Source organism: Balaenoptera ricei, chromosome 18 (assembly GCF_028023285.1).
Source record: "Balaenoptera ricei isolate mBalRic1 chromosome 18, mBalRic1.hap2, whole genome shotgun sequence".
Lineage (NCBI taxonomy): Eukaryota > Metazoa > Chordata > Mammalia > Artiodactyla > Balaenopteridae > Balaenoptera > Balaenoptera ricei.
In genome coordinates, this window is record NC_082656.1 from 4,826,907 (window position 1) to 5,403,622 (window position 576,716).

The 576,716-nt window shown below is 44.5% G+C and overlaps 8 protein-coding genes, 2 long non-coding RNA genes, 2 other non-coding genes and 1 pseudogene across 24 annotated transcripts; 10 read left to right on the forward strand and 3 right to left on the reverse strand.

Annotated features, from left to right (window-relative positions):
* Positions 1-9,391: 9,391 nt before the first annotated feature.
* USP12 (ubiquitin specific peptidase 12) lies at positions 9,392-88,553 on the reverse strand. Its single transcript, XM_059903059.1, has 9 exons — positions 88,292-88,553; positions 51,962-52,042; positions 40,511-40,724; positions 27,019-27,248; positions 23,417-23,493; positions 23,221-23,304; positions 16,415-16,612; positions 14,088-14,166; positions 9,392-12,567 (listed from the first exon to the last, which is right to left on the reverse strand). The coding sequence occupies exons 1-9, from the start codon at positions 88,337-88,339 to the stop codon at positions 12,466-12,468; spliced, it is 1,113 nt and encodes a 370-aa protein (XP_059759042.1). The 5' UTR covers positions 88,340-88,553; the 3' UTR covers positions 9,392-12,465.
* Positions 88,554-124,816: 36,263 nt separating this feature from the next.
* Positions 124,817-128,769, forward strand: RPL21 (ribosomal protein L21). Its single transcript, XM_059902978.1, has 6 exons — positions 124,817-125,112; positions 126,289-126,367; positions 126,679-126,740; positions 127,545-127,657; positions 128,185-128,335; positions 128,446-128,769. Exons 2-6 carry the CDS (start codon positions 126,301-126,303, stop codon positions 128,533-128,535), a joined length of 483 nt encoding a protein of 160 aa, XP_059758961.1. The 5' UTR covers positions 124,817-125,112; positions 126,289-126,300; the 3' UTR covers positions 128,536-128,769.
* LOC132352794 (small nucleolar RNA SNORD102) lies at positions 127,368-127,438 on the forward strand. Its single transcript, XR_009498875.1, has one exon. It is a non-coding gene; the product is annotated as a small nucleolar RNA SNORD102 (small nucleolar RNA).
* On the forward strand, positions 127,702-127,828 carry LOC132352801 (small nucleolar RNA SNORA27). Its single transcript, XR_009498882.1, has one exon. It is a non-coding gene; the product is annotated as a small nucleolar RNA SNORA27 (small nucleolar RNA).
* An 11,313-nt stretch (positions 128,770-140,082) lies between the features above and the next one.
* RASL11A (RAS like family 11 member A) lies at positions 140,083-142,538 on the forward strand. The gene is made up of 4 exons (XM_059902639.1): positions 140,083-140,270; positions 140,641-140,697; positions 140,796-140,875; positions 141,812-142,538. The coding sequence occupies exons 1-4, from the start codon at positions 140,147-140,149 to the stop codon at positions 142,277-142,279; spliced, it is 729 nt and encodes a 242-aa protein (XP_059758622.1). The 5' UTR covers positions 140,083-140,146; the 3' UTR covers positions 142,280-142,538.
* A 35,284-nt stretch (positions 142,539-177,822) lies between these two features.
* LOC132352367 (large ribosomal subunit protein uL24-like) lies at positions 177,823-178,260 on the forward strand (annotated as a pseudogene).
* A 39,048-nt stretch (positions 178,261-217,308) lies between these two features.
* GTF3A (general transcription factor IIIA) lies at positions 217,309-268,712 on the forward strand. The gene is made up of 11 exons (XM_059903400.1): positions 217,309-217,348; positions 222,881-223,608; positions 257,504-257,776; positions 259,332-259,432; positions 262,351-262,447; positions 263,165-263,253; positions 264,244-264,317; positions 265,900-265,980; positions 266,546-266,775; positions 267,812-267,871; positions 268,487-268,712. Exons 1-11 carry the CDS (start codon positions 217,309-217,311, stop codon positions 268,616-268,618), a joined length of 1,905 nt encoding a protein of 634 aa, XP_059759383.1. The 3' UTR covers positions 268,619-268,712.
* Positions 268,706-282,720, reverse strand: MTIF3 (mitochondrial translational initiation factor 3). 3 transcript variants are annotated; one of them, XM_059903162.1, is made up of 5 exons: positions 282,624-282,720; positions 272,299-272,500; positions 271,737-272,197; positions 270,290-270,447; positions 268,706-268,957 (listed from the first exon to the last, which is right to left on the reverse strand). In XM_059903162.1, the coding sequence occupies exons 3-5, from the start codon at positions 272,194-272,196 to the stop codon at positions 268,739-268,741; spliced, it is 837 nt and encodes a 278-aa protein (XP_059759145.1). In that variant the 5' UTR covers position 272,197; positions 272,299-272,500; positions 282,624-282,720; the 3' UTR covers positions 268,706-268,738. The 3 variants fall into 3 exon arrangements, with proteins under 3 accessions (XP_059759145.1, XP_059759146.1, XP_059759147.1); XM_059903163.1 differs by having other exon boundaries at positions 271,737-272,221; XM_059903164.1 differs by lacking the exons at positions 272,299-272,500; positions 282,624-282,720 and adding an exon at positions 281,188-281,679.
* Positions 271,350-278,251, forward strand: LOC132352596 (uncharacterized). 6 transcript variants are annotated; one of them, XR_009498807.1, is made up of 4 exons: positions 271,350-272,889; positions 273,177-273,282; positions 273,416-274,419; positions 275,680-278,251. It is a non-coding gene; the product is annotated as an uncharacterized LOC132352596 (long non-coding RNA). The 6 variants fall into 6 exon arrangements; XR_009498806.1 differs by lacking the exon at positions 275,680-278,251 and having other exon boundaries at positions 273,416-274,028; positions 274,281-275,204; XR_009498809.1 differs by lacking the exon at positions 275,680-278,251 and having other exon boundaries at positions 273,416-273,523; positions 273,887-275,204.
* On the forward strand, positions 282,315-362,769 carry LOC132352595 (uncharacterized). 3 transcript variants are annotated; one of them, XR_009498801.1, is made up of 9 exons: positions 282,315-282,462; positions 283,550-283,712; positions 296,011-296,238; positions 296,419-296,747; positions 313,042-313,150; positions 313,342-313,732; positions 337,429-337,527; positions 351,342-351,728; positions 362,466-362,769. It is a non-coding gene; the product is annotated as an uncharacterized LOC132352595 (long non-coding RNA). The 3 variants fall into 3 exon arrangements; XR_009498803.1 differs by having other exon boundaries at positions 313,565-313,732; XR_009498802.1 differs by lacking the exons at positions 282,315-282,462; positions 283,550-283,712; positions 296,011-296,238; positions 296,419-296,747 and adding an exon at positions 307,787-307,932.
* LNX2 (ligand of numb-protein X 2) lies at positions 337,583-424,911 on the reverse strand. 4 transcript variants are annotated; one of them, XM_059903159.1, is made up of 10 exons: positions 424,698-424,911; positions 381,733-382,249; positions 370,382-370,608; positions 369,026-369,225; positions 363,934-364,302; positions 360,048-360,185; positions 356,392-356,569; positions 351,412-351,643; positions 341,873-342,031; positions 337,583-340,120 (listed from the first exon to the last, which is right to left on the reverse strand). In XM_059903159.1, exons 2-10 carry the CDS (start codon positions 382,137-382,139, stop codon positions 339,985-339,987), a joined length of 2,046 nt encoding a protein of 681 aa, XP_059759142.1. In that variant the 5' UTR covers positions 382,140-382,249; positions 424,698-424,911; the 3' UTR covers positions 337,583-339,984. The 4 variants fall into 4 exon arrangements, with proteins under 4 accessions (XP_059759142.1, XP_059759141.1, XP_059759143.1 ...); XM_059903158.1 differs by having other exon boundaries at positions 381,733-382,254; XM_059903160.1 differs by lacking the exon at positions 424,698-424,911 and adding an exon at positions 385,381-385,444 and having other exon boundaries at positions 381,733-382,254.
* Positions 424,912-426,229: 1,318 nt separating this feature from the next.
* On the forward strand, positions 426,230-469,289 carry POLR1D (RNA polymerase I and III subunit D). The gene is made up of 3 exons (XM_059903149.1): positions 426,230-426,345; positions 453,073-453,147; positions 468,728-469,289. Exons 1-3 carry the CDS (start codon positions 426,320-426,322, stop codon positions 468,993-468,995), a joined length of 369 nt encoding a protein of 122 aa, XP_059759132.1. The 5' UTR covers positions 426,230-426,319; the 3' UTR covers positions 468,996-469,289.
* Positions 469,290-556,820: 87,531 nt separating this feature from the next.
* On the forward strand, positions 556,821-558,085 carry GSX1 (GS homeobox 1). Its single transcript, XM_059903220.1, has 2 exons — positions 556,821-557,232; positions 557,703-558,085. Exons 1-2 carry the CDS (start codon positions 556,821-556,823, stop codon positions 558,083-558,085), a joined length of 795 nt encoding a protein of 264 aa, XP_059759203.1.
* Positions 558,086-576,716: the final 18,631 nt, after the last annotated feature.

Below are 576,716 nucleotides of genomic sequence, written 5' to 3' on the forward strand. Positions count from 1 at the left end.
CTCTTGGCCTTTAATGATTGTAGGAAGCATGATTCAAATGTTCAGATTCGTAATGTTTTGGCCAAAATTCCATCCATGGAAAATCCAAGCTGGGAAGGCTGTTTCTCCAGAGACAGTTGACGTGAGGGAAACGGCTTGTGTTTAAGAGACTCAGCTCATTTACGACTGTCATCTAATTTTGTAGAACAGCAAACTAGAGGATCATTTTGAGCTGAATTACATTTGTATTTTTAATCAAGGGGCCAACATTATTGAGTATGTAATAACCCATCCTCTCTGTTTATTTTAATCCTTGAGAAAACAATAATTTCCCCCGTTCAACTCACCCCTGCCTTGATTTTGGAGACCCACTGCCAGAGTCTGACAAGACTCCTGCATGGAACAAAATTAGGTGCATAAAATATCAAAATGGAGGATCGCTCTGTTGCAGAAGCAGTTGCTGAGATGTAAAGGGTCCATGGCACTAGGCTAGAGGCACTTGTGGGGAGTGGCCTCCCCGTCTCTCCACACCCCCAGGCTGCCGGCCCTGTTCCGGAGTCATCAGTGGACCGCCGCACCGGCTCTTGGTTCCATAACAATTGCTGGGAAACCAAAGAGCTGGGCTGAGCTGTGCAAACACTGCCCTGCACGGAACTCTGCTGCCGTCTCACACTGCTCACGAAGGTAATATCCTTTCATAAACTGGAGAATTAGGCCTCAGCGCTCAAGGTCAATGACGTGCACCGCGTCAGGGGCGCTGGCGTCCACAGTGCGGGTGCAGGAAGGACCCTCCTAACAACATGGTTGGATGGTGTGTCCAGACATTTTACTTCCCTTTGCGAGTTTGCGATGATCTCTCCACTTTGATGCCCTCAAACCCTGGACCCGCAGCCTGAACCCCGAGACACTGTTCCATGGAAACAGCGGATAAATCTGATGTTTAGCCCCGTGTCTCGGCGGGAGGTTCATAAATATTTGTTGGGCGAACGAGGGAGATGGGGGCAGGAGTGGCGCGTCCCCAGGCCTTTGGTGGGGGCCGTATTGCGTTATTGCATCACGTAAACGTCACTGCTCTACCCATCTGGCCTCGCCGTGGCGGGCCTTGGGTTTGGTCTTGGGTTTGAGAGTCAGCTCCATACATTCGGTGACGATCCATCCCGCCCGCAGGGCCCGGAGCCCGTGCTCTGGGGCCGGCCGGCCACGGCCCTCTGGTGGCCAGGAGAGCCCAGGACACGACGGCCCAGCGCGGCAGTGACATCCCGCTGAGGGATCCGCGAGGGCACGATGAGCATGAGGGCAGAGGGCACGGCCTGCTCTAAGGCCCGGGGCAGAGAAGCTGGGCCCGGGAGTGGAGGTAGGGTGAGGGCGGTCCACTGTGCAGGCTGCAAACTCGAGCCCGGCGTCTCCTGGGTCCGCATCCCAGCTTCGCCGCTTCGCGAGCAGCGGACGTAACCCCTCCGCGTCTCCGTTTCCTCGCCTGGAAAACGGGAACCCGCTCCTCCTGTGGGGCTCGCCCTCTTTCCCAGCTCGCGCAGGGGAGAAGCGGCGGGCGGTGCGAGGGTAAGGCGAGCCCCGGCCTGCCCACGAGTGCTCCCTAAGTCGCCCCCGTCACTCCTGTTCCTGGGGGTGCAGTGACAGCGCGGCGTGACTGAGGACAGGGCCTGGGCAGAAGCAGCCTCCCACCCCAGCACTTGGCACGCTGCTCGGCAGGTATTAGACATTCGTCGGGATGTCCCTGAATCTCCCACCCGTCCCAGTAAAACAGAGGGCATGACCGCTGCTCCAAAGCGTTGGGGTGGGAATTAAACGAGATGAGACACCTGAACGCTTTCCTGCACGATGCCTGGCCGGGGCAGGTGCACAGTAAAAGCCGCGTGAGTCTGACCTCCTCCAGGGTCAAGTCCAGGCCTGCTGGGCCTTTCTAAAGCAAGATGTACAAGTTCAGTATTTCTCAAATCCAGGGAATGCCTGTGTTCCATGGGATGCCAATAGTGTTCTGTGAAAAAAAAAAATCAGTGCCCAAATACTTTCTGAAATGTATTAAATAGTCGGACACAGAAAGCACTAGGCACTCCTGTGTGCTTTTTGGTATTATTTTTCACTGAAGGGCTACTAAGACGTGGAAGACCAGGGGGTCACAACTATATGGTCCTGGGACTAGACGGGCAGATCTGGAAGCCAAAGAGAGGGCCCCAGAGAGCGCCAAGTTCATGTGGGATCTCAGGACCTGATGGAGGTGGCATTTCTTCAAATCAATGGGGCAAAGAGGTTTTATCCAGGGAACGACATTGGAACAAGTAGCCGGCTGTCTGATTTCTCCCTTCACTACTTCCAGGAAACATTCTATGACGTGCACAGAAGACAGATGTAAACATTTTTAAGCCATTTTTCCAAATCCCCACCTAATGAATATTCCAACATTTGCACTCAGCAAAACACTTGCTCCATTTAAGACACAGCAGAGAAGCAGCTCGTGTTGAGGATTCCCGGTGAATCAGCCAGACGATCTCGTTCTGCACTAGCTCCGTCCCATTTCATGTGTGCGTTTTAGGTGAGTTCTTCCAGCATGTATTCAGAAAGTGTGCGCGCTTTAAAAAGAGCCCTCAGGGGCTTCCCTGGTGGTGCAGTGGTTGAGAATCCGCCTGCCAACGCAGGGGACACGGTTTCAAGCCCTGGTCTGGGAAGATCCCACATGCCGCGGAGAACTAAGCCTGTGCACCACAACTACTGAGCCTGTGCTCTAGAGCCCGCGAGCCACAACTGCTGAGCCCACGTGCCACAACTACTGAAGCTCGCGTGCCACAACTACTGAAGCCCGTGTGCCTAGAGCCCGTGCTCCGCAACAAGAGAAGCCACAGCAATGAGAAGCCCACGCACCGCAACGAAGAGTAGCCCCCACTCGCCGCAACTACAGAAAGCCCGCGCGCAGCAACGAAGACCCAACGCAGCCAAAAATAAATAAATTAAATAAAGTAAAAAAAAAAAGAGCCCTCAAATTTCACCGTGGGGAATGGATTTCCCGAGGCCAGGACCGGAGGCCAAAATGCTGATTAGGAGACACTAGGTGGTGGCGGCCTGGACCAAAGCCACGGCCCAGAGATAGCAAAGTAGGTGGGCTCAGGAGCTTTAGAGGGTCGTCCTGAGAGGACTTGAGGTCTGGATGTATTGGCAGGACGGACATAAAGGCGTGGAAGACAATTCCCAGTCTCTGACCTGTGTACGTGAGTGAGGGCAGGATGGGGGTTGAGCCAGTTGAGACTGAGGTGTCTGTGTTAACATCTGGATGGAGCTGCCCACGTGACAACTGGCTAGAAGGGCCTGGAGCTCAAGGCACCTAGGCAAGAGGTAAAGATTTGTCACTCACATCGCTGATAGTCGGAGGCATGGAGTAGGTGAGGTTGCCCCACCGGAGCGTGAAGAGAGGGACCAAATGGCCTGCAAGAGAACCCGCAAGAATTGCCACCACGGCAATCACGTCCTAAAGAGTCTATCTCAGGGTCTCGTGTCCCAAACCACGCCCCCCCATCCCCAAAGCCACCCCTTGGCCAGGCTCTCACGCCTTCTCAGCTGGATGACCACAGCCTTCTCACTGGTCTTCCTCTTCCAGGCAGGAGGAATCTACTAAAAGGCTCTTCGCAAGCGTCACTCTGAGAAATCAGTCCCCTGCTTAAAACCCTCCCGAGGTCCCCTCTCTCCATTTTAGGAAAATCCAGACCCCTTACCTGATCAATTAGGCTCTTGGATTTAGAGCCCTCCCTTCCTTGCCTCTTGGCTCTGGCCACACTACAGCTGCACTTCCCAAGGAGGTGACGCTTTCTGTCCACAGCACTTTCTCACATACTGTCTTCTTTTTTTTTTTTTTTTTTTAATATTATTTATTTATTTATTTATTTTTGGCTGTGTTGGGTCTTCGTTTCTGTGCGAGGGCTTTCTCTAGTTGCGGCAAGCCGGGGCCACTCTTCATCGCGGTGCGCGGGCCTCTCACTATCGCGGCCTCTCTTGTTGCGGAGCACAGGCTCCAGACGCACAGGCTCAGTAGTTGTGGCTCACGGGCCCAGTTGCTCCATGGCATGTGGGATCCTCCCAGACCAGGGCTCGAACCCGTGTCCCCTGCATTGGCAGGCAGATTCTCAACCACTGCGCCACCAGGGAAGCCCTACTGTCTTCTTTATAATCAAAGGCATCCCCTCTCTATCCCCTCCTTCTTCTGAATAACCCTCACTTCTCCTTGAAAGCTCGGCTCAAGTGGCGTTTCCTCTGGGAGCCTTCCCTGCCTGCAGTCTGATTTAGATGCTCTTCCTCTGTGTTCCTGCATTGTCTTACTTACGTCCCCATCAGGGCTCTCCACACTCTGTATCCTTGCAATGAATTATTGACTTGCCTGTTTCCTTCACTGAACTGCACAAGGCCTCACTCTGTGTTCTTGGAAACTGGCGGCACGCAGTGGGTGCTCAATAATAGGAGCTGCACAAATAGATCATTGCTAGCGCTGACTGAGCGCTTGCAACGTAATCCTCACTCTCTGGACCCTTTGGCAGCATCCACAGTGCTGTCTATTTCACAGGCGAGGACCTGGATGCAGCCCGGGCGTTTGCTCAGCTGACACGTGGAGCGGGGCCGGGATGCGCTCTAAACCACGTGAGGCTCCTCTGACACCTCCTCCTGAACCGGAAGAACATTTTACTCACGTTTTTGTCTTTCTCCTTCAAATATGAGCTTATTTTCTACCCTGTGAGTGCCGTGAGAACAGAAATGGTGTCTTAGCCATCTTTATATCCCCTGCAACAACTGAAGTGATGCTTTTCACATAATAACTATTCAATATCTAAGAAATCAGTACTAGGTTTCTGCCGAAGTTTCTAGACAACGCTGTTGAGGGACTGTCGCCCTGAACGGTACCAGGTGTATCTTACATGTATCTCAATTCCATTTATGACATTCCTACACGATAGCCTTACTTTTGCCATTTTATAAATGAGGAAAGCAGGCTTACGGGCTATGGGACTGGGTCCTGAGGCTCTGAAGGGCTGGCTTGCTGTCCACTTAATGTGTGTCTGGTTAGCTCAGCATATAAAGGAGAAGGCAATGAACATTACGGTCACCAAGTGACCACCAGTTCAGATCTAGATTGGTGCTGGGAAAGATACCAAGAGACCTGTGTCAAGAGAAACTTGACGCGTCACCAGCTATCTCTGACAAGAGATCCCCCTGGAGAGAATGGGAGCATCTTCGACACCAGTGAGCCGTCACACAGCAGCGGGCACGCAGGGCTGCCCTGGAGTCAGCCCTCCTCCTATGGGACCGCAACGCCGGCATCTAACAGAGTGGCACCCGGGGCCTGGGCCAGGTCCATCAGATCCATCGGACTGGACTTCAATCTGTCTAGCAGTAAATTCACTTCACAAAACTTCCTTTGAAAACTTTGCAAGTTGCCCTTCAACTGCATTTTTTTCTCTCGTTCTAAAAGCCCCTCCACGGTCCTTAGGACGTATCATCTTTCCATAGAAGGAAATTATTTATGCCAGAGCAGAGGATAGATACGATTCATTTCCAATAAAAGCTTTCAAGACACCCAACATTCTTCACCATGAGGCTGCTAAGCTTATCAATCTGTCCTCGGTTATTAAATACCTCAGAATCACTGTAGACCTTGTAACACATTCTGGGAGTTCACTGGACACAGAGTCATTATCTCAGAAGTACAAGAGCCATTTCAACTTTGTACCTAATCTCAAATTCTAATGTTAAAGCTTTGCCCCGTGGCATGTGGGACAGAGGCTAATAGATCCTGAGCGTGTGAATTCCAGTAATTCCCCAGCCATCAGGGCTAGGCCTCCCCAAACTGCCAGGCAATGTGAGTTTGTTAAAAGCAAATGCTTATAAAGAAACCGTGGTACGTTCATACCGTGGGGTACTACGACGTCACCCCCAAGCCTCGTCCTCCTCCAGGGTTCTCAGCAGAAGGTTTCTGTCTCTTAAGTTGTGCCAGCGAGACAAATCCAGGAGTCCCCCTAGACACCGCTCCCCTCGCCTCCGCCCCAGCCAGCCCGTGGCAGAGTCCTGTTGCCCTGAAGCTTCCTCACACACACCGACTCTGGCCCCTCCAGACCCCTCTCCACACCACAGCTCAGGATTTCCTTCTCAAAGCACAAATCTCCCCACCCCTGCCTGCCTGCTTTGGGATAGGATCATAAGCCTTATCTCACTTTGTAACTACATTCAGTAAATCAATGTAATTTCAAACCGGTTCTCGTCAATAGCTTAATACATAGTAAAATAGAGTATATATGATGTATAGAAGTCCAGACACTACATTGCTCATACGTGGGTTCACGATAGGAACTTAAAAAATACATCTGTTGGGCAGAGTGCAACAACTGAGATGGCTTTTAGAACGATAAATACACGTAATGCTGGGGAAATAGGTAAGATGCTTATATTTTCTGAAGCTTCCATTATACCATCGAATCATCTTATCCACGGACAGGCCATTTTGTAAGTCTACCTTCCTCATCATCCTATGATCACTTTTTATTTTTCCTTAAAATAAGTACGACACTCTGGCAGGTTATTAAAAACTAGCCAAAGTTCAGCCAAGAAATTCATTTTTGCAGCCTAAAACAAACACCATTTGGAAAATGGTTCCTTCCTGAAGGGAAAAGCTACCAGCAAACAGAAGTTTCAGTAAATAGGTTATAAACAACACAAGTAATCATTGCTTTTATCACCCCAAAATGTGCACAGACAGTATGCGATCACTGTCTTGTTCCTGGGCCTTGCAGTGGGTGAGACTTTGTGACGACATGGCCGAGTACAGTAGAATCACGTCTCTTCTTCTGCAATCTTGTCAATGACCCAAGATGCACTTTCCAGGATTTACTGGGCAAGGGCTGCACCACCGCACAAGGTGAGCCGTCGCTCCTCGGTCACTTTTTAACGTCTTCGATCAAGTCGGCCACAATTCGGAGGTTCCCAAATCTGAAGAACCTGAGTGTTCTCCAAAGGAAAGCATTTTGAGAGACGGTGGAGTGCGTTTCTTATGCAGGGTAGGTTCACCCAAGGCCGTTGTGCCCGCAAACGGAAGGAATACGAAATCAGCTCCTGCCACCTGAAACCTAGAGACTGCTGTGCTTTGCTCAACCCACCTCCCTCTTTTCAAGTCAGGGACAGGCGAAGGGGTGCTTCCCACCCTAATGACCAGTGCAATCTAGATTCTCCCTGCAGTAAATGATAGCACCCTACGTCCAGCTATTTTAAAAGATGCAGGGCAGTGTGGCGTGGAGCTAATACGAGCCCTGGCCTAGGACGCACGGCCCCTGTCCGCCCTGTCCCTGCAGCCTCACGTGGGAAGGAGCTGGTTTTTCGAGCACAACCTCTGAGCCAGTCTAGGCACCCCACCTGCCAATGGTGAAACGCGTCAGCTTGAGGCTTCATTTCTTATCTTCTCTCACTGCTGAACCAACAGAGAGCTCTCCCTTGTGCTTAAGGGCCTTTCTGCTCTTCCCAGTGCTCTGTCCCAACTCAACCCTAGAAGCAAAACACCCCCTCGATGGCAGCCCTTCAAATGCTGTATGGAAAGACAAGAGTTCTCTCCCTCTTAAGTATCCCGTGACTATCCCTTAGATGATTTCACTTTTTCACGATGCTCCCAACAGGTCAACTCCAGATTGGCAGTGAACTTATAGAAACCGTGATCTAGAACTTCAGGTGAGTTCTAATACAGGCCCAAACCTGGATGATTAGAATCACCTGGGAGCCTTTGAGAACTCGATTTCTCATCTCCAGTCAGTCAAAATCTTCGGGGATGGATCTCGGGAATCTGAACGTTTGTAAAATTCCTCCAGTGATTCTGCTAATTATCCAGATTTGGGAATGACTTATCAGTAGAGTGGGACTGTTTTTTTGATCTTCAAAGAGTTCTGCTTCTTTGAAAACAATTAGAAGGTATGACGTTTTCATTAAGTCCTAGATCAGTTTAATTATAGGGCAAATCATTGACAGCAGGTGAGGAAATTTAAGAAAGGAACCCATTATTAAGGTGGATTATAGTAAGTGGCATATGACGAATAGTGTAAGCTTGTTTCTTCAGAAATCAGGGGTCCATAGTGGCTGCTTGAGGGAGAATTCCTGAGAGTAATTTAGAACCTTCCACAGGGAAACAAGGGGTTAAGATCCACTGACACCTGGATCTACTACCTTCCAGCTGAGAGACTTTGGGAACAATCACTTAACCTCTGAAAAGCCTTAGTTTCCTCTTTTGTAAAATGAACCTCATAGACACTGTCTTCAAGATGAATCTTTAAAAAACGTAAAATGCTGAGTACAGGGCCTATCACATGCTCAACTCAAAAATGGTGGGGGGCTTCCCTGGTGGCGCAGTGGTTGAGAATCTGCCTGCCAATGCAGGGGACACGGGTTCGAGCCCTGGTCTGGGAAGATCCCACATGCCACAGAGCAACTAGGCCCGTGAGCCACGACTACTGAGCCTGCGCGTCTGGAGCCTGTGCTCCGCAACAAGAGAGGCCGCGACAGTGAGAGGCCCGCGCACCGCGATGAAGAGTGGCCCCCACTTGCCGCAACTAGAGGAAACCCTCGCACAGAAACGAAGACCCAACACAGCCAAAAATAAAAATAATAAATAAATAATAAATAAAAAAATTTAAAAAGAAAATGGTGGGTTATTTCAGCAGCTCTGGAGATTTTTTAAAAAAGGGTTATCACAGAAAACACATCAATGAGGAGAAGAGGAAAAGCTTTCAAATAACACGCACAGATACTGGAAGACAAGGGAACTTAGAAAAGGGAGGGGTGGTCTTGGCTTTTCAACAGTCCACGAAAAACTCTTGAAAACAGACAATGTCATTTACTCAAAGTTCAACATGATACAGATGATTATCTCAGTGTCCCACCTGCGGGTACTGTGTTCACTCTGAGAACAGTCCTTCGGAGACGTGAATAAACAAGAGCGCCTCCAGGCTGGGGTTCCCAAGAATGGTGAGGATAAGTAAACAGCAGTCACTCAACAGTTGACGAAGCTTCAAGTTCTCAAGTTCATGTGCTGATTCTACAGGAGCAAGTACTACCCTGGAAGGGAGGAGGGGTGCTAGGAACAGTGACTGTTTAGATATTTTGCCCTCTGAGATTGTAAGTTTAAATTTCTAAACTTGGGATGTTTTGGAAAGACAATGCTACTAAATAAAGACATAAATAAATGCAAGGTACGTGCTGAAGAAACACGCAGGCACGTACGGAATGCTATTTTACACAAATGGGATGTGTTCTGGGAAAATCTCTTTGGGTCACAAAAGTAGTAACTTTTGAGCAAAACCAGTAACACAGTGTCCGAAGTGTGTACTTCTAGTTTGCAAATGCATTCGAGGAAAAAAGGAAAAAACACACAAAACCCCACAAGCACAAATAAACCAACTTTAATAGATATTATTTTGTATTTATATAGCGCCTTCTTCAAGAACCTTAGATGCTTGACAGACATTATATCTAATTAATCCCCACAACAACCCTGTGAGGTAGGTATTACTCCCATTTTACAAGATAGGGAGACTGAAGCACAGAGAGGTTAAGTGACTTGCCCAAGGTCACACGGTTAAATTCACTGAAGAGCCAGGACCTGAGCGCCTTAGCCTCCCAACTCCCAGGTAAATACCTCATGAGAGAATCTTTATTGAAAAGTAGCTTTAAAGAAAGTATCAAGAGTAGTAAGTTATGGAAGTGAGGTCTTTCTACTGCCGTCAAGGAAAGAAAAAACCCTACACGGATGGTTAGAGGCGACGAGACCCATATATTACATTCCCCACCTCTTCCCTTTGCCTAAAGTCTCAGGGCTCCTGTCTCGAGCCAGCTTCTAAAGGTAAAGCCGCCAAGACAGAAGCCATGTGACTTAGAAGTGAGACTTAATTTAGAATATTTACTTTCAGTTATGATAATTTATAGAAATTTTTATTCCAATATACAAAATATGGGATAGCCATCCCAGCAAACATGTACACAGTTAGACAGCAATCAGCCACCATTTACAACTGAAACCCGCCCCTCGTTTCAATCAGTCGGACCAGCACACAACCTCACAACGTGTTCTATATGGGTCACTTTTCTTACTTACTATATCTGCATTTTCCCCCCCGACCCTAACCCTACATGTTTTTAAAGTATACTGTATTTCTGAGAAGCTTCAAAACATTTTACGTAGATGCAGCTGCACTTAGAGTGTACAAAGAAAATTGAGAACCATCACCCCATCGTCCCCTCCTGACAAGTCATCCTATTAAACAGGGTGTAGATGTGAACAGTGTGTGACTACCATGGAACTCAAAAACAACGCTAGAACTTGCTTTAACAGGAAATTTAACCTTGGCTTTTACTTCACTGTATGTTTTTTAAAATGCAAAATGTAAAAACAAACACAACATAGTATCCCAGTGCTGTACCTTTATGCAAATGACTTCATCTATCTTTCTCATACATGTTGTGGCCCAAAGCAAGTAAAAACTGGTTCAGCTTCACGTTACTCCTCGTCTCCACACTGAAAGCTGCAGAAATTTAGCTTTAAATTCCAAGACAATTTGGCTGAGGCCCTCAAAATAAAAAATGCATCCACCTCCGCAGCTATCACCTTGCCCACATTCTTGGTTGTGATTCTCTGTGCCATGTTGGTAGATCAGGCAGGCCATATAATTTGTACAGAACCATTCCAGCCAGGGTAAGGCTTTAGAAACTGTCTCTTAAAAAGCAATCTGTCAAAATATATCATCATTTTCTCCCAGCACATCTGTTTCAACAGCCCAATTAGCTAAGTGACCCTGTTAAAGATCTATTCATGGAACGAACAGGTGAAGTCATTTCCTGAGCTAAAAGATACAGATAATAAAATAAATGTTAATAATAGCAGCAGACAAAATATTTTTTTGTTGCTTGTTTTTCAGATTCAACAGTATTAGTAAAATAAGTTTACAAAATTACAACAATTAAAAAAGAAAGATTACTGCCTGGAAAAACATGGATAAAGAACATCTAAGACCTGATTGCTATTATCTTGAATATATATTCAATTATTTTCAGCCAGTTACATTCGGCCACTGTCAGACAACTTCCTTGATGCATGGAAAAGTGTCAACTGCAACGGTTTACATACATCTTACATCACACATATTACTTCTTGAAACTCCCAACAGAATGAAGTCTTAAACACAAAGTTAAATTCCAATAACATTTGTAAAGGTGGAAGGGGAAAAAAAAAGACTTGCTTTCAAAGTACTTCTGGTCGACCTCATTAAAATGTAATCCTCACAGGGTCTGTTAGCTCTCCAGGCGCTGGGGCTGGGATGGATCACTTCTTTCCAGGATAAAGAACATTTGAAAATAACGTAACTGCTATGACATGAGTTTTCCAAACGTGGCCTCAACCTGAAACAGAGTACTGAAGAACTCTCAAGACCAGCACACCACCACTGCACCAGGATTTCTTAGATCATTCCACAATGATAGGGAATTTTTGATAGTTTTTAATTTTGCTGAAATTAAAACTGAATAAAATAACTGACTGACAACTAGGACAAATATTTAGCCAGAGATATCAGTTCCTCCTGAAAAAGAATATGTACCTCCTCTCATTGCAATTTTTCTTAAGGAAACTTATGATTTAAAACAGAGTTTAAAATTCACCTTAAAAACAGAAACAAACAAAAGGATTAGTTAAACTGACAAAAACTAATAAAAATATGCTCAAATTTACTGACACAATCATGGGCACTTCATACAATACTTAGACTCTACCAGTTTTAAGTAAAATAAATAAGGAAAAAAATTATAGTTACAAAGCCAGTCTTTCCCCTTGGGGAAACAAAAAGCCACTTTTGACCAACTGTTCCCTAGATATACATATACTGTATATTATTATAAGCTTCTTCAGAGAAGCAAACGTATTTGTCTTCCTGACACTGGATTCTAGTATCTGTTAGTTTCTTTACATCAGGAAGGCAACTGCAAGTGTTGGGCCCAAAAGTATTTCTGGTTTACGCTTGAAAAGACCACCCAGTATTGCTTCTCGACGTGTTCAACCAGGCAAATGTATGCAGTGTGTTCAACATCATCTCCTGCAATTGTCAGTACAACCTCACAGACCCCTTTTCTTTCTACTGCACCCCCAAGGAGTTCAATCATTATTGGTGCAATTAATGAAGAGAAAATGCATGTCAATTACTGGAAGGCTGTTTTACAAGAGGAGCTGGTATCTCTGATTTCACTGCCTTGTTGTATGGAACTGCACAGACAGCATGATACCTGAGCAAATCAATCAACTACCATGGTAGGAAGAGCGTGTGAATCCAGCCTTTGCTTTACCGTGTGCAAAGTGTGCTACTGCCCCCTGAGCTTCCTGCATTTCTCTTTTCTTGGAAAACTGGTGCTTGATCCTTTCCCAAATAACCAGAGAAGAAATGAGGCAGAAAGTCTCTCTTCATAGCGGTTCCCTCAGTCCCGGGACTGATAGAAAAGGATGTAGCCAGACTCAGAGTTCTTTGAGATATCTGACGTCAACCCGTAGAATTCTTCGATAGCTTGTGCATCTATTTTCTGTGAGGCAAAACATAAACGTTAGTACAAAAACGAGCTCTTTGAACTGCTTAAATCCAATAAAATCTCCAGCCTTTCTTAGAATAATGCCTTTCATTTTCTCATTCATAAAACAGCTCTGCACAATCCAAATGGCTTAAATCAAAAAGACGGATGATACCAAGTATTGGTCAGAATGCGGAACAAATGGAACTCTCATTCATAGCTGGGAGGAATGTAAAATGGCACAGACGCTGGGGAAAATGTTTAGCAGCATCTTCTAAGGCTGAACATACAAATACCCTGTGTGTGACCCAGCAATTCTGTTCCTGGGTATAGGCCGAACTATAGGAAACCACTAGTTGTCAACCATTTGGGACCTACAAAAATGGCTATTTCATGTGGTTCAATCTAAAATATACCCAAGAAAAATGAGGGCCTATGTCCAACAAAAGACCTGTACAAGGATAATCAAGGCAGTTTTATTTCTAATAGTCAACAATGGACAAAAAGTCAAGTTTCTAACGTGGTATATCCGTACAATGGAAAATTAGACAGCAATAAAGAAAGAACTACTATTGCAGGCAACAAGATTGAGTTGCATAGGTACTGATGAGTGAAAAAAGCCAGACACAAAAGCAGTCACACTGGATGAGCCCACTTATATTCAAACATAGGCAAAATTAATCACAGTAACATAATAAAATTCAAAATAGTGGATTCCAGAGGATGGTGGGTAGGGGAGGAAAGCTGTGGGTACTGACCAGGAGGAGGAATAAGGGAGCTTGTTGGGGTGTTGAAAATATACTATATCTTGATCTAGATGGCGGTTACGTGTGTGCGTGCGCATGTGTGCATTCACATGTAAAAATTTAAGTTGTTTAAAATTTGCATACTTTACTGTGTCTTATAGCTCAATAAATTATTTTGTTAATAGTGTTTTTTTAAAACTAGCTCTGTTGTTGAAAGATTTCCCTTGTTTTATTCTAGACATTTTATTTTATTTTATTTATTCATCTATCTATCTATCTATCTATCTACGGCTGCATGGGGTCATCGTTGCTGCACGCGGGCTTCCTCTAGTTGTGGAGAGCAGGGGCTGCTCTTGGTTGCGGTGCAGGTGCGAGGGCTTCTCATTGCGGTGGCTTGTCTTGTTGTGGAGCACAGGCTCTAAGTGCGCAGGCTTCAGTAGTTGTGGCACGCGGGCTCAGTAGTTGCGGCACGCGGGCTCAGTAGTTGTGCTGCACAGGCTTACGTGCTCCACGGCATGTGGGATCTTCCGGGACCAGGGATCGAACCCGTGTCCCCTGCATTGGCAGGCGGATTCTTAACCACTGTGCCACCAGGGAAGTGCCTATTCTAAACATTTTAAAGGTTAGCTGGCCATTCCAGCAATGGGACTGGATGTTAGGGAGTAAGAAGTAGAAATTAGACTACACTCTGAAGACCTGTCATATACAATGAGAAGCTGGAAGGAAAAAGTCAAGAGCAAAATACATACACAACTTTGAAGAAAACCAAGAAATTAGGAAACTACTTACTTCTACAATGTCGTCATCAAACAACAACCAAAAATCATGACTCTTAACTATTGCAATATAATGGCCTCGATTGGGACCACTAAAACAAAGAGAAATAAAAGTTAATTTTATACGAAGTTTATTAGCATTGCTCTTCTATGCCCTATATTCTACGTTCTATAAAGTAGAAAAACTGAAACAGATAAAAATATTCCTTACCTATTCTTTCCCTCAAAAGATCAAGCTACATTGATCTGAACTGGCATTCAATTTTAAAACCAAATAATCAGTACTCTACTTTGAGAGGTATAACCAGTATTCTCCTTATATAAAGCTATACTATAAAATTCTTTGTTGCCTTTTAAAATGATTATTTTTGAAGTAATTTTCCAATTTGCTTCTATAAAAGATTTAAATAAAAATTTCTAGCATTTTTTTGGGGGGAGGAGAGGCGATCACAGCCAGAACATGCTGAATTAAACTACAAAACAATGCATGTAGAATTATTTCTGAGTCTTAACCCTTGGCAATAGTGTTTCTCGAGGAAAGATTCCATGTGATGCTTGAAAAAGTAAAGATATTGAACCCTTGGTTCTGAAATCAAACTCCAACTTCATAAACTTCTTTAAACAAGTGACTTTTTTTAGTATTATTAGTGCTAGCTTTAAGTACTTAACTCTTAGCACCACCATAATTATTATAATTGCCTCTGCAACTCACTTTCAACAAATCTGGAACACAGAAATCTAGAAAAATGTAAAAATAAAGGTGGGATTATTTCTTTTAAAAGAAATTCTTTTTTTTTTTGCGGGGTCTTAGTTCCCTGACCAGGGATCGAACCCCGTGTCCCCTGCAGTAGAAGCGCAGAGTCCTAACCACTGGACCGCCAGGGAAGTCCCTAAAAGAAATTCTTTACAAAGAACACGTCGAAGATTTTTAACCTCTCCCAGTTTAAATATGACTCACTATAAAAGCTTATATATAATTTTTAAATCAAATTATAATTCTACCACAATTATTATATTACAGACTTTGAAGTAATTTTCAACACAGATTATTCTTTATGGTGAATACTCTTTTAAAAGTAGCAACCTCAGATATAAGAATAAGCTGCCTCCAAGTTCCCTCACATCTTTGATTCCACAGTTGAGATGACTATCTTAGGTGACAAAATGACACAGAGAGTACTTTTTCACTGTAGAGGAAAATACCTCAAAACTTAAAAAAAAAAAACCCACTTTTAATGCTAAAATAAACCTCCAGTCTGATCATTACACCAGGGTTCTGTAAGGTACCCGATATCGTTTTCCTCTGTTCAGATGTCATCACTCTTACTTTAGAAACATGATGCTCCAAAAATGGAAAACAAAGATTATTGCTGAGGATAAGAGGCAGGAGGTGGGCTGACACAGACCACGGAGGTTAAAGACTGTGACAGAAGCGGACTCCCTCCCAGCTGTCCTGACATATTCTGAGCAGAAAGCTGGGCGAGGGAGGGACAGCTCATGAGAGGCTGGAGTACAACGCGCTGTTAGTACAAGTTTCCAACAGCCGGGGGGAAAAGGATGAGTGCCCTGTTTTAAAATTATTACAGGAGGAAATTCCCTGGAGGCCCAGTGGTCAGGACTCGGCACTTTCACTGACGGGGCCTGGGTTCCACCCCTGGTCAGGGAACTAAGATCCTGCAAGCTGCACAGTGCGGCCAAAAATAAATAAAATAAAAAATAAAATTATTACAGGAAATTCTAAATAGTCAATGAAGACTGTATGTTCCAAATATAAATGCTGATTATGTGATACTCTTGTGGTTTGAGAATTTTTTGAGCTATTTTATAAATTAAGATCTATAGATGAGACAGTACACTATATTGGCTAACAGGAAACAAACACACGGACTTATAAAATCAGAAAGCTTATCTTTGAAGACTATCTCCAAAACCTTTTTTTAAAGTGCTTTTCACAATCATTAACATGATGAACATATCCAATTAATCTCAGAAATAACTTATTTTGTAAAATCTCTTTACGCAGTGTTTTTTACCAATAATCAAGAAAAAAGAAAAGGAAAAGAAAAACTAACAGGACTTAAAGTTCCCAGAATAATATTTAAATAATAAGAACAAGTATCAAATCCAGGCAATAACACACTATTTTAATATATAAGGGTTTTAAGAAGGAAATGGTAAAATGTATCTGAAACATCCATTTGAAATAAACTTATGTTCGTCCTACAGCACCGAGGGCTACAGAAGCCTCCGAAAGGCCTGCATCCGCGTGGCTCACGAGCATCCTGTGTGTGCAATGCCCACCACCGAGCATCTTGCCAGCACGGCCCACGGCCCTGTTACCTTCCACAGTGAACCACGACGGCCACGAGGTCGTACATTCTGTCAGGATTGGTTGCATCGCCTGAAGTGTTAAATAGACGAAGTTCTAAAGGAAAAACTACCCGGTAAGAAAGTTTTGTATATCGATGAAGTTGATCCATATATTTAAATCTTTTCAGATGCAGAGCTAGGATCATGGGCAGCTTTTTAACTTTCATCCTGTTAAAATAAACATGAAAACAAAATTTCATAAGAGACATTCACCATGTCCTTAAAAGAATTATCAAACCTCACGATTCAAGTAACAGTTGATAGTTTTCATAGCCTGGCACTGCCCACTTTTGCATATTTCTACCCATGACTTTTGTATTAGCAAAGCAAAATTCTGAAAGTCTTAAGACGGCCCCTGCCCCCCATCATCACCAAACCACATAATCTACACAGCACTCGGTATGGCTCCCAAAGAGATATGATGGTACATTCCTTTATTAAGAATTCTGTACTTCTGAAATATAGGTCACTGTGCCAGCTGCAGGAAAAACCAGTTCCTTAAGGCCGCTCGCTCCTTTGGAGGTGAATGGAGGCTGAGATCCATTTGTTCTATTCAGCTATATAATTCAGTAACAAACTGAGAGCAGGAGACAGTGAGAAAAGCATTAAAGACCATCCATTAAAGGCGCTTGCCAGAGACAAGGAACAGCTCCTTAGTAAGAGCAGTGGCTGCGTGCATCCTGGAAAGGGAATAAAATAACCTGGAAACGCAGGAGTGAAGCTTTTACCTGTGAAGCACGGGCCTCCCCATCCCCAAACGCCCTGAAGACCCCTCCAGGCAGCCTCTCCCCGAGAGGCCTCTGCTCCCCCATTTCACTTCAGCGCCAACGCTTGATCTTCTGGCACAAATAACTGTTCTCCTCAACCCTCCATCAGCACTTTACAGATTCACTTCATATCTGTACAGTTTATTACACTATAAAACATTTAGATGATTCTGGGTCTTTCTCTTCTAGGGTCTGGACTCCGGAAGGACAGAAACCATCTCTTTTATTATATTTCTCCATCTAGCACACGTAGGTACTTAACAAACACTACAGAACTGAATTCTCTGTGTGTTCAGTGAAGCAAAACACTTTTCATAATTAAAAAATGAAATTTATTAAACCTCTGCCTCTAATGAAGTGAAAACAAATCATTTTATAGCATTATTCTAGATCTGCATTCTACAGATCTTAAATGTGGTACGGCAGCTTATTATCCCAGAAATGTTTATTAACCTGGCTTTTGGAAAACATTAGTGAAAATAAATGTAAAACCTAATCATTCCTGGAAAGCAATCTAGCAATACGAATTAACAGCCTTTATGGCCTTTGCCTCAGTAATCGAAACTAAATATATCATCTCAAATACAAGACTTCTGAGAAGAATTCAGTTCTGGAGTTATTTTATACTGTGAAAAAGTGGGAGAATCCTAGCTATTCAACAACAGGAAATACTGAAATACATTACAATACAAACACAACAGAATATTATACAACTTCAAACAATGCTGTTGAAAGTTTCTAAAGGGCATGGGAAAATACTTACGGAAAGTAAAAAAGTCAAGATATATATTTATATACACAGTAATCCAACTCTTAAACATCAGATGTTCAATTAAACTGGTATAGAGTTGTTAAAACAAACTCTTTCAAAACAATAAAAGCAAACTATCGTTTGAAAATGTCCAGTGAGGTGCAAACCCACAAGGATTTTTCTAAGTGTTAAATATGTTAGTAGTGTATTAGATACAGTCAGTTAAGATTAGGAAGAGGAGACAGATATGGTCTGGGGGTTAGGAAAAATGTGCTTTTAGAAATTAAGCCAGGGCAGAGGGGGGAAAAGCCCAAATGGAGAAAAGAGAACATGTCCAAATGCTGGCTTATAAAATACACCCCGTCAGACAACACGGGAGGAACACGAATCCTCCCAGCAGCACTTCTTCCCAGAGGAAACCCAACACTTGTGAAGAGACACAGGATAAAGTCAAACACAAATATTTGTGGAGCCACATTTTAAAGATGACGAGAGACTATCTCACAAAATTTTTCTCACACTGAAATGGCTCAGGAAGAAATGAACACATATATAAGCTGAGTCAAATTCATTATGGAGATGGTGCAGCAGAAGGAAGAACAAAGAAGTTGATTTCCTGCTTGAAACACCAATTCCACCAACACACCAAAGAACTGATAGGATTCTGGTTTTCCTTCCATGCAAACATGTGTGGAGAAAGGTTACCTTAGGGAGCTCTTGATCTCTGTCACTGTTGTTAAAAAAGTGGTCTCAGAATGTCTTTTGGCTCTCCAAAAGACAAATATGCTGAAGAAAAACACGGGAGGACACAGAACTTTTTTTTCCTTTTTTAGTTAAAGTTTGAAATAGACATTGATTTTTTAAAAAATATTTATTTATTTATGCACGCATGCATGCTGCGCTGGATCTTAGTTGCAGCACGTGGGATCTAGTTCCTTGACCAGGGATCGAACCCGGGCCCCCTGCATTGCGAGCACAGTCTTAACCCCTGGACCACCAGGGAAGTCCCCGACATTGATTTTTATCTTCTGTAAACTGACTTATAAATTGATTTTCTATTTAGATTTTTTTAAATGGCATTTACCTACTACACAATGATTAAAATTTGGATGAATTTATGATATACATTTTCTTGCTTTTACATCTTTAAAACAATAAGGTGTGTTCATTTTGCACTAACGTAAGAGGTATTTACCTTTCTATTATCTAATTATAATTAGATAATATCTAATTATAATTTAAAACTATTTTTAAAAAGTAGAAGGATGGAAAAAGACATTAACAAAGTCAGCAAAGCTGGCTCTGGCTGATTCTGATATCAGACAAAGTAGAACCCAAGCCAAGGAGTGTTACAAGAGATAAAGAAGGACATTCCATAATAAAGAGGGCCAATTAATCAAGAGGACACAATCTTCAAGTACCAAATACCAAAGCTTCATGCTCCAAATACCAAATTTGATAGAATTAAAGAAATAAACAGATAAATGCACAGAGTTAAAGTCTTTAACAGACTTCTCTAAGAAAAAAAGTCAGTAGGAATAGGGAAGGTATGAACAACCAAATTATGTATCTAATCAACATTTCTGGAATACTCCATTTCAAACTGAAGAATATATGTTCTTCTCAAGTACAACTGGACATTCACTAATGTACTGGACAATGAAAGAAGTCTCAATAAATTCCAAAAGACAGAGATCACAGGATATATTTTCCTGACAAAAATTAAAAAACAAAAAAATAGCAAAAAAACCCTGAAATACGGAAACTAAGCTATATACTTCTAAATAATTCATGGGACAAAGACAAAACCACAAGGGAAATTAGAATAGATTTTTAAATGGATGATAATGCAAATACAATCTGTTAAAATTTGTGGGAACACAGCCAAAGCAATGTTTAGAGGAAAATTTATAGCTTTAAATGTTTATATTAGAAAAGAAAAAGGGCAAGTCTTGACCACACAGAAAAGCTTAATAATTGTACATAAAATTCCATAGTTTCCTCTTATAAACTTAATGTCAAGCAGGACCAACTGGGGCACATGGTGCTGGGGGTGAGGGGAACACGACCTTTGACCATACATGACTGTCAGCAGACATTTAAGTTGCTTCCACCTCCTCTTGGTTATTGTAAATACTAGAGCAATGAACATGGGAATGCACATATCTCTTTGAAAATCCTGTTATCAGTTCTTTTCGATATGTACCTAGAAGCAGAATGCTGGATCATACGGTAATTCTATTTTTAATATTTTTGAGGAACCTTCACACTGTTTTCCACAGTGGCTGTAACATTTTACATTCCCACCAACAATGCACAGTTCCCTTTTCCGCACATCCTCATCAACACTCATTATTTTCTCTTTTTATTTGAAAGTGGCCATCCTAACTAATGTGAGGTGGTATCTTATTGTGGTTTTGATTTGCATTTCCCAGATAATTAGTTATGTTATCTTTTCATATGCTTGTTGGCCACCTGTATGTCATCTTTGGAGAAATGTTTATTCAAGTCCTTTGCCCATTTTTTAATTGGGTGATTTGGTTTCTACTGTTGAGTTGTGTGAGTTCTTTACATTCTGGATATTAACCTCTTATCAGATATCTGGTTTTCAAATATTTTCTCCCATTCTGTTAATATTCTGCAAATATTTTCTCCCATTCATGTCACTTCATTCCGTTGTTTCCTTTGTTGCACATAAGTTTTTAAGTTTGATATAGTCCCATTTATCTGTTTTTGCTTTTGTTGCTTGTGCTTTTGGTGTCATATTCAAGAAATCACTGCCATACTCAACATCGTGAGGATTCTTCTAAGAGTTTTATAGTTTCAGGTGTTATGTTTAGGTCTTTAACCCATTTTGAGTTAATTTTTGTGAATGGTATGAGGGAAGGATCCAACTTCAATCTTTTGCATGTGGCTACTCAGTTTTCCCACCACCATCTGTTGAAGATCATTGAGCATATAAATGCGGGTTTATTTCTGCGGGGGCAAGGGTGCGGTGATAAGCCTGGCTACCTACAGGGGCACTGACCAAACTATTAAATATATAAGGATAATGGGAGCCAATCTGTAGTGTCAGAGGAGGGGCTTACAAATATTAAAAAGGAGAAAACCAGAATAAACCCTATGGTGTTGGATGAAACTGGAGGTACCGCTGTGAATTTGTGGTTTTTTGATATAGATAGACCAACAGATAAATAAGTACAGATGTAAATGTGTGTACATATGTACACACACGAGCACGCATGTCCTCCAGTTCTGTTCACTAAGGGGGCCCAGGAATAGTGACATGGCAACGGCAACGAGCACACCTACACCACAGTCCTGGTTTTTAAACGTTATTCTCCCCCTAAAAGGAACCAGGGCTCCTTCGAGAAACGGCTGGTACCAGTGTGGGGGGCAAGGAAAGTACAAAGTGAGCCTGGACATCTTGTTGCACTAGAGAGTAAAGAGGGGCTGGAGAACGAAGGGACGGGGCAAAAGACACAGGAGGCAGCGGGAAGGGGCTCCTGCTGGCCAAATCGGGATAATGTGAACATGAAAATAAACGAGACAATCATTACCCACGGGATAAAACAGGAATCCCTGAGTCCTCACTGAGATTTAAAGAATGAAAAAAATTGTAAATATCCCCATTTCTCATCAAACTTTCAATCTCAAAATACGTATGAATTACAACTGGGGAAAAGCACAGCTTCACAGTGAAGAATCCTGGGAGACAGCACCTTAGTCAAGTGTCCACAGAGAACAGTACCAGTCACGGGAGGTGCAGGACAGAGCCTCAGAGCAGGCCTCAGACTGTCCTCGGAAGGGCCGGGTGCAAGGACGGTGCTGGGTTAACATCTCGGAACCTGACTGGGGGGTGTCCCCACTGTTCCCTAACTGACAAGCGTGTCTCGATGCGCCTGAGAACTGTCTGTGCAAATCATATGGTTTATGCCGAACACCTGCTTTCCTTCCGGGAGCCTGGAATTTTGGTACGTGCCAGGCAGAGGATGCCTACGTGTCCAGCCCCCAATAAATCTCGGCCACCGAGTTGGTGATGAGCTTCCCTGGGAGACAACACTTCTCCCACGTTGTCACATTTGATGCTGGAGGAACTAAGTACGTCTGCGTGACCCCACGGGGACAGGACTCTTGCAAGCTGGCCTGGCTTCCCCTTGGCTGACCGTACTTGTCCCCTTGCCCTGTAACAAATCTCAGCTGTGAGCACGACTATATATGCTGAGCCCTGCAAGTCCTTCTAGTCAATCCCCAAATCCAGGAGCGGTCTTGGGAACCCTGACACTTGACACATATCAGAATCGTGTGCCATTTAAAAGAACACAATGAGAAGAACACAGCATCACTTCTGTGTGATTCCTGCCCAAAATACATAACCTGAACCTAATCATACAAAAACATGAGACAAACCCAAAGAAGAACATTCTATAAAATAACTAATCTGTAATTTTCAAGTGCCAAGGTAATGGAAGTCAAGAAAAGACCAAGGAACTGTTCTAAATGTAAAAAAGACTAAAGAGACATGAATACTAAATGCAATGTGTGATTCTGGACTGGATCCTTTTTTCTATAAAGGACATTATTGGGACAGCTGGTGACACTAAAATAGGGTCTACGATATCAGTAGCACATCAGTGTTACTTTCCTGACCTGGATGGATATGGTACACAGGAGACATCCTTTTTGGTAGGAAACAGCTACCCAAGTGTCCAGCATCCTGGGACATCATATCAGGAACTCACTCTCAAATGGTTTAGGGTAAAAAAAACATTGTTAGTATTGTTCACGCAACTTTTCTGAGTTTGATTCAAAATACACAGTAAAATAATCAGGATGATGATGATGATGATGATGATGATTCAATTCCTTGATACCAAAATACCATCTTTATAATAATATACTGAGAGAAGGTACAAAATCCTATCTAGGAACAGTGGAAACTAGGGTGAGGGTGAGTGAAGTACTTTCCCGTCATCCTTCCTCACCAAGAAAAAGTTTACATAATCAAGAAAGCTTCAAAGCAAAATATTTTAACTGTATTGGTTTATGATTATTAAACAATCACTAAATGCAGAAAATCACCCGATGGTACAGAGTTGAATACTGTTTATCTAGTAATTACCTAATGAGTCTGAGCTGTTGGTGATAAAAGAAAGAATGTTCTCTCATTGCAAATTGTCATAGATCGCTTTCAGCTAGAAAAGCCCATCTACAACACTGCCAAAGAATCACTATAAATGTCAAAAACACTAACTTACCGTTTGTGTGCTTCCTGTTTGCTGCGGCATTCTTCACAGTAGTATTTGTATTCACTGCATAGAGTTTCTGTGTTGCTAAAACCCCTGTGTAAAACACAAAATACTTTTGTCCATACCAGAAAATTATGTATTCATTTAAAAATATTCTAAACCAAAGACAGTCATTACATGTCAAAATAAATAACTCTGCACTTACCTTAAGCAGTGAGTAATGGATGTGTTTTGTTCCACGTCAACAGAAAGGTCTAAAAAATCTTCATCTTTGCTGCTTATCTGTAAAAATAGGGAAATACCTTTGATTTCTTTTTTTTTTTAAATCTTCACATTGGAGTATAATTGCTTTATAACCTTTGATTTCTTTAATCACAGTTCCAAAATGATAGAATTAAGTGCACTCTATTATTAATATTATTAAGTATAATTAAGTATATAAAGAATTCTTTTTCCCCCAAGTTATCCAAAAGGACACTGAATGAATAACTTTCATTATTTGTAGAGGTAAAACACCAAAGTGCACCTGTGACTGATTTTCTTACTGGCAAAGGCTAGTGTGATGTGAAATTCCACTACTTGCCCTAATCGTGGTAATACTGTGAAGCATAAAACAAACTGTGCTATATACACTATTTCTTAAAAAACACAGGCCAAGATTGAATGAGAATGTTTGGCAAAGGACGTGATATCTGTATTGTTTTATCATTTAAGAAAAAAATTTAGCCCTAAAGGCCAAACTATAATCTTCACTTATGACCTTCTTTTCCCCCCAAAATTGAACAATGTTCTGTTTGAATTATGAATGTCATCTTATAAAAATGAAGTTACTACTTATTCATCTGAACTGGAGTAGGACAGAACTTTAGTCATCACTTTTCCTACGCGCAAGGGGACGACGCGATGCAATGGGAGGGACCTCCGACTTGGTCCCCGGGGCCTCCCACTCGCAACAACTCTACACCCATTGATGGTCTGTTATGACTTTTCAATACAACACCAAAAGCATTTAAAGAACATCGAAAGCATTTCCATGAAGGAAAAAACTGGACTTTATTAAAATTAAAATTTAATACTTAAAATTAAAAACTTCTGATCTACCAAAGACACGGTTCAGAGGATGAGAAAACAAGCCACAGACTGGGAGGAAGTCTTTGCAAAAGACACACCTGATAAAGGACTGGTATCCAAAATATACAAAGAACCCTTAAAACTCCACAATAGGAAAACAAACAACCTGATTTTAAAAATGGGTCAAAGACCAGTAGAGATACCTCACCAAAGAAGATATACAGATGGCAAATAAGCACATGAAAAGATGCTCCACATCATATGTCATCAGGGAAATGCAAATTAAAACAACAACAAGACACCACTACACATCTACAACAGAAGAGCTAAAATCCAAAACACTGACAACAGCACACGCTGATAAGGATGTGGAGCAACAGGAACTCTCACTCATAGCTGGTGGGAACGTGCAATGGTGCAGCCACTCGGGTGGTTCCTTACAAAACTAAACACACTCTTCTTACCACATGATCCAGCAATTGTGCTCCCCAGGGCTGCACTAACCAAAGAGGCTGAGAAGTTATGCCCACACAAAAACCTGCACATGCATGTTCATAACAGCTTTGTTCGTAATTATCAAAACTTGGAAGCAACCTAGATGTCCTTCAGTAGGTGAATGGATAAACTCTGGTACCTCCAGACAATAAATCGTAATTCAGCAATAAAAAGAAATGAGCTATCAAGCTGTGAACAGACACGCAGGAACCTCAAATACATACTGCTAAGTGAAAGAAGCCAATCTGAAAAGGCTGCATACTCTATGATTCCAACCACATGGCATCTGGAAAAGGCAAAACTATGGAGGCAGTAAAACAACCAGTGGCTGCCAGGGGTTGAGGAGGAGGGAAGCAGGAATATGTGGAGCACAGAGTGAAACCACTCTGTAGGATACTGTAGTGACTGACACATCAGTATACATTTGTCAAAACAAAGAGAGATCAAACAACAGGCAACACCAAGAATGAACCCTTATGTAAACTATGGATTTTAGATAATAATGTATCGACACTGGCCCATCAATTGCAACAAATATATCTCACTAATGCCAAGGATGTTACTATTAGGGGGAAGTGGGGAGGGGGGCAATTTGGGAACTCTCTGTACTTTCCACTCCATTTTTCTTAAATCTATTAAAAAAAAAAAAAAAAAAAAAAAAAGACAGTTCCTTATTAGTCTCTGCCAGTATAAGTTTATCTGATTCAGTTAACTGAGTAGACTATGTTATTCTTTCCAACATCCATAAAGCATTTCCCTTACTTTTCTTGCTTGTGGACTCTTTTCCAGTTGACCACGCTACTCTCCTCTGCTATTAAAAACTAGCAGTACAACCATCACAGTAAAGACTGGATTGGGCAAAAATCATCAGTGAATGCTAAGTCTGGGGGGAGATTTTGATGAGGAACAAGAATATCTGTGTCTCCCACAGTCTGCCTACTAGTTACAAGGGCATAAAAAACAGTCATTATGAAGTGGAGAAACTGAACAACATCGTGAATGGGAGATCAAAATTAATTTTACCAACGAGGGGCAGACGGAACTGTGTGCCTGTATGTGATATCCTGACGAGGACACATTAACTATGAATTGTTCCGGCCAAGAATGTACAACCGGGGCTTCCCTGGTGGTGCAGGGGTTAAGAAACCGCCTGCCAATGCAGGAGACACGGGTTCGAGCCCTGGTCCAGGAAGATCCCACATGCCACAGAGCGACTAAGCCCACGTGCCACAACTACTGAGCCCACGTGCTGCAACTACAACTACTGAAGCCCGCGCGCCTAGAGCCCATGCTCCACAACAAGACAAACCACCGCAATGAGAAGCCCGCGCACCAAAACAAAGAGTAGCCCCCGCTCGCCACAACTAGAGAAAGCCAGCGTGCAGCAACGAAGACCCAATGCGGCCAAAAATAAAAAATTAATTAATAAAAGAAAAAAAAAGAACGCACAACCTGCATCTCATTAGAAGGAAACATCAGACAAACTTGATACGAGGAATGTTAGATTAAAAGGGGGAGGGGCATAGTCTTTCAAAATGTTAAGTATCATAAAAGACAAGAAGACTATGAACATGTTCCAGATTGCAGGAGGCTAAAGGAAGCATGGTGACCACAGGCGATGCAAACCACTGAACTCTAAAACCAGACCCTGTGCTGAGAGGAGGCTGTGCTGTGAAGGGGGTCACTGGCAGAACTGGATAAAGGTGCCTAAGTAAGAGTCTGACCTTTCGTGCGTCAAGGGAGAACAAGGTAAGAACTTAACCGGAGGCCTGCGTTATCCGACCCTATGAGTAAACCGTTTTCAAGAGATTTACCTACTGCTCCTCTTCACAAACTACCCAGCAAGGGGGTAGTTTCCCTCCTTGAGTGTACACAGTAGGCTTCAGTTTTTACTCCAACCATAAACAACAAACATAATTGTAGGAAAAGGAACAACAAATTAATATACTTCCCTGACCTGTAGGTTTCTTACGAGCTCAACTAAGACTGTAATTTCCAGAACGCGGCTCTATGGTCTCCTGTAGTGAAACAAACTCCAATAGTTCAAACTGCAGCGAGTATTTCTCTGCCACCTCAGTGTTCACTATTAATAAGCAGACAACGGAGAGGCGCATCTGTCACAGTCATATACTCTACACCTGAGGATTACAACTTTCAAGTTCATCTCTCATATCCATTCTCAAAGAACATTTAATATAATGGATTAGATTTGTTCTATATGAAATTTTATGATATACTTACAGTTTCACAAGTAAGACATCTGGTTTCATTAGTTAATGTTCCCTGAAAAATCTCATGAACCCACGTTGGGTCTGGTGTGCTGTTGTTATTTTCACTGTCAATATTACCGTTGGGCAAACGACCATTTTGTTTTTCCTGCTTTCTCTCTTCTTGTAAAATATCAGCAATTGTATTTAATAGGTAATTTAAGAATTCATGGGCATCTTGCTGCATGTAGTTGTCAAAAAGCTCTAAAAATAAGAATATACAGAGACTTATTTCAGAATTAATAACTTCATTAAAAAACTAAATTAAAAAAAATTGTATTCTATCAAAACTAAGGAAAATGTTTGGAACTGTTATAGTAATGTACAAGAAATAGGTATCTTTCACATATACAAATTATGACTGAATTTGGAGAAAATAAAGTTATGATGAAAGAGAATCTTAAAAAAAAATACTAATAGATCAATGAGAAAAGAGCAAAACCTATCCTCACACATAATGTACTAAGGAGATAAGAAACAACTGCTTTTTATTAGCTCACTTAATCTATTAGTCCACAAATATTACAACATGGCAAGTTTTTTTTTTTTTGGCTGCTGCATTGGGTCTTCGCTGCTGCACGCGGGCTTTCTCTAGTTGCAGCGAGTGGGGGCTACTCTTCGTTGCGGTGCGCAGGCTTCTCACAGCGGTGGCTTCTCTTGTTGCAGAGCACAGGCTCTAGGCACGCGGGCTTCAGCAGTTGTGGCACGTGGGCTCAGTAGTTGTGGCTCGCGGGCTATAGGGCGCAGGCTCAGTAGTTGTGGCGCACGGGCTTAGTTGCTCCGCTGGCATGTGGGATCTTCCTGGATCAGGGATCGAACCTGTGTCCCCTGCATTGGCAGGTGGATTCTTAACCACTGCACCACCAGGGAAGTCCCAACATGGAAAGTTTTAAAGTAGAAGCTGGACAACCTCTTGGCAGTGCCAACGCAAATGCATAGAACCACAGAGGAAGTTGTTAACATTAAACAATACTGGGCCATACATGCCAGAGATTCTGATTAAGTCCGAGATGAGGCCTGGAACCTGCACTTTTCAAAGCTCCTCCAGGTGAGTCCGCTGTGCAGTCAGGTTTAGGGAACAAAGGCACCATGAACTACCTTTAATCCAGAGAATCTCTAAGGCCCCTTCCAAATGTGAGGTCTGTAACTCTGTGGAACGTTCCCTGTAGTTACAGGAATAAGTAAATGTCGTGGAAACCTGAGGGTCGCTAACATTAAGTGCTTGACCTGTGCTTGCATCATGCACCCTGAGCCTGAAGAGGAAGGACTTCAGGGGCAGGGTCTCATGCCCTGTGACACTGCTATTAACGGTATTTCACAAGTGAGGAAAGGGGATCAAGTGGTAAAGTCACTTCCAGGAAGCGGCAGGGCCAGGATTCAAGCCAGGCCATCCGGCCCCAGTGAGCCACACACAGGCAGCCGGGGCCACCTGGCCACACAAGGCGCCCGTGGTCCAGCCAACAAAACGCACTCAGATAACCACCTAGTCAGGAAGCTTCACCTTCAGAGCTTCCGTAAACATTTAATACGTGCCAGGAAGTTCACAGTTTACATTATTTTAAATGATAGAATAGAAATTGAGAAGAAAACTTAGGGAAAGCCTTCCTAAAATAAAAGGAATTAAAAAATTACATTTTAGAAGAGCTACAGACATGACTGCATAAAACTAAGTTCCATGCATTAGAACTCATTGAAAAAGTTAAAAACAGTAAAACCTGAAAGTTATTAACATCTTCAACATATAATATAAAGAGTTTATCTCAGTTGGCAAAGGACTTGAAATCAACAATTTATAGAAACAAGATTCAAAAGTTTAAATAAAACACATGAAAAAACATTCAACCCCACTGTAACGAAAAAGGTCTCGATTTTCCTGTCTCTAAAATGGAATACCATCTTCCTCTGCAAGGTTATTATAAAGATAAAATGGGAGCAAGTGAAAATATTCATTTTCATGAATATTAAAAGAAAATAATGATTTTAATCTAGGTGTCAAAAAGACCTTTGAAAAGTATCAGATTTAAGGTGCAGGTGCTAGAGCAAGACTGTCTGGATCCGTCCTGTGGTTCCACCTCTGGTCGCGGGCATGTCACAGGCCAACACAATGATGCTAGGACTGCACCCGGAGCCATACTTCACTTCTCTGCTATAAGTCTGTCCTGAGGGGTTTGATTAGCCTTAAACCAACTCCCTATGTTATTTTTAAGAACAATAAAAGCCCTGAGTCCTAAGAGTTACTGCATTAGCCCATGTGGACTTAACCTCTAACTGATCTGTAATTTGTTGTACTGCGTGTCTTCTGGGTTTTGCCCACGAGGGACAGTGGATCCAAAGCATCTGACACCACTCCACCACCTGCTCCGGCAGAAGTCGCCGCACACCACCCCCACCGTGAGACACCTGCACCTCTGCAAACCCTCCGGCTATCCTCTCCATCTCCGAGATCAAGCCAAGTCATGCTCGGAACCCTCAGATGGTGCCACCAATGGACTGGTCTATGCCAAAGGTGAGATAACTGAGGTCAACGACCTTTCCCCTCGCCTCTCAAGGCAATCATCTCCATCCCTAAGAACACCACCCTGCCCCTCACCCCAGTCTCCTAGTCTCCACTATTACTGTACCTCATTTCCTTCCTCATCCTAGGGATTTTCTTCTTTTGCAACCCTTTGTCTGCTGTTCCTTCTAAGAGCTGCTTTCAGTTCTAAACTCCCCATTTCTTTGGCATCTTCTAGCTTCCTGCTGTCACCCCTAAACCACTACACTTTCACTTGCATATAAAAACTCTCCCTCAATCAAGAAAGCTCGTAAGATCTGGCCATCCTACCCTTAACCCTCACCCTTCTGGGGTCATGGCTAACCTCCGCTCGTGCACTAATGGCCTGATCCATGGTTTCTCCATCCACCCCGACTCCTGCCCTAAGCTGCTCCGTGTCCAGGCAGCTCCTGGACGTGAATGGAACCCCTCAAAAACCAAGAGCCTCCATCTCTCACTTACCCCTCCCCAGGTCATAGAATCACCAACCTCAGGAGGCCCACTAAGATGAGGACTGCAAGGAGATTATGCTAGAGGTGTTTAGGGGTCTTGAGCAAAGTGGAAACAAACTGGGGAAGTCATGGAGAATCTAGAGGGAGGGATGATGGGAGAGGACCAGGAGAAAGACTCTATAATCACTGCTAAGGGCCTGGTTACGGTGAGGGCTGAATAATTCACCACAGAGGATAATAGCTACATGATGGCTTAATGCCACAAGCTAGACTCACTCTTCCCTCTTAAATTATTTTAGCATATATGCATGTTTTTCAAAATAAATATTTTTTTGTAAAGCAGAAATATGCAAATGTTTTAATTTTTTTTAAAGTTGAAATATCTTTTTTGGGGGGATGTTCCTTTAATACAGAACAATGACATCATATTCAAAGAAATACCTCAATTGACCTGAATGCTCTACAAATGAGACACAAAGTAAATCAGAAAATACTCTATTTTGTTAAAATATTTTAAATATTATAGTCCACTTTCTATAAACATAGTAAACCGAACATACCAGAACCTTGCAGAGCCTCAACTAAGAGCAGCCACTGTAGTTTTAAACACCAACCAAGACCACATAAACATCTGAACATCATCAACTAAATGGCCTCATGACAATCCCTGTAAACTGTATTATATTTCTAAACTCTTAGCTTTCTTATGGGTGGCTTTCTTCTCTGCAAAGCAGCACAATGGGCAAGGCGGACTTCAAACTTGCTTTGGCAAATTAAACAAATTCACTCATTCATTCACTCATCCAACAAATATCTAGTAAGCACCTCCGATGTGCCAGGAACTGGATTAAGTGCTCGGACTACAAAGGTGCATAGGAACAAATGGCTCCCGACACTGAGGAACTGACAGTCTAGCGGGAGAGACAGACAATGTCAATATTAAATAAACGTATATGAAATGTATAAGCTATCAAAGTCTTGGTATAGCTGTAACATCAATGCAAAAAAATAAAAGAGGGAAACTAAATCACTGCCTAAAAGTAAGTTTTCTTCATAATTCAGAAATAGCTACAGCTTTTCATCATACAAAATATCTTTCATGCTCTTTTGGAGAAAAAGGATTAATGAATATGAGAAATTATTTACTAAAATCTATTTAATAGCTGCTATTTGTGAACAACTAGTTATTTCCTCGCTTGAGGAAGACGAATACTTGAATATGTGTTTATATTTTTGTATCTGTATCTCTCCATAGCACCCGAAATGCTGCTGTGTACATACAGGTTCCCTGAGAACCAGCACCCTTCCCACTGCATTCACTGCTGTATCCCCAGCACTCCGAACAGTACTGCCACACATTAGACGTGCCTGACATGTCTTGAGTGAATGAATGAAGGAACAGATAACAGGGGTTGAAACAGCTAAGACGACATGAGAAGAAAAAACTTGGCCCCAAACAACAATGTGAATAATGCACTTTGCCTCGAGCCAGCTGGTCTGACTTCAAGTCCTCCTTAGATGATCCAGCTGAGTCAACTCTCGGTAAGTTAGGTCACCAACCTGTGTGTTAATTCTTCTAAACAAGGGAGAGCTGACAGAAGTCAATCATCATAAACAGATGGCTTCGTTTCCTACCTCCACGACTACAGGAGTCTCCCGGCCAGTCGCCATGCTTCTCCTCGTGCTGCCCATGGGCGCCCCTTCCTGCCACCAGGCCCCCGGCAGCCAGGGGACCTTCTGATGCGGAGCGGAGCCCTCCAGGGGCCTCCCGTGGCTTTCACAATAAACTGGGAGCTGCCTGGCCCTTCTTTCTCTCTGACTTGACCTTCATCTCACTCCACTCTAGCTGCAGTAATTTTCTTGCTGTCCTTCAAGCACTCAGGGCAACTGCAGTTTCTGTTCTACCTGCTTGGAACAACCCTGCTTCTGGTCTTCAAATGACTTGTCTCTCACTTCAAATCTCTGCTCTCACATCACTTATCAACTCCCTCATCCTCTACCACCTTGCCCTGCTTACTTTTATTTGTACCAATGCCACATTATCTTATGTAACTGTTTGTCTATCTTTCTGGCTAGAATGTCAGCCCCGTGAGGGCAGAGGTTTGTCTTATTTCATTATCCCTAACTCCTGCACAGTGCCTGGAACACAGTAGGGACTAAGCATACAATCATCAACGCAATGCAAATATTCCCTGTCATCAAAGACAACATATGTGTGGAGCAAGTGTTACCACCCCGTGTGTAGGAGCACAGTGCTGTAGTGTCTTCTGCTTTGATTAGGTAAAATAAATTAAAATTTTAAAAACAAAAATCCATTACTGAAATGCAAATAGATTCCTTCCAAGGGATATCTAAATGATTAGTAATATAAAGCAATAGTGGTTAAAACAATATAGAGCTAACATCCACTGGGAATACAGAATGGGAAGTTTTTAACATAACATGGAAGGAGACTGATTTAAGAACACTCCAGAAAATACATTCTAAGATGGCGGTGTGGGAAGATGCCGAGTTAGCGTCTCCCAACTAGGGTGCCTGCCGGCCACTGGTGGGGACCTTGACGCCCAAGGAGACGGGAGGAACCCCCAAGTGAACCGGTAGGACGTGGGGGGACTGAAGGGGGAGGAGAAGTGGAAGCCAGACAGGGTTGGCGCCCCTGAGGCGGGGGAGATCAGGAAAGGCAGGCGGGAGGGACCGTTCCGGAGGAGCGAAACAGGAACAGAAGGCAATTGCCTGGCCCACTCGGGCCGGGGAGCCTGCTGAGCTCCCAGGCTGGTACCCCCGCTCCAAAGCCCCCTCCAGGCCACGTGGGTCCTGGGGACATAGGAGGGAGGCTGGGGAGATGAGGAGAGGCAGATGGGAGGGGCCCTCCCGGAGGAGAGGGAGAGGAGCGCAGGGTGTCTGCCCTGCCCACTCTGCCCGGGGAGCCTGCTGAGCTCCCAGGCTGGTCCTCTGCCCTCCAGGGCCCACCCCTCCCCCTGGCAGCATTGGTCCTAGGGGCATAGGAAGGAGGCCAGGGGAGAACAGGAGAGGCAGGTGGGAGGAGCAGGAGAGGAGAGAAGGGCGTTTGCCCCTCCCACTCGAGCCCAGGAAGCCTGCTGGGCTCCCAGGTGAGGTCCCCAGCCCTCTGAAACCAGGGGTGGGGAGCACACCTGGGCCCCTTCTGTTCCTTGAGCCTAAGCCGCACCCGCTATAGCTCCCAGGGCGTTTTCCAGTCATCTGGGTCCTGAGCATTGGCCCCGCCCACCACCCAAACCTCGCCCTTCCTTAGGCCCCTCCCTCCACAGCCAAGGGCTTTCCCCCCTCTTTTTTCTCCTTTTCTTTTCTTTCCTTTTCCCTCCTCCTCTTTTTTACTACTGTGGTACTGATGTACTTTCCGGTTGTTGATTCATCTATATTTTCATTTTTATAGTCTTTCTAACATATCTGTTAGTTTCCTACTCTAATTTTATTTTTTACTTTGTTATTGTTCTCTCATTTTTTTTTTTTTTGCCACCCCATGTGGCTTGCGGGATCTCGGTTCACGAGCCGGGGGTCTGGCTGAAGCCCCTGCGGTGGGAGCTCTGTGTCCAAACCACTGGACTAACAGAGAACCTCAGACCCCAGGGAATATTCATCAGAGTGAGGTCTCACGGAATTCCTCATATGAGCACCAAGACCCAGCTCTACCCAACAGCCTACAAACTCCAGTGTTGGAAGCCTCAGGCCAAACAACCAGTAAGACAGGAACACAATCTCACTTATAAAAAAAAAAAACAAACAAAAAAGAGATGACAAAAAATATGTCAGATGAAGGAGCAAGGTAAAAACCTACAAGACCAAATAAATGAAGAGGAAATAGGCAATCTACTTGAAAAAGAATTCAGAGTAATGACAGTAAAGATGATCCAGAATCTTGGAAATAGAATGGAGGCACGAATTGAGAAAATACAAGAAATGTTTAACAAAGATCTAGAAGAACTAAAGAACAAACAAACAGAGATGAACAACACAGTAACTGAAATGAAAAAACACTAGAAGGAATCCATAACAGAACAACTGAGGCAGAAGAACGGATAAGTGACCTAGAAAACAGATTGCTGGAATTCACTGCTGTGGAACAGAATAAAGAAAACAGAATGAAAAGAAATGAAGACAGCCTAAGAGACCTCTGGGACAACACTAAACACACCAACATTCAAATTATAGGGGTCCCAGAAGAAGAGAAAAAGAAAGCGTCTGAGAAAATATTAGAAGAGATTATAGTCCAAAACTTCCCTAACATGGGAAAGGAAATAGTCACCCAAGTCCAGGAAGCACAGAGAGTCCCATAAAGGAGAAACCCTAGGAAAAACACACCAAGACACATACTAATCAAACTAACAAAAATTAAATTCAAAGAAAAAATATTAAAAGCAGCAAGGGAAAAACAAAAAATAACATGCAAAGGAATCCCCATAAGGTTATCAGCTGATTTTTCAGCAGAAATTCTACAGGCCAGAAGGGAGTGGCAGGATATACTTAAAGTGAGGAAAGAGAAAAACCTGCAACCAAGATTGCTCTACTCAGTAAGGATCTCATTCAGATTCAACAGAGAAATCAAAAGCTTTTCAGACAAGCCAAAGCTAACAGAATTCAGCACCACCAAACCAGCTTTACAACAACTGCTAAAGAAACTTCTCCAGGCAGGAAACACGAGAGAAGAAAAAGACCCACAAAAACAAACCCAAAACAATTAAGAAAATGGTAATAGGAACATACATATCAATAATAACCTTGAATGTAAATGGATTAAATGCCCCAACCAAAAGATACAGACTGACTGAATGGATACAAAAACAAGACCCATATATATGCTGTCTACAAGAGACCCACTTCAGACCTAGGGACACATACAGACTGAAAGTGAAGGAAAAAAGATATTCCATGCACATGGAAATCAAAAGAAAGCTGAAGTAGCAATACTCGTATCAGATAAAATAGACTTTAAAATAAAGACTGTTACAAGAGATAAGGAGGGACACTACATAATGATCAAGATCAATCCAAGAAGAAGATATAACAATTATAAATGTTTATGTACCCAACGTAGGAGCACCTCAATACATAAGGCAAGTGCTAACAACCATGAAAGGAGAAATCGACAGTAACACAATAATAGTAGGGTCCTTTAACACGCCACTTACACCAGTGGACAGATCATCCAAATAGAAAATAAAATAGGAAATACAAGCTTTAAATGACACAATAGACCAGATAGATTTAATTGATATTTATAGAACATTCCACCCAAAAGTGGTAGAATACACTTTCTTCTCAAGGGCACATGGAACATTCTCCAGGACAGATCACATCTTGGGTCACAAATCAAGTCTTGGAAAATTTAAGAAAGTTGAAATCGTATCCAGCATCTTTTCTGACCACAACGCTATGAGACTGGAAATCAATTACAGGAAAAAAAAACTGTAAGAAACACAAATACACAGAAGCTAAACAGTGTGCTACTAAATAACCAAGAGATCACTGAAGAAATCAAACAAGAAATAAAAAAATACATAGAAACAAATGACAACGAAAACACAACGACCCAAAACCTATGGGATGCAGCAAAAGCAATTCTAAGAGGGAAGTTTATAGCAATTCAATCTCACCTCAAGAAACAAGAAAAATCTCAAGTAAACAGTCTAACCCTACAGACTTAAAACAACTACAGAAAGACCAAAGAAAACCCAAAGTCAGTAGAAGGAAAGAAATCATAAAGATCAGAGCAGAAATAAATGAAATAGAAATGAAGAAAACAACAGCAAACATCAGTAAAACTAAAAGCTGGTTCTTTGAGAAGATAAACAAAACTGATAAACCCTTAGCCAGACTCATCAAGAAAAAAGGGGAGAGAACACAAATCAATAAAATTAGAAATGGAAAAGGAGAAATCACAACTGACACTGAAGAAATACAAAGGATTATAAGAGACTACTACAAACAACTATATGCCAATAAAATGGACAACCACAAAGAAATGGACAAATTCTTGGAAAGGTACAATTTTCCAAGACTGAACCAGGAAGAATTAGAAAATATAAACAGACCTATCACAAGTAATGAAATTGAAACCGTAATTAAAAATCTTCCAACAAACAAAAGTCCACGACCAGATGGCTTCACAGGTGAATTCTATCAAACATTTAGAGAAGAGCTAACACCCATCCTTCTCAAACTCTTCCAAAAAACTGCAGAGGGAGAAACACTCCCAAATTCATTCTATGAAACCACCATCACCCTGATACCAAAACCAGAAACAGGTATCACAGAAGAAGAAAATTATAGATCAATTTCATTGATGAACACAGATGCAAAAATCCTGAAAAAAATACTAGCAAACAGAATCCAACAACACATTAAAAGGATCATAAACCATGATCAAGTGGGTTTTATCCCAGGGATGCAAGGATTCTTCAATATACGCAAGTCAATCAGTGGGATACACCACATTAGCAAATTAAGGAAGAAAAACCATATGATCACCTCAATAGATGCAGAAAAAGCTTTTGACAAAATTTAACACCCATTTATGATAAAAACTCTCCAGAAAATGGGCATAGAGGGAACCTACCTCAACATAATAAAGGCCATATATGACAAACCCACAGCAAGCATCATACTCAATGGTGAAAAACTGAAAGCATTTCCACTAAGATCAGGAACAAGACAAGGATGTCCACTCTCGCCACTCGTATTCAACATAGTTTTGGAAGTCCTAGCCACAGCAATCAGAGAAGAAAAAGAAATAAAAGGAATGCAAATTGGAAAAGAAGAAGTAAATCTGTCTCTGTTTGCAGATGACATGATATTATACATAGAAAATCCTAAAGATGCCACCAGAAAACTGCTAGAACTAATCAATGAATTTGGTAAGGTTGCAGGATACAAAATTAATGCACAGAAATCTCTGGCATTCCTATACGCCAATAACGAAAAATCAGAAAGAGAAATTAAGGAAACACTCCCATTTACCACTGCAACAAAAAGAATAAAATACCTAGGAATAAACCTGCCTAAGGAGGCAAAAGACTTGTACTCAGAAAACTATAAAACACTGATGAAAGAAATCAAAGATGACATAAACAGATGGAGAAATATATCATGTTCTTGGACTGGAAGAATCGATATTGTGAAAATGACTATACTACCCAAAGCAATCTACAGATTCAGTGCAATCCCTATCAAACTACCAATGGCATTCTTCACAGAATTAGAACAAAAAATTTTACAATTCATATGGAAACACAAAAGACCCCGAAGAGCCAAAGCAATCTTGAGAAAGAAAAACGGAGTTGGAGGAATCAGGCTCCCCGACTTCAAACTATACCACAAAGTTACAGTAATCAGGACAGTATGGTACTGGCACAAAAAAAATATATAGATCAATGGTACAGGATAGAATGCCCAGAGATAAACCCACGCACATATGGGCACCTAATTTATGACAAAGGAGGCAAGAACATACAGTGGAGAAAAGACAGCCTCTTCAGTAAGTGGTGCTGGGAAAACTGGACAGCTACATGTAAAAGAATGAAATTAGAACACTCCCTAATACCATACACAAAAATAAACTCAAAATGGATTAAAGACCTAAATGTAAGACCAGACACTATAAAACTCTTAGAGGAAAACATAGGAGAAACACTATTTGACATAAACCACAGTGATATCTTTTTTGACCCACCTCCTACAGTAACGGAAATAAAAACAAAAATAAACACATGGGACTTAATTAAAGTTAAAAGCTTTTTCACAGCAAAGGAAACCATAAACAAGACAAAAAGACAACCTGCAGGATAGGAGGTAATATTTGCAAATGAAACAACAAAGGATTAATCTCCAAGATATACAAACAGCTCATGGAGCTCAATATCAAAAAAACAAACAATTCAATTAAAAAATTGGCAGAAGACCTAAATAGACATTTCACCAAAGAAGACATACAGATGGCCGAGAGGCACATGAAAAGACGCTCAACATCACTAATTAGGGAAATGCAAATCAAAACTAAAATGAGAGGGCTTCCCTGGTGGCGCAGTGGTTGAGAATATGCCTGCCAATGCAGGGGACACGGGTTCGAGCCCTGGTCTGGGAAGATCCCACATGCCGCGGAGCAACTGGGCCCATGAGCCACAACTGCTGAGCCTGCGCGTCTGGAGCTTGTGCCCTGCAACAAGAGGGGCCGCGATAATGAGAGGCCCGCGTACCACGATGAAGAGTGGCCCCCGCTTGCCACAACTAGAGAAAGCCCTCGCACAGAAACGAAGACCCAACACAGCCATAAATAAATAAATAAATAAATAAATTTAAAAAAAAATCACTGTTCACGTAAAGATAATGTTATGGACTGCATGCACCTGCCCCTCTCCAAATTCGTATGATGGAATCCTAATCGCCAGTATGATGCTATTTGGAGATGGGACCCTTGGGAGGTCACTTAGGTCTTAAGGGCTGAGAATAGTGCTCTTACAAGAGACTCGAGAGAGCTTGCTTCTCCCTCTTTCTTCGCCATAAGAGGCCACAGCGAGAAGGTGGCTGTCTGCAAACCAGGAAGACAGCCCTCACCTGTCAGTGAATCTGCCGGCACCTTAACCCTGGACTGCCTGGCCTCCGGACTGTGAGAAATAAATGTTTACTGTTTAACCCACCCAGTGTATGGTGTTTTTGTTACAGCAGCCCAAACTAAGACAGAATACATGCGATATATTACTAAACAATCAGGTCAAGGAAAATGTACTATTACGTGAAAAGGAAAATAATATGCATTCTGTATAAGTTTATGTTTCCCACGTTGAACATTTCTAAAATACTAACAAAATCACTGAGAAAGGATGGCATGTTCAATTATCATGTACAGCTAACCCTTGAACAAAGCAGGGGTTAGGAGAGGTGACCCTCTGCACAGCTGAAAATCCACATATAACTCACAGTCGGCCCCCTGTATATGTGGTTCCTCTGTACCTGGCCCGCACCTGTGGATTCAAGCCACTGCAGATGCTGCAGTGCTATAGTATTTACTAATGAAAAAAATCATCATATAAGTGAAGCCACGCAGTCCAAACCCATGTTGTTCACGGGTTAACAGTACATGAGTTTTCTACCAGGGCAAAATTTTCTAAGTTTACTACCAACACAGACAAAAAGACTCTCTGAGAAGACTTGAATCACTCAGTCCACATTCTAACAGAGTTGTACTTGGCTTTCTTACCAACAGAAGATACTATACACATCTGTAATTCAAGAAAGTAAGTAGGTTTAGCTTTAGTCAGGGAAACACAAAAAAGATGTGTTTTTGTGAGCAATTAATCAACTGATCTATATTTGTATATGGAGAAAATGAACAAAATCTTTAACATAGGTATCAGATTCAAGAGTAGTAACCTAGAGCCGTATTATTTCAGCATCTTCGTATGTTTTAGGGAACGAGATATGACCCATGCTCATCTCAATTCATGTGATAATGAACAGTGTCAACTGACTGAAGGGCAGGCCTCCCCTCTGGTGTGTTTAAAAACCAACACTAAAGACTTCTCAAGTCATATTTCTGTGCACATCATTATATTTGACAGATAACAAATCAAACGAAAAATACTACTCAATTTTATTTCTACAATGATTGAAATGCCTACATCCAAACAAACGAACAAACAAACAGAATTCTACATGTTTCTCGAGTCCATCTGAACCTTCTGAGGTAGCACACCACACTGGACAGAACACGGGGCTCAAATGTCAGGAAGAAGTGTGGGGCTTGACAGGTGACCTTAACGTCTCTGAGAGCCAGTGCCATCACGTAAAGTGAGGAAGTAATGTCTAACTTATGGGCTTGCTAGGAAAATTAAATGAAAAATATTTTAAGAGAGAAAAGGGAAGTGGGATGCAATCAGTAACTATTTTTAAAAGGGGGGGGTGGTGGGGACAGGAGGTGAAGTTAAAACTACCTACCCTAAGCTGGAAAGTTTAATTTATTGTGTTAGGTCTTTCCTTTCCCTGGGGTGTGACTCCTGGCAAGTCTTTTAGCTTCTGTTTTTTTCATGGCTAAAATGGGGGAAATCACATGCTCTCTCATCGGGTTATCGTTAAGGATCAAATGAATTAACACACATGAAAGCATTATGAAAACAACAAATGAACACTAAGTGAAAGAAAAAAAAAAACCAAAACCCCACAACTTTTCTTGATAGAAAAGCCAAGCAGGCAAAAAAAGAGAAATTATGATTTCTCATTTCCTGGCGCACAGAATTTGATCTTTGTACAATATACTTCAAACAGTGATCACACCTCACAGCAATCACTGTGTGACTGTCTCCTCACTAAACTGATGCTGCATTAGAGACAGGAGTGTCACCGTTGGCTTTCCAGCGGCTAACGCATCATCAGGAGTAAAGATGCTCAGCTGATGCTCGTTGCACCTGCTCCTCCTGTTACGTAAGCGACACATTAAGAAGTAGGAGAATTACCATTTTCTTTCCGTAATCTTGTTATGAACTTCTTAGGAGGTATGACGCCAACCTTTTTCTTCTGGGTCGCGATGCTGTGGAAGAGGTCTGCTAAGCACGTGAGAAGACTCTCCTTCTTCCTAGGCTGACTCTTGTACGCGAGAACTTTTTCCCGAAACGGACGACAAAAATAAAGTGCTTGAAGAACTGAATTGCAGTAGCAAGTATTCCCAAACTAGAATAGAAAAAAACATTTTTGTTAAATTTGAGGCAACACGTTTTTCAGAGAAAGAATTTCTATGTCTACAGCTGAGAGAAGAGAAAGACAAGATAGGGAATTGATGATCCTCATAAATTAAAAGGTATCTATCTGAGAGTAGAAATAATTGTCCTGACTGCAAATTACCCATTTTAACATTAAATGGATGCTCCTGGCATCAGTTTCAGGTTAAAACTGAAGAAAAATACATGCAATAAATTTGGCCTTTATTAAAACTGAGTTAAATAACTACATAGGTTAAATAGTGAGATTAGTTAAGGTTTAGGATTCTGGAGAATTCCTTTTTCAATTCCCATTGTTATGACAGTATTGGTTGTATACAAAGCATTTTGTATACTGCACATTTAAAAATGTAACTCTCAAAAATTCTTTAAAAAAAAACTATAAAAGTGAGGTTTACTATCAGGTTCTTCAGTGCCATCCAAAAAATAAACAAAAACAAAAAATAAGGAAAAACAAGATACTCTGAAATATTAGATGAAAAAGTCATCAACGTGACAGCCTAACAACCACTGAAATGCCGAAATGCCAGGTCACATTATTCTCGATCCGTCAGAAGGACGTGGCCTCGGCTCCAGAGCTGAACCCTGAGCTGCAGCCCCACCTCTCACTGGCCACGTGGCCTGGGGCAGGTGACTGATCACTCAGCCTCAGCTTCCTTCTCTTTAATAACAGGGGAGAAAGTCGTCCTACTTTACAGAGACAATAACACAGACTTTGATAAATATTTTCTGCCTTCTTTTTTCCTTCCCATTAATAGACACTGACTCCCAAAGCCGGCTGATAAAACCCCTAGAAGTCCATCACTGAGGACCTGGGGAGTAAACAAGGAACGAGGACAATTCTCAGAGAACTGCCACGGGGCGGGGTCAGGCACATAGTAACCAGATACAGGCAAGTGGAGAAGAGTGTTGAAGAACGGGCACTCTTCAGCTATGTCCACAAACACGTGCACACGTTTGCTTATATTTTAAAACTAGGAAGGATATATCAAAAGCTAATAAAAACAGTTATTTATAGAGAAAGGGAAAAGAGTAGAGAGCAATGAAAGTGAGACTGCTGTACATGTACACGGTTATAAAAAGTTTACTTTGTACCCATATTTTTAAAAACTAAATTAAAATGAAAAAGAAAGAATAAATTCCTACAATTGAAAATAAATACAAATAAATCAGACCTAAATGTGTACCAAATTGGTGGTAGAACTACATAAAGAAAAGAATGAGGGCTTCCCTGGTGGCGCAGTGGTTAAGAATCCACCTGCCAATGCAGGGGACGGACACAGGTTCGAGCCCTCGTCCGGGAAGATCCCACATGCCGCGGAGCAATAAGCCCATGCACCACAACTACTGAGCCCGCGAGCCACAGCTACTGAAGCCCGTGTGCCTAGAGCCCGTGCTCCGCAACAAGAGAAGCCACCGCAATGGGAAGCCGGCACCACAAGGAAGAGTAGCCCCCGCTCGCCGCAACTAGAGAAAGCCCACGCACAGCAAAAAAAACCCAACACAACCAAATAAAGTAAATTTTAAAATAAATAAATAAATAAAGCTTTAAAAAAAAAGAAAAGAATGACTTCAAATAACTTTAAAACACAGGATTTTTACTATCCATGCCTACTGAACTACAGTCTAAAAACAAAAAGAACAAAGAAATCTTAAAACAGCATTCAGTACTCACACTGCTAGAATTAACCCATTGATATTGCTATTTTGAAACCACTGAAGATATACTGTAAGACAAAGCAAGGAAGGAATTATGTCAGTATCCCCTAGGAATCAAAAAAAAATTTTTTTTAATTTATTTTTGGCTGCGTTGGGTCTTCGTTGCTGCGCACGGGCTTTCTTGAGTTGTGGCAAGCTGGGGCTACTCTTCGTTGTGGTGCGTGGGCTTCCCATTGCGGTGGCTTCTCTTGTTGCGGAGCACGGGCTCTAGGCGCGTGGGCTTCAGCAGTTGTGGCGCACAGGCTCAGTAGTTGTGGCACGCAGGCTCAGTAGCTGTGGCTCACAGGCTCTAGAGTGCAGGCTCAGTAGTTGTGGCACATGGGCTTAGTTGCTCCGCAGCACGTGGGATCTTCCCGGACCAGGGCTCAAACCCATGTCTCCTGCATTGGCAGGCAGATTCGTAACCACTGCGCCACCAAGGAAGCCCGTAATCAAATTTTTTAACGTAAAGGAAAAAAGATACAATAGTAAAAACCAGAAGAGTAAAAGCCCTTTAAAGTTAAATTGGAATTAGAAATAGCAGTATAAACTCATGCCTCTTTGTAAATCTTAAAATAAGTGTGTGTGTGCGTGTGTGTGTGCGTTTGTGTTTGCGTTCTCAGGTTCTGTCCACTGAAAAGGTCTCCACATCAATAAATTTCCCCTGCATCCAGATTGTGGCCTCTAAAAACCCTTTTCCCACCAAAAGGAACTAGGACGACTTACAGATATGGCTATACAACGTAATGGACAGGAAATGTACAATGTACAAGATTAGCCTGGAATATCTTTTTGTGTGGCTTGAAGAGCCAACTTTCATCAAAAAGAATTACTGCAATGGATTAAAAAGCACATCAACTACACAAATATCTATGTGGTTTATTAGTCTCCAGTGGAAGTTGTAAACAAGAATATAAAAAAGAAAAGCATCAAAGTTTTACCCCACCTTTCTCATAAAAACATTATTTCAGGGGGCATTAAAGTTATTGTTTAGAGAATAATTCTGGCTAATAAATTCAGAAGAAATCATTGTAAATAATGGATTGGGTAATAATTATCCCTGGATACCTAAAACATTTGGTTAAAGGTTGATGGGGAACTTTAAAATGGGGGGCTCAGACCTGAACGCCCAATGCATTCCAGCATCATTCAAAATGAACAGCCAAAACTTTACATCCCGTGATGTGGTGCACCAAGAAATATGTAGCAATTCCTATAAAGTATTCTTGCCTTAAAAAACAAAATAAAATCCCTAAACTTTAACCAAGTGTCTAGATTGAACTACTAATTTACAAGATACTCAGGGAACAGAGGAAGAAGTTAAATACCCCAAAAAAGGAACAGGACAACAGACTCAGAGAAGATTTACAACTTCTATGTTCACATTGCTAGTCGGAGCCAAGAACTGATTTCGTAAAGATAGATGTGTTTACAGGCTTTCCAGAGAAATGCTAAAAGTATATGACAATGATGCATTGATATTACTGATCATGAATACAACCATGGATATCCTTCAATAAAGCCTATCCAGGGGCTAAGTACACCTGCAGTAGAATCTCCAATATTACTAAGACTATCTTACCAATTAATCAGTATTAATTAGTCTGAAAAATACTAGTAATTGTACAACAGTCTAATGACTCCAATGACCAACAAACTATGGCTTTGTAAACTGAACAGAAGATACAATCCCCATAATTTGGACACTTTATTAAAGAATAAACAACAGGGAACTCTAACAACTTCCACAGAGCAGGTAGATAAACAAAAGACAGCATCTCACAGTATATTAGAAACATTTATGATGATGAAGCTTGACCTACTAATAAAAAAGCAAATAAAATAAGCTAAGGAACTGGCATGTAGACAATGCTGAAGTCAGCCTCCTGCTAATCTTCTGACTACAAGCAATAGGTAACATTACAACCAATCTTTGAGGCTTTCTATTATGGTCTTCTTTACTTACCTTCATCAACCCCATTAAGGAAAAATTAAAGGTTGAAAGTACTACTATTTCTCCAGAATAAACTAACTTTCAATCTTATTCATAACTTTGAAGCTTTTCCTTCAATTTCTCTGATTTTTAATAGTAACTTTCAGTTAAGTTCCTGAAACCTAAAAACATATCCTTCAAGTATATAGCTTTCATGCAAAAGACTGTCTGGGATGATTTCCTCTGCACTCTTGCTTCTGAATAGGGTTGAAACCTACCCTGTGCTTTTTCAGCTGGTTCTGAAGATCAAAGGTATGACCAGGTTTAAAATCTGGGGAAGCAAATATTAAAGGTCTGATCACTGACTTCTCAATTGTTTATTGAACACAGTGACCTATCCCTGCTTTTTCTCTAATGCTTTTTTCTCTAAGTCTTGAAAAAAAAAAAAAAAATTTCTCATATCCCCATCAATAAGATCATTTTGAGCACATATCCCTAATACATGCATATTTGTTTAGAAATAATATATGTACATTATGTACACTAAAAATACAACAAATGTGATTAAGATGAACATTTCAAATTATTATATTAATTTTTTGTTTTCACTAAAAATTATTAAGTAAGAGCAATGAGACTTAGTATGCTTTTTTGTAAATTATGGGTTATAGATTTTAATAGAGTGATTTGACAGTTCAGTTATTTGGCTACATAGTTTTAAGGGATATCAAAGTTGAAAAAGGTATCTCCGCGAAGATACATACATAGGTCCAAGGGGAAAAGACTCTCTCCTTGACAGCCTTTACTTTCTAAACTATGGTATTAGATAGTCGATCCTATCTACCAAATTTGTTTGAATTCGTTTAAGTAATTATCTGTCTTGATACCAGCAAAGCCTGGCCACTGAGCACACAGGATCTGAAACCAAGCTATCTAGGTTCAAGTCTGGTTCTGCTACCCGACCCTGGGAAATTACCAAGCCACTCTCTCTCCATCAGTTTCCTCATCTGTAAATGACATTTATAACAGCACCCACCTCTACAACCTTGTAAAGAATTAAATGAATGATCTGCATGAAGAACTTAGCATGGTTCGGAATACCTCATCACTACATGGTTACTTTTGAAACAACCTTTTTTGAGCCATCTGTCCCTTTTGAAAAATTAGCTTAGCTGAAATAGATTAAATCCTGTAATCCCTAAGTCTACACTTGAATCATAATAGATTGCAACAGCACAAATGAATAAGAGGGGTGATACTGTTAGCCTTTGGTACCATGCAACTTGCAGTGACATAGGACCACTACACACGTGGACAGAGTAGTATGGGTGCCAGTGTCGACCAATTATTAAGAATTAGTAAAGCTTAACCTATATCTTTCCTTTTTAGATAAAAATAAACACTAGAAATGCTCATATTTTGGTCCCCAATGAATAATCTTACATATTTCATTTGGAAACTACTGGTTTTAATCACAATTATGTCAACAGTATTACCTTTAAAAAATGTTTTTAAATGTTTAAGTGCCCCACGGTCCCCCACGCTGGCCGGCGATGGTGCCATCCTGTGAACACCCTCCCTTCTACGGGAAGGCCCTCCTCCCCCAACCACAATCTGTTTAGGTGGCCCTGTTTTACGTAAGTCTAGACCCCACGTGCCCCTACCCACCCCCTCTCTGCAGCCAGGTGAACCTAATCCAGATTCTCGTGGACATCTGTTCCTCCCCCCTCCCTTGCTCCCCCGCCCCAGGCTTCCTCACGGGAACCGACTTCTCTGTGCAAGTTCTGTACGACTGTCAGTCACAAGCCCTTTTGTAGACCCTGCAACAGGGTCGGGCACTGGATCCAATCTGGCCAGAGGCCTTGGGGCACAGTTCTTTGGTCAGGTTTGATACAGACGGTCTGGGATCTCTGATGATATAAGATGGCCATCAGGTGGAGAGAAGCTAAAGGAGAACGAAACCAATGCAAAAGGAAACCAAGAGACATAGGCCTAATCAACTTTACAACCTACAAATGGAAAGTTTCATTTTTATTTCTCGCTCTCCTCCATAATGGCCCCTGTTCCCTGGATTCAGAGTTCCAACTAGTGACTACTAGCAATTCAGGTTAAAAAGACTTTTATAAGACAGTCTAGCCCCACAAACCTACTTGTGTTTGGGAGCCTACTGTGTTAGAAAATTAAAATAAAATCATATAATGAAATGATTTTTAAAAGGCTATTAAAAATGGAGAGACTGGGCTTCCCTGCTGGCGCCGTGGTTGGGAATCCTCCTGCCAATGCAGGGGACAAGGGTTCGATCCCTGGTCCGGGAAGATCCCACATGCCGCAGAGCAACTAAGCCCGTGCGCCACAACTACTGAGCCTGCGCGCCACAACTACTGAAGCCCATGTGCCTGGAGCCCGTGCTCCGCAATGAGAGAACCCACTGCGGTGAGAGGCCCGGGCACCACAACTAAGAGTAGCCCCCACTTGCCACAACTAGAGAAAGCCCGCGCGCAGCAACGAAGACCCACTGCAGCCAAAATAATAATAATAATAATAATAATAATAATAAAATTTTTTAAAAATGGAGAGACTGCACAGAAAGTAGGAAAGAGGTACTACTAGTCTAAATCACTACTATCAACTTTACTAAAATAAGTACTCATTAGCTACAAGATATAAAGGAAAAAGGCAATCTGGTTTATCAGATTAAACAATTTGTTTTCAAAGAATTTAGCTGACTATAAACAGTGGACACGTAAGGGGGGTACTTCACAGCAAGAGAAAGCTTCCAAAGGCTCCTCTCCCTCCTCAGGATGGCTTCTGCACCCCCGAGCCACACAAGTATTTCCCCTCTCCTAACGTCCTGTACCATCAGAAATACTAACGTACTCACAAGAGTTAACCCAACAGGAAATCCCCACTCTGTGTATTATGCAAATCATAGTGATGGCATCAGAGTTACCATTAAGAGCAAACGGCCATAAAAGCTATCATTTGTGAAAATATTCCTCCAAGATAAAAACATCTACAACTGAAAATAATGGAAAACAGACTGTTATTAACAAAGTGAAGAGTAACCACTCTCAATTTTCTGGTAGATTAATTAACTGTGGGGTTTTGGGGTGTTTTTTTTTTCCTTCTCTCCACTAAAAAAAAAGAAAAAAAGTCTAATTTTCTAACTGCCCAAATACACATACTATTTCCCAAAAGCAAGTGCCGTTGAGTGATTCTACCACTTACTGGTCGCAAAAACGGATCCAATCAGGCAGATCTAATGGGAACCCTTTTCAGTATTAGCTTTTTGTAAGAGCAATTAAAATGAACCTGCACACTTAGCTAAGAACAGACTGATGAAAAGAAAATATACATGCGCCTCACTTTAACAGGATCCAATTGCTAGGAAAGACTAACCACCAAGTGCCTTAAAGCAGCTACCTTCCATGTTGTTTACAACACTGACTACTTGGCAGACAGGCCCAGGGACAGGAGGAAGATGTTAAAACGTTCATCTCTTAGTTAACTAAGCCATCTCCCCGACCCCTCAAAGCTCCAACCTTAATTTTTAAGGGATTCTGTAATGGTGTGATAACTCTACGAAGAAAAAAGGGGGAAGGAAACGAGAGAGAAGGGTGATGACAATTTAAGGGCTGAAAACAGGGCTTATGGAAAACGGTTAAAGGTATGCGACACAGCCGCCAAGCAGCCTGAGAGCGCAGATCAAAGAAGAAGTTCATCGCTATCCTCGTTCTGCTGCATCTACTCTGACCACCAGTTTATTTCTGCGTGTAATTCAAGGTGTTCCTCAATCTTTCACAGCTGGAGCCCTGGCTACCTTAGGGATCTCAATTCTTCATCATAATAACCAGGCACAGAGATCAGAAACTGTATCAGAAATTCTTGCTTTCCTTGGTTTTATTGAATCTCGGTTACTCAGCTTCAGGGAGAAATACAAATTCCACCTTTTGAATTTAGATTGATGCACATGAAGTAATAAAAATGATACCTTCTTAGAAACTTTGTTTTTTTACACACAATCAACACTGGTATTTGGATACTGGTATCCAATTAAAAACAACGTATCAGCAGAAGAAAAAATAATATAGAGCTTTAAGACTCGTTTACTTGTTTTGAGGTTATCTGCAAAAAAGTTAGTTAGACACAAAATGGAGAGATTGGAATGTTTATGCTGGAGAAGGGAAAGGGAAAACAGCCTTCAATATAGAAAATACTACTATTCTAAGGAAAATGGGTTCTTCTGGGACACTAAAAATGGGCACAACTTTTCTACGATTTAAGACACAAATTAGCTTTGGAGGCTGAGCCAAATAAGGGTGGTAGCCAGCCACAGGGAAAGGGCAATGAGACTGAAGAACTGGGGTCTGCCAGCCCCAGAACTGAAATGAGGTTTCTGATCACTAGACAACTCTGTAAGTACGAGCATTTCAGATATTAGAAGTAGAGGCCAGACTGCTCAATAAACAAGAAAAATTAAATATATTCATTTAACTCTCCTCCCCATGATACCCCAATAAAATGACAGTAAAAGAACAGATGAGGCAAAAACTCAAAAGGCCAAAGAAGACAACGACAGACTAGAGATATCAGTGAACTTCAGAAAACAGAAGGCAGACAGAGGAGAAGTAGCCCAAAAGTCTCTAAGAGACAAATGGGAAACAATAGACTCACCTCTAAAGGGTCAGAGACATTTTGTGGGGTGGGGACCTCTGAGAACACAAGTCTGGTCGTCAGTCTTTAAAAGGACCATTTAGACCCCCAGGCACTCAACTGTTCCTTCAGCTGCAGGTTTAGTCTCCACAGAAGATGAAGAGGAGACTCTGGGTGGAGAACCCTTAAGGACAGCAGTGAGGCACCGAGCAGGAAACAGGACCAAATAAAACCCCGAATAACCACCCCCCCCCCGCCCCCGCTCCAGACAGGCACTGGAGGAGGCCTCCAGACAGGCACTGGAGGAGGCCTCCAGGCAGAAGATAAACAGCCCCAGAGAGACAGCTCCAGCTACTGAAATGGGATGGGGGCCGTGGGAGGGAGGGGCATTTGCCAGGGGCCACTCTAGACTGAAAGAGCAGCCCCACCACAACACAAGAAGCCCCAGTCATCCTTTCAGCATTTCACCCTTATAGATGAGTACAATTTGAGGAAAGCTTCCAACAGGAAAGATACCAAAGTTTAAAAGGGGGCGGGGAATAAACTCCAAGGTCTCAGAAGCAATCCAATAAGCATAAGAAAACCTCAGCAACAGCAAAAACTATAAATGACATCCTGAGAAAAGGAACAGAAAATACTGCCCCCATGAAACAAGAGAAGAAAAAAAAGTAACATTCTAAGAAATAAAAAATTCAATGAGCTGGACAAAAAAGTTGAAGATATAGTCTAAAATGTAGAATAAGGCAGATGATCAAAAATGGGAGAATAAGAAAAATAAAGAGTCAGTCTAAGTGTTTCAATATACAACTAACCATATCAAAAAAAGACAAAACAGAGAAATTACAATGATAGGAAGAAAATCATCCCAATAATAGTATCAGAAATGTGTTACAACTGAGGGAAATAAATCATCGGTCTGAATGGGTCCATAAACACTCAGCACAACAGGGTCCCCATCAAGACACACGATGAGATTTCAGAACACTGTGGATAGAGAATATCCTTAAGGCCTCCCAAAAACTTTGTAAAGGGGAAAAAAAAAGCCCCGTACATAAGAGATCGAGAACCAGAATGGCATCCACCCTCTCAGCATCAACAGAAGCCAGAAAGCAGCGGAGTAAGCCCTGAAAAATTCTGAAGGAAGGTTGTAACCTAGGATGGATATCTAGCTCTAACAATAACCAAAACAGTCTTAAATATACAAGATATCAAAGTTTGTATCCACGCACACTTCCTAAACAAGCATCTACAGAATGTGTTCCACAAAGCAAGGGAGGGAAAACCCGGAAAGAAGTCGGGATGAAGGAAAGGACACAAGTGCGGGGAATGTGAAGGGCGATGGAAGAGACGTTGCCAGGCAGAAGCTGCACAGCAGGAGGACGGGGGCTGGGTGGTACCTGACAGGCACGGCTCGGTGGAAACTGATATTGAGAAGGTCTTTTTGGCTTTCTTTAGTTCTGCTGAAGGCTTTGGGAAGAATAAATGAAAGTTTAGGACATGGAAAAATAAAGCAATGATTAATTCCATATTGGGAGAACGGGGGAAAGTGAAGTTGGGCAGGGTTGGTGAGAAAAGAGAGTGAAGTTTCTTATCTGCCAAAACAGGAAGTCAGTAGATTTTTTTTTTTTTTAATGGCAGTATAAGTACCTTATTTAGGCTGTAAGGATACATTCCAGAAAAAATAGCCCGAGGACTACTGAGCGGCCTCCTCTAGGGAGGGGAAGAGGAGGAGGGTGAGCACTGCTGATCCTGTGTTACTAGCTTACGCCCAGCGCAGACACGGAAGGGTCCCCAAGCAAGGCGAGACACACATACCACTGCAATTGCCCTCCTCAAATCGCACAAGAAATCTATCTGTACGTAATGACGTGCTAGTACTCAGTAACACACCAATCTGTTCAATATAACTTACGTTACCTGTAGTATCACCAATACACATATTTTAAAACTCACCATGGATCCACCTAACAGTACAGTACAGCATAAACTACCATGACAACTATATAACAAAGATTTGTGGTGTTTTCTCATGATTCAGGAAAGAGTTAAAAATTCTAAAGAAAGTTCTTCCAAAGTTTTAATAATGTATAATTACAAGGATTACCTCCACAAGGGCAGGGCTATGTTTTTTTCTTATATTTTACACCTTTAAATCTATACCACTGGGACAACGCCAGAAGCAAACTGACAAAGACTCTATAGACACATGGGGGCATTTACAAAACTATATTTATATCTGTACATTTGGACCACTCATATTTAGACACGTACATCTCAAAGAATCAAAGAGATCATTTGGTCTAGGCCATATGAAATTTTGGTTATGAGAAAATCCTGACACAAAATAGGAAAAAAATCAGGCTGACAAGTTAGAAACTGTTCCAAGACTCTTAAGACTTCAGGCAATGGGGACTTCCCTGGTGGCGCAGTGGTTAAGAATCCACCTGCCAATGCAGGGGACACGGGTTCCAGCCCTGGTCCAGGAAGATCCCACATGCGGCAGAGCAACTAAGCCCGTGTGCCACAACTACTGAGCCCGTGTGCCACAACTACTGAGCCTGCGCTCTAGAGCCCGCGAGCCACAACTACTGAAGCCTGTGCACCTAGAGCCCGGGCTCTGCAACAAGAGAAGCCACCGTAGTGAGAAGCCCGCGCACTGCCACAAAGACCTAACGCAGACAAAATAATAATAATAATAAATAAATAATAAATTTTTAAAAAAAGACTTCAGGCAATGTTGTTTCCCTCCCATTAGAGATAATTTTGAAATTCCAAGTCACGTTTCTTGGCATTAAGTCTACTGATACAAAGGAACAAATTTCCTTTAATAAATTATGAACTGCATTCATCATTCTTAACACTACTTCCCAGCATAATCTGAAGGCTACGTATCAACGGATACTTACGTTGACTAATCCAAAATAGTGCTCATTGACTGGAAACTGTTCTGGACCAATCTCTTTCTCTAATGCCGAGGCATTGGCGCCCTATAAAATGAAAAACAGAAATCTTAGTATTTACAGTATTTTCCCAATACTGTCACAATTATATACACATTACAGAGAAACCCTTAAAATAATTTTCTTGTTCCCTATAACTACCTAACATTATGGAAAGAAAATAAAGGGTGATAGTGAAGAATAAAGGGTTTTAATAATATGACTAAAAACTAGTTTGCAGGAACGTTCTCATGGACAAAGCCTGGATCAAGGAAGTATATCAAATCCTGCTCCTTGTTTTAAGTAATGGATGAGAGCCCCTGCTGTACCACATGGTCTAACAGGAGTGTAATCTCAGAGCAGCCATCTCACAGAGCTGAAGTTTTGTGAAATTAAATATGCATATATTCAGTGACCTAACACTTCTTCAGAGGTATATACCTGAAAAATTCTCACACAGAATTAAAGGTGACAAGAACGTCTGCTGAAATGTCACTGACCACTGCACAGCTGACCGCAATCTAGATGGTCTATAAAATGACAGCACAGGGCTTCCCTGGTGGCGCAGTGGTTGAGAATCTGCCTGCCAATGCAGGGGACACGGGTTTGAGCCCTGGTCTGGGAGGATCCCACATGCCGCGGAGCAACTAGGCCCGTGAGCCACAACTACTGAGCCTGCGCATCTGGAGCCTGTGCTCCGCAACAAGAGAGGCCGCGACAGTGAGAGGCCCGCGCACCGCGATGAAGAGTGGCCCCCACTTGCCGCAACTAGAGAAAGCCCTCGCACAGAAACGAAGACCCAACACAGCCATAAATAAAGAAATAAAAATTAAAATGACAGCACACCATGTAGCAGTCAGAATAAATGAACTAGATTTACATACAAAAACATGGATATTTGTCAAAAACATAATATTAAGTAAACAAAGTAAACACGAGATCAACATAGACCACTACCACATACATATATAAAACAGTACATGGCAAACGGGCTGGAAGAATGTACATGAAACACACTTCAGTGGGGCTGGAAGAAGAGGGCCGGGATGTGGAACTGCAGGGTGAAGGGCAAAAAGGAAAAAATAAAATAAAGCCCAACAAAAGAGGGGCCTTGCTCAGGCAGTAACTGTGCGTCACGGTCTCAGGAATACGACCGACTCAATTCTGCGCCTCTGAGGTCTCCAAGGGAAAAGGGACGCGGAGTCGGGGGAAGTGGTGGGCAGCACACAGGCCCTGAGCACCGGCACACACTAGCAAATGGGCTCAGGATGTCGCCTGAAAGGGAAGTAAAAGCCATTCTGAAAACATAGTAACTCTGCATGAGTCTACCTGGCAATTCCCAAGAACACACACTACCAGACAAACACAACTGATATTACTCACAAAACAGCCGAACACCACCTTGCGGATCTGCACACAGGACGACAACACGACACACACGCCATGCCTCCCCAAGGGTGCGGTCACGGTCACCACCACCCGGTGCCCATAGCCCGCCCCTGCTGTTTCCTGAGCCTGGGAAGCCCAGACCTTCGTCAGACGATGCCTCTTCGACTTCCTGATGGGCCTGAAATGAGTACTGATGAAAGGGACCGGGTGGGTTGGTGGTCAAGTCCCACCCAAACGAGACATTTCCTCTAAAATCCCCTCCAGCCACCCAGCACTTCTATATATACATGATACTGTCTTTATTTTTTTAATTTAGGAATTACTATTCGGCTTTATATAAATCCCCGACACAATCACTAGTTCACAGATACTATTTATTTCTAAATTTGGCTCTCCATGAACTGTTTTATAACGACATGAAATTCAGTTATTACAGCAACTTCAAGATCCACTGAACAGAACCGTCTTGGTGGAAGGCTACAAGCCCACTCTCCGCCCCCGCCAGCTCAAGTATCTTGTCGCAGAATTTCCTCACATATGTTGAAAACTATCACTAAGCCAGATGTAAGAACTTAAACTGATATTGGTGTATTCAAATGAGTATAACCCCTTTCCCACAAAAAAAAAAAAGATAAGAAAAGGTGCTATTATCCAAAGTACAACCTCATGCATCTATGTACTTGGGACAATAAAATGCCAGTACACATACCTGGGGAAAACATTTCTGGCCCTCGGAATAAAGCAAGAACAGAGCACCACGTGCGCATTCTCCGCTGTAACACCAATCGCATGCCACACCCGTGCGCTCTGACCACCCTGATGTCCCACTGGTGTCCCTACACGCTTCCAGGCACTGCTCAGAAAGCCCTTCCCCCACCCATCCTGGCCTCAGGGTAGTTTTGACTACGGTTCAAGTTCTTAGCCTCTCTGTGCCTCAAGTTCCTAAGGGTAAGAGGGAAATGGCACCAACTACTTTACAGAGTGGCTACGAATAAACTGAGTTGAAGCTTCTGTAAAAGCATCTGGCTGTGCCTTGTACGTGAGCCGGCGTCCGTAAATGCTGCTTCTCTTCTCTCCCTTCCCTTCAATTCCAAGGGGAAGAAAAGCTACTCTCATTGGCCAGTAATATTAATAAATATGACCAGCTCCATGCAATAGCTAAGAAATAACAAGAGAGGGAAACAAAAATCAGAAGGAGAAAATGAGGAAGCTTCATAAAAAAATAGGTCATCTCCTCAATCTGGCCAACTCCACAACACGGCCCCTGGAAGAACGCTCATAATACTCCCCAAAAGCCTAACCACCAGCAGAACCACAATCCAACGAGGCTGGATTGAGGAGGAGGTTAAGTGCGATGAAGTGGAAACTCAGACCACTGTCATTTAACCTTTCTGGTAATTTAAGAATTTTTATTTGCAAAATAAAAGGGCCAGTCTCCTCAGCAATTTTCCAAACCCCCAGCTCTAAGCTTATCTGTTGGGTTTTCAAGTAAGCCTTTACACAAACTTAGGTTTTCACAGCCAAAGATCAGGTAATTTCTAAAGTGTCTTCTAACTTAACATTGTCATATTTCCAATCACTTTTATCGACACTTCTGAGGACACTACTGTATTAACACAAAGCTCCAGGGAATTCTAAGCCAACTGACACATGCCAAGCAACACGATTCGACAGGGAGGGATTGTGGCTGCAGATACAGCAAGGGCAGCAGATGGAAACGGACAGTACAGAGAGGACAGAATTTGCTTGGCGACAGTTCTAAAGTAAGGCACAGCACAGTAAACTATACCTCAGTACAGCATAATGACGCCGCAGAGCGGATTCCGTGAACTACAGGAGGATAGTCCCGCGGCAGGAATTCAAGACTTTCTTGCAGAAACGACCAGAGCACATGTCTACCTCTAGCCAAATGCTAACTACAAAGGCAAAGTGTAGACAAAGCAATCCAGTTTCCGATGAGTGTTTTTTTAAATTTAAGTGTTTTCAATACTACAGTTAGATACAACTGGTGAAAAACCACCATGAAGCCAAAAACTTGCCTCACAATTTTTAGTACGTTTACCAGAGTTCTCAAACATCATCCCTTGAAGATTTTATTGAAGGCTGACACACCCTATCATGTCAAATAACAGTCAGTCAAGCACCGCAAGATTTAAATTGAGCCTAGAACAAGTCAACATCCAATAGTAATGGCTCTGAACAGCCTTGCATCCCCACACTTGAGAAATATGACCCTACTGCAATTAACAATGCTTTACGAAATCACGATTCTTTACTGGGATAAAGGGAAGAAATGTTGGTGTTCTCAGTTAGGAATTTCTGCTCTAAAGCTTTCGTGGGGATCAGGATTCATTTGTTTTGTCTGAGAACACAACACGCTCAGAAGGAAGAAGACATTCTTTCTGACAGTTCTGTCTCCATTTTTGGAACTTACATAAGATTATTTTAGACTCAGTACCTATTACTACAAATTCATCAAGAAGAAGTAATTAGATACTCGTGACCCTCCTGATGAAAACAACCAAAAGGTGAATGAATTTTTTAATTAAAACAATAATAATTTACTGAGCTGGTGAGAAAATAAGGAATCTGCAGAAACCAAAAAACGAAGCCATGGGAGAACCCTGGGAGATAAGCAAATGCCAAAGACAGATTTTACATGGAGGTCACCTGCCAACACTAGTGACCTGTGCACCCTACTCTGACAGCTGGATAGAACAGGTCATGGTAACCGATGCTGAAGCTTAGGGCCCACCAAAGACAGGGAGGCCAGCAGAAGACCCCAGCACGACAGTGAGCCCAAGAGGGCTATGTCTTCAGCTAAGGGGGAACGAGAAATAACCCTGCACCACAGAAGGAGATGGCAATGAAACCTGCCTGACTTGTCCTTGGTGTGGGAGTGGGGAGATGATAAATATCTTCCCAACAGTTATAACCACAAGCTGGCCCTAATCAAAGCTTGTGACCCAAATTCACATGTGCTATATGATCTTACAAACAAACAAAATCAGGCAGAAAATGTAATTCAAAGAGGTCCTGAGTTGACAGTACCCTCTTCCACCCTACAACTAGCAACCAACAGAATTACAAACTCACACTAGAAGACAAATTCAATCCACCCCACGAAGAATTCCCACAAATAAACCTCCAAGAGATTTGAGTTCACAATCAAAAATCACACATACACAGAAAAACAGAAAAACAAAGCACCACAAGTAAAAGCCAGCAGAAGCACAGACGGCAGAATTAGATTCAAGATATTAAATACCAGGACTATTTCAGACATGATATAAAACAAATGCTTAATATGTGCAAAGAAACAGCAAAAGCTTGATTATAAGAACAAAGGATGAGAATTTAAAGCCTAAGCTGATTTTTTTAAAGAACCAAATAAAACTTCTAAATATAAAAATTATAAAACTTTTAAATATAAAAATTAATTGAAAGTTAAAAACTCAATGGTAACTATGGAGACAGTTCAAAACAACAACAACAACAACAAACAACAGTGGTTGCCAGGGATTAAGGAGAAGGAGGGATGAACAGGCAGAGCTAAGAGGATTTTCAGGGCAGTGAAAATACTCTGTACGATACTATAATGATGAATACACGTCATTATACATTTGTTCAAACCCACAGAGTGTACACCAAGGGTACACTGTAGTGTAAACTATGAACTTTAGGTGATTATGCTGTGTCAGCATAGGTTCATCAGTTGTAATAAGTGTGCCACTCTGGAGGGGCTGTTGACAAGGGGTGAGGCTGTGCACGTGTGGGCAGGAGGTATATGGGAAATCTCTGTACTTTCCCTTCAATTTTGCTGTGAAACTAAAACTGTTCTTAAAAAAAAAAAAAAAGTTTAATTAAATAAATAAAATCATAAAGAAAAAAAACCTCAATGGCTGTGCTTGAGAAACAAGGTTAATATTGGATAATATTTTAAAATCAATATCCCTGTCAATATAATGCTACTAATTGAAACTAAAGGTTTATTAAAAATAGGAAGTATTGTTTTACAGAAAAAATTTCACGGAAAAATGGAGCCCTTATGGAGCTACTGAGATAGACCAGGGTACACTAAAAATAGCACTCAACTAGCAAAGCTACAGGCTTGAGTCTGGCTCTGGCCATGCCACTAACTAGCTGTAATACCTTGAGAAAAAATGCTTCTCTCTCGGGACCTGGGTTATCTCGTAAGATCTTGATCTCTATAGTACCTCCATCCCCACATTTCTAACAATGTGTGAACCTACCGGCTCTTCCAATCTTATTAAAACATTAAGGATAAAACGTTGCACAGTCGATTAAAGGTCAGACACTAACAAGGTTCTGGATGAAAGTTAGTACAGTATCATCCTCAGAAACAATCATCCCATGTAAGACTCTGCAGGCCATGGAGTAAGTGCCTCCTTAAACCTACCTAGTATGATTCTTAGAAAGCTGAATCATGCCAAAAATAACCACTCAAGCGAAAGAAGAGTAAGTTGAAACTATAAGGATACCCTTTATTTGTTGATAAGGATACCTATGTTTTGAAGATACCATCTGCAAATAGGAAAAAAGAAAATCACTTGGGAGACAGCTGCTTCTGATTAAATAATGTTTACACAGTCAACGGTGGAAAACACACATCTGACTGCCCTGCATCTGCCATTATGAGAAAGAAACAATTACACAAAAGCAAACTGATACCCAGGAATGTTTTCAAGAAAGTAAATTAAGGAAATCTCTTCCACAATCTAAAGCTAGACTATGGTAAAAAATGGTATCTATGAAGACATATCATTTTGAAAAGCTAATTATGTTCAATGTATACTGTTTAAGAAAATAGGGTACTTAATACATTTTAGTAGGAAATAAAAAATGATGAAAACCTAAAAGATGAACATCTCCATCAAGAAAACATACTTATCAAGAATACAGTCGTCTCTCAGTATCTGTGGGGAATTGGTTCCAAGGACCTCCACGTGAACCAAAATCCAAGGATGCTCAAGTCCCTTATGTAAAGTGGTGCAGTACTTGAGTATAACCTATGCACATCCTCCCGTATGCTTTAAGCCATCTCTCAATTACTTATAATACTCAATGCAATGTAAATGCTACGTAAATAGTTGCCAGCACACAGCAAATTCAAGTTTTGCTTTTTGGAACTTTCCAGAATTTTTTTCCCAAATATTTTCAATCCTCGGATGCGGAACCCATAGATATGGCCGGCTGGCACCTCCTTCTTTACATTAGATAGTTAGTTCTTTAGAGCAGATAGTCTGTATTTAATACAAACATGAGAAAATACATTTTCCCCACTTCTGTGCTTCAAGTCATATCTTAGAATCCAGCGTTTATCATTCCAAGTTGAATACTGAAGTGGGTCAGATCAGGTCAGTGCCCAAAGGAGAACTGCCGGAACAGGCAGGAAAGGCTTCCTGATGATCAAAGGAGCAAGTGACCTTAGCAAACTAAGAACAGTTCTGGAGGCACAGGAAGAGCCGATGTGAGGACGTGAACACAACGAAGAGGAAATGAATGTGAGTCGTAAGAGGATGATTCCAAAGTAAGAAGATGTGAGAAACAAGTTTCTGTCTCCTAAACAAGAAAACGGAGAAGAAAGAGAGGGCTAAAAGTCCATGCCTGTTCTCCCGGAAAACGCTGTATCCCTCAAACTCAATCAAAGACAACACACATTTTAACGAAAAAACAAACCATTTCCATACCTTCAGTTTCAGGCATCATAAAAATCATCTCAAAGCAGTCCTTCAGAAAAGATGAACCTCAGTAATTATCTGAGTACTTCTGCCCAGCCCTGTGCCCAAAGCCGTGGAACGTTATTTTCAAACGGTCACACCCGTTAGCGGGGGGTGAGAACAATTCAGTGGGTCACAACCACCATTTTCTTCTTCAGTAAAGCAGAACAGATGACAGTACGTCTCCCTACCAAGAGTAAACAATGGTTTGTGGAACTTTTGTTCCAATACTCCAGTACGCATATATGAGGTCTAACTGTAAAACTAATCTTCACTGTGGGTTCAAATCCGAAAACTTTTGATATACATTAAAAAGGATAAAGAGAAACTGCCAAAGCCATAATCCAATTGGGGAGTACACAGTGAATAAAAGTTAGTTTTTCATGATGACAGGTAGAAAATTATTTTTAAAATAAATCTGAAGTCATAAAGGAGAGAACAGATACCAAACTGCTCTGCTACAACACAGTATGCACTACAGGGTGTCAGGACAGGAAAGACGCTGAGCGCTGGAGAATCTGGGGAAGGCTTCACAAACAGATGGAACGAAAAGAGCCAAGCCTCGATTTTCCTTCAGAGGTATTTTCATCAGCGCTTTGCACGTGCCCTGATGCACGTGAGGGCACGTCCCCCTCCAGCTCAGGCTGTGTGGCACTGAGCGAGGCCCACAAACCAGGAGGCCCGCCTTCCTGGCCTGGTTCTAACGCACGAACAACTAAGCAGCGTCACCTTCTGCAAATCACTGCTCACTTTCCTCACCAGCAAGGTGACAGAGACCAGATAGATGTGCGGCACCTACTGAAAACCTAAAATGCTTCAATTCTAAAACAGCTAGCAGCAATATAGAGTCACATTGAAGGTGTGAATTTAGGGCAAGCTATTTCACCCCGAACCCCACTTGCCCCATCTCCCAAACAGGACAAACAACAGCCCCGCCGTGGCCCGTTTCCACCAAATGGACTGAGGGCGTTTAGAGCGAAGCCTGGCACAGAAGGCACTGAACACAGTCCCTCTGCCCCTTCCTCCTCCCACCCCGGGCTGGACCCCTCGAAGACCTGAAATTCCCACAGTGACTGAGGACGGACCTGGGGGTCCCACACTCAGGACAGTCATTCTAAGAATCTTAGGCCCGCCACAGTGGTCTTCTCCGCTTGTAGCTCTGCCACCAGAGCTAAAACGGGCTCCACGGAAAGGACAAAGGACCCCCGGACTGGCCCGGACCTAAGACGGCGTTGCCCTGTTGCAGCAGATCACAGGGGCTGCGAGTGCTTTTGAGAAGCAGCGGCCACACGGGGCAGAGCCACCCTGGCGAGACAGGCTGTGCTGCCAGCCACACTCAGCCGCGCCGGGAGGTCAGAGCCCAAGGCCAGCGCACGAGGCAGGGCCCGAGGCAGGTCCTCTGGAAGCCGTCTCCGTGAGCTCCTCAAAGAAGGGGAAACCGTACAAGTTCACTGTCCAACGGCAGGTGTGCACACCGTGTGTATGTCTCACCCTCCCTCCTACCCGCCTGACCACACCCCGCCCCCCAGGATTCTTCCCAAAAGAAATTAAAGGAGCTTACTTTCTCCTTCAACTGCCACCACAGGAGCACATATTACACGTGTAAAATTCCTCATCTAAGCTCTTCGGGAAAACTCAGTTCTATGATTAATCACTGGCCAAAGACTGAAAATTTAAAGTTACTCAGAAGTCGGCACTTACGTAATCCTTTTCACCTAAAAGTGATACATGTACAGACATGCCACGTAAAAAAAAGAAGCTAAGCAACAAATTACACATCTGCATCACTACCGTAAATCAATGACTAACGACCAAACCAAAAACAATAGGCATATAATTTTAACCTCTAAAAATTCAAATATCCACTAAAATTCAATGTTCCTATCAGACGTGAGCTAAAAGCTACAACCTTCAAATTATCTGACCTAATATCTCCAACAACGAAAAGTTTGGTTATATAATTCATGGCTAAATGTGTGTTACTTATAGAGAATATTTATATGAAGAGAATAAAAGAAGACATAGATTCATTTCAAATCTTTGAAGTCAGTCAAGGAATGGAAAAGTGTTGGCACTGACCTGGTGCCACAACCAAAAAACCCATGCTTTGACCTGTATGTGATCACGAGACGAAGAATTACTGAAAAAAATCTCGTTAATTCAACTCTGTCAAAGTAACAGCAGTGACACTGGCCCTCTTTAGCAAGAATTACTCTGTAACTCCTTCACATTTAGCTTAACAATAACATCAGAAAGAAAATTCTCCAACATGACCAAACATACTTAATGATTTGAATGGGCACAATGAATTTTACAAATCCTACCCTTCTACCAACGCCAAATAATTCACAAAATACCTTCATGGACGGTTAAAACATTTAAAACACAGCTATATCTGAACTCCATCACTGGCGCCATACCTACGACCAAAAAAGGGGGCAAGATTTAGTTTCCACATCATCTCTGCATACCTTTCAATGCAGAGATTCACCTGCATGGCCAAAAAAATTTACAAGAAATGTTTCACCATTTTAAGCCTTTTCTACCACATTCTTGACAGTTTTTATATTCTGTGTTACCGTATGTTTCAGCTCTATAAAAAAACAAGGGGCCCTGGACTGGCGCCAGGCCAACCCCCAGACACCTGACTTGGATGACTGACCTGTGTGCTGGTGCTCAGTCAGAAAACGTGGGGCAATGCTTTTCCACTTACGAAAACATGAGCACCTCTATTTTCCCCAAATCCTATGTTACAGTAAAGTGAATTATTTGTAAAGTCCCTCAGATTCCTGAGAGGAAAATCACCATATAGTTAAAAGGTATTATTAAGTTGAAGTGAAATCAAAACTATGTAAATTATTGACTGACTTATGCTGTTACTATAACAACAGAGTTCATACTCCAGATTCTAGGGGCTAACTGTAATAAAAACTAAAATTATCATCAAACTTAAACAGTTTTGTCAAACATAGAAAGGAACTGACTGCACCCGGCACCACGTGGAGTCCTGTCCAAAACATCACTCAAAGTGGAATGACGTCACAGAAAGGACAGAGCAGGAAGTTCCAGGGGTCAGTCCCTCCACCAACACCATTCAGCTGAAAAATCCTCAGCATCAACTATTTCAGAACACTTACAACCAGGGGTTGTAAAACTCTTCTGATAAATTGAGGAGAAAACACTTTCTAACTCGTTTTATGAAACCAGCATTACCCTGACTCTGAAGCCAGACTAAGACTCTGTAAACTACAGGCAATATTCCTTACGAGTAGACGCAAAACCTCAACAAAGCACCGACAAACCAAATTCAGCAACATATTAAAAGGATTATTGACCAAGTGGGATAAATATCCAGAGTCAAGAACTCCAACAACTCAAGAACAACAAAAAAAAAACCAATTAAAAAAATGGGCAAATGGGGGCTTTCCTGGTGGCGCAGTGGTTGAGAATCTGCCTGGTAAAGCAGGGGACACGGGTTCAAGCCCTGGTCTGGGAAGATCCCACATGCCACACAGCAACTAGGCCCGTGAGCCACAATTACCGAGCCTGCGCGTCTGGAGCCTGGTCTCCGCAACGAGAGAGGCCGCGATAGTGTAAGGCCCGCGCACCGCGATGAAGAGTGGCCCCCGCTTGCCGCAACTGGAGAAAGCCCTCGCACAGAAACGAAGACCCAACACAGACAAAAATAAATAAATACAATAAAATTAAAAATTAAAAAAAAAAAAGATAGCATCATGTAATGGCAATTCTATAAATCTGGGTTTAAAAAAAAAAATGAGCAAATGACTTGAATTGACATTTCTCCAAAGATGATATACAAATGGCAAATAAGTACGTTTAAAGATGCTCAGTATCACTACTCATTAGAGAAATGCAAACCAAAATCACAAGGTACCACTTCGCACCCAACAGGATGGCCAGAATCCAGGGGGAAAAAAATGGAAAATAACAAGCACTGGTGAGGATGTGAAGAAATTTGGTGGTTCCTCCAAAAATTAAATATGGCATTACCATATGGCGCAACAATTTCAATCCTAGGTATATATCCAAATGATCTGAAAACAGGAAGTCAGACACTTGTATGTCAATGTTCACAGCAGCATTAGTCATTATAGCCAAAAGGTAGAAACAACTCCAAATGTCCATCAAGAGAGGAATAAACAAAATGTGGAATAATATAATGGAATATTATTCAGCCATATAAAGAAATGAAGTACTGATTCATGCTACAACATGCATGAACTTTGAAAACATTATGCTAAGTGAAATAAGCCAGACCTAAGAGGACAAACAGTGTATGATTCCACGTACATGAAATACCTACAACAGACAAATTCACAGAAGACAGAAAGCAGACTAAAAAAAAAAAAAGAAAGCAGACTAGAGGGCAGTGAAGTCTGCAGACAGGGAGGAATGGGGAGTTTTACTGAATGGCTACAGAGCTTCCAAACATTTTGGAATTAGATAGTGGTGATGGTTGCACAATATGCTGAATGTAATTATGTTACTGAAATCTACACGTAAAATTAAAATGGCCAATTGTATGATATATATATTTGACCACAATTTTAAGAAAAAAAGAAAAAGACCAGGTGATCAAGGGTCAAGGATGCTACACTGGGATCCCAAAACAAGAGTTAATAAATACGCTTCCTTTCCCACCATCGTTTTCCTGGAGAGCAAGTCACTTGTTGAAATCCAAAATTTCTTGGGTGAAAAACATAACTGCGGGGATCAGATAAGGCCAAGTGTTGCTTGTTTAGTGTCACAAGCCCAAAAAGATAAGTTATCCTTGAAGCAAACAGCATCTACATTGCACTGCTTTGATTCAGCAAGCTACAACAGCGCAAAACAAAGACATCAGGAAAATTCTAGGAGGCACCTATGTCTGAGAAAAGATCCGTTCAGCAGGGTAGAGAGTAAGTGTCGTCCAGCTGCTGAAACAGTAAGAGGCTCAATGACACCCAGTGTTCATGGGTGGCACTTCTTAAAAATTGCAGTAAAATTCATCTTTTAAAATAAACACAGATTTACGTATTTTAAATACAACTAGAATACAATTTTCAGAATGCAGGGAGAAATCAGTGTGGGAACCTGAGTTTGGCGACATTATAAACTTCCCGTGTGGAGGCAGCGGGACCAGCGGGGGCCCGGAATCGGGGACAGCGTCTGAGCCCAAGCTCGGCACCACTTCATGAGTCATGGACGAGTCGCTGTACCCGGCTTGGTCTCCTCACCTTTTAATACAGGGAAACACCTACTCTGCCGAGCTCACAGGTGTGGAAATCAAACAACGAGAGTGAAACTTCACTTCGTAAAGGAATTAGAAGCATCAGTCACTCAAAATTCTCCTAAGTGATCGTTTTACCAAACTGATCAACACAATGGAAAATTCCAATAGAAGACAGTGAAGTACTTTACTTGTACTTTGTTTTGGAAGCTACTTGTGTAGGTAGAAGGAAAATACACAGCTCTTTAATCTATCCAAAAGTCTGAAGTTAGCTCCCTCTGGACAGTTGTAATAAATACTAGAACGAGCATCAGATCCCTTTTGTATGCCTCGTGTAACACTTTTATTTAATAAACACTGCAGGTTCACACACTGAGAACAACGCAAACTGTGGAGGGTAGAGAGTAAATCCTAAGTGTTAATTGCCACTCCCACCCTTCAGGTCCTTTCCCCAGAGACACCGGCTGTGAACAGCTTGGTTTCAGCTCTTGTTGTGGTTATTATCACACCTGTAAATAATCGCTATCTCGTCAACAGCTTTAAATCCGCCCTGCAAATGAAAAACTGGCGCGCACACACTCCAACTCTCCTTCCCCACGTCACCTCCTAATTTTTATTACAAATCATGAGATATAACACTGCTTCAGGGAATCTAGTAATTCTACATTCAAATCTCTAGCTAGAGTAACCAATTTCATAAAGGACTAAATTCCCGCTATGAAACCAGTTGCCTCTCCCTCTACCTTTCTCCCTCCTCCACACCCCCATCACTTGTTTACCTACACAGGGACCGTAACACTTACCTTTGCTTCTGTAGTGATAACTAGATCTGCCACCCTTTACTCCAAACCCAAGAGCTCCATGGACAGCGGCCCAAAGGGCAGCTAACGCCGCTCAGGAGCTTGACTCGAAGCAGACGGGGAGAAAGGTGCTGAACAACTTGGACGTAAGAAGAGCTTAGTTACGCATGCGAAAAACTTTATAGGTAACTGCCAGAAAACAAAGAAAATATCATCACTGCAACAAAAGGCAGTACAGGAAAGCCAAAAAGAAAAAAGCGAAGGAACAGAAATGTGGCCCTTGGTCATTAAACTACTGCCACTTAAAGGAGAACCAAGTTTCTTGTTCTCTTTCAAGCTCCCGCTTTTCCTTAAGTTTCTGGAAATCCTTGCTTAGCTGTTCTGACTCGTGAATGATAGATGACCAGCATCGGTATCTCTGGCTGGGACTCCTCCGCATTTGTCCTGAAAGCTCTGGTTCCCAGTTCCAAGGAAGCGGGTGCTTGGAGGAGTAGGGAGGCCGGGTACCAGGGGGCGTGGCTGCGGATGGCTGCTTCCCGGCCCCACGTCTGCAGGGACGCCGGCCCGCCGCACGCCCGTCCCTGATCGCTCCGCTCCTGAGCCCTGGCGGCCTATCCACCCCCAAATAGAAGGTCACCCACTCTCTGCAAAGACCACGTCGCTGGCCTGACCCCACGTGCCAGCTACTCCGTGTGAACAGGAAGACAGAAGGCTCCCCTGAGCCAGCTCTTCCAGCGATTACCATGGTGATGGCATCACAGCCACGCGCCAGCCGTGAACTGCAGGCTCCAAATTCAAGCCTCCACACGGGCTCTCTTGGGAGGACCACAGTCAACTGTTGTTTAGTGGTTCTTTTCTTTCCTGTCACTACTTTTCAGTCCTCTAGGAATTCCTCAAAAAGATCTGGTCCACCGGTAGCACCATTGACCCTCTACCTCTACTGTAGTTTAATAAACTAAGCACAAGCAGCCACTCAGCACACGCACGCAGACACACCTTTCTGTTACTCCCACAGACACTGCTGAAGAGCTGGATGTGCACAGACTGGCCTCAGGGTCCCTTACGACAGATCTCTTATAAAACAAGAGCTTTTATTTTAACAAGTATAATATCACTTCAAGTAGTCTACTCTCCACAGAATATAAATATTGTCTAAATCATATAAAAAACTTTACTAATAAACACCTACAGTAATGGAAAGAGCCCCTCTGGTGCTAAATCAATCTCAGCAGAAACTCGCAGCCCACACCAAAGGCTGTTTCATTCAGACCACTGTTCCCAGCAGTAATTTCCAACAATGTTCTCTTAAATATTACATATAGAAACGTAAAAGAAATTTATAGATCAATTATCTACTTCAGAAAAATATTCAAATTTGTTCTAATTTATAAAAAAAATAATTTTATTAGTCATACATATAACTGAAATGTGTCACCACACTCAAACAAAAAGGACTAAAGAAGCTCTCTTTATAGGGTTGCTAAAGACCCATGGGACAGAACTTGGAGGCAAAGTCCAGGGAAGTGCTTTGACCAAAAGCAATTCAATTTCTAAAATTTCTTTATCACATTTGGCTTGCCATCTAGACTCATCTTCTGTTATATTCTGAAACTGGCACAGGAAAAGGGGAAAAAAAGGTCTCCCCTATTCAGTCCGAGAGGAGGGAAAAGTAAGAGTTCAGTGAGTCCAGGGTGAGAATGTACACATCACCTGCCCAAATACACGGGGCACCCTCAGAGAAGAGGGAGCTTCTTTCCATCCCGGTCCCCTAGAGTCTCTCCTATTACCAAAAAACACTCTCACAATTACTTCATTTTGAACAACAAAGGGTTATCCGAGGAAGTCTGAAACAACCCCAATAAATGATAATTCTAATTCCTTTAGAGAAGTAAGAAATTTGAACACATGTATTAATTATGCTAGAGATACGATCTCATTATAGTATGTGATGGATGTTATAACAAAGGCGCCTTTAAAATCACTTATTTATTTATTTATTTATTTATTTATTTATTTATTTATATTTGACTGTGTTGGGTCTTCGTTTCTGTGCGAGGGCTTTCTCCAGTTGCGGAGAGCGGGGGCCTCTCTTCATCGCGGTGCGCGGGCCTCTCACTGTCGTGGCCTCTCCCGTTGCGGAGCACAAGCTCCAGACGTGCAAGCTCATCCAGACGCGCAAGCTCAGTAGTTGTGGCTCACGGGCTTAGTTGCTCCGCGGCATGTGGGATCTTCCCAGACCAGGGCTCGAACCCGTGTCCCCTGCATTGGCAGGCAGATTCTTAACCACTGCGCCACCAGGGAAGCCCTAAAATCACTTTTATAAAGGGTAGACTAGGTCAGCAATCAGTGATACATTATACGGCGATACTGGCAAACGAGCAAGCAAAACCCAGCGGTCAATACTACGTGAATAGATATGCCATCCCAAGCCACAGCATCCACCAATGCTTCAAGACAAATTTAGCAGTGCTGCACGTAGGGATAGATGCACTTAAACGAAAGTAGAGATGACGCGCTCTGACCAACTGCGCTGGATGTCACAAAAGTGTCAAGAACAAAACGCTGCTGCTAAAGATGCCTACGAACAATCCGAAGATGAATAAAATTACATCATAAAATGAATGAAAACATTCACAATTTATTTTTTTATCTCAAATCTCTATGTGTAACAAAACTTATAAATTAAATATAGATAACCCTTTACTATATCAGCCTTTTGCATTTCTCTAATGATTAATGATGTTGAGCATTCTTTCATGTGTCTGTTGGCCATCTGTATATCTTCTTTGGAGAAATGTCTATTTAGTTCTTCTGCCCATTTTTGGATTGGGTTGTTCGTTTTTTTGTTATTGAGCTGCATGAGCTGCTTGTAAATCTTGGAGATTAATCCTTTGTCAGTTGCTTCATTTGCAAATATTTTCTCCCATTCTGATGGTTGTCTTTTGGTCTTGTTTATGGTTTCCTTTGCTGTGCAAAAGCTTTTAAGTTTCATTAGGTCCCATTTGTTTATTTGTGTTCTTATTTCCATTTCGCTGGGAGCTGGGTCAAAAAGAATCTTGCTGTGATGTATGTCATAGAATGTTCTGCCTATGTTTTCCTCTAAGAGTTTGATAGTGTCTGGTCTTACACTTAGGTCTTTAATCCATTTTGAGTTTATTTTTGTGCATGGTGTCAGGGAGTGTTCTAATTTCATACTTTTACATGTATCTGTCCAATTTTCCCAGCACCACTTATTGAAGAGGCTGTCTTTTCTCCACTGTATATGCTTGCCTCCTTTATCAAAGATAAGGTGACCATATGTGCGTGGAGGTTTACAGTAGGTGGGACGGAAGAAGACACAGGCTGGTCAAGGGATGCTCTGGGCCGTAGCCAGCGGACGGGTGCACGGCGGCACACGATACTATGCAACTACCTTACAGATGTCTGTTTTTCCATAATAAAAAGAGACTACGCTTGGTTAAAACAAAACGCAAAACACGATTAACTGCCAAATAAGTGATACAGGTAACTGAATAGTTCAGAAAGAGGCAGCCCCTCCACATAATATAATCACAAGTAAGACGTTTACCACACAAAGCAAGAATTAAACCTCAGTCAGACTGAGACTTCTCACTGACCGTGAACGCGTCATTGTGGTGGACAGAATTAAAGCGCTCTCCTCAAACGTGGGCAGGGCCCGTGACTTGCTTCTAACCAACAGAACATGACGAAGTCACGGGACGACAATGCTGAGGTTGTAGAAGACTCTGCACTGCTCCCGGGCTTGCTCTCTGACTCAGTCACTGGCTTCGAAGAAGCAAGCTGCAGTGCTGTGAGGCAACCCATCCCGTGGCAGAGAGGGCCATGGCAGAGGGCGCCGCTTGGAGGAGAGGACTACACGGAGGACAGGTTCCACGGAGGAGAGGGCACGTGGCCAGGAGCCGTAGGCGATCTCTCAGCGCTAAGAGCCAGCCAAAAGCCAGGGCCCTCACTCAGCCGGGCCCTCTGCAAGGCTGCAGTCAGCGTGCTGGCCAGAGCTCGGTTCTCATCAGAGCCTCAGCTGGCAGTGGATCTGTTATGATGAACGTCTGTCGGTTTAAGCTGCTAAAATTGTGATTACTTTCAGTTCCAAAGCTCTACATTTGCCACATTTTGTATAGTGTTTGCCCCTTCAGTTGTGCTATTATTCCATCTCTTGAGTTTAAAGAAATAATGATTCTAGAACTCTAGGATATGGCAGAGACATCCATGTTGACTCTGCGATAGGACAACGACGCCCCACCCTGCCTGAGACAGTGTGCCAGGTGTAACGGCACACCTTTCACTTCCAAAGGGCCCCAGGTGAGACAATAAATGATCCCGCGGCCTTGTATTCACATTCTATACGTTAAACATTATCTTTCCAAGCACAATCACCTTATTCTTTTCAGTTTGCTCCTACTGAATACACTACACATCTCTAACTATTACTGTTAATATTTTGCTGGACTTTTCCCAGATTGATGATTTCTTTGGCAAAGAAGTTCAGCATACAGTTCAAAATATAATATTTAAGATGCAGACACACTTAATAGAGCTTGCCTTAGTTTACATCTGAATGGAGTATGATCAGTTTCTATAATGCTGATATACCCTATATTCCTACAGCTGTGATAAATTTCCTACAGCTTATGCTACACACATGTATAAAACTGTTTCTAAAACAGTCGTTCTTAGATAAATTTAATGTCTGAAACTCCCTTAGAAAGACAGAGTTTTCCCACAGCAATTCTATACATGCAAGGCCCACCTTAAATTATTTTACATGGTAGGATATAAATAAATGCAGGTAAAGTCATACACAAGTACTTGCCTATACTGATTCAGATATTTAATTTAAAAACAATTTCTTATATGGCTAATGTGTACTAGGTACTATGCTAAGGACGGAGTATAAAAGTTTACTTATCCCTACAGAAAAGGAAACTGAAGTTCTGCCTTTGTTGTTCACCATCAATGTACAAGTGACAGCGAAAAAGATATTCTAGTATTATTGTCCCTCAAAAAGGTTCTACTAATTACCCTATAGTAAGGTGAAATACAAATTAAAAGCTCACTTCCTACTTGCAAAACATATTACTAGTGTACTTTCATTAAAAATCACAATATGCAACGTAAAAAGCTATTTACAAAGCCCTTTTAAAGTTTCTCATCTAACATAATTCTAATCTCAAAAACAGACTAGTTCTTTTAATACATACAGTATGTTTTTGGTAGGGCCTAATAGAGAAAAAATAGAAAAATTCCTGCACTGTCCCATGAAAGAGAAGATGGTGGGAAGATGGTGGGTAGTGACTGGGAGGGAACATGACGGTGGCATCAGAAGTGCTGATAATGTTGTTTCTTAATATTGGAGCTGGTGGGGCTTCCCTGGTGGCGCAGTGGTTGAGAATCTGCCTGCCAATGCAGGGGACACGGGTTCGAGCCCTGGTCTGGGAAGATCCCACATGCCGCGGAGCAACTAGGCCCATGAGCCACAACTACTGAGCCTGCGCGTCTGGAGCCTGTGCTCCACAACAAGAGAGGCCGCGATAGTGAGAGGCCCGCACACCGCAATGAAGAGTGGCCCCCGCTCGCCGCAACTAGAGAAAGCCCTCGCACAGAAACGAAGACCCAACACAGCCAAAAATAAATAAATTAAAAAAAAAAAAAAAATTGGAGCTGGTGCATAGGTGTATTTAATCCGAAAATTCACTGAGGTTTATACTTATATGTTAAGCTAATCAGTACAGTTATGAAAACATATAGAAAGTCAAAAGTTTTAGATTATGAAATCTTGATCTACATCAACAAGGTATATTAATCAAACAAGTAATTTTTAAGGCTTATTATGTCCCCATAGACAATATAAGCTACAATAATAATATTATAATAAGAGGTACCATTTATTATCTATAATGGGCCAAGGACTATACTAGGTACTTTATATATATAATCTATTTTATCTTCAAAACAACCCTTTTAGATATTATCCTAATTTTATAGATAACAAAACCGAAATTAGCACTTTGAATCCTTAAAAGACTGGAAATTTGACTAATGCTACTCTTTCTTCATATGTAAATGAAGCAATATCTAGCTATAACAAATTCATTTTAAAAGATCTTAACTTGAAATTAAAATTTTTTAATTGCAAAATGTTCATTTGCTCTAACAAGAGATTGGAAGATTTCACAATTATTTCCATGTCAGCTGACAGTGAGTATTCAGCCAAAACAACATACTAAAACTACAGATTACTACATAATTTCAAAACACTACACAAGAATTCCACTAAAGCCTTCTGTAAGCATTCCAATTAAAAAGGAAGAAGATTCAAAGAAGTTAAGGGGTAAAACTCTAATGTTAATCTGATTTGAAAATATTAATGTGAACTATTTAAAAATATGATTTCCTTCATCGAATATGTGTGTAACGTTTAATCTAAAGGTTAATTTTTTTCACTAGGACCTAAATTAAGAAAGAGGTAAGTATAATTCAGAACTACAAAGAGAAGGCCCTACTCCCCGGCGGGAAGTGCTGACGCGTCAGGGTTTCCAGGCGCTGATGATCCCGGACACCCAGTGACTCCACCACTGTGCTGGACAGACCCGTCCCCGTGCCTGTCCCTCCCCCTTTCCACTCACCCCAAAACTGCCTACATTTTTTTTTAAATAAATTTATTTATTTTATTTATTTATTTTTGGCTGCATTGGGTCTTTGTTGCTGCACGTGGGCTTTCTCTAGTTGCGGTGAGCAGGGCCTGTCCTTCGTTGTGGTGCTTGGGCTTCTCATTGTGGTGGCTTCTCTTGTTGAGGAGCACAGGCTCTAGGTGCGCGGGCTTCAGTAGCTGTGGCTCGCGGGCTCTAGAGCACAGGGCTCAGTAGTTGTGGCACGCAGGCTCAGTAGTTGTGGCTCACGGGCTCTAGAGCGCAGGCTCAGTAGTTGTGGCGCACAGGCTTAGTTGCTCCGCAGCATGTGGGATCTTCGCGGACCAGGGCTCGAACCCACGTCCCCTGCGCTGGCAGGCGGATTCTTGACCAATGCGTCACCAGGGAAGTCCCCGAAACTACCTAAATTTTGACTGGGGATTTCCACCTGCAGTAAGAAGGTAATGTGTAGACAAATCAAGAGAAGTACTAGTATGTTATTAAAACTTATTTTGCTGATACAGGGAATTCATAATTTGTGATTGAGTACACAGTGAGCCATGAAAATACAGGGTTGCTCGCAGACACCTAAGGAGCTGAAGAAGGGACCTAACATTTACTGAACCAGACCCCTGACACAGTATCTTATTTACTCCTCCTAGTAACCTCAGAGCAGTATTTTTGGGCAAGCAGTTGAGTATGGCAATTATAAACAAAGACTCTGGCTCCAGACTTCCAGGGATTTGAATCCCAGCTCTGTACGACACTGGGAAAACTCCTTAAGCTATCTGTGCCTCAGTTTTCTTATCGGTAAAAGATAACACCCGTTCCAACCTCACAGGACTACTGTGAAAACTAAATGAATTAATCTATGTAAAGGGCTTAGAATAATGTCAAGCACACAGTAAGCACTACCCAATTGTTACACATATTATTTTTGGCCCATTTTATATGTAAAATAAACTCAAGGGTTTATGGTAATATGCCCAAAGTTGTCACTAATAAATGGCAGAGGGGGAGCTTGAATGCGGGTCTGTGTCAGACACAGAACTCCTACCCTTCATCACACTACCCTTCCCAAACGTCAGGTGCTCAAGTAACCATATAAGAGTAAGACATTTCCCAGTGAGTCTCCTTCTTGAAGAACGACAGGTGGCAAAAGACATGAAATTCTGAGCCCCACTTTTCCACGTGGCAACGGCAGCCCTTCTGCATGAACCATGGGCCATGACGCTGCTGAGCCTGAGTAACTGATCAGGGCTGAAACACACCTTGTCCATTTGGCTAAGGAGCTGAATTTATACACTGTTTCTATGGGAGAATCAATAATGAGCGCCAATCAACTGACTTTAAAAAAGACCTTTGAAAAAAAAAAAAAAAAAGACCTTTGGAAATCAGTCTGTTAGTTGAAGACTTCCTGCATAACCACTTTCTTCCAATGCTTGCTATTCCAGTTTGGTAGCTTCTCAGAAGGAAGGACAAATTAATAATAACATAGACTAGTTCCCACATAACTTCAATCTAAACCACCATGTTGAAGGAGTTCATTTAGAATCTGCTCATCACTGTGAAATATCGGGATCTCAGATTTAGTTCCCCTGCACTACTTACTTGTCACTATAAAGGGCTAGTTGTCATAAGGTCCTTTTTTAACTCCAAAACTCTCTAAATCTGTTACACCAAACTTCTTTTATCAGTAGAGAAAATGAGAAACAACAAAAATAAGTATATCTTGGTTTCCAAGACATCACACAAGAGAAAGATATTAGAGCAAATATATTAAAATGTCTGATTTGAGAGCACAAGCATTAATAATTAACTCAATTACCCACAAATTGTGTTTTAAAAATCATGTTTGCCACGCATGGAAAAGACCAAGAGAACATACAAAAACATGTTATCAAATACTAGTAATTGATTAATGGGTTATAGGTGATTTTTAGTTTCTTTACACATTGCTGTCCATCACAAACATTTATTCTTTTTACAATCAGTAAAACAGTAAATTTCTTATTAAGTAACCATGTAACCAAAAGAAAATATTCCACAGCTGTGAAAGACTTGGGTGTGGGGGGCTGGGTAGAAGGTGACGGGTTGAGCAGTCACAAAGAGGAAAAAAAAAATCAAGCAGTCAGCTAACTACTGATACATCCACTTCCAGAAAAGGTCAGCCATTATTAGTTTAATGCAAAATTAAGTACAAATTCCACCACTATAGAGCTCCAATCCTGGCTCATTAAGTGAGGTTAGACATATTTAAACTAGTTAGTTTAAAAGATACCCAAACTAACTAATTGCTACTCCCCTTAAAAAACTATACAGTTCCAGGCTTCCCTGGTGGCGCAGCGGTTGAGGGTCTGCCTGCCAACGCGGGAGACACGGGTTCGAGCCCTGGTCTGGGAGGATCCCACATGCCGCGGAGCAACTGGGCCCGTGAGCCACAACTACTGAGCCTGCGCGTCTGGAGCCTGTGCTCCGCAACAAGAGAGGCCGCGATAGTGAGAGGCCCGCGCACCGCGATGAAGAGTGGCCCCCGCTTGCCGCAACTAGAGAGAGCCCTCGCACAGAAACGAAGACCCAACACAGCCAAAAATAAATAAAATAAATTTATAAAAAAAAAAAAACAAAAAAAAACAAAAAACTACAGTTCCTTGAGTCCCTATCTTACTTCTGAAAGAACTTAAGATGGCAATACTCCTTTAAGCCATCTGTTATGAATTGAACTGTATCCCTCGCCCCAAAAAAAGATATACGTAAGTCTTAACTCCCAGTAGCTTGGATTGTGACCTTACTTAGAAACTGGGTCTTTACAGAAGTAATCAAGTTAGAATGAGGTCATTAAGGTGAGCCCTAATCCAATGACTCGTGTCCTTATAAAAAGGGGAAATTTAGACATAGACACACACAGAGGGAAGATGTGAAGGGACACAGGTGAAAATGGCCATCGACAAACCAAGGAACATCTGAGGCTCAATACTTCCAAGTGAGGCTATCAGAGGCTAGGAGAGGCCTGGAACAGATCTTTCTCTAGCACCTTCAGAGGGGGCATAACACTGCCAACACCTTGGATTTGGACTTCTGGCCTCCAGAACTGTAAGGCAATCAATTTCCCTTGTTCTATGCCACCCAGTTTGCAGCTCTTGTTACAGAAGCCCTAGAAATCTAATACACCATCCGATAAACATGCAGTGGGACACCCTCATAACCACTGCTTTTCCAAAGAACACTAAACAATTTTATCTGTAGAATAAATATACAGTGACGCTAATCTACAGGCACAACAATATACAACTCATGAAAGGAATTCATACTATCATTTCATTTTAGTGTCCAATTTTCTTATGAATGTCTTCTGCGAGAATGTAATATTTAACTATAGTAATATATTCCTGGTTGAGACATAACGATTCTGAATTAATCTAATCATCCTGACCTACAAAGTTGATATATTATACTATAACTGAAATGTTACCCCCCCGCCCCCCCCAAAAAAAACAAACTCCCAACTGAAAGGTACAGGCTTTTTTTTTTTTTTAAACATCTTTATTGAAGTATAATTGCCTTACAATGGTGTGTTAGCTTCTGCTTTATAACAAAGTGAATCAGTTATACACATACAATATGTTCCCATATCTCTTCCCTCTTCAGGCATTTAACATAAACCAGAATTTAAGAATACATAGGTCAGGGCTTCCCTGGTGGTGCAGTGGTTAAGAATCCGCCTGCCAATGCAGGGGACATGGGTTCGAGCCCTGGTCCGGGAAGATCCCATATGCCGCAGAGCAACTAAGCCCGTGCGCCACAACTACTGAGCCTGCGCTCTAGAGCCTGCGAGCCACAACTCCTGAGCCCACGAGCCACAACTACTGAAGCCCACGCATGTAGAGCCCGTGCTCCACAACACGAGAAGCCGCCGCAATGAGAAGCCCGCGCACCACAGCAAAGAGTAGCCCCCGCTCACTGCAACTAGAGAAAGCCCGCATGAAGCAACAAAGATCCAACTCAGCCAAAAATAAATATAAATAAATAAATTTATTTTTTAAAAAAAGAATATATAGGTTATAAACACAAAGAGACCCACAAACAGGCACATGATAGTGAAAATGCTGAAAGTCAAAGACAAGGAGAAAAACTTGAAAGCATCAAGAGAAAAAGGATGAGTTGCTCAGAAGGGACGCCAATAATACTGACAGCTGACTTCTCAACAGAAACAAGGCAGCAAGAAGGCAGTGGGGTAACATTCAAAGTGCTCAAATAAAAAAACTATCAACCAAGAATACTAAATCTGGCAAAGCTTTCAGACTAAATGTGAAACAAAGATTTTCCCAGACCAAACCAAACCAAACAAAACAACCCTGACAATTTTTTGCTAGCAGACATGACTTACAAGAAATACTAAAGGAGTTTGTTCAGGATGAAAGCACATGACCTCAGATAATAACTGTAGTCCACATGAACAAAAAAAGAGGACCCGTGACAGTAACTGTTTCAACTACAGAGGACACCATAAACACATTTTTTTTTCTTGTCTTAACTGATTTAGAAAGCAATTGTATAAAATAGTATGTATGTACAATATATAAAGTATTACTGGGACTATAATATAGATAAATGTAATATACGTCATACATATACCAGTAACAGCACAAAGGGGCGGGTTGGAGGAAAGCTGTAATAGGCTTAGCAAATAGATGGTAAAGTACTAATTATGACAACGTATTGCTACGTTTATAACATTAACAGATGTAATATATATAAAAATAAAGCCCTAAAAGGGGAGAAAGGGAATGGATCTATATAGGAATAACATTCCTATATATCACTGGAATTAAGCTAGTATAAATCTAAAGGTGATTCTGACAAGCTAAGATGTATATGGTAAAATTTCTAATTTTATAGATTTTTTCCCTGACTCTTGTCTTTTTTCCCCTCTATTTCCCCTTTATTGCTTTCTTTTGCATTAAGTGTTTTCTAATGTAGCATTTTACTTTCATTATTGATTTTTTCATATATATGAAAATATATATATATATAAAGGACTGCAAGTCCTTTGAGGACAAAGTCTGAAACTTAAATGCAACTTGAGTGTCTAGTACATAACCTACTTAATGAACATCATCGATACTGATTTGTAAAAATGAACCTGACTGCTCTTTTGTTGCACTGGGATAAATCGTATCCCCCAATAAAAACATCTGAAAGTCCTAACCCCCAGTACCTCAGAATATGAACCTTATTTGGAAATAGGGTCATTACGAGGGTAATCAAGTTAAAGGTCATCAGGGTGAGCCCTAATCCAATATGACTGACGTCCGTATAAAAAGGGGAAATGTGGACACAGAAACAGACGTGGACCGAGGGAAGACGACGTGAAGGAACAGAGACAAAGTGGAGGACATCAAGTGAAGATGAAGGCAAAGACTGGAGTGATGCATCCACAAACCAAAGACTGCCTGGAAACCCCCCGAAGCTACAGGAGAAAGGCAGAGAGCAGTCTCCCCACCGCCTCCGAAGGCGCCAGCTCTGCCCACCCCCAGCCCCTGCCGATTTTGGACTCTGGCCTCCAGAGCTGTGAGACAGTAAAACTCTGTTATTTTAAACCACAGTTTAGGGTTCTTGGTTTTGGCAGCCCTAGGAAACTAACACAATTGATGTTAAAGAAAATGAAAATATGCAATCAGTATTATATAATCTAACCTTTCTAATATGATCGACACTGAAGATGATGGAGAATTAAAAGGAGCACAGGGCTTCCCTGGTGGCGCAGTGGTTGAGAATCTGCCTGCCAATGCAGGGGACACGGGTTCGAGCCCTGGTCTGGGAAGATCCCACATGCCGCGGAGCAACTAGGCCCGTGAGCCACAACTACTGAGCCTGCGCATCTGGAGCCTGTGCTCCGCAACAAGAGAGGCCGCGATAGTGAGAGGCCCGCGCACCGTGATGAAGAGTGGCCCCCGCTCGCCGTAACTAGAGAAAGCCCTCGCACAGAAACGAAGACCCAACACAGCCATAAATAAATAAATAAATAAATAAATAAATAAATAAATAAAATTTAAAAAAAAAAAAAAAAAAAGGAGCACAGTTTTGACCTAGAATGAACATAATGACAAAGAAAAATGTCCATTATGTTCAATACATTAAGTGAAAAGAGCAAGTTGCAAACTTTATTGGGGGGGGGCGGTGATGACACACACAGTACTGTATGTTTATATATGCTCAAGTAATGTCCAGCCACACAAACACACACACACAGGCTCTAACAAATAATTAACTCCTGGAAAGGGCTGCCCCTCCTTCTCTTTGCAGGAGATAGGTTTTTTTACTTCACACAATTTTGTCCTTTTTAAAATAATAAATTTTTTTGACTTTTTAAAAATGAAGAATTAAAAGAAACTACTGTTTCCAAGGAAACCAAAGGTCATAATATTCTTTAACAATGCATACAGCTAAACCTGAGTGGTTTATTTCACTTTTAAAATCCTCATTTTGATAGTTCAAAACAATTCATTCAACCTCAAAGGCATATATACCACCCCATTTCTGAAAGTGGCCACGTCATTATAGTTCAGAATCAGTACTAAACATAGGTTGCTTGTAAAAAAGACAGAAGGAAAATAAGATAAAAATAGGTCTATTAATAAACATTTCCTATAGGAAAGTATTTAAAGAGGAGTTCTGCGGTATTACAAATAAATAGATGGAGAAATAAATACTTTTGAAAACTTTTTTCTAGCATTTAAATTCAATAAAAATAAATAATTGACAGCTTTAAAAAAATAATAATATTTATCAACCACTCCATGTCTACCAGGAATACAATTCTGAAGGTTTTTTCAAATACTCTATCATGAAATTTCATTCCTCAACTGGGCCACGCCTATTCAGCCCAGCCTTCTTCCGGTCACAGCACCACGTCACATTTAGAGAGGGCGCATCAGCTTTATGTCAACCAAACGTGGACCCAAATGTCCTAATTCTTGTTAATGATCCAGCCTGGATTTATCATCTCTAAGTTTGCGAAGTACTCAGCACCAGCACCGCTAAGAGCCACCGGAGTGCCAGATCTCCGCACACGTTCCCCGGGAAGCTGAAAACTACAGAAGGCACCTCCCACTTCACCAAGTTTGCTGAGGTGACCCTGGTCATCATTAACAGAACACACTGAGGTGGTAAAATAACCACAGTGCAGTCCCAGAAGTAAAAAGGAAAGACGGTGACAGCTGGGGTGAAACACTGCAACCAAGAGAGAAAGACGGCAGGACACGAGAAAGGAGGGGCAAGGCAGCCACGCCACCTTGAAAGGACTAAAGTAACGGAACAAACCACAAACAGAGAGACAAAAAAGGTGGAAGAGTCCACTTATATCTTTTCAGTTGAAGAGGGCAATCTATAAATGTCTTCAAACGAGAAGACAACGATGCAGATTTTCAAGTGTGGTCATCGGGCGAAGGCTGGACTTTCACAGGGAAAACCCACCAGAAGTTGGGTGTTCTCTGCACGACCATAACCCATTTGGGACACACTGAATGGGAAGCTCTGTAAGACCAGAGCTTATCATGGTCATCTCTGTATTCTCAGGACCCGCATACACCCTGACAGAATGCAAGCCTCCATGAATACTTCCTGAAAGTACTCATGAAGAAAGGCACTCTTTACAAAAAAAGAAAAAGAGAGAGAACATGTTGCTATTAGCTTAAAAATAATAAATCCACCCCTCCTTCCATGAAAAGCACTTATATACTTACTCACCATCAGGCAGAAGGCTTACTTAGGTCACTGAAATAAAAAGCACTAAAATAAAATCAAAGGCAGTAATAGTCTAACTCCATTAAAGTACACCACTATTCACAAGTAGGAAATGCTGGTTGGTTCCTGCACCTATGAAGCATTTCAATAAGAACATCTGTCCATTATCACTGGAAGAACATCCACTTCTTGTTTTAAGTTGGAAATAAATTTTTATTGGCATGCAGCTTTAGACGCATGGACGACTACACATGGAGATTCTAAGCAACCTTAGACATTCTGTAGACACCACACAACTCTTAGGAAAAGCTAATGATCTTTCTTTTGAAGCAGCGGCAGCAAAGGATAAGCCAGTGAACACACAGGAGAGTGAAGATACACAGCACCTCACGCAATCATGTTCTATATTAAATATCACGTACTTCACACTACAGTATCACAAAATTCTTGACTGAGTACTTTTGTGAAAGTAAAGACTTCATAGTTTTTCTTCCAAAATGAATTACATATATAAACTGTCTCTCCCTTTCTAATACAAATTCTATGCACAAGGTTTTAAATGATGAAGTCTTATATATAGGTATTTTCAACAATACTGGGTCTCTGATTAAATTTTTAAATTCAGCAACCCATTAACGCCTCAAAACATCTAGCATTTACCCTTTTCTACCGACACCTTATTTTACAGATATTTAAATAATCCTCTTCTAAAAGCAGGTTGGGTAACTGCACCGCAGGCCAACAAGAGATATCATTCCAGTGGGGGCAGAGGCATGAGTGAATCAAGTGCAACAATATGGCCTCAGGAAAGAACAGGAAAATCTGAAAGGAAATAAGGCCTGAAGCTAACTTTAAAACACACGCTTCATTCTAACAATGACAAAAAGTTGGTATGCTTTTTTTTTAGTAGAAAAAATAAGACTTTTCTTCTGAAAGTAGTATTCCCAACTTATCTAAGCTTCTAGAACATATTTGAGAATGTTACAAATTAGAACATTTTTATTCCCAGACGAAAGGAATAAAATCTGTCTACAAAATATTCAAAACAGGGTAAAAAGATAATCTACATTCTTAGTCTGCAATATTATAATCTAGCTCACTTAACTTCAAAGTAAATGTCTGCTTTCTCAGAGGCATATACTATTAATAAACTAATTTTTCTTATGATGAAAATGAACTAAAATAACTGCATTTTACTTTAAAAATTTCAATTTTGGTTACTAGCATTAGTAGTGCCAATGAGTCCTTACCTCATGGAGGGGAGCAAATCACTTTACAAAGGTAATAACAATAACTACAAACACTACAGATGATTAACCCTGGGCCAGGTACCATTCTATAACCCTAGGAAGTGGACATTATTTCACCCTCATTTTACAGATAAGAAAACCGTGGCACAGCGAAGTAACTTGTTCAAGGTCACACTCACACCCACAAAAATAAATGCGGAATATCAGAAAGGGCAAAAATTCAAGTCTTTTTTTTTTAAATTTAATTTAATTTTATTTATTATTTTTGGCTGCGTTGGGTCTCCGTTGCTGCGCGCGGGCTTTCTCTAGTTGCTGTGAGTGGGGGCTACTCTTCGTTGCGGTGCTCGGGCTTCTCATTGTAGTGGCTTCACTTGTTGCGGAGCACGGGCTCTAGGCGCGCGGGCTTCAGGAGTTGTGGCACGCGGGCTTCAGGAGTTGTGGCTCGCGGGCTTCAGGAGTTGTGGCTCACAGGCTCTAGAGCGCAGGCGCAGTAGTTGTGGCACACGGGTTTAGTTGCTCCGCGGCATGTGGGATCTTCCCGGACCAGTGATCGAACCAGTGTCCCCTGCATTGGCAGGTGGATTCTTAACCACTGCACCACCAGGGAAGTCCCTCAAATCTTTTTTTAAAATGGCATTGGAAAAGAAAAAAACGTCAAAAATAAGTAAACAGCGTGGATTAGCCTGTTAATGAATAAAATGGTGATATCACTAACCTCCAGTAAATACTTTTGAAGGAAGAAATATATTTACTTTGGACCGTAATTTTCCATAAATTCTATAACATTTAAAAAAAAAAAAAAAAAAACAGGGGGACCTCCCTGGCGGTCCAGCGGTTAAGACTCCACGCTTCCACTGCAGGGAGTGAAGGTTCAATCCCGGGTCAGTGAACTAAGATCCCACAAGCCGAGCGGTGTGGCCAAAAACACAAACAAACAAACAAGAAAAGAAAAAACAAACTAGGAAACTAAGTATAATTCATATTTAACTATATCTAATTCCACGCTCCTTATATTATCTAAAACATGATCAGATGCAACCTACTGAATGGGAGAAACTATTGCAAACCATGTATCTGATAAGGGACTAATATCCAAAATACATAAAAGAACTCAGACAACTCAACAGCAAAAAAAACCAATGCAATCAAAAAATGCACGGAAGATCTGAATAGACATTTTTCGAAAGAAAACATACACGTGGCCAACAGTAACCTGAAAAGATGCTGTACATCGTTAACCATCATGGAAATACAAATCAAAACCACAATGAGATATCACCTCATACTTGTCAGAATGTGTCAAAAAGACAAGAAATAACAAGTGTTGGTGAGGATGTGGAGAAAAGGGAACCACTGTGCACTGTTGGTGGGAATGTAAGTTGGTGCAGCAACTATGGAAAACAATATGGAGGTCCCTCAAAAAACTAAAAATAAAACTACTATATGATCCAGCAACTCCTCTTCTGGATATTTATCAAATAAAACAAAAATACCAACTCAAAAAGATAAATGCATGCTTATGTTCAATGCAGCGTTATTTACAACAGCCAAGATACGTAAACAACCTAATGTCCATCAATGGATGAATGGATAAAGAAGATGTGGTACATGTATACAACGGAATATTACTCAGCCATAAGAAAATGGACTAAAAGTCTTACCATGTTCGACGACATGGATGAATATCATGGGTATTATGCTAAGTGAAGTAAGTCAAAGACAAATACCATATTATCTCACTTATATGTGGAATCTTTAAAAATAAAAAAAGGCTCATAGAACAAAGAACAGACTGTTGTTTGCCAGAGGTGGTGGAGGTGGGGGGGGGGGGGGGGTGGAGAGAAATGGGTGAAGGGGGTCAAACAGGTAAAAGAAAATTAATTAAACATGATTAGCATTCCCAAAATGATGGTATCAACAATCATTTATAAACTCTCAAAGGATCAGAGAATACTGAGTTTTCTATCTAGAAGAAAACAAACACAGAAGGAATATTTACATGTCTAGTCCAACCCCTTTATTTTACAGATGAGAAAAACCAACTCACAAAGTTTTAGGAGACTTTCCCATATGCACAGATCTAAATGTCAAAATCTGGACTAGAAATTTCCTTCTGGTCCAACTTCTCTTTTTAATATATCATGCAGTAGGATACATTACAAAATACTATATTAAGTTTCTGGAATTGAGCTACTGAAAGAGAATTCAAAACAAAATCAGATTATTTAAATCTAAAAAAATGAAGGTTTCTGGAAAGGAATTAATGCTAACTAAACAAATGCTTCAATAATCTTTCCTGAGACAGTAAAAGGTTCAGGAGAGCTTCAATAAATCTGACTTTAAAGGCAGGAAGAAAGAACTTGTGAGAAAATGGAAGTGGACTCAGTCTCTGGGGGCCTATCAGAGGCCCAGAACCAAGGAAGAAAACTAGGTGTGTTGCCATCAAGCCTGGCTGAACGGGCCACATGGGTCGTGGGACAGTAAATAATTAACCTACTCAGAGATCTATTATAAAAAGATTAGCTGGAGGTGGAAGGAGAAAACCACCAAGAGGTAAGCAAAGCCAAATGATATGAGACTAGAGTCTTTATACCTGTTTCACCTAACTGAATACGGTATTTAAAACCATACTTCTTAAGCATATGAAAAGTTTCAAATTCCAATGGTCTTACCTTTATTTGTGGTAAGTGCCAATAATGCACGTGGAAAACTGAAATGTGAAATTTTACCTAGGGCATAGTTTTTTTAAAAAGACAAGACGGACTTCCCTGGTGGCGCAGTGGTTAAGAATCTGCCTGCCAATGCGGGGGACACAGGTTCAAGTCCTGGTCTGGGAAGATCCCACATGCCGCGGAGCAACTAAGCCCGTGCGCCACAACTACTGAGCATGTGCTCTACAGCCCATGAGCCACAACTACTGAGCCCGCATGCCACAACTACTGAAGCCCGTGCGCCTAGAGCCTGGGGTCTGCAACAAGAAGCCAGCGCACCGCAACTAGAGAAAGCCCGCGCAGCAACAAAGACCCGACGCAGCCAAAAATAAATAAATTAAAAATAAATTAAAAAAATAAAAGATAAAAATAAATAAAAAATAGACAAGACAAGCTCTGGGAGGTAAAGTAAGTTATTTTCTTTTCTGCTGCCTTAAGAGTTTCCAAACTCTTTTTTATAGAATACTTTCCAAATTTTCTATAATGAGAATGTGCAATTTTTAATGTCCAATATGTATTTTAGCCAAATTCGAATGATCAGCAGGCTTAAATAAAACTTATTCTAAACGATCTCTCTGCCAAGGTCCTCACACACATGTTCAAACATTCCTTACCAACTATTTATAGGACAGAAGACTCCCTATTTTTGAAGTTTTCATCTCTCCTAAATTAACATTAAAAACAGCAAAATTAGTAAACCAATGGCAACTCACTTTGAATGTTCCCATCATAGAAAACTTTTTTACTACTAAAATATTAATAAAAATTAATTAAATACTTCGCTAATAAAAGAATCACACCCACCCTATTTCTCGAGAAGGAACAAGGGCCGCTATCATTTACTCTCATATTCGGACTACATGAAGAGCCTATCCCGCACCCCGAGGAGCAAGGCGCCACGGGTTTGAGGTTTTCCTCCCGCCCCCCTCTCTGGAGTGATAAACTGCACTGACCACACACGCATCTGACTCTGCGTGAGTGACCCCAGTGAGACTCAAACAATAAGAAAAGACAAAGAGCCAGTCTCACCTGTGACTTTCCTGCACTAAGTACAGTCAGCTTAAAGTTTCCCACGCGCAGAGTGCTGTACTGGGTACAGGCTTTTTCGAAGCAAACCTGTCAGACCCACGGAGCAGCGGACTTGTGGCCTTGGCTTCAATGACACCATGTTCTAGGGGATCGAGCTGGCACCCAGTGACTGGGGGTGGGCAAGGAGCCAGGCCTCCCCACGATCGACCACGTTCCCCTGCAACGACTTCTCCTTTATCCAACCCCCTCCCCTGCACACCCTTCCCCGCCAGGACTCCTACAACCCAAACAGGAAGCGAGGGTGCTTCTCACATCCGTGGAGCCCCCAGCGCTGTGCTTCCTAACAACCCTGACCCGTACGGTCGCTTTCTAGTCCTGGGCCACCACAAGCTGCTCTACAACTTCCACTTCAATTTCAAAACACAGGCCATCCCTCTACATGCATTCGGTCGCTCTTCCCATTATTTCACAATCATGAAGAATAATATTAAATATTAGGTAGCTACTCTGTGCCAGGCCCTGAAGTCTGAAGCTACTTCACCAGCAAAACAAGCACCATGTGATACTGAAATTATTTCATGGGCAAACAACAAGAGGCATTTCTAGAGGTACCCTGCAAATTGATTCGTTGTAACCTAAACATAATCACTCACCCTGTCAGCCTGTAACACTAACTTAAGAGAAACAAACTTAACTGATGTTCCCATGTCAGAGGAACAACTGTGATCTAGAATAAGACACATCGAAAGAGATTTGCTTTTAACAGTTACTTAACCCTATTAAGGTATTGCTATTTGCCCAGGTACCTTGTGTTGACATGTGAAAAAATTATGTCAATGTTATTATTTATAGAATAAAACGTCAACTCATTATAAGCGTTTTCACAGCTGCTGATTCTGAGAGATCATTCCCATTAGGACCAGCCCCTCTCCTCTGCATCGCCCCACACACCACCCCCATCTCAGGCATGTTTAACCAAACTTACTCCCCCTAGACATCAGCAGAAGAAATGAAGGATGCGGGGAGACTTTTACTGTATGCAGAAGGTAGTGCACCACCAAACTGCAGAAATAAATGATAGTCCTTTCACTTAAGGCCTTCAGAATCTAATAAGGAGATAAGAGAAAAATTTACAACACAGCAAGTACGGTAAGTGTTACTGAGATCACAAAAATGCTGTGAAATTGTATGAGGGGGATGGAGGGTGGGGAGGGACAGGGCTAAGATTATTCAAGGAAGGCTACCTGCTTGAGAGACAGCGGTGACCAGGTCAGAAACCTACAAAGGCACAGAGATAAATACCTTTGCTTTTCTTGATTGTCAATTTTGTAGTATCTCAGAAGACAGACTGAAGTTCTCTTTAAAGAATAAGATTGTAGGATACTTTGATATACTTAGCACTACCTTGGGAGCGCATCAGAATGTATTCAAACATGAACATGGGCACATACAATTTTAACACTACTTTTGGAGCAATCTCATTTGGCCGGGCACTGATGTTTCCCTATCTGCCAACAATACACACACCCCGCATGTAATGAATGCACCTGGGCGGAAGCCCTAGAGAGAGTTTTGGAGTCTAAAATTCTTGAGATCAAAATCCCACTTACTCAGTGTTTGACTTGGCAAATCTCTCTCTGCCTCATTTTCTTAACCTGATTAGAGCATATATGAATACGTTTATGTGAATATTGTTTGTCTCTCTTAATTAGAATGTAAACACTATGAAAGCAGAGACTGTCTTGATCACTGCTGTATCCCCAGCACTCAGCACACTCTCTTGTACGTAGTAGGTGCTAAATGTATACCTGATAGACTTGAGTGGATGAAACAGTGAAGAGCAACACATCACTCCAGAAACTCTAGACTTTGACAGTGAACTATGACCTGACAATCTGTGTAGCTCAGCAATCTGGTAAGATTATCACTTTCAAAGACTTAATTATCACATTCCTTTTGAAAGAGAATAATAACTGGCATATCTAAAAATAATTAATCTACCTGACCCTTGGAAATCCTTTTATTACAGTCCCTTTGGGCTTCCCTGGTGGCGCAGTGGTTAAGAATCCGCCTGCCAATGCAGGGGACACGGGTTCGAGCCCTGGTCCGGGAAGATCCCACGTGCCGCAGAGCAACTAAGCCCGTGCGCCACAACTACTGAGCCTGTGCTCTAGAGCCCGCGAGCCACAACTACTGAGCCTGTGAGCCACAACTACTGAAGCCCGTGAGCCACAACTACTGAAGCCCACGCGCCTAGAGCCCGTGCTCCCCAACAAGAGAAGCCACCGCAATGAGAAGCCCGTGCAGCTCAATGAAGAGTAGGCCCCGCTCGCCGCAACTAGAGAAAGCCCGCGCGCAGCAATGAAGACCCAACACAGCCAAAAATAAATAAATAAAATTTTTTTAAAAAAATAAAATTAAAAAAATACAGTCCCTTTAACATCAATGGTTCCTAAAATATGAATTGTGCAAGAAAAACAAACATCCATTTGAGGAAATGGATTCTTCATGATTCTTTCTTCAGTGTGATGTCTTTAATACTGTAGATTTTAATCCCACTTGATTTCAGCCATTTTTATACTGTTCCTCAGCGTGCAGTACAGAATCTGCTTCTAAAGCATCTTTTCGATCTGATTCATCGCTCCTTAAAGAAAGGTATATGAAACGTACCACCCTTAAATGGAAGATTGCTGGGGGGGATCTCCCACATGCATAAAAAGGGCTGATAAGACGTAAAACAGAAGGAAAGATTTCAGAAGTCTTTAATAACATCATCAATAGGCCCACGTGGTGAAAAATAACTTTTTTTCTGTGATGGCTCATACTTAAGATCGCAAGATGTAAGTCATAAGGAGCTAATGAAACGAATTCGCCCCACAGTGTGGAAAACTGACCAACCACAAAACACCAAGATTTAAACGCACCCACGTTTTGCTCAACTCGGGACTTTTCCACAGGTATTAGCACTTTTCCCTTAAAGTCGATTTAAAAGCCCCAGTAAAACACAGACAGCAACCCTTGCCGTCAGTTCCTGCACAGAAACACTTCAAGCCACACACTGATGCGTCTGGGGCGTTCAAGTAAACAAATGACAGGAATGCTTAAGCTATTTTCAAGATCAACGTGGATTCCCAAAGACAAGACTGCCACCTGGACACGCGGCTGGAAACGGGAGAGCTTGTTCCTCTCAGGAGAAAAGGGGGAAAATTTCGACAGCACTTATTTAAAGTTTCCACCTTCACACACACCCCCTTCCCCTCGGCGCCGGCGGGGACTCGGCCTCGCCAGAGGCGCGGGGAGGAAACCTGAGCCGACTTCCGTGCCCTCGCGGCCGGTAAGGGGACCCTGCCTTCCCGCCGCAGCCCCTCGCCCGCCGGGGACGCTCCCGGCCCGGCCGGCCGGGCCCGAACCCGCGCGCCGCCGGACGGAAACGCGGGCGCCGCTCGCGTGCTTCCACCTCCGGCCCCGGCCGGGCCCGCGCCCCGGCTCGCGCGCCCACAGCCCGGCGCCTCTCCGCTCCGCCCCGGCGCCGCGGGGACCCGCGGCCGAGCCCAGGCACCGACGACCCGCGCCGCCCCCGCCGGCCACCCTCGCGCGCCCGCCTCGCGGGGCCGCTCCGCGCTCGCTTGCGCCCCGCCGTCCAACCGCCCCCGCCCGGCCCGCGCCGCCCCCTCCCGGCCACGGCCCCGCGCTAGGCCCCGCGGGCGGCGAGGGCGGGGACGAGGGCCACCCGCCGCCCTCCCGCCGCACCTACCATGGTACAGATGGAGGCGAATTTGGAGACTGTCATTAGGATTTCCATCCGCCCAGCGCCATCTTCCACCCAATCACAGCGGCGGCGGCGGCGGCGGCGGGCGGGGGAGGAGGGCAGCCGGGCCGCCCGCTCGCACCGCAGCCAGCGGGCGGACCCCGAGCTGCTGCGGACCCACGCACCGAGCCTGCTCAGCCGCCGCTGCCGTCGTCGCCGCCGGCGCTCCGGCACTCCCTGCCGCGGGCCCCAGCCCCCGCCTGCCGGCTGCCCGCCCGCCCCCGGCTCCTCCCCGGCGCAGGGCGCAGCCGCTGCCTCGGGGCCCGCGCCTGCCCGCGAAGCCGCCCGCCGCACACCCCGCCCAGTGCGCTGGGGAGCGGGCTCCGCCGAGGCCCTAATGCCCGGCCTGCTGGCAGCTGCGCGGCCCGGCGGCGCGCCCCGCCCACTCCCGCGCGGCCCCGCCCACTCCCCGCGCCGGCCCCGCCCACTCCCCGCGGTTGCCTCCCGGGCTCCGGAGCGCGCGACTCGGGGAACTCCCGCGCCGGCTCCACCCCGCGCTCGGCCGGGGCGGGGCTCGGGCGGGCCACCGCCTCCCGCCCGCGGCCCTCGCGGTCCTAGAGCCCGCTCTCCGCGAGAGGGGCAAGAAGGGTGCTGGGGGCGACCAGCGTCAATCCTGGAAGGGGCTGACCAGCAGCCTCTACCAAGGGCGAGGGAATAGCTAGCCCAGACAGAAAACTGAGGGGGTGATCTCGATAATTCTGGGTGCGGTGGGAGGAACCCTGCTTCTGAACGGTTAAAATAGCCCGGGTCATCCAACGTCCCAAGCACCTAAAATGTAAGGTGGTTTGTTTCTTTTTACGTACATTGGGTGAATAACCTGAGTCAGAACACCGTAATTTAGCGAAAGACAAATTAATTAATTAAAAGTGAAAGAGGCAAAGAAGAAACTATATTTGGCTCCTTGAATTAAGAAAGGTAAATTATGGGGAAGGGGGCGAAGCTGATTTCCGCCCGCTTGTTGGCCATAAATTTAGAATTTGATTATAAATATAGTATCTAAATATACTTGTTCTGAAAGTTGAGTTGCAAAATAGGGAAGGCTCTCAACCCAGCAGTGATGATGTTATTCCCAGGGACAAGGAGTCCCGCAAGTAAGAAAAATGTCGTGTGAGAAATGCTAAAGCAGTATTAGCCAGGGGGGATAGTTCCTACTTTCCGCTTTGATAAAATGCATCATTGCACCCTGTTCTTCGTGCCAGACAGCTCAGCTTCGTTTCTTCCTATTTGAGAAAGAAGTTCAAGTTAGTAGAATAACTTTATAAATTATTGTATTAGAAAGCTTGTGATTTTTCATGATTGAAGAACTGATGGGATGCTTCTTTAGGTTCCCCCATTTCAGTGGGGCAGAAATGATAAATGACAGACGGATCTCTAAAATCAGATATGCCTTAACTCTTCAGTTCAAAACATTTAAAACACAAAACATTCAAACAAAATTTAGGTGAAAAATAGATTTCTGGTACATGCATGCTGTTTCCATAGTGATTCCCATTATAAGCTTGCTTGGGGGAAACAAAATTGCCAACAGAATATAGCCAAGTCCCATAGTAGCTGGCTTGCTGCTCCAGGCACCTGCCTCCCTGGAAGCCGGGACTTCCCTCTTTGCCCTGATACCCGAGCCAGTGCTAGAATGTGCCAGAACCACACATTCAGGTAGCTGGGGTGCTCACCTACCCATTCCCCTGCCTAGACTTGGAAGTATCACCCACCTGAGTTGTTTCTTGCTATGTTCCATCCTGCTTAGACCTCCAGGGCATGACTGGGCCTCCTACCAGTGTTGCCATGCCCATGACAGACTGGACCCTGTCTGTCTCATCTATTTGGATGAAAGTCTAGTTGTCATTCTGTCCCGTTGAACAGGCCTAATGTGCCAGAATTTGAGCCCCATCTCCATCTCGGCTGCCCACCAAGATCTCTCCTTGTCCATGGGACAGAGGCCACCAGCTTTATACGTAAGTGTATGTAAGAACAAGGGCTTTTCTAAATGGATTTCTGGTAGAATTATCTGAAGTTGTGTTTAGTTGATGTTATAGCCAGCTAAATTCACTGATGAGGGACTTCCCTGGCCGTCCAGTGGTTAAGACTCCACGCTTCCAATGCAGGGGACACAGGTTTGATCCCTGGTCGGGGAACTAAGATCCCCCATGCCGCGTGGCATAGCCAAAAGATTTAACATTTTTAAAAATTTAAAAAATAAGTTCACAGGTGATAACACAGATCCTAATAGCAAACCTCCCAATGCCTCACCTCCCCAGGGTTAAGGTTGAGTGGAAAGGCACAAACGTAAAGAGAGAATCTTCCACGTGCTAGGTGCTGCACTGGGGTGTTTGTTTGTTTGTTTGTTTTTTACCATAAGTAATGCAGATGAAGATAAGATATAGCTGAAATGTCACACTTGTGCCCCCAGAGCTTGAAAGGGATCATCTGGACTTAGAATACAGTTTTTACCTGCAGCCGTATCAGCTTTACAAAGAGCTTCATTGTACGTAGGGAAAGATGAGTTTGTGTACAACTGAACTCTTTCAGGCCTTCCTGAGTGTATCAGCTACAAATTACACCCTGAAAACTTCAGGGACCAAGCAAGTAAACAAATTAGGGCAAGCTTATTCCATTTGGTTAGCACGATGTTTTTAAATGGTTTTGTTTGAATAATTTTACACAATCCTTTACGGTCCGGTTCCTTGCAAGCCACTTCATCTTTTCTGTTCTCTTCCTGTCTCCAGTTAACCACGTGTCACTTCATATATTTCTGCCACCTCTCTTTTCCCCGAAGCCATTTGGGTTTGCACCAGCTGACATCAATGAGTGAAATGCTGCCCTTGATGGGGCGAGGAAGGATGTGGTGGAGAGCGGTTGGAGAGGCACATAAGGCAGCCACAGCGACAGGGAGTGCTTATCAAGGAATTACGCGTGCACTAAGCATTTTCTCAAATCCCCGTAACAACCCAGTGCAGTAGGTGCTATTATTGTCCCCATTTTCTAGATGAGGAAACGGAGGCACAGAGATAACTTTCCCAAGGTTGCACAACTAATAAATGATGGAACAAGGATTTTAACCCAGCTCCAGAGGCCACACTTGCATCCACCCTGCTAACCCAGCTCAAGTCAAAGTGCCTCATTTTGATTCTAACAGAAGGAGGCTGAGAGGCACTCACTCCTTTGGGACCAGGTTACAGCTACAAAATAAACGCAGATAAGTATTTCTTTGTCTCACTTCCCTCATCTGGAAAATAAGGGAAATGATTATGCCTACCCCAGAGGGGTGTGACAAGGATAAAACATGGAGACACAGTTAGAAAAGTGCCTGGCACTCAGCATAGACTGGAGAGCTTTGAATGGACATTCAGTATCAACATTTGAAAAGTCAGGATGGGCAAGTACAGCCCTCAGGGCTGCCAGTTTACTCTCTGATGTAACAAGCCTCTGCCGTGTGCCAGTCGCCTGATTAGTATTTTAGATGCATTTTCTAATGTAACCTCCCAGGGCCCTTGGAGCTGGATCATTTTGTGCTCATTTTACCACGTTCACCACGGCCCTGCCCAGCCAGCGCAGGGCCAGGGGCCACGCCCAGACACTCTGACTTGAAAACCCAGGGTCTCTCCCCTTCTCTACCCTGCTCGTTGACAGCTGAATGAATTAACCTGCTTGGTGGCGTTAATTAACATCATCCAGCTGTCCAGAGGTGGATGTTAATCAAAACAGTGATGTTCTTTTGTTGGTTTGAATCAACAAATCAGTGACTTACTTTTCAAGGCTGATTTCTAATTCAGATGAGTAAAGTCAAAGCATATGCCCTATGGATATATGACTCTGATTTGCCGGGCAGCATGGCATATAGCTAATGTATCTAAAACGTTGTCGTTATTTAAATCTAGGTTTTCAAAGAGGGCCAAAGGCACAGCCCCTTTACGTTCTATTTAAAACTGAAAAATGAGTTCATTCATTAAAACAGATATCTATTGGTCACCTACTGATGATTAAGAGAAATCTGTGCGCTCAGGGAGCACACAGTCCATTGGGGTAGACAGATGAGTTTTATGGAAAATGAGCTGGGAGAATGGAGAACTAAGTGCAGTCAGCTCTGAGGCGGGTGAGACTAACCCTGCCTGCAGGAGGGACAAGCTGAGGACAGCCTCACAATCCAGAAGAATAGGATGGACAGTGGCGGGGGAGGGGAAGGCAGAGGGAAAGTCACATGCACTGACCCATAGGAGCCAGGGGTACGTCTAAGGCTGCGGCACTGAGTGTTCTGTGGAGTTTGTGGAGATGAGTGTGGAATGTTAAGGGGACAATCTGACCCACAGTGACACCAGCAGGGATTACGATCTCTGGAACCTCTACCATCATATCCATCAGTACTAAGTGGTAGAATCAGCCTACCTAAAAACCTGTTCCTTGTTCTTCATAATCTCCATTTGGATTCCCACCCTGGAATTTCTTGAGGCTAAACATGGCAGAGAATCCCAAGGAGACATCAAACTAACAGGTATGTACCTGGGGAGAAAGCCTTGACTTCTGGTGAGCCCAGAGGTAAACTGGAGTATTTTCTTTTGCGCGTAGCTGCTCGCTAAGCAGGGCCTGACTGCACGAGGCCGGGGAGGATGACGGGGAGCATCCCGCCGGCTGTTCAGGAAAAGTGCAAAAGTTGCTGAGCTTAACTTGAGAAGGGGATACCTTTTCAGATGCTCCCATCAGCCACCCCTTTCTTCTGTGAAAAGGGGAGAACAGAGCGAGACAGAGCCATAAAGCGACAACCCTGGATACAAACATGATCCGTTCCAGTCATGTAATTACTCAGCAATGTGCATCTGAGTTGCTTTTTTTAGTCAACACATATCTGTTGAGTACCTCCGACTCGTGGAGTCTTGTGGGAAACAGGGAACAAAGAAGCTCGTTCCTTCAAAAAGCGTGCCATCGGGACTTCCCTGGTGGCGCAGTGGTTAAGAATCCGCCTGCCAATGCAGGGGACACGGGTTCGAGCCCTGGTCCGGGAAGATCCCACAGGCCGTGGAGCAATTAAGCCCGTGAGCCACAATTACTGAGCCTGCGCGCTAGAGCCCGCGAGCCACAACTACTGAGCCCACGTGCCATAACTACTGAAGCCCGTGTGCCTAGAGCCCGTGCTCTGCAACAAGAGAAGCCACCACAATGAGAAGCCCACGCACCACAATGAAGAGTAGCCCCCGCTCGCCACAACTAGAGAAAGCCTGCGTGCAGCAACGAAAACCCAATGCAGCCAAAAAATAAAATAAATTTTAAAAAAAGGAAAAAGTAAAAAAGCATGCCATCTAGTTGAGAGAGAAGACTTGTACACAAATCACTTTAAGTACCAGTTGTGTGATTTATAGTATTATAAGGGTTCAGAGAAGAAAGTGATTGTTTCTTCTTTGGGTCATCCAAAATGCTACCCCTTACTAGAGAGTAGGGTCACCTGATCCAAAGGGAAAAGTTGGAAAATCTCAAAGAGTAACATAATTATGTCTTTTAAGTAACACTTGCCTCTGTCTTATTCCTCAAGCACCGACAAGCTCCATGCCACCTCTGAGCGTTTGTTCTGGCCGTTCCTTCTCCCTGGAACACTCCCCCTCCTTTACAGGGCCACCTCCTCTAGCCCTGATGCCACCAGATCCCCTCCTCTTGTGTAAGCTCAAGAGAACTGGAACCCTGTCTATCTTAGAGCTCTATCCCCAAGGCCTGAGAAAGAACAGTAAGTGCTCAATAAATAAATGTTAGTGAATGAACGGAAACTGATAAACACCTACACTTTAAGTATGTCCGCCTCCAGAGCAAATAAAAACAGAAGAATCCTGGTACATAGAGCTGATTTATCTTGACTAATCAACACAATGAATGTGAAGTCTCACAAAGCACTCGCAGATACTCTGCTGTTTCTCTGACTGTCTTCGGTCTGGAGTTTCCCATTTTCAGTTCAGCATTTGCTCAGCTCTTGTAAGAAGGTTCATCAGAAAAAAAAAGAAAAGAAGGGAAAGAAAAGAAAATGTACTTTCTGGACTCCAGAAAGCCTCAAGCATCTACAACTTCCCCAATCACAGCTCTGATTTTCTTTATTGTGCCTTTAGGTTTTTTCCTCTGGAGACAGCTTCTTACTTCATCCTGCCCTCTCCTTAACAACCTACTTCTCAGAAATGTCAGGGTGGTTTTTCTATATGATTTACCAGAGTTTAACCATACACTTGGAGTTTGTATTGTAAACGTTTGGCTCTAACTTGTGATTTTACTGCCATTTTTGCATCTTCCGGCCCACCGGGCCTCCTGGGCACTTGACCTTGAGGAGCCTGCCTAGGGCACCTAGTACGGGGCAGTGTACCCCCTGGGGGTTTCCTGAGACACACAAGCTCTGTCGTCACTTCAGACAAACAGGCATGGCTCCCACTTCTTCTTTTTAAAAATTATTGAAACAGCAGAGCATAGCAATGTTAAACAAAAGCAAAAATTCCAAAATAGATTTAGCATACAGAAACTCCTGTCAGACATAACAAGAAACTGTTCATGGTGATCTCCCAGGATTGTGGAAGTGGGAATGGGTGAACTGGGGAACAAGATGGAAGAGAGAATTTTTACTGCATACTTTTTATGCTTTTTGAGTTTGGAAACATGCAAATGTATAACTATTTCAAAAATTAAGTAAATTGAATTTTTTTAAAACTTAAATAAAAGACAGTTATGTGACAATATTTTTAAATTACTAGGCACAATCCAAACCAAAAAAAAAAATTTTTTTTTAAGTAACTTAGTGCGAGCCCAGTTCAATTCTGGTCTGTCTCTGCCTAAATAGAACACACACTTCAACTCTGACACTTCCTTCCTTAGGACTCTGTTTGGGCTCTTCTGCCTGCATTGGCTCAGACTCTGCAAGTTAAGAAAGATAACAGTCTCTTTACAGAAGGGCAAGCTTTTGTTTGCCTGCTTCAAGAGGGCTAACCATGGGTGCTTCTCCTGCTCTGTCAAAAGGAAGAGGTTGTGGAGGAAATGAGAGGTGGGAAGAAGGGAGGTGAACTCAGAAAATCCTCTCTGTTCCTGGCGCTCCATCCTCAAGGCCCAAACAGAAAAGAGGTGAAGTGATCCCAGTTCCTCACGTGATCACGTAATCAATGATCACATGACCACCATTACCCAACACCTGTCCACGGCACAGTCCTGTGCTTTTCCCCAGCACAGGAAGAGTGCTCACCTTCCCAGGCATCTGAACCTTTTCTGGGTGTTTTTGTAGGGCTTTTTTTCCCCTTTCCTTTAGCCTTTCCCAATTCCCTCTGGTCAATTCTACTAAGCGTGGTAGAAATGTTACTTTTTTTTCCTTTTAACAACAGTTACACATAGGAGCAGATATATCTGCTTTCTGACACAAAACTTGAGGATACACAAACGACAGATGATACCAGAATTTCTTTTAATAGGTCTTCCAGGTAACAGGGAAACGCATGCCCATCTTTCCAAGGCTCAAGCCCAGGGCTGCTCCTTTTGACAACCTGGGCACACAGTGTCCCCAGAGGAACTGCTTCCTTGTCTTTGCTGCCTGTAAGCAGCAAGGAGCTTTTTATTTTAAGGATTCCATTGTCAATCATTACTAAGAAATAGGAAATAGACAACGAAAATAATAAGTAAGGGAAAAACAGATTTTATAAAGCTCTACGGTTGTTAGTAGTAGTCGACTTCTGAGATACCAATGGGCTTCAAGTTAAGAGTTAGGGTGTCGCCTTGGCTGAATCCCTCCCCTCCGCCCCCAGAGGATGTCCAGTCTGCGATCCTGAACAAGCCCTTTACCCTCTAAGCTCCAGTTTCCTCGTTATACGAAGGGAAGATCCCTACTTCATCAGGTTGTTGGGGAGATTAAATGAGATACTGCACAGAAGGACTCAGAACCACAGCTGGCCCCCGTGATGAGTGAGATAAAAGAGTGCCTGGCGGCTTCCCTGGATTCTTTCCTCTTTTCTCCTCAACAAGATGATTCAGTCAGAACAGTGTATGGTTGCTTGATTCAAAGAGTCATGAATTCACCATAGCCAGATGTGGAAACAACCCAAGAGTCCATCAACGGATGAGTGGATAAACAAACTCTGGCAAATATATATAATGGAATATTATTCAGCCTGAAAAACGAACAAAATTCTGACACATGCTACAATATGGATGAGCCTTGAGGACACTATGCTAAGTGAAATAAGCCAGTAGCAGAAGGACAGATACTGTATAATCCTACTCACATGAAGTATCTAAAATAGTCAGATTCCTAGAGGCAAAAAGTAGAAGAGTGGAAGCCAGGGGCTGGGAGGAGGGGGGACGGAGAGTTGGTGTTTAATGAGTACAGAGTCTCTGTTGAGGCTGTTGAAAAGGATTCCGGTATACACGGTGGTGATGGTTGAACAGGAATGTGAATGTACTTAATGCCATTGAACTGTACACTTAAAAATGGTTAAAATGGTAAATTTTATGTTCTATATATTTTAGCACAATAATAAACAATCATTAAAAAAACTCACCAAGGACTTATAGATAATGCCAGTGTTCCTTTATACTGACTTCCTTTGCCCTCTGGCCTCACAGATCACTTCCGTTATGTTGACTTGCCTCCAGATTCGCCTCTTCTGCCACCCTCAGGCGCTGTCTTCTCAGCGCTCCCAGGGGTCTGCCTGGGGATTCCTGCTCCATTCTGAAGCATGACCGGGAAGCAGAGGCTACAAACACGCCAGGTACGCCTGTGGCTCAACTTGAAACCAGGCCTCGGTTCCTGCCCCTCTGCCCATCTGCTTCAGTGCTTCTCCTTCACAGACTTCCCTGGTCTCCCTCTTTTCCACCTGTGCTGACCCTTTGGATCGAGTGACTTAGCTTTTGGCTTGCCCGCTTGGCTGGGCACTTGGCCCTGCAAGGTTCAGCTTCCTGTGCCTGCTCCCCGACGACTCTGAGTCTGCCAAGCAGCTGAGGTCGTTTTCTGCGTGTCACCAGCAGGAGCCACCAGTCACTGAGGCTGGACACTTGAGCATCACCCATCTCTGCTTTCCCTCCTCTGCCCTTCCATCAGTTCCACCTCAGGAACACCTAGTGTATGTGTTTCCTTTGGGACCCGCCCTCCCATCCCGCTTGAGATCAGGGCCCAGCATCCCCTAATGAGCCACCGCACCAGCCTCCATTCTGGTCTCCCTTCTCTAGTCTGGGTCCCTCTGGGCCTCTCTCCCTGGGACAGCCAGAGCTGTTGTCCCCAGATGCGAATCTGGGCCTGGTGCTCTCCTGCCGAGAAGCTCCACAGGTCCCCAGGGCTGGAGGACCAAACTGAAGTTCTCTGCTTGCCAAGACAGGTCCCTCGCATTGGCCCCCACCTGCCACACCAGCTCCCCCACAACCGCGCCCCACTCCTCATCCCAACACACCGAGGTCTCCCTCTCCCCACGGGCTTCTGCCACCTCTGCCTTCGCCCACATTGCTCCTCCCGCCAAGAAGGAGCATGTGGCATGGTTTGCCCAGAACAGTCTCTGTTTACACCTGTTGTTCAGTGTAATTGTTAATAGCCTTCCTTTCACTCTCCCAAGTGTCCTGGCTTAGGCAACAAGTTGTGTGGTCGCTGCATTTGCCCTAATTCTTCACCTGGCAAACCTCCGCTCATCTTCCACAATCTGCTGGATGTCGGAGGTGCTGCGAAGCCTTGCCCGTCTCCTGCAGGTGGTGCCCACTCAGCCTTCTCCCTGCAACTTCATGGCAGTGTTTATCACGGCGCATCGTTAGGGAATCGTCTGTCTCCCCTGCTAGACTCCTGGAGTCTTATATATCTTCTCATCCCCAGCACTCAGAAGAGTCCCTGACATAAAGTAGGTGATCAACTAAAGTTTGCTGAAGAGGAATGGAAAAGATAAATGCATTTATTAAGTGAGAACTATGTGCCCGGCGCTCTTCCAGATGCTTGGCGAAGCAGATGACCATCCATGTTCTCATGCAGTTCACATTTAAGGGGAGGAAATGGACATAAGTTAGTTTCTGAACAGATCACTGGCGGGGGGTAGAGGTATGGGATTTGCTTTGACCAAGCGGGCTCACCCCCAGAGCTGGGCTGTCCCCTTGAGGCACAAGGCTGTCTGAGGGATGAAGACCACCTTGGCCAAAGCAAGCATTCGGTCAGAAGGGAAGAAGCAAAATGTGTTGATGAAAGCGGGGTCAGGGAGATGCTAGGATGCTGGCTTTGAAGATGGCAGAAGGGGGCACAAGCCAAGGAAAGGGGGTGGGCCCTCAAAGCTGAAAAAGGCAAGGAAATGGACCCCTTCCTGGAGTGTCCAGAAAGGAATACAGCCCCATCCAGATCTTGAGTGTAGCCCAGTGAGACATGTGTCAGACTTCTGATCTTCAGAACCAGAAGATAATAAATTTAAGCTCTGAAAAAAGGAGAAGGGAAGAAGCAAGGAACAGATGCTGGGTAAATGCATCCATTTGGTAGGATTAGGGGAACGATCCACTTCCAGGCCAGAGCTGCCTCTGGTAATGTCTTCTTTCCATCCTGTCAGCGTATCTCTGGGGCAGTATGTTTAACTCGTTTGAATGTAATTCAGAATGTTATCATAAAGCCGTGGATGAGTAGCCCCCCTGGGCACACACCGCGTTAGAACCTGTTCACATTAGTACGGGGTCAGGATCAGCCAGCCTTGTCATGGAAACTTTCCTCAACCATTCTTGCTCCCTAACACTTACATTAAGCACCACTGATAGTCCTTTTTAGTCATCATAATATCAAATCTGTACGAAAATATTCCCAGATTGCTCCCATTCAAATATTAAAATAAAAACAAATCAACAGACATGAAAATGGCAATATGGTCTATCCCGTGGACATAGTTCCAACAGAAGAAGGCACTCAGGGCACAGTAATTACCAGGCCAGACCTCTTCAGGATTAGGCCTACCCTGGAAAGCCCTAAATACCTTTCCTCCTGGGTCTACTATTAAATGGCCTGAGAAAGGCTCAATCCTATAGCCAAAGCACATAAAAGAAATTTTCTTCTCACTGTCTTTTTTTTTTTTTCCTTCAGAGATGATGGAGCGACAGTTTTGTGGATGAGAATATCAAGTAGGCATTTTGGTGATGCTGATAATGAAGTTGGTTGCAAAAAATGGGAGCTGCATCAGACAATACTGAATAAATTATTTTGTGCTGTCTCCTTTTAATGCCTGGGTTAAAGCAACCCAACCCAACTGCAGTTCTGCAACACTGGGTGAGTGCTCCAATGAGGCAGAACCCTGCTCCATCCAACGATCCATCACCTGTTTGAACCTGAAAAGGTGTCACTCTTAATCTGTCCCTCTTCACTCCCTGCCACCACTCTAATTTAAGTAATTTTCCTGCTTCCAATACTGCAGTAGATTTCTTCCTTCTTCTCTTTCTTCTTTTTTATGAAAATTTTCAAACATATAAAAAAGTAGAGGGAATAGTAAAATCAACCCAATTTACCCATCACCCAATTTTTCTACAAAAAATTTACATATGGTAAAATGCATGGATTTTAAGTGGACGATGTTTTGATAAATGTATATACTTGTTTAACTGCCACCCCTAATCAATATATAGAACTTTCTCATCACCCCAGAAAGTTCCTTTGCCATCCCCCAGTTTGGCAGTTATCAATACATAGCCACCCTTGTTTCATCGGTGCCCCTACCCCTGGACCCTCCAGGATGATTCTGAAGTAAATCCAGACATCATATTATTTTATCTGTAAATATTTCCTTGTATTTCTTTAAGAGATCACCAAAATATTATTATCACACCTAAATGAACAATAATTCATCAGGGCTTCCCTAGTGGCGCAGTGGTTAAGAATCTGCCTGCCAATGCAGGGGACACGGGTTTGAGCCCTGGTCCGGGAAGATCCCACATGCCGCAAAGCAACTAAGCCCGTGCACCACAACTACTGATCCTGCGCTCTAGAGCCCACATGCTACAACCACTGAAGCCCATGCGCCCTAGAGCGCGTGCTCTGCAACAGAGAAGCCACCGCAATGAGAAGCCCATGCACTGCAGCGAAGAGTAGCCCCTGCTCACTGCAACTAGAGAAAGCCCGTGTGCAGCAACAAAGACTCAAAACAGCCAGTAAATAAATAAATAAAGTAAATAAAATAAATTTAAAAAAAAATAATTCTTTAACATCAAATACACAGTCTGCATCCACATTTCCCCAATTCTCTGTTTTTTTAAAAAATATTTATTTATTTAGGCTGTGTTGGGTCTTAGTTGTGGCATGCGGGATCTAGTTCCCCAACCAGGGACTGAATCCGGACCCCCTGAATTGGGAGCACGGAGTCTCACCCACTGGACCACCAGGGAAGTCCCTCCCCAGTACTCTTTTAATAGATTTACACTTGGTCTCTTCACTTTTGATCTATTCCATTGATGTTGAAAACCACTCCAGATGAACATTTCCAGTCCACCATCATGATTACGTACTGTGTGCTCCTTAGTCTAGCATACCTGGACTCCGTATATAACTTTCCAGTTTAAATTCCAATGTTCCTCCTCATCCGGCTTATCCTTCCACAAAAGAAAAGTAGCTTTTGTATGAATAAACCTGTTTCCCCACTGCTGAGAATTTGATTATGTGTCTCTTCTCTCCACCCTGCCCACAAATGTTCATTAAATAAATGTTTGCTGGACACCTACTAAGCACCAGGAACGAGCTAGTAGCTACAGAATAAGTAGTGAACAAGATAAATATAGCTCCTGCCCTCAGGGAGATCATGGCATCCTCCCCTCTCTACCTGTTGGAACCCCATTTACTTTAAGGTAAAGTCCAAATGTCACCTCCACTGTGAAGACTGCCCTGATCTCTTCAGGCAGAAGTATTCTTTCGCTTTTCTAAAACTCCTGCTTTGCTCATTTGTTCTGCTTCTAGCCTACATGCCACATAAGGACTTTGAACATAAGACATGTAGACATAGTTACTTCGTCTTTGTAATACTTTCACCATCTAGTGGGAACACAGTGAATGACTGAATGAATATGTTAAGACTAGTTATTTAAAAAACTGCCCATGGACTGCTAAACCTGAAACAACTGTTTAAGGAAACATATCTGACACAGTTTCAACTCGGCATAGGTGACTGCAGTGCCTTGAGGACACTTGGGGAGAAAGTTCATCTATAAAGCAACTGGCAATTGGCCTGGAGATTAAGAGGATGTACCCTGAAGTCTTGCCATTTTTTAGTTATTTTGTCCGATTATAGTATGTTTCTGAACTTGGCACAGGGAATTAAAAAGCTGATTTTCTATGGTCGGAAATTCTTAAAAATACTTCTCTGTCATTATAAAACTTTGAAAACATGTAAAAGCATGAAGAAAGAAATTAGAATCATCCATAGTCCACCATTCAGACAAAAATCACGGTTAACGTTTTGGTGTATTTCCTTCCAGTCTTTTTCGTCTGCAGTTTGAAAAGAGTCTGCTCTGGAGTGCTGGATCTTACTCTGGTGCTGAGGATGGGCGGACTTACGGAGGAGAACATTCTGCTTTCCGTATTAAAGCAGTGTGGTCTCTGTCGCCTCCACGTTCTGCCTTTCCTCGCTGATGACTGTTTCTTTTTCCCTACATTGCGTTCTACCTCTTCCCCCACTGAATGCAGAGTTATGGTTTTGTGACCCTACTTTGGGTCTTCACGCAATCTCTGGTCCCCACATCATGTCCCTGATCAGGATCTCAGAGCCCTGTCACTTCAAATCCATTCATCGCACCTCCTTGACTCTGAAACCAAGTTCCTGGGCCAGATCTGGTCTTTATCATACTTTCGCCCCACTTGTAAGCATTTTCGCATGGCATTAAAAAGCCTCTGTAAATTGAAATTGAATGGTTGCATATTATTCTCTTTTATGTTTGGCCATAATTATCCTAACCATCCTCCAATATTGACCTTACGTTAGTTTCAATTTGCCACTATTGTGAATAACATTCCAATGAATATCTTTGTAAATAAATCTTTAACCATATATCAGATGACTTTCTTAGGTCAACTGCATAGAAACAAAAGGACTGACATAAAATATGGCACAAAATATTTGATATATATTGCTAACTTGATTTCTAGAGAGTGTGCAGACTTACACTCCCACAGCAGAGTATCGTGTGTGTCTTGTGGCATTGTTGCCAACCTTGAGCATTATTGTCAAAATAGAGAACAAAAGGGAATTTTGGAATAAAAAGTAGATTTCTCAACCCGATCAAGAGCATCTGAGGTACAGTAGAAACTAACACAATATTGTAAAGCAACTATACTCCAATAAAAATTTTTCTTAAAATTGAAAAAAAAAAAAAGCATCTGAAAAATGTACAACTAGCGTCACAGTTAATGGTTTCAGACCAAATCCTTTCCCCCTAAGATCAGGAACAAAGCAAGGCTGTCCACTCCAACCACTTCTATTTAATGGTGCATTATTTTAAAATATTTGCTTATATGAGATATTTAAAAATCACTGTGCATTTTAATTTGCATCTCTTTGTTTTCGAGAGTAACTTTTCTTAAGTTCATTAGCTATTGGTAACTCTTCTTTTGTGAATTATGTATCCGAAGTCTTTGCCCACGCTTCTGTTGGTGTCCTATGGTTTTTTAAGTTATTTGTGTGAGCTCTCTATATTTTTGTCTTAAATATTTATTTTTACAAGTTTGTAGTTTGCTTTTTTTGAATGCCACATTTTTGCAATATAGAATTTTTATTTTATTTTTTAATAGTGATCAAAACTATAGAGTTTGTCTCTTTTTAAGTTGTTTTTATGCTTCACCATCTCTTCTTACAATTGCATGGTACTACAGAAACGATACTGCTTCCATATTCAAGAACTGGTTGGGTAGTTCAAAGCCCTATAACCAATTTTCCTATGAAAAGTAGTTCTTATATCCTGAACTGATATTATTTGTGTCACTATAGTGCATCAACATGAAAAAAAAAATGGCTCAGAGAATCTAATTTGCAATATTGGTTCAAAGTTACAATGTGTAGGATTTATATTAAGCTCTGAGTCATGCTTTTATCTATAATTCTCAATTAAAAAGATGGTGAGGTTGATTACTCAAGAAGCCAGAAAGGAGCGTAAAAATTTATGAAAGAATTTCACCAGGAAGGATAGTTTAATTTGGACTGAAAGTTCACCTTACTAATTGTTCAAACTGGAAGTGAAGAGTTTTCTCCTGTTCAAGAATAGCTAAAGGAGAATAAATAAGAACGGTTATTTTCATGTGTCATCAATCAATAGTTTATTGACTATATTGAGTATTGAATTTTCCAAAGATTGTTAGTCTAAAAGGGGATGATTTTTTAATGTTAGTCTGTTAGTTTATGAAAGTGACACTAATGAATCTTTCATTTGACTTTATTTGTAGCTTAAGTCATGTATAATATCTCCAGGTCATAGCTGATAAATTACTGTATTTTTATCATACTTCATATTCTATTGTCTCATAATGAGTTTGGATGTGAGTCAGTAAGATAAGATGTACCTCAGAGTAACTACTTTCCAGAATTAATATCAGCATGTGATGAATAAGATTTTTATGACATCAATATTCTCAACATAAAACAAAGGGAAAGTCCAGGTGAAGCAATTTAAGAGAATAATTTAGACGAAAGTACAAGAAAGAATCCTGGATTACTGAGCTTCAAAAAGAATGCATCTATCAATCACAATTTCAAAATACATCAGTGGAAAGAGGAAAATCGCACTATACAGCACTGCTGAAAGGCGCTCTGAATTTAGAAACACACAATTTGAGCCCCTAGCTACCTTGCCTGCTCTGCTTCCCCTATGCCAATTCACTCCAGCCTTTCTAGAATTTGCTTTCTGTCCCAGCACAATGCCTGCATGGAGCAAGGACTCAGCACATGGTAACTCTTATGAACACCTTTTCGGTAGGTCCTTGGGGAACAGAATCAATGCTTAAATGCCAGGAGGGTGGGCTGTAGGGTCAGGCTGTGGGATGTGACCTTGAGCATGGTTATTTAACCTCCGGGTGTCAGTGTACTCTCATTTAAAGTGAAAATAAGAATAGCATCCTAGGTTTCTGTCAGGATTAAATGAAACAAGGCATACCAAATACCTGGTATATAGTAAGCATTTTTGGTACACTTGAGCTGTTCATACACAGAGGAGAGAAAAACACAACCAGCTGGATATCCTCTGTCTGTATCGTCCTCTACAAGTGAAACAAAACAAAACAAAACATATATAAACTCATTCTAAGGGCCGCTTAATCAGGTTTAGCTGCATGAAATAAATAAATACCCTTCCCCCCCACACACACATACACACCAGCAGTTTAGGAAAACAGAAGTTAATTTCTCTCACACACTAAATAAGCCAGAAGGTAGGCAGCCCAGCGCTGCTCTAATCGGTACGTGATTATCTGGATCCGGGGCCTTTCATTGTATTGCTCTCCATCCACAGAGAGCTGCCTCATGGCCCCTGGAGGGATCCTTACCATCTGGTCTCCTTTTCCAGGCAGTGAGAAGGAGAAAGGGGGGGAAAGGGCCTGCCCTTACCCTTTAAAAATATTTGTCAGTTGTTGCATCCAACACTTCCATTAACATTCCATTGGTCAGAACTTGGTCTCAGGGTCCCATCAAGTTGTGAGGGAGCCTAGGAAATAGTCTTTACTCTGAGTGGTCATGTATCCAGCCAATAACTGGGGGTCTGAGCACAAACAAAGGAGAGAATGGACACTGGGAGGAAAACAGCCCAGCAGATAACAGACTGGCTCAGAGCAGGAAACAGAATGATAATATTTAAGAGGAATGAGGGCAACCCCCCAACTTTATGTATTTGCTTCCTTATTTGTTAGGGCACAGTTGTCAGTGGTTTGCTTCATTGTGTTTTATGTTTTAATCCTAAGAATTATGAAAAGGATTACAGTCTCAGCCCTCCTGGAAATGCTTACCAGAAGAGTATCCAATCCATTCCGACCTCGGCGCTTAGCGAGGAAAAGCACCTAGGAAGGATTTCGAAGAAAAGCCACCAGATGACTAACCGCTCAGAATAAGACCTAGGACAGACCTTTAAGGAAGGGGCGTGAGCCAGCCAGGGAAAGAAACGGCTAGAGGGTGACTAAATAATGATCTCCTGCTACCCAAAGGACTCTGCCCCAGAGGAGAGGGGAGAGGAGGAGGAGACAGAGGAGGGCCAGCTGTTCATCTCCGCTGAGACTGGAGAGAAGGGAAGAAGCAGCAGTGACTTAGGGTGACCTGTAAGGAGAAATGTGCTGACTGGGCGGGCGGCTGTTAACACACCGCAGGTGGAGATTATACACGTACCTCTTCAAACTCTGAGATATTGGCATATGCTCCTCCCCGAAGGCGGGGTTGGGGGCAGGAGGGGCGGGGCACAGGTTGAGTGGGGGGTGAACCACTTGAACATCAACGGTACCCTCTCCCGTGCCTCGGTTTCCCTCATGGAATAACTCTGTTTCGGAGTTCAGAAAAGGGATACTGTGTTGATCTGAAAGATAAGCTCTGGTTTTGCATGTGTATAAAAACCAATAACTACACAATGTCAGTATCTTGCAGATTAGATCCTACAAGGAGAGAGGAATGGATTTTCCATGTTTTAAGATATCATTTTAAGAATTATAGTAGTAATACAATGGCTTTCCAATCAAGATGGTACAGCAAGGTGCATTTCATCCTCTGTGAAAACAGTAAGCAATGCCAAACGAAATGTACACAGAGAAAATTTTTTTAAAAAAAGATAGAATATGGCTCGGAAATAAGACAATTACTCATGAGGACAAGAAAGAGAAAAGAAACGGTAAGAGCCGAGTGGGACCTGGGCTGTGGGTCTCAAAACAAGCAGTGGTGGCTGAGAATCTGGCTCCTATGGTGACGAGGACAGAAAGTCCCACCTGAGGCTAAAGACCAAAGCCATGGTCACTGCTGAAGCCAGGCGCTGGGGTACAAAACCCCCTTCCCCCCTTTCCCTTTCCCTTCTCTAGATCCCACTCCGCAGGGGGAAGGGGTTTCCCTCCGAGCTCTCCTAAGCTCTGTAAGAGGCGGCCACCCTGTGAGGTGAGGTCACCATGGATCTGCAGGTCTTTCTGCCTCTCTCCCATTCCCTGTTTCTGTTCAAGTTCGCCATTGCTCTTACATCTTCATTCTGTCCTACAACTATAATTAAGTCTTTTGTGCTCTGTATAGAGGTTCAGTGCAAAAACAAGTGATGTGAGTGAACCCACAGAAAAGGAAAAGTATACTGTGTCATGACACCTGCGTCATGACTAAAGACTTTTCTAAATTCTCTGTATAGCTCAAAATCACGTTTTAGTTAGCTTCCTGTTCGGATCATGACTAGCTTGTACAGCATTTGTTATGTTTTCCCCAGTTTCTAGTTTCCTTTTGTGTGTATGTGTGTGTGCATGTTTATATGTAGTTATTGAAATATCTTCACTTTGTCATTAAGTATTTCCAGGTTCCTAAATATTCAATGTGTGTAATGAAATCTATTTTCTTCCTAAAGACATCTTCTTGGAGGGCTTTTACTTCCTGTTTTAATCTGAACTGACAGCTTTCCAGGCCTGTTACACACATGACCCCCTGTGGTTCTTTTCAATGACTTCCTAGGCCGGTTCCTGGGCTTCTGGGATTCACACCTCCCTCTTTCTTGGATTTCTTCTCCCACAAGGAGGGGCACATCCTTGAGTAATTTTTCCAGAAAGGGAATATGTAGAGATAAACTTTGTGAGTGCTTAACATTTTAATTTTATCCTCACATTTGCTTGTTTGATTGGATGTAGTTTTAAGTTTGGGGATCATTGCTCCCCTATGTTTTAGCAAACGATGTCACTTTAGATATTTCTGATTCTAATTTACTCCTTATTTCCTATGAGAGACTTCTTTTCTTTCCTCACTGCAAAATTTAGCGTTTTTCTTTTTAAACTTGGCATTCTGAACCTTAATCAAAATACGTCTGTGTGTGTGTGTGTGTGTGTGTGTGTGTGTGTGTGTGTGTGTGTGTATTTAATTCCTTGCCTTTGGTACTAGTCAACTTTTTCCATCTGAACACTTGAGTTTTTTTCAGTTCAGGGAAATTATCTTTAGTTATTTCTTTAAACACTTTCTTTTCATTCACTGTTCTCTCCTTCCAAAACTCCTATTAGATAGATACCGAATCCTCTCTGTTTCTTAACTTTCCCTCATTTTTGCTCCATATTTTGGAATATCTCTCTGTCCATATCTTCTGGATCACTGTTTGATCTTTTACTTCATTCAGACCTTCTACTTTTGAGTTTTCATTTTAGCAGTCATGTTTTTAATTTTTGAGAATTTTGAATTTTCTCAGGGCTCTTTTTTCATGGCCATCTGTTCCTATTCTTCTTTTCAATGGATAAATAGTCTATCTTTTGGAGTTTAGATTAGAAAGTTCTTTTTTAAAGTTTTGTTTCTTGTCTCCCACTCTCTGAAAGGATGTGTTCTACTTGTTCAAATTGGTCTTTCACAGCATTATTTGCTTTTAAACGTTTTACGACCTTTGATTGACATGGCTTGGCTTAGGAATGATGGGATACATTGATTTTTACAGGCAACTTACATGCGTTTCCTTTGCAAATAGCTATAGACCCATTTACCTGAAAGGCCTCTCCCCCACGCCACTCCCACCCTCCATCCCCACCAGAACGGGGGTTGGGGGGGTAGGATGACTAAGAAGTCTGTGTAAATGGGTCCGTCCCCTTCACAGGCAGGCTCGGAATTGTGAGCACCAACAGGAATCCCCTCTGATAGTGGAGACCTTCACTTGGGGCTCCATATGGGGTCCCGAGTCTTAGCCCCTGCTCTGCCTCAGTCTGCTGCCCCCATCCCTTCACATGGGATCTCCGCAGACACAGCTTTTACACTGTCGGAGTCAGGACTCCCAGGGCTGCGGCCCCAGCAAGTGGTGCTGCTCCAAATATTTCATGGAAGGGAGGGACTAACTGTCTGAGCCAGTCTACAGATGGCCCTTCAAGTCATCACTCCTTCTCTCCCAACTTGCTGACTCCAAGTCCTGGAATTTCTCCAGGGCTCTGCCAGGAAAAACAGCCACTACTTCCATGGTGGTCTGGAGTTATCATTTTGTTCTGCTATGATCCACTTTCTATCCACTTTCTATCTGCTATAAATCTTCTAAAATGTCTTGTACGAGGATGGTGCTTTCTTCTTCTCAAGGGCCCCATGTCTTTCCACTGTTTTCCTACATCCTTTCCCATTTCCCTGGGATCTACTCGGCTCTGGGCTTACAAGTGGGAAGAAGACAGACACGGTCCCTTTTCTCGTGGGGTTTATGATCTTGAGTAGCTGAACAGACAACTCATGGCATTAGCACAGTGTTACAGGAGGGATTCCCTGACCAGGTGAGAAAAGGCCTGCAAAGGAAAGGGTGTTTAAGCTGAGATCTGAAGGATGATCAGGTTTTCTGTTGGTACAAGAGGAGGGGTGTGGCCAGAACAGAAAGGAAGGAGGAACCGCACTCTAGCCTGGAGGAACAGCATGTGAAAATGTGTAATCCCTGTAGGCGAGGGTGGCCAGCACCTAAGGGATCTATCTACACGTGTCCTTATGTCTCATGGGATAGGATGGGCCCAAACAAGCTGCCTCTGAGAGCTGCCCACCTGTCCTAAGATGGTTCCTTTCCTGTGTTTTGTTTCAAAAAGGACCAATGTCTTTTTTCCCCCAATTTTTAAAACTGTAGCAAAATACACATGACATACAATTTAACATCTTAACCATTTTTAAGTGTACAGGTCAGTGGCATTAAGTACATTCATATTCTTGTGCAACTGTTTCCTCCATCCTTCTCCAGAACTCTTTTCATCTTGCAAAAGTGAAACTCTGTACCCATTAAATAATAACTCCCCTTTTCCTCTCCCCCTAACCCATGGCAACCGCCATTCTACTTTCTGTCTCTGTGAGTTTGACTACCCTAGGTACCTCATCTCATTGGAATCACGCAGTATTTGTCTTTTTGTGACTGGTTTATTTCACTTAGCATAATGTCCTCAAGGTTCATAGGTGCCAATATCTTAATACCCTGTACCTCCTGATAATCTCCAGAAGGAAGAATGTGCCCCAACTTGAGTGGAAAGTGGGAGGAATTAGGTTGTGATAAAACTCAACCTCATTAAGGAGACTGTTGAAACAGTGGTGTATCAGCAGAGGACACTAGAATTTTCAAAATCTCAAATCCTGCACTCGCTAGCATGTAAGATCTCTGACTCCATTGTATATTAAATAGTCAGAAAGTGCATCCTGTCCTGGCAGTCTAACTTTAATCGGTTCGATCCAGAAAGCTTCCTGCCCAGTGACGTGACCCCTAAATTCTATTCTTGAGAAAGGACCCCTCCCTTAACATTGGAGCAGGATCCAATTATTCATTCGTTTATCTGGTGTGTGCTATGTCATGTTCCAGTATGGTGGCTGGTTTCCATTTGCATCTCTGACCCAATCTCCACCTTCTCCACTCTGCCTTGTGTCCCACGGGCTGACCTGTAGGATTGGCTTTCAGTTGGACTTGGGTAATTGGAGGCACCAGCAGGAGATTGGAGACCGGTTGGCATATTTATTACCCTGGCTTTCTCTCAGCAGGGTTGCTGTGGGTTGGCTGCTTGAAAGGCAACACTTTCAGACACCTAGTATGCACCTAATTATCTGGAAAATGCTTTCACTATGCCCTTTCTCTATCAGCAAAAAAAAAAAAAAAAAAAATTAAAAGTAGTTTGCCTTCATGTGTCAAGGATAGCACTATATCTTAACTGTCCTGCCTTAGAGCTAAATCAAATCCTGCTATCATAATATAATCTGGAGGGAGCTTGTTTGTCTTGATATTCTATAGGACATCACGCTGGTCCATTACACTGATGGCATTATGCTAATTTGATTTGGGGAGCAGGAGGTGGCAAGCACCTTAGGTGCGTTGGTAACACATGGACTTCAAGAAGTTGGGAGATAACCCTCTGGGAAGTCCAGGGCTGCAACATCACTGATGTTCCAGGGGCCCAGTGGTCTGGGGCATGTTGGGGTGTCTCCTGCTACACGGGAGAGACAGCTGCTGCATCTCGCCCCATGTACCACATAGGAGACACAACATGTAGTGAGTTTAGAGGCAAACTAAACCATATTTTTCTGTGTGCCGCTCTGACCTAATTACTCGGTCTCTCACAAGGCTACTGGTTTGGAGTGGGCACAGGGTATGAAAGGTTCAGACACAAATCCAGGCTGCGTTACAAGCAGTCTGAGCAGCAGACCCAGTGGCGTGGAAGGATCTGAGGCAGACGGAGATGCTATCGGGGGCTCCTGGCAAGCCCAATAGGACCCAAGTAAAGTCAACCGCTGGTAACTAGTTTTTCAGTTGAAAAGCAGCTCCTGGACTGTTGGAGAGGCCCATAGGGACTGAACATTTGACGCTGGGTCACAAAGGACTATGTGATTTAAACTGCCCATCACGCCCAGGACATGCCCAACAGCATCGTTGTAAGTGTGAATGATACCTTGAGACCAAGCTCTGCAGGTCTGGAAACCACAAATCAGTCACTCCAGGCTCCATGGTACCTCTTCCTACTGCTTGACTACCTCTCAACACACGCCGATGGCCTGATGGCGAGTTCCCTGAAGCCACATACAGAGGAGGAAAAGCGGGGCTGGATTTATTAATGGATGCACACGGTAGGGTGGAACCAGACAGCGGGGATGAGCCACTGAGCTTCAGCCCTGCGCGGGGATGGCCTGAAAGTAGGGAGGGGGAGGCGGTCCCCCCAGTGGGCGGAACTCCAGGCATTCCTTCTGGTTTATTCTCTATGGAAGGGAAGGAGGTCTGAGGAATGCCATCCATCCAATTCATGGCCAGTGGTAACATGTTCACCACGTTGATTGGGGACTTGGAAAAAATAAATTGTCTGTTTAGTAACAGGAGAGCTTGGGGAGAGACGTGTGGCTGGACTTTTTGGAATGTGCACAGAACGTACACAGGCTGCCAGAATACAATTCCACAGACTGGGAGGCTTAAACAACAACCGTTTATCTTCCCACAGTTGTGGAGGCTCAAAGTCCAAGATCAAGGTGCCATCGGGACTGGTTTCTGGTGAGGCCTCTCTTCCTGGTTTATAGAAGGTGGCCTTCTCTCTGTCCTCACCTGGCCTCTCCTCTGAACATGCATGGAGGGCTTTTTGATGTCTCTTGGTCTTTTTTTCCCTTTGTTCCTCATTTTTGTTTATTAAAATTTTTTTCCTGCTTTACTAAGCTATAATGAACATACAATCGTCCTCTTCTTCTAAGGGCAACAGTCCTATTGGATTGGTACTCCACCCGTATGACCTCCTTTAACTTTATCTCCTTAAGGCCCCGTCTCCAAATACAGACACACGGGGGTTATGGTTTCAACACATGGATTTAGGGGGTACAACGCAGCCCAGAGCGATAATCAGGTGGTCAAGATGGTCCCCCCTGTGGATGTGTATACGTCTCTTCCTCGCCACCCACGTGCCTGCTCCATGGGCCCATAAGCAAAGGACACACGAGGCGGGGGTAGAAGCTGTGCACAGGCCAGTAGCGTACTCTCTCTCACCAGCGCTGGTCTGGCTCCTGACGAGGCTGAATGTCCAATCTGCCAGCAGCTGATCAACGCTGAGAGCCTAAAATGGCACCGCTCCCCAAGGGGACCAGCCGGAGACCCCCTCCATCACGGAGGGGCCAGAACCAGCCTCAAAGAGACAGATCTTTGCTCCCATCATGGATTTTCCTCCCCTGCCCCCAGGACTTCTGCCAGCACCAACATTCCTGAACTTAGAGAATGTCTTATCTATCACCACAGTGTTGCAACTCAGCATCTCCTCCCCAAAGAAGATGCATTTTCAGAGGCTGTCATTTGCCAGTGGGAGCTTGACCATGGAATTCACTGGCTTTATCACATGCTTCATTCCCTAGAAAGAGATTGCTTAATAGAGGGGCCTGCTGAAGACAGATATGGTGACAGCTGGAAGGCAAGACCCTGCAAGGTGGGCACCTGCCTAGTGGATGCAGTCAGTTCCCCAAACCAGCAGCCAGTATTTGGTGCCACTGCCCCCATAACCGGACTGCAGTGGTCTGGGAACCAAGGTCGGGGGATAGGAGTGGCCCTTCTCACTATGACTAGTGGCCCTTCTCCCTATGTCATAGTGAGAAGACCTGCTTCCTGTCTGACCTTGGGCTTGTGGCCTAGGAAGGATATTTCTGCAGGGAACACATAGTTCCATTCAATTGGAAGTTGAAACAGAGTCTGACCCTCAGCTATTTGGGGCTCCTCATGCATGAGAACTTTTAAGATCTACTCTCTTAGCAACTTTCAAATATACATACAGTGTTACTAACTATAGTCACTGTGATGTACAGTACATCCCAGGATTGATCGATTGTGGCCGCACCGTGCAGCATGCAGGATCTTAGTTCCCCAAACAGGGATCGAACCCGTGCCCCCTGCAGTGGAAGAGTGGAGTCTTAACCACTGAACCACCAGGTAAGTCCCAGGATTTATCTATTTTAGACCTGGAAGTTTGCACCTTTTGACCACCTTCACCTATTTCACCCACCCCCACATTCATTTTCAGGTTAAAGTGGGAACAGAATCTTAAAGACCTGTCCCCAACCTCCTGATGCAACATGTAGCAGAATAGCATGCAGGATGGAAGGCAATTCCGACTCCCCAGATCTTCTCAAACTTTAATACTGTTGCATGTCATCCGGCGACTTTATTAAACTGCAGAGTGATTCAGCAGGTCTGGGTGGGGTTAAAGATTCTGAATGATAACAACGGTCCAGGTGACGTTGTCCTTGGATCTCACTTTGAAGTCATACAAGGCTGTAGCTCTGTGGTTCACAACCTGTTACAGTTTAGACTCACCCAGGGGCTTTTAAGAAATATTAATGTCTAATCCCCTCTCCTAGAGATTCTGATTCAGTTCACCTGGGGCTTCGGTATCATTTTTTTTTTTTTTTTAAAGTCTGCCATATAATGCTAATAGTTCCTTAGAGGAATGTTTTTAGGACCAAGTGACACAGTTGGTTATTTCCAATTCATTAATGATGCATTTTGAAACAACCTTTCATTCAATCATCCATTCATTTATTCAACCTCCAACTCTATGACTGAATGTTCCATTTTAGAGAAATTATGTCTATGACTTCATTTTTCAAATAATTTTTAGCATTTTCTAGAAACACCTACATTCTTTCTGCTGGATTTTCATTGGGTTACTACATAATGACATTAAACTCTGAGTAGCATCCTTCCCACAAATTTCACACTAAGCTGCTCCTTTTGGAACTAGACAATAGCAAAGGAGAACAAAATTAAATAGCTTAGACAATGAAGAAAAAAAATCTATCTTCAGTTTATATTTTATTAGAGGTGACTTGCCAATCTGATGATAGGTTAAAATTATCCAGAATAACAAAAGAGTGAGTAGTTCTACAAAAATTTTCTTTGTTAATTTTTAAGCACTTCCCTAAGGAGTTATGCATATAACTAAAATTCTAGGTGACTTCATCCAGAGAGGTAGACTTTGCATCTATTCAATGCATGCAGGAAAGAAGGTAGAAATACTGTTTCTATCTTGCTATGAATGTCCTTATGGATGGCTCCTTGTGTGCATGTGCAGAAGCGGTTGTAGGGTACATACTAGTAGAATTGCTGAGTTATAGGGAATGTGAACACTCAACTAGCAAGGTATTATCAAATTGTGTCCAAGCGGTTGTGTATATTTATCATCCCACCAGCAGTGTGTAAGAGTTTCTACTGATCTTTGAGACTTGTGATTATAAGACTTAGTTTTAGCCAATTCAATGGGGTTTATGTGGTATGTCATTATAGTCTCTTCTTGCATTTCCTTAATTACTAATGAAGTGGAGCAACTTTTTTCCTGTAAGTACTGCTCTCATTGCATCCCTTAAATTTTGGTATATTTCATTTTCATTCATCTCAAAGTATTTTCTTTTTTTAAAAAACATATTTATTTATTTACTTATTTGGCTGCACCAGGTCTTAGTTGCAGCATGTGGGACCTTTGTTGCAGCATGCGGGATCTAGTTTCCTGACCAGGGATCGAACCCCAGCCCTCTGCATTGGGAGCGTGGAGTCTTAACCACTGGACCACCAGAGAAGTCCCCCAAAGTATTTTCTAAATTCTATTATGATTTCTTCTTTGATCCATTGGTAACTTACAGTGTATCATTTAATTTCCACACATTTGTGATTTCCAAATTTTTCCTTTATGTTTCCATTGTGGTTTGAGAACATATTTTGTATGATTTCAGTTATTTTGAATTTTTTGAGAGTTGTTTTATGGCCTACTATATGGTCTATCCTGGAGAATGTTCCATGTGCACTTGAGATGTCTATTCTGCTATTGCTGCTTGAATATTCTATAGATGTCAGTCAGGTCTAGCTGGCTGATATAGTCTTGCTAATTTTCTGTCTGATTGTGCTATCCATTATTGAGATGGGGTATTGAAGTCTCTACCTTTTAGTTCTGAATTTTATATTTCTGCCTTCAGTGACCTTCTGTTTAATCTTAACACTAACCTCAGAGTAATCTTTTACAAAAGTAAGTCAGATGTCACTCCTCTTCAAAATTCTCTAATGCCTTCCCACCTACCTCACTCAGAGTTCAAACCAAAGTACATACAACGCGTAGAGGTCCCCCACTACCTCTCACCGCGTTCCATGCCATCTCCCCTCCTCTTTGGTCCAGCCCATTGCCAACACCCCACCCCCAGCATTGCTAAAGCATGTCGGACACTGACATCCACAGACACTCTTTGTCCACAGGATCTTTGCACTTGCTGCTCTCTTTGCTTGAAAGGCTCTTCTCTCAGGCATCTGCATGGCTTCCTTCCTCACTTTCTTCAGATCTTTGCTCCTTCTCAGTGAGGTCTTCTCTGATCACCCTATTTTAAATAGTAATGTCTCATCATTCCCCTTTCCTGCTTGATTTTTTTTTTCTCCACAGCACTTGTCTCCATCTGTCATAATGTGTATATCATAACATAATCATGTAAATGGTATATTATTTATGATCTGCCTTTCATCACTAGAATGTAAACTTCAAGAGCACAGGGATTTTTGTCTGTTTTATTCCTCTGTATCTCCAGCGTTAGATCAGTGCCTGTCACATAATAGGTGCTCAGTGAATGCATGCTCCGTGAATGAATGAATGCCCTGAGTACTGCTGAGGAAACCAGTCAGCTGGGCAGCAGACAAAGTTGGATTCATTACCAATCTCAAGTGGACCCTAAACCCCAATTCATTCTGTTACTATAAGACTCTGCAACTGTGAACGAGTTTTCTTAAAACTCCATTAATACTATTAAAATCCAATTGGGCCATCTTGTTGCTTCCATCCATTTCCATCTTTTCCATCTCTATTTCCAAATATTTTTTGAGCATTTACTACTTGCTAAGCACTGGATACAAAGTAGTACGCCAATAGTGACTAAGTCCTTACCTTTATGATGCTACATTTAAATTTTCTGAAATCCATTGTGCCAAAGAAATCAGACCACTAGACCCAGAAGTTCCCTATCCAGTTTACCCTCCAGTTTCAAATATCTTCTCCTAGATCAACTAAAATTAAATATAATTCTAGCAAATTATTTAAATTGAACCTTACCAATTTCATGCATGTAAGTCAGCTTTCAAATACTACAGAAACCAAATTTTAAGTATCACAGATTCGTGAAAACTAGTTTGAAGAAAATAATTGGCAATGGAATTGCATTTACAAAATGTGAAAGCTTTGTGAACATTAGCAGCATTAAAACAATGTCTGACAAAGATTATTCACATAACACTTTTTGCTTCAGCTACAAGTCCCAGTGCTAAAACTTTTAAAAAGCATTTTGTATCAGTTATTTTGCAGAAGTATATTGATGTCATTGTGGTTCATTATAATGGTTAAAGTTATTGTCATTTTTCCAAAAAAGTCTATTTCAAGAATTCCTGGCATATATGAAACTTTAGCCAGAGTAATTTTTCTAATGGCTAAAAAGGTTTTAGTCTTTTGTCAGCAAGTACTGTAGTCAAAATATTTCAACCACAGATTCTTCTTTATTCCATCAGAGTACAGCCAAGTACCTGAATGACAGCAGAAGGTAGAGACAGGACACTGTGCCAGTCAGCAGAAAATTCTGAATCTAATCAGAGGACAGAGGCCTAATTGCTCACCTATTTCATCTGACAGCCAGAAAGACTGTTTTGAGAAAATGTCTGTGGATTTCTTTTTAAAGTGTCTCCAAGAGAAATTTTAACAAGCATAATCAAGTGCGAGTTCCATACGTATCTGATTTTCCCACAAATCTGACCTAACAAGCAGTTTCACTGGAAATATAAGGACGTGAGAGAATAACAGTGAAGCAAAATTAGCCTAATTACAGGATAAATTAAAAATCCAAGAACTTGAACTTCCCTGGTGGCGCAGTGGTTAAGAATCCACCTGCCAATGCAGGGGACATGGGGTTGATCCCTGGTCCGGGAAGATTCCACGTGCTGCAGAGCAACCAAGTCCGTGTGCCACAACTACTGAAGCCAGTGCACCTAGAGCCCATGTTCTGCAACAAGCCACTGCAATGAGAAGCCCACGCACCCCAATGAAGAGTAGGCCCCGCTTGCCGCAACTAGAGAAAGCCCATGTGCAGCAACAAAGACCCAACGCAGCCAAAAAATAAATAAATAAATAAATTTATTATTTTTTTTAATCCAAGAACTTCAGTTCAAGGCAATTCAGTAGTTGCCGTTGCAATTCTGATAGGAATTGCATTGAATCTATAGATTGCTTTGAATAGTATGGACATTTTATCAGTACTAATTTCATTCCAATCCATGAGCACAGAATATCTTTCCACTTATTTGTGTCTTCTTCAATTTCTTTCCTTAATGTCTTATAGTTTTCAGTATACAGGTTTTCACTTCCGTGTTTAAATTTATTCCTAAGTATTTTATTTTTTTTGATGCAATTATAAATGGGATTGTTTCCTTAATTTCTCGGATAGTTGTTAATGTATAGAAATGTAACAGATTTTTACATACTGATTTTGTATCCCGCAACTTTACTGAATTCATTTATTAGTTCCAACAGTTTTTTTTGATGGATCTTTAGGGTTTTTTGTACACACACACACACACACACACACATATATATAAATATACATATGTAGTGGAATATTACTCAGCCATAAAAAAGAAAGAGATCTTACCATTTGTGACAACATGGATGGAGCTTGAGGGCGTTAAGCTAAGTGAAACAAGTCAGACAGAGAAAGACAAATACTGTCTGATCTCTCTTATACATGGAATCTAAAAAAAAAAAAAAACAAAGACAAGGTCTTAGATATAGAGAACAGACTGGTGGTTGCCAGAAGCAGGGGGAGGGGTGAAGGGTGGGAGAAATGGGTGAAGGGAGTCAAAGTGCCAAATTTTTAAAATAAATAAATAATAAAACAAATTAAAGGATAACTTAATCCACTGTGTCTGATTCATTTACACTTAGTTCATCAAAATGTATTTTGGGGCTTCCCTGGTGGCGCAGTGGTTGAGAGTCTGCCTGCCAATGCAGGGGACACGGGTTCGAGCCCTGGTCTGGGAAGATCCCACATGCCGCGGAGCAACTGGGCCCGTGAGCCACAATTACTGAGCCTGCGCGTCTGCAGCCTGTGCTCCGCAACGGGAGAGGCCGCGATAGTGAGAGGCCCGCGCACCGCGATGAAGAGTGGCCCCCGCTGGCCACAACTAGAGAAAGCCCTTGCACAGAAACGAAGACCTAACACAGCCAAAAATTAAAAAAATAAAATAAAATAAAATAAAATAAAATAAAATAAAATGTATTTTGTTGTAAAATAGATAGTTAGTGGGAAGCAGCCTCATAGCACAGGGAGATCAGCTCGGTGCTTTGTGTCTACCTAGAGCGGTGGGATAGGGAGGGTGGGAGGGAGATGCAAGAGGGAGGGGATATGGGGATATATGTATATGTATAGCTGATTCACTTTGTTATAAAGCAGAAACTAATGCACCATTGTAAAGCAACTATACTCCAACAAAGATGTTAAAAAAAATAAAAAAATAAAATGTATTTTGTAAGACCCATTTAATATCCAAGAAATCTTTTGAGCCTTTTTAAGACAAGTCTTTTGCCTTTGAACCAGAGTTCTAATTTTCCATATGAAGGACGCTTGGACCTTGAAAGATAGACGATCAGTTGATTTTCAACTTAGATTCTTGAAATTTTAAGTGAAATGCAAACTTGATATTCTGTTTATTGTTTGAGCACTGAATAAGGTCATTAAAAAAAAAAAATTTCTCAACTCAGGTCCAGGTAGCCATAATCAATCAAACAGGGCTTAACAACAGACGTGAAATTTGTCTGTCACATATTTCCAAGTTGTGCCTTACTGTCTAAACATAACTAGGTCTCCATAAATCACTGCAATGTCTCTCCCAACTCTCACTTCAATACTTTTTCTGTCTGAATACTCCTGATATTTGATTAGGTTCTTCCTCACGTTGCTCTGGCCTTAAAGTCTAGGGCAGTTGAAGATATTTTAGAAGCTGGAGCAAGAAACAGGATTTGGGAACAGAAAAATCTGGATGCAGATAATGAGGATCTGAGTTATGGGGCTGAGATTCAGTTTGAATGTCTAATCACATGGTCACAAGCTTGTTTATGCCTGTTTTCATGTAGAGAATCAAGTTCTGGAAGGGTATAATCTTTGTCTTACTTGATTTAAAAAAAAGTTTACCTTCATTTTTTTCTGCTTCTCAAGATCTCAAATTAAAATTTTCATGGAAAAAAGATTATTTTGTGTAATTATTCTTCACCGTATGTTTTTCAATTATTCATAGTATTTCTGCCTCATTACTTTGGCTATCATTACAGTAACATTTTCCTGGAGACAAAATTCTCATTATATACTTTTTTTTTTTCTATTAACAATTTAATTTCTGAACTCACCCAAACTTCAGCTATTTTTGCTTAGGATTGAGTCTACATGCCAAGGGTCTAATGTATTTTTTTCTCTTTTTTTCTTTTTTTTAACATCTTTATTGGAGTATAATTGCTTTACAATGGTGTGTTAGTTCCTGCTTTATAACGTACTGAATCAGCTATACATTTACATATATCCCCATATCTCCTCCCTCGTGCCTCCCTCCCGCCCTCCCTATCCCACCCCTCTAGGTGGTCACAGAGCACCGAGCTCATCTCCCTGTGCTATGCGGCTGCTTGCCACTAGCTATCTATTTTACATTTGGTAGTGTATATATGTCCATGCCACTCTCTCACTTCGTCCCAGCTTACCCTTCCCACTCCCCATGTCCTCAAATCCATTCTCTACGCGTCTGTGTCTTTATTCCTGTCCTGCCCCTAGGTTCTTCAGAACCATTTTTTTTTTAGATTCCGTATATATGTGTTAACATACGGTATTTGTTTTTCTCTTTCTGATTTACTTCACTCTGTATGACAGATTCTAGGTCCATCCACCTCACTACAAATAACTCAATTTCGTTTCTTTTTATGGCTGAGTAATATTCCATTGTATATATGTGCCACATCTTCTCTATCCATTCATCTGTCGATGGACACTTAGGTTGCTTCCATGTCCTGGCTATTGTAAATAGAGCTGCAGTGAACATTGTGGTACATGACTCTTTTTGAATTATGGTTTTCTCAGGGTATATGCCCAGGAGTGGGATTGCTGGGTCATATGGTAGCTCTATTTTTAGCTTTTTAAGGAACCTCCATACAGTTCTCCATAGTGGCTGTATCAATTTATATTCCCGCCAGCAGTGCAAGAGGGTTTCCTTTTCTCCACACCCTCTCCAGCATTTATTGTTTGTAGATTTTTTGATGATGGCAATTCTGACTGGTGTGAGGTGATACCTCATTGTAGTTTTGATTTTCATTTCTCTAATGATTAGCGATGTTGAGCATTCTTTCATGTGTTTGTTGGCAATCTGCATATCTTCTTTGGAGAAATGTCTATTTAGGTCTTCTGCCCATTTTTGGATTGGGTTGTTTGTTTTTTTGATATTGAGCTGCATAAGCTGCTTGTAAATTTTGGAGATTAATCCTTTCTCAGTTGCTTCATTTGCAAATATTTTCTCCCATTCTGAGGGTTGTCTTTTCGTCTTGTTTTCATTATATATTTTCCACACTAGAAAATCCTAATTGGTTCTTATTTGAAATTGTCCTCCTGCCAATTCACCAAGACAAAGGGCAAATCCGATGGAGCTGATTGATACTCAGAGTTTCCAACTAGAGCCTCACACGTAAGAGGACAGATCCATGTTTCCTCCTAGCTTAGAAAATTTGCCCTGCTGGAGTTAAACTGCCAATGTCTCCTGAAAACCAAAATAAAACAAAACGTATACTTTGTTAATCTGTTTCTACAAGGAAAAATACAAAAATGGAAACAGAGATGTGAACTTACTTTAATGACTGAAAGTTACGGGTTTCTCTTAGTAGTTTACTCAAGCCTGGTGCAAAGTCATAAACTGGCTTCATTTTAATGTCACATTCCTGTTCATTTGTTGACCTTATTTTCTAAGGCTATTGGATGGCTTTCATTTCTCTGAGTTTTAAAGTTGTTATCCATCTGTATGCCTTTACATATACAAAAATACTTTCTGCCTAAAATACCCTTACTACTTGTTCTCTGGTCAAAGTGTGACTTCTTCATCAAGTTCCACCTCCTCTGTGAAGCTTCGTTTTTCAATCCAGGGATTCTTCTCTCCCACGCCTTCCTCTAATCTAGGCGCAGTGGATCACCCACAGAACACCCACACTGCTCAACTCCATGTCGTCTGCTTTTCCACTTAGAGTAGTCTAGCATCTTCCGCTTCCACCAAGCTCTCTGTGGAGTCCTTGAGGGCAAGGATCATGTTTTATTCATTTTTATAGTCTCATCATGCACTTCAGTACCTTATTTAATCTAGATGCTTATAAATATTGAATGAATTTTGAGTTTTCCTACTTTCTACATTTAATTTACTTCACATTTCCTTAAGTTTCAATCCTTTTCTTATTCTTTTTTACATTAATGATCTCAAACTGGAGGTAAATTGACCTTTAGACGCTTAGGAAACCACTTTGCTTTTCAGATCTGTACGATGGAACTAATGACACAAACCTACTTTAAAAGCCTGTAGTAAAAATAATGCCTTACTCTCTTCAGAGGAAAATGGTAAATAAATAAAAATAGAGGTTCACTTTGGAAAACCATTTGGCGATTTTCTATGAAGTTAGAGATACCTTATGATCAAGCAATGCTCTAGGTATCACCCAGAAGAACAGAAAACATATTCACAAAAATATTTATGGCAGCTTTTTTCATAGTAGCATAAAACTGAGGGGAAAAAAACCAAATTTCCATCAAGAGGAGAATGTATAAATAAATTGTGGTATATTCATATAGTAGAATACTACTTAGCAATAAAAAATAAACTATTGGTACAAGCAACAACATGACTGAGTCTTAAAAACACCAAGCTGAAAAGAAAGAGCCAGACAAAAAGTGTACATACTGTACAGTACCATTTATATGAAATTTAAGAATAGGCAAAACTAATCTATGGTTATAGAAATCAGAATGTTGGATTGTTCTAGTTGGGGAGGGGATTAGCTGGGACGAAGCACAGGGAATTGTTAATAGGAACGGCAATATTCTAGATCTTGATTGGGGATATTGGTTGCAAGGCTATATATTTACATTAGTCAAAAATCACCCAAATGGGATTTCCCTGGTGGCACAGTGGTTAAGAATCCTCCTGCCAATGCAGGGGATACTGGTTCGAGCCTGGGCCAGGAAGATCCCACGTGCCACGGAGCAACTAAGCCCATGCGCTGTAACTACTGAGCCTGCACTCTAGAGCCCATGAGCCACAACTACTGAGCCCGTGTGCTGCAACTACTGAAGCCCGCATGCCTAGAGCCTGTGCTCTGCAACAAGAGAAGCTGCCACGATGAAAAGCCCGAGCACCACAACGAAGAGTAGTCCCCACTCGCCGCAACTACAGAAAACCCGTGTGCAGCAACGAAGACTCAACACAGCCAAAAATAAATTAATTTTTTAAAATGTACCATTTTGTTTCACTAATTGAAACAACTGTAGCATACTAATGTTAAGATGTTCACAATAGGGTAAACTGGTGCCAAGTATACGGGAATTCTCTGTACCATTTTTCTAAAAAAAATTTTTTTGCTAAATCTAAAACTACCCTTTAAAAACTATTAATACTTATTAATATTAATATTTATTAATATTAATTAAAAATAAATTTAGAAAATATTAAAAGTATAGTGATGAATAAACAATCACCTCCCATGTACTCAATAACCAGCTTAAAATTAGTCAAAATAGTTAAAGCCTCCTGTATACCCCTTTCTTTACAGTCCCCTCCCTACCAGACAAGACCACGTTTCTAAATTTGATTTTCATTCCCTTGTATTTCTTGACTACTTTCACTACATATGCATATATGCCTAAGCACTATATACTATTGTTTTGCATGTTTTAAAATTGTACGTGTATAAACTGTCCTATTATGTTTGTTCCACACCTCCCTCTTTTTGCTTCATCACATTTGCTGGCTCACTCTTGACTTACTGGCATGTAATATTCCACCGTATGGATACCCCATAATGGGTTTATGCTCTTATTGGTGGACGTCTCCAACTTTTTCCTTCTATTCCTAGTGCTGTTATGGATATCCTTGTCTACACAGCAAAGTTCCCATAAGATAAGCAGTTAGAAGCGGAATGCTGGAATTCGGTATTTGCATATTTTCGGTTTCACTAGATTTTGCCAAATTGCTTCGCAAAGTGGTTGCAACAGGGGTACGTACCTACCAGCAGGTGCGTAGTGTTTTGACGCATTGAGGGGAAAAACGTTTGAAAGACATATAAACTGTACAACATGCTTTCTTCACCATAATTCTGCTTTTGTGCCCACGTAACCATCCCCACAAACTACAGTTCGGAACACAGAAAAGAGCCCAGACAACATCGGACCAGACCGCTCCGATGCCCGAGGACGCAGGTACGCGCCCACTTCCCGCGTGGCGTCGGACGCAAGGGCTGACGTCAGCACGCTAGCGACGTCTGCGCCTGTTTGACGCTCTTGAAGGCCCCTTTCCGGGCTGTCTGGCAAGATCCCAGTGTCAGCTTGTGTCGGTCGGTTACCTCTTTTTCGCAAGAAAGGAAAATATCCTCACAGGTTCTTCTGGTTCTCAGGGACGACACCCTTACCCAGGAAAGAGTGGCTGTCGGCCGGCTTTTTCTCAGGCAGCGCCGCGGGCAGCCCGCAGGCCCTTCTAAGGCGCGCGCGCGGCGCCGCCTCCTTCTTTTCGGCCGGAACCGCCATCTTCCAGGTACTGCACGCGCGTGGCTCTTGGAGCCTCCTGTCCCTCCCCCTGTTCCTCAGGCGTGAGTCCCAACCCTGTGGCTGCTGAGGCCGTGCATTGGAGCCCTAGGGAGATTATTTAGCCAGCCTGGGGTCCGCTGGCCCGGGCGGTGGAGCTGTATCCGTCCAGACTCGGCGCGGCGGGCGCGGGGCCGGGGACCAGGCTGCGATGCCGTGGGTCTGCGGGGGGGACAGGCTCTGGAAAAACGAGGCCGAGGCACCGGGGTGAGGCGATTCTGGTCCATCGGGAAAGGAATTCGTCCTTCAATAGCCCTCGCAGCTTTAGCCCGGCTCTCCTGGGCTTTCTTGGATTGATTCTGGCGCCGCGTGGCCGCTTGCTTTTCCAACGCCTTCAGTGTGGCATCTTAACCCCTATTGTAGGATCTAAACTGTAATGCTCTGGGGTACGAGCTTCGGGGCAGTTGGAACGGGTTGAGAACCAGGCGCCGGGTTTAATCTCCCTTGAGACCTGGGTGTGTGTGTGTGGGGAAGTCGGGGGTCGTGGTCGGAGAACTGCAGAGGTGCAGGATCCTGAGTCGCCCTGGATGAAGAAGCCCAGCCCATTCGTCGTTGACGTGGGAGGTTTCCGGTTGTCTTAATTCTGGCCCGGGACCGCAATTGGAGAAAGGGAAAATACTTTGTTTGCCACGGGTATTGTTTTGTTCATGCCAGGGCAGCAAGTGTTGAGCGAAGGGATTCCTGAATAGCTGTGTCTGATTTAGGCGTTTAGGGGGAAAGTTAACTGAATAACCCCTTAGTCTTAGTTTTGCATCTTTGTGTCTAGTTTGTAACAGCCAGCTGCCAGAGTTGAGGAAACTGCGGGTTGCGCCCCCGTAATGGGTCCCATTTTTGGTAGTATTATAGACTCTAAATCGTCATTGCTTGGGACGTTAAATATTGTTTTTAAAAACTCACTCTATAATATGTGTATTGGGTCCTGATGGATTTCGAACTCGGAAAAATGGGTCTAGTGGAAGGAGCGTGGGCTCTGGAGTAAGAAAGGACTTTCAGGGCTTCCCTGGTGGCACAGTGGTTGAGAATCTGCCTGCCAATGCAGGGGACGCGGGTTGGAGCCCTGGTCCAGGAAGATACCACATGCCACGGAGCAACTAAGCCTGTGCGCCACAACTACTGAGCCCGCGTGCCACAACTACTGAGCCTGCCCTCTAGAGCCCACGAGCCACAACTACTGAAGCCCGTGCACCTGGAGCCCGTGCTCCGCAAGAGAAGCCACCACAATGAGAAGCCTGCACACTGCAACGAAGACCCAACGCGGCCAAAAATTTTAAAAATAAATTTATAAAAAAAAAAGATACTTAAATTACTGATTCTGTCACTTTGTCTCTCCATAAAGTGAGTTGACCTGCAGAGCATGTCTCCTTGTTTATGAACTTAACGGGAGTTTATATGAACTTAATGCAAATGTAGACTTGAGAATTAGAGCAGTACTTGTACTTGATAGATTTTTCTCACCACTTAAAGTGAAGTGTGCATTCGTTGTAACAGTGGTTTGGCTTTGATGGGTTAGCTGAAACATTCTTCGGTCTCCTTGCCACACAAGTTACGTGAAAAAGGTACTTAGGAGTCACTTTTCTTTAAGATGTGGTAATAAATTGAGAGGTTGACTTACATTAGAACACCGTCGACAACCTAAGCTGGTCTTTGGTGTATTTTGCCTTGTGGTAGGAGTAGTCAGCAATGGTAGTTGTGCCCTTGGATGATCTGAGGCAATTAAAACCATTATTTTGACCTTTTGGGAAACAAAGTGAAAGGTTCAACTCAGTAGCCTATATGTGAACTCTTAGGCAGTGGTAAAGTACTGTTTACTAGTGAGCGCTTTGCATGTGCTAGGAATTGCTCAATGTTTTGTAGACATTATCTTAGTTGGTTATAAAAGTATTAAGACCAGTTTACATATGAGGATCAGGGTTTAAATGTTGGTCTCCCAGCAGGTAAGTGGCAAAACCTATGTCAAAATCAGGTCAGTGATTATAAAGCCTTCTACCTCACATTTTCTGGTAAACAACTGAGTAATTAGATATATGAAGTGAGTTAGACATTTTTGACAGTTAATAGGTGCCGTATTAGAGAAATCCATAGGTTGATAAGAAAAGGGGTTTAATCCATTATGTAAAAATGCAAAACTGAGTTTTGTCATGCTTTGCAACAATAAACTGCCTTCTAGTTCGTAACTCCAGTGTTCTTGGCAGTCTAAGCTGGGTTCTACAGATGTAGTGTGGCGCAAGTCCTGTTGTGTTGTTACATTCTAATAGGGAAAATACTGGTTTGGGTTCTAAAATTCAGTTCTGCTTCTTAGGAGTTGTAGGCAGTTTTGGCAGAAAGCTTGGTAAAATTACTCTTTCTTACCGTTTATAAGAGCTATTGATTCGTGAGCCAGCTTTTTAGATAGTTGCCTAATTCTGGTGTTGCTACTGAACTTAGTGCATTTGTAATTACACATTTTTTGGCTAAAGGGGCAAATGTCAATTTTGCAGTTGTATTTGACTGTTTGATACTTTCTGGTTTCAGTAATTCGCCAAAATGACCAACACAAAGGGAAAGAGGAGGGGTACCCGCTACATGTTCTCTAGGCCTTTTAGAAAACATGGTGAGTAGATCCACCCTCCTTGGGAGCAAGCGTGGCATACATTTGTGTTTTATTACCTATGTGTTGTGGTTCATATAATGTGTTCTTAATAAATGGCATTAATTAATTAGCACCTACCTAACTTATTTGTAATAAATAAAAAGCATGAATTTTATATAGTGGTTCTTAAACTGTCGACTAGCAAGATTTTAAAGTACACGTAACTGCCGAAAAGTAGTGTGTGTTGAAAGCTAGTAAGGTTATATATTTCTCTTACTCTTGACTTTTTAATCTTGATATTGACTGTATTGGGGTTTTTTGTTTTTTTGCAGGAGTTGTTCCTTTGGCCACATACATGCGAATCTACAAGAAAGGTGATATTGTAGATATCAAGGTAAATTATAAAATTGGGAAATAACTACAGAGTAACATCAGAAGTTAGAAAAATTGTGTTTAATATTAAAATCTGAATAGGGTGTATTGCATCTTTTTATCTTCCTAATCGAGGGAAAATCCATTTCCTGAAAAAGAGCTCATGAGAGTATAGAATAGCTATTTTATGTTATATTTTTATTTTTGTAATAAATTTATTTATTTTTGGCTGCATTGGGTCTTTGTTGTCAAGTCTTCGTTGCAGTGCGCAGCCTTCTTATTGTGGTGGCTTCTCTTGTTGAAGAGCTTGGGCTCTAGGCGCGTGGTCTTCAGTAGTTGTGGCTCACGGGCTCTAGAGCATAGGCTCAGTAGTTGTGGCGCACGGGCCTAGTTGCTCTGCGGCATGTGGGATCTTCCCGGACAAGGGCTCGAACCTGTGTCCCCTGCATTGGCAGGCAGATTCGTAACCACTGCGCCACCAGGGAAGTCCCTAGAATGGCTATTTTAATTTTACTCTCATAAACGAGAGTTTTTAAAGTGCTATTTTGGAGTCTAAGAATTTTCTCATTACTTGTTTTTAACAGCTAGTGGAAAAATTAAGGGGGGGAAATCATGTGAATTTGTATTTAAATGTGTCCTGGCACTCTAGAACTTAATGATGATTGTCTTTTTGATTGCTTAAAGCAACGTGAAAATGACATTTCACCGGCTCTGAAAGCTCTTGAGTTGCCATCTAAAGAAAAAAAAATCTTGGAATATCTCAGTTACTTTGGATTTAAAAGGAGGGGGAAATTGCTGGCATAACATTTATCTCCTTTCTTAACAGGGAATGGGCACTGTTCAAAAAGGAATGCCCCACAAATGTTACCATGGCAAAACTGGGAGAGTCTACAATGTTACCCAGCATGCTGTTGGCATCATTGTAAACAAACAAGTTAAGTAAGTAATGTCATAGTTCTTTGTGCCTACTTAGTATTCCCTCACACCCCCCTTTCACTTTGCCAGTTGGACTTATGTCTTCATTGGTCATTCAAGTGGGGCAAAGGAAATACCTTTTTAAAACTCAAGCAAACTGGGTGTTTGTCTTGTAACCTGTCAGAGGAAACAAATTGTAATAAACTTACTGGAAAGTCTTGTGGGGTTTGTTAGCTAAGCCGTTCTGGTTTTCACAGTGTAAAAAGTTTAATAAGTTGTAAATTTTATTAGCGGTCTGGTTTTGCTTAAATTATTTGGTATTTCAGAGTCTGTCACCTCATCAGAAGAGAGCTTAAAAGTGGGGATGTTTGCCTCAAGGCCCCATTCAGTAAGATTTAATAAATGATTATAAATTTGCCATCACCTTGTTGATTTATCCTATCTGTGGGTAAAAAAATGTTCATGGTTTAATTAATAAATGAAACTGTTGAAAGAATTTTCTGAATTTTAGCTGTGTTTTTGATGCACTTAAGAGTGTCTTCTCTCTCCAGGGGCAAGATTCTTGCCAAGAGAATTAATGTGCGTATCGAGCATATTAAGCACTCTAAGAGCCGAGATAGCTTCCTGAAACGGGTGAAGGAAAATGATCAGAAAAAGAAGGAAGCCAAAGAGAAAGGTACTTGGGTTCAGCTGAAGCGCCAGGTGAGTGCTTGGCAGGGTTTCTTGGTATTGCATACGTTTTCAGTTCTGGGAGCACTTTGAAATTGAGTTACAGTACTTTTCATAATTGTTCCCTCGCCTTTTTTTAATAGCCTGCTCCACCCAGAGAAGCACACTTCGTGAGAACCAATGGAAAGGAGCCTGAACTGTTGGAGCCCATTCCCTATGAATTCATGGCATGATGGGTGTAAAGAAAATAAAAGACCTGGACTGTGTAAATGTTTCTCTTAATTGGGTAGAAGTGTATGACCCCCTTCCCCAAACAAACATTTAAAGCACATTTTAATTGTGTCCGAATTCAGTGGGTGACATCTTTTTACTTTTCAAATTTAGTGATTTTTCTTCCTGAAAGATGTGAGGTAGTTTGTTGTGCAGTATACTCCACTGGTTAATAAACTGCTAGATATTATAAAATACTTGTACTAGTTTGAAAATAGTCTCTAAATTCCTATGAACAAAGGATTTAAAATGAAAGTTATCTGTTGCATTATAGTTAAGCTTAGGAAAAGTTGATACTCATAATTGCATCATAAATTAAGTAGCTGTGTTTTGAGGATCGGGAACTTTGAAGCCTCCTATTTAAAAATACATGGTTTAAAGCCCCTTCCTGGTCCTTTGTGAGTTACATGTTAGTTCTGAGTTGTTTAGACCTTTCGTGCAGCAGGGCTCAGAAAAATGTTAAAAACTAGAATACCTTTTTTATTTAAACTGGGTAAGTATTTGTATAGCATCTAATATGTGGCATTCTAAGCACTTTACATAATGTACTCATAAAAAACTTGGAATAAGTTTTGTTTTGCCCATTTTACATGAAAGGAAGCTGAGGCACAAATAACTTGCCCGAGGTTACAGGTGCATAGTGTTGGGCAAAGATTCAAACCCAGGCAATCTGGCTGCATAATCGGATTTTAGTCATCAGTTCTATATTGCTTCATATTTTTTTTTTTTTTTTTTTAATTTTTATTTATTTATTTATTTATTTATGGCTGTGTTGGGTCTTCGTTTCTGTGCAAGGGCTTTCTCTAGTTGCGGCAAGTGGGGGCCACTCTTCATCGCAGTGCGCGGGCCTCTCATTATTGCGGCCTCTCTTGTTGCGGAGCACAGGCTCCAGACGCGCAGGCTCAGTAACTGTGGCTCACGGGCCTAGTTGCTCCACAGCATGTGGGATCTTCCCAGACTAGGGCTCGAACCCGTGTCCCCTGCATTGGCAGGCAGATTCTCAACCACTGCGCCACCAGGGAAGCCCTATATTGCTTCATATTAATAGGAATATTTTAAAGCTACTTTGTCTAGTTGGAACACATTTTAGGTTTTGTTACTTCCTGGATATTTTTAACTGGATGTGGTAAACATCCAGTAGGGAATTGATCACATCCCCCTGCCTTCAGTATTCTGTGATAATACCTGTAGCAAGCTTATTTAAAATGAAAACCTTGACTACTCACTTGGTATTCTCTCCCCACTATTAGACTTGAGGACAAGAACCTATTTATAATTTTAGTAAACACTGTGAATAGGTAAAAACCCAGTGTTAGTGGCCTTCAGTTTCATCTAGTGTTGTGTGATGGTAATAGGGCTGCTTTGGAATCCAGCAAACCTTGGCTTTGAATCTTGGATTCCTAACCTAACTCAGTAAATGGTGGTTATTAATTGCTCTTAAAGATTCATATCTAGTGGTAGAGGGTTATGTTTAAACATGACTGTGTTGGTCAAAAGAAATTGTTTACCAGCACCACCACAGAAAAGAAGGAAAACCTTATAAATTGCGTCAGTTGGCATTCCTGTTCTGTGTTTTTCCATCTTAAGTTGATGGTACCACTTATGCACCAGGTTGAAGTCACTTTGCATATTTTAAAATTCTATTTCATGAATATCTTTCATAGCCATTTCTTCATTCCTGCCCCTTTAGGCACATTTTGATTTCTCCTTTAAACTATTAAGCAGCTTCAAGGCATCATGTTTATTGAGCCTCCTACTATATTGCATATTGCTTAACCTGTGTGTCTCTGTAACTCATGGTTTAATTTTCAAGGTATGTGTAACTAGTCTGGTTCCTACTAAATTGTTTTTCTCTTTATTTCTGTTTTCCTACGTGATGGCTTTAACTATTAGGAAAATTGTGTTACGGAACTGCTCTTTGTTGCCCCAGTTTTGCACACGCACTTGCCTTTGCCCGAAATACCTACACTTTGTTTGATGGAATTCTTGCTTGTCATTTGATGGAATTCTTGCTTGTCGTTCACTCACCTTGAGTCATAGGTGAACCATCCCTGATTAAAGCATTTTAAGGAGAGGAATGAAAGTGCTTGGAATCAGAGATTACTTCTGGTTTGGGTTGGTGGAATAAAATCCCCCATATTTTTGTGTGTTTGCTTCTCACGGTGTTTATAGTTTTTAAAAACTTCTGCTTTCCTCACTAGACCTGAGGTTAGGGACTGTGCCTTATATTTTGCATTTATAGTGCCTGGCACATAATACACACTCAGTAAATGCTCTTTAATGAGAAAAGCACTGGTTTTTTTTTTTTTTTAAGACATTTCTTACTTTATGTTCAGTTTTATTTTCTTACGTACTTTATAAAACTATAGTGTTTCTGAATTTTGAGGGCTAACCAACCATTTTGCTCAGGAGTAATTGGGATTATTAAATCCTTCATGTGGAAAAATCAAGAGACCTCAAACATTTCTTTGTTCATTCTCCAGACAGTCATGTTAGTTAACCTTGCTTTCTGTTGCTGCTTCTGTAAAATGAGGGTATCATCTGCAAGTAGGGATTGGACTGAATGATTCCTAGAGGTCCCTTGCGTGCTTTGAGTCTGATTCCATGTTTAACTATGACTAAGTGAAAGGAAGTATAATTGTGACTTGTCAAAAAGGAAATGGTGGTGTAAGATATCTCAGTTCAGGAGGGCTGGTGAGGCTGGACATTGGGAAAAGGAAGGGCTGCAAACAAAGACTGGCTAAGGGGAGTTATTCTTAGGGCAGGTAGTCAGAAAATGTGAACTCTTCATCTGGTGTATGGTGCAGCAGTTTTCTAAAATACTATCAATGGCAATATTATGTGAATATGCATAAAGCTTTTTTGGATTTTTAAAGATGGGTTTTCTCACATGCACAATACTGAGTTTAAAAAGTGCTTTCCAAATTCTTGGTTTATTTTGATTGCTTTCCTAAAAGGTTGTACCAGTTAGCCCTCCGTGAGTGAGTGAAAATGAAGTGCCTTTATTCGCACGTTCAAAGCCCTATATCATCTGCCCTCTACCTACTTTTCTGACCTAATCTTCTACCACTTCCAGCCCCAAAGTCAGATTCAGTAAGTTAGGAGATATTTGGAGGTCAAACCCCATTAAGGAAGTTACAATCTAGGAGGAGCAGTACAATCGGAAATCCTATTTAAATCAAGGCAAAATAAGGCTTCAGGGAGTGTAAAAGGACAGTAAAGGGGAAAGTTGATGTTTACAGGGCCCTTGTTTTCACTGATTTTTCGTGGTTTCTCTTGTTTGCTTGACCCTTTCCACATACTGCTTCCTTGGCTTCAGCTTACAGACTAGTGAAAGCCAGCAAATTAAGCAAGCAGCTTTTCGTTTGTCTTCCTCATTCTTTTGTAGCTTAAATTCCCAGTCTCCCACTGCAAATATGGCTTCCGCCTACACCACTCTAATGAAACTACTCCTAAAGGTTACCAAACACCTGCTAATTAAATTTAGAGACTTTTTCCAGTTTGGCTTTATCTCCCTGGTATTTGTCAGAGCCAACACCTTCTTTTTCTGAGGCTTCTGCCATCACACGTTAGCCAGGTTTCCTTCGTCCCCCTTATTCTGGATTTTCCTTGATGTTCTACATCTGTCACTCCTAAGTTCTTTCTGGGTGATCTAAGCCAGTGGTTCTTCAGGTGTAGTTTCCCAGCTCGCAGCATCAGCATCTGGGAACTTGTTAAAAATGCAGACCTACTGAATCAGAAATTCCGGGGAGTGGGCGTGGGCAGCACTTACAACAAGCTCTCTGGGTGATGGAGATGCATGCTCCAATTTGCAAACCACTAAATTTATGTCTAGCCGTCTCTAATACACTTGAGACTCAATTTCAGAGCTCACTTTCTCTGAAGCTCTAGATGTGTATTTCCAACTCCCTCTTGGGCACCTCCATTTGGTGCAACTATTACACAGATGAGCTTGGATGTTTTTATTAGCGGAGAGATGAATTAAATTGAAACCCTTGAGATTTGACTAATGTGTGTTGGCTGATAAAATTACGTGCCTGCCTTGAAATGCAGGTCCTTTAATGAGTAACCATCACAAAGTGAATTTATAAATTAATCCCTACTGTACAATTCCCTTTTCTCACACTTAACCAATGAGAATGAAGAAAAATATTCTAACTATAAAACTTTTCACCCTGTTCGTAAGTTAGTAAGAGCCATGGTTGGGAATGAGGCTGCGTGGCTTCTTGAACTTTCTCTTCTGATCTAGCCAGGTATCTCTTAAGGCCTGTTCATGTTCAGTTGAACCCGATCCGAAGGGCTGAATAAACTATATCACACTGAAATTTTCTTCTGAACGTTGTGGCCAAAAAGCCCCCCAGTTTCCTGTATCTTCTGTACTCCCGTCAGGGTAGATTTGCATTTTTCTCTGCACTAGGATGGGAAAAATTGTAAATATAAACACTGGCTAACATTTAGCAGTAAGCGTCGCTAAAATATAAGAAGTTAGGTTTATCTTATTTTTTGAGCACAAGAGAATTTTAAGCTGAATTTGATTTGAGATACGAGTGTTCATAGCATATTCATCCAAGCCCCACTTAAAGGAAAAAATTGGTATTGTTCAAGCAAGAAACCTTCATAGAATCTTAGACAAATTGCTTGGTTATAAATAACAGTGAGGCAGCATCTGCAGCTGTTGCTGCAGAGGTGGAGAAAGTGTGTAGAGGCGTGAATAAGCAGGCCAAGGTTCTGTATTGTGATTCTTTTCCAATAGCAAAGGTGAGTGGTGAGGAGCAACTGATGGGCCATCTCTCAAAGCCCCTAATGGGAAAGGCACAGAGAATCCTCTCAAAGCTTTCCTAGCAAGAGTGCAATTTGTGGAAATCATTTGGATCAGAAAAGAAATGCCACGGGGTACTCTGCTGTCTACAGAATGAGATGATGGCTTAGCCCAAGTGAAGACGTGATTGGATTTTTGCTCCTGAGAAAGAACAGAGTTCAGATTAATTGCTCATGGCAGATGAGTACGTGAACAGTCTGAAGATTCTTGAGAGCAGAGACCATCTCCTGTCCTTCGGATGCTTCTAGCTCTGGCACTTGCATATACTAGGGGCTGCCTCAAGAACAGTTCAGTGGCGTCCCATAGCCTCCAGATGATTCCTTACTGAGGCATTTATTGCCATCCACACAGTCTGCTCCCCAACCTTTGGGTCATCTAGTACATTACTAGTCTTTGAGACTGCTTGCTGTATATTTCCTGCCTTCCTACTTTTGCTCGTGCTGTTCCCTCAACTACGTAAGACATCTCTCTACCCTTGTGTTTCCATCTGTCAAGTATGCTCAGGGACCAGTCGTTTCTCCCTGTAGCTTTTCCTTACCCACCCCCCACTTCAGATTTCTAACAAGTTTCAGGTGTACAGCATTATAAATCAGCGTCTTGTGTACACTACAAAGCGATCACCAAAGAAAGGTACAGTTACCATCCATCAGCGTACATTTGACTCCGTTCACCCTTTTCACCTACTTGCCAACCTTCTTCCCCTCTGATAACTACCAGTTTTGTTCTCTGTATCCATGAGTTTGCTTTTGTTTTGTTTTATAAGATTCCACATATGAGTGAAATTATTTGGAATTTGTCTTTTTCTGTCTGACTTATTTCACTTGGCATTATGCCCTTGAGGTCCATCCATGTCACAAATGGCAAGATTTCAATTTTTTTACAGCTGAGTAGTAGTCTCTTATATATGTCACATCTTCATTCATCCATCTGTGGACACTTCCATATCTTGGCTATTGTAAATAATGCTACAATGAATATAAGGGTGCATATGTCTTTTCAAATTAGTGTTTTTGTATTCTTTAGGTAAATACCCAGAAGCTGAGTAGCTGGGTCATATGGTAGTTCTACTGTTTTTTGAGGAACCTCCATACTGTTTCCATAGTGGCTGCATCAATTTACATTCCCACCAGTGCACAGGAGTTCCTTTTTCTCCACACCTTACCAACATTTATTTCTTATCTTTTTGATAATAGCCATTCTAACAGGTGTGAGGTGATACCGCATTGTGATTGGTTTGCATTTCCCTGATGATTACTGATGTTGAACATCTTTTCATGTGCCTGTTGGCCATCTGAATGTCTTTGGAAAAGTGTTTATTCAGATCCCCTGCCCATTTTATAATCGGATTTTTTGTTGTTGTATTAGTTCTTTATACATTTGGATAATAGCCCCGTACTGGATATATGATTAGCAAATATCTCCTCCCATTCAGTGGGTTGCCTTTTTGTGTGTGTGTGTGTTTTTAAGTATAGCTGATTTATAATATTAAGTGTACAGCATAGTGATTCAATATTTTTATAGATTATACTCCATTAAACGTTATTACAGGGACTTCCCTGGTGGTACAGTGGTTAAGACTCCACGCTCCCACTGCAGGGGGCTCAGGTTCGATCCCTGGTCAGGGAACTAAGAAGATCCCACATGCTGCGTGGCACAGCCAAAAGAAAAGTTATTACAAAATAATAGCTATAATTACCTGTGCTGTACAATATGTCTTCATATACATAGTAGTTTGTATCTCTGCCTTTCTGTTTTGGTGTCTTTTGCTGTGCAGAAGCTTTGTAGTTTGATATAGTCCCATTTGTTTATTTTTGCTTTTGTCTCCCTTGCCTTTGCAGTCAGATCCACAAAAACATTGATGTCAAGGTTATTGCCTATGTTTTCTTCTAGGATTCTTATGGTTTCAGGTCTTACATTCAAGTCACTAATCCATTTTGAGTCAGTTTTTGTCTATGGTGTAAGATAGTGGTCTAGTTTCCTTCTTTTGCATGTTGTGGCTGTCCAGTTATCCCAACACCATTTATTGACGAAACTGTCCTTTCTGCATTGTATGTTATTGGCTCCTTTGTCGTAAATTAATTGTCCATATATGTGTAGGAAAAAGAAAAGACATTCAAATTGGAAAGTAAGAAGTAAAACTGTCACTGTTTGCAGGTGACATGGTACTATACATAGAAAACCTTAAAGACTCCATTAAAAACTGTTAGAACTAATAAATGAATTCAGTAAAGTTTCAGGATGCAAAATCAATATACAGAAATCTGTAGTGTTTTTACACTAGTAACAAGCTATCATAAAGAAAATTTAAGAAAATCCCATTTACGATCACGTTTAAAAAAAACAAAACTTTAATTCAACCGAGGAGGTGAAAGACCTGTACACTGAAAGCTGTAAGACGTTGATCAACGAACTTGAAGAAGATGCAAATAAATGGAAAGATATTCCATACTCATGAATTGGAAGAATTAATATTGTTAAAATGTCCATACTACCCAAAGCAATCTACAGATTCAGTGCAATCCCTATCGAAATTCCAGTGGCAATTTTCACAGAATTAGAACAAATAGTTCTAAAATATATACGGAACCACAAAAGATCCTAAATTGCAAAGCAATCTTGAGAAAGACAAAGCTGGAGGTATCATGCTCCCTGATGTCAAAGTATACTACAAAGCTATAATTATCAAAACAATATAGTATTGGTATAAAAACAGACACAGAGATCAGTGGAACAGAGTTGAGAACCCAATAAACCCATTCAGATTAAATTCTCTGTTGCAGCTGTATTGGAGTTCTGAGCCCGTCTGCTTTGTCATTGCACTTACATGACCAGTGTTCTCCATCCTACTCTCCACAAGATTTGAAATCAGGGGGGTTGAGATGCCCACTATTGAATGGCTCTATGACTTTGAATAAGTGACTAAACTTGTCCAAACCTCAGTTTAGGAGATATTTTACCCATTTCACAGGATTAAGATTAAGGAAGAGTTAATTGAGAATTTTTTTGGTAACTCAACAGTGATAGATAAACGATAATTATTTTAATTAACTTCACTATGGGGATGTCTGTGAAGTCAGGCAAATCTTATACGTTGTTGTCCTCTCAGTAAATGATAATAGAAAGCTGTTGTTTATGTTCTGTACCAGCACTTAACAGCCTCGCAGCGAGTAGATTTTCAATCATTTGGCTGCTGAATTAAAGTAGGGAGCTGGTAGAGGAGAGAGGCGTAATTTTTATACTGGGGAAAGTACTTGAAGGCGAAGTCTGAGTCTCCAGCCTCAATATTCAAGGATTTAGAATAGACAGGAAAGGTAGTTGATATTGGGTGACGGATGGTGGTAGGAGAGACATTCTTGAAGTAGGGGAGGACCCCTGGCAAAGTTTTGCCGGAGGGCTAGAAATCAAGCTTCTTTGGCTGGTGAAGGGTTAATAGCTTTCCAAGCCTGATATTATTTGCATATTACTAAATTCTACCCTTCACAGTCATTCTAAACACCCATGGATTTGTGTATTCATATCTGCCTACACATTTCTATTATCTTTTTATATTATTTTTTTTTCTATTATCTTTTTAAAACCACTTCAGCATGCCTGTGTCATACTGCTTGCACCACAATTTTACATAACTGGATACAAAGGAATCCCAAATGAAATAGAGGACAGGCAGCAACAATTTAGGCACGGCTGTTTATAGTTCTACAGTCAGTAACATAGTACCGCATAAAAGGCCACGGATGATCTTGGGTATTTGCAAATGCAAAGAGCTTCCAAGGAGAATGAATAACATTTTGAGTTCTGAGCAAAGGTGCACTGTACGTGCAAAATGGAACATAGCTGTCACCAGGCAGAGAACAGTCTTAGGAATCTTACTTATGGGGCGACCTTAACCTAAAATGATCTTATACCTGACAGGGAATGTAAGGGAAGGAGGTGAGGAGATAAGCCCATGATTCAGCCAAGAAAGGGCTCCCTTTTCCCTTGTTAAGTTCTGCATTTTAACTTCAGGAAAGTGAAGGGTGTTTGGACAGATCCCATTGACTGCTGCCTCTTCTGTTGCTGGATTTCTAACAGGGTAGCAATGTGTGTGGCCTTCAGGGAGGAACTGATTCAAGCTGGTCCTGGCAACCCTGGTATTCTCCGCTAGGTACATGAATACACTCGTTCCCAGCTTCTCAGTTCTGGCCACTGAGATGTAAGAGAGTCTGCTGCGTTCTTCTGAGAATTATTTTATTTCATAATAAAAAGAGATGAAGAGGGTCCCTCCCTCCCTTCCTGTTTGGATGAGTACTTGATGTTTAGTGAAGTAGGAGCCATTTTGTGTTCAAGAAGGAGAGGCCAAGAGAATCTGAAAGGCAACCACCCAGGCCCCTGTCACTGAACTGCTCAAGGACCCCTGGAACCTAATCGTTTCAAGGTTGTTCTGTAAATAGTAACTGTCTTTATGGTGACTTTTCCCCAGTCAGGAAAGGCGGTTCCGGGCTTCAAGTCTTTCCAGTCAAACTGAAGTTGAACAGAAGGGGACTGCCTTGTGCCGAACCAAAGGACAGTACAGCTGTAATAAGGCAGTTCAGCTCAGGACATTCCCTGGAACACTTTCTCCTGAGAGCCGATTGCTCTCAAAACCTAGGTATTGGGATAATGGTTACACATGTGACTTCCGTCTTCTCCAGTTCACACAGTGAAGACACCATTCATTCAGAAAGTCTGTCAGTGTACTAACATTTATTAAAGACCTCACGAGCCCCAGCTGCCACTGTGTGCTGGGCACTAAAGACACAAGCTAGAGGCCCTGCCTTCTGGGAGAGAGACATGAAATAAATATTCCACCAGAACGTAATGACAGTTGGGATCAGTGCTGCCTTAAGGGTGCCCTGAGAGTACCTGGGATACAGGGGTGGGGATGGCAGCAGTGACCAGAGGAGGCTCCCCCGAGCGGGGGGCAAGGAAACCAGTCACCCTCTCTTCCCGGTCTGCTTCAGGGTTCTTCAAGTGAGAACCAGAGACAGCAGGAGCGATGGAGAGGACGAGATACCAAGAAATGGAGGCAGAAGAAGTGATGGAACTTGGTGATTAATCCATGTGGAAGCGAGAGGGGTTAGAGTCGAGGCCTCTCGGGGGCCAGAACCGAGGGCTGGGTACGAGTGTTCAGGGATCCGGCACACAGGTTGCTGGCTTGGGCTTCTGGGCGGATGGAGGCACATTCGCACACTCACCAGTGTGGTCGACTGCCAAAACGGACCGCTTTTCCTACCCCTCTCTGCATCCCAGCCCTTTCAAATGCGGCTTTGCAGCTCTCTTCACCAAGGAGTGGAGTGCACTTCCGGCCCCTGGAATGTGGGCTGGCACCACGACTTGCTTTGGCCAACAGAAGGCAGCAGGGGTGATGGGTTGCCCCCAGGAGCCTAGGTCTCAGGAGGCCTGTTACACCTCCACTCACGCTCTTGGAACTGTGCGCAGCCACCATGATCCTGGCCCGCCTTCTGGGTGAGGAGAAACATGTGGCGCAGCCACTGCCCCTCCCACCACCGCAGCGGGCAGCCGGCCAGCTGCCTGAGGACACCAATCTGGAGCCACCAGCCAGCCCCCACCCCTGCCCCCATCGCCCCTAGCCCGCTGCCGCCAGGCCTCTACACATGCATGGAAGAATGAAAGCCTGCGGCCAACGTCAGCTGAGCCGGGCCGGGATTAGGATAACCACTGCACTGACCTATGGACTGGTGAGCAACCGTGAGGGATTGCGGTTTCAAGGCAGTAAGTTTCGTGCAGTTTGTCAGGCAGCAAAAGCTAACTGATTCAACCAAGATGGAGAAAGGGGTGAGTGAGGGTGGGGCTGTCTAAGAGGCAATTGGACCTGTGAGGCTGGAGCACAGGAGGCAGAGGCCTGAAGGTCTAACCTGCAAGGACAGAATCCCAAGCCTTTTTTGCCTTGCCACTGTGGGCTCCCGAAACCCAAGACTGGCCGGATTTTGCTTTTGTGTCCTCTTCCTCCCACTTCCACTCCCACCCTAAACTCCGCTTTACACCTATAAATAAGTACTTGAATGATGAAGCAAAGGTGTGACTCAAGTCATAGGACGGTGTTTGATGGAGAATTAGTCCGGAGCCGAGCTCTCAATTAGTTTATTGAGTTCGCTAATGAGTCAGCTCAGCCAGCACCAGCAGCCCGGGGCTGGGTTCGGAGGCTGAGCTGTAGACAATGACTGTCCCCAAGGGGCCTTCACAAATCTGGAGCAAGGTCACAGTGTCTGCAACTCCCTTATACTGATACTAAGTCAGGGCTCTTTTTCCTAATAATGTCACCCCTCAGCACCTTTCAAAAGTAAAAAGGGCAACATTCGACAGGAATTTATCCTTCCCATTGTTGCAGAAACATCCGACCGATTGCATTTTTCCTTTCTTTCGTCCCCCAGCTCATAATTCTGATCTCTGGTCTAGTGACCCGGTCTCGCCTCTGCAGGATGGAGGGGGCCGCCAGGGCTACGCAGGCACAGCGGAGGCCAGATCTCCAGGGCCCGGAGGCCGGAGCAACGTAGGCCCCCGTCACAAAGCGGGCGCGCGCGCCGCGGTGACGGTGCCCTGGGCTCTCCGGCTCCGCCCCCTCCGCGCCGCTGCGGGAAGGGGCGGGAAGAGGAGGAGCCGGAGGCGGCCGCGGGGCCCCCAGCGCGCCCAGCCCTTTAAAAGCCGCCGGCCCGGCCCGCCGCGCCGGCGGCTGAGGTCCCCGCGCACCGGTGTCCCCGCGCTCGACCGCGCGCTCCATGCGGGCGCCCACCATGTCCGGACACTTTCTGCTCGCGCCCATCCCCGAGTCCTCCTCCGACTACCTCCTGCCCAGGGACATCAAACTGGCCGTGCTGGGCGCCGGCCGCGTGGGCAAGAGCGGTGAGCGCCCCGGGGAAAGCGGGGGCTCCCGGCGGAGGGGAGGGCGCAGGGGGGCCCGGACGCTTCCAGGCCGCTGCCGGCCTCCCCCCGCCAGCCTGCTTTCCCGCCGCTTCCCCGGACCTTGCACTCCTGGGCCCTCGCCGGCGGGCACCTGTTGGAGAATGGGTGCCGGTGCGGCGCGTAGCGCACCCCGGGCCGCACCCGCCCCAAAACCCGCGGAGGCCGCGGCCGCACGCTTGGCGCTGCGGGGCCTGAGGATGAAGGCAGCATCCGCGGTACTGCGGCCCGTCACGCCCCCATTTCCCCGAGACGGTCCCGGTTTGACCGTCTCGTCCTAGCCCTTCGGCTTATTTGCCTCTTTCCTTTTCAGCAATGATTGTGCGCTTCCTGACCAAGAGGTTCATTGGCGATTATGAGCCGAACACAGGTTAGGTTCGTTTCGTTCTGTTGAGGCTGCGTGCTCTGATTTTCTTTTTCCTGAGGAGAGTGTGAGAATTTAAAACTCAACTCTCCTTCTTTCTCCAGGCAAGTTGTACTCGCGGCTCGTGTGCGTGGAGGGAGACCAGCTCTCCCTGCAGATCCAGGACACTCCCGGGGGCCTCCAGGTAAGGACCGCAAGAGCAGGCGGCTCCTCCGCTCCCAGAGGCCCGAGCCCGGTGTCTCAGCGCGCCTGTTACGCGTTCAGACGGAGGGATGTGCCGTCCCCGGGTGGGGCCAGTCGTCGGGGTGTTAGAAACCGTCCACGATGGGGGGCGGGGAGGGTGGGTGGTTATAGAGGCCGCCTGCCCCCGTCTGCCACCTCGGAAAGGGCAAGAGATGCTTAACTTCTCTTCGCAGCCCTGGCCGGGGCATCGCTGGCTACACGGGTCTCACCACTTCTGTCAGAAGCAGCTCAGCCTTGGAACCCGGAACAAAACTGGGGGGGTGGGATTCTGGGGAGGGTCTTCTCCCCTAGCGAGGACCGCCGAAGTGCTCCTGTTTCTCGCTGTTCCTCGCAGTAATTCCAATCAGATAACCCCATGGCAAGCAGTCAGGAATGTAACTTGATTAACAAGTTACTAATTGCTCTCCCTTCTAGGGAGGAAAGGTCTTGTGGAAGAACAGAAAGAAGGAATTTGTTTCTGTAACATTCTCAAGAAGGACATGCTAAAAATATACTTATGGGTTGGGGAAATAGATATTTATCTTGGCTTATTTTCAAAGTTCTGTTTATTCTGAGTTAGTTCCCTAAAAATTGCGCCATCCTGAGTTGAAGTTCTCATTGAAGTCATCACAGACTGGTTCAATCACAGGCTACCTGCCAAGCAAGGGGGTTAAAAGTAATGTGTCGGTAACAGCTAATAAAATAGCCCAGGCAGGGAGCTTGCCTGAGATTTGGCTCTTTCCATATCAAAAGCCTCCTTCTGCAGAAGCTGGGTAGACTCTGAAACTATATTTAGTGATTTCTTTTTCAAACGTTTTTTTCAAGGGTGGCTTTGATGTTCTTTCCAGTTTCTCCCACCGAGGGCGTCCTTGATCCGGGCTCACTTTGCTCTTTTCAGGTCCAAGACAGCCTCAGCCAGGCGGTCGACTCCCTGTCCAAGTGCGTGCAGTGGGCAGAGGGCTTCCTGCTGGTCTATTCCATCACGGACTATGACAGCTACCTGTCTATCCGCCCCCTGTACCAGCACATCCGGAAGGTCCACCCCGACTCTAAAGCCCCCGTCATCATTGTGGGCAACAAGGGGGACCTTCTGCACGCCCGACAGGTGCAGACCCGTGACGGCATCCAACTGGCCAACGAGCTGGGCAGCCTGTTCCTGGAAATTTCCACCAGTGAAAACTACGAAGATGTCTGTGATGTGTTTCAGCATCTCTGCAAAGAAGTGAGCAAGCTGCACAGCCTCGGTGGGGAGAGGAGAAGAGCCTCCATCATCCCCCGGCCGCGTTCTCCCAACATGCAGGACCTGAAGAGGCGCTTCAAGCAGGCTCTCTCCTCCAAGGCCAAGGCCCCCTCCGCCCTGGGGTAGACCCATCTCCACTGGACGGACTCGTCCCCTTTTTATCACGCATTCATGCAGCTGAGAAGACTGGGGGGTCACCCTTTTTAATCACACATTCAGAGTTTATTTTTATACAAACTGTTGGTTTTCAAGTGTATGTGTATTTCTGAAAATTCAAACAGTGATTGCCTAGAAGTTGGATAGAGTTTTTTTTTTTTTTAATAAAAGATTTTTTTAAAACTGTAACTCCTAGCCACTTTTCCATTAAAGGCAAATGGCAACATTGCTCCTTGTTTTTAAATGTCTTTTTATAGAAATCATACTTGCACCAGAGCCCAGAACTGCTCCAAGCTTACCCCCAGTCTGAACTCTGATTGGTGGCTTCTGCAGGGAGGGGTTGATGCAGAGGGAATCTGGTGTGGGAGAAAGGACAGTCTGCAGAGGAGGAAAGGGATTTGAGTAACTGCAGGATGTCTTTAATTAGGGCACTTTGTCCCAGGCATGAAACTGACACCATGTGATTTTCAGCGGAAGGGGTTCATTGTGCACAGATGCTAAAAAATTATGACATGAATAACATTATTATTTATTGGTGCAGATGGGAGTTTATCCTCTCCACCAGTATTTAAAAAACAACCCCCCTTCCAGCATTCCCATTGTCCGTAAGTGCACCCTCCCTGGAGTTGCCGGAAAATTCTCCATCCCTCTCTGTCTCCTTTACCCTAACCAATGGCGCACCCGGTCTGTCAATTCTCTCTCCTATTTTTCTCTAAAGCATCACTTTGCCTTAATCCAGGCTTTTACAGCTCTTGCCTGGATGGGCAAGCAAGCGTGTGGGCGAGGCTCTGGTTTCTTGGCTCTAAATCTTTCGTCACACCAGGACAACCTTACTAAAACCAACCCTGATCATCTTATTTCCATGACTGAAAAAACTCAGCTAGTTTCCCCTTATCTGCTGGATAAAATGAGGCATGGAATCAAGATTATTTGCCACCTCTCCACACTCATCATCCCCTCCTTCCAAAACACATGCGCGTGCACGCACACACACATACACACACAAACACACACAGCTGACAATCCATTCCAACAGAACACTCTGACTTTCTCACTCTTCACCAGGTACTTTCATGCCTCCCTGCCTTGGCACAAACTACTCCCTTGAATATTTTGTCCTATTCTCCACCTAAAAGATCTTTCAAGTCCCAAGTCACATGCTACATTCAACTCCTGGGGTGCCTTCTCTGAGTCTTCCTCTATTCCTGTAGCATTTGTGTTATAACCCAACCTTTTCATGAGGCTATTTGTCACCCCCATTGGAAGGAGCACTGCTTGAGGGCAGTCGTTGCATTTTATGACTTTGTATTCCAAGCTTCTAGCCCAGTGCTTGCACATAGACTGGTAGGTTTTCAGTAAATATTTGATGAATAAATGAGTGACTACGTTGTTTTTCGTGCCAAGGACAACCATGGCAGATTACAATGAAACAACTTGCCACTTCTGCAGAACGAGGGCAGGAGGTGTTCTCAGTAGTTGAAGGTTCTTTATTAGCAGTGACAGGAAATGACACGTGCAGCTTCTGGCCACTGCAGACCATTACCCTTGACTGTGTCCAGACCTGTGATGTTAAACACCACCCTTCCCTATAGTTGGGGGGTGTCTAGGCAAAATGCCATAAAGGATTAATAATATTAGATAATTCACATCTAAAGGTGTATCCATATAAGAAAAAAAGTTTATTTTGGATTCCATTATCTTTTTTTGTTGTTTCGGGGGGATTGCTTTGGATTCCATTATGTTTTAAAACGTGCCTAATTCTCTTGGTTCTTTGCATACTCTCAGCACCGAAGGAGTTCTTCCGATCATCAGCCATTCCTGCTTCCTACCACCCATCTTAACACTGAGGCGTGGACATGAGAGCAACTGGTCCTCCTAACTGCTGCCATGCCCATAGCGTGCCCAGGTGGCACCGGTGCCAGGGCTCTTCTGCCCTCAAGGAGCTGAAATCAAACATCCCATGAGGAAAAGGTCAATCATAATGTAAAAGCTAAAGAACAGCACAGGAGACGTCCCAAGGCAGCCAGGATCCTGTTCCACGTGAACGAGCCTGGGGACAGGAAGAGCCCTTGCGCTTGCCAGGATCCAGCACAGTGTGGACCAGTGGGGTCAAAGGATGAGTCACGGGGCAGTTCCAGAGGGAGGAGCAGCCTCAGGGGCTCGGGCAGAAAGTGGTTCTCCTGTCCTCAGCATCACAGAAAACTGACTTCCAGGGCCACAGAGCTTCCTCTCTTCTCTGGTCCCCAGATCCGGCCCTGCACAGCACCTGGCCTCTGGGTCTCGTGGGGACCTCAGTGTCTCTCCTGATGGCAGCGGGGTCTCTTGAGGGTCAGGTGCTTGGAGAATGCCTGTAAGGCTCCTGAGATAGCAGCGCTGGACATAGAAGAGGGGAGACCGGAGCTATCAGGAGACGGTTATGGGGGGAACGTTGTCAGATTTCTGTGTCGGGAAGTGGATCTGAGGATTTGGGCTTGACTGGGCCCCAAGGAAGCCCTTAGAGAGGAAGCTGGGCCCTGAGCCAGGTTCTTCCCTCCAGAACCGGGAGGACAGAGCCTTCAGAGCCCTGGGTGTCATTATATTGCTGACGGGGGCAGAACTCCTGAAACATTAGGCAGAACATTGAAAACTTAGGTGGCTGTGGACAGGACAGTCTATGCATTTTCATTTGGTAGGTTTGCCTTACCGCCGAGGTGTCATCATCAGTGTGAGGGTCGCCTCCATCCTCACAAGGGGGGAGGAACTACAGCACCCTTGGTCTCTCTTCACCGCCCCCCCTCCCGCCCCCCCGGCCATCCTCACTCTGTCTTGAAATTCCTGAATCTCTCTCCATTGGCACCACCCATTCTCCTTCTGGTCAGGGCTTGGCTTTAATTCTGCCCTCCGACTGCAGAATGATTTAATTCATGTGCCTATCAGTGAGGTTCTAGAAGAATGGACGGGATCCAAATGGCTCAACTGTACATCCTACAGTCATGCTGTACTTCACATGCGACCTATGAAAAGCAAACTTGAATGATGGAAAAATAAATCAATTAGAACAGAAGGAAATAAATTTGTTTTGCTCGTGTTGAGGTGAAGGGAAGTTCAGAAGTTTGTTAATATCCATTTAAAGAAATGGATTAAAATAAATAGCGTGGAAGGTGGCAGTGAACAAAAGAGCAAATAGGAAAGACCAGATGACTGTTTAGTCATGAATGTGGGACTCGAGTAGCTTTTTTCCCTTGTATGTGTTGCAACTTTAACTTCTCATTACGCAAAGTTACCAATTCAAATTTACAGTGGGAAGATACTTTGTGTGATTAATAATTTATTCTTACCATTTGATCTGTCTCCAAAAGGAGGGATATTTTGAAAGACTTTGTTAAAATTCGTCTCAAGCTAGTTTGACACTCAATAAGAAAGATGTGATATAGGGGGAAAAAATCCCCAAACAATTATCTTCCAAACACCATTAAGTTAGCCAGAGCTCAAGGAAGAGTGAACTGATGTAAGTGATGATTGGGTTGTGATAGCGGACATTCCGGCATAGAGTAGAAATGTGCTGAACCCGGATGAAATATTGTCATCTCTCATGTTTGGATGCCCTCGGGTACCTCCGTCCCAGTAGAAAATTAACTTTGTTAGGGCCAGACGTGTCCTCCTCCAATTCAGCTCCATAGGACCTGTGAGACTCTCCCATACATGACAGCACCCCCAAAAAGATATTCTGGGCGCCCTCTATCAAATTGTTAGAGGTGGCTCTTTTCCTCTTGGTGAATTGGAAAGAGAGTGTTCTCCAGGGCATGGCTACTTGAACAAAATAGGTATCATCCCTTTTTTAAGATATCTTTTTTTTTTTTTTTTTAATTTTTATTTATTTATTTTTGGCTGTGTTGGGTCTTCGTTTCTGTGCAAGGGCTTTCTCTAGTTGTGGCAAGCGGGGGCCACTCTTCATCGCGGTGCGCGGGCCTCTTACTATCACGGCCTCTCTTGTTGCGGAGCACAGGCTCCAGACGCGCAGGCTCAGTAGTTGTGGCTCACGGGCCCAGTTGCTCCCCGGCATGTGGGATCTTCCCAAACCAGGGCTCAAACCCGTGTCCCCTGCATTGGCAGGCGGATTCTCAACCACTGCGCCACCAGGGAAGCCCCCCTTTTTTAAAAAATTTATTTTATTGAAGTGTAGTTGATTTACAATGTTGTGTTCATTTCTGCTGTCCAGCAAAGTGATTCAGTTATACATGTATATACATTCTTTTTTTACATTCTTTTCCATTATGGTTTATCACAGGATATTGAATATAGTTCCCTGTGCTCTAGAGTACGACCCTGTTGTTTATCCATTCTCTACATAATAGTTTGCATCTGCTAATCCCCAAACTCCCAAGTATCATCACTTTCGATTTCCCTCATCTCTTTGTGCAGAGCACCTCTGCGATGACGCACATGATTTCAAATTACCTAAAGGTTATTGAGAACCTGCTTCAGGCAAGGCCCTGTGCTGAAGGGTGTGGTGTCTGGATGACATTCCTTCTCTGGGAACTCAATTCAGCAAAAGATCTGGGGGCCACCTTGCGGGTGGGACTCTGGGGGGCTGAAAGGTGAAATAAGACGCTGACCCAGATGTGGCGGTGTTGACAAAATTAGCGGGGAGTGCAGATCACAGAGCAGAGCAGGAGCGGAGGCAAATACCCCAAAGGCCGTGGGAGGAAATGGCCTGCCTTCCTTCGCAAATTGTAAAGCATGATTTCCTCTGAGCATCGTTTTATGTTCGTGAGGACTAATGCGTTACAGTTGTAAAACACTTACTGCCATTTCTTACCAGCGTTCTCTATTTCAATCAGAAGAACAGGGACTTCCCTGGCGGTCCAGTGTTTAGGACTCCGCACTTCCACGGCAGGGGGCACGGGTTCGATCCCTGGTTGGGGAACTAAGATCCTGCATGCCCGGCTGCGTGGCCAAAAAAAAAAAAAAAGGAAGAACATTGCTAATGGCAAGGCTTACTTATATAAACAGATTTTGCCTGACAGATTTTGCCTGGAAACACTCACATGGATTTATTGGGGTTTTTTTGTTTTTTTTTTTAATTTATTTATTTATTTATTTTTGGCTGCGTTGGGTCTTCGTTGCTGCGCGGGCTTCTCATTGCGGTGGCTTCTCTTGTTGTGGAGCACGGGCTCTAGGCGCGGGGCCTTCAGTAGTTGTGGCACGTGGGCTCAGTAGTTGTGGCACACGGGCTTAGTTGCTCTGCGGCATGTGGGATCTTCCCGGACCAGGGCTCGAACCCGTGTCCCCTGCATTGGCAGGTGGATTCTTAACCACTGCGCCACCAGGGAAGTCCACTCACATGGATTTGGATTTGTAACTGTGGAAAAGAAGATTCAGGAGCTCCTGCCAATGAACAGTTACTAACCAGCTTTATGACGGCGGTACAAATGGGTTCCAGGGTGGGATCAGATTCACATTTCGCTTTGTTGTTGATTCCATGTGACCTTGTGCAAAGTGAAATGTAAGTTTCCTAATCTTAAAATGGAGGTAATACTACCCATCAAGCAGAATTGTTGGCAGAGCTTGACACATACGAGGTACTCAGTTAGTTGTAATTGTCTTATTATCATTGTTTTTATAAATGTACACTAGCACATTATGAAGCTGCTTCAGGAAAATAAAACGTGCTTCTTGAGCTTGCTTGTATATGCTAAAAGGAATAGTACTTGCTTTAAAAGATGTGATTTTTTTTGGGCTTCCCTGGTGGCGCAGGGGTTGAGAATCTGCCTGCTAATGCAGGGGACACGGGTTCGAGCCCTGGTCTGGGAAGATCCCACATGCCGCGGAGCAACTAAGCCCGTGAGCCACAACTACTGAGCCTGCGCGTCTGGAGCCTGTGCCCCGCAGCAAGAGAGGCCGCGATAGTGAGAGGCCCGCGCACCGCGATGAAGAGTGGCCCCCGCTTGCCACAACTAGAGAAAGCCCTCGCACAGAAACGAAGACCAAACACAGCCATAAATAAACAAATAAATAAATAAATTAAAAAAAAAAATAAAAGATGTGATTTTTTTTTCCCATTTCACATCTGGGAAAAAGAAGGTTTGCAAGAGAACGATTATTCCTTCAGTAATAATACCAATAATCAATAACAATTATTGATCCTTTACCATGTGCTGACACCTTAATTTTCTCCATAGCCCTTTGGGGACAATTATTATCACACCCATCTTTCAGATGAGGAAACTGAGCCTCGGAGAGGTCACACAATGGCCTAAGGTCACATAAGCCAGGAAACTAGGAGGCCTGGCTCGAGGAAGAAGAAAGAATTCCCTTCTGTTCAGGGCTGCCTCCCTGGCCAGGCCTTCAGGCCCACTAACAGCTATGGGGGGGTCCCAGGGGTTCTGTTGCTATGTATTTGAGCCCTGGAGGAGAAATCTGCTTTACGAGGAGCTCCTGGAGAGGCACTGAGGCTGCTGTCTCCTGTTTCAAAGCTTTGAGCAAGGTCCCAGTCCGGACTCCACCCCAGGCTTCCTGTTTACCCAGGGAAGTCAGACCTGAATGGGGGAAGGAGGGGAGCGGGGTGCCACAGTTGGCCTGGTGCTGCGGCTGGTGAGGCTGGTGCTTCATCCAGGTCTCCTCAGTACCACCTGGCGGGGCTGTCCTTCTCTCCGAGGGCTCTCTCCTTGAGCCGCCACTCTGAAGGCCATTGTGGGGGTGGGGCAGTGGGCAGGGGATGGGGTGATGGGCCTTATCAACATCTGTGGGCCCCAGGGATGCATTCTCTCCTCGCACTGTTCTCTGAATAGCACTTGGAGGAGCTGTCTCCTGGCAGCCCCGGTGATGCATGTGTTTTCTTTTCTCCTGGAGGTGGAGGTGAGCACCTTGCAGGGGAGGAGGGGGCCGTGGTGAAGGTCACCTTCCAGGGGGCTGTGGGAGTGAACGGCTTACCGCAGAGCGGGAATATGCCAGGAGCAGAAATTCACAGCTCACCCTGGGGGCAAAAAGGGCCTCCCCACCCCAACTCAGTACTGGGGAGGGGGGCCTGGGGGGGAAGAGAGAGGAAACAGGTTCAGGGTTTAAAAAGAAAGGCCAATGAATTTCTCCAGATGGAGAAAATAGGAGGCTGCTGCCCCAGTGTTTGAGGGACCATTGGTGGGATCTGTGATGCTGGTTACATCTTTGTAACATAGTAATAAAACTGACAACAACAACAATTAGCTACTATAATTACTGAATAATGCGCTGTTGTTCTGTGTATTACAGTGGGTTAGCATTCTCTAGAAAAATAGAACCAACAAGGTAAAGATAATAATAATGATTATTATTATTATTACCAGGAATTGGGTCACGTGATAGTGAAGGCTGAGAAGTTCCAAGATCTGCCATCAGCAGATTGGAGACCCGGGAGAGCCGATGGTGTGGGTCTGATCTGAAAACTGCAGTCTCAACATCCAAGAGCAAGTATGTCAGCTTGAGCCCAAGAGGCAGGAAAAGATGGACGTCCCAGCTCGAGGCAGAGAGGCCTCTTACTCAAGGAAAGGTCAGCCTTTCTAGTCTGTTCAGGCCTTCGACTGATTGGATGAGACCCACCCACATTAGGGAGGGCAATCTACTTTACTCAGTTTACTGAATCACATGTTAATCTCACGTAGAAACACCCTCCCAGACACATCCAGAATAATGTTTGGATACCCCATGGCCCAGTCAAGTTGACACATAAACTTAACCACAACGTACAGTAAGTCTTAGGTGCACTTGCTCGTTTAATCCCCCCAATGATTCTATGAAGTAGCTCATTATTATCATCACCATTCGACAGATAAGGATAATGAGGCTCAGAGAGGTTCATTAACTTTCTTATAGCCTCTCAGCGGGTAAAGCGGCACAGTTGAGAGTTAAGTCCAAGGCTTTCTGATTTGAAAACCACTGTACTGTCTTGCTTCCCATGCCAATCATCCCACTGCGTGCACCCTCTGGAAGCTGCTACCATTCTCCTAATGAAGCATCTGACCTTGAATATTGCATGGTGTATCCATCCAGGCTTTCATTTACAAGCAATAGAAAAGACTGGCTGATTTAGTTTAAAAAAAGGGAGGGGGAGGTTTATTAAAAGGCTTTTGAGTTAACTCAGTCACTGGGTGAGCTAGAGCACCAGCTGCGGCTGCACAGCTACAAGGGAGGCCAAGAAAGTAAACAGCTGGCATTTTCAGCATCTGCAGTGGTAGGTGGTCCCTGCCTCCTACCCAGACCTGTAAGGCGAAGGCTCACTCCAGACTTTGGAAGGGGGTTCTCACACCGAGCAGTGGCAAAGGCAGGCCATGGCAAACCCTGGGGCTCCTTAAATACGAAACCCTAAGAATCAGTACATATCTGACATGGGGGAAACCGGAGCTCTAAGACAGTCAGTAAACACCCAAATTCTGTTAGTAAAGAGAGTTAGTGTTATGGGTTGAATGTGTTCCTTCAAAAAATATGTCAGGGACTTCCCTGGTGGTCCAGTGGTTAAGACTCCACGCTTCCACTGCAGTGGGCGCGGGTTCGATCCCTGGTCAGGGAACTAAGATCCCGCATGACACGCAGCATGGCCAAACAAAAAAAAAAAAGAAAAAGAAAAAAGATATATTGGACTCCTGAGCCCCAGAACCTCAGAATGTGACCTTATTTGGAAACAGGGTCTTTACCGAGATAATCCAGTTAAGATGAGGTCACTAGGGCACGCCCTAATCCAATAGAACCGTGTCCTTACAGAAAGGGGAAATCTGGACCCGGACAGACATGCACAGCAGGAAGGCGATGTGAAGAGAGGAGAAAGCCACGAGAAGAAGGCAGAGACTGGGGTGATGGGCCCACAAGCCAAAGAACTCCAGACGCTGGAGAGAGGTCTGGAACAGATTCCTGCCTAGAATCTTCAGAGGCTGTTTGGCCTGGCCATCAACTTGATCTCACAGTCTACCCTCCGGGACAGGGAGACAATCCACTTCTGTTGTGTAAGCCCCCTGGTTGTAGTGAGTTAGTAAATAGCTGAGCCCACATTCAAGCTGAATCTCTCTGCACCCAGAGCTGGGGCCCTACCCCCTACACACCTTGCTCCCAGGCACGGCAGAGCGGAAGGAACTATGACTCTGTATTCCATTCTTTTTTTTTATATATAAATTTATTTAATTTATTTATTTATTTTTGGCTGCATTGGGTCTTTGTTGCTGTGTGTGGGCTTTCTCCAGTTGCAGTGAGCGGGGGCGACTCTTCATTCTGGTGCGTGGGCTTCTCATTGCGGCGGCTTCTCTTGTTGCCAGTCACGAGCTCTAGGCACGCGGGCTTCAGTAGTTGTGGCACATGGGCTCAGTAGTTGTGGCTCGCAGGCTCTAGAGCACAGGTTCAGTAGTTGTGGCGCATGGGCTTAGTTGCTCCGCGGCACGTGGGATCTTCCCGGACCAGGGCTTGAACTCATGTCCCCTGCAATGGCAGGTGGATTCTTAACTACAGCGCCACCAGGGAAGTGCTTGTATTCAATTCTTGAATTAGGATATGGGTTTAGCAGACGTGAAAGCCTTGAATGACAGCTGTCAAAGCCCATCCTTACTGAACACGGAATGTCTCTGATGAGAAAAGCTGCCCTCAAAAATAGAATGGCCTTGGACACAAAGAGATACCTGTGCCATTGTCCAAAGAGAAGGCTGTGTGTTCCTACCCCGAGCCCGCTAATGTAGCATCTCTATTAAATCACACGAGCACACAAGTGATGCCCCAAGTGACCCACGCCCCCCGGCAGAGGAGACTTAGTAAATCAATGGCTCAGATCACGAGGATCTCTGTGGAAAGTGCTGTCACTGACGTGGGGAATGACTGTCTTAATCCCTGCTTTCTCTTGCACGTGTCTGTACTGATGCTGTGACATCTCCTCCAGTGCAACCAGATCACCTCCAAAGAGACCACCTGCCTGCTAGTGAGACCCCTAGCTGACCACACAGATCATGTTGTGGAAGAGGGGGGCGTGTGAGCTTGTGAGAGCCGGTCACCGGGGGTGGAGTGTTGGAGGAGGTCGCCAAGAAGATGTGACCTCTGGTTTGCCCCGACAGCTGGACTCGGGCAGCTTGAGGTCCTTCACCCTGTCCCCTGTCCTCAGAATGTGCCCTCAGCTTGCCCTCCCCGCCCCCCAGGAGCTGCCCCAGGATGCAGCCTTGAGACAGTGACGTGGTGTTGAGACCATCTGGACTGTGTATGTGACTGAGCCCAGTTAAGGCCTCTGGATAAACTTTTAAGATTCCAGAGGGCGGGGTGGAGATCGACTCATCTTGCAGCCGCCCAAGACAAGCCAGTAAGTCAGTCCCCTTGCTTATTGAACTTGCTACCTGCCAATCTGCGGTGGTCTGCCTCTTCTGATTTCACCTGGGAAGCTCCGAGGAGTTTTGTGAACCAGCAGTGCAGAGGTATCTCATCATGATTTTGACCAGGGTCTAGTTAGTATCCAGTCATGTTCTTTTTTTTTTTAATTTATTTTTATTCACACATGTAATACAAAAAGATGTTCTCATTACAAAACTTCAACCGGTACAGATATAACTAAAGTTCCTCTTGATCACTATTCCCAATCCCAGGCCCTTCTCAGAGTGTGGTGGATGGCATTCGAGACCTGTTTACGGAGTTTCATTTCCCCTTTTCTCACCCAGTTACTGTCTTCTTCAAGAAAAGGAAGTATTAGATTTATCTAAGTTATAACAGTGGAATTTTTAGAGTCAAAAACCTTATTTATTTATTTTTATCATTTCTGTTTTTTTATTTATTTTTTTTTACATTAATTTTTATTGGAGTATAGTTGCTTTACAACTGTGTTAGTTTCTACTGTACAGCAAAGTGAATCAGCTATACGTATACATACAACCCCTCTTTTTTGGATTTCCTTCCCATTTAGGTCACCACAGAGCACCGGGTAGAGTCCAGTCACGTTCTTTATGGCATGTTTTCCCTCTGGCAGAAGATCCAGTCACATAATGTTATTCAACTATCATGTCTTGTCCGTCTCCTTTAATCCAGCTCTAATATTTTTAGATTCTTCCATCCAAAGCCCAGCATTTATTGGCAAAGGAACTTTTAGAAAATAATATACTTCAAGTAGCATTTCAAATTCTCAACACAACCTACCTGAACAGCTTCGCTGGATCTTTCTGAGGAGGTAGTGCCTCATCATTACTTTGGCACAAAGCAGAGCACTCTTTTTTTTCAATTTCATGCTCCAGAAGGTAAAAAAAAAAATGAACACTTCACAAGATTCCCTTTACTGTTTCTTGGGTGCACTGAAAACACTGAGTCCCATGAACAAGCAAGAAGGAGGCGCCTGACTGACAATTTTAGACAGAAAGGCCCTGGTCACTTGAATGATCCGGCTGCATTGAACAGTTAGGACAGTTAGAACCCCATCGGTCCTCATAACTCCCCATGGAGGGGACAGTTCAGCAGCCATAGACCCCTCTCTTCATCGTCCCCATCCCCAGTGCACTTTAGGAAGCCAACATGCTCACGTGTGATTCTGTTTTAGGAGCACTTGGGGGTGGGACGCGGGGTCTTTTGCCATAGACACTCACTTGGGTCTCAGAGGCCCATCACAGGCCCCAGGGTCAGCTTCTCTTGGCTCCCAGCCATCCCAGCTTTGAGAAGAAGTATCTGTGTGAGTAATAATACTCATCCCGTGAATGGTTTACAAGTAAAGTCATTCAAGTGGTTACAGATTTAGATGCTCAAAAATAAGCAGTCACGTCACTTTTCTCACACTGACATGCAAATCTGAACACCCACTAGAATGATGGTAAGGATCCAGGGCTACAGAACATTCCAAGTGGAGGAACACTTGTGCTAACTCTCATCAAAGCAGCCTGTCAACATCACTGTTTCCTCCCTCCCTCCATCCTTTCCCGGAAGGAAGGATGCTATGCCTTCCTCCGGTCCTTCTGCGTCCTCCTTGATCTCTGCAGGCTGACTTCAAGCCTGTTGGAGGTGAGGGGCAGGTGGCGAGGTGGGGTCCTCCCCCGTCAGGCATGGTCGAGTCTTACCTACCTATCTAGACTGGCAGCACGAGTTTCCCAGACACGATCCTCTCTGGATTCCTAGAAGACCTTATCTACTCATCGACCCTAAACATGGTCGGTCTGTCCTGTTTCCTGGCCCGCATTCGTGTGTTCCTTGCACCTGGAACTCCTGCCCATCAAGCTCTTAGCCTGTCTGCAAGAGCAAACGCAAATGTCACTTCCTCCATGGAGTCTCCTCTGACATCTTCACGCCTCCACCCTGGGCGCCGAGCGCGTAGTAGGTGCTTGATGGATACTGTTAAGTGAGTGAGTAAATGAAGGAAAGAACGAACTGTTCATTGCCTCTGTGGCTCTTAGTGACACTGCTTAGAGTCACAGAATATTACAGCACAAGTGGGCTGGGGCGACATCCAGGGTACAGGACAGCTGATGGTTGTCAGAGATCAGATTAAGTTAATTTGAATTTTACGTGTTCTTATTCTGTTTGTGCTGGGAGGAGGTACATGGATATGGCTTCACGAGACCACTTGGTCCTGATGAGGATGTGATCTTGCTGATGCTGAGTTTATTTGGGAACCAGAAGTCTGATGTTTGTAAGTAGTCCTTTAAATGGAAGCATTAAGGGTGAAGGTTGTTTGTTATGTTCTTCCCGGAGACTGTTGAGAGCCCAAGTGTCACATGATTGTGGCAGAGGCAAAACCGAGCTTCTCAGATCCTGTGAGACCCTACCCTGCGTGGTCCATGTCACAGGAGCCGGGCCACCTCCTGCCTCCACCCCCGCCCCCTACACTTCTCGGGTGGTTGAATGTTCTCTGCCATCCATGGATCTCGGATGAGGCTTGGCTGAGGTCTTGGCTGGCTTGTTCCATCCCTCCCATGTTGACCCCGGGTCGGGAGATGAAGAGAGCAGGAGCCTCAAGACTGACGGAGCTGGGCTCCTGGGTCATCGACCCGCCGCCCACATGGTAGATCCCTAGAAGCAAAGGAATTTCGTATTGGTAATTGCCCTTTGCTTTGGCGTAGCTTTCTGGAGACTTTGCACATTTTTCACGGATGCTATCTCATTCAGCCATCAAAGGAGCCCTGTGAATTAGGCAGTGAAGCTGTTATTTCCACTTTTAGGAGGAAACTGAGGCTCAGAGAGATTACGTGCTTTGCCTACATAACTTGGATGTGGTAGCATGGGGACAGGAGCCTTGTTTCACTCACCGCTCCTGCGCTCTCTCTCCTCCACATGCTGGCTTGTGCAAACGTTAAGAGCTTCGTGCCATCAGCTGTCCCGTCACCAGCATTCAGTTGGCTTATCTGGTGATATAATATGATGATAATAGTATATCATAGCATATGCAGTATATTTATATGTATACTTATATGCTGTATAGAACTAGGCACGGTTTTCAGTAACGCTTTATGTGCACTGTTACCAACCCTTTCAAGTCAGGTCCCGGCAAGGGTCCTCCTGCTTGGTGTCACTTGTGCCAATAGAACAAGACTGACTTTAGGGCAGAAACAAAGGAAAGATTTATTCTTTGATTAAAGAACAGGGAGCTGCGACCCCCGCTCTAGAGCACATGCTCTCCATGCTCTCCCCGCTCTCCTCGCTCTCCCCGCTCTCCCCTAACGGCCATGGGCGGGGCTGCTTTATAGGGTCTGGCAGCGGGGAAGGGGGCGGGGTTCTTCTCGGGCGCAGGCGCAGCTGTGCCGCTCCCGCTCCAGAGCCCTTGCAGCCTCTCTGCACACGGCCCGCCGCCGCCATCTTGAATTGAGTGTCACGTGAGGTGTCTGCGCGCAGCCCGGAGCTGAGCCGTCGGTGTAGCCGTTACGCATCGGGAACTCTGGAGTGCAGGGCCGGGTGCGAGGCCTCTGCACGTGGCCCACCTGTGAGCCAGTGACGCTAGACTCAGCACAGAGGAAAAGAAAAAAAAAAGGTTAGACTTTATTTTGTTACCCAGATTCTGTCTTTATTTCTCCGGAATTGTGAATGGGCTTTGCCGGTGACATTAACACCTCGCACCCTTCTGAGGTAAATCCTGTGCTCATCACCCCCACTTTACAGATGAGAAGACTGAGGCACAGGGTAGTTCAGTAGCTTGCCCCGGTTTGCCTGGCTGCTAAGAGGCCGGCTCGGAGTTCAGGCCTAGGCTGTCGGCCTGCAGACCGGACTGTCTTAGCCGCGAAGCCGCGCCGCCCCTCGTGAGCCGTGTCTGTGGTGGGAGCACGCAGGCTGCGAGGCTGGCTGCTTGCCGCCCTGCCCGCTTGTGGGAGGGGAGAGCGCGGGGGCCCCGGGGAAGCAGCAAGGGCTCCGTGTCCGGACTCGGACGCTCGCCGGAGCTCCTGGGCTGCCGGCCTTCCCGCCGGCATCGGGCTCCTGGGTCCCTCGTCCCCAGCACAGTGGACGCGGTGGCCCGAGCTGCCAGCTTCCTCTGGCTCCCTGGAAGGCTGGCGCTGGGCTGAGGACAGACTCTTCCGATGCTGCTGGAAGGCCCAGCTGACGAGGACGGTGATTCAGGCCGATTTCCTCGAGGTTCAGAACAGGCCAAGTGCCTCTTAACGTTCCGCCCGCTCCTCCTTTTTGTGTGTCAGACACTGTCGGTGCGTTGAAGAGGTTTTGTCAAGCTCGCGGGAACAGGTGCCGATGGTTCTCTGATGTCCTCCGCACAGATTGGCCCTCACCGGAGGGGACAGGTCTCCGTGTGGCTGGGGACCTGCAGTGTGAAAAGCAGCTTGCATGTAGAGTTAAGCAGGCACGTTCCATGCTGTGCGTCCTCGCCAGCCGTGGACCCCGGGCAGTAGCGTTCCTGGACCACGGGTTGTGGGGTTGGTGACCAGGTACAAGCTGTTGGAGGTACAGGATGGAAGAGGGCACAGGTTCCTGCCTTGATCCAACCCAGCACAGCCCCCCACAGAGGGCTTCCTCCGTGAGGCCCCCGGAGTCTTCCCTTGGCTTTTAGATGCGTTGGGAGGTGTGAACGTTGAAACTGAGAGGCCTGCAGGGTGTATGAGCTGATATACTGGGGCACTTGGATGCACCTCTTGAAGCTTGGGAAGAGATTTGGGAGTGAATGCGTTTGTCCAAAATGAGGTGTGCATTGGGAGGACCAGAGGGAGGGTAACCGAGGATGGCATCAGGGTCGGTGGCAGAGCTGGGGGAACCAGGGGTGGGTGAAGAGGAGCAGCCCATGGCAGGGCCGAGGAGGAACATCAGAGGCTTTGGGGGAGCCGGAGGAGTGCACTGTCCTGGAAGTCAAGGGCGGCTAGAGTGCCAGGGCGGGGGGTGGGGGGGTGGGGCGGGGCGGTTGTCAACAGCAGCACCTGCCAGCCACAGTTCGGCTCTTCTTTAGCAACGGTTGTTTTTGTTTTGCTAGCAGACTTACTTCCTCCCCCTGTTTCTTTTGAAGTTGTATCAGGTTTCCCTTGGATACAAGGTGAAAGGTAAATCTCTGTCCTGGCTCTGAGTCTCTAGCCACTCCCCTGAAGCCAACCCTCTTTTACCCGTTCCTTGTGTATCGTTCCAGAGATATTATCTCCCGTTACTTTTTTTGAAAAGCAGAATTGTCAACATATGCACCAGTTCACCTCCCTGATGCAATTGTGTTCAAGTCCCATGAACACACACACACAAAAACCCAAATTCTAGTTTTTTTGATTTTTGTATCATTCTCCACATACTCTTTTAAATATTGCAAGTTTTGTATTATTTTCAATGTAGAGTAGGGTTGGTAGTTTGAAGCAGTATGTTCCATTCTCCATTGGGAACTGCCACCAGGCTCCTCTTCATGTTCTTGAGGACCACCCTAGTTTGTAGTCCCTTTGCAGAATGAGAAGATGGACACATGTGAAAACGAATGAACGACTGAGGTAGTAGCTGAGCCACTTCCTAATGTTCACAAGCATCATTCATTCGGATTCCTTTTCCAGGAGAGTCTCCTTTATATGATGGCAGGTTTCAACATTAAACAAAGTTTAAACACATGAACACTTTAACAGGCATGACTGCCATCTAAGAACACAGGGCATGGTTTTGCTGACCTCACATCACAACAGGTGCTGGTTTCTGCCATTTGCACCTCAGGGACACCTCTTCCTAGGTCCACAAGCCAGCTTCGGGGTCTTACTCTCCCTCCCTCACTGGGACCCTTTACAGAACTTTCTGCATGGATGGATAGAGCCAATATACCTGAGGTAGCAGAGTTTTCCAGTTTTTATTTTTTGGAATAGGTATATTTTCCTAAGGTTCAGAATTTTTTTTAAACTATAAAAAGGCATAAAGTGAAAATCTTCACTTCGTTCGGTCCCTATTCACCTAGTTTGCATCCCCTCTACACCCAAAGGTAACTAACCCCTTGCACTACTTTCCAGTTATTTCAAATATGTTTCATTCAGACCAAGCTTGATTTGAGTCTTTTCCCCCTGGAATATGGATTCATTTGACAATGTCAAGTAGTTTAACAAGAAAAACACAGCTATTGAGGCTAAATTTTGACTTTGAATTCAAACCAGAGATGTTATTGTAAGCCCTGTGGGTGGTATTTTTTGTACAGTTATAGAATTGGGTTCTTCTTTTTACTCTGCTGGGTAAGCAGTTCCAAAATGTTCAAGTGTTAGCAATGTTCAAACAGCCTTTTGAACAAACTAAATTCACCCAAGGGATAGTCATACCTCTTGACTCAGTCCCTTGAGGACTTTGACCCAGTAGACAGTCTTCCCATTGGATTGCCAAGGGGCATTTAGTGGCCCATGTTAGGATTCAGTAAAGTGCATGAAACAAAATGTTGTGTACGGGCTCCCAGCTGGTTTGGGTCAGGGTGTCACTGTTCCGGTGCAAACTGACAAGACACACAGTGATACATGGGCAAAACATCTTCTTCAGCCCCAGATCAGTGCCTGTGGGAGGAGCACCTCAAGTAATTTAATTTTGGCTATTTAGTTTCACAAAGGAGGAATTTCAACAGTGCTAAAAGTGTCTGGGAAAAATAGCAGCAAAACATGTCACACAAAGGGAAGTACTACACAAAATGTACCCACGAACATAGCTGAAAATGAATTGTAATTGGCGCTGAGGTCCAGTGAAGGCTGTGGATTGCAGCAGAGTTGAAAACCATGTTGAAGGGCAGCAAAAGCAGCTGATGGACACCGAGGCATCAGCACAGCACAGAAGCAGGAACTCCAAAGCGTGTGAGTGTGTGTGTGTGTGTGTGCGCATGCACGTGTGTGCTCTCCTACCTCATCTGCCGCTGTCTCCCACCGCAGACAGCAGGGGTATGGACAGACCCCACCCTGGAGGCTGATGAGCTGAACCTATGCAGGCTGACCTGAGAGAGGATAAAAGCAGAGAGAGCATCTTTTTTTTTTTTAAATAGATTTATTTATTTTATTTATTTATTTTTGGCTGCATTGGGTCTTCGTTGCTGCACACGGGCTTTCTCTAGTTGCGGTGAGCGGGGGTTACTCTGGGTTGTGGTGCGCGGGCTTCTCATTGCGGTGGCTTCTCTTGTTGCGGAGCACGGACTCTAGGCGCACGGGCTTCAGTAGTTGTGGCACGTGGGCTCAGTAGTTGTGGCACGCAGGCTCAGTAGTTGTGGCATGTGGGCTCAGTAGTTGTGGCATGCGGGCTCAGTAGTTGTGGTGCACGGGCTTAGCTGCTCCGTGGCATGTGGGATCTTCCTGGACCAGGGTTTGAACCCGTGTCCCCTGCGTTGGCAGGCAGGTTCTTAACCACTGCGCCACCAGGGAAGCCCGAAAATCAGTCATTTTTTTGTCCTGGTTGTGATTTAGTGAAGCCCTTGCCCCAGGAGAGGTAAGCAGAACCTGCTGTTTCATCACGGGATTTTTGCGAAGTCCCCTCCCCACAAAACTCCCTCCCTATAAGTTTCTATTGACCTGGGATTCTGAGTTTATCCATTTCCTCCCTCCTCCCCCAGGCAGAGCTGGGGCAGCAGAAGACACAGCACACCAGGGGGAGGACCCAGCTGAGACGGTAGATAGAGGCTCAGTTGGCCTTGTTGACAGTCTTTCTTGAAGGGAAGCATGTCAGGAGTACTTTCGGCTACGGGTAATAGAAACTCCAAAATGACAGTGGCTTAAATAAAAAAGAAGTTTCCTCTCATATTAAAGAAATCCCCAAACTTGGAAGCAACCCAATATCTTCAAGTAGGTAAATGGATAAATAAACTGTGGTACATCCAGACAATGGAATGTTATTCAGCAATAAAAAGAAATGAGCTTTCCAACCACATAAAAAGGCACAGAGGAAACTCATACACATATTGCTAAATGAAAGAAGCCAGTCTGAAAAGGCTCCATACTGTATGATACTAAGCATATGGCATTCTGGAAAAGGCAAAATTATGGAGACAGTAAAAAGATCAGTGGTTGTCATGGATACCAGGGGGTGGGGGAGGGAGGGATAAATAGGTAGAGCACAGGGAATTTTTAGGGTGGTGAAACCATTGTGTATGATGCTGTAATGATGGATACCTGTCATTATCATTTGTCAAAACTTATGTACAACATAAAGAATGAATCCTGATGTAAACTGTGGACTTTAGTTAATAATAATGTTATCAGTATCAGTTCATTGATGGCGACAAATATACCACACCAATGCAAGATGTTAATAGTAAAGGAAACCATTGGGGGCGTGGCTCTCTGAACTTTCCTCTCAGTTTTTCTGTAAACGTACAACTGTTCAAAAACAAAGTCTGTTAATTAAAAAAAAAAGTCCAGGGTAGGCTACGTTGGGCTGGAATGGTAGTTCCATGGCCGTCTGAGACCGAGGAACCTGTCATCTCTCTGCCCTTCTAGCTAGTGTGTAGCTCTCATCCTCAGGGTCCTCCTTGTGGTCCGGGATGACTGCTGGAGCACCAGCTATCTAAGTTACAGGCAGCAGGAAGCAGCATCCCAGATGACCTAGCTTTCATTTATTAATCTTCCCAGAGTTCTACCCAGTACTTGCATTTGTATCTCACTAGTCACATGGACACTCATAGCTGGAAGGGAAGCTGGGAAATGTAGTCTTTTCTCTGGGTGTCTTTGGCACCCCTCGTGATACTGTACTTCTGTCACTAAGGAAAAATAGAAGGGGTATTGGGTGGCAGCTAGCTGTCTCTACCTCAGGAAGGCACAACCTTTTTTTTTTTTTTTCCTGCACCTCGAAGCACATGGGATCTTAGTTTCCCAACCAGGGATCGAACCCATGCCCCCTGCAGTGGAAGCACGGAGTCCTAACCACTGGACCGCCGAGGAAGTCCCAGGAAGGCACAGCCATTCTTGGGAGCTTAGGGTTTGGCCTTTTAAAGAAGCCCTGTAGTTTCTCAGCAACCCTGCTTGGGGGACACTGCTGGGTCTTGCCCCAGCCTGGAGGAATTCCAGAAGGACTCTGTGACTGATGGGGAGGAGTGTGAGGACTGCTTGACTGGGAGGGGCTGGGAAGGAACACTGCCCACCCCTTGCCCCTTCCGAGGAAGGCTCACTGGGCTGCAGGCTGACATCACTTTTTCTGCTCTCATATTGGAGGGAGAAGCGGGATGGACCAAACGATGACTCGGGTAGTAACACGAGTGCAGTGGTGAAGCACTGGGCCTCCTCTTCTAGGGAAGGGAAGGCCTGCCTGTGTGCCAGCGGGGTCTGGGGGCTAGGGCAGCAGGGCACGGCCCCTGTTTTCTGTGCAGCGGGAAGCGGAGCAAACACACGAACTCCCAGTTCCTTAAGGCAGGCTGGGCATCCTCCCTAATGAATCACAAGCCCTCCCAGTAGAGCGGGAGCTGCTGGCAGCGCTGATGGGGCTTCTGGCTGACAATACTCACTGTGATCTTCCGGGTGCGTCAGATGCCCTGCTAATCGCCTTAAATGACCGCGCAGCACCGGAGGGCAGAGCGGCAGGCGAGGCTGTGACGGGGAAGAGAGCAGGGCAGTCATCTGTGGAGATGCTGGGTCAGAGCAGACCTGTGACGGGCGTGATGCATCTTTCCTCCAGCCTGTTAACGGGGCTAAAACCCGGTAACTGCCCACCGCGAGCTGCCAGTGTCGGAGCCGGGGTGGTCGCGGGGGACCCGCTGAAACTCCAGCCACATGTCGTGGGGCGGGGGTGGAGGGGGTTTTCTCTGCTCCATCCTCCTCTGCTGACCAGACCCTGGGACCCGGAGCCCCGATAATTAAGGTCGAACGTCTTTTTCTCTTCGTGTGCGCAGAAAACACTTGGTTTTAAAACCATTATATAATACATCTGCTTAAGTATAACGTTACTTAACAGGATAGGGCCAGAGCCTCTTAGAAAATGGTTTTAGCTACAGTGCTGGATCTGAAAACTGTAGGAGAACAGAGGAAATTACTAAGTGGGCCAGTTTGTATTTATTAGTAGAGATTTGTGTTTGTGTATCAGATGAGACAAAGAAGTTTAAGGTAATTTGGTAGAAAAGTGTCCATTATAAAAACTCACTGTGGCAGAGTGTTTCTTTTTCTTTATTCATTCAAAACATATCTCTGAATATTAGCTGTGTGTCAGGCATTGTGTGGGTTTGCCGACAGGGACGGGAAGATAAAAGGGAGTTGAGGGCTGGGGTCACCTGATCACCAATGACCCGTCCTTGCTGGTTACTGCTGAGATGGTCATCATTGTGGACAGCCTGGCCGGCCAGGCCTCTGGAGCGTCTGGCCAGGCTGGAGAGTGCACTTCCCGAAGATGGCCTGGCCTTTCCCCTCCGGGTCTGCAGCCGGCCTCCCCTCTACCCTCTTCCAGCCCTGGAGACTCTAGCTCTGACCTAGGAATAAAGGAAAGCCCGATTTTCACCACTTCCCAACTTCTGCAAAAGATCTTTTGCACACCCCAAATCCTCTCCTCATTATAAAGATACAACATGCATGCTTCTGACGACGGCATTATGTCTGTCTGTGGAATCCTCTAGAAGCCTTTAAGGGCCTGGGCTTCTGCAATACTAAGCCAAGAGACTTGTAGGAAGTCTCTGCCGTCTGTCCTGTTGCATCCCTCATGGGGCAGATGCCGTTGTTGGCTACCAAACACCCATTTCAACCTCCTTGCAGGGCTTACAAGGGCGCTGCTGTGAGAGCACAAAATGGGAGGCCACTAAAGTGTTTTTTTAGATCATTTGTGCATTTCCAGTCATTTTGGCTGCAGTGTGATCAGTGAGTCAGGATATTAACCAGAGCTGGGGCAAGCTTTGGCCCCTGCGGGGTCGTAGGTGAGTCAGAAAGATGCGTTCTATTCATTCATCAGGGGAAAACCAGGTTTAGGCAAAGAAAATACAGATGATTTTTGGAATTTATTATCCAAGTATTTGTGAGATTTTCGTTACAATTAGCTCTAAATCCTAAATAACTTTAAAAGACATATCAAAAGTATCAATGCTTGACAGGTTGATGACAAGATTATAATTGTTTTAAAAAGTGATTTTGGATAGAAAGGATGCTTCTCTTTTGTCTCCTGGTTAACAGTGCTTACTGAATCTCATGTGGCCATCGGGCATGGGTAACACGTTAGCTGACATTTATCTGGACTTAGTTAGCATTTAGTCAAAGGGCCAGCTTGGGGAAATGCCAGGGAAGTGAGTAGTAGATTCAAATCTCAAATCTATACACTGGTGGCCAGTGTTAGGCCCCCTCTCTGCATTTTCTTTCTCTGCTAACTTCAGGCATGTGGCTGTTCCTCTTTGGAGCTTACTGAGCCTGGGTCTGGTCCCTAAATGATGTTTGTCTTTCCAGAGGTAACGAAGACAGACACAGATGACAATGGGATGAGTCTCAAAGAGGCACAAGTAGCATTACACTTGAATTATTTAAAAGCCTTTTTTGTTGCTATTGGAATGCTTTTAAACATCCTGCAGAGAGAGAGAGAGAAAAAAAGAAGGGAAAGAAATTTAGAAACGAATGAGAACTGAATTGCATAGCAATAGTTCTAGCTGTCAGATCTGCCACTGCACCCAAGATCTTCCTTAACAAAATGATTTCCCTTTTTATCACTCCACGTTATCATTTTTTATCATTCATTGTTCATCTTAAACACAGGCTGGGCAGGAAGGTCTGCCTTTTCCCATTTATCACTCACAAAAAGCTGTAGTCTATAGTGTCTTTTTGGAGGTTTACAAGAGGGTAACACCAATTTAAGGCAATTTTCCAGGTCAATCTTGGGATAAGGATAAACCATCGTGGATGGTTTAAACAAATGAAGTTTTACAGACTCATATACTTGAACAGTTTTTACAGGCTCATCTACTTGAACAGTTTTACAGGCTCATATACTGTAACGTTTATTTTTAGAGCAGTTATAGGTTCACAGCAAAGTTGAGCAGAAAGTACAGAGAGTTCCCATGTGCTTCCTGCCTCCACCCCCAGCCCACAGAGCCTCCCCAGGATCACGTCTTGCACTGAGTGGTGCATTTGTTATGATGATGATGATGTTACATGTCCCTGTTATCAGCCAAAGCCCATTACATTAGGGTTCACTCTTGGTGTTGTACATTCTATGCGTATTTTAAGAAAGTATAATGACACATATCCATCATTATAGCATCATACAGAATAGTTTCACTGCTTTAAAAATCTCCATGCTCTGCTTGTTTGTCCCTCACTCCCTCCTAACCCCTGGCAACACTGTCTCTAGAGTTTGCCTTTTCCAGAGTATCACATAGTTGGACTCATACAGTATGTAGCCTTTTGGATTGGCTTCTTTTACTTAACAATATGCATTTAAGGTTCCTCCATATCTTTTCATGGCTGATAGCTCATTTCTTTTTATCGCTGAATAAATGTCTGGATGGACCACAGTTTATTCATTCACCTACTGAGGGGCATCTTGGTTGCTTCCAAGTTTTGGCAATTATGAATAAAGCTGCTATAAGCATATGTGTGCAGGTTTTTGTGTGGACGTAGTTTTCAACTCCTTTGAGTAAATACCAAAGAGTGAAATCGCTGGATCTTGTAGTAGAGTATGTTTAGTTTTATAGGAAATCGCCAAACTGTCTTCCAAAGTTGCCGTTACCATTTTGCATTCTCATCGGCAATGAGTGAGAGTTCCTGTTGCTCCACATCCTCGCCAGCATTTGGTGTTGTCAGTGGTTTAGGTTTTAGGCATTCTAATAGTATGCAGTGATATTTCATTGTTGTTTTAATTTGCAAGTCCCTAATGACTGTGATGTTGATCGTATTTTGGTATGTTTATTTGCCATCTATATATCTTCTTTGGTGAGGTGTCAGTGCAGATCTTTTGCTCAATTTTTTTTTGGCCAGCCGCGTGGCTTGTGGGATAGTTCCCCCACCAGGGATCAAAACTGGGCCCCTGGCAGCAAAAGTGCCAAGTGCTAATCACTGGACCTCCAGGGAATTCCCTTTTGCTCAATTTAAATTCAGGTCTTTTGTTTTCTTATCATTTAGTTTTAAGAGTTCTTTGCATACTTTGGATATCAGTTCTTTATTAAACATGTGTTTTGCAATTATTTCCTCCAAGTTTATGGCTTATCCTCTCATCTTTCATAGAGCAGAAGTTTTAAATTTTAATGAAGTTCAATTTACCGCTTCTTTTCTTTCATGGATTATGCCTTTGGTGTTGTATCTATTATAAGTCACTGCCAAACCCAAGGTCATCTAGATTCTCTCCTTTGCTATCTTCTAGCAGTTTCATAGTTTTGCATTTTACATTTAGGTATATGATCCATTTTGAGATAATTTTTGTGAGGGGTATAAGGTCTGGGTTTAGATTCTTTGTTTGTTTGTTTGTTTTACATGTGGATGTCCAGTTGTTCCAGCACCATTTGTTGAAAAGACTGTCTTTTCTCCATTGAATTGCCTTTGCTCCTTTTTCAAAGGTCAGTTGACTATAGTTGTTTGGGTCTCTGGGCTCTCCATTTTGTTCCATTGATCTATTTGTCTATGCTTTCACCAATAGCACAGTATTTTGATTACTGTAGCTTTATAGTAAGTCTTAAAGCTGGATAGTGTCAATCCTCCAATTTTGTTGTTCTCCTTAAACATCGTGTCAGCTATTCTAGGTCTTTTGCCTCTCTATATAAACTTTAGAATTGGTTTTTTGATACCACAAAATAACCTTCTGGCACTTTGATTAAGATTGCATTGAAAGTAATAAGTTTACATTTTTGTTGAGTCTCTACCTAGTAGTAGAATCGCTGGATTGTAGAGTAAACATATGTTAAGCTTTCATTCAGTTTATGTTCAGTTTTCCAAAATGGTTTTGCAAATTTACAGCCCCACCAGAAGTATGTGGGAGTCTGAGTTGCGCTATATCCTTGCAATATTTAGTGTTTTTCATTTTAGCTGTTTTGGTAGGTGTATTATGGCATCACATTATCATTTTAGTTTGCATTTCTCTGGTGACTAATGAAGTTGAGTACTTTTCAGATGTTTATTGGCCATTTGGATACCCCCTTTTGTCAAGTTCCATTCAAGTCTTTTGTTCATTATTTCTACTGAGTATTCTTTTTCTTATCAATTTGAAGGAGGTTTTTTTTTTTTTTTTTTTCCTATTCAAAATGTGAGTCCTTTGTTGAGCATGTATTGCAAATGCTTCTTCCAATATGCAGGTTCTATTTTTACTCTGCTAATAATGTCTTTTGATGAGTAGGTGTCTTCATTTTACTATTTTCCAGCTCAACTCATTTTTTTCCTTTATTATCAAAGTTTTTGTATTTTGTTTAAGAAATCTTTGCCTCCTTCAAAAATTGATGTTCAGAGCAAAATTCAGTCGTCAGCATGGGGCTGTGTGTAATGGTAAATTTATTTATTCACATATCTGTTCACTCCATAAATATTTATTTCCTGGTATATTTATATAATGGAATACTGCACAGTAATTTAAAATAAGTGAACTACAGCTGTATGTATTAACAAGACTGTATCTCAAAAAGCATAATGCTGAATGACAACAGTAAGTCACAGAAGTACAGAGAATATATGATTCTAGTAATATAGAGTGGAATAATAGGCAAAATTAAACAACATGTTGGGTAGAAACTCATACAATTGTGGTAGACCCTTCAAGAAAAACAAGGGAATTATTGATATAAAAGTTAGGTGTACAGGCGCCTCTTGGAGGGAGGAAGGGAGTGTGGTCAGGGGAGGGCACACAAGGGCTTCTGAGGCATTGGTGAAGCTCTGTCTCCTAAGTTCCTTGGTGGATTCACAGGTGTTTATTTTACTGCGCTTACATCTGTACATGTACAGTCCGTGCACTCCTTTGAATGTAGGGTAGAGTCACAGTAATAAAAAGAAAAACAAAAGATGAGCATTTAGATTGAAGGGACACACCAAGTCTTAAGCAGAATAGATACAAATATGTCCTCACACAGACACAGCAGAATAGAACGACAGAACATCAGCAGCCTAGAGAAAATCTTCAAAACCACTAGAAAGTCATGTGCCTAAAAAGCAATGATACTTTGACTGACAGTGGACTTGGCAGTAACAGATGACAGCAGCTACCTGAATGACACCTCCAAACTGCTGAGGGAAAAGAATTCCTTACCCACAAATTATACCCAAGATCTAAGGTGCAATAAAAACATTTTAGTCATAGAGACCAAGAGAGCTTACCTCTCACAAAACCTCACTGGAAGAGCGACTGAAGGATATTTTTCAGCAGAAGAAAACAGGACCGGAAGGAATGAGTTGGAGACAAAAAGTGAAGACAGGCAAAGAAACTAGTCAGCATGTTGAAAAATCCAAAGTAGCACTAGCTGTAAAACACAAGAAAGCAAATTCAAAGGATTTTAATAAGTTGGAATTAAATAATACACATCATGGGCTTCCCTGGTGGCCCAGCGGTTACGAATCCGCCTGCCAAAGCAGGGGACATGGGTTGGAGCCCTGGTCCAGGAAGATCCCACATACCGCGGAGCAACTAAGCCCATGTGCCACAACTGCTGAGCCTGTGTTCTAGAGCCCACGAGCCACAACTACGGAGCCTGCGTGCCACAACTACTGAAGCCCGCACGCCTAGAGCCCGTGCTCCGCAACAAGAGAGGCCACCGCAATGAGAAGCCCGCGCATTGCAGCGAAGAGTAGCCCCCGCTCGCCACAACTAGAGAAAGCCCACACGCAGCAACAAAGACCTAATGCAGCCAAAAAAAAAAAAAAAAAAAACCACATTATTAGCATGACTGGTGGTGTATAGCATGCAAGGATTATGAGAGTCTTGCTTTGTTCTCTGGGAAGAGTAATATATTAACTCCAGGTTTTTGTTGAGTACGCACAGTTTAGAGTTTTAATGGTAACCTCTAAGATAATAAAGTGTATAATTTTCAAACTAAAAGAAGAAACTAAGAATAAAAAAATATACAGCAGGTAGGAAATGAGCAAAAAGAAACATGAAAAATGCATGATAGATAGAAAACTAAGATTTATCTGGTAGAAATAACTCCCTGTAATGAGCTATCGCAATAAATGCGGGCAGTTAAACCATATATTAAATTATATACTAATGAGCAGATTAACAAATTAATACTAATGAGAAATTAACAGAATCTGGCTCTGTGCTATTTTCAAAGAAGAAAGGTCGAAAGTGAAAAGACAGTAAAGGATGTTCAGGCAAAACAGAAAGGGGGCATAGGAGGGGTTGCATCGGGGTGGAAATACCCCAGGCAGACGGCCACCAGAGGGGAGTGGGTCAGGGGAGGCGTGGGAGGAGGCCTAATGAGGAAGTGATGTGAGATCTGAGGTACAAATAACGAGGGTGAGTGGCCACGTGCAGACCTTTAGGCAGAACATTCCAAGGGTCTTAAGGGAGGAAGAAGCTTAGCATGTTTGAGGAGCAGAAAGGTCAGTGAACTGCTGAAAGAGTGATATACAAACTACATCAGGAAGGGTCTTGGAGGATATTTGCATTTTATTTTTAGTGCAGTGAGGGTCAATTGGAGAGTTTCTAGTAGGCGAGTTACATGATCTGTCTTTTAAAAGATCTTTCTGGCTACTGTGTACAGATTGCATTCTGGAGAGTTAACAGAGAAGCAAGAGGGGAGCAGGAAGGTCACTTAGTAGCCAGGAAAGTTATTCAAGAGAGAGAAGAGTATGGCTTGATCCAGAGGGGATCCAGAGGGGCTTGATCCAGAGGGGATGTAGTGGACATATGGAGACACGGGCAGGTTGGAAATATGTTGGTTGATTGGGTACAGAGTCCACGACAGGGAGGAATCAAGGCTGACTCTCAGCTCAGGGCTTGAACACCTGGGTTGGTATCGGTGTCTTTCACTGAGATCAGGAAGATAGAGTGGCTGAAGACTGGGCGGGCGGGTAGAGGTTGCAATCAACAATTCTGTTTAGGTTGAGATGACTATGAGCTTATGAAAGCGGAATTATCAAGTAGGCAGCTAGATGTCTCAGTGTGAGGTTAGTGCAGAGTTGTGAATAGGAAATATAAATTTGAGAGTTGTCAGGATGTGGACTGGACTGGATAAACTCACTTAAGTAGTGGGTGTAGATAGAGAAGGATCTAAGGTGGAGACTTGAGGTTAGGGTTACTAGATTTAGCAAATAAAATAGAAGATGCCCAGTTAAATTTGAATTTCAGATAAACAATAAATACTTTTTTTTAGGGTATGTTCCATGAAAAATTTGGGACATACTTATAATTTAAAAAATCATTTGCTGTTTATCTGAAATTCAGATTTTATTGGACATCCTGTAACTTATCTGGTAATCCTACCTGAGGTACTCCTATTTTTAGATGAAGTAGAGAAGGATGAGAAGTAGAGAAGTAGAGAAGGATGAGAAGCAAAGAAAATGTTCCATTTAGTGTGGCTGTGTATCCTATTTCCCCAGAAAGTGGTGCCATAAAACAACTATTTATTATGCTCACAGATTCTGTGGGTCAGGAGTTTGGACAGGGAATAGTGGGCATGTCTGGGGTCTCAGCTGAAAGACAAAGGCTGGATCGTCTGAAGGCTCACTTATACACACGTCTGGTGGTTGATGCTGGCTGTTGACTGGCGTTTTGGCTACGGCCATCTGCTGGAGACTGTACTTGTGGCCTCTCTGTGTGGCCTGAGATTCTTGCCAATATGATGGCTGAGTTCCAAGGGTGAAGAGAAAATGAGAAGAGGCAGAGACAGAGAGAGAGATTTTATCACTCAAATCTCCTGATTCCAGGTAACTTGATCCATTCAACAAGGAAACTTTAAAGGGGAAACTCTTCCATGCCTTGCCTTGTGCGCTGGACCATAGTAGGGATGGGAAGAAAGTGATTGCTCACTTGTCAAATATTTATGGACCAGGCCCTATGCAGGGCACTGGAAATACTATGGTGCTTAGCCATGGCCTCTGCCCTCAAAGCACTCACAGTATGGATGGATATGTGAGGTAGGAACAGATATGCTGGGAGAATCAGGGCTGGGCATCCCAATCAAACCCAATCTGGCTTTGGGGGAAGAGGATGCAAAAGTGCAAGCTATTTAAATAATCTAGTAGGTGACTAAGGATTCACAGGGTGAAACAGAGGACAAGAGCAGGTGGAAATCTGGGAGAGGGAACAATCGGCATAGGTTGTGTTAGTTTAGAAAGACTTCGTGCAGGAGAAACAATTTGAGTTAGACTTTCTGGGAGGAGGAGAATTTAGATAGTGATCACTTTCCTTAGCCAAAGTAACATCATAGACATCACCATCGTAAACAGGTAGAAACCTAGTAATCACATCAGTTTAGTTGAAGTTTTAGAAGAAGTCACATCTTCAATTACTTACTACATATATTCCCATTCAACTTTAAATAAGTACTAAAAACTCCTTAACCTACGTTTTTCTATCCTTTCCTCTCTCATGAAGAAACTCCAGGAGTGAATTTATCTTTTCTTTTTAGTCTTATTGAAATATTTATTTAAATAATAACATAACCATTCACCCATATTTTCCCAACAATAATGTGACCCAGTAGGAGGAGACCCAAGTCCTTCCAGGTCACAGAATCCTCCATAAAAGGCTCCCTGGGGAGCCTTCAGGAGAAGCAATGGAAAGGGGGTGACTTCTTGATATGAAAAACATCTCACCAAACAGCCAGAATTTCTGAAGACTGACTGCAAACCACAGGGGCCATCACCACTCAAATGGCATTTGCCATTTCTCACATTTTCATGATTAAAAATTTCAAAAGTACAGAATCGTTGAAAGACTAGTACAATGACTATCAATGAACCTCCACTACCAAATTCAACCATTGATAACTTTTTGCTATATTTGATTTATCTTTCTACATATTCACATATATCTTTGAGTATAGAAATTAAGTTACAGGCAGGACACTTCTATGTATTTCAACAATCATCTTCTAATAATGAGAATATTGTCCTACACAACCATAAGAAATTTTCAAAAGTCTTCAATATGATCTAGTAGCCAGTGCATGTTTAAATTCCCCTAGTTATTCCCAAAGTGTCTTCCTTGGTTTTTCTTTTTCTTTTTTTTCAAGCCCAGATTTACCAAGTTTCTCTTATTGTATCTAGTTAAAATGGCTCTTTAGTCTATTTAAATATGGACCAGTTGTCTCACTTTTTTGTGTGACACTGATATTTTGCTTTTGTTTTTAAAATCAACTGTATTGAGGTATAATTTAAATTTAGTAAATTGCAGTCATTTCAAGTATACTGTTCATACATTTTGACAGATGCATCAGTGCAATCAGCACCGCAATCAAGATACAGATTTCTATCATCCCGAAAAACTCCTTTGTGCCCGCTGCAGCCATTCCCCTTCTGCCCCTGGTCCCAGGCCACCATTGATCTGCTTTCCACTATCATATGGATTTTCTGAAGAGACGAGGCTGTTTGTCTTGTAGAATGTCCCACGTGCCTAATTGCCTCCTTGTCATGTCATTACCTTGATGCCCTAGCTATTGAATTTTCTGTGCATTGAAATTAGGACTAAAGACTTCTTTAAGTGCAGGTTAAACACTCTGTAGGTGGAGAATATACTCCATAGGTGGTATGGAGTACTTCCTGTTGCATCATATCAAGAGGCTCAGTGCCAGGTGTACCATCGTTAGGGATGCCAGGTTTGCTCCCTTGGTTGAGCTGTTGAGCACAAGGGCTTTTCTAGGTAAAAGTAAAAATTGGCAGGTCAGGTATGGGGTGGTACTTTGGTCATGACCAAAGATTCGTATCTCCCCACAACTTTACCCAATGGTTGTAGCATTCATTGATGGTTCTTGCCTGAATGAGTTATTTCATAGGGAGTTGCAAAATGATGATTTCCTAATTCTATCATTTCTTCTACTTTTGTTATCTGGTATTCTTTGGTAAAGAAGAACTTTCTTTCATGAACTGGGGAGGAACTTCAGCTCCTAAAAAGGCAGAGTAAATTCTGATTCCTTTACCCTTAGTTACAATTAGGGAAAATTTGAGCATTGAAAAAGGAAAGAAAACAAACAAACCATAATTGAAAGTAAAATACTGAACAACTAAAACTCTGATTTAATTTTATTTTTGCCTATGTAATACAAGCATTAAAGATGGTTTAATGCAGAGCATTGTGAATTGTACTGGTAACTCTTATTAGGCTGCCTGTTATTTAAACCTTCATTTAACATGCAGGTTTAAGGCTGGCACACTCACTGCATTTCCCCCTTTAGTGACTTGAGCTGATAGAGGGGAGGGATGTGGACTTTGGAATCAAATGCATCTGGGCTGAATCCTGGCTCTGCCACGTACTTGCTGGGTGGCTGTAGGAAAGCATTTGACCTCTCTCTGCCTTACTGCTTCCCTGTGGAGGTAGAGCAGTGCTGAGAATGAACGCAGGTGCCATAAGTGAAATGTCTGGCCCAGGTGAGCAAATGATCATCTTGGATCCTTTCGTTTCCCTTGAAGGAGAAGTAGGGCCACAAAAGAGGAGCTGCCTGAGCTTCAGAACCAACAGAGAAGTGGGGCTGTTCAGACACTTAAAATTGTGGCCACAAAGGCAAAGTCATGATTCGCTGTTGGCTTACTCTTCCTTCCTTTACTTATCTGGTGCTTGTTGAGTGATGTCTTTATTCTAAGAAGAGAAGGGTGCCACCACATGTGTGTTGCTGCCGTGGTCCTGACCCGTCCTTGGGTGTGGGGATTTCTCCTGGGACACTGATGCTGATTCCCATCCAGCCTCTCCCAGGATATCTGAAGCCAGAAACGGAAACCAGTGCAGGTTGGGAAGGGAGGGGTGGGCTGGATGCTGATGGACAGTGGCTTCTAGAAAGGCAGAGCCTCTTAGAGAACCAGGAGGAAAAGGGAAGACTTGTGTTTTAGCACAAGTTTCCATAAGCAGTTACTATGCAAGAAACCACTCCAACCATGAATAAAGTATCAAATGAATGAAAAAAGCAGGAAATATATGTATTAAATGATGCAAATCATGTGCAGGAGTTGATACGAACAAACACGCTTGTGTGGCTGGGTGAGGGGACGCCAGCTGGTGGAGGTGGCTCAGAAAATGTCATCCTAAGAGGAGATGTGCCAAGGGAACCGTGGTTTTCTCTCAATTTTAGTTTCCATCTTGAGGAAAAGTTTGCAGCTTTCCTGCTGTTATAGAGGAAATACTCCACATGGCTGATTTAATGTAGTTTTCCTCCAGAATACTGAGATTTAAGTCCACTATTTTTCCTATGTTTGGAATTGTAAGCTCATAAAAATATACGTGCTCCTAAATGATGTAAAAGGCAGATACCGTTCCAAATAATTAGGGAGTTTCTTGATTTTAAAACACATAAGCTCATACATTTTAGAGGTTCAGCAAGTGATATGATTTCACAAAATCTGTTGTGATACTGTGGCCTGATGGGATTTTTTAAAAAAGCAGTAGCACCCTAAGGGACTTCCCTGGTGGTCCAGTGGCTAAGACTCCGAGCTCCCAGTGCAGGGGCCCGGGTTCGATCCCTGGTTGGGGAACTGCATCCCACATGCCACAACTAAGAGTCCTCATGCCACAACTAAGGATTCCACATGCCGCAACTAAAGATGCTGCAACTAAAGATCCCGCACGTGACGACTAAGACCCGGCGCAGCCAAATAAATAAATAACTATTAAAAAAAAAAAGCAGTGGAACCCTAAGAAGATTTGAAAATGGAGCAAGCATCAAGTACCAATTAAATAAAGACACAAGGTAACTTCAGAGTGTTATATAAATTGTTTTTAAAAGTGCCTCATGAATATATTAGCAGGGATATTTATAACGGAATTATAATCCACTTGTACACCAGACATTCTGCCCCCGAAATCTTGTGGTCAGGAGACTGACAGCTAGACCATTAATGTAACCACGTGGCTGCTCAGAGCACTGTATCAAGTATGGGTAATTCCAGGTGTGCTACCCAATAAAAATGGACCCTCTGCCCTCATGTTAACTCCTTTTAACAGGCCTGGTGGGCCAAGGATCAATAACATTTAAAGCTACAGAGTTTTAGATGTGGCTGCCAAAGCCAGCAACACCAGCTGTGCTGGGGGAAGAAGAGGCCTTTGGCACCACATGCAAGACAAAACCCAAAATATTTCAGAAGAACTTCAAATTTTCAAAGTTCTCTTTTCATGAGTATGTGTTAATGAGTTCCCAGGAAAAGCCGGGCACGATTAGGAAATGTCTCAGGAAAAATGGGACGCAGTCATGTGGAGGACGAGGGTCCTTCCAAGGTGGGCTTCTGCTCAACGGAGATTAGAAATTCATTTTACAGTCTTCTTGCTGACATCAACAGAGGGCACAGCTGGTTGAGGGCTTTCACTTTCCCCTCCTGGGCTATGACCTGGCCAAAGAAGCGCTGCACCAAATTCAGGGACGGGCTAGAAACCCAGCACAGGGGTGTGTGTGTGTGTGTGTGTGTGTATACGCACACGCGCGCATGTATACACAAAAAGATGCATATCCAAGATGTCAGCTGACCCTGAGGGCATCCGTAGAAGTATGATGCTCTTTGTTGGTTACTGTGAATCTGTGTGCTTTAGACGGTTCTAACATGTTAGTCAGTTCCTGGTTGTTATGATTTTTTTCTCCCTCTGAGAATATTGGAGGGTCCAGATCTCTTCATTATATCAATGTAAGTCACTAACTTAGGTGCTTTGAGGACAAAAAGACAAACCAGACACAGACCCTACCCTTGAGGGGTTTACAGAGTAAGGCAGTGGTTCTCAACTTTGGTCTCGCCCTGAAATTGCCCCGGCAGCTTTGTAAAATGCTGGAGCCGGTCTCACTCGAAGAGATCCTGACTTAACTGGCCCAGAATGTGGCCTGGGCTCCTGAGTGATACTAATCTGCATTCAAAGTTGGGAGTCATTGCAGTAAAGGAGAGACAAAGGCTCCCAAAGTCCATCAGCTAAAGAGGAGGAACAATTTCCAGCCTCCAAGAGTGGTAATACTACTATATGAACATTATGGAAGTGACATAAAGTTTGAAGTTACTGTTCTCTTTTATGTACATACGTACTTACTCATGCATGTATGTATATACGTGTACACGTATATATTACAGACGTGATATACTCTTCTTGTTATAGATCCGGTGACATAGAAGTAACCCAGGAAACATAGCTCCCCCTAACTCCCCACTCCCGCTCCCTAGTGGTGTGCCGCCCACAGTAAGTGCTCCCTGTGCAGTTCCCCAGGCTCCTTTCTGTGCATTTTGAGCACCTACACATACACACGTACTTCTGTTCCTACAAAAGTGAGATCAGGTTACGTAATTTGATTTTTTAAAAATTTAACAATTTTCATGGCTACACTTTTTCATAGCTATTCAGTGTTCTTGGCTGTTTGGTATGGATCATTCTCTAGTTTACTTAACCTCTCCCCTATATGGACATCCTTTTCTGGTTACTTTTGTTTTAATTGATGTAAAAACTCTTAGAGCAGTAACACCAATAGTTCAACAAGCAAAATTAAAACTATGACTCAGAATCTCATTCCGATTTAGTGGAGAACTTAGTCATTGATGTCTTATGAAAGTCACAAACCTTTGTTTATGAATCTGGAACCACTTCTGACTTAATGCTTGTGCTTTAGGGCAAAGAAAAAATGGAGAAATGTTCTGGAAAATAAGTACGGTTTCTACTGGAAACCATGAAAGGAACATGAGTGTGATCATTTTTGTGTGGGAGGAAAAGGATTAACAATAGCTCAATAGACTGAAAGAAAAAGGAAGCAGAAGGGGTGCAGCGGCAAGCAGACACCCCCTCACTACATTTCTGATTACCTCCCTTATTTCGAGATGAGCCTGGTTATGCATGTGTACATCACTTGGGGTGACTAAGCTGAAGGTGGTGTGGAAGGCAACAGCTCTCTGTCCTCCGTCACTGGCATTATGAGCAAGTGATGCTGAAGGGGGAATCAAATCAGGAGCCACCTTCATGTTTACTTTCAATTTCATGAAATCGCCACTGCTATTGTGGAGAGTGTCACCTGCTTCTGAGAACTCCCAGCTGGTGGTGAAACCAGCAGGTAGATTTTCCAGGCTGGAATGCAATTGTGCAAGCATTCAATTAGACGTTCATTCCATCTGAAATAAAAATCATACCGTGCCTGGCCCACACTTTGCCAGCTGCCTCCAGCATGGCATGGAAGGGATTGATTGTTTAGAGCCTGATCGAAGTGCTGAGTTACCCTAGAGGTAACAGCAGATGTCTCGATTCAAGAGGTCCTGAGAGAAATTCTCTGATGCTTGAGCCTGGCACTTTGCCTGACCCTAGCTAGTCAGAGTTAATACTATCATTTATCAGGCTTATTGTACTGGATGTGCTTATTTAGAAACATAGCTGCTTGGGGTTTAGGAATGGATTATTTTGCCTAAGAAACAGATGAGAGGAAAGAAAAACAATCAGCATTCCTAGCCAGGCAGTTTAATTTCCCTAGAATTTTTTCTCTTCTAGTAAATAATTGTATCATGATATTTTGGGAGATATGTCTGGGAAAACACCCAACATACATCATACGCTAATCCTAACGGAGCCAGGAGTTCCGGAGGCTTCTGGGGCCAAGGACCGATGCATCCATAGGGCTGGGGCCCAGCAGAGGGCTTGGGTTCCAGCCACGTGGGAGGAAACATGACAGTGGCCTTTCTCAGGGGAATAAAGCATGGTACCTTGGGTGCCAGGCAGTGTGAGCTCAGGAGTCAGATATTCAGAGGAGTGTTGGCCCCTGGACAAGCTGGGGAACCCCCACCCCTGTCCCACAGGAAGTTGAGAACGATGCAGCACCTCCCATGGGGAGAGGTGGAGCCTGATGAGGATACCCACCAAACACCCTGACTGCTGGGGTCTACACCACCTTCACTAAGCATCTACCACGTGCCAGACAGAAACCAGGTGCTCTATATGTGCTAGCTCTTACCGTCACTACAACCTTGGAGGCGGATATAATTATTCTCATTTTACAGATGAGGAAAACGAGGCACCAGGGAAATTAAGCTGCTTGTCCAAGGTTAGCTGGCTTGCAAGTGGCAGAGCCAGGATTCAAACCCAGGTTGTGCTCTTCCCTCTGTGTTGCTGTGTCCTAACGAAATGTTAAGTAAATATGGTAAGAAACGTGTACCAGCCCTTTTGTGGCCATCGCTGAAGCGCCAGAGGCCAAAATGAAGTTCAATTCCTTTGTGACTTCTGACTGAAGCAAGAACCGGAAAAGGCATTTCAACGCGCCTTCCCACATTCGCAGGAAGATTATGTCTTCCCCTCTTTCTAAAGAGCTGAGACAGAAGTACAATGTCCGATCCATGCCCATCTGGAAGGATGATGAAGTTCAGGTTGTACGAGGGCACTACAGAGGGCAGCAAATTGGCAAAGTAGTCCAGGTTTACAGGAAGAAATATGTCATCTACATTGAACGAGTGCAGCGGGAGAAGGCTAATGGCACGACTGTCCATGTGGACATTCACCCCAGCAAGGTGGTTATCACCAGACTAAAACTGGACAAAGACCACAAAAAGATCCTCGAACGTAAAGCCAAATCTCGCCAAGTAGGAAAGGAAAAGGGCAAATACAAGGAAGAAACAATTGAGAAGATGCAGGAATAAAGTATTCTTATATACAACTTTCATTAAAAACATAAAATGAAAAAACAGAAACGGGTACCAAAGAAAATACAATTCACATAACGCTCTTAATGATCCATATATGGATCAAAGTATGTCTTCAAGATGGACTTTCTGGGGCTTCCCTGGTGGCGCAGTGGTTAAGAATCCGCCTGCCAAGGCAGGGGACATGGGTTCGAGCCCTGGTCTGGGAAGATCCCACGTGCCGCGGAGCAACTAAGCCCGTGCGCCACAACTACTGAGCCTGCGCTCTAGAGCCCGTGAGCCACGACTGCTGAGCCTGCGAGCCACAGCTGCTGAGCCCGTGCACCTAGAGCCCGTGCTCCGTAACAAAGAGAAGCCATTGCAATGAGAAGCCCGTGCACCACAATGTAGAGTAGCCCCCGCTCGCCACAACTAGAGAAAGCCCACACGCAGCAACGAAGACCCAACGCAGCCAAAAATAAATAAATAAAAATTAAAAAAAAAAAGATGGACTTCCTTCCTCCAGCCTTGACACTAACAATGATGGCGGCCTCTGTTGCTAGTGGCCAAAGAGTGGCACTGCAGACACTGGAGGATCCCAGTGCTCTCCAGAAGTCAAGGCTTTGCATTGACTTTGGAAAGACCTTATAAAAATTTGAGAATGTGGAGGTGGGGTGTGTGTGTGTGTGTGTGTGTGTGTGTGTGTGTGTTGGGGAGGGATTTCCGGAATTGGGACCAGAGTGAGCAGTGAATGGACTTGACTACTTTTGGGCTTGAGGTCCCTCCCAATCCAAGGGTCACCCCAGAAAATCCAGGGCCAAGCAGATGGCCTTAAATACTTTGAAATGAAGAAGAGTAGCCAAGACATAAGGAGAAATCATCAGAAGCTCCTAACCCATCTCTCTGGTTCTCTAAGACACTCACAGCCGGTAGTTATCCACGGTGTGACCTCTGAGCTCCACCAGAATCCAGGGATGCAAGTGGAGGTTCAGTGACCTCCAAAAGCTGAGCCTGTGGGCTTCAGCCAGATGGGGCACCTCCCACACCCCCACGGGAGACTCTGCTCTAGAGGAGCAGGGGCAGGAGCAGGGGCAGGAGGTCCAGGCTCCTCTCAGCCACAGTTTGCTCTTCCTGCAGCCCCTGAGCTCCAGCAGCATGAGAACGAGAAACAGAGCTGTGTGCCTCTGGTACAGGGACTTTGTGTCAGGTCCCTGGGAAAAGAAGATGGGCCTCAGTGTAGCAGGGTGATATGTCATCATTTTCTGGGGGCTAATTATAAGCCAGAAACCAGAACTTCACCAATTTTGGACTCTCTTCCGAGGACAGCAGACAGCTGACAAAGGCTGCTTTCAGTTTAACTTTGGGCAAATGGTCCAACATGCTGTGACCTAGATTTCTCGGCTGTAAAATAAGATCAAACAACTTGTCTGAAACTGGGCCGCAACAACATCGTGAAAGGTGCTGTATAAGCCAGGGGCTGCAGAATCATGGCGTCTCAGAAGCCTGACAAGATCATTTGGTTCGTCCCCTACCTTCACACCGGCACACGCTTACGGAGTCTGCACAGAGGAGGGGCTGTTCTCATTTTATCGTCCTTCTGAGCAGATTTCACACCGTTGTCAGGCAGTTTTGATAGTCGACACCTTGTTAAGAAATCCCCCCCTTGTTGTCCTAATTCCCACATCTTGCATCCCCTGCACCACCCCTTCCATTGTCCTTGGCATCCCTGGTACTCGCTGTGCTGACGATGACCCTCCCGTTGCTGCCCCAGGTAAGGGCCATGCCTCGGAGGCAGAAGTCAACATCTCTGGAGAAAAGAGACAATCCGAAGATCTCTGCCAGGAAAGAAGAACATGGAGGAACAGGAGGCAACCCTTCAGGAGCTGCACGAGCTTAGAGGACTCCCACGGGGTGGGGGTGATAAAAGGCTTCTGTCTCATGGAGGGAGTGCAGGAGCTGGACCAGGAGTTGTCCATGGGAAGGACCTCAGGATGAACATGTGACAGCTGTGTGCATAACTGTTGGTTGCACATGGCTGAATGTGCTTTCTTGTGCCCTTGGCTACACTCCAGATCCCCCCAGGATAAGCATTCCCTCCACCCTTCCCTCGGGAGGGAACTCTGATGGAAATTTTGAGCGGTACTGGATCATAGCATTTGCTTTGTGAGAATATTTGCTGTTGTCCCTATTCATCTTGCTGGCCAGATGTTTCCTGGTCCTTCTCTAATTGCTTCATTCATTCCACAAACATTTATGGAGCGCCCACCATGTGCTACGTGTGGAGGACTAGCTGTGAGCACCACATGCCTGGTGCCTGTCCTCAGGGGGTGTCCGGTCTACAGAGAGGGGCTCTCCTGTTCCTGAGCCTGGGCTCCTGCCTTCCCCTTGATGTCCCCATCGCAGGCTCTGCCCTGACACCCGCCAGCTGCCCAGGTGGAGCACCCCTCCCGGGCTGTCTCCCTGTTGTGTACCAGCAGTGCCTTCTTTTTATTTTACTATTTTATTTTATTTTTTTAACATCTTTATTGGAGTATAATTGCTTTACAACGGTGTGTTAGTTTCTGCTGTATAACAAAGTGAATCAGCTATACGTATACATGTATCCCCATATCCCCTCCCTCTTGGCGTCTCCCTCCCACCCTCCCTATCCCACCCCTCTAGGTGGACACAAAGCACCGAGCTGATCTCCCTGTGCTATGTGGCTGCTTCCCACTAGCTATCTGTTTTCCATTTGGTAGTGTATATATGTCCATGCTACTCTCTCACTTCGTTCCAGCTTACCCTTCCCCCTCCCCGTGTCCTCAAATCCATTCTCTATGTCTGCGTCTTTATTCCTGTCCTGCCCCTAGGTTCTTCAGAACCTTTTTTTTTTTTAGATTCCATATATATGTGTTAGCATATGGTGTTTGTTTTTCTCTTTCTTACTTCACTCTGTATGACAGACCCTAGGGCCATCCACCTCACTACAAATGACGCAATTTCGTTTCTTTTTATGGCTGAGTAATATTCCACTGTATATATGTGCCACATCTTCTTTATCCATTCATCTGTCGATGGACACTTAGGTTGCTTCCATGTCCTGGCTGTTGTAAATAGCCACCAGCACCTTCTCAGTGTGTGTGTGCTCTCTGCAGGAGGACTCCCAGCCAGACAATCCTGTGCTCTGCCTAGGAGGTGATGTTAGGAAGGTACATGGTCCAGGGGGTTCCAGAGGGGTCAGTGGCGCTGTGTGGATGCTGGGCTACTTCTGAGCCGGGGATTGCTCATTTCAAGACTGTACTGTTTCAGAACAGTCATAACTGACAAGGAGAGTCCACTAGGCTGCTGTTAAAGGAGCCAGATGCTCACTCGCGTGTCCGCAACAATGAGTCACAGTTCATCCCCAGACGTAATGAAATAACAAAGCTTGATGAAGCCCCTGGTACCAGGAACATGAGTGATAAGATAAGGGGCCTTGGTAATAGGACTGGACTTTCTGGCACAGGACCAAGCCCTCACCAGCCAGTTTCAAGCCACCAGTGTGGAGAGATCACAACCGTCTTGCTGTCATTCCAACCCCTTGGCTTGGCATCGTCCGGCAGAGGCAGGGTGAGAGTTAAACAGACGACACAGGATGGAAGAAGGCAGTGTTGTTTTAGACACAGGTAACGTGCAGGTTACCCACACAGGCATTTTGCCTCTCGATCAGCTCTCCCTCCTAACTACCTTAGCGTGTTTTCTAGAAGCGAAGAAGGAGAAATTTTAACGTTCTGTGGGCACTCTTATGAAGTGTTTAGAAAAAGATGAAACTTAAAACCTGCCTGAAACGGGGTTTGGAATGACCTCTTAATGCTCACATCCACATCTTCCCAGCTGAGTTCCTCTGCAGCCTTTGGCCACAGCCCTCAGGGTGAATGTAGCACTGAGCAGAGGGGAGGAGTGCCCGGGCAGAAGCCTTGGGAGCTCCTGGCTCTGTTAGGATTAGCATATGATATATAGCATATGATGTATGTTGGGTGTTTTCCCAGACATATCTCCCCAAATATCGTGATACAATTATTTATATTTATTATAGAAGAGAAAAAATTCTGGGGAAATTAAACTGCCTGACTAGGAATGCTGATTGTTTTTCTTTCATCTGTTTTTTAGGAAAAATAGGCCTTTCTCTGAAGGGGGCAGGAGAACAGAGACCCATGAAATCTAGCTCCCTCTTCTGCCTGTGAATCCAACATACCCCACCTGAGGTGTAACTGGGCTTGCTGGTCTTTGCCTGTGGCAGGTAGTTTGGAGTCTGGGTACTTGTAGCACTATTAGTAATAGTGGTAGCATCTAATTACTTCTGAGGATATGGAAACTATAACTGCATATCTTCATATGGAATTGATATCTGCCTTTAAAAGTGAATTGGGAAGTGAATTTTGGAGTGTCACATCTTATTTTTCCATTGACTTGCATTATTAAATAGGAATGTATTCCTTTAGAAGAAAAAAAAAAGATTTTAATAAAACTCCATGAAGGAATACATCACATACACAGAATACTAAAGTTTTTGTATAAAATCCTAATAAGGATACCGAAAATCAGTTACAAAATATAAACAGAAACCTTTGGGTGTTAATTTTCATGACAGTTGCCTAACGTTCTATAAAAGGAGCAGCAATGACAGCCCAGCTGCAGAGAACATTCTGGACAGGAAGTCAATTTTCATGAACTCTTTTCTAAAACCATATAGCAGCATAAAGTGCTATTTTTTTCCCCTGTGTTGATCAGATCCTGTATCCTAGAACCTTGAGAGTCTAATCTGTGGCATGATTACCTTAAAGCTTTGGGTTTGATTGGATCTGAAAGGAGAAACAAAACTATAGATGTAATCAGGAGCACTGTATCAGTCAGGATAGGCTAGGTTTTGCTGTGACAACACACAGCCCCAACCAGAGTTTATTTCTTGTTCTTGCCATGCGTCCATTGAAAACTGACAGGGAGCTGTACTCACTGGAGCCACTCAGGGACGCAGGCTGGCAGGGCAGCTTCCACCAGACGTGCTGCTAAGAGGGAAACGGAGGTCTCTGCGGGCTCACACCAGCAGTGAAATGCTCAGCCCACAAGAAACACAGACTTTATGCTATCACTCATTGCTAGAACTAACCACACAGCCCCACCCCTCCAGAAAAATCCAGACACCCCCTGTCCTGTGCCTGGGTGGGGAAGAGGTATCCGGGGAACAGTGCTAATGTCCACCGACGGCGTTTGCTGATACACTTTCAACCATGAAAGAGGAGGAAGCAAAGCTGGGACTCACCCCCGGGGAAGGCAAACGAAGGGAAAGAGTCTCCAGGAAATGTACGTGGAACCAGCTTCCTAGTCTGTGAGGGGAAGAGAATCCTTTTCCAAACAAACAAGATCTGAGAAAGGTCATCACCAAAATACCTTCAATGAAGACAATTCAGAAGGATTTACTTTATTTTTTTATTTTTATTTTTTATAAGAAACAAAGTTTTTCTGTTTTTTTTTTTTTTAATTTTATTTATTTATTTATTTATTTATTTATTTATGGCTGTGTTGGGTCTTCGTTTCTGTGTGAGGGCTTTTTCTCTAGTTGCAGCAAGTGGGGGCCGCTCTTCATCGCGGTGCACGGGCCTCTCACTATCGCAGCCTCTCTTGTTGCAGAGCACAGGCTCCAGACGCGCAGGCTCAGTAATTGTGGCTCACGGGCCTAGTTGCTCCGTGGCATGTGGGATCTTCCCAGACCAGGGCTCGAACCCGTGTCCCCCGCATTGGCAGGCAGACTCTCAACCACTGCGCCACCAGGGAAGCCCGGATTTACTTTCGACAGAAGGAAAATGATCTCAGATGGAAGCTCTGAGATTAGAGATATGGGGAATGTGGGGTATATTGGTTTCCCGATGCTGCTGTAAGAAAGTTCTACAAATGTCAGGCATAAAACAGCACAAATATATTCTCTGGCAGTTCTGGAAGTCAGGAGTCCAAAATTAGTTTTCTTGGGCTACCGTCAAGGTGTCGGCAGGGCTGGTTCCTCTGGAGGGTTTGTGGGGAGAATTCGTTTCCTTGCCTTTTTCAGCTTTCAGTGCCGCCTGCATTCCTTAGCTCATGGCCCCTTCCTCCCTCTCAAAGTGCATCACCACACTTTGTGAGGGCACCACACTGCCCTCTCCTCTATTCCAGCTCTCTCTCGTTCTCACCATTGTGAATACACTGGGCCCACCCAGATAATGCAGAATAATCTCCCATTTCAAAGTCCCTATTTCCATGTAAGGTACCAGAGTCACAGGTTCCAGGGATTAGATGCGGACATCTTTGGGGGAGAGGGTGTCATTATTCTGCTTACCACGCCAGGTAAATATCTACTAAAACAAGGTTGGTGTAGCTATATCAGACAAAATGGACGTTAGGGCAAAAGTCATTCCTAAAGATAAAGCGGTACGCTGATTATTTTACCATCATACATTGGTAAAATAATCAATGCACCAGGAAGACATAATAATTTGTAACATGTATACCCATTGTAGAACTTGTCAACATCCTTCAGCCAAAGGCCACTAGGAACACACTTGTATACTTAAACACTGGGTGCGACCAGGCAATTTCATGTAAAAGTCAAGAAAGTACAACCCGAAGAGAGTAAGGCCCTGTGCATCAGGTCCAGCCGACTAGAAGACACTGTCCGGAAACAGCATTTCCAGGCCGCCGCTCTGCGGGAAGCCCTGCCCTGCTTTGTCTGAATGGCTAATGCCTCGTGTGAGCCTTGGTTCTGCATCAGAGCTTCTGGACTGTGTGTGTGTGGGGGGGCTGGACTCCATGGCCCTGCCTCTTCCCCCTGGTCTTTCACCTTCTGTGGTCACCCGTGGAGGGGGATGCACTGAGGCCACTGGCTGTTTCCCTGTAGACCCCCCCCTTTCTCTCTGGATGACAGTAAGGTCCCCTCTGGCCCATCATCAGGGACCCAAAGCCGCCCTACTGAAGCCCTCCTGCACCCGGGACTGAACACACCACTCCCGGGAGATACCGCTCCCCTTCCTGCCGGGCCTGACTCAGCACCTCTGACCCGTCCTTCCTCCTTCCGTCCCCAGCCTTTCATGCCGTCCACGTGTCCTGGATGAGGGTCACAGGGTCTCTTCTGTTGCTGTCCCTCATCCCTCCAAGCCGGGGTGCCCACACTTCTGAGTGAGCATCACACAGCCCTTCACCACATCGCCTTATTTATTGGATCCTCACCACAACTGGGTGATGCTTTTATCCTGCTTTTAAAGCCAAGGAACAAATCTTCAGTGGTTGAATTTCCCACTTTAGTGAGCTGACGGGCATGGGCATTCCCAGTGCCTCTGAACTCGCTGGAATTATCTGCCGCCTAAGCCGGTTTGGTCCGTCAGGTGCCGGGAGACCCACCCCTGCCACCGTCCACAGGAGGCCTAACCGTGGTGGGATGGTGAGACTCGGGTGATGGTTCTGTGGCATCTGACGTGGCCTCCTGGCCCAGCTGGGCCTGCTTCTCAGGCCCCAAAGTCCTATGGCACTGACTGAATGTGAGGGGAGGGTACAACCTCTTCCCCAGGGCTGTGCTCTCAGCATGGAGGTATTTTCAGCTGGAAAGAAATACCCCTTCTTGGGGCAGCAGGTTTCTCTGGAAATTTGTCCATGGCCTGTGGTCGACCTTCCACTGCTTTTCTGCTGCCAGGCCTCTCAGGCCCACGCCTCCACCTGGTTTCTGTTTCCCTTTCCTTTAGCAGCAGCAGTGTGGGCTCTGGGCCCCCCATCTCCTGCAGACAGGCCCTCTGGGGGTTCAGCCCTGTCTCCTGGCTGGTGTGGGGGTCGGGCTCCCTGCTGCTGCCGGTTCTGGTCGCCCCACTGCCCTCTGCTTGGTTTCTTAGCTCTTCCACCCCCTGTGGCGAATTCCTGCCCTAAATCATGGGGAGGGGATCCTGTTTTCACGGTTGAATGCTAAATTGTACACCTAGAGATTTCTACCCACTCGGGTGTCTGGTGAAGACCCAGACTGGACCAGATAGTCTCACTGAAAAGGGAAACTGAAGAAAGAGACAGAGAGACAAGCAGTTTTTGAAGGAACGGCTCCCAGGGAAGCTGGATGGCACGAGGGGAGGAGGTGAGCAAGGGTGTGATCTCAAGAGAAAGTCCCCGGAGCCTGGCCGGCCCCTCCCCCTGGGGCTCTGGGCGTGAGTTCCCCTTAGAGCCGTCTGGACTGAAGCTGGGCCCAGCAGTCACTTAACCAGAAGCGGGGGCAGGGGGGTGAGTTCCCAGGCCCCCTGAGTGGCTCCAGTGGTGTGGGAGCCGCAGTGCAGAGGAAGACCCAGACACGGAAAGAACACCAGAGGGTCGGGGAGCACAGAGCAGAGTCCCAAGAAGGCAGGTAAGGGAGGGGCTCCAGGGGAGAAAGTAGAGAAGGTGTGGGCTCTTGCTGTGCTCGGAGGAGAAATCTCTGTAATTTGGCGGAGAACGAATACTTGTAGCTTACCCCAGGCTGTAAGGAGACCCCTGGGAGCAGGACAGCATCCCCAGGACCCAGCTCAGTGCAGACCCAGAGGAGGGCTCAGAAAACCCCCGCTGCACCGGGTGGTCACTCTCCCCGCCATCAGGGCTCCCCCTCGCCAGGTCAGGGGCTGTCTAACCCCACCAACACCAGGATGTTTCCTCTCAGGTTGTTTGAGCAGAGAACCTGAAATTGTGTGTGAACACCTGTTCATGAATGAACACACTTTTGGTGATGCTGTTCACAAAGCAGTGTAGGTTCTGCAGATAAATTAAGGGTTTCTGGATCCAAGATCAACATAAAAGCAATTGCATTTTGGTATAACAGCAACAAACAGGAGATGACACAGAAATATGAAAAACTTGGGGAAAAATATCTAAATATTTACAAGACTTCTATGGTCTGTATTGAGGGTGAAAGAAGACCCAGAGGAACATAGACAATGTACACGGACTAAAGACTCAGTGGGTTAAAGACGTCAACCCTCCTTAGAGAGTCAATGCAATCTCAAAAAACCCAACTGGGCTTGTCTTGTGGGACTCCAGAGTCTGATTCTAGAATGCATGTAGAAATGTGAAAGCCCACGCAGGGTCGGGATCGTGGCTCACTCTTGGGGAGAGGCAGGAGGATGATGGACAAGGGGGAGGGGGCTGCACGGGCCCCTCTAAGGAAAGGACGGCGTTCTCTCTCTTCATCTGGGGGGTGGTGACTCTGGTGTTTATTGTCTAATCTGTAGCTGATATATTCCACATTAAAAAATCGTGAAAAATAAAAGCAGCAGTAGAGAGGGTGTCTGGGAAGGAGCTGGGAGGATCCAGGCCAGAAGTGCTGAGGGTGTGAACCAAGTGCTGGCCGGGAGAATGGAGAGGCAAGGGTGGCGTCATAAAGCCTCCAGGCGGTGGCCCCCAGCGTTAGACCCCAGGGAGATGGACCCCAGGGAGTCAGTAACTGATGCTCCACTGAATAAGGGCAAGGGAATTGTCTGGAGCACCCAGTGACGCCCAGGTTTCCAGCTAGGAGACTGGATGATCGTGCTGGGCAGGGTAGCAGGGGAGTGGCTTGGGAGGGATGATACATTCTGTTTAGGGCGAGTTGAATGTGGGGTACTTGTGGGAACACCCGAGCAGATTGTTTAGTGCTCAGGTGTAAGGACTGTAGCTCTGCAGAGCCGGTAGCCAGCTGCCTTTGAAAAATGTCCAGCTGCTAAAGACTGCTCCATGTGGTTACTTCCTCCTTCTACTTGTCAGGAGAGGCCAGAAGCTCCCCCAGGTGCTGGTAATTTTGCAGCCTGAGTCACTGAATGGCCTTTCTCTCGTGGTTGGTTCATCTTTCTTTACCTAAGCACAGAGTTTAATGATTTTTCAGGCTCCTTTTCCCTCAGTTATAATGTGGAACTGCTCAGTATGGTACTTAAGAAGCTCATTTCCCACGTAAACATTATTAGAAATCGAATTCCTTCACTATAAAAGGGCAACGCAATAACCTCAGCTTCCCAGGCTAAGTGGAGGAGAGAGGCGCCGAAAGCTGCAAGTAAACAGGAAAGGCAGAGGGAGTGAAGGAAAATGTAATCCTTATTCTAGGCCCTGGGGAGCTTGAGGGGAGGTTCTGTCTGCTCTGTGGACCCGTATCTGGGACTCTGCAGCAATGTCTGGGGCAGGAGCGCCACGAGATCATCTGGAGAGAGGTGACCTTCCATTACCTGTCTAGCCCAGGCAGGTAGAGTGACCTGCTAAGGTGACGTGGCTGGAGGGACAGTCAGGGCTGCGGCTGGGGGCAGAGGGGTGCCAATGCCCACGGCTTGAGAAGCACTCAGCCTTTCATGACCCTGAGAGTGACTGTCTCCTTAAGATTTTGCACCCAAGGCACTTTTCTTGCTTTGACTAGCCCTGGCCCCAGGGTTGCAGACCCAGGACAAAAACTCAGACCTTGCGATGCTTCGTTCACTGTTCTCTCTGCTGTACCAGCCTCTGTGGGATCATCTTTCACAGTTCAGCTCGCCAGGCACCTGAGGGCCCCTCTCTCTTCTCCCTGGCACTCTGCTTGTACTTATTTAGAGTGCTGATCGTAGTAAGCCGTTTCCATCGCTGGGAGGGGAGGCTCCCCGACCCTCTCTGCCAGGAGTGCCCCAGGCAGTGCCGGACACCACAGGTGCCAAACAAGGAAGCACGTGAAGAAGCACCATTCCTTGAGGTGTGCCCCTAACCAGAGAGAGCAGGGAGGTTTGGAGAAGTCCTAGTCCTCACTCCTTTGCTTCACAGCTTGTCTCTATTGAGTTAGAGGTTTTGACTGTTAATTAGACCTTCTATTAATCACATGCCCAGGGACAGCCAGTCTCAAGCTTGTCAAAATAGCCCCTAAGAAGCAACCCCTAAGGTGAGACATGTAACTAAGTCCCCTAACTCTGCAGCCTGCCTCGTCAGACCCCAGCTGGACTGCATCCTGTTGGGTGGTCTTCCTGGTACCTGCTTTTTAGAAACGGCCTCACCCCCATTCCATCCATCCTTCCGTCCATGGAGACTGCCATGTTTTTAACAATGCGACCCGGATTCCCCACTGTATTCGACTGGCCCAGGGGTGGGCAAACTGAAAAATCTGCGCCAATTCCTCATATAGGAATTTAGAATTGGGCCTGGTAGAAAAATCAGTCTCTCTCTAGGGGCTAAATTGTGATGTGGAAGTCTATGGCCACTTCTGTTTGCAGTTTTGAGGTCTGAGAAAGAGAAAGTAGACCTGAAAGGGAGAGAAATGAAGCAGAGATGAGGGCCAGAGAGGTGGAGGGCCAGCTTCCCTGTGATTCCAGCTTCGGTTCCTGGGCCCAGGGTCCAGGAATCCATGAGCTTCCCTAGGTCACGAGGGGTTCTGCTCCTTGTAACCAGAAAAGTCCTGGTGAACTCAGGACTCAGCACAAGGGCGCTTGATGACCCCTCTGCCCGATGTCAGGACCCAGCCTTGTAGCAGGGATTGGGACCCTGTTCTGGGTAAGGCCTGGCGTCCTGGTCGCTCTCAGCTGGACCTTTGCTTTTCTCACCCTAGACTTGCAGCTGAGTCCTGCCTCTTCTGACTGGCTTCCTTGAGGGTGACCACTGGTTCTTTCCCTGCCTGGGGCCTCTACTGCTGGACTCAGCTTCTAGGTTCTGCCCACCTGTGGGGACACCCAGCTCTTTGGCTGGACCCACATCAGCTACTGCTGTGTCCCGTGAACCTCTTGCTTTACTGCCTTTGAACCTACTCTCAGCATCTCTTTGGGGTCAGTCTCCCCAGATGCTCCTTTCCTGAACCTCTCCCTGCCTTCCTGACGATGGAGTGAATCCTGGGGGCAAAGCCTCGCTGAGTCCTAAGATACACAGTCTGCTTGTTTGTGTTTTATGTTTCTTTAAAAATTGAGGAAGGGGACTTCCCTTGTGGTGCAGTGGTTAAGACTCCGCACTCCCAATGCAGGCAGCCGAGTTCCATCCCTGGTCAGGGAACTAGATCCCACATGCATGCCACAACTAAGGAGCCCACGTGCTGCAACCAAGACCCAGTGCAACCAAATAAATAAATAAATATTTTTTAAAAATTGAGGAAGATTGTCCCTCAGGCTCCTGAAAAAGGTAATAGAAGATCATGATTAGTGCCGAAGTCTTCACAAGTCAAAAAAATGGGTGGAAACACTGCACCTTGCCCCACTCGTACCTGTGGTGACGAGTTGGGGTGGACATAAAAACCATCAAACAGGCAACCTCAAAAACACCCCATCATACCAATAAACTACTTAGATATTCACCACCCGTATAAACAGACATCCCCCTAGATTCATTAGCCGCTTTATCAAAAATTTAATACTAAATCCGACACAAGCCGCATAACACAGCCATATAAATATCACTTGTACACAACAAGTTGATGTAGCGTAAACCTCTAAAGCAAGGCACTGAAAACGCCTAGATGGGCTTGCTAGCTCCGTAAACACACAGGTTTGGTCCCAGCCTTTCTTTTAATTTTTAATAGAATTACACAAGTATCCACACTCCGGTGAGAAAGCCCCTAAATCACTACGGTTAAAAGGAGCAGGTATCACAAAGCTTACCCCTTGTACCTTTTACGTAATGATTTAACTAGCAAAATTTTAACAAAGAGAACTTAAGTTAAACCATCTGAAACCAGGCGAGCTACTTATGAACAGTTACTAGAACAAACTCATCTATGTGGCAAAATAGTGAGAAGATTCATAAGTAGAGGTGACAAGCCTAATGAGCCTGGTTGTCCAGAAAAAGAATTTCAGTTCAACGTTAAATAATAACCAAGAACCCCTTATAAGTTTCAATGTATATTTAAACGTTAGTCGAAAAATGTACAGCTTTTCAGAGATGGGTACAACCTTAACTAGAGAGTAAAAACAAACACCACCATAGTTGGCTTAAAAGCAGCCATCAATTAAGAAAGCATTCAAGCTCAACAATAAATATATCTTAATGTCAATATTAAATAAACACCTAGTCTTATTACTGGACTAATCTATAAAATTACAGAAGCAATACTGTTAATATAAGTAAAAAGAAACATTTCTCCTTGCAGAAGTTTACATCAGCAACTAATAATATACTGATAATTAATAGTAAATTAATATAGCCCAACACTAAACTATTTATTAAATACTGTTAATCCGACACAGGTGTGCACCCAAGGAAAGATTTAAAAAAGTAAAAGGAACTCAGCAAACACAAACTCTGTCTGTTTACCAAAAACTTCACCTCTAGCATCACTAGTATTAGAGGCACCGCCTGCCCAGTGACAACTGTTAAATGGCCGTGGTATCCTGACGGTGCAAAGGTAGCATAATAATTTGTTCTCTAAATAAGGACTTGTATGAATGGCCACACGAGGGTTTTACTGTCTCTTACTTTAATCAGTGAAATTGACCTCCCTGTGAAAAGGCAGGGATAACAAATTAAAACGAGAAGACCCTATGGAGCTTCAATTAATCAACCCCAAAAAACATAGTTAAAGCGCCAAGGGATAACAAAATTTCAGATGGATTGACAATTTTGGTTGGGGTGACCTCAGAGCACAAAAATACCTCCGAGTGGTTAAACCTTAGACCCACTAGTCAAAGCATAGCATCACTTATTGATCCAAAAAATTGATCAACGGAACAAGTTACCCTAGGGATAACAGCACAATCCTATTCTAGAGTCCATATCGACCATAAGGTTTACGACCTCGATGTTGGATCAGGACACCCCAATCGTGTAACTGCTATTAAAAGTTCATTTGTTCAACAATTAAAGTCCTATGTGATCTGAGTTCAGACCGGAGCAATCCAGGTCGGTTTCTTTCTATTATGTATTTCTCCCAGTACAAAAGGACAAGAGAAATAAGGCCCACTTTAAACAAGTGCCTTTAAAACAATTAATGATATAATCTCAACTTAATAAGCAAACACAAAACAATCACCTGAGACCAGGGTTTTAGTTAGGGTGGCAGAGCCCGGTAATTGCGTAAAACTTAAGCCTTTATACCCAAAGCTTCAAACCGTCTCCCTAACAAAATGTTTATAATCAATATCCTAATGCTTGTTATTCCTATTCTTTTAGCCGTAGCATTGTTAACATTAGGAGAACAAAAAATCCTAGGCTACATACAACTCCGAAAAGGACCAAACATTGTAGGACCACATGACCTACTTCAACCCATTGCTGACGCAATCAAACTATTCATTAAAGAACCACTACGACCAGCTACATCTTCCACCTCAGTATTCATCATCGCACCAATCCTAGCCCTGACTCTAGCCCTAACAATATGAATTCCCCTACCCATGCCATATCCCCTCATTAACATAAACCTAGGGGTGCTATTTATACTAGCCATATCAAGTCCAGCCGTATACTCTATCTTATGGTCCAGATGAGCCTCCAACTCAAAATACGCACTAATCGGGTCTCTACGAGCAGTGGCACAAACAATCTCATACGAGGTAACACTAGCAATTTTTCTGTTATCTGTACTTGTAATAAATGGGTCTTTCACCCTATCAACCCTCACCACAACACAGGAGCAACTATGGCTGATCTTCCCATCATGGCCACTGGCCATAATATGATTTATTTCTGCCCTGGCAGAGACCAACCGAGCCCTGCTGGATCTAACAGAAGGAGAGTCTGAGCTCATATCCGGCTTTAATGTAGAATACTCAACAGACCCTTTCGCTATGTTTTTCCTAGCAGAATATGCTAACATCATTATAATAAATATATCCACAACAATCCTGTTCCTGGGAGCATTTCACAACCCACATACACCAGAGCTATATACAATCAACTTCATCGTCAAAACACTGTTATTAACAATGTCCTTCCTATGAATTCGAGCATCCTACCCGCGATTCCGATATGACCAGTTAATACACCTACTCTGAAAAAATTTCCTGCCTTTAACACTAGCCCTGTGCATATGACACGTATCACTACCCATCATAATGGCAAGCATCCCCCCACAAACATAAGAAATATGTCTGATAAAAGAGTTACTTTGATAGAGTAAATAATAGAGGTTTAAGTCTTATTTCTAGAACTATAGGAGCTGAGCCTACCCTTGAGAATTCAGAATTCTCCATGCTACCATTTTACACCACATTCTATAGTAAGGTCAGCTAAATAAGCTATCGGGCCCATACCCCATAAATATTGGTTTATATGCTTCCCGTAAACCCCATTACTTCTATCATTATTTTAACAACTGTTGTTTTAGCAACTGTGGTTGTAATAACCAGCTTCTACTGATCACTAGTCTGAATTGGATTTGAAATAAATATGCTAGCCATTATCCCCCTTATAATAAAAAATTTCAACCCATGAGCCAAAGAAGCCTCCACTAAATATTTCTTAACACAAGCCACCGCATTAATATTACTTATATTAGCAGTCATCATCAATTTACTCTATTCCAGCCAATGAACCATTACAAAAATATTCAACCCAGCAGCATCAAACAGTAATAACAATAGCCCTGGTCATAAAGCTAGGACTATCCCCCTTTCACTTCTGAGTGCCCGAAGTAACACAAGGCATCCCATTAATGGCAGGTCTAATCCTGTTGACATGACAAAAACTTGCACCCCTATTATTTGTTTACCAAATCTCGTCATCACTCAACCTAAGCCTAATACTATCCGTATCCATGTTGTCCATTCTAATTGGAGGGTGAGGTGGGTTAAATCAAATCCAACTCCGAAAAATCGTGGCCTACTCATCAATCGCCAACATAGGATGAATAATAGCCATCTTACTATATAACCCAACTGTAACAACTCTAAACCTAGTAATCTACATTATAATAACTTCCACTATATTCATATTATTCATTCACAGCTACCACTACATTATCACTATCTCACACATGAAACAGAATACCTATTATCACAGCCGTTACCCTAGCCACCCTGCTATCGATAGGAGGACTCCCGCCGCTATCAGGATTCATGCCCAAATGAATAATTAGCCAAGAAATGACAAAAAACAATAACATTATTTTACCCACACTAATAGCCATCACAGCACTACTTAACTTGTATTTCTACATGCGACTCACTCCACAGCACTGACCACGTTCCCCTCCACAAACCACATAAAAATAAAATGGCAGTTTGACTCTACAAAGCAAGTAATCCTCCTACCAACCATGATTGTGATATCCACAATACTCCTGCCTCTCACACCAATAGTATCAGTATTGGAATAGGAATTTAGGTTAAACCAGACCAAGGGCCTTCAAAGCCCTAAGCAAGTATAACTTACTTAATTCCTGCCTAATAAGGGTTGCAAGACTATATCCTACATCAATTGAATGCAAATCAAACACTTGAATTAAGCTAAATCCTCACTAGATTGGAGGGATACATCTCCCACGAATTTTTAGTTAACAGCTAAATACCCTAGTCAACTGGCTTCAATCTTCTCCTGCCTCCAGGGAAAAAAAGGTGGGTGAAGCCCCGGCAGAATTGAAGCTGCTTCTTTGAATTTGCAATTCAATATGAACAATTCACCACAGGGCCTGGTAAAAAGAGGATTTAACCCCTGTCTTTAGATTTACACTCTAACGCTTACTCAGCCATTTTCCTATGTTCATAAACCGCTGATTATTCTCAACCAACCACAAAGACATCGGTACTTTATACTTGCTATTTGGTGCCTGAGCCAGAATAGTAGGTGCTGGTCTGAGCCTACTAACTCGTGTTGAACTAGGCCAGCCTGGAAACTACTCGGAGACAACCTAATCTACAAGGTAATAGTAACAGCCCATGTGTTTGTAATAATTTATAGTCATGCCCATCATAATTGGTGGCTTCAGAAATTGACTGGTGCCTCTAATGATCAGAGCATCTGATATGGCTTTCCCCTGTATAAATAACATGAGTTTTTGACTACTCCCCCCTTCTTTCTTATTACTGCTGGCATCATCAATAGTTGAAGCTGGTGCAGGTACAGGCTGAACTGTGTACCTGCCCTTGGATGGAACTTTAGCACTTGCAGGGGCTTCAGTTGACCGTACTATTTTTTCCCCTACGTTTAGCTGGTGTGTCCTCAATTCTAGGGGCTATTAATTTTATTACCACTATTATCAATATAAAACCACCCGCTATGTCCCAATATCAAGCACCACTATTTGTATGATCGATATTAATCACAGCAGTATCACTTCTATTATCATTACCTGTACTAGCAGCCGGAATCACTATACTACTAACTGACCGAAACTTAAACACAACCTTTTCTGACCCTGTTGGAGGAGGGGATCCAATCTTATATCAACACCCGTTCTGAATCTTTGGACACCCTGAAGTATATATTTTAATCCTACCTGGGTTTGGGGTAATTTCACACATTGTAACCTACTACTCAGGAAAAAAAGAGCCTTTCGGATATATGGGCATGGTGTGAACTATAATATCAATCGGATTCTTAGGGTTCATTGTATGAGCCCACCACATGTTCACAGTAGGTATAGATGTTGACTCACAAGCATATTTTACATCAGCCACTATAATTATTGCTATCCCAACAGGGGTAAAAGTCTTTAGTTGACTAGCAGCACTCCACGGGGGTATTATTAAATGGTCCCCAACCATGATGGGGGCCCTAGGTTTCATCTTCCTTTTCACAGTTGATGGGTTAACAGGTATTGTCCTAGCTAACTCATCATTAGATATTGTCCTTCATGATACCTACTATGTAGTTGCACATTTTCACTATATACTCTCAATAGGAGCTGTCTTCGCTATCATAGGAGGGTTTGTGCACTCATTCCCACTATTCCCAGGATATACACTCAACTCAACATGAGCAAAAATTCACTTCATAATCATATTTGTAAGCATCAACATAACCTTCTTCCCACAACATTTCTTAGGTCTATCTGGCATGCCTCGACGATACCCCAACTACCCAGATGCCTACACAACATGAAATACTATTTCATCAAAAGGCTCATTCATCTCACTTACTAACAGCTGTCACGTTGATAATTTTCATTATCTGAGAGGCATTCGCATCCAAACGAGAAGTCCTAGCAGTAGAACTTATTACTACAAATTTAGAGTGGTTAAATGGATGTCCTCCACCATATCACACATTTGAGGAACCGACTTAACATCAATCTAAAATAATCAGGAAAAGAAGGGATCGAACCCTCTTTTATCGGTTTAAAGCCACACCATAACCATCAGCCTGCCACGTCTTCTGTCACAAAGGGAGCGAGGACCAAGGGCCCAGGACAATTTTGGGCGTCTGAAGCATCTCACCTTCAGACAGAGGGCAGGAGCAGTAAATAAACCCAGACGTTGCTCAGCAAAGCGCTAGTGGGAAATAAAGGGAGAGTCAGCCTGGGCTCTGCCTCGGGGTGTCCGCAGCTTCTGTCTCACTGCAATCCAGAGACTCAGAGCTGGCCCAGCCCCGGGGAGGTAGGCATCTGAATTTTGGCAAAAACTAAAACATGGGGGAAAGAACATTTAACTTTTTATTTGGATGTAATTTCAAATTTACAGAAAAACTGCAAAAATAAGAATAGTAAAAGGAACATTAATAAACCCTTCACCTAGATTCACCTGTTGTTAACATTTTAATCCATCTGCTTTACTGCTTTATCATTCTCTCTCTCTCTCTCTCTCTCTCTCTCCCCTCATCTCAATTTTTTTCTGAACCATTTGGGAGTAAGTTACATATACCAAGGACCTTTCCCCCTAAATACTTCAGTGCGTATTTTCTAAGAACAGGGATATCCTTTTACATAGCCAAAGTCGTCAACTTCATGAATTTTCATAAATTGATAATTTTAACTTAATCTACTCTTCATTTTCAAATTTTGTCAGTTGACCAATAATGAGCTTTCTAGCATTTCTCCAGGACAGGAGTTAGTCCAGGGTCGGATCTTGCATTTAGTTGTTATGTCTATTTTGCCTCTTTAATCTAGAGGTTTCTTCTTTGCAATGCCATGCACACATGACCTTTGAGGTCTTCAAATCCTGCATGGTCAGGGTTGACTTGCAGAAGGACAGAATGGTCTCCAGTGAGTTGCATCAGAAAGGGATTTAGCAAAGGATATTAAATTGCTTACAGAATCATTGCAACATCTAAGGCGATGGATTGTAAACTGAAGCCTCCAGCTTCAGAATCGTATGTCTAGGTCCTGAATCGCACTACACCATCAAGATTGCTGCCCAGTGCCCTGCCTCTGGACACCCATGAGCTAGTGACCAGACACTGGGGGTGGGGCAACCTCTGGCCACGCTGATGAAGAAAAGCCTGATGCCTCCGTCGGTGTGCTCGCCGGTTAGGGGGGCAGCAGAAGTGCAGCCTCCGCCTCGCTCTCTCCAGATGGTCCACATCCACACCCTTGGCTGTAAGGAGTCTGGGAACTGCTGTCTCCCGTGTTCCCACCTCCATCACATCCACCTGCCTTCTTCGGCTTCCTACGTTGATTAGGCAGCAGCCCTCCTAAGAGTTGAGACGTGCCCCAGTCCCACACTCTCCTTGCCTCAAGCAAATCCAAGAGCCCCAGCTTTTGTAACCGAAGTTCCAAAGATCAGAGGGAAGCTGGCTTCGAGACCAACCTTACAGCTCAGACCTGAGGGGTAGCCTTTGATTCTGCACTTCTCCCCAAACTCATCGTTTTGGGACAGTAAAGCTAATAGGAAAAGCAATGACCGGAGTCAGTAGATAAAAGCATCCCTTGAGATTATCATGGCTACGCAAAGACTGGCAGGTGAGGATTTAACAGTTACAGTGCAAATCAAAGGTAGAGCCAAGGAGAGTGGAAAGCACTTGGCTCAGCGTCCGAGGCTGGGTTTGGGCTGGGTCACCGTTGCAGAGGCATTTCTGGGGTTCTGGAGCAGACCGCTCAATAGTGCAGGGGGAGGTGGGGACCAGGGACCAAGCAGAAGTGGGCCCTGAGGCCTCTGCTGCCTCTGCTGACGGATTATTCAGGGGCCAGCTGCTTCCGTTTTGGAATTCTCCAGACCAACTTCTTTCTCCTGGCCCCCTCATCTTCCCCTTTTCACCTTTCCCCTGTCCAGCAAGCCGCACTGCGCCACTGGGCAGCAAGTTCTAATCTTGGCTTTGCCACTAGATCAAGTCACTAAATTTTGCAACCTGTGAACGTATGTGAAGCCAAACCATAAACTATCAATGACAGATATGAGGGATTATTGCTATTATTGACTTTGAACTTTTTATACCTCCACTTAACACCAAATATACTGTAAGTGGGCCATAAATATTAAATATAAAAATGATAATGACGTGGCGACATGCTTACGAAGGAGTGTTGCTTGGTGCATCCGCTGCCCCTCCTTCTGTTGTAGGGACACGGCCACACTTAGGAGCGCTCCGTCAAAATTCACCGCCACTGAAGATTCTGGAAGGGAAAGCTCAGTCACTGCCGACAGCCTCACCACTTGCAGTTCTCATCTAGGGAAAACTAGTCATGCAGCAATTATTTTCAAGATGGGGAAGAGAGAAAGGACATGAATAATTAGGAGGAACTGAAGAGATGCAAATTTCCTTTTGCTCAGAGCTGGTGGATCAAGATGCCTCTTTTTATCCCATTTAATTTGCCTTACTTTCAAGTGTATGTAAAGTAAGGAGAGGGTGTTGGAGGACAGGAAAAGAGAGAGGCGAACAAGAGAGACAAGAGGAAAAGAAAAGCAAACTTCCTGCTACAGGGGAGGCAAGTTATTGCTATTCTATCAGAAAAATAAAACTGCAAGAAATTACCGTGGGCAAGGAAGGATCCTAATCCTTTATGGGAATCCCGGTGGCCACGAGGGGAGTGTGCCTGCCTATCCCCGGGTCCCTGTCCTGTGGCCCTTCTCACTCCACGTCTGTCTCCCCTGGCCCCCAGCTCTCCTGCGTGGACTGTCGGATGGTGAGCAAATGACTCATAGCCTCATCACGCAGCCCCTTACCTTCGGCTGAAAGTCCATTAAGTGAGAACAGTTTCCCCCTGTGCTGACCCGCTCTGGGGCAGGCACCACACTGGGCACTTTGCATGGGGTCAGGCTTCCTGGGGGGAACCTCCCCAGGGTGTGCCCAGGAGCAGGGCTGCCTGCAGGACCCGTGGAGCCCCTGCGAGCGGTCTCTTTGTGGGCCCTCTGGGGAGGGCGCTCTCTGAAGGGTATGAGAGCTGCTACTCAAGTTTGGTGCCAGGGCAGCGAGACTCTGGGGAGCCTTCCCAGATTCCGGGGGTGCCCAGCACCCTAAGACAGAGCGCCCCATGCTCCCTATCAAGGCACTTACCGTGCTGGGTTGCAACCGTCCCCCACTAGCCTGTGAGCCCCACGAGGCCAGGCCCTGCTTTTCTTTTGTTCACCACTGTATGCCCAGCGCAGAGCGCAAGGGTAAGGAGTGGGTACTGAAGACATACCAGTTGCACAAGTGAGTGAAGGGGTTGGGGTGGGAGGGGACAGGCGTTCTAAGAACTACCAGGGCCTGTCCCCTCCCATCCTCCTGCTTGCCCTGCACGTGGCCTCGTGCAAGAGGGCACAGTGAGATGGCCAATGGGAATGGAGAGACGAGCCACCTACGATCTAGAGGACGGCTCAGCAGACACCCTGGCAGCTAGCAACTTGAGCAGCCACCGGAGATGCCACCAGTGTCCTCAGCGGTGTTGGGTGTTTGGGTCTCTTCCACAGCTTCAGTGTTGTGGGTCCTCCAGGCTTTGGGGCAAAGCACCAAGGGTCTCATCTTCCCATCCCACCAAAGTAGGCCAAGGCACGGGGCTGGGGAGAGAGTGGCCGACCCCAGGCCATGGCTGGGCACTGCTCCTGAGGACAAGGGAGTCCAGCCAGGCACGGCCAGGGCCAGCTGGAAAGGAATTGGGTGGAGAGAGAAGGCCCACGCAGACCAGTCTTCAGGAATGCCAAAACGAGGTCTAGTTGGCATGGCCTGAAGAAACCCAGAAGCAATGTAATTACCGCCGCCAGGCAGGTTCTCTTTATCACCCTCTCTTTGCTGATGAGAGTGGCTGGGTTGCTTGTGCTGGGTTACAAGGCTGGTGCCTATCCGGCTGCCTCTTTCAGGATGCTGGTGCACCTGCCCGGGCTCAGCTTGACCTTGAGGCCCCGAAAGAAGACCCGACATTGGGGAGACTTAGGGAAATGGGAAGAGCCGGCCCAGGAGGCAGCCACTCCAGCTGGTGGACGGATGCATCCTGCGAAAGGAGCGCCAGCCCCACCGGGTGGTGGGATGTGTCCTGACGAAGCAGACACTGCGGCGTGCCCTGGTGGTGTGTCCTGCGGCCACAGTCTTGGTCAGAGGAAAGAACTTTGCAGCCAGGAAGGCAAGATAGGGCATCGATCTCACATGCCAAGGAAGGTGTGTGCCAAGCTCCTCCCACATGTGGAAATGGGAAAGCGAAGGAATGATTTGAGTAACAAACACATGGCTTCGGGTATCGCACACAGAAGCAGTAAAATAGATGCTCGGGTGAGTTGTTGGGGGCAAAAAGGCAAAAACCCAACTTAGGATATTCTGCCAAATGGAATAAATCCAAAGTAATTGGGTTTAAGCATTACCCACCACAAAGGAAACCATAACATATCTTAGTTAAAAAACATACGGAAGATAAACACAAGCTGACTTACTCACTGGGGAAATCATGATTATTTTTCCAGAGAGGGCCACAGTCAAGGGCTGTGCCTTTGGTGTAAAGCGTTCAGTAAATATTTACCAAGTCCTTGCGTTTTGTGTGTTCCTGATGGTCTAGAGTGGTGGCTGCTGCTTTGGACCCAGACGCCACATGGCTGGTTGACATCCTGCCTTCATATTGTTCTGTCTGAAACCCCAAAAAAGGCCATTGGGATTTAGAAGGATAGACGTCTCTCTGGGAAGATGTGGATTTGGGAGGCACGACTCCACCCTTTGAAGGACAATGTCTCCTGCCCCTACAGAGCCTGGGAGGCTGGAGGAAGGCAGGATTGTCCCAGACATGGTGATTCATGCTTGACAGTCGTCAGAGAAACCACTTGCAGACCTGCTGAAAACCTCATTGTGTCCCACTTCAGAGGCTGTGTTCTGGGTTGATGGAGACCTGGTAACACACAGTCCTGTTCAGTCCTCATTCTGTGGCATCCAGAACGGCCTCACCCCAGCTGTGGACCAAGCTTTCAGAGGCAGGGCCAGAGAGGCTGGCTCCCAGGGGGATTAGGACAGCTCACGTTTGCAGTGCTTGCCCATGCTGTCTCTGTGTAGGTGTGACACGGACTTAGTCTGACAGATGACGATGCTGAGGCTCAGAGAGGTTAAGTAAGTTGCCCGAGGTGACACAGCCAACGATTAGCAGAGGTGGGATATAACACTTGACCACTCTGCCATCTGACCTCTCCCAAACGGGGAGGCTTCAGAGCTGGGTAACTGGGGAAACAGCCATAGGTTTGTGCTTGTTAAGGCCACATCCAATTCTGGAGTTTCTCCTTTTTGGTGTTCTGCTTCTTCCCAGAGAAGGAAATGATGCAAATGTCAACTGTAATTTCCAGGGCTCAAGGAGCGTCCATTGGACAAAGCATAGGTACCAGCAGGTGCAGACTGGTGTCACTGGTGGAGAACGTTCAGGTGTGTGACAGCCAGTAACACAAATGTCGAAGTGACACAGTGTCTCAGTGAGGGTTCACATGGAAGCACAGTTGATACAGTGTACAAATGGTGATTTATATTTGTCTCCTAGAAAATAATCAGTAGTCCAGAGGTAGAAAACTCACGTGGCCTGTGGCCCTGGCAGGTGGCACAAAGTGATACAAAAGAGCCAGCTTAATCAAAGTGCACTTGCAGCTCTGGGTCCTGCGGAGGAAGTGGCTTCGCAGGCGGCTGCACCCACCGGCGAGTTAGACATTCTGCTCGCTCACAGCTGCAGTGTCCCTGCGCACGAAACCCGTCTGCACAGAGAAGGGCTCCGGCGTGGTTGGGAGGGTCGTCGGACAGGGAAGAGGGGTGCTCTGTATGCTCCCCACGCCTTTCCCTAGCATCCAGTGTCACTCTGCTCGGGGCTGTCACCAAGGCATTCATTCATTCATTCATTCATTCATCCCGCCCTCACTGTTCATCCCTCATCATGCATTCAGCGTCACAGCCTGTCGTGCTGAGCCGAACGCTGGTTATAAAAGTGAAGACACAGCCCCTGTCTTCAAGTTGCTAGCTGTCCAGAAAGCAGATAGACCTGTTAAACAAGTGCAGTGCTGTGGGTTATGCACTTGTTATGTGGGTTATGCACGCTTGGAGATGCCATGCCTGAGAGCTGGGCTGGGGCTTTTCCAGAGAGAAGAGCCTACAGCTGGATCATAAGGATGAATGGGAGTGTTCCCAGGTGGAGGGCAGTGAGGCAGGCAGGAAGGGCCATCTCAGTCTGTGGAAGCAGTGCAGACAGGAAATCACGGTTGGCTAATCAAATAATCCTTCTGGCCACCCTAGCGTCCAGTCTGCTGATCAATCCTAAATCCGGCACTGGGTTATTTTTCTGAAAACCTAGTTTTCACCATGTCACTCCCCTGTGCCAACCCTTTCATGGCTTAGGATGAAAACCCCAGTGTCCTTTTTTTAAAAGCATAGTTGATTTACGATATTGTGTTAGTTTCAGGTGTAGAGCAAAGTGCATCAGTTATATATATGTATTTTTCAGATTATTTTCCGTTATAGTTTATTATAGGATATTGAATATAGTTCCCTGTGTTTTACAGTAAATCCTTGTTGCTTATCTATTTTATGTATAGTAGTTTGTATCTGTTAATCCCATAGTTCTGTTTATCCCTCCCCCGCCTCCCTTTTCCCCTTTGGTAACCATAAGTTTGCTTTCTGTCTGTGAGTCAGTTTCTAAAACCCCAGTGTCTTGATTGGTGCCCAAGGCCCTCCACTGTCTGAGACCCACCCACTGCTGGGCAGATGTCCTGCCCCCTGTGCCCAGCTAGCCTCTCCTTTAACCAGTGCAGGTCTCTGAAATCTCCAGCCTTGGGGGGAAACTCAAAGCCTCAGAGGCCACAGATCCCATAAGAGTGGGAGGTGGCAGAGCAGATGACAATAGGACACCTGTGACAGCAGACTGTTGGCCATTGGCGTTTCCCCGCCAGGTCTCCTGATGGCCGTGCTGGGTAGGGCCTTGCAGGTCCGTCCCAGAGGCTGTTCCAGGCTCAGTCCTGCCTCCAGGCCCTGGTCCAGGCTGGGCCCTCTCCTGCCATGTCCTCCTCTCCTGTCCATCTCCTGTCCTTTCCTCAGCACTTAACCTCCCATGAAACTTCCTAAAATACTCCAGGAAACAAAAGCTTGCCTCCTGCCATACCCAAAACAAATCTGTCCAAAACCGGATTCATCTTCCTTTTCCAAACTAGAGGAGTTCAGTAGTGATTTAACAGCATCCTCGCTTGTACTCATCTGGAAAGCGCCGTTTGTCCTTGATTCACAGGGAGTAAATCTCCTGGCTGTGCAGTCGGAGTGTCAGGGTTCAAATCAGTGACTTGGGTGACTGACTTAACCTCTCTGAGCCTCAGATTCCTTATCTACATTAGGGCCAATAACAGGCCTTCCTCTAGGAGTTGGTGACGTTGGCCCAGCTGGCACCAGCCTGGGCTTGCTAAGGACTCAGATGATCCCTGCTTCTCCTCCATCTCCTAAATTATCCCTACGGAGAACTGGTTTTCCATCATGGAGTTTGTGCCCGAGCCTCACACCTCAGACAACCAGGCTCCTGTTAGGAATATTATTAGGGCCCATTTCCCGGAACGTCCCATCCTTCCCCTCCTTCCCATGGGGATGCACTGGCCCGGTGACCGGCTGCTGGGGCGGAGGAGACCTCCAGACACAAGATGATATGAAGGGGGGAAGAGAAGGAGTTCATGTTCTGGGAAAACAAAGCAAAGAAATATCTGTGTTGATATTTGAGATGGCCGGCAGCTCCCCTTCCCTCTGGGGAAAGAAAAGCCAGGCCCAGGCTTCCTTTCCAGGGGGTTGGACCAGGCCCCACTTTCGAGGCCACAGCCCCACCTGGTGGCACTGTCACCACATGGTCACCTCTCTTGCTGGGGCCAGACTGTCACTGTCCTCCTACTGACAAGAATCTGCCCATGATTTCACCACCAAACACAATATCTAATTTACTTCCTCTACAATAAACCGTTGCCACTGGGAAAGTTCTATTCATTCCTGTCCCAACAAGACTTCCATCTTGGGCAAAACATTCTTTTCTAAAGGGGAAATGCCATTTCGGCAACATAAATCTGATATACCTCATACTCCCTGGATTGTAGGGAAGCGCCCACTTCTCTAGGATAAAAAAGTCACCTTCCAGGGTGATACCTGCACAGGTAGCCTGCCTCCCTCTACGCATCTCCTGCTTTCTCCTGTGCCCCCGCTGCACCCCCTCAGCATCCTGCTACGGGTCTGTGCACCTGCCAGCCCCTCCTGGGAACGTCCTCCCCTTCCTGGCTGGTTCCTCAGGTTCATTCTGAGCTGCACCCAAATACCGCAGTCTCAGGGAGCCCTTCACTCTGTGCCCTCAACGATAAAATCATGATCATGTGTCATCTCCCTTATGACATCGGGAAGTGTCTTTGTCCCTTATTTATTATCTGTTTCTCTCCCACCTACAACGTGAGCATCCTTCATATTTCACGTTTGTGTTACTGGTCTTGTTCTCTGTTTTACTGGCAGCATAGAGTGCCCGGGCTATAGACACACTCCGTAACTATTTGTTGAATGAACTCATTAATTTATCTTTCAAAACTGGGCTCCTCTGCCAGCTCAGCAGCCCTTGCCTGTTCCAGGGCAAGGACCGGGGAACGAGAGGAATGACAGTGATTTTGCAGGAAGCAGTGAGAACACTGAACGTGTGGATTGGCCTGTCTCCGAAGAGATCACTGACTTCCTTATTAACTCACTGAGCAGGTCGCCTGGACCAGTGCGGCTGGGTCTCCCCTGTGCTGGGAAGAGACTCGCATCCCTTTTCAGTAACCTTTCCAAGTGCCTCAGCTGTCCCTGGGCCCTTCTTGTCTCTAACATGGAGGGGTGTGTGTGTGTGTGTGTGTGCGCGTGCACGAGCCTTGACCCTCACGCCCTCTGTGCAGGGTGAGGGGAGGAAGGGTATTTTGTTGTGGACACTGCTTAGGCTATTTTTGCTGCTTAGGAGACTAAAAGTGCCCCAAAGAGGGTGGAGGAGCAGCGGATAAACCCTCACTGTTGTGCTTATACCATTCTCACACAGAGCTCTCAGATAAGGGATTAAGAGGCCATTTAATTTCTGAGCACTGGCGCCTAGTAACCATGACTGTCAGCAGGTGTCACTGTCCCACAAGACGTGAAGTGCAGGGACGGACCCATAAATCTGGGTGGGGGGAGGGGAACCGGAAGAGGCTGGTCCTAAAGCAAGGGGTGAGCAGCGACCTCTCTAGGGTCATTCACATGCTGGTTTACGGGGCAAAGTAGCACATGTCTGGTCTCCTAACCTCCCTTGAGTCAGGGTGAACCTTTTAGTTCAGTTAGCTTATTTTCTTTTGTGGGGATGTGTTTGTCATTTGTGTTTTTTGCAATGCCGTCCATTTTCTCTACTGGACGCTGACCTGGGAGGCGTGGGGGGCTGGGACTTTCCCGAGCCCGCCCAGACAAGCGGCAAGGTCACCAGCCCTTCTCTGCCTGTCCATCTGTCCTGGAGCTTCGAGGTTAGACTCTCCCCTGTCCCCGTCCCTGCTCTCTGGGGGCATGGGCTCCCCCCTGCAGACAAAGGTGGCCTTGTCACAGTCACCTATGGCGCCTCCCTCCAAGCACTGCTTCCTGCCTCTAACGGAGCTGTTCCTTCCGCGGGGCACGTTCATTGGAAACTCAGCAAAGCTGATTGGGAAGAGCAAGGCCTTGCTTCTGTCCAGACCCTCAGGTTTTGACAATTTGTCCTCCGTGTCTAACAATTTCTGAAACATGCACATCACTGACAAGATGTCCCAGGGAGACCTAGGCCTAGGTGCTGGTGCTGCAGCCCTATCCCAAGTACTGTCCCTGGGCGGGGGAGGGAGAGCTGGTCTGCCCCACGTGTGTCCCCAACAGCCCCTGTTAAACCATCTCATGACCCCCCCGCCCAAGTCAGAGGAGCCCCGAGGTTTCTGGGCCCCCGACTCTTGCCTGGTCCTGGGAGGCCAGATCTCCATTTCCCTGATAAAGTGCACGCAAGGTGGGTGGTGATTGCATTTAACGATGTTCTGCCCTGAGGTCAGCAGCACCTCACTGCAGGCATTGGGCCAGGTGTGCCAGGGAGGTGGCCAAGGGGCAGCCCCGGCTCTCCAACCCCGTCCACCCCGCTGTCTGTGACATGGGTAGGAGCAGACTTGAGAAGAGCTACTCTCTACTCCACACTCCCACCCGCCAGGAAACAAATAGATGCAGGGGAGGCATTTCCTACGAGGCTTTCACTACATTCTGGTCCCTTCGTGAGTTCCCGTTTCTAGCTTATAATGCTTCTGGGGTTAACTTTCAAACAAAACAAAACAAAACAAGACAATACACTGTGATTGTCTACAACTCTCAAAGGCAGGACAATGAAAGTTTAAGACACCACCACATCTGCTCTGGAACATAGAATTATCTATTTTTAAGAATGGACCAGATTTCTTACGCCTCCTGATAGAGCATGGTAAATTTGAGCCCGAGGAAAGTGACCATTCCTGCCTTGGTCTCCTTTAAAATGATCTCTCAGGGGCAGAGACATTGAGAGGGTCCTTGAACGATGGGGCAATAGAATTAGGGAATTATCTTGTGAACGAACGCCCTTGTGGGACACCCCAGCAGATGTGTTCTTGCTCTTGATTTGGTTTTTCCCATGGCTTCCTCTCACGCCCGTTCTGGCCCTGTCCCCGTCCCCATCCACAGATCCAGTCATCTGGATTGCTTGAGGGTACCCTGAGGCTCACAGCAAGGGCACAGACACCTTCTGGGAGACCTTTACAGAGGGAACACCTGTATTCCTGACTCACTGACAATATATGTCCCTAACCAGAGAAATGAGTTTGGCTTGGTACAAACAAATGTTTGATGGGCAGAGGGGAAGAGGAAGGAGGGACGGAGGGAGGGAGGGAGGGATGAGAGCTGATTCCCTGCTCACTGTCTTCCAGATTAGAACGCCACACTTGGCAGGGAGGTCCTGTTCATTTTATACTGAATTCTAGAATTTTAAGACTCAGGGGGACACTTAAATAATCTAGTACAGAAAAGGAAACTGAATTCCTGAGGGAAGAAGGGACATCCAAAGTCACACTGTTTACTTGGAAATTGATCACATAAATTAACCTGTTGATATTTTGTACTGTTAGCAAAAAGTAAAGTTGAAGTTGAGATGTTTTAAACCATTTGGGCCAATAGGGTTAACAGTATGTAACAAGTTGTAGGCAGTATTTCATTTCTAAACACTAGAGGTTACTCTTACTGTTGTAAAATCAAAATGTAACAAGTATTTTAAAGTGTAATGGAAGCGTGAGGTCCGTTCCATTCCATCCTCCAAGGTAGTGGGAGTGGGATTGCTTTTCACCAGATGCAATCGCAGCCCCTCTAAGGTCCTTCCTGTGACCAAGGTGCCCATCCCGGCCTCCCCACGTGCCCCAGGTGGTCCTGCTCAGATGTGCACAAGCTCAGTGATGGTTTGATCTTGGAATTTTGTACTTTCATTGTGTAAAAGTGCTTTTGTTTTGTTTTTATGCATGAAATTATTCTTTTGGCAAATACGAGTTAGATGTGGACCCCGCCGTGCCAGGCCTGGGTGGTCTGTGGGTGTGGTCCCTGCTCTCAGCCAGGGGTTTTGCCCTTGAGAGCCCACAGCAGGGAATCAGGAAACACAAGAGGGTGGCATTGATGGGAAGCTTGGTCAAGGAGGTGACACTCAGGTCTCCCAATTCTGAAATTAAGTTTTTGGGGCCTGAATGGAGGACTTGACATTCTCCCCTCTTCAGTTTCACCTGAGCTTTCAACTGGTCCTCCTGCTTCTCAGGGCCACCTGGCTTCTGGTCACTCTATCCCATCAGCTGTTTCTGTGAGATGAAACATTTAGTAAGTGTGTCTCTGTGTCTTTCAGGGTTTGTCAAACATAAATGACAATGATACCAGACCGCAGTGTGCAGAGTGCAGGAAACGGCATTCTTCCTCTCCAGGCCCATACTGTCAGGATTCCTGACGGGCCCGGAAACAACCTGAAACAATCGGGGTCTCCTGACCTGGGGTGGGATGCGGCACACCTGGGCGAGAGACACAGCTTTTCTCCTGGCTCCACCTCCAGCTTCAGCGCCTTCGGGTCATGTTTACCCCACCCCCGCTCCTTTGAGCTCGTTCTTTCCATGAAAAGAGAAAAAGAAGCAAAACAGCTGAGTAGTTGAGAGGCTCTCTGCCTCCTTTTTGGAGTTTGTTAACATTTTCAACATTTCCCGAAGTCTTTATCTTCTTTACCCGTGAAGCTGAAAAATGTTCCCTAGGAACTCTCTTCCTTGTAATTTTTTGCAGGGTAAAACCACAAGATGTATTAAACTTGTGCTGTTTCTGGCTAATTGACGGCACTTTTGTAAACTGTTTAGGGCAACTGCCAGTGGGTTTGGGCTCAGCTGGACCAAACTGGGGGGCTTTCAGTCAGAGCAGGTGACTGACACCTTCTCGGGGTTTCTTCAGACCCCCTTCTGGTCTCCAGGTCTCGGCTTCCCTCCTTCCCTGCTCCCCATCCTGTGGCCCTGATATATTTCGATATTTTGAGCTAATCAAGAAGTATAGAAATAGTAAAGTTATTGAGAGGAAGAAGTCTAAGTTGCCACCTCCGTGTAACGCCATCGGTCTCTCGGTTCTCGAAGAGAACCTGCTTTTGTGAAGCGCCAGAGAAGTTTGCTCTCCCAGGGTGAAGCCATTCAAAGCAGGAACAGTGAAAATGATTACTGTGGGTAGTTAGATGGGTGGATTTCACCACGCTGTCCTGAGTGTTCTTTCACTTAGAAGGCTGAGATACCTGAAACGGCAGGGTTTATTTTTGAAAATAAAATACTAAGTACAATAACAAAAATATAAAAACAAGTTATATTTTTGTTTTGTTTTTTCAACTTCAACATGAGTATTAAAACATGTACTTCTTTTAAAGTTCTGAGTTGTTCCATTAATGTGTTTTAAATTGACTAGTTTTAAATTCAGTTTTTGTTTCTATACAAGTTGCTTTCATTAAAAATTAAGTTTTCTTCCTGTTGGCCCTCAGCGAAGCCCTTCTCTCAACATGGGTGGCCCCTCATGTCAGTCTGTATAGGACCCATTCACCAGCAAGTGGCTTTGCTCTATTTTTTAAAATTTATTTTATTGAAGTATAGTTGACTTACAATGTTGTGTTAATTTCTGTTGTACAGCAAAGTTATTCAGTTATACATATATACATGTATACATATGTACGTTCTTTTTCCTATTCTTTTCCATTATGGTTTATCACAGGATGTTGAATGTGGTTCCCTGTGCTATACAGTCAGACCTTGTTGTTTCTCCATCCTGTATACAATAGTTTGCATCTGCTAATCCCAAACTCCCAATCCTTCCCTCCCCTCCCCTCCTCCCCCTTGGCAACCACGAGTCTGTTCTCTATGTCTGTGAGTCTGTTTCTGTTTTGTAAATAAGTTCATTTGTGTCATATTTTAGATTCCACATATAAGTGATATCGTATGGTATTTGTCTTTGTCTGACTTACTTCGCTTAGTATGATAATCTCTAGGTCCATCCATGTTTCTGCAAATGGCATTATTTCATTCTTTTTATGGCTGAGTAATATTCCATTGTATATATGTACCACATCTTCTTTATCCATTTCTCTGTTGATGGACATTTAGGCTGTTTCCATGTCTTGGCTATTGTGAATAGTGCTGCTATGAACATAGGGGTGCATGTGTCTTTTTTAATTATAGTTTTGTCCAGATATACGCCCAGGAGTGGGATTGCAGGATCCTATGGCAACTCTATTCTTAGTTTTTTGAGGAACCTCCATACTGTTCTCCATAGTGGCTGCACCAATCTACATTCTGATTGGCTTTGTTCTAAATATGGACTTTAACAAACACACTACAGAAATTACATACACTCTCGTTGAGTGGAACTCTGGAGGCAACTGAGAAAATATCCAACCCAAGTTAAAAATGATCTTTGAATCCACTGGAAAAGGTTACTATGGTTCATGTTAATCGCAGAGATCTCTGGTAGCATGTTTCTTCCTAGGCTTTCTCATTCTGCAGGATCCTTATAATTTTAACTCTACCTTGGCACACCTGGAGGGGGTGTGTCTCAGAATCCAGTGCGACAACTAGAATATGAGATAAGACTCCTGGTGGAGAGGCGGCGTTTGCACAGGACACCTCAGGGAGAGGAGGGCAGCAGTGACCGTCCAATCCCAATAGCCCTGAGAGGAGCCCCAGGTAGACCCCAGGGGAGGGACAACATGGGCAGAGTGACCTGCAGACAGGAGCAGCCTCGGTGAGCCTCCCTCGGTGACACTGTGGCTGATGACTCTCTTGAATTAATGGACCAGGCAGGCTGTGCCCTGGCGTCTTGACATGTCTCGGGATGCATGGCTCTCTTCTTGCCTGCGTGTGTCCTTTTTTTTTCTTTAATATTTATTATTTATTTGGCTGTGCCAGGTCTTACTTGCAGCATGCAGGATCTTGGTTGTCGCGTGCGGGATCTTTTTAGTTGCAGCATGTGGGATCTTTAGTTGCGGCATGCGAACTCTTAGTTGTGGCATGTGGGATCTAGTTCCCAGACCAGGGATCAGGGACCCTGCCCTGGGAGCGTGGAGTCTTGGCCACTGGACCACGAGGGAAGTCTCCCGTGTGTGTCCTTTGATGGTGGCATGCAAATCTCTGATGGTGGGCCAGCTTATGGAGCTGCCGAATCAGGACATTATAGAGACGTTGGCTCTGATGGCCTCCACGTTTAGAATCTGAGTTCTTAAATGGATAAGGCCCCGAGAACATACTTTTTCTGAAATGAGAAATCTATGATGAAATCCTCAGTTCACAGTGACTATAACAGAGGTTAATTTGCTCCAGGTTATATCCCAGCGGGCTGGGGTATAAATCCGTGTTTTCCGGCCACAATGGTTGTGCTCACTACCGGCCACCTCTCGTGTGTGTGTCCCCTACAGCTAACCTTGTGTAACTTTTCTCAGGATCTTGGATCTAATAGTTTTGGAAGGCAGCGCCGTGGGGAGAGAGGTTTCAGAGTGCATGGTTTGCTTCTTCGAGCATTTGTTTGTGACGCGTCCTCTCTCTCCAGCGCTGCTACAGGACCACCGATTCACGCAGACTGGCAAGCCAATGGCAGTGCCACAGCGTTCAAGCTCCAGAATCCACTGGATCAGTGCCAGCGGAGGCGAAGATCTCACACGTTGGTGCCAACCCCTCCGGGGCTTTCATCTCTGTTCCAAGGAATTTGACATTTTCAAAAATCCGAAATCAATTGGAATGGAGCCGGCTTTGTCCAGCAGGTTATTAATGGCCCTGGAGCCGACTGATCATATTTGCACAACCTTTCAATAAACAGCTTCAACAACAACTAGGGTGGAAAAGAAAGCACACACCCCATCCAATCGGGACAAACTCGAAGTATTGATTGCACCACCTCCTTCCCCAACCCCCCTCTTTCAAAACAAATTTCGAGTCTTACACCAGGGAGGTTGATCATTGCCAAACTCCCATGTCACCAGGTCCCGACTGTGTTTTGCTGGCATAGCGTGTTGCCTCCTTGAACTGAACTAACTTCCAAGATTTCCTGAGGCCAGGGCTGTAAACAGCTGAATCCTGGGGAAGGCAGACATGAAAGGAACATCTGGGTGGGCCCAGGAACTCCAAGTAGCTCTTCCTGATTGATCACTTCTCAGCTCGTTGGACAGATGCTGCCATAACCCTCAGTCGGAGGGTCTGGTCCTCCCAGAGCCTGTAAACAGGAGGCACTCCTGCCGGGAAGGCGATGAGCAGGCCCACAGAACCTCTCCACCCAGGGAGGCTTCAGAGTCGTTATTAGGCTTCTTTCTGTTTAGACCCTGTCCTGTTAGTGAGAAAAGGAAGGAAAACCATGGGAGAGATTTCAGAGGAGCCCGGTCTTCTGGTCTACACCCCCGTCCGTGCTGCTCTGCTGACCTGACAGCCTTCTTGGTCCTCACCCATGGTGGCAGTGACAGTGACAGTTTGGTGACAGGCAGACATGGATTTTCTCCTATCTCTTAATTGTTCCAAAATGTGATGTGTCAATACAAGTTAATTGCTTAATTGTGCAACACCCTTCCCACTCCCTCACTTTCGTTGGCTTTAATGATTCATTAAACCTGTTTTGCTTATTCTTTTTCTCCTTCAGGTGTTTTTAGCTCCTATCTGACTACACTGTCACCCTGTTTGGGACTGAGGATAATCTCTAAGGTCTTTGTGACACCTTCCAAATAATGACAATAGATACGGTCAAGGGGCAAGTGTATGGATGCTGTAGACAGACGGATATGAGTTCGTTTATTCATTCAACAGACGCTAAACACTTTTAGGCCCTGTGCTGCCTAAATGTTAGCTGTGCCGTGCACCCTGATTCAGCCAGGGGGTGAGTTTGGACCAGTTCTTTAGGACCCTGAGCCACAGCTGCCTCACCTGTAACCATGCAGATATGATGTCTCTGGGTTTCCATGAGGATTCAAGGGGATAATGGGCAGGGCTGGCGTTGGCAGGACTCAGTAATTTTTTGTTTCCTTTTTTTCCTTTGGGCCAAACACAAGGGAGGCAGTTTTGGTGGATAATTTGATCCACGAAACCTCAATTTGTTAGTCAAATGAACCCGTGGAGACATGGCCACTCGTCTATACTTACCACTGTGTAAAAAGCAAGGCCTCTGACCCCACTGCATATCTTTGAACAGTTGACTTTACCTGGGCAAACACTAGGTATCAAAGAAACAAATAAAAGCAACGCAGATGTTCAGTTATTCCAGGCGGGAGTTAATTAGACTTACCCAGTCATCAAATGGCATCTGGACTGTCAAGTTTTAGGATAACGCAGTCTTGATGAGGGACCAGGAGGCCTGGTTCTGACCCCAGCCAGGGCCACTGCTTACCTAACTAAAGCATGTGACTTTGGACTTAACCTCTCTGTCTTGGGCCAAACTTCCCTTTATCTGACCAAGGAGGGGCTAGGTGCTGGGTGGTCTGGGCACCCTTCTCCTTTCTCCCTTCTCTCTCTCTCTCCTGGCTTCCTTCCCTCATCCCTGGGGCCCCTCCAATGCTGGGCCTGTGCTGGACAGGCATCAGAGGACTGCCCTGCCCTGCTGGGGCCCTCGGGGCTGTGGGAAGACAGGGTCTTTTTTTCTATTCTGGTTGTAACAAGTGACGCGCCCAGACGACATTGATGTTCTGTGAGCTCAAGCTGGAAATGGTTGTTGGTATTCTTCTTATTGTTGGTATTCTTCTTATTGCTGGTATTCTTCTTACTGCTTTCCACGCAATTCTAGAGGTAGAGGAGCAGGAGAGATGTAGCTCGCCAGAAAGGTGATGAGTCATCCCAGATGCAGTCCTGAAGCTTGGGTTCTCAGAACTCAGCAGGCGGCTGCTGTTGCCAGGAGAGGGAATCAGTACCACCTACAGACATATGGTCTGGCTTACCTGGTTATCTTTTCTTTTTTAACATCTTTATTGGAGTATAATGCTTTACAATGGTGTGTTAGTTTCTGCTGTATAACAAAGTGAATCAGCTATACATATACATATATCCCCATATCCCCTCCCTATCCCACCCCTCTAGGTGGTCACAAAGCACGGAGCTGATCTCCCTGTGCTATGTGGCTGCTTCCCACTAGCTACCAGCTTACCCTTCCTCCTCCCTGTGTCCTCAAGTCCATTCTCTACGTCTGCATCTTTATTCCTGTCCTGCCCCTAGGTTCATGGGAACCTTTTTTTTTTTTTTAGATTCCATATACATGTGTTAGCGTACGGTGTTTGTTTTTCTCTTTCTGACTTACTTCACTCTGTATGACAGACCCTAGGTCCATCCACCTCACTACAAACAGCTCAGTTTCGTTTCTTTTTATGGCTTAGCTGGTTATCTTGTCATCTGCTTTCTGGTACTAAATGATGTTCTATAGCTTTTGTCTCAGGTAACTTCTTAGTCTTACACCATAAGACGCAACATCACTCAATGCCCTGAGTTTAGATTTAGACAATAGCCTTCCTTCCTCTTTTTTTTCTTTATTTTTATTGTGGTAAAAAACCACGTACCATAAAGTTTACCATTTGAACCACTTTTAAGTATCCAGCTAAGTGGTGCTAAAGTACATTCACTTTGTTGTGCAGCCATCACCACCGTCCATCTCCAGAACTTTTCTGTCTTCCCCAACTGAAAAATCTGTCCCTTCTCCCTGGCCCCTGGCACCCACCATTCTACTCTCTGTGAATGTGACTGCTCCAGGTACAACCTTATTCTTTCCACCGCGGTTGGGAAGGAGGGTGCAGGTTCACCCTGGACAAAGCTCTTCACAGGGAAGGGCTCAAGAATCTCAGTACATGAGGTTGTGGGCGCCTGCGTTGTCCTGACAGCATAAGACAGGCTCAGGGGCTGTGGTCTGTGTTGCCATGGCGATTCTGCCCCGCGCTCGCCCCCGCGGTCCACAGAAGGAAAGGATTAGGGGTCACTTTGGAGCCAGTCAATCCTCTCCTTGGTCACTGGCCGTCCGAGGGGCCCCTGCAAATCCTCAGACTCACCACACCCTCTCTGAGCCTTGAAGGTGACCTTCTCTCTGCCGCGCACTCCCTGTGCCTGGCGGATGCCGCCTGGGTCGGGTGCCTCTTCCTCCTGAGAGCCTTTTCCTGCATCAGGGACCCATCCTATGATCTCTCACGCCACCCCAGCCTTACGACTATGGAATTCCTTCCTGTAATTAATTGCCCCTTTGCTGGTCACTCTCCCTCACTGCTGTATCGCCTGAGCCTGGCAATAGCAGAGGTGGAGGTCTGAGACGTGCAAACGACTAATGAAGAACATGCTCTCGGGGACATGATCCACAAGGAGTGAGGGGCGTCAGGCAGGGGGAGACGCTGAGCCAACATGTAGCCTCGGCCTGATCCCCGGAGAGTTCTGGAACAGGAACAGCACCTAAGAGCCGTCCCACGTGGGATAAAGGGGCAGGCTTTTGTACCTACACCAGCCAGCAGGCGTAACCTTGCAGACGTTTTCAGGGGATGTGGTGTCCTGAGGAGGGCAGCTCTTTGGAGAAGGTGCAGCTGTGTTAGCAGCCAACACTCTCGCCTGGGGCGCGTGGGGCCCTACAACGCTGTGTGTGTGTCGAATGAAAACTTGTTGAAATTAACGAGGAATCGGCCATCTAGCGAACATTCACCACGTGCCAGGCACGGTGCCCTGCCTTTTACCTGCACCGTCTCGGTCTGTCTCTAAGCAGCCCTATGAGGCAGGTGCCGATTGCGCAAGTGGAGATGGACGTCCAGCAGAGCTAGGCGACGTGTCCAGGATGCACAGACAGGGGGTGGCTGCGTGGAGGCCTAGCTCCGCCTACCTGCTCCAAGGTGACGCGCACGCGCAGTAACGTTTGCGATGCGCCGGGCTAGACAATGCGCTGACACCTCTCTCTCTGCCTCTTTATTTAATTTTTATTCAGAATAGGAAATATCGTGTTATTTCCTTTCCCCATTTTGCTTTTCTGAGATTGGGCCTGGGCAAACCTGCAGGGTTGCTAAGCTGGTAGGAACATTTAAGCGACAAACCTGGTCCGACCCCTCCCCCTCCGAGGTAGCCTTCCCCTCCCCTTGGCAAGGCTCTCGGTGAATGGGAAAGGTGTCTGTGGCTTTGGATCGGTTTCTGTTCTTGCCCTGGGGAACTCGTGGCGGGGGCGGAGACCCCGCATTCCTGGCCACTCCTGTTCCCACTCAGCCCGTGGGAACACCCGTGTCAACAGTCGTCGTCGCTTTGCCTGTCCCAGGACCCGGGCCATGGCAGTATCTGTCCGAATTAGAGTCCGTTGACTCTCTTCCGTCGACCCTGAGCAGCTGCTGCCCTTGTTTGCCCCGCGTGGTCAGCAAGCAGACAGCTGTCCTGGACAAGCCCCAGCAGCTTCCGGCCGGAGGGAGCAGCCGGCACCCCCAGGCTCCCCGGCTTCACCGGGACAGACGGCGGCCTCGGCTCGGCATTCCAAAATTGTACCCAAGAAATAAAGCATTCATACGAAAGTGTAAAGAGCCCTGATATACCCGCCAAGGGGCACCTCTGAGCCCTGGCTCCATCCGAGCCCCTCATTCTGAGCGGGAAGAAGCTTAGCTGGTGCTTAACTGAGGCGGTCCTCGCCGCAAGATCGCTGGGGTTTATATCCTGGTTCCCTCGAAAGGGGTTTAACCTCTCTGCCGCTCCATTTCCTCCCGTGTAATATGGGGCTGAGAATCCTGTTGGGAGGATGATATAAGTGAATAACATATGGTACTTAGAAGAGGGCCCTGTACACAGTACATTCTCAATATAAAAATTAACATTTATTTGTCTTCCTGCTGGCTACAAGAGCGCTGAGTGGTGAGGTTTTGGTGTCGGTAGTGGTGTGTTGTTTCCAGCGCTAAGGATCCTTCCAGACAGGAAGTTGGCAGCATGGAATGCTTGTCAGTACTTAGCAGAGTTTGGCTGCAACCAGTAACGAATGATGGCAGCTGGATGCCCAGAGTTCGAGTTCAGGTCCCATCCCTGTTGCATTATCCGTGGTGAGCATCCGCCACTGCCACCTGCCATTCCCGCTACCCCCGGGACTCTTCTGGTCTCTCGTCTGAATAGACTCACTGTGGGGATGTCATACTTCCTGGACCAGAAGGGTACTGTGTGTGATCTATCCCACTGTTCTTACACGGCGTCGCTCTTGGAGGTTTACAAGGGGTTTCCTTACACTTTCGTTTCTTCCATCTTGAAAGTACTAGGCAGATATTTAAAATTTAGTGCTGAACTGAGTCTTCTTGGGCCCTCCAGTGGCAGTCTCCGGCGGTCTTGCCGCGTAAACATCAGGCAAGGACTGCTACAGCCTCACGCGGCGGAACAGTAAAATGGCCCTCCTTGAGCAAGGCCCGCAAGGATGGTGCGCTCCTTCTCAAGCTTCATTGCCTTCAGTGCCAGTGAGCCGCACCCCGCAGGCTCCTCCTGAGTCAGACCAAGCACGTCTCTCCCTGGCCATGGAGGTCTCTGTGAGCTGCCACGCCCGTCACAAGGAGTGCCCTGCAAAGTCCTGACCTGGCAGTGAGGGCCGGCAAGGGAGGGGGCTTTGGATAATCCCAGGTGAGCCTTCTTTGGAAAGGAGTGGAAGACAGGGATCTGTCAGTGAGCCATAGGCTTGTCACACTGCCGTGCCCGAGCCTAGCCCTAGACACTCTGGTGCCTAGCAGTGCCATCTCCTGGCAAAGGTGAAGAGAGGGTTAGTTTCTACCTGCCCTTCCTGATTCAATCAGCTCTCGACCCAGTGAGCGAGCACACGCCAGTCTCTCGGGCTGTCTCCCTGACTCCCAGGCCAGACCTGCTCTGGTGGAGTCAACATCTCCCATTTTATTTGGTGGCTTCCAGTCAGTAGGAATTTATAGACACAGCCAGTCCTTCCAGGTATTATTATGCTCATAAGGTGCAGAAAAAATCGCTCAGCTGCACCCTCATCTCTATTTCTCTTAAGCTCGGGAATCCTCCAGGTTTTCTGTGTTCCTGGAATGACCAGGAGGGGGCACTGTGTAACCACACAGCATCTCCCTGACAGCTCCGTGGACTGGTTTCCCCAGGTCCTCTGCGACCTGGCCATCCCTCTACCTGCAGAGAGTGGTGCCACGCTCCATCGACTCTGGAAACCTACCTACCTCTTACCTGGACCAGAACACCTGGATGAAACTGCTGTGTAGCAACACCATCTTCGCAAGGTCAGAGCAGTACATTTAGCAGTATCCTTTCTGATTGAAATGATGGATATCTCGTTCTTCGGTGCTGCAGTGACAGTGAATTGATTGATTTGGGTTGAATCACGAAATGATATTGACACCAACTCTTTACACTCCTGCATTTTGTCAATTAATTTGAAAATTGGTCTGTTTTCCCCAAATAAGTTCAGAGCATAAAGCTTTAATTGCATGTGTGATTTTAGGTACTGTTAAGAATTAGGAGGAAAGTATTGTGTAAAAACAAAATATGAGTATTTTTTAAAACAGATTTACTGAAGAATAACAGAAAACAATATTTAGCACTTTTGTGTCTAGGTTTTACATTGGCCTAACACGGAATAGGAGAAATTTTTGTATCAATAACTGTATTTTGGCACCAACAACAAAACCAAAAAGCTTAAAAAAAAAAAAAAAAGGTGCCATCAAAAGAGAACTGATGCACCCAGTGATGTATGAAACAAGTATTAGCAGAAATAAAATAGAATGAGGTATGTGGGAAAGGGCTTTGCAAACTCTAAACTGCCAGAGTAGGGCCATGAGAGGGGAGTGAAACAACACTTTCCTTTTGGCTGCGTTGGGCCTTTGTTGCTGCGCTCAGGCTTTCGCAAGTTGCAGTGAGCGGGGGCTCCTCTTCGTTGCGGTGCGCGGGCTTCTCGTTGCGGTGGCTTCTCTTGTTGCGGAGCACAGGCTCTAGGCACGCAGGCTTCAGTAGTTGTGGCACGCGGGCTCAGTAGTTGTGGCCGGTGGGCTCCAGAGCGCAGGCGCAGCAGCTGTGGGCACAGGCTTAGTTGCTCCGCGGCATGTGGGATCTTCCCCGACCAGGGCTCGAACCCGTGTCCCCTGCATTGGCAGGCGGATTCTTAACCTCTGCCCCTCCAGGGAAGCCCACAACCCTTTCTAAGATAAAGGATAGCCCTGAATTATCAGCTCTCTGCTGTTCCCAGGCAGCATTTTGTCAGAATCCACCAGTGGGTGTTGGCTGCCCCCGAGAGCTCCTACCCCTTCTCCCCACCAGGGGGCTCCAGTCCTCTCTTCTGCTACATTTTCTTTCCTAGACCCCTTCCCTTCCTTTCACCTGTAGATTCCCCATCCTTCCCCATTATCCTCCCACAAAGGGTTTCCCTTCCTTGTTCCCCACTCAGTCTGTGATAAGGCCATTAAGGCTTTTGGGAGCAACAGATGAAATAAAGCAGAGCCCACCAGCCCCACTGTATTGAAACTGTTTCTGTGTCTATCGCCCCACTAAGGGGAAAGCGTATGATTTATTTGTGTGTGTGTCTATCCCAATGCCCAGCACAGTAGGGTAAGCCAGAGGCATTCAGCAAATTTTGTGAATCTCAGCTAAACTGAAACCTCCAAAAAATGTGATCAAGGCTTCACGGAAGCAATACTTCAAGAATCCACTGCTGATAGATTTGGATAATTTAGAAATCACAGAAGAGGGGGCTCAGCTATCAGCTTTGACAGCGTTTGCTTTTAGCTTACAGCTCTCCTTCCTCTTTATCATGGCACGAAGGAGTACTTGGCAATGAATCATGCTTCTCTTAAAACTATTTAAATCTATTTTATATATTTTTATTTTGTGTATTTTAACATATATTTATCCTATATATTAACTCATTCAATGTTGTTACTAACTCTATAAGTTATACATTACTGGCCCCATTTTCAGAAAAGGAAACTAAATTTCATGTCAATACTAAATGACACTGAAAACCGTGAGTTATGGAAGTGAATTTGTTTTAGAATAAGAAATCACAAAATTTTAAAAGCTGACAAATACCATAAACACTTCAAAATCCAGGAAAATACACAATAATACCTGACATACCTCTACAAGACTTTTTCCTTCATTAAAAAATTTGTAAAATATACTAAGATAACCAATTTTAAGGGTACAGTTCTGTGGCATTAAGTACATTCACATTGTTGTGCACCCATCACCACCATCCATCCCAAGAACTTTTTCACCTTCCCAAACTGAAACTCTGTCCTCATTAAACACTAACTCCCCATTTCCCCTCCCTCACACTCTGGCAACCATCATTCTACTTTGTGTTTCTGAATTTGACCATTACAGGTCCACCTCATGTAAGTAGAATCATACAATATTTATCTTTTTGTGACTGTCTTATTTTGATTAGTACAATGCCTTTAAGGTTCATCTATGTTGTAGTGTGTGTCAGAATTTCCTTCCTGAATAATAAAGACTGAATAACATTCCATTGTGTGATTGTTTAGCCATTCATCCATCGATGGACTTTTGGGTTGCTTCCACCTTTTGGCTCTTGTGAACAATGCTGCTGTGAACTTGGGTGTACAAATATCTGTTCCAGTCCCTGCTTTCACTTCTTTTAGGTATATACCCCAAAGTGTAATTGCTGGATTATATGGTAATTCTATGGTTGATTTTTTGAAGAATTGCCATACCATTTTCCACAGTGGCTGCACCATTTTACATTCCCACCAACGATGCACAAATTGTCCAATTTTTCCACACCTTCACCAACACTTGTTATTTTGCTTTTTTGATAACAGCTATCCTAATGGATGTAACGTGGTTCCTTCATTTTTCGACTTCATACTTTCTGATCTCTTCTTCCTATGTCAGTGATTTTGTATTATCATTTTCTATAGGAAGACAGTCGTTTTTCTTGCATGGTGTATGGGATTCATTAACTATGTGACTTCACATACACATGGTCACCGTGCATAATACTGCTACAGACTTGTGTCTCTCAAACACAGAAGTCCTGATATAACACTTGATTTTCATAAAAAATAAAAATACATATGATGAATTCAACTAATAGTCTGCATGGCTGAGTATACTCCTGAGAGGAGAAAACTTCTGTTTGTCTCAGTGTCATTGAAAACCAACTTCTCCACTGAAAGTTGTACGTGCCTGGTGGTTAGAAGAATGTTTCACCTCTGTGTCCGGATGCTGGGAGCATCAGTGCAGTGGGAGGTGAACATATTCCTAGAAGCTGTTCTTCCCCCAGGACAGCCTGCAGTAACTTACCTGTACACAGAAGGGACTGGGAACCAACTATATACATCTCATCAAACCGAATTAAATGTATCCCTACTCAGCTTCTCCTAAGCAGGATTCCCAAAATGCCTGTTTCTAGTCCCATGCCACCCAACACTCGGAGCAATGTGAGTGGTCTGTCTTTTTCCTACTTATCTGTGGGAATCCTTTATTATCCCAGATACAAGTCCTTTATCTATTACATGTTTCACAAGCATGGTCTTGTACTCTTTGCTGGCTCGCATTTTCACTTTCTTAATAATGTTTTTGATGAACTGAAGCTCTTAATGTTAATATAACTCAACTTGTCTATTTCCTTTATGGTTAATGATTTTGGTGTCTTGTTTAAGAAAAGTCCTGAGCTCAAGATCAAGAAGATATTTTCCTGTTTCCTCCTCGAAACTTTGTTTTATCTTTCACATTTAGACCATCAATCCATCTAGAACTGAAGTATGGTGTGGGGTGGGGGGGGCAAGATTTGTTTACACACACACACAGACACACATGCGCTCGCGCTCACACCCACCCACCCACCCACACACGTGCACACACACGCACACCTACACGCACACACAGACACACCCACACCCACACCCACACATACAGACACATGCACACAACAAATATATATAAAAACCAGTTGCCATAACCCCAATTATTGAGAAGACCATCCCCTCCAGTCCGCTGCACTGGAGCTTCTGAAGTAAATCTAGTCTCTATGTATGTGTGGATTTATTTCTGGACTCTTCCTTCTGTTCCACTGGCTGTTTTTCTATTTTTGCATCCATACCACAGTGTCTTAATTACCATATGTTTATAATAAGTTTTGATATCTGGTACTGTAGAAGCTCCAGTTTTGTTCTTTTGTTATTCTTGGGCCTTGGTGTTTCTCCATGAATTTTGGAAGTAGATTATCAATTCCTAAAACAAAATAAACTGCTTGTATTCTAATTTGGATGATATTGACCAATAGGTCAGTTTGTGGAGTATGTCGCTTACCTTTTCTGTGTCTCAGATCCCTCTTCTGAAAAGACAAGACCAGAATACTGACTGAGCAGTCATGAGTGTGACGTGAGCAATAGGCTTGCGGACTAAAAAAAAAAAATCACTGTAGAAATGCTGATTTTTTTTTTTTTTTAATAAAATGAGAAGGAACACGTGTAAGGATTGGGGCACACCCTTCCTACAACGGGTTGTAAAAAGGTTGGAGCAACTCTGGGATCTGGTCTCTGCATCTCCTTTTTCCTTCACTGGCTTGGAACTCAGAGGCTGGAGTTCAGGGAGGAGGAAGAAAGGGCGAGGTTTCCTGCCTGGGCTCCACCTGTGCCCCCAGCCCCAGCGCTTCCTTGTGATGACTGTCTGTGTGTTTGTCTTCTCAGGTCGTTCACTTTGCAGCCTGGAAACTGAGGATGGAATCAAGTTGTGATTTATTTTTCAAACACACCTGCTGAGTGCCAGGTCCAGTTCTGGGTAGCTGTGCCTTTCAGGTGTTCTGTGTAGAGCGCCCACCTGGAGAGGGGATGACCAGGCACCCGCGGTGGGGAAGGGCTTTTCCCTCGTGACAGTCCCCCTCCTGTCCCCTGGAGCATGCTCTGAGCCGAGCTGAGGCCTTTGGTGTGTGGCCGGCTGCCTAGGGCAGGAACTCGAGGCGGTCTTCTTTCTCTGCCAGTCAGGCTCTTTGCCAAACACTCCCGCCTCAGCCCTAGGCGCTTCCTTCAAAGGCTTTCCTCAGAATCCCCTGGACAAACACCTGCCAAAGCGGAATCCCCAGGCTGAGGCAGAGGCAGGCAACAGGGCTCCCCGCATCCCCTCTTCATGGGCCATTCTCTTTGCTTGCGACTGTGGAGCCCCGGAGGGCGACCACGTCTGCACCGCGGGCAGTGCCCCAAGCGGCCACAGTCCCCCTGCCCACCGCCGCAGTGCTGCCCGAGCCCCAGGGCACCCGCGGGCATTCCTCTTCCCGGGCCCTGCAGGCTCCCTCCGAGCTTCTGCCCTTTCCAGCTCCCCCGGGGAGGCCCGGCAGCCGGGATTTGCAGGACCCGGGGAAGCGGCAGGCCGGTTACAGACTGCAAGGCCGCCAGCTTGGGGCCTGCGTTCCCCGGCCTGGGGAGCCGCCCAGAGAGGGCAGCGGGCAGGCCCGGGGCCGCTGCGGGGTCCCGGCCGACTCCGGGCAGCTGAGCGGAGGGCGGGCTCGGCCAGGACGGCTGGAGGTGCAGAAGGGCCGAGGTGCTGGGCAGGGGGGCCCCCGAGGACACGGCCAGAGGCCCCCCACCCCTGGGGCGGAGGAGGGGCCCGGCTGAAGCGGGAGCTGGGGCGGATGGGACGCCCAGGCTCCCGGTCGCTTGACTCCCCGCCCCTGTCAGAGCCGCCCGGGCTGAGGGCATCCAGACGTGGGCAGGGCCGCTGCGGCAGGCCTCCTGGTCACCGGGTACCTGGCGTGGGGGGGGGGGGACAGCGAGAGAAAGGGGACAAAGGGAGCCCACCATAAAACCAGCCGCAGGTCTGTGATCGCCAGAGCCTTTGTTTAGAGCTGGTTTAAACAAGCTGTGAGCCTTTGGAGGGGGAGGCCATAAACTGAAGCGAACATAAAAGTGTTTACTGCGAGGGACAGTGAGGTCCCGGGACCCGTGGGGCAGCCGTGGAGGAGCGACGCGCGCAGGCTGCCTTCCCCGGCCTGCTGGCGGGTCCCACATCGCGGGCCCCACGCGGACGGAGGGAGGGGAGGGGGGGGGAGGGGAGGGGTGCCGCCGCCCACCGGGGAGCCCGCCGACCGGCCGCATTCCAGGCGGGGGGCGGGGGGAGAAGGGGCAGGGTCCCAGGTCCCTGTGACATCTCGAGATTCATCGCCGGGGGCTGGGAGATCTCAGAGTCAGCTTTTCCACTCCTCTAGGAATTCCTTCATAATGGACTTGAGGGGTTACACTAATAAGAGGGTTGAAGGGCAGTTGTTTGTGGAAGAAATGCCTCTCAGGCCCAACTTATCAGCCTGGAAAAGGTGTCGGGAGGCGGGTTTCACCGGAGGGAACAGCATTCCTCAGGGGAGCTCCACGCAGCTGTGGGTGGTGCGGTGCAGCTGTTTGTGAAGGTGAGGCGCAAGGCGGATGTGCCTGAGCGTCCGGGGGGGGGGGACCTCAGCCCTGAGATGCTTCTGTGGACCCTCCGTTCACTCAGCACACGTAACCGGCACCTGTCGTCGGCCGGGCAGCCAGGCAGGGGCTCGCCAGGAAATTGTGTACATATGCACACTCCTGCTTCTTAAAAGATTAATTCTCCCCAAGGACCCATGTAACGGGATACTTTCGGAGAATGGCAGTACCAAAGAAAGCTAAGACGATTCTTGGAAGTATACGGGGCTGAGGTCAGAGGGCATCATTTGTTGTCTGTGCTCAGAGGGAAAGACTGACAGACTTTTTTTGCAAAAAGTCACACTGAGGTCACCTTCCTACTAATAAGGAAAATGAGTAATCAGAGGAACCTGGTCCATGCGTCAGGGTTTTTTTCCCCGTAAAATTTCGTGCTGACTCTGGCTGGCAACATGTGTGGAAGTGGTGCTAAGCTGGGTCCTCCAAATGCAACGCCCAGATGGAGAGAGCTCTCAGATAGAGACTGGGGTTGGGGGGTGGATGCCACCACCAAGAGAACGGAAGGCAGTCAGCTCTCCCACTCAGGAGATCTTAAGAAAAGTGAGTCCGTGGGGATCCTGTGCCCTCGGTCCTGAAAAACCAGTGCTTTGGGCAGGGGGAAAACAGGGCAGGGAAAAGGTGTGGGCTTTGCAGTTAGACAGTTGGTTTTTGAACCCCACCTCCTCAATGTAGTAATTGGACAAATGGCAACATCTCCAAGCCTCTGTTTTCTCATCTGTAAAATGAGGATAATAATATCCCCCCCTCCACCCAGGAACTTGGTATGAGGATTACGTGAGATGGCATAGGTGGAGTGCCTGGCATCACTTCTCCTTCCCTCCCTCCCTTCCCTCTTCCCAGTGAAGCAAAATTTAGTATCGCCCCCCCCCCAAAATTCTGAAAAATGAAAAATTATAATAACAGAAGTACCAAAAAAAAAAATAGATGAGTTCTCCTTGTTTGAAACATCTCGAATTCCTTCACCAGTGACACGCACTTTCACTGTCCATATCTCCTGAACGACATTGGTTTAGGACTTTCAGTTCATTCATGTAGTACCTACCGTGTGCTAGGACTGGACTAGGCAATGGAGATACAGAAATGAATGGCATGGTCCTTAGCCACAAGACAAATAACACAGGAGCAAATAATTTCAAAGGCACAAAGGACTGGGGGGAAATACAGCAGAGCCCTGCTTTGCCTTGCTTGGGGGTGGGGTTGGGAAGAATGTGGTTCCTGGTTAGGTAAATCTGGAGGAAGTGATAATTTCTCTAGAAAATCTCTAAAATTTCGAGATATGTCAACCAAAGATCAACAAAAGTAATTGAGAAATAATTAGTGGTAGATTCAATGATTATTTCAATAAGAATTATTTGAATAAGAAGTTCTCCTGATAAACATTCATGGGGTGTCTATTTGCAAAACTGCACAGATATGAAGATACGATGCATGAAAATGAGCAACAAGAAGCTGGAGTTCTAACACGTAAAAAACTGACTCTAAATCAAAGCAGCTGATGCTCTGCTGGGAGCACATCAAAAGCACGATGAGAATGCGTGGCTTTTCATTTCCAAAGCGCCAGTTTTTGAGCCACTAAATTATTTTAGAGACCATCCTCCTCCAGAGGTCAGTGTTCCTTTCCTGACCACTTTCCTGACCACCTTCGTGGTCCCAGCTCTGGGGCCTCTGAGTCAACGCCATCACCCCATCATTCAGTGTGCCTTGAGCATCACAGGACACACACATCAACAGGGATCAAATATGGAAAGTGACTTAAGTGCTGAATGATGTGAGAAGCACAGAAATTCCAGGGGATTCGGAGAAGGAGAGCTCAGGGGAATCACAAGGGCACGGAGAGGGAGGTGGTGGTCTGGGGTGTAGTGTGTGGGAGGGACAGGAGAGAGGCAGGCAGGCTGCAGTGGGGAAAGGACTGTTTGCGGGGGACGAACGGCTACTGGCCAATGGGGAAGCTGGGCATGGAGCCTGGATTCGATGAGGGGGGCAGTGGGGAGCCACGGCTGCTGTAGCAGTAGCAGAGGGTCAGCAGCACGAACTCTGGAACAGATCGCCAAATGCGAACCTTGGTTCGGCCACTTCCTGGCTGTGTGATCTTGGGGTGTTACGTGGCCTTGCCGTGTCCCATGTCTCAGTCTCTCCATCCATAACATGGTCCCTAAGTGGCAGCTCTGTGGTGGGACCAGCGAGTGCTCAGCACTCTCGGGGTCGGTAACCAGGTGCAGTTATGGAAGTGCTGCTGGGAGAACAACACAGGGACCAGAGGCAGGAAGGTGCCAGGAGTTTAAGACTTTCAAAATTCAGTCTAAATTACATGACGTGCCATTTGCTTGCTTCATGTCAACTTTTAAGTCATGCGTAGCTGTAACTGTATGTCTGCTCGGCTGCTGTAACAAAGCACCGCGGACCGGGTGGCCTAAACCACAGGCCTACATCTCCTCACAGCTCTGGAGCTGGGACGGCCGAGATTAAAGAGTCTGCAATTCTGTTCTCAGAAGGCCTCTCTACTTGGCGTGCAGACGGCCGTCTTCCTGCTGCATCTCACATGGTCTTTTCTCTGTTCCTGTCTGTGTCCTAATCTGCTCTTCTTACAAGGACACCAGTCACATGGGATTAGGGCCCAGGCCCTAATGTTAATTTTTTGTTGTTGCTGTTGTTTTCACTCTCTCTGGGGTTTCTTTCTTCTTTTTTTTTTTTAAACATCTTTATTGGAGTATAATTGCTTTACATTGTTGTAAATGTTGTAGCCTAATGTTAACTTCATCACCTCTTTAGAGAACTTGTCTCCAAAGACAGTCTCATTCTGAGATACTGGGGATTAGGACTTGAACGTGTGAATTTGGGGGGGACACAACTCAGCCCCATAATTCAGAAACCATAAGCTCTTCTAGGTGCATCCACTGGTGTGTGGAGACCTGGGGGCTGGGGGAGTGCACTGCAGGGGACTTGCCAGCCCTGTCCCTCTGCCTGGCCCGGACACTCCCCTCTGCTGGACAGTCGCCGCCCGGTGGGCTGCTCCAGCTCCAGTTCAAGTCTTGAAGCTCCTCAGGGCAGCTTTTCTGAATCTGCTTTTCTGAAAAGTGGTAACATGCACATCCCAGCTGCAGTCACACCAGCAGCCTCAAAAAAAGAAAAAAAGAAAAGGGAGAGAAGGAAAAAAGAAAAGAGGGAAGTGATTGGGGTTCCTTGGTCTGTTACAGCGCAAGATAAGTTAGCAGAGATGCTGGAGCCTTTATCAAACCATCCTGAGTAGGAGAAAAGTTGTTTCTTTTCGTTTTGGGTTCTTGATAAACCATTCTAGGAGACAGATAAGAAAAAAGGAGAACAGAGCAAAGACTATAGCCCCTCAGGTTTGTGAAACAGACGCTTGAGCAGCTGGCCCAGGTGCGGGAGGAGCTGCGGGAAGGGGCACAGGACATGCCCTCGCGGGGGAAGCAGTGCGAACACAGGGGAAGGTTCAGGGCCTGAGAAAGACGCGGATGCTGGCAGGGGAGGGGGAGCGGAGGTGGATGGAGATGAGGGAGGAGAGAGGGAGTGGGGATGGGAGGGGAGTGGGAGGGAGTGAGGGGAGGAGGTGGCAGGCCCAGCGGGGAGCAGAGGGAGAAAGTTCAGTTTCTAGCAGATAAAAGCGAAACTGAATTTTTGGCATCTTCTATTCTTAAGGCAACTTTGACCTACTTTGCCTCATCTGTAATCTGCTCCTGGTATCTAAGTAATGCATCTCAGCGCTGAGCTGAGATTGTTATCCAGGTATTTGAGATCTGTTATCTTGTGATTGGAAGATGCTGGATGGGTTTCCTGTTCTCTTACCCACCTCTCCCTCCGCACTGAATAGTGCTTGGTCATCCTGTTCGGGTCAGGCTCCGTGCAGGGTCCCACATGCCGGGCCGGGCTCAGAAGGTGGCTTCCCACAGGGAAGCACATGGACCACCCTGCTTTCTGTCTAAACTCCCGGGGTTTTATGAAGAGGTCTTCCTCATTCATTTGTGTGGCTGCATAGCTTAAAAAGTACCACGTTTTATTCACCCAGTCCTCTCCTGGTGGTCATTTGGGTTCTTTTTAGAGTTTTGTTACTGCAAGTAGTGCAGATATTTTTTCCTGTTTTTGCCAGTGTACTTTTGGGCGATCCCTTCATAGAGGGGGAATTGCTGGGTGAAAGATTAAAGGCATAGATAACTTTTCTAGACATCGCCCAGGTCCCCTCCCACTATAAATGTATGAGAGGCGTTTCCTCACAGCCTGGCTAACGTTGTATACTGTCAAACTACTACATTTTTGCCAACCTGCCAGCAGAAAAACTGTATCTCAGCGTGATTTTACCTTGGGTTTCTCTCGATACGAACGACGTGGAGGACTTTGTCATGACTGAGGGCCCCTTACAGTTCTTGTCTTGTGAACCATGTCCTAGTTTCTCAACCATTTTTCCATAGGTTTCTTGACCTTTAAAACCCTCTGTGATGTGAGTGCAAATGTTTTTCCTAATTTGTCTTTTGTCTTTTTACTTTGTAACAGGGCTCTATGCCATGTATAAAATATTTGTTGTTCTTTTATTTAAGCAAATTTATTAACTCCTTCTTAATTCTGATTTTGAAAACACAGGGAATTTTCCCCCATTTCTGGTTTATGGATTGGAGCTGTCTCCTTTACTGTATACTAAATTCTCATGTGCAGTTGGATCAATTTCTGGACTTTCTTTTCTGGTCCATCTGTCTGCCTGTCCTTGGGCCAAAATTAAACTGTTTTAATTATAGAAGCTTTATAATACCCTCTCGTGTGTGGTAAGGCTACCCTTTCTTCTCTCTATCATTGCTCTTTTCCAGGGTTTTCCTAGTTCTTGCTTGTGCACAAACCATATTTTAAAAATTTTAAGGCGAATTTACACAGTTACAATACATAGATGTTGTTTAGATCCTCATTCAAACAAAAAATTATTTTAAAAAAGCTTTGTATCAAAACCAAGGCAATACCCATACTATGTATTTGATGAATTAAGGAATTATTGTAAATTTATATGTGTGTGTGTGTGTGTGTGTAATGGTATGAGGGTTTTTTTTTGAGTCCTTATCCTTTAGAGAAATATAGTGAAGTATCACAGATCAAATCATAATTTATATTTGCCTCTAAGTAATCCTGGTGGTGGCTGGAGGAGATACAGATGAAACAAGATGACCATAAATTGATAATTATTGAAGCTGGGTAATGGGTGCTTGAGGTTCATTTTACTACTCTATTTATTTTTATATATGTTTGAAATTTCCCATAATAAAAAATTCAAAAAGGGGAAAGGGGTTACAAGTTCTAAAGGTTTTTGAAATGTGGAGCAATATGAAACATTTTTGAAAAATAAGTTTTAGCAAAGAGTGGGTACTTTGCATAAGGAAATTTGCAGTCAGAAGCCGGTAGTGCAGAGGACAGAAGTGGGGAGAAAATGTCTGCTGTGGTTGCAGGACTGACTTGGCCCAGGGCCAGGTGCATGAGCTAATCATTTTCTCCATTAAACATTTACCTGTAACTGAACTATCCTTTTCTGGAGTTAAAGGTCCAATATAGATAGGTGTGCCCTGATTTACACACCAGATGAGGTGTGTAAATTTTGTTCAGGGTTTAAAACTAGCACTCAATCCTGCAGCTTGATCCCCTCTCTTGATTATCTGAAGACTGCCCCCCAGAAGTTAGCACTTTTGCAGTCCTTTTTAAAACTTAAGAGACTGTGTGAGAAAAAATACAGATAGAACTGGGTTGTTGAGGTGAGGGAGGAGGAAAACAAATATATACCCTTTATTTTTTAAAAATTCAGTACTGGCTACATATATTTCCTGTTAAACTACTTGGGGGACTTCCCTGGTGGCGCAGTGGTTAAGAATCCGCCTGCCAGTACGAGCCCTGGTCCGGGAAGATCCCACATGCCGCGGAGCAACTAAGCCCGTACACCACAGCTACTGAGCCAGAGCTCTAGAGCCCGCGAGCCACAACTACTGAAGCCCGTGTGCCACAACTACTGAGCCTGCACTCTAGAGCCCACGAGCCACAACTACTGAAGCCTGTGCACCTAGAGCCCGTGCTCCGCAACAAGAGAAGCCACTGCAATGAGAAGCCTGCGCACCACAACAAAGAGTAGCCCCCGCTCGCCGCAACTCAAGAAAGCCGGAGCGCAGCAACGAAGACCCAACCCAGCCAAAAATAAATAAATAAATAAACTTATAAAAAAAGACAAAATAACTGCTTGGAAAAACAATTCTTCTCTGACTGAAGGTAAAGAGAAATGACCCAGATATCAAGCTCCTAAAATACCCTTCAGAGAAATGCATGTGCCCCTGGACACAAGTACAAAAGAATGTGCCAACAAGACTGTTCCCAACAGTCAAATATTGGAAACAATACAAGTGTTTAGCAGCAGCTAGACAGATAAATACGTAGTTGAGTACTGATGCACTGGATAATCATACAGCAACGAAGAGGAATTATCCATGGCTACATTCAGTAACATGGATGAATATTACAAAGGCGTGCAACAAAAAGACAAACAAGAATACATACACATTGTTTATAAACTGTGTTGCTAAAGGATGCATACATAAATGTTAAAATAGAGAAAACAACAATAGGAAGAGTGACAAATACAAGTATGTTAAACTCAACAGTCAGTTGGTGGATCATCATAGAATGCAGGATACTGGTTATCTTGGTGGGAAGGAGAAATAAATGAGAAGGGACACATAGGAACATCTGGGGTTCTGGAAATGTCCTATTTATCAGCCTGATTGGTGAACACACAGGTACAGGATGTAGACTTATTTATTAAACTGGACATTTATTTATATGCTTTGCTGGATAGGTTTTATATTTCTCAATTAAAAAGTTTAAAATAAAGTTAATTAAAGGGCTTTTAAACATTTATGGGAGGGATTTCCCTGGTGGTCCAGTGGTAGAGAATCCACCTTCCAATGCAGGGGACGCGGGTTTGATCCCTGGTCAGGCAACTAATATCCCAAATGCCACAGGGCAACTAAGCCCACGCGCCGCAACTACTGAGCTCGTGCCCCTCAACAGGGAGCCCGCGTGCCTCAAATTACAGAGCCCACGTGCCACAACTAGAGAGAGAAAACCGGCACGCCACAACTAGCGAGAAGCCCTCGCGCCGTGACGAAAGATCCCGCACGCCTCAACGAAAATCCCGCCTGCGCAACTAAGACCCGATGCAGCCAAAAATAAATAAATAAAATATTTAAATTAAATATTAAAAAAATAAACATTTATGGGAAACATAATTTCCTTTGTATTGTCTATAAAAATATATATCACTTGTAAAACAGCCATTGTGTGCATAATTGTAATGTCACTAAATTGCTGAATCATATAACTCATACTTATGTAAAGAATGTTGGAGAAACTAGAGATATATAAGGGAATAAAACATCTAAATATGTCATTAGCAGTGATTTTCACTGAATTAACAGTTTGGAAATACACATCTCTGAGTCTAGGTTAAATAATGATTTATAAAGGGAAAACATAAAATGGAGAAAATAGTAGCTCACAGGGGGAGATTGAGATGGTTTAAAAAACAGCAAACCGGGCTTCCCTGGTGGCGCAGTGGTTGAGAATCTGCCTGCCAATGCAGGGGGACACGGGTTCGAGCCCTGGTCCGGGAAGATCCCACATGCCGCGGAGCAACTGGGCCCGTGAGCCACAATTACTGAGCCTGCGCGTCTGGAGCCTGTGCTCCGCAACGGGAGAGGCCGCGATAGTGAGAGGCCCGCGCACCGCGATGAAGAGTGGCCCCCGCTCGCCGCAACTAGAGAAAGCCCTCGCACAGAAACGAAGACCCAACACAGCCAAAAATAAATAAATAAATAAATAAATAAATAAATAAATAAATAAATAAATAAATAAAAAACAGCAAACCTGAAGTATATTGCTTTTTTTTCTACTTAGAATAAAAATCCTCTATTACACTTTGGTATGTGTTTGTAGGGCAGGGAAGAGGGGACTCTTTTGAGTAATGAGGGGAAGTGACTTTAATATTGCAAGTGCAGCCTCTGGAGGCCCTTACGGATTTGCCATGCGGTAGGCAGCCAGCAGAGCCCTTTCAAGAATCAGATTATCACAGCTATCAGCCAGTCAGAAATTCAGTTTAGGATGCCTTTCTAGATTTTAACATTGGTTAATATAGTACATGCATATTCCCTGCATTGTGGATTGTTACAAAAGAGCTATGTCGTATTTCACATGGTACTGAGTTTGAGAAACGAGACCCAGTTGCAGAAATACAACAAACAGTTCCATGTTATCAGCATAAGTAACAACCACTCTGAGCAAAGAGAAACGAGGAGGGAGCACCCGATCTTTATTGCACGTCTGGTACTGTGCCAGTCGCTTTTACATGTAATCTCACGCAATCTTACTGGCAGTGCTTCCTGCAAAGCAGGTACAAACTCCAAAGGATGGACTGTTCTTCCCCATTTCACAGATGAGGAAACTGGGATTCAGAGTGGTAAACCAACCTGCACAACATAAGCGGCAGCGCCTGGGGAAAGTGTGAATTTCAATAAAAAACTTAAATTGTAATAATAGACAAGATATCAAGAAAATGTACATGCTTTATCTAATATATTTATTATATATGAAGACTAAGCACTCAGCTTAAGTAAGTAAATATTCAAAATGTGACCCATTGCAATCTTTCTGACTTCAAGACTTATTATATAGTTATAGTAATCAAGAGAGTGTGGGACTTCCCTGGTGGCGCAGTGGTTAAGAATCCACCTGCCAATGCAGGAGACACGGGTTCGAGCCCTGGTCCGGGAAGATCCCACATGCCGTGGAGCAGCTAAGCCCGTGCGCCACAACTACTGAGCCTGTGCTCTAGAGCTTGAGAGCCACAACTACTGAGCCTGTGTGCCACAACTACTGAAGCCCACAGGCCTAGAGCCCATGCTCCGCAACAAGAGAAGCCATCGCAATGAGAGCCGGCACACTGCAAGAAAGAGTAGCCCCTGCTCACCGCAATTAGAGAAAGCCCACGCCCAGCAACGAAGACCGAACACAGCCAAAAATAAATAAATAAATAAATGATTTATTTTTATTTTTTTTTTTAATTTATTTATTTATTTATTTTTGGCTGTGTTGGGTCTTCGTTTCTGTGCGAGGGCTTTCTCTAGTTGTGGCAAGTGGGGGCCACTCTTCATCGCGGTGCGCGGGCCTCTCACTGTCACGGCCTCTCTTGTTGCGGAGCACAGGCTCCAGACGCGCAGGCTCACTAATTGTGGCTCACGGGCCCAGTTGTTCCGCGGCATGTGGGATCTTCCCAGACCAGGGCTCGAACCCGTGTGCCCTGCATTGGCAGGCAGACTCTCAACCACTGCGCCACCAGGGAAGCCCCAATGATTTATTTTTTTTAAAAAAAGAGTGTGGTATTGGTGGAGGGGATAGCTATGTAGATCAATGGAATAAAATAGGGAACACAGAGATAGACCTATACAAATACAGTCAACTAATTTTTGAAAAAGGTGTAAAAGTAATTTAATGGAGGAAGAATAGCTTTTACAAAATATGGTGCTGGAGCAATTGCACATGCATAAGCAAAAAAAGGGATCTTGACCTGGTTCTCACACCTTATACAAAAATAAACTTCAAATGGATAATAGTTATAAATGTAAAATGTAAAACTATGAAACTTTTAGAAAAAACACGGGAGAAAATCTTCAGGATCTAGGACTAGGCAAAGTCCTTAGACTTGACACCAAAAGCATGATCCATAAAAGGACAAATTGATAAATTTGACTTCAAAATTTAAAACTTTTGCTCAACGAAAGACCCTGTAAAGAGGATGAAAAGACAAGCTACAGAGTGGGAGAAAATATTTACAAACCGTATATACAACAAAAAACTACTATCTAGAATATAAAGAACTCCTAAAACTCAACAGTAAAAAAAAAAAAAAAAAAGGCAAATAACTAATTAAAATACGGGCAAAAAACATTTCACTGAAGAAGATATACATATGTGAAATAAGCCCAAGAAGATGTGTTCAACATCATTAGGCATCAGGGAAACGCAAATAAAACCACAATGAGATCACACTCCACGCTTACCAGGATGGCAAAAATAAAAAGCAGTGCCAACACCAGGTGCTGGTGAAGTTGCAGAGAAACTCAATCACACATACATTGCTGGTGGGAATGTAAAATGGTACCACCACTCTGGAAACAGTCCGGCAGTTTCCTAAAAAACGAAACATAAATGTACCACACGACCCAGAAATTGCACTCCTGGACATTTATCCCAGAGCAATAAAGACTTGACATTCACACAAAAACCTGTACACAAATGTTCATTTGTAACAGCCCTAAACTGCCACCAACTTCAGTGTCCTTCAGTGAGTGAAGAGTGAAACAAACTCGGGCCCATCCACACCATGAAACATTCCTCTGCAATGAAAAGGAGCAAAATGCTGATACACAGCACAACTTGGATGGATCTCCAGAGACTCACCTTCTTGGGTAAAATGACTTATCTTGCGTCTTTGCCATTTCCCTGGAATCACTGGACTTCTACAGTTCTTCATTCTTTGTACATCACGTGTCTTCAATCAAAGGCCGATTTAAGGCTTTGGCCTTAGAGGGTTTCATGAACAGTTTGAGGAAAATCCCTATTGTCATCCAAACGTTCAAGTTAGCCTGCAGTCTTCAAAATTAAGACTTAGAGCAAAGAGCAGTGTTTACAATTAAATGCTTTCATGTCTTTCTAGTGCAGCAGTTCTGAAACTTTTGGATCTCAGGACCTCTTTACATTCCTGAAAGTTATTGAGGACCCCAGAGAGCTTTTGTTTATGTGGGTTATATCTACCCACGTTTACTCTATTTGAAACAAACACGCAGAAATTAAAAAATATATTTTATTAATTCACTTAAAAATAACAGTAATAAATCCTTTATCTGTTAGCATAAATATTTTATTTAAAAGAATTATATTTTCTGAAACAGCAAAACAGTGAGAATGGTATCATTGTTTTCCATTTTTGCAAATCCCTTTAACGGCTGGGTTCCCGTGTGTGCTTCAATCTGTTGTAGTCTGTTGGTTGAGGTGAAGCATATAAGAAAGCCCAGCCTCCCACAGATACGCAGTTAATAAAGGGGAACCCGGGAGACCCCCTGGAAGTGTCTTGGGCCCCCCAGGGATCTGTAGACCCACTTTGAGAATTACAGATCTAGTGGATTTCCTCAGATTTCATTTAAGTTCTTTCTTCAAGGTTTCAGAAGACATGCAAAGCTTGACTTTTTGTTCAAGTCTTTGGAGGACTTAGTCCTTGTAGACAATTTAGGGAATAGTAAACTGAAAACAGGATAATGAAGGGAAACAGCGTCTCCAGAAGGCTTTTGGGGGGAGGAGCAATGAGGTCTGTTTTTTCTTAAAAAGAGTACTCGAAGTCAAGGTCTCAGTGAGGGCCAGCTTTTGGGGGACGGAACAAAGCTCCTGACCCAGCCCCAGGGCCCACGATGCACAGGTGACCCAGTCCTGGGAAAATGGGGCGTTTCCAGCAGCTCTGGAAAAGCAGCGTCTCTCTTAGCTTTCCTTTTAATGAGATTAGTCTTGCTTTTCCCCTCGTCTTTATTTCACTGTCTGCGGGCCACCTCTTGGCTCTCATGGTAATGTGATTAGCTGGCCTGTGGCCCACACGGAGGCCACTGTCACAAAGATCTCTGCTTACTTGAGTGCACCTCTTTCCTGAAAGCGCATCTCGTGTTTATAATCACAGGGGTATTGTGAACGCTCGGGTTCCAATAGAACAGGATATTTACGACACCCTCCTACCTCCCCCACCCCCATAAAAGTTGATTCAGGGAGACAGTTAGGGAAGGAATAGACAGAAGACAGATGTGTTTCCTTCCCAGATGCTGAGGAGCTTCAATTGTTCTGCATATGTAATGGCTTTTTACTGCTCCCTGCAAATGCCTCTTTTGACTTTTAGAAAGGTGCCAAAGTCAAATATAGGTAGTTTTAGTAATCTCACCGGATGCTCCAGCTGGCTAGAAATCCTCTCTCAGAGGACACACAAAAAGCATACACCCCTTTCCCGTTTTTACAGATGTAGCTGTGATTTCTTAGTATTTATGTGTAAGACTGTTCAGGTACATAGAAGAAGCGATAGTGTCTTATTTGGACAACAAATGTCTTTCATAAACATTTAATGATTCAATAATTGTTTTAAAGGCAATTTATGTAATTATAACAAAAAGAAAATGAAATTAATGGAGAATGTGGACCCTCATATGAAATTTTTTACAAATATTTTATTACTACATTTCTGATTTGGTATAGCACTTTGCAATTTACAAAACTTTTTGATGTACAGTTAGCTCACTTGATCTTTACAACCACATTGTTTTCAAGAAACTTCTTTTTAAAAATTTTAAATGATTTTTAAAATTGAAGTATATTTGCTGTACAATATTATATGTTACAGGCATACAATATAGTGATTCACAAGTTTTAAAGGTTATACTCCATTTATAGTTATTATATATTGGCTATATTCCCTGTGTTGTGCAGTATATCCATGTAGCTTATTTTATACCTAATTGTTCATACCTCTTACTCCCCTACCCCTATATTGCCCCTGAAACTTTCTTTTAATGCAAATGAATACATACGATAGTCTCTGAAGGACAAGATTGGTTGTGGTGATTTTGATACTTTAGGTTGGGCTGAACAGGAAAACATCCAGGATTGGAGAATTCTGTCTGTGGTGCTGCATCTGATCAGGTTCTTGCTGTGCTCCTCTCACTTTGAAAGATGGTCCGCTCAGAGTCGAGCTCACTTGATTTGATCCCAGCGCACAGGGTCGTCACTGCCACGTCCGGTGTGATTTCAGAGGGATGTGCAGAAGGGTACTGGGTGCCTCACGGATCTGCTCCCACTGTCATTTCTCCTCCGAAGCCTGGAGATGAGAAACAAATCCCTGATTGACAGAAAAAAATGGCAAAAGAGAGCAGAGCCCATGAGGAGAGGCTTCCCAGACACAGACATTCTTCTTCTGCCTGCGAATCCCAGTTCAAATATCTTCTCATCTGTGAAATTCCTTGGTACCCTCCATCCCAAAATGCTCTTTTCGGGGTTCTCATCTCAGGCGTGCTCAGTGGTCTGCTGGTAAAGTTTAACAACCAGCTCTTTGGGGGGGAAAATGAGCCTAATTTGTAGTGTTTGTGATGCCGTGGTGTAAACACTCCCACCCTGGCTGACTTCAGGCCACCACCATGATGTCACTGCCACTGGAGCTGAGAAGAGATGCATCCGACAGGCTCTTGCCCACCGCTGCCCCAGCTCCTGCACCTCTGCACGCACTTCTGCTGCTTCTGCTTAATTATGCGTTAGGTGCGCACAGGTTTGTCTCTCCAGGGAAATCATAAGCGTGGTGAAGGCAAAGAGAGTGTCCTATAGGTTTTTACATCAGCTGCAGGGCCTGGCTCAGTGTCCCACAATAGCAAGTCCCCCATAAGTTGTCACCAAATTGCAGCATTATTACTAGTTTTTTAAATTGAAGTGTAGTTGATTTACAATGTTGTGTTAATTTCTGCTGTACAGCAAAGTGATTCAGTTATACATATGTATACATTTTTTCACATTCTTTTCCATTATGGTTTATCACAGGATATTGAATATAGTTCCCTGTGCTCTACAGTAGGACCTTGTTGTTTATCCATTCTATATATAATAGTTTGCATCTGCTAACTCCAATCTCCCAATCCATCCCTCCCCAACTCCCCTCATTATTACTATTTTTATCGTTGCTGTTGTTATTGTTAGTTAATACATTTTAAAAAATTAATTAATGAATTAGTTTTTGGCCCTGTTGGGTCTTTGTTGCGGTGCGCGGGCTTCTCATTGCAGTGGCTTCTCTTGTTGCGGAGCACGGGCTCTAGGCGCACGGGCTCCAGTAGTTGTAGCATGCAGGCTCAGTAGTTGTGGCTCGTGGGCTCTAGAGCGCAGGCTCAGTAGTTGTGGCGCACGGGCTTAGTTGCTCCGCAGCATGTGAGATCTTCCCGGACCAGGGCTCGAACCCGTGTCCCCTGCTTTGGCAGGCGGACTCCTAACCACTGCGTCACCAGGGAAGCCCAGTTAATACATATTGAATTTAAATTTACTCTTATAAGAGCGTCACTGTTATTGTCTCATTTGCTGCTGATGAAAATAAGAGTGTATTAGAGACTGTGGAAAACAGTATAGTGCTTCCTGAAAAAGTTAAAAATGGATTAACACTATTGAACTATATACTTGGAAATTGTTATGATGATAACTTTTATGTGGGATATTTTAGCCACAATTAAAATTCTTTTAAATATAGAATTACCATGTGATCCAGCAATTCTTCTTCTAGGTATGTATACTCAAAAGAATTGAAACCACAGACTTGAACAGATATCGCTACACCCATGTTCATAGCAGCGTTATTCATAGTAGCCAAAAGGTGGAAGCAACCCAAATGTCCATTGACAGATGAACAGATAAACAAAATGTGGTCTATATACAATGGAATACTTATTATTCAGCCTTTAAAAGGGAATTCTGACACATGCTACAGCATGGATGAACCTTGAGCACATCCTGATAAATGAAATAAGCCAGTCACAAAAGGAAAAATACTGTATGATTCCTCCTATGTGAGGTATCTAAAATGAGTCAAATCCATAGAGACAGAAAATAGAAGAAAGGCTGCCAGGGGCAGGAGGGGGTGGGAATGGGGAGTCATTGTTTAATGGATATGGGGTTTCAGCAAGATGAAGAGATTTCTGGGGATGGATGGTGGTGATGTTTGCACAACAATCTGAAAATATTTATTGCCCCTGACCTATACAACCTAAAATAATTAGGATGGTAAACTATGTATTTTACCACAATTAAAAAAAATTTTAAAGACTGTATTAGAAAGGATGAATATATTTGTTGAAAGAGTTGTTATCAGAATTTTACTCATTGAGTGTCTGGAGAGCAGCGAGTGATGTTTTTGTTTCCTCGTCTCTCCTCTCCATCTTCCCCCTCCTCCGAGCACTTCTTTCTCCCTGTTGCCTCTTCTCACACTGTTTCCGTCTCCATTCTTTATGATGTATGTGTGCGCACAAGCATTTGCCAATAATTCTCAGTCATCAGAGTGGTACAATTCTTCATCTCACCTACAATTATCAACATCACCTCCCTGAAAAAACGCGTCTCCTGAGGCTTCTCTTATCAAGTTCCCTTATCAAGGAGTTAGGGGAAGCCAAAGAAAGAGCTGCCTCAAATAAAATCTCAGAATCCCAGGACAGCAGACAAAGGATGGGGGGTCAGCAGTCAGAAGGGGGTTGGAAGGACCACATTTCTTTCAGGCCTGCCGCCTGTGTAGGGTCTCAGTAGAGTGTCTGGAGGCCCCTCCAAGGTTCTGCAGAGGGCAGCTCGAGCCTAGACACTTGGGGTATCATTTTGGCTCAGAATTCTCTCAACTACAGAATTGTGTAACTTAAGGCAGATCATCCCCCTTATATTCATTCAACATTTTTAAAAACTTCCGTATTCTAATTTATTTATCTATAAACTGGTATAACACACTTTCTTATAATTTTGGGGTAAAGTTCAAATATATGAGGTTGTGCTTTTTAAAAGCACAAAGTATGGGCTTCCCTGGTGGCGCAGTGGTTGAGAATCTGCCTGCCAATGCAGGGGACCACAGGTTCGAGCCCTGGTCTGGGAAGATCCCACATGCCGCGGAGCAACTAGGCCCGTGAGCCACAACTACTGAGCCTGCGCGTCTGGAGCCTGTGCTCCGCAACAAGAGAGGCCCGCGCACCGCGATGAAGAGTGGCCCCCGGTCGCCGCAACTAGAGAAAGCCTTTGCACAGAAACGAAGACCCAACACACCCCAAAATAAATAAATAAATAAATAAAAAGTCTTAAAAGCACAAAGTATGACATATGCTCTCATATGTAGAGAGTGTGAGAGCCCTAATTACATGTAATGCATAAGCACATTCATGTGAAGTATTATTTTTTCTTTGGACCTTAGACCAGTGATCTCATGGCTGATACAGACCTATGGGTATTTTACCACACTGATCCAAATATATAAAACACTTATTGTTATCATTAGCATCAAACATGTTTATTTGTTAAATGTTCATTAAACGTCCATTTTGGTTGTGCATTGGTCCCTATAGTTTGGGTGATTGTCTTTGAAAATGGTGACCGGAAATCAATCCTATTTAGCTAAACCTATTACTAATGCCTAGGAAATGCTCTCAATTCCTGGTCCTATAGGTGATGTCTCATCTAACATCTCCCAAATTTCTGGATTGGGCAGAAGTTACAGAAATTTCCAGTTTCTATTAGAGTTTTCCCTGTGTTTGTATTAATTTAGGCTGTTGTTTCCATAATAAGTTTATCCTGAGAAGTGAAATCTGACCAAAATATAGATGGAAACATTTTAATAAGAATTTTATCCCAACTATAGCTATTTGCCTATAGTCATTTGAGGCATATATCAGAGGATTGTTTTCTACTTTAGGTTAAGTATCATTTAGTCAACAACTTTTTGTGAACGAATAACATTCTAGGATTCATGGCTAGTCCCCCCAAGGTGCTGCTAATAGACCAATTTGCTCAGTTCTTCATTCTGGGAAGGAGGTCCAGCTTCACCCCTCCTCCTCCTCATCCACCAGCCTCAGAAGGGAACTTGGACTTCTGGTGTTTACAGACAAATGTACAGACTGTGGCCCAACACTGGACACCTGCATAAGCTCATAGAAGAGCCTGTGGTTCAAACAGACAGTTTTACATTCTTGGTCGATTGTGGAAACTCCACCCCCACCGGACTGGGGCTGGGGGAAGTTCAGATCAAGCACGTGCACACCCCTTGTCTTACTGGGCTGACAACCTCCCCAGGAAAGAAGGGGAGCGACTGCTGTGTTAGGTTAGGATACCCATCGAACAGGGGAGCAGATGGGGGCACAGAGGGAGCAGATCCCGGAGGGGATGGTTCCGGGGCCCCTGGGAGACGTGGGCAAGCTGCAAAACCAGACACTTAGTCCATTGCTCCCGCACCCCGAGACTCACAACGTGAGATGAGCTGAGAGCTAGATCTACGAGAAGAAAGGGGACATTTAAACCTCATTGCTTAAGCCCAGCAAGAAATGCTTCCTCCTCCAGAAACTAAAACGCATTTGTCATCCAAAGATCTTTACACGAAGGCAGTTATGTCAATACGCCATCTGGGCACAAAGAAAAGGGTCCATTTGAATGTACGTAAATGCTGTCAGCATTCAAGTTGTTCAAACTGTGGGTGACAGTTGTGTTTCAGCCGGTGCCACCTGCACCCTTACCTCTCCAGTCCCTCTTGGAAACCAATTGCTGCATCTCAAGGTTGCTGTCTCCCCTGACTACGGGAAAGGAAGTTATGAGGCTGGCTGCTTTTTCAGGCTTCTCAGGTCAGGAAGAAGTGATTTAATTTTTCTTGTTCAACCGATTACTTAATATCTACCATGAACAGAAGGTACTTATTTAAATATATCTTTCCTGTAGTGCTTTTCAAAGGGCAGATTTGAGTGCCCAAATCCAGGGTGGCTTCCAAATTAATGATTTGCCTGTTTGTTTTTTAAAACGTTTTCTCCCAAGATCAGAGGTGAGGGTTCTTCTGAGAAGAGAATAGTTTCAAAGTCTATGATACTTCCTTACTGGAAAAGCAGGTGGTGAGAATAGAGGCTGGGAGCAGGTCTGGAAGAGTCTGGATGGAAGGAGACCAGGAAGACGGCAGGACCTCTGTGAAGGATCCCAGCTCATTCCAACAAAAAAGTGCGAGTGGGAGATGGAGAAAATGTTTTTGTCTGGTTATATTTTTAAATGAATGGCCCCTTGGTGAAAAACATTAAGACCTGTTGTCATTAAGGATTAGATATTATAAAAAATAAAACTTAAAAAATCTCCACACTTGACCGATAAAAGGGCCAGTGCACTTACCCAGGGTGAAAAAGAACATTTTTAGTCCTTTGATAAAGCACTGCCAGATGTATGAATCATCCATACATATCCTTGGACATGTCCTTTGATATTGGAATCTGAGTTTTATGATCTGCCTGTAATTAAAGTTTTGGGTTAAGTTTTTAATGGAGAGAAAATTAAACACTTTAAAAGCCAACACCTTGTTTCTCAAGATGTAACCCGGGGCAGATTTTTATGGCTGCACTAAGCTTTTAGTCACTGGCTGGCACTTGCTTCCTAATTTTCAAACTGCTTCTAGCTTTTCCTCTTTATGGCAGGGGCTGTGCTTCCGGCGGGGCCGCAAGTGCAGACCTGCCCATTCATCCGCTGTAGACAGGCTCTGCAGCCACAGCTCCGTCCTGGTCCCAGGGGTGGACAGGGCTGTTATGAGGGGCAGGGGCTGACACTGAAGGGGGTGGGCCAGGCCTAGGGGCAGCCAAATTATAAGCTGAAGGAAGTCGAAATGGGAAACAGTCACTGTGTCTGAAAGAATAAAGAGCTTCTCTTAAATCACAGCTACGTTCACTGCCACACGCGCAAAGGTGTACCAGGCCAGCTGGTACAGGCTCCCGAGAATCTTCAGGAGCCTTCCAAGTCAGTCATTAAACATAGCCATTCTTAATAATAAATGATGTAAGAAAAGAAGGTGGTAATACTCAAAGTTGATCACTTACTATTTGTCTTTTACTGCATTTTACTCTCATCTATGTTCTTGAGATTATTTGGGTTATTGTGGAAACCCTGTAAGGGTGCATTACTGGGCATCTCTTACCAACCCCACGTTCAGTGATGTTATGTCAGTAGACAGAAACTGGCCTTGGTGGGACTGTGTCTACCATAGAAACTGGCAAAATGCTTGATTCATTGTTAAATCAATCAGGGTTTGATTATAAATCAGGGCCTGATTTATTATTTTGTTGATTGTCTAGACTTAAGAAAGTGATGGAGAAAATGTTAATGCTGCAGATTAAACTGAAAACGTATATTATGTGTATAGCTGTTAAATTGTGAATAGCTGAAAAACTCAAAATGTGTCCTTCCGGTATATGAAAATATTATCTGACGAAGCAAAGAATTCACACACATCATTGATAAATAACTGAAGTTTTGATATAGTCTTTGTTGTTTTACTGTTAAACAAAAATATCAACTGACAGTTCCGTTGGAACTATGTTTGTTCATCAACTGCACATATAGATTGGCCGTGGATACAAGCAACAAAAATCAACTGAAAGCATTCTGTGAGAATCAACTAGCTAAGTGGAATTTACAATCAAGAGTATTACATATTTTTTTTAATTTGTAAATTGTGTCACACATCTACAGCAGTAATAATATAAAATTAACCTATATATTATACATTATTATACAATAATAATGTACAGTAAACCTATATATTACATACATTATATATACACACACACAACATACACACATTTTTACCCCTGAGAACTGGTTGCTTAATATCTACTGCATATCATTGTACACACTAGTGCAACGTAATGCCAGACTTGTAGAACTCTTAGCAACCCAATTTGACAAGCTAAATCCCTTATGGCTTACCTACCTCCATTGGTTTCCATATGACATAGAAAAAGAGCTCCTTGGATACATTCGGCAGAATTATGCACACTTTTTTTTTTAAGATTTAATTTTTATTTATTTTTGGCTGTGTTGGGTCTTCATTGCTGTGCGCGGGCTTTCTCTAGTTGCGGCGAGCAGGGCTACTCTTCCTTGCGGTGCATGGGCTTCTCCTTGCGGTGGCTTCTCTTGTGGCAGAGCACGGGCTCTAGGCGCGTGGGCTTCAGTAGTTGTGGCACGTGGGCTCAGTAGTTGTGGCTCGTGGGCTCTAGAGCACAGTCTCAATAGTTGTGGCGCACGGGCTTAGTTGCTCCGCAGTGTGTGGGATCTTCCCAGAACAGGGATCGAACCCGTGTCCCCTGCATTGGCAGGCGGATTCTTATCCACTGTGCCACCAGGGAAGTCCCTATGCACACTTCTGACTTTGCAGTAGGGGCATTGGTGGTTCACATTGGAACTGCAATGCATTGGTGCGTTACCGTGTAAAGACTGGGAAAGCATAGGCAGATGCTAACGTACCCCTACATACCGCAGGGCTAATCAAACAACCCACACCAAACTAAGTGCAGGGTAACAAAGCTAAACCAGCAGTAAGTTATAATTTAAAAGCCAGAAAAGTGGCAATTGTAAAGCACAACCAGCTCACGACCGCCTGATAACAAAGTGTTCCTCCCCCAAACTTCAGGAATCCCAGCTATGCTGCAGGCGCCCCAGAGCCAGGCCTCGTGGCAGCCAGACCTCTGGGTTGGGGGGACCCTGAGTGGGGCTCTCAGTGTATCCAGTCCTGTGCTAATTTCAGTTTGTGAATAATACATTGTGCTAACTCCTAATGACTCACTGTGGGGTCACAGATAATTAGGCATGAGTCATCTATAAAAGCGAAAGTGTCGGAATGGCCTGTCATTCATACATGAGAAAGGAGGGAAGGACCTGGATTTTGCCTCATTTTCCAGGTGGGCGGTGGGTCATGGCCCCTACCTCACAGGTTCTGGGGCGTTGTGTGGACCCTGTACATCTCACACGTAAACGCTCTCTCCTCCAAATCAGACTCAGACTTGGAGTCCTTGTGCGCAATCAGGTCTGTGCTGGCAGCTCCTGACAGTAAGTGTGGCATCTTTGTGGAAACGTCAGATCCCTCTGGTGGTCATCACAGCATCTCTGGGGCCAAGTCAGTCACAGCATGTCTCAGGCAGCACCCGGCCACTCTGCTCCAGGTGGAAGGCCTTCCCTGACCGCTGGTCACTACAGAGGCCCAGCTCCACCCGAGATGAGGGAGTGCTTGGGCAGACAGCCCTCTACCCTCCAAATGAGGGCCAAGTGGCCGGTTATCTCTGCTTGGGAAATTCTGGGTCTGCTTTGTGGTGTGCTTTCAAGAGCTTACCTTTCTGCTTATTTGTTTCTCCTGATCGAAACAGCTTTGGTCCACTGACAAACCGGCACCCGGAACTGACCCAGCAGCCGGACCGCCTCAGCCTCGGTTGAGAGTTGACTTGGGGGTTAAAGTTTACACTTTTTTGAGAAAGGTAGTAAAACATTAATGATGGGCAGAGTTCTTTCTCTTTTGCCCCATACGTTAACTGGGCTGTGCTGTTTGCTCTATAAAGTGAACTGTATTTGCTAAGGGTAATTGAAATCGGCAACACAAACCATCTCCCTGATTTCCTGCTGCTTCTGGCCTCTGTGTCAAGTGAGCATTGCCACGTGTTATGAGGCAGCTGGAAACAGCCTTGTCATGTCCAAGACCCGCTCTTCGTCAAGTCCCCCCGCCACGGGACAAATGCTGCATATTTTGTGAGAACCGCTGGATCGGACGCTGGGGTGCCTCAGATGCTAGGAGCCGCGAGGTTCCCAGAGCTTACACCCCACCCGCAAACGTACATCCGTGTCCCGTGGTGCACGAGAAATCGGGAGCTGGGGAGTCTGATTGACTTTCTTCATTGAAGACTCTGATTTTATTCCTGTCTCCGGCCCGCAGGCTCCTGGGTGACCTTGGACCATGCTTGGATTCGGCATCTAGAATGTGATGTATCTCTTTGTTCAGGGAGGTCTTCCCATGCTCAGAGCAGTGCCTGGCACATAGCAGGCACTCAGTAAGTATCTGTTAGACCAACAAATGAATCCTATTACCTCTTCCACACTGGCTGCCCATGGCTTTTGTGGCATTTACCATCCCCCTGGGGAGACATGGCTGTTACCTGGCACACAGGAAACGATGAGACAACCGAATGAGGCCGGCAGAGCTGGGTGCCGACCCCCGACACAGCCTACAGGCCTCCGCAGGAAGTCAGAGGGCTCAGAGGCCCTCGTGGGCCCAGGGCTGAGGCCGGGCGGGCAGGCACCTCCGCGTCTGCTGGGCAAAGAGCAGGTTGGCCCAGGTTGGGTCTGGACCAGTGTGGAGGAGCAGGAGACACAGTGTGGGTTGCCCTACGGGTACGGGGAAAACAGCTCATTTTAAAAATTGAACTGAATTCTGTCTTAGCTGAGTTTAAGAGTGTGGCCAAAGCCATCTGTGACAGGTTATCCCCTGATCTGGGCTTGCGATTGTTCCTTCGTGCCTGGAAACATCTACTCCATCTGAGACTCTTAGGGTTCCATGGCCTGTGGTCCTGAGGCTTGGCTCTCCTAAACACAGCCCAGAAGGCCTCCTCTGTCAGCGCCAGGCCGGCTGCTGAGAAGGGGCCACGTCAGTGGAGGCCACGGAAGGCTCCTCACTCTCCAGGCAGCCGTCCGCATCAGACACCACATTCTTAAGAAACGTCTCTCGTAACGAGAGTTCAGGTTGGCAGCTTAGGTTTGCTTATTTGAGGGCCGAAGTGTGTGTGCAGAAAAGCACACAGGCATCACCAGTCACAGCTGATACGTGTTGGCAAAGCTGTTTATGACAGCCCTGCAGACGCAGGTGACGTGGGTGCTTGAAGGAGCAGACAGCCCGAGCTCAGGTGGCAGCCGCACTCTGAAAGTCGCCCCCCGTGTGCACTTGGGGTGGGGTTCCCTCTGCGGACCTCGAGAACGCAGCATATGGAGGTGTTTGCACCCATAAACGGCCCCCATGAAATGACCACTGCTCCCAGGAGCCACAGCGTGAGTCCTGACGCCTACAAATGGACGTTCTGCATCTCGTCTCATCTCTGATGAATTAGGCACAGAATGTGGCTGCACAGCTTTCGACAGCCTTGGAGAGCAATCTTATTTATTATTATTTTTCACAACATAAAAATCCAAACCACATAGTTGGGACAAATAATAAACTTCTGGGGATCATGACTATCCAATGAGGCTGTTACTTCGATCAAATCACAAACTAATGACCGAATTTGGATTTGATTATGTGCCTATAAAGATAACCGAGGACACGGTGTGGGTAACTGTCAGTCAAGGTCTCTTCTGAAAACAGTGAGCATTATAGCACGCCAATAACATTTTTATCAGGTAGTTAAGTTAATTACCTGTGGTAAATGTGTTAGCGGGACAAGTGTAGATTGCTGTCAACATTTGCCGACCACTTTAAAATGCTTCCCGACCGTGTGGGAGGAATCAAGGGTATGAGAGTATGCAGATGCACTTACACCCGCTCGTGTCATATAGAATCTAATACAAGTTTTAGGCTGAAACCTGTGCATCGTTTTTCCACCACAAGATGGCTCTGTATGGTTTCTTCTCAGAAGAAATCTGGGATCGCCTGACAAATCTGCGTTTGCGAAGTCGCAGCAAGCCCTGCTGCTTGCTGCAATTGTATAGTCAAAACTGGACGGTCAGTTTTTTAAGGACCCTCCATACTGTTCTCCATAGTGACTGTATCAACTTACATTCCCACCAACAGTGCAGGAGGGCTCCCTTTTCTCCACATCCTCGCCGACATTTGTTATTTGTAGGCTTTTGATGATGGCCATTCTGACACGTATGAGGTGATACCTCACTGTGGTTTTGATTTGCATTTCTCTAATAATTAGTAATCCATCAATTCCACTCCTGGGTACATACCCAAAAACACTGTTTTGAAAATATACATGTACCCCAGTGTTCCTAGAAGCATTATTTACAATAGCCAAGACATGGGAGCAACCCAACTGCCCATCAACAGAGGAATGGATAAAGAAGATGTAATATATATACAATGGAATATTACTCAGCCACAAAAAAGAATGTAGTAATGCCATTTGCAGCAACGTGGCTGGGCCTAGAGAATGTTAGGCTTAGTGAAATTAGCCAGACAGAGAAAGACAAAGACTGTATGATATCACTCATATGTGGAATCTAAAAAAAGAAAACGAACCAGTGGATATAACAAAAAAGAAACAGACTCACAGATCTAGAAAACAAACTAGTGGTTACCAGTGGGGAGAGGGAAGTAGAGAGGGGCAAGATAGTGTTATGGGATTAAGAGGTATAAACTACTATGTATAAAATAAATAAACTCTAAGGATATATTGTACAGCACAAGGAATGTAGCCAACATTTTATAGTAACTATAAATGGAGTGTAATCCTTAAAAATTGTGAATCACTATGTTATACATCTGAAACTTACATAATATTGTAAATCAATTATACCTCAATAAGAAAGAAAGAAGCAAACAAACAAGCAAACGAATAAACAAACTTGGGCAAATGTTTCGTGAGAGTGCTAAGGGCAGAAGCCAGAGCATAGGATACAATGAAAGACAGATAAATTGATAAATTGATGAATAAAAAGCATACATGTTTAAAAAAAAGAGAGCAAATTTTTAAAAATTTAAACATGATAGCAGAAAATATAAAAACATAAAAACAGTATAGAATATTTGAAAAAATCAATAGAAAGGTTAGAGGATAAAGCTGGGGCAATCTTCCAGAAAACAGATCAAAAAGAAAAAAAAAAAAGTAGAAATGAACAGATGAAAACATTAGAGGATTAAGGGCATCGTTTAAGAAGTAATCCAAGAAAATCTCCAAAGATGCAGGGCATGGGTTTCAGATTACAAGAGTCCACTCTGTGCCCAGCCCAATGGTGAAAACAGGCCACACCGAGACACAGCTCTGTGTATCCTTGTGAGATGTCAGGACACCAGGAGAAGGAGAGGACACTCAGAGTTTCTAGTTTCCGTAGCAGGTCCTGGGAGCAGTCAGTCCAGATGGGAACAGGTCAGAAGTGCTCCAGGAGAAATTTCTCCAAGAAGATAAAGCTGATAGAATACCTGATGTGTTGGAGCATGCTCAGAGAAGATTTAGATGACTCTTGGGAGTTAGGCTGAATTAGAGATAAGTGCAAAAAACACAAAAGACCAGGTAAGCCACGACAACAAAAAAACCCAGACAGCTTTTAAACTCTGGCTAAATTAAAAAGCTTTGCAAGAAGGAAAGAGAAATCACAGTTTACTACCTGGATCAGCTGTTGATAGCACTGATATATTAGTAAAAACCCTGAAGTCTGGTCTAACTAAAGTTATGGCATAATCCCAGCCATATAATGCCGTGATTGAGAGCACAGACCCTGAGGCCAGACCGACTAGGTTCAAATCTTCACTCAATCATAATAATCCACTTATGAGCTGTGTGGGTGGGCAGGCCATTCACTCTGACTCAATTTCCTTATCTGTAAAATGGGGATCATAACAGAACCTATTGCATAGGGTTTGGGGGGATAGTAGATGAATTAATACATGTGAAATGCTTAGAACAATACCTGGCATGTGGCGAATTCTATATAAGAGTAACCTAGCAGTATTATTACTTCATAACCATTTAGGAGAATGGAGAAAGTGTGTGTGTGTGTGTGTGTGTGTGTCTTTCTTAACCTTCATATCCCATAAGGAAAAATAAATAGAAAGTGCCTAAAACTGAAAAATCAAGAAGTAGCACTATGAAAATTTAGAGATGTAAAGGAACATACCAAAAAAAGAAAAAAAGCTGAGATGAATGTAAAATTGTTGCTTCTGGAGAACAAGAGGTTGGAGAGAGTCTGGGTGGGGCTGGCAGAGGCCTGTTGTTTTTTGGAATAAACCTTATAAAATGATTTGAATCTTGGTTCGCCAGAGCAGACCCTGAGGCTGGGTCTGTGGGCAGGATTTGTGAAGGAAGTGCTCCGAGGGGAACTAGTAGGGGACGGGGGGGTGGGGGAGGGGGAGGTGGGGCCAGGCTCCCGCCCCGGCAGGCTGGGCTGCCTCTCTCTTACCCCAGGCCAAGGCCGGGTGGGGGGCCTTGCAGCCCCGGGGCGTGCCTCGGGAGTGTGCTGGGTGCTGGCGCCCAGAAGGCTGGTGATAGGCCTCAGAAATGTAAAATGATCTGGGAGGTGGCTTTTAAATCGCTAAAGGTCCTAAAAATCTAGTTCAAAACTCTCCAATTTGCACCTCCAGCCAGACTCTCCCAGACTCCAGGGATGAGCAGTAAACCCAACTCGTCCCCCCAGGGCTCCTGGAGTCTTCACACCCACCTTCCTGGGAGTATTTGCTGGTTTCTTTTCAGGTACCCAAATACCTCAGTGTGTACTTTCAAGCATGAAGTAAAGGACCATTCGGGGCCAAGTTCTTCCTGAACCCCTGGAATCACGGGGCGCAGATAGCTGGCTCCTCCTTGCGCTGGGGGCTTGATGCTGGATGGCTGCCGCTCGGGAAATGCATGCTCATTATATATGGTCTGCCCCACCCCGTGCAATTAAATAAAAACAACAGTGCTTAATACATTTCAGTACAATTTTAGTACACATTTTAATACAATTATAACACTCAAACAGCACTTTTTTGCAAATATGACCAGCAACAAAAAAATTTTGAATGCTTAAAGTAACTTTGAAAGAGAAACCAGTCCTTTTCTTTTCTCCCAGATTTACATACTTTCATGTGTTGCTCAATAGAAGCTTAATGAAGAGTTTGTGTGTGATGTCATGATTAAAACACATAAAATCGGGACTTCCCTGGTGGTCCAGTGGTTAAGACTTTGCCTTCCAACGCCAGGGGTGCAGATTCGATCCCTGGTCGGGGAGCTAAGATCCCACGTGCCTCGCGGCCAAAAAACCAAGACATAAAACAGAAGCTATACTGTAACGAATTCGTCAAAAAAAGTCTTAAAAAAAATCCACATAAAATCTTTCTCCACCAACCTTGCTGCAGACAAGGGGCGATCTCACTGTAACACTTTTAACCGCTAACCCGGCACTGGCCCAGGTGACTTTGAGGTGTCGCCTCGGAGGCTCTGGGGTGCAGTCCCTGAGCACCACGTGGGGCTGGCGCAGCATCTCACACAGAGATCCCCAATTAACAGCTGCAAGAACCAACCTTGAGCCATTGCATTCAGGTCTGCCTGCCTTGTCGATCTGTGCCATCACTGAGAGCATCACAAATGTCACGACTCTGGGTGGAGGCAAGGACGTCAGCCACTTGCTTGTGGACGAAATGCGTTGTAAGAGCACACTCGCTTCTGGAAGACAGTACTGCCTCTCCCCGGCCGCACACCCTTTGGGATTCTGGAGGAGCCACTGCGCTGAAGACAAGCCCCACTGGGAACAGTCACAAACCTCAGACTTGAAATCGTACCACAGAAAGCAACCAAAAGATCTAAAATTCCAACCAGCGTGCCAGCTCCATTAGTCTCAGCTGCCCCAAGTGTTACTTTTGAAAAATCTTTTTCTACTCACCCTCTGGAGCAGGAATTCTTAAGCTGAGTCCACCCTCCATTAAATTGTGTGCAGTATCTGTCTGCTGAGATGTGTGTGGGTATTTTCTGAGGAGAGGACCCTAGGGATGACGCCCCCTCCCCCCAGTTGTAATGATGGGCTCTAAGGGTGACAAAGGAAGAGCTTTTGGTGTGCAGTGGAGTATATATTTTTTCTACATTTGGTAGAGGAAATACCCATATAAACCAGTTTTTTTTTTAACATCTTTATTGGAGTATAATTGCTTTACAATGGTTTGTTAGTTTCTGCTTTATAACAAAGTGAATCAGCTATACATATACATATATCCCCATATCCACTGGGTAAAAGAATGACAAAAGGCCTGGAAAAGAGAAAAATGGAATAGAACCATTTCATTCCTCCGCAGCTGCAAATAGATGAAGGCATTTCCTCTTTTTATATAGGGGCAGGGACCTACACAGGAGAGGCAGCAGCTGTTTCAACATGCGCTCAAATTCCTTTTTCTAGAAGACTAATACTTGAGACCAGATAATTTCTCTTCTCCACAGGTAAGTGAATATTAATAGAGGTCCTTTTAAGGTTCCGGGGCAAGTTTGTATCATCACAGGCATTAGAGCCGTGGTTTTCCAGGATACATTCTGCAAGTTCTGAAACACGGCCCCAGACACCCCAAGGAGCCAGGAGACCCCTGCCCTTCCCATCCTCTCTCCACGCAACCCTCTATCTGAAAAGAGATGGCTCCTATTTCTTCATAGCAGTGTTGGGAAATCTACAGGCTCCGTCGAGAAGAGAGAGTGATACAAAACTGAGAGGAGAGTATGCGGGGAAGTGGGTGATGGGCAGGTGTGAGTAATGAAGGAAGCTCAGCGGGGTTGGACAGAGTGGGAGGGGAGCTTGGACCAAGTGGGAGGGGTGCGAATTGAGGCCAATCGGGGTACAGTAAGGAGTCGGGGCTTTATCCTAAAGGCTCTAGGACACCACTGAAATCCCTGGCATTTGGGAAGGATCCCTTAGCATCGTGTGGAGAAAGGACTGGAGAGGGGGACCCTGGCTGCAGGATGTACCTGGAGATCAGGTGAGATGATGGCGGACTGGACAGAGATGAGGCAGTAAAGGGAGATGGATGGATTCCACCCCTAAGGTAAACCAAGGAGCCATCCATAAATGGGGCGAGGACTCCCGCTCAGCTCTGCCGGGGGCGTCTCTGGGGGCTCGGTGAAAAAAGCTGATGGAGGAAATTATCAAACGCAAAAATCTTGCACGGGCTGTGGATGGAAACTGTGAGCATTCAAGCACCTGACCCTGTGGGTAATCAGAGAGCAATTAGGTCTCGCTTACTAGATGGAATCTGGCTGCTCCCGGCTCAGATGGGTTTGAAGTGGGTGGGAGTGATTAAGCACAGGCCAGCGGCGGTACCCTGGTGGGGCAATTACAGCTGCAGGAAAATTCGATGATCAGACTGAAGCGAGAGGAGGGCTAATTGGAGAAGCCAGGCTGGAATTGCATGGTGAGCGGACAACCAAGAAGGGAGGTGTCCCGTGTCTCCCACTGTCCACTGATGGTTCCAGGGGAAGTCGTGGTGGGGGTGGGAGGTGGTCCGAGAACAGATGCTGCAAGAGGGCGAGGACTCTGCTGACAGAGGAGCAAGGACAAAGGTACAGGTGATGCCTGGGGGACCTCTCCTGACTGGTTAGATGATCAGTGACCCCGGAGGCTCCCTGAGGGACAGGGGAGACGGGCTATATTGAGGATGTGGCCAAGGGGTGGAATCTCTCTTGCTCAATCCTACCTTGGCCATCCTTGGGCTGACCTTGGCTCATTCACTTTTTGTTTGAGCCAATATTTGAGAACCTAGTGTCAGTAACAGTTTACAGATGGCTAGCACTTCATGGTTGGCAAAGGTGTTTTACGTGTATTTTCTTGTTAATCCTCACAATCTGTGAAGAAGGTACTATTGTCCTCAATTGGCTGATGAAGAACTGAGGTTCAGAGAGGTCAGTTAACTCGCCAGGTTCCCATATGATGCCCATAACAACTGTGAGAGGAAGGCAGGGCAGGGTCTCCTCTATTTCACAGGCTAGGCAAAGCAGGCTGGGGAGAGTTGCCCAAAGTCATACTCAAGTAGTTAGTGGCAATTGGGGCTGAATCCAAAAGTCTTTCTACCGCATGCCTATAAAAGAAGGAACAGAGCTTCAAGTTAAAGGTGGGTTTCAGGGATGATGTCCTGGTGCTTTGCTTGATCTGCTAGGACAGTGGCCCTAGCTGACCACCTTGGCTGTGCTGGACCAAACCGGGAGAAGTAAACATTAGAAGATAAGGATAAAATCGGGATTAAAGGGACCACATACTGAAGGGCAGTCCACATTCAAGCTATTTTGTCCAGTTATCAGCATAACTACATGCGTTCTTGTCACACTGTGATTTTTGGATAGGAAGAAATTTGTGTGATGGTTGGATGCTGGGTCAGAGTCCCCCTCCTGTCAGAACCCTCTCTGTTCAGATGCCCTCTCCTTAGCGTGAGTTCAGGACTGCCAGGTCTAGAGTTATTCTGTGTAATGTAACTGTGTGTTAGTTATGCTGCATGACAAATCAGCCCCAAATTTAGTGGCGTAAACAAACACACTTATTATCTCACAATTTCTGCAGGTCAGGAATCTGGGCATGGCTTACCCAGGTTCTCTGCTTCAGGGTCTCTCCCAGGCTGCGGCGAAGGAGTCAGCCAGGGTTAGGGTCTCATCCCAAGTCTGGCTGGGACAGGATCTGCTTCTAAGCTCACACGGTCGTCGGCAGGATTCAGTTCCTCCAGGGCTGCTGGACCGAGGGCCTCAGTTCCTAGTTGGCTGTTGGCCACCCTCAGTTCTTTGCCCTGTGGGCTCCTCCATTGTGGTTGCTATTTTGTCACAGTGCACAAGCCCAGAAGGGAATGAAGGTCTGTTAGGAAGACGAAAGTCCCAGTGTTTTGTAACCTAATCACATCCCATCGCCTTTGCCTTATGCTATTAGTTAGAAACAATTCACAGGGTCCAGTGTACCCCAAGGAGGGGGTAATCACACAAGGATGTGAATACCAGAAAGCAGTGATCACTGGGAGCCGTCATAGCAGCCTGCCAACCACAACTCAAGGGTAAGAATAGAAGGCATAAGCCAGCAGCAAGTGGGGAAAAAAATAAAGGCTACTAATTTTTTTTTATAACTTTAATTAATTAATTAATTAATTTTTATTTTTGGCTGTGTTGGGTCTTCGTTTCTGTGCGAGGGCTTTCTCTAGTTGTGGCAAGCGGGGGCCACTCTTCATCGCAGTGCGCGGGCCTCTCACTATCGCGGCCTCTCTTGTTGTGGAGCACAGGCTCCAGACGCGCAGGCTCAGTAGTTGTGGCTCACGGGCCTAGTTGCTCCGCGGCATGTGGGATCTTCCCAGATCAGGGCTCGAACCCGTGTCCCCTGCATTAGCAGGCAGATTCTCAACCACTGCGCCACCAGGGAAGCCCAAGGCTACTAATTTTTGATTATGTATTATGTTGAGCCCTGAGCTAAGCACCTCACATGAATTAATTGTCTCATATAAATCTCCCAGCAACATTGTGGCATAGATATCATTATCCCCATTGTACAGATAACACACACTTCAGAGGAATTAAATAACTCTCTCGAGGCCAAATAGGAAATGGTAGAGCCAGGATTCAGAGTTGGGTTGCCAAACTACCAAGCCCATTCGGGGCCTGGAGGGGGCCTGAGCCCGGGGACCCCATTTCCCACCTGAGTGCTTTTACCTGAATTGTAGGAAAAATAGCTAAGAGGAATAAAAATGCTTTGCAAATGCCAGTCTTGCAAACTTCAACCTGGAAAGTCTCAGGTGTTTTACGGAGAGATTAGAGGCAGGAGAGTGTTAAGGTAGGAAAGCGGTTGAGAGGCTGTTTCAGGTGTCCAGGCTCAGAGCAAAGCAAAGCTGGGCAGCAGGTGGGAGGGAACGCACAGGCAGGTGTACAAGCCAGCCAGGCCAGGGATGGGCGAGGAAGGAGGAGGGACAGGGCTGATTGCACTGGTGCGGGTGGGGCCCAAGAGACATCCTTCCCAGAAGCTCCTGGTGACTCCAATGTGCTGCCAGGGTGAGAACCACTGTTCTACATTTTCGTGGGTGGCAGACAGGGTCACACTGCCAATGGCAAGAAAGAGGCAGGGAGCAGGCGGGAGGGAGGGAGTTGTAACCAGGTGGAGATGGTAAGATTTAAGATGGTTTAACTTGCAAATAATGTTGAGTTGGAGGTGACTGCTTGATGTTTTTTACTTTAGTAAAAAAAAAAAAAATCCACTCCTCATTTAGAAATGTGGGATGTTGAAAACACATTGAAGAGTAAACTACAGAGAGGATAGAGGTGGACGATGGATCAGTTCATAGGAAAGAAAAAAAAAAGAAAGAAAAGGCACGGCCTGGATTGTATCAGCTTCTTTACGTGCAGAGTTGTTGGGAGAACTAAGAGTTGCTGGTAAATGTGCTTGGCTCAGGAGGTGGCACATAATAAATGGAATTATCGGTTAATACAATCTCATTCACTCCAAGAATGACTCCAATGGTCCAGTTTAAAGGTAAGAAAAGAGATTCAAAGAACTTTATCCAAAGTCCTACAGTTAGTAAATGTAGACTTAGACTTCAAAGTCGGTGCTCCCCGCTACAATACCTCACATCAGAGGGCTGAGCACGAAGACGTGGGTACGGAGAAGAAGGTGTGAAGAACAGTTGGTTAAGGAGATGGGAGAAGTTGGGAAGGCAGGAGCAGAGGCACGGGTCACGGTGTGCGTCGGGAGGCTAAGAGAAGGGCGGAAGAGGAAGACGCTTACCACGCAACCCCGCCACGGCCAGGGGGCAGCGGAATGCGGAGGAGGTAGCCGGAACCAGCACCAGGGAAACCATTTAAGATGTGCAGAGTCGTAGGAGGGATGTCTGCGGACCTGTCCCCTGAAGAGGGGTTGGCCAGCAAAGGAGAAAAGCAGCATGTGGATGCGTGTCCCAGACTCCCTCTCCCAGTCCTCATGATACGCGACAAGACAGGCCATTATCCTCGTGGGAGTGAGTCCCGGTTTGTTTTCACAACTGCACTTCTTTGCAGGGACTGCTCATCACCATCAGACAGGGGCTTGCCAAATGATTCACAGTGATGCAGTCTGTGAAAAGTACACACCTGGGGGAACATCAGACCATCCTGTCACTGTTATCCTCATCCAAGGATGTCCTTTAAACATGTGGTCCCCGTAAACAGAGATACCCATACCATTCAAGCCTCTGAACAGTGCTTCTCAAATTCCAATGTGCGTCAAATCACCTGGAGACCTCTCCGATTCAAGCAGGTCCGAGGTTCCCATTTCTAACGAACGATGCTGCTGACCCGAAGACCACACTCTGAGCAGCAAGGCCTCAGGGCAATGGTCCCCAAACTTTACTGAACGTTGGAATCACCTGGGGAATTTCCAGACTATGGATTCCCGTTTCCCACCGACAGAAATTATGATTTAATTGGTCCGGGATATGCTCTGGGCTTGGAAGTTTTAAAAGGTCTCTACGTGATTTTAAGCAAGTTTAGGATGCACTGCCAGGGGGCTTGCAGAGGGAGCATGCAGAGAGCTTGCAGGAAATGAAACCATAAAGAAGACAAACCCAGAATGTAGTAAGAACTGGATAGTTTAGATCATGCAAGGGTAGTACTTTGAAAAGGGTGGTGGCGGATGGGAACACATTTAACAGTCGCCTCGGAGTCCATCACAGGGCCTGCGACTCGCGGGCACCTTTTGCTGGGGGGCGGAGGATGAAGCCCTGGCCACTCTTTCCGCCCTTCCGCTCCTGCCCCAGAACGGGAGGGGCGAGGGCCGGCGAGGGGCTTCTCAGAGCATGCGCGAACGCGGGCCGGAGAGGAGCTTCTCGGAGCATGCGCGACTGCGCCGGCGCTCCAGCCCCGCCCCGCCGGGGCCGCGCTACCGGAAGTGCAGTCGGGTCGCGCGTAGGATTTCCCGGACCGGTCGGTCGCCCTCGGTTCGCGGCACGTGGCTCAGCACGTGGCCGAGTGCCTGGCCCCGGGCACCCTGGAGCCGCCGGCCTCTGTCGCCGAGGCGGTGTCGTCCCTGACCATCGCTGACGCGTTCGTCGCGGCTGGCGAGAGCCTAGCCCCGCCGCCCCCGGCGCCCCCTCAGAGGTTCATCTGCTCCTTCCCCGACTGCAGCGCCAATTACAACAAGGCCTGGAAACTAGACGCGCACCTGTGCAAGCACACGGGGGAGGTAACGAGGCCGAAGGCGTGGCCGCGGGGGGCGTGGCGTCCAGGCCGGGGACTAGTGGTGCGGTGCGCGCCAGGTGGGCGCTGCCCGAGGGTCCCGCGCGTGGGTGCGCAGACGCGTTCAGCTTTGGCCCCCGGGACCGCACAAGCGAACCAGCTATGCCTTAGGTCAGGGAAGGGCTGGGGAGGTAGACAGGGAGCTCCAGGACCAAGATATCCTTGCCGTGGGCTCAGGGCTCACTAAGCAACACTTTCCCCTTTTTTGATCTTGAGTGGTGGCCAGTCACCACCTCCCCATAACGTGTAAATATTTGCAAGGTTGGAATACTCCCACGCCCACCCCCAACCTGCCTTAAAAGGCCCCGCCTCCTGGGACCGGAATGGAGAACTTTAGAGTACTGGAGGTTTGCAAGCAACATGTGTTCGTTCATTCATAGTTCAGTACCATCTTGGCCCGGAGAGCAGCAGATAGGACAGTCATGGCTTCTGCCGTCACGGACCTTATGCTTTAAGCGGGAGGACAACAGAATAAGTAGGAATGCGATGCAGTGAAGAGAGGGCTGCAGGAGGGTGGTTGGGAGAGGCTTCTCTCTTGACCTGAATGAGAAGGAAAGGTCCCAGCCCTGCAGACATTTGAGGGAGAAACAGCCCGGGCAGAGAGAACTGCCAAAGGAGCGTGTGGTCCTGGGGGTGGACGCCGGCCAGTGTGATTGGGTGGGGGAGCCTGAGGAGCAGGCCTGGAGGATCATTTGTAGGCCAGGGTACAGATGGGTTTAGAGCTTGGGTTTTGTTTTGAGGGCAATAGGAAGCCTTTGGAAGGTGACAGGTGAGCAAAGGGCGGCTCATGGAGGCCTAGGAATTGGCCCAGTTTCCCGGGATTTGGCGGAGTCTGGCTTCTCAGGGCCTCAGCTGGAGGCCCTTAACCGGGGTGCTGCAGCTCCTGCCTCTGCTCCTAGCACTTTCCTGACTTACAGGTCATCCCTCCGTGTGTTCTCACGCAGCCCATCCCCCTTCCCCCTGCAGCATTTGCAGGCTGACCATTCCCTCCCCGGGACCTTGTCCAGCTCACTGACCCTTTCCCCTGGCTCCTCTCCCGCCCTCTTGGCTGCTTCTTACCCTGTGACTGGCTTCCTTCATGGCATGCTTTATGCTTCGCCTCCCTCTCTTTCCTCTCGCGCGTTCAACCCCTCTAAATTCTGGGCCCTGTTACCAGGATGTCCAAATTAGACCTTACGTTTCTTTTCAGACTCGTGGGCTGTATTTAGGATATTGGCACTCCCAGCTTCCTGTGAAGGCTGCCCGCTGGTTTCACATGGTATTCCTAGAACAGAATCTGCTGCAGCACTTTGTGAGCAGCTGTGGCATTTCGGTTGTCGCATAACCCCAGGCGGGAGATCCTTGCCTGGCCTCCTGTAGCAGGTGCTTAGCACTTACTGGGTGGAAACCATCTCTACAGACAGAGTCCATGGCTTTGCCCATCAGATAGTTTAGGGCTTGAAGTAACACCAGAGCCACTGACGCAGGCAGGATTGACGTGCTTTTTGTTGCCTTCCTGCTAGAGACCATTTGTTTGTGACCATGAAGGGTGCAGCAAGGCCTTCGTCAGGGACTGGCACCTCAGCCGCCACGCCCTGGTTCACACTGGAGAGAAGCCCTTTGTGTAAGTAGAGAACTGTCTTCAGGCCTCTGAAGTGGGTGGCGTTTGGCACAGAAAATTGGCTGATGACCTTCAAGGTGAAGAAAGTGGAGCTGCTTTCGCCTGCATCTCCTGAGACTGGGTTTGGAATGTGCGAAGAGCGTCGGGGTCTTGTGGGTCATTGCGTGTGATAACTTCAGGGACGCGTTCTTCTGAAGTTGTCTTGAGTTTGCATCCTCTCGTCTCCCTTTAAAGTGTATCCTAAGTGGGAAATCAACCTCGAAAAGTTCAGACCAGATGGAAAATGGTTCCCTGGCAGATTCTGGGCTTTGCATCGTCAGGGTCTTTACGAACCAATCAGCTGCTGGGATAAGAGACATAACGAGAAAGTAGAGCTTTAACAGTTTATCTTCTCTTTCTTTCAATTAAGCCCCCACTTCTCTGCCATGCCAGTGTTAATTTCATTCTTCTCTGACACAGTTGCTCGTTATCTCTGAAAGGATAAATATTACTGCTTTTCTTTTAAATCAGCTACTTTAAAGCAGTGGATCTCAAATTTGGGGTCCATCAAAATCACTTGGAGGGCTTGTTAAGTCACAGATGGGAGCAGCCCGCCTACTCATCAGGAAGGACCAGTTAAAGTATATCCACACCGTGGAATACTATACAGCAGGAAAAAGGAATGCAGGTGTTCCCTGTGAAACTGTAAGAAAATCTCTGGGGCTTATTAGTTGAAAAACCAAGGTTCAGAAGAGGGTGTATTTCAGGCTACCTGTTTGTGTGTAAAACAGAGCAGGTAAAAAGGGAGGTAGACAGGAAGTCCTGTATTTATATTTGCTTCTGTTTGTATAAAGAAATCCTAAAAGCTACATAGCAAAACTTAAGAACATTGTTGCCTGTCTTGGGAGTGGTGGGAGTCCTGGGTGGGTAGGGGCAGGGGTGGAAGGAACCACGCAGCTGTGTCCCTTTCCATGCTTTTGGTTTCTGAGCTAAGCGACTGTATACTATTTAAAAAACTAAGTCTTAAATAAAAATGGGGCTGGATACGGATGCGCGGGTTGGAGAGAACGGCGAGGGCTACTCCTGCTGGAGCAGGACGACTGCAGTGTCTCTTCCGGCTCGCTCTCCAGCCCAGATCCCTCTCTTTAGCGCCAGATCCCCGAGTCCAGCTGCTTGCTGGGCGGCGTTACTTGGCTGTCTCCCTGGTTCTATGGGGCCCGGGTCCCTGACAGTCCACAAGCTTTGTCTTTGGTCTCGTTCTTGCCAGGCGGCATCACTGCCTGCTTGCTGACCCTCGGGACTCCTCATTCTTCCCTCCTGTCCTCCACAGCAGGAGGTCTGCAAGGGCTGTCCTTACCCCTCAGGGCCTCTCCCCTCCCCCAGCTGCCGGTGTCTCGGTTCAGGCGCTGGCCTGCACGCCTCACTTGAAGGCTGTTTCCCCGGCCCTCTCTCACATCACCCTCCAGATTGCTTCCTTTCCTAAAACTGGGCAGTGGTTTTGAGCGCTGCTTACGTAGTGACCTTTGGGCCTGGGCACTTCGGTGGTCTTGCCCCGTTTGCTGGACTCTGACAGGAAGTGGGGGTCCAGCTCTTCTTAACTGGGCAGCAGCACTCCCACCCCCAACTTTGCCAGGGCGTCTCACGCCCCCTGCCTCTGCTGTTTGGTTCCTGGCAGGACTTTCCTGGCCCTGTCCTGTCCCACAGTGGTGTTGGGTTAGATGTCTGTGTCAGGATTGAAGTCAAGAGTGACGGAAAACTCAGCCCAATAGAGGCTTAAACAGGATAGTGTCTGTTTCTCTTGCATAACTAAGATGCAGAAAGGCCGAGGTGGATAGGGGCTCCTCCTAACTTCCTCTGCAGTCCTCATGGTCCAAGATGGCTGTCGGAGCTCCAGCTGTCACATAAGCATGCCTGCCACCAGGATGGAGGGAGGGGCAAAAGAGGTGTGCCCCCTTTTTAGACACCTTGTGGGAGCTGAGCAGGATGGGCCAGAACTTAGCTGTGGGACCACGCCTCATTACAAGGGAGGCTGGAAGAAGCTCTACTTCTGTTGGCTGTGAAGCCAGCTGAAAGTCAGCATTTTGTTCCTGAGGTCAGAAATAGCACGTGTTGGAACTTGGGGTGGGTGGTCTCTGCCACAGCACCCCTCTTGTGTCCTTCCAGTGGGCCTCTGGGCATTTCTCCCACGTCACTCTGCACTGTCGGTCTCCACCTTTCTCTGCCTGTCCCTGCGGATAGCGTGGTGCCTGATAGGAGCGTTATTCGGGGTTTATCGGTGAATGATGGCTACGATGAGGGCTTGTAAAGGAAGTCCTGCTTCATCCATCCGGCTTATGAAGACTCATCACAAAAAGAGCACATGTTAAAAATCACAAAGAATTTAGATAATTCAAGGTCAGGATATAGAAACACTCATTAAGGGAACGAACTACACCAGCTTGGTGATGTGTCACAGGGCCTAATGGTTTATGGTTCTCTAAATATCTGTTTTTTACCTCTAATGATAAGCTGAAACCAGTTTTTTTGTTTGTTTTGTTTTGTTTGAGGTCTTTTTGGAAATGTAGTTTGTAGAGACATTTCAAGCAAAATTAAAGTTATCAGATTCTAAACTGAGAACAATTTAACTTAAGCATGATTTAAGTCTAAGCAGGGTTTGGGCTTTTGGAACTAGTGTTTTTCATCTTCCCTCTGCCCACTGTATAATGTCTGCTGCACTGTGCTTAATTTCAGAAGCCTAACAAGAAAATGCATCTCTTGTTACATATAATCACGTCAAATTGAGAGGCGTTATGTGGTATGGCTTAACACTTTGGAATTTGTTAAAGACTATTTTTTATTATAATTTGGAATAATTAGCTTTTATAAAGTGGGAGGATGTACACATCTTAAAATTTCTCTTCCCTTGGTTTGTTAATATTTTGGTTTACACAATTTCCTAACAGTTGTACAGCTAGTGGCTGTGATCAGAAATTCAACACAAAATCAAACTTGAAGAAACATTTTGAACGCAAACATGAAAACCAGCAAAGACAATATGTAGTAAGTATGAATGATTTTATATGCTTAAATTCTGACTTTTTTTATGTTTTCTGCCTGTGTGTCTAAAATTTTCATCAACCAAATTTTGTCGGTCAAATATCTGAATTTAGTTTGACACTAGCTATCATAATAATGGTTTATTTTGAAAGCAAACTTTTTTGCTAATTAAAGTATATTATTGGTAGACTACCCCAAATGAAACGTTTTTGCTGTTTCATATGTGTTACTTTTCAAAGCTTCTTGAATTTTATAGTAACTAAATGGGTGAAAGTAGCAAGTATGTAATTTCTGCAATACTTTTATCTTGAGAGGATTCTGTTATGAACTGTTCTTTTTTTTTTTTTTTTTTTTAAACACTTTTTTTTTTTTTTTTTTAATTTTTATTTATTTATTTATTTATTTATGGCTGTGTTGGGTCTTCGTTTCTGTGCGAGGGCTTTCTCCAGTTGCGGAGAGCGGGGGCCACTCTTCATCGCGGTGCGCGGGCCTCTCACTATCGCGGCCTCTCTTGTTGCGGAGCACAGGCTCCAGACGCGCAGGCTCAGTAATTGTGGCTCACGGGCCCAGTTGCTCCGTGGCATGTGGGATCTTCCCAGACCAGGGCTCGAACCCGTGTCCCCTGCATTGGCAGGCAGATTCTCAACCACTGCGCCACCAGGGAAGCCCATGAACTGTTCTTGATTTTGTTTTGAGGCTAACAAACCTTTACTTAAACAGTGCAGTTTTGAAGGTTGTAAGAAGACCTTTAAGAAGCATCAGCAGCTGAAAACTCATCAGTGCCAGCACACCAACGAACCGCCGTTCAAGTAGGTACTTTACGTGGGTGAAAACCTCTTAAAGTTCAGGTGGGGATAAGATTAAAATGCATAGGTTGCATACCAATGCTCAGAAACAGTTTCTTAATCAACATTTTCCTGTTAAGTTGTACAGTGTATGCCCATTTATGTATTTGGGGTCTTTCAAAAGTTTGTGCTTTTGTTTCTCTACAAGAAAGATTTAATGTGTTTCAGAATAATTTGTGAAATTAGTACAATTGTGGTTAAGCTTGAAGGGAAGGCTTATGTCTTAACTATTCAAATAGAGCCTGTTCAGTGGTGTGAAATGTCCTTATGAAGATGCTAAGTATTCTTTTCCTGTAGAACAAAGGTATGTGGGCTTAGCCTGCATCAGAGAGGGTTTCAGGAGGAACAGGAAGAGGTGACTGGACGCATTGGAAGACACGTGCCAAGGGCACCTGCTGATGGCCGTCCTGCGAGCCCTGGCTGGCGCTGTGCGCGGCTGGGCTGTCCCCTGCCTGGGACTTGTTGCCGTGACGTTGCCTGTCCCTGCTTGCAGCTCTGCCGCCTCTTCCTGTGCCGCTGGTGGCCTGAGCGCAGAAGGAGCACCCAGAGGCCGTGCATCTGCTGCTGTGTTTTCTTTTCACACCATCCCATGGCAATATCGTTAGAAAAACTAGACACAAATGACTCAGGATGGCTTAGCTGTTTACCCGAGCCATCTTTCTGTTGCCATGAAAACAGGGTATATTTTCAGAGGTATAAAGATGAAAACTGTTTAATTTGATCACATAAGCAAAAAAAAAAAAAAGTAATGACTTTTTTTTCTCAGTTTGTTCTGCCCAAGGCTGGTGAAGTAACTTGCGTTTCACCTACAACGAGGTCTGAATTTGAAATCCCATTTTTATGACTGGTTTGGTCGTGGGAAGAGGAGACTTTGGCAGGATGAGGACAACATGCTATTCAAGTACAGTTCTGTCTGAAAATGGATCAGCTAACGCTCGTGTGTTGTTGACCCAGGTGTACCCACGAAGGATGTGGAAAACACTTTGCTTCCCCCAGCAGTCTGAAGCGGCACGGGAAGGTCCACGAGGGTAGGTACTGGTGCCCGCTCTGACGGGCACACCAGCAGTAGAGCGTGTGTGTTTAATTCTCTGACTGCTCGAGTCTGTGGTCATCCCGAGAAGCTGAAGCTGCGTGGGCAGGGGCTCCCTCTGCTTGTCCAGGTTTTATGCTCTTGACCAGAGAGGTGCTGGGTGTCGTGTCTGCCCTTGCACTCCCTGTTGTTGCTGTTGAGAGTTAACGTTTATTGTTTACAGCCGTGCCTGCTTACGCTTCTTACTTGTGAAAGGGTTGGAACTCCAGCCGTGGCTTTGCTGCTTCAGCTGCTTTTAACCTCTTCTCTTTTCTTTCCTTGTTGGCATTCAAAGGACTTGGATTATAGTTTGAGGTTTTTGGAGTAATCAGATTGTAACTTTTTTCAGAAAGACTTGATTAAGCCAACAGCTTGAATCTCTTCTGTTTCCCTGAAGGATTTTTGATACATATTCCAGTTTCCCAAGCCTTAGAATTTATATGACTTTTAAAAAAAAATTAATTAATTAATTAATTTATTTTTGGCTGTGTTGTGTCTTCGTTGCTGCACGCGGGTTTTCTCTAGTTGCGGCGAGCAGGGGCTACTCTTCATTGCGGTGCGCAGGCTTCTCCTTGTGGTGGCTTCTCTTGTTGGGGAGCACAGGCCCTAGGCGCGCGGGCGTCGTTAGTTGTGGCACGTGGGCTCAGTAGTTTTGCCTCGCGGGCTCTAGAGCGCAGGCTCAGTAGTTGTAGCACACGGGCTTAGTTGCTCTGCGGCCTGTGGATCTTCCCGGACCAGGGCTCAAACCTGCGTCTCCTGTATTGGCAGGCGGATTCTTAACCACTGCATCACCAGGGAAGTCCCTTTTTTTTTTTTTTTTAAGACAAGAGACTAGTAGTTGAGTCTTTTAGTTTCTATCTGGTATTTAATTGGGTGAAGCTCAGGCTGACTGTTACACTGACTAATCCAGTTCTAGTGCTTTGCACAGTGTCCATTTTTGTTCACAGAGTTTTTCTCTGGAATCTTCTGTTTTCTTTTCTCCCTTAGCTGCTTCTTCCTAGTTCTTTTGTGCAGCGTGAAATTTACAAGATATTGACACTACAGGAAGCTGGGGGTGGGCACGGTTATCCTTGGTGGTTTATCCAGGGCAAAGGGCTGAGTAAAAAAAGAGGCAAAGGTAAAGCAGGGGGAGGGGAAAGGGGCCTTGAGCCATGGAGGCGGGGATGGGGGGGGCATCACAGCAGCCGGGAGTCCGTGGGCTGTGTACCCAACCCACTGACAACAGGAGAGGGAGGGCCTCCTCGTGCAGCCCTGCTGAAGGGAGAGCCTATATGAAGAACCTTGACATGCAGTTGTTTGGTTTTACTGTAAAATAAACTTTTTTTAGTTTTCATAGCTACCTCTTGAGACTAACAGGATATTGGGAAGTAGGAGCAAAATTATATAGGCATGCAAGTTTCCTTGCAGACTAATTTATTTTTGATAATTTGCTCGTTTTTTATGATAATTATTTTCTTTTCAATCTAATTATAATTGGTGTTTATGCCGAGTATTCACAAAAGGCAATGCACCAATCTGTTGTTTTTTTTTTTTTGAAATAGGCTATATATGTCAAAAAGAATGTTCTTTTGTGGCAAAAACATGGACAGAGCTTCTGAAACATGTGAGAGAAGCCCATAAAGGTAAGGCAGGCATGAGGGGCATGATATAAATATCTGCTCCTGTGGAACTGGTTGAGTGCTTTTAAAGGGTGAAACATTAAATATGCCCTTGAAAATACAGAGTTTCTATAGTATGTCTGGTAAGTGCTGCATACCTCAGCTGTTTGACATGTGAGCAGAGATCCGTGGTCCTGGGCCGAGGCCTGTGCGCATTTTAAAGGCTCGGGCCAGTGAGGCCCCCGGGGAGGCACTGGCTGGTGTCTGCGGGGCAGTGTGGGAAGCGTGCCCTGTGTGTTGGGGGACACGGAAGAAAACTGGTCCGTTTAACTCCCTCCCCTTGCTGCGCCCCCGGGTGGAGAACCCCTGCTGCTTGCAGAGGAAAACAGGGACTTCATGTCATGTAGGAACTTGGAAGAATTGAGGCACACTTTCAAGCAGTAAAAACTGGAGTTAGTTTCCTCCCAGATTTCTGATTTATGTGTCATAAGGTTTTGGGCATCGAGTACGTCGCTTGATATTCCATATTAGTTTTTCCAGCATGGTAACACCTGGGAAGTGGGCTCAGTTTGCTTGTCTGCTCCCCCAGAGGACATAACATGTGACGTGTGCCAGAAAACGTTTAAGCGCAAGGATTTCCTGAAGCAGCATATGAGGATTCACGCCCCAGAGAGGGACGTGTGTCGGTGCCCCAGGGAAGGCTGCGGCCGCACCTACACCACCGTGTTCAACCTCCAGAGCCACATCCTCTCGTTCCACGAGGAGCGGCGCCCGTTCGTGTGTGAGCACGCCAGCTGCGGCAAGACATTTGCCATGAAGGTGAGCGCCCCGCCCGGCGCCGTCCTTGGGGGCTGCTGGGCTCCAGGGAGCCTGGCCCCAGGCGGCAGGTGGGGAGGCTGGGGGAACTCCGGCCCTTCACTCCTGCTCCAGCAGGAGCGGCTCTCCACCAGACTCGGCGAACAGACAGATCGCCCCTGCCAGTCGTGCTCAAAGTCTGGCCCTCAGCATCGCCAGGGAACTTGCGAGAAATGCACATCCAGGCTCCGCTCCAGACCCACTGAATCGGAAGTTGTGGGGATGGGCCCAGTCATTTGTATTTTAACGAACTTTCCAGGTGATTCTTACATGACGGAATTTGAGACCCAGTGGCCTCTGGTACCATATGCTTATTATTTATGAGTCTGCTGATATTTGGGGTGTCCTTTTGGGCTGCCATCATCTGGAGATTGAGAAGGGGAGCAAGAGACAAGGACATGGGGGACCTTAGAGCTTCGGGACACTTGTCTAGACTTGGAGACCGTGACTCCAGGTGGAGGGGCCCGTGCGGCTCCGAGGACCCGCGCCCGGTTGGTGCCCTCACAGGCGCTCGTGGGAACAATGGTAGAGACTGAAGTGGGGGTGAGGCTGGCTTAGCCCAGCCCAGGCCGTGAGAAAACCACGGACCTGCTGGTGGTCAGTGTTCGTGCCAAGGACAGCAGGACGGGGGTCAGGTTTTCCACTGGTGTTTGGCGATGCTGATGACACGGATTCAGTTGGAAGAGCCTCCTTCAGCTCGGAAGGGTTTTCAGAGCTGGACCCCCACACCCCTTACTATGAAAGAACTGGGAAGCCACAGGCACACGTGGTGAGAATGTATACATTCCTAAGCTGGGTCCTTGGAAAAGGCAGTGATTTTAGTCCAGGATTTAAGGAACAGCTCTGCTCCAGTGGTAGAAGTCAGATCCCTCAACAGAATGTAACAGAAAGAAGGCTGTCCGTTTATTTAAATGACTCATGGGGTTTTCATATTAGCAGACACCAAATACCAAGTGGCAGTGTTTTACGAATAAAACTTTTTCTTTTTCCTTCATTGTAGCAGAGCCTCAGCAGGCATGCCGTTGTGCATGACCCTGACAAGAAGAAAATGAAGCTCAAAGTAAGTTGAGACTTAGCAAGCTGTTAATTTTAAAACATGAATTGCTTAAACTAGATGCAATCTGTTTAGCATATTTTCAACTACTTGTTACTGTGTGAGGCTGTACTACTATACAAAGCAATTGTGTGGATTTCACTTTCTTTCTTTACGACAGTATTTCTGTTGTTGTATACACTGCGGTAGTTGTACACCTGATAGGTACACGATTCCAGTAGTTTTTGATTTTGAATTCGAGTTACAGTCGTCCCTTGGTATCCATGGGGAATTGGTTCCAGGAACCCCCAGGATACCAAAATCCGCAGGTGCCCAAGTAAAGTTACATGAGGATTTTCGACTGCGCAGGTGTGCACGTGCCTAACCCCCCCCCCCCCAAGTTCAAGGGTCAGCTGTATTTGCATATAACCTCCACACATGCTCCATATACCTTAAATCATGTTACTTACCATACCTAATACAATGAAAATGCTATGTAAATTGTTGTCAGCACACGGTAAATTCAAATTTTACTTTTTGGAACTTTCTGGATTTTTCTTTTTCTAAAATATTTTTGATCAGCTGTTGGTTGACCCGCAGATATAGAGGCCTGCCTGTAATCTGTCTTCCTTATTCCCAAAGGTGAGACCGTCTCATGAAAAACGGAGTCTGGCCTCTCGGCTGAGTGGGTACATTCCTCCTAAAAGGACACAGGACCAGGGTGTGTCTTTGCCCAGAAACGGGGAGACTGAACTGCCTTCTGAACTGCACTAAAGGCAAGGTGCCCTCCACCGTGGCGACGCTGGCCCCAGCTACACACCAGACTGCTTTGTTTGAAGGACCGCAGACCAGCCAGCTCAGTTATTTTCTCTCAGAAGCACGTTTTTATTAAAATCACTGGTGCAGAGCATTGGATGCTCCGTGGTTTCCATTTTCTCTGTTCAGAGCGTCTCCTCTCTGGGTCCCCTGAGCTGATCTGCACGCGTTCTCTTCCTTTTGGCTCAAGGGACGAAGCACACACATCACAGCCTTTCCCCCTCTGATGGGCTGTGGCCTGGATGAGAAGGTAGCTATTCCAGGCATAGTCTGGAGTATTTGATTACATATCTCCTCCTAGAAAAGGAAAACAGCCAAAGACTAATTTAAAACCAACATCTTTGATTCTTCCCCATGTTAATGCTCTAATATGCATAAAAACCAGCATGCTTGAATTGCTGCTATTTAAGGGATTTGCTGAATCGAATCGTACATACCTGGTTAAGCTGACTGAAACCTGTACAATAAGCAGGTAGTTATACAAACTCCATGTAACTAGGCTAATGCACTAAAGGCTTGATAGTTTTAAATCCCGTCATGGCACTGAGGGGCTATGTTTGGCCCAGACCACCCTCTCGAAAAAAGTGCAAAGCAGTGGGTTTGAGCACTGGCAGAACCCCTCCTTTTCCCCCAGGTTGTCAGCCCAGTGCCGTTCCCAGCACTCATTCACAGAGTCATTGGGGTGGTTAGAAAAATACAGACAACTCAGTTCTAGAGATTCTGGATCAGCTGGGCTGGGCCAGGCCCTAGGCCTGAGTCATTCTAACGTGGAACTAGGGTTGAAAACCGCTGGAATAAATGCTGCCTTTTAGATGCTGCAAGTTGTCTAACTCCAAAAGCAAAGTAGATACTCCACAGACTTATCCTGGGACTGTAAACTGATAGACACTTTCTAGAAGACAATTTGACTTTATATGGAATGCTGCTTATAGGCCTTTATAAAGAGGAAACAGACTTTAAAAGATGAACCCATAAAGTTTCTAACTTTCCTATTTAAGTGTTGGATACTCTACAATTTGTAAAATAGAATAGCATATAGCTTGTAAGTTATAAACGAGTTTTTTTTTTATAAATTTTATTTTTTTTGGCCGCATTGGGTCTTTGCTGCTGCACGCGGGCTTTCTCTAGTTGCGGCGAGCGGGGGCTACTCTTCATTGCGGTGGCTTCTCTTGTTGCAGAGCATGGGCTCTAGGTGCGTGGGCTTCAGTAGTTGTGGCTCGCGGGCTCTAGAGCGCAGGGCTCAGTAGTTGTGGCTCGGGGGCTCTAGACCGCAGGATCAGTAGTTGTGGCGCATGGGCTTAGTTGCTCCATGGCATGTGGGATCTTCCCGGACCAGGGCTTGAACCTGTGTCCCCTGCATTGGCAGGCAGATTCTTAACCACTGCGCCACCAGGGAAGCCCTGTGAACTAGAGTGTTTTCAAGTGGTGAAGTATTTATGCTACAATGGATAAAGTAACATGTACATTTTGCATTTTGAAAAACAAATTGGAAAGCTACTACCGTCAGTGGGTAGGATTAGTAGTTACTTTTCTTTGCCTTTACATTTCCCAGATTTTCTGCAGTTGTATTTTTAAGATCAGAAGGAAAACAAAGACACACAAGCAGTCAGTCTCACCTGCTTTACTTACCATTCTGTTTTCTGGCTCTTCTGTATCCTTCCCTTTCTTTATTGTAATTTGAACTTTGTACTTTTTCTCGATCCACTGCTGAATCTGTTTACTCTTTGTGTCCAAATCATGTTGTCCAATATTTGAAGAAAAAGTCAGTTCCTTTGTCAGGGTGGGTCCTGGTTTGAAAGAGTGAGACTTGGTGCTAGTCTGTGAGGCCTGTGCTGCATCACGTGCTCGTCCTAAGTCTGCATTGCTGCGCGGGCCCTAGAGGTCCTCCTGTCCGGTGGTCTCACATGCCAGTAAACATTTAAACACAGGAGACAGACACAGGTAAAATACCAATTTTTTACCTGCCAAGTAAGAGTATTTCAATATGGAATGCTTCTGTTTATCGTTACCATTATCTGATGAAAGAACAAAGGAATGGTCCTTTAAAAGGAACCAGTTAATCCTTATTCTTATTTTGGATGGTGGGTAACAGGTGTTTTTATTATATTTTTTCTTTAGGCTTTCTTTTCTTATTATATTTTTTCTTCTTTAAATAGAAGTAATTTTTCTGAAAAGGAGTGCTTTTATTAACACCTCTTTGCTTCCTTACAGCTCTTACCAGCTGGTCTGAGTTCTCTGTCAGCCCTTCAGCCGTCTCTGAACCAAGCTTCTCGGGCTGTTCACCTTTTGTTTTTTAAACGTGACATAGTTTGATGTCCTTATCACCCTAGCTGGCCTCTTCTGGATAGTTTTTGTTTTCCAGTCAACATCCCTGTTGTTAAATGTCGTGTCAGAAAATTGACACGTGGCCTTACCGTGCAGCTCTGGAACCAGCCTTCTGACCTCTGTCTCAGTGTGTTTTCCATAATGATCAGTGCTTACTAGGAATCATGAAAAGCAAACCTCTTCACGTAATATCCAACTCACGGCTTCTGTACGGTTTAAATGACAAGTGAGCTGACAAATACGTGAGCGTTCCTACCCTTACTGTGACGAAACGGGCATGGGGCACGCTCCAGGAATCACTTCAGAGTTAGGGAGCGCTTCTGTGTGATTAACTGCACACATCCCCCCCCCCCCTTAGAGATGACGGGAGCAGGGGAGGAGGGCGCCCCGACAGGTGAGCGGCCCAGGACAGGACCAGGAGCCCGTCACGCCCGAGCGCCACTCTGCCGGGCCCGGCTTTGGGAGGCCACGCAGCTAACGGGGGGGTTAAGGGTTCCCGTTACTTTGGTCGTGGTCACCTTGTTTTCCCCTCATTTTACACAGGTGTAGAGGACGACATGACGGACACAAGAGTAGCAAGGAAAAGAAAAAAGGGATAGAAGTAAGTGGACGAAAAAGACACTGGAAACGGTGGTGAAAGGACGTCTCAGTTTCTCACTGCCCCGTTGTCATAGGGGCCCTGGCAAATGCCAGACCTCAGCTGCGGATCTGCAGTCGTGAGCCGCTCGGGGGCAGACAGCAAGGTACCTACCAGGCTTGGGCTCGGCCCTCTCCATCCCTCTGCGCCGGAGCCGCTCCTGGTAGATCTGCGTGCCCGTCATGAGCTGGTACCGCGGGGGCTCGGCGCTGGGGTCCCTCGGCACCAGCCGCAGGTCCTGCTCGGCCATGAGCCTGATCACGTTCGCTCGGTGCATGGGGCCCAGGTCGTTGCCCTTCTCGTCCAGCACCTGAATGATGCGCTCGTTAATTTTTCTTCCAACGTTACGAAAAGCTGTTTCATTCTTTTTTTTCTTTTCTCTCTTGTCCTGGGTGTCTTCAGTACTAAAAGCTTTTGCGTGAATGAGGCAGGACGGTCTTGGGGCAGAGGCAATGTGGGATGGCTCCGCCAGCGCCGTCTTTTGTACGACGTATTTACCCAAACATCTTCTAATGCAAGTATTTTCCGTTTTTATAGTTTGTAATGTTAACCTCTTTAGAAAAAGGGCAGCCATCCTAAAAAGCAGGGAGAAAAGCTCACTGAAGTCCGATCGCTCATTCCCGTGGGCCGGTGCTGTGGAGCATGGAGGGCGTGTGCGAGCCTGTGGGAACCTCACCTGTGAACGTTGCAGGTCCGTGCACAGGAAACGTCAAAGTTATCTTAGTTGACCCCGTTCCCCATGGATCTCACAGTGCCAGCTCCAAAAGCAGGTGTCACCCTAAGGGTTTATTTAGGATGATGCAGAATCTTGAATCCCTGCTGACTCACAGACACCTCTTCGTGAACGTAATGAACAACTTATCAATACATCTGATGGCCTACAAAAGGTAAGAACACTGTTATGGGAAGGGGGACCCTCCAGGAAGACAGCGGACCCCCTGGAAGAATGAACTGGGACTCTCAGAAAGGAAATGCCCCGACATTAAAGGGGCCTCATAAACTACATCCATCACTCACAAGGCAGGTGCTGCATCCCTGCCAAAGGTGAGCTAAAGCGCCAGGCGCGTGTGGTCTGACTTCATGGCTACGAACGCTGCACTTAGAAGGGGCATTCTGATGTTTTAGTTGCTTGTCCACCATAATAAGTGTCCCTCCTACCATCCACACGACAGGTAGACCTGAGAAGTGTCTGAGGGAGTGATGAGAGGACCCGTTCATCTCATCTAGGGTTTGCTGAGAAACACGAGAGAATCAAGAACTCAGAGAGGTAGGTGTGTGCGGCTCGTCAATGAGAGAGAAGAGGATGCGGTGCCTTAGACGATGCTTCTCAGACAAGGCTCCCTGGGGCACCTGCTCGAGCATCACCTGGGGTGTTTGTTCAGACTGGAAGCTCCCTCTGGTCCAGCTTTGATCCCACTGGGCTGGGTAACCCACCCCTCCTACCCATCACCACCGACCACGCCCACTGTCGACCAGTGACATGGGGGGGGGGGGATGAACAGCAAACTATGGAAAGTGATGGGAGGCGCACATTCTCACCTCCCTCCCCTGCAGGTCTGTCACTCTGGCTCCAACCCCCCAGCCCCGCCCCGAATGCCACCCTTGCAGAGATAACTGCCCACCCAGCTCCTCCACGCAGATGCCCAGCGGGCACCCTCAGGTCAGCACGGCCAGAGCTGAATTCCACCTGCCCCTGCTCCCCGCTCTGTCCTCCCGTCTGCTGTCCTCGCATACACCCTCTGACACTCAGGCCCAAGACAGCTGAGTGATCCTTGACCCTTCTTTTTCAGCAGATCCCATTGTTCGCCCTCTAAAAATCAGCAGGATCCAAGCACTCCTCGCCTTCTCCCTTGCTGTCTATCGCCTGCCCCTGAAATGCCATCGTCTCTCACCGGGATCAGGTCCCAGCCTCCTGACCACCCTCCCCGCTGCTGCCCCTGCCCCTTAAAACGTGGAAGTCAGGCCGCGGCGCTCCTCTGCTCACAGCCCTCCGCGGCCCCCACCTCCTCCAGAGCCCCCGGGACCAGGCCCCCACCCACCCCTGCCCACAGCACCCACCCCGCTTCTTGCGCTCCCTGCGCCAACCGCACGGGCCTCCTGCTGTTCCTGTGAACGCCAGACGCGCCCTCCCCCCAGCCCCCGCCCCGGGTGGGATCCTCTCCCTCAGACGATGCCAGCTCATTTACTTCTCGGCGAGGCCTTCCCTGTCCACTCTGTCAACGGCACATCCCATCCTTTCAAACCCACGACCTTGCCTTTTAAAGAGATTCACTGCCGACATACATTGATCTACACATGAACACTCAACAGTCTTTCCTCACTGGAACGTAAGCTTCGTGAGAAAACGTCACGTGTCTACTTCGTTCGCCGCCGTGCTCCTCACACTGGCGCCTACAGCCTGTCTCAGTACGTACAGCCGTCCTCGGTATCCACGTGGGACTGGTTCCAGGACACCTGGCACGGACACCAAAATCCAAGGATGCTCAAGTCCCTTATATAAAGTGCTGTAGTGTTTGCACGTAACCTATGCACACCCTCCTGTACACTTCGAATCATCTCTAGATTACTTATAATACCTAATACAATGGAAATGATATATAAATAGTTGCCTGGCACAGTTGCTTTTTGGAACTTTCTGGCAATTTTTTCTCTTTCGAGTATTTTCAGTCATGGTTGCAGCCACGGATGTGGAACCTGTGGATACGGAGGGCTGACCGTATGTGCCGAATGACTGCGTGAGCCCAAGGAAACGGCCAGGAGGCAGGCGGCGTCTGCAGGCAAGTCTCCAGGTCGTCAGGTACACCAGCGCCCCCCACCGCAGATGCGCCGTAAGAGCGCTCTTGTTATTCTAGAGATACTGAACTTTCCTCCGTATATTTTCTTCCTTTGTTCAAAAGCTAGGGCCCTTTTTTCCAGGAGTATTCAATCATACCACTGTGTCAGTTTTCTTCTGGTGCTTTTCTATAGTATCGTGAGAAGATATTGTCAGATTTATGAATAAACCTTGAATAAAATGATCCATGCTTTACAAAAAAAAAAAAAAAAAAAATTCCCAGCTGGCATTTTAAACGTCCACCAACCTCAGTGAGATCTACGGCCAGACATTTCATCCACAATGAATGGACTACCTGATGGTCATTAACTGGGGATGCAGATGCTGTAAAGCCTCCACAGTGGGATTGAACTGGGTTTTAAATAGCTGAGATACTTACTGCTCAGTAACAGACACTCAGATACTTGTTGCCACGTGGCGGGAGCTGGCAAACCAAACAGAAAAGTCTGAAGACACCGGAGAAGACTCTTCCATTTATCCTCAGAAAAAGGGCAGCAGCAGCAAGTCCCAGATTTCCCTCTGAGTCAGGATGAAACTAGCGGTTACAGACGAACGCTAGCGTGCCCTGTGTAATGCGTTATCAACACGTTACACAGAAAATACTACTGTAATAGGTAGGATTTTGTAAAACAAGGAAGCGAATAAACTAGGCACAGGAGAAAGATGAAAAGAAATTTAAGAACCCTGAGGTTTCCTTAAGGTTGAAGACACAGTAATTTTCTTTCCCCTATTCTTCCTAATTACCATTATTTCTCTAATTTTTTATAAGGAGGAAGTATTTTTTATACTAATAAATTCTGTTTGTTTACAAAATAAAAACTATTTCAGAAAGATAATGTAGTTTTTTTTTAAAGCTTTAAAAATACTCTCCAAGAAGAGGAAAAGGTAAAGAGTAGAAAAATTATTATAATAACAATAATTGAATATAATATATAAATATATAATTATTATATAATTATATTATATTTTATATATTATGATATATAATGTATAAATTATACATTATATAATTTATATAAATTATAAAATTTATAAAAATAAATTATAAAATGTATTATAATATTATAATGCTATATAAGTATATAATTATATAATAATTATAATAATTAATATATAATTATTAATGTAATAATTAAAAATGATTATTATTTACCTTTACTTTTTTAAAGGTTCTTTGCTATTATTCAAATTTTAAAAGGCTTTAAATTTTCTTGACTTACACAGCAATTATGCTTCAACACTAGCTAAATTTTGGCTTTGGATCAGCAAAGAGGAAGATAACACCTGTTTCTTCAAAATAAACTCTTCATAGATAAAAATATAAATAACAGAGTTAGGGAAAAACCTGTGATATGAAATTTGAATTGGAAATATCAACATAAATTCAAGTAATTGAGAAACTTATTAGGAAAATTCTCAAGCATATACAGAAAAAACAGCAAAATAAAGGTCTAAGCACCCATCACTCAGCTCCTTGATTCGCAGCATGTGGTCCAACAGGCTTTCTCTCCACCAGCAACTACTCCCGGGACCCCAGCATCCGTGAACTACTTCCGAGTAAATCCTGTGTCATCAGTAAACACTCCAGTAAGAGCTGAGGACTCTTGTATATTTTGAATAAACACAATAACACATTCCCAACTGATAATCAGTCCTCTATATGTTCAAATATCCAGTCTTCAGGTTTCCCTGATAGTATTACCATTTTGTTTACATTTTATTTACGCTTTGATCATATGAAGAGACTCCCACGGGCCAAATGTGTGATAATTTAAACATCAGTGACTGAAATTCATTTCAACACACCGAATATGCAAAAATCTATGAAAAAGAAACAGTTAGCCACAACTGTATGTGACTGCTACCCTGACTCCTTACTCTGGAAACTGGTCATTGAAAAAGAACGAAGCGTTTATCCTACCTCTTTAAGAAGAACTGTAATCATCCCTAGTTGATGAAGAAAAGCGTCCTTTAGAGGAGAATGCCAGCTAATACATGGAGAAGAAAAGTAAAAGTAATTTGAAAACCACCATTTTGCCACCTCCAATCAAATCACTGACTCAGGCAAGGATGGATGCAAAAATCATTAGGTAAAAAGCTGATGAGGAAACAAGGTATTCAAGAGGTGCCAAAGGGTGACCCAAAGAATACTTCCAGACTGAAGCGGGAAATGCGCGCTCTGGCCGTCACCCCGTAACAGAGGTCAGACTCAGCATCCTGACAGTCTAACACTCACCTCTTCACGTGATGGATGGTCCTTCCGTGAAGCAGTCCTGCCAGAAAGGTTAAACCTGAACCGCGTCAAGCCTCTAGACTTAGCGTCTAGTTTCCAAGGATACAAGGGCCAGACTAGAGAGGAATGAATGAGATGACACTACAAGGAAACAGTCTGACAAGTCCAGACTGTGGGACAAAACCACTGCCCTCAAGTCTTAAAAAAAGAAAAGTCAGTGTCCCTGGGAACTTGAATTAAAAGACTATGGAGGGCTTCCCTGGTGGCGCAGTGGTTGAGAGTCTGCCTGCCAATGCAGGGGACACGGGTTCGAGCCCTGGTCTGGGAAGATCCCACGTGCCGCGGAGCAACTGGGCCCATGAGCCACAACTACTGAGCCTGCGCGTCTGGAGCCTGTGCTCCGCAACGGGAGAGGCCGCGACAGTGAGAGGCCCGCGCACCGCGATGAAGAGTGGCCCCCGCTTGCCGCAACTAGAGAAAGCCCTCACACAGAAATGAAGACCCAACACAGCCAAAAATAAATAAATTAAAAAAAAAAAAAAAAGACTATGGAGACATATGGGACTTCCCTGGTGGCGCAGTGGTTAAGAATCCACCTCCCAATGCAGGGGACACGGGTTCGAGCCCTGGTCCAGGAGGATCCCACATGCCGCGGAGCAACTAAGCCCATGTGCCACAACTACTGAGCCTGTGCTCTAAAGCCCACGAGCCACAACTACTGAGCCCACATGCAACAATTACTGAGCCCACAAGCCACAACTACTGGAGCCTGTGCTCTGCAACAAGAGAAGCCACTGTAATGAGAAGCCCACGCACCGCAACAAAGAGCAGCCCCTGCTCACCGCAACTAGAGAAAGCCCACGCGCAGCAGCCCACGCGCAGCAACGAAGAACCAACAGCGGCCAAAAATAAATTAATAAATTTTTTTAAAAAATTAAAAGACTGTGGAGACATAATCATAAAATTCAGTGTGTTTGAGAAAAAAGCAACCAAAAAGACATATGGGGGTAAAGGGAGAAATATCTGCATATGGGCTAGATTCGTGATGGATTAGATACTATCAGAGAAGTATTGTTAATTTTCTCAACTGTGGAAATGGCATTCTTAGGAACTCCTTAGGGAGCGTGTCATGACATCTGCAGCTTACTTTGAAATGGTTCGGCAGAAAATATAAATGCAATTATGGCAAAATCCGCAGACTCTAGGTTATGGTTATATGAGTGTTTACTTATTAATCTTTCAACTTTTCTGTATGTTTAAATTTTTTTCATAATTAAAAAGGTGTTTTTTAAAAAGAATCAACAACCTACAAGGAGGAAAAAGTTCACTAGTCATGCCAATATGACTATCCCAGTCTGTGTAAGTTGTACATTTACTGTAATTTAATAAACGGGCACTCTGGCTTTATATATCTTTAAAAAAAAAAATTCCCTTCATTAGTTGTAAGTCTGTGTCTAAGTGGAGCCTATGTGCAAGGAACTTCACAAACTTAACGGCTGATTTTTTTTTAATGCAAATTGCCTTTTTTTCTCCATCTGGTTTTCATCAAATCAAGTCTAAAAGTGTTTTACCATCATAAATGGTGATGGTTTCAGTTTAAGGTACTATGTGAACAATTTGTTGTTAACCGAAACAGCTAAAAGTTAACACAAGTCCTCTATTTTAGAGAAGTGGTTCTCAGAAAATGGGAGCCTACCAGCATCAGCTGGGGATGCTTTTTCAAAATACAAGGTGTTTCCTCACCCCGCTCCTGTTAACAACCACTGGGCTGGGACCCCCCAGAAAAAGATGACGTTAAGAAAATGAGTAATAAAACATTATAATGTAAGTGGGTTCAAGTCATTTAAGCTGGGATGTCTGGGGTTACCCTTAACCTTTCCAGGCTGATGCAAAATAGGGAGCCAATTTCTCTGATGAGATGTCTTTGATAACCTCTGTCAAATATATAACAGACCGAATGAACCAAATCTAAGTCAAAATAAGCACTTACTAGGAATCATGAAAAGCAAGCCTCTTCACTTAATATCCAACTCACAGCTTCTGTACAGTTTAAATAACAAGTGAGCTGACAAAATACATGAGTGTTCCTACCCTTACCTCCACAACTGTCGTTTCTGAGACATCCAAAAATATTTTAAAAGCCAGTTATCTTAAAGTCAGTTACTTAAAATGCACAGTTTAATAATATGAGATATCCATTTGATTCCATGATTACTCAGACCTTATTGAAATCACACAGTGATTTCACACTGTGCTGTATGAGCTGCATCTATTGGTCGTTTTAGTTCAGTAGCTAACTCCATATTCTAGAAAGAAACACAGGATTTCTTTTTCTTCGTTGTTCTTTACTTACTTGAGATTGGATCACTGAAAAACTCCACATCCTCTAAGCACTGGAGGACAAACTGACAAATGTCCCCAGAGTCCCTCTCCCCTCTGGGCTGTGGTTCCTCTCCTGCAACTCCTGCTACTTTGCATCCCCACGCCCCTTCTTGGACCTCTTCAGCATCATCCCTAGCTGTCCCAGGATGATGTAAGAAAAAAATGTCAATTACATGATTCCAGGTGTACACAACAGAGTAATTTTAGTGTTTGACCCACATATTACAGTAAAAACTGGAAATAATTTAAACATTAAGCCATAAAGTGGGCAATTCTGAAATAAATATGTGGTACTTCCATATGCTGTGGGTTTCAGGTGAGCTTAGGGCTGCATCCTTTGTATTTTCACATTAGTCTTCAGTTGTCTGAAAGGAACCACATCCTTTGAGGACAGTTACCAAGTCCAGCTCGTACTGCTCGCCACATGACAGGCCAATAAATCGAGAGACGAGTCGTTGGGACAAGGAACAGTGACTTTATTTGGAAAGCAGCAGACCGAAAAGATGGTGGACCCATGTCCCAAAGAACCACCTTCCCCGAGTTAGAATTCAGCCTTCTTTTACACTAAAAGGGGAGGAAGTAAAGTCCTGGTTCCGGCCAGACTCCAGAGGGGATGTGTTATTCTTCCTGCCTGCAGCCATTCACAGGTGGGCCTGGTCCGGATATTTTCTGTGATCTGAACAGAGGTATTTTAGCTTCACCTGGGAGGCAGGATTCCCAGAGATGGGCCATTATGTATAATTTAAGCTTATAGGCAACATCCCTTTAGTGATTAACTAGAATACAAAGGTTCTTCCCTATTATAGGACTACTTTCCCCAACTTTTTTTTTTTTTTTTAATTATTTTTTTTATTTTTTAATGCTATTCTTGTCTGCTTACATTCTTTTTATTTATGTATGTATGTATGTATGTATGGTATGGCTGTGCTGGGTCTTCGTTTCTGTGCGAGGGCTTTCTCTAGTTGTGGCAAGCGGGGGCCACTCTTCATCGCGGTGCGCGGGCCTCTCACTATTGCGGCCTCTCTTGTTGCGGAGCACAGGCTCCAGACGCGCAGGCTCAGTAATTGTGGCTCACGGGCCGAGTTGCTCCGCGGCATGTGGGATCTTCCCAGACCAGGGCTCGAACCCGCGTCCCCTGCATTGGCAGGCAGACTCTCAACCACCGCGCCACCAGGGAAGCCCCTCCCCAACTTTTATCATGAAAATGTTTAAATGTTCAGAAAAGTTGAAAGATTGTACAGTCAACACCCCAATACTCATTCACCCAGATTCCATGGTTGCTCTCCTTGGTTTATCTATCCATCTATTTTTTCCTCTTTCCATCCATTTTATTTATGGTTTGATACATTTCAAAGTAAGCTGCAGACACTCGTACACTTCATCCTCAAACACTTCAGCATGCATATCATTAACTAGAGTTCAATAATCATTTACAATTCTTTTCATTTTGAGGCAAAATTTACATACAATGAAATGTACAAATCTTACACACATAATTTGACAACACCTTTGTTACCAAACTCCTATCAACTAAAGAGATGAAAATAACTTCTATTATTTGTTCACTCCCTGCTTTTCTTTCCTACATAGCTGACATTGTATATTGATACCTATGCTTTCCAGGGAGGTTGAATCAAAAGGTACATGGATTCTAGTGGACTAAGTATTTGTGAAATTAATTTTGCCAATTCCGATGACTTTAAGAATCCTCTCTCACGCCTTCCAAAGGAGTTTCACTAAGTCCTTCTGCCGGCAGGCCTGCCCATTGCCCCACCTGCCCCATTGCAGCCCGGGGTGAGCACTGCAGTCACCAGGCCTTCAGGTTGCTGTCTGCTGGCCCTGGTTTTGTACAAAGTACCCTCCACACTGACGAGCTGTTGACGAGCTAGAACACTGATTAAAACACTGGAAAAAGCTAACATATATCTTGGCCAATTACTTAACCACATTGCTTTAGCCATAAAATTTTAAATTTATTTTATTTTTTAGTTATTTTATTGTAATAAGTTAACCATCCAGAAAACATTTTTTGAAAAGCTCTTAAATCCTGAGCTCAAGACTCAATATTAAAAGTTGTACTTATTCCTGTATATTAATTTTCTAAACGGTCATCTCACCTTCCAGAACTCCCTATCTCAGTGACCAGCACCTCAGTCCGTCCAGAGCCAGCTCGTCTTGTCCACTTCTGCTCTCCCGCGCTCTCACAGCTAATCCAGCACCAAGGCTCCTCAGTCTTACCTCCGAACACCATAAATCCACCCACTTCTCTCCATATCCACTGCCACCACCCTAGTTTAAGACATCTTCCATCTCTCCTTTGGATTCCCATCGGTCTCCTAACTAGGCTGTTACACCATGAGCTCTGCAATCAGTTCTCCCCTCTGCAACGCTGGTGGTGTCCCCGCACCCAGAGCCCGCCCACCTTAAAACTGCCTTAAGATTAAAGACCAAGAGCTTTCAGGAGGCCAAAAGGTCCTTCGCACCTTCCCGGCCTCACTCCATTCCAAACTTCCTTTATGCCTAAGCCACCCTGGCCTTCCCGATCTTGAAGCGCTCTTCCCCTTGGTTTAGGAAACCCCATTCCTGCCTAGCGCGGTCCTTCTCAGGGCGTTCCTCTGATTACCTCCCAGACTAGGCCAGCTCTCCCCTGGCCAACCCCCGCCTCCCCGGTCCCCGCTATTTGCTTGTTGAGCTCAGCGTTAAGTGCGTCCACAGAACAGCTAATCTCTCCACGATTATACTTTTGTGATTATCTTGTTACTGTTTCTCTCAGACGGTAGGTTCTGTGAAGCAGGGAACGCATCTGGTTTACCCTTCCCTGCATCGCGCCGGGCACGGTCAACAGTGGCTGATTTTCCAGAGCCCTCCACTCTGCACTTCCTGACACTGAAGCCTCTCATAACCTGTACTTGGAACTGCGGCTCTTCAGTAAGAAAATGTATTTACTTCTTTCAGGAGTCTTTTGCTGTGGAGCCTAGTAAATGGTAAATGGGAAAACGAGAAAGCCCAAATCACTCAGCGACCTTCCCCACTACGCCGCCTTCTCTGGCCGCAGAGTGCAAAGAGCTCGCACGCCCTCCCCTGCTCCGCGCTGAGCCAGGGACTGGGGGGTGGGGGGAGCCCCGCACGCCAAACAGACCGGTCACGTGCACCTGCGGCGGCCACGCCCACCCGAGCCCCGCCCCCGCGGCGCGCCTGGGCTGGAGCGGGCCGTAGCGACGTACGGCCTGCGTGCGTGCCCGTACGTGCACCGGGATAGCTGGGCGGAAGGTCCAGGGGCCTGAAGGACCGGGGGCGGCGTGTCTAGGTGCTGCGGCTCCGGGGTGCGCGGACAGCGGCTTGGGCTCGAAGACGGCTTTACAGCCCGGCCGAATCCCCGAACCCGCGGCACGGTCTGCAGGGCTTGTCCGCTGGCGGGTGGGCGGCACTGAGCTTCCAGGGACAGGGACGCGGCCGAGCGCAAGGCCGCGTCCTCCGCAGGCACGTCCCTACGACCCCGTCCTCCCGCCGCAGGTCCCCTCACCCGCGCAGCGCCCCTTGCCTTTAGCTTTACCTGTTCCGGGCCGCCGATTGGTAAGGTTTGGCAGAAGGAGCCCGCAAACGGGCTCCGCCGCGAGACCCTTTCACCTTCCGTAGTGGGCGGGGCTTCGGCCTGCGTCTTTAAAGGAAAGGTGACGTTAGGAGGAGCGCTTTTCCGGCCGGCGGCCTAAAGTCCTCCGACAGAAAATGCGGAGGGCGAGGGGAGGTGCGTGCGGGAAGTTGCCGTTCACCTGGCTCCTGGCGCCGCAGGTGGTGCGGCGATCGGAGCTTCCCATCCCCTCGGTCCATTACGTTGGCGCCGACCACGGTGTGGCTGTATTCCCACTAGGCTTAGAGCTTTCGTACACGTCTTTTTTATTTAATAAAATACTATTTTGATAGAATGCTTAATAAACTATTTCATAAACGTCTTTATAATTATTGTGAGTTCGGGAGCACTGTCTGCATTTGCAGGTGAGCAGGCAGACTCGGGAAGCAGAGGCTCCCGTCGGTTCCCAGGTAAGCGGCACTGGCGGCCTGCGAGCGCCGGGCCGGGCGGGGAAGGCCCGTGTGGCGCCGTAACCCGGAGAGCTCGGAGCCGTCAGTGTTTGGCCGAGGACCGCACGGGCGTGGTGCGTGCGTGCGGTGTCCAGGCTCTGGAGCAGTTCTAACCCTGGGAGCGGACCGTGCACCCGGTCTCTTGCCTGCTTGCTCTGGGGTCCGCGAGCCTGCAGACCGCCGTGCCAGCCCCTGCGCCTCTCGCCTCTTCTCCAGTAGGAAATTCCTCCGTGGCAAAGTGGGAATTCCTCAGTGGCCGTGACTCCCTGAAGCCACCTAGTTAGAGGCTATTTTGATTTATATGAGAGCACACTGCTTCTACTGGATACGTGTAGTCCAGCAGGACATGTCGCTTTATTCTCATTAAACAGCTCAAGTCTCGCATTACCTTTTTCGTTTCAGATGAGGAAACTAGTGCAGCCTTAAACAGTTCCTTGAGAGCAAAGAGCAAGTTTCCGTTTCCTCATCAAATCCACGGCGTCGTCGGGCATAGTAGGTACTGAATTTTTGTTGAAAACAGTGAAGTGGTAAACCCAGAAAAACTATGTGTGGCCCAAAGGCCAAGGTTAGTATTTGCATGTTGGTCTTTTCCGAGTTGAACATGAAGAATTAAAGATTCATTTTATCCTACCAAAAATATTCTTTAATAGCAAGATGTGTTTGTTTAGTGTAGATCTGGGGATGGAGTGACCGGCACAAAACTCGGGAAATGGTGGGTGCTTGTCACCTGTAAATGCCCGCATTTACAGCATTTACCTGTGTACGTGCCGGGCAGTGTTACACAAGTGCTTGCCTTCTCTCAAGTTGTTTAATCCTCAGGAAAATGTAAGTACCTCATTTCACAGATGAGGGAACTGAAGCCTGAAGAAAGTAAGTAATTTGCCCAAGGTCATGCAGCAAGTAGCAGATTCAAGAATTAAAAAAAAAACCCAGGGCTTCCCTGGTGGCGCAGTGGTTGAGAGTCTGCCTGCCAATGCAGGGGACACGGGTTCCAGCTCTGGTCTGGGAAGATCCCACATGCCGTGGAGCAACTGGGCCCGTGAGCCACAATTACTGAGCCTGCGCGTCTGGAGCCTGTGCTCCGCAATGAGAGGCCACGATAATGAGAGGCCGCGCACTGCGATGAAGAGTGGCCCCCACTTGCCACAACTAGAGAAAGCCCTCGCACAGAAACGAAGACCCAACACAGCCATAAGTAAATAAATAAATAAACTCAAAAGTTAAAAAAAAAAAAAAAAAAAAAAAAAAACCCAGGCAGCCTGGTGCCAGAGTTGGTGTTCTTAATGCTGCATGTCCCTTATGAAATGAGTGAGTCAGTGGGGTTACAAGTCTGGGAAGATACTAAGTGAAATTGGTTGAAGAGTTTAATACCCAAACTAAGGGCTTAAAGTTTGGTGAGATTATGATTCGAATAAATTCACGCCAAGTTGTCCTTGGTAACTGGAGCTACCTGTCAGCAACCCTTTTATTTTGCAGCCCCTCTTTGAAGGTATGAGTGGCCAGAATAGATGATTTGGGGAGTTTTCTAGACTGCCATTGTGAGATATCTCAACAAGAGAGGGGCTTTGGTGTTCCTGGAAGGAGATGAGCAGAAAAGGGTGGGTGTTACAGACATGCCCTCAGAGAGAGAAGCAGGTTCTTTTTAGCTCTTCTTTTGAACTCTGCTCTGACCTCCAGCTGAAATGGGACCGGGCAGCTTCTAAAGAATCATTGAGAGTCTTGGGCTCAGCTCCAGTGGGGGTGACTTTGAAGACCCTTGAAGAATGATAGTAAAGCAGGCAACTGGGTCTTTCAGGACCCCTCCCTGTGTTTATGGCCTCTGCTTGCTAAGGCACCCTTCTTGGTTTGGGGACGGAATATGACTACACCACAAAGCCCCTGTAAGCCGTCTCATTCAGTATATGCGGAGAATAGGACTCTCAGAAGTGTATAGAGCTTTCCAAATTGTTGTTTCTACCCGTAATTTACCAAAAAAGCAAAGCCCAGAATGTAGAAGTGTAACTCCATAATATGACTCAAATCCTGGCTATTCTAAAACTTCTACATTTTCCACCACAGGGTAATTTCCATGATACTTTTCCTGGTTGGTCCCTGAGCGACGCATTTCCTCACACAAGGCAGGTATTGATGTTTTTGCTCTGACGAAGGATTAAAGGAAATACTCTGACCCTCTCCTTGCCTGTTAGCTTTCAAAGTCCCCTCCCTCCCACTGGTGCAGACGGAGGTGTGTGAAACACAGTTGCTCAGCGCAGGTCATTGAGGTTCAAGATATCTGTCCCACAGAGTCGTTACTCTGGGGGTTATTTCTTTCAAAGTTGTTAACACTAGGCTGTGTCTTCGTGATGCCACAGTGACTGCAACAAATTGAGAAGCTACTCTGCTAATAGTCCTGCGTTTGTTCTGAAGTTCTGTGGATGTGGCAGAGCCTGCGTGAGGTCCAATACTCTGCATATTCTTCAACAGGTAGTTGTTAATGGATTGCAGGTAGTTTCTGTGCTCCCTTCCCTCCCTCCATTACACTGTAAACTCCTGCCAGGGCATTTTGCTAAAACAAAAGAATGGGAGTCTATTACATGTGAGAGCCTGTGCAGTGCAGACTATATCCAGTAAGAGTGTTGTCTTAAGTGGCAGCCACTTTCTCATAGTGCCATTTAAAAACCGAGAGGGTCCGCGCTCTGCTCTCCTGGGTACGTGTTTACAAACTTGTCGAAAGGGACAGAGAAAGCAAGGTGTGCACAGGACTTTGGCTGATGTGGGGTGACTTCAGAACCTCCGGAAGATGCTCGCAGCCCAATACTATGTGTCTATTCTCATAATACATGAAAGCTGGAAGCCTTCTTACAGAATCTGTACCATTATCCACAGGCAGAAGTGTGATTAATGCGTTCTAAACATGTAAACATCTGTACACTTAAAAAAACAAACAAACAAAAAACAAAACTGCAAACAAGGAGATTCAGCCCTCCCTCAGTAGCTCATTTCGTTGTTTTAAAGGACTGAGGAAATCTTCCTTTAAGTAACCTAAATCCATCATGCAGCTACTTCTGCTGGTTCCTCAGAAGAGCTGGAACATCTGGTGACCACATCTGTGTTAAAACCCTTCACATACTCTCAAACTATTATTAGATTCAGAAAAAATTTCTTTTTAAAAAAAATTTATTTATTTATTTATTTTTGGCTGGGTTGGGTCTTCATTGCTGCGCACGGGCTTTCTCTAGTTGCAGCGAGCGGGGGCTACTCTTCGTTGCGGTGCGCGGGCTTCTCATTGTGGTGGCCTCTCTTGTTGTGTAGCACAGGCTCTAGGTGCGCGGGCCTCAGTAGTTGTGACACGCGGGCTCAGTAGTTGTGGCTTGCGGGCTCTAGAGCGCAGGCTCAGTAGTTGTGGCGCACAGGCTTAGTTGCTCCGTGGCATGTGGGATCTTCCTGGACCAGGGCTCGAACCCGTGTCCCCTGCATTGGCAGGCGGATTCTTAACCATTGCGTCACCAGGGAAGCCCCAGAATAAATTTCTTTATCATGTGTAAAATTTCCCATAACATTAGACTCCAGATTAATCATTTATCAAAAGGGATGGCACCAATGATTAAAACATGACGGTGGTTAGGAATGAGCAAAACAAGTTTGTCTAAAATGAATAACACTGTGATGAATTTTTTTAAAAAGCTCTCATGTCTACTAAGTAAAAGAATATTTATGTATGGAAGGGCCGTTTATCTTCTGTGAAAAATCTCTTGTGCAACTGAATGAAGCAGAAAATAAATAGGTTCAAAAGTCTCCTTTGGAAAAACAACAGGGCCATATGTTTCCATTTCAAAGATGTTAAGTTTAGGAGTGAGTAGGTTAACTTTAGTCATTTTGAAACACTTAATGAAAATAATTTCCTTTACCATCGTAAGACGTCATGCAGAAATACAAAGAGCTAGTACAGGAAACTTTATGAAAGGTGCACTGTTTCCTACTGTGTAAATCAAAGCAAAGCAGGACCAAGTTATTAGTGTTCTGCATTATAAAGAAAACCCAACAATGCGTTTAAACAGCCACATGAGATCTAGTTACAAGGCTATGTAAGGAAGCAGAACTAACAGTAAATATAATGTTAGTGATGAAACAAATTTGTGCTCTCACTGTTTCCCATCTTTGAGGGAAATGGAATTAAAAGCAAATCATTACATCTTGGAAAGTTCTCAGATGTGGAGTTTCACACGTTTACTCTATAGGGAGGACTTTCCGCTGGACATTTCCGTCATTGTTTGGCTGCTTTCGCCCCCTGGAAGTTGCTAGCTTCCACTGCAAAGATTTTAAAGGCTGTTTTGCTGGCAGCCTGGGACGTATCCATGACCTTACCAAAGTGGAAGTGAAAGCTTTCAGTTTTTCTTCTTTTTTTTTTTTTGCAACAGTAAATCTACCAATTTTACAGTCAGTTGAACAGCAATAGATGAATTTGTTTAAAGTCTGCATTCACAAAGAAAACCTGAACTTCACTGGCTTGAATGCCTGAAGCTGCAGCGTGATAGTTGAAGGGCAGACATGCTTACAACTTGCTCTAGGCCACTGTCACCTGCTTCTCCGCACAGGTGCTGACCCCTCCCTCAGTCGATCTGGGGCATCCTGACAGGGGAGCAGGAAGCCTGGCCTTTGTGTGCTACAGAGAATGCTTTTCCAAGGACTGGACCACTGTCACCTGCTTCTCCGCACAGGTGCTGACCCCTCAGTCGATCCGGGGCATCCTGAGAGGGGAGCAGGAAGCCTGGGCCTTTGTGTGCTACAGAGAACGCTTTTCCAAGGACTGGGCCACTGTCACCTGCTTCTCTGCACAGGTGCTGACCCCTCGGTCGATCCGGGGCATCCTGATGGGGGAGCAGGAAGCCTGGGCCTTTGTGTGCTACAGAGAACACTTTTCCAAGGACTGGGCCACTGTCACCTGCTTCTCCGCACAGGTGCTGACCCCTCGGTCGATCCGGGGCCTCCTGACTGGGGAGCAGGAAGCCTGGGCCTTTGTGTGCTGCAGAGAACGCTTTTCCAAGGACTGGGCCAGTATTCTTCAGCAGTCACAGGAAGCAGAAGAAAGAAAAGGTTAAGGGCCACCACCAGGGTCAGAATAGGTTAAGTTTAGTTAACATCAGAGGTTATAGCTTTTAACAAGAGCTTCAAGAAAACTTATTCGAAGATGCATTTTGTTTCTTCTCTGTCAGCCGTTATTTTTTTTTTTTTATCCTATTGATAGTGACAGCTTAACAAAGTTTTTATATGCTAGAGGTTTTCATCCTTTAGAGGATAAAGGACTGTTCCTAAAAAGAGATGCAGGTGAACTTTATAAAGCTTCCATGACTTTCAAATTGGGAGCTTTAAAATAGACTCCCTGCTTGGCTAAGTCAAAAATAATCTGTGAGGGATGTTTAAAAAAATCCCTATTGGAAATGGAGGACTGCTTCAGAAATCAGATGCAGAGGCTCAGGTTTCTAGAAGCTTCTTTGTGTGTATTTTGCTTTCATCCATTCTAGGACAGTTTTCCCAGTTGTTATTCAAAATTACCAAAGAGGCCTCCTCTGAACTTTCCATACATGTATTTCTTTAAATTTAGAGCATCGTACTGAGAAGAACTAGTTGTTTATTGTATTTCTGTGTGGGCAGAAGAGATGGCCACAAATTTCTGTACCTGCCCTCTGTGTTCCTATCATTCTGTTAATCCACATTTTCTGATCGAGGACTGAAAGGGTCCAGAAATTGGTCCTTCAGAGGAGAGTCATGTAAACTCTAGCTTTTCAATCGGAAACCCACACCTTTCAATAGGTATGATTACCCAGGACTGACGATGAGTGTCCTGTGTCATACGAAGGCGTTGTGTATTATTTAGCTGCATTTCTGCCATAGACGAGAGGCTTGACTTTCTTTGAATGAGTCTTATATATTTATTTAGCTGAGGTTTTGTTTTTGTTTTGGGGGGCCGCGCTGTGTGGCATGCAGGATCTTAGTTCCCTGATCAGGAATCGAACCCATGCCACCTGCACTGGGAGGGCAGAGTCTTAACCACTGGACCGCCCGGGAAGTCCCTAGCTGAGGTTTTAAAATGTTCAACTTGGGTCTCCAGAGCCGTGCTTTCTATGTGATGTTCAGCAGGATAAACATAATCTACACGTCCAAGTGCTGTCCTGTAATATGCATTTGACGGCATGACAGTTTCAGGTATGGTGAGGATTCACTTAATTATTATTTTGGAAATAAGATGTTTCGTATACAAGAATCTTCCAGATACCTAAGCTTACCTCTCAAAAGAACACAAAACTTCTTACCATTTTGAATGAAAGTATCTTATATACTGTATTACAAACTTTATTGCTTTCTGAAACATGGTATAATGAATATCGTTTTCAAGAATGGGAGTACCATTATGACTACACATCATCATACAGTGGTATATAAGACAGTCACGTTGTACTCAGTGCACTACACTACGTGGCCCAAACTGTCAAGATTTTGAATTTGTGATTCTCCTTTTTATAGATTTTCTTACTCTGTTCTTGCCATTATACTGCCAGCTACTCCTTGTTGCTCTAAGTGCCTACCTAGCTTTAACAGTTCTCCCTGCCTCCTAATGTTCTGCTCAAGGTCAAGTTCAATCTCACCTGGCCTAATGCAGGAGTTACTTAAGGGAACCTGTAGCTCTCCATCCTACCTTATTCCGAATCGGCCCACACACTGTGGCCAGGATAACCTTGCTTCAGTAAAGCTCCGTTCACACCAGTGCCTTGCTAGAAAAGCTGCTGGTGATTCTCCACCGCCCGCCTGCTGAACTGGAGTGTGATTGTCCACTCCAGCGTTTATTGTCCTCTGCAGTGGATCTATAGCCGATTGTAGTTGACAAGTCAGTCAATTTGCCTGCTCTGCCCAGGCTCCTGTCTCAGTCTCTGCTCCTGGACACCACCCCTGAGAGGGGAGACTTATAGTCCAAAAGTCCCGCCCTCATGCCCTCTCCCATTCATAGCTGATTGGACCAGGGCAGGAGCCTGACCTACGGGAGACCAGTCTATACACGGTGACAACTTACACAGTCAAACTGGGAGATCTGTTGGGTGTCAAAGGGCACCTGGGGCAGAGATACTCTTTCTCCTCTTTCCCAGGTTTTAGCTGAGCACATAGCTGCCCAGAGTAAAGACAGTATGTGTAGCCTCCCTTACAGACAGGTGTGACCATTTGACTACGTTCTGGCCAGTGGAATATATATATATTTAATATATATATATTTATCCCCCATAAGTCCTGGGAATGTCCTAGTTTATGCCTGTTATCCTGGTATGATTTTTTGTTTTAAATTTTATTTATTTTTGGCTGCATTGGGTCTTCGTTGCTGCGCGCGGGCTTTCTCTAGTTGCGGCGAGCGGGGGCTACTCTTGTTGCGGTGCGTGAGCTTCTCATTGTGGTGGCTTCTCTTGTTGCGGAGCATGGGCCCTAGAGCACGTGGGCTTCAGTAGTTGTGGCACACTTGCTCTAGAGCTCAGGCTCAGTAGTTGTGGCACATGGGCTTAGTTGCCCTGCGGCATGTGGGATCTTCCCGGACCAGGAATCGAACCCGTGCCCCCTGCATTGGTAGGTGGATTCTTAACCACTGCGCCACCAGGGAAGTCCCTGGTGTGATTATTAATAGCATCCTCTTTCACTCTCACAAGTGTTCCAGTTTAGATGGCATATGACATGGTTACCCTAAATAAGCAGATATGTTATGTGCAACTTCCAGAAAGTTCTCTCAGGAGAAGTGTGCTCTTGTCCCCTTCCTCCTTTCTGCTGGCTCAAAGGTGCACATGACAGCTGGAGCTTGCATGGCCTCCTGGAGCAAGAGGGCTCCCGGTGGAGCTCGGGTCCTGACACTGCGGAACCCCGTGCCTCTGCATTTCTGACTGTGAGAGAGAAACTAACAAGCTTTTATACTGCAGCTGAATGCCACACACACCTGGAGTTCACGCGGATGAGTCGGTCTACGGAGAGAAGCAGGACCAGGAACTAGACATGCACAGAGGCCAGACTGCGGGGCCCTGTGAGGAATGGGGTAGGAGCCTTCATTTCTAACCTTCCAACTCCAGTCCCCCTGGAGCACACTGGGATTCACTGCCTGTCTTCAGATAACTCTTAAGTGGATTTTCTTACGGTAACTGTCTGTTGACTGAAACCAGACATCTTTACAGCTTTAACCCTCTTCGCCCACCTCTGCTGAGCGGCCAGACGACTACTTGCTCTTCCCTGTGTTTGTGCTTTTCTGCCTCTGCCCATTCATGCCCCACCCTCTGCCTGGAATCCAGACCAAGTGTCCCCTCTTCACGAAGGCTTCCCTTAGTTTCTCCCTTCTTCGGACCCTGTCATTTTACGTGTGCTTATTCTGTGCCGTTTATTTTTCTCTGTCTCCTAACGTAGTTACGTATATGTTGGCATAGCCCCCCCTCTGCAGTGTCAGAGCCTCAAAGGCAGGGGCCTTTGCTCCTTGTGTTGTGCAGAGAGGTCAGCCTAGGGCCTGCATTTCTTTAATGCACATTAGGTATTTGTTGTGGGCTGTGAAACACACAACTAAGCCTTTTCAAATGGTCTCTGAATAAACTGTAGGAGCTTTGGTGCAGGATTTCATGTCTTCTAGAGGCTTCTCTTTTCCTCTGCTGGCTTGGAGTTGACAGTACTTAATAGGATACCACTAGGTGTTGAATTACAGTTTTAGGAGGAACCTTTCTAAACCACTTGGGAAGCTCTCTGAGGTGGGCATCTTTTGTTGAAACAAACTTCAGTGCTAAGTAGCATGCCTACTACTGTAGTAATTTACAGTTGCTGAATTAGAAGCACAGAAAGTCTAAACAATTTATGAAAAAAAATCACAGGGAAAGTCGGTGTCTATAAAGGAGTTACAACTCGGTCTTTGGATTTCCTTGTGTTAATTACCATACTATGGACTCTATAACTGCAACCGACATTCCGTATCATCATCATAAGAATTGTCAAAGGGTTATTGAATGATCACACTTGTATACCATTGGGCTGACCTTGCTGCCTCTCAAACAGAAAGTTCACAACGAAGTAGAAGACCCAGTCTAACCACTTCTTTAATTTTCTGTACGTGATTGGTGGATTTTTTGCATCTGACGTGGTCAAATGTTTCGGTATTAACGCTCGCAGTAGAAAACAGACATCATACAGCGGATCCATGTGTAACTATAACTGCATCTTTAAATTACCACTGTGAGGACGTGCGACAGAATAATGGGGACTAGTGAGGAGTATGTGCTCCTCACATGTCCCATGCATCATTTACAGGCTGTAATTGACGGCCTTTGACGATTTCTAGTGCCCCCTTTCACACTCAACCGTCATGTCAGCACCCACTCGTATGGGTTAGTCTTTTACACTAATAATAGTTTAAGTCATAAAAGTTGCCACCGATTTTACTTTATTGTTTACAAATTAGAATGGATTTGAAGTTTCTCCTTTTGTAATTGGCATCCAGCTCACTTGCTTTCTTGAGTCTGGGAGAGATTGCTGCTGAGTTACAGTTGGTGCAACGGGGGCTGCATTTTACCCCAAACCTGGTTAGACCAGGCCCTCACCTCTCTCTGGACACCCCGAGTGTAGCCAGGGGGCTCACATGGGGGCTTTGTCACACGTGTGTGGGGCTGTCCCAGAGAGTGACACTTGCTTTCCCAGGCAAAGGTGCTGGCATGGGTGAAAAGACACAACCAGACTGAGAGACACATTCATACTGTGAACGTGACAGAGTCAGAGAAGAAAGCACAGGACGGTGGGGATTCCATGTGGGTAGGGGGTCTGGAGAACCCCGTGGCAGGCTGGGCCAAGCGGCTGAGCAGCAGGAGGGCAGACCTGGGAGCAGGTGGCAGGTGAGCTGGTTGGGTTCCTCCGGAACCTCAGAAACATTACGGTCAGTGAAAGAAGCCAGTCACAAAAGAACATGTATTGTTCTTCCATTTATAAGAAATATCCAAAAATGACAACTATATGGAGACAAAAAGTAGATAATGGTTGCTTAGAGCAGGGCGTGGCAATGGGGAATGATTGTAGATAGAAAAGAGGTTTTTGTTTTGTTTTTTAGGGTGATGGAAGTGTTCTAAAATTAGATGGTGGCGATGGTTGCACAACTCTATAAATTTACTAAGACTCATTGAATTGTACACTTAAAATGGGTTGATTGTATAGTATGTAAATTTTCTAGTGTGTATTGATATTATATATCAATAAGGCTACTTGTAAAAAGCCAAAGGAAACGTTATTTTAATAATAATTAAAACACTTCTAGGAAAATCTTATTATATAAAAAGATCATCATTTTACCAAATTTCTATTCTTAGTATTGCATCTGTTTTATCTCAATGACCTGTAAAATGCCCATTGGGATGTTAAATATGAACTGCATTTTTATTTTCCTAAAATTATTATTATGCAAAAAAAGCAGCTTGTATTTATTTCAATTTATGTGGTATTAGATAGGAATAAATTTATTTTCCCCAGTGAGTCAGTATTCCATGGAATTGAGGGTGCTCAGATTTTATACTTTTGCCTTAACAATTACAACATATAGTTGTAGAATTTTGATAAAGTTTATGTTTAAAAATTATCATAATTTGAAAGTATCATTGGGTTACTGCTGACAGAAAATACTTTATTATGTGAAATGAAAATTAAAATACAGCTACATTTTGCATTAGGTCTTTTTTTTTTTTTTTTGAAGTCCAGAGATCTTTTATTTATTTATTTATTTATTTATGGCTGTGTTGGGTCTTCGTTTCTGTGCGAGGGCTTTCTCTAGTTGCGGCAAGCTGGGGCCACTCTTCATCGCGGTGCACAGGCCTCTCACTATCGCGGCCTCTCTTGTTGCGGAGCACAAGCTCCAGATGCGCAGGCTCAGTAGTTGTGGCTCACGGGCCCAGTTGCTCCGCGGCATGTGGGATCTTCCCAGACCAGGGCTCGAACCCGTGTCCCCTGCATTGGCAGGCAGACTCTCAACCACTGCGCCACCAGGGAAGCCCTGCATTAGGTCTTGAATCAGTTTCAGTGAGAGAGATTTTATAAATTCAGCCTGTGTGCAAATAGAATTTCTTTTATAAATTAACCTGTATAAATGGTAATGCTTATTCTTCCACAAGAGTATAGATTTCTTATTTTTACCAACAATCGTCTAAAATATTCTCATGAAAGGAGACTGCGCTAGAGCTGACCCTTCATGTACAAAGTGTCTGAGTGCCTAAGGTGCTCTGTAGAAGCTGGATCTGGACATTAGTCCTACAGATTCCACAAGAATTTCTATTCTGTCATTAGACTCTTTAGGGAAAGTCTTGTCTCGCTGGTTGGAGGGTCTCCCTCACGGTGTTCGTGTTGAATCATTCTCACGTGCCCTAGGACGCCATGCGGAAAGGGAGTCAGGCCCCTGAGAACAGGAGCTCAGTTTGGTGAATTGTGTCCCTGATTCCATGACAGACGACCCATGGGCTTCCTGAGGGGGCAGCACACACAACCACTAGCAAAGCTGCACGCGAGCCGTCTGTGCAGGAGGGTCTTTGACCACAGAAAGGATTTGTCAGCCAAGCACCAACAGTCAGAGGAAGGCCCCAGACAAGGGGAGTACACAGGGGTCAAACAACCCTGGGAAGCAACTTCCCAAAGTCCAGCACCTGGAGTTAGTGCCAGACCAGGGGACGCCGTCGGGGCGGCCCTGGACGTGGTGCTGAATTCACCGGCCTTCTAACTTGCGGTTTCAGCTCCTTCTTGGAACTCGTGCACAAATCCGGGTGGGGCGTGAGTGCCAGCAAGCTGGGGGCTCAGCCAGCAAGAACTGCCAGGCGTTTCCCATCCTGCTCTTCCTGGCTCTCCTGGGGTGCTGCCCCCAGGGACTGTGGCTTTTCCTGCCTCCGAGACCAGGGCTGGGTCCGGGGTGCTCTGCAAATCCTTCCCTGACATTCTTTTTCGAGGATGCCTCCTCGCTGGTCTAAGTGAGGGAGGGATTCTGTTTTGTTTTTGAGAAAGAGAATTCTGGGTCAGAAAACTGAGCCTTGACACCCAGGAGTCCTGGTCTGAATTAAGGCCTCCTGCAGATCCCACCTGGCCCGGGCCTGAAGGCTGAACAGCTTCAGGGCACTATTACTAATAATGATATAATATATGATACGTATACACATGTACGTATGTATACAGCTTACCGTGTGCTCTAGACACTCTTCTAGGCGTGTTACATCTGTTGACTCATTTAGCTCTCATAAAAACTCTCTGATTAATGACTATTCTTGTTCTTATATATTCTTTCATAAATAAGGATGCTGAGACAAGAGAGTAACTTGCCCAAGGTCACACAGCTCATTAACAGCAGAGCTGGGATTAGAACCTAGGAGGTCTGTGTCCAGAGTTCATGCTCTTACCTAATGTACTGCAAATGAGAGTTAAAATAATATTGTGATATGTTATTTATGCAATAATAATAATAGTGACATTATTATTAGCATCAATTTGAATAGATACCTAGGTCTTACTTAAAGTGAGTTATAATCCCAGAACTTCCTTCACTTCTCAAAAACGCTGTAGGGAGGTGATATTGAAAATCATCTGCTAGAGAGGAATATTTATAATTAGTTTATATTTTATTTTCAAAATTCTTTGTTTTCCGTGTGGAGGACAGAGCTCCATTGTGAGATATATATTTGCTAACTGCACCTTTACCACCTATAGTTCCTGGAGCAATTAGCTTTGGCTCTCTGGACCCTTTCTTCATCCTTAAAATGGGATAATATCGTCACAGAAGCACAAGGATCAAGCATGATAAATTAAAATATTTTGGAAACTATAAAGCAATATGGAAAGGTAAGATATTATTCATCTCCTGCTCCCAGGTCCCCTCGAAATACTTATCTCTGAGAATTTTCAGACTTCTACGCATAAACCGAAGAGGAGGAAAGCTACACAAACCACTGCGACTCGAAGTGTGGTCTGTGCACCAGCAGCGCCAGCGGCCCCTGGAAGCTTGTTAGAGACGTCGTTTCTCGGTGTGTTCTCAGAGCTACTGATCAGTACTGACTGCAGGCACGGAGCCCAGCAGCCGTGCTTAACAGTCTCTCCAGGTGATTTTGATGCATGCGAAGGTTTGGGCAGCACTGTCTTGGAGGGTTTTATTCATTCTTCAGCACATATTTATGGAGTATCTCTAGAAGGGGCCGGTGGCTCTCCTGGGAGGAGAAGACACAGATGCTCTCCTCAAGGAGAGTAACTCCTTCTTAACGAACCCCTTCTCATCCTTCAAGATGCTGTTCAAGAGCCCCCTGGAGGACCCCACAGCCCACGGCATGTAGACTGACTCTTTGTGGCCACACTGGCGCCGCCTGCGTCTTCACCAGCGCTCCCACACCTGTCCTCCCACCTGGAGACCTGTCCCTGCGAATTGCTCTTCCCAACCGTCCGCCCTGTGTTCTGTGTGGCCTCCGTGCTCCTGTGCCCGCTGGTCTCTGCCCGTGAAGCCTTCCCTCCTTCAAGGGCCGCTCACGGGAAGCCTCCCCGCCCTCCGTGCGGGCAGTCACTGTGAATCCCTCTGCATCTCCTGTGTGCCTCCACCGGGCCTCGCTCGGGTCGTAAGGTGAGCTGTTTTATGTCTGGTTTTCCCCTAAACTAGAAGTGTACATTTTAAATTTCTAGATCTCCAGAGCTTGATAATATCCACTGAGGGAAGACAGGAGCGAAGTGAGGGAGAGGGGACTGGGGGGGACGGGGGATGGGCGTCTGCCTTTTTTCTTTGTAAGGCGTCACCTCTATTCACCTGTTGTGCAAACAGGATGATTTTGTCTTTGACGTGGAAGGGACTTTTCAAAGCCCGACTCTTGCAATGACCTGCAAATTTAATCAAATTCAGTCACTGTTTCTTTTGCACCTGCTACATAAAAGGCACTGTGGTTGCTGCACTGAGTGATCCTGCCCTCGGGCAGCTCCCAATCCAGTGGAAAGACGTAGCACCCAGTGCCCCTGACTAAGCCAGGTGACAGTGCTTTACCAGGGTCGCAAGGCTCAGCGGGCAGGTCAGGAGAGCAGTGGCCCAGGAGAGGGCAGGGTGATGAAGGGATGGCCCCAGATAGGAGCCGTTCCAAGTCCAGGTGGAGAAGGGACTCCACCCAGGCCTCCCTGGGGGGATGGGGAAGTGACCGTCTACACCGGCGGCCTCATCTGTGTAGGATCAGTTCCCCGTGGAGCAGCTTACACAGCACACGTGGGGACCTCCGGCTGCGGTGCAGGTTCAACCCTGCTACCCTCAGCCGGTCCTGACCCTCCTGAGGATTGATAATAGTCGTTAACCGAAGTTGATGTCCACCCCTGTGATTGCTGGACATAGGGAATCTGGGGCACAGAGCCAGGAAAGCGGGGTAAACAGCGTCCTTTCAGAACACGGCTTCGAGAGAGCGCAGTTTTGACAGCGGGCTCTTTTCACACCTACTTGCTCTGTAAGTGGCTGCAGTGTCTGCCGCTGTCCTCTGAGACATGGACAAATTCAAATGACAGGGTGTAATCTCGGCGCTAGAAGGGGAGACCCCTTGCATTTCTCCCCGGGGGGTCTCTACTGTGTGTTTTCCCATCAGAAGGCAAGCCGCCTGGCAAAGTGGGAGAGAGCGTGGGCTTCGCCAGTGGGTGAAACAGGGCTTAGACCCTGACCTTGTCATTTGCGTGCTGTCACCTTGGGCAAATTGCTGACCTTCTCTGTTTTTCTTACTCCTTTGCGAAATGAGGATGGTGATTTCAGTTGGTAGCTGGAGTGTCTCATGTATATTAAGTGCAGCAATATTATTGCTACTGCTGCTTTAGGATTACATGAAGTGCTGTAGGATGGACGGGATCAGGGTTTCCATAAGCTGGTGATGTCAAACCACTCCAGCAGAACCGTTAACCTTGAGTCTGCCCGACGGCAGCCCGGGAGTGAGGGTGTGATGGGTGGGGGACGGTGGCGAGGCTGAGAGGGAGGTGCATTCGCACCTGGGGTCCCTGTCGCTGCCTCTCCCCATCTTAATGCTGTGTTCCCCTGTCATTCTCCTCCACCATCTTCTCCTCTCTCTACACTTCTACACCCAGAGAGAATTTCAGGTCAGTGTCCTGGGAGGTGGATTTTTGATCAGTTGGTCACCTGGAATCCTCCGGATGGCATTCTTAAGCCTTTGCCGCCTTCCTAAACGTAGGGCTGGTGCCACGGCCCTCTGCTAAGTCCCCTGTTCCTTCTAGAAGTTTGCAGCTGGGAGCCGTGGTTTGGCATGCAGTGGTGGGCTGCCCTTCTGTTTGGAGGTGGGAAGCGGGTGGAAGCTGGTCGGGGGGGAGGTGTGCAGTGTGGAGGAAACGGGGGGGGGGGAGGCGGGAGGGACCGGGGCTGGCTGAGAAGATCGAATCATGTTTCCAGAAGCCCTGAGGCTCATTTGAAATATTGATTCCTCTGGGAGGTCACAGCTCAGCCTTTGGGGTGCTTTCAGAGGGACTGTTTATACATTTTGGTCTCTGTTTCAGAGTTGCCTCCTGGGCTGGGACACTCTAGCTTTGCTGAAGTCGTGTTTAAAAAAGAAATTAGTAATTACTAACTTTGTACTCAGAACAAAAGCTTTCACATAAGCATCTACTTCCACTGCTCTGGGCAGGGGTGGGGGGTACGGAAGCTGGAGTCCTCTTCATCTCTAGCTAAAGCAAGGTTCTTGGAATAAATTCAGTAAGGACTTTCATGCCCTCGAAACCCATCATGTCTTGAGTTTTCGGGTCCATACAATGACTTTTATCCCTCATCCTTCTCACATAACTGGGGGGAAGACATAGATGGAAATGTTGGATCTTTAAGCAGTCTTTTCTTCTCACGCTCCTGAACCCTCTGCCTTCCTCCCACGCCTTGCTCCGCAGTTTATTTGCCAGAAACCTGGAGATTTAATATCAGTTATCAGGACATGCTCAGCTGCTCCCTGACCGTGGCCGAATGAGAGACCCCAAGTAAGATCAGTGTAAGAACCATCCAGCTGAGCCCTGATCAACCCTCAGAACCATGAGAAATTGTGAAAGGCTGGTCATTTGAAGCCACTAAGATTATGGGGTTAGACTAATATTAAGGAAGCGGAAATACTACTCTTTTTGGAAAGCCAAAAGGAAATAGTTATCGAAATCTAAAAAGCTATTTATATCCTTTGAAGCAGAAATCCTACTCCTCTAATATCCTAAAAAAATTATTCAACAAGCAAAAAACTGTGTGCCTGAAATGTGTTCACTGTAGCATTATGTTAAAAAAAACTTACAAATAATGTAATGCAGCAAAAATTAATGACAGGTTTACTACAGTATGATACATCAATACAAGGGGATGTTAATCTGCTTTCTAAAATGATACAATAGCATCCCTGGTACAACTCAGTTGGAACTGATGATAAAAAAAAAAGGCATACATATTTGAAATGTTTATTTCTGCTTAAAGACTACATAGTTACATTTATTTGCTGACCTTTTGCTGTAGAGCCTCAGCCTTTTTTTTGAGTATGAGTCTGCTGCCTACATCTATTTCAACAGCTTTTATTTTTATGGACTCGCTCTTTTGGAGATTTGCAGCTTGGTTTTTTTAATCTGCATTCACATATCAGTTGTTTATGTAATATTTAATTCAATTATGTAATGATGGTATCAGGTATGACTGGCAAGAACAGATTTGAGGATAAGCCAACTGCCTCTGGGTCAGAGGACCATCCCGGGGAGGGCCGAAGAGCCCGGCCGCTGACCCCACTGTGGGCTTGTGCGTGGACCTCAGCCCGCCGCAATGCTGCTTAAGTGGAGGGCCTGAAAGAGGCCTCTGCTGTAAGTGTGAGCAGTGCATAAGCATCGTACATAACAGCACAAAGGAGCATCTCTAGTGGTAAGAAATTGTTTTTAAATGCATGTATATGATGGCAAAAATAAGTAAAAAGGTAATCATGTGGACAGCGTCTGTGACAGCGTCTCTCAGTGACCCAGTTCCAGCGACTGGCAGAGTAAGAATGTCCTTGAGGTCGGGAACATCTACGTCCAGTTCATCAGACCTCATCTACGTTCAATTCATCAGAGCTGAGGACGTGGAGGACTTCAGGGCAGAGCCATGGGAGAATGGTGCTCACAGGTCTGTTAGAACCTTAGGCAATGACGTCATGAAGGTCCTGGAGATTGTTTCCTTAGTGAATCTTTTTGTGAAGCATCAATGTGGAGAGATTTCTTTAGGGAGCAATGCCTTTTCCCCCAGTTTTCTGCATTTGTAAAGTGTAATGCTTCAGTATCCCCTACACAAACGTTACGTCCCTTTCTGACATCTGATTAATCACAGGAATTATTCTGGGTGATGCATTGTATTTTTTAATACTTTTTGATAGGGTCTGGATCATCTTTGCGATAAAATAAGGATGGTCAGGACAGAACTTTTAGTTTGACGTTGGAGGGTATTTTTATGTTTCAAGATAATTTTTTTAATGTTTGGAAAAATCACTACCTTTAAGCCAAATAATGAAAATAAAACTCATTCAACGCTCAATTCCTGGGCGCCCACTACGTGCCAAACGCTGTTCTAGAAGCTGGGCACAGGGCACAGAGGCCTGTCAGCGGCCCCACCCTGCATTTACAGGCGAGGAAGCTGAAGCTTGAAGGGAATGAGTGTCTCAAGGTCGGGCCAGCTGGGACCTGCCGTTTCACTGTGGTTCCTGACTTCCTTAGTAAGGTTAGTTGGTCAGCGAAGTAGGGTGGGCACGGGAATTCTCGGTACTTTCTGCTCAGTTGTGTTGTGAACCTAAAACTGCTCTAAAAATCGTCTATTAAAAAAAATCCAACAGTGTGGAGTTCGAGTGAAATTAGCCAAATCAATGTTTTAATGATGGGTTAGAATCTTCTGTGCTTATTATTTATATGTCTGTGTCATATATGTATGACATATGAAGTTCTCAATCAAAATAATTAATCAACAATAAGAGGAAACAGTTCAGAAAAGAAGATGAGACAGTCGGGTTTAGACGGCAGGCCACCCTACTCTGTGGAATAACACAGATCTGAGTTCAGCTACCGACCCGCCGCCACCAGCATAGGGACCGAGAGAGAGATACCTGTCTGGATACAGAGAGCTGAGCATCCTGAGTGTGACTGAAGCACCACGGAGAACTTGAAGGCTGGGCCAGGACTCTTGGCATGGTCTCTGCATTGTGGCGGAGGGAACTCCAGGGACCTCCTGGACCGTCTTGGGTGCCCTGGGATTCTCAAGGAAGAGCAGACCTCTCAGGTGAGATTCCTGGGTCCAGGAGCATCAGCACCCCTGGGGGGCTTGTTGGAAATGCAGGGATCCCAGACCTGCAGGATCAGAATCTGTGTGGAGTGTGAGACTCTCTGCTGAGGACTCACCTGGAGCAAAGCAGAGCCTGCGGACGTGGGCTGGACCAGCATCCCCCAAGGTGTTCCTTGACCGTCCAGAGCGCCCGTCTCCATGGGGCCCGATGACCAGATGGCGTTAGCCACTGGGCGTCCCTGTGGACAGCCGCCCCGTGGGTGCAGGAGGCCCTGGATTTTAACACTGCCCTGTTTACTGGAAGCCACACCATCCTCCTTGAAGTGGCTGCTCCAAGACTTACCCCAGGAGACCGGCTTTGTGGGCACAGAACCCAAGAGCCAAAACAGTCTTATCATAAGACACTGAGATTACTGGGTGAAAGGAGCTTTTGATCTTATCTGAAGCAGGCTTGTCTGCGTAAACTGCTACTACTGGAGATGTCTGCTCCTTTAGATTAAGTTTCCTGTGGCCCTGCTTTGGCAACTTGGAGCTCTGTAAGTGCATTGTGGTTTACGACTACTGTCCTCAAGACCCTCTCGAAAGCAAGGAGCCCCTGTTAGCGTGTACACGTAGCTAGGATCCCTCCCCCAATAACCTCTAATAGTAATGATACCTCTTATTAGTGCTTGCCGAAGACCTCACAGCTAGAAGTGATGGAAGTGGATTTACATCCAAGTCTGACCCCAGAGCTTTTGACCATCATGCTATAATGCTTCCGTGCACGTGTGCCTGGCACTCTGCTAGGGTCAGAGCACGTTTGCTCCTGTAAGTGCCCCAAGTCATCCCGTCTCCCACGTGGGGTGGTGCTTCCCAGGGAGAGAAGGGTGGTGGGGAGGTTCTGAGGTTCTGGGCACCTCATGCCTTTGCAACCCTGAACCCTCACCCCCACCCCTGCATTAGCAGCCCCCCTCCTGACCTTATTCTCAGCCACAGATGCTGACGTTAACGGGAGCAAGCGTGCAGAGACAGAGGATGGCGCAGCAGCTGGAAGTCCTCCCGAGAATTCGGTAACTTGGCCCTTGCACGACTCCCGCGATGAGGAAGGCCTGTGTGATGGTGGGAAGTCACCAGAGATTTGGGGACATCCATTCCTGGTCTCCCCGGCGCTGTTCTCTGGAGGCTGAACTGGGAGCCCAGCCCATCCGCAAGCCCCCAGCTCGTGGCACCGGGCTCCATGGACAGCAGTGCCCTGGGGGGTTACTGGCATTACAAGAGCAAACACAAGTCTCGATACAAACGCACAGGCGACGGCAGAATGATGGCTGCGACTGGAAACGCTGGTATGGAGCTTGCAAGCGTTGGCGGGTGAGGGAGGAACCGTGCACTTGTTTTTCTAGATGCAGACACTTCTATCAGATTCAGGGTTGACAAAGGAAGGCTAGTTATGTGGGGCATCTCCTCTGGGATTTCCTCTACGAATATCAGCCGGTCAAGTTCCTTCTGTGCAAATCATTTTGAGCATTTATCCTGCTTTTCATTAACATAGTCTCTCCTGGGCCATCACCCTAGCCGCTCTCCTCTGAAACATTTCACAGGGGAGAAAAGCTCAGAAGGGGTGGGGGAAATACTGCATCTTTGTGAAGGAGGTAGAGTTTTTATTCTGTCTCCTCTGGCTGCTATATATTATTATATGCTATATCCACATCCAAGAAACTTTATTTTTTCAGTAAAGAACAAAATAAACAGATTTACAGATATAGAGAACAGACTTGTGGTTGCCAAGGGGAAGCGGGGTGGGGGAGGGATGGAGTGGGAGTTTGGGGTCAGCAGATGTAAACTATTGCATATAGAATGGATAAGCAACAAGGTCCTACTGTAGAGCACAGGGAACTATATTCAATATCCTGTAATAATCCATAATTGAAAGGAATATGGGGAAAAAAGGACAAAATAAAGCTGAGATTAACTACTCCTAGGTTAAAAAGCCCCAGAATCTCAAGGGAGATCTGAATTCTCTCTGTGGCATGCTCTACACGATGCTATGCTTGTTATCCTGGTGCTGGGCCAGATACTAGATAGCACGAAAAGGTAAACTGTGCAGGAGATGTGCTCACTGCAAAAGACACTTATCACTGAGGACCCGTCTCTTCCAGATGGAGGGTTTGCTGCAGTTGGAGAGGGCTGGAGGGGTGGTTTCCACCACCACCCTCTCTTCTGGGAGAGCATCTTTTATTTCTCTGCCAGGTCAGGTGGAGGGGGACGAGGGATGGGTACCCCACAGCCCTCTTCTGCTGCCGCCCGCTTCCCCCAAACGCCACCTTTTCACAGTTTGTCACTCGATTTGTATGCACACATGGGCCACTCTTTTGGATTCTGTATGCGGTGCCCATCAACCTGTCTCCAAATCTATTCGTTCTTTGTACCAATACAATCCCAGCACTTGGTAGGCAGATGTGGGACACTCAATCAACATGCCTTAAATAGAATTAATTTCATGCTCTGAGGGGGGAAGTAGGGATTTTCTGATTTTGGAGAGCCTTTGTTTCTAAAGTAATGAAAGTGAGGGTACAGAACCACATACCAGATAGAATCTCAGCTATGAAAACACACACACACACACACACACACACACACACACAGCTTGTGCACACATGCAGAAAAAAAAAAAGACTGCAGACTATCACCATAGTGTTAAAAAGGATTATCTCTGGGTAGTTGGAATTTAGTTTCTTTCCCATATTTTTTCAGAATGGCTATGGGAATCTATATTACTTTTGTAATCAGAAAAAAATAAACATTTTATTTCTTCTATAAAAGTACCCTTGACACTGGTTAATTAAGTAATCATCAGGCAACATTTTCAGAGGAATTAATGAATGAAAGCCTCGGAGAAGTAGCACCTGAGCTCAGTACCTGAGGTTTGGGAAGAGACACGGTGACAGGGCAGAAGGGAGGGCCATGGTCCTGTAGGACAGTGTCACTGATGTCACAGCTTTCTTACTGTGTGTTGAGCTAAAGAAACCAGACACGAAAGAGTACACAGTCTATGGTTTAATTTATGTGAAACTCTAAAACATGCAACAATAAGCTATGGTCATAGAAGTCACTAGTGGTTTCTGAGGAGGGGCTTTGAATTGACTGGGAAGAGGTGTAAGGAACTTTCTGAGGTGCTGGAAGGGCTTTTATGTCTTGATTGAGTGGCTTATGGGTTATAGGTAAGCATTTGTTGAAGTTGAACTGTACCCTTAAAAAGTTAAAAATGAAATTTTAAAGTGTGTATTTTATTGTGTGACTATGATACAGCAATTTTTAAAAAGGATGTAAAATCAATATGAATGGACACCTCTCTCAAAAAGAAAACAAACAAACAAACAAAACCCCACCTGAATAGACACCCTGACTTGTAATTCACCTGAAAACTGCATCAGTGAATTAGAGGAAAAGCAATGGAAACCATAAGAAGGGATAAAATTTGAATCCAGAGTAACCAGTACTTGAATATTAGGACTTTCATGAGGAGAGAGAAAAGAATAGAAGAAAAAACAATGAAAATATCATTAATTTTTTTCTGAGTGGAAAGGGGCCATTGATGCCAAGTAGGAATAATTTTTTGAAAAACCAAACACCTGGATGTCGTCTGATGAAATCTCTTAATTCCAAGGTCAAACAGAAAAATTTATAAGACAGAACCCTCCTCCCCAAAAACCAATTACCCTCATAGAAAAGAGAATCAGACTTACCTACAACGTCAAGCACTAGAAGAGAGTGAAACAATATTCCCAGGGCCCTGAGAGAAAGAACTGTGGGGTCGAATCCATAGCCACCCAGCTTGGCCTTTCACGTGTGAGGGCAAAAGAGTCCCGGTCGGTGGACCACCCACACCTCTCCTGTGCTGACAGCCAAACACAGTTATTAAGAGAGTTCTCTTAAAGCTCTTTAAAGTTCTTAAAAGTTTAAAAGTTCTCTTCACAAGAAAAGAAATGTAACTATGTCTGCTGACAGATGTTAACTAGATTTATTGTGGTGATCATTTTGCAATATATACAAATACCAAATCATTATGTTGTACATCTGAAACTAATACGATGGTAATTGTCAATTATACCTCAGTAAAAAACAAAACAAAACAAAACGCAGAAACTAAACAACCTCCAGGGAGTAAGTGAAAATGCACCAAAATAAATAATTCAGGAAAGAATGAAGGTAAGAAACAGTGTTAAACAATAAAAGCTATAATTAAGTTTAAATCATTATTGATAACAAGGTTGTTAAGTTCAGTAGATTCTTTTAAGCATTCTTAAAATAAAAGAGGGATAAAGTAAAAATTAATAATAACATAAACTCAAACATTTAGATGACTTCAACAGAGGTATTTCAACCCAGAGAGGTAGAAAAGAGTAAAAGTATGCTAAATATTGCACTTTTTGTGAACTTGGAGGAGTTATATACAGATTGTTTAATTCTTGACATTGATGAAAAATACACGTTCATATATGTTTGTTAGAATAGAAATAGGATTTAAAAAGCTTCCAAAAACCGGGGGGGGGGGGGCGGGGGCGGGGCGGTGTGGGTTACAAACTGTGTTCATCCCAACAGATGTGCATTTCACCGCAGTCTCTGAGTGCCAGGGGTGGGTAGAGATGTGTACAAATGAAACAAGAATGGCAGAATGCTGCCCATTGTTGGAGCTGGTCGACAGGAACACGCGGGTCATCATCTTTATTCTGTTCATTTTATATGTTGAGTTTTTGAAAATTTTAAGTATTTTTTCCTATTTCCTTCACTCCAACTGGGTCTTTAGTTTGCATTTCCTCTCTCTGAGGCGTGTCTGGGAAAAGAGCCAGGCCAGCAGCCCTTCGCTGCCTCTGGCATCACGGGACAGGAGCTTGGTGTTCTAACTGTGAGCGTCTGGGTCACTGGGCAGAGGCCAGCGTGCAGACTCAGCCTCCAACTCACCCTGAACTCTGCCTTTGCAATTTGCAACCTGTGGACAACTTGAAGCAGAGATGCTGGCTCCTCCGTGCGCCCGACCCCGAGCCCTGCCAGAGGGGCGCTCACCAGATGTTTGGTGAATGAATAAATGAATGAGTTAACAGGAGAGTTAAACCGATAAATTATCATTGAAACAGGCTATAGACGTTTCAAAAAATAAGCATATTGTAGGCAGAACCCAGTTTATAAATGGATTGTACTCCAGAGATTTATTTGTCAACTGTTTGGATTTTTTGATGAATTTCTCCTGAGTGGTGAAGTTCCTAGATCAGTTACAAAAGATGGTGGCCTGTAAGTCACAACATGTAACATTGTCTCCTTGGAAAAATGCATTTGAGATCCAACTCTGGAAGAGTTTGCTGCAAATGTGCAAATATTCGGTATTTACTGAGAGGCAATGGCCCCAAGCAAGAAGGCAAAAGAGCCTCCTAGAAGCTTCTCCTCTCCCAGCCTGGGTAGATGTTCTGTTTCGTGCTCTCTGTCCCTGTCATCACTGGGGGAGCTTCAGAATTTCTATCCAGAACAGGGCTTGGGGGCCTTGTCTAAAACAGTAGTAGTTTATACTTAGATCACAGGTGTATTTGGAGTTGCTTGCGGAGGGTTGCAGAAGCCCCCTATCGCACACCTTGGCGCTTTCACTACTCGTATACAGCAGTCATGATTATTGCTTTAAAAATATCTATCTTCCCCGGCAAAACGCCTGCGTGGTGAGGCAAGTATCATGTCTAGTTTTCTCCCCACACCAGGCAAGCACTCAGGACGCTACTGTTGCACGCTGAATAAGGCACTGCTGTCCGAGGGGAGCCTGCAGGGGCTTCTGGATTCCCAGCGGGATGCGCTGCTGGCGGCTGGGCTGGGCCTCACGCAGGGGGCACCGGAGGCTTCGCCCGAGGTATTAAAGGAAAGCGCTCCAGGAGATGGAGGGGGACATATAGCCCCCTGAATAGTCACCATGTGCTACGAGCTAGAGGTCTGATGGATGTTATCTCATTTTACTCTTACAAATTATATAAGGGAGAATTACAGAAATATCCCCATTCTACACAGGGGCAAGCAGAGGCTTGGAGTATGGTTCTGCTTGGAGATAATAAAATACACTAACTCACTTAAGGTACCTAATACCCAGTGTCAGTCGACACTTTCAGTGGAAAGCTTTAGAAATATAATATGTCTAACCCTTGCTGATTCTTTGCAATCCCTTTGCTTCCTGCTGGATGAAAAGGGCATGTAGGAGCCATGTGGATGGTGGGGAAGAGAAGAGAAAATCAATGTATCAGAGGAAACCATGAACGGACGCGAGACTGCGTTTCATTCTAAATTTATTTCCTAACTCATCCCAGCCCGGCAGCTGAGCTATTAGAAGCCTGCAATGTTGGCTGGACGCTTGGACCTCTCTCACACTGGAAGTATTTCTTGCTAAAATAGCAGTTGCACGTGCCTCCCACAGAGAAGGACAAGACCGCCAGCCTGAAAGCAGCCTGAAAGTTTACTCAATTCCTGCGTCCGAGGGTCCTTCTGACTCTGCCATTTTCTCTTTTTAAATCCTATTAAGGTAAGGCAGGAGCAAATTTTACTGTAATAGGAAAAAGCCCCACCACAATCCAATCCTTGGGCCTGTGGTTTCAGTAATTAGCTCAATGTGTTAATGAGAGTCTTCAGGGAGAACAACATTAATTAATGGGTGAATTTCACTGTAATAAATGTATAGGCAATTTTCTAAATGCAGATGGCAGAGTCCGCCCTGATGGTCTACCTAGAGCCACTCAACATGGTAAGTGTCGGAGGAAAGTGGTTAATTTGTAAAATGCTTCATGATCCTGATTAGAAGGGAAATCATGCTGATGTTTGCTTTCCAATGTATTATTCGTCTCTCCTGGGCTGAGAACCCATCCTGCTCCCACCTCCATCGTGTCCTAAGGCTTTGTGTTGCTCCTGTTGTCTTGAAGAGGGAGACACTCCTCTCTTCTTCCTGGGGGGCTGGGCTGGACATCCCCCACTTTGTGGGCTTTCTCTCCTGGTCTCTAACCCCTAGGCCAGCCCAGGGGTCTTTATCTCCTATTTCTCTGAATACCATAAATGGTCAGAATGTGGTCCAGGCGAGATCAAGACACTTTTAGAAAAGATGCCTTCCAGGATATGTGACACTCCAAAGCCACCATTTCCTTAAGAAATCATTTGCTAGTAGTTGGTTACAGACATTTAAAAACACCGGTAAGGACAGGGCACTGAGAGAAGAAATGAATTCCTCTCTTCTTCTTTTTTTTTTAAATTTTTATTTATTTTTTTTGGCTGCGTTGGGTCTTTGTTGCTGTGCACAGGCTTTCTCTAGTTGCAGCGAGCGGGGGCTACTCTTCGTTGCGGTGCGTGGGCTTCTCATTGCGGTGGCTTCTCTTGTTGCGGAGCATGGGCTCTAGGTGTGGGCTTCAGTAGTTGTGGCACAAGGGCTCAGTTGTTGTTTCTCGCGGGCTCCAGAGCGCAGGCTCAGTAGTTGTGGCGCACGGGCCCAGTTGCTCCGTGGCATGTGGGATCTTCCCGGACCAGGGCTCGACCCCGTGTCCCCTGCATTGGCAGGCGATTCTTAACCACTGCGCCACCAGGGAAGCCCTCCTCTCTTCTTTTAATTAACCCTCTGGATCAGGTTTGCCTTCAGGCTTCACAGTCAGGCAAACCTGGGCTCCGATTTGAAAGTGTGTTTCCAGGCTTTGGAAAGTGGCTGTCTCCTCAGGATTTATTGAGCACTTTCTTGGACACGCCACTGGGAAGTCACAACTACAGTACAATTCAACTGCTCTGGATCAATAAACTTGAAAAATTACAAGAAGTCAGAATTCATTGCCACCATTATCTCGACGATAAAATCTGTTTAACAAATCCTCTGTGAGCGAGACTCAAATTAATTGGAAAACCCAGTTAAATGGAAATGACTTGGCTTGTGATTTGGCGTTTTAAGAATCAAAATGGGAAACTGCTGGACGATCATTGCCGTTGCTTTGGACAAAGATAACCTGTTTGCACCTGGACCAACTCCTACTTCACTGGGTGTTTCCCACACTCACCGGAGACACTTAGTCACCATCGTGTGCCCCATAAACCTGGGACGATGTTCAGAAGATGACTTGGAAGGGCTGTGAACTCCTCTGAATGGACCCCACCTGCCCATCTTTGACATCCCCTGAAAGGGAGGTAAAGCATCACATTCTGGGGACACTTTTATGGACATGAGGTGGGATTCTTTTTCCCCCCTCAGCCCACAGTGAGTAGTGAACTAAGGCAATAAGACGTTATATTCTGATAAATAGACTCTGAATCCAGCACAAAAATCTGGGACAATCACAGAATTCGTATGGTCCTGGAATCAAAGGGTTTTTTTTAAGAACCGAAATGGAATTTGGGATTATCAAGTGTTCACAGCCCGGACGAGAAGAGGCGGCCTGGAGGGGTTGTGATACTTGCTCCAAGCCAGCTGGATAGAGCAGAAAGAGGCCCAGACCCAGCTCCCAACCTCCGGAGGAACGCAGGGTCTCCCTGACCCGGGAGGGGGGCCGAGGCTGCCCGCTTGCTTTTCTCTCGCCGGCCCTGCGGTGCGCACACTTCTGGGGCCTGGCCCTTAATGCACTGGCCTCATCGCTCCAGGCCTGGCCAGAGTCTAGCCTTTGAAGTCAAGAGGTTGCTACATTTAGACAAGAGCAGCACATTTAGCAAAGTGAAGAAACTAGCATGGCCACGCCGGGGCCCCCCGTGGCTTAGCCAGATGTAGTTTGTGTGTCCGCTGCAGCTGCCCTCCCAACGCCTGGATCCTGGGACGGCAGGAAAGTAACGATCCGCGTCTCATTTCATGTGTGAGCGGAGAAGAGAGACGCATGCCTGACTCCCTTCTGTGACACTGGTTATTGGGAGTGGAACACTTAAAAAAACAGTGCTAAGGAAATTCTTGCCAAGAATTAGAAGAGAGAGTGTGTGAAGGGCCAGGGGTCCATAACCCCTCCTCGTTGCCCCCCGGACCCTCGGACTAGAGCCAGATGCGCCCCGGTCTTCTCTGCTATGAGAAAGCAGGGACCACTGACACGCAGCCTCTTGGCCGGGACTGTGTCACATGCTTGGTGGTCTGTTCTGCACAGCCCCCCCGCCCGCGTGAGCGCTGAGAGAGGGAGACCATTGCCCTTCCACGCCTGGGCTGCGTTCAAATACCACGGAAACAGCGTGGACTCTGTACACAGCTGCGCGGGGTGCCCAGTGGGTGATCTTTGTCCTTTCCATAATTCATTCCCTTATTCAACAAATCTGACCGCTTTCTTTCCACCAGGCGCTAGCGCTGGGGATAAGACAGTGAGGAATGGGGAAGCGTTTCCTGACCTCACGGAGCTTGCGGTCCAGGGGTGGAGAGCAAGTCAAACGGTAATCTCCACGGTAAACTGATTAAGTTATAAGGTCCCGTTTGCCTCGTCGGGTCAGTACACCCAGCGCTTTGTTACGGTGGCTCTTGGGTGCTAAGGGGACAGGTCAGTCTTGCCGAGACCGGGACCAGGGATCCAGCCAGGCCACAGGCTCTAAGCGGCAGAGAGACCAAGGGTGGCTTACAGACTCAGAGCACCCAGGTTACAGTCTGGTCCCTGTCCCTCACCAGCTGCGCGACCTTGGGCGGGTCAGCTGCGCATGTCTGAGCCTGCTTCCTCGGAGGTAGAATTGAGTCTAGCGCTCGGCCTCGGACGGGTCGATGCCTGCGCTGGTGCCCAGTGCCAGGCGCGGTGCCTGGCACATAGGAAATGTTAGCTGTTGGCTTGCCAAGAGTTCTTGGCTGGAAATTTAGTTTGTTGAGGGCAATTCAGTTTATTTGATTAACAGTAACAACAATCTAGGCAGATAGAGGGCCTGGGAGGCTATCGGGAGAATATGGCAGCAGAGTTCAAAAACTAAGACTGGTCTTAGGCAGGAAGGGCAGGCAGGCCAATGGCTGCAGCAAACGGAGGGGTGGACCCAGACCCCACAGCTGCCTCTGTTTTGCGTTTCCTGAGACCACGGACTGGGAGTGCACGGGACATCAGGAGAGGGGCCTGTGTTGGAAGCTACTGTGAGTTCTGAAATCAGAAAGCTTTCCTGACTTTTCCGTCTTGTTCACCTTTGGGCAGAAAAACTCCGCCAAGGTCACGCTTACTCCTGTGTCTGAACCTGGCTATTCAGAGGAAGACAGGACCCAGTGTTTTTCTCTAATTTTCACTGGAAGTCATAAGGAGTGAGGACGCCTGTCCTGGGCATGTCTGTAGGAGAGTTTAAGTTCATAGTTTAGGTTTTAAAACTGTAATTTGAGCCCATTAGAGAGAGATTGGGCTACTGACACACACGAGAAAACAGTGCATTAGCCTATTTCCTTCCCGTAAAGACCTGTAAAAGCCAGTGTGATTTTTGCAGAATGAGGTTATTGCAGCGAGTAATCGGCTCGGGCAGCACCAGAAGCCCTGAAATCAAGCAGACGGGGTCAAAGCAGGGCTGTGTGCCTGAGAGTGGGAGCCGGGAGCAAGGCTCTGTGCCTGGTGTGGAATGTGAACGGATTTATCTGAATATTCACTGTCACTGGGTGGGGTTAGGATCAACCCCATTTTATGGATGGGGAAGCTGAGGCTCAGGACCCCGGGATTGTGCTCCCTGGCATTGGGAATGGAGCAGCCTGAGAGAGGAAAAGCTTCCTCCCAATCGAGACAGCCCGGGTTCGAATCCCGCCTCTGCACCCACTGGCCAGGTGACCTTGGGCACATTCTTGACTTGTGGGACCTCAGTTTCCTCATATAAGTAGCCTTGCCTTGTGGGGCAGCGGGGAAGGTTAAAACAGAAAATGCGCCAGCCTGCTTAGCCCTGCTCCTGGGTCTTGACCTCAGAGCTGCCTCTGCTGCCCTTAGCATAGCGACATGGAGGGGACCTCAGTCTGCTCAGCACAGGGACAGGCACAGGTGCAGGAGGCCTGCAGTGTGCTGCCACTTCCGCACTTGGGGAGGCCCCGCCCAGATAGAAGGGGGTGCCTGGCGACGCCAGGACTCTCCCGGCCCCTCCACATACCAGCTGGGCGGGCCCCCTGTCGCCCCCAGCTGCTCTCACCTTCCAGCATTACAGCTCCTTGCAAACACCACCCCCCGTGGGTGGACCTTCCATGGAGCAGCTTCCAGCCCATTTCCTGGACTTTTGCCTTTGGATCTCCCGGCTTCCTCATCTGGAAGCAGAGGTCATGAAGTGGCCCACCCTTTGGGGAAATTTTGAGTGTAATTAATCTAATTGTTTAGAGTGCTTTGAACTCTTGGGGGTTATGGTTTATCATGAAGATTATCACCATTGGGATAGCAGATATAATTAACTCACCATATACTTTGCCCAGGAACCATGTCTTTGAAAAACATTATTTGTAACTTTACAAATTGGATGGCCCCATCCTGGTCAGCAGCCAGCAGCGGACTCTTGAAGCAAGCCCCGGGGGTCCTGGACTGGTGTCTCTGAGCATTCCAAAGGGGAGTGGGGACAACTTTCCTTCCTGAGGGCCCTTCGCCCCAGTCAGTAAAACCACAGCAGCACAGACTTCAAATCAAAGCAGGATCCTGTCTCAAAATCGCTCTTCTTAAGTTGCCAAAGCCGGATGGCAACTGCACCCGCAGAAAGTCCCTTTCTCTCCTCCTTCCAGGTCCGTGGCCCACCTGCATTTTACCTCTTCCGAAATCACTGCCGTTGGAAAACCCATTTTGATATCCTTTGAAAGAGCATTTATTTATTGAATGCTAACTCTGTTCTAGGTAAAAGGGAAATGAGACATTCTCTCTGTCTTTCATATGGTCGGTTATGGCTGTGGTCACAGAGGGGGAAGAAGCACACCATTTGGGGTGGGAGATGGGGGAGCAGCACGGATGAGAGACGGGAGGGTCACTGTGGAGACTAGCATGCGGGTTTGAAGGGGATGCTCAGACCATCTTTCCTCGCTTTCAAGGTCTCAGTGGCCCCCTGAGGCAGGTGTTATGCCTTTTCTTAGAGGGGCCCCAGTTTTGCAGTCCCGATGCTGAAGAAGTCTACCAGTGACCATGGTTTGAAGTTAGCGAACACAGGCAGGCGGGGGACGCGCGCGGGGAGAGGCAGATGGGATCACGCACGCGCACGCACGCGCACGCACGCACACTCGCACGCATGCGCACGCACCCTGCGTACCTGCACAGGTGTGGAGCCGCAAAGTGGTCCAGTGGGAAGGATACGTACGAGCGAATCAAGACACCAGCGATCGGCTCTCACCTCTGCGACGTGGATTGTGCTTCTCATCTGACCATCGGAAGAGTTCGTCTCCCAGGTCCCCTCTGCCTGATTCCACATTTTACGCACCTTGGCAGGTATCACGTTTTGAAGCGAATGCACTCGCAGGTCTTATGTAATGTGGTTTGCCATGCGCGCTGTTCCTCTTCCTTTTTGGGTCCTCTTCCCTGCCTTTTCTTAATCGTTCTGTTGTTGCTTGAAAGCCTCACGTGCTCCGAGTTCTTCAGAAATGTGGCAGTGTGTTTGTGTCTCATATGTTAGGATCCTGAAGGACCGCACGCTCGTCTCAGCTGGAAGAGGGGCAGGCAGGTGGGCCTAGCCAGCGGGCGGTTTTTGAGTGGTGTCCGCAGAGCGGTCTGCTAACGACCCCGGTAACAGAAGGCAGCATGGCCGCGGGAACACCGTCTGCTACCCTGAGAGGCCTCATGAATCCCCTCCTGTTTAGTAACTGAGGGTACGCGGCTCGCGGCCGGGCCTCTGCCCGATGCAAAGCGTGCAACTTGCCTCAGGCAATGAGGGGCTCAAGAGAGCCCGGCTGTGTGACTGTGTCTTCTTAATAAATCACTCACCGCAACTGTCAGGGACGTTCTTTCCCATGGATGTCTGATGTAGGGAAAGCAGCCCTGGGCTGTGGACAGCCTTGGAGGAATTTGGTCCTAAAACAATGACCCAGAAGCAGTCAATGACATAGCTGTGTTAGGGAGATGGGCCTTCCATGGTGTGGCTTTGGGCAACTCAGAAATCACGGATCCGAGCAGTGGAAGAAGAATTCCCAGGTTCAGACCAACAAGGTGTTGTTAACACCTCTGGCTGGCACTCCTCCGAGCCCAAGGATGCCGCTGCAGAAGGCTCTGCGGGCTGGCGTCCCCGGGGAGGGGGGTGGACCGGGGTGCACTCCAGTGCCATCTACTTGGTGATTGTCCAGCTCTTTCGAGGGTGTTCTCTGCAGAGCTTTTCACTGTGTGCTTTATTGTCTTGTTTGGAGCTCCTTTAAATGAAGACAATCCATGCCAGCACGGTTCTCTCATTGTTGCCTCTGGTCTGTTTACTCCCAGCTCTCTTTAGGGAGGAAAAGGCTGGAAACTGCATCCTAATGGCCCAATTAGTCCTAATGCTGTGCGGTGTTGACTGTTTAGTTACCACCATATTGTGTACAGAACTAATTGTGGTGAAAGCAAATGAATGGTCAGGAAACAAACAGGCTACTAGAAAATAATTACTTGGAGTGTATCTCTTTAGTACCTGTGCAGCGGATTTCATTATAGTCAACAGCCTCTAAGCTGCTCGAAATAGTGGTATTTGTCATTTTCATAGAAACTTGATAATGACATTAATTTATCTTAATGGCCTGTTCTATTGTTATAAATAGTAAAATTAGCTTAAATTGTCTTGCTTTTGCTGGTTTTGGATGGCTGCAGAGGACCCCACAGCAGCCGACGAGTAGATAATTTGGTGTACTTGACAGATTTCCAATAATTTGTTATGCGGATCATGAGTAATGCTAGTACCATTAATGTTCATTTTCCTCTAAATTCATTACTGCCCTTTTCCCTTTTATCTTTTTTAATGTCTGGGCCATTTTTCTATATTTCAAGTGGAGCCACAGAGCCTATTCATATTCAGCCAGCTATTAACATTCTGCACATAGCGAACATCCCATAGAAAACAACTCTTTATGAAATGATGAGCCTGGTCGCTCTTTATGACAGAAAAACAGGCAGAAATGGGGGGCTTACTGGTATCAGGGCCTGGGTGTAATTAAGTCAAATGTAATTTTAAAGAAATTTAAATGTTTTCATTTTATGGCAAAGGTAAAATATACTCAAGGGAGAATCTAAGAAGGTGTAAATGCATTAACCACACCTCCTCCTTCCTCCCTTCCACATCACTCCTGTTTCAACTTCCTGGGGCATTTTAGCAAAGGTGAACAGGCAGTGTTCCCTAACAATTCGATTCTAATTAATCCCTAAGAAATGTTACGACTGATTTCATTTCTGTAAGCAGATATGTTGACGTAACATCTGGAACAAATGTGAAGGCTATTTATCATCGGAAAAACTCCTACGATTTAGTTTGTTCGCTCTTAGTTCCAGATCTTTGTATTTCCCCCATTGACTGGGAAAGACCACAAAATCAGCTGCTTCTGTCCCTCAGCATTTTCTAAGTGTATGTCCTCTTCTTTTGTGTCATGATGTGAAGGCTCTCAAGCAATAGTCCAATTAGAGCTTTTTATCAGTTTAATAATATACGTGTTATGGCTAACATGGAAAAAAAAGTGTGCACTATTTATCCAGGACAAGAGAAAGGCCACTGCCACTTGAAGTGGGTTTCTTTTTACAACCTGGGCAGAATAGACATTATTTCTTAGCCTGAGTGCCGTGACCCACCCCAGGTTGAAATGCCCATGTGGGTACAGTGAAAACATGAGCATGTTTGGTGAGAAATAGGCTTTTCTATTATAAGCTGCATCTTTTAAAAAAGGGAACTTCACCAAACAGAAAGATTGGCTTTCTTAGGATGCTTGGTTCTCAGCATAAGGGAGATGCTCCTTCCTGTATCCGTGCAAAACTCATCCCAGGATTCGTGGTTCCGTTGGGAGCGCCAAGGGAAGAAGGGGCATTGAATTTTAAAAATGAGACCCTGGACACATCTGTCAAGCCAAAAGTCCCCAAAATGATGACTTTCACGCTGAAATAGCAAATCCACATTTAAAGAACTTTTCCTGTCCATGAGACAAAATTATTTCTTTTCTCCATGGATACAAACAGATTTTGAAATCAGCCTGTTCAGTAAAATCACCCAAATGTACTCTTGAGTGTATGTATGACCAGGCCCTGCAAACCTTGGGGAGGAATGAAGGATAATGTACTAATAATGTGATGTCTCAGAGGGGCAATTCATACAATATTTATCCTAAAGCAGAAAATGTGTCTGTCTGCCTTGTTCATTTATAAAATAATAGTTTAGGGGAATTAGGTACCAGCTAAATTCCTTAGTCAATGTGGTTGGTTTCACCCAGAGTCCATTAGACTAGGTTATGTATCTGCTGAGGAAGACACAGCCTGTCAGCAGTGCATAATGGATCATGAAAGATAAATGGAATTAGGCAATTGAATAATTAGAGTAGTGTCCACCAGAGCGGCTCTAAGTAAAGGGCTGCAGGGATTTCCATTAGAAACCTCCATTTCAACGGTTAGAAATCCATCTGGGAAAATTTGGCTGGTGCTGAAAAGTTAGAGCCCGGTGGGGAACTAAGGGGAAAGAATCTCCCCAGGGAGTGTCCTGGTACCCAAAAGCCAGTGTTGGGTGGTTTAGGAGCCAAGATGCTGGAGAGACTTGAGCCTTGCCCCCTTCCTTCACCTAAGTAAGTCTCCCAAGCACCAGGCTGGATGGAATTGAACGTTTCCCTGGAGAGGGGGAGGTCTGATCTGCTCCTCTGTCCTCAGGCTTGGAGCCCTTGGAGATGCCTTAGGGAAAGGCTGTGCTGTGAAGGCCGTACCCTGGGATTGTGCAGTAGACAGCCTACACAACCGTGCTCTGCCGCCCTCCAAGGGCCACACCTCCAACACTTAGCACGGAGCCTGGCACGTAGAGGCTGCTCAGAAATATCTGATGATTGAACCACAAATGATTATGACCTTTACTAAATCCAGTGAGAAAAAAGAGAAGACAAATTGCTAACAAAGGTGGTCCCAGGCTTGGAAGACAAGATTAGAAGATTTTCTGCAGATGCAGTATGAGAAGAGAGTAAAGTCTCTGGGCTATTTTTAAGAAACCCAGAAAGCATTTCCTCACTCGGGATTTATTAAGCAGCTACAGTGTGCTGGGATACAAGACGAAACACAGGCTCCTGTCTCAGCAGCTTTGTGTCCACTGGGGGGACGGGCGTCATGCTGGAAGAGGGGACTGTCCCCCAGCGCAGGGAGCTTATGCAGGAGCCCAGTTGGCCTGGAGGCCCCGAGGAGTCTAGGCACATCCGTGTGCCCTGGAACCTGCACAGACATTCAGAAGCCTTTTTGTCCAATAGGATCTAGCTCTATTCCGAAAACTATTGCTGGAAGGAAAGAAGGTCTTTATTAAAGGTGTGATTACGTATGGAGGGAAACACAAAATCCCCTGGCCCGGCTTGGCCTCTGATTGGGTGCGGAGCCAGGGGCAAGTCGGTGACCGTCTTTAAGCCCAGTTTTCTCGGCGTCTGTAGGGTTGACAACGGCCAGCTCTTAGAGTCCCGGGATCTAGTGAGGAACGAGGGGCCTGAGTGTGCCGTGAACGTGGAGTCCCAGTGGATACGGTCTGGTTATGCCCATCACCCTCCGCTGGACATGCACACAGGTCCGTGCAGCTCTCCTTCATCAAACACACAGGCATCTTACTGTCCACCGCACGTGTTTGAATTTGGTCGTGTTGCCCTATTTTATAGAGAATGAGACTTAAGAAGGTGCAGGAATTTGTGCTAATCTGATGCCTGGTAACTGATGACACGGGTAGGACTCTAAACTCAGGTCTGCCCAGCACAGAGGCCCTTGGGCCTCGGGGTTTGTTTGGCCTGCACAGAGGGGAGGTCCTGCACGACAGGGGACGTGCTGGCCACCTGCGTACGACAGTGTCCACGTGCAGAGCCCCGCCCTGGTGGAGGTACACGCAGGCACAGGTGCCCCCGGGGGGCTGCCGCTGGGGGGGCGTTCTCAGTGCATGCGGCCAGCCTCCTGCACACTTTTCATCCTGCAAAACCCAAACCCTGCAACTCCCTGTTCCCTTCCTGCCCAGCCCCTGGCACCTGCTATTCTGCTTTCTGCTTCTACGAACTTGACTACTCCAGGGACCTCATACGAGCGTAATCATGCAGCATTTGTTCTTTGGTGTCTGCTTATTTCACTGAGCATAATGTCCTCAAGCCTCATCCATGGTGTAGCCTGTGTCCAAATTTCCTTCCTTTTTGAGGCTGAGTAATATTCCACTGTGTGTTCACGGCACAGTTTGCTTACCCATTCATTCCTCGATGGACGCTTGGTCTGCTTCCACCTCTTGATTGTTGTGAACAATGCTGTTGAGCACGTGGGGGTACAGTGATCTCTTCAAGGCCCTGCTTTCAATTCTTCTGGGCGTATACTCGTAAGTGGGACTGCTGGATCGTACTGTAATTCTATCTTTAATTTTTTGAGGAACCTCCACACTGTTTTTCATAATGGCTGCACCATTGTGCATCCCCACCAACAGGGCACAAGGGTTCTCATTTCTCCGCATCCTCACCAATACTTGTTATCTTGGTTTATTGATGGCAGCCATCCTAATGGGGATGAGGTGGTATCTCACCGTGGTTCGACTCATCTTTTAAGACCTAGGTTAAACCGCTTCTCTACTGCCAGAATTCTCCCAACTTCTTCAGACAGAGTGAGCCTCCCGGGTGCACCCCTGACACCTGTCCCCAGCTCAATTATGCTTTATGAGGTTCTGTATTTATTTGTTTACCTGCATCCCCCACAGGATGTTGAGTTCCTAGATGGTGGTCCCATTTAGTCAGTGAGGTGTTTTCAGCGTCCTGTACGCAATAGTTATTCTAGAGATGTTTGTTGAATGAATTAAAAAATGTTTTGTCACTCGTATTTAGTATAACATTTTGTTGATTTACCGGTTTTAATTTTTTTAGAGCTACACCTTACATAAAGTACACACATCTTAAGTGTACAGATCAATGGATTTTTAAATATGTTTACACCTGGGTAACCATGTGTCCAGATCAAGACAGAACATTTCTAGCCCTTGAAAAGTTCCTTTGGGTTCCTTACCAGTCAAATGCCCACTCCCCAAAGTAACCCCTGCTTTTATTTTTTCACCCTTGATTGCTTTGCCTGTTCTTGAGTGCATGTAAATGGACCCACAGGGTACCTGCTCTTCAGTACCTGACTTCTTGCATTCAACCCAGTATTTGGGAGATTCATCTTCACTGCTGTGTGTGTCAGTGATTCATCCCTTCTCATTGCCGAGGAGTATCCCATTGCGTGAATAACCGCGGTTCATTTAGCCATTCTCTTGTTGATGGACATTTGGGCTGTTTCCAGTTTTTGGCTATTGTGATTAAAGCTGTTACAGACATTCTCGGCTCTTGCAAATAGAGATGCTGTAAGTATCTTATACACGTCTTTTGAGGAATGCTCCTCTTGTGTTCTCATTTCTCCTGTGTCTGTGCCTTTGAGTGGAACTGCTGGGCCATCTTGTACGCATATGTACAGGATTAGCAGGTAATGCCAGCTTTTCAAAGTGCTTGAATTCACACTGCCTCCAAACAATGTGCGAGAGACTCAGGTGTTTCCTAGCCTCATCTATGCTTGACACTGTCAGTCTTTTGACTTCATTCATTCTGGTGATTGCACATAGCTTTTTCATGATCTTTTCCCTGATTTCAATTTTTCTTTGTACCAAAATTTTATTTTTATACTGATATTTAAAAATTTGTTTGTCGCAATTTCTTCTGTTTATTGAATGTCAGACTTCACCTCCTTTTGCATTTGAGATAGGAATTTAAATTTTTTTAAGTTTTTTTTTAAAGCAGGGCTTTTTAAAAAAAATTAAGTGTAGTTGATTTACAATGTTGTGTTAGTTTCAGGTGTGCAGCACAGTGATTCAGTTATATATATATTCTTTTTCGTATTCTTTTCCCTTATAGGTTATTACAAAATATTGAGTAGAGTTCCCTGTGCTCTACAGTAGGTCCTCATTTATCTATTTTATATATAGTAGCATGTATATGTTAATCCCATCCTCCTAATTTATCCCTCCCCCCACCCTTCCCCTTCGGTGACCATCAGTTTGTTTTCTATGCCTGTGGGTTTTAGCAGGGCTTTTGAAGCATAACTGTTTGAACAACTGGGTTGAAGCTCTGTCCTCACTGCAGGGTGAGCAGAGCAGTGTGAGGTCAAGAGGCTGGGTGTGGACTGATGCTCCGGGCGTGAATCCCACCTCTGACACCAGAGCTGCTGTGTGGTTTTGGGCCAGTTCATACACCCTCTTGGTGACGCAGTTTCTTCATCCATAAAGTCAGGAAAGTAATAGAACATGCCTCTTGAAGTTGTTAATAGGATTAAACAAGTTATTGCACTTTTAGAATAACCCCTGGCAATAAGTAAGTTAATACTTATTAAATAGTGACTATTATTGTCACTGAGTTTCTTCAATGGCTTTTATTAAAAGTTGCTTCCTTTCCCTTTGTTTTCTTATTCCAGGTTGGTCCTAGTAACAGCTCTCATAAGGTTTAGGCATATATCTGGAATCTATGCTTTATTTTGTTGGTTACTTTTTTCTGTTCTTAAGCCAATGTCATACTGTCCTATTGATTGTCATTTGGTAATATATTTGATAATTATCTAAGAAGTGAGCTCTCCTGATTCCGCTTTTATTTTCCTTCCCCAATGCAGTGTTCTTGCCTACTTATTTTTCCAGTTGGATTCTTAGTATAATTCCTGTGGAAATTTCTAATTAGTTTTTGAACTGTATAATTTTTAATTAATTAATTTTTAATACAATTTAAAGTTACTTTCCATTTACAGTTATTACAATATATTGGCTATATTCCCCATGGAATATATGTACAATACATCCTATCTTACACCCAGTAGTTTGAACTTTATTTATAACTAACTACAGGAGTTTTTTGATCTTTACTGTGTCAGATCTTCATAGCCTGAAACAGAACCCAGCACCCAACTTTTTAAAACTTCCTTTATTTCTCCCACAAGAATTTTATAATTTTCTTTCAACAGATCTTGAAATCACCACACCAGGTTAATTTCCAAGCATATAAAGAATAAAGCTTTTGTGAATGGGATTGCCTCATTTACTATGCCTTCTGTTTATCTCCCATGTATTAGAAAGTCATTGATTGTGGTGGATTTCTGTCATAGCATGTCACCTTTGGGAACCTGTTGATTATCTCCAATAGTTTTCTGTTTGGTGGGGGAGATAGCAAATTATAGTGGGTAGAACATGGGCTTTGGAGCAGAAGAGCCAGACTGTAGATGTATCTCCTCTCGTGACTTGTGTGAGACACTCTGGGCAAATTGCCATCTTCTCTGAGTCATGGGGGTAATAATAGCTAGGGAGAACTTGTGCTGGAACTCTGGAACTTCTTTCTTTCTTGAAAATCACATAAGCTGCTGGGTAGATACCCAAAAGAATTAAAAGCAGAGTCTCAGAAATATTTGTACCTGACATTCAGAGCAGCATTATTCACAGTTAATCAAGAAGTGGAAGAACTCAAGTGTCCATGGATGATGGATAAACGAGATGTGGTCCATCCATACGGTGGAATGTTGTTCAGCTTTGAAAAGGAAAGAGATTCTGACACATGCAAAAATATGGATGAACCCTGAGGACATTATGCTCAGTGAAATAAGCCAGTCACAAAAGATGAATTCTGTGTGATTCCACTTATATGAGGTACCCAGAGTCATCAGATTCATAGAGGTGGAAAGTAGAGTTGTGGTTGCCAGGGGCTGGGTAGGGGGGAATGGGGAGTTGTGTTTAACGGGGACAGAGTTTCACTTTTGCAAGATGAAAAACATTCTGGAGGTGGATGGTGTGTTGGTTTTACAACAGTGTGAATGTACTTAAGGCCACTGAACTGCGCACTTAAAAATGGTCACGAGGGGAAATTTTGTTATGTGTATTTTATCACAATTAAAAAAATAATTCTTAAAAAAAAATCATGCAAGCTGGAGTTGGCATTCTGGAACCACATCCTTAGCAGATGGGAGTTAGTGCAATGAAACACATGCTATGCATCAAAAAAAAAATATAGGGCTCAAGTCCACGAACAAATGTTTAATTGTGCATGTTTAATATCTCCTGGTATGTAATAAAAGGAATCATATTTGTTCCTTCCTTAAGTTAGCAGGCTGGGGGGAAAGTCCTTCCATGACCTGCACCGGGGTGGAGGTGGAGGGAGGGGTACCAGGTGAGAGAAAGGAGGGTGAGAAGCTGCAAGTGTAGAATAATCGTGTTTATAACATTAATAACGGCGACACCAACAGGTAGCCCTTAATGACTCTTTGTGCTAAACATTTTGAAATCATCATTTTATTCAATATTCACAGCAACCGGGACTTCCCTGGTGGTCCAGTAGGTAAGACTCCGTGCTCCCAATGCAGGGGGCCCGGGTTCGATCCCTGGTCCAGGGAACTAGATCCCACATGCCGCTGCAACTAAAAGATCCTGCAGGCTGTAACTAAGACCCAGCGCAGCCAAAATAAATAAATAAATATTAAAAAAAAAAATATATATATATATATATTCATAGCAACCCATGAAGTAAGAATTATTCCAGTTTTCCCAGCAAAAAAACCTGAGGCTTAGTCGGTCAGTGAGGAGGAAGCAGCCGTATATTTGCTGTTTCTGCGAACAGGCCTCTTCACCCTGCAGGGGACCTAGAGTTGTTATTTCTTTTTTTTCTTTTTTTAGTATGGGTTTTCTTTTTTAATGTAAATTTATTATGATTATTTTAAAATTTTATTTATTTACTTATTTATTTTTGGCTGTATTGGGTCTTTGTTGCTGTGCGCGGGCTTTCTCTAGTTGCGGCGAGCGGGGGCTACTCTTCGTTGTGGTGCGCAGGCTTCTCATTGCGGTGGCTTCTCTCGCTGCAGAGCTCGGGCTCTAGGTGCGCGGGCTTCAGTAGTTGTGGCTCATGGGCTCAGTAGTTGTGGCACGCGGGCTCTAGAGCGCAGGCTCAGTAGTTGTGGCTCGTGGGCTCAGTAGTTGCGGTGCACGGGCTTAGTTGCTCCGTGGCATGTGGGATCTTCCCAGACCAGGGATCGACCCCGTGTCCCCTGCACTGGCAGGTGGATTCTTAACCACTGCGCCACCAGGGAAGTCCTGGAGTTGTTATTTCTGAGAAATTTTTACCGTTTTCCAATTAAAGAGGACAGAAGGGGTTGTTCTCCCCCAGATTCGGTTTGACAGGTCCCATGGAGGAAGGACCTGGCTTGGGTCACATGTCCTATCCTGAAGAGATGACTATGGTCACAGGAGGCATAGTGATATGCGGCCTCGTGAGAGACGGGGCCCTAAAAACACCCTTGTCTTGTTCCTGACTTTAAGGGAGAGGCAACTGGCACTTCAGCGATGGCCACAAAAAGAAAGATTTGGAACATATTTTAAAAGACCAGAACAAATGGAGAAAAAATGAAGTTCATGGGCAGAAAATACCAATACTGTAAATGTAATATTGTAAAGATGTCAGTTCTCTCTGAGTGAGCTCAATGCAGTGCCAGTCAAAATCACAGCAGTCTTTTTCAAGGAACTGAGCAAGCTGCATCTAAAATTTTACGTAGGAGTAAAGAACCAAGAATAGACATAGAATTCCTGAAGAAGAAGAAAACGGAGGGACTTTCAGATCAAATATAAAGTCTCATTATATAGCTATTATCATAGGAACAAAAATGAAATCGCATTTGTATCTGACACCATGCACAAAGATCACTTCTGACAAGGAAAGACTTAAAACGTGAGAGGCAAAGCCTAAATAAATGAGTGGATCATCGTAACATAGGCATAAGGAAGAATTCCTTCCAAAAGTTCCCCAAAGTACTAATTATAAATGAAAAGACTGGTAAGTGCAACTACATTAAAATTAAGACCTCCATTCATCAAAAGACAACATAAAGGAAATTTATATGAAATTCACAGTGGCATCCTGGCTCAGCTCTTGAAATGGCAAAAGGACATTGCTGGGAAGAGTGGTGAAATCTGAATGAAGTCTAGAGTTTAGTATATAGTAACATATACCGATGTTGGTTTCTTTGTTGTGACGAATGCTCCTTGGTAATGTTCCCCAATTAGGGGAAATTGGGAGAGGAGTAGATGGTAATTCCTCTGCAAGTCTTCTGCAACTCTAAATTATTTTAAAATAAAAAGTTTATTCACAACCTGGGATTCGATGTTTATGATATATGTAATCAGTAAAAAAGTAATTTTAAAGAACCACAAAAAAATCAATAAGAAAAAGTCATACCACCCAACAATAAAATGGGCAAAAGTCAAGAAAAGATGTTTTTCAGAAGAGGAAAAGTAAACAGTAAATAAACTTAAGGCAAGATGACAATCTCATCTTTTAAAAAAAATTTTTTTTGTATCGGGGTATAGTCGTTCTACAATGTTGTGTTAGTTTCTACTGTACAGCGAAGTGGAGTTCCCTGTGCTATACAGCAGGTTCTATTAGTTATCTATTTTATACATATTAATGTATACATGTCAATCCCAGTCTCCCAAGTCATCCCCTCCCTTCCCCCCTTGGTGTCCATACGTTTATTCTCTACATCTGTGTCTCTATTTCTGGCTTGCAAACCGGTCATCTGTACCATTTTTCTAGATTCCACATATATGCATTAATATATAATATTTATTTTTCTCTTTCTGACTTACTTCACTGTGTATGACAATCTCTAGGTCCATGCACATCTCTACAAGTGACCCAATTTCGTTCCTTTTTATGGTTGAGTAATATTCCATTGTGTATATGTACCACATCTGACAATCTCATCTTAATAAGCAGACAACTGTCAATTAATGCTACAGTGCCATCTCATCTCAGCAGTCCTCTTATAAACTGCTGGTGGGAATGTAAAATGGTACAGCCACTCAGTGAATAAGCTGCAGGCCCAGCAATTCCTTTTCTGAGTACATGCCCTAGAGTTGCTCTTGCTTTTGCACTTGGACACCAAGAGGCAACTGAAAGGGTGTTCACAGCAGCATTGCCCATAATAGACAAAAACTAGAAACAACCAAAATGTCCATCGATAGGAGAATGGATAAGTAAATCACCCAGTGGAATATTATACAGCAGCAAAAATGGATGACTGTCAACAATATGCAAAAATAAGGATGAACTTTAGAAACAATGTTGAATCAAAAAAAAGTCTCAGATGAGACAACATATGGTATAATATTTCATGAAGTTCAAAATCAAGCAAAATTCAACTTCATATTAGAAAACTGTAGGACGGTAGTTACTCCAGGGTTGAGGATGAGAGAGGGGTATGGGTTCAGGGAGGGACACTCAAGTGCTTTTAGTGACCTTGGAGACATTCTGGTTTTCAGGTCAGGTAGGTTCATGATGTTCATTTATTATTTTTTGTCTCATGTTATCATGTGCATTATTTTGTATCTATTAAATGTTACCAATTTGTTTCAAATTTAAAGATAGGTTAAAAAAAACAAGCAACAGACAGAGCAAGCATGTTGCCAAAATTCATGATGACAGGGCTTTTTTTTTTTAAACTCTAGTGTTTCTAGAGGAAAATGGAATCTTTGGAAGGCTTTGGGAGACTATGGAATATCCACATGTCTTCTCAGCTGAAACTGATGCCAAGAATGTAGAAAAGACGGCTGATCTTAGTGTGTCTAGAGGGCAGGGTGGGTGGATGCACGTGAAAATGCTATTCAGCCTCCCAACAAGCCTTCACTAAGAATGGTGAGTGCCCTGGGGATGCCAAGGGGGGAGGGATAGAGCACTGCACTCAAGGGGCTCGTAGGGTGGAGAGGACACTGCTTCGCTAGGGAAATACCCAACAGTGGCAGAGATGATCTTTTTGGAACACAGGCGGATGATGGCGTGACCTTTGCTTACCCCTCAGGGCTTTCTCTATTTGCGGCGAGCAGGGGCTACTCTTTGTTGTGGTGCACGTTCTCTCATTGCGGTGGCTTCTCTTATTGTGGAGCATGGGCTCTAGGGTCGTGAGCTTCAGTGGTTGCAGCATGCGGGCTCAGTAGCTGTGGCACACGGGCTCAGTAGCTGTGGCTTGCGGCTCTAGAGCACAGCCTCGGTAGTTGTGGCACACAGGCTTAGTTGCTCTGCGGCATGTGGGATCTTCCCAGACCAGGGCTCGAACCCATGTCCCCTGCACTGGCAGGCAGATTCTTAACCACTGCGCCACCAGGGAAGTCCCGCAGGTATGTCTTAAGAGTTTCATGCAGTTACAGAGGAGGGAGCGATAACTTGTACTTGGAGGGAAGAGGTGGAGGGCTTCCTGGAGGAGGTGGCGTGGGATATGAGGACATGTCCGTGACTTGCCTCAGCTTCCACTTACCAGCGTGCTTTGCCTGAATCGCAGGTTGTCCTCAATGGGTGGGCTGTGTGTCCCTGTGGTTGCCACAATTTCTTTATCCATTCATCCAGTAATGGACAGTTAATTGGTTGCACCAATTTACAGTCCCACCAGCAGTTCACAAGGGTTCCTTTTCTCCACATCTTCACCAACACCGATTTCTTGTCTTTTTGGTATTAGCCATTCTGATAGGTGTGAGGTACTCTCGCTTTGTGATTTGGATTTGGATTTTCCTAATGATTAGGGATCTTGGGCATATTTTCACGTACCTGTTGGCCATCTGTAAGGAGGGCTATTCTTATTAAAGCATCGGCACTGTACCAAATGCCCACTACAGTCAGACCTTGGGGAAATTCATAACCCCCTCTCACTAATTTCTCCAGAATCTTCTACTGTGTTCTAGGTGTACTGTTTCTGTGTCACTTATCCTCTTCCTAGTGTCACATGGGCGAGTGAAATTTGGGGTGAATGCATGTGAAAAGACACAAGGAAGGTGGCTCATATGACTGAGCTTCTTGAGGAGAGGAGGGGAGAGTTTTCTCCTTTTACGCCTCTGTCTCAACATTACTTACATCCTTTAACTCTTTATCCCACTTAGCTTTCTTTTAACCACCAGTGCCTTGTCTAACCTAATTTTGAAATTCCTCCCTTATGCCCAGACCCTATAAAGATAAAATCCCCCCGAAAAGTGAGCAATTTGGATTTGGTGGAGAAGTCAAAAGTGAAATCCTCAACCACAGTGTTCCTGAAGCCGCCCTCCCAGCTGGGAGACAGACCCAGGGGCTTGGGAACAGGGGTGGGAGTGACAGCTGGTGGGGCAAGGGTGGGGACACCCTCATCAGGAACCTGGAAGTTCCATTCCGGTGTCTCTTAAGGGGTCGAGCCACTTGGCTGGCCAGGCCACAGAGCTACAAGGTCAAGTTACTTGACTTGATTCTACATCTGTCAAATGGGAAAGATAATACTTGCAGCGTTCCCTTTGCTCTGGGTCAGTAGACTGAATTCCACTTTTATGTCTGTTCCTTTCCAGTTTAGGGCCTGTAGAGAATTCAACCCCACTGAACTTGAGTTTCCTCACTGTCAAATGACAACGTGCAAGGTGATTTACCTGCGTCGTCCATCAGAGTAACACGCAGACTGAGGCATGGTTAATCACTTGTTAAATAGATGAGTTTTTATTTTGGAGAAACACCGACTGCACAGAGCATATATGAGAAAGGTTTGCATTGCATGAATTATTTTCCCATTTGAAACCCAGAATTTCGCTCAAATGGCTTCCCAGCCCACATTGTACTGAAGTACCCTGTTTGTTCCATTAACTATTCACAGAGTCAACTGGGGAACCGCTGTTATTAATTTCAATGGAAAGCTAAAATGCAGTTCATTTTCTGTAATTGCAGGCCCACGGTCTAAAGAGGCAGCAAAAGCTTTTAATCTGAGGCATTTTTAGAGGAGTATGATCAGAGTTACATTGAACATCTTTTGAAGGTACATAATTATGAAAACCTCAACGACACTGACATTCAAAGAGCCCAAACCATAGATGCGGGGAACTCGCATGCGGGGAACAAGGCAAATTGCCGTCTTAGTTACTCGTGATGGAGAAACGCCCACGGGGAAGGTCGGCAGTGTTTGCCCACCTTGCTTTTCTATTTTACTCCAAAGACGGGAGCTCTTCATACCGCATGGGGGGGGGGGGGGCGGAATATGGCGCTCTCGTCCGAAATGTAAGATTTCTGTAGCCCCAGAGAGCCTGCCCCCGGGGCTGCAGCCTCCCTCGCACCCCTTGCGCGGGGCGGGGCGGGGCTCGGGCCCGGGGCGCGCGAGGGCGGGAGGGCGCTCCGCGCGGCCACCAGAGGGCGCCAGAGCGTCTCTGCGGGAGCGGCCGCCCGGCGGCCCAGCTGCCGGCCCCTCCACGGCTTCCTGCGTCCAGGCTACTCCTGGGTCGCACGTGTCTGGGCAGGGCTGTCATCCGTTGGTCGCGACTCCATGAGGACAGAGCTCCCCCTCCCCTTCCCCGAAGGAGGAAGGACACTAAGAAGGCAGGGAAGTGCCCGCAGCAGCCACCTCGCCACCACGACTCCCATGGGGGCCTGGGGGTGGGGAGAAGCCGCGTGCGGGAGAGACGTCGGCTTTTGTTCAAAACTGAAGTGCGATTTACAAACACACCCTCCAGGCGAGCTGCGCAGCAAGGGGGCAGCAGAGATAACGAGGCGGGGGGGGGGGCCCGCGCAGCAGGGGTGCCAGCCCCGCGCCCACTCAGCCCTCCCTCCGGATGGGGGTGACGCACGTGCCGCGGGCGCCCAGGCCCGCGAATCGTCCGCTCCGCCCCGCGCGGTCGAGAGGGCTCTCTGAGCCCTCCAGGCGGAGCTGGGGTGGGCCGGGCGTCAAGCCCCACAGGCGGCTCGGGGCCCCCAGGGGATGGGTCCCCGGTAACCTAAGTCAGGCTGGGGAAGCTGGACTTTATTCCGTGGCCTGAGGACCCAGCAGCGGTGTTCGAGCTGGGGGGTGATTGACCAGGTCCAGCCTGGCCTTGGCTGTCACCATGGCTGGATGGGTAGGAGGGGGCAGTTTACCACCGTGCAGCCCGGGAGGTGGGAGGAGACACTCACCCCCCACGGGTGCTCAGCGGAAAATGTTTTGCAGTTTGCATGTTGCGTTTCTGCAGTTCTCCAGATCTCTTACTGAATTTCAGTGTCAAGTTCTTAACGCGTGCATCTCGGAGTTCTGAAGTACACTTGAGGCTTTTTGCCAAGACATGTAACAGCACCAGGAGAAGGAGTGAAGAAGAGGCCTCCAAGGGCGTTCTCCTGTTTAGAAATTAAAATGGAAAAGTTTGAAAGCAAAGAGCTCAGATACAGGGGATGGGCTGAACTCAGCTGGTTTGACATTATGAACCAAGAACGCCAATCTTTTTCAAAGTCAAGGGTAAGCGTAAATCAGAACATAGATTTAGCATAGTTTGCAACCTTGCAGCGTTCCTACTCGGCAGAGCTTTTAACTCCTGGCCTCTCCGAGGTCCGGCAGAATGCGATAATGTTTTAACATTTCTTCTGACTTGGCTCCTTCCCCTGTGAAGGTCCCACAGTGCAAGGCTGTCCTCCTCATCCTCATGTTTGTTAAACGAATGGTGACCACCCCGAAGCACTCCTCATGGGGAAGGCGGATGTGAAGAGGTGGAGAGCAATTCTTCCTCCTGTTTTCAAGATGCTAATACAATGCACCGAGGTAGAGTCTGTAGCAGGTGGTGGGCAGGGACAGTGGGGCTTCTGGATTCTGGTGCGTATTTTTCCATTTGCCACTTTTGTGCAAGTAAGCCACTTAACCTCAGTTTTCTTCACTTATCAAATGGGAATAATCTATACTGAACAGACCTCCTAAGGTTATTATGAGAATCAAAAGGAAAATTTGTAGTGAACGCACAAAGTGTGAGAGTAAAGCTGTTGATTGCATGGGATGTTGTGGACAGATGTGCGGGGTTATGATGTTAGTCATCGGTCGGTTGCCCTTGAACATGTGGGAAGACAAAAACTAGCGAATTTGCCTAGAAACGATGCCCAAATAGGTAAGCAAAAATAAATTAATCACACTCTTGTGTTCCTTGTACGGGTTCATTGTACTGATTTCAAACCACAGGGGTCTGACCAACAACAGCTTTTTTTTCTCACCTCCAGACTTTTCTGTTGGTTGGTTTCTGCTATTGTGCTATTTCTATTATGGAAAATTTCAAACATCCCCTTACTCCCTTCTATTCCCTTGTTCCCATTTGTCCCTCTTTGTTTGCTGGAGGATCCCAGACGTTGTCCTTTCATCCACGAATGCTTGCATGTCTGCCAAACGTCTTGCAAGAGCAGCTTTCTCGGCGGCCTCCATACACTCCCTCACCCTCGGCACCGCTCTTCCCAGCCCCACCCCACCATGGAGCCTGTTTTCTTAATATTTTTCTTTTATTTATTTATTTATTTATTTATGGCTGTGTTGGGTCTTCGTTTCTGTGCAAGGGCTTTCTCTAGTTGTGGCAAGCGGGGGCCACTCTTCATCGCGGTGCGCGGGCCTCTCACCATCGCGGCCTCTCTCGTTGCGGAGCACAGGCTCCAGACGCGCAGGCTCAGTAGTTGTGGCTCACGGGCCCAGCTGCTCCGCGGCATGTGGGATCTTCCCAGACCAGGGCTCGAACCCGTGTCCCCTGCATTGGCAGGCAGATTCCTAACCACTGCGCCCCCAGGGAAGCCCGCCTGTTTTCTTAAGAATCACCGAGGACGTCATCCGGAGACCATTTCACAGTCTCATCCTCAGCTTCCGACACTGTTGGATGGAGACCGCTGAGCCAGGCACCGTCAGGTGTGGCGGCTGACCCCCAGACCTGAAGGCGCTCACAGCCGCCGGGGGCTCAGCCCGAGGAGGAGCCTGCGGTCAGAGGGCGCCTGAGGGACGCGCAAGCCCAGCCGAGGGGCAGACGGGGCTGCCGTGGGGGAGTCGGAACCAGGACGAGCAGTGCTGGGAGGCTGGCTGCAGCCGGCCCTGGGGCTGGGCTGGAAGCCTCAGCAGCGCTTGAGAGGCTGGTCTGGGCGCTCCTGGAGGGATCGGCGTGAGCAGAGAGCCTGGCCGCGGGAAAGCTCAGCGCCACATCTGGGGAAGGGGACGCAGGTCTGAGACGAAGGTGTGTGAGAGAACCTGTCGATTAGTGCATCGCGTTTAGGAAACATGCACAATGCTGAGCGTCAACAAAAGCTTGAGTTCAGAGGAACCTCTAAAGCAGACAACTCGCTTGAAGCGCGATTTCTTGATAATTCCCAGGGGTGAGCTGGGGGAGCCGGCGTCTCTTGGTGTCCGCACGCACCTGCAGCCGTCACCTCTTTGCACAATGTGTCGGCCACCTCATATGCACCATCTCTAGAGCTGGCAGCCATCTAGCGAGGTAAGTAGTATTCTCCTTTTACAGGTGAGAGGCTGAGGTCAGAGGTTAAATGGACTGTCCCTGGTCTTCTAGGCTTCTAGGGTCTTCTAGGCCCCTGGTCTTCTAGGCTGGTCAGTGGCCGCAGCAGATCCAGGCCTCTCTGGTTCCATCCCCTGTGTGGAGCAGCTGGCCTCCCTCTAGATTAGTGTCGTGTGGGTACCAGCCTCTCTCAGTGCTCCTGTTACAGAGCCCGAGAAAAGGAGTAGGGGTCCAGCGAGCGTGCCACGAGCCTGGAGCCCACCGTATTGGCACCGTCGTCCTAGAGTGAGATCCCCAGTGAATGGGATGGAAGCTTCTGGTAGTTGGTAAACAGTCGACACACACACACAATCTGACCTGCAACAGCGACCCCGTGTCCTGCCTCTTGTGCCTCCTTAGAGAGGCCTTCCCTGACTGTCTCTCCCACCCTGTTCACTGCATCACATGTTCGCCATGTACCTGGCTTTGTTTTCTTCATAGCATTTATTGCCATCTAAAATTATGTTATTTCTTCATTTGTTTATTATTCCCCTCTGTAGAATGTAAGCTCAGGAAGTAGCTTTGTCTTGGTAACTGATGGATTCTGAGTAAATACCTGGCACACAGTAGATGCTCAGTATTTGCTGGGTGAAGACGAATCAGTAAGTGTTTTGCCTGTTGTACCTGCCTAAGTCATTTAGATATTAAAAGTAACAAATGAAGAGACTCCCCCTCGCCCTGCCCAAATTTCCACACTGTAGCTGTGAAGAGGGACAGGGACAAACTCTACTGAAAAAGCAATCACTTACACTTAGAAATGAAGTAGTGAGGTCCCTGTCAGGGGAGCATTCAAGCAGGAATTAGATGACCATTTTATAGAAGTGGTTCCCATACCAGGAACATGGATAAGGACCTTCCAATTCTAAGGTTCCATGATTTGGGGTCAGTGAGGGGGAAAGACTTTAGTATATAGGGTGTGGGGACCTGGTTGACACAAGGACATCATAGTCTTTGGAACGGCTCTGGATGAGAGTGAAACCGCGGGTAACCGTTAGTCAAACCCATTTCACCTGTAACTTGCCTTCACCAATCAAGGTCGTTTGAATTGTTACAAAGGACCTGCGTGTCCTCCAGGCGGCACGGAGCCTAAACAAGATGTTTTCCAGGATCTTGGAGTCAGCTGTGTCTAATTCACGCGGAGCCTGTTAAGACTGGATAGGACCACCGACCCTCCAAGGGGGCGTGCGTGAGGGTTACAGGCTCCGAGGCTTTGGAAGTGAGAGGTCCCAAAGCCCCGCCCCGAGCTCGTGCCCCGGGCCTCCGGCTTGGAGCGCCGAGGCCTGCCGTCTAGTTACGCCTGCGCAGAAGCGCGACGACGCACCTTCTCCCGATCCCCTTTCCCCGCCCCCCACGAGGCGCGCGCCCAGGGCGCCTGCGTCTTCGTCCCTCATCCTTTAAGTACCCCCGCCCCTCGCCTTCCCGCCAGTGCGTCTGTGGCTTGTTCTGCAGCTTCTGCGCTTGGCTGGCTTGCGAGTAAACCCTCCGTTTGCTGCAGACGTTGGCGTCCCCCGTGTTGGGGCTCCTGACGCGGCGGGCAAATGGACGTGGTTCCTTCCGTAACAAGGTGAGACAAGAACTCTTTTTCCTCAGGCATTTACTGGTTGTCCGCAGGACAAGCTTTGCTGCCCTGAGCACCCACCACTGTCGGCAGGCGGGGGCCCCAGGAGCAGGAGGCCAGCCCAGGCCCGGGGAGCGCGTGCATCTGCACAGACCACCCTGGGAGAGGCAGGGGTGTGCGACTCAACGCGTCCCATGACCTCAGACACTCTGGGATTGATTGGTTCTGAGTCGTGGGCGACAGAGGGCTTTTTCATAGAATCGGCAAAGTAAAGGAAAACTGTGTTTTTAACAGCTGCCTTCACCCCCAGAACGTCCACGTTGGATAATTGTCACTTCTCTTCCATCAGAGTCTAAGCAGTAGATCTTTCCAGATCTCTCTAGAACTAGTGGTAGGTCTGCGAGTGGTCCAAGAAGGGTGGTAGTTGGATTTACCCTTAAACAGAAACTTCTCGAGGAAGCAGGTGAGAACTGGTAGAAGTTCGTAAAGAGCCCATCCTCAAAGCATGACTTGCAGGTGAGCAAGTGAACAGAGCCGGGAGGAGTCTCTGGGTTCGCAGGTGGCGCGGGGGCTGCAGCCGCCCTCCCGAGTGGGACGCCTGCTCTGGGTCGTGGGCAGGTGGCCGCAGGCTGGTGGCCGCAGGGTCCCCACGGGCTGGTCGCCTGCTCCTTTGCTGGTGAAGATTCCGCGTCTCTTACTTAGCACTTTACAGACAGTGGGCGCAGGGCGTCGGTATATCACTTCTAGAGAGCTTCCGTGTTGCCACAGAAACCAGTTGGCTTAGATTTACACTAAAATGGCAAAAGAGCTTTCTAATAAGGACCCAGAGGAGTTGAAACCTCCCCTTCAGCAGGCAGAGAGACTGAAGAGAAAAGGCTCTCTTTCTGAATTCCCAGCCCCTAACTGGGCAGCAGGTCACCAGGCCGCTGGCATCTATACTGGTTCATTTATCACCAAGTGTGGACAAACTCAGGGGAGTCTGGGTTATGACAGGCAAAGTCAGGTGTTATAAAGCAGTGATCCAGAGCCCATCTGTGTCTTGTGCACACAGGAGGTGCTGGATAAGTTTTTGTTTAAACGACCACATGGTAAAGAAGCACGTCGATCACTTGAGCGTGCTTGGGTATTTAAAGGCAACTTAAACAGTATACATCAGCATGCAGCCTAAGCACCCCACCCTCCGTTTAGTTAATACCTTGACTTCACTTGGCACTTTAAGAATATCTTACTTCAGCTCTTAGCTTTAATACTGCAAGTCAGTTAAATCTGAACGAATGGGGAGGGACTTCCCTGGCGGTCCAGTCGTTAGGACTCCGCACTTCCATCCCTGGCTGGGGAACCAAGATCCCACATGCCCTGTGGTGCAGCCAAAAAAGAAAAAAAAAAAAACTATCAACGAGTGGGGTTTTTACTCTACGGTCTGACGAGACCTTCAGGCATGATGAACGGGTGAGGTAAACTTAGAAGCTATCCAGGTTGGTTAACTTCACATTTAACTTTAACCATCCATTTATCTGACTAAATAAAGCCTCAAGTATTTGAGCAATAAAGCAGCAGCCCACTTTAATACGCAAAAGAACGGAAATGAGGAAGTTGTAGCAATAGAATTGAGACGCCGTGGTCTTGTAGGGAGAAAAGTGCAACAGCTGTGAGGGAGGGAGGGCCGCGCTGTCTGAAAACCAGCTCACGTGGCGCAGTGTCCTGAGAAAACGAACCCCCCAGCTCCGCCTCCCAGCTCTTCCTATGGGAGCTTTCTCTGGGTTTAACACAGCTGTGTTTGCTCTGGATAAGTTGCTGACAGTGATCTCTGCAACTGCCTTTTTTCCCCTCTGGAAAATGAAAAACTGCTTTCGTGAGTCCAGACAGCTTGGAAACTGACAGCAGGATGGTGGGGACGGCGCTGCACCCCACGCTTTTATGAAACTTCCCCCGACATCTGGGCTGCAGCACCAGCTCCCAGGTCGTTTAGGTCAATAAGTTGCCTTTAATCCCACTCTGGCCTGTTTCCCACACGTTTTTTTAAAGGTATAATTGACTTACAACATTAGCTTCAGGTGTGTGAGATTTGATATTTGCATACATTGCAGAATGACCACAATAAGTCTTGCTAACATCGTCACCATACAGTTAGAACGTTTTTTTTTCTTGTGATAACTTTTAAGATCTACTCCTTAGCAACTTTCAAATATGCAATGCAGTATCAACTATAGTCCCCACGCTGTACTTTACATCCTCATGACTTATTTTATACCTGGAAGTTTGTACCTTTTGATACCCTTCACCTATGCCACCCCCTGCCCCCTGCACCTCTGGGAAACCAGCAGTCTGTTTTAAGATTCCACGTATGAGATGGTTTGGTATTTGTCCTTCTCTGTGACTTATCTAATTTAGCATGTTGCCCTCCAGGTCCATCCATGTTGTCCCATATGGCAGGATTTATTTCTTATGGCTAAATAGTATTCCATTGTTTACATACACCATGTTTTTATCCATTGATGGACATGTAGGTTATTTCCAGATCTTTGCTATTGTGAACAATGCTGCAATGAACATGGGGTGTCAGTAACTCTTCTCCACATGTTCCTTGTGGGATATTATTGTAGTAAGAACGACTACAAACTGTGCTGGTGTCAGTTTTTCTGTATTCACATAGTTCAGAAACTAAATCTAAACAAATCTTGACTGTTTAGAACAATCATAATAATGACTAATTGGAGAAGACGACAAGGAGGAACCACAATACTGGTGGTCACGTTAGACTGCAGGGGTGGCCAGAGTCGACAGTGCAGAGGGGACAGAGCTTTTGGGTGGAGAGGGAGGGTCAGACGGAAGAGCACTTCACTGTGGAGAAGCCGGACCCACTTGGGCCAGGTGGTCAGGGGCAGCATCAGTAGTCATAAATCCTGTTGACAGTACGTACCCTCGATACGACAAGAGGAAAATGGCGCCCTTCCTCCCCCAAACCCATGATCCCAGGCTAATCGTGAGGAACAGTAGACAAACGCCGATAGAGCGCATCCTGCAGTGTCCCCGTCCGTCCTCTTCAACACTGTCAAGATCCTCATAAACAAGGAAAGTCTGAGAAAGTGGCCTCACAGCCAAGGAAGACCTAAGGAGATGTGACAACTGGTGGTCACGTGTCGTGGATGTGACCCTGGAACAGAAAAGCACAGGAGGCCTAGCTCCTCTCTCTGGAATACCTTGGGTTCTTCAGAAGGTGCAGAATCTGATATTTAATGTCTAGTTTTAAAAACTGTTTGAAACAGTGGTATTCAAGCATCTACCTGACAAGTTTTCCTAGCACACATCGAGACCATAAAAATGCAATATAATAAAATCTTTTAGGAGGAAAAAGGTGTTTGCCCTGAGAGGTCGATAATGATTTCTCAAGGAGGTGATGTCACTTGAGCCAAGCCAGCCACGGAGACCCAGGAGGGCAGGGCGCGGGTGGTGGTTTAGAAGAGAGGCGGGGGGGGTGGGACCAGGTCGTGAGGGGCCTTCCACGCGGTGCTGAGCTGCTGTGCAGACGACGCGGAACCGCTGAAGACCTGCACACAGGGCAGGGATACGGTCAGTGATAATCCGCTTGGGGTTTAGGAAAGTTACTCTGCTGTCATGAGAGTCTGGATTGAAAGAGTGGAAGTAGGCAGAGGCTTGGGAAAACATTTCAGTTTTGCAGGACTGAGATGTAGGGGCCCTAAAGCAATAGGATGCTTAGTCTACAGACTGTGGGAGCTACAGACCCAGGGCATCAGTGGTATTCAGAATGGCAAGGTGGCAATCAAAGACGGTACTTAAAACTATGACAGTAAGTAGGTGACCAGAGCCAAAATAAAGTCCAGTATAAAGGCATGCTGAGATTCATCATAAGGAGGATCATTCTCTTGAAAGTGGGGCGTGGAGGCAAGAGGGGGCGGCGTGCAAGCTATGCCTCCACATACGGGACCCTGCGAACGTGCAGAGAAGGGAGAGCACCCCAGGGACACGGGAGGGGACGCCACTAGTGTGTGTGGAGGTGAATGGGGCTCTGGAGCTGTGGAAATCCTGATTGGGGTTGGACCAGAGGCCTTGGTTTGAGCTTAACTTACTAGGAAATTGGGAGCTAACTTTCAACTAAAACTTTTTTTTTTTTTTTTAATGCAGGGAGTGAGCAAAGCTCTCCAAGAACAGAACTCCCAGTGTCAGGACCGCCTGGTAGGTGCGGGTGAGGAAACCGGGGCTGCCGTCCAACAGAAACGCCAGGTGAGCCACGGCGGTGAGGTAGCTTCCTAGTAACCACAGTCAGGTAAACAACTGGTCAAATTAATAACTTTATACAACCCAATACAGCCAAGGTATTAGCATGTCAACACGTGGCACTAGTCACATTTCTGGTGCTCAGTGGCCACCGTCTAGAGGTCCTGTACAGGCTGACATCCCGAGTGTCAGTAGGGATCGCCTGTGTTCTGCCTACAGCAGTGAGAATTAGGAGATGGATTCGTGATCCCAAGTCTTCAGGCTTGGGATATCGTCGTGATGACGTGACGCCACGAACAAAAACAAGGACCACCCATGAGTCAGCATCTGCTGTGCAAGAAAGAGACAGTGTCGCTCTTACGGAAAGGATGATTTTTATTTCCATCCTAAATGATTATCACACCATTATTTAAACACATCTGAAAAATCCTGAAGTAATGTAAACTGAAGGCACAGAACAAATCAAAATATCTAAGCTTAAAATGAGAGAATTTAAATATTTCGACAGTATCAATAAATTATGAACAAGTTTCCATCACCAAATATCATTCTGACCAAAAGCTATAGTCTTTTATAATAAAACCAAATTAGCTTAAACTGATTTCAAGATTTCCACGATAAAAATAATATTGGAAAAAAGCCATCTTTCAAAATATTCATTTTATCACCAGGTTTGCTGTAAGCATTTTATTTATAACAAAGTGGCAGTTAAGATATTTGTTGACGGGTGATCACTCCCCAGGAATGATGCGTTCTTACAAAATGTTTTAAAAAATAGCAAAGTAGGCTACAAAATTCTATTTGGGGAGCAGGAAAGAAAACTTGTTCCATGTCAATTAGAATAACAAAGCATTTCAGTATCAAATTGCTTCAAAAGCCAGTCATCACATAACAGTAATATACTGCACAGGGCATCCCACTGTATCTTGGTTAACTGCTGATCATACAGTGTCGCTAAGGGCTTGAACAAGTCAGTAACGATTATTGTTGCCATTTCTTATTTAGTCAAGAGATATGTTTAAAAAACATCGTTAAAAAACTCACTGGAATAATCTGTGACACGCTACAGAAACAATAAACCCCAGCAAGGCAACTGCTAAGTTTTGAAATGAAGTGGTCATGCTTCATAATATACTGTAGTATTCTGAAATACATTCTCTGATCAACACCGTTTATTAGAGGTCACTTGTAAATTAGCTCAGATTCTGAACTAGATTTCTAAATGAAACTTTTTTCAAGTATGCATAATATTCATAAGGTAAAGACTTTCCTCGTATTCACTTCTTTATGTGGGCTTCCAATGGACAACCATGATGGTTAAAGGACAAACAAAATGGGCTGGTCAGTTTTCAAAAACTTTTCAAAAAACATGAGCTAGTCTAGTGACCAAGGACTGATTGAAAAGTTTTTTTAAAATCTGGCATAGCAGGTTTCAGATGTTAGTATCTTTCAGAATTTTTCCTGAAATAACTAAGTAAAGAAATAATGGGGAAAAATAAGGGTTTCTAAAACACTCAAGAGAATAAAATAAAAAAGGTGTGTCTTTACTTAGCTGTGATATATATGAATGTGCATTTAACAGCAATATGGTTTCATTTTTATCATCTAATTTAATACATGAATCACAGAAACATTTCCAGCCAAGTTTGCTGACAGGAGTATAATACAAACTCTAGAAAACGATTTTTAGCAAAAACTGCTTCAAAATTTTCCTACATAACAAAACATTCTTTTGGAAATGAATCTTTAATGCTTTTGGACCGTCCAAGGAAATGCAGCTTTTACCATCTCCAGCTCTAAACTATAATTATCTCCCAAATTCCTTTGTCACTGGATAGTGTTATCTTTTATTCTCTACTATTCTAATAATGGTACATTATTTTTAAAAAATCTCTTTATGGGGTCTCAGACCTTAATGTCTTCATCTATGAGTACTGAGATTAAAGTAGAAATAAAATAAGCCAGAAAAATCACCTTATAAGCAGTATGAAGTTTTGAAATGTGGCACCGGTGTAAACTGGGAAAGGCTTATCCAAACTCAGAACGCATCCATTCCCAGCACTGCCGCCCCAGGGGCAGCACACGCTGCCCGTCTTGGGCACGTGGAACTCATTTTATGACTCAGTTATTGAAAACAGAGCCACCAGAAGTCGTCTGACCCAGCCGGCTGGCTCACAGTTTGGGCAGACTTCATTCATTATTATAGCTCACATTTTGACAGCTGAGAATCTGAATTCTGAAAATGTGGTCTCACAAGGGTTAGTGGAAGATGGGCACTGGGCACTGAGCTGGCAAACGGAAGGAAACCATTTAAATAACAAAGGACGAGCCTAGTGGTTTTGACCCTGCGTATACCCAGCTGTGTCAGCAGCCCCTAACAAACAGAAACTCGACAAAACCAAAGGGTTTTCTTTCCAAGCCCTAAAAAAAGGAAGATGTTTGACTTAAAACCAACTTCAGAATCTACACCAGGCTGCCAGGCCAGCAGACCACTGTCAGCGTGACTTTGCTCCTCTGCCCCTTCAGCATGGGGACCAACGCCGAGTGGCTCATGCCCACGGTCGACAGGCCGTTTACGGCCACGATCATGTCTCCACACCTGCACAACGACAGACAGAGATAGTCACTGTTTCCATGATTCTGAAACTGTTATCCCGGGACTTGCTTCGCAGGAAAACCGCACTTAACCACTGTCAATGACTAAGCTACGCTGTTTACTTCGAGAGAGATCTGGGGTGATTTTTAAGCCTATGTTGGCTTTCCCTTGCCAATCAAGGACACCCCTTGCCAGCCTCTCCTCTAACTGGTAGATGATTTTAAGGGCAAGCAGAATAATTTTCATATAAGCTTAAGCAACATATAGTTAAGAGAATAAATCTGCTGCCTCTTAAAAATACCAGATGATACATTTGGATGGTGTTGCTGATTTTCACTGTTCATTCTTACAGCTCATACATTCGAGGGCTCAATTAATTGAGACTAAGACCCACACCTCCTCTTTCAGCTACGGATGCTCACCGTCCTCCAAGCCGAATTACCACCAACGGATGATGACTCTGAAGACCTTTCTGTCCTTTATGAATTTCAGTCTTTAGTTTGAATACAAATATGCTACTTTATTGTGAGCTACTTCAGTTTCTTTTTGGAAGTAAGTGGAAGTTAGTTTCTAATCTGCATGAGACCCAGACTGGTTGAGTAACTTGGCCAGGAGAACGGTGAAGTCATCCCCCCACTCCTCTTTCCTCCTAAAATAATGATTTTTCCATCTGTGTCAGGATGAGACTGGTCCGGAGCAAGCTAACCCCGATGGACTTGTCCCAGTGTTCTCGAGCCGTCACTTTGCGTCTGCAAACAGCGTAGATTCCCCATTTGTGCAGCCCTCTGACTAGGCTGTCGGCACCCACTTTTCAAGAACCGTTTCTTTCATCCAACACTAGGCACTAAGAACTTAGTCACCCGTCTCCTCTGTTTGTGTAATCTCTTGATATGACACCTCTTTCTTCTCACCGTGCCTGAGCTTTGAAAAAGAGGCGGCACAGAGACTGAGAGAGTACTTTTTGCCCCGTGGTGACAGCAGCGGGGCTGAATGGCAAAGGCTCTGAGCCACACCGTCCTGGTTTAAATCACTGTCAGCTACTCCCAGCTGTTCGATTGTGGGCAGGTTTTTAACCTGTCGAAGCCTCAGCTGTCTTGCGTATAAAATAGGAACCACAGCAGCACTTACCTCACAGGTTGCTAAGAAGATTCAGTAACCCGTGCCCAGCACCTAGTCCTGTGCCTGGCGCACACAGCGTCCGTCCAGTCCTGACGAAGACTTTACTACACATGCAAGGCCCTGTGACGGCTGCCAGGGATACAACAAGAATGCAACAAAATCCCTCCCACGTGGACTTGCATAAATTGAATGTTAGGCTGACATAAGTGCTGCAGAGAAAAAGTTACCTAATGACAGGACTGGACCCAAGTGTTCAGAGCAAGTTGTCACGTCACAATGTGTCCAAATGACTCAGCTTTATTTTGTTAATCTAATAACAGGCACTGAACCTATGAGTGCCAAGATGGTAAAGGTGATGCTTCACTCTAGATCAGGGCTGGCAAACTGTTCCTGTAAAGGGCCAGATGGTAGATAAATATCTCAGGCTCTGCAAATCACTGGTCCCTGTCACAGCCACTCGGCTCTGCCATCGTGGCTCGGAAGCAGCCATGGGTGATATGCAAACGAGCGAGCGTGGGCATGTTCCAATAAAACTTTATAAGAACAGACATCAGGCTGGATTTGGAGCTGACCCCAGTCTAGATCGTGTCCATCACAATAAGCACAAAGTACATCATTAAACATAACAAGACTCACTTTAATCTTCCATCGTAATAAGCAGGAGTTCCCAAGACAATGGTTTTAATGAAGAAAGGCTGATTGGTGTGGTTTTCTTCATATCCACCAACGATACTGAAGCCCCAGCTTCCCAAGTAACTTCTTCTCAAAACTATATCATGGCAGCTGTGAAGGGCACTATAAACAAAAACAGAAATCAAGAAAAATTAGTGTGAAGGCTTTTCATAGCCTGTTCATCTTTGTTATAACTCCACACCATGTTACGTGCACCATTGTTGGGGAGCAATAACATGCTAGAACTTCTCATCTGGTCTACTTTCTTAGCTCAGTGATCAGCATTTAAAAAGGCTCCTGGGATGGAGAAGAGTCCCACAGTGGCCTGACATTTTAGGAGAGTGCAGGTTATTCTCATTATTCTGAATCTTCTGCAAAAAACCAAAACACAAATGAGCAGTTGTCTGGTACACCCAGCAAATCATAGTGGAAGAGCCTCCCTCTTAGGAAAACCAGAGCTGCTACCCTAGGGGGCGGCCCCTCTGACCCTCAGTTGTTGAATACGGGTTTGCATACAATAGAGACCTCCGAGAATCCACAGAACAGTGGCTGTTTATTGACAGGTATCCTTTTGACATAGGTGGGCTCAAAAATAGGTTTTTACTATCCTGTGTATTTTTCTGTTTTTTAATTTTATATTGGAATATAGTTGATTTACAATGTGTTTCAGGTGTACAGCTAAGTGATTCAGTTATATATATATATATATATATCCATTCTTTTTCAGATTCTTTTCACATCTAGGTTATTACAGAATATTGCAGAGAGTTCCCTGTGCTATACAGTAGGTCTTTGTTGGTTATCTCTTTTATATATAGTAGTGTGTTTATGTTAACCCCAAACTCCTAATTTATCCCTTACTACCATGTTTCCCTTTGGTAACTGGAAGTGTGTTTTCGAAGTCCATGAGTCTGTTTCTGTTTTGTAAATAAGTTGATTTGTATCATTTTTTTTAGATTCCACATATAAGTGATATATGATAATTGTCTTTGTCTGTCTGACTTCACTTAGTATGATAATCTCTAGGTCCATCCATGTTGCTGCAAATGGCATTATTTCACTCTTTTTTTATGGCTGAGTAGTGTTCCATTGTATACATGTACCACATCTTTATTTGTTCCTCTGTCGATGGACGTTTAGGTTGTTTCCATGTCTTAGCTGTTGTAAATAGAGCTGCAGTGAACATTGGGGTGCCTGTATTTTTTCGAATTATGGTTTTCTCTGGATATATGCCCAGGAGTGGGACTGCTGGGTCATATATGGTAGCTGTTTTTAGTTCTCTAAGGAACCTCCATACTGTTCTCCATAGTGGTTGTACCAATTACATTCCCACCAACAGTGTAGTTGGGTTCCCTTTTCTCCACACCCTTTCCAGCATTTATTGTTTGTAGACTTTTTAATGATGGCTGTCTGACTGGTGTGAGGTGATACCTCATTGTAATTTTGATTTGCATTTTTCTAATAATTAGCAATTCTGAGCCTATTTTCATGTGCTATTTGGCCATCTGTATGTCTTCTTTGGAGAAATGTCTGTTTAGATCTGCCCATTTTTTGATTGGGTTGTTTTTTTTAATATAGAGCTGCATAAACTATTTGTATATTTTGGAGATTAATCCCTTGTCAGTCGCATCGTTTGCAAATATTTTCTCCCGTTCTGTGGGTTGTCTTTTTCATTTTGTTTATAGTTTCCTTTGTTGTGCAAAATCTTTTATGTTTAATTAGGTCCCATTTGTTTATTTTTGTTTTTATGTTCATTACTCTAGGAGGTGGATCCAAAAAGATATTGCTGTGATTTATGTCAGAGTATTCTGCCTATGTTTTCCCCTTAGAGTTTTAAAGTATCTAGCCTTACATTTAGGTCTTTAATCCATTTTGAGTTTATTTTTGTGTATGGTGTTAGAGAATGTTGTAATTTCATTATTTTACATGTACCTGTCCGGTTTTCCCAGCACCACTTATTGAGGAGGCTGTCTTTTCTCCCTTGTATATTCTTGCCTCCTTTATCAAAAATAAGGTGACCATATGTGCGTGGGTTTATCCCTGTCATTTTGATTTGCATTTCTCTAATAATTAGCGATGTTGAGCACCTTTTCGTGTGCCTATTGGCTTATCTGTATGTCATCTTTGGAGAAATGTCTATTTAGATCTTCTGTCCATTTTTTAATTGGGTTCTTTGTTTTTTTTTGTTGTTGACTTGTGAGCTGCTTATATATTTTGGAAATTAAGCCCTTGTAGGTCACATCATTTGCAAATATTTTCTCCCATTCTGTAGGTTGTCTTTTTGTTTTGTTTATGGTTTCCTTTGCTGTGCAAAAGTTTGTAAGTTTGATTAGTTCCCATTTGTTTTTTGTTTTTATTTCTATTGCCTTGGGAGACTGACCTAAGAAAACACTGGTATGATTTACATCAGAGAAAGTTTTGCATATGTTCTCTTCTAGGAGTTTTATGGTGTCATGTCTTATGTTTAAGTCTTGAAGCCATTTTGAGTTTATTTTTGTGTATGGTGAGACCTGTGTATGGTGTATCTTCACTGATTTACATGTGGCTGTCCAACTTGCCCAACACCACTTGCTAAAGAGACTTCCTTTTTCCATTGTGTATTTTTGCCTCCTTTGTCAAAGATTAATTGACTGTAGGTGTATGGGTTTATTTCTGGGCTCTCTATTCTGTTGCATTGATCCATATGTCTGTTTTTGTGCCAGTACCACCCTGTTTTAATTACTGTAGCTTTGTAGTACTGTGAAGTCTGGGAGGGTTATGCCTTATGCTTTGTCTTTTTCTTCAGGATTACTTTGGCAATTCTGGGTCTTTTACGGTTCCATATGAATTTTAGATTATTCTAGTGCTGTGAAAAATGTCATTTGATAGGGATTGCATTAAATATGTAGATTGCTTTGGGTAGTATGGCCATTTTAACAATATTCTTCCAATTGATATCTTTCCATTTCTTTGAGTCATCTTCAGTTTCTTTATTCATGTTTTATAGTTCTCAGCATATAAGTCTGTCACCTCCTTGGTCAGGTTCATTCCTAAGTATTTTATTTTGGGGGGTGCAATTTTAAAAGGTATTGTTTTTTACATTCCCTTTCTGATAGTTCATTGTTGGTGTAAAGAAATGCAACTGATTTCTGAATGTTAATCTTGTATACTGCTACCTTGCTGAATTCGTTGATCAGTTCTAGTAGTTTTTGTGTGGAGTTTTTCTCATATAGTATATCATCTGCATGTAATGACAGTTTCACCTCTTCCTTTCCAATTTGGATACCTTTTATTTCTTGTCTGATTGTTGAGGCCGGGACTTCCAATACCATGTTGAATAGGAGACATGAGTGGGCATCCTTGTCTTGTTCCAGATTTTAGCAGGAAGGCTTTCAGCTTTTCACCATTTAGTATTATATTGGCTGTGGGTCTGTCATAAATAGCTTTTACTATATTGAGATATGTTCCCTCTATACCCACTTTTGTAAGAGTTTTTTTTTTTAAATGATGAATGGATGTTGAATTTTGTCAAATGCTTTTTCTCCATCTATTGAGATGATTACATGGTTTTTGTCTTTTGTTGATGTGGTATATCACATTGATTGATTTGCATATGTTGAACCATCCTTGCGAACTTGGGGTGAGTCCCACTTGGTCATAGTGTATGATCTTATGTGTTATTGAGAATTTCTGCATCTATATTCATCAAAGATATTGGCCTGTAGTTTTCTTTTTCGGTCGTGTCTTTGTCTGGTTTTGGTATCAGGGTGATGGTGGCTTTACAGAATGTCTTTGGGAGTGTTCCCTCCTCTTCAGTTTTCTGGATGAGTTTGAGAAGTATCGGTATAAGTTCCTTTTTGTATGTTTGGTAGAATTCGCCTGTGAAGTCATCTGGGTCCTGGACTTTTTGTTCATAGGGAACTTTAAAATTGCAGATTCTATTTCACTTCTAGTGACTGCTCTGTTCAAATTACCTATTTCTTCTTGATTCAGTTTTGGTGGGCTATTTGTTTCTAGAAACTTGTCCATTTCTTCTAGGTTGTTGAATTTGTTGGCATATAATTGTTCATAGTATTCCGTTATGGTTTTTTGTATTTCTGCGCTATTGATTGTTATGTCTCCTTTTTCATTTCTTATTTTGTATATTTGGGTTCTTTCTCTTCTTCTTGGTGAGCCTGGCCAGAGGTTTGTCAATTTTGTTTGTCCTTTCAAAGAACCAGCTCTTGGTTTTACTGATTATTTTTCTATTCTTCTAATCTCTATTTTATTGATTTCCCCTCTGATCTTTATTATGTCCTCCTCCTGCTGATTTTAGGTTTTGTTTGTCCTTCTTCTTCTTCTTTTATTAGGTTGTTTATTTGAGATGAAGGCCTGTATTGCTATGAACTTCTAAGAACTGCTTTTGCTGCATCCGATAGATATTGTATGGTTGTGTTTTCATTGTCATTTATCTCAAGGTATTTTTAAATTTCCTCTTTGATTTCCTTGTTGACCCACTGGTTTTTTAGTAGCATATTTAGTCTCCATGTAACCATTTTTTTTCTCCCTCATTTCTTTTTCTGTGGTTAATTCCTAGTTTCATGCCATTGTGGTCAGAAAAGATGCTTCAGATAATCTCTATACTCTTAAATTTGATGAGGCTTGTATTTTGCCCTACTATGTGGTCAATCCTAGAGAATGTTCCATGTGCACTTGAAAAGAATTGTGTATTCTGGGTTTTTTTGGATGTAATGTCCTGAATATATAAATGAAGTCTAACTGTTCTGTCAGTTAGGATCTTTATTGCTTTACTGATTTTCTGTCTAGAAGATCTGTCCATTGATATGAGTGGGGTGTTAAAGTCTCCTACTATTATTGTATTCCTGTCCATTTCTCCCTTTATGTTTGTTAGTATTTATGTATTTGGGTGCTCCTACAATAGGTACATACATATATGTTGATGAGTGTAAAATCCTCTTCTTGTACTGATCCTTTTATCATTATATAGTGTCCTTTATCTTTCTTTATGGCCTTTGTTTTAAAGTCTAGTTTGTCTGAGTATTACAACCCCTGCTTTCTTGTCATTTCCATTTGCATGAAATATCTTTTTCCATTCCCTCACTTTCAATGTATGTGTCCTTTGCCCTAAAGTAGGTCTCTTGTAGGCAGCATATTGTGGGCTCTTGTTTTTTTTTTTTTTTTTTTTTTAATCCAATCTGCTACTCTGTGTCTTTTGATTGGAGCATTTAATCATTGACATTTAAGGTAATTATTGATAGATACGTATTTACTGCCATTTTAAACCTTGTTTTCTCATTGGTTTTATATTTCTTCTTTGTCCCTTTTTCTCTTCTCTTTAGTGGTTTGATGATTTCCTTTTGTATTATATTTATGTCCTCTTCTTTTTGGTTTCTGTGAATCTACTGTATGCTTTTGATTTGTGGTTAACCCTGTTTTTCAAGTATGTTACCCCCTTCCTATATCTGTTTGCCTTAGATTGAGCCTATATTACAACTGCCAAACACATTCTAGGGAAAAAAAAAGTCTCCATTTTCTTCCTCTCCTCCCCCCATTGTATGATTTTGGTGTCCTCTCTCACATCTTCATGTTCATCCTTTCGCTGTTCATTGTGGTTACCATCACTTTCACAGAATTTTTTTTTTTTTTAATCTGTGTACTGGCTTATTTAAGTGATTTACTTTTCCACTTGTGACTTTCTCTTTTCTATAGATTGTTTTTTATTTGGAGAAGACCTTTCAATATTTCCTTTGGGATAGGTTTAGTATTACTGTATTCTTTTAGTTTTTGCTTGTCTGAGAAATTCTTTATCTCTCCTCCTATTCTAAATGATAATCTTGCTGGGTAGAGTATCCTAGGTTGCATATTTTTCCCTTTCAGGACTTTGAATATATCTCGCTACTCCCTTTTGGCCTGCAACGTTTCTGTAGAGAAATCATAGCCTTATGGGGGGTTCCTTTATTATTAACTCTTTTTCTCTTGCTGCCTTTAGAATCTTCTCTTTAACTTTTGCCATTTTTATTATAATATGTCTTGGTGTAGGTCTATTTGGGTTTATCTTGTTTATCCTGTACCTGGATATGTTTCCTTCTTTAGGTTTGGGAATTTTTCAGCCACAATTTTTTCAAATACATTTTGGTTCCCTTTTCTCTTTCTTCCCCTTCTGGAATTCCTATTATAAGTAGATTGGCACACTTTATCCCATAGGTCTCATATTGCTTTCATTATTTTTCGTTTGGCTTTCCGTCTGCTGTCCTGATTGGGTGATTTCCATTATTCTACCTTCCAGGTCACTTATTCGTTTTTCTGCCTTATGAAATTCTGCTGTTCATTGCCTTTAGCTCAGCTTTCATCTCTGCAAATGAGTTTTCTTATTTTTCTTGGTTCCTCTTTGTAGTTTCTAGCTCATTTTTACAGTACTCTGCATTTCTGTCCATAGCCTTTCTTAATTCCTTCAGTCTAATAGACACCATTTTGACAAGGAGATAATGAAAATACTGAAGAGGTCTGTTTCATTGTTTGTTCTTTCTGGGGAATTCTCTTGGTCATTTAATTGGGAGTGGTTCCTCTGCTTCTTCATTTCACTTATATTTCTTATATTTCCTTGTATTTCTAATATTTAGTTATGTATCTGTTACTCTGTGGTCTTGGAGGGCTGTTTATACTCAGGGGCGTCCCTGTGTAGCTTGTGTGGGTTTAATATATTTGGTGTGAGGGTTGTTTTTAGTATGGATGCATGTCGCCTCTTTCCTCAGCATGTGCTGGTCATTATCCCCTTGATAGGGGAGGGGGTGTGCTGATTCCTGGTCCTGGGATTCCTGCTGGTGGTGGCAGCTCAGGCTCACCCCTGGAGCACATGATGGGAGCGGAGGTAGGTCACGACCACTCCTGTAGTCCAGGAGGGAGGTGGTAGTGGCTTTTGTGACTGCTCCTGGCGTCTGGGCAGGAGGTGGCTTGCTACTGCTCCTGGAGCCTGTGCAGGCAGTGTCCTGACCTCTGAGCGCACACACAGGGAAGAAGGCTACAATGGAAGGTCCAGCCCCTCCCCTTGTGCATCCCCCAAACAATGGTGCCTGGCCTCTAAGGCTTCCTCCATGTACACCCTCAGGTGCAGTCGCAGTAGATTTCAGCCCAGGCTGTTTCTGCACAGCCAACCCCAGTCCTCTCCCGAGGTCTGATCTCCAAAGGCCAAGTTCCAGCACCCACCTGCACTGGCGGACATGTGTCTCAGGCTGGGGAGTGCAGGGTGGTGGTACTGACCATCTGTGCAGTCTTCCCACTGCTGTGGCTGCCATAAAACCAGCTGCTGCATTCTCCTCTGAGGTTCTGAAGCTCCCCTTCTGTCCTGGCTGATCTCCCCACTGGTGAGGGGGCCTCCCAGGGTGCAGAAACCTTTCCTCTTTCACAGCTCCCTCCCAGGGGCACAGGTCCCATCCTGATTCCTTTCTTTCTTTTTTTTTCTTTTTTCTTTTGTCCTACCTGGTTATGTGACTATTTTCTTGCCCTTTCAGCAGTCTGAGGTCTTCTGCCAGCATTCAGTAGATACTCTGTGAGAACTGTTCCACATGTAGATGTATTTGTGGGAGAAGGTGAGCTTCACATCTTACTACTTCGCCATCTTGATCGCTTATCCATTTTTCCTTCTCAGGATTGCTTTGGCTATTTGGGGTCTTCTGTGTTTCCATACAAATTTTTTAATTTTTTGTTTCAGTTCTGTGAAAAATGCCATTGGTAATTTGATAGGGATTGCATCGACTCTGTAGATTGCCTTGTACTATCCTGTGCATTTCTCATCTAAAATCCTTGTTACTATTCCTGGCACATCAGAAAATGCTCTGAACAAAGGAAGAGGTACTGACCCCAAAACTAGCCTGGAATAACAGATAAGGAAAGCTACAAGAAGCATGGGGGTTTCTCCAGGATGCCGTTGGTCTCCGCCTGTGCAGCAGCAGAGGTGGGCACTTGGGCAGAACTGCTCAGCATGAGGGCACAACTTCACACACAAAGTTCTGGGCTGAGTGTTTAATAAGATCAGTTAGGTTCCTTCTGATGGCTGACACCTCACAACTTAGATGGCATGTCTGCAGGAATTGAACGGGAACCATTTAAATCTATGTTGACTTTTTAATGGGGAAAAATATCAGTTTTGGTGCATGGAATAAACATATGAAGCAGTTAATCATCTCTGTCATGAAAAATCTCTCTCCACAAAGGCCCTAGAGTTCCCTGAAACAGTTATTCTATTACAGTTTTATGCCCTCTTACTTGTTTTTTTCCTTCTTTTAACTGAGAGGACAAGTCAGCAAGTTAAATTAATAAATGAGGGGCTTCCCCAGTGGCGCAGTGGTTGAGAATCTGCCTGCCAATGCAGGGGACACGGGTTCGAGCCCTGGTCTGGGAAGATCCCACATGCCGCGGGGCAACTGGGCCCGTGAGCCACAATTACTGAGCCTGCGCGTCTGGAGCCTGTGCTCCGCAACAAGAGAGGCTGCGACAGTGAAAGGACCGTGCACCGCGATGAAGAGTGGCCCCCACTTGCCACAACTAGAGAAAGCCCTTGCACAGAAACGAAAGACCCAACACAGCCATAAATAGATAAATTAAAAAATAAAAAAAAAAAAATTAATGAAATCCAATAATATCCTTGCTTTTTGTGTTATTCTTTATGTGAAAGTACCTTATAAACCATATTGCACTGTATAAATGCTAATTATTATAAATTTATTCCAAATGAAGCTAGATGGCTCAGAAACGGGCATATTCTCATTGCTTATTTTAAAGAATCAGTCATTTTCGTACCAGGTTAAAAGTCAAAATATTAGTTTCAGAATTCTTCTGTACAATAAGAATCTTAACTGAGTTGGAAATGAATGAAGATGGTAATTCACATCCTCTCTACCTCAATACCACATTACACAACTACCACCTGGAGCTTCCAAAATGTCTCACGACCAGACACCGACCAACTACAGGATGTCCTGGCTGGTGAGCCGGTCATGAGCTGTGACCTCCTCCTAAAGGGGGTCAAGAGCAGTAACGCTTGAACACCAGTGGTTTGGCCTAAAGACTCTTATGTCCAATAAAAACTCAGTTTTACACTCCTTTGTAGGAAGAGTAGGGCTTTTAGAAATACTTCTAGGATAGGGAAAAGGCCCCACACTTTGACCTGGTTTTTCCGGTGAAAAATGCACGTAAGTCTAAGCATGTCTCAGAGTGAATGTTCATAAAGGACAGCTGTTCTAAGCAAGAGACTGACCACCCAATCTCATAGCTGGCCCACTTGGGAGCCTTTTGTAGGAATCAACAGAATAGCTTTATTTTTATAAACAGGTAAGTCTTTTCAGCTTTGTTCTTATTATCACATTTACCTTTTTAAATATAATAACCTAAGAAAAACCCTGATTTGATATTGCTGCTTTTATCTAACTAAAGCCTTTTTTCCTCCTCAATGGGTGAGTTTGCTGTGCTGTACCCTGATGAAGGCTGCAATTGTGATTTTCTGTAAAACAACAGAGAAGCTGCAGTACCTGGGCAGCCCAAGCCACATGACCCACGACGGGGACCAGCTGGCATCGTACTCATTCTCGCTGACGGTGCTGGGCTGCTCATCTGGGCCGTGGGCGGCCTCCTCCACAACCTGCACCTCCAGTGCTGTCAGGGCCACCGTGGGCGACGTGGCGCTGGCCTTCAGCATAGCCACAGCCTCACTGTGACTTAAACTGGTCAAATCGATGCCATTGATATTCAACAAGATGTCACCTGTTCAAATAAGGGAGCAAGAAAACTGAGCCACCAAGTGATTACTTCCCTGGAAATCCTGTTATCTGTAAACTAATCAACAAAGGTTAGTTCCAAAAACTCAGATGACATAAGGTAAAAGACCGTTTTTCTCTTTATAATTCTTAGAATACTGAGGAAAAATCCAATTCATGGACAACACTCCAAAACAATTCAAAAATTTTAAATAATATATAGGAAAAGGTTTGGCTCGAGGCTCTGGAATTCAGTTGGGGTCCACATCAATCAGCCCTGGTATAGCTGTGGACGGGCCCTGGGCACCTTCATTTCTCTTCTTACGCTTCCTTCCAATTAGAAAACGATTTGATCTTTTGCTCTTAGAAAGGAATTTTTAATATATTCTACTTTATATTGATACAGTTTTATACATCTAGACAGCCCTACATAGTTCACTCAGTGCAATCATTTCAGTATGTAGAGAAGATACCCTTGGGCCTACACAAAGAAATGAAACTTGTGATTTGAACATGTCCTGCTTGAAGAAGAAAAATAGTCTTTGTTGCTCTGCCAAGTAATATAATAAAAAAGAGCAATGAGGCTCATAACCAAAAGGTTAGGAAGGAAAGGATTAGTTTTTATAGGAAGCACAAACGTTTGTACTAAGAAAGCCCACAGAAAATCCTGCTCCCCAATTCTTCATTTTTCAGATTATTAAAGCAATACATTCTCTTTGTAGAAAACTTCGAAAACATAAAATAACAAGGAAATAAAATTACCTCAAATTCCACATAGAAGGCTTTTTTAAAGTCATTTGTCCTAAAGATATAATTCATATACCATTCAATTAAAGTCTGTAATTTTATGGTTTTATAGTCACAGAGTTGTATTGTACAACCATCATGTCATTTTTAGAAAATTTTTATCACCACCCCCAAAACCCTGTACCCATCAGTAATCAGTTCCCTTCCCTGAGTTCTAAGCAACTACTAATCTACTTTCCATCTCTATAGATTTGCCTTTTCTGGATATTTCATATAAATGGAATCATGTGGTCTTTTGTGACTGGCTTCTTTTACTTAGCATGTTTACAAGATTCATTTATATTGTAGAATGTATCAATACTTCATTTCTTTTTATGGCCAAATAATATTCCATTGTATGGATAAATCACAGTCTCTTCATCCATTCACCAGTAAATGGACATTTGGGATGTTTTTACTTTTTGGCTATTATGGAAAATATTGCTATCAACCTTCACGTACAAGTTTTTGTGAACGTGTTTTCATTTCTCTAGGAATGGAATTACTGGGTCATATGACAACTGTTTAACTTTTTGAAGAACTGCTAAACTGTTTTACAAAACAGTTGTACCGTTTTACATTCTCTCTGGCAAATATATGAGAGTTTCGATTTCTTTACATCCTTGCCAACGTTATTGTCTTTTTTTTTTTTTCCCTATATTCATCCTAATGATGAATTTGCATTTCCCAATAACTAATGTCACTATCTTTTCAAGTGATTATTGGCCATTGTGTATTTTCTTAGGAGAAATGTCTATTCAGATCAGTTGCCCATTTTTAAATCGGGTTATTTGTCTTTTATTACTGAGTTATAAGGGTTCTGTAATCCCAAACTCCTAATTTATCCCTCCCCACCACGTTTCCCCTTCAGTAACTATAAGTTTGTTTTCAAAGTCCATGAGTCTGTTTCTGTTTTGTAAATAAGTTGATTTGTATCTAGATTCCATATATAAGTTGATATCATATGATACTAACCTTTCTCTGTCTGACTTACTTCACTTACGATGATAATCTCTAGGTCCATCCATGTTGCTGCAACTGGCAATATTTCTTCTTCTTTTTTTTAATGGCTGAGTAATATTCCATTGTAATATGTACCACATCTTCTTTATCCATCCATCTGTTGACGGACCACCTAGGTTGCTTCCATGTCTTGGCTATTGTAAATAGTGCTGATGTGAATATTGGGGTGCACATATCTTTTCAAATCATGATGATCTCCAAATACAGGCCCAGGAATGGGATTGCAGGATCATATGGTAGCTCTGTTTTTAGTTTTTAAAGGAACCTCCAGACTGTTCTCCACAGTGGCTGCACCAATCTACATTCCCACCAGCAGTGTAGGGAGGGTTCCTTTTTCTCCACACCCTCTCCAGCATTTATTATTTGTAGACGTTTTGATGATGGGCATTCTGACTGGTGTGAGGTGATACCTCATTGTAGTTTTGATTACATTTCTCTAGTAATTAGTGATGTTGAGCATCTTTTCACATGCCTTTCGGCCATCTGTAGATTAATAGACCATAAGTGCGTGTATTTATTTCTGGGCTATCCTGTTCCATTGATCTATATTTCTGTTGATTACTGTAGCAGTGTAGTATAGTTTGAGGTCAGGGAGCCTGTTTCCTCCAGCTCCATTTTTCTTTCTCAAGATTGCTTTAGCTATTCGGGGCATTTTGTGTTTTCATACAAATTTTAAAATTTACTGTTCTGTGAAAAATGCCATTGGTAATCTGATAGGAATTGCACTGAATCTGTGAAAAATGCCATTGGTAATCTGATAGGAATTGCACTGAATCTGCTGATTGCCTTGGGTAGTACAGTCATTTTGACAATATTGATTCTTCCAATCCAAGAACATGGTATATATCTTTCCATCTGTCTCATCCTTGATTTCTTTCATATCTTTCCATCTGTCTCATCCTTGATTTCTTTCATCAGTGTCTTACTATAGTTTTCAGAGTACAGGTCTTTTGCCTCCTTAGGTAGGTTTATTCTTGGGTAATTTTATTCTTTTTGATGCAATGGCAATTGGGATTGTTTCCTTAATACTCTTTTTGATCTTTCATTGTTAGTGTATAGAAATGCAACAGATTTCTGTATTTTAATTTTGTATGCTGCTACTTTATCGAATTCATTGGTGAGTTGTAGTAGTATTCTGGTAGCGTGTTTAGGATTTTCTGTATATAGTGTCATGTCATCTGCAAACAATGAGTTTCACTTCTTTTCCAATTTGGATTCCTTTTATTTCCTTTTCTCCTCTCGATTGCTGTGGCTAGGACTTTCAAAACTATGTTGAATAAAAGTGGCGAGAGTGGACATCCTTGTCTTGTTCCTGATCTTAGAGGAAATGCTTTCAGCTTTTCACCATTGAGTATGATGTTAGCTGTGGGTTTGTCATATATGGCCTTTATGATGTTGAGGTAGGTTCCCTCCATGCCCACTTTCTGGCGAGTTTTTATCATAAATGGATGTTGAATTCTGTCAAAAGCTTTTTCTGCATCTATTGAGATGATCATATGGTTTTTATCCTTCAATTTGTTAACGTGGTGTATCACACTGATTGATTTGTGGATATTGAAAAATCCTTCCACCCCTGGGATAAATCCCACTTGATCATGGTGTATGATCCTTTTATTGTACTGTTGGATTCAGTTTGCTAGTATTTTGTTGAGGATTTTTGAGTCTATGTTCATCATTAGTGATATTGGCCTGTAATTTTCCTTTTTTGTGGTATCTTTGTCTGATTTTGGTATCAGGGTGATGGTGGCTTCATAGAATGAGTTTGGAAGTGCTCCTCCTTCTGCAATTTTTTGTAATAGTTTTGGAAGGATAGGCGTTAGCTCTTCTCTAAATGTTTGATAGAATGCTCCTATGAAGCCATCTGGTCCTGGACTTTTGTTTATTGGGAGTTTTTTAATGACAGATACAATTTCAGTACTTGTAATTCATCGGTTCATATTTTTTATATCTTCCTGGTTCAGTCTTGGGAGATTGTACCTTTCCTAAGAATTTGTCCATTTCTTCTAGCTTGTCCCTTATTGCCATAGAGTTGCTTGTAGTAGTCTCTATGGTCCTTTATATTTCTGTTGCATTGGTGGTTGTAGCTGCTCCTTTTTTCATTTCTAATTTTATTGATTTAGACCCTCTCCCTTTTTTTCTCGAGTCTGGCTAAAGGTTTATCAATTTTGTTCATCTTTTCAAAGAACCAGCTTTTAGTTTCATTGATCGTTTCTGTTGTTTTTATTGCTTGTGTTTTTGGTGTCATATCTATGATAACCATTGATTAATCTGTTGCATAATCCAAGGCCATGAGGGTTTACACTTGATTTTCTTCTAAAAGTTTTAGCTCTTACATTTAGGTCTTGGATCAGTCAATTTTTGTGTATGGTGTGAGGCAGGGCTCCAACTTCATTTTTGGAGAAACAGCTTTCAAGACTCACTTTTCCATATGAACAAACCAAGTGTATGGAGAATGCTATTTACCACTACCACCCCCGCCCATACAGATTATATAGTATCAATCAATGGGGGCTGTGAAATTGTGAATGAATTAATCCCTAAACACCACTCCTTTTTATTAAGTTTGTCTCTGCTCCACCTCTTCTGTGATCCTCCTCCCACCTAGACACCTTTTTACTAGGCAACAAGTGTATTTCAGTGAGATGCTCCTTCAAAGTATCTGGTCTACCATAATGCTGGAAGCATAAATCTCTTAGAGGGTCTTTTCCAACATAAAATAATCCAACAGAGTAACTGTTAGAAAGATTATTAAGCTTCAGCAATTTCCCTTTACGTTAGGCATTTTTCTAACCTTATAGAGAGGCTTTATGCTTCCAGTATGTACAAGACATTTTAAAGGATTTTAAAAAGCCATGTTTAATAGAAAACTTTATAGACATTTTTTACTTTTAAAAATGTAAGTTGACTGCTGGAGATTTGGTGAAACTGCACAAGAGCCTAGCTTACCTCTCCTGATTCTGCCGTCACGTGCAAGGCAGCCATGAGGTGGCACGCTGGTCACAAAGATGGGCAGTTCCCCACTTTTACTTCCTCGGCCCCCAGCTACTGTCATTCCAAGGGACTCGTGTGGTTCCTTCTTTACAGTAATGTGTTTTTCTTGGCATGTAACACACTGGGCAAGATCCTGAACATGAGAGGAAAAATTTATTGGGTAATGAATAATATATATAGTTGAAGTAATGACAGCTAAAGTCAAAACATAACGTGGCAATTATAAAGTCGTCATTAAAAAAAAAAATCACTATAGAACTGAAAGCAATACACAGTTCTTCAGAGGCACATGAGCCCTGTGGATCACAATGGCAAACTTTGGACTACTGTATTTTCACAGGATTATATATGGAACGGAAAAACTCAGGACTGTTGACATAGGGGAAGTCAAAGTAAGATAAGCATATGATTTGTATAATTACCTTCAGCTCCCAGATATGATCAGTTCTAAAAAAGTAAATAATGCATTTGAATTTTAAGATTCTGAAGAGAAGCCAATTAATTTTACTTCCATTTTTCTCCTATATTCTTTGAGAGAAAAGTTGACATAGTATAAAAGTGTGGATTTTACTAACTGCCAGAAAAAAGCTACAGAGCTGTCTTCTGATTCTGACTGACAAGGGTTATCAGAGCACTCAATCATGAAGCAGGTGCAAATCTACCTTCAAAATTTGTGAAAAGCTAAAAGGATATGAAATAATTGAATTTTTGAAGTTAATAACAGGGAAATCAATCCCCAACAAACTATATTCTCAGGGAAAAGCTATTTTTATTGACATTTGTTACTGTTACCTATTACTGAGATACTCCTGGAAGTAAGAAAAGGAGAATCTAAAATACCACTTTTCTTTTGAATTAGCATTCAATAAAATCAAGGTGTACATATGCAATACGAATATTAAAATAACATTTATCGAAGGCTTAACTATGTGCAAAAAAGCTCACAGCTTTACATGCATCATTTCATTAATCTTCACAGTGGTCCTGAAAAGTAAGTACTATTATTGGCCCCATTTTATGGATGGAGAAACAACTTAGAGAGGTCATGTAGCTTGCCCCAAATCATAACAACTGTAAGTTCCTGCATAGGGATTTGAGCAGATGCAAATATATAAACATATGCTTTGCATACGTGCACATAATATGTATACATATTGTTTATATGTACCCACACCACATGATTACTGTCCTGTTAAATGTAACAGTGGAAGCTAATGTCTCAAAAGGTTTCCAACATTTATCAACTCTGAGAAAATACAGATAATAATTAACATTATTAACAATATCAACAATAGAAATATGAGTTACATTTACAGAATTATAACATTCCTTTAGTGACATTATTTGAAAGTGTTGACAAATCTGTGAATCAGGCCCTGGAACTGCAGGCCCATCTCCCTTTCTCTGGTCCTGGAATCCATGTACTCTTGAAATTTTATTAAGGGAACTACCTGCAATAACAGCCAAGTGTTCCTAGAAAACGTTATGACCTAGTAGAAAACCTGGAAATGTCTTAAGGCAGTCTCCTGTTTAAAGGTATAAAATCTATCTTAGTATCCTTCAAAATTGGGCAAAACCCACTTTATTATGAAGACAACTCATGTAAACTCAGTCTTGAGTATATTTATAAGCACTTTTGGCTTGCAAGTATTTAATCAATTAAAGGTGGTTCTTTTATTCCTCTAGATGGCTCAGATATATATACATTTTTTTTTCCTCAGGAACCAAACCAAACTTAAAAGATTATACTCAGAATACTTCAAGGAAAGTTCTAAATCATACAAATGTTTATCTAAGCAGCTACTTAAGAGGCCTAGCAGCAGGCTAATGTATACTGCAATTTTTAATGATGATTATAATCATCTGAATAGGTTTTCTTGTGAATCTATGTTTATTTTCCCTAGGAGACCCTTATTTTTCTAAATCAGGATTTTATATAACAAATGCAGTATATTAGTAGCAAATAGCTAACACTTAAAAGTACATTACATGTGGCTGTTCTAACCAATAATAGTTGCAGAGTACACAGAATAAGAATAAATTCAGCATTACTATTTAAAACATTGTCACAGAAAATTAAAGACAATAAGAGTTAGCAGCAGAGTTGAGAGAAAAATATGTGCCCCAAACAAATAAGCAGAGTTCTCTATATGAATGTTGGAATGACTAAGTAGTTTTAAAAATTGTCTTAAAATCATGTCATAGACACTCGTATCTCAAATTATTGTAAAATTCAATGACATAAAAGGTTCAATAATCAATTTTTGCCTTATATTGTAATTTTAGGAATATATATGTAATGCATAAAGTAAGGACAAGCCATATGAAACTATTCAAAACTCTAAAACAGTAACTCCTTTTTCATAGTCATCGTCATGAAGGCAATATTATAGGTTTCCTTCATACATTTCAGTTTCAGTTCAGAAATGAGAACAAGTCTGTGGTTACAATTTCTTAAAAGTATTAACTAAACCAAAGACCAGTGACAAGTCTGTACTTGAGCTCAGAAAACCAGATAAACCTGATGGGCCAAAAGTACTTGTGCCTTTAAGGGATGCTTTCTTAGGGTACCTGTGACATTCCAAAGGTTAAGTACTCTCTCAAATACTGTACTTACATTAAGAAGTCATTTTAGCACACAGGGAACTTCCTGTGGTTTTAAGCAGACCAACAGATGTTTTTGTTTAGTAATTTGTAATTTTACTTAGAGTGACTTTGGAAGCTCATATTTAGCTTATATTTTCACACAGTTGAGTAAACATCATTTAAAAAATCCCAGCCTGGGACTTCCATGGCGGTCCAGTGGTTAAGACTCTGTGCTTCCACTGCAGGGGGCACGGGTTTGATCCCACATGCTCAGCCGAAAAACAAGGGGGAAAAAAATAAAAAAATAAAAAATCCCAGCCTACCAGAAAGTGAATTCAAATGAAGGAAACAATATCAAGAATGAACTACCAAAAAAAAAAGAATAAACTACCACCCTTTTTAAATTTCTGCAACTAAAGTGAGACAGTATCATGATTCTCAGCACAGGTAAATGACCTTGGTATATATTATAAAACCGGTGAAATATTGAAGAAGCAGGGAAGAACCTCAACATACAAGAATTTTAAAAGATTTAGGGCAGTCTTCCTATACTATTCATATAACAAAAAAAAATATGCTATACATGTAGCTATCGAAATTTATGAGTTATATGTTTAATATGCACATATCTAACTCTGCTGTAGGCAAGCTACCCAGTTGCTAAGTACAGGCTGTCAATCACTGTCTTCACTATGCTTTTTCAATTACACAACCAACTGTCACATTTAAATGAGTAAGCCAAGATAAACCCCACTTTCAAGCAGAACTAAAACCGGAGATTTTTTCTGGACAATCAAACATTTCTCATCAATCACCTGGCAGAGGGTCCTTCCCCACCAAGAAGCTCTACTGGCTGAGGGACTGAGACAATGCAGTCACTCTCCAAGGCAGCAAAACACATTGCGCATCCCGAACACCTACGTGCACCTTCTCAACAGAGTTAACAGCCCTCATAAATCTTACCAGCTTGTAACGATCATCCTTTGAGGGTGGATGAATTAAGAACCACAAACAAGGCACCTTACCTTATGTGAGCTGGGTCTGTTGTAAGGCAGCGGCTGTGCGTGGTGCTGGCTGCTCTGAGTTCCTGCTTCTCGGACAGCGTTTCCCGGCTGGGGTTTCCCTGGTCTAGCAATTGTTAAATTCACCGTCTCTCCACTAGCCTGGAGAAAACACACAGACACGACTGCCAGTCATTAACGATGCTTCTCATTTCACAAAGCACAGGCACTCCTCCTCACCGAGCCAGTGCCTTGCCTGGGGGGGACCACAGGCACCCGGTGGTCGGAGAAGGGAGCTCGTCTTGTGAGCTCATGTTTTAAGACGTCTGCAGCTGAGACGCACGTGCACGGCTCTTGGACAGACTCTCCCCAGGCCCACCTCCACACAACCCAGGCAAAGCAAACTGCCCGTGTTCTTCTCTCCCCATGATTTCCTGAAGGGTAACTTTCTTCTGATACTTCTCTGCCCCTTCAAGGTTGGCCTTGGCGTTGTGAGGGAGAGAGCAAAGGAAAGAATGTAATAGGAAGAACTGATTCGAAACCTGATTAAAATCCACTGTGACTTTAAAAATAAATTCCATGGTGGCTATTTTGGAAGTAATAATCAGCGAAAGTATGCACAGCTTTGTTTCTGTTTGCTATAAGTTTGAGTCAAAAATAGGACATCAGCTTAAATAATCCTGGAAAGAATGATTCTAGAGATCCTGTATAAGATTGTATTTATATAAATATATATAGTGTGTGTATTGCACACACACCTGTGTTACGTTAATTATCTTACAGGTTTGTGACTATCATTTTAAATTTAGAGGCCCATTATCTATATCCATATATATTTTAAACGTAGATGTACATCTACTTTTAAAAGTTATTTTATCTTTGCTTTTAAAGTACAGGCCTGATATATTTGAGGGTGACTCTTGGTCATGACCACAATTCCCAATTGCATTATTACTCCTATGGGAAATTATGATGGCCTGCTTTCAAGGAATTGTGGTAGAAAGTGGGGACCTCCCTCATGATTATAGTCAGTAATGTTAAGAAATCACTATTTTCAGTTCTTTCCCCAAGTATTGAGATAAACTGACATACATCACTGTATTATTTTTAGTTTTTAAACTGGAGAGTAAGTGTTAATTTTTATGTCCACGTAAAAAACATTTGCTTATTCAAGCATTTTCTTCAACTAAATTTCAAACAAGTTCCTCAAAATAACTGAAAGAAAAACACTTAATACGTGGCCAGATTCCCAAAGCACAGAGTCTGGGTACTTGATCTAAGGGGTAAATACAAAAGTAGAATCCTGATGTTGAAAATTCTGATACTTCACATCATTCGATTGCATGGTGTGAAGTGGTGAGACGCTCCATCTGTGACTTTACTTCAATGTACAGAATTAGTTTCATTACTGCTTACTACCTCATAACCACCAAATTCTGTAATTAGTATTTCAACTTTTACTGGAAAACCCCTGCTTATGCAAAACCTATTATTAATAGAAACAAATCCTTGATCTTTCTAGATTTTTTGAGAGACAAAATTCTGTGCATGTGATGGAAGTGGGCATTTAGGACTTAAATGATGGACCAACATTTGGGTTTAGGCTGACTTTAAACAGAATGCACGTCTAATATGTCAGGGTTTCAAACACAGCAAAAAAAGTTCTGTTGAATTCAAGATTTTTAAAAATGCAAGATATTCAAATAACAATACCCTTAAGTCATAGTTGAGTGGTACACTCTGGTGCTGGGAGTATAAATTGGTATGATCTGATCTTTCTGGAGGGAAGTTTAGCAAAATGTCTTAAAATGAAAACAAAACATGAAAGTCTGTCCATAGGGGAACACTGAGTGAATCAGCTAGTAAAGATCATGATGGGGTTCTACACTTAACTTTCATGGTAAGAAGTTCACAACACACTGCTGACAGAAAAAGTTGCAAACTCAGAATTTACAAGATAAGCACGTGTGTAAGTACTGTGTAAATCTGTATCTGTCTGTGGACATACACACTCAAAAGTTCGTAAGGATGTCCTCCAAACACTTAACATTGATATAGCTTGGGGTGTTTAGACTGAATTTAACTTACTTTCAGTATTTTATCTTCAGTGTACTCCTTTTTAGACATGGAATACGTGTTATTTTTATAATCCTCAATAAGACTATTCATTTTTTTTTCAAAAAGAAGTTGAGCAACTTGAGTTTTCTATAGTCTGGGAAAAATCACAGCACAAAATATGATGCAACTATTTGCATTATAAAAATCCAAATAAAATATATTATGAAAAATTTTAAATGTGTTTTCCACCTGTGTAACTATATTTTCTACATTTTGGTTAGAAATTTAGTAAGGACCATCTGTTTAGGAATTAGCGTACTTTAACACTGCCTGAAATATATACAGGCAATATATTTCTCTCTTCCTTTCCATGTTACTGCTCAGACTTCTCACTTCAGAAAGTCCACTCGAGGGCTTCCCTGGTGGCGCAGTGGTTGAGAGTCTGCCTGCCGATGCAGGGGACACGGGTTCGAGCCCTGGTCTGGGAAGATCCCACATGCCGTGGAGCGACTAGGCCCGTGAGCCACAACTGCTGAGCCTGCGCGTCTGGAGCCTGTGCTCCGCAACGAGAGAGGCCGCGACAGTGAGAGGCCCGCGCACCGCGATGAGGAGTGGCCCCCGCTCGCCGCAACTGGAGAAAGCCCTCGCACAGAAACGAAGACCCAATGCAGCCATAAATAAATAAATAAATAAAATTTAAAAAAATTAAAAAAAAAAAAAAGTCCACTCGACTCGTCTATTTCTCTTAACAAATCCCCAAAATGGATTAACTTTCTTCTTCTCCCCCCGCCCCAAGATGAAGTTGTTCTCAGCAGTGCAGCAGCTGGCGTGATCCACAGGTAAAGCTCCTGGTGCCCCGAATGCTGCTTCTGATTTGAGGGAATTTCAAGGCATTCAATTTTTTTAAGCGTCAAGTCTATGAAATAAGACCAATACCTGAACCACCTCTCAATGCAATATGGCTGTGAGCGTGTGTGTGTGTATGTGTAAGCATGTGTGTGTGTTTCCTTAAGGCTATATTGAACCAAAAAGTGGGAGAAAAGGGAGTAGGTTAAAGGGGAGTGAGACTTGGGTTTTCTTAGTGTTAAAATCTCATTGTTATTTGATTCTATGTATATATATACCTATTTTGTGACTATCAACTGACCTTAATTCCAAAAGTTCGGTTATATTAACTAATGCTTGGTTTCCACTGGTAGCGTGTGTTGTGCTCGCTTAAACACTCCCATTTTGCTTCGCCCTCCTCCAAGGCTGCAGGAGACAGCCACGTTAAATGCCACGGCACGCTGCAGAGCCTGAAGATCTTCTCGGACGGTTTTTAATGTATCTGCTTTGATGCTCTTACTGAAAACGTGTTTCTTCTCTAATCATGACTACCTCCAGAGATACTGTGAGGACAATGTTATGTGTTTGAAATGCTCTGAATTCCTTTACCAAAAAAAAAAAGCACTATAGAGATAAGTTGCTCTGAATAAAAAGTGATTTTCCCCCTCGTTTTTATGGATTGTGCAGTAAAGGTGAGAGGTGAGTGAAGAGACCAGGTGACCACAGCTCCTTGGGGTCTCACCTTCTCCCTTGTGAAGTGTGGACACTGCTGTCTGCCACGTGAAACTGCAGGGCCTTTCCTCCAGAAACAGCCCGCCTAGAAGTTCATGGGTGTGCAGACCAGAAGGGAGTCACCTGGGCTGAGGTTAGACTGGTGTGGACTGTGCAGAATTTAGGTAGCTGTGCTTGACTGTCCAACGAAGTCTCAAGCACCCCCCTGGATCCCTGTGTTGCCTGCTAGTGAGAACCAAGGCTGAGCGACGGCAGGGAGGCTGAGGGTCTGGAGTGGGCGCGAGGTGGGGCTCACCTGGATGATGTGGGCGGCCAGCTCGGGCGTCCCGTGCTTCAGGTCGTGGCCGTTGATGGCCAGCACCCGGTCGTTGCCGCTCAGCCTGCCGTCCTGCGCCGCCAGCCCCCCTTCCAGCAGGTCGAGGACGAAGACGCCCGGCTCGTCGGTCCTGCGGACAAGTTTGATGCCGAGCTGTTCGGCAGAGTCCCGTTTGTGAAGAACCACCTGGAAGACCTCTTCCCGGGGCGAGCAGACCTCGGGGCGGTTGTGGGCGCGGCTGCCGCAGCGTCTCTCGCGGAGCACGGTGAGGTGCAGCGTGCTGCAGGGCTGCGACAGCACGGCGCGGGCGTGGTTGTGGGACACGCTGCTGATGTTGTGGTGGTTGACCTGGAAAAAAGGGTGATGACCGAAGTGTGACCATCTTTCATCTTCCCAACTTGTAGCAATGTTCATGTAACGGTTCTGAAGGAAACTGACGTCGTGAAAATGATACACAATCATTACTTACAAAGACAAGCACTCCAAAGGCATTTTAAAATGTACAGAGTTCCTAAAATTAACTTACAGTGACTAGCATTAACTAGAGAATAGTCGTCAAGATCACAGGCTTTAATGATAGTCTTGAATGAGGGTCCTTGGTTCTGCCCTGTAACTGGATAACCTCGGGCAAATTACAGAACTTGCTTCCTCACCTGTAAAACGTGTTTACCATCCACTTCATAGGGTCAGGAAGTGCACGACTAGACAACATCAGATATGGCAAGTGCTCATGAAAGACTAGTTCTTGTGGAACAGAAACTGAAGTTCTACTGGATTACAAATTTACTTTTCCAAAATGAAATACACTTAAGCTAGAGAAAATAAACTGAGTTTTATTTTAAGGAAAGTGGTGCATCTCAAGTATACAGCCTTATTTTAGATGAGTGACTTTTACTTTAAAGAAAAGCCGATAATCATAATTCCACTCTAATTCTCTGGCACACAAGTGTAACATAATTTAATACAGAACATTTACTTATTAAACTTTATAACCTTGAAATAAGTACAGTGACTGATCCTTGGACCTGTAACATCACGGACAAAATATACCCACCTTCAGTTATTTACCTAGTTAGAGGAAGAGATTAGCACAGTTCTTAGTATTTATCACAGTGAGAGTTCCTCTGAATCAGCCTGAGGTGAAAGTGAGGGGGAACCAGCGCTCTGAACATCGGTTATGTGACAGGCTCTGGGTGAGGTGTGATCACCTAAACTCCTTAAATTTTTTTCACATGAAATGTACGTGAAGCAAGACCTCCCCCCTTTCTGTTAATCTAGGGTTGATAGTTTTGAACACTGTTAACTTGAATTTTGTTGATTTTGGCCTGTTGGCATCTTTAAAAATTCAGTCATCAAATTCATAGATGTCATACACAAAGTTGCTATTCTCCCAAGTCTGCAACATCTGTGCATTTGGTAGCCATCCAAGCCCTCAATAAAAACACTGAATACAGGGTCAAGTAGAAAATTAAGGCAGTTTCTAAAAAAACTAGCCTGACATGAATCCATTAATCAAAAACCATCATTTCTGGCTACTCAGCTAAGAGCTACCTATCTCTAGGCTCACAGTTTTCCTTATATTCAGGTATATCACAAATGACTTTACGAAATATCTGGCTGAAATCCGGCCATAGCCGTGTGCAAGCACGCAGCCTCACAGTATCCTTGTGAAGTAGGTGTGGAATATCCCACAGCTGGAAGAAGATTTTTTCCTTCATGAATGTGTAGTGGCTGGCAAAATGCAGAGAAAGCAGAGACCAGATAAAATACCGTCTCCAGGCTTCGTAAAAATAGCACCAGCAATAGTCAACTCTGCCGCGTTGGCTAAATGTGCTTTGTACCGATGCAGTCAACACATGGCCGGAATTACTTTCCCTCAAAACTGAACATGCCTCAATCATTGATGATAGATCAGACTGAAAATACCCATTCTTCATAATGCTTTAAAAGTTATCTTATCTTTAATAGTGACACTGATGTAATTTATAACAATATTTTTTTTCTTCAAACTGTTCACAAAAGGCTGCATCACAAAAGGCCTTGAAGGTTATATGGGTCTCCTCTTCAAAGAGGCTATTTAGTAGAATAAGGTGTGTGTGTGTGTGTGTGTGTGTGTGTGTGTGTGTGTGTGTGTGTGTGTGTGTGTGTGTGTGTTTAATGCGGGAAAACCAAAGCCACACCCCGTCACTGCATATAGTTTGCTAAAATAAAAGCACAGGCAGCTTGGCAGCTCTTTGCTCTATAATAAACCATCTTGACCACTCTTGGGGATTTTCAGATTGGCTCGCTGTGTTATTTATGTATCTTATACAGAGTTGGGCCAGGTAGTAAACCAGGTAGTAAAAAAAATTCCAAGCAGCCTTCTTTCCCAGTGTTTACTTTTGAATGACCATAAATACTCCACATTTGGGCAAGGGGTGTGGCTTTACTTACTGGCTCCAGCATACCAGTCAGAAACTGAGCAGAAGTTAGGGCCCACAGTAGGAGAGATCCTTTTGAATCCATTAACCAGGTTATGTGTTCTTACTTTTCTTATCAATTTGAATCATTAAACTGGACTTATTAAGATGATCATTACTAGAGATATTAATATGTGTGCCTCCATAAACAATAATAGTGCCTTGGAATTTCTACAATGTAAATTTACAGCTATGAGTTAATTTCCAAAAATGTAGTCAGTAATTTCAGATAACTATAATTTTGAGTTGTAAGGATTCAGTTATGTTACTAAACACAATTCTCTAAAATAGAAGAGTAAAAGGCCCGCTGCTGAAATATATTAGCAAATAAAGCCTGAAAAACTATTTAACCTCAATGGTATTCAAAGAAATGCAGATAAAAACAAAGCATTTGTTTTTACCTTTAGAATTTAGAAAAAGAATGAGTAATATATACAAATGTTAATACCCAATGCTAGTACATCACTGGTAGCAAAAAAGAAAACACAAAAATGAATGTACACATTAATAGGCTGGAAGTCGGAGAAAATGGGAGAGAGAAAGAACGCTGTGTGAGCTGCAGACGGGGGCATGTGGGCTCTCCTGATCTGGACCGCCCGGGCGTCAAAAATGCCAGGGCAGCCAGCAGACTCAGACTGCGAGCTGGGAAGTCGGGAACAAAGGGAAGGTTTTGCCAGCCTGGTGCAGCTAGAGTGCTAATGTCATAAAATGACAGCAACTACAGCATACAGTAAATAGCTATCTTTTACTAGTAAACCCAGTGAAGAGCTAGCTACGGTCTGAGCAGGAAGCTGATTTTATATAAGCGGGACTGGTTACGCTTCCTGTACCCCCTATTTCTTAGTATTTAGTAAGAAACAAAACACTGCTAGAAAGTTCAGTCTGTGTCAGCCTTGCTAAGGGCAATGAAGGAAGGGTTTGGGGCCCGAGTGTGTTAAAGTGGGAATAACACACTGTGAGGGGCAGCGTATAAGTGGGAGTGGAAAAATTCCCAGTGGGTCTGAGTTTTGTTTTAATAAAGGAGATGGCTATTCCTGACAGGATGTTATATCCAAGTCCACTCTTTTACTGATTCAGCAAGTATTTCCTGTGCTTATGACACACACAGCACTATGAGAAATCTGTATCACAACTGGTACCGTTAGGGTGGCTGCAATCACCATAGAAAGCCAAGCCCATTTAAATAGTTCACTGTGATTATACACCAAGAGATGAAGAGTAAAGCAGTGAATGTTGTCAGTAATTCAAGTAAGGAGAGGTCAGAACGGGCGAGAAGGGCTGAGCAAGGCTTTAAGGATGAAGGTGGACAAGCCAGCACGATGGGACAGGCTGGAATTGGGAGTGAGGTGGCAGCAAGAAGAGCGCCATGTCTGGCTTTTCCACTGGATTATAAATTCCACGAGGACTGGGGGAGTACCTTGCTCTTAGCTGTATTCTCAGTGGCTAGTACAGTGCCTAGAACATTACAGCTGCTATGCGTGAAGCAAAAAGGAAGGGTTACGATGAAGATGACAGGCTGTGCAAGAGACCACAGAGGACCGTGAATATTAATCAGTCTGGGTGTGACGCTCTAATCACATTTTCCCAAGGAGAGCAGAGTTACAGATATATTAACCTGGCAGTGATTTTGTCGGATTGAAGAGTGGAGAGCTGGGCGGCAGGGACGTCTGCTGGGGGTGTGTACAGAGTTAGACACAGCAGTGGGGGCCTGGACTGAAGAGGGAGCAGGGAAAGGGGGAGTGAGGGGTGGGTGTCAACACATCACGGTGAGGACCAAACAACGAAGGAGGGAGGAGTCCTGGAGCTTGGGTTCCTAGAAGATAGTTTTCCTTGTTATGAATATTTCTTCTCTCTCCTTCTGGAGGTTATTATTTCTTTTAGCTTCAACTATCATCTACACTTGTATGACTCAAATACCCAGGCCAGTAGCCGCAGAACTCCCGTCCCATACAGAAGAATCCTCCCCTCTCCCTCCCCTCAGTCCCATGTGCCCTCTAAGAAAACAACACCTTGTCCCAAGCTAGTTCTTTTTGGGGAATAGCTATTTTTTCTTAAATATCATCTTCTGACAGAGAAGGTGAGGGTGGCACCAAGGGTTAATGAGTGGAGTGCACTAGGGAGCGGACAAGAGACGGCTATCGTTTCTGAATTCCAGCTTCAATCCCATGGTATAAATTGTAACTAACCAGTGCTGCACGTTCTGTCTTTTCCAGATGGTAGTAATCAGTGTAGTAGAGGAAGATAAACTAGACAATGCAGGTGATGGGTGGATGAGAAAACTGGGCTTGGGATAAGAGGATGTCAGCATGGGTGGGATGGCCCCGAACTAGCCAGCCCTGCAGACCAGGCCGGGAAGAGCCCAGCCGGCCGCAAGGGCCCAAGCACTGCAAGCAGAGTCACATGCGGGATTGGAAGTGAAGTAGGGAGAAAAAATACATTCCGCGTACATGGGCAACAGGAGAAATTACAGATAAATTCTGACTTGTTTTGCATATAATGACAGTAAACCTAACCTCTATACAATTCAAGTTCCACAGTACCACAACGTTCTGTATTAAACTTATGAATAAGAACAAAAGAGTGCAAGTTAACACAGTAATTAAAACAGATACCTGAAGAATCTGGTCTCCAGCAAGGAGTCTCCCATCTCTGGCGATGATCCCATCCCGATAGACTTCCTGGATAACAATGTTAATCAGTGGCGTTTCATTGCCACCCACAATGCTAATTCCTAGCTGAATATAAGGATTAGACCGGTGAATTTCAATTGTGGTGATTTCGCCTTCTGGTAAGCTAAGTGGCTGCTGTGTGGCTGCCAAGTTAGAAATGAGAGAGAGAAATAGACGGAAAGAGAAACAGTTTATATTTTGGTTATCATCTTCAGGTAAATAAGTCATCTTACATTAGTAGATGGCAAAGAACTATGCAATACCGCTGGATAAGGAAAGCAGAATGGCAAAAAATATCTGTTAAGATTATCTAAACATTTCCTCTTCCAAAGGTGATCAGTGAATTATCACAAATAGCCACTACGTATCAGATCACGAGGGGCGACACAGTGATCTGATGAAGCAATATTAAGAGAATGTCATCTCGACCTAACTGACGAGAGAAGGTTTGGTCGGTGGAACACGTGTAAATAATGCAAAGCAGCATAAAGATGACTCTGTGGCATGTGATCACTATGGGGTGAGAGAGGAGTCACAAAGGCTCTAAGAAGGGGTGGCTCTTGGAAAAGGGTTATGGCTGGGGCAGGGAAAATTTGAATTTGTAGTAAAATTTGGAATTTGTTCAAGAAAAGTATATTTAAAAATAAATACCTAGGGCCAACCATCAAGACGTGCCCAAGATCCATGACTACAGGCCTTCTGTTCACTCCTAGTGGCTGTACAGTCAGATTCATAGCGGCCACCAGAGCAGAGCAATAGTCACAGGCGTGGCCGTGGGGTCAGATATACACCCAGCCCTTCCCTGGCGGCACAAGCTGACCAATTCGTCCCTCAAGATTCAGGCCTCTCCTGTCACAAACCACTTCACAGCACCGTCAGCGGCATTTAGTCAGCTAACGGATGGGAAGGGTCTGGCACACGCGTGACACAGGCAGCACATAATTTGCGGTATTATTTTTGTTGCTCTTGATGTTGTTGTTTTCTTAGTCAAGAAGCAACAAGCGTTTGCACACAAACACCCAGTAAGAAGCAGGTCAACAACCAGTGAATCATGGACTAAACAGAAGAGGGAGGGAAGGGTCACCTTCCTCAGAGTAAGTTCCGAGCTCTGCTTCTAAACTGCAAACTGTCAGACTTGTGCACTTAAAAGGGTGAGTTATGTGCTATGTGGATTATATCTCAAAATTAATTTTTTAAAGAGGAAAGAAAACGCATGTTGGGAGAGCAGCAGGGAGTGGTGGGGAGGAAGGCAACGCCCGGTTTGAGAAGAGGCGAGGAACACAGGCGGCGGACACGTACTGTCCCCGGCGGGGCTCTCCTCAAAGACGGGGTTGTCCAGGCCAGGCTCCTCCGTCCAGGCGGGAAGGGACACCGATGTCAGGGTCGGCCCTGAACAGTCCGCTTCGGGTGATAAAGTAGCTGGAAGATCTATGACCGTGGTTCCATTTTCATTCTCGATCTCCGTCTGAGTTTTACTAGTTTTCCGTCTCTCCAGGGCAACTCTCTGATGAGAAGCTCCAGGGCATCTAGAAAGAGAGCATCAGGTGGTTTCCAGATGATTTGAAAGGAAAAAAAAGTGATTAACAGTTTGTACCACAACAAAACAATGGCAATGGCTTCTATGCAAAAAGCACCTAGAAGTACCCACAAGCATTTCCACTAAAACGAAGTACTTACCACTCCACGGAGCAAATTTAAAACAAGGCATTTGTATAAACATGTACTCAGGAACCTATTAGTACCAGAAATACATACACAGTGTAGTACACCAGTACAGATCCCCCTGCACTGTGAGAATCATCCTGAGGTTCTGATTTCATAACCCCTTTTACAGGTTAAACGGCTGGACCACAGGAGTGGCAACCAGCACCTTCCTCCACAAGCCCCCTGCGTCCTGCCTTAGACCCTGAGTACCCCTGCGCCTCTCTGCTCTCGCACCCAAAACTGCACATCACCTGTTAGTGGGTGGAAATACATCTGAAGCTTTACCACTTGCAGGAAGGCACAGCAAAGGCTCACATTTATGACAGGCATGGGAGGAGAGGAAAACATATCTCCTGGTTTGTAAAAACAGAATTGCAACTGTGGAATTACAGATATGCTATGAAACTTGAAGAATATATTTCTAAGTACTGGGGAAACTTACATAAGCACCAAGAAATAAGGGCTGTTAACTTGCTTGTTTTTACTTACTTAGGCCAACAAAAGGGGCAGATGTATGTTTGTTTAAACATTTAAAGAAAGTCTTTATACACAGATGTTAGAAGTGCTGCAAGGTGCCAGTTCTTTCCCACCTGACACCCCGACTGGACAAAGTGATGAATAATGCCCAGTTTGAGGAGCGGGTGGAAGAACCGGGGATTTGTACAGGAGCGCCAGGCACACGCTCCTAGACCCTGACACGACTCTCAGACCCCACCTACTCTCCTGTTGGGGTAAGAAGTTTAGGAAAGGGTGGGCAGGATGGGCGACAGTCTTGTGGCTGGGGCTGCAGACCTTCATTCAATAACAGTATTCTTAAAAATCTAAAATTTCAATCAAAATTAAGGACAGAATTCAATTAAAATTGAAAGCTATTCCTTAATGATAAGAGTAATAAAATTTCCCTCATGAACTGAAGATTTATTTTAGGTCCTGGATTTCAAGTTCTTGAAAAGGATCATTATGAAATTTCTTTATTCAACACTCTCTCCAGACATGCTTTCTCTTCACCTTGCTAAGAAGGGGGTCCACTTATTTTCTTCCAGGGAGTGTTTCTGCAAGGGCCTGGCAACTATGTTTGAAACTTATGTCACTGAAAAAATTACTTTTGTCAAGTAAGCATATTTAATTAGAAATGCATTTTAAAATATTTTATTCAACAAAGAATTGACACTAAAAACTGAATCAGAAAAAATACTTTTGACTAAGAAGACAGGTAATGATTTAGTTCTCAAAATATGTATCATACACAAGTATCTACACGGCCAATAGCTAGTCTTTAATGGAATAAAAGCACTAGGAACAGGAATTGAAGAGGAAATACAAACAATGTGAACACCTGGGAATTAGCCTAACAAACAACTAAAAAAATCCTACAAACTAAATAACCATAAAGGCTAAGATATAGTTATTAAACATGGAAAAACAAATTTAAAAAGCAAAACTTAAGATTGTTAGAGAGGTGAAGAAACAGGTATACTTATGTTTCCAGTAGGGCAGCAAATCGTTAACAGGAATTAAAGATATTAAAAATGATACTATGTAAAAATATGGAAGAACAATCCTACCCAGGAATAGAGGAAGGTTACAGAGGGAACCTTCGGGAACACCCATGTTTAAACATGATGGAGCAGCTGAGTAGACTGAGATAGAACAACCAGACAACAGTGTCAACAAAGAAAAAGCAGCCAACTGTGCAAATGCCATAAAGGGGGCAAATAAGATAAGGGCCAAAGCACTGGTTTGATTTGGAAATTAAAAGGTCATGGTGACCTTAGAAAGAACACTTTCAGTGATGAGGGCAAAAGCCCAGACTGTAACACAGGCAGTTCTGTTAACAAAATACATGCATTCCACAAAACTGCACACCAAAACTTACAGAGCTTAGGCGGAAAGAGGACCGGGATAGACCATTCAACACTGGGGCATCTGGGGATGGAGAATGGCTGCTAATGGGTACAGGGCTTCTTTTTGGGGTGTTGAAATGTTCTAAAAATTAGATTGTGGGGACTTCCCTCGTGGTGCAGTGGTTAAGAATCCACCTGCCAATGCAGGGGACACGGGTTTGATCCCTGGTCTGGGAAGATCCCACATGCCACGGAGCAACTAAGCCCGTGCACCACAACTACTGAGCCTGTGCTCTAGAGGCCGCAAGCCACAACTACTGAGCTCGCTCGCCTAGAGCCCGTGCTCTGCAACCTACAACGAACAGTAGCCCCCGCTCGCCACAACTAGAGAAAGCCCGCACGCAGCAACGAAGACCCAATGCAGCCTAAATAAATAAATAAATACATACATAAATAAATTTATTAAAAAAAAAAATTAGATTGTGATGATGGTTACACAATTCTGTGAATATACTAAAAACCACTGAATTGTATACTTTAAAAATAGGTGAAGTTTATGGTAGGTAAAATATATGTCAATAAAACTAATTTTTAAACAAAAGGTGAATAGGGAATGAGTAGATCAGAGCAGGCTTGGACAGAGAAAAGCTCCTGACCACAGACAGCCCACAGCCAGCATCCCTCAAATTTGTAAACATTTGGAACTGAAAGAGAAAGGAAGAAACCAGAATTTGCTGGGTGTCTAATTAGGACCAGTCACTGTGTAGACTTTATGTACAGTATTTCACTGAATCCTCACAACTGCTCTATCATCCCCATTTCACAAATGGGAAAGTTAAAACAACTCACTATGCCAGCATCACACAGCTATTAAGTTATGGAGCCAAAATTCAAGCCAACTCAGATCTGATTTAAAGGTGCCTGCTCTTCACACTGGATCATACTAAACTTATGGGGTTCTTTTCCTAGGCCTCAAGAAAACATAAACTGAATTTGTTCCACAAACTTGTAGCTAGAAACACAGTCATAGAATGTTAGCGTGAGAAAGGCTTTGGTGATCATGAAAACACAAACGGAAATCACAAACAGCAACAAAAACCTGTGCATCTTTTTAAATGGAGCATTTAACAATAACAACACAAACCGCAATTGGCATAGGGGGATATAACTGGGATCATTCCAGCAGGTAACTGAGTGTAGCAGGAGGCTAGTTTGGAGGCTATTACACATGATTAAAAGCAGCAGAAAAGAAGTGCCTGCACCACTGAATGAGATCAGGGTAGGCATGGGCTCAGACGATGCAGGTGGAAGTGGAGCCCTGAGACAGTAGGCTGCCCTTAACAAGGGCACTGGAGGCAGTGTGACCTGCCACAGGCTGAGGGCTGTGCCCCCCCAGGCAGGCTTCTCTACATGCAGGTGTGTCTTTACATTTTTCCTAAGTAAAGCCCAAAGGCTCTTGCAGCAGCTACAGCCAAACTGAGGGACTTTTCCTCTCCTGCTGAAGCTTATAATTTCATTCCACTATTCTGGCTCTCCTTATGGAGGAAAATCACATATAAACTAGCTTGATTTATGGCATGGTGGCATCATTCCCTGAATAATGATGATTCACATTAGGAAACACACAGTGTAACAGAGCAAACTGTATTACTGGTAGCAGTACTAGGCTTAGTGGTGGTGGTGGCAGCAGTAATAGTAGAGGTAAAATCAAATGGGGCACAAGTGCCAACACAATGCCAGGTACTTAATGCAACTCAAAGAGCGTGAGCATCTTAGAACCAAGAAAAATGATAAATAGAGTTACGGATTACAATATGCAAACATCACCTTAAGTGATATCAGTGAAAATGTTAGATTAAGGGTATCTGAAAAGCCTCTCTTCCACAAAGCAATGCGAACACTGGCAAAAATTGTCAGAAAAATTTCTGAGCTCTGGAAATAAGCCAAGGTTCTGTAGCAATCCGGAGTGCATTTATTTGAGAAAAATGGCTGAGTCTTAGTAGACCAGTGAGCTCTGTAGTATTTGAACTTGCCCTATTCCCATCTCCACCTCCCCCAGTAGCCTGGGATAGCCATGGCCCACAATCACAGTGGAATCAGGAGTCTGGCAGCCACGGGAAGAGCAGACTGGAGCACCTGCAAAGCCCCATTTGTAGAGAACTGTCATTGACTGACCTGTTGGTTCCCTGGAAGACCTCACTCACAAGGCTGTCTTTATCTGACCTGACTTGGGGCTCACCCAGTGCAAAGGCATTTGTTGGGGGGAAAAGAAAAAGGCAATTGTATAAGACTGTGGCTGCCTGAGGTAGACAAACAAAAGGCTAATCAAAAAGTTTAAAAGGAAAAGCTAGGGAATGAAATGTCCAGGGCTACGTGCATGCACAAGAAAGAACTGAGAAGGCCCTAAACTCTCACTCCTGGCTAACACGGAAGCTATGGGAAGGCAGGAAACGAAGGCTAAGGAGGAGCTGCCGACTGCCTGAGTGCTGAAGGTGTGCCCACCGTGTGCACAGAGCCCCTTGGGAAGAGTGGGAGATTCACTGGTTACAGGCATTTAAGAAATTCTCTGTTCAATCATCAGCTGATTAGAAAAATCACTGAACAAACAGTAACAAACAGCAATAATAAATCCTGAAGAGAAAGAAGAATCTGATTTCCAGACTTGCCACATTATTTAAAATGTCCAGTGTTCAATACAAAATTAAGAGACATGCAAAGAAATAAGTAAGTATGGCCCATACATGGGAAAAAAAGGAGTTAACAGAAACTGTCCCTGAGGAAGCCCAGACATCGGCCTTACGAGACAATGACTTAAATCGAGTATTATAAATATGTTCAAAGAACAGAGGACTCCATGTCTAAAGAACTAAAGGAAAATATGAGAATGATATCTCACCAAATAAAAATACCAATAAAGAAATATAAGTTATATTAAAGAGCCAAATAAACATTCTGGATTTAAAAATAAGTACAATAAGTACATTTATTATAAGTACAATAAATGAAATGAAGAATTCACTAGAAGAATTCACAGGAGATTTGAACAGGTAAAAGAAAGGATCAGTGAACTTAAAGGTAGGTCAACTGAGATTATCCAGTCTGAGGAATAGAAAGAAAAAGAATGAACAGAAAGGATAAAGCCTCTAGGTCCTGTGAGACACCATCAAGAGTATTAACATACGCAGAATGGGAGTCCCATAAGGAGACAGAGACATTAGGGCAGAAAGAATATTTGAAGACATACTGACCAAAATCTTTTCAAGTTTGATGAATGCTGAAAACAGCAAGAGTGAAGTACCTCATCACAAAGAAGTGACCCTCAGTAAGACTGCCGCCTGACTTCTCTTCAGAAGCTATGGAGAACAGGAGGCTGTGGATAGCATATACTCAGAGTGCTGAAAAAAGACTGTCAACCAAGAAATCTATATCTAGCAAAACTATCCTTCAAAAACAGGAGAAATTAAGACATTCCCAGATAAATGAAAACAAAGAGTCTGTTGCTAGCAGACTTGCCCTATAAGAAATACTAAAAGAAATCCTTTAGGCTGACATGAAAGGACCTTAGACAGTAACTCAAATTCACATAAAGAAATACAGACCACTGGTAAAGGTAACTACATAGATAAATATAAGACAGCATTAAAGTGCTTTTTGGTTTATAACTCCTTTTTGGTCCCATTTGGTTTAAAAGACAACCCTGCGCAAAGCAATAATTATAATTCTGTTTAGATGGGCATGTAATGAGTAAAGATGTAATTTGTATGACAATAACAGCACAAAGGATGTGGAAAGGAATGAAGGTATATATGAGCTAATTTTGTGTGTACTGGTGAAATCAAGTCAGTATTAATCTGAACTAGACTGTTGAAAATTAATATGTTAATTGCAATCCCCAAGGCAACTACTAAGAAAATAATTAATAATGACAAAGGAATTAAAATGGCATACTTGAAAATATCTATTTAACAAAAAAAGAAAAAAAGGGAAGAAATGGATTAACCTTTTAGAGAAACAAAAAAGACATATGGAAACAAATAACAAAATGGCAGACATAAATTCTACCTTATCAGTAATTACATCAAATATAAATGAATTAAACACTCCAATCAAAAGCCAGTGACTGGCAGAATGGATGAAAAAGACAAACAGGATCCAACTATATGCTGTCTGCAAGAGACACATTTCAAAGACACCAATAGGTCAAAATTAAAAGGAGAGGAAAAAGATATACTATGCAAACATTAACATAGAAGAGAGCTGAATGGGTATACTAATTTCAGACAAATAGACTTGAAGACAAAAATTGTTTCCAGTGACAAAGAACATTCTACCATAATGAAAAGGTTTGATTTACCACAAAACTATAACAATTATAAACATAAACACAATTAACAGCAGGCCCTCAAAGTACATGAAGCCAAAAATGACAGAATTAGAGGGAGGATAGACAATTCAAAACTAATAGTCTAAGCCTTCAATATCCCACTTTCAATAATGGATAGAACAACTAGACATAAGGACAAGAAAAGAGACTTTTAACAATATTATAAATCAACTAGACCTAACAGAAATCTATAGAACATTCCACCCATCAATAGCAGAACACGCATTCTTCTTGTGTACAAAATGGAGTATTTTCCAAGATAGACTGTGTGCTAGGCCATTAAAAAAAAGCCTCAGTAGTGACTGACTTCCCTGGCGGCCCAGTGGGTAGGACTCTGTGCTCCCACTGCAAGGGGCCCGGGTTCCACCCCTGGTCGGGGAACTAAGACCCCGCATTCTGCTCGGCATGGCCAAAATCATTAATTAATTAATTAATATTTTTTAAAGCCTCAATAAAATTTAAAGTATTAAATTGTACACATGTTCTCCAATAACAATTAATTCAAAATGGATCAAAGACCCAAATGTAAGAGGTAAAAGCATAAAGGTCTTAGAAGGAAACATAGATGTAAAGCTTCATGACCTTGGATTAGGCAGTGGTTTTTTAGCTATGACACCAAAAGCACAAGCAAAGAAAAAAATAGATAAAATGGACTTCATAAAAATTAAATTTGTCCTTCAAAGGGCACAGGAAAATGAAAAGACAACTGATAGAACAAGAAAAAATATTTGCAAATCATATATTTAATAAGGGCCAGAATATAGAGAGACTGCTTACAACTTAGAAAAAGACAAACACTCCATTTTAAAAATGGACTAATGATGTTAAGCATTTGTTCATGTGCTTACGGGCCATTTAAATATCTTCTTTGGAGAAATATCTATCCAAATCCTTTGACCACCTAAATTGGATTACTTGACTTTTTGTTGAGTTGTAGGAATTCTTTATATATTCTGGATACTAGACTCTTACCGGATACATGATTTACAAATATATATCTGCTTTTTACATTATATAGGAGAAAAAAACGCTGGTGAGAATGTGTCAAACACAAACTTCTCTCCAAGTTAAAATGTGAATTTGAAAGAGCAATCTTGTCTCAGCCTACCCTGACCCTTAAAGGCTTCAAAACCATTTGATGAACTAGAAAAGCTCTCAGCATAGAAAAAGACTTCTTTAAAGGTTTTCTCTATATTGTACAAACTTTTTAGAATACTGTTAAACTCTAAGTTTTAAGAGGAAAAGAAAAATGGTTCTGAATTTTGCCATAAACCAGGGCACAAATGCTCAATTTAACAACAACGACAAAAAAAAAAACAACCCAAAATTATGACTTACAATTAGCATAAGATGTTAGATTGCTGAGGATGAGGCAGGCATGAGGGGTAGAGAGGGAGGAGGAATGCTTTATAGTTGATGCTGCTTGGCAAAATTTCTGAAAGCAATTACTACAATGTTCCAGGAGTCATACAATATATAGAATATTTCTTAAGGGCTTTAGTTCTCCTTTCAAAGATGAGCACTTTCCCACATCTTTCAAAATTCTTCATTGTTTTCCTAATATATAATCAGTTAATAACTAGTCATTTTATTTTAAAACACAGTCATCTTTCATAAATGTTTTACTTTTAGCCATAGGAGAAAACGTCAGCTGTTCTCATACTGAAGCAGATTTCTTAAGTTCAAATAGGGAAGGTAATTTAAACTCAAAATTACCAGATTTAACAAACTATTCCTAATGCTGTATTTCTACTAATAATTAAAATAATCCTAATTCTGTATCTCATGACATCACTCTTATTGCTAGTTTGTGTTGCTTTTACCTGGCTACAAATTTTTGTCCTCTTCCCACAAAGTAAAGCTTAGTTCCCCTCCCCTTGAATCTGGGCAGTTATGTGACTATAGCATAAGGGATGCTATGTGACTTTAAGGCTAGAGCATACAAGGCCATGCAGCTTCTTGCCTTATTTACTGGAACCCATGTAAGAACTTAAAATACCCTGAGGCCACTGTGCTGGAGAGGCCACCCATAGGCTCTCCTGTGGCCAAGTCCTGGCTGAGCCCATGCCTCTAGTGGACCTCCATCAAGGTGCCAGACATGTGAATGAAGCTGCCGTCTTGGAAGTAAATTCTTCAGTTGCAATTGCTGCAGTCCTGGGCTTTCGTTCTTGCCAGCTGTGGCCCAGATTGGACAGAACAGAGATGAGCCACCCCTGCTGTGCCCTGTCTGAATCCCTGACTCACAGAATCCATGAGCAGAATCAAGCACTCACTGTTTTATGTCACTATATTTGGAGTGGTTGGTTTCTCAGCAATAGATAACCAGAACATACATTAACAATTAAATTGAACAAACATTAGAAGAGTGTCAACTTTCTAATCTTTATAATCAATAGTCACTCTTAGCTGCTTACACCAAGCAAGTCACCTCACCTTTTCAAATCATTCACCTTTTTCAATGTATCTTTCACAACACAGGCCTAAGACACTTTGGAAATGATTAAATTAGTAGCTCAAATATTAATAAGCACACTTGGAAAATAGAACTTTCAACTGGACATAATTGCTTAGCTTTTATCAAACTATAAAAGAAGGGATAGTCTGCAATTCCCAAGTTTTTATATCATCAACATAAACAGCTTGATAGAAAATACTACTGATACTTCGACTACATATTAAGTTCTTATATGTATTTTAGTTAAGTAAATATTCCTAAAATAATTGTGTAATTTTTATCTCACTGCTATCAAAATACTTAACTGAATTGAGACTTTGTTCACTTCCTATAATACCCCAAAACCGATGTTCATAAAAGAGTCACAAAAGAAACTTATCTCTGAAAAAGACTAGTTCTACTGAAAGAAGTAGGAAAAGCCTAAAATCTTCTTCAACCTCAGCCACAAGTAGGCCTGACCCAGATAGTAGATTCAGGAGTTTGGTGTCAATCTCCAGGAAGTCTCTGTTATCGTGTTCAGATTCTATGCCTGCTGCTGACCAAAGACACACAAAAACTTAAGACTCTTGCATTTTCAAAAGTCTATACATCTATCCCACTCTTTTTTCTTAGCTCTTATTTTTAGACAGTGCAGCTTAAGTTTAAGCAATTTCTCTATAAATCTTCACGCTTCTGACATTTTAATAACATCTCATTCTATCTCATAAATCTAAATGATTTCTAATGAGTACACTCACTTTATAACACTGATATTTAGGAACAGAATGAACACGTATACTCGCGTGTATATGAAACTTTTACTACCACATAACAGCAGAGAACATGATTCACCCTGGGTAAGGTCAGCATGTTATGTTAGAACGGTAAGCAGGAATACTGAAGTTTAAGTCTAACCATGCCATTACCTATCTCCAAATCTTTGTGACTCAGTTTCCTGATTCGTAAAGTGAGGGGATAAGATTAGATTCAATTCATGATTTCATGTGTGCGTATAATGACAAGCTGTTCTATACCAGACTTACACTATTATTTCTAAGTCCAATATATTGTGCTAAGCATTGTTTTTCACAGCAATCAAGATTACTGCAGATTTACACTGCACAAGTGACCTATAAAATTTAGAAATCAACACATTTATTTTGGTCATTTTATGTGATTCTATCTCCAAAAGAGATGAATTTTAACCCTTCTTAAGGGTAGAAACAATTTTAAAGATCAAGTCTTTTATCAAAGTCAAACGATAAAACTCACTAAACAATCAGCCAAATAGATTACTTAACCTTTCAAAAAGCTTTTGTCAGTAGAATAAAAATCCCCACTAAATGTTTTAAAGTTTCCAACCCCTAGTTCTTGTTCAGTCAATTTCTTGAACACAGAATTTTACAAGATCTTAGCGAATAAAATCACAGATACAGGCAGACCTCATTTTATTGCACTTCCCTTTATTGCCCTTCACAGACTGCATTTTTTACAAATTGAAGGTTTGTGGCAACCCTGTGTGTCATCAGATGATGGTTAGCATTTCCTAGCAATAAAGTATTTTTCAATCAAGATATGTAAATTTTTAGACCTAATGCTATCGCACCCTTACTAGACTACAGTACAGCGTAAACAGAACTTTCATATGCACCGGGAAACCAAAAAATTCGTGTGACCTGCTGTATTGCGCTATTTGATATTCACTTTACTGCGGTGGTCTGGAACCGAACCTGCAACATCTCTGAGGTGTGCCTGTACCCATTTCCATGTTGCAACAATATTATAATTTTTAACAGCTGCATGATATCCCGATGCACTGATGTACTATTGTATTTTTAACCTTTCCCCTACTGTTAAGTAATCAGATTGACCCCAGTTTACTGAACTCTGCACAATGTTGCAGCAAACATCTTTATATACAATTTTCCCTTCTTTTGGACTATTTCCTTAGGATAATAAGCTAGATAAGAGGATACTGACATTTACAGTTTTTGAAACAAACTGAGAAACTGCCTTGCAAAAAGAGTCTATCATTATATCCTGCTACCATGTGACTATAACAACCTCACATTGATAAGTGTAAAGCGGTACTTCCTGACTGTAGTTTTTACATGCATGTTTTTGATAAATAATAATATTAAATGACGGTTGCATGCAACTTGTTTGTTGTATCTCCTGTGCGGGATTTGTCTGTTTACTTACTGATGCCTTGGCATTTGTATCGGGTTTATTTGTTTGAGCCACCTCTTTATAGCCTAGAGTCGCTTCTCTCTCTCTCTCTCACCTGTTTTTAAGATGTGCCTCCAGGTCGCAGCGCTGCACTACATCTTGGCACACTGAAGAGAACGGACATAAAACTAATAATTTGTCCAGAAGTTTATGAACTAGAATGCTAGACTTCTTACACAACTTAAAGTGGAGTCTCTTCCGGTCCAATGGACAGAAATCCTTCTCTTGCAGGAAGTTTCTGAGGCACTTGCAGCAGAAGGTATGTCCACAGGGGGTGTCTAGTGGCTGCAGCAGAGGCTGAAGGCAAATGTGGCAGACCAGGTCGTCATCCACTTCGTCCTGGTAATTGTATAAGTGGTTTTCTCGTGTCCAGTGCTGCTGGCCGCATTCAAAACACAGAGGATTGAAGGAGGAGGAGGAGGTCTGCTCCACAGGCACCATCTCATCGTTTGTCGTTCCCATTTTGAATCAACGGAAGCAGTTTCTGTATCTTCATACATTAGACTTCCATTAAAGGTTTGATTTCCTTTAAAAGACAGTGATGTATTTGACTAAAACCCAGGTCTGTTTTTCTAGACTAGACAAAACAAAACAAAACAACCAGAAAAGTAATTACTATCAATCAATATAGGCTAAAAGAATCAACATAATATTACTATGCTGACTTCTTTTTTAGTAAAAAATTAAAATTTACATCAGAGAATAAATTAGTCGTAAAAACATAAAAATGACATTAACTGATTTGCTTGTTGGCTAAGGATGACTTACCTTGCCAAGTTCTTGGTGAAAAAAGAACTTAGGATTAAAAGCGAAGATGTCATATTAATATGTGGTGTGACACAGGAAACAATTTGTTCTACTGACTGAAATCCCCCAATACTTCACTGCTTAATGGTAGTTTCAACGCCAGTTAATCTACGTAGTATGCTAATAATGCAATTTGAGGTATATAATGCAATACATTTGCATTTGCCATCCCAGTCATGGTTCCCTGCTTCTGACTGATGTTACACATTTATAGTGCCATCCCAAAGACTGTGTCTTTGAAATGTAGTCTCAAGGATAATTCAGTGTCTTAAAAAAATGACCTTTGCTCTATACTGTTTGGGAGAAACTGGATTTCAAAATATATATGTATGACTTGAATATTCTCTCTCTATAATACAGATTGCAGAAAGATAGATCTGCACAGCATATATAAATAACATCTCTGCAAACTCCACAAACTTCAATACTATTTTATGCCATTAAGAGAAAAAACCCACTGATTCAATTTTAATATTAACTTTTAAAGGTGACAGGGTAATCTAAGACACATCTTTAGGCTTTATTCATATGTACATCAGGGTATTAAGAGTCAAGAGGATCCTGAGTGCTGTTCTCGACTCTGGAAGACTCTTATTTAATTGAAGCTGTCTGTTCACAAAGCAATAACTTTGTCTTAGCTTATTCCTGTTGGGCTGACCCCGAAGATGAGTGTGAAGTACAGTGTGTGTGGGTGAAAACGGAGTTTTGGAATTGAACTCCTTGCCTATAAATGTTCCCTAAATAACTGTGTATATGAAACCTGTATAATAAAAAGAAGTATTCTCAATAAAAAAAAAAGAAACCCACTATAATTCAATTAAACAGATAAGGCATGTTATAAATGTCCATCCCAGCTCACATTATTCCACACTCCCATTGCTTCTGGCTTACTCAGAGCAGCAGAGTGCACGTGTGTGTGTGTGTGTGTGTGTGTGTGTGTGTGCGCGCGCGTCCGTGTGTGTGTGCGCGCGCGCGTGCCTCCTCTAAGACAGCAGCCTGATCCAGTTTGGTGCAGGGCTAGCAAGGACTGCTCCCCTCACATAACGGTTTCCATACCTCCTGCTGCTGCAGCACCAGGGGTTAAAAAATCACCTCCAAAGGCAGCAGCTATGTTCATTCTGAATACTTACAGTCTCTGGTATGTGTCAAACACTGAACAGGGAGATAAGGGAGGTGGGGAGAGGACAGTTAAGAGAGCCCATTGTTGGGTCATATGGTAGTTCTATTTTTAGCTTTTTAAGGAACCTCCATACTGTTCTCCATAGTGGCTGTATCAATTTATATTCCCGCCAACATTGCAAGAGCATTCCCTTTTCTCCACACCCTCTGCAGCATTTATTGTTTGTAGATTTTTTGATGATGGCCATTCTGACCGTGTGAGGTGATACCTCATTGTAGTTTTGATTTGCATTTCCCTGATAATTAGTGATGTTGAGCATCTTTTCATGTGCTTTTTGGCCATCTGTCTGTCTTTGAAGAAATGTCTATTTAGGTCTTCGACCCATTTTTTGCTTGGGTTGTTTGTTTTTTTGATACTGAGCTGCATGAGCTGTTTGTATATTTTAGAGATTAATCCCTTGTCAGTTGCTTTATTTGCAAACATTTTCTCCTGAAACTAACACAACATCGTAAATCAACTATACTCCAATAAAAAAAAAGAAAAAAAAAAGAATGCCCATTGTGAAAACTCAATGAACTAAATATTCTAAGAAAGTTGTGCACCGGATGCTGTGTGAACGCAGAGAAAGAGGAGGAGAGCTGGCATCTGACTCAGTTTGGCTTTGTAGCCAGAAATACTTTCAAGAGGGGACACAACACGGCTGCTGGGCTGTGACAGGAAGCCCTGGCCAGAGAGGAACACGGACAAGGGCCTCTTCACGTCCTGAGTGTGCACAGCACATTCGGGAATGTGAGCCGGTGAAACATCTGAGGCAAGAAAATGAACTCAGAGCGGGGGGATTCTGAAACCGGGGTCCTGTACCAGATCAGAAAGGGCAGACACCATGTTAATGCTGCTAGCATTTGTTTCAGTGATAAAATTCTCTTCTGATCATATATATATATGTATATATATATTTGCTATTTTATTTACTTGGAGTATTTATCAGAAAAACAATATTAACATTTTAAGAGATTTAACAATTCTGCCATGAATTATGAGGGGGTGGGACAAGATTCAGATGGCATGGCTGAGTCAGATAAACTGTGTTTTTAAAAACAACTTAATAAAATAGTAATAGCAGCTTGTGATCTAAACTATCAGTACAGCATTAAGACAGCAGACACTTCCTGTACTTTGTAACTCATGGGGCTTACACTCTCTGAGCACCATAGCTTTTGTCAGTCCAAGGTATGTGAGATTATGGAGATAAACATCATTTACCTCAGGCAAATGGACCACTTCAATCTCTAGGTATTTTAATACAGAATGTCCACAGACTCTTGTTTCCTACTCAACTAGTAAGAAAATTCATATATCCCTTGCTCTTCTTTGTTTGTGATAGTATTTATCCTAATTTTTTTCTCAAGAATATACACTGCAATTCTGGCCTCCCACATAATGACTAAGGAAGCATTTCTCCTAAGACTATTATATTTTAGCTATTTTCTGAATCTCTAAATAATTTTGATTATTTTCCTATCACAAAATATTTTCATGAGGAAAAAGAACACGTTCCCATTTAAAATACCAAATAACAACCGCATTATCAACAGCCCCGAAATGCCTCTGTGTTACCATGACACAAACATTAAATGAAAATTTATCACGGGTAGATCACTAACACGTGCATATAAATATTGATTAAACAGTTTCAAGACCATACAGTCTAAGTAGTTAAGAGCACACACCCTGAAGCCAGTCTGTGAGGGTTCAAGTCCTTGTTCAGTCACTTACCAGCCCTGTGGCCTGACTGAATTTCTCTGTGGCTGTTTCCTCCTCACGTGTAAAGTGGGGGTAGTAACAGTGCCGATCTCAGAGGGGTGATACAGAGAATAAACAGGCACATTAACAGGTGCTGAATAAATGTTAGCTATTACTACTATTACTAAAGATAAAGAAACAAATGTTCAGACAGATTTTATGATTTGCCCAAAGCTGCACAACTTATAATTACTCAGTAAGAGAGAAGGAAGATAAATCCAGTTCTTTCTTGTTTCAAAATAACCTGATAGTAAATTAAGTAATTATAGGAAAGAGGAACAGTGTTTCATGAAAGCCTGAGTGTATGGATTTTTTAAAGACGAAGGCAGCCTGAGCCTGTTTTCCAATCCCCAAGCCCACTCCTCTCCTCCCAGCTCCGGCAGGTGACTTGATTTCCACTTTGTGAGCAAGCCCACTCCTAACGGCTCACAAGGCTTCTTACACTACTGTCCCTCCCCCGAAGCTGTGAGCTCCTTAAGAGGTGGACCTCCAGCAGGGGAGAAGCTCAATAAATGCTGAATGACCAACTGGGTGACCAAAGTTAGGTGGCCAGAAATACATTCATGTACACAGGAGGATATACCCATGTTTAATTTTTTTAAAAAATTTATTTATTTATTTATTTTATTTATTTATGGCTGTGTTGGGTCTTCGTTTCTGTGCAAGGGCTTTCTCTAGTTGTGGCAAGCGGGGGCCACTCTTCATCGCGGTGTGCGGGCCTCTCACTATCGCAGCCTCTCTTGTTGCGGAGCACAGGCTCCAGACGCGCAGGCTCAGTAGTTGTGGCTCACGGGCCTAGTTGCTCCGCGGCATGTGGGATCCTCCCAGACCAGGGCTCGAACCCGTGTCCCCTGCATTGGCAGGCAGATTCTCAACCACTGCGCCACCAGGGAAGTCCTCATGTTTAATTTTGATTTCAGACATTCTATTAACACAATTTGAAATACTAAAATACAAGTTAAATAACAGTCTTAAATATTTTCCAAAATATAAAGATAAAATGTAGCATTATGTGTATCTTTACAAGCTATATTATCCGTGTACCTAATATAACAGTAATATAACAGGAACGGTAAACAGATGGATGCTATCAAATCGGCTGGGAGGGAATTCCCTGGTGGTCCAGTGGTTAGGACTCTGCACTTTCACCACCGAGGGCCCGGGGTTCGATCCCTGAATCTGGGGACTAAGATCCTGAGTTGCGTGGCGCAGCCAAAATAGATAGATAGATAGGTAAATAATCAGTTGTCTCATACTTTCTCTCATTTAAAAAATAAATAAATTGGCTGGGAATATTACAACACATTTAAGATAACATCTTGAAAGATAATCAGCGCAGTGGAGAGGGAGTTGTAAGACTGTTTACTACCTAACTCCAGTTATGACTAACATGCTTGCTTTTCCTGGTCTATGAGACAAGACTATCCTGCTACATCTTGAAGACTCTCAGAAGGAGCTACGGTTTTTCACAGTTAATTTGCACACTCCCAAACTATGTTATTCAGATCATTTCTCTCTTTTTTTTTTTTTTAGAGGTAGATTTTGTGAGGAATTTCTAATTTATGTATGTATGTATTTATTTATTTATGGCTGTGTTGGGTCTTCGTTTCTGTGCGAGGGCTTTCTCTAGTTGCGGCAAGCGGGGGCCACTCTTCATCGCGGTGCGCGGGCCTCTCACTATCGTGGCCTCTCTTGTTGCGGAGCACAGGCTCCAGACGCGCAGGCTCAGTAGGTGTGGCTCACGGGCCTAGTTGCTCCGCGGCATGTGGGATCTTCCCAGACCAGGGCTCGAACTCGTGTCCCCTGCATTGGCAGGCAGACTCTCAACCACTGCACCACCAGGGAAGCCCAGATCATTTCTCTTAATGTTACTTTTGACTCAGGCTGAAAGAGTCCTCACTGGCCCTAAACTAGGAGATCCAGCCCCGGATAAAAGAAGATGAGCTAAGGGTTACCACCAAAGTATGGTTAGATGGGGATCATCTCTGGTTCCTCTGACACATCAGTGCTGAGTCCGAGGATACCTCTCCCCATGCATCCCAGCAAAATCCTACTCACGCCTTAAGTCTTAGCTCCACCTCCACCCCCTCTGTCAGATCCCATCAGCCTCCTTCCCGCTCCCGGTTCGCCCCCTCTTTCCCTTCTGTTCCTGCTGCTTTTTACACACGCCTTCATCTCATCAGTTACCACATTTGCGTGCTTGCTTATTTGTCTCCTTACCTCTTGGAGGTTACGGTAAAGACAGTATCTTCTTTATTTCTTGTATTCCCAGGTCTTGGCACATATTGTGCAATTAAAAAAAAAAGTTCTCAGGCTCATACTGGAACCTGAAATGTATAAGAGTCCTGAGATGTATTATATAACTACGTAAAATATACGAGAAAACCTTGCACATTAATTTGTGCAAACATACTGGTTGATTGCTATGATTATAGACTAACTAGGAATAAGATATTACTTCCTTTAATCTTCAAAAGTCTGAGGGGAAAAAAAAGGGTTTTTTTTGTTTAATGATGTCAACACAAGAAAATTTTCTTATTGTATATGTTACATATCAGCTTTCATAGCTACCTTTGTATAAAGCAGTGGTTGTCAAACTTTTACATCTAAGGATCCCTTTATCCACCCTGGACAAGTTTGGCTGTTTCTTAAAAAAACAAAACAAAAAACAAAAAAAACTACCATACAATCCAGCAACTGCACTCCCCGGCATTTATCCCAAAGAAATAAAAACGTTCGCACAAAAACCGGTACAGCTTTATTTGTAATGGCCTCAAACCAGAAACAACCCAACTGTCCTTCAACAAGTGAACAGTTAAACAAATGATGGCACATCCACACCACACGGCTCAGCAATAAAAAAGAACGAACTACTGATGTGCACACCAGCCTGGGTGGACCTCAAAGAATTATGCTGAGCGAGAAAGCCGATCCTAAAAGGTTGCATATTATATTTTCCATGTATATAACATTCTTGAAATGACAATGCAATTAAGTAAATTAATTAAAATGCTTATTTATTTGTTAATAAAAGATAAACCCATTACATGTTAACATTTTTATGAAAAATAACCTTTTTCAAAATAAAAATATATATAGTGCGGAGAGAAACATTGTTGATGTAGAATGTATTTTCCAAATCTGGAGTCTCAAATCTGTTTCTGCTTTCAACCTTTTGTGAGATCACATGTCAAGTTTCCTCTGGAAAACTCTACTGAACACTCATGAGAGAATGAGGGTGAAAAGGGTAGGTAAAGTCTTAGTGTTACTGGGAAAATAATTTTGACCTTGTGGACCCAATGAAAACACAGGGTCCTGGGTCACCCGTGGACAAGTAGTACAGAGCACTGAAGGGTTCTGACACCCCTCTTCCACAAGAAGAAGTACCAGTCAGTAACCAACAAGACTTTTAAAAAAGACAAAAACTGAAAAAGGCAAAATGTGGAGGTGAGCGCATACTGGAAGAATCTGTCTTTCCTGGAATGAAGCTCTTTCTCCAGAAGCTCCTTCTCCCACTGAAGAAGCATATCTGGATATTTCACTGTACAGGAATATTAAGCATATTAAATGAGACCCTTACATAAATTCTATTCTTAAATTAATCAAAACTTATTTCCTATTGCATGTCATGAGGAAAATGATCAAATACCAGTTTTCCAACAATTCCACATCTATTATTTATAATTCTCTCACTGTCTACATAAAAGTGTAATTCAGCACACTTAGCAATTTGTCTTCTATTCCCTTTTATCAAGTAGAAATATCTGAAAAACCATTTAAAAATTCTTAAGATGCTACTTGTAGTTAGATGTACCCTATTTAATAATCTAGAAAATTAGTAAGCTAAGCAAAAAAATGCTAGAAGCTATGAAACTTAGGCTCTGAGCTCCATGCCAGCTGGGTAACTAGGTCACTACACAATTCATTTTCATTCACCACATGTTTATCCAGTGTCTACGAGGTGCTGGTATTATATAGATATTCTGGTGCCTAGGCTTCCTGTCTACACACTATCAGCTTTGCTTAAATAGTAATAAACCACACATCATACACACACACACAGTTTAAATCTAGCTCCAAAATTCTCATGATTTTATATCTTTTTATACACAATAAAATATTTACTGATATGTTATATTTACGTTTTAGTCCTGACATTTGTTATTGTTTTTTGATAACTTTAATAATCTCCTAAATATTTTATAAAAAGGAGGTTAAATTGTGGCTGGCAGAGAATTTACAAATTTCAAATGTCCTTCTACTTTAGTTTTTCTAATTTTGAACCACTAATCTATGATGAAAACTTTTTTTTTTTTAATGCAAAAACCAAAGTGGATTACCTACCCAATTCCTGCAGGCTCAGAGAGTTATACTAGAGTTATACTTCTAAAAATAATACTAAATTATGTTACCTTATAGTAATTTAAAAATAGAATTGATGGGGCTTCCCTGGTGGCGCAGTGGTTGAGAATCTGCCTGCCAATGCAGGGGACACGGGTTCGAGCCCTGGTCTGGGAAGATCCCACATGCCGCAGAGCAACTGGACCCGTGAGCCACAACTACTGAGCCTGCGCGTCTGGAGCCTGTGCTCCGCAACAAGAGAGGCCGCGATAGTGAGAGGCCCACGCACGGCGATGAAGAGTGGCCCCCGCTCGCCGCAACTGGAGAAAGCCCTCGCACAGAAACGAAGACCCAACACAGCCAAAAATAAATAAATTAAAAAAAAAACAAACCCAGAATTGATATAAAACTATTTCAAAAAGGAAATACACCATATGGAATGCTAAACATTTCCATACAGCTGAATACCCAGACAGACCTCCACCAATAAGAAAAGGCTTCTGTGGGAAGGGGTCTTCCAGGAAGGACACACTCCCACAGCACGTGACCTCTTCTCAGCAGCACTCCTCACCAGCCAGCCGAGATGGGGCAATTTCTAACATCTTAAAGAATGTCACAAATTCATAAGAGTTGCACAATACATTAACAATGCTGGGTGGGTTGTGAGGGGAAGTAGTTTTCATTGGTTTAGTTTTATTGCATGCCATGTTCACCTGCTGGATATAAATTTAATACTTCTTTATATGACATTCAAAGGCAAGGGTTCTGATTTAAATAAATAATCTGTTTTCTTCTAAAGGATGAAACCTTTCAAACATTTAACTTCTTGCACAGTAAATTTAGAAAACATCTGTTTTCAAGAGATTGATAAATTCTTATTTTCAAGGTCTTTTCAATTTCTAATTTCTATAACTGTGGATCAAAATCCCTCTGCTAACTCCCAGTTATCCAAGGAAGTAAAGGGCATCAAAAAGAGCACTGGCCGTGGGTTCAAAATTTGGCTCTGCCACGCACTCACTAGCAATGTGACACCACAACGCGGCATAGCAATTAGAAGTTTATAAATCTCAATTTCCTCATGTTAGAAATAGTATCTTGCTTATGGCACAGGATTACTATGAAGCTAAAAATGTTACACTGCCAGAAAAACCTCTTACAAACCACAAGGCATTAAAACACAAACTTACGACTAGATTATTACTGTAAAGGACGATGTAGATAAGAACAGACAGCTGGGCTAATCGGTGGCCCGAGCTCCTTTCACAAGACTGGTCACGGGAGGCCTGTGTCTGATTCTTGGCTCTGAGACCAGCAACCAGCTCAGCCCTTCCCCACTCTAGACTCCACTCTCTGAACCTACAGACCAGTGGGCCAAACCAGATAAACTCTAAAGTTACTTACAGACCCCCAATTCCATGATTCTAGAAATGTGCTTTGAGCACACATTTTTTCCCCCAAAACAGAACATTTTTCTTTACTATTATCCAGCATTGTATTAACTATAAAAATGATCTAAATCCAAAGCTTATCAGGAGAGGTTTTTGTGTGTTTCTTTTTTGTTTTTTGATTTTGTTCATTTGTTTGATCTTCATAGTACTGGACACTCTTTTAAGTTCCCGACCTGAAAATTTCTCTTTTTGCAGACAAGTGTATGGACAAGAGAGGAGGGCTAGATATATAACTGAACATCTCCATATTTTTATTACGGTGGGACAACGTACGATACTATAGTGCTATAAGACAAAAATTACTTTTCTTACTGGTTCTCCTAAAGTGCTATTTAGGAGATGCTGCTACATCTATTTGAAGGACTAATATGGTTAGTTTGTCTGCTTTTTTTTAAAGGCAAGCATAGGTAATTGTCAGTAGTATAAATAGATGTTTTAGATGGCAGATTTTGCTCCAGACTCAAACTTATATTTTTCCATTCAAGAAACATCTAAAGCTACAGAAAAAGAACAAACTTTTCAGTCTTACTTCCTTCAATAACTGCAAAGAAATCAGCAGGACACTGCTACTCTGTGATCAAGCCCACACAATAAAATAAATGAAGTGGAACTAAACCACAGTCAGGAAAGGTTTTATGGTGGTGGTATTACTAATAATTAAGATTGCCAGACTTCATTATCTTAACTATCAGTAAGGTATAAGAAATTTAAATGCTGCAGCTTTCCAAGCTAATTAGGGACACCGATAATTAAAAGAACAGATATTATTTAAGATGCTCAATTTTTTAATGTATATAAAAATGATCAGCTCAAGAATGACTCTGGACCAGACTCAAAGGACCATCACCGAATTGCCAGACCTTGTGCTTTCTCAAGACCAGCCTAACAGGCAACAGTGTCAGGGGTAGGGACCAAAGCCTTGTTAGCCTTGGTATTTATCCAGAATGATTCTAGTGTGTTGCCAGAGGTCCTTCTAATTTATTAAAAATGAGTTGTTTGAGTTAAATACAGTTCTAATACTGAGAAAAATTAAAAGAGAAATCCTCATATAATGTAACTCATTATCCAGATTCAGATACATCACAGATAAAACAACCCTTTAAAATATAAATGCCTATGTTACATGACAGGAAATAAAATGTACTATAAAGCCAGAAATTATAAGGGGCTGTACTATGTTAAATCATTAGGATGATCAACAACGTACCCTAAATTATATTAGTTTCCCATGTTTCCGAAACCGAGTCAAACAAAATCCCAGGTTTTACATGTTATGTAGTTATTACCTGCCTTTTTAACATTTCCACTAGGAAACTTTTACCAACAAAATATTCAAGAGCAAACTAATTACTCATCTCCCTAACCTTCAAACCTGACCTCCTTTTCAATCTCCTATCCTCCCTCTTTTCCATCCATCCATCCGTCTGTGTAACTGAGAATCTCCTATGTGCCAGGCGCTGTTCTAGGGCTAGGAGTTCAGCCCTGAACAAAACCAAAAATCTCTCCCCTTGTGAAGCTTACATTCTGGGGGAGAAGACAGACAACACACACACAAAATAAATAAAATACTGGGAGGTTAGCTTTTTAAATAGGGTGATCAGGGGAAAACGCACTATCAAGGTGGCACTTGAGTTAACGCCAAAAGGACATAACTAGAAATCCACACGGTTATTTGGTGTAAAATGTTTATTATAGACAAATTAAATAATAAGTATAAAGGCCCTGAGCTGACAACGTGCCTGGTATGTTCAATGAATAGTCAGGAGGCCCGCGTGGATGAAATGAAAAAGCAGAGAGAAGGAAATGGATCAGATCAGTAACGGGGGCTAACTAAACCCTATAGAACTTTGGCGTTTACTCTGTGTAAGAATCCTAACAGGATCGCTCTGGCTGCTACACTGAGAATAATCTTAAGGGGTCAAAGGCAGAAGCAATCAAGAGCCTACTGAAATATTATAAGCAAGAGATGATGGTGGATTGAACCAGGGTGGACACAGTTGAGATAGTGACTCAATTCTGCATCTATTTTGAAGGCAGACTGGTATGATTTGCTGATGAATAAAATCTGTGCACGGGCTGCTGGTGGTGGGAGAAGCCAAGGACGACACCAAGGTTTTTAGTCTGAATTAGAAAGATAGAATTAATATATTTGAGGTGTGATAGTCTGTAAGAGAGTAGGTTTAATGGGTATGGCCAAGTTCAAACAGGTTATATTTGAAATGCCTATTAGACGTCTAAGTAGATACACGGAGTAGGCAGGCAGCTAAGTATACAAGTCCAGTTCAAGGGAGAGGACTGGGCTGATGATATAAATTCAGGAAGCACTGGTGTATAGAATAGAAAGCCATTCGATTGGGAAAGATCACCAAAGGAGAGTGGATGAGTGTTAGTAGAAGAGAAGTGGGCTGAGGACTGGGCCTTGGGGCATTTCAATATTACAAGGTCTGGGAGATAAGGAGGAACCAAACTGAGCAGGAGTGGTCAGCATGCAAGAAGCAGATCAGGAGAGTGTGGTGTGGAAAAACCAAATACAGAAAGTATTTCAACGAGGAGGGAATGATTAGCTGTGTCAGATCCGGCAGGCAAGTGAAATAAGATTAGGACTGAGAATTAAGCATTGGATTTAGCAACACGACACTCACCAGTGACCTTGACACAGAGTTTTGGTGGACTGGTGAGAGCAAATGCTTCCTGGGAAAGAGTTCAGGAGACAGGAATTAGAGCATGAACAATTCTTTTGAGAAACTATGCAATATGGGAAGGGGGAAATTTTGTATTCTGGGAGGAATTGAGACTCTAATAGTGATCCCCCCAACATTTAACAAAGGCAAAGATGTACAAGTTTATCATTTGCATCTATACACATCCTTAATTCCTTTCTTCTTGCGTCAGACCTCTCCCTCTGCTGTCTCAAGGCTAATTTCTCCTCCACCTGGGCTCAATATTCCATTCCTTTGGCAACCTTTGTCATTTATCTCATCTTTCTTTAACCTCTAACCTTTTCCCTTCCGCATAAAAAAGTTCATGTTTCAACAACAATGAAAACAAAATATTCTCCTACAGTTGTTACCCTTTCCCCCACCTTCATTTCACCTCCAATATTTCTGAAATATAAGACCATGCTTGCAGTCTCCGATTCCTGACCAAAAGGGCTTCTTTCTACCTCTACCAGCCACTGAGCCTGGTTCTACTGTGGTCATGGTCGTCGTGACTGGCTGCCAAATCTAATGGTCACGTCTCAGTTCCAAACCCTGCTTGATCTCTCTGCAACGTCACCGACTCCTCTTGCCTTGAAACTCTTTGCTCCCTTGCCTTAATTATACCACTCTGTTCTGGTTCTCATACTATTTACCACTCTTTTGTGATAGCTGTCCAATTTTTTCCTTTAGGCAAACAAACTCTAAAAAATTTAAGTTGTTGGGCCAAGTGAAAAGAAGTCTTCTGATTCACTTCATTAAACTGCTCTCCAAAACGGTGAACAAAATTTTGATTCCTACTAGCAATGCTAGTATGCTAACTTCTCCCAAACTGTTCTAATCCTGGTTAATTTTATTCTTTTTAAATATTTATAAATCTGACAGTTGAAAATACAAAAATAACATCTCATTTTTTCTTTAATTTGCATCTCTTTGATTCTAGCTAAATTAAATTTATTATTATCCTTACTCTTGTGAAGTGCCTCTAGATCCTTGGCCTCACTTTTTTCCTACTGAATAGTAGTGTTTTTCTTAATTGATATGAACTTAATATATTACGATAACAATCCTTTATCACATTATTATAATTACTTTTCCTCCTGTTTGCCTTTTAGTTGTCTACTGGCATAAAGAAGTTGTCAATTTTCATGTAATTGAATACATTCATTTTCCCTTTAAAAATTCTTCCACTACTCTTATCCCCTCCTCCACAACAAGATGAGATGAAGATTTGCCTCTGTATTCTTCATTTGCATAGTTTTAAAAAAAAATGATTACACTCTATTCTGACTGGAATGCAGTATGAGAATAGATCTTTCTCTCCCAGTAGTTAATAATTGTCCTAATTCCAGTACATCTAACTCACACTATGAGTGTAATGACAAAAACCATGTCATTACTGCCCTCTAAATGATCCTATTACTGTAGTTGCTAATGGCCCTTCTATACTCCCCGTATGCTATAACTAGAGCCAGAGAATCCTGTGTCTCTCTCACCCTGAGCCTCATTTTCCACACCCGGTCACCAGGTTCCTATTGATTCTACCTCCGGAATATGTTACTTATGCCTCCTCTTTCCTCTTTCCTCTCTCCCTACCACTACTCCGTTATTTATTACACTTGCTCATTTAGCCATCACTCAAAAGGTTTTCCCATCTTCTTCTCCTGTCTGTCCTTTACAACACTGGCATCCAAGCACCAGTGATATTATTTTCCCTGCTGAATACTCTTCTGTAGCCCTCAACTGTTTCTACAAAATGAAAGCCAAAGTCTCAAGCTGGCACTTAAGTCTCCCAGATCTGGCTCCTTTAGTTTCATTTCCTGACACAATTCTACACATTCCCTGCTTTGGCTAAACCAAACTACTTACAACTTCTGACCTCAGCATGCTCTTCCCTCTGCCTGGAACGTCCTTTCCTACCTTGCTGGTCTGCAGACCGCCCATCCATTTAATGGCCAGCGGCTACGAAGCTCTTCCTGATCCACCCAAACATAATTACTCATTCTGTCCCTTACATCACTGTGTTATTATTACAGTCAATGTGTTCCTCACTGCTGTGGTCAGCAATCACTTGTTTGCATGGATCTTCCCTGCAGACTGAATACCCCTTTAAAGACAGGAATCAGACATGTACACACTGCTATATTTAAAATAGATAACCAACAAGGACCTACTGTATAGCACAGGGAACTCTGCTCAATATCCCGTAACAACCTAAATGGGAAAAGAATTTGAAAAAGAATATATAAAACTGAGTCACTTTGCTGTACACCCAAAGCTAACATAGCATTGTTAAACAACTATGCTCCAATATAAAATAAAAATTAAAAAAAAAAAAAAGACAAGAATCGAACCTCATCTCTATAACCTTAGCATTTGGAGCATGTCTGACACAGTTTGTGGTTAATCTCAACAATCAAAGAAGGAATGAATGAACAAATTTCCTCAAATTTCACCTGCCTCACCAAATCCTGACTCTATCCCTAGAATTTTTATTCCCACTGCCTCTGTCCTAATTCAGGTTCCTGTTACTTCTTGATTATCTCCTGTCTGTCCTTTCACCTCTCCATCGCAAAAGGTAATCTCTTAACAAACAACTATGATTCTGTCATTTCCCTCCAGAAGAAAAATCTGGTTCTAGGAGAGAGACCAGGCTTCTTAACAGGACCTGTCTGTCTCTATCATTCCCACCCCACACCCCACACGCTGTGCTTGAGCTGGACGCTGCTCCAAACCATTTGATCACGAGCCGCATACCTTGATGTTCCCCAAAGCGGTGAGCTAGTCTCTGTGACCAGGAGAGTATCTTCCTGCTATGGCTCCCTCCTGTCTCTCCCTTACTTCCCCTCCTTTCACCTACTCTGTCCCTCCCCATTCACTCAACAGTCTTTTCCATCACTCTATCCAAGTGCATAAGTGGGTCATTCATAGACCAAAATGCCAACTTTTAAATTTATTGTGAGACGTATAAGTGCCAAATGGACAAGATGAAAGAAATCAGATGCTCACTTGTTGGTGAACCCCCTACTCTGGATTATATCTATATCCTTTTGATGGTCCTTTGTAGAATCAACATTCATCGCCTAAACTTACTTTTACAGCATTTTATACTTTACAAATTTACAGGCTAGTTTTACCTGTAAATCTTACCTATGAGATTTACCATTTTCAGATACAACATAAGGAGAGAATTATGGGAAGAGGAAACTATCTTCAAATCATACTGTAGAAAAGGGTTACTTCTGGAAAATTTTCCTGAACAACATCTATTTTAAAATATACGATGTAGATTCTTGTTAGGTTTCTCAAAGACTGACAGTTCTTGAACCTGTCCTTAAATATTGTGCTTTGTTGTCCTGATAGGGGCCTCCAGCTACAGATAAATTATTATGAGAAGCTCTTAAGAAGTGGTAGTAATTATCATTAGATATTTCAGTGGTTTTATCACTAATATTGAGATACTTAAGTGAGGACAATCTAAAAAACAAGAGATTTCACAATTCTTAACTGTTCCTATATCCTAGATCTAAATAAAACATAAAACCTAATGGTCTTGTTGAAAGAACACTTCTTAAAATTTCAGAATTAAATTGTATACATAAAACAGCTACTATCTGACAGAGTCACATTCTACTCCTCCAAAATTTATATATCATTGCTTCTTCAAATTTAGAGAGCTGAGTTAGGACTTTTTTACTTTAAAATATCCGTTGCTTAGGAGTCCAATATGAGAAACTGTTCTGGTTCTAGAAACAATGTGATTTAATCTGGATTAATCTATAAACGATTACATAGACACAAACACAAACCTTAACACTTTAGGAAAAAAAACCTATAAATTAGGATAGATGTTCAACATAAGCTAGTACAAAATAAATTAAGCAGAACAACATTTTCCCACAATTACTCGAACCTTATATCATTTCCCTTGATGTACTAAATATTATATATTCAGAGTTCATCCTAACACCTTAGAAATGTGTCTTCACTCTTAAGAATGCCTATAGTCTTCTGAATGGATACAAAAACAAGACCCGTATATATGCTGTCTACAAGAGACCCACTTCAGACCTAGGGACACATACAGACTGAAAGTGAGGGGATGGAAAAAGATATTCCATGCAAATGGAAATCAAAAGAAAGCTGGAGTAAAAATTCTCACATCAGACAAAATAGACTTTAAAATGAAGACTATTACAAGACACAAAGAAGGACACTACATAATGATCAAGGACTCAATCCAAGAAGATATAACAATTGTAAATATTTATGCACCCAACATAGGAGTGCCTCAATACATAAGTCAAATGCCAACAGCCATAAAAGGGGAAATCAACAGTAACACAATCATAGTAGGGGACTTTTAACACCCCACTTTCACCAATGGACAGATCATCCAAAATGAAAATAAATAAGGAAACACAAGCTTTAAATGACACATTAAACAAGATGGACTTAATTGACATTTTTAGGACATTCCATCCAAAAACAACAGAATACACTTTCTTCTCAAGTGCTCATGGAACATTCTCCAGGATAGATCATATCTTCGGTCACAAATCAAGCCTTGGGAAATTTAAGAAAATTGAAATCGTATCAAGTATCTTTTCCGACCACAACGCTATAAGACTAGATGTCAATTACAGGAAAAAAAAAACTGTAAAAAATACAAACACATGGAGGCTAAACAATACACTACTAAATAAACAAGAGATCACTGAAGAAATCAAAGAGGAAATCAAAAAATACCTAGAAACAAATGACAACGAAAACATGACGACCCAAAACCTATGGGATGCAGCAAAAGCAGTTCTAAGAGGGAAGTTTATAGCAATACAATCCTACCTCAAGAAACAAGAAAAATCTCAAATTAACAACCTAACCTTACACCTAAAGCAATTAGAGAAAGAAGAACAAAAAAACCCCAAAGTTAGCAGAAGGAAAGAAATCATGAAGATCAGATCAGAAATAAATGAAAAAGAAATGAAGGAAATGACAGCAAAAATCAATAAAACTAAAAGATGGTTCTTTGAGAAGATAAACAAAATTGATAAACCATGAGCCAGACTCATCAAGAAAAAAAGGGAAAAGACTCAAATCAAAAGAATTAGAAATGAAAAAGAAGTAACAACTGACACTGCAGAAATACAAAGGATCATGAGAGGTTACTACAGCAACTATATGCCAATAAAATGGACAACCTGGAAGAAACGGACAAATTCTTAGAAAAGCACAACCTTCCGAGACTGAACCAGGAAGAAATAGAATATATAAACAAACCAATCACAAGCACTGAAATTGAAACCGTGATTAAAAATCTTCCAACAGGGCTTCCCTGGTGGCGCAGTGGTTGAGAATCTGCCTGCCAATGCAGGGGACACGGGTTTGTGCCCTGGTCTGGGAAGATCCCACATGCCGCGGAGCAACTAAGCCCGTGAGCCACAACTACTGAGCCTGCGCGTCTGGAGCCTGTGTTCCGCAACAAGAGAGGCCGCGATAGTGAGAGGCCTGGGTACCACAATGAAGAGTGGCCCCTGCTCGCCACAACTAGAGAAAGCCCTCGCACAGAAACGAAGACCCAACAGAGCTAAAAATAAATAAATAAATAAATAAATAAATTTATATATAAAAAAAAAATCTTCCAACAAACAAAAGCCCAGGACCAGATGGCTTCACAGGCAAATTCTATCAAACATTTAGAGAAGAGCTAACACCTATCCTTCTCAAACTCTTCCAAAATAGAGCAGAGGGAGGAACACTCCCAAACTCATTCTATGAGGCCACCATCACCCTGATACCAAAACCAGAAAAGATGTCACAAAAAAAGAAAACTACAGGCCAATATCACTGATGAACATAGATGCAAAAATCCTCAACAAAATACTAGCAAACAGAATCCAGCAGCACATTAAAAGGATCATACACCATGATCAAGTGGTGTTTATCCCAGGAATGCAAGGATTCTTCAATATACGCAACTTAATCAATGTGATAAACCATATTAACAAATTGAAGGAGAAAAACCATATGATCATCTCAATAGATGCAGAAAAAGCTTTCAACAAAATTCAACACCCATTTATGATAAAAACCCTCCATTTATGAAAGTAGGCATAGAGGGAACTTACCTCAACATAATAAAGGGTTGATATATATATGACAAACCCACAGCCAACATCGTTCTCAATGGTGAAAAACTAAAACCAATCCCACTAAGATCAGGAACAAGAAAAGGTTGCCCACTCTCACCACTATTATTCAACATAATTTTAGACATTTTAGCCACAGCAATCAGAGAAGAAAAAGAAATAAAAGGAATCCAAATCGGATAAGAAGTAAAACTGTCACTGTTTGCAGATGACATGATACTATACATAGAGAATCCTATAGAGGCTACCAGAAAACTACTAGAGCTAATCAATGAATTTGGTAAAGTAGCAGGATACAAAATTAATGCACAGAAATCTCTTGCATTCCTATATACTAATGATGAAAAATCTGAAAGAGAAATGAAGGAAATACTCCCAGTTTACCACTGCAACAAAAAGAATAAAATACCTAGGAATAAACCTACCTAAGGAGACAAAAGACCTGTATACAGAAAACTATAAGACACTGATGAAAGAAATTAAAGATGATACAAAGAGATGCAGAGATATACCATGTTCTTGGATTGGAAGAATCAACATTGTGAAAATGACTATACTACCCAAAGCAATGTACAGATTTAATGCAATCCCTACCAAACTACCAACGGTATTTTTCAGAGAACTAGAACAAAAAATTGCACAATTTGTATGGAAACACAAAAGACCCCGAATAGCCAAAGTAATCTTGAGAAAGAAAAATGGAGCTGGAGGAATCAGGCTCCTGGACTTCAGACTAGACTACAAAGCTACAGTAATCAAGACAGTATGGTACTGGCACAAAAACAGAAATACAGATCAATGGAACAGGATACAAAGCACAGAGATAAACCCACACACATATGGTCACCTTATCTTTGATAGAGGAGGCAAGAATATACAATGGAGAAAAGACAGTCTCTTCAATAAGTGGTGCTGGGAAAACTGGACAGCTACATGTAAAAGAATGAAATTAGAACACTCCCTAACACCGTATACAAAAATAAACTCAAAATGGATTAAAGACCTAAATGTAAGGCCAGACACTATAAAACTCTTAGAGGAAAACATAGGCAGACCACTCTTTGGCATCTGTCACAGCAAGATCCTCTTTGACCCACCTCCTAGAGAAATGGAAATAAAAACAAAAATAAATAAATGGGACCTAATGAAACTTAAAAGGTTTTGCACAGAAAAGGAAACCATAAACAAGATGAAAAGACAACCCTCAGAATGGGAGAAAATATTTGCAAGTGAAGCAACTGACAAAGAATTAATCTCCAAAATATATAAGCAGCTCATGCAGCTCAATATCAAAAAAACAAACAACCCAATCCAAAAATGGGCAGAAGACCTAAATAGACATTTCTCCAAAGAAGATATACAGATTGACAACAAACGCATGAAAGGATGCTCAACATCACTAATCATTACAGAAATGCAAATCAAAACTACAATGAGGTATCACCTCACACCTTTCAGAATGGCCATCACCAAAAAATCTACAAATAATAAATGCTGGAGAGGGTGTGGAGAAAAGGCAACCCTCTTGCACTGTTGATGGGAATGTAAATTGATATAGCCACTATGGAGAACAGTATGGAGGTTCCTTAAAAAAACTAAAAATAGAACTACCATACGACCCAGCAATCCCACTCCTGGGCATATTCTATGAGAAAACCATAATTCAAAAAGAGTCATGTACCCCAATGTTCACTGCAGCACCATTTACAATAGCCAGGACATGGAAGCAACCTAAGTGTCCATCAACAGATGAATGGATAAAGAAGATGTGGCACATATATACAATGGAATATTACTCAGCCATAAAAAGAAACGAAATTGAGTTATATGTAGGGAGGTGGATGGACCCAGAGTCCGTCATACAGAGTGAAGTGAAGTCAGAAAAAGAAAAACAAATATCGTATGCTAACACATATATATGGAATCTAAAAAAAAAGAGAAAAAAAAAGGTTCTGATGAACCTAGGGGCAAGACAGGAATAAAGACACAGACATAGAGAATGTACTTGAGGACATGAGGAGGAGGAAGGGTAAGCTGGTAGCTAGTGGGAAGCAGCCACATAGCACAAGGAGATCAGCTCGGTGCTTTCTGACCACCTAGAGGGGTGGGATAGGCAGGCTGGGAGGGAGATGCAAGAGGGAGGGGATATGGGGATATAGGTATATGTATAGCTGACTCACTTTGTTATACAGCAGAAACTAACACACCATTGTAAAGTAATTATACTCCAATAAAGATGTTTAAAAAAAAAAAAAAGAATGTCTACAGTCTTGACCAGCAGGAAACCTAGTTTAGGAAAAACAAAAAATATCCATATTTCCTAGGTCTTTACTTAAGAAATATAGAAATTTTAAAATTATACTTTCCTTAAAATAATTAAACAATGGAGTCACATAAACACTTATTTCATATTACAAACTATCTTACAGTCACATCATTTCTTGTTGTTAAGCACATCCTAATATGTGTTAGAAATGGCTCAATACCATATGCTTACTACTTTTCTAGATGCCTACCGTGTCCTTCTAGCTATATTTTGCAGTGGTTGGAGAAGTACAAAAATACACATGAAAAAGCATTATGTGGTGGATGTATGTATCGCTGGATGGATGTGGGGAAGTGAAGTGTACAATATGCAAAACATTATTTAATCATATAACAACTTATAGTTAGGCTTAGCACAATTATGCTAAGGATATGTATACTATTTTTAAAGTAGATGAAATGCTATTAACTACTCAAATGTAAATAGAAAATATCAGCTGTAGTGTGCTTAATAATTGAAAAGGGCAGGAGATGAGTCAGTCTTTATATTTACATATATATATTTTACATATTCACAAATACCTCAGACTACAAATATCAAATTTCAAAGTTAAAGGAGACAATAAAAAGATATAAAAATGATATTACTGAGTATATTATCTTCTGACAGAAAAGGAGTTAAAATAAGTGAATTATTGATTTTTTTAGAACATTTTCCCTCAAACACTATCATCTTCTAACTATCATCTACCCAGGCAATTGCCTCTTTTTTGGGGGGTGGGGTGGGGAATGATTATGTTTATCATTTAAAAATGTTTACTTAAAGATTTTAAAGCCATATATTATACCCATTTACATCAGTTAATTATAAATCATTGGCCAACTAGTCAAATAAAAAAATGAACTACATTAGACCTTAGTATATTCTTTCTGTAATTTAAAACTTAGTATGTAGAACATTAAAAACAGTACTGACTGGGGTGCGCATCACAGGTGACTTACTTTCTTATGTTTACCTGTACATACTTTCAAGGTTTTCTAAAATGGCCATGCATATAATAAAAATCAAGCTTGTTTATTTAAGCAATGTATACTCTCCAAATTAATAAAATAATGCGTGCAACTGGTAAATGAAGAAGGGAAAGAAAGAAAATAAGAACACCTACACAGGGATGGGGCACATGTAGACAGGTGTCCCTAGCTTCTTAGCAAGTTAGCAGGCATCCTACAATTCAATGGTGGGAGCACAACGTGGCTGGAGTAGACACATCTTCATGATCTCTTTGGCATGATTATTTCCTTCATATGCCAAACAGAAAATGTCTGTACTTAAATTTTCTCAAAAGTGGTAGATTTCAGTAACATATCACATGAGGTGTTATAAGGGGATTGGTTAGACCACAAAGAAGATTCCAGAGGAAGGAAATCAAAGAAAATGGCAATTTCCTACTACAGGAAGCTCCCTGTCTCCATAAACGATTTTTCCAGAAGTCACACGCTCAGAGAACTCCGTCCCACGCAGCCAGGCACGTGACTCTGACCAGAACTTATCCTTCCACACCTCCCCAGGATAAATAACTGTGCAGGTCCAGAATTAGGCCAAACACCCAAGATTAGTGCTAAAAGAGTTCATTCAGTTGTATGTAATCTTTTTACATAAGAGAGACTCACCAGGTCTGTGGAGTTCTATCTGTGAAGAAGTCTCTAAGACCTAAGCGTTCTATTTTGACCCTCTCCATGCCAATGAAAAGTCTAATAGTCAAGAGAACATCTTTGATCAACTCAAAATGGTTAAGCCCAGTTATCCTATACCCCTATGATGTTATACTCCAAACACTAACTTTTTAGCCTCTTTACATTGCTCTGACATAACTTCAACCACCTACTGTTACTATTCTTGGACCACTCCAGTCCATCTAGCACTCATCCCAATCTACTCGTACCAACGGTCCAATGACCCGTAATTAATTTGCACCCTCGTCACAATTCCCACATTTCAAATAATGTTGCCTAATTACTTCTATTAAAAATATATATTAAAGTGTATATATATATATAACGCTACCAATGAGAGCTTCTGTTAAGCATGAGAAAACCAGGTTTTCCAAGTTAAAGGTGTTAAAATGGTGGCTGTCTATTTTATTCCAAGTTAAATAAATCTACCCATATACAGAAACAAGAAGGAACTTTCTGGCTTCTGAGAAATTTATTAGTCTTTCAAAATATTATCTCAGGATATTGCTTCTGAACAGATCTAGCATTTCTTGGCCACTGATATTATAATGTAGTCAATTAAATTGCACCTAACAAACATTTACTGAGTGCCCACTATGTGCTAGGCTGGGTACTTAGCAAATAAAATTGAGTACCTATCCACAATTCTATTAATTGAACAGATTTAAGTCTCCAATTTCAACATATTATGTATGTTTCACAATAGTTTTCAAGAGAACTAACAGAATTGATCAAAATTAGAAATAACAAAAGAAAACTTTCAGTTTTATTTGTGGCTCTTGGCAGATGAAATGTTTTCAATGTACACCCTTTTCATTTTAATTCATTTTGTTGGAGTAGGGAAAGCAGACAGATGTTCAAGTTAAAATGGCTATAAAAAGAAAACCTTTGGCTTAGAGAACAATCTTAAAGCAAAGGTCAGAAATCCATTACATAAAAATAAATATTTTCAATTAAATATTATTTATATATTTATTTCTACTTATAAATTGTGAGGATGCCTTTTAATCTACAAGATTATTGAAGTTCTAGTACACAGAGTTTACAGATTCATGATTTATCATTACAAACTTTCTATAGTACTTTTAACAAAGCTAAATCAACTTTATTTCTAAAAACAAATTCTCAAGGAAAAGATGGTGAAGGAAATCCTATGAAGGTACATTAAACATACATGTAGGGCCAGCCCTAGATCAACTGTGTCTCATACATTTTGTTTTCTAAATCATTTTTCCCTTTTCTATGTCCCTTCCTTCCTCCATTTCAATATTACCTTCTCTACCCTTACCTATTTCCTTTTCAAACAAAACCTCTTTAAGGAAATAAATCTCAATCAAGTGTTTGGTGTACGATTTATGAAAATTAATATACTACCTTCTTCTAAGGACATTTGTATATAACAGAAGACACATTAAAGGAATGAATCTTTAATTAATTTAAGATACTGTCAAAGAAAAACATCTGAATGGAGCTGACTTAATAGGGAGACTTCCCAGCAAACACCTAGTATAATATATAGACAGATGCCTTTGTCAAGTTTAACGCGCCTGCATGAATGTGATTCTCTGAAGGTACCTTCCGCCCTAAATAGGCATTTTCCCCTCAAAAATAATCAGGCTTCAGTCAGCCTTCCTGTTTTTTCCATTCTCAATCATAAAATTCTCTATCATTAGATTATTGCTAGAGGGAAAAACCTGTAAGGCCTGATTATCAGAAATCTATCTGTCCCGTTTATGGATGGCCAACGTCCCTAAAACCACATCTTCCTAATTTCATGATAAAGTAAGGCACCCAGCCAGGTCAATACTCTAAGAAAGATGGTTGCTTACAGGCACTGCTATCACACACACGGAGAGGCAGACCTTCAACATAAGGGTGTCAGGGTTAGGTGAACTAGAAGAGGAACAAAGGGTTATGCAAGTAGAAGGGAAAAAAGAGGCATTTCTATTGTGATCATTTGGAAAAGTTTCTTAGAGAAGTGCTCTGGCTCAGAAACAAGAGGGGTTCTCCATGGGAAGTATGGGGGCCAAGGGACAAGAGCTTTAAAAGAGAGAAGGTGTCCTGGGGAGAGTTGGAGCACCACGTGTGGGTGTATGCATGTGAGGGAGTGGGGGGACAGAGGGATGGACTATGGTACAGAGAGAAGGCTAGAGGGACGGCTAAGCCACTGGAGAGTTCTGAGTCATGACTTGATGTGCGCAGGTCTGCGTGTCATGGGAGAAAACTCTGTAAGAAAACTACGTAGAAAACTACGTAAGGGGGGTACGGCAATAAGGAAGGAAGACAAAACAGGAAATTATTACAATGGTCAAGATGAATAGTAATGAGAACTTGAACTAAGGTATAATGTCTAGAAACAGTCCAAAGAAGAAGAGTGAATTTGAGCAACATTTTAGGACGTAGACATTAAAGAGGGACAAGAGGGTAAAAGAAGGAGTTAGTTAGCATTCCAAAACCATCACAGACATATCCAAGAAAAAAGTCCTGCAAGTGAACTTTTCTCATATTTCCCATCAAAATATACCTACATTCCCTGTAATTCAAGATTAGTTTCTCAGTCATAAACATAAGAATTTCCTGGTATTTCCCCAATTTACCAGCCCATTTGATATTTTAGTCTGTGAATTATACCCTGTTAAGAAATAAAATGTCTTTCAAGATTTACAAAAAAAGTCCATCCTCAGGAGGAGTTGTAGTCGGAGCCCTGACCTTCTGCTTTGAACAACTAGGGCTCTGGGCTAGACGATCCGTAAAGCTTCGTCCAGTGCGAACGTCTCTGGAAGCAGCACAGTAAGGGGTGGGGGTATTTAGAGGGGAGGAGTCTCACCATTGTTTAAAACCAAAAGGCAACAATCATGGTCACCGCCTATGGACCTAAGGCCCACACCTGCCTGAAACATCAATGCCCAATAACCTAAAGGAAAATACAGTGAAGTCAGAAAAAGACTGCGACGCAGGAGACTAAAATGAGAACAAGTGAAAGGAACAGAATATGTGATGGCACAGAATATTGGGATGTTTGTTATTAGACAAAAGGGGATATGATTGATGTCATAAAAAGACAAATAGTCTAAATGAGGACAATTTTGACATCTAAAAGGATTGGGTTTCAGGAGATAATTATAATAGCTAATATTTATTGACTGCTTACTATATATCAGGCATGGTATTAACTAAACTGGGAAATTAACAGATTTAATCCTCATGATAATCCTGAGTTTGATATCATCAGCATCCCCATTTTTCAGATGAGGAAACTGGAAATAAGAAACATTAAGTAAATTGCCCAAGAGCCCAAAGCTAGTAATTGATGGAACCATGATTCAAATCAGGCACTCTGACTCCAGAGCTATAATTTTTAAAGTACATACCGTACTTAAGTGCCTAAAGTAAATGTGTAAAGATTGTACACACCAAAATATGCACATGTACGTATATATATACATATTCAGGTATACACACAAACATACATGTATACGCACAAATACATATGTTCATACAAATAAATGGATGATAGACCCATAGGAAAATAATTTATCTTCTGTTGTTAGCATCAGGGAGGCTAATTTCCAGAAGAAAACACATATTGCTATTTATAGAAGGGCCAAAATGCTTAGATGGACCTAATTTCTTAATCTCATAGTTATTTCCCACAATCTGTATTTTCATTTTAATTTTTACTGTGATAAAATGAAGCCTTAAAAATTGACATTCCAGGAATTCCCCGGCGGTCCAGTGGTCAGGACTCCGTGCTCTCACTGCCAAGGGCACAGGTTCGATCCCTGGTCAGGGAACTAAGATCCCAGAAGCCGAGCGGCGCGGCCAAAAAAAAAAAAAAAAATAGCATTCTTTTTTACATCCACAAAATTCAAATAACTTTGTGCTTCTGCATTCAGATATCAAAATCAATTTGAATAAACATAAAACCATACAGCATCTCAATTTTTGAGCTGTCCATCAATCTCTCTAAAAACTTCTTGGAAAACGTTCACTTATATTTGCCATGGGGCACAAAATTTTTACAAAGCTCTGAATGCAACTTCTTATATAAAAGAGTATCCAGTCAGCCCTCTGTATAGGCAGGTTCCGCATCTGCAGATTTGGACTGAAACTAACCAACACTGGGTGAAAATATCCAGGAAAAAAAATTCCAGAAAGTTCCAAAAAGCAGAATTTGAATTTGCTGCAAACAGACTATTTACATAGCATTTACATTGTATTTACAACTGTTTATACAGCATTTACCTTGTATTAGGTATTATAAGTAATCTCGAGATGATTTGAAGTACATGGGAAGATCTGCATAGGTTATATGCAAATACTATGCCACTTTATATAAGGGACTTGAGCATCCCTAGATTTTGGTATCCTCAGGGGTCCTGGAACCAATCCTCTGCAGACACTGAGAGACTACTGTACAAATGTTTTAACTATGTTTAAAGCTTTCTTCCTAAGCCTTCAAGGTACAAAAGGAGACTTCATGCTTCTTCATTGCAACAACACTGCCATCCAAGGCCATCTACTACTGCCTTGTATATTAATGTGTCAAGATCTGTATTCCCACCTTTTTGTTTGTGTGTTTTTTGCCAATGGCTCTGGGTTATATAATTTGGGATACAACTGCCTCTATCCCTACTAGCATCCTCATTGCAATCTGAACTTAGGATTCCTAGTAAGAGAAGTTCACTTTTGTTACAGACAATATAATTATGTTTTAACAATGTAAAGGTCAGTCAGCAATATTTACAAAGCATTCATTAGGAAAGAAAATAAATGACAGACAACACAAATGAAAGTAAACAACAAAGGTGTCTAGTAGAAATAGAACAGCCCTTACCATGCTTTAGCAACTATTTTGCTCCCCAGCAAACTATTTTAATAGAAAGAATGGGCTTCAAAAGAAAAACAGAAAAAAGTGAATAGTTAACAACTTTCCCTCAAATTAAATTAAATTTTACACTTGGGATCTCGAACTTGAGAAACATAGATCTAAAAATTTAAATTTCTGGGTCTCAGTTAACAATGGCAGCAAATATCACCCAGAGACTATTACAGCAACCCAGGCAATCTTTTGATTGCTGTTTCCGTGGAAACCATCTAAAGGAAGAAAACCTAGTAGTAAAACATAATGTATTTAAAAAAAACCCCGATTCATCTTGTTGACCCCTTTCAGTTTACTAAACACGGCACATAACAGGTACATACATTAAGCACCAGAAAATTCACAATTCATTCAACGAATATTTGTCAATCATGCTGCGTGCCAGGCACTGTGCTAGGGGGCTGGGTCACTGTGGAGCCCTCACAGAGCTTGTCTAGTACAAAGACACTAAGTAGCCAGTGACACAGAAACAGGAAACAGAAAGAAAGCTCATCAGAGGGCTTGATGAAAGCTGGGAAGTCTGCAGGGCTGCGATTAACTCACAAAGCGCCATGGACAATGTTAAGGACTTGGGTCTTTATTCTAAAAACAAAAAGCAGCAACTGAAGGGTTTTATGAAGGAGACTGACAAGATGAGATCTGTATTTCAAAAACTTATTCTGGATATACTGAGTTAAGAATTAAAGAGAAGCTTGAAAGAACAGGGGAGTGCAGTTAAAAAGCCAGTGGAGTAGTCCAAGGGATAAAAGATAACTTGAACTAGGATGGTGGGAGTGTGGAGGGAGAGATTGGAGAGATTTAGAAGGTTAGACGGATGAGTTAAGATATTGTGGGGGAGTGAGGGTGAGAGAAAAAAACATCCAGGTAACTCCCAGGCTTTTAAAACAGAAAGCAGCAGTGCCATTCGCTAGGTTCTGGTGGAGGAGAGATCATGACATATTGAATGTGATGTGCCTGTAAGAGACGTCCATCCAGATAGGGGTATCCAGGCCTGGTCATGAGAGGACAGGTCTGCACAAGGGAGATATGTTCGGGAGCTTTTAGTATAAGGAGGCACTGAGGCTATGAAAAGTAGGTATGAGGTCATCTAGGGACAGAGTATAGAGTGAGAAAAGGGATAAGGACCAGTAAACATCAATACTTCTCGGTTTCATATTTTGACTTGTATTTTGTAACAAACATTCAATGTGGATTGTTAAGTATAGCTCAAGAGCAACATAAAAGAATATAATTGATCTTGACCTTATTAAACTTGCCCATCTAAATATTTTGCTAGAGAAACAGGATCAGAATGATTATCAGGAAGATAAGAACCAAAGAGATTCCTAAATTATATTATACTTACAAGACTTAAATTATATTATACTTACAAGTAAGATAACGTAAAAGAGTCACAAAAGAAAACCATGTGGGGGAAGGTGTCTTCCTTCACAGTTTGAGAAAACAAAATATACACCTGGGTGTTTCAGAGATACCATGACATGTTCAAAATCAAACCCAAGATCATTTCTACCAAAACTCAGTCCCCCTCTAGTGAACGGGCTCACCAGCACTGGCCACATAGGCATGGGAGCCAGACACTCAGAGGTCATCTGTGACACTGCCCTCTCCCTCACCTCCCACATCTGTCCATTACAAAGTCCTACCAATTTCACTCTGCATAATTGTGTTCTGACTTAACTCTCCAACTTGTATTTTTTACCACAATCCTCATTGATTTCACTTCTCCAATCCATAGATTTTCCATTGGCTCCTTTAAAGTATAATGCGCTATTTTGACTCAAGACTTTTGCAAATATTCCACCTGCCTGGAATACTCTTTTCCACTCTCCTCTCCTAAATAACTCTTTCTTGTCTTTCAAAATGTGATTTCTTAAAAAAAAAAAAAAAAAAATCTGTCTGGCACCCAAGACTCTGATAGGTCTCCTGCTTTATGGTCTTATAACACCCTATACATTTCCCTCTTAGTACTTATCATAGTAATCATTTATTTGCATGATTATTTAACATGTCTTCCCCACTGGATTGGACACTCTGTGAGTCCTGGGCCTGTGCTCTGCTCAGCATTACAGCCTGTGCACTAAGCACACTGCTTGGCACACAGAGGGCGATAAATAACACTTTAAAATGAATCATTAATTCTAAACCACTGATAAATTACCCAGTATATAGGAAGGAGAGAAAGAATTTAGGCTAAGTCTCTAACTCCAAGTCTTGAGCTCTCAAGCCCAATGTCACACTGACTGCCTAGGTTGAGACAGGAGGGGCTTGGTTGACAAAGAAAAAAAAAGGGATCAAGGGTCTAGATCAGCACTGTCCAATGGAAATACAATGTGCAGCATATATAACTTAAAATTTCTAGGAACCACCTTAAGAAAAAGGAAACAGGTGATATTCATTTTAATAATATATATTATTTAATCCAATAGATCCAATATTTTATCACCACGTAATTAATATTTTTAAAATTAATGAGGTGTATTACAGTCTTTTTCCATACTAAGTCTTTGAAATCCAGTGTGCATTTTATACTTACAGCACATCTCAGTTAAGACTAGCCACACTTCAAATGCTCAAAAACCACATAAGGCTAGTGGCTATTACAATGGACAGCAGAGATACAGGTATCCATATCTACATGAGGATTAAAAGTATATCTGACAGAGTAAGACAGTCCTTCCCTCGAAGAACTGACCATCTAATTAGCAGATAACCATTACATAGTGACATAAGAGTCATGGAAGCCTAACTGTAGAACCACTCAGTAAGAAGAACAGCCCTGAAGCAAGGGTTATACATACTGGGTGATGCACACTAGGTGGGCGTCTCGCTGTAGGATGCTTCAAGCTCCTAGTAGAGTGACAGCCAGAGTCGTCACTCAAATGGCAGTTATTACAATGATTCATATTCGCAGTTCTACAATTCTGCACCTTACATTTCACAACCAAAAGGAAGGCAGTGTACAGTGAAAATATTAAAGCCCTCTAGAGTGATAGTCTTAAATTACTAAAAACAATTTACTTTCTTCCCCTCTCCATCTAACATTGTATTCTAACTGAATTCAAGGAAAAGACTACCTTTCCCCCTCCCCTTTTTAGAATAAAATTGATGCACTCAACACTCTTCAAAATGAAAGATACTCGGGAGCTTCCCTGGTGGCGCACTGGTTGAGGATCTGCCTGCCAATGCAGGGGACACGGGTTCAAGCCCTGGTCTGGGAAGATCCCACATGCCATGAAGCGACTACGCCCGTGAGCCACAACTACTGAGCCTGCGCGTCTGGAGCCTGTGCTCCGCAACAAGAGAGGCCGCGACAGTGAGAGGCCCGCGCACCGCGATGAAGAGTGGCCCCCGCTCGCCGCAACTAGGGAAAGCCCTCGCACAGAAACGAAGACGCAACACACCCAAAAATAAATAAATAAATTCATTTTAAAAAAAAAAAAAATGAAAGATGCTCTAAGAGTGCCCACTATACACATTAATACTGTAAAGATACAACCTACAGAATTGATGAACACTGTAAAATGCACCAAGACATTTCAAATCAGCAAGCAGATTTGTTAAACAAGTAATTTTTAATTCAGCATAATTTTTACTATAATATTCCCTAATAACCAAGTTTTTTAGCAAAATGTGAAATGTAACAAACAGCTATTCTTCCATGGCTGTACTATATTTGCCAGATCAAAGGAAATGAGAAAATGCTCCATTTTCTCTTAAGTCATCATAAAGATGACTAAATTTTTCTTATGTTCAGCATTCCCTTTAAAAAGGAATAAGCAACAGAGTCATGATTTATAGTTTAAAAAAAAGTTCAAATAATCTTTTTTTTTTTCTATAATCATATTCAGCAGAGAAAACCTCTGTGTGGTAATATTTACATGTTCTTCAAGAGAAACAATTTTTTTAAGGTAATATAAACCAGCAAACAAAAGACGACTAAGTTAAATTTCAAAAAGACTAGCAACTTAACACAAGTTTTGAGCTAATTTAAATCAAGGTACAGAACAGTATGGTTTAAAAATATCTGTCTATACAGAAACATACATGAGTTTATATGCACAAAGCATGCCTAGAAGGGTATACAAACAGCTCCTCATGGTGGTCAACTCTGGAGGAGCTGGGTGGCTAGAAAAAGGGAGTGCAGGTCTCACTTTCATTAAGTATCTATTTGTACAGACTGACTTTTATGTGTACGGGGGTATACCATAGTGGAAGCACATACAAAAGGAAATAAAATAGGAGGTAGAAATTCTAGCAGCCAAGCTTGGTTCTCACATACATGAAATTAAAAAGCTAAGCGAACAAACAAGATGTCCACATCAAAAATAAAAACAATTTTGTGGAGCACTAGAAATAAAGTAGTATGCCCAAGACAATGCTTTTTCTTCACTGCTTCATCTGTTCCAAAAATAATTAGGTAAAACACAAGCCTAAATATTAAGATCATATTTATCTACAAAGTGACTTCATACCCTAAAAAATGGAGAAATGCAGTTACTGCTACATAATAAGAATCTTTTTTCAGGACATATAACATAGTTTATACCTGTTCTATTCATACTCTTTGAAATGTCCAGGGTTGGAACACTTTTCTAAGAATCAATTTAACATACAGCTGTAATAACACCAGCAGATACAGACAAATTTGTGTTTTCTTGTATATACTTTCATTACCGTTGCTCAAGGGAAATCTGCTATTGCATTCTGTTTCTAAAAATGCACTACAACGTCAACTGATGAGTCATGGGTCACACTCCAAATTCTTACCTACCAAAGAAAGCAGGGTACAAAAGTCTTACACATCAATTGTAAAGACTGTCTAATCAGCTGAGTTACAAATCAAGAGTACTTCATAAGGTGAGATAGATGAAAGTTTTTTGAAAAGACGTGAGAAAATTTAAAATAAAACTGCAAGGATTGATAAAATCGTTTTCCCTTGGTCCTTCTTCTAATAACTGGTAGGTCTTTGTTTTTCTTAATTCAGAACATATGAGTAGTAAGTACTGTTGAGATACTGACAGGTACAAAGTCTCAGCTTCATGCAAAGCCAAATTATCTGAGAAATGATTTTCTGGATGCCTCGCTTCTCTTCCTTCCTTCCTACTTTTGCTATTTAGTCATTTCATTGAGTGAGAAATCTCCAGGAGAGGGTACGAAAGGGCAAGAAACAGAGATGGCACTATTTGTGTCTTTCTGGCAGTGTTAGCTAAAAGTTTTCCTGGTGAAGAAGACAAGCTAATAGCTGAATCTGAGGACCAGCTGTAGATTTTAGTCATCGGTAAACAGATCGCTGAGATCTGACCACACTGTCTTATTTTCTTCCTAGCGTTTGCCATTATCCTTCTCAATTATCTGCTCGCCTGCCCCCACCAGCATGTAAACTCCACAAGAACAGGGATCCCACTTGTCTTGTTCACTGAAGAGTCTCACCATCTAGAACAGTGCCTGGCGTCTAACAGACATTCAATAAATATCCAGCGGGAGAAAAGACACATAATTATTACTTAGCTATCTCGGACCGGCACAATAGCAAAACTGTGGAAATTTCTTTTCTCTTGAGACTCCTCTTTATCTACAATTTATAATAATAATTATTAACTTTTGCCTTGCCACAAAACTCTCTATGCTTATGCTTTACCATTTAAATATCATATTTGCATCAAAATATAGTAACTGTAATGAAACTGTAATCTGATTTATCTCAATTTCTGATTTTTTCAATTTTCTATTAAAAAAATAGAAAGATATTCTTTAAGATGAAGATGTCACTACTTTAAAACTGAATTAGAAATATTACTAAGAATATTAAGCTTTATCTCCCAGATAGATATCTTTCCATAAATCCTAGTATACTTTGAGAGCAATTTCTTTGTTTTTTATTAACAGAGCAATTTTGTTTTCAAAAGGTTCAAGTAACCAACAGAGTAATTCTTTATGGACATGTAAAGAATGCTGTACTATGCCTAAGCATTTTAAGAGCTACTTAATGGTCTACTTTGATTTCCTCCAGGACCAGGTTTGATTTACTGCCTGTGAATCCAAACTATAAATAAAGAAAATTAAGTCACATTGTCACAGTTAGAAAGACTAAAATCACACTGAGCAACTTTATAACGTGTAAACCTTTTATAAGAAAAAAAGTTAAGGGACTTCCCTGGTGGCACAGTGGTTAAGAGTCTGCCTGCCAATGCAGGGGACATGGGTTCGAGCCCTAGTCTGGGAAGATCCCACATGCCGTGGAGCAAGTAAGCCCGTGCGCCACAACTACTGAGCTCACGTGCCACAACTACTGAAGCCCGCGCGCCTAGAGCCCGTGCTCCACAACAACAGAAGCCACTGCAATGAGAAGCCTGCGCACCACAACGAAGAGCTGCCCCCTCTCACCACAACTAGAGAAAGCCCGCGCACAGCAACAAAGAGCCAACGCAGCCAAAAAACAAAAACAAAAAAGTGAATTGAAAACTTTCAAAAGTTAGTTGACAGCTGAGATTGTATCATCCTTCGGTATCCTACAAAATGGATTCATTAAAAAAAAGGTTAGTGCTCACCATCCACACTCAGAAAAAATCCTGAACGCTTTATTAATATACCTTCAAAGGTGGACAAATCGTTCAAATATGCTGACAAATATGCTCCATATACCTGGAAAAAGAACAAGTCAGAGGCCCAGAAGAATTACATCTATTTTTAACAAACTCTGAAATTAGTCTATTGAAGTATCAATTAATGTGTCTCATCTATAACGAAAGCACAGAGCCTAAAATTAGAGAAATTAATGACATTGATAAATATTTCATATGAGATCTAATTGCTATGGATATTTCTGAAATCTTACTAAATGGCCCTGACAGAATGGTCTTAAAAGGCAGACTACTGACCACACACATTACGTATTTAGTAGGAAAGACACAGGATGCAATCATATGCAGTCTGATACCTGGCTTCTCCCCAGTCATCTTATTTTTTAGCTTCAGCTAGCCCTAGGTTACTGATTGTCTCCATATTGGTGTCTCACAACTATAAGAAACAAAAAGGGAAGAGAAATTCACACTAGAATATGCTACAGTTGACCCCTGAATAATGAGCGGGCTGGGGTGCCAATGCTCTCCCCACCGCTGCAGTTGAAAATCCGTTACACTTTGAGGTGGGCCCTGGGTATCTGTGGTTCCCTAACCGCAGGCCGAGTAGTACTGTAGCACTATTTATCGAAAAGGAAAATCCATACATAAGTGGGCCCACAGAGTTCAAACCCCGGTTGTTCAAGGATCACCTGTAATAAGCACCATTTGAGAACTGTGTCCTTAAGCCATGTCATCCACCCCCCCAAATTAAAACTATTCCATGTATTTCAGAACTTTCCCTCTTATTTACATAAGGTCTCAGAAATATGTTCAAAATATTTTGTTTGGACCCTTACTTACACCATATCTAAAATTTGACTCAAATGCATTTAAGAAACTATAAAACTCCTAGAACAAAACATAGGGAGAAAGTTTCATGACATTGGATTTGGCAGAGATTTCTTGAATAGGAGACCAAAAGCACAGGCAACAAAAGCAAAAATAGACAAATGGCACTATATCAAACTTAAAAACTTCTGCACATCAAAGGACACAATGAAATGAAAAGGCAACCTAAGGAATGGGAGAAAATATTTGCAAATAATATATCTGATAAAGGGATAATATCCAGAATATATAAAGAATGCGTATAACAACAACAAAAATCTAATAACCCAGTTTAAAAATGGGCCAAAGACTTGAATAGAACCCAAAGATGATATACAAGTGGTCAACAAGCATAATGAGAAGATGCTCAACATCACTAATCACCAGAGAAACGCAAATCAAAACCACAATAAGATATCACTACATACCTGGTAAGATGGCTACTATCAAAAAAGAGGGAATAACAAGGTTGGTGAGGAGGCAGAGAAACTGGAACCCTTGAGTACTGTAAAATGGTGCAGCAGCTATGGAAAACAGTATAGGGGTTTTCTAAAGAAATTAAGAGTAGAACTAGCACATGATCCAGCAATCCCACTTCTGGGATTGAAAGACCTCGGATCCAGAAGAAGTGAAAGCAGACCTTCAAAGAGATATCTGCACACTCACATTCACTGCAGCACTATTCACAACAGCCAAGAGGTAGAAGCATTATACTATACTAAGTGAAATAAGCCAGCCACAAAAAGACAAGTACTATATGGTTCTAATTATATGAGGTATCTAAAGTAACCAAATCCACATAAACAGAAAATAGAATGATGGTTACCAGAGGCAAAGGGGAGGGGAAAATGGGGAGCTGTTGTTACGGGTACAGAGTTTTAGTTTTGCAAGATGAAAAAGTTCTGGAGATCTGTTATACAACAATGTGAATATACTTAATACTACTTAACTATGCACTTCGAAGTGGTTAAGATGGTAAATTTTATGTGATATGTTTTTTACCACAATAAAAACTGAAGCAGTATAAAATATTTTTGTTAAATTATTATTATTATTTTGATAAGATTCCTTTTACTTTACCCAATGAAAATGTAGCATCTGCACTGAGATAGGCTACACGTGTAAAAATACAGTTGAGCCTTAAACAACACATGTTTGAACTGCGTGGGTCCGCTTATACACAGATTGTTTTCAATAGTAAGTACTACGGTACTACATGGTCTGCATTTGGTTGAATGACCAGATAGAGAGGAATTGTGGACAGGCAGGGCCGACTGTAAGTTTCTGTGGACTTTCAACTGCCTGGGAGGGTCAGTGCCCTTAATCCCCACGTTGTTCAAGGGTCAGTCGACTGTATAACCAGATTTCAAACACGTAATATGAAAAAAGTCAAATGTCTTGTTAATAATTTTGTATTGACTACCTATTAATACATTTTGAATATACTGCTTTCAATAAAATATTCAACTTTAAAATACTTTGTCATGCTTTAAGAACAGTAACTAGAGGGGCTGCAGGGTCAACGGAGCTTTGTTTTACGAGTTTGGGACTGGAGCATATTTACAGGTGAAAAAGCCAGCAGGGAGACAGATTAAATACAGAAGGCAGTTAACTGATGAAGCTCTCCTAAAAAAGACTCTGAAGGATGGGATCAAGGGCACATGTGGAAAAATGAGCCTTTAACAGACCTGAGACTTACGTAGACAAGCTGGGAAGGGGAGGGACAGAAATCTGCTAAATCAAATCAGATCCTCATGAACTGACCAGATTATCTGCAGGCTGTAGAAGTGGGGGATTGATAAAGAGTTTGTGAATGACGATGGTCTAGAATAATCCATAAGCGAGACAAGAACAAATCCTGATTAGGGCCAACAAGGCCCACATGACCGGCCCTGCCTACCTCCCAGGCCCAATCTCACACCACTCTTCCCCAGCTCTCTCCCACCCACCTCTTCACCCTCCTGCAAAGTGCCATCCCCACCTCTGACTGCTTCGCCTGAGAAGGTTTACCTGTATAACATCTACTCAACCAGATACTTGTTTCAAAGACAACTTCCTCAGGGCGGGTTCAGTGACACCCAGCTCCCCAGAGACTAGGTTAGTTCCCTTTGTTATACCCCAGACAACATCCCGTGCCACTGCTACCCAACAGAAACAGAATGTCAACCACATGCACCATTTTAAATGTTCTAGTAGCCAAGTGAATGAACTATTTTTAATATTTTATTTAATCCAACATATCCAGGATATCACCATTTCAACATGTAATCCATATACAAAAACTATTGAGCTATTTTACCCTTTTTGATACTAAGTCTTCAAAATCAGCGCATCTCAATTCAGACCACGCACATTTCAAGAGCCACAAGTGCAGGTGACTACAGCACAGCCCTATACTATTTCTTCAAAGCACTTACCGTACTTTATAACTATAATGTGTGCTATTATTTGATGAATGTCTATCTCCTCTAGAATGTAAGCTCTCTGAGGATACCTCTGCCTGCCGAATTCTTAGCTCAGTGTCAGAGCACTCAGTAGATGCCAAATAAACATAATTGACTGAGGGGAGTGCAGGGGAGGAGGGGTTGTTTGAGAGGTGATGCCCTGCACTGAGGGCCTGGCCTTCTAACAGGGTTGCCAAGGCAACTCAGGGAGAAGCAGTTAATCCAGCAGGGTCGTCATCTGGCAGGCACTGAACAAAAGCAACTTCAAGAGAAGCAAAGGTGCCAGTGAAAGCGTATAGATTCCACAGATGTTAATACAACAGAGAGTGGGAGGTGGGGTGGAATAAAGGGATTGGCAAACCACCTCTGCCCAGAGGAAGGGCACCGAAGGAGCAATTGTGGGTGTGAGGGAGCTGGAAGGATAGGCTAGGAGGCTGCAGTCAGAGAACAGGGTATATAAATTTAAGGTCTCTAATGTGGAAAACAGGGCAGAATGTCAAAATACAGTGGAAGTGAAGGTCATGGAGTTGAGGAGCCAAGGTATTAGAAGTCAGAGGTATTCGTCAACCTGCTTTGAATTGATGTGGGGTGGCCACAGTGGGCGGCAGCTTGAAGCAGGATCTCAGTTCCCTGAGCGGGAATCAAACCCCGACCTGGATAGTGAAAGTGCCAAATCCTAACCATTCGACCACCAGGCACTAGTGGCTAGAAGCAGGGCCCTGGCTCTTGTCTCCTTTGTAAAAAGAATTTTAGCAAAGAGACAGAAAATAGTGAAACAGGTAAGTGTTTATTAGAAAAGCAGACACATGGGCAGGCTCAGAGAGTCACATGCTTTTGGGGTGGCTTAAACTGCTTATATAGGGGCAGTTTTCCAGGTCTTTGTTTTCCTCTGGCCAATCATCTTGCTTCCATCCCATACTTGGTCTGACTCAGGGCCCTCCCCCATGTGCACGTGTATCTTTTAGCCAAGATGGATTCCAGAGTGAGGGTCTCCAGGAGGTTGGCAGGACAGATTATGGGCTACTGTCCCCTCCCCTGAGGACCCCTTCTGTGCATGTGTAGTCTGGGAGGTCGCCTTGACCCCAAGAATGAGAAATATGTGGCCTCCTTCCCTAAGCAGGGCTTAGTCCCTCTTTGCTCCTGCCATTACCGTTATCTCGAAGGGTCCACAGGAGACAAAGTCCAGTCGCTTACCCTGTTCCTGTTATTATCTTTGTCTCAAAGCGTAAACAGGAGACTAGTCGTAAATGTCTAACCTGGGGCCCATCCACCTCTTGCCTCGGAATGATTAACTCCACGACTGAATGTCTTTTAAGATTTTAAGTTCTCCAAGGGCAGAGAATCTTTTGTGTCCCATACAGCCCAGTGTTGATCACATCACGTATGCTGCTTGCTGAATACAATTAAATTGAAAGTCAAACTGCAAACATTAAAATCATGTGGAAGAAAAGTGGAAATGGTCACAATAAAACAATGAAAAAAGTAAGATATAAGCGAAGGACTCCAATTTACTGGTTCAATAACTATGTAGTTTAACTGAACAGGATTAAGAACTCTGATGAAGGATTAATTTTTAATATTGGTAGCCAAAATCCCAACTTTGCGGGGTGAGTGGGGGAAGGGGTATAAATACACACCAGACTCACTTTATTTTTACCTATAAAACAAAGTAATAACCAACAGAGCCTTTGGAAGCTTTACTAAAGCCAAGTACACCTTGTTTTACATAATATATATATCCTCATAACTTGGTTATGAACATTTTCTACAATGGCCCCCATTATACACTTTAGGGCAATTTGTTATTTAAAAGAACTCTAAGATTACTCTTTCAATAGAGGAAAAAATTAAAACATCATTTGTTTACATAAAAGTGGTATGCTTTTTAAGTGGACACATGATAGCTTATAATATACTCATCTATATAAATAAGCACAGAAACACACGATGTATGTAATTCTTACAGTATACTTGTATATATATAGTACATAAAGTTTTATTTGCCTATTGCTTATTTTCTACACTTGTTTCTATTTCTCATTTCTCCTTCCCAGTCCAATTTTGAGAAAAAAAAAATTTCCCCTACATAATTTCTCCACCGAGGGATCCTGATTATCAAAAGTAGTAGTATTAAATCTCGAGGCTGGGAAGATAAAGGTATAAACTATGCTCGACCCTCTCTGCCCACACCACTTCTTCTATTCCTATCTTTTCAGCTTTTCTTATCAATCTCTTATCTGCTCTGGAGTTTTGCTAATAAGAGGACAAAGTTATGACACAGCTGTCATCAGTTTAACTCTGAACAAAGCAATATCCCTACGTAAGTCTGTTCCTCCCTACTACACCCCACAACTTTCACAGTAAAGGGGGAAAAAGGAGGGAATCATGCAAATAACTATAGCAGCTGGCACTAAAATCACTGAATCCTAATAGCCATAAATTCTGTTATAGTTCCGGTATCTTCCTACAAGAACATGAAGTACTTTAAGCTTCTTTGCTGGCTCAAATCCCTTTTCTGTTTTCCCTCTGACCAGTGATTGCTCCAAAGATTTCAATAAGTCTGTGGGCCAAGACAGATCAAAGCCAATGGATCCAATTCATTTATTCATGCATACATTAATATTTATGGTTCTAGTACTTGGGGACTCTCCTTCGGTGAGCAAATCAGGATCCCTGCTCTTATGAAGCACACATTCTGAGGACAGAGCCTACAATACCTGCCTCTTTAAAAACATACTAACTAGATGCAATTATCACCGGAATGTATATCATGAACATTTGCTTCTTAAAAAACTCCTCTTAACAACTTCTCATCAGTTAATACACAAAATAGCCATTTCTTCTATCCAACCAACCAAAAAACTTACATAATCACAGATTTTTCTACTCTTTTGTACTTTCTGAGGAAAAGAGACATGACAGGAAAGCTAAAGGGGATTTATTTTGTAAATCTCCCAGGCCCCTTAACAGGGTCATTTTAGGCCTGGCTAAGTCTTCTACAACTATAATTTTACATTAAGATATACACAGATATACATAACGTATCTTTTTATATATATATATATATATATATATTTATTTATTTATTTATTTATTTTTTTAAGAACCAACATTACTTCCTAAGTAAATCTATGAAATGAGAACTTTGATTCTTCTAGAAACCTTGGATTTTGACATAGGAAGGTGGGCCTAGAGTGAACTTTAGCCCCATAAACAGGAAAAGTTAAATGGCTCTGCATAACAAAATTAAAAAGTACTTGGATTTTGGGGGCGCGATCAGCAAGGAGAAGTTCAGTGAGAACAGTAATTCTAAGGGTAAGTGAGGGAATTCAACCCCTGTTCTGACTCCACAGCCAGCTTAACCAGTATACTCCAACGCCCTCAAGTCAGAACACCTAGGAATCACCCCTCTCTCATTAATCATGTGCAGTCACTTACCTAGTCCAACCAATTACACCTCCCAAGGGCCGCACCATCTCTACTTCCACTGCCTTCACGCAGAATAACAACGAGCATCTACCAAGTCCTCCTATGTGCCAAGCACTATTCTAAGTAGCATACATGTTTTTCAAGTTTTATCCCCCAAACCTTATGAAATGAAGAACCTAAGGAAGAAAGAGGTTACATAATGAGCGACAGAGGCAGATTCAAACTCAGATAACGTGAATCGAAAAGTGCTGAGCACTTAAACCCTACAGTGTAACAGCTCCTGCTCTGTCTCCCTACTTCCCATCTGGACCCTCACCATCCTCCAGACTGCCGCAGTTATCCTTCTGGAATGCACATGTTATCATGACATTCTCCTGCTTAAAATTAGCAGCTCTGTATCACTGACTGGATAAAGTCCAAATTTCTTAATGCGGCATACAAAATCCTTCATGCTTCTGTTCAAGTCAGTTCAATAAATATTTGAGCGCCCACTGTAAGCAAGGCAAAGTGCTAAGTGCTCGGAAATGAATAATACACCAGGCCCTGGCCACGACTCCAACCCCAGACACTGTGTCCTTCAGCCAGAGGAACTATATGCAGCTCTCATAAAGCAACACCGTACACGCTAGTCCCTTTGCCTAGAAAGAAAATCTCTCAGCAGTTTGAAGCGTCTGTGTGAGGCCTTCCTTAACAAGCTCCAGGCAGAAATGCTCCCACTTTTAAGTTCCCACAGCACCTGTTCAAACTGCTTTCAGGTAGCTGGTAGAAGACAGGTATGGATCAGCTTCCAAACAACACCACGAGCCAGTTCAGGGCAAGAGCTGACCTCTGCCATCCATGCCCGGCACACAGAAGACACCCATTTGCTAGATGAATAAATAATGAAAAAATGTATAACCTGATGAGAAAAAGAGAGGAACAAATTACAGAATTATGACTGCTAACACACAGGTGGGACAAATTAAAAGTAGTGTGGGCTTCCCTGGTGGCGCAGTGGTTGAGAATCTGCCTGCCAATGCAGGGGACACGGGTTCGAGCCCTGGTCTGGGGAGATCCCACATGCCGCGGAGCAACTGGGCCCGTGAGCCACAACTACTGAGCCTGCGCGTCTGGAGCCTGTGCTCCGCAACAGGAGAGGCCGCGATAGTGAGAGGCCCGCGCACCGCGATGAAGAGTGGCCCCCGCTTGCCGCAATTGGAGAAAGCCCTCGCACAGAAACGAAGACCCAACACAGCCATAAATTAATTAATTAAAAAAAAAAAAAAAGTAGTGTTACTCTACTTTGGTTCCGAGTTGGCCTACATTTTACCCCTATGGGAAAACTCATGTGTGGGACTTGGACAAGCTAAAAAAGGCAAAACTTGTGTTATTCGTGGCTCAAGAAAGCCCTGACAGGCCAAAAAGGATACAAGATCAAAGTCCATTTTCTAAAGGGGTGTGGAGATGGGAATCAAATCTATCCAAGGAAATAAAATTGACCTACTGAGCTCAACTTCATCAGTGCTGCACCACAGTACAAGCAAGATAAAAAATAAATAAATAAAAATCAAAATCTGTCCTGGGACGAAGGCCAATCTACAAATAAGTACCACTGCTGCAAGAATGTGAAATTCTTAAAGTGAAGACAGGTCCAGTCAACCAGAGCTCACAATTGTTTCCTCCTCCTGAACCGCCGCTGCTTTTCATTCAATTTCGTTTCTGTGATTTAAAAAGAAAACAGCTACACAGTTAAGGCCACGCATGAGTGTACTGTAGCTCCTGGCAGATACGAACGTCCTGATTCATAACCTTAAATGTACACAGAAACATCAGAAGAAACACTACATCTAAGTGGAAAGTCCTTCGTCTAAAACAGGGCATGAAGCTCTGAAAAGCGAGTGATGTCTTTCCTGAATGGTGCTCTGGATGCGACTGCTTCCAAATCAAGATCCGAATTTTGAAATTACTCCCTCGAAGATGTCAAATCTCTCTCCCACCCTCTCCAGTCTAAAGGGAAGGGTGAGAATTCACAGGCAGCAGGCTGGGACCGAGGGGATCATCTCTCCCCACTCCTTTGCAGGGAACAAGACGGAGGTAAGGCATCTGGCGGCACTCTCATTCACGACAACATACACGCAGGAAACAGAAAACTCATCCCCAACTCTCTCCTCCCTAAAATTGGAGCAAGCGACGCAAAGACCAGCGAGACGGTGGCTGGAACCACCAAACGGTAACAGCGGCGGGCCCCCGGCGCCGGCAGCCCGCGCCCTCCGCCCCGGACCAGCGCGGCGGCCCCACACCGGTCCGCGTCCCCGCAGCCCGGCCGGGCGAGGAGAGCGCGGAAGACGCCGCGGCGCCGCTCCGGCCGCCTCCAGGGCGCCGGCCGCCCCACACCCCACGCCGCCCGCACCTGAGGCGCGGCCGGACCCGCGAGCCGGCGCAGAGCGAGGCGGGCAGGGCAAAGTTACTCACCGGGGGAGCGCGCCTGCCCGGGCACGTCCCGGCTCCCGGCGTCGCAGCCCAGAGTCGGCTCCACTTCCGCGGCCCGCTGAGGGAGCGCGGGGCCAGCCGGCCTCCGCCCCGCCGGGAATCGCCGCCGCCGCCGCCGATTTCCTGGCAAGAAGCAAACTCTGGCCAAGACTTCACTTCTCAACCGCCCCTGCTGCCTTCCCGCGGGCGAACGCCAGGGCCGGGCCGCGCAACCCGACCCGCACCCGGGCCAATCGGCGACAGCATAGGGCGGGAGGGGGGAGGCCAGAAGGCGGCCCCACCTATCCGAGAGCTCGGGGGGCGGGCCAGGCCGGGGCCGTCACCAGGAGTTAGAGTGAGCTCGCACCGCCCCTCGCCGCCTGCCCTCCCCCACCCCTCGGCTGTCCACGCAGCCCGCCTGATTTCCCCGCGCTCGGGAAGTGCCTCTTGCGCTCACCGCCGACAGCGCGAGGAAAGGGGAACAGCTGGGGGAGGTGGTGAACATCTAGGGGATCGGGGGTGGGGTAAGAAGAGGTGGCGCCGGAAAACAACTGTGGGCGTGTCGGGCGGGAGGACAGCGGGGGTCGGGGGGTAGGGACCGGGGCTGGCCGGGGTGATGGGGGCGAGGGGAGCAGGACCGCCAGGAGGGGAGAGGGTTATTGGCGAAGAACACCTGAGGGGACGGAGAGCGGAGAGGTACGAAGGGAGAAGGAGGGCGGAGAGCGAGTCTGGGTGGTGAAAGGTTGCCGAGGCGGGGGCAGGGGCACCTGGGAACAAAGGTGAGCGAGAGGTTCCGCAGGTGAGGAGGCTTAAGAGGCCAAAAGGGAAAAGGACGTCCAAAGCCAGGCAGGACGTACTCCGGGGTAGAAAAAGATCCTAGAAGAGAAAGGATGGGGAGTGGGGACAGTTTCCTTCCAAACTCTCACTCCTCCCCTCTCCCCCAAAGATAAAAAACAAACGCTCGTCCTTTGACCCAGTTGAGCTGTGCAGCTGCAAGATCCCAGATGAAACAAATACTGTGTTACACCCATGCTATTCTGTGGTGAAATTCTTCAAAGTGTGTTGCTCAACTATAGTGTAAGTCTGTCGTGCCATGAACGCCCCCGTCCCCGGGAGGTGTGGTCCCTCCTGGGATTAATCCCGTCCCCCACCGGGCCAGCAGCAAGTCAGAAAAAGGCCCGATCCTGGCTCCAAGAAGGAAGGTGATCTGGGGGCGGCAGGTAAGGCCCCGCCCCCTTCGCCATCACCGGGAGGGAAGGTGCCAAGGGCTGAGCTCCGGCGCCCACTGGCCGGTCTCGGCCTCGGGGCGGGGCAGGAGCCCGACCGCACCAGTCTCCCGGCTAGCTCTGCGGGCCGACTCGCTCAGGAGCGCAGGTGAACGGCTCAGGCCTGGCCGCCGCCCTCCGCGCGCCGGGGGCGGGGCCCGTGGGCGAGGCTCCGCGGCGGAGCCTCCACGCCCCGCCCAGTGGCCGGGCCCTGCCGCGCCGCTGCGGCTCCTCCTCCCTCCTTCCGTCCGCGCTCCTCCCGTCAGTCCTTCCTTCCTGCGGCGCCTGCTCGCTTCGAGGTATGGGACAGCGCCTCCGGCCCGCCAGCACCACCTGAGGATCCCGGAAGTCGCCCCCGCCATGGAAGACGACCAGGAGCTGGAGAGGTAACGGCCGAGGAGGGGGGCGGGAGGAGCTGGCCGCGCCCTGCACCGGGAGCCCGCGGCCGACCGGGGCCTTAGCCTTCGCGGCCCGGCCTGGCAGCGAGGGCCTCGCTGGGAGGACAGGCGAGGAGGGAGCAGTGGGCGCCAGGGCGGGGAGAGGGGCCCCGATCGGGAAGGGAGGGGGGGACACCTGGGTTGCTTGCGTGGAGACGCTCAGTACACTCGATATCAAGGAGGGAACACGAGTTGTGAGGCCAGAGTTAAGCTCCCTAACTGCCCACCCCCATTTGGAACAGGAAGAGTAAATAAAGCTAACGTGCACCAGGCCACTGTTCCCCGAGCGATGGGGGTGGTGTGTTGGTCGGGCCCAAGTCCCTCCTCTGTGCCGAGCGCTAATTGATCCACTCGGTGCGCTGAGTGCTTTCTCCCTCCTGCTTGGTGCTCTTCTCAGACTTTCCATTCTGGTTTCCTTACCTCCTGCAAACGGAAGCCCTAGTTGGCCCTGCACGTTGATGATCTTTAGTTTCTATTTTTACGATAATCTTCGTTTTTCCACTCCTTTCAACTTCCTTTTCATCCTTTAGCAGAGCCCACCCTATTCTAATCCTATCCCTTTCTTGTGAGCCTACCAAAAGAAAATTTTAGCAAACTTTTTTGTTTTAAGGACACTCCCCTTGTGGCCATGTGGACGGCCAAATGGAAAAGGGAGAAATTGGAGGCAATAAATTATTGATTGGTAGAATACGTGGAGGCAGGAAAATAATAAGGGCTAGTGCTAATCGTTCTGTGTCATTGGAGTGCATTAGAGTAATAACGTGTTGCAATTGTGATATAGTAGATGAAAAAAAGCTAGTTACAAAACCGTATTCAGTGTGATCTCATTTTTATAAAAAATATGTGTGTAGAAAAATATCTGGATTGAAGACCCCAATGGCTGAAGGCGAGAGGAAGACAGCCCTGGAAATGGTCCAGGCAGCTGGGACAGATAGACACTGTGTGACATTTGTATTGCACGAGGAGGACCATACCCTAGGAAATTCTCTTCGTTACATGATCATGAAGAACCCGGAAGTGGAATTTTGTGGTTACACTACAACCCATCCTTCAGAGAGCAAAATTAATTTGCGCATACAGACTCGAGGTGCCCTTCCAGCTGTTGAGCCCTTTCAGAGAGGCCTGACTGAGCTCATGAATGTCTGCCAGCATGTGCTTGACAAGTTTGAGGCCAGCATAAAGGAATATAAGGATCAAAAAGCCAGCAGAAATGAAGCCACATTCTAGTGCCTTACGCACTATACAGGGAGGACTGACCGCTAGGATATTCTTTTCGTGCTCTTGCAAAACCCAGAAGTAAATGTTTGTGATTATAACATGATCTGTCCTGCAGAAAGCCCTGCTTCTAGCTCTTAACCCATTTCAGCTGTTGGAGTCCCTGCAAGAAACTGTATTCTTCTAATAAATTCCCTCTTTTATTTAAACTGATTTGAGTGGTTCTTTTTCCTTTGTCCTCGAGGTTGACTATTTTAGGTTTTTGTGGTTTTTTTTTTTTTCTTTTAATTGAACCAACATTGAAAGTGAGGAAACTATGAGATAAATCAGAGGCCTAGACAAGGACTTTGATCAAGGGAATTGAAAGGAATGTGTATGCACACCTGTGATTGGGGGCGAGGGAGAGATGCAATAGAGCATGACCCCAGATAGGCTGTGGATAGTCTAGAAAAGAAAGGTGGGAGTGAAGGGAGGACTTGGCCTCTTCCTAGATGTTTTTAGTAATTCATGAGACAACTGCATCCTTTGCCATGATTGGTAGATTGGGCAAGGGTGGGAAATAATTTGAAAGAATTGTGAGAATTCTGGTTTCATGTGAGAATGTTAGGTGGTATCAGGCTCCATCTTTATGGTAGCATTTATAGGACAGATACCAGTTCAGTGCTGTAATTTCAGGATGCTAATATATTAAAGAAGGAGAAAACTGGGATGACCAGATAACATTTTCAGTCCTTGGGTAGGTATCTCATTATAGCCCAGGGTTACATTAAAAGGAACAGTATTTGAGAGAAAGTAAGGACAGGGAAGAGGAAACTTGCATGTGGGGAAAATGATTTTTTTGGAAAACCTAAAATATTCGTAAATCACACTTAAGAGCTGCCCTGTTTACCTCTTCAGCCTTGTGTCTCATACCTGTCCTACCCCAACTTGACTCTTAATTCACCCTAAATATCTGTCAACCTTTGAACCTGAGCACCCCACCCCCCAGTACTCTGAGAGGGGAATCTGATTTAGGTATGGAAGCAGAGAGGATCTTCTAGAGATTACAGGAAGAGAAGGAGCTGGCTGTGAAAAAAGAAAAAGCATTCTGGGGGAATAGCACTTGCAAAAGTCCTGAAGCAGAACACTGGTGGTTTGAGGAAATAAAGGTCTTGAAAGAAGATGTGCGGATCTATAGCAGGGCCAGCAAGGAGGAGAAGGGCCTACGATAGACTCCATGGGAAGAGCTCTGGCGTGGAAAGGACTTTGGGAAGTACAATGGGAAGACATCTGAGTAACTGATCACAGTGTGTCGGAATGGATTGTAGAGAGGCCAGGGTAGAAGCAAATAAACTGTAAGCGCTGAAGTGGCCTGGAAGGGCCATAAGCTAGTGATGGAGAAAAGATTGTGGATTTGAGATACGTTTGAGAGCCAAACTGGCACAGAATTGGTAGACCTCAGGAATTGGATGTGGAAGGTGAGGAAAGAAAAGGGTGACTCCTATCGAGGTATGGGGCGAAATTACTGACACGGGTTGTGAGTTCTTGCCACAAAGATGAGGTAAATCCATAGAAACTGGAGTGTGATTAAGAAGAGGGCTTGGGCCTTTTCCCTGGTGGTCCAGTAGTTAAGACTCTGCACTTCCACTGCAGGGGATGAGGGTCGGATCCCTGATCGGGGAACTAAGATCCCACGTGCCCTGTGGCAAGGCCAAAGAATTAAAAAAATTTTTTTAAATAAATAAAGAAGAGGGCCCAAGCCAAGCCTTGGACAAGCTCAGTATTTAAAGGTTGGGCAAAAGAGCAACCAATGACGTGGTGGGAAAGTCTGTAGACAGTCAAGTTGTGGAAGCCAAGACTTTTCAAAGAGGGGAGAATGATGAATGAGTCACATGAGGACAGAAAGATATGGGTTGGAATTAACGGGGAGGTCGATGGGCAGCTGGCAGCATTAGTTTAGGGCCTAAAGAGGCTAAGCATTAACACTCGTACAAGAAGAATGGCTTAGTTTGGGTTTTCCAATAATGAAAATATACTGTAGGACGTTGGAGGCTAAATTAAGTGGGAGCAGGAATGGATGGGGAAAGATCAAAGTTATGGGGCAGGGACAGGGAGTATTTTCCCAGGGTAATAGTAAGAGAAAGCCAATGTCAGTGTGAGGACATTAGCACTTGAAGATGTAAGGAAGTCCTAAAGGCATAGTGGTAAACAATCAAACACTTGTTTGCCTCTTCTACAATTCTGCCTATGAGTAGTTCTGTGGTAATAGTAAACACGATTATTTAAATGAAGTTTAATGCCTATGAACCAAGACCTGTCAGGAGATGAAAGCCAGGTTTAATTAGTGGACATAGCAGTGTGGAATGGTGATAGTAGACTGAAGTCTATCAATAACAGGACACCCACTGGTGGAGATGAACCCACTGGTGGCCACCTGCCACATCTCATGGCTTCATTGCTCCTAAAAAGATTTATTGTCACTGATGATGTTGCATGCAGTCTTGAATCCGTTTAGGGTAGTCGTAAACTCAGGAACATACAAAATGCCTTGACAAGGCAGACATGTGAAAGGAAAAAACAGGGCAGGGCAGGCAGGATAACCGTGAGTCACTGAGGTGTGGGAGGAATCTTTGCAAAAAGTCTGTAGGAACCTAAGGGAAGGCAGAATTGGTCGATGAAAAAGTGAGGGAGATAGATATGAATCATACATTTATTTATATAAACTGAAAAAAACTTGATCAGTATCTGATTTGCTAACAGCATTTCACTCTAAATAAAATATCAGTGGTTCAAGCTCAGAAATTCTGTTCAGCTATAAAGTACTGTGCCTTCTAAAGAGCCAGTTATTAAATAAAATGATTATATGCCAAAGGCTTTTAATATATAATCATTTGAGTACTTGCCTAGCACTTTCCATTTTCAAAGCACTTTACAAACTATTTATAAATTGCATATAGCTGCGACATCTAAGTGTTCTAATTAGTTGTTATAATGCATAGGGGCCTACAAAATCTCTGTGGAGATGAAAAGGTGTCTACATAGAAAGTAGTCCTGTCAGTGTCATTCTGAACCAAAGAGTGTCTTGCATTTCCGGAAATACGAAACCACACCAAATTCTACGGCCCACCATTCCCCACCCTTCTTGTTTCCCTTAAACATCTTACTAAGACTATAGGATAGGTAGACAAAGGTCATCTTTTCTGGTTAGGAAAATTCAAAGTCAGAGACCGTCTTTGTACTATCCTTCAAACTGGGCTATTAGGAAATTTGCCCAGATCCACCGGTCTGCTTTCAAGTACTTATAAAGACCCCAAATCCAGCCCTTTTGTGCTCAGATTCTTAACATTGGTTTTTCTTTTGCCATTTGAAAATTTATAAGCTACAATTACTGTGTGGTCTGTATTTTTTTTTTCATAATGAAATTCCTTCCAAATCTAGATTTTTGGATCTCTATACAGCAAATATGTACCTAGGAGTGTAACAGTCCTGAGAAATGGTGGACGTAAGAGAATATGAGTCTGTCCTAAAAAGCCCTCTGCTTTTGGAGAGGGCAGACAAGAGCTGTACACATGGAAAAGGTATCAGATTGCATTTACGGCCAAGTGCCCTGATGTGCAGTGTAGGGTATTATCTGCTGAACACAGAATGGAACTGGCGAGGGACACTCTCGTAGCAAAGATTGTTTCACGCGCACCCACTCTGCCAGCCACTGTCCTGGGCGCTGGAGAGAGAAAACCATCAGGCAGCCTGCCTTCCAGTAATTCATGGAGTACTGAAGTAGGCAAACTTGTAAAAGAAATAGTGTTCCAGGATAAATGGTTTCCTTTTTCCCAGTGTAAAGAAGCCATTCGAGATTCTCGAGCTAGGGAATGCCATAAAGGTTTCGCTTTTTTGTCCTACACCTGTGCAGAATGAATGAGTGGAAGGAAACGCTGGAAGATAGCTGGGAGTTAGGGGGCATTTGTAACAGTCCAGGTGTAATGTAAGGGGGCACAGTTGTAGGCGTGGAGGTAAAAGGATGGATACCAGAAACCTGCTGGAAAAAAATAACTTGGAGGCAGATTCTCTAGGGGTACAGGTGAGAGAGGTCGAGCAGGACCCCACATCCATGCCTTTCACAGCCCTTTGTTTTCCTACCACTCCCTTGCAACCAAAACCAGTAAGGCAGGATTTACCATCTCCTCTCCTAGACCTGTCCTTGATAATAGGAGTCCACCCTTACCACCTTCCCCTACCTGGTGAGAATTCACATCTTTAACAAGGTCGAGACTCCAGGACTAGAGATGTGGAAATTGGGGGTGGGGAGAGGAGATGGGGCAGTGAGCTGACCGGCCCTTGCTGCCCTCTGCCTGTACCAAGTGGCTCTCCTCAAAGGGAGCATCGAATTCATTCATTCGTTTGTTCGGCACAATCACTGAGCACACGCTAGATGTGGGCACAGTTTAGGTACTAGGGGGACAGCAGGGAACAAGTTGCCCCACGTGCAGTCTATTTTCTAACAGCAGGAGTAGAAAACAAACAAGTGTATAAATATATAATGTAATTAAGGTAGTGATGTAAACAGGAAGTAAAAGAATCATGGGGTTTGAGAAGGCACGGAGAGTTTGATTAGTTGAGGAGGGCTTTTCTGAGGAGGTGACATGTGAGCAGAGAAAAGAGAGACCGAGGAAAAATGAGAACATGCTAAGAATTTTCTAGAAGATAAACTGAGATTACTGAGCAACAAAAAAAGCAAAATGATGAACCTTTTTAAAGGAATAAACTTTCAGCTTTGTCTGTGCGTGTAGTTTTTATTAGTGCCTAAATTCATAGCATGTGTCTTTAATCTGTATATGTTCTTACCTAATAATTATAATAAAGAATTTTGAGTTATTGCGCAGGGCAGTAGCATATTGTAGGAGTTTGGGATTGGCTAATAGATGTATGTGTATTAGGAGAGTTGATCTTACTTTTGTTTTTGGTATTTTTGAAAGAAGCATATCTTTCTTAGAAGCAGAAGTGGTTGTGCCTGGGGTCCTGCACATCTTTTCAGGCTAAATAACTGATAACTGCGAGGCAGTATCGTGTAGGAGTTAAGAGCTTGCACCGTCGGAATCACACTGCCTGAGTCTTGGTCTCGGCACTAGACTTTTTAGCTATGTGACCTTGGACAAGCTGTTTGACCTCTTTGTGCCTGAGATTCTTCATCTGTTAGATTGGGATAACAATAATACTTAACCATATAGGGATGTTATAACTATTAATTTAGACAATATAGTCAAAGTGCTTAGGACAGTATCAGGCCCATATAGCATGCTCTCAATCAATGTTAGCTATTAATGTTATTACTATAATATCCTTAATTGTGTCGAACAAGCTGGTTTCATTCATATTTCTTCTAGGTGAAAACTTGAAAACAAAAACCTTAGTGCCCTCTGTTATGTTTTTTGTTTGTTTCCTCTGGCTCAATGCAGCACTATAATATAAATTTATGGACCCCTGTATGGAAGGTTATCAGTCTGCTAAAGCCACTGCTTTTAAAAAAAGATAGTTTAAAATAGCATTCCTAATGTAACTGAATATAGATAAAAATCAAAGATAAATGGATTGTGTTTCTCCTCTTTTCACAAAGAGATTAAGATTCTGATGGAATATTTATAGTCTTCCTCAAGCTTCAAGACAAAAGTTAAGCAGGAAGGAAAAGCAAGTTCTATAGCAGATGGATACCTGGTTGGGTACCAGGTATCTGAATTATTGATAGGAGGTCAGGGCTCAAGCTATGTCAGCTAAGCATAAAATTGCATAAAATAGAATATATTGGTATTTTACCTACTGATTCTCAGTAACCTCCAGATTTGTTATGTAAGGCTCTTAATAAATGTCAAAAAGAAAAGCTGGGGGCTTCCCTGGTGGCGCAGTGGTTGAGAGTCTGCCTGCCGGTGCAGGGGACACGGGTTCGAGTCCTGGTCTGGGAGGATCCCGCATGCCGCCGAGCAGCTAGGCCCGTGAGCCACAATTACTGAGCCTGTGCGTCTGGAGCCTGTGCTCCGCAACAAGAGAGGCCGCGATAATGAGAGGCCCCGCGCACCGCGATGAAGAGTGGCCCCCACTTGCCGCAACTCGGGGGGGCCCTCGCACAGGGGCGAGGACCCAACACAGCCATAAATAAATAAAGCAATAAACAAACAAACAAACAAAAAAACAAACCCAAAGTTTAAAAAAAAAGAAAAGAAAAGAAAAGCTACCTGTGTGCTTTTCTAAGTTTACCATGCTGACTTGGGTCAGACCTCAGAGCAATTGTAGATAAAGCCTCAAACCAGTTCTCTCAAAAGGGCTCCTAGAGAAAATCAAGCTGCCCAGAGCATCTAATCAGACAGCGGCTGGACCAGTTGGCTTAACAACACTTTGGGGTTTGGACGGTTTTTTTTGGTTTTTGGTTTTTCTTTTTTAAGGGTGAAAGAGGCTTTCTTTCTAGGGGACTCTTTCGACGGTACTGTGTAGAGGTGAAGTGTAAGGACTCAGAAGGCAGAGGGCCTGGTTTGAATGTCCGCTTTACTGCTTCCTAACTTGCAAATGTGGGAGAGCCACTCAGCCTTTCTGAGCCTCAGTTTCCTTATCTATAAAACTGAGCTGATAATAATACCTACTTTATAGGGTTACTGTGAAGAATAAACGCAATAAAGCACTTAGCATGATTCCTAGTACACTTAAGTACTCAAACATTAGCTCTTACTGTTATTGTCATGTTGGCGCTTGTTTAAGGCAGTTAGTGGTGGCTAGAGCAGCAGCCTTCTAGGACTGGGTGCTTCTCTATCCGTGGGGGTCTCTGCCTGTCTCTTCTTTCCGCATCGCACTGGCCTTCGCACTTCTTTCAGACTTGCCCAGCTTGTTCCCGTTTCAGGGCCTTGGCACTTGCCCTTGACATCCCCAGCCCCTCTTCCCCCGGATCTTCACATGGCTGTCTCTTTCCAAGGTACTTACTCAGAGGCCATCCTTGACCACTGTGTCAGTTACCCATTCCTGTATACCAAATTGTCCTAAAACTGAGCAGCTGAAAGCAAAAAACATTTCTCACAGTTTCTGTGGGTCAGGAATCTGGTTGGAGCTGAGCTGGAGGAATCTGACTCAGGACCTCTCACAAGGCTGCAGTCAAGGTGTCACCTGGGCTGCAGCTGTCTCAAGGCCTGAATGGGGGTGATGGGCTTCCAAGCTTGCTCACGTGGGACGGCCTCACGCCATGGCTTCTGGCTTTCCCCAGAGCAAGAGATCCAGGGAAGAGGGAGAACGCAAGATGGAAGCTCAGTCTCTTTACACCCTCATCTCAGCAATGACAGTCCATCACGTCTGCCCTGCTGTGTCTGTTAGAAGTGAAGGGAGGGGGCTGCACAAGGGCAGGAATGCCAGGAGGTGGGGAATCCTTAGGACCACCTCAGAGACTGCCTAACCCAAGATAACACGTGCGCCTACAGCCAGACCTCCATCGCTTTCTGTCCCCTGACTTGGCTTCATTCCTCCATAGTCCTCACTGTTAACTGACGTTATATTATGTATTTATCCATTTATTGTCTAACTCCACTTGAATGTAGCCTTTCAGAGGGCAAGGACTTTGTCCTTGTTTGCTTTTGTATCCCCAGCACTTAAAAACATGCCAGGCACGCAGTAGGCTTTCGTCAGTCCTTAGTTGATGAATGAATGAATGACCGTGTGTGTGTGATTGAGTGTCAGTGTCTGAGAATGACTGCCACGGCAGGGAGGGAAAACTGCAGTTGCACTGACATTATTTTGTACACTTATCAGCTGACACTTGCATACTCAGCCACCACAGTAATAAGCTCCAAGAAGGAAAGGGCTTCTTGAGTGGGGCAAGGAAGCATGCCTGTCCTGTGGCTTCAGTGTGAGGAATAGCTGAGGTGATGAGCATGGTGGAGCGCCTCAGTGAAGGTGGCTATACCTTATAATCCATCTCACTGGTGTCTTCTCTGTATTGCCAAGAGCCTTGGATACTGACATCCCTTACCACCTCTATCCCATGCAACATTTGTTATCTTTTCTCCTATTGGTCTAAAATAAAAGGCAGCACGTCTCCCACTTAAGCGTGATCAAAGGACATTTTGATTTTGCAGTAACAACTATATGGAAGGGTGATATGGATTATCCTGGGGATCTTGTCCCCACAGAACTCTAGTGGAACAAACATTGTAGAATTATTATTTGGGGTACCACGAGGTGGAATTCCAAGGATTTGATTCTAAGGCATGCTGTTTTGTCAATGCCAAATACTACATCCATTTCCTGGCCAGCTGTCTGATAAATCTATACCATTTATTACAAGTAGCCTTGCTTTGGAAAAATACAGAATATATGTATTTTTTTTTTCAGCAGTTATTCTAAAGTCCTGCCATGGACCAGGTACACCTGGGATACAAAGATGAATCTCCTTTGGTTCCTGCCTTCACAGAGTTTGCAACCAGGGTAGACCAAAGAGCTGTGTATTTCGGAACTAAAGGAAAGGTGTCATTTCCTCTCACTCGTCCACCTTGTTCAAAACCATAGCCCCTCCCCCAACACCCTTACCCTGCAGTATTTTTTTAAATACAGCCCTTACTGAATTCACCTATTTATTGCATTTATTCTATATTATCTTTTCCTCCCCCACCCCTGCCACACACACATACTATAACATAAGCTCCATGAGGGCAGAGACTTTTGTCTGTGTGTTCACCGATGTCTCTATAGCCGCTGGAGCAGTGCCTGAAGCATAGTAGGTGTTCAAAAAATATTTATCACATGAATGAATAGAAGATGGACACTCTGTATTTTTTAATTGAATATCCTAAGAGCTGAATTTGAATTTGTAATGCTGAAATAACTATTCTGTAAGCTTTGGGGTTGAAAACCACAAGTTTGTAGTTAGTTGTATGTCTTTAGCTGCATACTCCGTCCACATGGAGATGACAACATGCTGGGACCCACAGGGAGGAGTTCACTAGGCAAAAGGTGGTCATGACCAGAGCAGGCAGAGATGGAGTCCCAACCAAGTATCCCGCACAGTAGGAACCACTCAGATCTTACACATGTATCGACCAGGTGGTAGGGGAGTCCAGAGGAGTCACCTGAGCTGAGAAAAGTTGGCTATGTTGTTTTATTTGGATCTGAAAGGCCAGAAGTGGTTCCCATTGAGTGCATCTCAGGGTCATAAGCACTGACCCCCAAGGCAGCCGCTGTTGATTTTGTGAGCACCTGCTCTACTTTACATACCTACTGCATGGTTTCAGATTTGGGGAGTTCACTGGACAATAATATTTCAAAAAATAAAATCTAATAGGGTGAACTGATGTAGAGTCGCATAGTTTTATTTTGCCATTGAAAATGAACTTTGTTTTGGTTGGAAATTATCAGAAATCCCAGTCTGTATATGGCCTGATAGCACATAAAGGTCTCCAGTGTGCGTTTTCCAACACCATCAAGCAATCCGTCAAGCAATTCAATTCTGACACTGTCTGCCTGGAGATAGTATCAGAGCTCACTCAGTCCCACAAGACTGCACCTACCCAACCCCACTTCAGATGCCAGCTGCAAATCCAGGTTATTTTACCTGTGCTTCTGACCTACTGGCTATAAATTGGAAGTTCTCATGACCTCATCCCTGGGCCCAGTTAATTTGTTAGAGAATTCAGAGAAACATTTACTTACTTTTTACTTACTTTTTATCAGTTTATTATAAAGGATACAGATGAACAGCCAGATGAAGAGGTGCATGGGCAAGGTCTGTGGGAGGGGGTGTGAAGTTTCCATGCCTTTTCTGGGCAACCACCTCTCCTCAAATCTCCACGCACTCACCAGCCCGGAGGTTCTCTGTACCCTGTCCTTTTGGGGTTTTATGGAGGCTTCATTACACAGGCATAATTGATTAAATCATTGCCATTGGTGGTGGAACTCAATCTCTAGCCCCTTTCTCCTCCCCAGAGGTCTGTGGATGGGACTGAAAGTTCCAACTCTCTAATCACGCGGTTGGTTATCCTGGCGACCAGCCCCCATCCTTAGGTTACCCAGAGCTTTCCCTAAAGTCACCTCATCAACATAACAAAAGACAGCTTTATAGCTCTCATCAATTAGGAAATTCCCATTGTTTTAGGAGCTCTGTGTCAGGAATGGGAGGAAAACCAAACATATTTCTTACTATAAGTCAGCATATCATTAAGACCAAACAGAGAATTAAATGAAGCATTCTATAATTTGACATCTGTTATGCCATTTTTATCACATTAGCTCCACAATAAGATGCACAGACTCTTCGGTTTTCTCTTGGATCCTCAGAGGATTTGGTCCACAACTCTAATTTCTCACCACCATACTTGGTAAATTATATGGGATTTCATAATGAATTTTAATTGGAGCTTAGATTTCAAGATAAGGATTACGTATCATTGAGATTCCTCATCTAAAGTTATTTCAGATCCTGATTTGCTTGCTTACTCTGTTCTGCATACTTAAGCATAAATCCTGGTGTCTAGAATACTTAACAGGGTTTTTATTTGAAAGTGATTAATATTTAATTGCGGATATAAGTGTCAATTATCATCTCATTCCCTGAAGATGAAGAAAAAAGAGTATAATCATCAAGTTCAGTGTCTATCAAAGTAAAAGAGTTGGATTTATGTTCTCCATCAGAGCTTGTAATCTAAGCCTTCAGGACTTGGCTCTACAGTTGTTTTCCTGTTTTTTGTTTATTTGTTTTCATGGCAAAGGCTGTACTGTGTCATTAAATGGATGGGAAAAAATGGGGATTCTAGAGCCTTATGATTAGAAACTATTCTGCTGCTGGCACATGAAAAGATGCTCAACAACACATATCAGGGAAATGCAAATTAAAACCACAATGAGATATCACCTCACACCTGTCAGAATGGCTGTTATAAAAAGACAAGAAATAACAAGCGCTGGTGAGGGTGTGGAGAAAGGGAACCCTCCCACACTGTTGGTGGGAATGTCAATTGGTGCAGCCACCGTGGAAAACAGTATGAAGTTTCTTCAAAAAATTAAAAATAGAACTACCATCAGCCCAGCAATTCCACTCCTGGGTATTTATCCAAAGAAAACAAAAACACTAATTCAAAAAGATACATGCACCCCTATTTCATTGCAGCATTATTTACAATAGCCAAGATATAGAAGCAACCTAAGTGCCCAGCGATAGATGAACAGATAAAGAAGATGGGTGTATGTGTACGCGACGGAACATGACTCAGCCATAAAAAAGAATGAAATCTTGCCATTTGCAACAACGTGGATGGACCCAGAAGGTAATATGAAATAAGTCAGACAGAGAAAGACATATACTGTGTGAAGTCACTTATGTGGAATCTAAAAAAACAGAACAAATGAACAAATATAACTCAACAGAAACAGAGTCATAGATAGAAAAAACAGATAGTGGCCAGAGAGGAGGGAGCTGGGGAAAGGAGAGAAATAGGTGAGGGAGATTAAGAGGTACAAACTTTTAGTTACAAAATAAATGAGTCAGGTATGAAATGTACAGTGTGGGGAATATAATCAATAATTATGTAATATCTTTGTATGGTGACAGGCGACAACTAGACATCATGGTGATCATTTTGAAATGTATAAAAATATCAAATCACTGTGTTTATGCCAGGAAATAACATAGTGTTGTAGGTCAATTATACTTCAAAAACAAACAAACAAACTCATAGAAAAAGTGATCCGATTTGTGGTTTCCAGAGGCAGGAGGTGAGGGGAGGGGGAACTGGATGAAGGTAGTCAAGGTACAAACTTCTAGTTATAAGATAAATAAGAACTAGGGATGTGACGTACAACACGATCAATACAGTTAACGCTGCGGTACGTTATACATGAAAGTTGGTAAGAGGGTAAATCCTAAAGAGTTCTCATCACAAGGGAAAATTTTTTTCTCTATTTCTTTAATGTTGCGTCTATATGAGAGGATGGATGTTCCCTGAATTTACTGTGCTCATCACTTCATGATGTATGTGAGTCAAATCATTATGCTGCACATCTTACACTTATATAGTGCTGTGTGTCAGTTATATCCCAATAAAACTGGACGAGAAAAGAAAGAAACTATTCTGCTGAAAATGTCAGTCTTTGGGAGTATCAGCCTGCAGGTGCGTCACTGCCTGCTGCCCAGACTTGCAGCAAGCACGCCAAAGGTTCCCTGTCTGTTTTCGTGTTGTAATAAGCTGGTCGCCAGCTGAGAGCAGTGCGCTTCAGAACAAGCCCGGACATGAAGAATCCAGCTGGGCTGGTTGCTGGGCTTATTGCTAGCCAGACGCAGACGCGCAACTGAGACTGGGAAGTAAGAAGACCAGCCGGGTGGACAAACCAGTTTACACCTCCTTCAAGGCAGATGATGTTTTTCCCATTGATAGAGAAAGAAACTGAGGCCTGGAGAAGTTAAGTAACCGCCCTGAGGCTGTACGGCTAGTGAGTGGACATGAACCCAAGACAGCCTGACCCCTGAGGTTCGGCTTTCTATGTCCATGATGTTGCCTGTGTTACCCACTGCAGGAAGACAGGAAAGCTTTGCCAGAGCGTGTGCGCCAGAGAGTTCAGTTTGAGAGACGAAACTATTGACCAGTAATCCTTGTTTAGTTCTAAATTCAGGCTGAAACATGTTGGAAATGGGACTGTTTTCTATAAAACTTAACCATGAAAAGAGTCACTGAGTTACAGACTATCTGGTCAAGAACCTAGATATAGGCTTACTAATAGTCGCTTCATGAAAATATCATTTTCCATATTATTAAACTTCATTGGCATCATCTTTAAATACATTAACTTTTTAATCGATGTTATGCCAAAGCAGCACTTGATCATCCTCAAAATGTAGAAGACATCTTCCCGGACAGGATAAAGTAAGGGTGTGTGTGAGCTGAGAGGACTCAAGAGATGTCCAGGTCAGATCAGGTGTCCCCTGACGGCTTGCCCCTGGACGAGGCAGCCTCCCTAAGCCTTAGTGGTCTAACACATACAAAGGAGACGATGACTGAAAAGGTCCTTCTGAGGATCAGCGAGATCGTATGTTCTGCTCTTAATCACTGTGCACACGACACATACTATTATACGGTATTTTTGTGTGTTAACAATATAACAACCTATACTATAGACCCATTTAAAATTTTTAAGATAATACATTTGTTCAGTGCTTTATAGCTACAAAGTAATTATATATATGACTGTGTTTGATCCCCATACAAACTCTGAAAGGGTAGTAGAAATATCTTCATTTTATAGATGGTGTAACCAAGATGACAAGAAAAATCACAGAGTCAGCAAGGGCAGAACTGGGATCCTCCTCTCTCCACTGCACTGTGGCCGCTTCCTCATTTTCCTAAGGTGACTTGAACATGTCCTTGGTTCAAACCTAGGAAGTGGCAACTGCTGGATCCCTCTTCTAAGAGCATCAAGAGATGTGGTAGAGAATGTATAAGAGTAGAACAAGTATCAGGTAATTCTACTCAGTCTGAACTTTTCAGGTGAGAGATTCTGCTCTGAAGCTTGAACTTTCCAGAGCTTGTCCCTGTACTGGTCACATCCACCAGGAAGTTGCCCAGCTGCCGACTTTGCACGGAGCAGACCTAGTTCCCGAATGAACACAACTGTTTGAAAAGCCAAACAGCCAGGACCACTGGCTTTCTTTTTGTGCATATGAGATAGGATGCTTTCATATAATTTGTTTCTGATCATGTATTTCATAGGTCATGGCAGTGTGAGGCAATTCTGTTCTGACTGGGTCTCTGCCCATCTCCCTGTTAGCTCCTTAAAATCTCACTCAGTTTCATCAGAGGATTTGGTAAGCTCTGTCAAGCAGGCTGATTATTTTGATATCAGGTACATGATATACAGGAAATTTCCTCTGACTTAACCATAGGAAGATAGAATTTCCTTTATATTATTTGCACTGATAAATAATCCCTCAGCTTTTCATCAAAACAATTATGCAACAGATAAAAATGAACATTCTACAAGTTTTTCTTTATAGTATAAATGAAAGGAGGAGATACTGAGATTAAAAAAAGTTTTGTTTTGGCAAATTCAGATACCTAAATGAACCCTTGTCCCTCCCAAGAAACATCGATGCAAAGAAAGCCCTCTACACTGCTCATCTTTTTCAGTCCTCGCCGTGCATCTGTGAGCCGGGGCTCAGTCTCATTTTACGGAGAGGAAACATACTCAGAGAAGGTACTGAACTTGCCCAGAGCACCCAGGTGGCTAGTGGAGCTGGCTCCCACTGTCCCACACTGTTCTCCAACATAAAACACAGTTTCCATAGTAAAAGCTTTGGATCTATCCTGCTTTGAAGTTAATAATTTAGGTACTTTTATATATGTTTTCATTTTTACATGATTAAGCAATCACAGCAAATTACTTCAAGTAACATTTTCCAGGCTGAGTGAGTTTCAGTCACACTACCCCTGAATGCAGCCAGGACCCAGTTTCCCGTAAACCATCACTGGGCGGGGTCTTCTAGTGTGATTCCTGACACAGCTGTAGACAAAACGGTAGTGCTGGTCCTTGCAGTGTTATACTCCAAAGGTAATGATCTTGGGCTGAAGTATCATAATTATGGTCTATCCCCTCCTAATTTCTCCCCAGGATGACTGAAACATGCCATCCAGGTTCTGAGGGGGGAAGAAGAAATATAATTGTGAATTAAATGTTCCCCCTGCCCAGAAAAAAAAAGTCAGGTAACTAGTTTTAGGCAAGTTATTAACCTCTCTAAACCATAATTTCCTTGGCTTTACATGATAATGTTAAATTCGATGACCTCTAACAGGAAACTTCCCTTACATTTTCATAATATAGTATTATATTTAATGGATCTTTACCTGAACATTTTAATTCATTTTGGTTTCTTTCCTTAACTATTATAGTAAAAAGAGCCTTGTAAATACTTGGATTTGAGGCCTTTCTGGGAACACTGAATGTGTAGGAATTAATACAGAAGTTTAGCATATGGCCCGATTTCTATCAAGCAAATGCTAAGGGGGAATTGTGAATTTAGGGGGTTGATATTTCAGAAGAGCTGTGAAAGTGTGGTCCTGAACATTTGTATTGAAAACGCAGCGCCCTTTTTTTGTAAGCATATTATCACACCCTGGGAGCAGGCCAGATGATGCCGTTTGTATAATCAGCACGATCTGTCTCTCAGAATTTTCCCTGCAGTCTCAGTTGGGTACCTGTTCCGTTTTTAACACAGTTTTAAACTCTTCATTAGCACTGCTCCATCCAGTTAAAGTGCAGGTGCTGTTCCATCCCTAAGGATGGACGGTATTTCAGTAGTAGACAAGCTGATTCTAATACGTGCAGCTACTTAGAGCATAGCAGTAAAAAGGGACAGGAGAGGACTGTGTTAAGTGTTTTGATCTTTTGTAAAATGTACAGTGAAACATCTGCTCCAGAACATGCTTTCATATTTCCCTTCTTGGCTAACACCACCACTTGTAAGTAATTTACAAGTCTGAATAATGAAGTGGGACTTCAGAGTTCACTAGTTCTTGACTGTCTTGCAGCTGGTTTCTGATGCCAAAACCACCAATTGTTATTATTCTCTCTGGATTCTTTCTTTTGGCAGTTGATGTATTGTTTGCATGGTATGATATAAACCTAAAGACTGGATTAATCAGTAATGGAATTTTCCACGCTTTGGGCTTTCCTCCTGTAGTGATTAGTCCCCATGTGCTGGTTCCTACCCTTTGGCCATCTCTGCAGCCTTTCTAGCGGTCCCTCTGTGCTGCTGAATTCAGCATCTGTAAGGATGTTTGCATTGCAACAGAGTCTATGACTTCTGCTAGCTACGAGGGAAGCATCTCGGGTCTTTATAAGTAAATGTAAAACCTCGCTTGCACAGTTGTGCAGTTTTGGCTGACTTGTTCCGTGAGCCATCTAAGTTCAGTAGAACTTTGAACTTTTATAAACGTTTTCCTCAAAGAGACACTACTCCCCAAGTCTGTGTGTGTGTGTCAAACTGCTCAATTCCATTAACTACATTATAGAAATGTAGAATTTTTTCCCCAAAGCACTTGTATGTATATTAACTACGATTTTTTTTAATTGGAAAATGGGATTGAAAATTGCCTTGTCCTTCTTAAATTCATTGTCATATGCATTAGCCCCTGAAAGACAACTTGAAACTTGCCGCAAAAGAGTTTACAAAGAGTCAAGAGTTTACTGGTTGTTTTCAATAAATTATTTTGTATAGTAGATTCTTGTATTTAATGACTGAGGTAGAAAATGTTGTCTGTGTGTATATATACTATTTTTTTTCGGAAACTCTCCCAGCCAGTTTTGTAGGGGAAACTACCATCCCTCTCAAAGTACCCCTTGATATCTAGAGTGTGGAAGACAGGACCCTCCTGGCGCTCAAGATGAGGCTGGGTCTGGAGGTGCACACAGTGGGGGCTGCGGGGGGCTGCGCCCTCTGTTTCGTCGTCTCTTGCCCTGTGCTGAGAGGCCCCCAGGCAGCCATTGAACCGCTAAGGAACACAGGCTTTCTCTTCCTCCCATCTCGTTGCGTATTGCGGGACTTCTAAGAATTAGAAGCACCAGTATGTTTTCTTCCTGGGTTCAACACTGCTTAATGCAGTTGAAAGGAAAACACTTTTTAAAGAGCATGAATTGATTAGGAAATCCTACACATTCTGGAATATTCTATATTTTCCCCATTCCTTGGCTCTTAGCTCCAAGTATAGTTTATAATCATTTGATGAATCAGACATTGAGATGTACATGGGGTGGATGGCTTGTTTTCAGCAGACTGCTGCAGCCTTGACACAGCTGAAGGAAACGGCTTCAGCGGGCTGACGAGGCCTTCTGCTGAATAGGGCGTCCCTGGGGCTGCGATCCAAGAGCTCTGAAGGGTCCTTTAGGACAGTCTGCAGAAACCCGCAGATCTCTGGTATAAAGTAAAGCTCTTTTAGGATTAAGAGAGTGATTTACAGACCATGCTATGGGCGAGGTGGCTTTTCTGGTGTGTGGTGTGTTTACCAAAGGGCAGTGCACCAGGCGTCAGCCCTCATTGAAGAAGGCTGAGGAGGCGAACCTTAGAGGCTTTCTATCGCAATGTTTCCTTTTGTTCAATCGTTGTGATTTTTTTCCTTTTTGCATTTCGAACAGCTATTTGGTGAGAGTTTGAATTTTATAAAGAGATAACAAAATGCTTTCACGGAGTAAGAGACCTCAATAATTATTTTGACCTTATATTCTTTGACTGAGTTTACTTCTCCCAAGTGATCTTTTAGTAAGGCATCTATATACTTTAGATACTTTTAAACTTAATTGACCTATCAGACAGACACGTTGTTCCTGGCAATGGTATAATTCACAGGCTTTTCTATTTAGAGTTTACTATCTTCTAAGGTAGTTCTCTGCCATCCCCACCCCATCTGCACAAAGTTTTTTCAGTAAGAGTTGCTTGTCTTCACAATACACAATTTACCGTGGCACATTTACCTAGGTCTTATAATATGAACTGAAAATGAATCACCGTATTTTCTGTGTGTGGCTTCTTAATTGGGATTTAAGAATAAATATTTGTAGAAATACTTACTACTTTGACAATGAGGTGACTTCATTATGAGGTCATTCCTCAGGTGAGGTGTTTTATGACCTGAGAGATAAGGTTTCCCTCTAAGAGCTAAACTAATAGAAGTCAGCCCACGTACTACCTGAAGAAGTCATCTCGCTGTAATAACAACCCACCCTCAGAGGTCACGCAGGATGGGTAGCTGTGGACATTTGAGACTGTCCAAGTCCAGGTGAAGCGACGGGAGTTCTGCCTTCACCACAGCGGTCTTGTCGTGATTGCAAATAATCACAGTAAAACGTGCCGCCGCCAGCCCTCCCGCTGCCTTCCTCTCACGGGGCTCGGCTGTGTCGAGGCTGGGGTCTCACCTTCACCAGAACTGTAGTGTCAGGGTCAGTTAAAAGTCAACTGCCCGGGTTCACATCCCAGCCCCAGTTTCTTCACTCTTTCTTATTTTCTCCTTATCAATGACATAGTAGTTACCTCGAGGAGTTGTGAGGATTAAGTGTAAGATACATGGCACATAGGTACTGCTGCCATCATTATTTTTCATCATATCCCCAGTGGTGCATATTAAGTGCTTATTGTGTCGATATTCAAAGGAGAGTTTCCTTGAACCTGGGCAGCCCCACGTGTCACAAACACGCGCAGATCTTCCGTCAGTGCAGTTCCTAGCCCAGGAAACACCCTTCTCTTGTTTTGACCTGTGTCCCTGAATGAAAGGAAACTGTGGGGTCCGTGGCGATGGGGGGCTGTGCCCTGTTGACGTCAGAGCGCACACTGCTTCAGAGTCCAGGAAGGATGTGAGCCGCGCAGTGTTTGGAAGAAAAAAGACACATTAACTTGTCAAAACCTTCTTTTCAGCGTGAGTGCAGGAGGTTGTGCCATAAGGAAATATTGTTTCCCAGTAGAGCTAAGCTTCCCTTTGCTTGTCTTAGGATTTCAGTTCAATGTTCTGGAGGTTCTCATGACTTAGTTCAGTATGAGGAATAGTTATACTTGGAGACTAACATTTAATGTTCAATCAGATTACTCATACATTTGTATATGTGTAGGTCTTAGAGAACATACAGGAAGTTTGTTACTGATTCATTAATCTACAGGGAAACCTTAAAACATTCAAAATTTAGGTTTTCAATTTTTTACATTTATGTTAATTTACATTTTGACAATATATTAAAATTTGGTCCATGTTGAATACAGTTACATTTTGTTTTTTAATACTTTAGATTATTACAGTCCATAGAACTTACTTTATATGAAAATCTTGATCATAACAATATGATTAGTAATTTTGCTGAAATAAAGGCAAGAAAATAAACTTTATGGAATACAGATATATATAAATTTTGTGTGTCTTTATGTATTCATCTAAATATTACCAACCCATTAAGAGAATAATCAATGTGTGCAGGCAGTTAATTCTATTCTCTCATATTTTGCTAACTGAAAATTTTAAAAATCATAGCTTTACACATTTTTTTGAAGTACAACTGACTTACAATTTTATATTAGCTTCAGGTGTACAACATAGTGATTCTATATTTTTATACATTACAAAGTGATGGCCACGACAAGTCTAGTTACCATCTATCACCATACAGAGTTTACACATTTAAATTTTTATTGTAATGAAGGTATATTTGTCATGGTAGGAGGAATGAGTATATTTTATTTAATGGTTTTTAAATGTAACTTAAATATTTAGAAGTATGGTACACGGGCCTGAAAGAAAAGGGTGGTTTTATAATATCTACTGATGAGGCACCGGCGGGGAGATGAGGAAGGGCTGGTGGAGAAGGTGACCTCTGACCTGAGCGTCCGGTGGCGAGGACGAGGCTGCAGGAAGAGCCCAGGCAGAGCTCACCACGCACATGACGGCAGATCGGTGCTGCCGTCCAGCCGCTGTCCTGGCCAAACTGGGCTTCTGGACTAGCAAAGCTAAGGCCCGCGAATGTGCTGTCTGGCTGCTGTAATAAAAAGACCACAGACTAAGTGGTTTAAACAGCAAACATTTATTTCTAACAGTTCTGGAGGCGGGCAGATTCGGTGTCTGGTGAGGGCCCATCTTCTCCCTGTGTCCCCACGAGGCAGAAGGGAGGAAGGAGGTCTCTGGGGTCTCCTTTATAAGGGCACCAATCACCTCCCAAAGGCCCCACCTCCTAATACCATTACATCAGAGCTAGGATTTCAACATCTAAGTTTGGGGAGGGAGGGACACAAACATTGAGTCCATAGCACTTTCCTTCACCATTTCTCAAGAAAGTATATGTTGAGGTCTTTTTTGAGCAATTACTTGATATTTAGCTTCTCTGATATTATTTCTTTAAAAATCTCATTTTCTTGTGTTTTTCATTATTTAATTTCTGTTGTTTCATCTTAGTTGCCTTAAATATCTTGCTACCCTGTCGCTATACTGATATAGTTAACTCTCAGTTGATTTATGTGAGTATAAAGGACCACAGACCCAGATAACTCAAAACTAATTTGTTTGACTTTGGATTATAAGGCGATTTTGCACCAGATCCCACTCAGGTTTTATTTAAGCTGCTATTATGATCAGTTTACGTTCTACAAGCATGTACCAGCTGGCTAATGGGGTGAACAGGCAGGCCTGAAGAAGCTGAGCTAGGATGTAAAATTGGCTGTGGATAATACACACATGGATCATTGAAAATCGATTGTAGCTTGTGCCTGTGCCCAGGAAACTGTCTGCTTAACGACCTGGCTTTCTGGGACTTCTTGTTTGCACCGGACTGTCTATTCTAATACAATGGATTTGTTTTACAAAGAAACCTTTAAGATGCTTAAAGGATCTAAGCATAAAAATTATGGTACTTAAATTTGTGTCTGAAATTTAATTGTTCAAGTCCTTGTTGTACTTAGTTCTTATATATTCTCCTACTGTTTGCTTTTCCTGTATTTTTTAATTGCAGTTTACACTTCTGTTTCACAACCTCATTAAAAACTATCTTGTTTCATGATGCCGATGTTTCATAATCTTTGATAATTTAAGTACCTAGCCTCTGTGGTAATGTGTGGTAGAAACTGACTTTGTTATTTCTTTGCCCAGAATTCATTAGCGAGAGTTCCAGAAAAAACAACAGAGGCTACAGGAGTGAAGAAAACTACCTGACTTTCTAATTTTTTTTTCCTGTTGATTTTGAAGGTGACGTTGTTATTTCAAGGACAAAGCACGTGATTGCTAGAAGTTGTTTTGCTATTTGGAAGGAAAGCCCTGCAGAAGGAGCTCGTGCAGAGTGTGGGTGGGACGCAGCGAATGCTCCACATTCTTTTTTTTTTTTTTTACTACTTTTTACCTTTATTTTATTTTTTTTATTTTTTAAACATCTTTATTGAAGTATAATTGCCTTACAATGGTGTGTTAGCTTCTGCTTTATAACAAAGTGAATCAGTTATACATATACAATATGTTCCCATATCTCCTCCCTCTTGCATCTCCCTCCCTCCCACCCTCCCTATCCCACTCCTCTAGGTGGTCACAAAGCACCGAGCTGATCTCCCTGTGCTATGCGGCTGCTTCCCACTAGCTATCTATTTTACATTTGGTAGTGTATATATGTCCATGCCACTCTCTTACCCTGTCACATCTCACCCCTCCCCCTCCCCCTATCCTCACGTCCATTCTCTAGTAGGTCTGTGTCTTTATTCCCGTCTTGCCACTAGGTTCTTCATGGCCTTTTTTTTTTTTCCTTAGATTCCGTATATATGTGTTAGCATACTGTATTTGTTTTTCTCTTTCTGACTTACTTCACTCTGTATGACAGACTCTAACTCCATCCACCTCATTACAAATACCTCCATTTCATTTCTTTTTTTTTTTTTTTTTTTTTTTACCATTTTATTTTACTTTTTTTTTTTTTTTTTTTAAACATCTTTATTGAAGTATAATTGCCTTACAATAGTGTGTTAGCTTCTGCTTTATAACAAAGTGAATCAGTTATACATATACAATATGTTCCCATTTCTCTTCCCTCTTGCATCTCCCTCCCTCCCACCCTCCCCATCCCACCCCTCTAGGTGGTCACAAAGCACCGAGCTGATCTCCCTGTGCTATGCGGCTACTTCCCACTAGCTATCTATTTTACATTTGGTAGTGTATATATGTCCATGACACTCTCTTATCCTGTCACATCTCACCCCACCCCCTCCCCATATCCTCAAGTCCATTCTCTAGTAGGTCTGTGTCTTTATTCCCGTCTTGCCACTAGGTTCTTCATGGCCTTTTTTTTTTTTTTTTTTTTTTAGATTCCATATATATGTGTTAGCATACAGTATTTGTTTTTCTCTTTCTGACTTACTTCACTCTGTATGACAGACTCTAGGGCCATCCACCTCACTACAAATAACTCAATTTCATTTCTTTTTATGGCTGAGTAATATTCCATTGTATATATGTGCCACATCTTCTTTATCCATTCATCTGTCAATGGACATTTAGGTTGCTTCCATGTCCTGGCTATTGTAGATAGAGCTGCAATGAACATTTTGGTACATGACTCTTTTTGACCTATGGTTTTCTCAGGGTATATGCCCAGTAGTGGGATTGCTGGGTCGTATGGTAGTTCTATTTGTAGTTTTTTAAGGAACCTCCATACTGTTCTCCATAGTGGCTGTATCAATTTACATTCCCACCAACAGTGCAAGAGTGTTCCCTTTTCTCCACACCCTCTCCAGCATTTATTGTTTCTAGATTTTTTGATGATGGCCATTCTGACCGGTGTGAGATGATATCTCATTGTAGTTTTGATTTGCATTTCTCTAATGATTAATGATGTTGAGCATTCTTTCATGTGTCTGTAGGCCATCTGTATATCTTCTTTGGAGAAATGTCTGTTTAGGTCTTCTGCCCATTTTTGGATTGGGTTGTTCGTTTTTTTGTTATTGAGCTGCATGAGCTGCTTGTAAATCTTGGAGATTAATCCTTTGTCAGTTGCTTCATTTGCAAATATTTTCTCCCATTCTGATGGTTGTCTTTTGGTCTTGTTTATGGTTTCCTGCTCCACATTCTTAGGACGAAGTCTGAGCTGCCCTCCGTTCCTCTGCCTCTCCAGTTCTCCTTGAATGAGTGCGGAAGCAGCGGCAGCTCTGTCAGCGCTTTTTTTTTTTTTTTTCCTTTTGCATTTACTTTATTTTTTGCCTTTTAACGATAACGAGAAAACGGCTCCTGCAGGACTTGCCGTGCAGATGTTTGTGGAGGAGACGGGAAGTATGATAGGAAGATGGAGGGCAGGTAGCCTTAAACGCACAGGTCCTTTTGTTTTGTTCCTCCCCCCAGCTCTCAGTGTCCCCAGTACCTCCTTCCTCATCTGAACACTGGTCGTGAAGACTACGTTGTCATGTTCAGATGGGACAGTGCTTTGTAAACCATAAAGCTCGTGCCAACATGAGTTGTCCAAACAGTAACAAACGCCTCAGTCGCAGGCAGTCTGCTGGACCTGGGTTCTGCCCTGTCTGCTCCCGACCTGTCACCGCCTTTCATCACTGGCAGACTGGTTCACCCCAGGCAGTCTTTCTCGTACTTACACCTTCTTTTCTCTTGGGCTGTCGTTGTAAGTCAGAAGGTATCCTTAATCACGGCGGAGAAAGTTAAGAACAGCACTGGAGACAGTGTTCAGTGAAATCACAACTACAGAAGAATCCCCGTCCAACTTCACACTCTGGAAGGTGCCTAGACTAGGCCTTCAGGATCTCGGCATGGTTCTTGACCGAGTATTGTTTCCTGCAGATGTACAGCATTCCAACTGTATCGTGACACAAACTGGCTTTTGTAGGCATGTCCAGAAAGCTGGGCAAACGTTTTAATAGTTTTTATGGGAAAATGCATTCTAGTTCATCTGTAACTGATACACAGTTTGTTCATAATTGGGGAACTGCCCAAGCAAGTTCTTTCACTGATGATTTTTAACTGTATCTGTTGTCAGGAGAGAGGACATATGGGTGGATCCAAGGATGATTGATCTCCTGGTTGGTTTTTTTGTTTTTTGAAAGCTACCCCTCTAATTGATGGGAAGGCAGGGGTGTATTTGGCATATTTTTACCCTTTGATTTTTTTTTGCTTACATCTATAAGGGTGAAGAAGGATCTCTGTTTTGGAGCCAGATAGGATAAATTTTCCCTGAAATACTCTATGAGACAAAGCCCTCAGATCACATCCGTAGGATGTATTATTATTTTAAAGAGATGGAAGAAGGCTATGTGGTGTCACATGCACTTAGTATTCCCGGCACCAGGAGGCTGGGCTATGACACCTGATCTGATTGAGTCCGGGGGTAAGAAGCAGACAAGCTGGTCAGTGATTCAGTTTTTCATCAGCCCATCAGTGGGCCCTCCCAGGATGGATTAGAAAGTGTCCAGCTGCTGAGTTAGCTGAAATGGCATTTTTTTAAAGATCTCACTATTAACAGGAGTTTATTAAAACTTGTGTAAATTATAGAAAAATAGCCAGATATATCTGTTGAGGATTAAGAGGGTGGTGAAATAGTTTGAAAGAATACTATTAGAAATATGGAGGTGAATACCAGGAGAAACAGATAAAAAGGAGTTGAAATTGGTTTTTTTGGTGGGTAGGGAAGGCTGATGCAGAAGACTGCTGTATTTCATTATAAGTCTTTAAATAATATTTTTCTCTTTAAGCTATATGCATGCTTTGATAAAATAAAAATCAATACAAAATAAAACATTCTTATAAACTAACAGAATGGTAATATCATTGAGGACTATGTGAATTGTACCTAGAGTAGTACTATAAGAGTGTAATTAAATGTTTTTATATAGAATCAATATATAGTTATCCAGTTTCAAATTTTGTGATTAGAATTATAGTTCTGTCTTTGGACTATCGCTGTTTGCAACATTATACCTCTCTTTTTCTTAACTTTATTATTGCTATATCATAGGTAATATTAAAGTCAGGGATGACCATGGTCCTATCTTACTACCCATGACACCTTGCACAGTATCTTATACGTAGTAGTCTCAGAGTATGGTTGATAAATATGTCTTCTAGGCTTTTAAAAAACCTCTTTCTAAAAATTACACGAATAATACAGATTCACTCTAGAAAAAATAGAAAATGCAGAGAAGCAAACAAAAAACTAAAAATCTCCCCCAAACTTATCATTTTGGTAACATCCCTCCAAATGTTTCCCTGTGCAATAGGTACATGTAAATAAATTTAAAATAAAATTATCCTATACACACTCTTTTGTTCCCAGATTTATACACTTAACATGTTATGAATGTCTTTCTGTGCCAAGCATTTGTCTTCATTTTTAATGACTGCCTAATCTTCAGCTATGTGGATATGCCATGATTTATTTAAACAGTCCCTTTTTAGTAACCATTTAAGCTTTCTATTCTTTTTCTTTAGCTGTTAAGTTTTTGAATGAGTATCCTTGTACATATAGTTTTGCATACTTAGTTGGATTTTTCTTAGAATAAGGTGGAATTTTTAGGTCAACATGTATGTTTTATTTTTAAGGCTCTTTATCATGTTTCCAGTTGTTCTCCAGAAATGTTATATCAGCTTTAGTCCCTACTGGTAGAGAAAAGAATATCCATTTCTCCACTCCCTCACTAACTGATGGGCAGAAACAGATTCATCATTGTTGGGTTAATTAGTATTTCTTAGAATAATAGTGCGTTTGAACATTTTTAATATGGATATAGTTCATCATCTGGCCTTTAATTTTCTCTTCAGTGTTCTTCCCCTATATGGAAAAGGTTTCTTTTTAATTTTTATGTATTCAAAACTATCAACCATTTTAGAACATTTTTAAAGTTTCTCCCCCAATTTTGAAGTTTAATGCTTCAAAAGCTCTTTCTTTCCCAGGATCACATATGTGGAACAAACTGATTTTCAGAATTTAATGGGGTGACTAAATTCTCTCAAATTTCTTCATTTTTCCCACCAGGAAAGCAATAGAAGAACTGCTTAAAGAGGCAAAACGTGGGAAAACAAGAGCAGAAACAATGGGACCTATGGGCTGGTAAGTTCTTGAGTCATCTTCCTTAAAATTTAAACTCATGTATATATTAAAGAGAAAAGTTTTCCTTAGCATATACAGGGAATGTAGAACCGTGGACGTAGAGGAACTCACTCAGAGGCAAGTGGTAGAGCAGGGACACTGCTGAGGACTGCAGCCATGGAAGTGGGCAGAGGGGTGTGGACAGAGAACACTTGTCATGGTGTTGTCACCCTTTGGTCCACAAGTCCCCAAGAGATATGATGACGCTGCTGTGCCTAAGGCCACCTGAGTGAGAGTAATATTATGTCAGTGTTCGTTGTTTAAGAACTTCTATCTTAATTATAGTCCTCAGTAAATTAAAATTTATAATTTTAAGTATTTTGATTTTGTGACAGTTCAGCTGTGTAGAACTAAAGTTTACCTTTGCAGTTTCTATACAAAACAGAGCTTATTAAAACTTAATGATATAGACAAAGGAAGAATTTAACCTTAAGAATCAAGTCTACCCTTCTAAGCATTACTTTAGCAATAGCATTCGCATCCAATAAATATGCTGGCTTAGGTCTTTTATCCACAATTTAAAATTCACTATAATGGAGTACTGTGGGCGGTTAAAACGTGTAAAATGTAAAAATGGGACAGGAGTAGAAGCTAGATCTCTGTGGATTTGACTCTTAGAACCAAGCACAGGGTTTATGTCAAATATAAAACAAGGTTCAGTCAAAGTTAAAGAAATAAGAGGGAAAAGGCAATTCCTAAACATCAAGCCACATAAAATAAATGGACCTCAATAAGCCATTTAGTAGATGGCTTAGCCACACATGGAGGAACTGTTTCAGGTGATCCGAAATTTGACTGTATTTCCAAAGACAAAAAAGAACTAGAAAGAAATCTTAAATTGTTTCCAGTTATCACGTTGTTGGTAATAATGTTGATATTGTTATTCTGAAAATATTGTATAGTAGGATAAAGCAAATAAGCAAATATTTGTTATAGATACCAAGATTTTCAGTGTAAAAGATACAAATATAAAATCAAAGATATAAAAATCTGTACTCCTAAATTTTAATTGGAAATATCAGTATGAAGTTGTGCTAGATTTTCTCTTTAAAAGAGAGAGAGAAAAGCTTTTCTAGCTCCGTTCACAGAAAAGTCCTGGAAACAATGACCAGCCACTCAGTAGCAGTGAGTATCCTTGGCACCCAGGGGTGGTGTATAAATTCTACTGCGGTATATGTAATGCCATTTCTCACTGAAAGAAGACAGATGCCTCGAGAAATAACTGGCTGCCGATCTGACGCTGTTAGCCTGGAGTTAGCCCAACTGCAAGCTAGCTGTCACAGCCTCCAGCACTGCCCTCACTTCTTATGCCAACTGCAAGTTCCGGGAGCTCCCGAAACTATCCTCAGCTTCAGTAATTTGCTAGACCACACACAATTCACAGAAAGCTATTACACTTATGGTTACAGTTTATTACAGGGAAAGGATACAGATTAAAATCAGCCAAAATAAGGGCTGCAAAGGGCACAGTCTGGAAAGGTTCCAGACGCAAAGCTGCTGTTGTCCACTCCGTGGGGTCAGGACCCACACATTACCCTCCCAGCACCAACATGTGACAATGCACTTGGCGTACTGACAACCAAGGAAGCGCACCTGAGCCTTGGTGCCCAAAGTTTTTATTGGGGTTCCATTACTTAGGTATGATTGATCGATTGCTCACATGGTTGATCTCAGTCTCCAGTTTGACCAATACCACAGTACCCCCAATTCCCACCCTCAATCACGTGGTTTGTCTCTGGCATGGCCAGCCCTTCCTGTAAGACTATCAGTTGTGGCCAGCTCCACCCTAAACAAAGACGTTTCTATCAGGTATGACATTGCCTCCCAGAATTGGTATTACCTCCCAGAAGCCAGGGCAAAGGCCAGACCTCTCTGTGGGCAAGACCAAACTGTTTACTACATAGATAGGAAATGTATAAGAAGAGCCAGAAAATCTTATCAGATCAGAAAGTAAAACTGTCAAAGACTACTGTAGTCATGTCAGAAAGACACAGGAACCAACTTGAAAGGCCTCCCACTAGTCAAAGATGGGATAATTTAATCATCAAAGAATAAAGCAATAATGATTGAGATAACCTAAAATATGTTAAAATCCATAAGGTCATAATAAAAATCACATCAAGAAACTTTTGGATGAGGCTAAGGGGTCAAATTATTGTAAAACTGGTAAATAGTGAGGAAGAGCCAAGCATTTATCCTGTTCCTTGTACAAGTGATACTTCAAAGTTGCAAAATAATTGATGAAAGAAAACTTCCTTATAGAATTGCAACTGTTAAATGTAGGACTATAGAATAAGATTATCATCACTTGAATAACAACTCAATTACAAGACAGACTATCTAATTTAAAAATGGACAAAAGATTTGAATAAACACTTCACCAGAAATGATATCAAATTGGCCGATAAGCATTTGAAAAGATGCTCAAATCATTAGTTATCAGGAAAATGCAAATTAAAACCACAGTTACTTATTCACTACACATGCACTAGATTGGCCAAAATAAAAAAAGACTGACAGCACCAAATAAGGAGGAGGATTTGGAACAATGAGAATGCTCACATATTGTTGGTGGAAATGTAAAATCATACAGCCGCTCTGAAAAACAAATGGCAGTTTCTTATACATATGCACTCACCATACAGAATTCTTCTTCTAACTACCTATCAGAGAGCTGACAATGTAAGCCCACACAAAAATCTGTCCAGTAACGTCCATAGCAGTTTTATTCATGATAGCTCAAAACTGGAAACAACACATATGACCATCAGCTGATGAGTGGATACACAGTTGTAACATCCACATGTCCCATCCTCATCAATAACGAAAAGGAACAGAACTACTGATACACACTGCATGGATGAATCTCAGAAGCATTATGCTCATGAAAGAAGCCAGACTCAAAACATTACACATTATAAGATTCCATTTATATGACCTTCTAGAAAAGCCAAAACCATAGGGACAGAAAACCCCTCATCGGTTGCCAGGAGGTAGGGGCTGAAGGACTGAATTTACTGCAGAACTTTTCTGGGTGCTGGGAATGCTCTATATCTTGACTCTTGTGATGATCACATGACTACACACATTTGTCAAAACTCATCACACTATTTACTTAAAAGGATAAATTTTAGTTTGTATAAACCATACCTCAGTAAACCTGATCTAAATATAAAAAGAATGTCGTTATTCTACAATCCCTAATGATACACTGGATCTAGGCAAAGATCATCAACGGTTGCTAAATCTATCAGATGAGAAGCTGATGGGGAACTTTCTGATGAGTGGGTCAGGCTGACGACACCTGGACTCATCCATCAATCTTTATACCACGAGAAGATGCAATAGGAAGAGGGTACCACCACTTATGAGACATCCTTGTAAAGAACTTGAATGTGAATCTGATCAAGTCTCTAGTTAGAACTACTAGTTTGCAGGAAATAGAGGTCAGAGGAACATACTAAATGACATTATAGAGATAAAATTACGAAAATGTGGGGAATTCTACAGGACAGACAAACCAGTTTCTTTAACAAATGAATTGCAAGGAGAAAAGGAGGAGGAGTATCCTATGACTTAATAGATTTGGGACACATCTACGTGTATACCTTGTTTGGATCCTTATCCAAACTAATTGAAACAAGGGTATTTGATGATATTAAGGAATTGATGTTGATTTTTTTTTTTAGGTGTGATAATAGTATTGCTGTTATTTTATTTTTTAAAAGCTATTATCTTTTAGAAGTTCATTCTGATGTATTTATGGATGCAGTGGTATAATAAGATGAAATGATCCAATGTGAGTCAATCTTTGTGTAACATTTGTAATCATTTTAGATTTCAATGAAATAGCGACCTCCTAGAAGGATACGGTAAAAATTTGGTGAGATAATGTATGTGGAAACACTCAGCATAGTTCCCGGCATGGAGCAGTCAGTTACTAAATGTTAGTTAAATCTGCTCTTAACTTCTTTTTTCGTTTGTTTGGATTTTTTATTGCCATATAAAGTGCCATCTAACTGGTCTGGACTAAAATAAATAAATGTTCTAGATGTACCAGGCCAGGTGGAGTGAATATCAGTTTCAATGCCAATTTCAGACAAAGGATACTCATTGAATGGTCAATGTTTTCTACCATTTCTATGAATTTTCCCTCAAATACAGTTTTTCTCATGTATAAACTTAAATGCCATATTTTTAAATATCCCACAAGATTTTTAGATATGACATTGCTATTTTTAAATTGCAGTTACAAATCTCATTTGTCAGTGACAGAATTATAATTCCTTAAAAATTAGAAGTTGTATTTACAAGAATGAGCATATCCTTTTTTTTTTCTAGTTGGAACTAAGGAGGAACATAAATTTAAATGGTTGACTGCTCCAGTTAATTGTTGATTCGTCAGATCTCCTGACTTGGTGTATATAACCACCTATGTGGTTGGCTTTTTTCATTTTACCTTTTGACCCCTTGACTCCCCTACCCCTGCCTCTGGTGACCACCAATCTGCTCTCTGTTATCTATGAGCTTGATTTTTTTTTTTTTTTTTTTAAGATTCCACATGTAAGTGAGATCATACGGTATCTGTCTTTCTCTGTTGGACTTACTTCACTTAGCGTAATGTCCTCAAGGTCCATCCATGTTGCCACACGTGGCAAGATTTCATTCTTTTTTTATGCCTGAATAGTATTCCATTGTATGTGTATACCACAATTTATCCATTCACCCATCAGTGGACACTTAGCTTGTTTCCATATCTTGGCTGTTGTAAATAAAGCTGCAATGAACACGTGGGTGCAGATATCTTTTCGAGTTAGTGTTTTCTTTTTCTTCAGGTAAATACCCAGAAGTAGAATTGCTGGATCATACGGTAGTTCTATTTTTTAATTTTCTGAGGAAGCTCCATACTGCTTTCCGTAGTGGCTGCACCAATTTACATTCCCACCAACAGTGCACAAGTGTCCCATTTTCTTCACATCTTCACCAATACATGTTATTTCTTACTTCTCTTCTCTTCTTTCCAGCCCTCTGTCCTTAACAGAGGGGAGATAAGGTGCCTCTACTAATATGAATTAGATTCGTGCAAACTTTGGTAGGGGCAGGCTGCTTTGGTTTTTGGTGTAAGGCAGGACCTTGATCGGGCTGACAGTAGTCACTGGTCCATTTTAATACCTTTTGTGAAAGAATCAGCCTAAAGCTAAATCATAAATTCAGATGACTTGACAAGTGGATGAGAAAATATCAGTCAGGGTTCTTGCCAGATGAGAAGTGTTGAAGGGGATCACTTGTTACTAGGCAGCTCTCCTGATGGAAGTCATTTATCCTGACAACCTTAGTGCCACTTACTGGCTTGGTAGAACTTTCTGAGGGTCAAAGAACTAGTCTGTCAACATCACCTCTGCTTTTCCTGAGCAGAGTTGCCATATGCACAGGACAGCTTGAGATTTGTCGGGTACTGACTGACCTCCTCTCTGGGTATCATATCAGTTAGATGGGCTGTTCCAGAGTTATGGAGGACCCGGGCTCCTTACAGTTTTCCAAATCTCCCAACCAAAGGGTGTGAGTCTTTTCCACATTTTAGTTAGCAGAAAGGAAGAAGAGGAAGAGGCATGCCCCCGGCCCCTTCAAGCACACTTCCCAGGAGTCGTCTGTGCCATTTCTACATGGACCCCATTGGCCAGAATTTAGTCTCATGTCTACACCAGCTACAAGGCCAGGAACTCAGTCTTTTTTTCCCAGTCAGTCATGTGCCAGATAAAATCTGAGGTTCTTTTACTACAAAAGAAAGGAAGAATGGATATTGGGGGGGCAACTAGCAGCCTCTTCCCAAGAAGGGCGGGAGAAGGATGTTGAAAAGAGAGTAAAAAATGGCAGACAAAGTAAGACGCTCCAGCTCCAGATTTATAAGAGGTGGATCCTGGGAGAACAGGATGGGAAACTCACACTCTCCCATGAGGTGACAAGACAAGCATTCCTGTTGACACCGCTATTTTTTTTCAACTCTCATAACAGTGGTTCTCAAATTTTGGGGTCTTTAGGATCCTTTACACTCTTGAAAATTATTGAGGACCCCACAGAACTTTTTACATGGGTTATATCTATCGGTATTTACTGAATTAGAAATTAAAACTGAGCAATTTTAAAGTATTTATTGATTTATTTTAAAAAATAATAAACATGTCACATGTGTAGATAATATATTTTTTATAAAAATAGCTATGTTTGCAAAAATTTACCTATTCAGTAGAGTGGCACTGTTTAATATTTTTGCGAACCTCTTTAATGTCTGGCTTATCAAAGACACCTGGATTTTCCTATCTGCCTCTGCAGTCAATCTGTTGTGATATGTTATTTTGGTTGAAGTATATGAAGAGACTCTGATTTCACACAGATACGTATTTGGAAAAGGAAGAAGTACTTCAATAGCATTTTCAGAAAATTGTGGCATTCTTTTATACTGCATCACTACTTGCAAGTAACCTCAACAAGTGGTAGTTTCTTCACATTCTTTTTAATAATGTGGACTTTTCATATGCTGTTACAATAAAATCCCTTTGTCTACCTTGCACTTTTACTAGATCTTCCACTCATGCATGGTTTCGTAATATCATGAACTGGTCATCTGGAAAATATTGGTTCGCTGAGTTATGAAGCTCCTCCAAATGTTGACACATTTCATTATATAATATTTTTAGAACACATTTGTTAATATCACCACTCATCTCATCAGAAAAGTCGTTTAAGTGTTGGGAAACTGTCAAGTTCACTGTTTTCCAAAAGTCTAATTTTCTTTCATTTGAAAGCTTCAGCTTTATCGTCAGCAGTGAATACTGTGAGTTGTTTTCTTTGAAGTGATGGCTCACTTACATCTGAATACCCAGCTAGGTCACCTTGCAGCTCAAACAGTCTCACAGAACTTTTCCTTGAGGCAGCTTTTGGTCCAGCACACCTAACAGGGACGGGCTGTGAAGGGAGGTCTGGTCCAAGGAAAACCATGACTTGCTTCTGCCCACGGTGCTGGGACAAAGAACACCTTTCCCATCCTGCTCATTCCAGGGGAACACCTGGTTCTACATCTGTTTAAATAAGTGCGTGTGTGTATGTGTGTAAATAAAACTTTTAACCACTAATCCAGTGGTTCCCAAATTTACCCGCACATTTGAAATCATCTGAGGAGCTTCCAAAAATACAAGTATCTGTTTCCCACCATCAAAGATTATTAGTTAGGGGTATGGCCTGAGCTTTGGGGTTTTAAAAAGATACCCAGGTGATTCTAAAGTGCACACAAATGTGAAAAACACTATGCTAATCCCTATTTATTAAAAAGAATGATACCAACCTGCTCTGCAGAATTGAGAGCATTCCCACACTCCTCCCAGGAGCAGACAGGTGGCCAGGTGGCCAGCCACAGGAGTCCCAAGACCCATCCCTGTCAAGTGGACAGATATCCAAAAGAAGCAATCGGTCATTTACTAGTGGGCAATGGTCTGCGTTTCTAAGCATCTAGAAGATCTTCACATTGGCTTTAGAATTTGAAACAGAACTAGAGTGAGTGACATTATTTTCTCCTCTTGGATATTGCATGAGAGAGATCTTAAGTGAGGTAGTTGAGCCGTTGCCAGAAAGAGATTGCTGAACTAAAGAAAATGCAACTGGGATGCCATTTTTTGTAGTGTAAAGAAAGAAACCATTTGGTGCTATATACTTCCTTGGATGTATTTCAGCAAAAGTATCTCTTGAGAAGCTGTTCTTGACAGAAGCCTCAAAGAAGCTGAAATATTGGCCCACGTGACTTCCTTTCAGTCAACATAGAGGAATTTAGAAGCACAAATTTCAGAAATTTGCTCAGCTTCATTGTCTACAAAGCTGTTTTTATTCTGGTCACATTCACGTCAGCTGATCTTTGCCCAGGATAATGCTTGAGTCTACTGCCTGTACGATTTCAGCCTTATACGTTGGAGAGGCTTATGTTTTGGTACAAAAACTTCCAAAGATTGAATTTGAGAGAAAATGATTTTTCAGTTTTCTTTACCCAGTTGTTGTAAGGGGAATGACGTTTTGGGTGCTCCTCTGTTTGGCTGGGGGTCAACCTGGTGATAAGGGGGAGCACCACCTACGTTTTCTTCCATTTTACGTAATCAGCTTTCGATTACTGAGAAGCAAATCATTGCCCCAGTCTCCACTGAGGCACGTGGTGTTTCTACTAGTTTGAAGATTTGCTCAGTACCGGTCGGTACATTAAGAGGCCAGGCGCAGGCAGCGGTTCAGAAGCCTGACTGTGCCGGCCTCGAAGCTGCTCACGCACAGGTGGACGCAGACAAGCCCGCCGCTGAGCGCCAGACCACATGCTGGGACCAGCGGGGAGGGCAGGGAGGGCTTGAGTCTCAGACTGACTCGTGGGTGAGGCTCCTGGCAGTATTTCAGGGCCGCGGAGACCCAGAGCCTTGACTTTCCAGTTAAAGAACATGGAGCCCAAAGAGGTTTCCCAAGTCCTGGTTAACTGCTGATGGGACCAGCACGGATCCCTCTTGTCTAGAGCCTTCCTTCTGTGGCTACTGTCAGCACGCAGAGCGCCGTGCGTCCTGCCCCTGCTTCCCACGTTCCCATCCCCTTCCTGTCTGGTTATGAAAGTGGATCAGGGAGCCCTGGATGCGCTCCCGTTGGCTTACGCGGCTGCGGAAACGACCTGTCCTACTGAGGGAGGAGGGGGCCGGGATCGTGCCCTGTGCATCCCAGGGCCCCGCTACTCACACCCCCGCCTCTGACCCTCGCCTGGCCACACCTCCTGTTCCTCCTGGCCGTCTCCTAAACAGCGTCAACACAGACAGGTAGCCTGGTATGTATTTTTGCTGCAGGACCTAGCATAGTGCCTTACGTATGAAAGATTCTCAGATTTTTAAAAATAAATACTGCAGATATATATGTACACGTATGTCAACGATTTTTCATTACTTTTGGGTGTAGTGGTGGAGACGGAGCATATTGAAAACCTGCCTCAGGCCTCAGTATGCAGTGTAATTAAGGATTAACGGTGTTGCTGTGGGGATTAAAACACTATAAAAGACCTTCTCAGATGACTAAGGCACTTGATTGCCAAAGTATAACCCGTGGCGCCGTGGGTGGTTACGGTGACTGCGGCGTGTTGAACGAGGTAAGCTGTAACCAACCACAGCATCAGGTCAAGAGTATTACCTGGTTCCTTGGGGCGCTGGAAGGGTAGTTGTGCTGCTTTCTGTGGCTGTTACTTTAGACGTACATCCGTGATCATGCAAAGCAACGTGCAGAATGGAAGATAAAATGCCGTTTGCTGGCGTGGAAAGGGCTCTGGCCATAGAATAAAGGAATGAATCGGGGCGCAATGCACTGAACCCGGCTTCCACGATCCCGAGGCTCTATTTCCCTAAACAGAAGAAGAGGGACCCTAGTTTCCCACAGCCTGATGTACTTCACAAATCTCCAAGTCACGTGTGTGCAGGGAGTTCTGTGCCTTTGTCCTTGTCTGTGTCAGACTCACCTGGGCTCCTGCACGGCCGGAGCTCTTAGCCGACTTAGATCTGCTTCTAGGAGTCCGTCCCGAACGGAGCAGCCCCGGCGGCCAGCGCGCTGACAGCTTTTCACCTGCGGTTTCCTTCCCTGCCTGCTCTGGGCCATCTGCTTACTCCGCAGGTGCCTTTCTCTCATCTGCTCCTTCTGTCCCAGCTGGGATGGTGCTGGGAAGGCGGACTCCGGTCCCAATCCCAGCTCCACGTCCTTCCGACTTGGGAGCCTGGATAAGGTGCTTTGGCTCTTGTGCATCTGTAAGAGGGGAGACGGCGGAGAGATGAAGTGAGGCGTTGGCAACGCAAGGGCACAGGGAACTGCTCGCCGTCAGTGTCAGCAACACCGCTGTCGTCGTTCCTATTGGCTAGCGGTCATGTGTCACTATTGGAGGGGTCACATTCATGAAACTACTTTAGACACAAACGTGGCAGGTCTGTATCTGCAGAATGTTAGCTGTTACTGCCTCTGTCCTTCAGCAGCAGAGAGACAGAAGTATGAAAATCAGAAAGAAAAAGAAACTGCATTTATCTTTCCCCTTCTGTTCTCTAGATTTGTTTTATAATTTACTGGTTTTCATAAGTTGAGTATGATTCCTGCGGGGAGAAAGAGCCTCATTTTTGCAAATGACGTTACACAGTGTTACACAGTGTGCCTACTTGAGAAAAAGGGAAAGAAGGCTGAAACTTACAGCCCTGGCCTCAGCCCATCTTAATCTCTCCCGTGGCAGGCGGAGCCCTTCCTCTCAGCCTCTGGGTTCACAGCTTTGAAAGTGAAGGGACTCGCTTCGCTTGTCAGGTTTAACGTGGATAGGATGCCGGCTCTTGAGTCTGACGGTGCTGTCATGGGTACTTTCTAGAGCAGTTTTAACCAGTCTCATTCCATTTAGAGTTTTATATCCATTTATGTTGTTAGCACCTTAAATCTGGCTCTTCCCACATGAGCTAGTATAACTTTCTAAAATCAAAAATGAACCCAAAACAAAAGTAACTAGCCAGCGTGAGAAAGTCAACAGAGTTGGGGTCAGAGTTCCACAGGAAAGCAGCTGCTCATCCTGTGGCCTCCTGTGGTCCCCACTCCACATCCTTGGGCGCAGCCAGGGACGAAGCCGGTACAGACCCGCCCAGCAGCCAGGCCTGTGCCCGTGCCGCAGGGCTCAGGCTTTTGCCTCGATGCTGATATAAAGAAGGCTTTAGGACGGCTGAGGATCTAACGCTAGCTTACTGTGTCATCTCAAATACAGAAAAACAGGGCACTAAGAGAGCTGAGAAACAAGGAGACAGAGCAATGAAATAATTTCCTAATGTGATGAAGGAGAGGAGGGTCACGTTCTGAAGGGCCAACATACAGAACATGCGTGGAGAAACGCAAAAGTGGAAGGACCTTCGAGATCACCCACTTACTCCAGCCTCCAGTGTTATTTATACCTGAGGACCATCTACAAACAGAGTCTACAGACCATTAGGAAATGCAAATTATAAGCTCAGAGGTACTACCCAGTAGCCCACTGACTCTGGTATCAATGGAGAATTGAGATATCCTGGAAAGTGAAACTTGCAGATACAGAAGTTTAACCATCTGAAGTACCAAAACTTTAAAACTGTAACCATTTTTATGAACATTTCTGTAAAACATCTTTTTCGTTTTTCCTTGATGGCTCAGGTTCTTTTCATTTTTCAATCATTTTTTTTTTCATGGAGAAACGTCAGACATTCTTCTCTGTTCTTTTTTTTTTTTTTTTAAATTTATTTATTTATTTATTTTTGGCTGTGTTGGGTCTTCGTTTCTGTGCGAGGGCTTTCTCTAGTTGCGGCAAGCGGGGGCCACTCTTCATCGCGGTGCGCGGGCCTCTCACTGTCGCGGTCTCTCTTGTTGCGGAGCACAGGCTTCCGACGCGCAGGCTCAGTAATCGTGGCTCACGGGCCCAGTTGCTCCGCGGCATGTGGGATCTTCCCGGACCAGGGCTCGAACCCGTGTCCCCTGCATTGGCAGGCGGATTCTCAACCACTGCGCCACCACGGAAGCCCTCTTCTCTGTTCTTGATTAACTTATTATCCCAGGTGATTTGAGACTTAGCTGTCTTGAGTTTCCATCATGGACAAATCCCTGATATATTAACTTGAGTGCTATATATATTCTTTTTCATGAAGGGAGAGTGAATAGTAATAATATGGGTCCACAATCCCTTGTGTAAAGCCCTCGGATCCAGGTAAGTTGCTAAATTTAGATATTTTCACATTTTAGATAGGTACTATAGCCCAGACAGTGTGCACAACAAATACCCCAATGGTACTTGTTCAACACATGATCATTTCCCCAGCAAAGCATATGAACGCTTCCCTCAAACGGGATACAGAGTAGAAAGAAGTGCCCAGCGTCAGGTTAGGCCAGGTCTGGCTGCCAAATGAGTTGTCGTATCAGAAAAAGAACTTGGTTTTCAAATTTTGGAATTATGCATAAGAAATCCTAGCCCCATAGGTAACATTTATTGAAGATTTACCATATGCCAGGCCCTGTGCTAAGTGCTTTATGCATTATCTCATTAGACCCTTGCAATAGGTGGATACTTCTATCGCTTCCATTTACAAATAGAAAAGTGAGGCACAGAGGCGTTAAGTAACTTTCCCATGGTCACAAAGCGAATCGAGTCGGGGGACGAGGCTGCACACCGAGCTAGCCTTTACTAAGTGCTTGTTGCGTATCAGGCGTCGTTCTGAGCACATCCTCACTCCTGTGATCTGCGTCCGGTCCCCTAAAATAGTCACTGTTGTCCCCATTTAATAGATGAGAGACAACAGGGAGATTATTTAACATGCCCAAGGTCTGGCCTAAGAGACGGTATGATTCCAGAGCCCATGTGTATACTGTGTTGTATGACTTTGTAGCCGTAGGACAACTGGCGGTGAGATTCCGCAACATTAATGGCCACATTACAGGCCAGAGCCGCTCTCTGCCAGGGACTTCCTCACATTCAGCATTGATGTTATTCTCCTTATGCTTCAATATGTTCAGTGCAGATTTTATACTTTCTTTATGTGGAATCATTTACCAGGTGTCCCTTCACATCTGCCCTCAACTGCTCCCCCACCCCGGCCCCCCAATCTCGTTGTCCTGCCTCATTTATCAGTGGAGTGTGGGTGAGCACTTGTCACCATTTCTAAAATGTGTCCTGGCGTATCTGGGGGAGTCGCTTTCATACCCCACCCCCGACTCCTCCCCCCACCCAAGTAAACCAAGTTCTCTCCAAGCCATGCTTTACTTTTCACCTCGAAGGTGGACACAAACCAGGCACAACCAGCATTAAAAATCGCATCTTTGATGTGAAAAAGCGATGTAAAGGCCAGTTTTCTTGTGGACTTTGTTCCAGAAAACCACCTCATTCTACGCTAGCTCTTTGGTCCCTGTGTTGAGTCGGCGGGTTACACGAGCTGCGGGGAGCTAGGGATGCCTCCTCCGACGTGGTCCCCACTCACAGCATGACCCCTGCCGGTCTCTAGCCCAGGAGGAGCTTTGTCCATCTCAGGCAGGCACATGGTGCTGGAGATGACCTCACGTGGAAGACGGCAAAATGCAGCTGAAGGCGCCAGCAGTTTCCAAAGGTCTTAGTATCTTGGGTTATTGTCCTATCTGGCAATAATCACCTTCCTTCTTTGTTGAATCCAGACAAGAACTGACCAGTTTTACCAGCGCTGACGACCCACTGCACTGAAAAGGCCCCAGGATTCCTCTGTAGCTGGCTGTTCTGCACCAGCCGTTCCTAGTCTGCCCCATCCACGAGAGATGGGCGCTCTGCTGCTCACGAACATGATCAGCTCCTGCAGTAAGCCCTGGCCACAGCTGGCAAAGAGGGGCCCCTGGGCTCCTTGTGTTCCGCACTGAAGGGCAGTCCCTTCCCGCAGGCTGGCGGAGTCGTGCTGCTCTGTAACACACGCGTGTGTCGTGCTCTTCTGAATCTCTGCTGAGCTTGCGACTGCGGTGGTCCAGGTGTCATCAGCCAGTCAGTGCCTGGATGCGGTGATAATCCTGTAAAGTCACTGAGGTCAGAGCCTGGCCGTCCCTCCTAACTGCACAGGTGTCCCGATCCTGTACCTCTGGGAGGTACACATGGCTATGCCTTGGGGCCCCTGAGGAGCGTCACGCTGGTGTGCTTTTCTGGAAGCTCAGCCTCCCCCAGTCTCACACGCAGACCCGTGGGTTTTCTTTGCTCTCTGTGGTTGCCTTTCTTCTTTGCTCCTCATCACCGTGGCTTCTGAACTTCAGCAATGAAAGAAAAGCAAACCTCCAGTGCCGTCCCCACCCAGCGTTCCGACCGCTTCTGCGGCTCCCTGCGTCCTTGCCTCCCTGAGTCCTTCTCCTCACTGCTGCTCGTTCCCCGTCAGTCTTCCCAGCCTGAGCATTAAGCACACCGGCACAGGGGCGCACACACCGCTCCCGAGACCTCGCGGGTACTTTCTCTCCAGGCAGGCGCAAGAGCTGCTTATTCGCAGCAGGATCCATTTTCTTCTCTTTTTTTCCTCCTCCTTTTACTCACAGATTCAGTGCCATTCTGGCTGCCTGAGGTGGCCTGACCGCCATAACAGGGACACTTGGCTGGTGACCCCTTACATTTCTCTTCCGCGAGAAAATCACTGCAGTGGGGCTGCTGGTGGGTTGCTTTTGAGGTATTGCGTGGGATTCTCCTTGAATTAAAGATTGATACAAAGATGGAGATTATGGAATACTACATTCATTTTTGTTTACTACCAGCCACCCTGAGTAACACGATTAGGACGGATCGGTTTCCTCCTTGGCTCAAGGCCAAGAGAAGTATTCAGGTTTTCATCTGTGTGGGGTTTTCTTTTCTAAAATGAAAGGTTTACTACACCTGAAAAATAAAACAAATACTGAGTATATAAATATACCTAGGGGCTTCCCTGGTGGCGCAGTGGTTGAGAATCTGCCTGCCAATGCAGGGGACACGGGTTCGAGCCCTGGTCTGGGAAGATCCCACATGCCGCACAGCAACTGGGCCCGTGAGCCACAACTACTGAGCCTGCGCGTCTGGAGCCTGTGTTCCGCAACAAGAGAGGCCGCGATAGTGAGAGGCCCGCGCACCGCGATGACGAGTGGCCCCCACTTGCCACAACTAGAGAAAGACCTCGCACAGAAACGAAGACCCAACACAGCCATACATACATACATACATACATAAAAAAAAAAAAGAATGTAAGCAGACAAGAATCTCATTAAAATATTATAAAAATAAATAAATAAATAAATAAATAAATAAATAAATAAATATACCTAAACATATAAATTAACGATTTAACCAGTTACATCCTTCCTCCTGGGTGAACTTGACTCAGAAGCCCCTGAAATGTACACTGCACAGAAAGTCACCCAGAGGGTAGACGTGGGAACAGTGCTCCGGGACAGAGCACAGACTCTGAAACAGAAAGTCCTGAAATAGAAACTTTAAGTTTTTTAGAGGGTAAAAGGTGATTATCGCATTTAATAGATTCTTTAGATATTTTTTTATTTCTAGAGTAGATCATGTAGCTCCAGTATTCACGATATAGCAAGGTATACTTTTTTTGTTCCTCAGGGAGGGACTGATCCTTCTTCTTTGATATTTAAAAACAAGCCACCATAAATTTAACTAAAAATGCAGATTCTAGTCAAATCAGGCATTTGTGGTATAAGGAGATACTATTAAATGACTCAGGTAATTTGGGTTGTGGCCAACGCCTATACGTAACATTGCGGTACTTGTTGGGAAAGTTAGTCCCAACAAGGAAGAAAGGGTTAAAGTCTTCAGATAAGGTCCAGCCAGTCTGTCTCCAGAATTCTAAGTGTCTTGGGTTTTCTCCCCTGTGCTCAGAGTTTACACTAGGTGGCATGCAAGGAAAGCTGAACAAACTCAGAGACTCGATTCTGTGGAAGCAGAGTTCTTTGGCGCTTGCCACGATCGGAGGGTTCCGCTTTGGAGTCCTTGTTTGATTTGTGATTGTTTTTTTTCCCCCAGGATGAAGTGTCCTCTGGTTGGTACAAATAAAAGATTTCTAATTAACACAATTAAGAACACACTGCCCTCCCAGAAAGACCAAGACCACGAACAAAAAGAGGTCAGTAAGGAACCTGCGACAAGCCAGGACCAGAAGGAGGAATGCCGGCAGAAGCACAGAACCCACCCATACAAGCACAGCGGCCACGCTCGAGGCCCTGCCCGTCATTCCCCGCCGGGGAAGCGGGGCAGCCCGGAGAAGTCCCAGAAGCGGTCCAGCAAGCGGTGAGGCAGGGACGCAGGGTGAGCGCGACCGTCCCAGCACCCGGGCCTGGGCTGGTGCAGAGATGGGGCTGAGGACGGCCCGCGCTGGCAGCGCAAACACCCAAGAGGGATCTTCCAGCAGGGCCGCTGTTGTGACAGCGGAAGATCACCCGAGGCTCCAAGGAAAGAGTTCAGAGGGAGCGCTCTGAAGATGTCTTGGCAAGTTGAAGCTGCTTCAGCGGTGTAGTATACATATGTATTGATTTTATTCTGTCTTGTTTGGAAGTTGGTTTCAAAATAAATCTAGAACTTAAAAGTTTTCAGAGATTATTAAAACTGGTTCCACTTATTTTTTGGTGTGCTGCGCTTGTGGTCCTTTCTCAAAATTTCTCAAAAAATAAAATACTTGTAAATCCTATACTTTACTTTTTTGGGTGACAAATTTAAGTTTTAGAAATCTGGCCAGTAACCATATTTGTGAAAAGGGCTAGAAATTTACCAAGAAACTCTGATAGCGCTGCACCTGTGGTCCTTTAAGTGAACAATGTAGGAAAATCTCCAAATCCTCTTGAATTTAGTGCTCCCTATCAATAACCAGAGGTTAAAAAATTGTCTCTGTGGTTTCCCTGTGCATTCTCAAACTCATTCCTGAGATAGAACAGTTTTTCTACATTTAATTTTTGGGGGGATATGTACGTTTTAAGTGGTGCTTTTTAAAAAACCTTCAAAAGTTAAAGTGAACGTTATTTTCGTGCTATGTCTTATTTAGCTAAAGACCTATGATGCCACTCTTAGTACGGTTGTTTCAGAAATCTGAATTTTAAATAAAAGTGTGTTTACCATGCATGCCTTTTTTTGTTTTTTCAATATCGGTGTAGCTCTGTTCTAACATACAATTATAAACCTTTCAAACCTGTATTCTTCCTTGCATTCTCAAGAAAATGTCACCAAGCACCCTCTTCCCCCATCCACAAAAGGAAGAAGAATCTGAGAAGAATCTCTCTGTCCATACCCACCCCCCTCCCTCAGTCTTCCAAAGCATCTGAGCTTATGCCTGGCCGCTCCCAGATAATCACTCAACGCAGCCCCACTCCCTGCTTCCTGGCAGCCGAGAAAAAACCCCATCTAAGCGCTAGAAAGGAGCACGTCCGCAAAGCCAGCTTTGGGGTGTTGGACGGACGCGTACTGCTCCCCCCGCCGAGCTGCTCTGCCACACCTGCTCAGTCTGCTCGGAGCCGGAGCCGAAAGCTCAGGGGCACAAGCCCAGAGCCTGCCCACTCTGCACCCTTCTCCCCCAGACCCCGGCCTCACCCCATGACTTCGTACAAACACCCTTTCCTTTCAAACATTCAAGAGGAATCATTTGGCTCATATGACTTTAATCCAAATCCAGTTACGCCTTAGCCTATATCACTTGTGCTAAATTTGAACTGTTTTGTATTTAAATATCTATCAGAAACAGCACAGAGTTGTGGTTTTTAAACATTCTTTTTCTAATTAAGTAAAATAAAACTGGACTGTGTCATTTGTCTATGTGCTCTGTATTTAGAGCAAACTGGCAAGCTCATTATTCTTAAAAAAAGGGGATGATTATAATAAGCACATTCTTCCACTCAGAAGTAAAGGAAGCGCTTTAGCCTCATGACACTTACTTTCTCAGACAATCGTGTTAAAGGACAAGTGTTCCACAAAACCATTTTCCCTTTAAAAACCACTGTCCCACTTGTGAAATTTTTATTAGAATCTTTAAAACTTTCATCACAAGCAGCCATGGTTTCCTGTGTTTAAATGTCAAGAGCAAATTATCCATCTGTGTTCCATATGTATACAGTAGATATCAGGGAGGGGCTGGTCCTGAGATGCAAACCCAGCCACCTCCTGCTTCTGCGGGGAACACACGGGCGTGGCAGCACCGTACTACGAGATCATCCAGCCCGGGACAGGAGGTGGAGGGGGTTGAATCTCAGCCCCCCTCTGCCCTTGGCTCACTGTGGGGCCTCACCTGGGCCACTTCTCTGCACGGCACCCTCCTCATCTGCAAACTAGGATGTCTGCACTGGGACTTCCCGGGCGGTCCAGTGGTTAGGACTCCACTTCCACTGCACGGGGCCCAGGTTCGATCCCTGGTCGGGGAACTGAGATTCCACATGCCACACGGTACGGCCAAAAATAAAAAAGTAAAAAAAAAAAAAAAATACGATGTTTGCGCTGAGTCTCTGGTTTTGAAACAAGTAGAGACAGAAGTGCACGTTTGGCCCTAAGCTTAGGAACTGCATTGCACGCTTCCACTAGAAAGCGGCAGGAGTTAAACCTAAGTGCAACCTAGCAGAATTCGTTTTCCATTTTACCTCATTTTAGAAAACATCATCTCCAAGAAAGTAAATGAGAAGCCACGGTCTCTGCCATGTCCCGTCACCTGCTGGTGGCCGGTCTTTCTGAACAGCCCACACGTGGAGGGAGAGGGGGCCAGGGTGGGTAGTTTTCCCGAGACTAGGCTACGCACTGAGGACGTCTCCTCAGGCCTGATTCTGGCAGGTGGCCAGGGAGTTTTTAATTTCTCTGTGATTTTTTTGGGGGGTGGGGGGCGAGGGGTGCATAGATCTGCCTCAGATCTACAAGGTGGAATTTACCATTCTGTCATTGATTATCGATGTGATTTAACGTGGCACTTACATGTTTATATTATTACATAATATCTGTCACTGCTAGAAGTCTTGCCACTGTCTTTGGATCATAAAGAATATCTGGTAGGTAATCAGTGCTTGTTGAATAGACATTACCTGAGGTGAACCTCAGATAAAGTGAAGCCTCGCCACTTTCCTAAGGAGTATTAAACCCACAAGGTATTGCAGGCTATACGGGAACCTGCGTGGACAAAAACATTCATTGTCTGTCACCTATGGGCAAACATTGCGAGGCCCTTTTTCCCCAGCTTGATTGAGATATCCAGTATCTGACATATAACACTGTGTACATTTAAGGTATACAATATGATGATTTGATAGAAGTACATATTGCAAAGTGATTACCACAATAAGGTTGCTTAACACAGTCATTACCTGAGTTACCATTCTGTGTGTGCACGGTGAGAAAGTTAAGATACGCCTTTTAAAACCCCGTGTCCACGTGGTTATCTTACAACCCTATGAAGAAGATGCCGTCACTCCCATTACAAATAAGGAAACCGAGGAGAGGTTTAAAGTTTGCCCAAGGTCATGGAAGTGGCAGAAATCCTATTGGAAGCCAGGACTGTTTGAATCAAAAACCTATATTCTGTCTTCTACCTTATGCTGAACTTGATCCAAACTCAGCTCCCTCAAAACACAGGACTGGGATGTCTCAATGCATTTATGTCCCAAGGATTCCCAGTTTAAGAGCCTAAAGAACTTTTATAACCAACGCATTTCACTGGTTAAAATTTACTCCCGAGGAGATCTGAATGCAGAAGCCCTGTGCAGGGGACATTTGCGCTGCAGCAGCATCTCCGTGGGCCAGTTTAGACAGCCGCTTAATCCCAGAGAAAAACTCTTACCCTTCCGTGCTTCCGCGGTTAAACAGCAGCCGACAGACTATAACGAGGGGACACTAAACTCTCCATGTGAAGCACATATTTTAGGTTACTTCACATTTAACCTTGTCTTTTTTCCACCCACAAGAATAGCAAGATTTGGGAGTTAAAAAGTCTTAGAGGGGCTTCCCTGGTGGCGCAGTGGTTAAGAATCCGCCTGCCAATGCAGGGGACACGGGTTCAAGCCCTGGTCCGGGAATATCCCACATGCCGCGGAGCAACTAAGCCCGTGCGCCACAACTACTGAGCCTGCGCTCTAGAGCCTGCGAGCCACAACTACTGAGCCCGCGTGCCACAACTACTGAAGCCCGTGAGCCTACAGCCCGTGCTCTGCAACAAGAGAAGCCACTGCAATGAGAAGCCCACGCACTGCAACGAAGAGTAGCCCCCGCCCACCGCAACTAGAGAAAGCCCACATGCAGCAACGAAGACCCAACACAGCCAAAAATAAATTAAAAAAATAAATAAATAAAAAAGTCTTAGAGTCAAGGTCTCTGTGGTACTATAAACAGCATCCTATGGTCCACTACCTCTGCCTCCACCTTTGGCCTTGGAAAGGCATGTCTACAGATCATAGATTGAGCCCTGCCACGTGGCTCATCCGAGTATAGAGAATGAGAAGGAGAGTCTGCCGAATGGAAACTCTTGTTCTCAGCGTGGAAAACAATGCCAAGAAACAGGCACTCACACACACAGGAACACATTTAAAAAAGTAAGTTAATTAATTAATGTACATTAAACTGGCACGACAACATAGCAAGTAGAATTCAGAGGGATTTTATAAAGAAATAATTTTTATTTGGGTTGCCATGCCATAAATCTCAGTAGGAGGCCCTGGGCATTATGAAAAGGCCCAATAATAAACATAGATTTAAGAGCATTATTAATAGTTGATTACATGAGCAATTTCTCCCATCTATTTAGCCTTGTATTTTCACCACTGGCTTATATAACTTATAAAAATTTCCTAAGTGAGACATATGCTCCAGATAGAACATCTTTTATAAAATACTGGAGGAAGATGTTTCTCCACCAGGTGAATGTACAGCCTGCCCACAGCGGTGGTCCCCTGTCTCTCCCGAATTGTTTTTTCTCATTAATTCCTCAGGCATAGTCCTCTCAAAATAAACTAGTATACACTGTCCAATTATGAACCTCTATTTACTCCAAATTATAGATCCATCAGTCGGATGGGTAGTCTTTCAAAGTTCGATGTCAGTTTACAAAGGAAAAACAGCAAGACTGGTTTTCAATCCTACAGGGTTTTTTTTTTTAATATTTATTTATCTATCTATCTATCTACCCACCTACCTACCCTGGGTCTTAGTTGCCCCACACAGGATCTTCAGTGCCGCGAGCGGAATCTTCGTTGCGGCATGCAGGATCTTTTTTTTAGTTGCAGCATGCGGGATATTTAGTTGCGGCATGTGGGATCTAACCCAGGCCCCCTGCATTGGGAGCCCAGAGTCTTAACCACTGGACCACCAGGGAAGTCCCTATCCTATAGGCTTTTTAAAAAAATTTTATTTATTTATTTATTTATTTTTTGGCTGCGTTTGGTCTTCGTTGCTGCGCGCAGGCTTTCTCTAGTTGTGGCAAGCGGAGGCTGCTCTTCATTGTGGTGCGCAGGCTTCTCGTTGCGGTGGCTTCTCTTGTTGTGGAGCATGGGCTCCAGGCACACAGGCTCAGTAGTTGTGGCTCTCAGGCTCTAGAGCGCAGGCTCAGTAGTTGTGGCGCACAGGCTTAGTTGCTCCGTGGCATGTGGGATCTTCCCGGACCAGGGCTCGAACCCGTGTCCCCTGCATTGGCAGGCAGATTCTTAACCATTGCACTACCAGGGGAGTCTCAGGTTTTTAATCCTATATCCTACATAAAAAACAAACCATCACTCACTCACTCACTCACTCATTCAGTAAACACTAAGAGAACCAAGCGCATATGACAAGCACATGCTGGGCCCAGACTGGAGCAGTTTAACTCCTGTCCTCAAACTCTACTGGGCCACGTTCATGTCTTCCAAATTCAAGGGTGTAGAGTATTTGTGCAGCACGAGATTTACTTCTCAAAAATATCTTGGCCATGCCCGTATTTCAATCTTCCATATGGGAAGCATTGGTGGTTGTTCATCAGCACAAAACAGCATAGATGCTTTCATTTTCATTTTTTAGGAAAAGTTTTCCATTTTGTTAAGTTCTAAAAATATGTATATATCTAATGAATCTTTAAAATATGTATGTGTTTCAAAAATATATTTATAGATATATATATATACATATATATATATATATGTATATATATATATAAAATCAGCTCATGTAAAACTATTAGAAACACACTAGGAACACAATAAAATTTTGGCAAAAGATGAAATAGTCACAGAAAATACAAACATCCAATGAATATACAAAAAAAATCATCTAAAAAACAAACAAAAATGCAAATTAAAATGATTTTTTTCACCTTTTAAATTAGCAGGGTTTTTTTTTTTTTTAAGTAATTCTGCTGACAAGTATGGTGATACAAATACTCTCAAAAAACAATTAGCAAATTAGAGAAATGCAAATCAAAACTACAATGAGGTACCACCTCATACCGGTCAGAATGGCTATCATCAAAAAGTCTACAAATAATAAATGCTGGAGAAGGTGTGAAGAAAAGGGAACCCTCCTACAACTGTTGGTGGGAATGTAAATTAGTGCAGCGACTATGGAAAACAGTATGGAGGTTCCTCAAAAAATGAAAAACAGAGCTGCCCTATGATCCAGCAATCCCACTCCTGGGCGTACATCCGGACAAAACTATAATTCGAAAAGATACATGCACCCCTATGTTCATAGCAGCACTATTCACAATAGCCAAGACATGGAAACAACCTAAATGTCCATTGACAGATGAATGGATAAAGAAGATGTGGTACATACATACAATGGAATACTACTCAGCCATAAAAAAGAATGAAATAATGCCATTTGCAGCAACGTGGATGGACCTAGAGATGATCATACTAAGTGAATTAAGTCAGAAAGAGAAAGACAAATACCACATGATATCACTTCTATGTGGAATCTAACATATGACACAAATGAACTTATCTACCAAACAGACTCACAGACGTGGAGAACAGACTTGGTGGTTGCCAAGGGGGAGGGGAGGTGGGGGAGGGATGGATTGGGAGTTAGGGATTAGCAGATGCAAATTAATATATAGAGAATGGATAAACAACAAGGTCATACTGTATAGTACAGGGAGCTATATTCAATATCCTGTGATAAACCACAATGGAAAAGAATATGAAAAAGAATATATATATATATATATATAACTGAAATACTTTGCTGTACAGCAGAAATTAACACAACACTGTAAATCACCTATACTTCAATAAAATAAATTAATAATAAAAAACAATTGGCAAAATTATTAGAGAAATGCAAATCAAAACTACAATGAGGTATCACCTCACACTGGTCAGAATGGCCATCATAAAAAAGTCTACAAATAATAAATGCTGGAGAGGGTGTGGAGAATAGGGAACCCTCCTACGCTGTTGGTGGGAATGTAAATTGGTGCAGCCACAGTATGGAGGTTCCTTTAAAAACTAAAAATAGATTTACCATATGATCCAGCAATCCCACTCCTGGGCATATATCTGAAAAGACGAAAACGCTAATTCAAAAAGATACATGCACCCCCAAATTGGGGTGGTCACATGAGCCAGGCTGTGCCAGTCAAACAGACTACTTCAACTCTGAAGCCAAAAAAAGATTCATCCAAGCAGGGGACCTGACCAAAGAAGGTGCAGACTAGGCTAATAGATTCTGAACAGAAACCTACAGAGAGAGGGCAGGTGGAGCTAAAGTCATTGGATGGTCCTGTGTTCCTGCTTCCAAGCTCCCCAAAGAACCCTCATCCTATCTTTCCCAAAGTCTGGCTCTGAACCTGTTTGCCACTGTCCTTCCAATAAATTCCCTTTGTGTTTTAATTCATTGTGTAAGTTTCTACTGCTTGCAACCAAAGAACCTTAGCTAATACAACTATGCAAGTGTTAAAATAAAAGAATAAGAAGCTCCTAGATAGATTAAGTGAAAAATAGCAAAATACAGAATGGTGTGTAGTATGTTATGGTTTGTGTAAGAAAATGGAACATCATTACATAGGCATAGAATATCTTTGGACATAACCGTACTCAAGAAACTGTAAGCAGAGTGGGGGGACTGGAGTAGAAGGCAGGCCTCCTTTTTTACTGTACCTTTTTGAAATTCAAACCATGTACGTTATTTTGAAAATAATTTTAAATAAAGGAATTAAGTAGATATATATGCATCGTTATGGAAATGATAAAATGTTATGTGAAAAAAGCAAGCTGCAGCACTTTAAGCAAAATATGATCCCATTTGTGTGTTACTCTTGAGAGAGAGAGACTGTGTGTGTGTGTGTGTGTGTGTTAGCTTATGTACCTAGAAAACCATCTGGAACTATACCTATCAAACTGACAGCAGTAAACATCATATTCAATGGAGAAAAATGGAAACCTTTTCCTCTAAGATCAGGAACAAGACAAGAATGCCCACTATCACCATTCTTATTCAAAATAGTACTTGAAGTCCTAGCTAGAGCAATTAAGCAAGACAAAGAAATAAAATGAAACCAAATCAGAAAGGGAGAAGTAAAACTGTTGCTATTTGCAGATGATATTATTCTGTATATAGAAAATCCCAAAGGCTCAACCAAAAAACTGTTGGAACGAATAAAAAATTTTGGATAAGTTGCAGGATACAGAGACAACATACAGAAATTAGAGTGTATTTCTATACACTCAGGATGAAACATCTGAAAAAGAAATAAAGAAAACTATCCCACTTACAATAGCATGAAAAATAATAAAATAGTTAAGAATAAATTTAATCAAGGAAGTGAAAGATCTGTACATTAAAAACTACAAGACTTCAGTGAAAGAAATTGAAGAAAACAAATGGAAAGACATCCTGTGTTTATGGATATTGTTATGGAGTTGATATTGTTAAAATGTCCATACTAACCATAGCCATCTATGGGTTCAATACCATCAAAATACCAATGGAATTCTTTACAGAAATAAGAAAAAAAAATCCTAAAATTTGTATGGAACAACAAAAATCCCTGAATAGCAAAGCAGTCCTAAGGGACAAGAACAAAGCTATAGGTATCACACCTCCTGGTTTCAAACTATACTATAAAGCTACAGTAATCAAAACAGTATGGTAATGGCACAAAATAGACACATAGATCAATGGAACAGAATAGAGAGCCTAGAATTGAACCCCTGCTCATAGCCAACTAATATTTGACAAGGGAGCCAAAAGGGGAAAGGAGAGTCTCTTCAACAAATGGTGTTGGAAAAACTGGATAGACATATGCAGAGCGATGAAACTGGACCCCTGCCACTCACAAAAATGAACTTGAACTGTATCAAAGACCATAAGACCATAAGACATAAGACCTGATATTATAAAACTCCTACATGAAAAGATGCTCAACATCACTAAGCATCAGGGAAATGCAAATCCAAACCACAATGAAATATTACTTCACACCTGTAAGAATGGCTATCATCAAGAATACAAGAGATGGGCTACCCTGGTGGCGCAGTGATTAAGAATCCGCCTGCCAATGCAGGGGACACAGGTTCGAGCCCTGGTCCGGGAAGATACCACATGCCGTGGAGCAACTAAGCCCATGTGCCACAACTACTGAGTCTGTGCTCTAGAGCCCATGAGCCACAACTACTGAGCCCACGTGCCACAACTACTGAAGCCCGCGTGCCTAGAGCCAGTGCTCTGCAACAAAAGAAGCCACCACAATGAGAAGCCCATGCACCGCAATGAAGAGTGGTCCCCGCTGACCACAACTAGAGAAAGCCCGCTCACAGCAACGAAGACCCACTGCATCCATAAATAAATGAATGAATGAATACAAGAGACAACAGATGCTGGTTTCCAAGCAATTTGACTGCACAATAGAACAAAGTTTAAGAATGATTACAGGACTACAAAATAAATAGCCCCACCAGGCAAAATTCACAATGTCTGGTACCCAATCAAAAATTAGCAGACATGCAAAGAAGCAGAAAAATATAAGCCATCATTAGGAGAAAAATAAATCACCAGAAAATGATTCAGAGATTCTATCAGAGATGACAGAATAGCTAAAGGCAATAAATATTATTTCATATGTTTATGAAGCTAGAGAAAAGATTGAACATGTTAAGCAGAGGCATAGAAGATATAAAAAAGACCCAAATCAAGTAGAGATGGAACTATAATGTCTGAGATGAAAAATATATCAGATGAGATTAGTGGCAGATTAGACACTGTAAAACAAAATACTAATGAACTTTAAGACATAGCGATAGAAACTGTTCAAAATGAACTACGATGGGAAATATGATTTTTTAGAAAAGGAATAAAGCATCATTGAGCTCTGAGACAAATTCAAGTGACCAAATATAATCGGAATTCTCGAAGACAGTGATGGATAGAGAAAAATATTTGTAGAAATAATGACCATAAGTTTTCCAGATGTAATGGAAAGTATAAATGCATGGACATAAGAAACTCAATGAGTTTCAAACATTAAAAAAAATGAAGAAAACCACACTAAAGCACATCAAAATCACATTGCTTTAAACAGACAGACAAACTGTATTAAAGGCAGCCAAAGAAATGAGACAGCATATTCAGAGAAACAAAGATAAGATTCAAATCAGATCTCAACAATGGAAGCTACAAGACAGTGAAAAAATATATTCAAAATACAGAAAGAAAACAATCATCAGCCTAGAATTTTTTACCCAGTTAAAATCTTTCAAAAATGAAAGACCCTTGCCCACATCCTCATCCTCACTGTCAGAGAACCACCCACCATGCCCCCTCCTTGCACACTGGGCTCAGAGACTTTTCCTGGAGGAAGAAGCAGGACATAAAATAGATACCTCCTAATCTCTTACCAAAGAACCTGACTTTCTTTGCAACAGAACATGGAGAAGTTCAAGCCTAATGATGCACTCAAAAACAGTGGAGATTGTGGTGAAAGATAATTGAGAGGATACTGGTAGATTTGTTGACGATACAGGCTAAATTGAAGACTGCTAGTTTGCAGGAGAGAATTGCGGGGGAGGGGAAGCTGGGAGTAGCTCTCCTAGGATAATAACAAATATCAAACACTGACTTCAGGAACTATTCCTTCAAAGAAGCTAGAATTTGATTGGTTTAGTCTCTGGAACAATTGATGCCGCAGGGCATTGTTGAAGACAATAGAGCAATTATCCCACAATTTGTGGCATTTAACAGCAGGGTATGATGGGGGAAAAGAGAGCTAAAAAGAGCCCTGCCAAAGCACTGCCATCCAAGGTGGCTGTGGGCAAACCCAAGGCTGCACACCCTTGGTTGAGAAGCAACACCAAAGGCTTAACACTGTGTGTGTGTGTGTGTGTGTGTGTGTGTGTGTGTGTGTAAAATAGACTTCACTGAAATAAAAGCTAGTCACTAAACAAGTAATCAAGCAAATGGTGGTGGTTGGGGGGGACCAGAATCCAGAATTGCTATTATAAATTATCTAAAATGTCCAATTTCCAACAAAATGTAAGAGATATACAATGAAATAGGAAAATACGGCTCATACACTGGGGGACAAAAGCAACAGAAATTCCCTGTGAGAGTGACCAGATGTTGGATTTAACAGATGAAGACTTCAAAGTAGTTATAAGTATATTCAAAGAACTAGTGAAAACCATGATTTACAAAATAAAGGAAGGTATGCTGACAATGTTACATCAAATAGCTAGTATCAATAAAGAGATATAAAATTTTTAAAAGAACCAAGTAAAAGTTCTGGAGTTGAAAAGTATAATTGAAATGAAAAATTAACTAGAGAACTTCTTGCCCAACTTCTTGCAGAAGAAAGAATTAACAAACTTGAAGATAGGTTAATAGAGATTATGCAATCCAAAGAACAAAGAAAATAAAAGAATGAAGAAAAATGAACAGAGCCTCAGGAAATGTGGAATACCATTAAGTACACCAACATACATGTAATAGAAGTACCAGAAGAGAAGAGGGAGAAAGAAAAAATATTTAAAGAAATAATGGTTGAAAACGTTCCTAATTTATTGAAAAACACTAATCTATACATCTAGGAAGCACAACAAATTCCACAAAGAGATCCACAAATAGACATAACACAGTAAAAGAGCTGAAAGCCAAAAACAAGGAGAAAATCTTGAAAGTGACCAAACAAAAAAAAAAAAGACTTGCCACTTGTAAGAAATCCAATAAGATTAGCAATTTACTTCTTATCAGAAACAGTGGAGGCCAGAAAGCAGTGGGATAACATATTCAAAGTGCAAAGAAGAAAATAACTGTCAATCAAGAATCTGATATCCAGCAAAGCTATCTTTAAAAAATGAAGACAAAACAAAGACATTATCAGATTAAAAAAATGAGAGAGTTTGTTTCTAGCACACACACCTTAATTTTTTCAGGCTAAAAGAACTGACCCCAGAGGGTAATTTGAATTCACATGAAAAAACCAAGAGCACTGGTAAAGGCAACTATGTAATTATAAAATACAGTAAAAATACATCTTTATTCTCCTTTCTCCTCTTAAATTATTTGAAAAGCAAGTGTATAAAACTGTATGTTATACAGTGATTGTTGGTCTTGTAACATATAGAAACGTAATGATTTTGCCAATAACAATGTAGAGGAGGTGAGTGGGCACAAAGCTATATGGAACTAAAACAACCCCAGATAGTAACCTGAATTCTTAAGAACAAATCAAGAGAACCTAAAATGACACGTACGAAGGTTAATATAACAAAAGCTATAAATATATTCTTAGTCGACACCAGTGCCACTTACTCAGATCTGATCACCAGATCAGGCAAAGTGGGTCCCAAGAGTTGTAAAATTATGGGGGTATCAGGGAAGGCCCAAGAACGGGCATTCTTAGAGCCACCAGAATGTAAATTGGACCAACACATGCTCACCCATTCCTTCCAGTATGTCCCCGAATGTCCTGTACCCCTGCTGGGAAGAGATATCTAACAAATTGGGGGCTGCTGTCCACCTAACGGGAGACAAACTGGAGGTTGGTGTCCCTGTAGACAAAGGGCACAAGAGGATGATGTTAATGGCTGAGGACAAACCTCCCTGGACAGTAATTCCTGAGGTCTGGGCCCAGGGACGGGTGGGATGAACTGTAGGAGCCAGTCCCGTGACAGTGCATCTAAAACCCGGACATACATGGCCCAATAGAAAACAGTACCCTCTCCATCAGGAGGCCTTGTTGGGCATTGCCCCTGTGATACAGGACCTAACTGACCAGGGCATTATTAGTTGATCCAGTCAGCCTGTAATACCCCTCTCTCCCCATAAAGAAACCCAGTGGGGAATACCGGATGGTACAGGACCTCAGGGCAGTAATGAAGCCACAGAGGATACACATCCAGTGGTCCCTAAACCCTACACCCTGCTGGCTAGCTACTCTATGTCCACCAGGACCTAATATTCTGTATTAGCTTTAAAAGACACCTTCTTCTGTATTCCATTAGCCCAAAGCCACAAGGAATTTTTGCTTTTGAGCGGCAGGACCCAAACGTGCAACAAAAACAATACTTCTGGACAGTCCTGCACCAAGAATTCAAAAATTCCCCCATCATCTTTGGGGAAATAGCTAAAGGCCTAAAAGATCTACATCTGGAGGAGGGAACCCGCCATTCTGATCACCAGGCCTACTAAGGAGGCCTCTGAAAAAATACTGTAACCACCCTGAGCCACCTAGCCAATAAAGGGTATAAAGCGTCCAAGAAAAGGGCTCAAATTTCACAAGCTAGAGTCACCTACCTGGGCTTCATTCTCACAGAAGGTCAGGGAAGCCTACCCCAGGAAAGGGAAGAAGCATTTGCAGCCTCGCCCCTCCTAGAACTAGAGGACAGCTTAGGGGTTTCCCAGGGGTGGCTGGGTTTTGCTGCATCTGGATCCCTAGCCATAGTCTAATAGCTGGGCCTCTACATGAAATGTTGAAAGGGAAGGATGATGATCCTTTTGAATGGAATTAAGAATAGGGAGAGGCATTTCAAGAATTACAAAAGCAATTACTTCAGGCCCCTGTCCTGACCCTCCCAGATTTAGCTACTTCAACAGAGATCTAGGAAGCCATGGAGGGCTAGTTAATGAACACGGGCAGTGCTTCTTTCCCCAACTGCAGCTTGTCAAGCCATTAGGGAGGCTCATCAAAGAACTCACTACACGAGGGAAGCCCTATATAATTGGTTAGTTGGGGTCATGGTAACTCCTGGCATGAACAGTATAATCAGTCGGATAGTTGAGACAGGTCCCATCTGCACAATGAACAACCCTAACACCTGATCGCCCCGACCAAAGCCCCCAGATAAGGACCATTCAGACCAGAGGGACATATCCTGGAGAAGACTGGCACATTGATTTCACTGTCATGCTGGGGGCAGCTGGCTACTTCAGGTGTCTCTTGGTGCTAGTAAACACATTTTCTGGGTTAGACAGAAGCATTCCCTTCCAGAACTGAAAAGAAATAATCCCCAGGTCTGGGCTCCCAGGAGTCGTACAACGTGATAATGTCTCAAGTGCCCTGGGCATAAAATGGACCCTGCATGCAGCCTGGAGACCCCAATCAATGGAGAAAATAGATCCAATCAGACCTTCAAATGGGTCTTAGCCAAGCTATGTCAGGGAACTCCGACTGCCCTGCACCACGTGAGGTTGGCCCCAAGGATAAGTTAAGTGCCCCTGAATTCCTGTATGGTAGACCCATTCCCCAAGCTGAAGAGAAGGGACACCTTAGCCCCCCTAAAATGGAACAGCCCAAGTGTGCCCTCCAGGCAGGAGAAACTGGGAAAGCTCTCAGGGAATATGGGGACCAGGTGCTGCCTGCACCCACTGACCCGGCCCCCAACCCCTTCCAGCCAGGAGCCTGAGTGCATCTAAAAACCTGGAAAACTGGCAGCCTGCAAGTCCAGCTCACCCCTAAGTGGAACGGACCCTGCTTGGTGACCCTCACCACCTGCTCTGCCCAGAAGTAGCAGGGGTCACTCCGTGGGGACACTGCACTCGAGGGAAGAGGCCCCCGAGACCCAACCTCTGGAGAGGAAACCTGGGGCCACAGCCCCCTTGACTACTCGTGCGAACCACTCTCTGACCTGCAGCTTCTTTCCTGAAAAACAACCAAAGTTCGACCACGGACACTCAGGCCTGGCAGTGAGCCTCGGCACCGGGGCCAAAGACCTGGAGCCCTGCCTTGTCAGGAAAATTTGACAGGTGACCATTATTCTCTTGCTGATATTTGGGCACGTATCTTAAACTCTCCGGGGTCCTTTGTTTCCAAGAGGTTAGACAAACGGGGATCGCTCAGGGAGATGGTCAGGGCCGAAGACTGGGGGCCACCAAAAAGACCTCACGGTGGCTGCAGGACACCAATGCCCACACTCAGCAGGAAGCAGTTACAGAAGACGGACCTGAGACCCTCAGTGGCCTCGACAATGAGGAGCAGGACAAAAGGCAGAGGAGGGAATCGTCACCAGCAAAGCCCATTCACAACTCCCGGAAAATAAAAATAGAATCTAGGTAATAAAATAAAGGCTAACCTTTTTTTTTCTTTTCCTTTGTGCTGAGTCTAGTTGCACCGACTCACATGCGGAGGCCTCGCACCAGACACTTCAGACCGGAGTTTCTCCAGCGGAAGGACTGCAGGACGCTCAGCTCAGGGGCCGCGTGCAGAGACGCCGCGCCCGGCTCTGGATGTGGAGTGTGAGCGGCTGCGCTGCGCCTGCGCTGGACAACGCCGCCCCCTCCCTACGGCGAGAACCCTATAAAGCAGCCCCGCCCACAGCCTATCACGAGAGCGTGTGCTCTAGGGCGGGAGCTTACACCTCTCCGTTCTTTGATCAGGGAATAAAGCTTTCCTTTGCTTCTGAACCCAACTCAGTCTCATTCTATTGGCACAGTGACACCAAGCAGGAGGACCCTTGCTGGGGCCCGACTTGAAAGGGTCGGTAACGCTTGGACTTCTATTCCTACCTGGTAGTGAGGAAGCCCCCTCCTTCCAGTTCTGGGGTGGTATGAGATGAAGACAGCGAACACATAAGACTTAAATAACTACAAAAATCTCATAATATAAAACCGCAAATTTCCAGGTTGCAATAATAAATTGCTTATTATATCAAGAACCAGGAAGATCTCAAACTGAATGTAAAAAGGCAATCCATAGGTATCAACATCAAGATAACATAGGCGTTAGAATTCTTACTAAGATTGAAAGCAAACATCATAAAAATGCCTCAACAATTCTAAGCACTCTCAAAATGAATAAAAAAATAGAGCATCTCAGCAAAGAAACAGAAGGTCTAAATAAGAACCAAACAGAAATTACAATAACCAAATTAAAAAAAACACACGGACTCTACAGAGTGGAGGAGCCAGATGAAAGCATCAGTGAGCTGGAAGATAGAACAATACAAATTACCCAAACTGGACAACAGGGAGAATTCTGAGGTAAAGAAATGAATCACCAACATATTGCTGGTGGGAATGAAAAATGATCTGGCATTAAAAAAAAAACAAAAAACTACATGCAACTACCATATAACCCAGTGATCGCACTTCCAGGCATTATCCCAGAGAAATGAAAACTTCTGTTCTCGTAAAAACCTGTACAAAAATATTTATAGCAGCTTTATTCATAATAACCAACAACAGGACCAGATGTCCTTCAGTGAGTGAGGGTTAAACAAAATGTGGTCCATCCACACCACGCGACACTACCCAGCAGTGAAAAGGAACACACTACAGACACACACACACAACAACCTGCTTGAATCTCCAGGGAATTATGCTGAATGGAAAATCCAGTCCTAAAAGGTTGCATATTATATTATTCCACTTATGTAACATTCTTGAAATGACAGAAATGGAGAACAGATTAGTGGTTGCCAGAGACTTTAAGGAAAGAGTGAGAATGAAAAGGATAAAAGCGCGCCATGAGATATCGCTGTGGTGATGGAAATGTTCTGTGTCTTCACTGTATCAATGCCAATGTCCTAGTGGTGATATTGTCCTAGAAGTTTTGCAAGATGTTACCATTGGGAGAAACCGGGTAAAGGGGACATGGAACCTCTCTGTACGATATCTTACAACTGCATATGAATCTGTAATTACCCCAAAATGAAAAATTTAAATCCATTTGTAAAAAAAAGACAAATCACAGACTAGGAGAGGTTATTTGAAACAAAACCAAGAAAGGATTTGTTTTCAGAATTTATAAGGAATATGTAAAAATCAATAAGAAAAAGACATCAGTAGTAAAAAAAGAAAAACGAAGACAATTGTTTAAGTGTAATGTGGAAATAAATATGGCATAACATTAAAGTTTGATAAAGCTGGGTGGTGGCTCTGTGGATGTTCCTTACGCGGCCCATTTCCTCTGTTTGAAATATTCTACGTGTGATAAAAATGACAATAGGTCACCACTTCTTTATGACTTGTTTCAGAGCAGTCACAGAGGAGGGATGCTTGAAATATCTCAAAAAAGTGGTGCAGTACAAAGTTTTCCAATTTCTGTTGATGGAAATTTTGGTAAGCTGATCTTCTTGCTAAGATGTCGAGTCATCTGGGTCATGGGAAAAGCTGAAAAGATCTCTGAAACACTTGTCCATTTCCAGGACCCAGAGGACTTTTTCAGTGAAAAGCATGCCACATATTCTTTATTTTATCACACATACTCTAACTTTTATTTTCTGTAAATGAATAATACCTCAAGTAACTAATCATTTCCATAATTAACTGTTTTCAAGCACCTCCTAAGTTTTATTTTCCTCGTAATAATCTTGTAACTTTCAATAAAAACACTTATACTTTTCCTTGAATAGTGATGTATAAGTTTCCTTGAGGATAAATAGGTATAAATCTGTATCACTGAGATAAAAAATGAATATGTACTAATATTATTACCAAAATAATACTCTTCAGAAAAATCTTATTGAGGTTTTTACCTTTTGCTTAATGTCTTTTTCCCCCTTCCGTGAAGAAAAATCACAATTCAACAGTGAATTTAAGAACTCATAAGCACCATTCCCATGCTACGCTTTTATATACCTGCATAAAAATAAGTCTTCAAGGTTACTTACAATTTTATTGCAAACTTGTACAAAAAGGCAAGTATTCAAACTACTTATTTTTTTACTTATAATATTAAGATGATGTGCCTAAATGTAGCTTCCTTTATGTATTTATTGTCTGGGGTATGCTGAACCTCTCATGACTATGAATTTATGTATTTCCACAGATTTGGAAAGTTTTTTCCCATTGTTTCCTCAAATATTTCTCATGCTTCATTCTCTTTGTTCTCTCCTTTGGAGATTCCAAGTCCATGTATGTCAGACTTTTTTGTATTGGGCGATAGTCTCTGAAGTTCTGATAACATTTTTTTTTTGAGGGGGGAGGGGTTCCTTTTCAGATTGAATGATTTTTTTGTTGCTGTGGTTCACTCTTCAGAGCCTTTACATAGTTGATATTTTTAGCTTTATTGAGATATCATTGATACATGTTAAACTGCATATGTTTTAAGGTATAATTTGATATGCTTTGGCATATATTTACACCAGTAAAACTTACAGCCATCATCAAGTTAATGAACCTATCTATCACAATCAGAGTATTCTCATGCACCTTTTAATCCATCATCCTACCCTCTTCCACACCCTCTGTCCACAGGCACCACTGATACCCTTTCTATAACTATAGATTAATTTGCATTTTCTAGAATAAGGTTGACTATGTATTCTTGCAAACTGAGAAGTACCCAAAACTTGGGGCCTGTCCAGATAGTGTTATCACAGGAAGAATGTCAAGATGATTTCCTCAGCTGCACTGACCTGGAGCTGCCTCTTGACAGCCCAGCATGAGGAACATCTCAGGGAAAAAGGAGAAGAGAGCCAACAGGGGATTGGCAAGATGGGAAGGAGATGGCGGGGGTGGTCTTGTGCAGGACCACCTTAGCTAAGCTGGAGCTGAGTTTCCCAGAATTCCCTCCCTGTATGGTTCCAGGTGAAGGGTGGCTGCAGGAAAACTTCTGCCTGACTTGAAAGGGGGAAGTGAAGCAGCATCCTCGAAGCCCAGGATCGGGGCAAAGATACAGATGCTGCCGCAGCGTCTGCCCGTGGCCGCTGACGTGCCAGCCTCCTTCTCTGTGTGGGGCAGCGGCTGGGCCCACAGCTCCCACAGCTCCTCTGAGTTCCGGACCAGGTCCACGTGCAGCTCACTAAGGAGAGGGCCGGCTTCTTCTGTAGGTAGCCCAGGCCCTGCAGGGGAGGGACCAGCGACACAGGTTCCAGTTTGTCTTCGCGGGTTCTGCTTGGTTCTTGCAGGTCTGGCTTGTCTTGCTCTGTCCTGTTTCACGTCTGGGTTCTTCCCGGACGGCCAGCCCTGCTGACCTACAGCAAGGTTATGCCCACCACCGGACAACAGAGGCAAGCTTCCCATGGACACTTCACCAGCTCTCACAGCTGTAAAAAGCCCAATGCCCACAAAAGTCCTCTATTATGTATCACTTGTCACGGCTCTGCTTCCTGGAATGAACCCTGAGCGATACAGCTTGGCCTGCGGCAATGACCCGGTCTGATTGACGGGGGTGGGGAAAAGGCCTTTTTCATTACTTTGGAAAAGAAACATCCAAGAGATTAGCTTACTTTAAAAATTTACAGAGCTCTCAGCAAATCAGTGAATGTTCCTTATTGTTGGAATTTTCTCCCACGAGGTAACTCTTAAGGACCTCAAAATGAAATCTGACACATACTTATGATAAACATAGCTACTGGATTTCCTTTTAACATTTTGCAAAAATTCTAGACTTTTAAGAAAATAAAAGAAGTCAACCCACAATCCAAGTATAACATTAACCTCAAATTATTTTTCTTTAGCTAAATCCTCCCCCCCACCCCCACCCCCCACCCTTTACAAAGCCACTTGAGAAATCCCATTTGACAAGGGATATTATTACAGTTTGTAATGCCCAACATCAGGGCAAGACTTTTTTTTTCTCTTTTGTAAAATCGGTTTGAGTTATTTACAATGAACTTAAAAACCATGAACTTTAATGAAAAAGCTTGACAGGTTTGATGTATGATAGACGAAAGTTTGCAAAAAAAAAAGCCCAGAAAAAAAATTTTTTTTTTCTTTTTGGCCGTGGAATAAAAACATGGGTCTAGCTGCTCAGTCGCCTCTAAGAGAGCAGTGAAATAGAGTTGCCCGGCGATTATAAAATTTCTACAGAAAACTAGTTAACAAAAGAGATGTAAATGTTTTTCCATCAATGGAATAATGTAGCAGGAGGGGGTTGCGTTTTTCCCAACAAACAGAATCGGTTTTTGTGTGTTTGTCTGCAAGCTAGTTACCGATTACATTGTTTAGTTTATTCTATCCGGGTAGCTCCTAATAATTATTTTTCAGGAGAACCACAAAATAGATAAGGTGCAGGACATCCTTGCAGAAGAGTCTGGATCCTGGCCATGGATGGCCTGACTTACAGGATGTTTTTCAACACACTCCTTCAGGCCTTCCACTGCATTTGCACCCCAGCTCCTTGTTTTGTTAATGCCTTTGCAGTAGTTGTAAGCAGTTTCTCAAACATAATCTTCAGTGGTGTTTACTTTGACCACTGACTGTTGATTTAGAAGGAGCTCCTTTTTCAAAGGAAATCCCTCCACTTTTCCTGTGCCTACAGGCAAGAGAGAATAATTGTCATGGCACCCGGCCCCGTGTGTTTAGAGCTTTGAAATGATCACAAAATTACTTTTCCCCTTTCATTTATTTTCCTCTTAAATCCTGTTTTACAGTAATCATTCAAATGACTTCACTACATGGTCAGCCAAATAATGGCTTTAAGAGGCTAGCTATTTTAAATAGTGGGAACTAAATAGCCACTTCTCAGTACAAACCTTTTAAAAATGTGTTTGTTTAATGAACAAGAAATGTCTAGAATATGAATGAAAATGTGTCAAAAATACAATTACACTTCTTCTAAAACCCTTTTATGCAAGAAAAATGTAGATTTTTTCCCTTGTTTGTAACTTTCTTGAAGGTTGTATTCGTAAATGTCTCTGCATGAAATAAAGAGGAAAAGAACAGGGCAAGATTAGAAAGGAAAACATCTTTTAAAATTATTAGTGACATCTACCTAATGCCTTACTAATTAATATTAAATCATTGACTTTGCAATATAAATATCAAATAAGTTACTTAGCTGGGAGAATCTCTACACTCTGTGTTCTATCTCTTTTGTAAATTCTTTGACTCTATTACGTTTATTCTTTGTGATGATATCATTCTTTGGCTGAGTTTAATACTTAAACTACAGAAGGAATAAAACTTGGCTCACTCTAAATTAAGCTGGACTTTTCCTTCATTTTGATAATTCCTGTTCAACAGTCCCTCCCTCCCCAAACAATGACAACAATATCAAACAACAATTGGATGCTGGGTGAGAAGATGCTTCCTAGCTGGGCTTGGGAGAAGATGGGCTCAGGGAGCCCTTTAATTGTTGAATTGACTCACACGTGCTATGATGTCCAAGAGGCTGGTAAAGCTGGATATACTCAAATATATTCAGGAGGAACTTAAATAATTGATTAACTTTGTCATTTAAAAATTGGGGACTTCCCTGGTGGTCCAGTGGTTAAGAATCCACGCTTCCACTGCAGGGGGCACAGGTTTGATCCCTGGTTGGGGAACTAGGATCCCGCATGCTGCATGGTGCAGCCAAAAAAAAATTGTATTAAAAATTTTGGGGGGGGGGGATACTGCTTTATTTGGAAAATATCCAGATGTAGGAAGAATGCTAGAATTAGAAAATCACCGTTTGGCAGGAATTGTTTCAGTTAAGGATCATCAGTGGCTGCAAAAATTGGTGGGCAAAAGCAACGTGAGAAAAAAGATATTTGCATGGTTTCAACATATATCCCCCACTGGATATGTATTAATTACAAAGGGGGAAAATAGTTAAATTCCAGTGGAGAAGCCTGGCCTCACTGCAAGCAGCTCTTTTTCCCCTTTCCTGTTTGCCCATTTCAGTTCCCCTCTAACCTTGAAAGAACCTACTTAATTCATTTTCTAGATAAAAAGAAGTAAGAATGAAGAATAAAGAATGAAGTAGTTAAAGAATGACTAGCTCTCTACCCCCATCAGCGCCCCTTAGCAATCCTGCGGGCAGATCACATGGGCAAGATAACATCTGAAGGTAGAGTCAGCCAGCCTGCACACAATGGAGAAGGATGCAGAACCCAACCTCCTGCCTTGATGACTCACTGAAATTCTTCCCTCCTTTTTCCCTTTAAAAACTGTCACGGCTGAGCAGAAACTTTGGAGTTGGTCTCGGGACATGAGTCCACCTTCTCCCCAGATTGCCGCCTTTTCTGATTAAAGCACCTTTCCTTTCTGTTGACACTTGTCTCTCGAATTATTGGATTTTTAGCTGTGAGCAGCTGAACCTGAGTTCGGTAACACCACCACCTGAACCGAAGGTCAAGGTTAACTTTACCAACCAGGGAACAAAGCAACACGTGTGCCTCCAAGGACATGCAGCAATTCTCCGGTTGTCCTACCACAAGTGTGCAACTGAATCTGATCATGGAGAAACATCAGAAACATCCAAACTGGGGAATGTTCTACAAAATACCTGGGTGTCACGAAAGACAATGATTGGCTGGGTAGTTCCTGATTAAAGATGACCAAATAGACAAGACGACTAAATGCAATTCACTGTGGAAATGATCATCTGCATCTTATAGAGGGGACACAAAGTCAGAGAGGTTCGGAGACTGGCCTACAACATCAGTTTATGACATGACCCAGTGCATGGAATTCAGACAGAGGTGTACGGATCAAAAAGGGCAGAACAAAAATGATTTGTCAGAGGCAATTTCGTGTAGTACAAACCTATGAATTTTATAGAACAAAAGTCATGGACTACTGAATACTGTGTATTTGGCAATACACAGGCTGAGCAGGAAAGTAGAAAGAAAAGATGCACACAGGTGGGGACATCAGAGGAGTTTTCCCTGTCCCCCCCCTCCACCAGCCCCATGGATGCTGTGACAGTCAATCCTGGAGTGGAGTGAGGTTACCACACTATGTAAGGATGAACATTCTCCTGTAATAGCAGCATTATCCACAATAGCCAAGACATGGAAGGAACCTAAATGCCCACTGACAGATGGATGGATAAAGAAGATGTGGTACATATATACAATGGAATACTGTTCAGCCATAAAAAAAGAATGAAATAATGCCATTTGCAGCATCATGAATGGACCTAGAGATTATCATACTAAGTGAAGTAAGTCAGACACAGAAAGACATATACCATATGGCATCACTTATATGTGGAATCTAAAATATGACACAAATGAACTTATCTACGAAACAGAAACAGACTCACAGACATAGAGAACAGACTTGTGGTTGCCAGCAGGGGAGGGGGTGGGTGGATTGGGAGTTTGGGATCAGTAGATGCAAACTGATATATAGAGAATGGATAAACAACAAGGTCCTACTGTAGAGCACCCAGAATATACTGTAGAGCACATTCTTTTTTAAGTATATATATGTATATCTGAATCACTTTGCTGTACAGAAAAAATTAACATAACATTGTAAATCAACTATACTTGGTTTTTTAAAAATTAATTAATTAATTTTTGGCTGTGTTGGGTCATTGTTGCTGCACGTGGGCTTTCTCTAGTTGCGGTGAGCAGGGGCTACTCTTCATTGCGGTGGCATCTCTTGTTGCAGAGCACCGGCTCTAGGCACGCGGGCTTAGTAGTTGTGGCTCGCGGGCTCTAGAGCGCAGGCTCAGTAGTTGCGGTGCACGGGCTTAGTTGCTCTGCGGCATGTGGGATCTTCCCAGACCAGGGCTCGAACCCGTGTCCCCTGCATTGGCAGGCAGATTCTTAACCACTGTGCCACCAGGGAAGCCTCTCAACAATACTTTAATAAAAAAAATTCTCCTGTAAATAAAAGATGTCATATACAGCCTTTATAGTTTTGGTTTTGTTTTATTTCATTTTCTACTGCATCAAATTCTTTCATAGTGGGCAATTTAAAGGAAATGAATGTTCCCTGAAAATTCAGATATTTTGGTATGAAAACTGATATTCAAAATATTTTATGGCACTAAAAATATGAGGTTTGTGTTCATTTTTTTTCATTTTCAGATATCCCCCAATGCTTGTGAATGAGGCAAAACAGCTGTTATTTCTTCAAATAATTATTTATGAGATTTCTAAGATGTATGTACTTTTAAAACATTAATTTCCTACATCTTATGAGCTATATTACATATCATATCTTATAAGGAATACTTTTTAAAATCTTCCTGTTTCTTTGGAGTTAAGATACCTAAATCCCAGCCAGGCTAGTGACACGGAACAGGCTGGGTCCCAAACATGCCAGGTCAACTATTTTCTGTGTATTACTGCTCTCCCACAGGGCCAGTGTGCTAACACAGAAAGAGCCTGTGCTTTGAAGCTGGACAGACCTAGCTCCGAATTACAGCTTTAATAATTCCTATGAGCAGTTAGACAAATGCTATTTCTGAACCAGTTTTCTAATCTGGAAAATGAGCATAATAATGCTTACTTCTCAGAGTTATTGTGAGGATTAAATAATGCAGATAAAGTATCTGGCATAGAGTCTGATACAAAGTACAAAGGCAATATTAGTTCCTTCCTTCTTTCCTCCTCCTTATAATCCATGACTGGAACAATTTATATGTCAAATTAGCACGAGATAACCTTCACGTTGGGTGTTGGGTTCATGAATGATTACTACATCATTAAAACGTGATTAATTAATTAAAGAAGGCCATGCATGGACAATAATGAGAATTATCTCAAACTCTGAATTATGATTAGTCCAATACTGTGTACCTGAGGTCCAATATAAAATTATACATGAATATGTGTCCAATCAGTTCTCCTTTATCCTGAAATTTTAGCATTTATGTTAAAAAATGTTTTTGAAATTTTGCAAGGTCAGAAATCATAGCTCTGGAAATTCACATGGAAAAAGCTGACACGGATTAAATATACACAAAACCTTATAAGAAGTGAATAAGTACATGAAAATTCATTAGCCTGGTATAAAATTGAACTTCATCTATTTTTGTAATGCACAACCATGAATTCAGTAAACTAATGGGATGGGAGTTATATTCATTCACTCATTCCACAGATATTTATTGAGTACCTGCTATCTGAAAAATCTGTTCTTTAGAAGACAGAATAGATCATTGATTTGTGCAAGATGGAGGTCATTGACAAATTTGATGAGAGCATTATCAGTGGAAAGGTGAAGACAAAAGCCTGATTGGAGTAAAGAGAAAATAGGAGATAAGGAAGTAAGGACACTGAGTATAGGAAATTTGAGAACCGCTATGAATGAAAACCAAAATATTGGTGTAGTTGGAAAAAAGCATGGAGTCAAATTTTTTTAAGGTGGAAGATATCACAGTGTCTTTGTAGGTTAAAGGGAATGGCCCAGTGGACAAAGAGAAACTGATGCTCAAAGAGAGAAAGTGGGAAGTTTAAGAGCCAAGACCTCAAAAAAATGAGAGGGAGTGGAATTCTGTGCAAGTGGAGGTATCGGCTTTAGGAGTTGAGGAAAGGCAGTGGATATAGGCAGAGATAGGAGTTGGCTGAAAGGGATGGTCATGGGAAGATGAGGTCTTTTTTATCTGCTTTTGTTTTTCAATGAAGCAATGGAAACACAGGGCTAGGTCAATATCTGGGTGGGTGGGGGGGATTGGAGGTCTGAGGCAAGAGAGGATGGTGTGTGGAACAGTCCCTTTGGAGAGCAGAAGTCCAATTTGATAAAGACATGGAGTGAGACAGCTGCATGGCGCCATTCGTGGTCATGAATTTGAAGTGCGACCTGTCTGCGTGGCATGTGCTCTTCTGAAGACACATTCAGCTGCTCAGGTGCCTGTCCAGAGAAGACAGAAAGCTGGGGCTGAGTTTGCTTTTTTCCTCCCAATAATACAGACAATTATAACGGAGGAGAAAGAAGTCAAGAGTCTATCCCACAGAGACTTCCCTGGTGGTGCAGTGGTTAGGAGTCCTCCTGCCAATGCAGGGGACATGGGTTCGAGCCCTTGCTGGGGAACATCCCACATGCCGTGGAGCAACAAAGCCCATGAGCCACAACTACTGAGCCCGCGCGCCTAGAGCCCGTGCTCCGCAACAAGAGAAGCCACTGCAATGAGAAGCCCGCGCACCGCAACGAAGAGTAGCCCCCGCTCGCCGCAACTAGGGAAAGCCCACACACGGCAACAAAGACCCAACGGCAGCCAAAAATAAATAAATAAAAACTTTTTAAAAAAAGAGTCTATCCCACAGAATCTGCCCTGGAAGAGGACAAGTAGGAGTGACTGACAGGGAAGAAGTGAAGTATTGAGGTCCTCCTGGGGTTGAAAATGTTGGGGGGCATTAGAGTCAATGGCCAGCTGGAGGGGGAGGGGTAGCGAGTGGGAAACGTGGCTTGGCAGGGGGTGCAGTTCTCAGTGAGGACGAGGGGAGATCACAGCAGAGGAGACGCCGGGCAGCTGAGAGTTCGCAGTGCTGACTGCAGCATCAACTTGGCTGCTGGTGCACGGGTGCTTCTGAGGAGATGAACAGTGTCCCGAGGGCCAGAGTCTTCAACAAATGAGGCGAAGTACCAGGAGATTGTAGTTGGGGACAGAGGCTGATGGCATGCAAGTCCAAGGAGCTGGGAGGTTGGAAGGAAGATGGAGGAAAAGTCATGGAAGGACCAAAGAGGAGAAGAGACGGCGTCCAGGAGAAACAGTGGAAGCAGCATCCTTGGGAGGAAGCCAGGTTTCAATTACAGCAAAAAGGCGACTTAACACGTTATGAATCGATTTAGTGTGAGATGACTGAGCTTTTAAAAAATTGAAAGAGAATACTTATATATAATAGAGTGGAAAATATAAGACCATATCTGATCAACTTTAGATAAGCATTGTTCCGTAAATTTCTAAAAATGTGTGTATGTGAGTGCATGTGGTGTGTGTGTCTGTGCGTGTGCATGTGTTATGTGTGTACTAGCTATAGGTGTAACATGTATTCCTTACTGTAGGTTGGAGTCAAACAAATTTGAAAGCCATGGCATTCAGTGACTATAGAACCCTATGAGGATAAGAATCTTTATGGTGATGGGTGACCTGGGTGGCCTGGAAATAATAAGAGAAGTGAGGCATGATGGGAATAATGCTGGTGATCTGTTAGGGAGATGGAGTCCTGAAGCCCCAGGTTCTGGTGGCCTGGCTGGGGCCTGTCTCTCACCTGGGCCCAAGTTCGTGTGACAATTTTAGTATATGACTGAGTGGCACCAGCAAGAGGCGACAGAAAGGCTCCTGGCATCTAAGCTGTTGTGCGGGTGGAGGCTGCCTGTTTTGCAGCTCACGCAGCTGTGCTGGGAGCACGAGCCCAGCTGTGTCCTGGAGGGTTTTTGTTCAGGTGGAGGGAGGCTGGCATAGATTTGCTTGGTCCAAGAAATCGTCATCAAGAGGAGTTAATGTCAAAACTGAAAGTGATATAATCTGGGGCCTTGGAGACACAGAAGCCTCAAGAAATGCTCAGCTTGGGCTTCCCTGGTGCTGCAGTGGTTGAGAATCCGCCTGCCAATGCAGGGGACACGGGTTCGAGCCCTGGTCCGGGAAGATCCCATGTACTGTGGAGCAACTAAGCCCGTGCGCCACAACTACTGAGCCAGTGTGCCACAACTACTGAGCGTGCGCTCTAGAGCCTGTGCTCCGCAACAAGAGAAGCCACCGCAATGAGAAGCCCGCGCACCACAACGAAGAGTAGCCCCCGCTCTCCGCAACCAGAGAAAGCCCACGCACAGCAACGAAGACCCAATGCAGCCAAAAAAAAAAGAAAGAAAATGCTCAGCCCGACTTCATCGTGACTAATTAAAGAGATAAATATCCAGGAATCGCAGCAGCATAGATACACTGATTCATTTTAATAGCTTGCTACTAAATTCAAGGTTTTGCTAATGGTAATTTGGTATGGCCTAGTTTGGTATTTTAGTTCTACTAGTCAGAACTCTCTGTAAGGAGATCATGAATGTTAATTCAATCTCCATAAATATAAGATTTTTAAAAGTGACACAACTGCGTGACGTGGCCTGAAACTCCTTTTAGCCACAGTTATCTCAGCTCATCATTGGGTCCTGGTCACGAAGAGGACCAACAGGACTAATAGATGATTCGGGGCAAATCCATCCCCAATAATGAAATTTTTAAAGATATAGCATCACCTTTCCATATGAAAGGCAGGATATTATGGAATGTCCTTCTCTCTGTTAAGGAACGATAACCTCATGAGTGATGCTTAAAGGTTTCCCACAGGAAATACTGTAAAAGACAAAAAGCCTAATGACAAGACTAGCTTCTGCCCGTTCCACTGGAGGCATCCATCACTGTAAATAATGACTCACACTGCGGTCGTCCTCTTTAGGCTGCACATGGATGTACGTACCGGGCATTCACATGCATCGTTTCCTGCTGTTTTCTTGACCACACTCAGAGACGGGCTACACAGATGACTGAAGTGAGGCTCGGATAGGTTCTTCCATCAGCCAGTGGCTCTGCGTGACCCCCGCTAGGCGTCATCCTGCGCAGGGCGGTTGAGTTGGTGAACCCGGGGCAGTTCCTGCTCACTCCTCGGGACCTGTGCTCCGGAGGGAGGACTCGCCGCAGGTGCCCCAGCAAGTACACGCTCCGGCCAGACGGAGCCCCCCCGCCGCCCCAGTTCCAGCTCTAATTCCAGTGTTCCTCCCTCCTGCCTTCCTGCCCTTCTTGGGGAAAACGGACAGCAAATCCTATGATTCTTCTTTGACTTACATAGTGTTTTTCCCTTTCTGAAGATGGAAGAAAAAAATGCATTTCTCCAAATCAAAACTACAATGAGGTACCACCTCATACCAGTCAAAATGGCCATCATTAAATGCGTACAAATAACAAATGCTGGAGAGGGTGTGGAGAAAAGGGAGCCCTCCTCCACTGTTGGTGGGAATGTAAATTGATGCAGCCACTATGGAAAACAGTATGGATGGTCCTCAGAAGACTAAAAATAGAGTTGCCATGTGATCCAGCAATCCCACTCCTGGGCATACATCTGGACAAAACTATAATTTGAAAAGACACATGCACCCCTATGTTCATAGCAGCACTATTCACAATAGCCAAGACATGGAAACAACCTGAATGTCCATCGACAGATGAATGGATAAAGAAGATGTACATATATACCATGGAATACTACTCAGCCATAAAAAAGAATGAAATAATGCCATTTGCAGCAACATGAATGGACCTAGAGATTATCATACTAAGTGAAGTATACCAGAAAGAGAAGAGGACAAATACCATATGATATCACTTATATGTGGAATCTAAAATATGACACAAATGAACTTATCTATGAAAACAGAAATGGACTCTCAGACGTAGAGAACAGACTTGTGGTTGCCAAGGGAGAGGGAGATGGAGGAGGGATCAGTAGATGCAAACTATTATATAGAGAATGGATAAGCAACAGGGTCCTACTGTATAGCACAGAATTATATTCAACATCCTGTGATAAACCATAACGGAAAAGAATATGAAAAAGAATGTATATATGTGTAACTGAATCACTTTGCCATACGGCAGAAATTAACACAACATTGTAAATCCACCACATTTGAATAAAGTAAATTTTTTTAAAAGTGCATTTGTCTTTCCCACAAATGCCCGAAATGGGGATGACAGATTAAAATCTTGATTTTGCAAAGTTTAAAAGTCATTTTTCGATGGCAGGGAAATGGGAAAGTTGGGACTTACATGCTTTCTTGCTTTGGGATTGCCGTCTTAGTCAATTTAATTCTGATTACATTTGGCTACAATATGAGATTTATGTGAATTTAGAGCACTTAACAATCCCTCTGTTTTTCTACGGCCTGGGTCCCCGACGCTCACAAAACTTCCGCTGTGCGTTTCTGAGAGACAGTCATGCCCACAGAAGTCCAGGTCTCAGCAGAGGCCCCTGCAGAGATACAGGGAAACTAGAGACAGACAGAGACAGAGGACTCTGATCCGGGGTCACGCTTTGCTATAATATCCGAAAGCAAAACTGTTTCAAGTGAGAGCATTAAATAGTGAGTGTCAATCAAGGATTCCAGAGCCAGGATATCTACCAAGTGGGGACGCAGTGACTTGTGGTTTCGCATCTAAGCCGGGCAGGGACCTGGAAAGATTGTCGGACATGTGCTGATTCGGTTCCATTTTAGCCATTTTCTTCATCTGTGCCTAATTAGTACAAACTTTCATTTGCAGGGGAGGGAGCATGAAGAGAGAAACTGGTGGAGGGAAGCCTAACAGTGAATTGTTCCAACTATATCTCTGTTCAGTGTGTCAAATACATTCTTGAGGCAGGTGCTCGAATTCACAGGCTCTTTAGAGAGAATTTAGCAGCCCCAGGAATATACTGGTTAAGAAGAAGAAAGGAGGGGCGGGGGGGAACACACAGCATCAGCTGCTAGGAAGGAAAAAGCTAATTGCAGAAACTTCTCTGCCGGGGAGAGGTGCAGCTGTCAAAGCAGTAAGGTAAATGAGTCTCAGACTAAAGTGGATTTTGCAGTAGAACTGTGTTCTCTGATAAATAGGGGAGCTTGAACTCCAGCACCATCCCGCTATTCCGTGGTAATGCCCCATTTTGGCACTGACTGGGTGGTCTTAAGCCCACTGCCATCCTGGCTACACTGGCCACACCAATCAAGGCCCCGCAGCTGAGACCCTGGCTGACCTGCCTCAGGAGCCTTTTTCAAACTCCAATTCACTCATTTGTGTGGGATGCTTTTTTTGCTACTTTATTTATGGGATTACATAAATGAGCCATTAAAAATGTAAATCTTCAGAACAGTGGAATAATACAGATTTAAACAATCAGCTCGGGCGGTACAGTACAGAAACAGCCCTGCACCCGTGCTATCGCCCCGTCGTGACTATGGCAACAATAGGGGGTGAAGGGAAAGGACAGAGGGGAGAGAAAGAAAACATCCCGCATGGTGGCCGTCACTGGCACCAGAGAAAGATTAGGGTGTTTTTTTAAAGGAGTATTAGGACGATAACGAAGATGTACCATTATAATCAACAAAGGACGGGGCACCCCTCACCCAGTGCGGTGCCAGGACAATCAGGCACAGCACAGATCTGAGAAGTTTATCCCACCTCGTGGCAAAGTATTTAACCCTTTTGTGGCTTTTTGCAGAGGCGAAGAAGAAAAAGAAAAGAAAAGGGGATGAGTTGGGACAGAATCACTCTCATTTCCTTATCTAGTTGTGATAGTTTTAGATTTTTTTTTTTTTTTTAACTCTGCTTCTACAAGTGAATTCTATGGGATCCTCCCATCAGGGTAGTCAGGCCAGAGCCAACTTTGCCACCCTTCTGCTCTGAGCAGGGCACCCCTGAAGGGCAGCAGGGGTGATGTGTGGTGCCCTGTTAACTGGCAGCCTGGGGTCCCCCCAACTGCAGTGGGTCCTGAGGCCCCTCCGCAAAGTTGAAAAACACTGCCCTCTGCTAAGGTCCCCACCCCCGCCTTTGCCATGACCATCCTGCAGCTCTGACACGTAAAGGGGCAGCATACTGGTGAGGGCGCCATGGGGAATCGGCAGCATGGTGGGTGAGACAGGTGGACCTGGCAGAGCAGGTGCCTCAGGAAGAGTAGACTGACCTGTGAGCCCAGGCTAGACTCTCCCAGGCTTGATGCCCAGACACCCCTGTCAGCAGGCAGAAGCAAGGAGCCTTTGACGCCATATCCTCTTATAGTGGCCTCATTACTACCCACAGCCTAGGAAGGTCAGGTCAGCTGGGTACAACTACAGCTGCCTCTGCTCAATGAGCTCCGCGTCCTGGTCTCCTGGACAGCCTTTCTTTTGGGACTGCTTGTCTCATTGCCTCTCTGGCTGTATCTTCCACCTCCCCCGCAAATTTACCCTTTGTACCCACATTCTTCATTTGCTTCTTCCCCTCCCATGTCCTCGGAAATGTCCAGCTACTATCCCAAAGAAGTGGCTCGGAGCTTTACAAGATACAAGCATTTGCTTCCCACGGTCAATCCAGATTGGGAAGAACAGGCGCAACTCATGGTTCTTTGGGGAGGTGGCGTGGGGAAGATACACACCGAATGTGCCCTCCCATCCCAACTCACTGAGGGCTCCTGATCACGGAATTCTTAGAACCCCAAACTCGGAGTTTATGACAACCCTTCCGGGAAGGGGTTCTCAACCTTTGCTACATGCTGGAATCATCTACAGGACATTAAAAAATATTGAGTCCTGGGTCCAGCTCCAGAGATTCTGATTTGATCAGCTGGGTTATACCCTTGGTATCAGGCATTTGTTAAAGCTCCCCCAGGGCTGAGAACCACTGGTCGAGAGATAATGCAGCTGAGTAAGAATTGTCTAAATGTATACAGTGCTTTTACCTTAGATGTCACAGCAGTGGGGCTGTCACAACTTAGGACAGCTGGGTGCAGAGGGGCAGAGGGGTGTGTACAGTATGCAGAGAGGGGAAAACCAGGTATCTTTCGGATTCGGATGGGAAATGGAGATGGATATTGCCTCTTTGTTATAGTAGGCACCGTGGGTGGCACAAGAAAGACCTGGGTGAGTGTCTGTTATGTCCAGAGGGGTTCTCAGTGGGGATAAGAGGTGGTGTTATGGCTGCCATGATGGATTCCAGAGAGTTTGAAACAGTGGTATTGGATTCATTCCCTTTTTCATTCCGTGAATAAGTGCTGAGTGACTGCTATTTTACTGGCACTTCGCTCAGCCCTGAAGATACAGCAGAGAACAGAAATCTTCCCTCCTAGAGCTATGTTCTAGCAAGGGACACAGATATGACACAAGCAGTGACCCCAATCATTATTTAAATGACAATTTCAGTAAGTGCTGTACAGGCTGTTGTGCAAGAGTGTCACAGGGTTGGGTCTACACCCCCTGAGTCCCTGTCCAGCCCTCCATCCCGTAACCTGGACTCATTCTGAGCACAGAGTAGGACGTATTACATGACATTGAACTCATGGGGCCAAATCTTATTGTTAGCTGAAGTGAATTTCCACGTTGAGAATTAGGCTCAAATAGGTTGATTTCTTATTGCTTCTCCAATCGTCAAGTTGGGAAAGAAGGCTTTTGGTGAAACAATATTAAAACCGTGTGAAATGATACCTGCAGACAGAGCCCTGAAGAGTTGGACTGACCAGCTGGGTTAACCCAAGTGAATGTGAACTAACAAAAGCCATCACAAAGCAACACGAGTTGGGAACAATATTGCTTATGCTAAATCCATGTGCACCAAAGAGGCTCTGTAGGCACCAAAGAGGCTCTGCGGGAGAAATGAGGGGTGTGTGTGTGTGTGTGTGTGCGCGCGTATGTGTGTGTGTGCGTGTGTGTGTGCGCGTGTGCGTATGTGTGTGTGCGTGTGTGTGTGCGCGTGTGTGTGCGTATGTATGTGTGTGCGTATGTCTGTGCGTGTGTGTGCGTTGGGGAGGGACCTGGGAGGACAGGATGGATGAGGAGAGCTGACAGAGAAGGAAGAGGAGAGGAAAGCTGGAGTCCCTGCCCCCACCCCTGCTGTTCTTTCCCCTCCCGTGGTCTTGGCTTTGGCACTGCTCTGTCCCACTGCTGTTTGAAGCTTCCTCATTAGCCGCAGAAATGCAGTCCTGCCCAAAGCTCTTCCCCAAAACCCCATCTGAAAGATGCTCCTACACTCACAGAGGACGCACACATCACATAGATGGGATGGATGGCTCACAGGGATACGACATATTTTCAAATTGAAGATAGAGAGTAAACGAGAGTCCGAGCTTAGGAGTGACCATAGTTAATCCTCAATCATTTAAATGAGTACAGAAAAGCCAGGCTATAGAAAATCCAGAGGCATTTTCTATTTCGTTTTGGATTGCAATTTTTTCTTTATTAGACTTATCATGGCAGATTGGGAGTCTTTTGAGAGCAGAGACTATGATTGATTTTTTATTCTAGTAGAAATGTAACTTGCTTATAATAGGAGTGCTGCATTAATCTTTGCTGCATAACTATTAGAGAAATGCAAATCAAAACTACAATGAGGTACCACCTCACACGGGTCAGAATGTCGATCGTTAAAAAGTCTACAAATAATAAATGCTGGAGAGGGTGTGGAGAAAAGCGAACACTCCTACACTGTTGGTGGGAATGTAAATTGTTGCAGCCACTATGGAAAACAGTATGGAGGTTCCTCAAAACAATGAAAAATAGAGTCGCCCTATGATCCAGCAATCCCACTCCTGGGCATATACCTAGATAAAACTATAATTCGAAAAGATACATGCACCCCAATGTTAATAGCAGCACTATTCACAATAGCCAAGACATGGAAACAACCTAAATGTCCATTGATAGATGAATGGATAAAGAAGATGTGGTATATATATATACAATGGACTATTACTCAGCCATTAAAAAGAATGAAATAATGCCATTTGCAGAAACATGGATGGACCTAGAGATTATCATACTAAGTGAAGTAAGTCAGACTGAGAAAAATACCATATGATATTGCTTATATGGGGAATCTAAAATACGACACAAATGAACATACCTATGAAACAGAAACGGACTCACAGACATAGAGAACAGACTTGTGGTTACCAAGGGGGAGGGTAGGTGGAGGGGTGGATTGGGAGTTTGGGATTAGTAGATGCTAACTATTATATATAGAATGGATAAATAACAAGGTTCTACTGTAGAGCACAGGGAACTATATTCAATATCCTCTGATAAACGATAATGGAAAAGAATATGAAAAAGAATATATACATATGTATAAGTGAGTCATTTTGCTGTAGAGCAGAAAGTAACACAACATTGTAAATCAACTACACTTCAATAAGATTAAAAATTTTTTTTAAATCTTTGCTGCATAAATTAAATAAGTGATTTTACTTACTCAGAAATTTGTGGGGAAAACTAAGGAATACGCCAGCTATCCTGAATTCTATATTTCTGAAAGGTCTTCTATTCTCTCAAACCTCCAAGCTTTTGTGCATTTGGTTTCATCTATTTAGAATTCTTTCTCTATCATTCCTGTCCTCTCTTCCTCCTCCAAGATCCAAATACTAAACTACAATCAGCCTCCAGTTTCAGCTGAGTGATGTTCTTCCCACCGTCACCGTCAGGCACTCCCTCTGCCCTTGAACGCACCCCATTCACGGGTGCCACGATGCTGTGAAGGGCCTTTTTGTTTTGCTGTCTCCCCACTGCAGTATATGCTCCGTGAGTCTCTGGGCTATTTTTATCTTTCGGCCTCAGGGCCCAGCACTGTGCTACATTTAGTCTATAAAGTTTCTGCATACATGAACAAGTGAATGCATAAATATCTATTAGTTAAGGTGTACATAGCTAAAAATTAACTTAACAATCCCATTGGTTCTTTTTATTTTTTTGTGAGTAATTGTCTGAGTTTATTCAGGAAAAACAAATAAATAACAAATAAGTGAATAAAAAGTCAAACAACAACAAGATCATGCTACCTTTTTCTCATGATACTTCATATCCTGCCATTTCATGAAGTTTTGTTTTGTTTTTTTAAACATTTTTATCAGAGTATAATTGCTTTACAATGGTGTGTTAGTTTCTGCTTTATAACAAAGTGAATCAGCTATACATATACATATACCCCCATATCTCCTCCCTCTTGCGTTTCCCTCCCACCCTCCCTATGCCACCCCTGTAGGTGGTCACAAAGCACCGAGCTGATCTCCCTGTGCTATGCGGCTGCTTCCCACTAGCTATCCATTTTACATTTGGTAGTGTATATATGTCCATGCCTCTCTCTCACTTCGTCCCAGCTTACCCTTCCCCCTCCCCGTGTCCTCAAGTCCATTCTCTACATCTGTGTCTTTATTCCTGTCCTGCTCCTAGGTTCTTCAGAACCATATATATATATATATATATATATATATATTTTTTTTTTTTTTTTAGATTCCATATATATGTGTTAGCATACAGTATTTGTTTTTCTCTTTCTGACTTACTTCACTCTGTATGACAGACTCTAGGGCCATCCACCTCACTACAAATAACTCAATTTCATTTCTTTTTATGGCTGAGTAATATTCCACTGTATATATGTGCCACATCTTCTTTATCCACTCATCTGTCGATGGACACTTAGGTTGCTTCCATGTCCTGGTTATTGTAAATAGAGCTGCAATGAACATTGTGGTACATGACTCTTTTTGAATTATGGTTTTCTCAGGGTATATGCCCAGTAGTGGGATTGCTTGGTCATATGGTAGTTCTATTTTTAGTTTTTTAAGGAACCTCCATACTGTTCTCCATAGTGGCTGTAACAATTTGCATTCCCACCAACAGTGCAAGAGGGTTCCCTTTTCTCCACACCCTCTCCAGCATTTATTGTTTGTAGATTTTTTGATGATGGCCATTCTGACTGCTTTGAGGTGATACCCCACTGTAGTTTTGATTTGCATTTCTCTAATGATTAGTGATGTTGAGCATTCTTTCATATGTTTGTTGTCAATCTGTATATCTTCTTTGGAGAAATGTCTATTTAGGTCTTCTGCCCATTTTTGGATTGGGTTGTTTGTTTTTTTGATATTGAGCTGCATGAGCTGCTTGTAAATTTTGGAGATTAATCCTTTGTCAGTTGCTTCATTTGCAAATATTTTCTCCCATTCTGAGGATTGTCTTTTCATCTTGTTTACGGTTTCCTTTTCTGGGCAAAAACTTTTAAGTTTCATTAAGTCCCATTTGTTTATTTTTGTTTTTATTTCCATTTCTCTAGGAGGTGGGTCAAAAAGGATGTGCTGTGATTTATGTCATGGAGTGTTCTGCCTATGCTTTCCTCTAAGAGTTTTATAGTGTCTGGCCTTATATTTAGGTCTTTAATCCATTTTGAGTTTATTTTTGTGTATGGTGTTAGAGAGTGTTCTAATTTCATTCTTTTACATGTAGCTGTCCAGTTTTCTCAGCACCACTTATTGAAGAAGCTGTCTTTTCTCCATTGTATATTCTTGCCTCCTTTATCAAAGATAAGGTGACCATATGTGCATGGGTTTATCTCTGGGCTTTCTATCCTGTTCCATTGATCTATATTTCTGTTTTTGTGCCAGTACCATACTGTCTTGATTACTGTAGATTTGTAGTATAGTCTGAAGTCCGGGAGCCTGATTACTCCAGCTCCGTTTTTCTTTCTCAAGATTGCTTTGGCTATTCGGGGTCTTTTGTGTTTCCATACAAATTGTGACATTTTTTGTTCTAGTTCTGTGAAAAATGCCATTGGTAGTTTGATAAGGATTGCAATGAATCTGTAGATTGCTTTGGGTAGTATAGTCATTTTCACAATGTTGATTCTTCCAATCCAAGAACATGGTATATCTCTCCATCTGTTTGTATCATCTTCAATTTCTTTCATCAGTGTCTTTTAGTTTTCCATTGGTTCTTAAGTACAGAAGTTATTGGAGAGTTTACTTTTTCCAAGTGTTTCCCTTCCCATTTTGGTTTCAAGTGAATTTTAAATGAATGGATAAAATTACTAGGATAATTTAAAAAAACAAGCACATTATGGTGCTTGCCATGTGTCAAACTCATCTCTAAGCACTTTACATAAAGAATATTTTCTACACCAGACTTTATATTTGACTTACAGCAGTCTGGATATATTGTGCGTGAGCACGCGCACACACCCCCACACACCCCCACACACACCCACACCCACATCTTCTGATGAGAGGAACCTTGATTATTTATTGTTGCTTAAATATATTAATACACTTAATCAACTTCTTACAAAAATCAAAACCATCATGTGAGTTGGAGAAGTTTTCCTGTCTAAATTTATAGCTTGTACAGATGTGATTTTTTTCTATGAAATAGGGAACGTCAAAAGATCTGGGAAACAAATGCTGTGGGTCTCGAAGAAAGATGCTTTCCATTGAAATTGCTCCTATGAAAGCTGCTTTTCGATCTTATTTTCTATAAATCGGGGCTATGGAGGAAGGACAGGATAACTTGTTCAAACTTTGTGACTAGAGGCAAACGTTTTCATTTTCTAAATGTTTTTCCATGTTGAGAGAGATGAAAATTTCCTAATTATGAAAATCACCCTTGCAGGTTCTTATTTTCAGGTTGGGGAGCATTGTTAAGTGATGTGGAATTCATAGGGTCAAGTTTTATTGTGAGCTGAATGGTTTACAGATTGAGAATTAGGCTCAAATTGATTTCTTATTGCTTCTCCAATCCTCAGGTTGGGAGAGAAGGCTTTCAGTGATATGATATAAAAGGTGGTGTCTTCTGCTAGACTTGGGTTTATCTGATGAAGGTGATGATGTGATGATGATGATGATGGTGGTGGTGGTGGTGGTGATGATGATGATGATGGTGAGGATGGTGAGGATGATGGTGAAGATGATGATGACGGTGATGATGACGGTGATGGTGAGGATGATGGTGAGGATGACGGTGAGGATGGTGAGGATGATGATGGTGATGATGGTGATGATGGTGAGGATGATGGTGAGGATGGTGAGGATGATGATGATGGTGAGGATGATGATGATGGTGAGGATGGTGAGGATGATGGTGAGGATGGTGAGAAGGAGGATGATGATGGTGAGGATGATGGTGGTGGTGGTGAGGAAGAAGGAGAAGAAGAAGGAGAAGGGGAAAGAAGAGGAGGAGAAAGAGCAGAAGAGCTACCAATATAGCTGTTGTTCATCCCCGTTATGCTGCATTTATTGGTTAACCTGATGACAACATTGATTATTTTTCTTAATATTAACAATTGTGAAACTACAGAATATTCTGAGAGAATTTCTATTTGGTCTTTTGTGCCAAATCAGGAATTTTCCCCTGGGTAATGCCCTGTTGTTTTGTTCATTTTTCTGGGCCCTAAGCATTTGGCAGGCAAAACAAGAATTCGGAGCTGTAGTTTTTTAATGACTTCAGCAGGAGTGTTCTGCCCAGGATTTCTCTGCCCCTTTCCCACTGAGAAACTTGGATTGATGTTTTTAGTTGTTTATCCAAAAGTGAATAAACAAAACCTAGTGACCACATTGCCTTTTCTTTCTTTATCGCTTACTATTTCGAGGCAATCAACATTTTAAAAGTTACCATCAATTCGTCTTCTATATTTTGCCTTCTTAGAGAAAAAAAACAAAACAAAACTAAAGCCCACTAACTAGTTTAAAAGAGATGATACAAACAAAACAGGCTTTTTCCTCCCCACGAACTGTGTATATAATTACTTGAATCACGTTGAATTTCACCCATATGCTGGGGAAGGAAAAAAACCGGCAAAAATAACTACTGTGAATTCAAACTGCAAGTGAATGGAACCGGCCTCATTCATAAATGTCATATGAAGCTTTGGTTAAAAAGGCAAGTCTGTCATTCCAGGGACAGCAGCTGTTGTTATGTTGAACAAAATGGATACAAATGGGTATTATTTTAAAGTGAAATGCTTAATTTCAGGCCTAACAAGCACACTGTCCTCTGTGTAGCCCGGTGTCACACAAGCCATGATCTCCGGTAGAGGGCTTGATTGCACAGGAAATCAAGCTCACAGGCTGCGGCTGACCGGACCAGCACACACACTGGCAATGTTTGAGTTACTATGGCAATCACAAAATGGGAAGGCCTTTTCTTCTTTTCCCCATCTCTGCATGCAGCCACAGCCTGCTCCTGAATAGGCCACATCTGCAAAAAGTTTTAACACGGTACTCAGATAAAGAAAGGATCCCAAAAATGAGCACTGACCCGTCTCAAAAAATGTTGCAAATTTTACACACAAGAATTGGGGAGCTGGGCCACTTTGCACAGGTTATGTCATAATGCAGACACAAAGAGATAAAAGCGCATGAAGGCTTTGGCTGTCAGATATTGAGAGGAGGGAACAGCAGAAGTAAATGACAGCTTAAATGCAGATGTAAGGAGAAAAGTCAAAGATGGGTGACAGAAAGTTACTGGTCAATGAACAAGGGAGAAATTTCAAACACACACACAAAAAACAGACAAAAGGGTAAAATACAATAAAATCTATCCATAGAGATTTACTGAGAAAACCCCCCAAAGCATACTTAGCAAACCTTAGAACTATGAAACCCTGTGAAACCAACACATGGCTCTTCAGACGGGGTCTTTGTAGACTTGCGGCATCCCAGCACTGTTTCCACGCAACCTGCCAACAGACGAGGGTGTTTTCAAACAATGGCAGAGCCCTCTGGGGAACGGACAGTTTAGACACAGCCTGGAAAAAATGGATGTTTGCTGATAAAAACTATATAAAGACAGGTATCGACGATCTTGGGAAACAAGCCTTTCTTGGAATGGAGGGACTTGCTTACACTAATTCCTGAGCTGTTTTAGGTGGAAAAGACCTCCCAACCCCATAACGTCCACTTCGCTACACACTTAAAAGTCTGACTCTTGGATTTTCCTTGAGTCTCCTCATCTCTCCCGGGTTTCAAGGTGATGGGCAGTTTTCCAGAAGGGAGCTTCCCGTCCATGCCTTTGGCACGAGGGGCACCATCTTTAGCCTTCAGAAGAACATGGCTCATCCCCCCCGCCCCGTGTTTCCCCCACCTCCACCCCTCCATCGCCACAGGGTCAGGAAAGATGCATTCCCTCTCGAAAATTCCAAGTGTTGAGAAGAAGCAAAACTACTGAAATTAATCTTCACTGCTTTTAACTTAAAGAGCTCTTCAGGGCGTGAAAGCCGTTGGAAAAGACTTGGGTGTGTAGCGGACTGAAAAGTCGCCATTTGCAAGAGTTGAAACTCAGAGGGAAGAATACTTTTAAATAGCATGAACTCCCCACAAAAAGTCCACAGGGCTGAAAGGCGTCCAGAGTCCAGTAAAATGGACACAACATTTCACATTCATTGACTCTTGTTCTTTTGCGGGAGTCTTCATATGAAGAGAAAGAGACAATGGCAGACAATAGTGCTACCTTATCAAAGTTCATTCATGCAGCTACTTCAAATACTTCTAACTGCTTGTCAATAGGTCTTGCAAGTCTGAGATTCTAAACGTTCTGTCACATTTGTGTACTAACCACTTAAAGTTCTGCTAAAGCTTTGTGACCTGGACTGCCTCCCCTTTATGTGGGTCAAAATGCAAGGCGAAGCCATTGTGTTCAACGGCCTTCATTAAATTCATTGATTTGACCTGTATTTTAAAGACCAAAAGTCAAATGGAATGGGAAGTTAAAGTTCCCATACAAAAATCTTCTCCTGGTCACTCTTCGGCTTCCTTGAACTCTCTGGTGTGAAGGCAAAGGACATTTTAGGGCTGTTTGAAGTCTGGCTTGCAGCTAGACAAGCTTTTTGGAGAAGAGTTGGGGTTTGTGTTTCATTTTACGCAAGGATGAAACAAATGCTAAGGTTGAAGGAAGCTATTGTCTTGAACTTGATTTTCTTCCCGAAGAGGTAGTTTTGTTCACCTTATACAGCAGCCTTGCAAGGCTCTGCTCTGCACTGCTCTGTCCTGGGGTCTCTGTTCCTGTTCAGAACTCTCTTGAGTGAATTATCATTCTTTTAGTCAACATGCACTTTTGGACTTAAAATGAGCTTAAATTATCTTTTGGACGTTTTGAGGCATGTCAGCATTTCAAAGCCCTATCTTTTTCTTGTGAGTGTTTTTATGGCAAAAAATGGCCACAAACAGTGCTCATTTAAAGTGGGGAGGGGTACCGGTGGGAGGTGGAGGGAGGCGAGGGAAGAAAAGGAATTTTCAATTAAAAAAAATAGAAAAGTGCCCTTCAGCGGCAAGTCCACCTTAGCCCACTGTTTCTCCCTCTCTCTCCCATTTTTAGCCTTCATCATTCTCCTGCACTTTCCATTTAAAAGTAGGAAAACCGGGACTTCCCTGGTGGCGCAGTGGTTAAGAATCTACCTGCCAATGCAGGGGACACGGGTTCGAGCCCTGGTCTGGGAAGATCCCACATGCCGTGGAGCAGCTAAGCCTGTGCACCACAACTACTGAGCCTGCACTCTAGAGCCTGTGAGCCACAACTACTGAGCCCGCATGCCACAACTACTGAAGCCCGCATACCTAGAGCCCGTGCTCCGCAACAAGAGAAGCCACCGCAATGAGAAACCCGCGCGCCGCAACAAAGAGTAGCCCCCGCTCGCCGCAACTAATGAAAGAAAGCCCGCGCGCAGCAATGAAGACCCAACGCAGCCAAAAATAAATAAAAAGTTCTTAAAAAACAAGAAAAGAAAAACCATCCACCCATTTCTTTATAGAAAGATAACATAATCCAACTGTTGATACCACTTGCTAAATTCTGGAGATTTTTTTTCCAACTAATTCCATCAACACAGTAGGGCCAGGAGAGAAGATACCAGACCAGACACACCAGTGACATGGGGTGGAGGAGTCTGAACCTCGAGGAAATGATGTACCCGAGAAAGCAGAACCAAGTGGACACTGAGGCTCCATGTCAAAAACCAAGAAGGAGTCAAGAAGCCCAGGGGGTGAATGAAAATGCTTGTTAGAAATCACAAACCTTCCAGGACAGAGTTCTCGAAAGTCACGGAGACTCATTTCTGTGCCCAGAAAGTTCACTTCTAACTGTTGCCAGGGGCGATGACAGTATAATGATACAGCATCTTTGTTGAAGGAGATATTCTCATCCTTGCTCGATAAAGGGGAGAATTGAGACTCAAAGGTCAAGTAACTTTCCAAGGTCACACAGCAAAGAGATAGACGAATATAACCCAGATCTGTGTGATCACAAAGCCCACCCTCTGAGGGAAACTTTGTGTAAAAATCTTCCAGTCACCTGTTCTTACGAATCTGTGAGTTTGGCTGAGAGCTATGAAAAGATATATTAAATTAAGTATTACTAAGCATTGATTGGGGGTTACTGCCGTAAGATAAGAGATATTTTCCTGAGACTATCTTTTAAAAGAGAATAAATATATCTCTTGGGACAGATATAAATAACAGAAGTCAGGAAAGTAGACCAAGAAAGTGAAGTGTTCGCTCAGCTTATCCTCAGGGAAATCGCACCCATGTACAAATCCCCAGAGCATGGTCCCGAAGACTAGAACAGAGGGTGGTGGGGTGAACCACGAGGGGCATGATCACGGCCACCGTCCCATGCTCCCCTCAGGCTATTTTGCTCTGCCTACCTGAGGATTGTGGTCTCTTCACCCCCTCTTAGGACAAAACCTATAATGATATTTAACACGCCTGGAAAGTTACTGCCTTTCTTTACATTTTTTCCACAGATCATACTTTTTCTGGAACAGAGTTTCGAGTTCAATATCGATCTTTTGCAGATGAGGAGACTGGAGCTTAGGGACCTCTGGATCTTCGTCTTTTACCCTCCATGGTAGGCATACGGCCTTGTGTTAAAAAGGCAATTTCTGGGACTTCCCTGGTGGTCCAGCAGTTAAGACTCCGCACTTCCAGTGCAGGGATGTGGGTTCGATCCCTGGTCGGGGAACTAAGATCCCACGTGCCGCGCAGTGCGGCCAAAAGAAAAACAAAACAGGCAATTTCTTCCTTTCCTGTGGCTGAATTAAAAGAGTTACCATTAAAAAGAAAAAAGAGTTACCATTGTTTTTGTTCATCACTAATTTAAGAAACCCAGGGCCAGGGCCGTCTCCTCCTCAGTTCCAGAGGGGTCAGGCCGCCTCCCTGGTGGGGCCCAAAGACCATCCCAGGGGGTCTGGAGGACAGAGCGTGGAGCCCAAGAGGAAAATTCTTGAGCCTTAAAATCTAGTAGAATTTGCCCTGCTTGGCTTTGGACTCCCTCGGGACCCATGACCCCTTTCTTCTTTCTGATTGTTCCCTTTTGGAACGGGAATGTCTATCCTATGCCCGTCCCACTATTGTATTTCGGAAGCACATAGCTTACTGTGCAGTTTCACAGCTAGAGAGAAATTTTACCCCAGGATGAATCATACCTTGAGTCTCACTCATACCTGATTAGGTAATAACTAGATGAGATTTTGGACTTAGAGTTGATGCAGGCATGGGTTGATCTGGGGGCTGTTGGGATGGGGTGAATGGATTTACATGCAAAGCGGATATGAACTTGGGGGACCAGAGGGCAGAGAGTTATAGGCTGAACTGTGTCCCCTCCCAATTGATATGTTGAAGTCTTAACCTCCAGTACCCCAGAATGTACCTGTATTTTGGAGAGAGGGTCTTTTAAAAGATAATTTAGTTAAAATGAGGTCACTAGGATGAGGCCTAATCCAACCACATGGGTGTCCTTATAAGACAGGGAAATTTGGACACAGACCCACACGGAGGGAAAACCATGTGAAGAGTCAGAGAGAAGACGACCACCTACAAGTCAAGGAGAGAGGCCTCAGAAGACAGCGACCTTGCCATCACCTTGATCTCACCCTTCCAGCCTCCAGAGCTGTGAGCAAGGAAATTTCTGTTGTTTAAGCCACCCAGTTTGTGATACTTTGTTATGGCAGATTTAGCAAAGGAATATACTACGATTCCAATGTTGCAGGGCAACATTAATTTTTGTTTTGGTTATTGTTATCTTTTTTGGCTGCCATAAAACACTGCAGACTCATACTGATGACATAAAAACCCTAAGAATTTTTTACATAATATGTTCACGGTATATAATAAAGAATGTGGCCTTTGTCCCTGGTTCCTGGTGAATGACTTCTAAATCCTTGGAATTTCTTGAGTGATACAAGTGTCTTTGCAGGAACCCTCCTACACTGTTGGCGGGAATGTAAATTGGTACAACCACTGTGGAGAACAGTATGCAAGTTCCTTAAAAAACTAAAAATAGAACTACCATAGATCCAGCAATCCCACTCCTGGGCATATATCCGGAGAAAACCATAATTCAAAAAGACATATGCACTCCTATGTTCACTGCAGCACTATTCACAACAGCCAAGACATGGAAGCAACCAAAATATTATTCATTTATTTTATTCTGATCATAAATTTATCCTTTGTAGAAACTATTTTAATGTAGGAAAATATTGCAGAGAAAAAAAATTTAGCTATAATCCCATAAGACTGAGAGAACCACTGTTAAAATTCACTCTATTTAAATGCTGTCATCTATCTATCTATCTGCCTAATAAAATTGGAATCGTCCCATATCTTGGAATTATAAAGTGTGATTTTCACTCAGCATTATATTATGATGTTTTCCCTCATTGTTAAAAATTCATCAGACACATTTTTAATGACTGCATAATTTCCCACCCCATATATGTATCATTATATATATAATAATTCCCCTTTAGGACATTCATTTATTTAAATATATTTGTTGAGCATCTTCTATATATTAGGTACTAGCAGTAACATGACAGATCAAGTCTTTGTCCTCCAAGAGTTACCATTCCAATGGGGGAAATTTTTTAAATAAGCAATTAGGGCTTCCCTGGTGGCACAGTGTTTAGGAGTCCACCTGCCAATGCAGGAGCCACGGGTTCGAGCCCTGGTCCAGGAAGATCCCACATGCCGCAGAGCAACAAAGCCCATGCGCCACGGCTGCTGAGCCTGTGCTCTGGAGCCCATGAGCCACAACTACTGAAGCCTGCGTGCCTAGAGCCCATGCTCTGCAACAAGAGAAGCCACCGCAATGAGAAGCCCGCACACCACAATGAGGAGTGGCCCCTGCTCGCCATAACTAGAGAAAAGCCTGCACGTAGCAGCGAAGACCCAACACAGCCAAAAATAAATAAATTAAATTAAATTAATTTTTTAAAAAATCTGAATAAATAAGCAATTAAATATATAACAGGGTGTTTAGAGGGGTGGGATAGGGAGGGTGGGAGGAAGGGAGACGCAAGAGGGAAGAGATATGGGAACATATGTATATGTATAACTGATTCACTTTGTTATACAGCAGAAACTAACACACCATTGTAAAGCAATTATACTCCAATAAAGATGTTAAAAAAAAAAAGAGTAAATATATAACAGGGTGTCAAGTTATGACCGTTATATAAAAAAAGATGAAGCAGGGAGCTCTAGGTTAATATAATGGATTAAACACATGCATCCAATTTAACCCCTCTGGAAACACCACTAAAACCACGTAAAGTGGCTTTTGTGAGACATAACCCTGTAGAATCCAGGAGAACAGGAGACGAACAAAAGTGAAATTTAGAAGTTGTAAATTGGGGACTTCCCTGGCGGTCCAGTGGTTAAGGCTCCGCGCTTCCACTGCAGGGGGCACGTGTTCAATCCCTGGTTGGGGAACTAAGATCCCGCATGCCTCGCAGAATGGCCAAAAACAAACAAACAAACAAACAAAAAACCAAAGAAGTTGTAAATTGGAGAGACAAATAGTACCCAATGTTGGAAAACTAAGCAAGCTGAATCCCCACATCTACTCAAGTTGTATCACAGAACTCTCAAAAGGCACAGGGGCTAGAAGCACCGGGTATCTCTGGAACTGGGCGTGAAGGAGAGAAATTAAAATAAAGAGGACAGGTGAAGCCATTTAAGAAGCGGCTCTTTCCCAAGAGCCCCACTCTCATCCCACTCCACTTGGCATCTGCCCCTAACCCGTCGTAAAAGACTAGATGTTTGCAGTGTGAAGAGTAACTCTGGACGAAAGAATGTGAGACAGTGCGATTCTAAGAACAGGAGGATTAGGGAAGCTTGTGCTTAATGAATGCCAAATGCTAAAGTTTCAGCATTCACACTCCACCCTGCTCCACTGCCCACCCCCAACCCTTACCAGTTACATTCTCCCATCTGGCCAGACTCTGACCCTCCAGACAGGAGACTGGGAAATCTTTTAGCCCAAGAGTCTAAAATAAAGATCCTGACATTGGAGGTTCTTCAGCAATAGATCCACCAAGACCGCTGTAGAGTGAAACTCAAAGTCAACGAGTCCACTCACAGCCAGAGCTTCCAAAGAGCTTCTCAGACTCAACTCTAAATCACTTGCAGACATCAAGGACTAAGAGACACCCAACAACCCCCCAAAATAGGAAAGTCGTTTGGAATGAAACAGACACCAGGAAGAGAGGAATTCTACAAATTTATCTGAGGATAAAACAGTAAACAAAACTGACAAAAGCCTTGCCCTCATGAGTGTAAAGGCTTTGAAATACCCAGGAGGGATTTACTGGCAGGTTGGGCAGGATGAAGGCAGGGAACGGTGAGAGGAGGTCAGATTCTGCTGTAATCTTGGGGTGGCACTAATAGGATCGGCTGACAATTTCCATGCAGAATATGAAAGAGGGGAATTAATGGTGAGTTATGGATGACGCCAAGAGAAGAAAGAATGAAGACTGGAACATGGCTTGGGACCTGTAGCATTTGACACGCCTATTACACATTCAGGCAGAAATGTCATTAGGCAGATGGATCCAAGTCTGGAGTATAAGGGAGAAGTCCAGGCCAGAGACAAAAATTGGGGAATTGTCATTCTTCCTTCTATGCCTTTCCATGCCCTGCTCTCTGGATCAGCTGAAGACATCCATTCCATCAGATGGAAGTATTCTGCTTCGATCTACCCTTGTGAGATGGAGGTGGACCAGAGCAGGAAACACAGAGCAGTCCAATCCCTGCTGGATACCCAGGACCTGGCCCACATGACAGCCCTGTCAGGTGCCCTGGAGGAGGAGTTGGGCTCCTGTAAACTCATGGGGAAGCTACACCACTCTCTCCCCCTTGGCACCTTCATCTAACACTGACAATATTGCCCTTTTCTTGCAAAACTAATTTGGGGCTTGCTACTCGGTTTTTCAAAACTAAACCGATATACAAGTGGGGATACATACACAGCATCAGAAAAGCAAGGGAATGATTAACCTAAAAGTTATGCGTAAGTATGGATATGCGTAAGTCTGGGAAGGAGAGAGAAGCACGCGACTGGGAAAGAACCCAAGGTCCTGGCAATTCTCTGCTCCTTAGTGAAGGGCACCTTGGTACTCACTTAATAGTGTTGTTTTAATGGTAAACATACATGTATACACTTCCCTATGTGTGCTATATTTCTCAATTAAAAATACTTAAAGAGAGAAATGAAGTAGGGTTAGGGATTGGAAGCATGATGGAGAAGAGGCTGGTCCGGGAAGGCTTCTGGGAGGGAGTGACAGCTGAGCAGAGACTGCCGTGAAATGAAGGATCAAGCAATGCAAAGGAGGTTGGGCAGGAGTGGGACCCAGGCAGAGAAGACCCACCGTGAACATCCTGAGATGGGAATGAGCTTGATGTTTTCAGGGAACAACGCAAAGGCCAGTGAGGGAGGCGGCAACTGTAGGTCAGAGAGGAGACTGGAGCCAGGCCGTGCAGGACGAGTCAGCAAAGTGTGTTAGCTGTTAGCGTCAGTGCTATTTGCATTACTGATATGATTCCCAGTGGATGGAAGGCCACTGGAAGGCTGTGAGCAGTGAAGGGAAGGGATCTCGTTTACGTTTTATAAGCATGACCCTGGTTGCCTTGTGGAGAGCAAATAGATGGTAGGGGTGCAAAAGTGGAAGACAGGGACCACTTCAGGGAAGCTACTGCAACCATCCTAGCACACATTGAGGCTGTTTTGGATGTTTGGCTGTCCTGAATGTAACTCGTATTTCCAAACTCCAAGTGATAACACCAAAATTTGTCATTTAATGAACTCTATGGATAGTCTACCCCAAATCCAATTTTCCCTTTACCCAAGAGATCCCTATTTTTATTCAACAATTCTCCACTTCCCTACACAATTAAGTGGAAGTAAATCCCACCGTCAGCTTCAGAGCAGACCCTGAGTAGTCTGAGCAAACCAATGGGGAGGGTCCTGGACTGTACCTTGAGATATGGTTCTGGCCAACAGAATGTGGGGCAACATCAGCTGGAGCTTCTGGGAAAAGCTTTCCAGCTCTTAGAAAAAGAGTGGCTTCTTTTTTTCATCCAGGGCATGACAACATCCAGAAAAGGGATCTCTTTCTGGGCCTTCAGCCTCAAGCACAGACAGGGAGACAGAGCCCGGAGAATCGGGGAGAATCCACGCTGAGGCCTTGACGTGTCTCAGCAGGAGCTGCTCCACCTCTGCACTTCTCTGAGTCCCATATTCAAAGTCCTTAATGTCGAGCCAGCTGGAAATAGGTTTTCTGTTCTTTGCAGCCAGAAGTGCGCTAACCAACAGAGCAACCTCATTCTGGAGGCTCAACAGTTCCTATCAGCTGGTCCTCAACCTTGAACCTCTCTTCAAAGTCTTCTCCTGGGAGATTCGAGGGGGTGGTTTACATGTGTGTGGGGACGTCGGCAAGCTTTTCCCCTTTTTCATCTTCCTGATGGGTGTCTGTTTATTCACAAGTCCTTTAAGGGAGGGGCTTCGGCACGACCACTGCTGCTGGTGTCCCTGTGACAGCCGACCCCCGCCAAAGTCACCATGTCTTGGTGCTGTCAAGGTGCCCACTGCTGGAAGTGGCAACGGTCCCCTCCAGCCTTCAGTGCGAGAGACCAGGGCTACACATTCCATGAAGAAAGGGAGAGCACATCTTCCTGCACAACCCCTGCCATCAGCCCCTGGCCCAGACCTAAGCACCCAAACCTCCAAGAGTTACTATCCCTCCCCCTACATCAACTTGTGCAAAATATATGTGGGGGAAGGGTGAAGACACCAGCCTCACCTAGATGCTCAGCAGAATGCCGGACTCTCAGCCCCAATTTAGGGTTATTTGGAGCAATCTTCTCTATAAGCTTCAGTTTTGTTTGCATCTGTTTCCCAGTTTTTTTCTGAAGACAGGATCCTAGAAACTGAAGTAATAATACTCTCTCGGTAAATACTGACAAATTTTGAAATATTTCCCAGTATTTAAATAGACACATCTCTCCATCTTGTTTTAGCCTGGATTCTCTGAGAAGCAAGTACCAAGACAGGATTCACTGTGCCAAGAATATTATTAAGGGAAGTGAGAGAAACTAGGCAGTTATCCGGGGAAGACGGGAGGGCTGTCAGACTTGATGCAGATCTGACCCCGAGTGGAGGAGAGAGGAAGAAAGGTAGGATGCAATGGACGCATCCTAGACTGCTCTGGAGTCTAAGGAAGGTTTGGAAAAGCTCTCAGTCCTCTAGTCAAAGTCAGCTAGTCAGCTGTCACTCTTAGAAGAAAACATAGGGCTAAATCTCATGGCCTTGGATTTGGCAATGGATTCTTAGATATGACACAAAAGCACATGCAGCAAAAGAAAAAGCAGACAAATTGGACTTCATCAAAATTAAAAACTTTTGTGCATCAAAGGACATTATCGAGAAAATAAGATGATGATCTATATAATGGGAGAAAAATATTTACTAGTTATATACTTATATGATAAGGGACTTGTATCCAGAATATGTAAAGAATTCTTACAACTCAACAATAAAAAGACAAATAACCTGATTAAAATATGGGCAAAGGATTTGAATAGACATTTCTCCAAAAAAGATATACAAATGGCCAAAAAGCACACCAGAAGATGTTCAACATTGTTAGTCATTAGGGAAATGCAAATAAAAACCACAGTGGGGTACCACTTCACACCCACTAGGATGGCTACAATTTTTTTTAAAAAGGAAAATAACAAGTGTTGACAAGGATATGAAGAAATTGGAACCTTGTACATTGCTGGTGAGAATGTAAAATGGTTCTGCTGCTATGGAAAACGGTTTGGTGGTGTGAGACCCCATGCTCCAGGGGACTGGCCTTTCCAGGTCTTGAATTTACAAGTAGAACCAGGGGTGACCTTAGAAAAACCTGACTCCATTTTAGTGAGTTCTTATCTCTTATGACTACAAAGTAGGTTCATCCTCCTACGTTGGCCTCCCCCTGCATTGATCTGGCACCCTTCCTGCTCCTGGGCAAGAGTCAGATTGCCCATCTAAGTGGAGTCAGTTCCTGCAAGGCCAAGGGTGGCTTCTCCTAAAGCCCTAGGGTCACTCCCCATCTCTCCTTATGCAAAATGTTGGGTTCTGGGGACTCAGACGTGCTTCCTTGGAGACCCAGCCCAACTTTCAATACAGAGCAAAATACCGGACCAGCATGTTCTGCTGGACCCTGCCACTTTGGCTGAGAGACACACAGTTTGGGGGCTGGGACGTGGCCGCTCCCAATCTCTTAGGGCCGGCAGACACTGGCTCCGTGTCGTGGCATCTGCCACCAAAGCAAGACACAGGGATCGAGCTGCTAATTCAGTGGCCTTATGTTTTTCTACAGGCTTGTAGAAAAATGTCTCCTCCTTTTTCTCCTCCTTCTCGTCCTCCTCCTCCAGAACTGGCTTTATTAATAGCAAGAATTCAGGCCTGCTCTCATGTGATCTGAGCCTCCCCTCAGCCTTCGACCGCGCACGCTCCCTGCCGTTACTCGCTCCATCTGGGCCTATTCGCCAGGCTCTCTGCTTTCAGTATCTTCCCCCACTGATGTCAGCAGCTTCTTAACCCGAACATGTGGGCCACAGTTTTCTTCTGAAGTGTTTGGATGCAATTTCAGAACTATAACATGAAAGTTTCTGCTTCTCTCCACATTTTGCCAAGTATCTTGCTAGAGTCATTGGTGACTTTGGAACCCAGGTGACCTGGGACTTTGTAACGTTCACTGAAGCAGAGGTGTGTTTTAGCCACACTCAAATCCTCCTCTCTGGGAGCTAGCCTTGCACCTCCGGAAAAAGAGCGTCGCGTTTGGATCCCTCGTGGCTTCCACCAAGGGCTGGGGGCTCTTGCCAAGTACTTGGCCCTTTGCCCCTCGTTGCAAACGCCCTTCCAGAGCTGCGGGAGCTGGGCTGGGCTGCCAGCAAATGTGATCAGCCTAAGTCAACCCTGTCCTCTGATATGAAGGAACATTCCACTTTCTTTAGAACTTGTTTGCACACGCTGGACTTTGTGTCTGATGCAGCCAGGACTGAAAAATGGGCTCTGCCAATGGTTCTACAAGTAACTCCAACCGCCCTTCGCATCTCAGCTGCATCGCACGCAGCCTGGCTAGGTGTCCTGAGCTTCCTTAAGGCACTGTCTAGGGGGCCGCCAGGTGAGCGCGGGTCCAACCCAAGGGGGCTTGCAGGGAGCTCCAGAGACGTAATTCAGGTTTCCTCGGGAGAAGAGAGACTCGGAGGAGATTGTAAGGTGCTATCAACGGTCCCTTCTTTCGCCTGGAAGGATGTCTGGGTGTCCTCACAAGGACACTTTCACTGGCCAGCACTGAGGCCCCACCCAACTCTGAGCCTTTGGTCCTTTGGGGCAGTGACCGAGTCCTCTCACCACTCTTTCACTTCTTGCTTGCAAACCACCAAGAAAAAAAATGTCTCTCAAGCGTCTCTTCCTGGAACTCTAGTTAAGCTCTGTGCCCTGCACTCAGTCTCTGCTCCCACCACCCGCTTCCTGAAGGGAGACGCCGCTCAGCTTCCAGTGGAGGCAGAGGGCCCCTGCACTGACCTTCTACCGTGCATTAGGTCATTTGTGCTTCATGATAGCCCTGTGAGGACGTAACACTATCACACCCATTTTACAGAAGAGAAAACTGATGCTCACACAGGTTGAATAATTTTCCAAGGTCACCAACTACTGATTAGTGAAAGTGGGAAACAAATCCTGAGTAACTGCTGCGAAGCCAGGGTGCTTAACAGCACTCTGCCTCCAGAAGACAACCCCCCATCTTGGCCAAGCCCTCAGCCAAGGCGAACTCCACCATCTTCGCCAGCATCCTTTGCCAGCACTGCGACCCAGTCACCTCCACAACCAGTGCAAAACTCCTCCAAGAGCAAGAGAGACTTTCCCTGCACCAGGGCTTCTCCACCTCAGCACTGTTGACATCTGGGGCCAGGTAACTCTTTGCTGCGGGGGCCTGTCCTATGCACTGGAGGATGGTGGCAGCATCCCTGGCCTCTCCCCATTAGATCAGCCGAATCCCCCATCCCAGTTGCCAAACAAAAATATCTGCGGACACTGCCAAATGCTCCTGGGGGACGTGGGCGTGTGAGGCTGACAAGATTCCCTCCTGGTTGAGACCCACTGCCCTCGGGTACTCATTCTGTCGGCTCTCTCTCTGCTTTTGAGCTAGAGTTCATGAGAAATCAAGATCTCTAAGACAAAGCCTGTCCCCGCAATGGTACTGCCCAGGCTTCCTGTCACCATCACTGTCCTGTGTGCTCCATGATGCACAGCCCCTTCTTGGGGAACTCAGATGGCCCCGGTGGACTCGGCTTAACCATTGGTCAGGCTCCCTTTCAAGAGACTGTGCACCTGGACTTCCCTGGTGGCACAGTGGTTAGGGGTCCGCCTGCCAACGCAGGGGACACGGGTTCGAGCCCTGGTCCAGGAAGATCCCACGTGCTGTGGAGCAACTAAGCCCGTGCACCACAACTACTGAGCCTGCACTCTAGAGCCTGCGTGCTACAACTACCGAAGCCCGCGCACCTAGAGCCCGTGCTCCGCAACAAGAGAAGCCACCGCAATGAGAAGCCCGCGCACCGCAACGAAGAGTAGCCCCCGCTCGCCGCAACTAGAGAAAGCCTGCGCGCAGCAACAAAGACCCAACACAGCCAAAAATTAATTAATTAATTAATTAATTTTAAAAAGAGACTGCATGCCTGAACTCCCCGCCCCTCCCCCTGCCCAGCCTTCTGGGAGGGAAACCCCTCCATCTCTCACCAGACAGACACAGATACCCCGAGCTCGCCCTGCCCTGCTGGTCTAGGATGCTGGGCTCCTTGAGGAACCCATTTCCCAAAGAGGCTGTGAAGAGTGATTTGGGGTCTTTTCCTGACCCCAAATTACTCCTCACAGAGTAATTTTTTTTCTCTTCACCACTGACCTTCAGTGGAGAGCAATTCCTGGCACCAATGCCCACGAACTGTCTAAAGGGAAGCTGGTTCCCAGGTCTCTAGGGTCTGCCTGGATCCTTTCTCTGACCCATTCTTTTTTTTTTTTTTTAACTTTAGTTTATTTATTTATTTTTGGCTGTGTTGGGTCTTTGTTTCTGTGCGAGGGCTCTCTCTAGTTGCGGCAAGCGGGGGCCACTCTTCATCGCGGTGCGTGGGCCTCTCACTATCGCGGCCTCTCTTGTTGCAGAGCACAGGCTCCAGACGCGCAGGCTCAGTAATTGTGGCTCACGGGCCCAGTTGCTCCGCGGCACGTGGGATCTTCCCAGACCAGGGCTCGAACCCGTGTCCCCTGCATTAGCAGGCAGATTCTCAACCACTGCACCACCAGGGAAGCCCCTGACCCATTCTTGAGGGGTGAGAAAGTAAAGAGTGAGTAGCAACACCATTTCAACACCATTTTCTTTTCTCCCTGAAAACCACCTGAACCTTTTTTTTTTCAATTCATTATAATGCTCTGTATGTGCCAAGTAAAGGGTGCTTTATAAATATGAACTCAGTTAACTCTGGCAGCCACTTTGACCCCACCTTTCCCCTAGTGCTTGTCCCAACTAAGCCACTCAAGAGCCCCTTCCCTTAGATGTGGAATTAGAATCAGGAGATTCAAGGTCCCTCTGGGTGCCTGGACCTGTAAGACATCACTTGGCAGCCATCAGAGGCCACATTTTCCACTACGTGCACCAAAACAGCAGAGGAAGCCAGCGTGCAGAGAGCAAGAGAAGAAAGACCCAGAAGAGCAGAGGTGAGTGGCAGAGAGAGGCCTCAAGTGCAAGTTCCAGCTCTCAGCACATTTCCAAGGCCAGCATGCACTCATGTCTCTGGGACTTCTGACCCACTCCTGGATCTTCACAACAAACTCTCATGTTTTGCATCAGACGGTTTAAGCTGGTTTACTTAAAAGACAATGGGAAACTGCTTGTTACTGAAAGCCAAAGCACAGACGTTCTAGTGAAGAGAGCCATTTATTGGCCCTTGTATGGAAGCAAGGTTTCCATTGCCATTGTAAAAAGACCCTTATAAGTACATGTAAGATAAAGATTTAGATGTAAATCAGGATGCAAGTCATGAGAGATGAGGCCTGGTGCTCTTTCTTGCCCTTTCAGGAGGGAGCGAGGAGAGAGGATGTGAAAGACTCTGGGATGAGGCTGGAAACAAACCAGGCTCATCTTCTGGGGGAGGCCTCGCTCCAGGTCTGGGGGGTCGGGTGGGCATGAGGCAGCCTGCGAGCCGGGAGGTCGGCAAAGGCAGAATCACAGGGAAGGTGGTGAACCCCAAGTCCGGGGAGCCCCTGCTCTCAGAGGCCGGGGTTGGCGCCCAGCGCAGGCAAGGAGTCAAAGAAGCGAGGGCCGGCCCACCCACCAGAAACCCTCCTTTAGTTCCTGCAGTCGGCATCCTCAGAGACATGACTGTTCATGTACAGAGTCTTTTCCTGCTTGCTTTCAGGTCAGAAAATCAGACCAGGGCATGAGTAAGCCTGGGCTGATCCATTCACGCTAATGACCTGAAACAGTGGTCTGCAGAGGAGAGTTCCTGCGCTCTGGGGGAGCTCAGGTCCGGCTGGATCAGGGAGACAGCCGAGCTTGTCAGTGGATGCTGAGGACCAGGCTCCTGGAAACAAACCCTTGGTTCATTCCCCCTGTTGTCCAACCCAAAGCATGATGAGGTGTGAGCCTCACCTGGTGGAAGGGGCCAGGTGGAGACGAACCCTGGCCCCCCACAGAGGTCCCAACCTTCACGATTCAGGCAAATACCCATGGAAATGCCCAGCGGACACCTCCGTGGCCGCTTGTCTGGGATCTCTTTGGAGAAGACGGACTGTGTAGGCCATCCATCACGGCTGATGGAGCCGCCGGACGCTGGCGCTCTGCGCCTATGCCTACCTCCATAACATCATCTCGTTTTTAGACTTTTCCTAATTAAGAAACGTTCCCACCAGCAACGGCAAAAATCCTCACCACCTCTTTCATTATCTCAGCTTTTCTTCGCCTTAATTACTATTGAGCTCCTGGCTGATTAAATTAGTTTGTTGAGGTCCTTTCTGAAATCTTGGGGAAATTATCTAAAAATCATGAAATCAATTCCCTTACGCTGTTTTAATCTTTTATGCCCTGGGCTCAAAGAAGGATGGGCAGACAAGTGCAGGCCCTCTGAGAAGTGTGCAGCCCGACACTGCTGGCCAGCCTTCTAGGGCCTTTGTGGACCATCTGGGTCAATTTCCTTCCAAGTAAATGAAATGCAAATAAAAATTCCAGCAGTTTTTCAGCCGCCGGCTGTCCAGCTGATTAGCATGACAGAGGCCGGGAGATGAGGCCTGACCCACTGCACTTCCCCTCATCTCATTAAGTTGTAACTCCGCCGAAGCTGCATTCAGGGTGTTTATTGACGCTGAAAGGCGTCTTTATCCCAAACTAGCTAAATTCACATTCAGAGTTTTTACTTGGAAGTCTTGCCTGCTCCAGCATCCACATGAAAGTGAACCTATTGTGGCCGGCCCATGTGTCCTGCTGACTCTGAAACAATCTGGAGGTTTCCCAAAAAAGGTTTATTTTACCAGTTTGTATGCTGCCATCTTCCCCCGCAGCCTCCAAAGGCGCAGGGGCACCCGGTGCAGGAAGAGGTAGGGGTGCGCGTGGGGGGAATCCGAAAGTCAAGTTCTCTGATGTTGGGGAGGGAGGGTCCGTGAGAAGGCTTTCGGTCTGGATGATTCCCACATCTGCATGTACGGCGGCAGCGGTTCAAAGATTTCTCACCGGGGCGCTGGCTCAGCAGAGACCTCCGGCTGGGCGCGCGGTCGTGCAGCCCACACCTCCTGTATCTCCCTCTTTTATGAAGCATTTGAAGGGCAGTGTCCCTCTACCTGTATCCATTACCCACCTACAAAAGCATGTTAAGACAGGAGCCTACGAGGCTGGGAGGTCCCAGGACCCTGTAACCCTCCCCTGTTTTCGTTTGAAAGAATTCCTGCGGAGGATATGTACCCCAATTCGACCCGAGAGGAAGTGAAATTCAAGAGGGGGAAGCGGTCATTATTACTGGTAATTCTCTGCTTGCCTCCCCCCAGCCCCCGCACACGCCGAATGAAAAATTATGGTCAACACCCTATCTCTCTGACACTGTTGGTCTTACAGCCGGGAGAGAGCTTAGAAATCGAGTTTAATGAATAATCTGGGTGATGAGTGACTTTCTGATGTGAAAGCAAAGCCTGAAGATTCTGGTGTGCAGAGACTTCTATGGGTGAAGGGGTAGGTGTCCTCCAATTCCTGCCTGAGACCACCAGCCATCTAGAAAGCACTTTTTTTTTTTTTTTTAATTTATTGATTGATTGATTTATGGCTTGGGTCTTCATTTCTGTGCGAGGGCTTTCTCTAGTTGTGGCAAGCGGGGGCCACTCTTCATCGCGGTGCGCGGGCCTCTCACTATCGCAGCCTCTCTTGTTGCGGAGCACAGGCTCCAGACGCGCAGGCTCAGTAATTATGGCTCACGGGCCTAGTTGCTCCGCGGCATGTGGGATCTTCCCAGACAAGGGCTCGAACCCGTGTCCCCTGCATCGGCAGGCAGACTCTCAACCACTGCGCCACCAGGGAAGCCCCTAGAAAGCACTTTTTAAATCAAGTACACCACGTTGGTCCTGTAGCAATGCTTTGCCAGCCCGCACAACGACCCTGACCTTTGCCTCACAGGATCTGTGCTGTTGTAATATTTAACAGTTTTCATTACACTCTTTTCCTACACTGTGTTTTCTTTTAGGGCTGCTTTAATAACTCAGCAGATTGGCCACTTTACAGATCGGCCCAGATCTCCCTGGCTGTTGATGAAAACCTGTGGTTTCCCCTTCTGCTGGTCAGCAGGAGAGGGTGGGTGGAGCCTGGGCTGAGAGGGAGTGACCCGCTGGGGACTGTGGGAAGGGCCGTCACATGTGCTCGACTTGCTTGGCTACAGACGTCTGGCCCATCCCATGAGGCTTGTAACTGTAAAGGAGCAAAGGAGGGTGCCAGGGAGTGCTTGGGCAGGAGAAAAGGGCTAGCTAGCCCAGGCCACGGCATCTTACTGTGGGCCGAAATGCAGGACCGTCAGGTTTGAGAGTTGAGACAGTGTCTGGAGGGTGATTGTAGGAATTATGATGTGGGTGGATAATCCAAGTGGTCCTGCCTGACTGACTCGCTGAGTGGATGTTGCTTTCTGGAAACTAGCAGAACCCATTTATAAAGGAACCATCTGAATGGCCATCATTAAAAAGTCTACAAATAATACATGCTGGGGAGGATGTGGAGAAAACGGAACCCTCCTACACTGTTGGTGGGAATGTAAATTGGCGCAGTTACCATGGAAAACAGTATGGAGGTTCCTCAAGAAATTAAAAATAGAACTACCATACGATCCAGCTATCCCACTCCTAGGCATATACCCGGACAAAACTATAATTCAAAAAGATACATGCACCCCTATGTTCATAGCAGCACTATTCACAATAGCCAAGACATGGAAACAACCTAAATGTCCACTGACAGATGAATGGATAAAGAAGATGTACATATATACAATGGAATACTACTCAGCCATAAAAAAGACCAAAATAATGCCATTTGCTGCAACATGGATGGACCTAGAGATTATCATATTAAGTGAAGTCAGAAAGAGAAAGACAAATACCGTATGATATCACTCATATGTAGAATCTAAAACACGATACAAATCAACGTATCTATGAAACAAAAACAGACTCACAGACATAGAGAACAGACTTGCGGTTGGGGAGGTGAGGGATGGAGTGGGAGGTTGGAGTCAGCAGATGTAAACTAGTACATATAGGATGGATAAACAACAAGGTCCTACAGTACAGCACAGGGAACTATATTCAATATCCTGTGATAAACCATCATGGAAAAGAATATGAAAAAGAATATATATGTGTGTATAACTGAATCACTTTGCTGTACAGCAGAAATTAACACAGCACTGTAAATCAACTATACCTCAATTAAATTTTTTTAAAAAGTGCCATCTGACAGCGCATCACCCCTTCGTTCCTCACAGTGACCCTGCATTTCACAGATCAGAAAACTGAGGCCATTGCATTGCACCAGCTACACAGGGATTCACCGCCTCAGCTGAGGTCGGAAGTAGCCCTCAGTGACCCCTGAGTCCATATTCTTTCCAAGGCACTTTCCCGTCTCCTCCACACCACACACTTCCCATTTCCCATTCCCATGTGGGTCAATTATGTCTCTCAAAGGAATAAAACCATGGGCCAGGGGAGCTGCACCCAGGGCGTTTAACAACCCTGTGGGTGTATCTCCTCAATGCCACCTACCACAGGCATCTGTGCTGCCTGACGCCATATCTGCTTGGACAGAAAGCAGAAGGTATAGTCACCAGAAGAAAGAATAAAGGCGCCACACGCCCCCCTCCATTTCCACTGATTATTGCTGCATCCCTGCTGGGGACGTGGTCAGGGCCTTGGCTTTTCTGATCTTCCCTGCGAGCCAGGCCCCCCCAGGGACCCAGCTGGCCAGGCCACAGCGCTGTTACATCCTGCCCCCTCGCCCTCCCTCACCTGATCACCCCTCACTATCCAACCTGTGGGAGACCGGACAACCACCGAGGGCCACAGGCTGACTCTGAAGTGACAGGTCTCCCCCCAGAGTGGATCCGGGAGAGCCATCACTTACCAAGTCCTTGAAGGGGAGAACAACTTCGCCCCAGTTTGGACCATATGCAATAACAGTGTATCCAGGATAACTTTTCCAGTTTATCCTACACAGATAATAAGGCAGTAACAGTGATGGGCTGACTATATGCCAGGCTCTATATTAAATACAATGGTCTTGCATACGAAACGAGAAAAGGGCATCATTACTGGATCCAGCACCAACTGGGCCACAGTCTCCCTCACTCTTCAAAGTGTAGCCCGTGAATCAACAGCATCAGATCATCTAGCAGCTTGTTAGAGAAGGAGAATCTCGGACCCCACCCCAGTCCTACTAAATGTAAATCTGCATTCTAACAAGATTTCCAGGTGATTCATACACAGCACTTTGAGTCTGAGAAGCACTGATGTAGGATTCTTTTTAAATCTGGGATAAAGGAAAGAGTATGATTTTTCCCGTCAAATGAGGCTGTACATATAGGACTTCTGAGCAAACTTGGAGCTTCTTGAATATATGTTTCCTTTCTACCTGGTAAGAGGTTTTTCAAGACTTCTTGTAAAGCTTACTATCCCTCCCAAGCGTTTATGAGCACAAAGCTTTTCCCTAACAACATCCAAGCAAGGGCAGGAAGCTCATATTTTTGAGCGCCCTCAAATGTGCATTCTGTGATGTATCTCAAGTCATCTCCACAGCAATCCTGTGAGCTGGGTATTTTTGTTGCTGTTTCTCTTTATAAGTTAAAAAAAAAACTTAGACTGAAAGAAACTAGACTCAGAGGCACGGACTGGTTAGTAGTAGCAGAGCTGGGATTCAAATCCAGGTCGCCCTGATGTGTCAATGCTCACACCTTCCCGCTATGCGGCCAAGCACAGCAGAGTAAACTTAAAAAGGGTCCAGGGGCTTCCCTGGTGGCGCAGTGGTTGAGAATCTGCCTGCCAATGCAGGGGACACAGGTTCGAGCCCTGGTCTGGGAAGATCCCACATGCCACGGAGCAACTGGGCCCGTGAGCCACAATTACTGAGCCTGCGCGTCTGGAGCCTGTGCTCCGCAACAAGAGGGGCCGCGATAGTGAGAGACCCGCGCACCGCGATGAAGAGTGGCCCCTGCTTGCCGCAACTGGAGAAAGCCCTCGCACAGAAACGAAGACCCAACACAGCTAAAAATAAATAAATAAATAAATAAATAAATAAATAAATAAATTTATTAAAAAAAAAAAAAGGGTCCAAATCATATACATTACTATCCTCTTATCTGGAAGGAAAATGTTTTAAGGCCAAATAAAAACAATCCAGGGCTTCCCTGGTGGCGCAGTGGTTGAGAATCTGCCTGCCAATGCAGGGGACACGGGTTCGAGCCCTGGTCTGGGAAGATCCCACATGCCGCAGAGCAACTAGGTCCGTGAGCCACAACTACTGAGCCTGCGCGTCTGGAGCCTGTGCTCCGCAACGAGAGAGGCTGCGATAGTGAGAGGCCCGCGCACCGCGATGAAGAGTGGCCCCCGCTTGCCGCAACTAGAGAAAGCCCTCGCACAGAAATGAAGACCCAACACAGCCAAAAAAACAAAAAAACAAAACAAAAAAAAACATTCCAAGTACAGCTGCATCTTTATATCCCTAGCACTATATCATGGAAGGAGCAAGAAAAGGTGTTGTTATGTTTTGTTTTTACCTGTAATGCTATTCAGGTCACTGCTTACAGGATTTAGACCCAAGGAAATGGCTAGTTTAGATCTTTAAAAGAAAAAACTCAGAAAAGAGACCATGTATATTTGTGGCTCTACTTAATTTGCCTAGCCATCCTGGGATACGGCTGCAGAAATATGGTATAATAGCAGTGACAAACAGAAGACACTAATGCATAAATACTGGGGCTAGGGAAGACTTTGGACACTTCATCAAGACCATTACCAAGTGTAGGGACTGCCATATCCACAGCCTTAGTCATTTCTCTTAGGAGCTAGAGGCCAAAGGAGCAAGAGAGAGAAAGTCTGACAACAGCTCTGCTCTCTCAATAATCGAGTGGGTCCCCTCCTTCAAACTCAACACTGGCTGGGTCAGGCAGTGACTCTGCCTGCCCTTGTATAGAGAGAGTAAATACTTTTGATGATTTTGGGAAAGAACATCATTTCTGTCTAGAATCATAAATTCTGCAGGGAGTTTCTCAGATTCTCACTTCACTGGGCCAGCGTAAGGATTCCCTTTAAAGCTGGATAGAATTGTGGATGAATTTTTTTGTATCAAAATAAATAACCATCCCAAATGAATGCACTGTAATGAAATAATTAAACCCCAAAAGATGTTTTCCTTTAGGGGGATTAGTGGGAAAGTATAGATATTTCATGCAGACCCTGTTAAAATTCTACCAAGCAATTAAGAAGTATACTATTTTCAAACTGACTTACTAAAATATAATTCTATGGAGAGATGAGGAAAAGGCTGATTCCTGACATTTGCCAGGGCACCTGAAAAGGATTTTCAGAGCAGTGGCTGATATGCACATTGCATCCAAGGGGATGACAGTTTATTCTTTCATAATACTTAAAGACCCTGACCTCACCATTTTGCTTAAGTTCCAGGTCAGAAACTTTCCCATCTCTCTCTATGTTCCCTTTCACTATGCCAGCCCCCCTTCCAGGGTCCCAGTACCGCCTGGTGCTTCCTGGTCACTGGAAGGTCCCTAATCCAGAAAACCTCCACTCTTCCTTCCACGAAGTACTTCAGGGTACAAAATACACTCTCCCTCTTTCTCCTCACCCCATCTGAACTCCTGTCCAGCAGCAATGCAAACCTCAGTTTGTGCTGAGGAAAAATCAGCCTAACTAAACTGATTCACTCTAAGCTGTGAATGACCGATAGTCCCATAAACACCCCATAGCTATTTACATTTTAAAGGATCTTATGCACCCTACTGAATCTCTGTCTGCATGCATTTCAAGCTAGTGAAGCAGAGATTTTTTTTTTTAACCACATAAGCCGTTTGGAACCTGTCATATAAAAGGTCAGACCTTCTCATCACTTAGAATCACTTCGTTGGTTTAGTTAAAACCACTGTGGCTGCATATTATTTTCACGGTCACATGCCTAATGCTTTCCTGGGTCCTGCCATGGGCAAAGCAACTTGATGAGATAAACAAGGTCTCTGGACTCGATCCCTGCAAATCTAGACCTAGCCTAAGGGGGTTCTGTGTCTGTCTTGCCTCTCTCCATCCTCGCAGGATCAGACAGAAGTGCCCCAAACAGCCAGCTGGGCTGCATGTAAGCCACGTCTTTGGTGGCATTTAGCAAGATGAGGACGGAGACAAACTGACTTGTGTAACAGCCCTACTATTCCCTGCCCTCCACCTGCTCACAGATTCTGCCGTAGCCCCTTAACCCTCTGAACTGGGGATTCAGTCCCACTTCCAGAATTCTGGGCTCCGGGTATAGAAGGGAATAGAAGGAACCCCAGGTGGGTTACACTCTGAAGAACAGCACTCGCTGGGAGTGTTTCATCACTGCTGTCATTCCGTTAACTGAGCATTTACTAACTGACAAGCACTGTGTGAAGTATTTCATCGCTACATCAAACCTATGGAGGAAATATCATTTCCCCCATTTTACAGATGATGAAAGTGAGACCCAGAAGTTAAGCAATTCACCCAAAGTATCACAGCTAGGAGAGGACAGAGCCACAATTCAAATCGAGATCCGTCTAATGCCCAAGCCCCAACTCTTACCTGCTATGTTACGTATATGCGGTCAAAGGAATAGCATGATCTTAGAGTCACTTTGTGAGCTGGGTCTGTTTCTCTAATAGGTACAGCAGGCCCAATCAGTGCCTAGGGCTCCTTATACCTTTACGACCCATGACAATGTTTTCATTACTTAAAAAAAAAAAAAATTTATTTATATTTTATTTTATTTTTGGCTGCATTGGGTGTTCGTTGCTGCGCGCAAGCTTTCTCTAGTTGCAGCGAACGGGGGCTACTCTTCGTTGCGGTGCGCGGGCTTCTCATTGTGGTGGCTTCTCTTGTTGCGGAGCACGGGCTCTAGGTGCACAGGCTTCAGTAGTTGTGGCACGTGGGCTCAGTAGTTGTGGCTCGCAGGCTCTAGACCGCAGGCTCAGTAGTTGTGGCTCACGGGCTTAGTTGCTCCGCGGCATGTGGGATCTTCCCGGACCAGGGCTCGAATCCGTGTCCCCTGCATTGGCAGGCGGATTCTTAACCACTGCGCCTCCAGGGAAGTCCATCACTACCTTTAAAATCAAGAAAAAATTAACTTTTATGTTGAAAAAATGTTTTACTATATATTTATATATTCACCTTTATACCAACAGTCATAAAATATCATTGACTTTTTCTTATGGAAGAAGAGGCCACAAAGGCAAAAGTGCCTGGGGCTCATGAGAGTCATAACACAGCCCTGCCCAGAGCTGGCCCCCCCAGCGGTTTCTGATGCTGTGCCACCTGCATCACTGTCGACTTTAGAATCAGCCTCAGAAGAGGGGTGGCATTATTATCTCTGGTGTCAGAGAGGGACAGGTGAGAAGCTGCGTAATCCTCTCCAAATCCTGGAGGCCAGGTCATTGGAGCAAGTGTCTCAAGGTCTAGTGGTTTGGTCTGCACATCACACCTCGGGGGTGGAGGTTTGAAGAAGACTCACGGTTTATAACCCACCCCAACTCCCAGACCAACAATCACCCAGACCCAAGATCGCCCAGACCAGGGGCCTCCCTGCAGGAGCCATCAGTTCACAGATGATGGCACAAGGTAGGTGGCTCTTTGCCAGCAGATCTGACCCAGTAGCAGGTCAGAAATGTTTTCTGCTGCTCAAGATGCTGGCCCAGGTGAGGACTGGTCATCCAAGCCAGAGTCGCATCTGCTGGCCTCCGGGAGTCCAACCAATCCACGTGCTTTGGCTTCCTTCAGGGAATAATTCCTTGGATGACGCCAGCAGCCTGGCAGTTGCCTTTGAGAACTCTTCACCAGCATGAAGGGATTTTCATGCAGACAATAAACACTGGCCTGGAAAAAGCCAACTTCAGTGCAAAACATTGTATTCCTCTCTCTCTCCTTTTCTTTATGTTCTCTCGCTATTTTTTTTTTTTTTTTTGGCCTGCGTTGGGTCTTCGTTGCTGAGCAAGAGCTTTCTCTAGTTGCGGCGAGCGGGGGCTACTCGGGGGCTACTCTTTGTTGCGGTGCATGGGCTTCTCATTGCAGTGGCTTCTCTTGTTGAAGATCACGGGCTCTAGGCACGCAGGCTTCAGTGGTTGTGGCACACGGGCTCGGTAGTTGTGGCTTGCGGGCTCTAGAGTGCAGGCTCAGTAGTTGTGGCGCATGGGCTTAGTTGCTCCGCGGCACGTGGGATCTTCCCAGACCAGGGCTCAAACCTGTGTCCCCTGCATTGGCAGGCAGATTCTTAACCACTGCACCACCAGGGAAGTCCCTCTCCTCTTCTTTAACTTAAAGGATACAGCTCAAGGTTAAAATGGCAGTTTTCGGGGCTTCCCTGGTGGCGCAGTGGTTGAGAATCTGCCTGCCGGTGCGGGGGACACGGGTTCGATCCCTGGTCTGGGAGGATCCCACATGCCGCGGAGCAGCTGGGCCCGTGAGCCACAATTACTGAGCCTGCGCGTCTGGAGCCTGTGCTCCGCAACAAGAGAGGCCGCGATAGTGAGAGGCCTGCGCACCGCGATGAAGAGTGGCCCCTGCTTGCCACAACTGGAGAAAGCCCTTGCACAGAAACGAAGACCCAACACAGCCATAAATAAATAAAAATTAAAAAAAAAAAAAAAAAAAAAATGGCAGTTTTCAGTGTTCTATAATAAGGGATGCTGAAATAAGGGTGATGTGGCCATGTGTTAATTAGTGCTAATTTAACACTAACGGTCGTGTAAAATGTTTATGCAAATACATCCCACTTTACCAGAGCCTCACTTTATATATCCCTAGGTGATTGTAAGTCAAGATTTTGCAAATTGAATACTATGTTAAATATACCAACGGATTGGCTTTTTACCAGAATCCAGAGATGATTCGTTTTGCAAGTTCATGACATTTTTTTTTTTTTTTTTTTGGCTGTGCCTCGAGGCTTGCAGGATCCAGGGATCGAATCCGGGCCCTCGGCAGTGAACGCACCGAGTCCTAACCCCTGGCCCACCACAGAATTCCCCAAGTTTACGACATTTTGGAGTGCGCACAACCTTGCCTATATTTATATATCTTGTAAACTTGAATTTTAGCATATCAAGTTTTCTCTAAATAGAACACAAGCTATTTGTTAGTTTCTCGAGTTCAATTCTGGGCTCTAACCCATAACAGCAATATAAAGCATTAGAATGGTGTTCATGGAAATTTAATTTTTAAAAAAACTGTCTCAAGAATAGAGACTAAAAGCTTTGAGGAAAAGGTAATAGACTTGTATTAAATAACAAAGGAAAAAAAGCTAATGCTAGTATCCTATACTTGGGAAAAATAATACTGTTCCTGAATGTTCCCTGGAGGGTATGCTGCTTTTAAGTTGTTTTCCCATATATGGAACAGATCCAGCTCCTGGATCCATCTTCTCTGTTTTCAAAAGAACATCACATTTCTGCAGGCTTTGAGAGCAGCCTGTGCTATGGTGAAACAAACACTGTTATATGAAGAATATAATACCCCCATCAGACAGCCTGAGTTCATTCATTCATTCAACAAATTGTTAGGCACTCTGCAAGCAGACAGACTAGTGACTGCCCTTATGCAGATTACATTATAGACGGGGACAGAGTGGATATAACCAAGCTGGCCATTAAGACATTGCTTCATATACTGGGGCTTCATTAGCCATTAGCTAGAGAGTGATATAAAAATCCATTCTCAAGAACTTTGGGCTGGTGAGAAGGGTGAGAGACACACGGCCCTACCTGGAGATGGAGAAACAGATTCTGTTCCCTACTTTGTAATTTTTGCTTCCTGTCTCATAGTATCTGCTAGTATTATTAATAACTCTTTGAAGCTGCTCTCATTTGCATTTTATAGAAAACTAAACTGAGACTTGATGATGTTAAGTTTCATGACAAGAGTCACACAGATAGTAAGTTGTGAAGCCAAGATTTAGACTCAGGTATGACTGACCTTAAAGGCTTAATTTTCTTTAAATCTTTTTCCCCACTACTTTTGAAATTTTTTATTTTTATCAAAGTTATATAGAGACGTTGTTTAGTGAATCTACATATTTCTACAAGGCTAAGGCCTTGTGTCCCTCCTCCTCATTTCCTCTTCCTCAAAAGTAATGATTTTTTGTTCTTTTAGCTGGTTTATTTTATATTTATATTCATATCTTTAAGTAACATGTTATTATTGCTACTTCTTGATTTTTTTTTCAGTTTTAGGCATCGCCAAGTGGCTTTCTTTATATTCTTGGGAATATATAGGTTTCACTCTCTTTCCTCCTATCTTATCAATATAGTGTTTTTAAACCCTTTGTCTACAGAGTTCAGTGCTTACATAGTTATGACAAGGCATAAGGGCAGAGTGAGAAGTTTGGCAAAAATCTCTTCTCAAAAAATAATGACAAAACTGGGCAAGATGGTTAAAAAAAACCCAAAAAACCACCAACCATTTCAGGATGCTAGAAATCAAAGCCATGTAAAACTTGCAAAATATTTATTCAAGAAAGACTTCTGAACTTTGGGAAAGAACACCGGGACGCTGTGGCATTGTAGCCTGGGGCTGATCCCATCTATCACCTCCTTGCCTTTCCTCCACCCCAGCTCCAGTTTGGTGGTTCTACCAGGGCAGGGCGGGCTGTGAAAACTAGCAGCTTCACCGACAGAGTGAGCTGACTTGATTAAGAGTAGAATGCAGAGGGCTTCCCTGGCGGCACAGTGGTTGAGAATCCACCTGCCAATGCAGGGGACACAGGTTCGAGCCCTGGTCCGGGAAGATCCCACATGCCACGGAGCAACTAAGCCCATGCGCCACAACTAGTGAGCCTGTGCTCTAGAGCCCATGAGCCACAACTCTGCAACTACTGAAGTCTACGTGCCTAGAGCCCGTGCTCTGCAGCAAGAGAAGCCACGGCAATGAGAAGCCCGTGCACTGCAACAAAGAGTAGCCCCGCTCTCCACAACTAGAGAAAGCCTGCGTGCAGCAACAAAGACCCAACACAGCCAAAAAAAAAAAAAAAAAAAGAGTAGAATGCAGAGAAACCCCACGCCCTGGGCATCGTCAGAAATGGTAGCACTCCCAGTTCCAAACAAATGGCAATGGTCAACATCACAGAGAGCCTGAGGCTGGGGCAAAAAACATACTGTCAGACTAGCCAGAAATGTAACAGTAAGATCCGTGGAGGAAGACAGCCCTAATGACCTCAGTGATCTCTGACATGTCCCTGGCAGTCTAGAAAGCGGCACACATCTGCAAGACTGCGTACATGAACAAGGGAGACTGGAGAGGGCCCCAGCTAACACAATCCCTAGCTGAACACCAGGTCTTGCATACACACAGAGGAGATACACAGGGACCGGATGAAAAGCAAAATCCAGGGAAGACTTGTAAATGATCTAAATCTTGAGTGTGTTCCCCAACCTCCATACAGATCTATCAGCAAAAGATGGAATTCTTACAAACTTAAGGTGTTCGAGCACAACCTCTGATCAATCATTGGTGGCCCACTAGGTTACACTGACACAGGGATGACCCCTAGGAAGCTAGGATCAAAAATAAAAATAATAGTTTAAGTAAAATTGACAAAAGACATCAGCAGGTGCACACTGCAAGGGAAACAGACTCTTTGAAATTAGTCTAGGCAAGTCCCTAAGCAAATGAACGAACAAACAAACAAAACTCCACAATGGCAACTCAGAAAGGGGCAATGGGTGGAATTTGAATCTAGAGTTGCTATAATATAGTAACTGAAATATCTAGTTTTCAACAGAAAACTACAAAATATGCAATAAACAGGAAAGTGAGACCCATACTTTGAGGTGGGGAGGTGGGGAGTAGTTAATACAAACTGTCTCTGAGGAATTTCAGATGTTAAACTTCACAAAGACTGCAAAGAAGTTATTATAAATGTGTTCAAACTAAGGGAAATCAAGTTTAAATAATTAAAGGACGTCACCCGCTCTCCAAACGTTTGCTGCTGGTCTTGGTGGCTTCTGGCCCTTGCGAGTCTCAGGTTCAACCACATGCAGGGTCCGTCTCTCCCAGTCCACGAACCAACCCAAACCAGTCCCCAACAGCACGGGGCATCTGTGGCATCTGGCGTTGGCTTTGCTGCTCCCTCTGTAGCCAGGGAGCCCTGGGGCCAGGTGGGAGGAACCAAGGCCCTGTTGTCTGCATCTCTCCTCTCTCTCTGCCTGCCTCAGCCTGCTCAGTCTTTAGGACAGAGTTTCTGCCTTGCTTTCCTGGGTAGATTCCAGTGGCTCTGCTGGAACTGGAGGCCTGACCCCCATCCCCACCCCCAGTTAATTAGCTCTTGTCAGGGGCTAAGTCTGTGCCCAGTATCCCCAGGTGGGGACCTTGCTCCCAGTCTGACAGACCTCCTGGAATCATGGCACTCCACCCACTCAGCCTCGTTTCCGCCTGCCTCTCCTTCCAAGGCGTTTGGAAATGAGGAAAAAGACCACCCTATAGAGGTACACTGTGCAATCAACATGGGGTCGAGGCAAACAGAGACCCAGAAACTCAGTGGATCCCAGCCCGAGGGACCACACTCTAACCCGATTGGCTGTGAACCTTGGCTAAGGAAGAAAATGCTAATGAGAAGACAGGTGGGTCTACAACAGAAGGTTAGAAAAAGAAAAGTCCCAAACCGATGTCAGCAGTGCCCATCCCATTTCTGGCTCGAAATCGGGCAGTTTGACCAAGAACTTGGTCGTGCCTTGTCCCCAGGCAGGGTTATCTTCTGGAGAAAGGAGTGTATCTGTCCTAATACTATTATTGAACTCATCTAAGCAACTCCCTCTGCTCCCATTCCAAGCTCACCAAGCAACCTCCTGACGTGAATACTGGTAATTCTGACTTTTTGCTTAGCTCATCTAATATGAAACCATGCATTGATCTGGCCAACTAGACCACTATGTTTCTGCTGTGAATTAGTAAGCGGGTATTCTGCCTTTATGCATCAGCCCGTTGTGAGCTTTGGTGAGGTGAGTCAGAACTCCCAAGTTTAATGAGCTCTGAAGGAAAATGAAAGTTCTGCTCCTGGAAGGCAGAGGACCAGCCCCTGGTCACTGGTAGGCTGGCCATGGGTGATGATCACCTTGGGGAAGTCGATCAGTCTTCCCATCTTGACCTTGTACCACGTCCACTCACCAGCCTGGAGCCCTCTGGAGAGCACGGGCAGCTGGGTCCAGTCCCAGGTTCTCCAGACCCCTTGGCCACACGGACTTGGATTTGCCTGGATGACCACCTGGGTGATACGGAGCCTTGCATATGGGTAAGAAAAGCAGGAAGCCCTGCATGGAACAGGGGAGGCCAAAAGAGGGTGTGGAGTCCTTGTCAGGGGAGCTGATTCTTGAGCTGAGGTTTGGGCCATGGGATCTGTGGTTCTGGTGGACACTGCTGGGGAGGCATCTGGAGCAGAGCGGGTGCATGAGCGAGGGCACAGAGCAGAAACAGCCTGGACTCTGGGGAGATGTGGGGAGTTCTGTAGGACTGCAGTACCCGGGTGAGGCCAGGGGAAAGTCGAGGCCAAAGAGATAAATAGGGTTTAGGTCGGCCCTGCCCCATCGAAATACAATTTGAACCGCATATGTAATTTTGAATTTTATAGTATCCATATTAAAAAAGTAAAAAGAAACTGGTGAAATTAATGTTAATAATATACACTTTTGAGTCCTAAATATTTCAACATGTAAAAAATGTCAACATTTCAACATGTAAGAAAATATTAGTGAGATATTTTATATTATTTTTCTAAGTCTTCAAAATTTGGTGGGTATTTTGCACTGACCATGCATTGGAAGTGCTCCAAAGCCACATGTGGCTGGTGGTGCCTCCACGGGACAATACACGTCTTTATGAAGGGCCCGTCTGGTGGGATGCGGACTAGATGTAATCCTGAGAGCAAAGAGGGGGTCACTGAAGGGTTTCAAAGAAGGGAGTGGCATGGTCAGTTTTGTGTTCTAGAAAGATCTCTGGCCAGGAGTGGGAAGAGAAATCAATTCGGGCAGAATTGCATTTCGGGCAGAAAGGAATGGCCAAAGACAGAGCAGCGTGCGCGCGCGTGCGTCTGTGAGTGTGTGAGGAGAGGAAGGGGTGTGTACTCATCCTCCTCGGGAGACGCACTTCACGGCAGGGTTAGAGACCAAACTTGCGTGAGAAACGTGGACGGTTTAACCACGTTGTGTGTTTTTTGGTTTTGGAGGCAGACCACTCTCCAGGGCTGCTGCCCTACCCCACTCCCCCAAGTCCAGGCAGAGCCCTCTCTATGGTCCCAGCATTTTCACACCACTGTTACTGTTCTGGAGAGGAAGAGAAGCCCCAAGGCGGGTGGCAGGCCTGGAGTCGCGTGGGTACCCTGCCTCCCGCCCAGAGTCCACTGCTGAGCACAGAGGGGCTTGGCCCCGCCACTCCGATCCCATAGGGCAGCCTATTGAGGGGGTCAGGGCTCAGCCCCTGCGGCTGCTGGTGAGGGGCCCCGAGCGGGGAGCCTGTGTTGGGCAGGTGGGGGGCTGGCAGTGCACCCCACGTCCCCCTACAGCAGGAGGAAGATCCCAGAACCTCAGGACAGGTAGAGACATTTTCCCAGCCGCTTATGCGGGACCCTGGACAATTTCTCGGTTTCCTTATCTCCAAAGCAGAAATCATAGCTTAGCTGATGGAGCTGTTTGGAGGTGCACAGGTGACAATGTGGGACAGCGGCCTGGCACACAGCCCTGCCAATGGCCGGCACTTGTGAGCACATGCCCTCTTCCCGCCACCTCGGGGCTGCCCGGGTCTTATTCTGTCACAGGCCCCAGGCCGCGGCCACTGGCTCCACCTCGTCCTGCTACGCTGGTGCCCCTTCTCCTTTTTAGTGACAGCAAGGTGGCCGAGAGGGCACAAAGGGACCCGCAGGGGTGCACCCACGTGCTGGCAGGCGCCCTTCCCTTCCCTTCCCAGGGTTCCCACTCCAGGACCCAGACCTCTGTGCCTGCCCTTCCGTCTCCTCCACAAGGACGCCCTGGGGTGGCGCAGTCTTGTCTCGCGGGGCTGTGGGTACGAGCGGTGGAGGGTTTAGAAGATGTCAGAGAGGCTGCAGGTTAGAGGGAGGGAGAAAGGCATCGGAACTCGTAAACCCAGTGGGTCCATCACGTGTGTATTTCTGGGCGTCTGCGTGTTCAGGATGATGGGAAGCTGCTTTGATTTGCGTGTGGCCTCCTCCTTTGTTCTTTTCTTGGGTTGGGTGGAATCAGCGATCATTACTGCGCTTGTTGGAAGCATTGTTATAGTCAGATCTTGGTGCCACATGGGTGCCCCAGACACTCAAGGTAAATGACAGCCCAAGGAAGCCCTTCCTGAATACAAAATTCTGTCCTAAGGAAGTCTTGGAGATGATCTGTTTACTAGAGTGCCTGAGCCCTGGGCAGAGCTGCATCCTTGCGGCGTCCTCCGGGGGCGCGCACGCGTCTGCGGTCCGTCCCCCCAAGCACCCCTTGGGAGAAGCACCTGCCTCTTTATGGCTCCTGGGGCTGGAAGACACCTCCCTCATGCCACCCCAGAGGACTACAGTCTAGGATGATCAAACTTAGGTTCTTTAGCCTAGACGTGAGTGACTTTTTAACCGCCCCTAAGGGTAGCCTCATGCTTTCAACTTCAAGTCCCCTCTTTTGAGGGGCTCGGCTGAAGCTGGGACTGCCCGGGAGGAGGCGGAAGTGACAGCATTCAGGATTGTATTGCCAGCTGCCCGAGATGAGTTTCCAGCTGCCTTGGAGGAACCTCCACAAAAGGGAAGCAGTTTGATGTCCCCTCCTCACCCAGGAGCCTTACCAAATCCCTGACGGCCTAATTCCTCCGGCTGCCCGGCCCCCCCGCCAGTTCAGCCTGCTCAGAGGAGGTGGCCTGTGCTGACCCAACAGCCGGTGTCACTGGCAGCAGAAACGGCACAGGGCTTCACAGTGAGCTGTAAAGTGACTGCTGGAAAAACTCGGCCCCAGGCAGGCACAGCAGGCCTGCCTCATTCATGGCAGCTCAGACCTTCAAACTGGAACCCCATCCATCACTGCCTCCTGTCCTATGAGAGTCCAAGATCTGAGCTCCAGGCCTGGCAGTTCCCGGAGTCACATGGATGGCGATCTGCAGGTCCCTTTGTCCTCTGGCCTTTGCAGGAAATGGGCCTCGTTCTCACATTTGTTCCCAAACAGGAGTCTAGACTTGGGGGGAAAACTCCAAATCTCTATTGATTGTGCCCTAATGGAGGGAGGTTAATCTGTGGTCTTTGCCCTTAGCTGTCACTAAAGAAAATAGAAATGGTTTTCATATTTCTGATGGGTGGCAGGAAAAAAAAAAACCTTCAGTTTTATTTCTCTTTTAAAGAAATATGACTATTAGGCCTTTGGAAATGAATGACCTCAAAGGCACTAATTAGTGCTCACTTATGTATTTAGTTCACAATCAAAAACATCAGCCTAACAACTCTATAAGAAAAGGAAAAATTATCTCAAGGTGAAAAAGAAGACTCTGCTCTGAAAAGTCCTTGAGAATTAGATTACAGATGAAAAAAGGTAAATCATCTTTTAGAGAATGTTCTTTAAAAATGCAGACTCACCAGTCTGAGAAAGATTTTGTCCTAAATACTGTTTTTTTCCTTAGTGCAGAAGTTGATTAAATTAAACACCAGCTAACTAAAGTGAGTGAAAGATCTGCATGAAAAAGAAAACATCACGGCATGCAAGAGCCCTGTGTTAACGAGGCCTTGGGAACAGAAGAAGGAAGGACAGAGTGGAGCCTGAGGGGACATTCTGCAGGGAGAGAAGGGGGGGCTCCAGTGGAAGCAGGCCGCAGGGATCCCCAGAAGTCTTGGGAAGGCATTGGACTTCCCGTGGTTCCTGGGATGGGGTGAGAGTCAAACTATTTCAACCAAGTAGTAAAGGAAAAGTTGAACCTGGCAGGCTGCAGGGTTTCAGGATTCTCAGGTGGCAAATCTTGAGTCAACCTCGCTTAAAAACCCACTTTACAATTCTCATCATCCCTGCTATGGACTGAATGTTTATGTCCCCCCAAAATTCACACTTTGAAACCCTAACCTCTAATGCGATGGTATTAGGAGGCAGGGCCTCTGGGCGGTCATTAGGTCGTGAGAGAGGAGACTTCATGGTAGGATTAGTGCCGTCATAAGAAGAGACACAGAGAACTTGCTTTCTCTCTCTGCTCCACGCCATGTGAGGACCCAATGAGAAGACGGCTGTCTGCAAACCAGGAAGAGAGCCCTCACCAAGAACCCAACCCTGCTGGCACCCTGACCTTGGACTTCCAGCCTCCAGGACTGTGAGAAAATAAATTCGTGTTAATCCCCCAGTCTATGGTGTCTGTTGTAGCAACCCGAGCGACTAAGACACCCCTGACCACAGTTTCCATCCCAGAGGTGCCCTCCTCATTCTCTCGTGTGGTCTCAGTACTCGTGGTGGACACCAGTGGTTGGCTGACCTGATCCCCACCCCAGTCCCCATTCCCTGGCTCCCTTCCAGTGAGGGTGGCATGTCACAGAAATCAAGGTGGAGCTCCCAGGAAGCTTTGGTTCCTGACGAAAAGCCAGTGCCCCCCCACCCCCCTGCTTTGTCCGTCCCCTTCTACTCCTCCCTGCCTGGAATGTGATGAGGTATGGAGTGCAGCCTCTGCCACCATGAGGGACAAACGTGAAGACGAAAGGAAACAGACTGCGGATGCTGGAGAGGAAAGAGAAAGATAAAAAACCCTGGGCCAGGGTTGCCCTGGTGGCACAGTGGTTAAGAATCTGCCTGCCAATGCAGGGGACATGGGTTCGAGCCCTGGTCTGGGAAGATCCCACATGCCGCGGAGCAACTAAGCCCATGTGCCATAACTACTGAGCCTGTGCTCTAGAGCCCGCGAGCCACAACTACTGAGCCTGTGTGCCACAACTACTGAAGCCCGCGCGCCTAGAGCCCGTGCTCTGCAACAAGAGAAGCCACCGCGATGAGACGCCCACACACCGCAACGAAGAGTATAGCCCCCGCTCGCCGCAACTGGAGAAAGACCGTACATAGCAACGAAGACCTAACGCAGCCAAAAATAAAAAATAAAAATAATAAAATAAATAAATTTAAAAAAAGAAAATCCTGGGTCCCCTAAGAGTGTTATTGCATAGCTGCTCCACACATTGTTTTTATGAAAAAATAATGTCCTATGTGTTGAAAACATTGTTGGTCAGATATTTTGTCATTTGTAGCTGGGAGAATTCCTAATGGGTACAGTGTCACCCTCCAGAGCCCTGGAGAGCATTCCTCAGGTTATCAAGCCCTCTGACTCTTTCAGAGTCGGAGGCCTAAGGAAGACTGTCTTGTCCATGACAGTCTGTTCAGCCCCTATGGGGACAGAGCAGGGCTGGCAGGGGCGTGCGTTCTCCTTCTGTGCCCTGGTATACATTCTCAGAAACAGTCTTCAGACCTCCAAGAGCATCTCCTGTATTTTACTAGAAGATTCATGAAACGATTCATGGTATTTGTCTCTGGGAACGGTATTGTTCAGATCAACTACAATCGCCCTGTATAGAATCCCCAAACCAGACTTTTCTTGCCTTAGAGAGTCTGTAGAGTGATGGAGACAAACCCTGTCTCCCAGGGAAGTTTGTACCTGGCAGTACCTTTTGTACCACCACACCACGCACAAACAAGACTCACTCCCCACTTGCCTGGGCCACGACACACACTCCCCTGGGGTCCACCCGAGCAGACACAGGAGGATTGTAGGTGGAATGCCAGCAGCCTGCTGGGCTGGGCTTCACACCCAAGGGGACAGTGGGCCCAATGTTGGATAATTCAACCTAACAAACCAAACTCTGCCTTGTTAACTGGGGAGAGGGGATGGGGGCCAGAATGAATGAGCTTCCCGCCTCTGGGGACCAAGTTCATCAGGCTTCCGTGGCCACATCCATGCCTCCTCCAGTGGAAAATTCAGATCCAGTACAAGTCTTAGCAAGTGCAAATGTAAACCTATTCTTTGAGATCTTTTCACCATAGATAATTGCTACACTGTTTCAGACCAGGGAGAAAAAGGCTAGTATTTGGTTAGTAGTCTCCAACATTATTTACAGAATCTCAGGCAGAGTGATTTTGTATCCGTCTATCTCACTTTATACTTAAAAAAAAAAAAAAAAAAAGTAGCCCTCCCTACCCTCACCACCTCGCAAACCTGCATTAAACTCCAGCACGTTTCAATCTATGCATTGATGACTAGGAGGAATACATTTTCTGCCACAGAGACGTAGTTAAATCTCTAGCCCTTATTTTTAACCCAGCACCATTTCTGAATCAATTTCTATGGAGAGAGAATACCTGGACATTTAAATCCATCAAAAAGGAGTAAATGAGCATTTCAGATACATCTATCAAGAAGAAATGCTCCTTCTCCCCATCATTGTGGGGCTTTGTCAGTCGCCTGGCAGATGAATGTCCACGTAAGTGTGTATTAATCACTCCCGCGCACGCTGATGGGCCTGAACACTGCTCCTCTACGCCTCTGACACGTACCAAGTATGCGGTGGGATTCTTCTGTCTCTTGAGCACAGTTGCTTACTTTGTTAAAGTTAATTTCCACTCATTTCTGGCTTTGATGGGAAGATTCCTTTATCAATTCAATTCATGTGTGTTGTCTGCAATCAAAGCAATATTGTCTGCTAATGGGAGCTCCGTCCCATGCTCTCTCTCCATTTTATGCTAACGCCTTTCTTCTGCTGGTCCTGCGAGGGACAGTTTGGGGAAGATGCTCTCTCCCTGGCCTTCAGAGACAGGCTGCAGCAAGTGGTGGACTGACAGCCATTTCCTCTGCCAGCACTCCCCAGCTTAGGGAAACGATGAGCTACTCTTTTCCCCAGGAATTATCTGGGCTGAAAAGCAAGTCAGGGCTTCCCTGGCGGCGCAGTGGTAAGAATCCGCCTGCCAATGCAGGGGACGCGGGTTCGAGCCCTGGTCCGGGAAGATCCCACATGCCCAGAGCAGCTAAGCCCATGCGCCACAACTACTGAGCCTGCGCGTCTGGAGCCTGTGCTCCGCAACAAGAGAGGCCACCGCAATGAGAAGCTGCAACGAAGAGTAGCCCCCGCTCGCTGCAACTAGAGAAAGCCCACGTGGAGCAACAAAGACCCAACGCAGCCAAAAATAAAATAAATAACTTTTTTTAAAAAGAAAATAATTTTAAAAAAGAAAAGAAAAGCCAGTCAGTGGGGTAAAGAAGGTAATGGGAGACGTGTAATGGCAATTTTGTATTCCTACCACCATCTGTAGGACCAAGTCTTATTCTGAGATTCAACATTCTTTACACACCAGACCCTCCAACAAGCTCTCCCTCTACTATCCCTCCAGCCCCATAAAATTCATTATATCCCCGACATATATACTCCTGTGCATCTTCTCACACTGTCCTTTCCAGCTCCTCTCTCTTCCCCATCTCATCCACCCATTGGCAGGCCATTAATCTAACTCCTACCCCTCCTGAACGACGAAGTCAAGCCTCCCCTCCTCAAAGACACGCTTCTTCTCAGCCCCAGGGCCACAAGAACTCTTCTCTGAATGCTTCCAGAACTAAAACCCACTAGGACTGCACTGGCACATACCACCCTGTGCTGTGTGGGGCTGGCATATAGAGGAACATCTGAAGCCAGCCAACCCCAGCCTGAATCTGACGCTGAAACTCAGAGCTGCATGGCCCTGGGCAGTCACTGAATGCTTATGGAAGTTTCTCCATAAGGAAGAGGAATGAAATAACACTTATCTTGTAGGGCTGTTGTCAGCATTCAAAGTAATTTATGGAACCCGCCTGTCACAGTTCCCAGACGATGTGGGAGCCCAGTAAGCGGTAACAGTTATAAATCCCAACTGGATGACAGACCCCCAGAGCAAAGTATGGTACGTATGGTACTTTTCTGTACTGCAGAGTATGGAAAGTTAAACCTATGCGTCTCAGACCCTCTCGCCACTAAAGTTCAGGTTATACGTAAGGTTCCAACAACTAAACGTATTTCTTCACTATTTGGAGGACAGAAGTGAGGCGAGGCATCTCAAGAACTGTGAAGGGTCTGAGGTTTTGCTCTACATGCAAAAGCTAACAGGTTAGTCGGCCACAGTAACATAAATGCTGGTAGAAGACAGGAGATTCCTGGGTCAGAGACAAAGGATTTCATGACACAGAAATAGCAGTAGCCAGAATATCAGCATTTCCTTGTGCTGCTTCCTCAAACCCCAACTCCCACGGGGCAATGTGAGGAGGGTCACACGACACCCGCACATGCAGTGGGTTACGTTAAAGGAGAGGAACTTTGAGCTTAGAGAACCCAAATCTTTTATAATGTACAGTAGGCATGCCTAGCCTTGCTCTGGATCTCTGAATCCAAGGCTATTTGCTATGCAAGCATCCTTGGAAAGATAGTCTAGAACAAAGCCGTCAGTACATCTGCGAGATGTGCAGACACAAGAGACTCATGGAAAATCATCTCCCAGCAAGGCCATCTTCCTGCTGCCAGCTGTTGCTTCTGGCAAAGATGGTCGTGGAGATTTGGGGTTTTCTACAGCCGCATCCCAGTGTCCAACCACTAGCTTCATAGTGTCCAAAGGAAATCATAAAACTAGCAAATCCCTAGCCCCAGGTCACAGCTATGACTGATTTCTGAGCTCAGCTGTGCCTGTGACGGCCTCCTGACGTTCCTCTTTCTTGATTGTGGCAGGCAAGTTAGATGTTATTGAATTTCCTGAAGGCCCAGCCTGGAGTCTATTTCCCCATTACTTCCAAGAGTTCTTTAAGCACTAAATTTCCTGCATGAATCCTTCCTTTACTGCTTAAAAGAGCTGGAATGGTTTCTGTTTCCGGTACTAACTAAAATAAGTAGAGACTAAAGCTCATTATTCACCAAAGCTCCTATGCCTCTGACTAGAGACTTCTGATGACGCTGAAGGTGGTGATGATGATGGTAGTGGTGGTGATAACAATTAGTAAAGGAAAAGGAAGAGAGTGAAGAAAGGAAGAATAAAGCAGGGACAAGAGGAGGGTGAAAAATCTTCATTATTTTTCTCCTCTTCCATCAAAATATCATATATTCTCCAAAAAGAAAGCTTTTTTGAGCCTTTATCTACTACAACTATGGAAAGGAGAAGCAAGCATACTTGTTACTGGAACCCCAGCCTCACCAATTAGAGCTCTTGTTTTGTTTTGTTTTTTTCAAATTACATTTTCCCCGAATTTCTCTGTGATGCAAGAGTTTTCCCAGCCTCTCTCACACGGGCTGGTCACATCTTGGCTGGATCAGGGCGAAGCCTGATCTCAATGCCATGTGCAACAGTCACAAAGCTGTTTTCATACCTGCACCGCATCTCACAGGGGATGGAAAGTAAGGAAACATTCATGTCTTTAGTCTAAGTCATGGCCTAGGGGTTCTGCCTGGAATGGGGGTTCTGGCTGACTCAGTCACTCCCAACAAGCTTTTCTGTTCAGTGTCTGGGACCCTCTACCCTGATCCACTCTCTAATGGTGACCCAAAATGTCCATCCCCGTCCTGTATAGGAACTTCTGGAAGGGCATCTCTCAGAACTGCCTTATGATTTCTCCACGCTGCACGGTGCTATTCTGCTCAGGGGCTGGCAGGGGACACACCCTTCCTATGCAATGCAGGTGGCTGGGTTCTGGCATTTGCATGAAATTGCTCATGTGATCTGTGCATATGATAATAGCTAACATTTATTGAGTACCTGCTATGTGACAGATGCAGTATTAAATGCTCTAGGGGTCTTTTAACCCATTTCAGTCTCCCAACAATTCTGTGAAGCTCCATACTTTATACATGTGGCAACAGAGGCTCAGAGAATTCATCAACTCACCTAGATCACAACCAGGGTGTCTTCAGAGGCCTCTCTCTTACACCTATGTTATCCTGCATAAAGCAGGAACCTAATGAATATTTGTTCAATGGATTAGAACCAATGTGGCAGAAATTACTGATTTCCCCCATTATCCATTCTTTCCTTCATCTTAGTAATAACCACCACTATCATCCAAGATTTTAGCTGAGTCCCTGCCTACTTGGCCAGTTACTTCTCTATGCCTCAGTGTCTACACTTGTGAAATAGAAATTAGTACCTGTCTCATGTGTTTCTCAAGTGTACGAACTTCCAGTCAAGTAGGGAGTTCGAACCATCCCAAACCATAATAGCTGACCAATAAAATGCATATTTTAAATTTCCAACTTGTAGTTCATTTTATTGATTAAATAAATTAGTACATGTGCCAGGCACATAGTAAGTCAAATTCTGGCCAATTGATTTAATTAAACTCAATGCCATTCTATAAATCCATCTCAACAAAGGATTAAGAAGCTCCAGAGAAAGCTTGACCCTTCAGACTCTCTGTCATGAAATAGAATTACAACATATTTTAACAATAAATGAACTACTGATTAGGAATATAAAATCTTTATTTTAATAGTCACATACTATAGTTTGGGGTAGTTTTTGGTTAGTAATCTATTTGATTTGATTTTTAAATACTTGAGAAATTATCCTCTCGTAAACCAACTGCCACCTAAAGAAATATTCCCAGGGGAGCATCCTTTTCCACCATCGTCTTCCTGAAGTGCTTGTGTTAAACAAATCAACAGCCCTCTCCCTCTGAAGCCAGCTCGATGAAGCTATTTCCCACAGAACTCAGTCCTGCTAACTTTTGCACCCATCAGAGAATCAAGAAATGAAGAAAAGGACGTGGGAAAGTTGGGATGGATAATCTAAGAAGCTGCCCCATTACTGATACCTTTGGTTGGGGTGAAGACAAGTAAGGCAGCGTCTGTACCCCATACAGGGGCCACGTGCACTGTGAATTGGAGCCAGTGCCACAGTTCGGTTGTGGCAGTGACGTTCCTACAAGGTCAAGAGACTTACTTACAAGGTCCTAAGACAAGACAGTAAATTGGAGAGACCGCTCAGGTTGTTCCCAATTTGTGCTTTGATCCTTAATGAGTCACAAAAGCTTACTGAAGTGTTTGTGTCTGCTGCACAAAGCCGACAAGATAGAAGCGGTTATCTTCTTGTTATCCCAGGATAGAACCAGCTAGGCTTAGCTCTAAGGCATCTGCTGATAGGAACTGCCCCATGGTATCAGCCGCCACTTAAGAGCTGGAGAAGGAAAAGAAAGTGACTTTTCTTAGGGATTCAGTTTATTCACAAACTCTACATTGTTAGCTGGAAACAGGACTTCTCTCTGAGGCCCAGAGCCCACGCAGAGCAGATCCACTAATAAACAATTCTCTGTCGAGTCTAACTTTAATTTTCTTTCTTTTTACAAGGGCCTGCCGTACTGGAGACATTAGCCTGGTACTCCAGAATGACACAGAGATCTGTACAGTTACTCAAGATGTGACGTTCTTTGTGGGAATGAAGAACCGGGGCTCTGGAGGATGAGGAACACTAGCCAAATGGCGAGGACGTTATCCTTTGGACTCACACGTGACTGCAAGACAGCACGGCCCCAGAATCCACTGGCGGTCCATCAGGGGTGGGAATACCCAGCTCCCTGCCAGGGGTAAGGGCATCACTGCGAAAATCCTAGAGCAGCCCCCGCAAGAATCAAGGTCTCCAGCACCCCTCCTTTTCTGGGAACCCCTCCCCTCCTCCAACCCCTTCCTCTCTTCCAAAATGTAATGAGCACACGGCCAGCATCGATCACCCGCTCACTGTGCCTCCAAGACATTGCTAGCCAAGCACTTTGCTGAACAAAATGGGAGCTTGGCTGTGTTGGTTGGCGGTGGGGCTTGGGGTGATGGTCACAGAGTCCCCAGGACTTTTTAAAGCAGTCTGCTCTGCTCCGTATGGCACACCACAGAACGCCAGCTGTAGACAAGTCCTCTGCTCTTTCCCTTGCAGTGGCTTAACTTTGCTTTCTTGGGTGTTTCTGAGCCAAAGGCTTTCAGAGGATGGGAGGCTGGAGGCCCGGATGTCTCCTGGGTTTGCTCTGGTGAAAATGGGGAAAGAGGAGGGCGTGTGGAGGGAACTGAGCAGCAGCAGGAGGGCTCCACCGTCAGTGGGTTTATTGCTTTATGCTGCCACCTGGCTGATCACGGAGCTGCGGGCTCCTGCCGGCAGAGAAAGGAAGACACACAGGAAAGAAACATCTACACTGGAAGGTCTCAAAGCCAAGTTTCCTGATGGGCATGTGACTCTAGGCCACAGACAATCGAGTCCAGCCTCGTGACTCAGGAGTCACTGTGGTCCCCAGAGGGGGACGGGGGCTGATGCTAAAGGCCATGCTTAAAGGTAAGGGGTCCGTTCATCCACGGAAAACTACTTGAGGTGAGACTGGTTCTGCCTGTTTCAAACCCTCCATGTTTTCTTCTTCTTGAAATCTGCAAACACTTCCTACTGAAATCCTTAGTAAGACGTTCCAGGCTCACCTTCCAGGTCCCCGAGTAGGAGAATACCCTCCTTCCCGCAGAAATCACCTTTGCTTCCATTGATGTCAAGGGGGAAGAGAAAAGGAAAAGGTTTAGGGTGAATTACTTGGGCCGGACAATCCATGCCAAGGGAGGGCCTCACTAAGCGTTCCTGCAGCCTGTCGCTCGGGAAGGAAAACACAGCTCACATTTACTGACTGTCTTGGACAGCGTGCTTGGGGTTTTACGAGGCAGGAGGGCTACACAGTGGTCCTGGGGCAAGATGTGGAAGAAGACAGCCAATCTATCCCAGGCTAGGTGTGTGGATAAGGAAAAAACTGTCTGGAGGGGAAGCACAGGGCGGGCGTCAGGGTAGGTGCCAGCTAACAGACTGGCCTGTGGGTACTTGTAAGGCAGCCCAGGAAGGCCTTCCAGAAAATCATATGGGAGAAGGAGGCCAGAGGCCCCACAAGGTTCAAATAGAAGCTCTGATTATTGGTATGAATTGCCCTCACCTGCACCCACTGACCGGAAAGCCTGGTTGCATTCAGGATACACGTACATCATCTTTAATCCTTATAAGGAAGGTGAGGTATCATTCTCATTCTACTGTAAGAAAGCTAAAGCACCAAGAGCTTCTGAAATCTTGTGACGCTCGTCAAGATGCAGCTGTGATACACTGAATAGGTGCAAAGAAAGGATAGATCCTTTATTGCCATTAGCACCCACATTAAACATTTATTCAATATATCTAACGTGCCAAGTGCTGTGACAAAGGTTGGTGACACCAGTATTAAGTCTATCCCTGCCCTGATGGCCTTGTAAGGTAGTTGGGGAAAAACAAGAGGACCTCCAGCTGCTATGACATGATTCCCACTGATTCCTTCATTTGGCTTGATTCTTATCATCTGGCTGGGTCAGGTGTTAGGGACCATATTGGCTATGATTGAATATAGCCACGTGTAGTAGAAAATTCAAATAATAGTTTAAAAGATAAACATTTATCTTCCACTCACAAAAAATGAGTGGAGCAGCTCCTTGATCTTCAGGGACCCTGGTTCTTGTCATCTTTCTGCTCTGTTATTCCCAGCATGAAGCTTCTATCTTAAGGATCATTTCCTGGTCTAAGATGGACGCTGAAGATTCTTTTCTGACTTTCAAGGAGCCCTCCTTTCACTGGTCTCTTTAAATATGGGTGTTCCCAGCAATACATCTACAATCTCGCTTTTTCTCTATATTCCCCCACCCCCCAAGCTCTTCCATCCTAAGACTAAAGCTACCATTTCTGTATACGTAAGTCCCAAATCTCTCTTTCCATCTCTGATCTCTCTACCCAACTTTAGACTCACATTTTCACCATGGGACATCAGCAGAAGCCGCTGAGGTTAAGGATGAAAATGCAACACGTCCAAATATGACATCATGTTGCAGCTTCATGAGCAAAAGTGGGCCCTGCTCTGAAGATCCCTGTCTCTGCCTGTGGCCTCACCACCCTCCCATCCCCTTGGACCAAGTGGCCACGGGTGTGTGTGACTTCCTCTCTCATGCCCTTCCCCTCCAACACACACACACACACACACACACACACACACACACCACCCTACTTGACCCTACCCATTCCCCCTTCAAATTCTTTCCTAACCTCACCCCAGCTCAGGTGGTCATTACCCATCACTTGAACTGATACAATTTTCTCCTTGTTTGTTTCCCTCCCTCTGTTCATTCAATAGTTCAATAAACATTCATTTGCAAGCCGACTCTGTCGGACCCTGCTCTGGCTTTTCTCTGTCCCCATCAACAGGACCTCCTACTGCTGCCAGTTGTATGTCTCAAGTTCAGATCTGACTCTGTTACTACCCCTGCTTAAAGTTTTCTGAGGAGGATCAAGTACAGAGCTGTTAGCGTGGCCCTTCATGGCTTGGTCTCCGCTTCCGTATCACACCTGTGTCCGGGCACCTCCCCTCACCCCTGTAGTGGGCGCCCCCCACTCCTGCCTCCCAGAGGCCCTCAGCATTCCTTGGTAGGTCAGGGGCTCTCCGGCCGCTCTGCTCCACTGAGCGGTATGCCCACTCCTGGCAGAGTGGTCTGAGTCACCACCGGCCTAGCCAAGGGACCAGCCCCTCTCTCACCCATGAGGATTCCCACTCCATTGCCTTCAGCCAGAAAGCACAGAAACGGTCACTGATAATTCCAGAGCACACCCCACATCTCTCTCTGACCAATCTTTTCTCCTATACACCATGAAGAACCCAGATGACACCCCTAGCCTTCAGCTACCTGTGGGTTCATCCAACTTCTCCAGAGCAGGACACCAGATTGCCTTGCATGGGACCACCTTGCCTCTATGAAGCCATGTTGCCTCCAGATTTGCCATTTACTCAACAAATTCATTGAGCTCCTGTCTGTTCGAGCCCGGGGGAGGGTGTGGTGGCTGGGAGAGGGTCAGACGGTCCCTGCAGGTCAGTTACCCCTGCCATGCTCCTAAGTGTCTAGGTGCACTAAGCAGGCAGACCAGGAACTTCTCTTCCCCACACTACCTCCTGAGTCAGGCCACTTTCATTCATTTTTTTATCCAGCAAATATAGGCTGAGTATGTACTATGTGCCAGTAACTGTTCTGAGTTGGGAAACAGTAATGCACAAGATAGACAAACACGCTAGTCCTCAGTGGGGCATACATTTCAGTGGGGAGGCGGGCGCAGGGAGCAGAAAAACTGAGTAAAGGACACAGAGTTAGAAGGTGTTTATAAAGCAAGGAACCCTGTGGGGAGGATTGGGGAAAGAGGGGTGATATTTTCAAGTAGGGTCGTTGGCCTTCCTGAGAAGGAAGATGACATTTGAAGAAATCTGCGAATGAGATAAGGGAACAAGGACCCTCCCCAGCCCACCCCCGATTTGTGCAGTTTTTGCTGCAAATATATTAGAGCTACATTTCCCGGAGAAAAATGGCGTGTTCTCCATACCAACAGGAAAGGAGGTAGGCTGAGAGAAGAAAAGACTGGGACAACAGAAAGTTATTCCATGTTGAACTGTCCCTGATGGACACTTGAAAACCAGCTCGGGGGCAGAGCACGGCCCACCAGGCCGAGGGGCTCCCCCGGGCGCCGGTCCCGGGCGGTCAGGCTAATCCCGCCGCCTCCTTCCACCCCTGCACCGCCCTGGGGACGTTTGCTCCTGCGAGGAAAGTTCTAACCCCGCAGAAGCCAGCCCTGGGAGGCTCCGGGAGCTGGAAAGCCGCGCGGCCGCCCGTGTGCACCCGGGGAGCGGGGGACCCCCGACCCCCAGCCCGGCTCCGAGGGCAGCGGCCAGAAGCCAGGCGGCGGCAGAGGCCTCGGGGCCGAAGGGCGCTGGGCACCCTCTCCGGGCCGCACCCAGCCCCTCGGTTCCTGCCCGGCCCGCAGAGCTGGCCTTCTGGGGGCAGGGGCGGGCGCAGAACTTTTTTCCTGAAATTATCCAACTCCTGGGGCGCAGCCGGCGGCCCAGGACCGCCGAGCAGGGAGCCCCCTTTCCGGCCACAAGCCGCCCGACTTAGAGATTGAGGATGAAGTGTGCCCTCTTTCCAGGCTTCCCCGAAACCCCCTCAGGGATGCTGTTTTGCTTGGGCCCGGGTCTCTCCCGCGCCGAGTTGCACACAAACCTTTTAAACATTTCAACACAAAACCCAATCCATTGTGGGCCGCACATTAAAAAGTGTTATTCGCTTTGAAGTTTTTGTCTAATGGCTCTAAACTGAAAGAAAATGTTTTCCTATTACTTAATTCAATCATAGCGAAGAGACTTGGTAAAAAGCCCACGGATTTTGCCCCTAAGTGTGACAGAGTTCTCTTTGTGTTTGCTTATCCTCTGCTGTCACACACTTTAATTCGCCTCTCTTTATCTGGCATTCAAAACTTTCTTCAATGACATTCAATAAGGTCCAGAGGCTGGAGGGGAAAAAAAAAAAAAAAACTGGTTATTTTCCCCCCCTAGATATTCTTTCCCAGTAGCTTTGGCCTTGCTCGAATTCAGGGGCTCTTAACCCCTTCTTCCCCGGCTGCGGGCTGTGGCTCCCTGGAGAGTTCTGCACTGACCGTTTGCGGGCGCCGGCCCCCAGGGCACAGCGGCTGCCTCTGCCACCCCGCGGGTCCTGCCTGCACCCTGCGCCTCTCCCACCTGCCTCTGCCCAACAGGGAGCCCCTCTCCCGGCCTTGGTCCTGCTCTGGGCCCAGTCTCCGGGGTCCAGGCCAGCCCACATTTCCCAGAGAGCAATTAGAACCGGCATTAGGCTACACTGATGCACCCTGGCTTGTTTGCAAACACCCACTTAGAACGGGGAGCCTTGGGGAGGAGACCTTGGCGTTGAGGGCAGCAGTGGAACCCGCCAGCCCCCCGGGGCAAAACAATCGAGGAAGCATTGAGCCCTTACTCCTCCTGCTAGATGACAGGCCCTCCATCCAGGTTATTTTCCCCATTGCCCCTCTCTCTTTTATGGAATCCGTTATTTTCTCTCACATAAATTCTCTTTGCTTTTTAATCAGCTATAATTTGTTGCTGTTGTTATTGCAGAGATGTCATCAATGATGAAAACCGTGCAAATGCTTCGATTTGGGGCCATCTTACTCCCGTGCACTGACTCCCCCGGCCGGAAAGCTTCCCCCTCCATCTCTCACAATTCCTTTCAGGGCTCAGAGCAGGTGACTGCAGTGACTTGGTTCCAATAAAATCGAAAGTAAACGTCTTCCTTGAAAAGTCTCAGGCTGTACATTCAAAATGTTTATGCTAATTTCCCATTGTATGGAAAAAGCTCCTGCACGAAGCAGCTTTGAGCCCAGAGGACGATTTTAAAAGCTGAAGCTGTGTACACAAGGCCAGGCGTTTGAAGTTGTTTAACCATTGTGTGACCAGAAAGAAGAGAGTGACACGACAGGAGCAGGTCTTGGGGAGAGGGGAGCTCCGCCCGGGTGGGCGAAGGCAGCAGAAGCTGGGAATACAACTGCCCCTCGCACCGCTCCTCCAGGGTGAACTTTGGGAAGGCAGTGATATCGGAGCGCACCCGCAGGTCTGTTGGGGTGTGCGCCGGCGGAGAGAGCGCCCACACTCTCCATGTCTGGTGGGGTGTGAGATCTACATCTTCACCGGCCAGTCTTTCCTCCCATTCCCTGCCTCTCTGTCCGCGATTCTCAGCGGGTGATTCCTCTTTACATCCACGGCCACGTCGTTGACTAGCATCTCCCCAACAAAGACTGGACGTTATAGGCAGCATCGAAGTTAAGACTATTTGAGAAACTCAGAGAAAACAGGGACAGCGATGGGGCTAGTGCTGGATAAGAAATACCAAGCCCTTCTCCTCTCTGCCCAGCGGTGCCACTCCTGCAGGAGCCCTGGTCCTTCTGCTTCCGACACAGGAAGATGAGAGCGATTCCACAGGTGGAAATCGGAGGCCGGCTGTGGGGACGCTCGCGGGGTGCACAACGCCGAGCTGAGGAGACTAAGTGGAGGCAGCCTGATCTTGGGGGGCGAGGGGGAAATGAGAGAAGGAGGGGGACGGGGACCGAGTGCGCAGAGAAGATGGGGGTGTGCGCCCATGGGGATCTGTGGAAGCGAGGCACTGGGGGGTGCGAAATCAATAAGATAAACGGGCCGATCGCCAATGCAAAGCCAAAGGGGAGTAAGGAATAAAGAGAAAGAAAAGAATATTAAATCGCAGGAGAATGAGAAAATAAACCCGCAAAGGGGAGAGGAGGGGGCGAGGGCGCCTGTTACGGCTTGGGTGGGGTTGACAAGAATGGAGTACATTATGCAGTTCATTTAGTTAACAAGTGAAATAATGAGGAAGCGTGCAGAGTGAATGCCAAGAGAAAAGGCACAAAAACCCTATTGAGAGGCCCCGGCCGCTCCTGGCGTAGCCCATCACATGGCAATAGTCCTATTTAAGCGGCGCCGCCGGCGCCTTTCAGCACCACTAGCGCTGGCCAGCACCCCGCGCTCTCTGGGCGGCGCCCGCGGCAGCAGCGGCGGCGCCTCCAGCCCCGGCTTCAGCGGCGCCTCCGGCCTCCCCGGAAGAGGCAGCTGCGCGCGGCCGCGGCCCGGGGAAGTGCGTGGGGAGCCCCGAGGTCCGCAGGGCGCCGGGAGCGGGCTGGCGGCGGGGCGAGCGCGCACCGGGGCCATGCCGCGCTCCTTCCTCGTGGACTCGCTGGTGCTGCGCGAGGCCGGCGAGAAGAAGGCGCCGGAGGGCAGCCCGCCGCCGCTCTTTCCCTACGCGGTGCCGCCGCCGCACGCCCTGCACGGCCTCTCGCCCGGCGCCTGCCACGCGCGCAAGGCCGGGCTGCTGTGCGTGTGCCCGCTCTGCGTCACCGCCTCGCAGCTGCACGGGCCCCCCGGGCCGCCCGCGCTGCCTCTGCTCAAGGCGTCCTTCCCGTCCTTCGGCTCGCAGTACTGCCACGCGCCCCTGGGCCGCCAGCACTCGGCCGTGTCGCCCGGGGTCGCTCACGGCCCCGCGGCCGCCGCTGCCGCCGCCGCGCTCTACCAGACCTCCTATCCGCTGCCCGACCCCAGGCAGTTCCACTGCATCTCCTTGGGTAAGGCGGGGAGTGGGGAGGTGGGGCGGGGGAGGGACGGGACCGGGCAGACGAAAGCTGGCTAGGCGGGCATGGGGGACGAGGACCCTGGGCGTTCTGCGGGCGATGAGGGTCATTTCGGGCCCCTGAGTGGACACTCTGGGTGGCGTGCGGCTGGAGGGACGGGACAGGACACGGGGAGGGAGGGTGAGGCAGAAGGTCCAGGCCCTGGCGGGGGCTCCCAGGACGAAACGAGGGCTGGGGCTCAGGGCGCTCCAGAAGGGAGCGCGGGGGCCGCGTGACTCCGGGAGTACCAGGGTCCCGAGGCTTGGCGAGGAGGAGCCCGCGGTTACGCCGCTGTGCATTGTGTTCGGGGCAAAGAGCTGGGTGAGAGACCAAAGTCCCGGGATTCTGACGGCCGCCTACCGGAGGATCGGGCCCACAGCGCAAGGGTCTGATCGCTTCCGTGTCTGCACCCCTACCCACTCCAGACAACAGCTCGAACCCGCTGCCCAGCAGCAAGAGGATGCGCACCGCGTTCACCAGCACGCAGCTGCTAGAGCTGGAGCGCGAGTTCGCCTCGAACATGTACCTGTCCCGCCTGCGCCGCATCGAGATCGCGACCTACCTGAATCTGTCCGAGAAGCAGGTGAAGATCTGGTTCCAGAACCGCCGGGTGAAGCACAAGAAGGAGGGCAAAGGCAGCAACCACCGCGGCGGCGGCGGCGGGAGTGCGGGTGCCGGCGGGGGCGCACCGCAAGGCTGCAAGTGCGCGTCGCTCTCCTCAGCCAAGTGTTCCGAGGATGACGACGAATTGCCCATGTCTCCATCCTCATCGGGGAAAGACGACCGGGATCTCACGGTCACTCCCTAGGCGCACGCCTCCCCAGGTCGCCCATCCCAGACACTCCCCGCGGCTCAAAGACTGGTCCTGGGACGCAGCACTGTTTCCCAGGCACCCACTGCCAAATGGCGGCCACGCACGGATTTGGCACGGCTTTGCGGAGGTCCCCGGCCCTGGGAAGCGCCGAGAGCTTGGCACACCTGACCCTGGTATCCCTACCCCAGGGCCCGCGGCCGTCCAAAGCGGACTCCGAGCTGTGCAGACACTGCACGCGCGCGAGTCCTTCTCAGCCACGCAGCGCAGCGGCCCGGCCCAGCGCCCTGCTGGCCGCCGGCGCCTCCCCGCCCGCCCTCTCTGGACTGGCCCAGGCTTCCTCGCTTCCTCCACCCTGGGTCAAGCTCGGCCTTTGACCCCCTCGGGTGCCCATTCGCTCCCCCCTCCCCTTTTTACGTCTTTCCCTCCCCACTTCTTTCCTGCGGTGATTTATCCACGCTCCCACCCCCCCCCCAGACACATTTATGAACTTCTGGGTTTTGTTTTTCTTTTCCTTTCTCTTCCGCTCCTCGAGGAGCTTCCTCGAAGTTCAGTGGTCCCTCCATCAGACCTTGCTGTGCCCATGGCTCCTCTCCCACGCGCGAAATTGCCGCCCGTGGTATTCGCGTTGGGGAAACCGATTCACTTTGTTTCGGCGACGCTCTGCATTCCCCCCGAGGCCGGCTCTCGGCCTCTGACGACCCCTCTTCTCCCAGACCCCAGCCCTGCCCCAGCCTAGCTTGTAACTGTAAGGTCTCTGTAATACCAGAAGATATTTATTTATTTATTTATGTACAAAAGTTTAAATAAACTTTTTTTTTTTCTTAGAAATCCACGTGGCTCGGGATCCCAAGCCAGGTTGGGGCTTCCCGCTGGGGCCGGACGGGGCTGGGTGCCGGAGTCCAGCTCCGCTCCTCGCCTTGCAGCTCGTCAACCCCTCTCTGCACCCTCAGCCCCCGAGACTCCGCCTTCGGCGCCCACCGACCGGGTGGGCTCCCGGGTCTCCTGTCTGACTCGGGCAAGGTGCACCCCTGCAGGAGAGAGCAGAGCCCTGTCCGGAGGGGAGGACGGGCGCTCCCCATGCTGTGCCTGTAGTTCTGACCCCTGCAGCGCCCCCGTCCCACCTGGGATCCGGCCCCACCTCCAGCCCCCTTGGTTTGGCTGTCCCGACCGCCAATTCCAAGGTCAGCGACCACTCCCGCGCGAGCCGCTGAACTCAGCCCTTTGCTGAGCTCGGATGGATAACTTGTTATTGTTATCAATCTATTTATTTTAATCTATCGTATTTGTTAGGGACAAATTCCCAGCGAAATGGTGCGGCCTCCTCTTGGAAAGACCCGCTCGCTTTGCTTTAAGGCAAACTCCATTAGCGGGGTCCCTACTCCCAGACCGCTGGCCGCGATTACGGGGACCCAGAAAGATCCGGCGCCGGGGTTCCCGCGAGGGGCCCTCCGTAGCCGGAGCTGGTGGCTCCGAGACGTTACGTTCTCACGGATTCTTGTTACAATCCCACAGCCCCCTACGACCTATAATCCACCCCCCAGCCCTCCTCTGGAGATACGCTGGGGGTTTTACTCGCACGTGGAGGAAGAGACGCAGGCGGTGCGCGGGTTCCGCGGAGGCGGAGGGCGCACGGCCACCGGAGCGGGTGTTTCTGCTGCTCAGGAGATCGGATACGTGAAACAGCGGATCCGGATTCTCACGACCTCCCCAAGCCCCCCATTCCACGTCCTAGGGGCCTGGGTCACTTCTTTTCCTTCCAGATAGCTCTCCGCCACACACACATACACACACCCCACGCACACCCACCCCACGCACACCCTGGGGAGCGCCGGACTCCGAGTATTTAGGCAGAGCAAACACACGTGTCCTTTCGGCGAGAAAGGCGCTCCAGTTGGGGTTGCTCGACACATGCGGGGTCATTTGAGTGCGGGGTTCTCTCTCCAGTTCCGCTAGAATAAAGGTGGGCGCGATCTGGCTCCCCACGGAGAGGCCACTCCTGGTTCCCCCTGGAGCAGACGCATGGGTTGTGCCCCAGGCAGATGAAAGCCTGTCACGCGCGCCCTTGGCACCCTCCCTCTGACCCCCATCCCCATCAGTCTGAACCCCAGTCTCACGGGAGACCAGTTCTCCGCCCTCCCAGGAGGGGCCATTGTGCCAATACGAGCCGAAGCCGAAGCCGGAGTGCTTTAAGGCATACCCTGAATAGAATACCAACGAATGTGTTATAATCAGTGATTCTGACGCTTTCCGAGTTTGGGGCGGCTAACCCGCTGCTCTAAGAGCCCTTCGGTAGTGAACTTTCGCATCCTTTAGCGCCAGCGCTACCCACCAGTGTACTTTTGAGGTTTGGGACCCGGCAGCAGCAGGGCCCCCAGGGGACAGGTCTATGGTGGATCCGAAGGTCTCGCTTTGAGCCAGCACCTTTCCTGGATTATGGGGGTCGGGGGGTGCACCTGAGACAGGCTCCCGCTGGCTCTCGGTGACACACCCCTGGACCAGAAATGCAGTTTCGGAGATGGGCTCGAGCTGGGGGGGCGGGCGGGTGGTGGGTTGGCATGGGGCGGGGTGGAGAGGTGCCTTACTGAGGGAGCCGGAAACTGGGCTTGGAGCGTTGTGAAGAGGTTGGATCCGCCCCCCCGCCAAGCTACCCCCGACTCCTTCAGTGTTGCCATCCTATGCAGTGGCCCCTCCTGTCCCAGCTGCTCGCAGAAGCCGCAGATCCGCTGCTGTGCGCCGTGTCCACGCGGCTCCAGTTCTCCTGGGAGCGCGCTTTTCTCCCTCTCATCTTTCTCTACCCAAGACTTCACTTCCCCGTCCCGCTCCCAGAAAACCAGCTTCTTCGCTTTCTGGTGGGCTTTCCTGGTGAGCGTTGGGGAAAAAACGCAGCCTCCTTACGGCGGTCCCAGTGGTTACCAAGGCGGTGACTGCGGAGCGTGGACGCGGCTTCGGCGCGCGGGGGCTCTCGGCATCCAGCCGCCGCCTGCAGGGGCGGCTACCGGCTTTTGCGTCCCAACACTCTTTAGTCCTCACTTTGCAGTCTCTGTCGGTCCAGACCGACTCTGCTGCCTGGGCTGGGACCAAGGCAGGCGCGTCTGAGGAAATGGAGCTTCTTATTTGGGGAGACAGAGTTCAGTCTAACCACCCTATTTTGAGCTGGAATTTGGGATTTGCAAGGCAAAATGTGAAATTAAAATCAAACTGAGTTATCTTATCAGGATGAGATTTCCTGGAAATTATCATTGAGTGTGACTAATCCACATACAGACCCCTGAGTTTATTTCAGGGACACCATCTTTCTTTTCTCTGTGGTTTAGTGGGTAGGAGTTTGGATGCTAGAATCCAAGTGACCGGCTTTGCAACCCATTTCCACCATTTACTTACAAGCTGGGTAATCTCGGGCAAACCACTGGTTCTTCCTAAGCCTCAGTTTCTTCATCTGTAAATGGGGATTGTGTTAATAGTTCCTTTGTTGGGTTGTCGTGCAATATTAAAGCATAGAATTCACATAAATTGCTAAGCACAAGGTCTGCCGAGTTTCAATAAATGCTAACTAACAACACTGCTGTTGTTGTCACTTGTCAGGCCTATAGCTGTGCCCGGGGCATAGTGCGGAATTATTTTCTGAAAGCTGGAAAGCGACCACTCACACACAGGTTGCTACCCAAATCTACCACTGCAGGGCTGGAGAACACGCACAGATGCAAATATCTCCAGGACTCCCTGGTGTCAGTTGTTCAGAGTCAGTAACGGGTCGGCTCTGCTTGGCCAGGCACTGCCCAGGTGCCGGGACTCACTGAAGGCCAGAGAGGGACTCTTTCCACCTGCATTTAGACCAGTTCCTCAACTTCCTCACTACTGACATTTTGGGCTAAATAATTCTTCCTGTGGGGACTGTCCTGTGCATTGTGGGCTGTTTCACAGCATCCCTGGCCTCTACCCACTAGATGGGGGTAGTACCCTCTACCCCTCCCCCCAGTTGTGACAACCAAAAATGTCTCCAGACACTGCCAAATGTCCCCTTGAGAACCACTCTTCAGGTTGAGAAGCACTGATTTAGACTTGTGTCTTTTCTGCTGAAGTTGGCCAGTCCACAGTGGCCAGGATTTGGCAGCCTAGCTCCAAGCACACCTCTCTCCTTCCCTTCATCCATCCCTCATGGAATAAGTGGACCTTCTCCATCCGGAGCACTGGATTCTGCACTCGGGAGGGGCTTGAGAGGAGGCAGGGGAAAGAGAAGATGAGTGGGGGTCCGAGGGGAGAGACCAAAGATGCCTGCACAGTGGGAGCATGGTCGCCAGTCTGGACAGCCCTGGGCGTCTGGGTTGAAAGGGTGAATCAATTGGAGGCGTGCTGGGCGAGCGGAGTTTACAGAGCCACTAGGGCCTTTCCAAGAACATCCTATCCATTTGTCCCACGACCTGTAGACAACGGGGCTCCCTCTTCCGTTGTGCGCATGGGTACCCACAAGACCAAACTTTGGGGGGAAAAAATTTCAGGAGCCTGGGTGGTATCCCCATCAGTCATAGACGCACTCACACACTCACCACCACCACCATTTCAGACTTTCAATGACTGAAAGTCTGAAACTAGAAATCAATTCTTTTTGCCTAAGGCCTCCCGTGTTTGGTTCAACACAAGTACCCCTGAGAGTAGTTACCACTGAGCACATCGTTCACTTTTTCTGAGAAAAGCCTCTGGAAGGGCAAAGAGCAGAAAGTCCCTGAATGGGAAGGGATGCAGGGGACGTGTAAGAGCAAGAAAGGGGGCAGCGATCAGGGGAAGGGTCCCAGAAGCCTCCCTGGCATGGACCAGGGCTGCCTGGGCCATGTGCCCCCGAGCCTGAGCTCTGGGGACGAGTGAGGTGCTGTGGGATGACTCAGAACCGGACTCGGCCACAGAGTCAGGAGTAAGCTGATTCCAGTGAGGCAGTAACACCACCCATCCAGGGCTTCCCCAGTCTTGCATGTGGTGATCAACAGATGGGCTTCTAACACGGACACCCTAATAGAAGCGTGTGTGTGTGTGTGCGTGTGTTAGAGACGCTGAAACGAAAGGAAGGTAAAGAAACCTGGAGGAGAACCAGGTTACCCTGCGGTTGAATGCCCTGCTTCAGGTCATCCTGCCACTATGAATCCAAGCCCTGGTTCTTCCAGCAATCTCCCTGGAAACCACCAAGAAATCCAAGGCCTCGGTCCTGACACCTTGCATCCTGGTGTCCAGGCCTCTGTCTGTGAGTCGGCCTTCCTTCCCAGCTGGGGAGGAAGTGCTGCCCAAGGCACACTGGCAGGTGCTCGACCGGGCATGGTTTCAGGCAGTAGCGGGTGAGGAAGGTGCTGCCCTCAGGAGCCGCCACAGTCAGGGGACTGGGCATGAGTGCACAGCGGGGCTCAGAGCCCTGCAGAGAGGAGCTTCCCCTGCTGGTACCGCTGGACCCCAGGCTTTTGGGTCACGGGAGGCAGGGGCCACCTCCAGAGGCTCCCTGTTCCCAGCGAGTGCCAGAGGGAAGCAGGTGTCTGCCTCCTCGGTGCCCTGATGTGGAGAGTTCGTCGAGTAGCTCTGTTACGGGCTGGATTGTGCCCCACACCCCCAATTTATATGTTGAAGCCCCAACCTGCAGTACTTCAGGACGTAACCACGTTTGGAGGTGGGGTCTTTGAAGAGGTAATTAAGGTTAGATGAGGTCATAAGGGTGGGGCCCTAATCCGAGACAACTGGTGTCCTCCTAAGAAGAGGATGAGACAACGGACATGAGCACACCCGGAGGGACAAACATGTGAAAGCACAGGGAGAAGGTAAGCCAAGGAGAGAGGCCTCAGGAGAAATGAACACTGCCGAAACCTTGATCTGAGACCTCCAGCCTCCATAACTGAGAGAAAATAAACTTCTGTTGTTAAGCCACGCAGTCTATGGCATTTTGTATGGCAACTGTAGCAGACTAAGACAATTTCTGATCAGGGTGGGGCTCTCTAGACCCACACCCCCCATGCTAACATAGGAATATAAGAAGAATGTAGAGCAAAGAGCACTGGGCTGGGAGTCGGGCCCCTCTGAGGTAGCCGTCCCCCTTGGACACCTGAGGTCCAGCCCCAGTTATGCCACCAACTTTGGACAAATCATCATCTTCCTGGATCTCAGCTTCCTCTTCTCTAAAGTCGGGGGTGTCACTGACATTAGTGAGGTTTCTTCTTTTTCTGACCAGAACCATTCCCCCTCTCTCCAACAAGCATCTAGATTTTCTTTTTTCAAATGTAAATTAAGGTAAGTTCTGGAAAAAAAGGAGGCATCCACTGAGGTAGACATTCACACACTGTGGGAGTTCCCCAGAGCCAGGGTCCCAATTTCCACGACAGAATCCAATGAGGATTAGATATTTACTGTTTGTCCCCCTCCCTAGCAAATCAGGCATGGGCATAGGACCTGGACCCAACATTTTCCCCAGAAGTCTGAATCTGGAGGGGAGTGACAGAGTTGCATGTTTCAGTTAGAGATTGTTTCCTGTGGCTGTGAAGCTGAGAGCCTCTGAGTGACGGCAGATGACCTATGACATTGGTAGAGGGAACTGCCCAGGGTGGGAGCCCCAGAGGGACATCTAATGAGACTGTCCAGTGGTGAGACCTTGGCTGTATCTACCCTCCCTTCCTGCCTGGTTTCCAGGCCATTTCACCGGCTTTCCGTGAACTATCAGATGGCCTTTCATTCAATACCTTTTCTGCTTACGTAGCGGGGATTTGTTTCTGTTGTCTGCAATCGAGAGCTCTGAGTGATTCAGGAATCCATGCCATGTATGAGCCATTTAGATCCTGCAGAGGATTGTGAACAGACCTGGAACAAGCATGACTGTTGTGTCCGTGGAATCGAGTCTCAGTTCTGACCAGGTGACCAGTACTGCTTTATGTAGGATTCCCTGGACCAGGGCTTTTAGGCTGGTGCCCATGCATTCCCTTTGGACGCACTGGGGCAGTCAGACTTGGGTGGATAGTTTCAGAATTCATCATCCAGATGTCATGGCATGAGTCACAGCTGGAGCATGAGCTGGCCTCACCCTGGAGCAGCGCTGGGCTTCCTGGGGACAGCAGGAGCAGCCCCCCCTCCCATTTTCACACCTGCAGGGAAGCTGTGCTCAGGCCTGCACGGAGACTCAGGGCACGACCTCTCCGTTTGCCCTGCCCGGCCAGGCCCCTCTGAGGTGGCTGTCCCCCTTGGACCCACATTCACAGAACTGCTCAGGCTGTGTGGTATTTTGCTCTTAACGGAGGAATCTCCCCTCTCTCCAAGACTCTCCATGGTAGTTAATAATGCCCTAGAGGTGCTCGAGAACTTTTTTAACCACAACCCTTTTTATCACTTGTGTTAGAAGCTGAATTCAAGCTACTTTAAGCTAGAAGGCGTCTCTTGGCTCACGGAACCGATTAAATTCCTAGTGGGACTGTCCTCAGGCGCTCGATTAAATTCCTAGTGGGACTGTCCTCAGGCGCTCGAGCGAGTGATGGTGTGGGGAGACGGCTCCCCCTCTCCCCCCTCCCTTGGCTTTGCTCCTCTCTGTGCTTCTGCCTCCTTCTTTCCTGCTGTAGAGGCTCTGTCCTTAGAGGTGGGACAGCCTTGAGTGTGGGGCTGGGGGCACGCAAAACGGGGCAATGGCAACAGCGGGCTCCAGGCTTACATTGTCCTGGCTAAACGGCCTTGGCAAAAAAGCAAGAGCGTGTTTCTCTCCCCGAGTCCTGTGGTGATGCCAGAGTGGTGGCAGGGGTTGCCCAAGGTGGCAACCCTGGAGGTGACCATCTAACCACAGATCAGCTCTGCCTGAACCACATGTCAATCCAGTGGCTGTAGGCAGGGGTGGCACTCAGGGAGACACTACGACTGGAGGCCCAGGAGCACACAGGAAACGGGGTTTGTTAACTTGCTGTCCAGCAAGGTAAACAGCCTGGCCACCCACTTCACACAGCTGGGGGTCTTAGACACCACGGCCTCCCTCCCCTACCCACTCCAACATCCAAGCCTAGTGCCTGCAAAAGTGATTCCAAAACTAAAACACCAAACCATTTAAAAAGTTGCCTTTGACACAAAATCTGACTTTTTCCTACATGATACCTTCAAATTTGGCTTTCCTAAAGTACTCTTACACTTGCTTTCCTCTGGGGACAAAAAGGCAGGAAGGTCTCCCCTTCCACTAAGGAACAACTCTCAAAGCCCAGCCCCTCTCCTGAGAGCTCGCAGGATTACCAATTCACATTGTTTTTTTCTGTTACACTCTTAAAATTGGGAAACTGCACATAGCTATCTGTGTTTCTATCACCTGTGCCACGGTGCCCAATGCCCCTAGATGAATGTCTTCTCAGGGGCCAGGATGCAAAGGAATTCCAGCTGTATGAAAGCCGCCCAGTTAAATGCCCTCCAACCCTGGCTCCCGCTTTGCTTTGCTCTAACAGCCACTGATCTCTCTGTGCCATATAATTCCTCTTCATAACCTTGGCCCGATACACCAAGCCTAATATGACACATTGCTGGATAACCACAACGCCCTTTCCCTCCAGTATCTTTTAATTAAAATGTTAATTTGCACATGCCCAAGTTATACCAACTCCAGCCCAGAAAGAAGGGTTTAAACTCTAAAAGGATTTTGAAATTCTTTCACCAACTTAAGGCATTTTGGGGATACGGTTTGTACGAAAGATGCTTCAGAAAATGAAGTTGTCATGTATTGTATGTATAAATAAACCTTTCAGCTCCCTGGCAGAACCCAAGCTCAGTGGGGCTGGAAAAGCATTCTGGGTATTGGCATGCAAATGAGCGTGTCCACAGCAGTTACGGGGCACCTCGGAGTGGTAAACAAGCTGATTGTCATGGGAAATGTAGTTGGGCTGCTCTGTTTGAAACTGTTTTGCAAATCCCTTGTTTGGTTAGATTTCTGAACGTCGAGTTTGTGAACTCAATAATACAGCTTAATACCAAATTCCCAGTCACACCATCTTTGGACGCCTGACAGCGCTGTGCACACCATAAAGGGCCGTACAAGCAGGCATGCCCAATTAGGCTTGGAATGCACACACAGAAGGCTGAAGTGAGACGTCGCCGCAATCAGGATGTGGCCAGAGTGCAGAGGGGCGGGCGTGCGGACACCGCACCCCTGGCTGCGCCCTGCCTCGGCCAGGGCTCTCTTCCTCCGGAGCTGTTCCATCCCTCCCACTCCCAACCTGGCCAACTCCTACTCGGCCTCCTCTGGGAAGGGACCAGCCCGTCCATCTCAGGGCAGCACAACCTCGTTCATTCCACGGATGAGTCCAGTGTGTTTTCTGTGCTGGCGCCTGGCTGCGCTCTGACCACAGAGAACCGCTCTCTGCATCCCCATGTGTCTCCCCACCTAAGCAGTGCTCCTCAAGGCAAGCCACTGGGTCTGACCCCTCTGTGTCCCCAGGTCCCAGCACTGTGTGTTTCCTCTTCCGTCCTCCTGTTGTTGCAGCCCCGGCCTCTGCACCTCCCTGCTTGCCCCCTGTGCACCCAGGGGAAAGGGCTCTGCTCCCCTCTCCAGCTCCCTGCCCACCTTTGCCTCCAAACTCACGCTGAGGCCTTTGTCAGCTGCCTCAAGCCCACCCCTCTGAAGAGCCCACTGTCCGGGAAGCCAGCCCTGAAGATTCCTTCCCTGGAAAAGGGCATCTGCTTCCCAACAGCTGTTTGCCTGTGATGCTGGGAGCAGGTGCACGCGCTGGGGAACAGGCAGCAGTACCTCCTGGGGGGTTGGGCAGCCCACGTGGAGAGCAGCTTCCCCGGAACCCCCGACTGATGGTGGAAACGTGAGAGGGGAGCAGGCACGGGGAGAGAAATAGGTAACACGCTTCCTGGCCACATTGTACTTTTTTGGGTAGAAGTTTGGTCATGGAGATGAAAATGTTGTACATGGTCTTATTCAGAAATAACTTAGGTCCCTGTCTGGGTCTGCCTCTGTGTGTCCCCTCTTATAGTTTGGGATCAGATCACTTCCATCACCCATTGTTATGAGAGGAATTGTATCCCCCTAAATTCACAGGTTGAAGCTCTGACCCCCAGGACCTCAGATGTGGTTGTATTTGGAATGACGGCCTTGACAGAGGTGATTTAAGTTAAAACGCGGCTGTTAGTGCAGCCCCTATGCTATTCTGACTGGTGTCCTTATAAGAAAGGGAAATCTGGACACAGACACGCACACCCACAGAGAACAAGCCTGTGTGGACACAGCAAGAAGGCGGCTGTCTGCAAGGCAAGGAGAGAGGCCTCAGGAGAAACCAACTCTGGTGACACCCTGATCTCGGACTTCTAGCCTCCAGAATCGTGAGGAAATGAATTTCTGCTGTGCAAGTCACTCAGCCTGTGGTGTTTTGTTCCGGCAGCCTGAGCTGACTAAGGCATCCAGTACCTGTTCAGATCTTCTCTTCATGCAGAGACGCCCCTGGGCATGGAATCAGCTCCTCAGTCAGATGTGGCAATTCTTACAGGGCTGCCTTGGTGTAAAAGGCCACACGGGCTGCCCCTCCTGGGGCTGTGGCCTTTTCTAGGCCTCCCCAGGCACGGCCAGGCAGCCACCGAACCCTGGTGCCTCTCCTGAACTTCCCGGCTGACTCTGGCCCCCCGCCCCGCTCATACACCTGCTTCCTCAACAAGGATTCGCTCAGCACAACTAGTCTACGCATCAGGTAATGGTGAGAAAAACTATCCTGATAGGATTTGAGGGGGGAATAAGGACTTTAAGCAAATCACCACAAATTAGAGGAAAAGCCACAATCAGATGAAGAAGGGAGAAGAGAAAACTCCAACTCGGACTGGGAGGGACCTGAGATCTTAAGGATGAGAAGGAGTTAACTAGGCCAAGATCTAGGTGTGGAAGGAAGTGATGGGAAGGGCAGCCTGTGCAAAGGACCTGTGGTCACAGGGCACGAGGCCGTCTCTAGGAACCAAGAGGCCCAGGGATGGGAATGCAAAGGGCAGGGCAGCTCCTGGAGAGGTAAGATGGGAGGGGCAGGCAGGAGCCTAATGCTGAACCTGGTTGGCTGGATTAATGACTGGCATTTTGTTCTAAGAGCAGTGGAACCCATCGTAGAGTTTTAAGCAGAGGCTTGACCCAATCACACCTGTGTTTTGAAGGACCCACCTTGGCTGCAGCAGGGAAATTGATGGGAGGGAGGCAAGAGTGGCCGGGGGAGACCGGCAGGTGTCACACACTCACCTCACGCTTGCTGTCGACTGTTCTTGCAGGTACAAACCAGGATGGAGAGCCGACTGCCTTCTATGTGATCTGAGGGTCACAGCAAAGGGCCCCTTCACTCTGCCAAGAAATTTCTCTCTCGTCTGTCTGCTGCAGAACTAGCGTCCTCCGCGAAAGACCTGCTCTTTCAAGTTAAAAGCCCTGACCTCTGATAAACACAAACGTTGCTGCAGGACAACCCCAGCCTGTGCAGCCGGCAGGGACAAGAAAGGAGCTCAGCGGATGAGCACGTGCCAGGAAGGCAGGCTCTCAAAACCGAGCCTCCCTGTGAACGTTCTGCTGGGAATGCAGACCAGGCCTGGCTGTGGGCAGGCAGGAGAGAAGTCAGGAGAGCTGGGAGCATGGACGACGGAGCCAGCGGGAGGCGAAATGGGTTGAAGGAGACCCTTCATCCTTCAAGCTCTTTATTACTATTATCTCTATTTTCCACACGAGCTTCAGTTCAGAGAAGCCAAGCAACTTGCCTCACACAGCCCAGAGTAGTACAGTCAGGATACAAACGGCCCCCCTGGTTCTGAACCTGGGGCTGCATTCACCTCAACAGCAGGCCTTGGGAGCCCGCTCTGAAGCATCCAAGCTGCAGCCGCCCCGTGGATGATGGCACGAGGACCCATCCCCAAACGCCACCCCATCAGCGAGGGACTGGAACACAGTAAAGCACAATGAATATTTATTAAATGAATTCCCCATCATCACATGGGAAACCACGTGCGTGTACTTTGTAAACAGTAAAGCCCTAGATCTTCAGGGGAGTTTTAATAGCTTCAGTCTCTTTCATGAAAACGTTCCTCAAATGTCCCCACTGAAAGGCAAACACTAACTGTCGGGAACGATGCCTCAGCCCAAAAACATTTTTAAGCCACATGTCTTCACCACACATGATCTACTGCGTTCCTTCGATGCACTAGACCAGTGGTTCTAGGCATATGGCAGTGACCAGAATAGACAAGGTCACTGCGTTCATACTAGTGGGGGAAAGAAGCCCCAAAGCACATCAATAAACAAGATATAGACTGCCAAAGGAAACCAGCATGTTATAAAGAGTATGCAGCTGTGGTCACTTTCGATAGAGCGGTCAGAGGGGCTCTTGCCAAGAAGGAACGTCCAGTGGAAACTTGAATAATGAGAAGGAGATGGAAGTGGCAAGAGCTGGAAGAGGGCATTCCACACAGAAGGCCCAGCATGTGCAAAGGCCCCAGGGCAGGGAGAGGCTTTAGTAGTGCAAGGTAGAGAAAGAAGGCCAATCTAGCTGGAGGCAAGGGGCAAAGAGGGGCTCCAGCTGGCGCTGGAGAAGTAGGGAGAGGTCATATCATAAGGAGACTTAAGAGCAGGGTAAGAGGGTTAGATTTTATTCTAAAACTATTAGAATAATAACTATTCATTGGCTAGTTCTTAAGAGGGGAGTGAAATCGTCTGATTCATGTTTTTGAAAGGCCGCTCTGAAGAGAACAGAATGTAGGGCAACTAGATCAGAAGCAGGGCGGCCAGTTAGGGGGCAATGACAGTAGTCCAGGGCAGAGCTTGTGGCAGCTGGGCTAGAGGGGTGGGAAGTGTAGTGACAGAATGCGTTCTAGGGGGAAGTCAGTACTTGCTGTTGGGTTGGATGTGAGCATGGGAGCAGAATCCTGAGCGAGAAGTAGATTTTTTGGCCTCAGCAGCTGGATTAATGGTCCTGTCATCTCCTGAGAAGGAGGAGACGGGGGAGATGTAGGTCGGGGTGGGGACGAATGGGGGATCTTTCAAGGGCTCCTTTTTGGCCATGTTACGTTGACGAAGCCCATCAGACATCCAAGTGGAGATGCTGAACAGGCAGCTGGCCAGGCATTCACAGTTCTGTCAACAGAAATGAAAGGAAATAGGACAAAAAGGGAGGGGAGACTCGGGGACGAGAGGAAGCTGGTAAGAGAAGGGACCTTGGCTGTTCATGAGGACAAACTTCCAACCCGTTACAACTTCCAACTCAAATGCATTGCTAGAAATCCTTCCGAACACTTGCCGTGTGCCAGGCACTGCATAAGATGCTGAGTAGTCAACAGAAAACAGGAGAGACAGAGCCCTGCCCGCAGGCAGCTCATGCTCCAGGGAGAGCAGACAGGTGCTGAACACGTAAACGGGCACACGTGGCAAGAACCCTCTGGGAAAGAGTAACAGGGGAGGCACTGGGGTGCAGACTCATCCCAGGAGTCTAAGACCTGAATAATGAGAAGGACGGGCCATGGCAGGGAGGAAGCGCGACGGGCATGGCGCCTAAAGGGGCAGAAGGAAGGCCAGTGGGAGGTGGACCAGCTGTGATCGCAGGCGTCCAGCAGGCCGGAGGACGCAGGGCCTCCTGGGCCATGGGAAGGGGCTGGAGGTCCTGCCTGCAGGACGGGAAGCTGTGGAGGGTTTAAGCAGGGGAGGGACACGCCGGGATCAGGCACCGGACAGGAGGCTCTGGCTGCAAAGTAGAGAGTGACTTGCAGGGGGAGAGTGGCAGGGGCACAGCAGACCCCAGAGGGAGGTGGTGGGAGTTGGCCGCTGGCTCTGGGGGTGGTGACAGGCAATGGCTCAGACGCGTTTTAGCAGCTGAGCTGAGCAACTGATTGGCCGTAGGGAACGTGAGCCATCAATTTGAGAGTCATCAGAAAGGCCAGTCTGCAGGCCCTGGACTGCATGAGGCAGAGAAGAGGGCCAAGGGCGGTAAGCTGATGGCTTCGGTGCTCCGGTCTATGGAGGGAGCGGGGCAGGGGCCAGGAGGTCGGGGAGGGGAGCGCATGCCTTGGGGGGGATCTCCACCTCAGCACTGTTGGCGTTTTCTCTGGGGGGCCGCCCTGCGTATTGTGGGATGTTCAGCAGCACCCCTGACCTCTACCCACTCGATGCCACAGCACCTCCACCCTGGAGTTGTGACGGTCAAACTGCCTCCTTTGGGGGCAAAATCACCTCCAGCTAAGAATCCCTTAGCTGAACAGAAGGCACGGGCATCCAGAGGGGGCCACGCGCCTAAGGGTGGAGAGTGTGGACTCGGGGTCAGAGCACCTGGGGCTCCACACCCACTCCACCTCCTGCGGGCAATCAACTCCTGCTTATCTGTGAGATGGGGAGAGCGGGGCCACCTCCGAGCTGAGAGGGACCCGCTGATGGGCTAACACAGCAACACACTCAGAACCACGCCCACCACACTGTTGACAAATAGAAACTTATTTCACAGACATGCTGTGGTGGGGGATGAACTGGGAGCGTGCACACACACAAGACACACACACGACACACACACATCACACACACATCACACACATCACACACCACACATCACACAGACACATCACACACACATCACACACATATCACACACACGATACACACATCACACACCACACATCACACACACATATCACAGACATCACACACACATCACACACCACACATCACACACATCACACACCACACACACACACCACACACACACACATATCAAGGCACACACACACAACACACATCTCTCACACACACAGACACACACACATCACACACACCACACATCACACAGACACATCACACACACATCACACACATATCACACACACGATACACACATCACACACCACACATCACACACACATATCACAGACATCACACACACATCATACACCACACATCACACACACATATCACACACACACATCACACACACCACACATCGCACACATCATACACCACACATCACACACACATATCACACACACACATCACATCACACACCAACATCACACACATCACACACACACATCACACACACACACACCACACATCACACACACCATACACCACACATTACACACACATATCACACACACACATCACATCACACACAACATCACACACATCACACATCACACATACATCACACACACACATCACACACACACATCACACACACCACACATCACACACATCATACACATCACAAATATCACACACACATATCACACACACACATCACACACCACCACACACATCACACACATACACCACACATCACACACCACACATCACACACCACCACACACATCACACACATACACCACACATCACACACATCACACACACATCACACACACATCACACATCACACACATGCACACACATCACACACATCTCACACACACCAAACACGTGCACACACATCACACACACATGCACACACATCTCACACACACCACACACATCCACACACATGCACGCAGGCACTGAAGGGGTCCCTGGCCCAGGCTCAGTGCTCCGGCCAGACCTGCAGGAGGAAGCCTCATCTCCGCTGAGCCCTGGACACGGTTAGGACTCAGCAGGGGGAGGGCTTTGGGTAGATGGGATGGGGGTGTCCCATCAGCAGGGGGAGGGCTTTGGGTAGACGGGATGGGGGGTCCCAGGATGAGGAAACAGTGGAGAATGTCCAGGGGCCAGGAGAAGAGGTTGGCCCTTGCAGTAAGTGACAGGTGGCTTAGCGTGAGGCCAAGCCAAAGAATGCCCTCAGGCCGTGGGTGCCGTGGTCAGGGGCGGGGAAGTGTGGAGAAACGCGGCCCGAGAGAGCAGCTGGATGCCAGGTGCCAGGAGCCGGGCACCACTGAGCCGACGAGAAGCCACGTGGTGTCAGGCTGACCAAGACCTGAGAGCAGGAAAGACCGTCCTGGCCGGGGAGCAGCTGGAGGGGCTGAGCCTCCGTGAGGACATTTGTTCCTGGTGTCCCCTTACCCGGTGGGCTATCCCTCCCCATGTCTGTGGCTGGCCCCCCTCAACTTACCCCCCGCTTCTCCTCCCCTGGAATTTTCTCCTTACTTTACACTCTCTTCAGTACCCTGGCTTTAAAAGCCACCACGTTCCAACGGGAGTCATTTATTCATTCAACAAACTTCGGAGGCAAATTATTTGTCAGGCATGGTTCTCAGGGCTTGGGCTACCACAGTGAACAAGACGGACAAAATTTCTGCCCTCCTGAAGCTCCCGTTCTAGTGAGAGGAGACAGGCAATAAACAATAAACATAAAAAATAACTTGTTTGAATGCTGGAGAGGGTGTGGAGAAAAAGAAACCCTCCTACACTGTTGGTGGGAATGTAAGTTAGTACAGCCACTGTGGAGAACAGTATGGAGGTTCCTCAAGAAATTAAAAATAGAACTACCATATGATCCAGCAATCCCACTTCTGGGTATATATCTGGACAAAACTCTAATTCAAAAAGATACATGCACCCCAATGTTAATAGCAGCACTATTCACAATAGCCAAGACATGGAAACAACCTAAATGTCCATTGATAGATGAATGGATAAAGAAGATGCAGGGGCTTCCCCGGTGGCACAGTGGTTAAGAATCCTCCTGCCAATGCAGGGGACACGGGTTTGAGCCCTGGTCCGGGAGGATCCCACATGCCGCAGAGCAACAAAGCCCGGGCACCACAACTGCTGAGCCTGAGCTCTAGAGCCCGCGAGCCACAACTCCTGAGGCCCGCGTGACTAGAGCCCGTGCTCCGCAGCAGGAGAGGTCACCGCGATGAGAGGCCTGCGCACCGCAACGAAGAGTGGCCCCCGCTCGCCGCAACTGGAGAGGGCCGCGCACAGCAACGAAGACCCAACGCAGCCATAAATAAATAAATTAAATAAATAATTTTTTTAAAAAAAGAAGATGTGGTACATATATACAATGGAATATTACTCAGCCATTAAAAAGAATGAAATAATGCCATTTGCAGCAACATGGATGGTCCTAGAGATTATCATACTAAGTGCAGTAAGTCAGAAAGAGAAAGACAAATACCATATGGTAATCACTTATATGTGGAATCTAAAATATGACGCAAATGAACTTATCTACGAAACAGAAACAGACTCACAGATGCAGAGAACAGACTTGTGGTTGCCAAGGGGGAGGGGTGGGGGAGGGGTGGGGGAGGGATGGAGTGGGAGTTTGGGGTCGGTAGATACAAACTATTATATATAGGATGGATAAACAACAAGGTCCTACAGTACAGCACAGGGAACTATATTCAATATCCTGTGATAAACCATAGAGGAAAAAAAGATAAGAAAAGAACATATATATGTGTATAACTGAATCACTTTGTTGTATAGCAGAAATTAACGCAACATTGTAAATCAACTATAATTCAATAAAAAAAATTAGTTGTTTGTTATATGTTTACCATAGATGGTGATGGATGCGGCAGGAGAAATCATAGACTACAAAGCCGGGTGGTGCAGCTTTAAACAAGGAGGTCGGGGGAGCCCCCCTGAGCACCTGGGCTCTGAGCAGAGGCCTGAAGGGGAGGAGGGAGTGAGGCCTGTGGATCTCCGGGCAAAGGGAGAAACCAGGGCAGGGCCTGTGGTAGGAGCCTGCCCAGCACGGTGGGTGGAGCCAGGGAGTCCCTGGCTGGAGAGGAGAATCCCAGGGGCGGGGGGGCGGGTAGAGAGAGGACCGAGGGCTCTCGCGGCGCCTCACCCCTCCTCTGAGCCCCCAGGACCCCCAGGCAGGCTTCCCATCTCAAGGAGCAGCACCACCGCCCGCGGGCCGGCTGCTCCAGCCAGGAAGTGCCCGGCAGCCCTCATCTCAGTCCCCTCGTCCATCCCGTCACCGTGCCCGCCACTTCCACCTGCGCTAAACACACCCACGCTGTTCCCGTCCTCCGTCCTCTCTGCTCACAGCGGCCAGCCTCGCTCTCCAGTCATCCGGACAGTCTCCTCACCAGCTTCCCAGTCTCCATCCCCCACCCGGGAGAAGATGCACGCAGCACGGACTGGGCCGCCCTCGAACCCTCCCCAGAACCTGGTGACCGCTGAACTCTGACCTCCCCCTGAGGTCTGCCTGGTCCGCCCCCTGGCCAGGCCCGTCCCCATCGCTCCCACGCTCGCCTCGCTCACTCAGGCGGCTGCCGGGGTCTCCTCTCTCTTCCTCAGACCCAGACTGCTCCTTCCCACCTGAGGGCCCTACACATGCTGTTCCCTCTCCCTGTAACACCCTTCCCAGCTTTCCCCCGGGTCACTTTCTGCAAATCCTTCCATCTCAGCTATAAAGTGTCAGCTCCCTCCAGGGGCACTGACAGCCCTGCCCACATGGCTTCCTCTCCGCGTGTTCTCTGTCATCGGTCACATTCTTTCTCGTCCTTCTCGCAAGGTTAGTTAGATATCTGTTTATGTCCGACCCTCCCACTCAACCGCCGCTCGGAGAGGCGGCAGTTCTGCCTTCGTACACACGCACCCACAGGGCTGGGAGAGTGCCTGCAGCAAGCACGAGCACCGTGAACTCATCGTGAACGAATCAGGAAGCAGGTGCAGTGGTCCAGCTGCAAAATGTGGCGGTCTGAGCCGCGGAGATGGGAAGAAGTAGGTGGACCTCAAGATCTGCTTTGGAGGAAGACCCAC

What these genes read in the sequence shown, in the direction of transcription:
- MTIF3 (XM_059903164.1), bottom strand. Translation starts at nt 281,399, where the DNA reads ATGGGAATCCAAAGGAGAGATGGAAGATGTCTTAAACTAGGGTGGTGG. An exon ending in GAGATAGGGAGTTCTGGAAG is followed by an intron (nt 272,198 to 281,187) that starts GTGAGATGACCG and finishes CCTGCTTTTTAG; the next exon opens with GATGGCTGCCCTTTTTCTAA. An exon ending in AAGAGCCAGAAAACAGAATG is followed by an intron (nt 268,958 to 270,289) that starts GTAAGTAAAGCA and finishes TTCCTTTTCTAG; the next exon opens with GAGGAGATATGTAATCAAAT.
- POLR1D (XM_059903149.1), top strand. Translation starts at nt 426,320, where the DNA reads ATGGAAGACGACCAGGAGCTGGAGAG. An exon ending in GACGACCAGGAGCTGGAGAG is followed by an intron (nt 426,346 to 453,072) that starts GTAACGGCCGAG and finishes TTTTCCCACCAG; the next exon opens with GAAAGCAATAGAAGAACTGC. An exon ending in ACAATGGGACCTATGGGCTG is followed by an intron (nt 453,148 to 468,727) that starts GTAAGTTCTTGA and finishes TTTTTCCCCCAG; the next exon opens with GATGAAGTGTCCTCTGGTTG.
- USP12 (XM_059903059.1), bottom strand. Translation starts at nt 88,339, where the DNA reads ATGGAAATCCTAATGACAGTCTCCAAATTCGCCTCCATCTGTACCATG. An exon ending in TCGCCTCCATCTGTACCATG is followed by an intron (nt 52,043 to 88,291) that starts GTAGGTGCGGCG and finishes TTCATTTTATAG; the next exon opens with GGCGCCAATGCCTCGGCATT. An exon ending in GATGTCTTACTTGTGAAACT is followed by an intron (nt 23,494 to 27,018) that starts GTAAGTATATCA and finishes CTATTTTTACAG; the next exon opens with ATAAGCAGCAAAGATGAAGA.
- RASL11A (XM_059902639.1), top strand. Translation starts at nt 140,147, where the DNA reads ATGCGGGCGCCCACCATGTCCGGACACTTTCTGCTCGCGCCCATCCCC. An exon ending in CGATTATGAGCCGAACACAG is followed by an intron (nt 140,698 to 140,795) that starts GTTAGGTTCGTT and finishes TTCTTTCTCCAG; the next exon opens with GCAAGTTGTACTCGCGGCTC. An exon ending in ACACTCCCGGGGGCCTCCAG is followed by an intron (nt 140,876 to 141,811) that starts GTAAGGACCGCA and finishes TGCTCTTTTCAG; the next exon opens with GTCCAAGACAGCCTCAGCCA.
- GTF3A (XM_059903400.1), top strand. Translation starts at nt 217,309, where the DNA reads ATGGTGCGCTCCTTCTCAAGCTTCATTGCCTTCAGTGCCA. An exon ending in GCAGGCCTCCTGGTCACCGG is followed by an intron (nt 223,609 to 257,503) that starts GTACCTGGCGTG and finishes GGTCGCGCGTAG; the next exon opens with GATTTCCCGGACCGGTCGGT. An exon ending in ACTGGAGAGAAGCCCTTTGT is followed by an intron (nt 259,433 to 262,350) that starts GTAAGTAGAGAA and finishes ATTTCCTAACAG; the next exon opens with TTGTACAGCTAGTGGCTGTG.
- RPL21 (XM_059902978.1), top strand. Translation starts at nt 126,301, where the DNA reads ATGACCAACACAAAGGGAAAGAGGAGGGGTACCCGCTACATGTTCTCT. An exon ending in TAGGCCTTTTAGAAAACATG is followed by an intron (nt 126,368 to 126,678) that starts GTGAGTAGATCC and finishes GTTTTTTTGCAG; the next exon opens with GAGTTGTTCCTTTGGCCACA. An exon ending in GTGATATTGTAGATATCAAG is followed by an intron (nt 126,741 to 127,544) that starts GTAAATTATAAA and finishes CTTTCTTAACAG; the next exon opens with GGAATGGGCACTGTTCAAAA.
- LNX2 (XM_059903159.1), bottom strand. Translation starts at nt 382,139, where the DNA reads ATGGGAACGACAAACGATGAGATGGTGCCTGTGGAGCAGACCTCCTCC. An exon ending in ACAGACCCAGCTCACATAAG is followed by an intron (nt 356,570 to 360,047) that starts GTAAGGTGCCTT and finishes TCTCATGTTCAG; the next exon opens with GATCTTGCCCAGTGTGTTAC. An exon ending in TATTACGATGGAAGATTAAA is followed by an intron (nt 340,121 to 341,872) that starts GTGAGTCTTGTT and finishes GTCGTTGTGCAG; the next exon opens with GTGTGGAGACATGATCGTGG.
- GSX1 (XM_059903220.1), top strand. Translation starts at nt 556,821, where the DNA reads ATGCCGCGCTCCTTCCTCGTGGACTCGCTGGTGCTGCGCGAGGCCGGC. An exon ending in GTTCCACTGCATCTCCTTGG is followed by an intron (nt 557,233 to 557,702) that starts GTAAGGCGGGGA and finishes TACCCACTCCAG; the next exon opens with ACAACAGCTCGAACCCGCTG.